Consider the following 576,716-nt stretch of genomic DNA (forward strand, 5'->3'; position numbering starts at 1 on the left):
TAGGACCCAACTGTTTTGGGTGAGTCAAATAGCTGTTATTCCTTGTAATACTGATCCTTCTCATGTATACAGCCTTAAGCCTCGGACTATTTCTTGTTCTGGTCTACCACACCTAGGGCACATGTCCCCTCTGTCACTATATCTCATGTGGCTACTAGCTCTGTGGTGTGAGCAACAGAGCTACTGGTTAATACTTGTTCTTCTTGTCTGCACAACATCCCTCAGAAAGGAATCAGTACCTCTTGCTCTGGTGAACATCCTCAGACCTCAGTTTAGTTCCCAGGCTAGAGAGCTCTGCCTAGTACCCTCCTGGTTGGAATCAGTCACTAGTGTCTTAAGACTGCTGTCTCCCTATGATGAAACAAGTTGAAAAAATGACTTATTTTTCCTTAGATTAAAGGACTTGTCCTTGCATTTTCTGGGTCTTTGTGGAGTAGCTATAGAGGGGGTAGAGAGGGAGAGCTATTACTGCTTCCTTCTACTCTACTATCTTTGCTAGTCTATCATTTTGGAAATTTCAGATTTGTATTATCATTCATGAGTTCTCAAAGTAGTGGCTATAGTACTTTTCCTCTCAACTCATATTTTGTGTCATTTTCTTTTAGTCTTTAGTATTTGTTTACTATATTCTGGTTTATTTTTTTTTTCAAAAATATCACTTTCTCCATCAGCTTTTTCTCATGATGGTCTCTCTGCCCCACCCCATCATTTACTTGTCATTTTTGTCCTTTTGATTTGTCACATTTCTTGCTGTTCTTAGGTGATGGAGGGACCTGGGTTTAGATATAACTCACATTTATTTTACTGGAATTAGTTTATGAATATTATCTGATTGGCCCTAGGAACCCCAAGTTGAAGTATTCAGACAATCAAAAAATATTTCTATATTACAGATGATTAAATGGGAGATCAGAGATGTTAGGTCATGTGTTTAAGATCACAACAGCCAATAACTGAGTCACTACTTGAACTTGGCCTTTGCCTCCAAAGTCTAGCATTCTTTGTGCTAATGTAGCTCTAATATTGTTTTGCTTTGATATAGACAATTCTCTAGCTTTTGATCCACTGGCTGTTATGTTGATTCTGATCTTGATTTAGTTACTCATTGTTTGCATTTTTCTTTTATTAGTTTAAGAATTCCTCTGCCTAAACCATATTATTTTCTCCATCATTTCCCCTTCATTTTCTCCACTATTCCCCTGTCTTCTTGTTTCTAATATATTTCATTTGTTATAAATTTTTATCAACCAAGGAGAATCAAATACTTTTATAGGAGAATTTAGTTATTGAAAGGGGACATCTGGCAAAAGCATTGTAGCCATATTGAATCCTCCACTGGATCAACTGTTCTTTGTCAGCTGTAGCATTTAACAGACATGCTTTGGTTTTGTTGATTGCTAGGGAAATTTCCACCCAGATGTTCCCAGATGAAATGATTAAATATGCCAGGGCAGCTCCTCCTTTGATTCATTTATTTCTGAATTCTAATGTTGAATTCTAATGGTCATTAATTTATCCATGCTAACTTAAAATGTATTACTATTTTCAGCTGGGTATTTAATATGAAACTTATTTACATACCAAATTTTCAAATTCCTGAAAATAAGAGAAAATTATCTCATCTTTTATTAAACAACTATAATATAAAAATATTCAAAGAATATATAGCTTTGAATCTAAATTTCTTCTTTTCACTTTTCAGTACTATAACAGGAAATATTAAACATTTAACAAACAGGAACATCTAATAATACCATAGAATTGTTTTCAATGCATAGCATAGCTCCTCATTTTAACATTAAATCCATTAAGTTACTTTTGCACAAGGAACAGGGTGCTGTGACTACCCTTTAAAATGAAAAGCCCATTAAGTTAAAAAAATGTTACTTATGTGCTAATATTTAAAATTAACACTCCCAAACTAGATAAGCCATACTTTTAAAAGCTTAAATATTTAATGTTGATTGTTGCTAAGATAGTTTTTTTATTGTAATTTCATGCTATTGATTTTTTAAAAATAAAGCAGCTCCACACTGAATCCACTGGTCTTGGTTGCCCCCACAGGGTACATCGATATTTGTCACCACGCGATCCCTCTCTGCACTGGAATAGACAGGCAAGGAAATGCACTCATCAGCAGAATATGGACCATAGGCATCCTGTAACAAATCAATGGTTTTATTTGTAAAATATATCAATTTTAGGTTTACCATTCTGAAATAAAACACTAAATAGGATATGAACAAATAAACCCCAACTCACAGATTACCATTTGCAACCAGCTTTTCCACACTACTCAAATTGAATCACATAGGTGGCAGCTGAATATCGGTAAGGCTGGGTTTCCCAAAAAACTGTGGGCATTCCACAAAGTGAAATGTGCTGTGCCAAGATTTAATGGGTTCCTCCTCACTAGAGAGGTCTTTGAGCACAAACTGAGCAACTTCTCATTGGGAATGAGAAATTTCCCATTACCTTTATTTGGATCCTTTTAGTCATTCATTCAAGAAACATTTACATTAAGTACCTATTGTGTTTCTGGAGAAGGAAATGGCAAATCACTCCACTATCTATGCTAAGAAAACTCTAACAGGGGTCTGAAGAGTCAGGACCAAAAATGACTAAATAACAAAAATACTGTGTACAGAGTACTGCGCTTTGTATCCAGAAAGATACAAAAAGTGTTAAGTCCTTCTTATTAAGGAGAAAATAGTCATTGAAGATCTTTGAGTAGAGAAGAGACATGAGTATATCTATAAGTAAGAAAACTTACTGTGACAAGTATATAGTGGTATACTAGAAGAGTAAATTCAAGGGTAGAAATGCATTTCAGGGGAGGAACTGCTTTAACAGTTCCCAAAGGTACATGTATGTAGTCAGTGGAAATAGAGAAAGGGTATGGATGGGAGAGATATAACCATTTAGTATCTGGAAACTTGATTACTGAGAGTTGAGTGTGAACTTTGTTGTCACTTATAGGGTTCAGTTTATAGGACTAAGACCTAAAATAATTACTATACCTTTAATAACCTTTGTTTGATCCTGACATCTCCTCAAGCTTCACCCTCATTTCTCTAATCCCTTTCACAGACAATTTCCTGGAAAAAGTCACTTCCTCACCACTCACTCACTCCTCAGCCTCTTTCAGTTATATTTACAACCCCATCTTTCTTCTTGCTTTCAATTGGTACTTGGGAATCAATACCAACAAACTCTTCAAAGTTATTAATAATCTCAGATGTGAGATCCCTTCCCCTCCCCTCTTATTTCATAGCCCTATTTGACCTCTCTGCAGCTTTTGACACAGATGACCAACCCCAGAAGGCAGGGATGATAATTCCAGAATTCTAGGCCTGGAAAGCATTCAAAGAAAATATACTGAGTTTGGAGATGGAGTGTGTCAGTGTTTTGTTCAGGGAATGGCAAAGAGGCCAATATCACTGGACTGGGGAGTTTTTGAAGGTGGGAATAAAGTAGAAGACAGGAAAGATAGAAGGGGGACAAGTTTGAAAGCTGAAATTCTATATAGATGCCATTGTGGTTAAATGTTTTTGACTATGACACAAATTTCCATAAACTTAAGATTTTGCTATGAGAATTGCAACCTAATAATAATGCAGAGCAATTAATCTTTATTAGACAGTAGAAAATTCACAATAATCAAGAAATAAAAAAACAAGATAACTTCATACCTACCCTCTAATCCTTTAATTATTATCAATCGATACTTCAGTGCTTCCTTCTTTACTCATTTATTCTGAGGAGAAAAGCCTTACTTCCTTTATTTCATAATTCTTTCCCAGTCAAGAGGCTTTTCCATATCTACCCAATAGTGCTTTAATTTAGTCAAACTGCAGTTTCTCCCTAATCCATTATCATAGATAAAAGCCTTATCTATGATTTTTTTTTCCCCTAATGCTAAGAAAATGCCTTAGTCTTTTCCTTCAAGTCAGCTCTTGGTTTTCATTCTTTCCCAAGTTTATAGACAAACAGAAAGTGCAAAGCTATGGACACTTCTCTACATAATTACCTACAACTATGTACATTCCCCAAGATCTGTTTTTAACTAAACAGCTTTCCTCTCTCAGAGTAGCTCCAAGGCACCAGACACTAAGGTTGGCTGAGTGTCTTCCCCCACCCTTCTGACATCTTCCACAATTGCTCTGTGTTTTTTCTTTAGATAAAGAGCCCAGATAATTTTAAAGTACATTCTCAATCCTATAGTGCCAAATATTATTTATGATTCCCAAAAGGTGAAAGGGGCCATGTCACCCAAAAAATGAAGAAATTGGAAACAGTACTCCACTAAGATCCTGATCATGAAAACTTCTACCTTCTGAATATCATGTTAAATGCACAAATTATTTTCATATAAAACTTTATATTCTATAAAGTACTTTACATTTTTCATTTAATGTTTTAATTTTTATCATGGCATTCCCTATATTAATTGAGATATCTTAATAGGTATGGTAAAAAATACTATGATACATTATTGGATTAAAATAATTGGATAAATCTAACATTTAATGAAGAACTGTTAATAAACATAGTTAGGTGACCCAGAGGATAGAGGATGGGACTTTGAGTCAGAAAAATTTGAGTCCTAATCTTGCCTCACATATTTATCAATTATGTAACCCTTTGCTTCAGATTTCTCATCTATAAAATGGGGATGACAAATAGCACCTTACCTCACAAGGTTGTTGTGGAAATCAAATAAGTTAATATATGTACAGTTGTGAGCATGAAACCCCCACCCCTTTCATGATTATAATAGTGTTAGCCTTTATGGTTGTTTTTGTAGCATAATCATTAGTTTTTTGAGTTAATAGTCAAATAATATAATTTGCTAAGAAAATATATAGCCTAGAGTGGTATCAAATCTTACTGGTAAGCACTTTGACCTTAAGCCTGCAACCCAAAAGTTTCTACCAAGCCCACCACACCTTGGGTGTGAGCTCAGGACAGTCAGTAAGGAGGTGGAAAACTACTCTTGGGTTCAAATATCAATCATTCAACTGCTGACTCCTAGTATTTTATAATAATTGTCAGCAGAAAAACAATTAGACCCCAACCCCTTATTGCAGAGGCCTTGAAAAGGTCAACCATAATATCTGACATGGTATACCACCCATAGTGATTATTTTTGTACTTTTCAGTTTATTCAGCATTTGCTTCATTAGTTAGGACCTGCCTATGTGAAAGATTTGTACATCTATTCTACTTTAATTTTTGACTGTATTAATTTATCACTATGTCATATGATTTCTCTCCATAAAAAAGGTTATCTCCTAAGTCTTGGGGTCTTTGGTCTTGGCATTGACCAGAGTCTGGCTTTATTGTGAGACTAGCTCTCTCCCATTAAACCTATTTAACTTGGAGTTTTGTACTGGTGTGATAAATTTTCACCACACAGTGCTTTGCAAACCTTAAAAGTGTTGTATAAATGTTAACTATTATTATTATATGCCAATTTCTTTTTATAAAATGACAAGACAAGAATAATTTGGAGCACATACTTTATTCTATGTGTAAGTAAATGTTTCCTGAGTACAACTTTAATAGAAGAATTAAAAATAATTCTTAATGTTGTGCTTCAATCTAAAGTGGATACTTCAAGCATACTCTACATCTCTGTAACAATTTGGTTTGGGAAGCAGCTTAGAGTGGTGGGAATCACATTACACTCAGAATCATGGCAGGTTCAAATCCTTGCTCTAGGATTTAGAATCATCGGATTATAGATTTAGAGGCCCTGTCCAACTCCTTCACTTTATAGATGAGAAATAGAGGCCAGAGAGGTTAAGTGAATTACTCAGTCATATAGGTAATATGCAAATTACCTATATAAATGTAAGAAAACTTCTCAATTCTTTTGGGATTCAGATTCCTCTTATGCAAAATGAGCTCTAAATCCTATTATCCCATGATCCTATAACACCACATTAATGAGGTCAATCAATCAACAAATATTTCTTAAGTTCTTGTCATGAAAGGAATTGTAGCAGGTTCTAGAGATTCAAAAGACAAAATGAAAGAGTTCTTGCTCCCACAGGGGTTACAGTGAATAGAGGGAGTATATATATACACACAAGCATGTATATATTTATGTGTTCATGCATATATATGTACACACATGTATGTATTCATTTCATGCACATATTCACCCACATATAAATAAAATCTTTGAATAGGATTATTGAAACAGGGTTCCCTACCTGACTGTCTGTCTTTTACCTTATGTTCACATCTGATCATACCCTATCCATCCTAATAATTCTCAAGCCCTAAAGATCATCATTCAAACCCTATCCTCACAACCTCAAATCCAATTCCTTATCCCATCCTCCTCAAAGTCCCATCCCAAAGTCCCAACTAAACACTACTCTTCAGGTTTTGGCATCCTTTTCTTTTTGGCAATGAACTTTGCTCCACCATCTTTTCCACCCACTCCTTCCATTTTCTAGCTATCTCTAGCTTCCTCCAATGACACAACCTCCTTAGCCACCCTTTCTGAGGGATGGCTACATTTCCCCTTATTCTCCTCAGCTAATTGGTTGAAGAAGAGAAGTTAGAAATACATCTTTCTCCCATTGCCATTTCTAGGTTCTTCTCCCACCTCTACTAAGTAATCTTTCATTTTTATTTTAGGTTTTTGCTATTCATATCTACCACTCAATCAAAATCCTGGCTTCTGTTGTCTATAGACTTCCAGATCACTCCTGTTCCTTCCTCAATAAATTTGGTCTCTAGACCACAATTTATCCCTCACCCCAAATCCAGAACTCATATTTGGGCACTTCAACATGCATACTGACTCTCCCTCAAACATTAATTACTCAGTTCCTTTGCCTCACTTCAGCCACATACAAATATGGTCATATCCTTGATCTTGTCATCAATGTATCAACCTCTGTTTTTGAGAATTCCAAAATTCCCGTGTCTGATCATAATCTATTGGCTTTCCATTTCTTTCTCTGCCTTCTCTTACCAAACCCAACCCTTTGTCTACATTGTGCTCTCCAATCCTGGTTCCATCCAATTCTGTGCTTTCTCAATCCTGGTTCTCTACCCACTTTCCCCTGTATTAGCCATTCTCTTCTCCTCACTTTGACTCCATAGTGAAGCAATTCAGTTCTATTCTGGATTCTTCTCTTCAGTCCTTAGCCCCTTATCAAAGTGCTTATATATTCCTGCCAAGCCTTAGCCTTGCATTAGTCCCACCTTTTGTAACCTCAAAAGTGATTTCCTTGTCACACTTTGTTATTACAAATGTGCCACTATTATTGGAGGCAGAGAAAATCATATAAGTATTTAGAATGGGTCAACCACAAATTTATGTTACATGACCTCAATTGGGCCCTCAATGCTGTTAGGCAATCCTACTATACCTCCTTTATCAACTTACTTTATATCCTCCATAGTAGCTCTTTCAAAACTTTTCATTCATCCTCAAACTTCCCAAAGCATTCCCTCCATTTACCCTCTTAGCCGAGAGCCTTGCCTCATTGTTTATAGAAAAATTTAAAGTGATTTTCCATGAGCTCTCTCTTTTCTCCTCTTTTTTACGTCTCATTTCATGTGATTCAGATGTTTTCTGGGACTATCTCCTCTGGCCCTGTTTCACTCAAAGAGGTAGCCTTACTCTTCATCAAGATTAACTCCTCTATCTGCACAATCTCACTCTGTCTTCTCCAACAGATTGTCCTCTAATACCCTCATTATTTCATTTATCTTCAATATCTACTTGACTACTGCCTACAGTCAAAAATTCTTCACTTGTTTCTTCTACCCTGTTCAGTCCCCTGTTCCCATCATCCTTTCCTGCTATTTGTGGCTAAACTCCTTGCAAAGGCCTCCTACAATATGTGTCTGTTTTCTTTCTTCTCACTCTCCTCTTAATCCTTTCATAATCTGGCTTCTGACCTCATTATTCCACTGAAAGGCTTCTCTCTAATTTTACTAAGGAATTTTTAGTCACTGAATCTAATGCTTTTCTCTAAACCTCATTCTCCTAAGCCTCTCTGTAGCCTCTGACATTGTTGATTACTTTCCCCTCCTTGATACTCTCTTCTCCACAGTCACAATCCTTTCCTAATTCTCTTCCTATCTAGTAGCCCACTCCTTCCCTGTCTCCTTTGCTAGATTCTGATCCAGATCACACCCTTTAACTGTCAGTGTCCCATATATGTTTATCATGGGTTCTCTTCTCTATTACTTCATTTGGTGATCTTATCACCTCCCAAGGACTTAATTATCATCTCTATGCTAATTATTCTCACATCTACCTATCCTGACCCAACTTTTCAGCCAACCTCTATTCTTTCATCTCCAACTGTCTACCAAACACCTTGAACTGGATGTTTAATAGACAGCTTAAACTCAATATGTCTAAATCTAAACTTATTATCTTCCCCCTAAATTTTCTTCCTCTCTTAAATTACTCAGGACAACATGATCCTCTCAGTCCTTCAGACTCACCATCCAGAAGTCATTTTGCCCCCCTCACTCTCTTTCATTCCCCATGTCTAATCTCTCGCCAAGGCGTGTTAATTTCACCTCTGCAATACCTCTCCTACATGCCCCTTCTCTCCCCTGATGCTGCCCCATCTCTGGTGTAGGCCCTCATCACTTTAGCCCTGGACTACTGCAATAGCCTGCTGGTTGCTCAGCCTGCTTCAAGTCTTTCCTCAATTCATTTCATCCTCTATTCAGATACTAAAGTGATTTTCTTAACATGCAAGTCTGATCATGTCACCCTATAACTCAAAAAACTCTAGCGGCTTCCTATGGCCTCTAGGAGCTAATACAAAATACTCTTTTGGGCATTCAAAGCCCTTTGTAACCCAGACCCTCCCCACTCCCTTTCTTATACTTCATTACCACTAACTCTTTAGTCCAGTGACATTGACCTTGCTGTTTCATGAACAAAACTCTTCATCTCTCTGCTCTCCCTCCTCAATGCCATCTACTGACCTCTCTGGCTTCTTTTAAGTCTCAGCTAAAATCCCATCCTGTTTTCTTGCATAGGGCTTCTATGTACATATTTGCTTACTTGTTATCTCCTTCATTAGATTGTGAGTTCCTTGAGGACAAAATTAGTCTTTTGACTCTTTTTGTCTTCCCAGCACTTAGCACAATGTCTGGCACATAATAGGAGTTTGATAAATTTTTACTGACTGGCATATACACACACGTAGTATAAATGTTTGTATATGCAAATGGAGGTATATTTATGTGTGGATATATGTATATGTACATACATAATATATGTACATATCTATACTATATATATTATAAAATAAATGGGGGATGAAATATAAGGTAGTTAGAGGAGAGGACCCTAGCACTTGGCAGATCAACTAATGTTCATGTAAAATGGGGTGCTTGAGATGTATCTTGAAGGAAATAAGGGATTCTAAGTGGTGCAGATAAAGGGATATATGCTAAGAATGGAGGACAGACAGACCTATCTGTAGCTCAGAGACTAGAGATGGAGTACTAGGTGTATGGAATGCAGAGAAGCTTTGAAGGGCTTCATATTTTATCCTGGAGGTCAAAGGCAATCACTGGAATTTTATTGAAAAGGGGAATGGCAAGTTTATGATAACCCATTTTGTTGATTGTTTGAAGGACAGAATGGGATAGAATGACAGAGATCTGGAGAAAGGCAGGAAGACAAACCAAAAAAAGTCCAAGCAAGAGGTAATGAAGGTCTGTACTAAGGTGGTGGCTATGTGAGCACTGAGAAGCCATCAGTTGCAAAAGAAATTATGGATGCAGAACAAATAGGGTTTGGCAACTAATTGAATATTAGAGGTGCAGGAGAGTAAGGTGTTGAGGATATCACCAGTTTCAAACCTGGGAGACATCCTAGTGTCGTCAACAGAAATCAGAAAAGTTCACTAGAAGGGAACATTTAGGAAGAAAAGACAAATGTCTACATTTCATTTGGATGTTGATACCTATAAAAGTTAATTAACTTTGAATATACACATAAAATCCATTTAATGGGATAGGTATCTTTTATTTTTATTTATTTATTTAAAAAAAAAACCCTTACCTTCCATCTTGAAGTCAATATTGTGTATTGGCTCCAAGGCAGAAGAGTGGTAAGGGCTAGGCAATGGGGTCAAATGACTTGCCCAGGGTCACACAGCTGGGAAGTATCTGAGGCCAGATTTGAACCTAGGACCTCCCATCTCTAGGACTGGCTCTCAATCTACTGAGCTACCCAGCTGGCCCCAGGATAGGTATCTTTTAGAAGTCTGTACCACAATTATAAACATGGGAAAGAAAAAGTGGCCAGTTTGTACAAGCTGTCCCAATAAGGAAAAAAAATAACTAAAAGCAAATTTTCTACTGAGGATAAATTCAGTAGTGGCATCTTCTCTGAGGATTAATATGTATTACAATGAGGAAACAGAATACCCTATTCCCTTGACAGCTAGGAAATAATGGTCTATTATCCTACCATCATTAAAAAAAAGAAAACCAAAAATGAAATTTCAGCTTAATTTCATTGTAATAAGTAATATGTGAAAGTAAATTGTTGAAAATTCCTCCCATATGCACAAAGCCTCCCATGATTTATCCAATATATGTTTTCTGAATTCTCATGACTCAAACTAAAAAGAACTGTTTCTATTACAAAAGGAGATGTTAGCAAATCACAACTTTAATGCACATTTTAATGGGCATAATTTAGTAATTCAACAAGGGAAAATAAATATCTCAAAACAGGAAATAAATGACATGCCAACAACAAATATTTTGAAACACTTTGTTCTGCCTGGATCCTCTAGCTGTTTTTGAATATCTTTTTGTAAAGATATATTTCCTTTAACTTTTTACATAATAGAATATTAACTCTCAGTAGCACAGCACAACAATGAAGTAGCTATACATAGTGTAATCTTGGAAAATTATAGCCTAGGGACCACAGTGGTGACACAGTGTAGAATTAGTTGTCCATGAGCATTTTCAGGAAAATACTGTATACACAATATAATACCTGTCAATATTAAGTATCATATGAGTTACATATCTATGCATATTGAGGGTTAAGGATAGTTAGGTGTAAAAGGATCACTCCAAGGCTGAGAACTTGAGTAATAAGACAGAAAGGATGGACATAGGTACATTAGGGAGAGAGAAGAATTTGGGGGAAAATATTAATACAAATTTGATATATCAATTTTTTGTGCCTGATAGGACAGAACACAAATGGCTGAGATCAGAAATCCAAGTTAAGTAGAGAGCCAGCATGAAGGCATCCAGGTAGCCAGTGGATAGCTAGGTAGTACAGCTGGGCTTAGATTCAGGAAGATCCGAGTTAAAATGAGACCTTGAAAATTTATTAGCTGTGTGACTCTTGATGAGTCACATAACCTCTGCCTGCCTCATCTTTCCTCAACTGAAAAATAGGGGACTGTAATAGCATTCATGTTCCAGGGTTGTGAGGATCAAAGCATCTAGTACAATGCCTGGTCCATAACAGGCACTATATAAATGTTAGCTATTATTAGTAGTAGTATTCTTTGATGATTTCAGATCACCAGATTTAGATGACTTTATATATTAAAAGTACTAGAAGAAATTTGTAGCTATGGTTGCTAAGCCAATCATTGGTTACTGAAAGATCCTGGGGAGTGGAAAAAGTACTTCAGGATTAAAGGTCAAATATTACAAAAAGGGAAGAGAATGGAGTCTGCAAGCACAAGGTCATTGTGCTTTACTGGTAAAACTCTCAAACATATTAAGAGGATGATTAGTGAATACCCAGGAAAGAAAATGGTGGTTACAAATAATCAGCAAGGTAGCACAGCACACTGGAAATGATAGTGACTCTGGAGTGAGAAGAACTTCAACCTCTACTTTTGATGATTGCTACCTATGTGACCATGGGAAAAGTCCCCCATCAGTCTTATTTTCCTCATTAATAAAATTAAAGGATTGAGCTAGGTAACCTTGAGGTCCCTTCCAGCTCCTAATGTGTGTTCCTGTGACATTAAATTATTCCAGACTAACCTCATATTCTTCATTGACAGTGTTATTAGACTGATGGATCATGAAAATACTATATACCAAGATTTTAATAAAGACAGAGTTTCTAATGCTATCCTTATGGACAATCTGGAGAGATGAATGGTCAACAATAACAGGATTATTTATATAGATTTGACTGTTCTTAAAAAATAGTCATTAATCTGTGATTCTATTGATGGGAGTAAAAAGAAAGAGAGAATTGGTACATATGCCAGGAGATCCAGAACTAGGGCAATGGATGCAGAAAATTAGCAACTTTTGGAACCCCTGGAGTCTCACCACTCCAGGAACCAAAAATGTCTAGGGTTTATTAGTACATTTACTCAGGGTTTAGGGGTTTGTGAGATTCACATTATAACAGACGGGAATCTCTAGGCCAAAAAGAAAGGTTCCCCTGAGTCAGTTTTATGAAAGATCAGATTTCCCAAGAATCTGAGGTCCTTGGTGGGGTCTTAGGCTATTGAAATGCCTCACAAATAGTTAAATATTACCATTTTGGACCAGTTATTAAACTCAAAACTTTGGAATCGACCTTGGAACTTCACCAAAAATTTTCATTCAGCCAAGAAGTCCCCTGGATGTTTCTTTCATTTCATCCTTTATAGTTGTTTTTTTATCCCTATTGTCATCACCTTAGTTCAGACTTCTACTGATTGCAACGGCCTCTTGATTTCTATTATAGCCTTGATTTTTCAATATCTTAATTGTTGCCTGCTATAGCTTGCTTGACTTTTTGCCACCACAGTCCTCTACCCACCAAAATTTGGCCTATATACCTTACCTATAATAGCAATTACCAATCACTTCTTCTCTGAGGAATTATAAGTTATTGAAAGTTTTCTAAGTTTCCCCTAAATCTGTAGTTTCCTCAGCTATAAAATGAAAAGTCTAGACTAAATGATTTCAAAATTTCCTTCAAGTTCTAAATCCTCTGATCTCAAACTACTTTTGAATATACTCCTTGAATCATGTTTCTACTAGCCTGTCCCTAAAATAGATGACCCTTGACTTTCTTTTTCATAGTCAGACCTGATCTTTGCCTAATACTGTGAGTCTGCCTAGGTAAAATAGTGCCAGATTTCTTATTCTGACCCTTGAATCCTCCGTTCTGAAATGATTCCTACTTCTATTTAAATAATTTCGGAAATGATTCCTACTTCTGTTCAAATTTACCTCTAATTCATCCTACTATACATATTGCTACCAAGTTAATCTCTGCAAGCACTCAATGTGACTAACACGTGTTTTAAAAGCTCCCAGTGTACAAAGCATGACCCAGTGCTTGACACTGGGTCAGGATGAATCTTATCACTTTACTTATTCATTCATCCATTCAACAAGCATTTACCATGCATATATTATGTACAAGTCATAAGGGACACAAAAACATTGAAAACATTTCCTGTACTCACCCCTTACATTCTATTCAAGGAGCCTGAATTTCATCAGCCCACTCCCCTACTCTGTATCATTTGTTCCTTCTCCATTAATTATAAGATAAGGTTCAAATTTCTTAACCTGACTTGAATTTTCAATAGTATTCATAATCTGGGACAAACAAAAATTTTCAATCATTATTCAAACAAAAACACTCTACTTCAGCCATATGAATATTTCTGAGCCCCATGACATGACACCCTAGTTCTTGTCTCCTTATAAAAGCTATATTTCCTTCAACTTTTTTCTCTACCTATCCAACTTCTACTCATTCTTCAAGGTTCAGCTCAATTGCTATATTCTTCAAAAAATGTTCTTTGTTTATTCAGTAATCTCTCTCTCATGAAGTATTTTATATGGGTTGATCTAGAATCTTCCTGAAATTTCTTTCAACTTTCAAATTTTGTGATTCTGTAAAATCATAACATTTAGTGTAAGGCCCTAATCGATGTTATGGTTTAGAGGCTCATAATATAATCTCTAACATATTTAGATTTCTCTTTGTAACATAAGTATCATCATAATGTGAGTAGAAGGGATATGACAGAGTGGATAAAGAACTGGTTTCAGTGACAGAAAGACTTGGATCAATCCCTTCCTCTGAGATCACCATTTTAGGATGGAATATGGTCATGTTTCACCTTCCTTATACCTAGAGCAGACTTTCTTTCCTTCTTACCAGATGCACTGAATTAAGCAAATACCCTTCCCTCTCAACTTTCTTTTCCAGTTCTGTTTTTGTTTTGTTTTGTTTTTTAATTTTGTCTTCTTGGACTAGAAAATTAGTCCTTGGAAGATAGTGACTTATCTGGTCTTGTATTTGTATCGTTAGACTTAACACTGTGCCTGCCATATTAATGCTCCTTAATTATTAAAAATTAATTAATGATAATTGGTAAATTATCTTCCTTTTTATCTAGCTATCTCATCTATTATTTATCTATCAACTTCTGTTTATATAACCTTGGACAAGTTACTTAACCTTTTAGCACAAGTGATAGAGATGGTGACTACCTAAGTTTGCAGGAATTTTCTCACTTGGAAGTTTCTTATACTAATAAAATCACAAGTCTAATTCCTATTCCTACCCCTTAATTGAATTACTTAAACTATAATAACTTACTTAGCTTGTTCTAAATCAGGCACTAACTGTCCTATTCAATTCTGGCCACTGGATCTGTTTAAGATATGTGGAAGAGGCATGCATACAAAGGACAGAAGCTGGAGATGGGTCATCTGTCTGTCAAAGGAAGATTCCATTTGGAATGTGACTGGGAAACAGTTGAAGGCAAGAGCCAACTGCTTGACTGGATTTGAAGGCTTTGGGCTTTCTGGCTGACTGATGGAAGAAGCTGGGTTTATCTCTGGGACTTGGAATAATCAAGCTGGAGGTGGCCTGGCTGATTTGAAGGCAGAAGAAAAAGGATAGAAGTCCCTATATCTCTCTCTGACTGGCTCTGTTTCATGCTAGTGACTGAATTGCCATTTCTCTCAATATCCTCCAACATAAGACTCATTGTAGATAATAGGGGAAAACCCTATCCCTCTTACCTTATCCTCTATCTTTCCTTTTTTCCCCAATAAACTCTTACTTGAGACAAAGAAGCGAAAGGAGTATTTCCTCTGAAACATGCTAGCTCACCCTGAGTGACTTAGAAGGAAGTTGCAGGGAGAAGGGGAAATTGAAGGGAAGAAGAAGGAAGGAAGGGATTTTGGAAGAGGAGAGGAAGGGGGATTTAGATGGAGGAGGGTAGGCAAAAGAAGATAACTGTCTGATCCATTAGTTATCTAGTATCCATCAAACATCATCTATTACAGATATAAGTGTCTGTTTAGATTAAAAGACAATTATCCAGCCACATACCATTCTTTGAACAATACATATTTTTCATCTACTTGGTGTTTCCTGGGTAGATAAGATTTAAGTGTTTTCACTGTTTTGAATGATTAAAAATCTCATAAAAGCTAAAATTTTAAATCACTGAAAGCAGAATAATTTTATTATATGAATCTAAGAACCCAGAGTGCAGTATTAGAAGAAGTACTCCATCAGTAGTCACAGAGGACCTAGGTTCAAGTTTTGGTTTTGCTATTCAATTAAAAAAAAAAGTTAAAGTGCTCCTGAGTTCAAGGCTAGGATGTATGGACACAAAGACATAAAGGACATGGTCCTTGACTTTGAAGCATGGGCATTTCTTGAGAGAAGAGAACAATATAGATTTCTAGCAGGAAATAGCACTTGACCTTTACTTTTAAAGGATATAAAAATTCCAAATGGTAAGAATATGTTCCATATATGGGATTTTACCTGTCCAAAGGCATGAGGAATATGAAATCCAGTGTATGAGGAACAATTATTAGGTCAATTTTACCAGAAAGGAGAATAAGTGATGATTAAGTGAAGGATTAGAAGGGGAGAGATTTGACACGGGGGGCTGATCAAAAGGTTTTTTTTCAGTGGTCCAAGCTAGAGGGGGAAAAGAAGCTGCCTTAACTAGGGTGGTGGACATATAAGGTGAAAAAACAAACACGAGAGATGTGGAGGTAGAATTAACAAAACTTAGCAACTGTTGGGCTATGGGAACAATGGAGATAAGGATTGAAGGCAACTCTTGTGCTCTTGTGTACTTGAATGGATGATATTTCCTTCATTATAAAAAGGGGAGTTTGTACAAGGTATGGTTTGGAGAAAAATAATGAGTTTTGTTGATGAGGCTGAATTTGAAATGTCTACAGGAAATCTGAGACATGTTCAACAGGCTGATGGTGATGTGAGACTTACGTTCAAGAGAGAGAGGAGCATATGGATTTGGAAGTAATCTGTATAGAGATTACTGGACCCAGAGGAGTTGATGAGATCACTAACAGAGAATATAGAAGAGAAAAAAGTCTACGGCAGATTCTTAGATACTCAGATGTAGTTTATATGAACAGGAAAAGAAACAGATATAAAAAGAAATAGAAGGAAAACCAAGAAATCAAAGACATGGAAGCCGGGGTAGGGCAGAATACCCAGGAGAAGGAGGTGATCAGTAATGTAAAAGGCTATAATAAAGATCAAGAAATATAAAAATTGAGAAAAGACCATTGAGTTTGACAGTTAAGAGAACAATGATTAGTTTGAAAAGAACGGTTTCAGCTGAATGAGTATGGATCTCAGTTTTCAAGTGGTAAAGATGATGAATTTAGTTTTGTACATAAGTTAGAAGTATTTATGGACCATACTGGTGGAAATGTTTAATAAACAATAGAGAGTAATAGCCTGGATTTCAGGAGGTAGGCCTGGATAAGTAAATCATCAATGTAAAAAATGATAAGGTCACCAAACAAGAGAGGATACTGAAAGATAAAAGTGCCCAGGAAAGAGCAAATGAGACTGAGGTCAGACAGGTAAGAAAGGAATCAAGACAGAACACTGTCACAAAAACCCAGACAGGACAGAATATTTGGGAATAGAAAGAAAAACTACACTGTCAAGTACTTCAGAGAGATTAAGAGGATGAGAATTGTGAGGAGGACATTAGATTTGACAATAAAGAGAGCATCAATATGCCTAAAAATAATAAAATTGTATTAACCAGAAAATTAATTCAAACAAAAATTGAGATGAGCCACAAGAGACAAGGTTAACCTGTAAAAATCATTATTAACAATAAAGATAAAGAAAACACCATAAAAATCTTTCATTTACATTAATAACAGAAACCATCAATTAAGCTACCTATAACCTATATAATGACAATTATAAAATAATAATGTAGAAAATAAGAATAGAAGCAGTCAAGGGTCCAATAGTAGAACCAAGGTCAAACAAATTGTGAGATAATTGAATAGTATAACAATTGAGATAGACACCTATGAGGAATTTAAAGAAATATGGAAAGAACTTGATGAGAGGATGCAAAGTTAAAAAAAAAAGGCAGATGAACAAAGCTGTGATCACAGAAAAGAAGTGAATAGATATGGGAACTTGCATGGATTTAAAGCAATAGAACAGCTATAGCATCTAATGCATTTATTTATTTAAACATATATAGATGCAAAATAATTTTAATTGGCTGTTAAAATACAGCTATTACAAATATTTTTCAAAGGGTAATTGTCCTTGTTAGGATTCTTCTTTTAAAATGTAAATATTTTAGCAGGTAGTAGAAACTAAGTAAACAGCAAGTTGGTAAGATTCTTTCTTTCTAGACTGGATAGATGGGCAGTCTGAAAGAACTGGTTTTTCAGAGGGGAAAATCACAGTACAGAAGAAAAAGAACTTTGAGACAAGGTATTAAGTCCTCAGTATGAAGTTTTGTTTAGGTATGGCGCTGATCTGATAAAAATCCTTCTTATGTTTGGAAAGAGAAATCAAGTTACTTTTAGCCATTTCTGCTCTAGGTTAAAGTTTTAAACCACTTTACTCATAGAATCTCTTTTAAAATCTTTAAACATTTTTAGTTCCCTGAACTATCTCCCATTTAGTGAATTTAAAATTTAGTGACAACATTGGACAGAAAACAGAGTGGAAGAATTATTCCCAGAACTATTATGTCATTATTTTTTATATAATCTACTAAAATAAAAGCTTTATTCATAAACATAGTACTGTATATGGCTAATTCATCTTCCATTTGTATCAAAGGGTTTGTTAGCAGCACGTATTTTTCTTCTACCTAATGAGAAATTCTTAATTTTATTTTTCACTTTGTGGGTCTTTTCCCAAAACCATGCAAACTTACATTTGTCCTCATTAAATCTCATCTGTGTTTAAGAGGAATGATATTTCAATTAATTAAGGCTGTTAAGAATTTTATGTTTGTTTCCCAAAATAGTCATTCAAGTCTGAAATCATCTGTAAACTTGGTGAAGAAAATCTTGATTTCTTCATATAGGTCATCACTAATGAACATAATAAGGTTCAAGACAAATTCCTGAAGGACATGGCATTATGTAACATGGCTCTTTTATTGATAATTAACCTTTGTGTATAGTTTGCAAGCCATTAGAGTCACGAAGGTTGTAATAAGGCCAAAATGTCATATGAAATATAATAAAAGGCCAGAATGAAATCAAGAAGATACTTTATATGTATGGCTCCCTCTTGTGCATGTGGTCTCTTATACTATGGAAAAGGAAAATGAAATTATTTGACATAAAGCCAAAGTACTAAATTCCTAGTATTTTATGCTCTTTAAAGTTGATTTCATATCTGTCCTCTTCTCAAGTGATGCTTGTTAATTGATGTTAGCTTATTTTTTATGCAGGGCATTCCATGTTTTTTTTTTTTTAATTAAAAGTTCTTAAAGTTGACTAGTTTTGTTTGAATTGTAACTACAGGATTGGACTTTTTGTATACTAAATAATGTTATTCTATCAACACTTTGAAGCTATTTTCATGTAAGAATAACATTATAGACTTGAGATTAAGAGATAAAAGATACCATTTGCGTGTTTTAGATTTTTAAATGATTAAAAATAATGATTAAATTAGAAAATTATGCAAACTTTTCTATTGATAGGAATATTCCTTTTTATTTGGTTTTAGGAAATAGGAGAGGTAGCTTGGTATTGTGGCCAGAGGGCTGGCCTTGAAGTCATGTCTTATCTCTGTCTTGTATGATCATGGGCTAGTCACCCAATATCTCTGTGACCCAGGCAATTGTCTAAGATTGTAATTCAAAAATGAGTTGCTAATCTGCCTTCATTGAGGAAGTTTTCTCATTTAGAGTTCCCAGTACCTATCCAAGCATAGATTTGGAGCAAAAACTTGATAGTACAATAAACATTGAGATTTGTCTGTAATTAGGTGTAATGGTATATGAAATTCTGAATTACTCTGCACATTCTTTAAAAAAATGTTTACAATTTATTTGATATGACAACTAGATATAATGCTATTAAGTTATATAAACCTCTTATTTTTAAAACTTCATATTAAATATTTCTCATATTCTATTTTTCAAAATTCTGCTCATTATGAGAGCCTTCAAAGACTGGGGAAGCAAAATTGGTATATTAATAGGATTTGGTTTTAGAAGAAAAATGGGAGATCACCTAATGCAGTGGTTCTCAAACTTTCTAATGCCATGACCCCTCAATACAGTTCCTCATGTTGCAGTGACCCCAAACCAAAAAATTATTTTGGTGGCTACTTCAAAACTGTAATTTTGCTACAGTTATGTTTTGGAATGTAAATACCTGATATGCATTATGTATTCTCATTGCTACAAATTGAGAGGTTGAGAACAGCTGACCTAATGGAATTGTCTAATTTTATAGATAAAGGAACTCAGGTCCATTGCCTATGGTTATAGAGATAATACATTAAAGAGCTATCCTATGAAATTGAGTCTCTTTTGATTACAAATCCAGAGCTCTTCTTTACTTCATCTTTGTTAAACATTTTGTTGGTAAGGCTATATGGAAGCTTTAGAAAATGTTGTTAAATTTGAGTCTTTCAATAATAAGTAAAATCATATAATACCTTAAATAAATAAAAAATAAAACAATAGGTGAAATGTTTTCCTAAAATCTGGTCAAATGTATCAAACTGGACAAGGTATAGACTATTGCATTTTTTTAAATGTGAATCATAGGACATAGCAGAGACATCTCCTAAAAAGCTAGTTAGTACCTGTGGAATCCAGGACATATAACAAGGGAGGACTGAAGATACACTGGGTGAGTCATGTTGGTTTTCAGAGAGTCGATTTCCATCAAAACTGCATCCTTCCAAAAGTAAGCCACTGATCTGTGTTAAAAATGTAGAAAATATTTAAATTTGAGTCAAACTATAAGTAATTATAATATGTTTTAATAAGGTCAAAGACAACAGTTCCTATTGTGAGCAAGGGTTCAAAGAGAAAGAAACTCAAATTTCTAATGTTACATGTGAGAAAAATGCGAACTTAGAACAAATCAAATCAGTTCCCATGGCAAATTTTCTTTGAATTCAATTTTCATTTTTAGTAAATGCTTCAGAAAATAAATATACATTAGCAGTGATGTAACTGTAGGTGGCATGGATTTGAATTAATGAGAACATATTGATCCTAGCAAAATACACATTTATGAGTGATGTCAGTGAGAAAAGCAAATCACAATTTTGGAATATGCATCTTTCTATTCAGACACTTGGCATTACTTTTAAAACATCAGAATATTTTTTCAATGCATGAATATAAAATGCTTTTGAGAAAAGTGAATCTTAAAACTGCTCAGACTCTACTTCAGAACATTTGATTAAGCTATTCCCCATTTTCTACAATGGAGATACTTAGTCAGGAATATAATGAGAACTTTAAAATTACTCCACCCTGCTCAGACAGTGCCTTAAGGGAAGATAAAATTGTAAAATTCCTGATTGAACAATGAAAAGTCCCCAACTCATACTTCTAGTGAAGCAAAAACCCTAAGCTAGGTGGTCTATTTTAGATCTAATACAAAAAGCTGATAAGTACCTATAAAGTTAAAATTAATCACTAAAAGGTCAAGCTTAGCAAAGAGATGTGAAATACTCAGAAGATATAATCTAATCAGAGAAGGTGATAACAAAAGAAGATGTGAACTAAGAATGGACAGTCCTGGGAGAAAATGTCTACTGTGTGATTGGTAGATGTGAAAATTTAGGGGAGGTGACATAAGAGAAAATTCTCTTTCAAAGGAGGTCAGGAGTTCAGAGGAGGCTCTCTGAACTTAGTTGGAGTTTGGAGTTAGTTTGGAGGAGCTGGCTCTCTGAACTGAGTTCAGGAGTTGAGGATTTCAGTGAAGGACTGGAGTTTTGCTTTAGGATGATCTTGTGGTGAGTGATAAAAGACTGACTAGTCTCTCTTAAGGCTCAGGCCTAGGCCAAATAGGCCCTTCCTATTATTTTCTCTTTTTATCTCTCTCTCCCTCCCTTCCCTTAAATTCCTTCATTTGTATTAATTAAAATCTCCATAAAACCCAGCTGACTTGGGTATTTTCATATTTGGGGATTTTTCCCATGGCGACCACTTATTTTTGATTTAAATCAAGATACTAAAAATTATCTTTACAGTTTTGGCAATTCACAGTCTTGAAACCCACATTTTTGCAGTTACAGAAAAGCATTACATTTTCTAAATTATTCAAATTTGTATTGTATATTTCTACTAGGCTAAAATCACTTACCATATTTTACATTATTATAATTTCAAATTGTATAAATTTTACTACATGTGAATATTTGATGGAATTCCTTAGTTGTACTAATCTAGATGAGGCTGTAGAAGTAAAAACAAAATAAAAAAGGCATATGTGCTGAAAAAGTTAAAGACATGGCCACAGCCACTGGGAAGTTTTTGTCTCAAAAATCCTTGGCATCACTGAAAGGTTCTATCAGTGTAAATGATATTAAGACAAAGCACCTTGTATGAAGATCAACTATGAATGATTTAGATATTATCAGCAATGCAAGGATACAAGACAACTCCAAGGGACTCATGATGAAAAGGGCCATAAAGGAAATAATGAAATCTGAATGCAGATTGAAATGTATTATTCTCACTCTATTTCTCCATGAATTTTTCTCTAGAGTAAACAATGTGTCTTCTTTCACAATGTGGTGAATGTGGAAATATGTATTGTATAATAACACAAATACAATTTATATCATATTATGTGGAATCTTGGGGTGTGAGGGAAAGAGAATATGGGTCACATAATGTGAAAAAAATGACTATTAAAAATTGTATTGGCATGTAAAAACCTAAGTTAAAAAAAAAAAAAGACAAGCACCAGCATCTGCTTGGCCTCTCTATGTGTTTAGTTAGTAGTGGTAGTCTCTTGGTGATCGAGAATGACTATTGTCTTTGTGCAGTTTCATCTACGGTGTACCCTCATGTGGCTTTGGAGTCCAAAGGCTGAGGCGCAAATTTTGTGGCACATGGGGCATGGGACGCCAGTTGTTATGGGAGGTGCGGTTGTGGCCTGGTGTCGGCGTTCCCGCACAGCGGCAAGACGTCGACGTCGTTCATCTTCAAAGGTGGTGGCGGCATGGTGAATGTGGGTTCACCAGCTGCTTCTGTCAGAGGCAGCGAGTTCTAGTTGCTTTGGTGTAATGCCAGCCCACTTCAAGCTGCACTTTAGCTGATCCTTGAATCTTTTCTTTGGTCGGCCTTGTTTCCTGAGTCCAGCTGACAGTTCACCATAGAATACCTGTCTTGGTATTAGCTGTGGGTCCATGCGGATGACGTGTCCAGACCATCATAGCTGGGTTTTGAGGACCATGACTTCAATGCTGGTGGAGTTGGCTCTGTCGAGGACTTCCTGATTGGTGATTCAGTCCTGCCATCGGATCCTCATGATTGACCGGAGAGAGAGTTGGTGGAATTGCTCCAGCTGCTTCATGTGCTTCAGGTACAGTGTCCATGTCTCACAACCGTACAGGAGCGAGCTGAGACCACTGCGTTATACACTTTGAGCTTCATCGCAGGGCTTACACCGCTGTGTTGGAGGACTTTGCAGTGCAGCCGCCCGAGTGCCTGGCTGGCCTTTTAGATCCTGGCATTAATCTCATGGTCTAGGGACCCGTCGTTGGCGATGGTGCTGCCCAGGTACTTGAAAGTGTTGATGTTAGAAAGCTGCGTGCTGTCGATTGTAATACACAGCTGGTTCGTTGGCCTCCCTGGTGCAGGTTGGAACAGTACCTCTGTTTTGCTGAGGCTTATAGTCAGGCCAAACAGTTTTGTTGTGATGGAGAACCTGTCCACAATGGTTTGGAGATGATTTTCTTGGTGGGCCATGAGAGCACAGTCATCTGCAAAGAGAGCTTCCAGGATGAGTCTCTCTGTTGTCTTTGTTTTTGCATTCAGGCAGCGAAGGTCAAATAGTGAGCCATCCAGTCGGTATTTGATGTAGACGCCCAGGTCTAGATCCATCACAGCATGTCATAATACTTGGGTGAAAAATAGGTTGAATAGTATCAGAGCAAGGACACAGCCTTGTTTCACGCCATTGGAGATATTGAAGCGATCAGAAGTCTCTCGACCAGATAGGACTTCCCCTGTCATGTCGACATGAAAGAGCTGGATCAGTTTGATGAATTTTGCTGGGCAACCAAGCTTGCTAAGGATCACCCACAATGCGTCCCTGTTCACTGTGTCAAACGCCTTTGTCAGGTCTATGAAGACAATGTAGAGACTCAGGTTCTGCTCAAGGCATTTTTCCTGCATTTGCCTCACCGTGAAGACCATGTCGATGGTGCTGCGATCTGGTCGGAAGCCATATTGTGATTCAGGCAGGTTCTGCTCTGAAACAGATGACAGGAGTCTGTTGAGTATAACACGGGCAATGATCTTTCTAGCAGTAGAGAGTAGTGAGATGCCTCTGTAGTTGTCACAGGCTGCTCATGAGCCTTTGTTCTTGTATAGGGCTACGATGGAGGCATCTCTGAGTTCTGGGGGCATGTCTTCCTCTTCCCATATGTTGGTCAGCACTATGTGGAATGCCTGGAGTGCCTTTCCATTGAAGGCCTTGTACACCTCGGTTGGGATCCCATCTTTACTGGATTCCTTGCCTGCACTCATTTGTTTAATGGCTTTTTGGATTTCCTCTCTTGAAGGAGGGACTTCAAGTTGTTCAATGGAGAGGTTTTGGTCAAGGGCTCTTTGGTTGACTGAAGAGGGTCGGTTGAGAAGCTTACTGAAGTGTTCTTTCCACCTGTTGCTGATGCTTTTTATATCTTTTATGAGAGTGTCACCATCAGAGGATAGCAAGGGAGTGGTGGTGGGTTTTAATGGCCCATAGACAGTCTTGAGGGCACTGAAAAATTGTTTGTAGTTTTTCATATCAGCAAACCACTGGATTTCTTCTGCCTTTTTTTCCCACCATCGGTCTTTCATCTTCCTGATCTCACGCTGCGCTGTGGCTTGGAGAGACTTGAATCTGCCCTTTTTAGGAGCAGAGTTTGGGTTATTTTGCCACTCCAAAAAGGCTTTGTTCTTCTTGCTCAATAGGTCTTCAATAGCAGTGTTGTTCTCGTCAAACCAGTCCTGGTGGTTGCGTTGTTTGGGGCCTAGGACTGCCTTTGATGTTTTCTTCACTGTGTCTCTGAACTGGTTCCATTTCTCGGCTGAGCTTGCAGTGAGTGGTCGCTTGGCAGACAGCTTGTTGTCGAGACAGGACTGGAATGTTTGCAAATAAGATGGATCTCCAAGACGACTCACGTTGTAAATTGTGCGAACTGTCTGGGCGCGTTTTGGATGGTGAGGCGCAATGTGCATTTGAAGAGTCACTCTAACCAATTGGTGGTCTGTCCAGCATTCAGCTCCTCTAATGGCTCTGGTGATCTTTACATCCTGGATGTCTTGCCGGCGTACAATGATGTAGTCAATGAGATGCCATTGTTTTGATCTTGGGTGCATCCACGTTGTTTTATATTTGTTCGCCATTCTGAACACAGTGTTCGTGATGGTGAGTTCGAACTCTGAGCATTTGCTGAGTAGCAGTAGGCCTTGTTGTTCATTTTGCCCACGCCGTGTTTGCCAAGCACTCCTTTCCATCTTTCATGGTCCTGGCCAACGCGGGAGTTGAAGTCTCCCAGTAGTATCAGCTTGTCATTTGTGGGCACTGAGTGCAGGACGGCACTCAGGTCAGAGTAGAACTGCTCGATGGTCTCCTCTGTGTTGGTCAGTGTTGGGGCATATGCGCTGATGATTGTGGCATACCGGTCTTTGCTGAGAGGCAAACGGATCTTCATGAGCCTCTCGCTGATGCCCACAGGCAAGTCTGGCAGCTGTTTGAGCAAACTGATCTTGATGGCCAGGCCAACACCGTGGATTCTGTCTTCATTTGCGGCTCTACCTTTCCAGGAGAAGGTGTATTCAGATGTGGGTTCGCTGAGTGATCCCTCTTCTGGTGAGCATGTTTCGCTTAAGGCTGCGATGTCGATGTTATATCACACCAATTCTTTACCGATTAGAGCTGTTCTTCTCTCAGGTCTTGGGGTATTCTCTCTATCAAGTAATGTCCTGATGTTCCATGCTCCTAGTAGGAGTTTCTTTATATTTTTTCTTTGATTTTGACCGCTTAATGTGGATGACCCACCAGTCGCGGTGTGCTGAGCGGGTGTTTATAGGGCAGGCAATGTTTGGGACACCTTTCCTAGTCCCCTCCCTTGATTAGGGTGAGCAGTACTGTCCTAGAGAGGGCTGCTCATTCGCCCAGGATGCTGCCAAACGTCCCTGCTGCCCATAGGGCCGAGCGACCACTGGTCCGTGGGCCTCCTATATGCAGGATCTTGACTACAACTGCCAGTGGTCACCTCCACCTGCTGCGTCATCACTCCCCCATTGCCGCAGGTCTTGAAGAGGTTGGACGGGGTTAGGATAGATGAGTGTGCACAAAGATACTTGTGCCTGAAAGAGATTTAAGTGGAAAAGCCGACACACAGTGACAGTCCCACTCTCTCAGCTTTGGAAGCCTGGGTCTAGTGGCATGAAAAATTGTTACGTCTGGAGACTTTCTCAGCTGTATTGGATGGCCATGTTGTCTTTTGTGCTCCAACATGCCCTGAGTACTCCACAGTATTTTGCTGCATCGCCCTCTCAGCTGTTGAACCTTCTTATTGGTTTCTTCCATCTGTTCAGCCGTAGCAGTCTTCACAGTATGGGATGTATGGGGTGCTCAGGGAGGGGTAGTATCTCTGATATGGAGGGCTTGTCATGCCCTCCTAGGGCAGCTCTCCAGCCTCTGACCCTCATCTGACACCCAGCTCTCACTTGTGACTCCCAGTAGCTGCTAGCATGTGGCAGCGGCCACACCCCGGGCAATGGCTTCGACAAGCCAGCCAAACCTTGTGAGGGTAGCCATCGGGTCATCGACCCATGGTGAACCAGGGCTTTGCTTTCTATGTGACTGGAAGCTAAAACTTCCCATATGTGCTATCTTGATTAGAACATGAGCTCCTTTAATATTTGGATTGTCTCCTTTTCCATTTGGATCCTTAGTGCTTTACATGAAAAAGGCACTTAATTTTTTTTCTTCCCTTCATTCAAATTCATTTTAGCCTTTCTTGATCCCCAAGCTACTAGGGTCCATTCTCATCAAAATTGAGTTCATATGAATTTGTGTATACTAATTTATGTACATGTCCCCTCCCTTATTAGTCAGTCAACAAGCATTTGTTAATTGCATACTATGTGCCAGGCACAGTGCTAAGTACTAGAGAGAGAATGCAAGTTCCTTGAGGTCAGGGAAGAATGAATACATCATACTGAAGCAAAAAATGAGATAGTAGCAAATACAAATCATATGAAAATTAAGATTAACATCTCTCACTGACCTTTGACAAAGCCAATTCTTTGAGCAAAGCACTATGCTAGATATAGGGAACTGGCACTAACTTACCTTATCTTATGTTACTGGATTTAAAAAGGAAGTTGAAATAAATATTACTTTTATAAATGCTAGAAGATTTTCTCCCTAAGAATGAGTTATTCTTTTTCCAGTCACATTTCATAGTAAAAAGATAGCTGTTTAGGGAGATAAATCAACTATAAAGATAAAATTTCCTAGAAATACATAACGGTATAATTCTGGCCTGACTTAGGACTTTTCTCAATCACTATAACTAAGTCTTCAGATATAATTTAATAGTCGTGGGATAGGATCATTATCTATCAGGGTTGTCTCCATCCTGCAATGTAAATTAAATTAATTCTTTCCCTAAAAGTTGAGGAATCCAATAGACAAGTAGTTGAAATGTGCAATATTTATATCTGCTTATCCTTTCCAACTTTTATCTATCTCTTTTATCTATGTCTACACATAAAGTGAGTAAGTGGTGATCCTACTCAATAAGCTGGGGGACATCCTCACATTCTGCTGTCATTTTGATACCATTGGACCATTCAAAGCCTCTGTCAGTTATCATTCATTCTTGTCATATGATAAAATAATCTTTTTTGGTCATGTATTTGTTTTGACAACATCCTTTACAGAACTTCTATACAGATAACTAATCATAGTATCTTATAGCTTAGTTGAAACGTGGAAAATTGGGAGGACAGGAATTATTATTATTCTGTATAGCACAGCTGAAACTGCGCTGATGTACAGTCAGGGGAGTTGAGTCCATTTCTCAGCTTGGCTACTTACCACCTGTGTTACACAAGCAAACTACTGAAATACTCTTGGGTCTCATTTCCTCACTGTGAAAATGAGGGCATTGGACTAAATGACCTCTAATATCCCTTCTAGTTCTAAATTTATAATACAAAGGTCATTGCTTGGAAACAGAATCTCAAAGGGAACAGATTACATTTCTATATCTCTGAAAGGAAAGTTTAAGTCACTTTAATAGAGCAAAAGACAACTGACACTTAGCCTAGCAGCCTGCTACATGAGCTAGAAAATTTGTTTTGCTGTGGGAACATCATCTATGTACTAATTATCCTCATATACTTCTTCAATGGGTTAAATTTACATATCCATAATTTGGATGTAAAGGATTAAGAGGCAAATTATTAAATTTAAAAAACCCCTAGCACCTCTTTCAGCTCTAGTACCATGGAAAAATGTATAATTCATGCATTAATAAATTAGGGGGGTGACATTGGAACAAGTGTGATTTCCATGCTATGTTCTGGAACTGAAAGTATGAGTTTTGATTTAAATTGCATCAAAGCATAGTGGATACAATTTAAATTTAAATTTGGAACTAAAGCATCCTCCAAGAACACATATATTGAGAATTTTTTATGTAAAAAAGCTGTCAGATATTTAAATAAATTAATCTTATTTTCTCTTGAATTCAACAATTCAAATTTAAAATGACAAGGATGACACATTTAAATAATTTATTATCAGAGTTTAGATAGAGACATATTATTTTCATAATATGCATTTGTTATATTAAAGGTTATGAGAAAGTGTGCTATACTAATTAATTCCTTTATGTTTATGACACTAGTCCTTGACAGAGTAAAGAATCAATTATAGAAAATGGATCACACCTAAAGGAATTTTATTGAAAGGATTGCTGCCTCCTGATTTCTGTGAAAATGTACTACTTGAATTTAACTTAAATAATGATTGGACCAAAGATACCGTAATGTGTATGCCATTGCCAATATATTACTTTTTCTAATTATCCTTTAATTATTTTGCTTGTAAGATATAGTTTTTTTTTAATTTAGCAAAAAAAGAGTTATCATTTTGTGGAAAGCTGTGTGCCCAACCTGTCATTTACATATGAATTTCCATTCAAAACAAACTGTCTTTTTATGTGAAATAAACACTTAATGAGAATACAGAGACAGCTAAAAGATTTATAGACCTGCAAAGGTCAGCTAATATAGCCCATGTCTAACACCTAATATTCTCTACAAGATTGGTAATTTTTTACTTAGATATCATCAGTTATATAACCATGGATCTTCCTCTTTTTCCCTCTCTATTTGAGCAGTGGGTACCAGGAGCCCTTCTTCACCCCAGACATATAAAGCCAAAGAAAAACATGGGCTAGGGTTCTTCTATTTTCAGACATAAAATAACAAAGTCACATAAAAATGGATTCAGGATTTGCTGTGAAAAGAATGATTTTTGGTCAATGACTATGACTGTGTCTACTCCAAAGACCAAAATATCCATATATCAAGGACACTAATATTCCCTTTTCCAAATTTCATATGACTAAAATAGTTAATGTTCTATATATAGAAAATAAATATTTCATTTTAAAAACATGCAATGTTGATATTTAAAAAGACTTAATTTCTTTATATAATCATAGTAAAATATTCTATCTACAACTAACCTCAGTATATACTTCAAGTGCCCTAGCAATGAAACAATCTGATTTTGAAGGGACCATATATACCCAGAACAATTGCTCAACCCTTGGTTCTTTGAATTCATTTGTTAGTACTTGTAATAGTAGCATTCTCATTCATTAAAATTGGCCCCAAATCATCTATTAATTTTGTGAAATTTAAAATGGTTGAGGTCTTAAACTGTAGTGAGTTAAAATGGTGGAAGATATAAATTGTGATAGATATAAGAGAGGGTGAGTAAATTTGACCTCAGAAAATATGTTTCACTACAGTGTCTTGGTTTTTAAATCAAATATAAGGTGGTCGCCAGGGAAATATTCCCAATTATTCAAATACCCAAGTCAACTGGGTTTTATAGAGATTTTTAATTAATAATATAATTAGGAATTAAAGAAAGAGAGAAAGAGTAGGAAAGGAATAATTATGAAGGGCCTCAAGCCAATATGGCCTACACCTGAGTCTTAAGAGAGAGAATCAGTCAGTCAGTCTTTTAACACTCACCACAAGGTCTGCCTAAACAAGGATTCTAGTGACACCAGGCCAGCTCCATCTTAGCTGACTTCACCAGAGAGAGCTCCAGGGAGACCTCCTTAGAGATTGTCCTCCAAGAGCTTCCCTTCTCCAGAGCTTCTCTCAAGAGATTCTTCCTAAGAGATCCTCATCAGAGATCCTCCAAAAGGAATTCTCCAAAAGGATATCTCTCTCCTCAAGTGATTCTGCTTTTTCTTATATAGGGGTTTTTCTCCCATGTCATCTCCCCTAAGTCCCTACATCTACCAATCACTGTAGACACTTTCCAAAGGACTGCCCATCTAAATTCCTGCTAAATCAACCAATCTCTTCAGTAAGTCTGAACGAGAGAAAACACAGCTGAGCCAACTAATCTCATCAAGAGAAAACTTGCTCGACCCTTTTAGGTACCTAGCATCCCATTGTATCAATTCTAAAAACAGGCCTGGCTCAAAGAACTCCTTGCCTTATTATAAGCATGGGTCCAAGTACTTTCATTGTTTAGCAAGGTGTTTTCTCTCCTAAAGCAGTCTTAAGTACGGGTGGAGAAGAGGTCCTCCCATTTCTGATCCTGGCGAGTTCTCACATCAAAATGGGGAATGTTTCTCAGTAGGGAATTTATTCCAATTAAGAATTCCCCAATGAGGAAATTTTTAACATTCACAAGTCTGAGAGATTTCAAGATTTACAATTTCATCTATGCCTCGAAAGAACCACCAATAACTACTTGATCTCCCCAAATGTGAAAACATGGAATTATGAGAAAATAATCCCTTTATCCTCTTACATGAAGATTAGATTTTAATGTTATCAGTAGTCTTGAGATAATAATAATTGTAATTCTAGGATAGTTAGCATGTCATGATTTTAGCAGACTTTTGTGAATATTGTGGTATAAGTATAAAAGTTTTGGATTAAGGAAATAACTTCTTTTGCATAGGGCTTAAGGTCAGTCCCACCTTTCAAAGTTGCTCTATCAGCCACCCTAACTTGTGACCTTTAGTTCAGAACCTGGTACCACTCATCACAACTCACTCTTAGCCCAGGCATCACTCCTCTCAACCTTTCCATCAAGTGATTCTTAAATCATGGTCAAATGACTTCAACCAAGAAGTAATTCCTGATTACTTCAACCAATTCACATCTCTCTCTCTCTTTTTTGTCACTGACCTGCACTGTTTTTGTAGTAGAAGTTGCCTAATTCTTTGGGGTACAAAAGAAAGTCTCTCACTGCTTGGGATCCTCTGGTCATGACCAGGGGTCCAGCTTTATTATGGAACCAGCTCTCTCATAATAAACCTATCTTTCTTTATGGTTTGGCTATTTTGCTTATCATCTGTGAGCCTGTAGTTAGAGAAAAAAAAATACACAACAGAATGAATGTAGTAAGTGCTAGCCCAAGAGGCTGGAAAGACCAATGATTCTGATATTTACTACTTATACAATCCTGGAGAGGTCACTTAATATCCTTAAACCTAAGTTTTCTTATCTGCAAAATAGTGATCTTATCTCAGGAACTGTGTTTTTTTAAACTTTAAACATTATATAAATGTGAATTGTAGTTTTAAATAGAAATTGATGTATTAAAAATGGTCTAAGCATTTCACAGGTAGGATTATCAATTTAGGAAGAGTGGAAGAAGAGACACAGATAAAGGCTTATATATATGATAAAGACACAGATAAAATACTGGTAGCCTCAGTAGATGGCCTGTTATGGTATTGGTTTAAATTGCTAGTTTTAGACTCAACATTCTGCTTGCTCAACTCAATTTTTTAACTCAAATTTTTGGCAGCAGCAACAGTGTTTTTTTAGAAAAATATTTTTTGGCAAAAACAATCACAAAAGGTACAATTTTAACTTAAGAAAATATTGAAAGAGCAAGAAATAAATTTGAAGAAATATAAAATTCTATTAGGGAGTATATTATTTTTGTCTAGGGAAAAGAAAAACAGAAAAAGAAAAATATTTGTCACAGAATCACAAAGGAGTAAAACAGGAAAAATAACTCCCCAAAGAAAAATCTGGGCTTTCCTCTTTATACTAAGTGTTTTAATTTTGTTTGTACAAAAGCTTTCCAGTTTCATATAATTAAAATTATCTATTTTATCTTTTGTAAGTTGCCTCTATTGCTAATATTAAGTAATTAATGTTTTTAGTTTTATCAAAACATTGCATGTTGTAATTGAATATATACAAATGTTGAGTGTGTTTGGGTAGATTTATTCTCAAATGTTTTATTCATTTGGTATTTTAGGCAGCTAGATGGTAGAGTGGATAGAGCACTGGGCTTAGAGTTAGGAAGATTCATCTTCATGAATTTAAATCTGGCCTCAGACATTAACTAGCTATGTGACCCTGGAAAAATCATTTAACTTTGTTTGCCTCAGTTCCTCATCTATATAATGAGTTGCAGAAGGAAATGGCAAATGACTCGTGTTTTTTTGCCAAGAAAACCCAAATTGAGTCAGAGTAGGAAACAAGTGAAATGACTGAATAAAATTATTTCTAATAGGATTTTCCTTTCTACTATTGCCTACAACTTTTGTAGTTATATAAAAATGTTGTTGATTTCTATAAGTTTATTTTGTAGCCTATAAATTAGCTAAAATTATTTTCTCAATTACTTTCTTAATGATTCCCTAGAATTTTCTAAGGACACTGCATGTCATCAGCAAATAGGGATACTTTTATCTCCAGTTGGCTTAACTTTATTCTTTTTAATTCTTCCTCTTATCTTGCTATTGACATTGTATAAATGGAGATTTTGAGCCTTTGGACTTTATCCCCCAAAAGTCCCTTAGTTTCCCAAAATGCCATTTTCCTGCACCTCCATGTTTTGCATGATTGTATTTAAGTCATTGTAACCCCTCCCTCATGTTCTTTTGGACCTGCTACCAGGCAGTTCTTTTGTTTTAGTTACTATTAATAAAACTTTATAAAATCTAATATTTAGTTCTTGATTAATTTTAAAACCCACAGCATCATTTTTAAAACCACATCATTTCTAAAAAACATATTGGGAAGAGTGTTTCTAGTATATTCCTGTTTCATATGCTACCTCTTTTTTGGTTCCAAATAAATAACCTTTTATAATATTAAAAAGGATTCCTCCTCATCTATTCTTTTTTTTTTTAGTATATCCCTATAAGCATCTGACAAAAGTTTTTTCTGTCTTTGTTGAAATGATATCTGGTTTGGAATATTTTTGTTCTTAATATGTTAATTATGTTGATTGCTTTCCTAATGTTGAACCATTCTTGCATCTTTAGAGTAAATTCAAATTGGTCAGAATGAATGATTTATTGGATTAATTGCTGTAATTTGGAAAAGTGGATAGTGTGCCAGACCTGGAGTCAGGAAGACCTGAATTGAAATCTAGCCTCAGATACCAATTGTGTGACACCAGGCAAATCACTTAACTCTGTTTGCCTCAGTTTCCTCAGTTATAAAATGAGCTGGAAAAGAAAATGGCAAAGCAATCCACTATATTTGCCAAGAAAACCCAAAATGGGGTTACAAAGAGTTGGAAATGATTGAAATTACTGAAGAATAACAAAATGTTTTATATTAAGACTATTTTTCTTGAAAAATGAGCTTAATGGTGCCTTCTTTTTCAGTTTTTTAGAATTTGTGTAGCAGTAATGTATTTTTTAAATAATGAAATTCTTCTTTTAATCCATTAGTATCAGAAATTTTGTTGTTATTGTTCCCTTTTGGAAACAGTTTCTTTACAGCTATTTTCTTTTCTGAAATGGGATTGTTTAAGATCTCTAATTTTTGTTGTATTAGTCTGGGCATTTTATTTCTGAAGGTAATTTATTTCTTTTCTGTTCTCAGTTTTGTTTTATTTGCTGTTTTTGTTTTTGGAAGAAGACCCTACAATTGCATTGTAGGTTCTAATAATTATTTTTATTTCCTCTGGGCTTTTGTGTGTGTGCCCATTGTTTTTTTACTTTCTCACTTAAGAAGCATTGCTAAAGATTTATAATTTTTTTGTTAAGTTTTTTGAGAGAGTCAATTTCTGGTGTTTTTTATTTCTATAGTTAGTTCTATTCTTTTTTTGTTTCCAATTTATGTATTTTTCCTCTAATGTTAAGAAGTTTTTTTGTCCTCTTTTGGATTTATTTGTTGTTTCTAATTTTTAAATGGATAATCAGTTCATTAATTTTTTTACTTTTCTATTTTTCTAATGCTGATATTCAGAAATATAATTTTTCCTTTGAAGACTACTTTAGCTGCATCCCACTAACTTTCAAGTAATTATTATTTCTATAGCTTGTTCTTTGATTACTTAGGGTTTCATTGTCTTTACTACTTAGATCTGTATTTTTTGTTTGTGCTCCATAAACTTAACACTAGTTTTACTGAACTATTATCTATAAAGAATGTTTCTAATATTTCTGCCTTTCTACATTTATTTGATATTTTTCTGTGTCCTAATATGTCATAAATTTTGTAGAAGTTCCACCTACAGCTGAGAAATATGTATGTTCTTTACACTTCAATTCAAAAGATGTAGTCTTTAGCTGATTTCTCCAGCATTTTAAAGTCTTTTTTTTCTTTTTACTGAATTTCTGCAACTGATAATATTGTATTTCTATCTATGTTTTCTTGCACATCAGTTAAATTTTCCTTTATATATTTAGATGTCATACTACAGAAAATATACATTTAATATTGATATCATTTATTGTTTACAGTTTAGTTTAGCATATTGTAATTTATCTGTTTATATGATGAATTTTCCCTTTTGTTTTTTGTAATAGCACGAGTGCAAATTCTGCTTTTGTGGATTCTCTTAATTGTGTTGAAGGCTTTCTTTTTTATTTTTTGTGTATCTTCTATTTTATATGTATTGCTTGTTAGCAAGAGATTTTAAAGTTTATTGTTTAATCTATTCACATTTATATAGTATGAGTTAGATGAACATTTTCTTCCATTTGTGTCTCTATAATTTTTTGCCAAAATAATATTTTAATTTTCTCTTCCTCTTCAAGACCTGCTTTTTTCCTATTATGTTTTATTTATTCAACATTATTTTTGCTTTGCTTAGTCTAAGTAAAAATAAACTTTTTTCACATACTTTTACCCTCACCTCAACTCTTACTTCTTTTCTTTGGGAATCAGGATAGAAGCATTGCATTATGGTAGAAATTTTCTCATAGTTCAATTTTATCCCACTGCTGTCTACATGATCACTTTATTTCCCATTTCCCATGCATCTCCTCTCAGTATACATACTCTCCCACTGTTCCGGTGCCAATTGACCTTAGGATCTCTGATTTTCTATCGCCTGAGGCAGACTATTTTCCATGCAGACACAACCCTCCCTCAGAGAAGTTTATCTTGCTAGGACATTTTCTTTTATTACTTCTTTTTCAATATTTGTTCAGATTTTTTGTTTATTTTGTCTTCTTGGAGATCTAGGATCTAAATTGTCTCTATGTATCTTGTCTTCAAGATACATATTTTGTTGAAATGGAGATCAAGAGTTCTTTTAATTTCATAGCTATTTTGTTTCTATTCTTTCAGATTATCTTCCATTATGTTATATTTGCACTCCCAATCTGTTGTTTTCTTTCATTTCCTTGTAGTCACTTCCTCTCAGGTTAAAATTCTTTTATTTTGCTCATTATTTCTGTTCTTCAGGTCATAAATTCTGCTATTTGTTTCTTTTTTAACTTTTCTCAAAATTCAAATTTCCTCTCTTGAACCAATGCTACAATTCCATGCTTTCTTGAGAATCCAGAGTTAAGTGTTTCATCAAGCACTGGTTTAATTTCCTTTGTGGGGAGGACAATATTTATTGAGTGGTTAATAATCTTTTAAATATCTTGGTTCTCAACTCCTTATCTAATTTTAGAGTCATCTTGATTTATCTACTTAGGTCTACATTTTTAATGACATTATCCCCTCCACTTTGAGATTTTCAATAATTCTAATCTTAGCCAAAATAAAGGGAGAATCACATCTGGGAAGCTCAGTCACCTGCCCGTTTGTTATAAGGCACCCACTGGAGAGAATTGACAACTGAATCTTGGGACTTTATAGGATCAATAATATGAGATGCCCTGATAATGTGTATTTTATACAAGGTTGCTCACTAACAGTACACACTTTTTCCATTTCTTTGAGATGTAAATATTGTTTTTATAATTTTCTGACTTATTAAATAAAATCTTTGAAGTATGCATTAAGGAAAGATTTTGAATGGTCTTTTATTTTCCCCTTTCCAGATTTTAATATTCAACATCATATTCTACCAAATGAGGATGAAGATTAAATGACACACTTGTAAAACATTTAACCCAATGTCTAGAACATTGTAAGTGCTTTATAAATGTTTATTTCCTTCCCTCATTTGTATAATCCTGATTCAGGAATGAAGATTTTTTTTTAATTGTCTTGTACTGGTCAGCAATACTGCTGCATGACTTGAAGGAATGACTTGCATTAACAATGAACAGAATAAAAGCCCTTACCTACAAGTCATAAAACTCATTTTCAAATTTATTTTGACATAGATAGTAGTGGCACAAAATGAAATCATTCACTTCTGATATCAATTTCATGTCCAATCATAGTGATCAGCATTATTTGACCTGAAGCATTTCTAATAGATGGGGTACTGATATTTTTGATTTGGTACAATGTATTTTGCCTTCTTCTGGTACCAGAATATGAATGAACATTGTTTTATCACTCTTTTGTTTCAAGCTGATTGTCATGAGAATTATGAACAGGGTCAGCCTGTAACCTTGCGTTACCCTCTCTTTTTCTTAGATTCAATTGAGCAGTTTTATCACATTTCCAAGCTGCTAACCCAAGCAGTGGCCCAGACACAGCCCAAATGGTCAGCATTTCTTGCCAGGTCTCCATGGCTACCTTAGAGGGCTCAGGGTATGAAACGTCCCTGTTCTATATCACCTAGCTACTTGCTATTGTACCCATCCCTTACCACATAGGTGCTAGGTTGGGTTTTTAGGAGGTTAGCAGTGGCAGCAACAGCAAAAATAGTGGTGATGGTGGTAGTAGTAGTAGTAATATAATAGTCTTTTATAAGGAGCTAAGAGGATTTGTAGAAAATAGAAAATGTGTCAGAAGATGGTATGGTAAACATGTCACAATGTTTAAATAGAGAACAATGAGCTCTGCACCATACAAGCTCATGGTTTGATTTAAATCACTCATAAAATTGTGTAATCTATAATTAAGTGAACTGTTTATGAGTACTTAGGAAAACAAGGCCAGTAGTATGACCAAATAAATGAAGGGAGCTACTGAGGTTATGAAGATTAATGGATCTGGGATTTGAACACAGGACCTTTGAAATGAGTTTTCTGGCAAAAGTTTGAATCTTAGTTCTGAAATTTTGTATTCACTCTAGATTCTAACTTTCTTATTTATAAGGGAGATGTTAGACTTTTTTTTTGTACTAAGTCCTATTATCCTAAATCATGTACTTTCCCCAATACATTATGTTGTCTTTTACAAAGAGTAAATTTGAAATTATATAATATGAGGATTGTAGGAAATAATTGGAGATGGTTAGCATGGAGAATAGGACACCTAAGGGAGGTATATCTGTGTTTAAATATCTGAAGATCTATTATGTAAAGGAAGGATTAGACTTGTTTGACTGAAGAAGGCAAAGCATAAATGATAGAGACAGAATTAGGACTTAATATAGGAAGAACTTTTAAAAAGTTAGAGCTGTATGAAAATTAAGTAAGCTGCATTGTATGATAATTTTCCTATATAACCTAATCATTTAGGCATAAGATAGATTACCATTTGTTAGGAGTATTATAAGAGGTAACTTGAAGGTAGAAGGCAAAAGTTGAACTATACTATTTGGAATTAGAAACTATATAAAATATTTAAAAAATTATGCAATTCTTGATTTTTCTGTTAGACAGACAAGCATTTTAAGTACAGAATCAATCAAGGGTTTAAGTTGTTTAACATTTCTTCCCAGGAAGCTCTTTTTTAATCTTCAATGCCCATAGAATTTCCTATGTTTTTGTTATCAAAAAACAGTATTTCCTGATGGATCTTGAATTTTTCTGACCATAAAGAGTTATCAAAGACACAATATTTTATCAGTTAGTAATCAACTGGCCTGGCAAATTAAGAATGAGAATTCCCTAAGAGAAATGATGATGAAGTCATTTAAAGCCAGAATAAAATGTATTGTGGGTTTTCAAGTGTTGTGGTCAGGGAATGGCATCCTCCAGTGTACTCCAGGGGTCCCTCCCCTTCCTTCCTGGTGTGGTATTGGTCTTGAATTGGACCAATCCCATGCTAGGAAGGGGCCACGCCCCCTACTAGTTTGGGATTGGAACCAATCCTGCACCTAAGAGGGAAATTTGAATCTGAGAAGATTCAAGGTTTAGGGATTTAATTAATTTCAACCATGGGAAACTCCTGTTTTTCTTACTTTATTAAAGTTAATCATATAAAAAGAATTTTTCTTATTTTAATCATTTCAGTATAAATTGTCAAATACCTTAACTTGGAGTTTTGCTTCTGGTAGTCGACCTTTCCATGATGCTACGAATTTAAGGCTATCCACAGAACAGCTCATTACCCTACAAAAAATATTATTTCAAATGTTAATGTTTGAAATTATTAGAAATATGCATTCCAATGGCAAAAAGACATTAAAGATAAAAATATGAATAAAATTTCTTTATCTAGGATCAAACCAGAAAGCTCAATTAATTGTAATTTTTCAATAATATTCTTAAACTCTACTTGATATCATAATTCCAAATCTGAAACAGTTCAAGTTTATAAGTGTCTTCTTCAGGTGCCACAGGAAGAATAAAATATTTTAAGTATAATTTCAGTTACAAATCTACTTTATTATGTTCTAATTTTTGAAAAATTGGTACTACATTCCTGATATATAGTAACCCTGATGATATATATTGTAACTCTCAATTAAATGTAATAATTTCAATTAGAACATTCCATTTACTAATGCTTTATGATAAATGGGACTGTATTATAGGTTACAAATTCTTAATTAAACTATTACTTTAACTTAATAACTGGGACTTCCCTAATATAGCACATGCTTAAAAGAAAATTCTTTTTAATTTATAAGATATTTCCATATCCAAACACTAACTAACTAATATTCTTATTGTAAAGCATTAGTAAATTATACAAGAATTAAAACCCATTTTAAGTCTATTTTGGGGAATCAAGGAAAATAGTACGTAATAAAAAAATCAATATAATTGGCCTCAGGTGTATGAAAAAGATAACCTTTCATTTACCTTGCAGTTTCTTGGCGTAGAGCATTAAGGAATGTGTCTGGGTGGAAGAGTTCAGAAAGGTCAAGAGTATCTGACAGAAGTGACTGTTTTTCTGCTTTATCTACCCAGTGCTGGGGAAGTAAGAAAGAGTTAGTTTTAGACAATTATAATTTTCTCATATTTTCAATATCTCACAAGATTTTAAAATGAATTCCAAATGTAAAAACTTTTAAAAAGATAAGAATAGTATTTATATATTAGTAAGAAAATATCTATTTTTTATGTTGAAGTTCATCATAATTTTTTGGTATGTCTTATCATAAGTATACTATATATAATCTTTTACTCATTTAAATCTACTGGAAATAATGGAGTTAATGAGCACTTTATTCCTTATATTAAAGTTTCTTTATTTTACTCCTAATTTTGAATTTTCTTGTGCTAACATTGATTTTTTTTTTAGTCATTTAAGTAACATGCTCAGTTCAGGAACTTCTTTTCTATCTTGTTAAAATAATTTTTAGGAATTTATATTTTCTCTTGGGTACTGCTTTAGTTATGTCCTATTGTTTCATTTTCATATTTATATTAGTAAAATGATTGTTCCTATCATTTGTTCAACACACTCATTCAGAATATGATTGTTAGTCCAGTTAGGTCAATATCTTTTATTCATGTTTCCCTTATTTATTTACATCTATTGTACAGACTATATAACAGATTAATTTATTTCTGCTATTTTACATTCAATTCCTTTATTCTCTATCAAATGAGACTTTTGTAAAGTACTGTAAGATGCTGAGAATATTATTGTATAGTCTTTAATATTCTCATTTTCTACCAATTAGTTCAATTGTACATTTTATCAGTTGTGAGAGGGGAATAAAAAAGTCTTCCATTAATTTTATGTTATTCATGTTTTTGCAATTCAACTAGCTCTTCTTATGAGAATTTATCCTCTATAATATTTGGTGCAAATGCATTTAAAAGTATTACTTTCTAATTAGTCTATGGTTCTTTAAGCAGAATAAACAATTTTCCTATTTATTTCTCTAAGTATCAATTTATATTGTTGCTTATCTGAGCTCAAGATTCCAACTCCCACTTTTTTAATTACCTGAAAGTTAAAAGAATTTGTTTGAATTCCTCATTTTTACTTTTTATTTAGTTGTTTGTGTTCCCCATATATAGAAATTTTTTTTGTTTTTCAAAATATCTATTCCTCCACTTTCTTTTTCTTGTTCAATTTATTCCATTTTTAAAGGATTACTGTTATAATGTTTTTTGTTCCTCCCCATATATATTTACATAATCTAAACCATTTATCTAGTCTATTTTATCTAAATGAATCTTCTTTTTACTCATTTCTCTTTTAAGTCTTTCTCTTTTTAGTCCCAAGCATTTGTTCTGTTTATACTGATTGGAATCAGATCTTTTCCCTTTTTCTATTATCCTGTTCAATCCCAATTCTTTGATTTTAACCCTTACTATAATTCTTTCTATCTTTAATGTAACTTACACTCCCCTCACCTTTATAAGAGTTAAGAATGAGGTACTTATTGTTCCCTGACATCTATTCTTCTATTTCAGAGGCATTAATTTGTAAAACTATTTTATAAGGAGTGCTTTTCTTCTATCCCCTTTCTTTATCCTTTCCCTTTCATGTATACTGTAGCATCTATTCCCTACAATGTTAATTCTCAACGGTGGCATCAGGGTGTAATGGGCAATATTCTATAGCCCTCTGAACCTAGAAAGGCAGTCAATACTGTTTATTGTTTGTTTGCTTGTTTTCCCCCTCATTCAGTTACCCCTTTCAATATCAATATTGTTTTTCCTTTGGACCTATAGCCCACTGTGCAGCCCTTTATGAGATATGCATGCCTCCTAGAGCTTCTAATCTCTAACTCAGACTTAGATGTTACCTCCTCCCCAACATACACAAGTTTTCCCTCTATTAAACTTCCCTCTTTCTGCTTTTTTCTCTTTCCTCTACAAGTCTTCCCACTTTCTTTCCTTGATTGTATCCATGACTCTTCTCTTTAGTTTTCCCTACATATTCAGTCAGATATCAAATTCTCCATATCTTATACATTTATCACCTCATCAGTCTCTCACATTCACCATCCTATTTTCGGCTCTCATCATCACATCTGGGCTATTGCAATACCACTATTTTGGCTTTGCTGCCTTCTCAAGCTCTCCCTGCATAAATCCAACATCCACAAAGCTGTCAAAGTGATTTTCCATTAAGGTGTAATCATGCCACTCTCTTCTCCACTCAACAAACTCCAGTTGCTCCCTATTGTCTCTTTGGTCAAATATATATTTTTTTGACAGCTGAATCATTTCATAACCTGCTTCTTTTCTACTTTTCAGTCTTCTGCTAAGATTAAAATTCTCTGGAGACTGTACCTTAACTTATAATTATTTATCGAAAAATGTAAAAAGATGGATCATGGAAAGAAAAGGCCTCTTGCCACATGTGGCTGGCCACTTCTTTACCAAGTCTCCTCCCAGCTCATTAGCCATACTCACACATACTTTTTTGCTCTCAGTTCCCAACCAAAATCGTCTGATTTCCTTTAGAGACCCAAAATTTATACTCTGAATGACATCCCTTTACTAAGCCCCTCTGATTGGATGACTCCAACCTCACTCTGGTCAAGAAGCCAGTCCTCTGGATGCCTGGAAGTCAAGAGGAACAAGAGACAAGCTTCTTCCTGATGCCAGGGAGCCACAAGGCCTCTGATGTTGTCCCTCCTCAGCAGAGTGTGTGCTGGGTCTCCAACTGTCTCAAGTAGCTTGTCAACAGATAAGCACCAAGTTTTGTTCTTAACTCAATCAAAGGGTGGGACTGAATTACAACTTAATTCAATCAGTCAGAGTAGGTCAAAATGAAATGTTCCCATTTTAAAATTTAAAGTCAGTCTTGAGGCACATGTTAAAAGGGTAGGAGACAGTGTTAATTTTTCACACTTCTCTGATCCCCTCCTCACACTTTGTTTAAATCATATTGACATACATAATCTCAATTTTCCACCTCTGTAAATTTTGTATATGCTGCCCCTTGGGTCTGGATTTCATTAACTATTTTTATTTTTTCCTTTTGGAATCTGGTTTCCTTCAAGATCCATTTTGAGCCCTACTTTAAATCTTTTACGGTCTGTCCAGCTGCTAAACTACTCCCTTCCAAAAGTACTTTGTAGTAATTATGTATATGTTGTACATATTCTTTTTTTTTTTTAAACCCTTACCTTCTGTCTTGGAACCATTACTGTGTATATTGGTTCCAAGGCAGAGGGATGATAAGGGCTAGACAATGGGGGTTGAAGTGACTTGCTCAGGGTCACACAGCTGGGAAATGTCTTGAGGACAGATTTGAACCCAGGACCTCTTGTCTCTAGGCCTGACTCTCAATCCACTGATCTACCCAGCTGCCTGCTACATATTCTTTTATGCCTACAGCTTGTCTATCCATTCAAACAAATAAAATTACTCTGACAGGAAGGATTCTTTTACTTTTGTCTTGTACTGAGTACTCTGTGCTCAGAATTTCCTCACAACTACTGAATTATTAATAAATGCTTACTGACTGGCTGCTTGATTGGTAACTGAAAATATTTCTATTTGTCCTATTTTATCAGCTAGGCTTGTGGATATCCTGTTACTTGACTTCATTTAAAGCAATGTCTCAAATTCTCCTCCAAATATTTGGAATTGGCTACACTACTAGTCTGCCTTAATTTTGTACCATAGGTTCCATACTCTTTCACAGCCTCCCTTTTATAACAGTACCTACGTCCCAGTGTGGTTGTGAGGATCAGATGAGATAACAATTGTAAAGCCCTTAGCACAGTTCCTGGCACATAGTAAGTTATATATATAATATTAGTTATTATTACTATTATTATTCTCAAGGCTCAGAGTTAGTCTGATTCGAATGTCTCAACCAAAAGGGCATAGCACTAACATTTTGTGCAGCACTACAAGGGAATAACCATCTTTCCCCCAAGTATAGGAAGCTCGGATAGGATAGAGCAGTTTCAGCCTAGAAGTATCTCTCAAAGACACTGCAAAGGGGCTAACTCCAAAATATTTGTGCCTAAAACTGCAGCAGCTATAAGATCAGGGTAGTTGGGATCTGAGGAGATCTGGATTTAAATGGAGGACACCAGTAGCTAGTAGGGCTGATCCTTAGACTTGTTTTTAATCAGTAATTATATTATGATGGAATCTTTCAATTGAGGAAAAGGGAATAAACATTAGTCAAGTGCCTACAAAGTGCTAGACATGGTACTAAGCACTTTATAATTATTATCTCATTCTTCACATCAACCATAGAAGGAAGATGCTATTATGATCCCCATGTTATAGCTGTGGAAACTGAGGCAGATAGGTTAAGTGACTTCCCCAATGTCACAAAGGTAGTAATTATCTAAGGCTGAATTTGAACTCAAGCCTTCATGATTCCAGATCCTGGGCTTTTGCCACTATACTACCTAGCTTTCTCAGTTTTCTTTTCCTATCATCTTCTTACCACTGAATATGTTGCATTTTAGAACTTTTGGGTGAGTTGGGGGAAAAGATACCTCTAAGATCCTTCTCACTGTACCATTCTTCAAAGCATATATTTCTCACTTTTATCTCAAGTAATTATGAGATTGCTTGCCTTCTGTTTTCATTAGCAAAAGGTGTTTTTAATTTTCTTTATTTACATGTCCCTTTCTACTGTTTATATCTTTTTGTTTCACAATATTTGCTTAAAATTAATCCTTTTATAATCATCCAGTTTATAATATTTTTCATTAACACTTTGAAATATACCATGAGCTTAATTCTTAAGATGGGTTATAGCTAAGAACATACAATATAAAGGTTCAAACTCATTAAAAGAGCCAATATGGCTAATAATTAGATTTACACTTCATTACATTCTAAAGTAGTATAGTTAGTTAAGGATGAAAAGTTCCTTTTAATAAAATGTTTTCATTACTTCATATGAATGAAGAACTTGCTAGTCTATTAAGCTTATAGGCAGACTGTAAGAAAAATATAGCCTTCAATAAAATAATTAAAATCTTCTGAATGTAAATAGTACCTTACAAGGAGCTACATTAAATACAAAAAACAAAACAACCTAAAGTAGTAACTGGCTACAAATATCTGGGTTTTCATTTTAGTATTTTCCTGTAGATCCTGATGTTTATTTGGCACACAGTAGGAAATTAACAGATGTTTATTGAACTGAATTGAAGCTATAATTCTAGCCTATTTTACATCTTAAATTTTTCTTATTAACAAATGTTCATGTATTAATTGTGAGATTGTCAGTTTGTTTTGTCCTTCACATACAAGAAAATACAAAAATACTTGGTTTTTTCTCTTTCAGGAGATACTTCCTCTCCCAGCTCCTTTCTTTCTTCCCTAAGGCAGTGAGCTTGAGAGTTCACCATCTAGACTCAAGACATCCTCCCTATTCTCTAGCCCCAGAGGGCAAGTGGCAGCCCTCTGTACCCCTAACATACAAATACATGGAGATGCAAAGGCCAATGATTCCTTTATACTTTTGGAAAAAACTCATACCCCACAGAGACTGTAGTTAAAAATCTTTTCTTCTCCTCTTAGACTCCTACAACAATCCTTTCTACCTTCTTGGCAGAGAACCCTCCCTCAAACTCAACTTCCTTGTCAAAGTCTTTTCACCTCATCCCCCATTCTTCTCTCTTTTATTTCAGTGTGATGAAGAGGTCATTCTTAGTGCCAAGACTAATACATCTACTTGTAATATTCACCTTATGCTTTCCCACATTTTTGGCAGAATGTTCCTAGAATCATTCTCACACACACTGTCAAGTATTCACAAATGTTAGGAGGTTTTCCCACTTTTAAAATACTATAACTTAACCCTACCACTCTCCTTGATCTATCCTACATATCTCCTCTCTTTCAAAGTCAAATGCCTCAAAAAAGCTGCCTACTCTCCTTATATCCATCTCTTCTATATTTCAGTGAATCAACTACTAAGCCCTTACTGTATGGCACACACTGTGCTAAGTGCTCAGGAAGGGCAAAAAAAACCCAGTCTCTACTCTCATGTTCAGAGACTAATGAAGAATCAACATATAAACAATTATGCACAAAGAAGACAGAATCGGGATTAATAGGGAGCAAACTGAGAGAAGGTGCTAAGATTAAGGAGGACTAGGAAAGGCTTTTTTATGAAAGAGTAAAATGCAGGTATTCATAAAAATATATTGAAAAAAATAGATACATCATTATATAATATACACATGCCTTATGACTATTTTTTTCAACTTCCTTTTAGGTCATATCTACCTTGATTAGAATATAAGCTTCTTTGGGATTGGGATCATCTTTCTGCTTTTTATTTGTATTCCCAGAACTTTGCAAAATGCCTAGCACAGAGTCCCAGCTTAATAAAAGCTTGTTTAATGACTCACTAATTTGAATGCTTATTGTATGTAATACACTATAAAATGCACTGTGCAGAATTCAAAGAAATTTGATTCTAAACCCAGTTTCAAGGAAAACTTGCCTTTAACTTGACAAATATTTATCAAATGTCTGATATACACAAAACACTGTTAGGTCCTATGGAAGATACATAGAAAATAAGATTTTGCCTTTATCCCCAAGGACTTTGGAGTGTAGTAAGGGATCCTGAAGCATGCATATAGATTACTCAAATAAAAAGTATAGAATAATGTTATGAAGGTTCTGGGAGAGCAGAACTAAATAAAATACATGAACACAAAGAAGACCTAAACAAAAAAAATTAATTACCAAAAATACTAAACTATAAAAGGCAAGTAAAAGAAGCTATCATTAATATGCAGGTGAGGTTTGGAATTGAGCTGGACCTGAGAAGATGAGCAGGAGTGAGAAAGGAAATGAGGAGAAAAGAAGGTTCTGGATAAGAAGAGTGTAATTTAATAAGCAATGTTCTGCTCTCCCAGAACCTAGATGAAGCAAAGAGCTTTTATGTAAGGGACATCATGTTGAAAAGGTCCTTAAAAGTCAGGTTACAAAGTACAGACTTTATTTTGAAGGAAATAAGTTATTACTATGTCAGTCATTTATCTTATGTAGGTTCTTACTTTTATACAAGTTTCATTGCTTAAAAAGTGATTTTATATATAGTTACTCATTTAGGTGGCAGCTAGGTGCCACAGTGGATAGAATACCTGACTTGCAGTAAGGAAAATTAAACTTTGCAAGTTCAAATCCAGACTCGGACACTTCTTAGCTGGGTTAACCTGAACAAGTCACCTAACCCTGTTGGCCTCAGTTTCCTCATCAATAAAGTGAGTTAGGTAAGGAATTGGCAAATTTTTCCTGTATCTTTGCTAAGAAAATCCAAATGGGGCCACAAAGAGTTGGACACAACTGATATAACCAAAACCTAGTTCATTTAAGTTTCATTATAACCCTGAAAATAGGTAGTTATACATACTGCTCCCATTTTACAGTTAAATAAATTGTACTGTAGATAGATTAAATGGGTCAACCTCTTGAAGAAAGTCGAGTTTCTTCCAAACATGCACTGAGCACCCATAACATTCAAGGCAATGAATGTGCTGAGTATTGGGCAAATAAGAATAAGGGAAGGAAAGATATAAAGATGAATAAAACTTGGTTCTGTCCCTCACAAAGTTTATGAGTAAAGATAAGATGTATACAAATACATAGAATACAAGATAGAATGTTATCTCCTCTACAAAATAAAAACCTCTTTTAGGCTGCTGAAATTCAGAAAGGTAGATTTCAGTTCTTACAAAGAATGTGGATGAGGGATGGTGACATGAAGAAAGGAGAATTTTCTACTTTGAAGATAGATTACATTTAAATAGGCATGTATGAGAAGGTAGAGAAAGTAGAAGCAGCAAGAATGTTGCAAAGATGCACTAGGTAAGTTTGGGAATGGCATAAACCAGGAATAAAGTAATAACCTGAATGATGAAAATTTTTGGTAAATGTAAATATATTTACTTAACCTAATTGTTCTGGGACTTTGCTCACATTGGCCTTCATAACTAGAATGCTTCTATCCCTCAGAATTACCTGTTGAATTCCATGTATTTTTTCCAGGCCTAATTGAGATATCACCATTTCCAAGAACTTTCTCTAGCTTCTCTCTGCCCCTAGCAGAAAAATGCTTGTTCTTTCCTCAAATTTCTCAGAGCATTCTTTTTAGGTTTCTTATTTACATGTAATTAATTATTCATTCTCTCTAACAAATATTTGTGATAGCTTTTTAAAAAATTTCTTATTAGATTGTAAGTTCCGTCAGGGCAGGTGCTATGCATACCTATATTTAAATCCTCAGTGCCTAGAAGAGTGCCTTGCACTATAGGATTTAAATTAAATGTCAAGTATTATTTTGATAAAGTTTACTATCTGACAAAACAGAACCAAAGCCACAACAGGAAAACAAGAATGAGAGATGGATCCACCCAATTTATATCCTGTCTACATCAGAATAGGAGTTCTGGGGATCATAGTTTTGCAGGGAATCGTAGTTTTGCTGGGGATTGTAGTTTTTAGGGTAACATATTCTAATTACACACTGCATAGTAACTGTTCAATGGATATCTACAGACTTGAAATAAATTCCTATCTATCCCAGTGAGATATGAAGATGCCATAACTCCAAAGAGATACAACACAGCTAATGGGTTTAGATCTAAGAAATCTTCATTTGTACCACTATCACTCCTAAAAAAAAGGACATTCCATTTTGATTATGATAAAATGCTCAAGATAACTATAAAACAATTTACTGTTAGTGAAGGTAAAATTGAAGGAGATATTTCTTCATTTTTTCTATCATATACTTACCTATAAAGGATTTCTTTTAATTAAGAAAAGCTTTCCTATATGATCAAACTAAAGGGTTAAATATAATAATACAATCAATTATGCTTAATGCCACAATTTGGCAGTGCTTTGTACACAGTATTTTTAATTACAATGTTGGGCAATATTGGGCAAGTTTTTCATATTTATATTAATATTCAAATTAAAATTTATTCATAGTCTAAAAAGAGTGTGACTCTTAGTAGTATTTGTATAATACCTAACATAGGTTGTAAGGAATTGCTGATCAACAAAGAGTAGATGGGTTGTATGTAGCAAGAGTGAGAGCAAAGAATAAAGAACAGATTGCTTTCATTCTTCACTGGTCCCCACTTTGATGTCTTCTTAAATGCAAGAAACATCCCTAGCATATTGGGTGAATTCCCTGTGGTGACTTTGGTAGAGAACATGAACAAAATAAGCACAAAATAGTCAAGCACAGATGGGTTGTGATTTCCATATGAGAGGGATTATTCACTTTCATGAGATGATAAATCCATTGTAGCATTCACCTTGATATTATCTATCGCTTCAAAGGATGAAATACCAATTTCTAAAGAATAAAAGTTGCAGGCTATCCAATGGAGTTATGGCATGGTGAGCAGACTGTAACATATTACCATTAAAGAATTGAGCTGCATAAGAAGTGAAAAATGCATTAAACAACAAGATGTATGAATAGAAAACTAAATGCCTTGGTCTTTTAATGAGAGGAAGAAATAACTGAGAAATCTGTGTTATATTACTACCTATATAATGTTAAAAGGTCTAGAGGAAGGCCTGAGTACATTAGACCTCCTGCAGGGGACTTATGGGACAATATGGCCATAAACTGCAGAGGGTCAGAAGGCATAAAGAGTTAATGATCTGTGATCTATGATATGTTGGAAGGTCTAGCTGCACTAATGAAATCTCAACTCTATTAAAGTTTGTGCAAAGCTCTTTGGCTTAATTGCAACAGAAAATACAAAAATAATTAAAACATGATCTATGACCTTGTTGAGCTTAATTATAGCTAGAATGATAGATTAGAAAATATAACCCCCAAATACCTTGAATACGTTACAAGTATTCTGCATGTACTCATACACAGAAGTTATTTTCTTGTTCTGCCCCGAAGGAAACTACAAAGAGAATTCATACTAGGAAGCTGCAAGAGCTATGGAAGGCAGCAAGTGGATAAAGAAGCCAGGTTTATTCAGCATATATCCAGGACCAGAAATAGTTTAGGAAGGGAAAGGATAGCACAGTGAAGAATCATTCTCAGGGAAAGAAAGGCACCAGAGATTTGCTGATATAAAGCCAGTACCAGTGCCTCCTGTGGCATCTATAATTACCATTGCCTCTCCCAAGGCCAAAACTCAAAGCAGCAGCAGAGGCAGCAGCTATTCCTCTGCCAGACCTCCATGAACAGGTACAGAGAAATTAAGAGGTTACTAGAAGAACAGATGAATTTCCCTTTTAGTGAATATTAAAATGAGATGCCCTAAAAACAAGAGAGAGAGCATAAGACCTACCCTCACTCAGAAGCATAGAGAGGATGAGCAGGGATGCTCCCCTCAAGAATAGAACACTTCAGTCCCTTAAAAGAATATTGTTCAGTGCATGAGAACAGATGTGCCCCCAAACTAGAATCAGAACCTGAATGAGGTTTATGAAGTTAAACAAGAGATACCGAATTGCCATTTACTGTATGAAGAAGTTAAGGAGAAGAACATTTATTTTAGATAAATTTGAAGTAAGATTTTTAGAAACCATTAGAATAAGTAAGCAGGAGGCTTGTTTGAAATTATGGAAAATGAATGAAATTGGAACAGTAAGAGAAAATATTTTCTCTCTACGATGAGTAGGATTTTTGCTATTTAAGACAAAGATTTATGGGAATCATACCTAATATTACAGTGAACTTGGAATTCAAATATGGCTGTCTGATGACTGAACCACCATTGGAAGAGAATAAGAAGATACTCAGAGGACAAGTGAAAGTTCTTTGAGGAAGTTGAAAGGACGATCTCAGGCTGAAACTGAGCTAGGATCCTTCTGACTTGGTAAGTCACACTGGATTCTGATGGTTCCTGAGTGAAACAGTTATGGCATAAACCAATGATAGCTCTGACCTGTATGTGAAGTTAGACAGTGTTGACCTACACATTCTATGTCCTTAAAAGAACCATAAGGATAATTAAAGATAATTTTCCCTGCCTTTCTTTTGTTATTACTACAATCAGTACAGGATGCAAATTATAAGATGGAAAGTTTTCATTTTCCAAACAAGCAAGTTTACTAGTAGAATAAATTAGAATTGACTAAGTGATAGCTTTAGACAACTGTGATTTTTTTGATGATCTGTAATTGATATTCCATAGAAATAAGTAGAAATAGTTATAACAAGCTAAACTTTAGACTAAAAATTAGGGATCCAGGAATTTCTGGATCTCCTACAGAAGATGAGAATAATATACTTCATAAAATGTTAGCTTTGTAAAATAATTTTTGTTAGTAGAAGATATAATCTGCATAGGGCATAGGAAATTATTGACAAGCAAATTAGTAAAGATGTCTGAGTAGCTGTAAATCCATGATTCTGCCTAGTCCCCATATTGGCCAAAAGCTTTAAGAAGTATATATGTGTGTGTGTGTGTGTATATTTCTTATCTTTAATTTATACATTTTATCTTTAATTCAAAGTATATAATGAAATTTAAGTGGAAATCTGAATTTTTTAAAAATAGAGAAATAATAAGGTATCATGGAATATTCTATAGAATTTACACTGAAACTCCACTACTAACCAAGATTCTGCAAGGAACCTGGAATAGGAGCAGAGTCCAGATGAAGATGATTTCTGAAGATGAAGAGTGTCCAATTATGCTTACTCAATGTCATTGGTTGTTCTTGCATATAGGGGAAACTGAGGAAGGTGAGAATTACACAACTTTGAAATTAAAAAGAGGGAGGACTGTGTGGAATGAGATTTAGTGTGTAATTCTCAGAGTAGTATTTGGCTTCTAACCCCAATTCTCAAGACCCTTTAGTGTTACTATTCCTTAAGACTAAAACTGCCTACTCCCTCCATCCACCCCACAAACACACATACCATAAAACTTCTAGTTTTCCTGACCTATTTTCAAAAACCTTGAGAAGAATTTATCTGTACCCTGGGAAGAAAGCCAACTATAAGGTAAGCTGAAGGAGGGAAAGTACAATGAGTTTCAAAAGTATCATTATAGTCCCCAGCTTGGGAATCCCATGATAGTCGTAGGTTTTTTTTTTGGGGGGGGGGGTCATGAGGGTCCTTAGGGGTACATAATGTTGAAATCACATGCTCAGGGCTGTAACTGTCACAATCCCCCCGCTTCTGTGGGATTGGACAGAGGGGAGGAGAAGAATCTTGCATCAGGATTATTATAAAAGTTTGTGATTGTACCTAGAAAAGGAGAGGCCATTTTTTTAAACATTATTTTATTTGGTCATTTCCAAACATTATTCATTGGAAACAAAGAGCATTTTCATTTCCTTCCCCCACCCACCTTCCCACCACCGACACGCCGACACACGATTCCACTGGGTATCACATGTGTTCTTGATTGTTGATTATTTAGAGTAACCTTTTGGTTGATTCTCTAGGATTCCTTAAGTAAACCATCATATCATCTGCAAAGAGTATTGCTCCGTCTCCTCACTGCCAATTTTAATACCTTCAATTTCTTTTTCTTCTCTAATTGCTACTGCTAGTGTTTCTAGTACAATGTTAAATAATAGAGGTGATAATGGGCATCCTTGTTTTACTCCTGATCTTATTGGGAAGGCTTCGAGTTTATCCCCGTTGCAGATGATGTTTGCTGAAGATTTTAGATATATACTGTTTATTATTTTTAGGAAAGGCCCTTCTATTCCTATACTTTCTAGTGTTTTCAATAGGAATGGGTGTTGTATTTTATAAAAAGCTTTTTCTGCATCTATTGAGATTTTTGTCAGTTTGCTTGTTAATATGGTCAATTATGTGGATGGTTTTCCTAATATTGAACCATCCTTGCATTCCTGGTATGAATCCTGCCTGGTCATAGTGGATGACACTTGTGATGACTTGCTGGAGTCTTTTCGCTAGTATCCTATTTAAGATTTTTGTGTCTATATTCATTAGGGAGATTGGTCTATAGTTTTCTTTCTCTGTTTTTTACCTGCATGGCTTTGGGATCAGTACCATGTTTGTGTCGTAAAATGAATTTGGTAGAACTCCTTCTTGGCTTATTCTGTCAAATAGTTTGTATAATATTGGGATTAGTTGTTCTTTGAATGTTTGATAAAATTCATTTGTGAATCCATCTGGACCTGGGGATTTTTTCTTAGGGAGTTCTTTGATGGCTTGTTCAATTTCTTTTTCTGATATGGGATTGTTAAGGTAATTTATTTCTTCCTCTTTTAGTCTAGGCAATTTATATTTTTGTAAGTATTCATCCATATCACCTAGATTGCCATATTTGTTGCCATATAATTGGGCATAGTAGTTTTTAATGATTGCCTTAATTTCCTCTTCATTAGAGGTGAGGTCTCCTTTTTCATCTTGGATACTCTCAATGTGGTTTATTTCTTTCCTTTTTTTAATTAGACTGACTAGTACTTTGTCTATTTTATTTGTTTTTTCAAAGTACCAGCTTCTAGTCTTATTTATTAAATCAATAGTTCTTTGACTCTCAATTTTATTAATTTCGCCTTTGAGTTTTAGGATCTCTAATTTAGTCTTCATCTGAGAATTTTTAATTTGTTTGCTTTCTAATTTTTTAATTTGCATGCCCAATTCATTGACTTCTGCCCTTCTTAATTTGTTAATATATGAACTCAAGGATATAAATTTCCCCCTGAGTATTGCTTTGGCTGAATCCCATAGGTTTTGAAAGGATGTCTCATCATTGTCATTTTCTTCAATGAACTTATTGTTTCTAAGATTTGTTCTTTAACTAACTGGTTTTGGAGAATCGTATTGATTAATTTCCAATTAATTTTCAATTTACCTCTCCATGTTCCCTTACTAATTATTATTTACATTGCATTGTGATCTGAGAAATTTATATTTATTATTCCTGCTCTTTTGCACTTGTTTGCAATGTTTTTATGCCTTAATACATGGTCAATTTTTGTGAATGTACCATGTGCTGCAGAAAAGAAGGTATATTCCTTTTTGTCCCTATTTATTTTTCTCCATATATATGTCTACTAACTCTAATTTTTCCAAGATTTCATTCACTTCTCTTACCTATTTCTTATATATATATATATATATATATATATATATATTTGGTTTGATTTATCTAGTTCGGATAGAAGAAGCTTCAGGTCTCCCACTAGTATAGTTTTTCTATCTATTTTGTCCTTGAGTTCCTCTAGTTTCTCCTTTAGAAATTTGGATGGGGGGCAGCTGGGTAGCTCAGTGGATTAAGAGCCAGTCCTAGAGACGGGAGGTCCTAGGTTCAAATCTGGCCTCAGCCACTTCCTAGCTGTGTGACCCTGGGCAAGTCACTTGACCCCCATTGCCTAGCCCTTACCACTCTTCTGCCTTGGAGCCAATACACAGTATTGACTCCAAGACGGAAGGTAAGGGTTTTTAAAATAAAAAAAAAAAAAAGAAATTTGGATGCTATGCCATTTGGTGCATACATGTTTAGTACAGATATTTCCTCACTGTCTATACTGTCTTTTATCAGGATGCAATTACCTTCCCTATCTCTTTTAACTAGAGTTATTTTTACATTGGCTTTTTCCGATATCATGATTGCAACTCCTGCCTTCTTTTTGTCTGTTGATGCCCAATAGATTTAGCTCCACCCTCTTACTTTCACCCTATGTGTATCTACCTTCCTTATGTGTGTTTCTTGTAGACAGCATATGGTAGGATTTTGGATTCTAATCCACTCTGCTATTTGCTTGCGTTTTATGGGTGAGTTCATTCCATTCACATTCAGAGTTATGATTACTAGCTGTGTATTTCCCAGCATTTTGATTTCTGCTCCTGTTCCTGCCTTTTCTTCTTTCACTATTTGCTTCTATACCAATGTTTGCTTTTAAATGGTCCCCCTTGTTCCCACCCTTATTTTACTTCCCTTTCTACCCCCTTCCCTTTTTATTCCCCCCCTTATTTTCCCTGTAGTCTTTCTAAAATTAACCCCCGCCCCCTCCCTCCCTTGTACTGCTTCCCTCCCCACCAGACCATTTGTTACCCTTCTACTCCCCTATAGGGCACAAATTTTTCTCTGCCCCCAATGGATTGTATTGTTTTTCCCTCTTTGAGTCAATTTCAAAGCACGTAAAAGTTGAGTATTTCCTGTCTCCAACCTCTTTACCCTTCTAGTGTATTGATGTTCTCCCCCCTCCCACCATGAGCTTCTTTGTGACATACAAATTTACCCCCATTTGTTCCTTTTCCCATTTCTTTTAATATTAACCTTTTTTTAAGCTCCAGTTATATATATATATATATGTATATATATGCATACTCATGTGTATGTATTTATGCATGCATATATCTATATACCTATTTATGTCTTGTCCTTTCATCCTATACAGTTTGTCACTGTTCCCTCTAAGTGTACTTCTTTTTGCTGCCCAGGTAATAACAACAGTTTTTAAGAGTTACCAATGACCTCTTTTCTTATAGGGATAGATATCATTTTAACTTATTGAGTCTCTTAAATTTTTTTTGTTTTGTTTTGTTTTTCTTTGTTCCCACTTTTTAAATTACCTTTTGATGATTCTCTTGAGTTCTGTGCTTGGACATTAAATTTTCTGTTCAGGTCTGGTCTTTTCTTTACGAATTCTTGAAATTCTTCTATTTTGTTGAATGACCATACTTTCCCCTGTAAGAATATAGTCAGTTTTGCTGGGTAGTTGATTCTTCGTTTTAGACCTAGTTCCCTTGCTTTCCAGAATATCATATTACATGCCTTTTTTTTTTCAGTGTGGATGCAGCCAGATTCTTCATTATCCTCACTGTGGTTCCATGGTATCTGAATGACTTCTTCTTGGCAGCTTGTAATATCTTTTCTATCATCTGATAGTTCTTGAATTTGGCTATAACATTCCTGGGTGTTGGCAGTTGGGGATTAAGTACAGGAGGTGATCTGTGGATTCTTTCAATCTCCACTTTTCCCTCTTGTTCTAAGTTATCAGGGCAGTTTTTTTAATAATTGCCTATAATATAATGTCCAGGCTTTTTCTTTTTTCATGATCTTCTGGTAGACCAATGATTCTTAAATTGTCTCTCCTTGAACCATTTTCTAAATCCTCTGTTTTGTGAATGAGGTGCTTCATATTTTCCTCAATTTTTTCATTCTTTTGGTCTTGTTTTATAGTGTCCTGTTACCTTGTGAGGTCACTTGATTCTAGTTGTTGTATTCTGGTTCTTAAAGACTGGATTTCATCCTTGGCTTTTTGGTAGGTCTTTTCCTTTTGGTCTGATTTTCTTTGGAGGTCATCTTTCATCCTCTTTACCTCGTCTTTCATCTCCTTTTTCTCATCTTTCATCTTCTTCAACTCATCTTTCATCTGCTTTGCCTCATCTTTCATCTCCTTTCCCTCATTTTCCAGCTGGTTGATTTTGGCTTTCAAGACACTATTTTCTTGTTTTAGTTAAAGTGCCTCTGTTTCCAGATGACTTATCTTAGTTTTTAAGTTCTTTTCCAATTGTTTTCAGCCTCATTTAACTGTGTTTTGAATTGCATTTTGAGTTCTTCCAAAGCCTGTATCCAATTCACTGGGATTTCTGATTTTTCCTTTGCTCCCTGCTCTGTTTCATTTGCTCTTTGCTCATTACCTGTGCAGAAGCTGTCTATTGTAATTTCTTTCTTTTTTTTTTCTGTTGTTTGCTCGAGGTTACCCCTTCTTTGCTCCCTGTATTTGTTTGTGTTCTTGGTCCTCTCATTTTTTTTTTGTTTTGGGGCTATCAGTTTCCCCTCTTGGAGCTTTGTCAGATCTCTTGGTACAGTCTCTAGGGGAGAAATGTTAGCTTCCCTGTCCTCTGGAGGCTTTTGATCAGTTTAAGTGCAACTGGGTTGGGCTGTATGTGCTCTGAGGCCGAAGACTCCTGGAAGGCTGAGCCGCCCAGGCTCTCTTCCATTCTCTTCAGCTGCTTCTCTTCTGTCCGCAAGGTTCCGCAGTGCCTTTGCCCGCCCCGAGATTCCTGTCCTTGCCGGAGGCCCTGCACTCTATGGGGGGAGTGCTTCTGGCCTCCTTGAGCTCTGAGGAGTCCTGATGGGATTAGGTTCAACTGGATTGGTCAGGATGTGCCCCGAGACAATGGTGAGACTGGAGCCAGATGGAAGGACCCAGTCACAGGCTGGTCTCTCCCTGGCTTCCTCCCCACTGTCCACGCTGGATGCTCCCAGCCCAGCACCCTGCTGCTCACAAGGTAGACCCTCCAAACCAGCACCTTTGCCCGCCCAGAGGTTCCCACTGCCACTGGTGGCTCAACCCTCTGGGTTGGGGGGGAGGGGTCCTGGGACCTTCCATCTGCCTTCCCCTTAGACCCGAGTGTTCTCGGATTCTGGCTTTTGGGGGGTGTACTTTTGATTTGAGTCCAGAAGGAGGGTTCCCCATCTCTGTCCTGTTGTTCAGTTTGAATTTCGGTGCCCTAGGAGCATTCAGTTTGTGATTGGTAAGGAAGGGTTTTCAGAGGTCTGAACTTTTGCTGCTGCTAAGCCACCATCTTGACTCTGCCTCCCGGCCATTTTTTGCCCCAAGCAAACTGCTTGTGTGAGCAAAATCCCTTTTTCCTCCCCTTCCCCTCTTCCTTGCCCCCCCCACTCCCTGCTGTCTTGCTGTTTTCTCCAAATAAAGTAGTTTTTCTCTGCCAGCATCTTATCAAGTCTCCTGCTTATTAGAGTGATTTTTCGGGATATGAGCCTTCCCCCCCTCCAGAATTTTGCTCCATGCAGTAATATGATTGCAGTATTATTTTCTAAGGACAATGACAACTCACTATGATATTAAATGAATGGAAATCATTGCATTCCTAATTCATTTAGTGAAAGTTATGAAGGCAGTGAATCACAATACAAAATATATCAAGGAATCTTGTGAATGAGTGATAATCTACAACAAAGAATTTAAATTTTTTTAAAACTTGTATTGCTCTTATAAATTGTTTATCACAGAAGGAGTAACATTACTTAACAATTACTTTTGTCCTCTTGTCCTCATTGCTCTGGTTCTTTATTACTTTAAACAGGTAAAAAAATTACGTATATTTGCTTTCATGTTGAATGGAAAAAAAAGTCTACAAAGGATCAAAGAGAAGTTAATTACCTCAATTGTGATTAATAGGTTTTTTAGTTTCTCTACCTTCTAGAAGTTGCAATGTCAGCTGTTTGTGTTTCCTTTTGAACATCAGTATAAGGAAATAAAGGACATAGGGCAATTAAATGTTCCTTTTTTTTTAAAAAAGATGAATGCCATAAATCTCCTAGGAAGATATAATCTGCATAGGGCCTAGGAAACTACTGACAAGTAAATTAGTAAAGATGTTTGAGTAGCTATAAATCCACCATGATTTTGCCTAGTCCCCATATTGTCAAAAGCTATATATATATATATATATATATATATATATATATATATATATATATATATATATTATCTTTAATTTATATATTTTATCTTTAATTCAAAGTATATAATGAAATTTAAGTGGAAAATCTGAATTTTTAAAAATATAGATATAGTAAGGTATCACAGAATATTCTATAGAGTTTACACTGAAAAAAATTTATTCCGACTCTTTGGTTTTCTATAAACTCCACATTTTTTAAAGATAATAAGTATATGTGGATTTGATTCACTTAATTTTGTACTTTCCTCAGTGTGCTTATTTATCCTTTGTAGGCATATGAGGGAATTTCCCAAATAGTCTAGATAAGCTTCATGATTTTTTTTTAACTCCTCTTTGGGATAATGCTTTTTTTTTTTATGCATCATTATAATTTAGGAGAATTGCAATCATCTTGGATTCACAATTCTGTAATTTTAGATAGTAGAATTACTATGATAAAGAGAAAAGAATTTGTTTTTTTTCTCTTCATATTGTATGTTGTTATAAAAGATTTTAGCAGGAGCAAGCTGAAAGCAGGAAGTACAGAGGCAGAGTTGTTCTCTGAAGAAGGAGATTTTAAGCTTCCAGGAGACTGGGACTTTCCTTCAAGCAAAATCATCTTCTGGAAGTGGTAGAGAGAGTGGTAACACTCCACACAGGTGGACTGTGTGGGTGAAATCATTTCTCTCCTTCCTGATCCTGTGAGCTGCTACTGGTTTTTACAGGAACTTCTGCCAAACCCAAGAGTTTGTGAGACTTCCTTTGGCCTTTGTTCCTGTACCTACAAACCCTAGCCTAATCTTAAGTAGTATTATGGAGTTAATTAGAATAGTTATAGAAAGTAGTTAGTGGGGTTTAAGTACTCTGACTTTGGGAGTTAAGATCAGATCTTCTCAATTCCCTTTGCTTGATTCCCTTAGCTTAAATAAACTATTGTTATAATTATATATATGTGTATATATATGTATATAATTGGCTATATATGAATGTCTGTATTCTACTGATATCAGTAGGTTATAAATTTTTTGAAGGAAAGGACTATTTGACCTTTGAATATGTATCTCTACAACATAGAACAGTGGCTGGCATATAGTATGCATTTTTAAAAAACTTTTAGATTATTTGAAATAAGTGTAGTATTTGTAAGAAATGAGAAAATTTTTCAGAAACTTATTTGTCTGTCATTCTTAAGAGAAATAGAACTTAGTCATTAAATGCAATTTACTGAAATGTTCTTTTATCCAGAGGGTATACTATGAAGGCCTATGGTGTCTTCTCCCATAAGGGATTCTGGTTCTGTGCTCAAAGGAACCTAAGTTTATCTTGGGTAGGGTGGAGGGAAGGTTAACTCTAAATGTGAGGTCAGTCTCCTTTTCTTATTCTGATGAAACTTTAAGATAAATTTTTAAAATGGCTCCTGTTTAGAGTCTGCTGCTATAGCAGGTAACAGAATTCATTTTATAAAAGATACTCAATGGATAATATGAATAATATGTATAAGTCAGATTAAAATGCAAAAGACCTGATAAAATAAATGCATGAACAAATATAGAAAAATAAATAATGGAGGGAGAAGGGAAAATAGAACAAGGCAAATTATTGCATATAAAAGAGGCATGAAAGAGCATTTAAAGTGGAGGGAAAGATGAAGGAGATGTGTAGGGGAGCTTGTGAAACTTACTCTCATTAGCACTTGCACAATGAGGGAAGAACATACACAATCAATTGAGTTAGGAAAGCTTTCTTACCCTATAGGAAAATAGGTGAGGAAGGGACTGGGACTGATAGAAAAGAGGGCAGATTGGGAGAGGTGGAGGTTGGAAATTAAATAGGGGTAAATAGGATGTAAAGTAATCATAATGGTACACATTTTTAAAAATTCTTTCTAAGTAAGGTCTCATTTCTCAAATACCTAGAGAAATTAGTTAAATATATAAAAATACAAGTGATTCCCCAATTGATAAATGGTCAAAGGATATGGACAAGCAGTTCTTAGACAAAGTAAATAAAAGTTCTTTATTCATGCAAAAAATGCTCTAAAACACTATTATTTAGAGAAATGCAAATTAAAACAACTCTGAGGTACCACCCCACACCTCTCAGATTGGCTATTGTAACAGAAAAAGAAAAAAATTTGGAGAGACTATAGGAAAGCTGGGACACAAATGCACTGATGGGGGAGTTGTGACCTGATTCAATAATTCAGGACAGCAATTTGGACTTATGGCTACATTACTAAGTTTGTATCCCAGATATTAAAAAACAAACAGAGCAAGGACCTATATTTTAAAAAATATTTAAAGCAGCTCTTTGTATGGGTGCAAAGATTTTTCTATTTGAGTTTCTTTCCACAAAAGGATTAATATGTGAAACGGTTTTACATGATTGCACATATAAACTCTATATGAGATTGCTTACCATCTCAAGGGGTGGGGAGTTGGAGGAGAGAAGATGGGAGAGAATTAGGAGACTCCATATTCTTTGAAAAATGTTGCAAACTTTTTTACATGTAATTAAGGAAAAAATAAAATAAAATTTATACCTTAAAAAGAAAAGAATACTTAGCCACTATACTCTCCCAAGAGGTAAAGCAATTTCATGGAACTATTTTACAACATATTGCATCTACAGGGTCTTAGCAACTCACAAAATCTAGATTTAGTGACCAGGCAAAAAGGGTCCTTTTGGTCCTTCAGGTTACAGGATGATTTTGATGGTGTTCTTCTCTTCCTCCACGAAGTGTGCTATGATAGGAAATCACCTGCTGGGCAGTTTGTGCCTGACTTTGGAACTGCCCAGATCTCAAATTCAGGAGGGCAAGACAATTTTTCAGGATTACTATTCACTATCCCATGCTCTGGGAAGGAAGCAGGCAAGAGGAACAAGCAGCTAGGTGTGTGACATTAACATAAAAATATAATTCATAGTTGGCACATGTACATTAAAGTAGGCTACAGAGTGACAGAGAAGGTTTCTGACATCCCCAGTGGGCAGAGGGAAGCCCCTCTGCGAGGCTTCTGACCCAGCAGCATGGAGTGATTACTTGCCAGGACATCAGAACAAAGGCCGCAGACTGTCCAATCAAAAGCTGAATAGGTGTAACATCATGGGCAAGATATAAGAGCCAGGATGAATGGGAACTAGCTCTGCCATTTTTGGCTTGTGAATGACACTCTCTTACTTCCACTACCAAGGTGGGGACCACACTAAGCTGGGAATCCGGGAACTCAATCTCTTAGGCTCTCATCTTGAACTCAAACCTGCTCCTTGACTGTCCTTAATTTATCTGGCCTAGCCATGTGGGTAGGTTGGCCCTTTGAGCCCCAGCTTGTGAAATGAACCAGAAGCTATTATGAATCTAAGGACCTAAGGAAGCAGAAGCAATGTGGTTACAGACTTCAGGTAGTTAGGCTGATAATATTACCTTATTTCCCTTTTTCTCTTTAGTAATAAATACTCATAAATTTAGTATAGTCTCCAAGATTAATTTTTATTCCTTACATAGGGATTTTGGCTCTCCTAGATACCTATACACAGTCTTGTGTGTAGTCATCTCCATAATTTGGGGAAAAGGGTAAGAAATCACTTTCCTTCTTTGCTTTAAGTCCAAGGAAAAGAACACTGAATATAATGAAAAAGAGACTGAAGTCATTACTCCATCATGTCAGCCAAGCACATATCTTTCAGCCAGGGATCAGAGAACAAATCTCACAGAGAAAGGGTACTTATCAAGGTCCAAGAGATATACTATAGGCCAGGAGATCAAGGGGTTCCATTACTCCCATGCAATTTGTAGATTAGAAGGTAAGGTCCCTTTGAGTTTGACATCTATGATACATATATATTAGGTTTTTCTATTACTTTATACATTTTATAAACTTTACTCTAATAATATAAATTTCAGTTTAATAATTAATATTTAATTCACCTCTCAAATTAAAACAGAAAAAGTAGTGTCTATCTTCTCTATTAACTATAATGGAGCAATAAATATTATTTTAATCTGAGGGAACTGTCCCCAGTCATGGATCATTTCTGATATGAGTTAGATGGCATGGTAAATGTTGCCTCTAAAAGAAATTATTTCATAATTCTGTTGACAAACTAATATAGAAAGAATATTAAACCAAAATGCAGAAGAAATACCTGAAATTATATTTGCATTTGTTTTTTCTCCATAATGAGTTAACTAAAATTAAGGGAGGAATTTATAAAGAATAAATTTGAAAACAACTATAAGGAAATACCTTAAAGATCTTTCCCTCTTTATTTCAGTAGACTTAAAATCTCTCTTGAGATACATGGTGAAATTTTTAAAATTAATTTCTGGGTTTGTAAGTCTCATTTTTTGAAATTCCTATCTAATCTGCCCCTTTTGTTGGGGATGATACCTGTCACATGTCAGTCATATGACTTTAACTACATCAATGTTATCATCCTATTTGACACTGTGAAGGCTTTTACTTTGGATTATGAACTACAAATAATAAACCCAAAGAGTAAATTAACATTCTTTCAATGATTTTCTGAGAGTATATATAAAAATGCTTTTAGTTGCCTTGGTAACTAGCAAGTTTCAAATTTACTTTGGGAATTAATCTATAGCTTAAAAGTGACAATAGTTTTACAAAGAGTGTTAAAAAAGAAAAAGCCGAGAATGTTAAGGCCATAGCTATCTGAGATAATTTTTTGACAAATTATTTCATCAAAAATATTCTCTTATTAAACATTTCTACATGATAAGCAAGGAAAAAAATGAAGACTGTATTGACTTGAATACCATATTGTGCATTTTGGAATGGCTCTAAAACTACATCTCCCAGGACTATCTACCTCAACTTCCTCAGACACCTCCCACTTCCTTTGTATAAAGTATAAATGAGGAGAGAAGCATGGTTTTCCCATGCTTTCCCCAGAACAGAGAAGCACCTTTAGTCCAGATTTGTCCAGATTTGAACCTAGGACCTCCCGTCTCTAGGCCTGGTTCTCAATCCACTGAGTAACCAGCTGCGCCCACCCCCCCTTTTTTTTAAACCCTTACCTTCCGTCTTGGAGTCAATACTGTGTATTGGCTCCAAGGCAGAAGAGTGGTAAGGGCTAGGCAATGGGGGTCAAGTGACTTGCCCAGGGTCACACAACTGGGAAGTGTCTGAGGCCAGATTTGAACCTAGGACCTCCCGTCTCTAGGCCTTTTGTCCCTAGAGCATTGGTCCCTGTGTAGCTTCCAGAGCTCAGACTTTCTCTAGCTTTCCCAAAACTTTCTTTTCCTAGCCCAAATGAACCTATCTAACTGTCCCTAGAGTCTGGCTTGATTTAATTTAATTCCCTAGCCTAGTTATAGTTAAGAAAAAAGCCTGGTTAATTTCCCCCCTCCACTACCACCTTCTCTCCTTTTTCCCCTACCTTTTCCCTCCTTTTTCCCAATCCACAATATGAAGACATACCTAAAAATTATACTCAAGATAATCTGAAGAATATTTTTCTGGTAAATTCCTTAAGAATCTTGACAAAGAATACCAGTTCTTAACTAAGGAACTTTATGTCAATAGCATGAAAGGAAACTTTTCTACATTTCCACACTAGCAAATTTCCCAATTTTGTTGCATCATAGTAGCATTTTCTTTTGTTGGTTGCAATGACTGGATGTATTTTAATATGACCCATGTAAAAATATATCCACTTTTTTTCATTCTGGATTTCTCACTGTCTCTTTTTCTCCTCTATCCAATTACACTTTTGCAGCATCTCTCATATATGACTGAAACTGAAAATTCCTCTGAAACTGCCATCACTCTGGTGCAGGCCATCATCACCTCACTAGTGGAATAATACAATAGCTGGCAGATGGGTCTGCCTGCCTCAAGTTCTCCACACCCCACTCCAATTCATTCTTTATTTAGTCACAGAGGTGATTTTCCAAAAGAGTATGTCCAATCATGTCATAACCCAATAAACTCCAGTGGCTCTCTATCATCTGCTGGAAAAAGTACTCTGTTAGGTGTTCAAAGCCATTCATAACCTGGTCCCCTCCCACCTTCAACTTTTTTTCTCTCACACATTCTCTATATGATCTAAAGATATTGGCCTCCTACTGTTCCATAAACAAGATCCTCCATCTTAGCTACTGGTACTTTCTCTGATTGTCCCCCATGTTTGGAATGTTCTCTCACCTATGTTTCATCTGTTGACTTCCCTTACCTTCCCTTAGTCTAAATTAAAATTCCATCTTTTTACTAGAAGCATTCCCCAATACCTCTTAATTATAGTGCCTTCCCTCTGCTAATTATTTCTTATTTATTTTGCATATAGCCTGCTTTGTATATATTTATATGCATGCTGTCTCTCCCACTAGAATTGTAAGCTCTTTGAGGGCAGGCTGTATTTTGCTCCACCATTTAACACAATGCTAAACACATAGCAAGTGCTTAATAAGTATTCTTAAATTTTATTTTCTCTTTATCATAATCAGGACCAAATAATGTTGATGCTTATCACTTTGCTCTATAATCTGAGTTGTGGCAGTACTCCTGACTCTATTCCTTCCCTCTTACTTTCCTTATTATTTGAGATTTTTTGTCTTTTTGTTCTGCCAGATAAATTTTATTCTTTGTCTTAAAAACTATAAAAAAATGTCTTGGGAGTTTGATTAGTATGAAAATGAAGAAGTAAATGAGTTAGGTAGTATTACAATTTTTATCATATTAATTGCCAAACAATAAAAATTAACATATATTAAATTATTTAGGTCTGTATTTCCATAAAGGATATTTTACGGTTTTATCATATACTTGTCTTGGTCAATAGACTCAAATATTTATAGACTAGTTATTTTGAATGGAATTTCTCTTTCTCTTTTTGCTAGGCTTTCTTGGTTACAGAATGGCTGATGATTTTTTCGGATTTATGTTATATATTGTTACTTTGGTGAAGGTAAACTTTAAATTAACTTTTTTAAACCTTTACTTTCTGTCTTAGAATTGATACTAAGTATTAATACCATGACAGAAGAGCAGAAAGAGCTAGGCAATAGTGGTTTAGTGATTGCCCAGGGTCACACAGGTAGAATGTCTGAGGCCAGATTTTATGTTTCAAATAATTTTAGTTGAAACTTGGTTTCTCTAAGTAGACTATAATGTCATCTACAAAAATGACTAATTCTCTTTTTTTCTTTTTTATGCTCTCTTCCTTAATTTCTGTTATTAATCATATTTTTATGGCTAGGATATTTAGGACTATTTCAAATGACAGTGATAATGAAAATGTTTACTTATGATCTTACTAAGAAAAGTAATGTTTATCCATTACAGATGTTAACTCTTGAATTTAGATAGATAATGCTCAAATTATTACAGAAATGTCCTTTGTCTTTATGGTTTTACCTCTGCAAAAAACGAAGAGATTTTCACTGTCATATCCCTTATCTGGGGCATAGCTAGTCAGGCTAGGTCTGAGTGCAAAACCAGTTCTGATAGTCCATGTGTTACAGGCCTAGTTTGTGGCTTTGGGCACTGAGTCATGGTTTCTGGCCCTTCTGGGTCACCATATAACTGCTGGTCTGGGAAGGGGTCTGAGTACACAATGAATGTTTTGGTGCTCTGGGTGCCCCATTTGGCAACCCACAGCTTCTGGGATGGACATCGGCTACTTGTATGATCAGTTTTGAAAATCCCCATGTTTCTCCATCCATGTACTACATTTATTCCCTGGATCATTTGCCCCTAGATTAAATTTTGATTTTGTGATCTTGAGCTGCAAAGATGATCCACTGCAGTTTCTCATTTAATTTCCTGGCCACTATTCAGTCCATTATACTTCTTAGTCTATTGTGGGAGAGAGAGCTAGGCTGTAATGCTTCTTTCTACTCCACCATCTTGAAATTCCTCTTTAAATATTTATGTTTTAAATGTATTAATTGGAAATAGAATATTGTTGGATTCTGCTTTCTAATCCATTCTGTTACTGTCCTCTATTTTATCAGTAAATTCATAGCATTCATGTTCATTAAGTATGTGTATGTGTGTAAATACACACACACAACACATACCACTCATATTCAATATATATATATTTACATTTACATTTATGCCTCATGTGTCTCATTGGGTTTATGTGTGCATGTGTACATGTGCATGCATGTGTGTATATACCTTTAAGGAGTGTGTATGTGTATATATAGTGAAAATCAAAGATAAAGAGGGAAGGCACCAGAGAAGAGGAATGAGGAAGAAATTGTGGAAAAGGCATGAAGTCAGGAAAATGGGTTTTTATTGTGCATGAGAAATAGCAAGTAGGTCATGTCACTGGATCATAGAATATGTGGAAGGAAGTGAAAGGTAAAGAAAACTGGAAAAGTAGAGTATTATTTGATACAACTTATAAGTTCTTCCTTCTTGTTTTCAACTAAATTACTAGAAATTTTCCATCATCTCCTTTCTTAAGTGAATGCCTCCAATTTCTTTATTTTTCAAGCCCTCTCTGTAGTAAAGTTTCTATTAATGGTGAATTGTTTACTTTTGTTACCAGTACCAATTGGTCACCATGTCATATTGTACTTTAAAACTTTGCTTAAAATTGCTGTTTAATGAAACCCAACATTTCTGATATGCTTTGTTTTCTAGATTTCTCTCCAGGGGCTTCCTTTAATTTTTAAATGTGGTGTTCAAGTTTTTACTGTATGTATTAACCAGATATTGATGTAATTTCCCAACAACTTTCCCTATTTTTAATAGCTCTTATAAGTTAATTCTTTGTCATCTGTCAGGTATATAGATTTCTTTCTTCCTATGATTTTTACCACAGATATCAATTCCATATAAATTACTCATGAAGTTCCTGACATATTTTGATAATTTCTGAGAAAATTTGTTCAGAAAATGGAGGAGTAACTAGAGCAGCAGCTCCGTGTTACCACAAGAATGCTCTCCAACCAAGATTAAAATATCACCATAAAATGAATACAGGAGTGAAAGAACCAATAAAAAGACAGAGTGAAACAACTTTAAAGAAAAGAAAAACCCAAAAGTTAAGCAGACAACATCTGGGGCACTAAGGTGAGAGGAACTCAGAACCAGCAAGAGGCTGTAGCAAATAGGAAAGAGCAAGCCAAAAGCAAACAACACCACCCCACATCACCATCTGCTGTCATAGGTTCCAAACTAAATCCCAAACCAACATTCAGACCATGATATCATTCCTGGATAAATAGTGGTCCAAGACAACTCATATTCCTTAAAAGTTCAAACCTGTGGAGAAGGCCATAGTTCCAGCCCAGGGAAATCTGGGCTGAAATGGGACTGGTTCATGTGGGCCTAAGAGAAGCCAAGGATCTGTGTCTCGGCTTGGGATAAGGACATAGTTCACACTATGGGGTAAGGACACAGTTTACAGAGGGAGACCCCTCCCCATTTTTTTTTTGCCCAAAACTAAGGGAAGAGCTCCAGGATAGGGCAATCAAAGGTGTGCCTGACTGGATCAAGAACACAGGGAAGCCAAAACTTAGGCCTAATCCTGGGGCTAGAATTTGATCAGCCTCTGACTTAATTCAGTTCAGACTGAGATGAAAAGTTTGCACTTAAGCCTAAGGAAAGTCTTTAAGCTATCAGCATCTCAAGGGTCAATTGAATTGGGAGGGGGAGGCTCTCAGAGCTCTCATCTCTAAGACCATCTAGTAAACTAATAATAATCCAGAAAATAAGCTAAGAATAATATCAAGGAAAGGCTGAAGTTTAAGAAGGTACCCCAGGTTCCCAGAAAACAGAGCCTACCTATAATCAGATAGGAAAAATGAGCAAATTACCAAAAAAGCACCTAGCTCTAAAGATTTTTATGGAAACAATGAGCAAGGTACAGACACATAAGAAAAAGCAAAGGAAATACATGCAAAGTCCAAAAGAAAAATATGGATTGGACACAGAGTCTGGAAGAGCTCAAAAAGACTTCAAAAACCAAACAAGAGAGGGAGAGCAAAAGTGGAGCAGAAAAATGAAAGTACTATAAGAAATGGACCAGTTGAAAAAGGAGAACCAAAAACTGACAGAGAAAAATCAGGTGTTAAAAATCAGAAATGATCATCTAGAAACTATAGATTTCATGAGAAACCAAGAAACAATAAAACAGAATCAAAGGAATGAAAAAAAAGAGGAAAAGTGAAATTATCTTATTGATAAAAACTAACCTAGAAAATAGATCTAAGAGAGACAATTTGAGAATTATTGGACTATCTGGAAGCTATGATCAAGAAAAAACTTTGGATATCATATTACAAGAAATTATCAAAGATAACTTGCCAGAGATCCTCAAACAAGAAAAAAAATTGAAATTGAAAGAATTCACAGATCGCCTCCAGAAAGAAATCCTCAAATGACAACTTCCAAAAATGAAATACCTAAATTCAAGAGTCACCAAGTCAAGGAGAAAATACTTTAAGCAGCCAGAAAGAAAACATTCAAATACCATAGAGCAACAATCAGAATCACACAAGATTTTGCAGCTTCTCCTTAAAGGATTGAAAAGCATGGCATATCATATTCAGGAAGGCAACCAGAGTCACCTATCCAGCAAAATTGAGTATATGCTTTCAGAGGAAAAAATGGTCATTCAATAAGATAGATTTCCAAGCATTCCTGAGGATCCAGACCTAAACAAAAAATTTGAAGTCCAAATATGAATCATAAGATAATCCTAAAAAAGGTAAATAAGAAAAAGAAAATTAAGGGACTGATTAAAGTAAAAATGTTTATATGTCTCCATGGATAGAGGATTTCTATAATTCTCAAAAATTACTCTCAGTAGTAGAGAAGATAGAAAGAATGTATTCAGAAAGAGGGTGGAGAAGTATGCTGATTATAATACGATGTATATGATGATATTATATACATGTAAATGTGATGATATGGACAATATGTATGTATGACATGATATGTATGCATACAAATAATATGTAAAAAATCAAGGGCTGAAAGAGAGGGTTGCACTGAGAGGAAAGGGAAGGGAGAGATAGAGTGAATTAAATTACATAATATAAAGAGGTGTGAAAAATCATTACTGAGAGGAGAGGATTAAGGGTGGTGTGACGGGCAATGCTTAAACTTTGTTCTCATTGTAACTGGCTCAGAGAGGGGGAAAAAAGTATACTCAGTAGGGTATAGAATTCTATCACCCTACAGAGAAATAGAGGGAAATAAGACAAAGGAAGAAGGAGGTAATTGAATGGATGGGGATGTGGGGGGTGACAAAAGGCAAAAGGTGATGAAGAACAGAGTGAAAGAGAATAAAGCTGTATCTAAAATGGATAATATGATAGGAGGGCAATACACAGTTAGTAATCATAACTGAATGTGAATGAGATGAACTCTCCCATAAAACAGAAGAGAATAGCAGAGTGGATTAAAAACCAGAATCCTACTATATGTTGTTTACATTTGAGACAGAGTGACACACACAGATTCAAGGTAAAAGGCTGGTGCAGAATTATTATGTGTCCTCTAAAGTCAAAAAAAGGAAAAGTAGCAATTATGATACCAGGCAAAGCCAAAGTAGAAATTGAACTAAGAGAGATAAAGAAGGAAATTGCATTTTTCTAAAGGGTACCATAAACAATGAAGTAATATCATTAATAAACATTTATGCACCAAATGGTACAGCATTCTGTAATATTTATTGGGAGAGATAGAGAGGATAGGAAAAACAGGGGGATAAAGGGAAGTTTGCATGGGGATATGGAGGAGTTGAGGGGAGAGAGGGAATATTGCTTGGTGATGCAAAGGAGAGAGATTCCCCCTGCTGAGAAGAAGCAGCAGGGGTCCAATAAGGTCTGTTTGTCATTGAATGACTGATCTGATGTTCAGCTCCCCATATGCCCAGAAAAGATAGTCCACTTATCTGACTGCGAATTCAAATAATATAAAGTTTAATAATCAGTTGGGATTGGAGTTTTTTCCTCAGCTACAGAGCTGAAGCCAGGCCCCAGAGGCTGGCAGAGGGTTTCTCCCACGCCTGTCTACTCTCTATCAGTCCTTGCTCTGTCTAATTCAGAATCTTAGCAGTCGGCAGAAAGCAGACAAGAACAGTTCTGACGTTCAGAAGTGATTGGGGATGAAACTTTGGGCTGAACCAAGAAGAGGCACACCACACCAGACTGGGCTGAACAAGCTCCTCCCTCCTCCAACACCAGGAAGGAGGACAAACCCGGCAGGTAGGAAGTGCTAGTCATAAGACCCAACTGCCACTCCCAGAAAGAAGGAAGTGCTAGTCACAAGACCCAACTGCCACTCCCAGTGGGCCCTTCCCCCACCAACTGTCAGTCTTGTTTCTTTTCCACAATTGTCCCCTTTTTTTGTTGTAATCTTCCCAAGGTCACTTATTTATATTATACTTACCAATTTACTAAATTTACTCTAAGGATTCTTTGCAGGAAAGTTTGGGTAAGGGTAGTTTGGGGTTTTACAATAAATTCAGTACAATAAATGTTGAACAAAACTATTACAAGAAATTTGAATCTTAGTGCTAATACTACTTACTCTAAATTAACTAAATCTAATACATCATTTATAAAAATTCTTTACATATAATACAATATACATTGTTCTACATCCTGATGTCAGTCAAATAGAAATATCTATTGAACTTTCTATTTGCTTAAGACCTTATGGAACTAATTATATACATACTTTACATTTCGAATAAATGCAATTTCAGGCACTTGTTTATATAAACAAGGTCTCTCCATATGTCAGTTTGTGATTTTGTGTTTTGTGTCTAATAGTGTTGTGTTGAATTAATACTAATCAAGTTTCTTCAGATTTCCACTTCTCATGTTGACTGATTTAAGGTTGATTTTTCTATTATGTCATTGGTATTTTCTTTTGTAATATCATCCCTGATTTCTGTGTCATTGTCTCCAGGAGGTCTGATAATTTGAATGTTCTCTGTTGTTGCATTTTCCTCCCCATTGGACCCTTCTGTTGTTTGCTCACATGCTTCAATTTACATTTTTTACATTTACAGTTTTTGTATTACAGATTGTTGCCAGTTCTGTTTCTTCCTCTTTATTTGTAGCTTGTTCCACTGTTCCAAAAATACTCTCCTTAATCTCTGTTACATCATTATCTAATTGGATTTCTTCTTCTGTCTGTTCTTTAGTTTTATTTTGTGCTGTTGGAACCCCAAATTCTATCTGCATGCAGTCCCCTTCCTTTTCATTTTTCCTATTTCCTTTCCCATTTTTCCTTCTTGATGTTACCCCATGCACCTGGGTTCATAACTGACTTTGTTTGGCAGCACCTGAGACTACTTGTGAATAACGTAGTTTCACTCCTTGTTGAATGTATCTCTTCATGGTTTCTAAATTTGGTACTTGCAATGAATTCTTGCAATTACAATCACAACATTTTGCATTTGTTTGTGTATTATTGCTGCTATACTTTATGTTGCTTTTCCAAGACCTCTGTTTGTTATTAGCTTGGAATAATTTTGCCTTTAAATAACAGTCTCGAACCATGTGACCCATTTTTCCACAGAGGAAACATCTGGGTACATTTCTCCTTTAATTGCTTTGTGTGTAATTTCTTTACTTGTGCTATTTGCCTCCCTGAGTTTGGCTTTAAGATCTTTTATTATTTCATCCTTTTCCTCTAGCAATTCTTTATGACCTGAAAATATGTAAGTTGCAGTTTTTCTTAAATCTTCCAGACTTAGTATTTCCAAATCTAGGCATTGAAGTTTAAAATATGATCTAATCAGAGTGTTATTGCCTTCCACAAATTGTCTCCTTATGTGTTGGAGATTTTGTTCAGTTAAATTTTCAAATCCAAGCACATCCTCTGTTACTTCAATCACTCTATCAAGGAACTTAGATGGATGTTCCATACTTTCCTGTCTCAATTTCTCAAATTGTCCCCACATATCTGGTCTTTTGGAAAAACTTTTCATTGTCTCTAACAAATCTTCTCTGGCCTTTGATAACGTAGATTTTCATCATTAGATAACTCTAAGTCTATTCCTTCCTCTGGCCATGATGTTAAATTTGGATTGTTTCTTGTTTCATCAAAGAATTGTTTTTCCCTTTTGGAAAATAATTCTGAGAGAAGAATTTCAGTGTCCTGGAAATCTGGATCATAAAGCTGAATTGCTCTTTTAAATTCTTTTAAACATCTCATCGGTTCTGAAGACCAGGAAGGAATACATTTTTTCAGACGTTCAAGGTCAGCTATTGTAAATGATTTATGTGTTTTAATATGAATTATGCCGCTATCTGGTTGTAGGCTTGTTTGATCTCTTAGTGGCAATATTGGTATTCCACCTTCAGTCCCATCTGTATTGTCTTGCTGAACTACATTGTTATTTTTAGGTATGTCTTGTTGTGTGTTAATACCTTTGCCACATTGTTCCTCTTCAGTCAGTTGCTTCATAATTACCTTTAGTTGCATCATCTCCTCCCTCATGGCTAAAATCATCACAGCCATTTCATTATCTTTTGCTTTATTTCCATAAATTAGATGCATTTTTTTTAGGGCATAGTATAATTGGGTTAAGAAGAATAATACTCCAGCATATGTGGGAATGAATGAAATCAAGCGATATATACTTATATTCAGCCATTGCAAAGTTTCATAGATGCTAAGCAGAAAATAAATATAATCCGGAATCATGACAAAAAATAAGTTGTAAAACATATAAAAGAAATATCCAATCCAGGCTAGATAACCCATGGCAAGTAATAGTTTCTTTGCCGTCTTGTATCTTGAAAAGCTTTTTGGAACAGAAAAATGTTTTTAATTCTGGCCCTTTAAGAGTTGCCTCCTCCCTTCAGGAGGAGTGGTTTCTTTTGGGTGTGGTATCACTAGACAGAGTAGTTGCATTCAACACTGCTCTCAAAATTGTTACTTTTCATAGTCACACAGGCTTTTGAAATGTATGCAGGCCCAACTTCTCTGAAACTCCAATTGCCTTCTTTTCCCCAAATTCTTGACACAATACGTTGGAAAATCTAGTTGGCTCTGCAAAATTTGCACAACATCAAACCAGGAGACATAGTATACTTAAAAAATTTCAATAGAAAATTGGCTACAGACAAAAAATGGACTGGACCGCATGAAGTATTGCTTACTACCCCAAGAGCTATAAAAGTTGTAGGGAAAGATTCATGGTTTCATTGTTTCCACATAAAACCAAAAAAAATCTACACCACTGTAACAAACATAGAAGATAATTAGACAAAAGATAGTGCTGAGAAATGAATACAAAAACTGATTAACATTAAAAATACAATACAAATAAATAATAGTGACACATAATGTTTGATACAACTTTCCAGTCCAGAGGAAAAGCAACCCAGGGGAAAAGCAACCCAGAGGAAAAGCCACCCAGAGGAAAAGCATCCCAGAGGAAAAGATTTTACACCAGCCCAGAGGAAAAGTATCAAGAAAAAAAAAAAGCTGAAATGGACAGTTAAGACTTTGAACTTTGTAAATGTGTTTATATAAAAAGAGGACAGATGGAAAACGAGACTTATATATAAGACTGAGTATGTTGAAATAATAAAACAAAAGTAATTTCACATATTAGGGAAATAGCATGCATCACTACATAACATTGAAGAAAGAAGAGATCAAACAAGCCTACAACCAGATAGCGGCATAATTCATATTAAAACACATAAACCATTTACAACAGCTGACCATGAACGTCTGAAAAAACGGATACCTTCCTGGTGTTCAGAACCGATGAGATGTTTAAAAGAATTTAAAAGAGCAATTCAGCTTTATGATCCAGATTTCCAGGACACTGAAATTCTTCTCTCAGAATTATTTTCAAAAAGGGAAAAAAACAATTCCTTGATGAAACAAGAAACAATCCAAATTTAACATCATGGCCACCAGAGAAAGGAACAGGCTTAGAGTTATCTAATAATGAAAATCTATGTGATAGTGTCTTGAAAGCCAAAATCAACCAGCTTGAAAAGGAGGCAAAGGAGATGAAAGAGGAGTTAAAGAGGATGAAAGATGACTTCCAAAGAAAATCAGACCTGAAGTAGAAGTATAACCAAAAATCTAGGGATGAAATCCAGTCTTTAAGAACCAGAATACAACAACTAGAATTAAGTGACTTCACAAGGCAGCAGGACACTATAAAGCAAAATCTAAAGAACAAAAAAAAATTGAGGAAAATATGAAGCACCTCATTCACCAAACAGAAGATTTAGAAAATCATTCCAGGAGAGATAACTTAAGAATCATTGGTCTACCAGAAGACCATGAGAAAAGGAAAATTCTGGACATCATACTACAGGAAATTATCCAAGAAAACTACCCCAATATTCGAGAAAAAGAGGGAAAAATAGAGATTGAAAGAAACCACAGATCACCTCCTGTTCTTAATCCCCTACTGACAACACCCACAAATGTTACAGCCAAATTAAAGAACTATCAGACCAAGGAAAAAAATATTACAAGCTGCTAAGAAGTAGTCATCAGATACCATAGAACCAAAGTGAGGATAACACAGGATCTGGCTGCATCTACATTAAAGGACCAAAAGGCATGGAATAGGATATTCTAGAAAGCAAGGGAACTAGGTCTACAACCAAGAATCAACTACCCAGCAAAACTGACTATATTCTTACAGGGGAAAGTATGGTCATTCAACAAAATAGAAGAAGTCCAAGCATTTGTAAAGAAAAGACCAGACCTGAACAGAAAATTTGATGCCCAAGCACAGAACTTAAAAGAATTATCAAAAGGCAATTTAAAAAGAGGGAAAAAAGAAAAATAAAAACAAAAAACAAAAAAAAATTTTTTTAAGAGACTCAATAAGTTAAAATGATATGTATCCCTATAAGAAAAAATGTCATTGGTAACGCTTAAAAACTATTGCTATCACCTGGGCAGCTAGAAGAATTACTCTTAGAGGGAATAGTGACAAACTGTATAGGTAAGAAATAAATATGTATATAGATATATGTGTGCATAAATACATATATATGTGTGTATGTGTGTGTATATATATATATACATATATAAATATGTATATATACATATGTAAATATACATAGCTAAAAAAGGTTAATACTAAAACAAATGGGAAAATAAAATGAAGAGGGTAAATTTATATGTCGCAAAGAAGCTCATGGTAGGAGGGGCGAGAACATCAATACACTGGAAGGGTAAATAGGTTGGAGATAGGAAATACTCAACCCTTACATGCATTGAAATTGACCTAAAGAGGAAAGAACAATCCAATCCATTGGGGCAGAGAAATGATTTGTGCCCTATAGGGAAGTAGGAGGGTAACAAATGGACTGGTGGGGAGGGAAGCAGTACAAGGGAGGGAAAGGGTGGGGGGGTAGTTCAAAAGGACTGTAAAGAAAATAAGGGGGGAATAAGAAGGGAGGGGGTATAAAGGGAAGTAAAATAAGGGTGGGAATTAGGGGAAATGATCAAAAAAACATTGGTCTAGAAGGAAATAGTCAAAAAAGAAAAGGCAGGACCAGGAGTAGAAATCAAAATGCTGGGAAATACACAGCCAGTAATCATAATTCTGGGAATGGAATGAACTCACCCATAAAATGCAAGCAAATAGCAGTGGATTACTATCCAAAACCCTACCATATGCTGTCTACAGGAAACACACATGAGGAAGATAGACATGCATAGGGTCAAAATAAGAGGATGGAGCCAAATCTATTGGGCATCAACTGATTAAAAAGAAGGCAGGAGAGGCAATCATGATATCTGACAAAGCCATAGTAAAAATAGATCTTATTAAAAGGGATAGGGAAGATAATTACATCCTGATAAAAGGCAGTATAGACAGTGAGGAAATATCTGTACTCAACATGTATGCACCAAATGGCATAGCATCCAAATTTCTCAAGGAGAAACTAGTGAGAAAAGGTCTACAGAGGCTATAGGAAAAGAATATATATAATTATTCTGGCTATGAAATCACACAGTGATATAAATCTCATGGCAAGCTATAAATTCAGCAAATAGTCCAGCTCCTTGGAATGGTAGGTGATGAAAATACAGGTATACTAGTAGTGCCTTTATTCTTTACCAGCTGAGTATCTCTCTCTTCACTATATCTCAGTTTTTGTGCTACAGAAATGATACCATTAACTACAACTACAACTTCTTGCTCTGAATGAGGCTTTGGCTGAGCTCAACCTGAGCTCATGTTATGTCAGCTCTTCTATTTTGAAGATCTAGTGATTCCCTGTTACCTGTTAGCTTGAAACATAGGCACTCATAATCTTCTATATTTCACAACTGCTCATTTCTAACTTCTTTCTTTTTCATACTGGATAAGGGGATTTCATCTTCTCTTCCTCCAAATCAAACTAGCCCATCATCACCACTCCAAATATTCTTGTTCAGGAAAAGAGGTGGACAAATCACAAACAAGCTCCCTGACACTACAGTCTTTCTATCCAGTTTGATGCACATATGAGAAAGGAAGTGTCCTTTGCCACTGAAGGAAAAAATAACTCTTTTGATTTGTAATATAGGGTTGGGTTGCCAAAAGATGGCAGCTTTTCCAATACCCTGAACTCAGAACTATGGAAGAGGCATGCATGCAGCAAGACATGAAGCTGGAGATTGATCATCTATCAGTCAAATGAAGATTCCATTTGGAATGTGACTAGGAAACAGAGGCAAGAGCCAACTGCTGGACTGGATTTGAAGGTCTTTGGCTTCTGGCTGGTGTTAAGGAAGAAGCTAGGTTTATCTCTGGGACTTAGGATAGTCAAATTGGAGGTGGCCTGGCTGATTTGAAGGCAGAAAAGGAGGACAATAGTTCTTATATATCTCTCTCTCTGACTGGCTCTGTTCCATACTAGTGACTGAATTGTCATTTCTCTCAATATCCTCCAACCTAATACTCACTGTAGATATAGGGAAAACCCTATCCTTCTTACGTTATCCTCCAACTTTCAGATTTTCCTCAATAAACTCTTACTTGAGATAAGGAAGAGAAAAAGAGTATTTCCTCTAATTATATATTTATATATATATACATACATATATATAATTATATATATAATAACTTGAGATAAGGAAGAAAAAAGAGTATTTCCTCTAAAGTATCATAGCTCACCCGGAAAAAGGGGGGAGGAGAGGCTGAAAGCCTTCTGAAGAGAGAGGTACAAAAGGGAGGAGGTTAGGCAAAAAGAAGTTAACTACCTGATCCATTAGTTTTCTAGTATATCATCAAATATACCCTCAAAATATCATCTATTACAGAACATGCACTTTTAAATGGCTGAAAATGTGTTATTACATAAAAACATTTTTTAAACAGCAGTTATTTTAAAAATTCATCTGGATCCTCTGGTTAGGGTGCTTCTTAGATCTGTTTTTAATATATCCATAGGATGACAATGAATAAAAAATATAATTTTACCTGTATTGCAAGTGCACGAGCTACAAGACCTCTAAGATATTGTAAGGGATCTTCTGGGCCTTCCCATTTGCTCTGCCATATTAGAGGACACTGCAATAAAAAAGTCATAATTAATTTAACATATTAGTATCTTTTGATTTCAATATGACATATAGAAAAGCTACTTAAGATCTCTTATTATGGGCAGATTTTATTTAAAATACATTCACTTCTACCTTCATAATCTCTTCCATTTCACCACTTTTCTCCATTCAGGCCCTCAATATCTCTCACCCAGATTTTAATAATCTCTTTATTTTCCTTCTTGCCTCAAGTATTTCCCTACTACAGGAGGTCATACAAAGTAATTTTCCTTAAGCACTAATCTGACTGTGTTAACACCTCAACTCAATTAATTCCAGTGGTTTCCTGTAAGATAAAACCTAAGCTATTGTTTACCTTTTAAAGCCCTACAAAACTTGGCTCTAACCTATCTTTTCAGCTTCCCACATAATGCAAAATATATCCAAATGGTCTTTTTTTTTCTCACACAGGACAATCCATATCCAGTCTCCTTGTTTTTGCACTCTTTTATATATATGAATGAACACTCCCTCCATACTACCACTTTATGGTGTTCCCTTCTTCCTTTAAAACATATCTTATACCTGTAATACCACTACTGGTCTGTATCCCAAAGAGAACATAAAAAGTGAGAAAGTATCTACTTAAAAAATATTTATAGCACCTCTTTTTGTGGTGGCAAAGAATTGGAAATTAAAGGGATATCTATCAATTGGGGAGTGGCTGAACAAACTGTGGTATAAGATGGTGATGGACTATTGTGCTATAAGAAATGATTAACAGGATGATTTCACAAACATCTAGAATGACCTACATTCTGATGCAGAGTGAAATAAATAGCACCAGAAAAACATTGTTCACAGTAACAGCAACATTGTAGGATGATCAGCTGTGAAGGACTTAACTACTCTCAGTAACATAATGATCCAGGACAATTCTATGGAACTACTGTAAAAATTAAAATTATATCTTAATAATAAAATATTATATTTTATTTTAGGAGGTTTATTAAAATGATCATTAGAAATCAAGGAATAAAGATACAAAATAAAAACCACATGCCGATGGCTAGTTAGCCATTTTCAAAATTCCCATCTTACCACCATCACAGCTGATTGCTGCATCATCATCAAAAGAGCCCATGGGAGGCATTACAGCCAGTTAAATACCATTAATGTGATCTCGCCAATGTGGAGACCCAGGAGAGAATATAGGGAATTTTGGGAAATACTAAGGACTTCTGGGGAATGAAGTCAAAGGTTCAAAATCTCCATTTATACACTAATAACAAAGAATGCTGCCCACCTCCAAAAATAGAACTGTTGTTTTTATTCAGGGGCTTTGGTTTTATATACATATATATAACCAATTGGACATATGTTTTGCATGGTAATACATGTATAATACAGATTAAATTGCTTACCACCATGACTGGGAGGTGAAAAAGAAGAGAGGAGGGAGACAATTTGGATCCTATTATTTTGGAAAACAGCTTGATAATTGTTATTACATGCAATTGGGAAAATAAAATATCTTTTTAAATTTTTAAAAAATAAAATGTATCTTTTATATGAAACTCTACCTGATCCCACCAATTGTTGCTGTATAAACTTCCTTGTATTTTATGTAAATTTGTTTTTATGCTCTTTATATTTATGCTATAAGTATTTATTTATGTCTCCTGCATAAGACTATTAAGTTCCTTGGGAGCCAGAAATGTTCTGATTTGGGTACTTTTATGACCAACATCCAACACAATGTCTGTTAAATAGTAAGCACTTAATAACTTGCTACAAAAGTTCATTTTTTTAATGTCTATATTCTCTTCATAATGCTACAATTGTGGTTGAAAATAACAGAATACACTGATTTAAGAGAAACAAGAAATTTATACGTCCAAAGAGTAATAAAAAGAAACACTATGAGTATAAGTAGACTACATTAACATTAATATTAATCTACCAAAATGGAACAGGATAAATGTAAGGAAAGACTTCATTAACAACTCCTGTAACACCCAAAATTTTAACCATTAAATAAAAGAAAGCCATTTCTCTGAGTATAATATCATTTATTAGTAGGGGCATATGCTCTCTAACTTAAGAACAGGTCAATCATACATGGCCCTGTGCAGAAAAACTAGGAACAGGAAGCTGAAAGCCTTATAACAGAGTTGTTTCTTCCTTCTGATTGACCTAATAGTACATACTCTGGACCCTTCCCAGGCAGTTCCAATTGGTGGATATCTTAAAAGTGGAGGTGGACTTTGATATCTCAGATCCTCCCCTATTACTTTATCAGAGGGAAGGAGAAGGACTGCTCTTCAAGTGGGTGGATCTCTACAGCTTCACCAAGCTAGGGAAACATGGCTAATCCACCCTAGAAAATCAGCTAGTTTATGAAAACCCAGCTTCCTCTAGCAATTTTTGGCTAGAAAAACATCAGTTGTCTCAATCAGATTTTCATTGGCTTTTCCCCTGATTACAGACTGAGTCACCTCAAATCTAGATTTTATATATATATATATATATATGTATATATATATATATCCCTATTACTTCATTTCTGGCCTGGGAATAATTGTCTTGAGAACTGAACTCCCTGACATTCAGCAGTTGTAGTTGAGAAAATGAATGGATTCACATAAAAACATTGTTAAAAAATGAAGTAATTTAAAATTAATTTTCCTCAATAGGTATGTCCAGAAAATTTGGTAAACTGGTCATGTAATCAGGATGAGGGACAATAGATCAACTATTAAATGGTATTTGTAAAATATTAAAAGGCTCAGTGGCAGGCCTTCAGCTTAATGAAAGCATTCTCTATGAAAGATATTGAGTGAGATGGAATTATGTGGGTGATTCTCAAAGTAAAATATTTGGCTTACCCCAATATTCTCAGGGCAAAGGTACCCAGTTTTTTAATTTTGACTAGGGAAGAGGATGTGGAGGCTAGTTTTATTACTTTTGGTGACTTTTTATCTTGAAGTCCTAGAGAGAGCCAGGAAAAGAGTGACAGATAACAAGGAACAAAGGGCCCTAAGGCAGTCGCTTTATATGGAACAACTGAATAACAGCTATCCCCAACAATACAATGATCCAAAACTATCCCAAAGTACTCATGATAAAAATGACATCTACTTCCAGAGAAAAAAAAACTGAGTCTGAATCCACATCAAAGAAAACCTTTGTCACTCATTTTTTTTTCTATTAGAGTTTTCTTCCACAAATGGATTAATATGCAGAAAAGATTTTACATGATTGCACATGTAAAATCTATAGGAGATTGCTTACAATCTCATGGAAGGTGTATTGAGTATTCAAGTTTCAATATTCTTTGAAAAATGTTGGAAACTGTTTTTACACATAACTGGAGAAAAATAAAATAAAATTTAATATAAAAAAAAAAGAATTGGTCTACAGTTTCCTTGGCAAAGAATATGTTTATGTTTACCATTACCAGAATTCATCACAAAGACCAGTAGCTATTTTTTATTTGCTATACAAATGTTAACCATCAACTCTTTATTATAGGTGATATTCAGGATGCAAGAAGATTCAAATATTCAAATTCAAATATTCAAATATTAAGGGTCAAGAAAATTATTAAACAAGATAACTGGAAAGAATTTCAGGGCCCATTGAATCTAACCTGCATTTGAACAAGGATGACCCTGGCAATATACTTATCATGTGGTCAGCCTTTGCTGGAAAACATAAACATACAAATCCTTCCTAAAGCATAGTGGTAAGGGCAGAACATAGGATTCTATATGTGATCTGACCACAGCAGAGTAAAACTAACCCCTCCTCAATCCTAAGCATTCTACCTCTCTTTGTTCAGCCTTTTATTAGCTTTTTGTCTCTGCCATATTAAACTGCTGACTCACACTGGGCTTGCAATCAACTAAAATCAATTTTTAAAAACAAATTTATGTCTCCATTACTGTCACATCATTAAATTCTAACATATATAATGTACCTGGTCATCTCTTTTGCTAAAAAAAAAAAACAAAAAACAAACCTATTAGCTTGAGAAGCAGAGGACGTGAGTTGAGATTCAACCTCTAATACAAGTTACCTCTTTGACCATGGGCAAGTTTTTTAACTTGCCTAGTCATTATTTTCATCATCTGTAAAAATAAAGGCACTGGTTCAGACTGAGAACTCTTCCAGATCTAATCTGGATCATAGTACCATCTGGTAGATAAGTTTCTCAAGAGCAGGATTTATGTCAAAGTTATCTCTATACTACTATTTGCACTATGCACAGTGTCTTGCACATGACTATTCAATAAATGGTTGTTGAATAAAAAAAAGTGCCTCACGGGTATATTTTATTAGAAACTGTAACAAAAGAGTAATATTTTTTATACAAAGAAATACTTTAAAAGCCAGTTGTCTTTTTTTTTAAACCCTTAACTACTATCTTAGAATCAAAACTGTCTATTGGTTCTAAGGCAGAAGAGTGGTAAGTTAGGCAATGGGAGTTAAGAGGTTTTCCCAGTGTCACATAGCAGTTGTTTTCTAATAATTTAAGTGTATGGTCTTCATAAAAAGGTATAATTTCACTGAGGAATTCTAAGAATTTTGAACCCCAGCCTTTCATGAAAAAAAATTTTTTAAGATTTTTAAAACTGGAAAACTTCTAAAGAATATAACACAGATGGAGACTACATTAGTTAAGTTGTTGCCTCTTGTGAATTAACTCTTGAGCTTTACCTAGTTTTGGTGGGCAAAAAAGCCATATTTCTAAACAATGTGTGAAACTATTGAGCATTGCTAAAACAGCAGAAATTCAGAACCTCAGAACTGCAGATCTGGAAGAAATCTCAGACGATGACTATGTTAGTATAGTAAAGGCAGGTTGTAAATGGGGTTAAAAATGGAAAAGTGACAGAACAATGATTGACAGTAACAACCATTGGGTGCAGAGGATGCTGGGACTTGGCAAAGATTCCTGAAGAATTCTGGGGTTTTAAGCAGAGACCTCAAACAAACAGAAAGCCTTTTCCTTGCTAGGGACACCTCACCAAGAGCCTTAAAGGATTCAGTTCATTTGCCCAGAAATTACTTCTGCTGAGTCATTTCATCAGTCTGATACCTCAAGGACCATCACAGTAGAGAGTCAGACTCTTGAGACTCAAGAGGGTTGAGGACTCAGCCCAAGAGCCCGGTTCTCTTCCTTAGCCTCTTTGCACCTGTTCTGTTTATTCCTTAGCCCTATAATATTATAAATTATTTAAAATATAAATAAATATTATAAATATATTAATATAAAATTATAAATACTTTGAGAAATTTTAGTGGAATGGGACAGAGAAACTCAAGTTGCCTGGATGGCTACTTAAGTGATAGACTGTATTTAGGGGGACAAATCAGGGACCCCAACTCCCTCTTTACAATTCCCCTACTTGCCTCATAACAATAGTCCATGAAACGTTTTATTTAGCAGTCAGATGTCCTTTTAAGTGGTTTATTCTTGGAACTTAGGGAACATAACTTGCTGGGACTATAAATCAGTCTTAAGAGAAAGCAACCAAGACCCCCTCCCTTGCTGAGTCAAGAACTGGGGGGAAGCTTGTTTCCTCAACTTCCTCTTGCCAGGAAAGTTTGGGATACCCACTGGTTAACCTGATAGGGGAGACCTTCCTTCAACTCTCCTTCACCCTCACACAACAGAGGATCTTCTAAAACCTGTGCAACACCCCTTATCAGCCTCACTAAGGGGAGGTGAAGGAGAGTAGGAGCCAGCCCATCAAAGTTCCTATCACTCCACACTCTGTTTCCTTCTCTACAAGCTCCCTTTAGGTCATCTAACCATCACTATATTAACATCAAAAATTTAGTGAATATATAATCATTACAATATGAATCCTCTCTATAAGACATTCACACATAGGCAGGCTTTGCTTGAAGATTTCTTATAAGAAAGAAAGGGCTACCTCCAAAATGAAGGCCAGACAATTTTGGGATCAATGTGTTGATTTAAAAAAAAAAAGGCTCTTTCCATCAAGCCTTAATTTTCTTCCTTGTAATTTCCATCTACTGTATCTCCTTCTGTCCTCTGGGAGCAAGCAAAACAAGTATAACTAGTCTTCCACATGAAAAATGTTTCTCTTGTGTCCCATAAATCTTCTCTCCTTTTAGCCTAAACATTTCAAGGGCCTTCATACATGATCACTGACTTGCATGTCCTGATCTTGAAAACACTCCAGTTCTAAAATGTTGTATCTAATTTAATACAATGCTTCAAATATGATCTGAATAAAGAATACACTGATACAACTATCATATTTCTGGTTTGGTATGCTTTTCTCAGTGCAGACTAAGGTTATTGGTCATATGTTAAATCAAATTGAGGTAACAAACCACTAAAACTGGAGTCAAGATGGTGGCCTCGAAGGAGCAGAAGTTCAGACCTCTGAATACCCTTACTTACCGATCACAAACTGAATGCTCCTAGGGGACTGAAAATCAAACCTAACAAAAAGACAGAGCTAAGGAACCCTCCTGCTGGACTCAATTCAAAAGGCACGCCCCCCCCCCAAGTTGGAATCCAAGAACACTCAGGTTTATGGGGAAGAGAGAAGGAAGGTCCCAGGACCCCTTCCCCTGGCCACCTAGAGCGCTGAGACTACAGCAGGACCTTCGTGTGCGGGAAAAGGAGCTGGTCTAGAGAATGTACCTTGCAGGCAGGGCTGTGCCAAGATCAGAACATCAAACACAGATGGCGGGGAAGGAGCTAGAGACGGAGCATAGACCTGGCAGCCTGGAAAGAGCTGTGGAGATTCTCCACATTTGCTCCAGCCTTCCAGGAGATTTAAAAATAGAAAATAATGCCTTGAAAGCCAAAAATCAACCAGCTGGAAAATGAGGCAAAGGAGATGAAAAACAAGGTAAAGAGGATGAAAGATGACCTACAAAGAAAATCAGACAAGAATGAAAAGGATGACCAAAAAGCCCGAGATGAAATCCAGTCTTTAAGAACCAGAATACAACTGGAATCAAGTGACCTCACAAGGCAACAGGACACTATAAAACAAAACCAAAAGAATGAAAAAATTGAGGAAAATATGAAGCATCTCATTCACAAAACAAAGGATTTAGAAAATCGTTCGAGAAGAGACAATTTAAGAATCATTGGTCTACCAGAGGACCATGACAAAAGAAAAAGCCTAGACATAATACTAGAGGAAATTATTCAAGAAAACTGCCCCGATATCCTAGAACAAGAGGGAAAAGTGGAGGTTTAAAGAATCCACAGACCACCTCCTATACTTAATCCCCAACTGACAACACCCAGGAATGTTATAGCCAAATTCAAGAACTATGATACCAAAGAAAAGATATTACAAGCTGCCAAGAAGAAGTCATTCAGATACCACAGAAACACAGTGAGGATAAAGCAGGATCTGACTGCATCCACACTGAAGGACCGAAAGGCATGGAATATGATATTCCAGAAAGCAAGGGAACGAAGGTCTACAACCAAGAATCAACTACCCAGCAAACCTGACTATATTCTTACAGGGGAAAGTATGGACATTCAACAAAATAGAAGAATTCCAAGAATTTGTAAAGAAAAGACCAGACATGATGAACAGAAAATTTGATTTCCAAGCATAGAACTCACGAGAATCATCAAAAGGTAATTAAAAAAGAGTGGAAAAAGGAAAACAAAACAACAACCAGCAACAAAAATATTTTTTAAGAGACTGAATAAGTTAGAATGATATGTATTCTTATAAGAAAAGAGGTCATTGGTAAATCTTAAAAACTGTTGCTATCATGAGGGCAGCGAGAAGAATTACACTTAGAGAGAACAGTGACAAACTGTATAGAACGAAAGGACAAGACACAAATAGGTATATAGATATATGCATGCATAAATACACACACACGTGTGTGTATATATATATATATATATATACACGCGTGTGTGTATATATATATACACACACACACACACACACATATAACTAGAGCCTTAAAAAAGAGGTTAATACTAAAAGAAATGGGAAAAGAAACAAATGGGATTAAATTTATATGTCACTAAGAAGCTCATGGCGGGAGTGGGGAGAACATCAATACACTGGAAGGGTAAAGAGGTTGGAGATAGGAAATACTCAACTCTTACGTGCTTTGAAATTGACCCAAAGAGGGAACAATCCAATCCATTGGGGCATAGAATAGATTTGCACCCTATAGAGGAATAGAAGGATAACAAATGGACTGGTGGGGAGGGAAGCAGTACAAGGGAAGAGGGTGGGGGGAAATTTTAGAAAGACTACAGGGAAAATAAGGGAGGAATAAGAAGGAAGGGGGGTAGAAAGGGAAGTAAAAGAAGGGTGGGAAATAGGGGGACTGACTATAAACAAACATTGGTATAGAAGGAAACAGTGAAAGAAGAAAAGGCAGGACCAGGAGTAGAAATCAAAATGCTGGGAAATACATAGCTAGTATTCATAATTCTGAATGTGAATGGAATGAACTCACCCATAAACTGCAAGCGAATAGCAGGGTGGATTGGAATCCAAAGCCCAACCATATGCTGTCTGCAAGAAACACACATGAGAAAGGTAGATATGCATAGGGTGAAAGTAAGTGGATGGAGCCAAATCTATTGAGCATCAACTGACAAAAAGAAGGCAGGAGTCGCAATCATGATATTTGACAAAGCCAAAGTAAAAATAAATCTAGTTAAAAGTGATAGGGAAGGTAATTACATCCTGATAAAAGGCAGTATAGACAATGAGGAAATATCTGTACTCAACGTGTATGCACCAAATGGCATAGCATCCAAATTTCTAAAGGAGAAACTAGAGTAGCTCAAGGATAAAATAGATAGAAAAACTATACTAGTGGGAGACCTGAAGCTTCTTCTATCCGAACTAGATAAATCAAACCAAAAAATAAATAAGAAAGAGGTAAGAGAAGTGAATGAAATCTTGGAAAAATTAGAGTTAGTAGACATATATATGGAGAAAAATAAATAGGGACAAAAAGGAATATACCTTCTTTTCTGCAGCACATGGTACATTCACAAAAATTGACCATGTATTAAGGCATAAAACCATTGCAAACAAGAGCAAAAGAGCAGAAACAATAAATGCAACCTTCTCAGTTCACAATGCAATGAACATAATAATTAGTAAGGATACATGGAGAGGTAAATCAAAAATTAATTGGAAATTAAACAATATGATTTTCTAAAACCGGTTAAAGAACAAATCGTAGAAACAATTAATAACTTCATTGATGAAAATAACAATGATGAGACATCCTTTCAAAACCTATGGTAGGCAGCCAAAGCAGTACTCAGGGGGAAATTTATATCCTTGAGTTCATATATTAACAAATTAGGGAGAGGAGAGGTCAATGAATTGGGCATGCAAATTAAAAAACTAGAAATTGAACAAATTAAAAATCCTCACATGAAGACTAAATTAGTGATTTTTAAAATCAAAGGAGAAATTAATAAAATTGAAAGTCAAAGAACTATTGATTTAATAAATAAGACTAGAAGCTGGTACTTTGAAAAAATAAGTAAAATAGACAGAGTACTTGTCAGTCTAATGGAAAAAATTTAAGAAAAAATTGACAGTATCAAAGATGAAAATGGAGACCTCACCTTTAATGAAGAGGAAATTAAGGCAATCATTAAAAACTACTATGCCCAATTATGTGGCAACAAATATGGCAATCTAGGTTATATGGATGAATATTTACAAATATATATATATATATATATATATATATATATATATATATTGCCTAGACTAACAGAGGAAGAAATAATTTACCTAAACAACCCCACATCAGAAAAAGAAATTGAACAAGCCATCAAAGAACTTCCTAACAATAAATCCCCAGGTCCAGATGGATTCACAAATGAATTCTATCAAACATTCAAAGAACAACGAAACCCAATATTATACAAACTATTTGACAGAATAAGCCAAGAAGGAATTCTACCAAATTCATTTTATGACACTGTATTTTAATTTAAAATCCAAGATTTTGATTTTGTTCGAGAAAAGATCTTCAAGGAAGAAGCGTGCTAACTCCTAAATCCGTAGAATGAATTGTTGAAGAAAGATGCTGGAAAACCCACACTACATCAAGAAGATCAAGAATGAACTTTGAGTGTGGTTGATTGAACATTTATTGTAAATGTACACATTTATGCCAAAAAGGACTGCCTCTAATTTGCCTTTCTGTCAATGCGCCTAGCAAAACATTGGTTTTGCTTTCTTTCTTTCTTTTCTATTCCTCCCTCACTACTGTAATTTCCTCTTGAGAAAAATGAATATTGTATGCATGTGTAGTTAGAAGTGCGTTTAGGACTACAAGATGATTATGTTAAATGATCAATGGGGAGACTAGTCTCCCAATGATCATCAGGGGGGATTGTGAATCTTAAAATTTCTCAGACTTATGAATCTTAAAAATTCTCGGACTCTACTTCAGAAGATTTCATTAAGCTAAAACCATTTAAAAACAATGAAGATACTTGATCAGGAATGTGAGAACTCTAACATTACTCCACCCATACTTAGGCATACTTTAGGGGAAGATAAAGTTGTAAAACTTCATACTGAGTAATGAAAAGTACCTTAACCCATACTTAAAGTAAAGCTAAGACCCTTAAGCTAGATCTAATACAAAAAAACAGTACTAAGTACCTATGAAGGTCAAATTAATCACTAAAAGTTCAAGCAAGCTTAGTAAGAGGTTTGAGGTTTTAGTCTACCCAGAGAAGGTGATAACAAGGTGTGAATTAAGAATGGTCAATCCTGTGAAAACGTCTACTGTGATTGACAGATGTGAAAACTTAGGGGAGGTTATATAGGAGAAAATTCTCTTTAAAAGGAGGTCAGAAAGGCCTCTAAAAGGAATTCAGCTATGGAGCTGAATTGGAGGCTGATCTTTGTCTCTGTGGCTGAAAGGGAATTCAGATTTGGTAGCTGAGTTAGAGTTCGGTCTAGTTGGAGTAGCTGGGTCTCTCTGAATACTAGAGCTTGCTTTGAACAAAATCTTGTGGTGAGTGATAAAAGACTTACTAGTCTCTCTTAAGGCTCAGGCCTAGGCCATTTTGGCCTAGGTCCTTCATACTCTATTTCTCTTATTTTCTCTCCTTTTTCTTAATTCCTTAATTTGTATTAATTAAAATCTCCATAAAACCCAGCTGACTTGGGTATTTCATTTTTGGGAATTTTTCCCATGGCGCCCACTTTATTTTTGATATAAAATCAAGGCATTAAAAATTGTCTTTACAGTTTTGACAGTTCAAAGTCTTGATACCATATTTTTGTGGTCACAGTTTATGGCAACCACTCTTTTAACTGTTACAACACAAACATAGTACTGATCCAAAAGCCAGGCAGGTCAAAAACAGAGAAAGAAAACTATAGACCAATCTCCTTAATGAATATAGATGCAAAAATCTTAAATAGGATACTAGCAAAAAGACTACAGCAAGTCATCACAAGGGTTATTCACTATGACCAGGTAGGATTCATACCAGGAATGCAAGGATGGTTCAATACTAGGAAAACCATCAATATAATTGACCATATAAACAAGAAAACCGACAAAAATCACATGATTATCTCAATAGATGCAGAAAAAGCCTTTGATAAAATACAACACCCATTCTTATTGAAAACACTAGAAAGTATAGGAATAGAAGGGCCTTTCCTAAAAATAATAAACAGTATATATCTAAAACCATCAGCAAACATCATCTGCAATGGGGATAAACTAGAAGCCTTCCCAATAAGATCAGGAGGAAAACAAGAATGTCCATTATCACCCCTATTGTTTAACCCTGTACTAGAAACACTAGCAGTAGCAATTAGAGAAGAAAAAGAACTTGAAGGTTAAAATTGGCAATGAGGAGACCAAGCTGTCACTCTTTACGGATGATATGATGGTCTACTTAAAGAATGCTAGGGAATCAACCAAAAAGCTAGTCAAAATAATCAACAACTTTAGCAAAGTTGCAGGATACAAAATAAAACCCATAAGTCATCAGCATCTCTATATATCTCTATCCATCCCAGCAGTAAGAATTAGAAAGAGAAATTCCATTTAAAATCACCCTAGACAATATAAAATACTTAGGAATCTATCTGCTCTACAAACACAGGAACTATATGAAAACAACTACATGGGTGGGACGAACTAACATAATAAAATTGACAATTCTATCCAAATTAATTTACTTATTTAGTGCCATATCCATTGAACTACCAAAAAACTTCTTTACAGAATTAGAAAAGACATAGGAAAGTTCATTTGGAAGAACAAAAGATCAAGGATATCCAGGGAAATCATGAAAAAAAATGCAAATAAAGGAGGATTTGCAGTCCCAGATCTCAAACTATATTACAAAGCAGTGGTTATCAAAACAATTTGGTACTGGCGAAGAGACAGAAAGGAGAATCAGTGGAATAGACTAGGGTTAATGACTTCAGCAGGACAGTCTATGATAAACGCAAAGATCCCAGTTTTGGGGACCAAAACTCACTTTTTCATAAAAACAACTGGGGAAATTGGAAGACCTTATGGGAGAGATTAGGTTTGGATCAAAAATCTCACACCCTACACCAAGATAAACTGAGAATGGGTGAATGACCTGAATATAAAGAAGGAAAGTATAAGCAAATTAGGCAAATACAGAATAGTATACTTGTCAGATCTTTGGGAAAGGAAAGACTTTAAAACCAAGCAAGAGCTAGAAAAAAAAATGACAAAACATAAAATCAATAATTTTGGTTACATCAAATTTAAAAGGTTTTGTACAAACAAAAGTAATGCATCCAAAATTAGAAGGGAAGCAACAAATTGGGAAACAATCTTCATTACAAAAACCTCTGACAAAGATCTAATTACTCAAATTTATAAAGAGCTAAAACAGTTGTACAAAATATCAAGCCATTCTCCAATTGAAAAATGGGCAAGGGACACGAATAGGCAATTTTCAGTTAAAGAAATCAAAACTATTAATAAGCACATGAAAAAGTGCTCTAAATCTCTTATAATCAGAGAAATGCAAATCAAAACAACTCTGTGGTATCACCTCACATCTAGCAGATTGGCTAACATGACAGCAAACAAAAGTAATGAATGTTGGAGGGGATGTGGCAAAGTTGGGACATTAATTCATTGCTGGTGGAGCTGTGAATTGATCCAACCATTCTGGATGGCAATTTGGAACTATGTCCAAAGGGTGATAAAAGACTGCCTGCCCTTTGATCCAGCCATAGCACTGCTGGGTTTGTACCCCAAAGAGATAATAAGGAAAAAGGCATGTACAAAAATATTTATAGCTGCGCTCTTTGTGGTGGCCAAAAATTGGAAAATGAGGGGATGCCCATCAATTGGGGAATGGCTGAACAAATTGTGGTATATGTTGGTGATGTAATACTATTGTGCTAAAAGGAATAATAAAGTGGAGGAGTTCCATGGAGACTGGAACAACCTCCAGGAAGTGATGCAGAGCGAGAGGAGCACAACCAGGAGAACATTGTACACAGAGACTAATACACTGTGGTATTATCGAACGTAATGGACTTCTCCATTAGTGGCAATGCAAAGACTCTGAACAACTTGGAGGAACCAACGAGAAAAACCACTATCCACATCCAGAGGAAACACTGTGGGAGTAGAAACACCGAAGAAAAACAACTGCTTGAATACATGTGTCAAAGGGATATGGTTGGGGATGTAGACTCTAAATGAACATCCTAGTGTAAACAACAACATGGAAATGGATTCTGATCAAGGACATAAGTAATACTCAATGAAATTGTGCATTGACTACAGGAAGAGTGGGTGAAGGGGAGGAAAGGTAATAATGTGATTATTGTAACCAAGGAATAATGTTCTAAATTGACCAAATAAACTTATTCAAATGGAAAAAAAAAACTAAAATTCCTCATATCTTTTAAGACAACCAATAGTCTAGTGATGCCTTCTAAAACATATACTTCTAAATATGATTTTTTGGGATGCATGTGTAAATGCTTAATCTCCATTAAATTAGATTTGATCTTTCAAAAATTTTTTCAGTTCTTCCTGTCATCCATATCATTCTAGCAATCCCTTTTTGCTTTATATCATCTACAAGAATAATATCAAAATTGCTAAAGTTTAGAACAAGCTAGTGAAGGAAATTCAAAGCATTAGCCAAGGGGGTGGGGGGCAGTTGGGGGTAGCTGTATTGGCTACAAAGACCATAACATGCTTTCATAATGTTTCTTCATCATATGTCCCAGCTACCCTTTACTGAACATGTATTTAAAAATCTACAATGATTGATGAGTTATGTTCCCCATCTATATCTCTTTAAACAACATTCTGGTGCTTTCTGCCACCCCCTCCTTTTTTCCTCCTCATCATAAAAAATTCTTTTTAGCCCTTCAAATTTTAATAGTTGAGAAATTCCCATCCCTCCTGAGCTGACATCCTGTGTAGAATTTCACACTGTTTGATCCTATCTATCCTTTTTTAGAATGCTTTTAAATCTTTACCCAAATCTAGGGTGAATGTCAAGATTATTTCCCACTTTATACTTTTTTGATATGTCACATTCAGAAGCAGAGCATCCACTTCCCAGGATGATTTCAATCAGCTGTTACTCATCAACTAGTTCTTATAGGTAAAAATTAGGTGAAAAATCCAGGACCTATGACTGTTTCTTTTTGAAGAATGAAATTCTCTCTACTCTGCATCTACTGGCCTGACTGGTTTCAGTTCCCTCCCAAGATAAATTCATGACTTCTAAACACTCACCACTATGCTGTTGACTCAATTCTTGATTAACTCCTCCTAATAACTTGATTTATAGAAGGCAGAAATTGGATTCTACTCTGTATATGCTTTCATATGGTTTCAACTCCATGGAACAATATGTCCCATACCACATTTTCTTGACTCATTTTTGTGTTGTCTTCGCTTTTAGATTGTAAAGTTGAGGGAAGAGATTATCTTTCTTTTTATTAATTGTATTCCTAGTGTTAGGACAATGCTTGGCTGATACTATGTTTAAAGGATTGGATTGGAACTTTATCATTAAAGTAGTCTCGATCGCCGAGAGACTACCACTAGGCCAAGGAATTATTAGGTTCTTTAATTATGGCAGAGAAAGATCTCCAAAAATTTTCCAAATAATTAAAGTTTTTCATCATTATTATATTATATTTGTAATAGATTTCCTAGAATATTGTTTTCCCTCTTTCCATTCAGGTGGTCTATAGCACTGGTGTCTAAACTCAGACAGAAATAAGGGCCACCAAACTATACATAAGTATCCTTGTGGGTCACATATCAACTTTGAAAACCATGTACTTACCATTATTTCCTATTGTATTTCCATTTATTTTTTTTATTACTACATTTTAAATTGCTTTGGATCACACAGAGGAGTATGGTGGACCCTAATGTGGCCCCCAGGGTTTTTGACACCTCTAGTCTTCAGTTTATTCTGATCATACTAATGCTATGATCAGCATTTACATAGTTTCTGCCTCTGTTGGTCTTCATCCAAATACTCTCACCATGATTATCCCTCCACAAGTTCACCTATTTCCTCATATGAGTACAACTTCTTTATATATTATACTCTTCTACTTCCATTGTTTTGGTGGTAAGATAAATAGAACTTGGGGCCTAGAAGCAGGAAGTCCAGCCTCAGACACTTGCTAGTGAAAAAAACAAAACTAATAAGCTGGTTTCTTAGTAGGATATCAACTTACTAGCTGTGTGATGGGTCAAGTCAATTTTACCTGTGTTGGCCTCAGTTTCCTCATATGTAAAATGGGAATCATTATAATCCCTATTGTCCAAGGATTTGTGAGGATTAAATAAAATAATAATTGCAAGATGTTTATCACAGCACCTGATATATGTTAAAAAGCATTATTTAAATGTTCACTAGAGTGATATTCTAGTCATTAATCTGAAATTTCTAAGATTCAGTAACACTTATTGAGTCAAATTTATTTTCTAGACTTTGTAATTGACCTTGCTTGTAAACTTTACATATACTTTGTGTATTCATGCATCAACATCTGACATCATGAGTTTTATCATTTGTTCCCATCTTAAATTTTGGAACATAAAATCCCTATGTATCAGAATGTTAAGGCTTCTCAGAAATACATTTTATTCTGATCAATTTTAAATATAAAGTTTTCTCTTGTGGAAAAAAAGTCTCAGAAGTCTTTATTTTCAGTATCAATTTCACTGACACAAAGATAATGATAATGATTTTTATTTAACAAATATATCAGCTTTCTTTATATGCTACAGTTGCATCTATCTTTTACAGTTCTTTGGCTCTTCCCTAAGGTCTGAGCATTTTTTTTTTCCTTCCAACTCTAAAGATAGTGATACATAACATTCTCTCACTGGAATATTCATTGTCTTAATGAGCTTCCATGACTGACAAGTTTCCACTAGCTCAGAAACAACCAAAGACTTTAAAATGCAGAGTATATGTTTTATAGTATTTTGATAGCCACAATTAGTATAGATATCATGGAAAACATAAGAAAATAAAATCTGATTAAAATAAAACATAAATACCAAGAAAAGAGCCTCTAAAACAGGAATTCTTTACCTTCTCTGTTTAATGGACCTTCTGGCAGTTATGATGAAGTCTATACACCCTTGTTCAGAATAATATTTTTAAATGCATAAAGTAAATACATAGAATTGCAAAGGAAATCAAATGTTTTGAAATAGTTACAAAATATTCTTTAAAATAAGTCCACAGACCTCAGGTTAAGAACCTCTATTTTAATTTGTATTTCCTCAAGATTATAGGAAAGGGAGCAAAATGTACAATAAGCATTTTCCCAAGAATCAGAAAAGAAATATCTTCTAGATTGCAATGAAAAGATATTGTATATTTTTGTTCTAAGTATAACATTTCCATTCATTTTGACTGTTGTGATTCCATGAGAATGTTAACAAAGTGTGGGCAAGGACACAGCCATCTTTGCTATAGTCATCATTGCCCTACCCTTTGGCATATGCCAGTCCTATAGTTGTTCAAAATAAAATCTAACTTACACTTTCTCCATGGACACATGCAACAAAGAGTCATAAATAAAAAACATCCAGGAAAAGCCACCTAGCTACACTTAGCTATGATGATATGGTCTAATCTGACTTGTTCCTTCTCCTGTCAATATGTTTTATAGTGCAATCAATCCATAAGAGCCAAACTACCCCAGTCAGTGATGAAGGCCTCCCCTGCTTTTATATGCTATCACATTCTAGCCAGGTAGTGTAGAGTAAAGCTCTTGCTCAAACACTGACTAACTGTATGACCTGTACAAGTCACTAACTTCCCTTGTCCTCAATTACTTTATTTGTAAAATAAGATTAATAATAGCATCTAGTATATGGTTTCTGTGAGGATCAAAAGAGATGATTTTAAATACTATGCTTTGCAAACCTTAGAGAGCTAACTATATTGTTAGCTATTACCATTGTTAATAATATTTATAAAAATAGTACAATAGTACTTAGTATTATATATATATACTATATTATATACTTAGTACAATACCTGACACCGAGTAGGTACTTTTAAAAGTTCATGTTCCCTTCTCTCATTATTGTTACTATATGAGTTAATTCTTTGGAAAGAGAATTAGCACAAACTAAGACATTCTCCTTTCATACATTTAATAAGACAGTAGACAAATCTTTCCATAATTACAAGTAGCTTACCTTTTGGTTTAATAAGGCACTTGCCAGTCTTTGTACTTCACAGCTTAACAGTGTTGTGCCTCTGATCACTTTGCTAAGAGCTGCAAGTGACTGATGGACACTTTGTACTAAGCGAATGGCATTGAACTGTTCAAGAACAATGAAGGATAATATAGGAGAACCTTGTCGTTCATTAGGTGGAGACACTTTCTGGTGAATCAGGTTTGAATTCTAAAAGAAGAACATAAGTTATTTTATGAATACATGCCTGAGGATGCGATTATTTACTACAAAAATTCATTGTCTTTAAAGTTCAAAAAACACTAATTCATCAAAGTGCAACAGACTTTAAAAAAAAAAACATCATTTTTAGCTTTTTTGATCCTCATTTTCCCCCTACAGAAAAAATTTCCATCTTTATTGAGAAGTTCTGCCTCCTGGATTTAATAGTAATTTTGTAATCTATAGTAATTTTGCCTCATTCTGTTTATTTCACCATGGATCTATAAATTGTTGGGAAGGTGGTCACTTCCAGGACACTGAGACCATGGGAATCCATTTAGAGTTTGAGCAAAACTTTAAAATTCCTTAAGGTTAGCTCCCTAATTTTACAGATAACTAGGCAGAGGCTTTGACAGCTGAAGTGGCCTGTTCAAAGTTCACATTCCCATCTATCCTCTCTCATTCCAGAGACACAGCTTGCTCCATTGCCTCATTAAGGAATGGAACTGTACTAAAAGTTAAGAGAAAGGGACATTGTCTTCTTTGTACAAGATCCCAACAAGTTTATGATACTCTGCTCTGTCCTCTGTGGGGGAATTGCTGACATGATTAACAATAGCATGTAAGACCAGGAAAATACTCTGCAAACACCAAAGATCATTTTCTGCTGAAAAAAGAAATATATGATCTCTGATATAAATATAATATATTACTTTGCTATTTTAAACTATATGAATCATGTTTATATAGATCAATTAACAATTAGATTCAGTGCTGAAGATGTGCTAAACACTATGCTAGGGGCTACTGGAGAAATATAAAAGAACATATAAGAAAGAATTAATGTCCTCCTGGAATTTATAATATGATGTAAACCAAGAACAAAAGTGGCTGACATAAGATAATATGTAGAATTACACATTTTAAAGGTGAATGAATTCAAAAATAATTTTATTGGTCCTCCCAAACACTAATTTTTATTAGAGAAACAAATTCAGAGAAATTAAGATGGCTTGGCCACAATCACCAAATTCCATGAAGCAATTAAAACCCATATCAGTTAACTTTCAGTCCAATGCTCTTTTCACAATTTAATAAAAAAAAAAACATTGGATATCTATTAACTTTGAGGTTGTCTAGAGGCAAATTTCAGAGATCTGTATTTTTTAAAAATCCATACCTTTCATCTTAGAATTAATACTTAGAATACTGGTTCTAAGACAGAAGAGTGGTAAGTCTAGACAATGGGAGTTAAGCAACTTGCCCAAAGTAACACAGCTAGGAAGAATCTGAGGCCAGATTTGAAACCAGAACCTCCCATCTATAGGCCTGGCTCTCACTCCGTCAAGCTACCCAGATGTCCCCTTTAGAGGTCTTTAAATGCGTCATATATACACCATGATTAAGATCTAAACTGTATATTATAGATTATGAATGATTTATATGTTGTTATATATGATTTTAATAGGGGAAAATGGCAACAAAGGTTAGGATATTTAGAGCAAATATGATAGAAGTTGTACTTGAACTGGGCCTTAAAGTATGGGTGTGATATAAATATCAAATAAGAGTGGTTAAAGCATTTCAGGTGAAGAAAGCATAATAAGACATGATTACACCAAGGTAGGTTCTAAATATTAATTAACATATTGAGCAGTAAATATCGCTAATGAGATCAGGAGCAAAATCATTAAAAAATTAATTAAGTCAGTATTCAGAAAAGAAAGATAATTGCTTATATCTCCTAATAATATAATAAAAAAGAAATTTGATCTCTGTCCATTTTTTGCCTATAGCTAAAATTTCATCCAAATTTTACTTGAAAATGAATGTAATTTATGAATTGTTTTATAATATATAATAGATTGTAGACATTAGGCAAAGTTTTTGGATCAATATTATAAAATATGGCAACATGTTACATGATACCTTTTGAATATAACTTAGGATGAGAGATTAATGTTTGCTGAGGATATAGGCAAAGAAAAAAACAAAATATGACAACTGATCAGATATGGACAAATGACATAAATTTACCAGGAATTATCAAGGTTGACTCTTAATTTTCTAGTATTACTTCCATGGGGTAAAAGTGGTGGTAATACCAAAAGTACTGAGAGTTAGAAAAGAAGTAGGTTTTGAAATGATGATGATGAGTTTACTTTTGGAACACAATGCTTGAGGTATCTTATAGGTAGAGATATTTTTCAGGAAATAGAAACTGTGATGCTATGATGCTAAAGAGAAATCAGCTATAGAAATAAAGATTTGAAATTCATTTCTTTATAAGGTATGAGTAAAAACAGGAGTGAACTATGGTGAGATATTCAATAAATAAAATATGTACAGAGAAAGCTTTGAAGGACAGAAACGAGGAAATGACCGCCAGTCATTCATAGGTAATAAAAAAGAAGCAATGGTACTTCTGAAGGAGATAGAAAATGTATCAGAGAAGGAGGAGGACATCCATGAAGGAGTCACCATAAAAGAAGTTATTAAGGAGAAAAGTTTCTTTCAAGGATCAAAAAGGGACTTCTGAGAAAACATGCCAGGAGATGGCACAGAGAAGGACAGCAGAGAGCAGAAGCTGCAACGACTTGAATGGTGACCTCCGGCAAAATCCTTTCTCCTTAGCTCCATACACAGAGAGCCTGCCCTCCTCACTCAGATATCTGACTGGAAAGAGAAGGAAAAACTACCATAGTGATGGCAAAAAGTACACAGGAAAAACTCTCCAAAACCAAGAAAAACAAGAAGAAGGGATTGACCCTGGATAATTTTTAGGGAGGAAAATCCAGAGTACAGAAGAAATAGCAGAAGAGGAAATACAAATAAATGCAACAAAACATTCCGAAACAATGGAAATTGGCCACAAGCTCTTGAAGAATTTAAATTGGAGTTTATCAAAAAGATGGAAGCCTTCTGACAAGAAAAATGGGAAACACTTCAAAAAGTAAATAACAGTTTAAGAGACAAGAACTCCTAATTGGATAAACAGCTAGAAGTCATAAAAAGCAGGATAGCCAAAACCACAAAGTAAAATCAAAAGATTATAGCAGAAAACCAGGCCTTAAAGCCCAGTATTGGTCAATTGGAAGCCAGTGATCTTGAAAACAGCAAGAAAAAGCAAAGTCAAAAGACTGACAAAATAGAAGAAAAAATAAAATATCTCACTAACAAGATGCTGTCATCACAGATCACAAATACACAATTTGAGAATCATTGGTCTACTTGAAAACCCAGGAATAAGCAGAAATCTTGACATCATACTATGACAAAATCATATAATTCATATATATGTCAGATATTTGGGAAAGGAAGGACTTTAAAAACAAGCAAGAGGTAGGAAAAAATCACAAAATTTAAAATAAATAATTTTGATTACATCAAATTAAAAGGTTTTTGTACAATGTGAATATCACAACAAACAAAACCAATGTAACCAAAATTAGAAGGGAAACAACAAATTGGGAAAAAATCTTCCTAACAAAACCTCTGACAAAAGTCTAATTACACAAATTTATAAAGATCTAAATCAATTGTACAAAAAATCAAGCCATTCTCCAATTGATAAATGGTTAAGGGACATAAATAGGCAATTTTCAGATAAAGAAATCAAAACTATTAATTAGCATGTGAAAATGTTCCAACTCTCTTATAATCAGAGAGATGCAAATCAAAACAACTCTGTGGTATCACCTCACACCTAGCATATTGGTTAACATGACAGCAAAGGAAAGGAAAGTAAGGAATGCTAGAGGGGATGTTGCAAAATTGGGACATTAATTTATTGCTGTTGGAGTTGTGAATTGATCCATCCATTCTGAAAGGCAATTTGGAACTATGCTCAAAGGGCACTAAAAGACTGTCTGCCCTCTGATTCAGCCATAGCACTGCTGTGCTGGTACCCCGAAGAGATAATAAGGAAAAATACTTGTACAAGAATATTCATAGCTGCGCTCTTTGTGGTGGAAAAAATTGGAAAATAAGAGGATGCCCTCCAATTGGGGAATAGCTGAACAAATTTTGGTATATTATGGTGATGGAATATTATTGTGCTGAAAGAACTGGAACGACCTCCAGGAATTGATGCTGAGTGAGAGGAGCAGAACCAGGAGAACATGGTACACAAAGACTGATACACTGTGGTACAATCGATTGTAATGGACTTCTCCATTAGTGGCAATGCAGTGATCCTGAACAACTCGGAGGGATTTATGAAAAAGAACACTATCCATATTCAGAGGAAAAATTGTGGGCATAGAAACACTGAAGAAAAACAACTGCTTGATTACATGGGTCAAGGGGTTATGATTGGGGATGTAGACCCTAAATGAACGTCCTAGTGCAAACATCAACAACATGGAAATAGGTTCTGATCAAGGACACATGCAAAACCCAGTGAAATTGTGCATTGGTTACGGGGGAGGGGTGGGGAAGGGAAGGGAAAGAATATTATTCTTGTAACCAAAGAATAATGTTCTAAATTGACTAAAATTTTCAAAAAAAAAGATCCATGAACACTAAGAAAGATTAAAAAAATATAAAAGGATCAAAAAGTATAAATGCTGAGAAAAAGACCAAAGAAAATTTGAGAAAAAAGCCACTGGATTTCTAAGTTAGGAGGTATTTGGCAACCTGTGCTGTAGGAATTTAAGTATAATGGTGAGACAGAAAACCAGATTGCAGATAACTATAAATTAAGTACTCTTTCCAGAACACTAGTGAAAAAAAGGATGGTGTATTAAGCAGCCACAGGTCCATATTTTGAATAAATAATAATGAAAAATATTAAAGAAAACAACAGCACATAAAACTCATACATATATATTTTTAAATTATTCATTATATTCAAGTTGGATTTATACAAGGTATTAAAAGGAATTTATATCATGAACTTAGTAATAGGAAAACATTCCGTATATCAGTGGTATCTATATGAAAAACTTGTGAAATCATGAGATTATACCAATAGATCAACAGGAAGCCTTTGACAAAATATAATGCATATTTTTATTTAAAATAAAACAATTATAAAACTATTCTTCATCCTTGTTGTGTGTGACTGCTATAGAATGTTAGCCCGTTGAGGGAAGAAATTATTTCATTTTTGTCTGTATCACACCTGCCAGCAGAGTACATACACACTGATGATTAATTGATGTTCCTTTTCCTCGAGTCTCACGTCCAATTATTTAGCAAGTGCTCTTGATTCTCACCCAGCACTTGTTCTTTATATTTCCACTGCCACCAGTCTATTAGGAGCTCTTACTACTACCCACCTAGAAATACTGAAATAGTATCCTGAAAGGTCATCCCAACTCCACTCCTCTCTTTATCACATTCTTTAAAATATTGCCAAATTATTTTTCCTCAAACATTAGCAGGGCATATCTCTATTTTGTTCATAAATCTTCAAGAATTTTCTACCACTTAAAGAATCAAATTCAAATTTTTTTGTCTTGTATTCAAAGCTTTTAAAATCCAGAAGAACTTTGTTATTTATTCTTATTTCAAATCATTCTTACGTTTCATTCAAACTGGATTATTTTCTAAATTCCTGCAAAAATGTTTTGTACCATCCCTATGTCTTTACTCATATTGTTCTCTAAACAATGTTGTCCCTCAAGCTTTTTCCTACTCAATTCCTATTGCCCCATTAAATCCTACCTCAGACAACATCTTCTCCATAGATCCCAAATGATTCTTAAATTTGCTCAATATTCCATTCATTTTTCTTTATACAAGTATATTAGAGTTACTTATAACTAGTACTATCATATATTTCATATAACCATTATAAATGTATATGTTTTATTATTAACACCCATAAAGTTAATTATTATGGTTTATTTCAACTCCTCTCAAACATTGGGGTAAGTATTTACTGAACTGAACAGATATTAACTAAGGAAAAATAGGATAAGTTTATGGAGGACAGAGGCCATCAATTCAATATGGAAGCTATACATATCATTTTTGTCAAAGAGAAGTTTTGTCTCTCTCTCTAATACTAGAACAGAGGAAAAAATGATTTAGAAAGCTTCAAAGGGGAGAAGAGGGGAATTGAGGTATACATTTTACATGGTCTCAGTCTTCTCAATAATATAAAAGACAAAATTTTAAGACTATATTCAGATTTCTATCTAAGTTTAAATAATCAATAAGTACAAAGTTGGATTAATTAGTAGAGCATTGAGGAGAGATCAAGGCTAGAAAAAGAAAGTTTTAAAAGTTATTTGCATGGAGTTCATAAATTAAAAAAAATGAGAACAGAAGTGCTATGGTGAGGAGAGTGTAGAGAAAAGAGTTGAAGATCAAGTAAAGGTACATTCACCATTAGAGGATGAGAGGAGGCAGAAGAATAAGAGAAAATATCAGAAAAACAAAGGGAATTTAGGCTAGTACAGAAGGACAAGGAGGTAAAGTCAAATATTACAAAACAGTAAAGTGAAAATTTGAGAAAATTTCTAGATTTGGCAATTATGAGATTCACTGAAACCTACCTAGAGTGAAAAGTCAACAGAATGTTGTGTAAAAGTGGAGGTTCCTGAGGTAAAAATAAAGGTTCTCTCGACTGATTTTATTGGTATATCAGTGGAGTAGTCAGAGTGCTTCCTTTAGAAGTATCTGTATATGAGGGAGAGAGCTAAAGCTTGAATGGACTAGCGTCGGCCCTCCTCTCAACTCTCCTAAAAGAGAGACAGTTTTCAGTTACTACACAAGGTATATTAAGGTTCCCTGAGGAAAGGGTTGGTGAAGAGTTGAAGACAGGTCTGCTCTGTTGTTCTTGGATCATGTACTTTTTCAGATATAATCAAAAGGCTTGGCAAATCTGACTGCTGTTTGTAAGATTTAATGATAGGTGTATAGGCAGACTGGGTGATGGAAAGTGGGTTTAGTTATCCTAATGTTTTTCCTCCATGGTCTGTCATCTGAGCAGTGTGTTTTCATGGACGTGGGTTTCTCCATCTCATTCCCCCAACTAAACAGTCCCACTATAATTTTATGTATCTATCTGGCCCCAAAACTATAAAGACATAGGTGCAAGAAGGCAGGAAGGGGAAAGGGACCTGGGCTCTTTCTTCCATGAGTCAACAGCCCCCCTTTGGGGTCCAGAGGATCTTCTCCTCAGTTGAGAGGTGGTTGGAAATATCAAACTGATGATGGATCTGTAGGGAACTTGAATACAGGAACAGAGTGTTCTCTAGTGGCTCTCCTGTAAAATCCTCAGGCCAGGAACAGGCCTTGCCAGGTCAAAGACTCATCTCAAAAGGCCCAGAACTCCATCCATATTTTCCTCAGGTCTCTTATTCCTTCCCAGAATCCCTTGCTCTCCAACTGACCCTTTCTCTCCCTCAACCCTGATGCCAAGGTTTCAAATCACTTTATGGACCCATCATTGCAGTTGGGAACAAAAAACTTGATTAAAAGTTGTATATTAGGGACTTCCAGGTTAAGCTGGCCCCAGAGAAGAAGCAATGCTCTTTCTCTCCACTCTAACAAGCAATATAAAGTGCCTCAAAAGGACAAAACGAAAATCAGATGAGCAAAGGGGCTCCACAGTAGGGCGCAGCATTGAAGATAGGTGATTTTTCGGCATTTCCATGCTGAAAATGGGCAAAATTACTCCTATGGAAGGGTGAGCTCATCACCCCTCCCCCACTCCATCTATGGGAACAGAGTCTGAGTAAGTATGGGGAATCCTCTAGGTTCTGGGAGGAGGGAGGGATTGACTGAGGACACCATAAACTTACCCCTAAGGGTAGCGAGACTTGGGACCTCAGGAGACTTAGGAATGCGGAGCTTGGGCTCAGAGACAGGGCAGGACTACATACAGCAGACACCAGACACCACCAGGGAGACTAAAAAAAAAGCCTCAGGGCAAAAACCTCTCTGGAGTTCAATACAAAGATCATCCACCTTCCTCAGATTTCTGACTGGGAAGGAATAAAGCAATAGCCACCAATACCCAAGAACTACAATTCACAACTACAAAAAAAAAAAAATCCTTGACCCTATATAATTTTTATTCAGAAAAACTCCAGACTACATGGGAGATAGCACAAGACAACAAACAAGTAAACACATCCAAACCTTCCAGAAAAAAATGGAAATTGGTCACAAGCTCTTGAGGAGCTTAGATTTGAGATTATGAGAGAGAAGAAACTTAGCAAGAAAAGTGAGAAATAATTCAGAAAGAAAATAATAGTTTAAAAGACAGAATCTCAAATGATCAAATCAAATCAAATCAAATGATAAGCAAATTAAAGACCAGAAATGACCTGCTAAAAGCCATGAAAAGCAGGATAGACCAAACTTAAAAGGAAAATCAAAAGATCGTAGCTGAAAACCATTCCTCAAAAACTAGAATTGGGCACGTAGAAGTCAATGATCTCACAAGACAGCAAGAATTAAAGCAAAGTCAAAAGAATGATCAATTAGAAGGAAACAGAAAATATCTCATCAAGAAGATGACTGACTCTGAAAAAAGGTCTAATTTGAGAATCATGGGTCTAACCTGAAAACCTAGAAACAAACAGAAAACTTGACATCATACTACAAGAAATTATCCAAGAAAATGGCCCTACTATTCTTTTACAAGAGAGCAAAAAAGACATTGAAAGAGTCCATAGATCATTCTATACACTAATTCCTCAAAAGATGCACCCAAGGAATATAATTGCTAAATTCAAGAGCTTCCAAGCTAAGGAGAAAATATTGCAAAAAGCCAGAAAGAGACAATTAAGATATCAAGGAGCACCAATGAGGATTACACAGGATCTGGCAGCCTCCACACTAATGGACCACAAAGCTTGGAATATAATATTCAGAAAGGCAAGTGAATTGGGTCTACAACCAAGTTTAACCTACTCATCAAAATTGATTATACATATCTGAGGGAAAGTATGGGCATTTAAAAAAATAGAAAATTTGCAAATATTTGTAAAGAAAAGACCAGAACTAAATAGAAAATTTGATGTCCAAATACAAAAATCAAGAGACAGATAAAGAGGTAAATAAGAAAGGGGAAATGTTTTTTATTTTTCATAAGGGTTTCAATAAGGTCAAATTGTTTATATTCCTGTATGGAAAAATGTTATTTGTAACTTTCAAAAATTATATTCAATATTCTAAAAGTTAGAAGAATTATTCAAAGTAAGGAATAGGGGTACTAAGTGATTTAAGATGATATGCAAAAAGAGAAAAGGAGGGACAGAAAATGGCACCAAGAGAAACTTGAAGGAATAAGAAAAATAGGATAATCTATACCACATAAAAAGGCACATGGTAGGGGGAGAGGAAGAATACTATTATAAGAAGGAGAGGAAGAGAGTGCTAATATGTAATACTTAAACCTTACTCTCAGTGGAATTGATTCTGAGAAGGAAGAACATCTAGATCCTTTGGGGAATTGAAATCTATCTTACCCTATAGGAAAGTTGAGAAGGAAAAACTAAGGGGAAGGGGGAATACAAAAAGGGAAGAAAAAAGAGAGGGGAGGAAATTTAATAGACCGTAAAGAAAAATAAGAGAGGAATAAGAAGGGAGGTGGTGGAAAGGGAAGTAAAACAAGGGTTTGGATTAGTGAGACTGATTAAAAGCAAAACAATGGTGTAGAAGGAAATAGTGAACAAAGAAAGGGCAGGACTAGGAGAGAAAATCAAACTGAAGGGGAATACACAGGTGGTAATCATAACTGAATATGAATGGGATGAACTCACCCATAAAATGGAAGCAAATAGCGGAGTGGATTAGAAACCAAAATAATATCATATGTTGGCTACAAGAAACACACATGGGGCAAGTAAACACACACAGGGTAAAGATAAAAGGCTGGAGCAAAATACATTGGGCTTTAACTGAGAAAAAGGCAGGAGTCTCAATCATTGTAACCAACAAAAGTAAAAGCCAAAGTAAAAATATATCTGATTAAAAGAGATAGGGAACGTAATTACATACTGATAAAGGACAATATGGACAATGAGGAAATATCAGTACTCAACATGTATACACCAAATGATATAGCATTCAAATTTTTAAAGGAGAAACTATTGGAGCTTAAGGAGGAAATAAAGCTATCTTAGTGGGACACCAGAACCTTTATCAGGTCTAGCTAAATCAAACCAAAAAATAAACAAGAAAGAAGTAATAGATGTGAATGAAATCTCAGAAAAATTGGAGTTAATACATATATGGAGAAAAATAAACAAGGACAAAAAGTAATACACCTACTTTTCAGCAGCACATGGTACATTCACAAAGATTGACCATATACCAGGGCATAAAAACATGGCAAATAAATGCAAAAAAGCAGAAATAATAAATGCAATATTTTAAAATCATAATGATATAAAAATAATAATTAGCAAGGATACATGGAAAGCCATACCAGACATTAAATGGAAATTAAATAATATGATTCTCCAAAATCAGTTGGTTAAAGAACAAACCATAGAAACAATAATTTCAATGAAGAGAATAACAATGATGAGACATCATATAACAATCGATGGGATGCAGCCAAAGGAGTACTCAGGGGGAATTTATATCTTTGAGTTCATATGTTAACAAATTAGGGAGGAAAGAGGTCAATTAATTGGGCATGAAACTTAAATAACTAGAAAGAGAAAAATTTTAAATTCCCAGATAAAAAATAAATTAGAAATCCTAAAAATTAAAGGAGAAATTAATAAAATTGAAAGTGAAAGAACTATTGAATTAATAAATATAACTAGAAGCTGGTACTTTGAAAAAAGAAATAAAATAGATAAAATACTGGTTAATCTAAATTTAAAAAAGGAAAGAAGAAAACCAAATTAACAGTGTCAAAGATGAAAAAGGAGACCTCACCTTTCATGAAGAAAAAATTAAGGCAATTATTAAAAATTATATGGCAATAAATATTGCAATCTACATGATATGCATATTTTTAAACCTGTACCTTATGTCTTGGAGTCAATACTGTGTATTATATATATTAATATTTACAAAAAATATAAATTTCCTAGATTAACAGAAGAAGAAATAGAATACATGAAAAATCCCACATAAGAAAAAGAATTTTAACAAGCCAGAAAAGAACTCCCTAAGAAAACATCCTCAGGACCGGATGGATTCACAGATAAATTCTATCAAATAATCAAAGAATAACTAACCCCAATATTCTACAAACTCTTTGACATAATAAGCAAAGGAGTTCTACCAAATTGCTTTTATAAAACAAATATGGTACTGATTCCAAAGCCAGGCAGATCAAAAACGGAGATTGAAAACTATAGACCAATCTCCTTAATGATCATTGATACAAAAATTTTAAACAGAATACTAGCCAAAAGACTCTAGCAAGTGATCAGGAGGGTTATTCATTATGACTAGGTGGGATTTATTCCAGGAATGCAAGGATGGTTCAATATTAGGAAAACCATCCACATAATTAACCATATCAACAAGCAAACCAAGAAAAATCACATTATTATCTCAACAGATGCAGAAAGAGTCTTTGACAAAATACAATACTCATTCTTATTGAAAACACTAGAAAGTATAGGAATAGAAGGGTATTTCCTAAAAATAATAAACAGTATCTATCTAAAACCATCAGCCAACATCATCTGCAATGGGGATAAATTAGATGCATTCCCAATAAGACCTGGCGTGAAACAAGGATGCCCATTATCACCTATTATTCAACACTGTACTAGAAACACAAGCAATAGCAATTAAAGAAAAAGAAATTGAAGGTATTAAAATAGGCAACGAGGAGACCAAGCTATCAACCTTTGAAGATGATATGATTGTTTAAAGAATCCTAGAATATCAACCAAAAATCTAGTGGAAATAATCAACAACTTTAGCAAAGTTGCAGGATACATAATAAACCCACATAAATCATCAGCATTTCTAAATATTTCCAACACATTCTGGCAGAAAAAGTTAGAAAGAGAAATTCCATTTAAAATCACCATTGACAATATAAAATATTAGGAATTTATTTGCCAAGACAAACACAGGAATTATATGAACACAACTACAAAACACTTTCCATACAATTAAAACTAGGTCTAAATAATTGGAAAAACAATTGTTCATGGGTATCGAAATTAATTTACTTATTTAGTGCCATACCTATCAAACTACCAATAAACTTTTGTTTTTTGCTGAATTAGAAAAAGACTATAACAAAGTTCATTTGGAAGAACAGAAGATCAAGAATGTCAAGGGAAATAATGAAAAAAATGTAGAGGGGGGACTAGCAGTACCAGATCTTAAAGTGTACTATAAAGCAGTGGTCATCAAAACAATATGACACTGGTTAAGAGACAGGAGAGAAGATAAGTTGAATAGACTTGGGGTTTAAATGACCTCAGCAAGACAGTGTTTGATAAACCCAAAGATCCTAACTTTCGGAACAAAAATCCACTATTTGACAAAAACTGCTGGGAAAATTGGAAGGCAGAATGGGAGAGATTGGGTTTAGATCAACATCTCATACTAGGGTATGATAAATTCAAGATAAATTCAGAATGGGTGAATGACTTAAATATAAAAAAGGAAACTATAAATAAATTAGGTGAACACAAAATAGTATACTTGTCAGATCTCTGGGAAAGGAAATATTTTAAGACCAAGCAAGAGTTAGAAAAAATTACAAAATATAAAATAAATAATCTTGATTACATTAAATTAAAAAGGATTTTTACAAATAAAACCAATGTAACCAAAATTAGAAGGGGAGCAATAAATTGAGAAAAAAATCTTCATAACATAAACCTCTAACAAAGGTATATTTACTCAAATTCATAAAGAGCTAAATCAATTGTACAAAAATCAAGCCATTCCCCAATTGATAAATGGACATGGGACATGAATAGTCAATTTTCAGATAAAGAAATCAAAACTATTAATTAATAAGCACATGAAAAAAATGTTCCAAATCTCTTATAATCAGAGAAATGCAAATCAAAACAACTCTGAGATACCACCCCACACCTAGCAGATTGGCTAACATAATAAAAAAGTAAAGTAATGAATGTTGGAGGGGATGTGGCAAAATTAGGACATTAATGCATTGCTGGTGGAGTTGTGAACTGATCCAACCATTCTGAAGAACAATTTGGAACTATGCCCAAAGGGCACTAAAAGACTATCTGCCCTTTGATCCAGCCATATCTGGATTTCTCTAGTAGTAGCAATGCAATGATCCAGAACAATTCAGAGGGATTTATGAGAAATAACCTATCCACATTCTGAGGAAAAACTGTGAGAGTAGAAATAAAGAAAAACAACTGCTTGATTACACCCTAATGCAAACATCAATGATATGTAAATAGGTTTTGATCAAGGACACATGTGAAACCAAGTGGAATTGCGTGTTGGCTACAGGAGGGAATGGGAGGAGAGGAGGGAAAGAACATGATTCTTGTAACCAAGGGAAAACATTCTAAATTGGCTAATAAAATATAAATTTCAAAAATAAAATCACTAGATATTTAAAAAAAATTAGAAGGGAAGCAACAAATTGGGAAAAAAAATGTTTAACATAGACCTCTGGCTATGGGGAAGGGATGGAGAGAAAATACATGAATCATATTACCATGGGACAATATTCTAAATTAATTAATTAAATAAAATATTTAAGACTAAAAACGAAGTTGTATATTAACCAAGAAGTGAATGAAACATAACTCTTTAGAAGAATTTCCAGATTAAATGTTGACACAATTTAAAAAATTGTTTTCTAATATTTTTTGATCCATGTTCTTACCTACCCTCCTTCTTTCTCCTCCCCATTCCCTGAGTGGCCAGGCAATTTCATATAAATTATACATGTCCTATCATGCAATAAATATTTCCTGTTTGTTATGAAACATAATTCATTAAATCAACTCAGGACTGATGGCATCGGATAAAATTGACCAGAATATTATTTTTAATGACTATGAAGCTTTTGTTTTTAACGAGAAAAAATATCCTACTGCAGTGGATCTTATGTTCAAGCAAGAAAATTGATTAATATATTCAAATTCCTGGATAAATCCAGAAATCATTGCTCTTCATGCTGACCCAAATGCCCTTATGGTTGAGTTTGTTTGTCACAAGGTGCATTCATCTACTATTTCCCAGGCTCTTTTTGTTAAATTAAGAATGGAACAACAATGGAATATTAATCAGGTCGTATAAAATTATGTACTATGTAAAATAATAACTCAGCATAAACTCATTTTGCTACCATTTAAGGACATTTAGTCGATATTCAGTTACTTCAGCTTGATCACCATTATTGCCACTTTATTCTGCTGATGTAAACCTGCATTGCAGGTCTTAAGATTCAGTAAAAGAAATATTAGCTTTTCCTTTGGCAAAGTTCCCCTTAAAAAGGTAATATCAATGTCAAAGCAAATTTTATAGCTTGAAAACACTGGCTTTTTTTCTTGCTTTTGAAGCAACATTTCTTCTGAACGTAGTACATCACTATCTGAAGAAAATTCAATACAACAATCTTCAAGATGGCCAAAAATGACTTATAAAATTTTATATTATCTACTATTCCTATTCCTTATCTGTCAGCATTTTCTTTGTATATTCAAAGGGAACAAATAAAACCTTAAAGTAATACACAAAAATTGTTACAGAAAATAGCATTAATACGAATAACTAATCAAATTAACAAAGATGGTCTTAAAAATCATTAAACCTTTAATTTAAATCTTCACATTTTCTTTTGAATTGATGGTATGAATGTTTGCAAAAAAAAAATCTGAAATCCTTGAAGATAGTGTTTTAAATGTAAAGAAACCTCCACGTGTCTTTTTCTGTGAATTCTTAACTATCCATATCTCAAGTACTATGTACTTGACACTAAGTTATAAAGCTATATTTATCCCCATCAGATATCATCTTATTATTTTTAACACATAAGTCTAGCCTGAGATGTTTTTAAATGATGTCATGCTATGTGCTATTTCTCCCTATTTCATATCATCTGCAAATTTATTAAGCATGGATCTGGGTTTTCATTTCAACCATTGATAAAACTGTTGAATGGCACAGTGCTCAAAATAGATCTTAGTGGCAGTCCACTAGAGACCTCTCTCCAAACTTTTATACTTTAATGAGCAGAAAGGTGGCATGGTGAATTGAGTGCTTGGCCTGAAGTAAAAAAGTAAAAAAAAAAAGACGTGAGTTTAAATCTGCTTTCAGATCATTGCTAGCTGTGTGACTCTTTGCCTCAGGTTTTTTATCTGTAAAACTGTAATACAGCACCAACCTTTCAGGGTTATAGGGAGAATCAAATGAGATATTTGTAAAATACTTAGTATGGTGGTTGGCACAGCAGAGGTACTACATAAGTGCTTATGCTCTTCTATCATCATCATCATCATCATCATCATCATCATCATCATCATTATTATTCATTGTGTCCAGTTGTTAAGGTCAAAATCCTTTAAATTTTATCATTAAGCTTATATCTCACCTCTCCATTATGCCAGAAGAAGAGCATGAGACACTTTCTTATATCTTATTGAAAAATAGTAATATTATCCTGGTAAAATACCAAATTATATTAATCTGGAATCTGTTTAATGAAGAAATTCTAGCTCATAGTAATTACTGTTTTTCTTTCTACATGCAGATGTAATCCCTTTAACAACATATTCTGGAATTGACTGAAAATTTCACTCTTCTTCCCTTCCATTTCTTAAAAATCAGGATATTTGTCATTTTTAGATCTACAGCATCTTTCACTTTTTCAGTAAGCACTAAAGAGGGATGTTGTCAATAATTATAGTTGGCAGTTCCTTTGTAAATCTATATAGTTCACATGAGTCTAGTGACATGAACTCCTTGAGGGCTTTCATCACCCCATTTTTTATCTATTTCACTACTACTACTCTTGGTTTCATTTTTTTCACTTATACTTTCTAGCTCAAATGTTCACAGTCAAAAATATAAGTAAAATTGGAGCTAAGTTCTTTCTTCTTTCTGTTATCTCTTACAATCTTCCCATCCACTTTGAACAATGGTTTTACCCTATTTGATCATAAGATAATTATTCACAGTTATCCACAATAATTTTAAGGTTCATAAAGAATTTTCCTTATCACAGTTTTTCATATTGTGGGACATGCCACTCTTGGAGGAAAGATAAAACTATTTTAGGAATAGGAACATGAAATAATATCAACTATTTAGTGCAACTCCTACATGAAGATATACACTTTTTTCCAATGGAAATGTTCAAATCAAATCAATGAAAATAAAGAGTCAAACATGGTAAATTCCCTAAAATAACATAAAATGAAACTCAGAATAACTTCATGCATTAATCACAAATGAAGTAAAATTTGAATCAACCTCATATTTCAAAGTGGATGCAAATTAAAATGATCTGTCAATTGGCATGGGCTCATTATACAGGATGTATATAAATTTGAAATTAAACAATATTAGTGTTGAAGCTAAAAGTAGTGTATTATTTATTTCTCAAATCATTCATTTTAGTATAAAGTAATAAACTGATTTCCAAAAAGTTATATTTTTTTAAATTAAGATAACTTATATGCCAATAAAATTGGTAATTTTTATAATTTTAACTTAAATTTATTTGCTATTGTCTCTAATTTTAATAGATAATACACTACCTGTTTAAAGAGAAAATCCATTGCAGTAGCTGAAACTAGTATAAGTAAAGCCAAAATGGATAGTATAAATATAAGAAATATAGAAAAAATTAAGCTGAAATCAACAAAATGCAATATGCCATGTTAATCATTGGCATTCACAAATATTTTGAGAGTGTGTGTGTGTGTGTGTGTATGTGTGTATATGTTTTAAGAATACTTTTAGCTGTGAATAGGATGGAAGCAAATAATCTGAAATGATTGAAATGCACATGTGAAGTACACTGGGGCAAGATTTCATATTTTTGAGAGATAATTTTATGGTTTTAATAAGAAAAATTTAAAAATATCTCAGATATCAAAAGGAGCTCTGCATAGCATAAAGTTGCTTACACAACAGTACCTAAAGCTATAGATATGGATGAAATGAATCTTGGTAGATCATATGTAATGAAGCTTCAAATGATTCACTTACAGATAATACACTGGGAAGGAGAAGTGTCCATATGTCTGAAAATCTTTGTGCTCAATTAACTAAGAAACTAAAATCTTCCTATTTTGCAGCACAGTAATATGAGAAAATAACTTGGTTAAAGTTATTCATTTGATTACATTTGATGATAGACATTGATCCATAGAATCATAGATTTAGAAGTAGAAGGGATATCACAGGCCTTTTTCAAGCATGTTGTTAAAAATGATATTTAATGGAGATTTGGTACTTTGCAATCATATTGATGAAAATGCCCCATTACATAGATTTTAATGAAATAATTTTTTTAATTTGAGATTAATAAGATATTAAAATTATACTGTATTCTATACTGACAGCTCAGTGAGTGTCAGCTCTACACGAACTAGTTAAAATGTGGCTCATATGGCCCTGATGCAGTGTGGACACATCATTACCATTATCTTCATCAATTAGCATTATTGTTATTATTATTACAGCTAATAATTATAAAGCACTTAAAGATTTATAAAGCATTTAGCAAATATTTTCTCTTTATTCTAGCAACCACCCTGAAAAGTAGATGTTATTAATGTTCCCATTTTACAGTTGAGGGAACTGAGGCAGAGTTGCCCAGGACCACATAGCTAGTTTGTATTTTAAGGCAGTCTAGTCTTCCTGACTCCAGGAACTGTGTTCTCTCCACTGTGCCACCCAGCTGCCCCTGAGTCACATATATTTGTAATGAGAAATATAAATGAGCTAATAAAATATTTCAACTTATACAAGTAATCAACTTGCCTTTAAAAAACTGAATAAAAGGAAAATTCTTTGCAAAATTGTGTGCTGATATGGAGCCAGAAGACAGATAAACTGTATATTCCTGCAAAAAAAAACCCCACTGAACTTGTGCTCAGGTCTTCCTGGTTCTGTTGCCCACTTTATAACCACTCTTCCATATTGCTGGTATAAAGTTAAGTAGTATGGAAAGACCTATAGGAATTGATGCAGAGTGAAAGGAATACTGTCGCACAATTGAATGCAATAGAGTTTTCTACTAGCTACAATGCAATGATTAAAGAATCCAGAGGAACTGAGGAGAAAGAATGCTATACACACCCAGAGAAAGAACTCTGGAAAGAGAAACCCAGAAGAAAAACATGATCAATTACGTGGTTCGATGGGGATGCAATTAGGGTTTTGATTTTAAAAGATCACTCTACTGCAGATATGAATAACATGGAAATTGGTTTTGAACAATGATACATCTATAACCCAGTGGAATTTCTTGTCAGCTCAGGGAGGGGGAAGGGAAGAGGGGTGGAAAAAATCATGAATCATGTAACCATGGAAAAATATTGTAAATAAATTTTTTTATTAAATTTAATTAAATAGTATAAAATAAATTATATTATCAACTTTAAAACTCTGTGTGAGGCAACAGGGTGTTTCAGTGTATTGAGAACCAGGTCTAGAGATATGAGGTCCTTGGTTTGAATCTCGCCTCAGACACTTACTAGGTGTATAACTGGACAAGTCACTTAACCCCCATTGCCTAAAATCCTACCATTTCTGCCTTGGAACCAATTCCAAGGCAGAAAAGGTAGGGGATTAAAAATAAAAATAAAAACTCTATGTGTCATTATTTTACTTTATATTAAGATTTGTTTGTGTTTTAATATAATTATAATTCATTCTCTATTTTATTAAAACAAAATATGAGCTAAGAAAAAATGTTTACATAGGCTGTTTTATAAAAAGTTTAAAAGTCTGACAGTTTTTTGTGGGGAGAAGAAAGGGCAGAAGTTGTGGTACAAAGTTTGGAAATCACTGACTTAGAATAATCCTGAAACAACTGAGGAGTGAAGGGAATAACCAAATGTCACAAGTGAAGTCAATGGCAGTAGGTTTAAAAATTTCTTACTCACTTACAAACACTTCTCATAAAAGTGCTTTTGTATTAAGTGTTGAAAATTTTATTGTTATAATAATAAGGAGAGGATTTCTTAGTTTTTTAAAATAAACTATATTGGTTAAGTATAAAAGCTCATTTGAACCCTTAAAATCATGAAAAGAACAGCATTAAAAAATTAAATTAAACAAATTCCAAATCTGAATGACAACATATGCATTACCAAAGAAAGAAGGGTACTATAAAGACTTATAAAACAGAATGAAAATAAACTAAGAAGATGATTTATATAAAAAAGTACCTTTTGCACAGAACTCATACATACTGAAGGTATATTTGTCATTCAAAATAATGACTTCCAGTCTGGCACTTCTACTGGTTCTTTTATTTTTAAATCATTTTGTTAGTATTCAATTGACAATTTGCTTAATGTGTAATTTAATTAGGATTCTAAAGTGATCCAGTGTAGTAAACTAGGCTATATTTCTCTTAAGACCAATGTTTCTTCACCTAATTAGCCTAAACTGTTGTTAATTACATCTTCAAGATAAATGTGAGCAAAGCCCTGGTTCACCAGGGGTCGACGACCCGATGGCTACCCTCACAAAGTTTAGCCGGCCTGTCGAAGCCATTGCCCGGGGTGTGGCCTCTGCCGCATGCTAGCAGCTACTGGGAGCCACAAGTGAGGGCTGGGTGTTAGGTGAGGGTCAGGGGCTGGAGAGCTGCCTAGGAGGGCACGACAAGCCCTCCATACCAGAGCATTGACAGTATAATGACTAGAATTCTTGAGCAGCAGAATTTCTTTATTTTAAAGTTTTTTTTTAAAGTTATTTATTTTAAAGTTATTTTAAAGTTAGTTTATTAATTGACTGGTTATATATTGTGTATTAGACTTCAAAATCTAAAAGAAAAAGGCAGTTCTCTTCTCTAGTGGGAGTGCGTATGTGCACACACGCATGCATGCGTGCGTACACACACACACACACTTCATCCCTAGTGAGCTCACTCTCAGACCCTCCCCTGGACATCTACTGAGGAGGGGGGCTTAGGAAATCTCTACTCTTCCCTCACTACTTCATCAGGAGAGAAGCAGGTTTTTGTCCATACAAGGAAGGTGTCAATGCAAGCTTTCTCCAGCCTTCTGGCTGGCCTAGCACACTCTCAAAATGGGTCATGGTTCACCAAGGGTTGCCAGTCCTGCCCCTAATCATTTTAGCTGAACAAAAGAAGGGAGGTTCCCCCTAGTTTCAGAACCTGGGAGGAAGGGTATAGAAAGTCTGGAGCTTTGACACTGGCCAGGCTAAAGGGAAATTCATTCCATAAAAATGTCAAAATTCAACCTTAATGTTCAAATCAGGTTACAAAAAACAAAGGATGTAATCATAACCCTGTAACTATGGAAACTTGAAGATCAAGAGCCAAGAGAAGTCAGGAGACTGACTGAGGAATAACTGACAAGGCAGTGGCTAAATCTGACAATAACATGGTACTGGGCAAGGTTCTTCTACTTTTTAAACCTGCTTCATGGAAAACACAAGGTATACTTGGTATTGGATACTTTTCCATTTCACCCCTTTTCCTGACTCGATTCACTACTTTTCAGCCTAGAATGCCTCTGGGACACCCAGAGGAGGAATAGTCTGAGGAAAGGCTGAAGAGTTTCCAAGCACGGGAGGACACAGTCCACCAGACCCTCAATACCATTTAGAAACCCAAGCACTATTTGTCCTCTGCACCTATTCAGGGGCTATTCCACTCCCCTGCAAAGGCTTTACCCATCCTCATGGTAACACTATGTGTAACATCCCATGACATACCTTCATGTCTTGAAAAGTTCAGGTCTGAGCTTGAAATCTTTGGGCCAGAGCCAGTATTCCCTCACACACAAAAAAGATTCACTCTCCCACAAAAGCAGCAGGGGCAGAGAGGAGCCCCTGGAGAGAGGAGGAGGTCTTGGAGGGAGAATTGCTCCTGATATATTTGGAGGACATTCAAAGAGTTCAGATAAGTAAGATGAGGCCCAGGGGAAAGGGCAGCAGAGTAGCAGAGACAACAAAAGGTCCTCATTCAGATACAGATAGAACCAGAAGGTAGAAAGATTTCAGCTCCAATGGGAATCAGAGAAATCTGGCTCAAAGGGAAGAAAGCAGAGACCTCAGTTTCAAGGAAAGAAGACAACTTTTTGTTTGGAACTTGTCTACTCTTTGTGGGTTCTAGTAATCCCCACTGCCCCTCTGAAAGTCCCAAGATCACAGTTGTCCTCCAATGGCACCCAAGGCCAGGACCTCAGCACCCTGCCTGCCTCTCTACCCCAAGCTCTGTCCTCTACTATCTGGAATGCCACTACTACCAGAAGGAACCCTCTTCAACCTAGACTCTTCCCAGGCATCTAAACCACCCCAGGCACTACCCAAGCAATCACTCACAAGGCTGGTCCACCATGAGAGCTCCCCCCTTACTCTTCTTCCCTCTCCCCTGATTCCCTTACATACTCTAAGAATCCAGTGACATTGGGCTCTTTCTTGTTGCTCACACAAGACTCTCCTTGCATTTTCCCAGGCTCCTCAGCCTCCTTCCCCAGTCTTCACTACTCTCTCCACTAGTCTCTGCCTCTTGAGTGCACAGGATTCCTATAGGTCTGGATGAAAATCTCATCTTCTACAAGAGGCCTTTATGGATCTATCATTTTTGTTTGATTTCCTACAATTTATCTTATACATATTGAAAGGAAAATTATTTTATTGCCTTTATTATTGATCATGAAACAAGAGATCATATGTATTCCTTCAGATAAGTAACTGCAATTACAATTTTTAAGAGTTAGGCCCAATTATTCCACTAATTATATAGAAGATACCTATTATAATAGTAGAATATTGGTCACAGTATTAGAAGGGATGGAGTTTGGTCTATTAGAATATTATAGCAATGAGTGATATTAAAGAAGTTGGAAGAATAAAAGCTTTTGATCTGTAGAGTCATCTAGGGAAGCTGAAAGCCCTGCAGAAGAAGCTGCTTCCCTGGGAATGGTGAGTCCACAGCAGACATGAAGAGATCAGAGGAAAACAGCCTTGGCATGTTCAGGTTCTGTTTGATCCTTTGAATATTTAGACCAACTGGAAGCTCCCCAAACCACTGCGGCCCAGAAAGGTTCCTGTGACCTAAGTAGTGCGATGGTTATGGAGGATTCATTCAATTCTCTTCTCTTAACCTGGTACTGAAGACTTTGTATCCCATGTTCCAAAACCTCCTGACCAAACCACCATCACATGTTTCTTAACTGCCTCTGTACCTTCTGCCTTATTCATGACATGCTCATTATCTGTGAAAACTCCATAAAACATGCTTCTGTCCATCTTTATCGGATCTTTGCTCCAGGCTGGATGGGGTAACATCTCCAGCTTTCACTGACCACAAGTAAAAGTTTGGATCTTCACCTCAGAATTATGGCCCAGACATTTCTTACCTTTGTCAATCTGAAGGGATTCAGGATTCAGAGATTCCTTAGGAAGTTCTGGGGATGTTCAGAAGCTTTTCTTTTACATGGCCTCCCTGTCCCTGATTGGCCTTCAGGAACCAGAAGTGCCCTTTGATGCCACCTTCCTGCCAGGCCCTGCCTCACTGGCTCCCCAGCTCCCATCAGGGCCTGCTCTCCTCCCTGGGGCAGCTCTCCTCAGCCCACCCAGGCCCCCCCCCATGCCCCTCTTGGTGCCAACCCTGCCACGCTCTTTCCTCCTGGGGCTGGGGAAGCCCAATGCTGTCTGTCACACTCCCATTCCCCAGTACCCACCACTGAGGCTCTCCTGTGCCCAGGGGGGAAGGGCTATGAGCAGGTAATGTGTGGAGCTCAGTAACTGCCCTGGAGGCTGGCTTTGCTAGGAGGACAGAACAAGGTGCTGGATGTCCTTGGCAGCACCCACCCCACCCTGACCCCTCCCCGACTTCTTCCTGTCTAATAAGGCCCAAAGGGCCTGGTGGAAGCTGACCCACTGCCTGACCCAGGAAGCAGCCCCCGGCCTGTCCTCTGGCCTGGAGGCAGGAGCCTGGATGGAGCCCTTCCAGCCCTTTCCTTCAGCTAAAAGCACTCCTTTTCCCAGCTGTGCCTCACCTGATCTCCCCCCCAAACTCCTTTGGAAGCCTCCCTGGCAGGTCTGACTGATCCCTCCAAGTTGGGGGCAGGAGGGCAGGAGCAGAGCCCGTCCCTCAACCATCCCCGCTTACAGAGGGGATCACACGGGGGTAGATGAAGGAATGGCAGCACCTGGGCCCATCTGCCTGGAACCTGGGCAGCTCATTCAGGCCAGAGAAACCCCAGAGCACTGTAGATGGTGTGAATTTCAAAACTATTCCACCCTACTCAGACCATTCTTTAGAAGATCGGATTTAGCTATTTCCTAATCAATAATAATAGAGATACTTGGAATAACAGAATCAGGTCTTGGAAACTGCATTCTCCACCCTACTCAGGCAAATAGGGTTAAGTGACTTTCCTAGGGTGACACAGCTATTAAGGGTCTGAAGCTGGATTTGAACTCAGAAAAGAACTCTTCCTGACTCTAGGTCTGGCATTCTAGCCATGGTGCCACCTAGCTACATAAGCTTGTTTTTCTTAAAATTCTTCAGTAGTTCACTATTGTTCAATGTATCCCATTGAAACTATTAGAAAGGGTTTTAAGGCTCCATACAAACTTTCCTTATCCTACACTCAAATAATCTGTCTACTATACTTCTATTCACTCAGCTTTAGTCAAATTTATTTACATTCCCTTACCTATGCTTATATAATTCTGAGCCATCCTTCAAGGCCTAGCTTAAATACCATCTCTTCCAAGAAGTATTCCTTCATAACAAACTCTACCTTAAGCAGAGAGTGGCCAATTTGCTGTTCCTCAACCTTCACGCTGATACTCTGGGCTTCCTGCGTTGGCAAACTGGCCCCCCTGCCTAGAATGTGTTCTTTCCTCACTTCTCTCTCTTTGGAGTCTGAGCTTCTTTTAGGGGTCAGCTCATGTTCTATATCTTATAGGCAGTCTTCCATGACTCTTTTATTTTACTCTGTGCCCTGATCTACCTCCTCAAATTATTTCCTGTATATTTGTTTATTCAAAACTTAGCTCATTTGTTTTACTCTGACCCCTTAGTTATTCTCTCCTTCCTCTTCAGGTTATGATAGGTATGTAAGCACATATTCATATAAGCATATGCATATTTATCCATTTGCATGTTGTATTTCTCCCCCAAAAAGGTAAGTTCTTTTCAGGAAATAAGCATTTTGTATTTTACTCCAAGCATCTATAATAATGCCCTGTACCCTCTGAGTGCTTAGTAAATGTTAGTCTAGCTTTGAAGTCAGATTGAAACAGACCAACATGATGTTGGTGGAAAAGAACAGGGTACTGAGTTGAAAAAAAAAAGAAATTATTTTAGTTGTAGAATCTAGCAATGGAAGGGGGAAAGCAGCTATAATGATTTGAGAAAGGGAGACAAGGGCCAAATGACAATCTTGTCTGAACTAGAAAGAGTCGAGTATGTCAAAATGTGAAGTGTCGACAACAAAACTGTCTGAAAAAAAGATCTAAAATGCACATAAGGGTGATAGGGCTTGGAACAGGAATACCTCCTCACCTAAGACTTTCGGAAAATGAAGAGTTTGATTTGGGGAGTGTAAGGATTTGGAAAAGCTGAAGAAAAACCTAATTGTTCCAGTTTTCTCTAAGAAGAAGGTACAAAGGTTATATATTCCTCAAAAGTATAAGAAGAATTGAAAAATGTTATGATTTGTGGCAAAAGAGCACAATGAGCAAGAAGTAGTATTTCTACAAACACGTTCAATAAATGTTTTCTGATGATTAAAAGACCTATAAATTCAAGTTATGAATGTTATATTTCATTATTTTTGTTTCATATTGTTTCATGGCAGTCTTTTGTTGGTATGCCTTTTAAAATGGATAAAATTCAAATGTGTTGCCAAAGAGTTTAAAGAGAGAAAAAAATAGGTACGCAAAAATTATCCTTTATGAGACTTTTAACCCTGAAACAAATTTAAGGATAATTAGTATGAAAAATTAATCATAGTACACATAGAAAAAGTAAGTTCCAAAACAATAACTTAAGAAGAGAAATTAGAAGCAAAAAAGATCTTGAGAAAATTGAGATAAAATAGTTGAGAAAGGGGAAATTATTACTTGAGTAACATCTTGCCATTATTTTAGGAAAAAAGTATGGAGACTCATTTTCTAAGTGAATTACATTTCAAAAGTGTATAGGGAAAAGGTCTGAAGTCAGGAAGCTCCAGTTTCAAACTTTTTATTTCAAACACTTAATAATTTGTGTGACCTTGAGCCTGTTTGAGTTTAGTCATCTGTAAAGTGAACTAAAGAAGAAAATGGCAAACCACTCCAGTATCTTTGCCATGAAAACCCCAAAAGGGGTCACAAAGTATCAGACGTGACTAAAACAACTCAACACCAACAAACTACAACAGCAGTAAGAGGCTGCTTATCTTGCTTTTCAGAACTTCATATAAGGCATACAAACGAGGAACATGTGATTTAAAAAAAATTTTCTTTTCCAGGATTCAGTGTCATTTTCCGCTGATAAAAACTAATCTTACAGAGCATAAAATAGCCAAATGACAACTGTAATCTCAGTGGACATTGTTGAACTATATTCATTAATGACTATGGAGCTGGCCATAGTCATTGATGGATTAAGGATGATTTCAAGATTGAGAAGCTAGGTAACTGGAAGGATAGTGCTGTCCTTAAAACAATTTTGTTTACTATAGAGAAAACCTTTACTGATTCATCCAACCAAAGTCAAAGTGAAATTCAATTAAGTATGTTAAAATAACTTGTATATCTTTGAGCCCCTTATTAGTGTAAGTTGTTATTATTATGGTGAAATTAATGTTAAAGATAAGTAATCAAAAGCAATAAGCCATAAAACATTTTAGAAGATAACTACAAAAATATCCTGCCTTTATATTACTCCTATAAGGTTTTTTATGTTTCTTAATAGAGGTAATCTTTAGGTGATAATGGAAAATGTAATTACCCTAAGTGTTGATTAGTTGTTTGGGGTTCTATGCCTGAAGAAATCAGGTCTAGGCAGGATATTAAGCAACAGATCATAAAGGATGAGGACGCACTGAATAACTACAGGAAAGTGCCCATGACAACAGAAGTTCTTTAGGTTAATTTATACTCAATTTCTTAAGTATATTTGTAGTATAAATGCTTTAATGAAATTACTTTGAATCTACCATCCAAATTTTAAAATTTAAAATTAAAAAAAAATAAGATTTCAATCCAATTGTCAATAGCATCTTTTAGAAATTGCAGACATTTTTATAAACTTAATTTAGAAGGCCATATACTAGTTATATCTTTCTAAGGGTAATTAAATTCTTGGGTCTGTGTTTAGTTGAATATTACTGCCTTTCATTTTTAGCCAAGTATGGAAGAGGGAAGAAATGAATGAGCTAGGCAGGATCATGAAGTTGGACACTTAAATGGCTTTTCCTAAGTCATTTCTTTACAATATAATTCATATTTTGATTTAAAGTATTCTAAATTTCAAAATCTCATATATAATCATACTCAAATATAAATATCAAAAAGGTATTAAAAATAATGTAATTTGTCAGTTATCCAACATTTCTGCTTTATGCTTTGGCCTTTCTCTAATCTACTCTCTGTGTGTTTGTATATAGTAGCTTCTTATTTACACTAGAATTTACACTTGAATGTAAAATTCTCCAAAGGCAGGTAGTGGTCTTGTCTTTCTTTAAATTCCAAAATTTATCACAATGTCTGTCATATAAAGCACTTAAATTTTTTTTCTTATTGTCTATGTTACCTACAACAACTGGACTGATTATAAAGACATTTTGTATGACAATATTTTAATTACTAGTTGATTAGGTTCTTCATTTGGGTAAAAATATATATTTGTAAATATAAATTCTCTGCCTTAATTACATTTTCAAAGGTACCTTCAATAAATATGTGTAATAAAATATCAAGTTGACACATAAGCAGAAGGGAAACAATGCAGATAGATGGAATTATTTTATTAATATATCATTCTTGGACCACAATGTAAGATTTCAAACAACATACCCTCTATCTAAATTGTAAGTAAAAAAAAAATTAAAGGAAGGCCTTGTTGAAGTAGTACTAGTTTGGGGAAATGGAAGAATGGCTTGCTAAATGAGAAAATAATAATGATAAAGATGATAAACACAAAGATAACTGAAATACCAATTACTAAAATTACTTCATTGAGTATGTTTTAATTTGAAAAGACTATCAAGAGAAAATATATCCATAGATAATATGTTGGTCCAAAAATATAGTCTGGGATAGATGACCATGCATAATATCTTGGGAGTGAATGTCAACACTAGTACAATGTTGAAATTGCTGCTGGCATATTTAACATTTCCTGTAATTATAAAATTCTAATGTGGATCTTATCTGGGAAAAAACTACCAGATTAGGACACTTGTGGATTAAGTATAGTACACAAATTACATTTCATTCTGAGTAAAGTATAGTTCTTTTAAAGATCTATGGATTCAGATTAATGGGGAAAATCAAGCTTGTGGTTGCTCATAAACTTTGCTTTTTTACTACTAGTCCCTGCTTCCTCTCAAACCAGGACCTCACTTTCTCACTTTATACTCTAATGGGAAAATTGAGGCTATTGTGAGCACCCATTAGTCCCTATATGTATACTTCAAAACCCTTGTCATTGCTCCTTTCTCTCTTCTTTTGATCCAATTTCTAATAAACTGGCTGTTCTCATTTAGATTGACGCATCTACCTGAGCCCTAAATGTATTTACTCTAGTGTCTTCCAGGTGTTTGTCCTTCAATTATCTCTCTTCTCTAGCCGTTAATCTCTCCCTATATATTGGCTTATCTCTTTTTGCTTATAAATACTCCTAGGTTTTTCTGTCCTTAAAAAAAAAAAAACTTCACTTAACAATCAACTCCTTAAGTTATCTTACCAAATCCTTCTTTCCTTTAATAGACTTAAAAAGCAATCTATACTAATATCTACCTTCCTTTCATCACCCATACTTCCCCACCCTTTACAAATAAAATTCTCAAAAAACCACTCAAATGAAATGCCTCTTTCCAAGATTATTAAATCCCTTTTGACTGCAACAGCCAACAGTTACATTCACTTTTCACTTCCACATCTTAAAACAGGTTGTTTCCTTCCTTCCTGTCTCTTTATCTGATTTCCCCCAGTTGCTAGTGATCTTTCTTCTCCTCAAATTTTTATATATATATATAGATATATATAGATATATATAGTTATCCATTTATATGCCACATCTTCCGAAAGAATGTAACCTCCTTGAGAACAGGAATTGCTTTTTAGTTTATGTTTCTGTCTCCAAGGTCTTTATAACTCAGTGTTTCAAATATGGTGCAATGTCTCCTTAATTATTGGATTATGTGGCCTTGAGAGAATATTCATATAAGTAAAAAATTAGGTGGTAATAAGATACCACAGGGTCATATGAAAAGATCTTTTGCCACTCAAGACCCAAAGGGCTTTATTTTTTTAAAAACCTATTCAGCAAAATTTTCTGTTTATTAGACTAGTGAACTTTCTAAATGAAGAATATATTTAAAAAGACTATGGACTAACAGAAGAAAATTATTTTTAGTCAGTCTAATTATATTATAATATATATATTTATATATATAATAATATATATATAATAAATATAAAATTATATTTAGTCAGTTACTGAATTGTTATAAATTACTACTTAATTATATTAGAAATTTAATTGAGATTCCCATATCTGTGAAATATGAATGCATGTGTGTATATTATACATGTATTTAATGTATATTATACATGTATTTAACTTAAATACATGTATATAAATATATAGATATTTATGTGTGTGTATGGAAATTCAGTCGCCTATTGTAGATCTACAAATCCTTTGGAACTTTTATATTCTTAAAAGGTTCTCTGGGAGCACTGAGAGATTGTTATATGCCTATATTCACAGTTAGTATCAGAGGCATAACTTGAAGTTAGCTCTTCCTAATTCAAAGCCAATCCTCTATCCAGAGATATATTATTTTTAACTCCTTAAATAAAAATAAATACAATGTGATGCATCAGAAATAGCCTACAAAATGCTGAGGTATCCACCCCACCACTTCATGAAACATCAATCAATGAACATTTACAAAGAACTTCCAAGGTGACAGTATAGTGCTAAGCAATGGGAATACACTTAGCAAAGTAATTTTTTTAATCTTTTTATTCATTATTCTATGACCTCAAGTAGCTTACAATTGAATGAAAACAACATGTACACAAATATATACAAAGCAAGCTTTCTATATAGGATAAATACAAGTAATGAAAAGAGAGAAAGCAATGGAATTAAGAGATGTTAAGGAAGACTTCCTATAGAAGTTGGGATTTAAATTGGAATTTACAGGAAGTCAGTGAGGACAATAGTCAAAGTGGAGAAAAGAGCATTCCAGGCAGGATTAGAAAAAATACCTGGAGCCAAGAAATGGAGGGTCTGTGGAGCAGTCAGGAGGCCAGTGTCATTGGGTCAAAGAGTATATGTCAGGCAATCAGATATAAGAAGCCTGGAAATGTGGGAGAATGCTAGGTTATAAAGGACTTTGAATGCCAAACAAAGCATTTTATATTTGTTCTTGGGGGCAATAGGAAGTGACTGGGAGACACAGAAATCACTTTAGTGGCTGAATGCAGGATTCATTGGAGTTGGGGGAGAGAGATATACCTTCAGTCTATCACAGTTGTCCAGACAGAACATTATGAGAGCCTGCACTGGGGAAGTGGCAATGTCACAGGAGAAAAAATGAGAATATTAGAGAACTGTTGCAAAAGTTATCTACAGGATTTTACAAAAACGTGGATGGGGTGTGGGTGTAAGTGATAGAATGACTCCTAGGTTGAGAGCATGAGGGACCTGGAAGAAGTTACAGCCCTCCCCAATAATAGGGAAAGTGGGGATCATAGGCAGGGGAAGTTTAGAAAAAAACACGAGTTTTGTTTTGGATATATTGAGTTTAAGATGTCTATTGGACATTGAATTTGAGATGTCCGAAAAGCAGTTGGTGATCAGAGACTGGAGATTATCAAAGAGTTTGTAAGCAAGATAGGTAGATTTGAGAATCAACAGCATAGGGACAATAATTCAATCTATGGGAGCTGATGAGATAACCAAGTGAAATAGTATAGAAGGCTTAACATGTATGAGAATCCAACAAAGGAGAGGAAAAAGGAGATGAAATAGGTTGGAAGAAGAAATAATTATTCTTCATTCCAAGAGAGACAACTAAATTTCTCCTTATTCACTGAGAGTATATACAATTAAACTATTATACCTAGGAGGATTTGAGATGCAAAAATTCAAAACTAAGAATTCAAAATAAAATCTTCAGAGATACTCAGGTAAGTAAAAAAGAGGTAAAATAATTCCTACTTTTAAGGGACTTATTTTCTATTGGGGGAAACAATAAGTAAATACAAAATATATAACAAAAAATGACAGTAATTTTGCAGGGGAAGGAATTAGCACCTGTGAGAAAAATGAAAACCCTCATATGATAGGTGACATCCAAACTAAATTCTGAAGGAAATTAGGTATTCCAAGAAGTGGAAGTAAGAAGGGAGTGCACTCCAGACTTTCAGAAAAGTCTATACAAGTCATGAAAGCAAAAGTTGCAGCTTCATTTTTGAGGCCATACAAGTAGGTCAACATGGGTAGAATATAGGGTATGTAAAAAGATTAATATGTAGTGAGCCTCGAAAGCCAGACTTGAGCCAGATTGTGAAGGGTTTTAAACACTAAAGAGAAGAGTTTACATTTGATTCTAGAAGAATTAATAAGAACACCAGATTTCTTTGGTAGGGAAAATGATATGATCAGAAGGATCCTGTAGCGCTATGTGGGGGATATATTGATGAGGACATAGACTAGAACAAGTGAAACTAATGAAGATAGTACTGCACTAAGATGGTGGTCACGTGAGAGTGAGAACACAAATATGTGAATGATAAAGAGGAAAAGACAATGAAAGACAGACATAAAGATGGAAAAATGGACATAATTTTTAATGTGAAACCACAAAACATACCTGATTAAGTTTCTTCCACAGATTAAGTACAGGAGAAAGTTCATTCGACCAGATTTCTCTATCAAACTTGGAGCCAGATGTTACTGATCTACCCAAGATTCTCAATTGTGAAATAACCTAAATAAAAAAAAAGAATAACCAACAGTAAATATATGTATATATACCCGGATATATATGCATATAATATGTCCATCAACATAGAAGAAACAATGAGTACAAAGCATGCAATAACTTGTTTAATAAAAAAATTAAAAACACCACATTCAGTTTTTAATCCTATTATCCATTTTTACTCTCTACTTTGGCAGTATTAAAAACTTAGTTCTAACCAAGATCACTACAATTATTCATGCTGTGATCCTAGAGAATTATCTTAAAATTTAGTTGTACCTTTTCTTATCAAAAAATAAATGCAGATATTATTCAAGGGATTAATAATCTGATTTATTAATTTTTTTCCTTCAATATATCAAAGATCCACTACTTAACTGGCATGGGCACTCTACAAACACAGGTCACCTTTATGGCTGACTTAGTAGATTAGATGATCTTTAGGAGTTACAATGACCAAAAATGATCATCATTAGGTGGCCAAAATTCCAGTGAAAACCTTTACATTGGATCCCAATATATGTAATCCAAAAACAAACAAACAAAAATATATGCAGTCCATTACTGAATCCATCAGCAACATTTTCCCAGATTAGAAGGAAAGACCTATCAAAACTTATGCATTACTACTGCAAAATCCAAGAATTTTAAGTTACCTCTCTACCACAGTGAAGCATCAGAGTAGGATAATTCCTACTCTAGAAGTATATTTCATCCTTTGAATTTAATTATTTTTAAAATATTGAAGGGCAGTATATCACATCCTTCACTAAAGTCTCATTCCAATGCTTTAACATGGTAAAGAAATGACTCTAGGTTCTTAACCAAATTCTGGCAGTTCTTTAAAAGGTGGAAAGTCTTTAGACATGGACCCAAAAATCCACCACATATCTTTTGCTGAAGGACTTGCCTTTAGAGTCTTTTTCTCAGAAAGTTGGCTTTGTTTAATGAACATTTTTGGTCCCAGCATCTGTAGACCTTCTACTACAGAATGGTATTAATGTCAATATTAATATCAATGTGTTAATACTCAAATTAAAGATTGAAACCTTAAACCATTGCAGCAAACAAAAATATAGGAAAAGATGAGGATGAAAAAACAGATGTATTAGAAAAGCCGTATCTAAATACTAAAATTTGCATGCATTACTTGAAACAAATATTTGAAGTTCTAATACCTAAGGCATATTGATGTATTGACAATATAATGTTTACTGTCAATTCTTCTGCAAAAGATCCAATGATAAAAATTACTTAGTCAATTACTTAAAATCATCTTTCTTAGATGATACTATCAAAGCTTATAGGGATTTTAGATTAATCAGTTTTCAAAATTATCCATCAGATGTGTAAGATGGGAAATACGAGGGGTTTAGAACTCTAGGACCTGGGGCTAAGTTGTAATACTGCAACTTCCAAACAGTATTATTATGAGCAAGTATCTTCACTAACTCTCTGGGTCTCAGTTTCCTCAGTTGCAAAATGAGTGGTTTGGATTAGATGGCCTCTAAGGTCTTTTTCAGTGTTAAATCTATCCTACCCTCCCCCATCCCCAACCTATGGACTCATGATTAGATCTTAAGGTTTTCAGGAATTCAATCATGACAATTCATTAGCATCTCCTCTTTAAAAAATGAAATTGGATTAGTTGTTTTATAACTCATTTTCCATTTTAACAATTTATATAAGAATCACCCATAATTTATCTGTGTATAATTATATTTATATAATTGTAATTATGTGAGCTTGCACAAAATAGTCATAGTATTTAACTATGTAAACTATGTAATATACAGTAATTATTCTCTAAATAACATTCATATTTTTGTCCCTCTTACTATAATTGAGATATAGTTGGAATAATGTAGATGCAAAGAGAATGACATACTTTCAATACATCGAACACCAACATTGTTGAATGCAACAAGCTTATTAGTTTTGTTTTTACTTCATTAAAGATGTCATTACTCATTTTTTTAACACATTGTACATCACTTCCTATTATGCTGGATTCTCAGCAGCAAAATTTGTAATAAAAATGAACCCCATTAATCTTTTGGAATGAACGTTCTATTTAATTGTTAAATATCCATAATCATACAGTTATAGTCAAGTTACTTCTGAAGTTTTTGATTGATTTTCTAATCTTAAAAATTTTGATGATGCAGTGTTTCATTTTCTTGTGTATCTCTGATAAATTATTTTCATTTGCTTTAGCTGAACCTTATAACAGCAAATAATTTGTCAGACTTGCTAGACCACAAAGCATCATAGTTGGTAGTCTGATGAAGTGTTATTTTAACTTTTGCAACATTTGCTATCACTTATTCTTGCTTTAAATTTGTCAAACATGAAAGAAAACAAATAAGAGTTTGAGTGAAACATTTATCAAGGAACAAGTGCTTCTTTTATAATGAAAGTAAAACTCTAACTTTAAGTAAAATATTTACTATTGAAAATAATTTATTGTTTTTATAAGAAATCATCTGAGGTCCCCTACTATAACTATCTAAACAACATATGCTAGGTCTTCCACTACCCATCACTTAAATATATAACATTAATATTTCAAATTAATTTGATTCATATCATGTTATATTACTACTAAAGTACATATATTTAAAAATTAGGTAGGAAAACTACAACTTTGTAGTGTTAAAAATGCAAATTTTCCAGTTTTGTCAATTGCAATATGTTGTTTATAGAAAAAAAGATTTGCATTAAAGAAACTTTCCTATTTATAGTGTTTTAAGATTTATAAATAATGTCCTCAGAAAATCCTGTGAATTAAGACAGAAAAACTATGTTGCCATATAGTAGGGAAAATGGATAGTGGAAGCAAAGGATACTGAATTTTATCAGGCAGACAATGTTTCAATATATATATCTGTTACCTATGACACTTGGATACTGCTGTCCACACTAAAGATCCCAACCCATCTCTGCCTGCACACCTGACTGTAATCTTTGACTATGTTCTCATATCAATCCAACAGAGTCCAGATCTTTTGATATTGTGAAGTTACCCACTGATTAATCCTATTTTCACTAATTGAAAAGTCTATTTTTTTCCCATGTACACAATTTCTCCAACGGCATCCTTTTATGCCACTTCTCCTGCACAACTACTTATTGTAAATGGGTTACAGCCTGTTCATGCCAATCATGTGCCTTCTGGGTGATCTAAACTTCAAATCTTCAGAGACTGATAGAGCAAAAATCATAGTCATACAGAATCAAAGAGAAAATATCGATGTTGAAAAGATGAGCCTTTATTTCAGGGAGCAACTGACAGGCCATTAAATGCTGTAAGCAATTTTCTTGTCTATGCATAGCGCTTGTCCAAAAGATAGACACACACACACACACACACACACACACACACACACACACAATCACACAAATGGTCTGGCTCTAGGAGTTATCTGTCTAATTGCATATCATAGTCTGGAGAGTAAATATTCACAATCCAATTTTTTCCCCATTGAATTCAGGGGCTCTACAATATTCTAGCATTTTATGCAATCAGAATAATGACATTCATAGAGAAGAGCACTTGAAAGATTCTATCATTTACTGGGAATCTCTTTTCTATTTGAACTGTGCTGGAAAATCTCTATCACAATGGTATATGGTTTGAGTGAGTATACATCTATTCCTTGTCTTACCCAATAATGAAAATCAGTGACTGTAAAATAAAGTTATCTCTGTTGCTACATCTTTCAATTTTTTTTTTTATCGACCTAGGGCTTCTGTCTATAAGGAGAGAATTATAAAAGGACAACGTAAAAAGAGTAAGGAAGCTGTCTACAAAAAGGACTGGCATGAGCTCATTTCCAAAAATTCTGGAATGAATCTTGAAATGCAGGAGAGCTACAGGAAGCAGTTAAAGAAAAGCAACTGTCACTTCTTCCTGTCCTGAGCTGGGAGAGGGAGACTGCTCTTCTGAGGTTTTCCCTTACCTCAATCCTTAGTTTTGGAGGTTCCTGTTTGATTGGAGACAGAAGATCTATCTGATCCTGTTATTTACCAACATTTCTCAAGAGAAGTTTTACCTGGAGATCCTGTTTGTGGGGCACTAAGGGGCAATCTCAGAACCACCCTCTGCTCTGAGTGAACTGAGTGAACTCTGAGTAAACATCTTGAGTTCATTCTCAGTGTCTTTTGGAAACAACTTGAAGATATCTAACTAATCCAATCTCTTGAGGATTTAATTAGGTAGAATAAAGAGGTTTGGTGGGAAATAACTGGAGTCAAGGAGAATTAGTGTAGAATCAAAACCAGAAGAGTCCACCTTGAGGTGGGCATAGATTTGGGGTTGGAGAACTAGATTTGTAGGGCTAGGGTATTCATGTGTTTCAATCCTCAAAATTTACCCTTTGTTTATAAATAAAATTTAATACCTTTTATACCATTTGGTCTCAAATAAGGTATGTTCACTGGCCCTAAAAGGAACCAAGATACTCTGTAACAATAGCAGTGTATTCAATCTGATTCCCTATCATCCTTTCTACCAAGAAAAAAAAAAATATATATATATATATAATATGTATGTATTTTTCACATCCCTCTGCTCTTGAGTTCTGAGAGATGAAGTAAAGAAATGAGAGCTATGGAAGGTGAGGAATTAACAGCATGGCACAAACCTTGCCCCAGCAACAAATTCCCAGAAAATTAGAATGGGTCATAAGAAAGCCAATAACTATATGAGGCAACAAGAAATATGAAAACAGAGCAAAAAATAAGGGGGAAAGTAAGATATCTCACAGAAAATCAATTGAGCTGGAAAACAGGTTGAAAAAAAATGACTCAAATGACTCATTGGAATACCTGAACACTATGACCAAAAAAAAAATGTTAACCATCAAATTTCAAGAAATTTTTAAAGAAAACTTCCTAGATCTCTTAGAATCAGAGGGTAGAGAGGAAATAAAAGAAATCACCAGTCACTTTTTAAAAGAAATTCCCAGAATGAAAATTTCCAGGAATATCATAGCCAAATTATGCAATGTCCAGATCAGTTAATCAATGAATACACATATATTAAGCTCCTACCACGTGCCAGGCATTGTGCTAAGTATTAGAGATATTAAAAAGGTAAGGAGAATCTGCCATGAATAAGCTTACAATCTATCAAGAGTCAAAGTAAAAACAGAGTCAACAGCCATAAAGAATTCAGGCACCAATGAACCATAGACATAATCAAACACAATTTAACAGCCATCACTCTGAAACAGAGAGTTTTCAATACAATATTCTAGAAGTCAAAGGATATAGACTTACATCAAAAAATAGCCTGCCTCACAAAACTGAATATAGTGTTACTGGGGGGAAAATAGACCTTGAATGAAATGGAGGACTTCTAAGAATTCTTGCTTTAAAAACTAAAACTAAAAATAAAAGAAGTGGGGCAGCTCCGTGAATAGAGAAATAGGAGGTCCTGAGTTCAAACCTAGCCTCAGACACTTCCTAGCATGTTCTAACCCCCATGCTACATAGCCCTCCCTTAGAGAATGTTATAATAATATAATCATGATGCCATTATTATAAAATGAAAAAGCTGAAAAAAAGGTCAGAGCTGTTTAGAAATTGTTAAGATCAACATAGGAGTTAAGGGAATCATAAAAAAGGGAATTATAAGCCAACAATCATAAAGGACTGAACAAAGATATGATATTTATATTAAAATTCTGTTATGTCTCAATGATTTAGGTGAATGGAAAGAGAGGAAAATAGGAATACCCTTGGAGCAGTGGAAGATTAGTGAAAATTATCTGATATAAGCAGAGAGTACATTCACACAAATAAAGAGTGGGGGAGCAGATGACACTAAATCTCACTTTCATCTAAGCCAAAGAAAGGAAGAAAGAATGCTTACAATCTCAGAGTTGGACATATAAATCTATTTCACTGTACAGGGAAAGGGAAAGGGCTAAAGGGTTTGAGAAAGGGGTATTAAGAGATGGTAGAATAACAAACCCAAAGATCCCAGCTTTGGGGACAAAAATCCACTATTTCATAAAAACTGCTGGGAAAATTGGAGGACAGTGTGGGAAAGATTAGGTTTAGATCAATACCTCACACCCTACACCAAGATAAATTCAAAATGGGTGAATGACTTGAATATAAAGAAGGAAACTATAAGAAAATTTGGCAAACACAGAACAGTATACATGTCAGACCTTTGGGAAGGGAGAGGCTTTAAAACCAAGCAAGACTTAGAAAGAGTCACAAAATGCAAAATAAATAATCTGGAATACATCAAATTAAAAAGTTTTTGTACAAACAAAACCAATGTAACTAAAATCAGAAGGGAAACAACAAATTGGGAAAAAATCTTCATAGAAACCTCTGACAAAGGTTTAATTACTCAAATTTATAAAGAGCTAAATCAATTGTACAAAAAATTAAGCCATTCTCCAATTGATAACTGGGCAAGGGACATGAACACGCAGTTCTCAGCCAAAGAAATCAAAACTATTAATAAGCACATGAAGAAGTGTTCTACATCTCTTATAATCAGAGAGATGCAAATCAAAACAACCCTGAGGTATCACCTCACACCTATCAGATTGGCTAACATGACAGTAAAGGAAAGTAATGAATGCTGGAGGGGATGTGGCAAAGTAGGGACATTAATTCATTGCTGGTGGAGTTGTGAATTGATCCAACCATTCTGGAGGGCAATTTGGAACTATGCCCAAAGGGTGATAAAAGACTGTCTGCCCTTTGATCCAGCCATAGCACTGCTGGGTTTGTACCCCAAAGAGACAATAAGTAAAAAGACTTGTACAAGAATATTCATAGCTGTGCTCTTTGTGGTGGCCAAAAATTGGAAAATGAGGGGATGCCCATCAATTGGGGAATGGCTGAACAAATTGTGGTATATGTTGGTGATGGAATATTATTGTGCTAAAAGGAATAATAAAGTAGAGGAATTCCATGGAGATTGGAACGACCTCCAAGAAGTGATGCAGAGCAAAAGGAGCAGAACCAGGAAAACATTATACACAGAGACTGATACACTATGGTACAATCAAAGGTGATGGACTTCTACATTAGTGGCAAGGCAATGTCCCTGAACAATCTGCAGGGATCTAAAAAACACTATCCGCAAGCAGAGGATAAACTATGGGAGTAAAAACACCGATGAAAAGCAACTGCTTGACTATAGGGGGGAAGGGGATATGACTGAGGAGAGACTCTAAAGGAACACTCTAATGCAAATACCAACAACAGGGAAATGGGTTCGAACCAAGAACACATGTGATACCCAGTGGAATCGTGCGTTGGCTATGGGAGAGGTGGTGGGAAGGGGTTGGGGGGAGGGGAGGAAAAGAAAATGATCTTTGTTTCCAATGAATAATGTTTGGAAATGACCAAATAAAATAATGTTTAAAGTGAAAAAAAAAAGAGATGGTAGATTAAAAGAGAAATTAGTCCTAAGCAAAATAAACTCTAAGGATATTCAAAAATATTTAAAATTTCTATGTTTTAAATAATTTTTACATATATATCCCTATTTGAGGAGAAAAAGTAGAAATCTGAGAAGGAAACCACCAACTAGGGAATGGCAGAACAAGTTATAGAACAAGAATAAGATGTCACACTATTGTGCTGCTAATAAATGATGAGACAGTGATGATTTTGAAGACATGGGAAGATTTATATGAACTGATGAAAGTGGAAATGAACAGAAACAAGAGAACAATTTATACAATGACAAGATAGTGAAGACCAATAGCTTTTAAAGAATTAGGAACTCTGACAAGCAAAATGGAAAACCATGATTTGAGAGACATGATGAAACATTACCCACCTTATGATAAGAGAGATGAAGGACTCAGAGTGCTGAATCATGCATACAGGGGTTCAGGGGAGAGAAAGAGACAGTCAATGCAGAAATTTATTTTACTATAAATATGTGACATAATTCTTTTTTATTAGTTCTTAATGGGGGTAGGTATTATGGAGACAGAAGGGTGGATTTTTGTTGACTTAAAAATACCAAAAAAAAAAAAGGGAAAAGCTACAAAAAATCTTTACAAATTTTTTCCATTTTTAATCAATGTCTTATGTGTCCTCTAGTTTTTTACCCAAATGTCCTGTAGAGAAAGCTAGACAGCTAAATGAATTGAGAGCCCGACAGGAGGTCTTAGATTCAAATCTGGCCTCAGACACTTCAGCTCTGTGACCCTGGACAAGTCATTTAACTCCCATTGCCTAGCTCTTACTGTTCTTCTCCCTACAATATACAGTATTGATTCTAAGATGGAAATTAAGGGTTTAAATAAAAATTACCTGGTTAATTGAGTCTAGTCATGTTTTTTGTATATCTGTTTTTTTGTCTTCATGATTTTTTTTTGCTATCCAAAAGACTTAGAAGATAAATGTGCAGACAGTCTATAATATAGTGTTTTCCTTTACTTTCAAATCTCTAAATTTAGCACAGAGATCAAGTATTTTCTAGCAGAGATTCTTTCTATTCTCTTTTGATCACCTCACTAAAGTTCTTCAAGAAATATAAGTGAATATAGTGAATATGCTGAATATACTACTTGAAGAACTGGAAATGTGTCATTATCAAAGGAAGCTTCAACTCAGCTGAATCAACTCAAGGTATCTTGAAGATATATTATTGTTGTATATCCTGCTCTTGCTATGCCCAAGTAAATCCTTTTGTAAACTGACGAATGACCTATAAGTGTCTCATTTAGTTCCAATTTCAAACAAATAAAGTACTCATCTTAATCAAGCCAAGCTCAAAACATTTTTCCAATATGCTTTCCCACTATTTTCAATGGTGTAAAACTCAAACAGAAATAGATTCTTGCTGCATATTGACTAAGTAAAGTGAAAATTAGCTTTATGTTTTCATTGTATTTTTATTAATTTGTTGAACATTACTAATTATATTTAATCTGTTTCAGGCCAGAATTTTGAGACATGTAGATTCTTGTCTGTGAATTTGATACCTCTGCCCTAAGTGATATGTTTGAGCCAAATTAGTTTAACTTACTGCCCTGACTTTCCCATTTTCCACATTTTTGTTCCGAATGTTTTCTCCACATGAATGTGTGTGTGTGTGTGTGTGTGTGTGTGTGTGTGTGTGTGTGTGTGTGTGTGTGTGTGGTTAGTTTTGTCCTTTGTAGTCAAAAAGGTTCAAAATGATATCATCACTATGTCAGGGTCAATGTATAGCTTGTCTGTGGCTGATCAGTCCAAGATGAGCTCAGAAGTCTTTACCACCGGCTATGAACAAATAGCCTATATAAACACTTGGGATGGAGGTGTCTCTAAATTTGTGCATCTCATATTTATTTTGAGCTACTAAAATTCAGTCTTACATGTAGAGCACTGGGCCTTCTTTGATGCAGCTATGCCATGTGGGATGGTCCTGTGGCAGTGTTTCCCATATCCCATAATCTATACCAAAATTCTTCAGAGAAATCTTTAGAGTATCCTTACATTGTTTCTTCTGACCTCCATATGACACATCTGGACAGACTACTAGCAACATGCCAGCAAATTGAATTGCTTCCACTTGAATTGTCTTAGGAAGACTGAGGATCAAGTGGCAAGATAAGGTACCAGACACTGAGGTCCTTTCTTGAGCTGCACTGCCAAGCATTCAGCCTCTACTGAAGAGAGCAACTTTGATGGGCTGGCAAGATGGTTTAAATGCCAAATGTGTGTTTGCCTAAATGATTCTATGTGTGTAACTATATGTAAATATACATATGTAGGTATACAAATGTACACATATATATGTATATATACCCCCCCAAAGGTCTGACTACCTTACTTACAAATTTTTTTAAGTCAAATTAGATGTGCAAGTGGCTTGGAGACAGATTATGCTCCATTACATGCATTATGACATTTAAATGAGAGGCTAATTAGATTCTGAGGTTGAGGAAATGATGCTAAATAGAATTTGCATTCTGAAAACTCTTAAGTGGATATGGCTAAGTAGAATGTCTACGATAATAGTAATATTATTAGTCAAATCTTCAAACAAACCAGGAAATTTCACTAAAGGTTCAGAGTTGGAGAGATGGGTGAATTTTTGCCATTTCCTTGTGCTCTGAAGCAGAAAATAAGCACTCCTACAAAACAGATTAGTTAAGTGATAGAGGGAGGATGGAATTGCAAATAGAGATTCTGAATTTAGAATCAAGAAGATCTGGATATGAATCATGCCTTCACTTGCCAGTTGTGTGACACTGGCCAAATTATTCATCTTTAATGAGCACCATTTTCCTCATTTTTAAAATGGAGACAAAATCATACATACACAATTTAGTGAGGACTAAAGTGCTTCACAAACCTTAAACAGCTTTGACAATGTGAGTTATCATGATCATCACCTATCTCAAAGGAACTGGGGTAAAGAAAATACTAATAATCAGGAAAATTGGAAGATATTCACTTGAAATAATTTCCCATTGGATATGGAAAAATAAAATTGTTAGACTTTACATAGTATAGCAATAAGGTTAATAAAGTTAATTAAGGAAACTTTTGAGAGAGGAAATTTTAATTACACATAAAGATGCCTGGTCATTTTCGGAGAAACAGACTAGCTAAGTATAAGGAGGTACATTGCTATTAGTTCTATAAAATGGTGAAATGTGAATTATAGAATCATTTGAAAGGAATGGATTTCAAAAATCTCAGAGATGGAAATAACTTCAAAGGCAAGTTAAGCCAACTTCTACATGTACATGAGACTCCTCTACAATGTAACCATCAATCTCTTCTCACTCACAGAGCTTCCATGTTAGCTTCCACTTTCATCACCTTTTGCATTCTAAGCTCCTTAAGAATGGTAGCTACTCAATGCAATGACCCAGGACAATCCAGAGGAACTTGTGAGAAAGAATGCTATCCACATCCAGAGAAAGAACTATGGAACCAGAACTGCATTAGAAAAATATATGTTCAATCACATAGTATAATATGGATCTGATTAGGGTTCTGATGTTAAAGGATCATTCTACTTCAAATGTGAATAACATAGAAATATGTTTTGAACAATGATACATGTATAACCCAGTGGAACTGCTTATTCCCTTTGGGAAGGGGGAGGAGTGAGTGGGGCAGGTGGGGATTATGGATCATGTAACCATGGAAAACTATTCTAAATAAAAATTTTTTAAAAGAAAAAAAGTGGAATCTACTAAATTTTATGTAATTCTGACTGTGGCTTCATGATTCTAAATTCTTTCTTCCTGGTTGTTTGCAGTATTTTGCCATTGATCTGGAATTTGGCTATAATATTTGTTAGTTTTCATTGTGGGATATCTTTTAAGATATTTCTTGTGGGATTTTTAAATTTTCACTTTACCTTCTGAATATATATTATCTAAGCAGTTTCCATTTCTAATTTCTTAAAATAGATATAATGTCTTGGCTCTTTTTTATCATAGCTTTCAAAAATTCTTCAATTACCTCTCCTCAATCTATTTTCCATATCAGTTTTTGAGACATAATGTATTTCATATATCTATTTTTTCTAGTCTTTTAACTTTGTGTTTTGTTTCTTGATGTGTTTTGGAATCATTAGCTTCCACTTGAACAATTCTAACTTTTAAGGAATTATTTTCTTCAGTTAAGTTCTGTACTTAATTTTTTTAGATCAATTCTGATTTTTAAGGAATTATTTTCTTCAATTTTTTGTGTTTTCTTTTAACAAGCTATTCATTCTCGTTTCATAATTTTCTTACAGAGTTATTTCTTTTCCTTATTTTCCCTCTATTTCTCTTGATTTTTAAAATAATTATCTTGCTTATTTTCCACCTCTTTCTTGAACTGGATTTGTGTCTTGAACTTCCTTATAAACATAGTAGATTTTTAGAGTAAGGGTTTTCTATATTTGCTCTTTTTTTCAGCCTGCTTTTTTACTTTGGATATTAGACTTGGACTCTGCTCATCTCTTTGAGGTATGACTGGTCTGAGATATCTTTTGTGTTCTGCCCACAGTTTGATCTGAGGGACTGAAAGTCTTTGGTGCTTCTAATATGATGTGATATGGAAAGTGGTTTGGTCACTACTTTCCTGGTCTGTAATCTGGTCCTTACCAAACTAAGGCTTCTGGCTTTCCTGTTACTGATGATTCCTCTCCACCCTGGAACTTTGATCTAGAATCCCTTGAGATTTCTTTCTGAGTAAGTGTTGGTTGCTCTTGAGGCAGGTGTTGCTTCCAACTCAGTGTCTACAGACATCCTTCTCTCTCTTCCTAAGCTGTCCTGGGCTGGAAAAAATTATTCATTGTGACTTTTTCTTGACTTTTCTCCTCAGAGTTGTTTGGTGCTATGGTCATTTGTTAGAAGTTTTAGGAGAGGTTTGGTAGTTGAAATGTTTTACTTTACTATTTAAATCTGCCCATCATTCCACTTTTCATCTGCAACTCTACTTGGTTTCAACTCCATGGGATCAAGGTATCCCCTAGTGTTGTCCCTTCTGCACTTTCAGTTTCTTTTGGAGGTTTGTCTTCGCCAATGAAATTGTAAGTTCCTTGAGGACAAGAACTGGGTTTTTAAAATTTTGTATCCTTCAGCACATAGCACAGTGCCTGGCACATAGAAGGGACTTAATAAACTGAATTGACATATATGAGACAGAGTCATTGTATAGATGTGTTTTTCTTGTCTATGTTTCTTAAGAGTTTGTTGTTTTTTTTCCCCTCTTTTATATTGGGAGGAGTTTGAGGGCGACAGGTAACAATGGTAATAAAAAAAATGTTAAGTAATATTGAAACATTTTATACATGCCTGTATAATGTATACACACACAAAAGAACAGAAAGATGTTAAGGAAGGACAAACAAGGAGAAAATTTTTTTAAAAATATATTTAATTCAACATATTCTTTTTAAAAAGCAAGTAGCAAGGCTATAACAGTTACAGTTTCATAAATAATCCTCTTTTAATAGCTCTTTGTTGTTCTTGATAGTTTTTAAGTTCAGAATAAAACAATTACATTTTAAAATGAAAGATCATAGCTTATATATTTAGACTTGAAAGGGGCCTTAGAGGTCATCTAGATCAATACTCTTAAATTTTACAAATGAAAAGACTTAAGGTCAAAAGGAGTATGTTATTTGCCCACGTAATACAGGTATCAGGTAGTAGATTCAGGATTCCATAACCCATAGCACTTCCCACTGCACTATAGTGAGCTTTGATCTCTATTATGCATTCCTTAAGACTTATGAAAGCTGATGAGTCTTACTAAAAGATACAGAATCACAGAATAAGAGTAGCACAATTTCAGAGCTGGAAAGACTTAAGCAATAATCTTGCTTTAAAAATAATTTTTTTTATGCCATGACCAAAAACTGGTCATCCAGAATACTACAACTGCAGCCATGGATTCTACTTTTGGATAGCTTTAATTATTAGAAATGTTTTAACATTAAATCTAAATTTTATTTTTTATAATTCCTGCCAATTTGCTTATAATTTTTCTCTTTGATCTATCAACTGACAATTCAAGTTTTAAGATGTGCCAGGCCAGGTATTACAATAAATATTGGCGATACAAAGATAAAAATGCAAAAAAAAGTGCTTTTCCTCTAAGAGTTTATAGGGTACAGTGGGGATAGGAATATAACACATACACACATAAGTAGAAACAAATTTTATATAAAAGCAATTGCAAGGTATTTTGGGAGGCAGGAAGGGATTAGTAGCTGAGCGGATAAGGAAAGACCTCACATACCTAAGGAGTGGCACCTGAACTGAATTTGAATTTTTATAGATTTAGAACTAAGAAAGTCCTTAAAAATGATCTAGTCCAACCCCTCCATTTTACAGGGAAGATTTTAAGAGATAGAAGCAAGAAGGGAGTAAAGTGCAGATAGATACTGGTGAATCAGAAGAAAGTAGACAGAATCTTGTGTTTAAAGAACCACAAGAAGGCTAACTTGCTTGCAAGGAAGAATGAGTAAAGGGAAATAAGGTTAAACATACCTGGGAAGGTAATCTGGTTGTAGCCCCATTGTGTAGGGCTTTAAATATCAAACTGGGGTTATAGGGGGGAAAGAGAAGAGGGAGATTGATATTTGATTCTAGAGAGAATACTGAGGCCCTGGGCATAGTCAGATCTTTGCTGCAGAGAGAACACTGCCATAGCTAGGGAGTAGAATATGGATGGTGATTTAGGAAAGGCACATGAAAAGTAGTAAGGGAGGCAGATACAATAAATATATTCTACCCCCTACATCACAGTCTTTCAAGCATCTGAAGAGACCAATGTGCTCCTCTTGTCTTTTTTTCAGGCTTAGTATACCAAGTTCCTTTTGATAATACCCACAGAGCATCAACTTAAGTTTTTTAACCATCCTGTTTCTCCTGATCCAGGCACTCTCCAGTTTATTAATATCTTTTCTAAAAAGTGGTGTCTATCATTAATATACTGTTGGTGGCAATGTAAGTTGGTTCAATCACTCATAGACAAAAAATTTGGAATTTTGTGAAACAAATAATTAAAGTGCTTATATCCTCTATTTCAGAGATTTCAATATTGGGAATAAACATATTTTAGAAGCAAAATATTCATTACAGCACTTTTTGTGGTAGCACAAAACATTTTGAGAATCTTGATATTTAATCTAAAGTCTCTTTGTTGTTCCAAATTCTATAAAGATATCAGATTCATCAGCACTTTCCTCAATCACAAACTCTAATATTGGATAATCCCTAGGTTCCTATTATTTCCACCCCAACAACCAGTTCCTTCCTAGTGATAACAATCATCTCCAGAACAGAATTCCTATCATTCAGGCAAATTAAAAAAAAAAAAAGTTAGGAATTTTTTTTTTTGAGCAGTGCTGTGAAATTAAGAGATGTTGAGAGAATCTAAGCCCTCCACTCTAACTATATCATACCTCTTTCCCAGGTTTGCAATCTCTCCCCAAACTCTTTTTCTGCTTTCTCTTTCTGTACATGCTTACAACAAAATCATTTCATTATAACTACCTACTTCTAGCTCCACTGATCTCTAGCCAAAGGATGTGCACCATGTTCCCCTATCCACATCCTCAATACTACTCTCATGTCTAAATTTTCTCATTTGAAAATATTTTCTTCATATTTCCATGGATATACTCAGAGATTGACTTGAGATAAAGGAAACATACAACAAATTCCTTTTGACAATTGTAATAACTAATGAACTTCAGTCCTTTCACCATCCTGTTCTGCCCTGTTCCAGATACTGTCTAACTTTTCTAAACCAAAGTGGAATCAGTATTCAAGATGCAGTAGTAAATTAAAAACTTTGTAGCCCATTTGATGAATTTTCTGATTCTTCATCTCCCAACTTTGATCATTTTCACTAGTTGTCACCTATGTCCAGAATTCTCTCCCCCCTCTTTTCCATCTCCTAGACACCTTAGCATCCTCCATGTCTCAGATAAGGTTCCACCTTCTGCAAGAAGCTTTTCTCAGGCCTCATTAACCTTTGGTCTTTTCCTCTGAGACATTTTCAATTTATCCTATATCTATCTTGTTTTTTCACAGTTGTTTGGCATACTATTTAATCTGTGCTTTATTTGAGGTGGAGTATCCTCAATACTTAGGATGTTATCTGGCACATAGTAAGGAATTAATTAATACTAGGTAAAGTGATTGACTGAAATATGCAGAAGTAATGGGGAAAATGCAACACTGAAAAAATTACTTAGAAAAGTGAGTCTTAAGGCACTGAACACATTATTTCACCGATCTTACTTACTTGTCAGAATTAGAAAGTGCTGTGAAGACTTGATTCAGAGGAGTTATAATGGCTCAAAGGACTTGAATTATTGACTATTAAAAGGCAAATATTTAAATATAAGAAAATAGCTATAAACTGAAGTTACCAGCCAAAAAAATACACTTTATGTTTTTTACTTCAATGGTTTTGGTACCAATTTTCACCCTCTTAGCAACAGCTAGAGGGCCATAAGTAACTGATCCACATAATTCTCTGCATAATTTCTTCCCATTTTAATTGGTAGGGATTTAAGAAAATGAGTGAGAAAAATTATATTAACATTTTAAAAATTCAGCAAAACTGCTTGACTTTGAATGCTCTCCTTTTTTTAAACAAAGGAATTCAATTCAATATAAGAAACATTTACTAAGCATCCATTTCTTTAAACCTTTGGTCTTAGAATAAATATTAATATTGGTTCCAGAAGAGTGATAAGGGCTAGGTAATTGGGGTTAAGTGACTTGGCCAGGGTCACATAGCTAGTAAATATCTGAGGCCAAATGTGAATCTAATTCTCCCGGTCTCTAGGCCTGGCACTCTATCCATCAAGCCACCTAGCTGTAAGCTCCTATTATAAGTGCAGGACACTGACTATACTAAGGGAAAAATTTATACTCCCTACCAGGGATAAACATTCTCTCTCCAGAGCCCTACATTCTCCTTGGAAAAAAGGATATTAAAAATAAAATTAAAATATTTACATAAAAATATAAAATAAATATAAATAAAAATATAAAAATAAGTAAATGTAAAATAATTTCAAAAGACAGACTAATTAGTGGAGGGAGCAAGACAAACGTTATCTAGGAAGTGGCACCCTAAGATATCTTTTGAAGGAAGAGATGTTATGGGATGAACATATGGAAGAAGTGCTTTCTAGATGAAGAGGATCAACAACTTTACAAAGGCACAGAGGTGAGAGATGGAATATCCTGTAGAGAGAACCCTTATTAGGCCATTTCAATTGCAAAGAAGTACATATGAGAAGCAAAGTAATATGCAATAAACTAGAAATGTAGGTAGAGAGCCAGATTGTAGAGAGCTCAATGTTCTAGACTGATGGCTTTATAGTTTATCATAGAGGAAATGAAGCAATTTTTAAAAACCCTCACCTTCCACCTTAGAATCAATACTGGGTATTGTTTCCAAGGCAGAAGAGCAGTAAGGGCTAGGCAGTGAGGGTTAATTGACTTGCCCAGGGTCAAATGGCTAGGAAGTATCTGAGGTCAAATTTGAACCCAGGACCTCCCATTTCTAGGCCTCGCTCTCAATCCACTGAGCCACCTAGCCACCCCCATCAATTTGTTTTTTAATTGGAATAAGGATGACATGATCAGTTTGACAGTTGAATAGAGAATGGATGGAAGAAGAGACTAGAGGCAAAAAGACCATTTAATTAGGAGACTACTAACTATTAGTCTAATTGAGAATTGATGAAACATTAAACTAGAGAAGAGGTTGTGCAAGTACTGTAAAGGAGATATATGTGAGAGATACTGTGGATGTATATTTATCAAAGATGCTATAGTTATAAGTCAGCAATTTTATATGCTGCAAAAGAATTAAATTTGCAGATCACCCCCCAAAAATGGAAAGAAGTTCACTGTGTGTGAAAAGTCTATAACATATTACCAATAAAAACTGCAGAAAAGAAATGGCTTAAAGAAGTTTGCTGCAGAGATGTATTACCAGAAAAGGGGACATGGAAAAACAATAAAGGACTTACTGGTTCCCTGGAAATGTACACAATTTCATATGATGTAGAGAACAGACCTAGACCTCCTGAGGAGGATTTAAATGATGTTAAACTAAGACATAGACAAGAGTCTTATAGAAAAGATGTGAATGTGCTATAATCTGTACCACCACAGGGAAGACCTAAATTAATGAGATCACAGATAGATCAAAGTAGTCACAGATTTTTTTTAATTTATTGCAGCAAAGTTAAGCCCATGATGCTTGCTTAATGGTGATTCTCTTTAGCCACTGACATTTCTTAAATGTCCATTGAGTAACTGACATTTAGCAAACAATGGGGCATTGTGACGAACCACATTTAAATGAACAGATGATATGAAAAAGAACACTAAAATGTTAAAGTGAGATATATTCTTAAAATAGAATAATAAAACATATTTATACCATTTCTACATGTTTGCAATATAAATATTTCAACTTTATGCCTTTTAGTAGAAATGTATATTCTATGCACTTACATGCATCAATTATAGTTTATTTTGGTGATTTGTAAGATAAGATTTTACTCAATATGAAAAGTAAAATGTACAAGTGGTGTATATGCTATGTCACTGACTTGATTCAATATATTTTTCAAGGGAATATGATTTTTAAAGCTTGAAATTCATACTTCAACTAGTGAATATATTAATTTTTAAATTTCTGAAGTATTCTATTATCTTCATTCATTATAAAATATACCACATCTTACAGTTAATGATAGTCAAGTACTAAATAACTCACACCTGTTATTAATCACCAGATTTTATGAATTTTTAGGGCTGTATTTGCCCCATGGAAATTCAATTTAAGTTTTAATAAATTAAGAAGCTTTGTTATATTTTTCATAACTAATGCATTTAACTTTCTTTAGCTTCATTTGCTGCAGATGTTAATCAAAGAGAAAATCAGATAATACTTTTGGGGTTCTATGCAAATCCTTATTAAATCACTAAGAAAACTGAGGCAAAGGATAAGATCTCTCTCATCTCCCTTCCTCCAGTTCCCAAGCTTCAGAATCTACCCATTCTCTTTCCTTCATTGGCTTAGGACTCTAAGATGGGAAGTTACCACCTGAAAATCACAAAGCCAATATAAACATAAAGAGTACTTGAACCCAAGTCATTCTTGCCTCAAAGGGTGATATTTATCCAATACACCACAATGCCTTTCACTAGAAACATTACTGGCTAAAAATCATATATATGGAGCACCAAACAGTAAAAATACCATTCTTTTTTTGTGTAACTATAATTTTGCCACCACTAACTGAATAACAAGAAGTACAGAAATAAGAATAATACTTAATAACTATAAAGTATCTTACTCTAATGTTACTTATACTGATAGACAAATATCACATCTAGTCATCCCTTGGAAGAAAAGTGATTCAATATTTGGGGGCTGAGTTAAGGTATGGAGTAGCTGTACAAAGCTAAAGGCAAGCTATGCCAAATATTTTTATCATGATTAACTTGAAATCAAGACTGTATGAAATCCTTCAGAATTATTTTTTCCAGAGGGTACTCTGAGGGAAAATATTAATCTGTTCATTTCTTATGTGCATATGCCTGGTAAACTCTAGAATTAATTTTCTATTATGCTGAAAAGGAAGCACAGGAAGATTTTGTGAAAAGCCAAAGGATACAGGGAGTGAAAAAAGTTGGGAACCCCTGCCTTAGATCATGAAATCATTGGGGTATCTGAGAATACTTCCAAACAATATGAAATTCAACTTCTAGGATAGATGCATAAACATATCTAATAAAAGGAAATTAATCTCTGCTGATATAGTAAGAACCATAATTAATCATGCCTATATATTTTCCCATTTCCCTTTAAAATAACTGCAAATGTTAATCACATTGTTATATAAATAGATTAGTATAAATACCAATGTTGACAAAGAGCAGCCAAAAACCCAAAAAACCTATCTATCACCTGTATATCAGGCCAAAATCTATAAATTAATGAATGAATCTATAGCATTGTCTTGTGTGTGATATACATAAATTCAAAATTTATAGGAGAAAATGAAATTTGCATAGCTGTTAAGATTTTATTTAAGAGAAAATCACAAAGCTAAACACAGAGCATAATAATAATACTTTTGGATATAGTTATTTGATATTCAGTATTTACTTCAGAATAAGAAATTCTATTCCTACATGTCTGTAAAAGTTTATAAAGATTCCAAAAGATGTAGAATGAACAATTTAATTTCATATAATTATCTTTAATCATTATCATTTCCCTTCCTCTTTCTTGGAATTAATAATTTTATAATCTAAATAATCACAGCCAAAATGGTAACTTCCATATCTACATATCTATCCTTGATCTCTCACCTAACCTTCAATTCAGCAGAAACAGTTGCCTATTTTCAGTTGAATGTCCAGTAAAACCAAATTTTCTCTTCTTCCCAGTTTACTTATTTCACAGACTCACAGAGTGTTAAAGCAGCAAGGAATTGAAGAGGTCATCTAGCCCAATCTCCTCAAGGAGATCATCATTCTATAGATAAGAAAACTGAGGTTTAGAGTGTGAAGTAAATTGCTCAAGGTCACAGAGTTAAGGAATTATAAAGTCTAAACCTAAGCTTTCAAAGTGCAAGTCAAGCACTATTTCTATGGCATCATGATTAACTCCTTTTTTATGCTGGAGGATCTCTGCAATTCTCTATTTCTAGAATAAAAGGGTAACAAACAGTGAGTAAGGGCCAAAATTTAAAATTGTTACTTGCAATGGACAAATGAGGACATGGTCATTTTTTTTCAAATAAAATTAAACCAATCAATTTCAACAGCTATCCAAAATATAATCAAAATTTTATTTTAATATTTGTGCTTTAACTAAAAAGCAAGATTAAGTAGTTAATAAAGTTTCAACATTTTGGTCATTTATTTGTGGAAACATCAAGAATAAGTATTTACTATGGGAAATTTATAGGCAAAATAAGGCAGGTTCTTGGCTTCATGAGATTTACAAATTTGTTAGGGAAATCAGACTTGCATTCATGAAACAATGAGACCAAATCTTTCCCACAAAATAACCATAAAAAATTTAAATAGAAAATTAAAAATAGGAGACCAAAAGATTAACATAGGGACTTTGAATGTCAGTATTAACAAATATTTTAGTCTTAGAAGCCAGTGGATATTCATAAAGAATGGATACAATAACAGTAAAATGGTTCAAAAATTAAATTTAATATTTCTCTTAAGAAGCACACTTGAAGAAGTCCCCAGTGACAAATAGGTCCTGATTAGTGAAAATAATGAGTATTCTGAAAAAATTTAATTTATTTGAATTCAAAATATTTGAACTTACAATTATGTAAAATATGGTATAATAGTGATTTGCAAACCTAAAAGCACTATAAGCAGCTGTTAATAATATATTATTTATAATGTTTTTTATTCATATATATTTATAGGATATATTACTTTAACAAGTTATAATATTGATATACTGTTAATATCAATGATTAATATTATTCCATAATAGAAATAGTATTTATAAAGGGTTTTGACATTTGCAAAGCACTTTAAAAAACCTGTCTCACCTTATCCCCTCAACAACTTCCTGGGAGGTAGATACTATTATTACCCACATTTTACAAATGAGGAAATTGAGCAGAACAAGTTAAGTGACTTGTCCTTGGTCATACTGCTATTAAGTATCTGAGACAGGATCTGAACTCAGGTTTTCCTGACCCTAAGCCCAGTGCTCTCTCCATTGCCCTACCTATATGCTTCTAATATACTTTTAGTGGAATAGTGGATGGTCCGGCAATTATGAAAAGCAATTTGAAATTATGCTTTTTTAAAAGTGACTAAAATTTCTAACTACTTTAATACAAAGATCTCACTGCTATCCCAAAGAGATCATATACAGAAAGATATCTTAGACACCAAACTATGCATAATAGCATTTTTTGTAGCTGCAAAGAATTAGAAATACATTATACGCTCATTAATTGAACTAACATTGAACTAATTAACTTAATATGTGAATAAAATGCAATATCACTGAGCAATAAGAAATGCTGAATATGAAGAACTCAGAGAAGCAACAAAGGCTTTATGAAATTATAAAGTAGGAATAATAAGCAGAACGAGGAAATAATATTCAGAAAGGCTAAACAATGAAAATGGGAAACACACACACACACAAAATCCCAACAACTCAATGCTGTCATTATAAAAACCAAGTTTGACTTTGGAGAAGAGATGAGAAGATGCCCTTCATTTCCTCTTTTTCTGAAGTGTGTAACTGAATACAGAACATTACAGAAACTCTAACAATTATTGTTAAGTTTTATTGAATTGAGTTTTTTTTCTTTCTCTTTTTGTTTATCACAAGGAATGAGGAAGGAAGGATATATTCAAAAATAAAATTCATGTAAAAACAAAAGATAACAATAACATTTTTAAAAATAAGTAATTATTTTTATTCCATATGAAAATGATTATAACTAGAATGATTCTGCTAGTACTCTAATATTCTTTTTTTTTTAAACCCTTACCTTCCGTCTTGGAGTCAATACTGTGTATTGGCTCCAAGGCAGAAGAGAGGTAAGGGCTAGGAAGTGTCTGAGGCCAGATTTGAATCTAGGACCTCCCGTCTCTAGATCTGACTCTCAATCCACTGAGGCACCCACCTACCCCCTCTAATATTCTTTTTAAAGATAGAGAATAATCTTCTGGGAACTCATATTCCCTTTATTTTCCTTTTCTATCCTTCATATCTAACATCATAACTCCTCTTGGAAGTAATTAGTATGGCCAGATAGAGGATGACCTAGATAAGCTTAAAGAAGGTAAAGTTGAAATGCCCCCAATGAAGACTATATGAACATACATGTTTTGCCCTTGCCTAAGGATGAGGAAATATTTGACTAATGATTAAATAAAGTATCAAACAATAGACTAGTCTTTATTAAGTGTCAGGCACTATGCTATGCCTTAGGTATACAAAGACAGATTAAAAACAGTCCCTGACATCAAAGAGCTCAAAATCTAGTGGAGGAAACAACATGCAAATAAAGAGCAGACTATAATATGTAAAAATATATATGTACAATTAGGATAAATTGGGCATATAAAATTGCATGCTGTTCTGGATTCAATGTTTTTTCTTCTTTTTTCTTCTCACTGTTAATTTATATATTCATAAGTTAGTTTTTTATTCAGGCCTTACTTGAATGTTGGGTTCTTCAGCCTTTCTGATGTACTCCACACTTCACTCCCCTCTGGTTTATTCCACATTTTTAGCCCCTTCCCCTTTTTAGTACTGCACAGACCTCAGCCTGAGATTGCTGAATATGTCTTCAGCTTTCATACATTTAGAGATCTGTGGGTTCATGCAATAAATATCCCTGCTGGAATTCCCTTTTGAAATCCACATTTTTCTTCTGAAGTTCTTGTCTTCAAGGGAAGGCAGAAATGATACCAATGTTTGGGTACCTAAAGTCTACATTTTCCTGCTTAGAATTTCATAATCTCTAGAGATATTTACTAAATGTATTCTGGTGACATATACACTCCCACATTCCCTCTGGTAACAAAGAAGTTAATTAAAATAAAGTTTGTCAGCATTTTACATTGCTTAATAATGAGAGAAAAGCAGAAAACATTTTAGATTTGATCCCCATTAACTAGAACATATTTGTCTTCACAGCTGTAATTCTGCAGAAAAATAAGCCTTCCAGAAATGCCTCTCAATTGCTATAATAACATCAAGAAGAGAATCTTTCACATGCAGAATCATAAAATTTTAAGATTAGCTCTTAATTTAAAACAGGCCTGCAAATACTGATATTTTGTATACTGACTTGGCCCTAATTGATATAGACTCTAGGTAATGCAACTCTTCAAGAGAAACAGTTTTCTTAATACTCTGAAAACTCATTTTCCCTTGGAATGTAATAGGTAAATTCAATGATTTCAAAAACAAAGCAGTTTTACATCTCTTTTACCTAAATGAGATTGTACAAATAAAATATCTACATAAGAATGAGATATCTACTTGGATAATGTTAAAATGAGTTGCTACTAAGTGCTTATAAATCAGCATTTAATATACAAATTAAAATGGCAATATAATTTTGGGTGGCATTAAGAATGGCATATCTCCTAAAAATAAGGAATTAATAGTTTTTCTATATTTTACTTTGGTTAGAACATATCCAGAGCATTATGTTCTCAATGCCATATTTTTGGTAAGATATTTATAATCTGGAAAGAATCAGAAGTGGGCACCTAAGATAGTGAATTATTTTTAGTTCATGCCACATGAGGATTGATTGAAGGAGGTGGAAAAGGATGTTTATCAGGCAGAGAGCAAAAGCAAGTGATAATCAATAAATAGCCCAAGGTATAACCAAAATACTGAAGGATATAGGGAAAGAAGAGAATCAAGAGAACAAATGTTGTAGAGAATTTTTTTGCAAAACTGCAAAAAATTGCTCAGGATGAAGGTCTGACTGCATTTTAATCTGTGCCATAGGAATGACTATCCATCTTGATGAAATTATAGATTCACATAAGTATTAAAGAAGTGATTAGCTGTGTCTTGTTCCTCAAAATTGTAATAATCATTTTTAAAAGAACAAGACAAATATTAAAGGCTTACCTGAGAACTAATCATACGTTGAGATGAACGAGCAATATTTGCAGGTAGACCAAAAAAACTAGGTTTGTCATCTTCTGGTAGCTTTTCAATAACAGCACGAAAGTCCTAAGCATAACAATAGAAATAAATTAAATTTAGAAAATAGTTAAATCAGGGAAAAGAATCATCATGGGATATCCAGATTTTAAGACACTTATGATGCTTATGACAAGTTTAATTGTTAGTCATTACTTTGGTCTTGCTGTGCTATCTTTTTTGTTTACTATTTTCCTTCTGTTTATTATTGTTTTGCTTGCTATTGTTTTATTCACTCAGTCAAGTTAACAAACGTATTGAGTGCTTACTACAAACATCATGTCAAATGTTCCTATTTAAAAATATGACAATAATCTTACCTTTAACACCCAGAAGGTATAACCTAAATTGGAAAAAAAAAAACTTAAACATGCTATATCCGCTTAAGGTAATAAAATTTCTCAAAACACTCCTTCTTTTTAACCTTATCCTTATCTCAAAGAATCAGGTAAAATATTGAAAAATAGATCTAACACTATTTGTGAATTGATTTCTTGGGAATTCTATCTAAGTGTAAATATTCATAAGTCAAACCATAATTTCTCTACATGTCAGATGTGATATTGTTAGTGATATTATCAGAGAAATTATTATTTCTTTATAGTGCATAAGAACTGGACAGTGTTAATAAGGTCTTTCAGAACTTAACAATAAGCAATTCAACTCAGAACAGCTGCCTTTATCTCACTTGGTCAGGAGAGAGAGCACATATTTCTTTCCTAGCTTGTACTGTTTGAAGCATCTACTCTTAGAAGAGGAGAAATCTGGGATCATATCTTGATTCTTACACTTATTAAAGTTTTGGTTATGGACATACTTCTTAAACTCTTGGATTTTCAATTTCCTTATCAGTAAACTGGGAATAAATACTTATAATACCTATGTAACTGAGTTACTGTGAAGATCAAATGATAAAATATGAAAAAAGTCCCTTGTAAACCTTAGTGTTATATAAATGTCATTCAGTAGCAAAACTGACATTACCCTAGTAATGTATACCCATTATAACCTAATAATGATTAAACCTTTTTATTGAATTGACTTTACATGTAATGCAGATCAGTAACTTTTCTGATACAATCAAATTCTAACAAACAAATAAGAGATCTATCTATGTTATATTAAGATATTCCCAAATAGAATAGCTCATGACCTAAAAAGGGTGAGAGATGTTCATAGAGGACAAAACGAATAAATTTGATTATATAATTGATTTTTTTTTTGCTCAAACAAAAATTTAAATTAGAAGCGAAGTAAAAAGTTGTGGCAAGTTTCTCGATAAAGATTTCATTTCCAAGATATATGATGAACTGATTCAATTTAAAAATAAGAGACATTCCTCAATGGTTAAATAATCAAAGAAAATCAGTTGGCATTTTTCAAAGGAAGAAATCTAAGTTATATTTAAAAATATTCTAAATCATTAATGAATTAGAGAAAGCTAATTAAAATATCTCTAAGATTCCACCTTAGTATAGCCATCAGATGGGCAAAGATGACAATAAAGGGAAAATGACAGATGTTTCAGGGGTTGCAGGTTGCAGTTGGTGGAGTTAACTATGAACTCATCCAGCCATTATAGAAAGCAATTTGGAAATATGCCCCAAAAGTACTATTGGGTATACTTATTAAAATAGAAAAAATTATTAGATTTGTAACACAAAGAAATCAAAGAAAGAGGAAAAGGACCCACATGACAAAGATATATAGCAGCTCTTTTTGTAGCAGCAAAGAATTGGAAACTGAGAAGGTACCCATCAATTGGGAACTGGTTGAACAAATTGTGATTTGATAGTAATGGAACACCATTGTGTAGTAAGAAATGATTAACGGTTTCAAAGAAACCCAGAAAAATTACAAAAATTACATGTACTGATAAAGAATGAAATCAGTAGAACTAGGAAAATAATTCATGCCATATAAATGCCATAATAAAGGCAAACTACTTCAAAAGACTTAAGAACTTCCATCTACACAATGATCAACCATGATTCCAGAGGACCAGTGATGATGTATAGTATCCAGCACCTAAAAGAGTAGAGATAGACTCAGGATGCAAACAAGCACTAATTGTATTTGCCATGGCCAATGTGGGAAATTTTTTTTTTGCTTGATTAGAATCAATTGTAGTGAACATTTTGTTCTGTCCACCCCAATCTGGAGTGGGAGGAGATGGGAAAGAGAGAAGAGAGATTTTTGTTCAATAAAAAAAAGAAATGAAAAATGGAATAGCCTAATAGTTGTATTAATATATTTTTGGATGATAAAACAAATGTTAATATAAACAAGTTAATCAAGAGGTAAAATCGTAATATGTTTGGTATTTAATAAAGAAGAATAGAATAAGTAAAGAAACAATGAACAAGTAAAGAAAATATTTTTGTTCTGTATCTCTTAGGCCCCTACAAGGTTCTATTTCTTCGGGCCCATTTTCCTCCTTTCTTTTCTTGTTTTAGAAAAAAATGTAGTTAGTATTACTACAATTCTCATTTTAATGATTTCACTCAGCATCACAGTATAGAAAAGTAGAAAAACTTTTCTCTATATACTTCTTCTTGATAATGATTATGGTACTTATTTCCTTGAATATTATCATTTATTCTGCTCTTCTGTAATTGAGGAATGTATATAATTAATTCCAACATTTTTTACTACTGTACTAGCAATTATAAATGCTTATTATAAATAGATCTTTTTTACCAAATTCTTGGAAAGGAGTCAATGCAATGGAATTTCAGAGTTGAAAGTTCAGATAATTTTTGTGGCTCTCTTTTCATTTTACATTTCCTCTCCAAAATGCATCAAACTACAATCCTACCAATGATATATTGGCATGACTTCATCAACATTGGGTTTATATTAATTTTAAAATATATTTGCTATTCTATTGTGTAAAGTGTAAAATCACAAGATTTTCTTAATTTACATTTCAGATTAGAGAATAGGAACAATTTCTTAGTCACATGGTCATATAACCAATAAGATGGAGGACTAGCCTTTTCTCTAATTTTCATAATCCCTAAAATCTTTTCAAAATAGGAATTATTTATAAAAGTCATATCAATTTCAGCTGTCTCCATTGTCTAGAATACCAAGAACTTTATGGAGGTAAAAACTTAATGTACAGAAAAGAAAGGTAATCCCTACAAAGCTCATATTCATCCCTTCCCCAATGCCTACTGCCACTCAGGCAGAGATGTACAAGACCATTCATAGACTTGTAACAGAAAAATGATGATGATTATGATAAATAATGATAAATAATTAACATTTAAATAACACCTATTATATATTAGGCAATATGCTTACTACTTTATGAATATTATCTCATTTGATCATAACAACTACTCCAGGAACAAGTTTCTATTATTACCCCAGTTTCCAGTTGAGGAAACTGAGGTAAATAGAAGTTGTGTGATTTACTCATAGTCACATATCCAGTGAGCCTCTGAGACTAGATTAAACTCAAGTATTCCAGACTCTAGCCCCAGTCCTATTCTGTTGCAAGACCTAGCTGCACAAAACTCAGAACTATTCCCACTATCTTCCCTCCTACTCACACACACACACACACTTGGTCAAGGAAAACAAAAATTCAGAAGCTTGATCTTACTGGGACAAAGAGCTAAGGAACAGAAATAACTTGAGTTAGAAAACATATGAGACTATTTTTTACTCCACTAAGCCTGAGGGAAAGAGCCAGTGTCTGGCTGGGATCAGTTCTGGTCCCCCAGAAGTCTCATGGGGTAGAGCCTGAGCATGGCAAAGTAAGAATTATTCAACATGAAAAGGTTGTGATAGCTTTGAGATTCAGCTACCAAGAAAATGACAATCAAAGGGGAAAGAGATACAAAAATGAGCAATGGGGGAAAACATAAGGGGAAAATACTGAAAATACCAAAGATACCAAGAGGAAGAAATTGTAATTAAAGTCTGAACATAAACAGATGAATCAATAGGAAAGATATCTATAATAGACTGGAATATGACTTCTAGATCAGTTTAAATAATTTATAATTATTATTTAATAATTAATAATAATAAATATTTTTAGAAATTCAAATTAATTTAATAATAAATAATTAACTAATTCCCAGACATTTCAGAATAAGCATTGTAAGTCAAAGTAAAATAAACCAATATCCTTTGAGACAAAGGACCTTGTGTATTTCCAAAAGATCATGGAACTGTAGCAGAATGCTCCTGAAGAGTCTAAGAGAAATAAGAACTGTGAAGGAAGAACATATGGTCTTCAGAGAAGAAATAATTATAAAACAGAAAAACTTGAATTCACTGTGGCAAGTCTCATCAATGAAAGAAAAAGACAAGATAACTGATTGGGAATGTAATTTTTGATTGTGAGTGTTAGGAGAAGCAGGAAGCAATCATGTTAAAGAAAACATCTCCATTCAAGCAAAACATATTGGTCTCAAGGAAAGGATGTATTAAAAAAAAATTAAGGATGATAGGTTTCCTAGAAGAACATGACAAATAAAAAAGCCTGATCAATATAATGTAAGAAATCTGCTAGGACATTTTGAACACAAGGAATTTGAACATCTTTATATGTGTAGTTCTTCATAACGTATAGAGTAAAAAGACCATTTGCTCCAGAATAAGAGGACTTGGTTTAACCTAGCTTCCTGACGATTACTAAAGTTGTGACATTGGGCAATTAATCAATAAAAAATTTATTAAATACCTATTAGGTGCCAGATACTGGAATGTGCACTGGAGATACAAATATAATGAATGAGATAATCTCCCCTCTTATAAAAAGTAAAAATTTCATTATTACAAGGATTTAGTATCCCATCTTTATAAGTGCCATCATTATCATCATTATTATTATTAGCAAATAAATATTAAGGTTCATTTGTATGCAATACATTGAAGGAGTGTCTAGAGAAACTGCCTCTTTATTCAATGGAGAAAAAAAAACCCAATATCATAGACTAATGTCAGTTTTGCATTTGTAGAAAATGAGTATTTTTAAATGTAAATAATATGCCATATACATATGTAAAAGTATTATTATAATAGGATGATAAAGATCTATTTTTACTTACCAAAATGCTGAAGGAATTAGGTAGAGAAATGGAATATGGAAAAATGCTTTTCTTATGCCTCGGGTCTGATCCATTAATCACCACAGAATTAAAAAACTGTTCCAGATAGGATCGAAGAACTCTGAGATCAAAAAAGTTATCTATTCGGCCTCCATAAATGGCATTTTCAAGTAAACCATGCACAAATTCCCACTGAACATCTTTGTTACCTGTATATTGAAAATACATATGATGTCCATTTTGATCAATATTTCTAAAATCAGTACTATTGCTATGGATATTCAAATATTAAAAAACAGTAATTTATTGTACATATTGAGAAATGTATCTTTAAAATGAAAGTCCAAGAATGATTAAAGGCATGTTCTATTGAGTTCCTCCTGGAAAGAAAAGGAGTATGCTTTGGCTATTGGAAAACTAGATAAATATGGTACAATGGATAGTATATGGAAAAAATAATTCCTCTTCACTAATTCCAATTTCTATATACTAGTATGTCTATTATCTTCAGAAATTAATCCCATTTAATGGATATTTTTGAAAATTCATTTGGCTTTGCAATATATCATAAGGCTATAACTTATAGTTAATATTAAAAGATATTTATGCTACCTCAGCAGATGCCATCTAGAAACCAGAATGAGAAAACTAGAAATTGTACTGGAAGGTAGTTGGAATCTGAAGAAAATAATGAAAGCAAATAATGTTCATATGAATAATCCAGAATTGATTTTACTCTAAGCATTTCCAATGTAGCTTTTGATTACAAAAAGATCTAAAAGCAATTCCTAAGATTCTCATCAGTATGTTTTGGTAGCTTTGCAAATAAAGGAAACTAGCTTCATTCCCAGAACCAGGAAAAATAGGCCCCAAGGGAATCATAAAAGGTGTCTGGCAATTTTCTCAGTAGTCACTTGCTCTTTGTAGCAATGACAACAGTGGCTCCAGAGTAGGATTAAATTCTAAACTGGGAACTATAAATTACTTTCTTAAATCAATACTCATATTTCTATATGAACTTTGAAAATCTGCTATATGATAAATTACTATTTTTATCTTAGTTAAGTAGTAAAGAATCAATGTAGCCTTAAAATTAGATCATACTGCCAGAAAAAGACTGGATATTAAATAATCCCTATTAATTTGACTTCATAATAAATGCCTTTTACCCTAAGCTTTCATATTCTTTTCTAAAGATAGGATTTCACTTTATTCAAGCAGGCAGAAACTAAAATATGAATCTTATTTTGTTGTTATTCAATAGTTGCATTTCCCCAGTACCAAGAAACATTTCCTTACTAAATGAATGTGCAGGTTGGGGGTTTCACTATCTGACGGAGTGTCCTTTTTACTATTTATTGCAGTTCAATGAGATAGTTCAGGGGGACTCAATATATATATATAAAATATGTATATTAAAGTAGTCATCAGGAGTCATGGTTCTATTAATAATTCTTTGGGTTGTCTTGGGCAAGTCACTTAATGTCACCATGCTTTAGTTTCCTCATATGCTAAATTGATATAATGAAACTGTCCTACCTACTTCCTTTAGGTATTCGGGGCATCAAATTAGGCAAAGATAATAGGAGTATCTTAAAAAGATATAAAAATGTGCTAATCAATTAAGCCATTATATGTTCTTACAGAATTTATACTTTAAGTGTTTTTAAAGATATTATTACAAAATTGAAATAGGTAAGCCCTAAAGAATGTCCTAATCTCTGCCATGGAGGCCAGATCTTAAATTCTTGGTCATGTGAGGTAAAGTGCAGCACTTCATCTGGTAAAAGTAAGACATTCTTTAGACCAGCTATCAAGCTGACTTTTAGCATAAAAATCTGCTTGCACCTCTTGACTGACTTCTGTTGTTAGCTGTTTGTCTAAAAAGGTATTTACATAATTTTCTCTGGGGATTTCGGCTGTGTGTGAAGTCTCAGATAAAATAAGTTGGCCTCCCTACTTCTCTGCACCCTACGAGCTGGCACAGGTAAGTCCCAAATCTCATGGGGAAAGCTAGGTCAGGGAAACTAATAGAATCTAGGAAATTTGAGACAAGGGTCAACAATCAAGCAATGTCACATAGTTTAGAGACAGACTTCAGTTATCACCTAATTTAACACTGCATTTTTTGAAGACAAGGATACTAGAGGCTTACAAAAAAAAATCAAAGATTTGTTCAAAGTCATACAAATAGTTATGTTGCACAGTACGTTATATAGACTTGAACCAGATGTTCTGGTTCTAAATCTAATAATCTCTCTACTATGCTCAGCTATTTATCTATAAATCATTTGAAAGAAGAGTTTAAGGGCAGATACCATAGAGAAGGGAATACAGAAATTTACTATATGGCCTTTTAAAAATATGCATTCCCAAGAAAAAAAATTTGAACCTCAGCACTCACCATCAAAAAGTCTGTCAATAATATTGTACCCAGCTCGAAGATCTGATAAAGAAAATTCATAAAATTTGGTCCAACCCTGTTATACCAAAAAATAAAAATAAAAATAAGTAAACTGTATAATTAAGCACTAAAATATGATACACTAAACATTCACATTCATTCTTTCATTCTTTCAGCATTTATTAAAGTGTCAAACACAGTGCTATGCACTGGAAAGTCCCTATAATCAAGGAGGTCAAATACTATTCATGGGAAATAAGTACAACAGTTTCTTTGAAAAGCAGAAGGCATGAAAGAGAACAAAAATGCACAATAATCCAAGAAAGGCTGACTAATGGTATACACACAGGAATCAGACCATCTTGAACATAAGAATGATATAGTATAATTGATAAGTTTAAATTATTAATTTGGCAACTCTAGAAGACAAATAGATGATAGGAGTTAGAGCCAGAGATCACACTTATAATTTTAGAATGGAAACAATGCTCAGTATTTGCAATATAACTCCTCCTTAACTTGTCACATGACAAACTCTTCTTGATCCTTAACTAACTTCTCCTCACCATTCCTCAATCAATTAATTGTCAAATTTTGTTTCCTAAGCAGAATCAACATCTCTTACATTTAACTCTTGTTTTCAAGTTATATAGCCACTACCCTAATTCATGCCCTCATCACCACACAGCCTGGACTCCTGGCTTTCTGTCTTTCAATACCTTCCCACTTCCCAATACCCACCTACCCCAAACAGTTCATCCTCTATACAGTTGCCCAAATAATCATCTCAAAATACATGTCTTAACATATCATTTGACTGCTCAAGGAACTTCAATGGTTCACTATGGAATGAAATAATAACAAACTCATATAGCCACATAGTCTTTCTAAGACTAGCCCTAAGCTATCCTTTGATACTCATTTCACATTTTTGCTATTTCTTGAACTTGAAAATTTGTCTCCTATCTCCTATTATGATTAAAATTATCTCGTGACTGATTTTGGGGTAAGAATACTAATTTATTGATTATATCAGTTTATTGGTTAGGCCAGCATTATAACTGACAAAGTGACATATAGGTAAATGGCCCCCTCAAATGACCAGAAACCTTGAAGCTTAGACAGGTAGCTCAATAGAGTTTTAGGAACTCATTATTCAGTCCCTCCCTTGAACATCTGAAGACATTATTAATTGGTGAATAGCTAATTAAGAGATGTTCTATCAAACTAGCTACCTCTCCCCATCCCCACAGGTGGACAAATGATTGATTGTCACAGAAGATAGAAAAGAATTATTGTAAACCCTTCCTCTTAGACAGATCTGTGAAAGGAAGACATTCTAGGGGATTCCTAAGAATAAAGAAAATGCAAAAATCAGTAGACTGGATAGAATCTCTGACCTAGACCCTGACACAGAAATAAGCAAATTCTCACTGATCATTATGTAGAAGTTAAAATAGTAAATAAAAAATAAATTGAAACAGCTTTGAAGTGAATGATCTATATGCCTGTAAAACAGTTTCTCCTTACCTCTACTTCTTGGAAACTTTGGCTTCTTTCAAGGCACAGACTCATATACTACCTTCTCAAAAAAGCTATTCTTCACCCCCATAGCAGAGTCTTCCTCTATTGACTCATGAAATTATAAATCTATTTACTGGTTTACATGTTGTATTGCCCCAAGTAGAATGTAGGTTTATTGAAAGAATGGGTTATATTTACATTTTATCTCCTCTGATCACATTCTACTAATGGCATTAACTTTGAAATCACAAGGCCAAACTAATAGAACTCGGGCTGCAGTAGGTTCTATTATGCTGGAAAAACTTTGATCCCAGCAATGGATTTGAGTCTGTCTTCTGAGCACTATTCTGTCTAAGCCCGCACAGATCCATCCCCAGTAGGCTGGACAGTTGGTAATAAATTCTTGAACCATAGCAACCTATGAAATGACCCTCAGTCTATGTGGCCCCTTTCTGCTTTTAAAGCGATAGAGACAGTTGGCAAAGGGTATTAAGAATCACAGTTTTTGAACATTTAACTTAGCTGTTGAAACTCTAAAAGTGGGAACCTTGTCCAATGACCACTGAGGGATCATACTATTTGAGAAACTGAACCTAGAAGTTGGAATAAAGTCACAACTAAATGGAAGGATGATTAATAAATTTTCCTTATACTGGCAAGTGAAAGTTATCAGAGTGGGATTTATCATGTATTGCAAAGTTACACAAAACATCATATCATGGAATATTTCACACTATAGTATTCATGATAAGTATTTACAAAAATACCTCCATCAACATAATTATAAAATATATACATATATATATATATACTATAAAAGATGCAGAGGCAGAAATATACTACAAAGAAGTCAATAAAATGCTGTAAAATAAATCAAAATGTCAGTATATAGTTTGAGATGAAATATAGATGTCATCAAAGTCAGGAAGACGTATTTCAGTTCTGTTTTTTGAACACATATTTTGTGAGGTTGGGCAAGTGATTTAAATTCTTAAGCCCCAAGTCAGTCTCTAAGATTTTACATTGCAAAACTATTGCAAAACAGCACAAGTAGAGTTTACCTTCCACAGGAAGCTCCCTAAATTAAGTGCATCATAAGTTGAACCAAATACAAAATATTTTAATTTTCAGATATTTCAACATAACAGAAATAACAGAAATGAGGAGGAAGATGAACAATAGGTTAGAAAAACACTATCAGGAACAAGAATTGAAGGAATAAAATTTACACAGAAACCTTATACCTATATACCATGAATACTTACTTTGAGACAAGAATCAGTTGTACTTACTGGACATGGTGATTTCAGATTAATAACCATAAAATGATAATAAAATATGAAATCAGACAGGTCGTGGCTCAACACTAGTAGGAGTAGGAGTCTATACACAGTTTCATCACTGACTGAGCAAAGGTCAAAAGTTAGCACACTAAGGAAAAGATATGTGGTATGCAATGAAAAAAATTCAAAGCAGTTGTTGATAATGAAATATGAGACATGGAGGAAAACAAAACAAAATCCAATTGCAATAGTTTTATGCAGAATTTTAACAGATCTCCATAATAGGTAGAAATATATCCTTTATAATCTCTTGCAAATGATTTTATAAGCACTTCTAATACCTTTAATTCCAAAGTTCAAATCACTAATCATAATTCCTTTCCTTCTACTTAATCCCATTCCTGGAAAAGTAACTTTTTTTTTACCTTCACTAAGAACTATGCTCTCTGTCTACCTTCCCACTTTCCTACTTGCTATTACCACCTAGAGTTGTTCAATGATTTGCTTGCTGATCTCTCAGTTTCTCCCTTGGCAATTCTCAGTCAAGGTTAACATCAACAATCTCATTTTGTAGTACGTGTTCTGATGTTGCTTAAAATTGCTAAAGAAGTTATGTTGATTTAATCCATTAAAAAGTTATGATATGCGATCTCAGATACACCTTTAGTGAAAATTGGCAATCTTTCCACTGAAAACTTCATTTATACTCTATACAGCCTCCCATAACATTTAAAAACTTTTTTTCTGTAGGGAAGTTCAAGATACAGAACTAGGAGAAAAGAGTATCTCAAAAATGTCGATAAGCCAAGTTTCAAATTAGAAATGTAGCTTACATACAAATCCAACCAGAAATGAAGTCCAAAAGGAGAAGTCGAAAAAAAAAAGGGAAAGAATAATTTTTAAACGAAATGAACACTATGGAAGAAAGTAAAAAAAAAAAAAAGAATTAACAACTTAAGAAGAATTATGTAACATTACTGAGAAAATAACTCCTTGAAAACTGGAATAGAACAAAAAATATTAAGTTAATGTAAAAAGTCTGAAAAAATAGAAGAAAATGTGAATTATTTGTTAGTAAAAACAACTGATCCTGAAAACAAATCAAGTAGAGATATTTTTTCTTAAACTCTTACTTTCAATCATGGAATCTGTGTATTAGTTCCAAGGCAGAAGAGCAGTAAGGCCCAGGTAATGGGGGTTAAGTGACTTGCCCAGGGTCACCAAGCTAGGAAGTGTCTAAGACCAGATTTGAACCTAGGACTTCCCATCTCTAGGCCTGGTTCTCAAAACACTGAGCCACCCAGCAACCCCCAAGGAGAGATATTTTAACAAACACTGGATGACCTGAAAGCCATAACCAAAAAAAAAAAAAGAAAGAAAAGAAAAGGAAAAAGGACTAGACGTACTATTTCAAGGGATCTTAAAACAAAGCTGCCCAGATTACTGACAACCAAAGGGCAAAGTAGAAATAGAAAGAATCTTGGTCATCTCTGGAAAGAAATCTCCAAATAAAATCAAGGTATAAAAAGAGAAAAGAAATTGAAGAAATAAACATAGGCAAAGGGGAAATTAAAACATCAGTTTTTGCAGATGGCAGAATGGTTTTCTTAGAAGATACTAGAATCAAGTGAAAAAAAAAGTAAAACAATGAACAACTTCAGCTAAGTTTAAGGATATAAATTGAACTCACACAGATCATCAGCATGTTTATATGACAGAAAATGCGGGAATGTTATATACTAATTTTTGTTTTTATTTTATTTTACTTTTTTGGTTACGATACTAACTTTATTTCTCTCCCTCCCCTCCACCCACCCTTGCACAGCTAACATGCAATTTCATTGGGTATTATTGTGTCCTGGATCAGAATCTATTTCCATGTTGTTGTTTGCACTAGGATGTTCATTTAGAGTCTACATCCCCAACCATATCCCTTCGACTCATGTATTCAAGCAGTTGTTTTTCTTCAGTGTTTTTACTCCAACAGTGTTTCCTCTGAATGTGGATAGAGGTTTTTCTCATAGATTCCTTCAAGTTGTTCAGGATCACTGCATTGCCACTAATGGAGAAGTTCATTACATTCAATTGTACCACAGTGTATCAATTTCAATGTAGAATGTTCTCCTGGTTCTGCTCCTTTCACTCTGCATTAATTCCTGGAGGTTGTTCCAGTCCCCATGGAATTCCTCCACTTTATTATTCCTTTGAGCACAATAGAATTCCATCACCAACATATACCACAATTTGTTCAGCCATTCCCCAATTGAAGGGCATCCCCTCATTTTCCAAATTTTTGTCACCACAAAGAGTGTAGCTATGAATATTCTTGTACAAGTCTTTTTCCTTATTATCTCTTTGGGGTACAAACCCAGCAGTGCTGTGGCTGGATCAAAGGGAAGACAGTCTTTTATTGTCCTTTGGGCATAGTTCCAAATTGCCCTCCAGAATGTTTGGATCAATTCTCAATTCCACCAGCAATGCATTAATATCCCAACTTTGCCACACCCATTCCAGCATTCATTACTTTCCTTTGCTATCATGTTAGCCAATCTGCTAGGTGTGAGGTGATACCTCAGAGTTGTTTTGATTCGCATTTCTCTGATTATTAGAGATTTAGAGCACTTTTTCATGTATATTAATATTTTTAATTTCTTTAACTGAAAATTGCCTATTCGTGTCCCTTGGCCATTTATCAATTGGAGAATGGCTTGATATTTTGTACAACTGTTTTAGCTCTTTATAAATTTGAGTAATTAGACCTTTGTCAGAGGTTTTTGTAATTAAGATTGTTTCCCAATTTATTGCTTCCCTTATAATTTTGGATGCATTAGTTTTGTTTGTACAAAAACTTTTTAATTTGATGTAATCAAAATTATTGATTTTACATTTTGTGATTTTTTTCTAGCTCTTGCTTGGTTTTATTTAAAGTCTTTCCTTTCCCAAATATCTGACAACTATACTATTCTGTATTTGCTTAATTTGCTTATAGTTTCCTTCTTTATATTCAGGTCATTCACCCATTCTGAGTTTATCTTGGTGGAAGGTGTGAGATGTTGATTCAAACTTAATTTCTCCCAAACTGTCTTCCAATTGTCCCAGCAGTTTTTATCAAATAGTAGGGTTTTGTCCCCAAAACTGGGTTCATTGGGATTATCATAGACTGTTTTGCTGAGGTCATTTAACCCAAGTCTATTCCACTGATCCTCTTAGCCAGTACCAAATTGTTTCGATACTGCTTTATAGTATAGTTTAAGATCTGGTACTGCAAGTCCTCCTTCCTTTGCATTTTCTTTCATGATTTCCCTGGATATCCTTTATCTTTTGTTCTTCCAAATTAACGTTGCTATGTTTTCTTCTAATTCAGTAAAAAAAAAAATTATTTGGTAGTTCAATGGGTATGGCACTAAATAAGTAAATTAATTTGGACAGGATTATCATTTTTATTATTTTAGCTCATCCTACCCATGAGCAATCAATGTTTCTCCAATTGTTTAGATCTAGTTTTAATTGTGTGGAGAGTGTTTTGTAGTTGTATTCATATGATTCCTGTATTTGTCTCAGCAAATAGATTCCTAAGTATTTTATATTGTCTAGGGTGATTTTAAATGGAATTTCTCTTTCTTGGTCTTGCTGGTGAAATGGGTTGGAGATATATAGAAATGCTGATGATTTATGTGGGTTTACTTTGTATTCTGCAACTTTGATACAGTTGTTGATTATTTTCACTAGCTTTTTGGTTGATTCTCTAGGACTCTTTAAGTAGACCATCATATCATCCACAAAGAATGATAACTTGTTCTCCTCATTGCCAATTTTAATACCTTAAATTTCTTTTTCTTCTCTAATTGCTACTTCTAGTGTTTCTAGTACAATGTTAAATAATAGAGGTGATAATGGGCATCCTTGTTTCACTCCTGATCTTATTGGGAAAGGTTCTAGTTTATCCCTATTGCAGATAATGTTTGCTGATGGTTTTAGATATATTCTGTTTATTAATTTTAGGTAAGGCCCTTCTATTCCTATATTTTCTACTGTTTTTAATAGGAATGGGTGTTGTATTTTATCAAAAGCTTATTCTGCATCTATTGAGATTTTTGTCAGTTTGCTTGTTAATATGGTCAATTATGTGGATGGTTTTCCTAATATTAAACCATCCTTGCATTCCTAGTATGAATCCTATCTGGTCATAGTGAATAACTCCTGTGATGACTTGCTGGAGTCTTTTTGCTAGAATCCAATTTAAGATTTTTTGCATCTATATTCATTAGGGAGATGGGTATATAGTTTTCTTACTCTGTTTTTGACCTACCTGGTTTTGGGATCAGTACCATATTTGTGTCTTAAAATGAATTTGGTAGAATTCCTTCTTGGCTTATTCTGTCAAATAGTTTGTATAATATTGGGATTAGTTGTTCTTTGAATGATAGAATTCATTTGTGAATCCATCTGGACCTGGGGATTTATTGTTAGAAGTTCTTTGATGACCTGTTCTATTTCTTTTTCTGATATGGGGTTGTTTAGGTAATCTATTTCTTCCTCTGTTAGTCTAGGCAATTTATATTTTTGTAAGTAATCATCCATATCACCTATATTGCCGTATTTGTTGCCATATAATTGGGCATAATAGTTTTTAATGATTGCCTTAATTTCCTCTTCATTAGAGATAAGGTTTCCCTTTTCATCTTGGATACTATCAATTTGGTTTTCTTCTTTCTTTTTTTACTTAGACTGACCAGTACTTTGTCTATTTTATTTGTATTTTCAAAGTACCAGCTTCTAGTCTTATTTAGTAAGTCAATAGTTCTTTGACTTTCAATTTTATTAATTTCTCCTTTGATTTTAAAAATCACTAATTTAGTCTTCATGTGAGGATTTTTAATTTGTTCAATTTCTAGTTTTTTAATTTGCATGCCCAATTCATTGACCTCTCCTCTCCCTAATTTGTTAATATATGAACTCAAGGATATAAATTTCCCCCTGAGTATTGCTTTGGCTGCCTACCATAGGTTTTGAAAGGATGTCTCATCATTGTTATTTTCATCAATGAAGTTATTAATTGTTTCTACGATTTGTTCTTTAACCGGTTTTGGAGAATTGTATTGTTTAATTTCCAATTAATTTTTGATTTACCTCTCCATGTACACTTACTAATTATTATTTTCATTGCATTGTGATCTGAGAAATTTATATTTATTATTTCTGCTCTTTTGTACTTGTTTGCAATGTTTTTATGCCCTAATACATGGTCAATTTTTGTGAATGTACCATGTGCTACTGAAAAGGTGTATTCCTTTTTGTTCCTATTTATTTTTCTCCACATATCTACTAACTCTATTTTTTCTAATATTTCATTCACTTCTCTAACTCCTTTCTTATTTATTTATTGGTTTGATTTATCTAGTTCTGATAGAGGAAACTTCAGGTCTCCCACTAGTATAGTTTTTCTATTTCATCCTTGAGCTCTACTAGTTTCTCCTTTAGAAAGTTGGATGTTATGACACTTGGTGTATACATGTTGAGTACTGATATTTTCTGATTGTCTGTACTGCCTTTTATAAGGATGTAGTTACCTTCGCTATCTCTTTTAAGCAGATTTACTTTTACTTTGGCTTTGTCAGATATCATGATTACGACTCCTGCCTTCTTTTTATCAGTCGATGCCCAATAGATTTGGCTCCATCCTCTTACTTTCACCCTATGCATATCTACCTTCCTCATGTGTGTGTATCATGTAGACAGCATATGGTAAGGTTTTGGATTCTAATCCACTCTGCTATTCGCTTGCATTTTATGGGTGAGTTCATTCCATTCACATTCAGAGTTATGATTACTAGCTGTGTATTTCCCAGCATTTTGATTTCTACTCCTGGTCCTGCCTTTTCTTCTTTCACTATTTCTTTCTACACCAATGTTTGTTTTTAATCAGTCCCCCTAGTTCCCTCCCTTATTTACTTCCCTTTCTACCTCCCTCCCTTCTTATTCCTCCCCTTTATTTTCTTTGCAGTATTTTTAAAACTATTCCCCCACTTTTGCCCTCCCTTATACCACTTCCCTCCCCACCAGTCCATTTGTTACTCCCCAAAAGGGCGCGAATCTATTCTCTGCCCTAATTGATTGAATTGTTCTATCCTCTTTGGGTCAATTTCAATACACGTAAGAGTTGGGTATTTCCTGTCTCCAACTTCTTTACCTTTCCAGTGTATTGATATTCTCCCCCCACCCCCCAGCATGAGCTTCTTTGTGACATATAAATTTACCCCCTTTTGTTTCTTGTCTCATTACTTTTAATATTAACCTCTTTTTAGCACTAGTTGTGAACATATATATATATACATACACACATGTATATGTATTTATGCATACATATATCTATAAATTTATTTATGTCTTCTTATTTCATCCTATATAGTTTGTCATTGTTCCATCTAAGTGTAATTTTTCTAGCTGCCCAGGTGATAACAACAGTTTTTAAGAGTTACCAATGACCTCTTTTCTTAAAGGGATACATATCATTTTAACTTATTGAGTCTCTTAAAAAAAAGTTTGGTTTTTTTTGTTTTGCTTTATTTTCATTTTTCCCTCTTTTTTAATTACCTTTTGATGGTTTTCTTGAGTTCTGTGCTTGGACATCAAATTTTCTGTTGAGGTCTGATCTTTTCTTTATAATTCTTGGTGGGTAGTTGATTCTTGGTTGTAGACCTAGTTCCCTTGATTTCCAGAATATATTCCATGCCTTTCGGTTCTTCAGTGTAGATGCAGCCAGATCCTGCCTTATATTCACTGTGGTGACATGCTATCTGAATGACTTTTTCTTGGCAGCTTGTAATATCTTTTCTTTGGTCTGATAGTTCTTGAATTTAGCTATAACATTCCTAGGTGTTGTCAGTTGGGAATTACAATACAGGAGTTGATCTGTGGGTTCTTTCAATCTCCATGTTTACCTCTTGTTCTAGAATGTCAGGGCAATTTTCTTGAAGTATCACCCTGTAGTATTATGTCCAGGCTTTTTCTTTTGTCATGGTCTTCTCACAGACCAACGATTCTTAAATTGTCTCTCCTCAAACAATTTTCTAAATCTTCTGTTTTGTGAATGAAATGTTTCATATTTTCCTCAATTCTTTCATTATTTTGGTTTTGTTTTATAGTGTCCTACTGACTTGTGAGGTCACTTAATTCTAGTTGTTGTATTCTGGTTCTTAAAGACTGGATTTCATACCTGGCTTTTTGGTCATCCTTCTCCTTCTGGTCTGATTTTCTTTGGAGGTCATCTTTCATCTTATTTGCCTCATCTTTCATCTCCTTTGTCTTATTTTCAAGCTGGTTGATTTTGGCTTTAAAGACACTATTTTCTGTTTCCAGATGACTTATCTTTGTTTTTAAGTTCTCTTCCCAATTGTCTTCAGCCTCTCTTAATTGTGTTTTGAAATACATTTTGAGTTCTTCCAAAGCCTGTATCCAATTCGCTGGGATTTCTGATTTATCGTTTGCTAATCCCCCCCCCCTCTGTTCCGTTTCCTCTTTGCTCGTTGCCTGTACAGAAGCTGTCTATTGTAATGTCTTTCTTCCTTTTCTGTTGTTTGCTCATATCTGCCCCTTCTTTGCTCCCCGTATTTGTCTGTGCTCTTGGTCCTCTCATTTTTTTGGTTTGGGGGTTTCTCTCAGTCTCCCCTCTTGGAGCATTGACAGAAGGTCTCTCCCTGAAGTCTGTGGGGGAGGTGTGTTGTAGTTTGAGCTTTCCTGTCCTCTGGAGGCTTTTGATTAGATCAAATTAAAGACTATGCATCCCCCCCTGCCTTCGGAGGGGCCGGGGTTCAAATCCCCAGAGGGGTAGTCTAGTCCCCCAGTAGGGGTCTCAGGGTGGACACACCCAAGGCCCTGCAAAAGCAGAAGGGCACTGGGCCTTTTTGGCAAGGCACCAGGAAAGGTGGGAAGGAACCTTGAGCAAGCTCCCTCCCTACTCCAAACATGTTTGGATCGACTAAAAGGATTTTTTTGGCTATCTATCATCTGTGTGATTGTCTTTGAGTTGTCCGCCATTCTCACAAGCAAGAGTACGGAGATGGGTCAGAATCAAACTACCCCCCCCCTAGACCTTGTCTTGAGCCACTACCCCGACTTTAAAACTCGGGCGCAGAATCTGGGAGTCTCAGTTAAAAATAGAAAGTACAAACCCTTTGTAATTCAGAATGGCCAACCTTTGGGAGTGGGTGGCCCCTGGGAGAGACATGGGAGAAGGCCCCCGATCAAATGCTTATTGAGCACAAAAACTCATGGTTAGAGGTATGTTTTGTTAAATCTTGCAATTCATAATGATTTCAGTGAATTTGAGAATTATCTAAAAGTGATTGATAGCCAGTCTGACACGGAGAGAAATGTTTATTCTGTATGGACAGAAATGGTACTGGCTACTTTATAGATGTACTTTATGGATGTAAAAGTCATTCAGAAAAAGTTGTTATGTTGTTGAGAACTTATTCTAGAATTTGACATTGGGAATCCCTCAAATCAGATTTGTTTAATGTATGTGCTGTCAGAACTAGCAGCAAGAACTCATATGACATAAGAAGTTTGTTTTTTTTTGAAGTGGTTAATCTGTGCAGGGGAATTAATGATGTAAGTGTTAAGAATTTTGTTATTTTGCAAAAGAGAATTTCTAAAATGGTGTTGTCTTTGACTAAAGTTGTGTGTATTTTTTTGGGGGGGAGAAAATTGCACAATGTATAGAAAGGAATTTGTGATCCAGAGATGGACATGTATTAAGATACAAATTCCTGGAAAGTAATGAAGTAAATACAAATTATGTGTGCATTTGTACTATAGAGAGAATTAAGTTTTACACCTAAATAGGTTAGGGGTATATGATATGCAAACTGTATGTCCTTAATGAGACAACCTTGACAAGCCCTTCTTGATTTTAGGGCTTGTCATGGGGATTACATGCAATTCAGTACAGTACCTTTCATCTACTTACAGTAATGGCAAAAAGGAGGAACCAGAAGAAATAAGAATACTGAATAGAGTTACTAGTTGATTCTATGAATTCTAGTGTGGAATAGACACAACAAATTATAAATTGGAATAATATTGATGGACTTTAATTAGGAATGTAGCAATGTTTTAAGCTTTAGACAGGTTTGAGAGAAGTGCAGGTAAATGCTTTGCACCTCAGTTTTGTTGCAATGAAACATTGCTAAAGGACTTGATCAGAGTTATTTGGAAGTGTGGTGTTCAAACTGAAATCTACTGAGAGTAAATTATTTTGAAGGGAGTTTGATACATTCAAACTTTTAAAATTATAGTAAGCTCACTGATTAAAGACAGATGGGATAAGGTTGCTAAGTAATAAATTCTAAACCAAGCCAAGCAGCCTTGGGATACATTGCTCAGTAGTTGTTAACCCCTTCCTTGCACACAGGGAAGAGAAAGGAGTGCTTGTAATTATTCCACACTGATACTTAGGGACTGAAATAGGGATGTAAAAAGGTAAAATGAACTTTAGCAGTATAGCCTGAAGAAGGGGTGTTCCATCTTTATCTATCTTTCTGTCATAAGAGGTTTCAAGGGAAAATGAAAATGGGTTTAAGTGTTTAAACTTTCCTAAAATGGGTTTTTATTTAAAATTATCAAATGGCTTTCATCTCATTGGTTTTCCTCCCAGTGTATTAACGCGGGACTAACTTTATTATTACCTTTAACTTCTTGGTCTCAACAATAGATAATCAGCCTGCTTGTCAAAACGCTTGCTTTAAGGTTTACGGTCCTTACAAGTTTCATATCTCTAAATTTGGAATAGATCCTATAATACTAAATGCTTTATGAATTTTTTTTAGAAATGTTATGTGGGTTGCTTTTGAACTATGCATTTCTAGAATTGTTTGGATGTAAACAAAAGCTCATTGTTAACCTGAATCTACTGTAGGTTTTGTTCAATATTCAGTGGTTGCCTCAGTTTACTAATTTGTTCTATGAACTGTACTTTATAATGGATGAGCCCTATGCTAAAGATGGTTCCATGATGTAATCCTTTAAATCAGAATTCTTTTGGGTTACCAATTAACAATTGAAGTGATACTAGGGGGGATGGTTGTTTGCCTTATGATGGTAAATGCACATCAGAGAAGGTGGGGAGGTATGTTGGGTTTGAATTTGGAAGAAAGAGGGACTTTGCTTTAAAGTCCATGAAAGTCTGAGTATGCCTGTTTGTGAAGGAAGAATGGAAGTTGTGTTCTGCTTTTTAAGCAGAGGGTTTTGAAAGAATAGAGAGGGAGTAGGTAAAAGAAAACAGACAGATGTTCTACTCTTATAATTGGATCTTTAACTTAGGGATATTTTTAGAATTGATGTATGTGGAAGGTCACAAATAATTCTGGAATTTCTCTGAAAATTCCTTAGGTAGATTCCTGACTAATGTTGTCTTAGTTCCTTCAGATGGCCTATGGCCAAGATTTGATCTAGCCCTGATTTGTATTTACTGTAGAGGTGATGAATTCAACATTCCTGTTCCTGTTTTGTGACTAAATTGTGATGTATTAATTATTGCCAAAATATTAAGCATAATTGAGTGATCAGCCTTGTAGGGATATAAAAGACTTGTTTGGGGGTATGGAGATTTGTTTCTGGACTGCTGATAAGCAGTATTTCTCTCAGCTGGAATGGGTGAAACTTGTCTTTTACTGCAAACAAAGGCTTCTGAGATTTAATGGTGACAAAGTACACTGAGGACAGAGGATATCCTAGAATGGTTACAGAGGCATTTCCTGGGCTCACCTAGGAATGGACCTTTTCTGACCATCTAGGCTGTTGATTACCTGAATGTGAAGCCACTCACTGTGTCCTTTGGGACCTGAGGACATAGTTTCCTTTGTACTGAATTCCCATGGTCAGCACATAATGTGAATTGTGAAATTAAAGTTTCCGTTTCCTCAAACACCCCTAATAATTGAACATTCTCAACTTGTTAGGAACATACTTTGAGAAGTAGGTGAAGTTTATTCATAGATGGCTTGTATTTGTAGCCTTGATTTACCACAGTTGAAGTTTGGTTCTTGAGCTTGGGAATATAGCTCAAAGCTTTCTTGAATTTCTGCAGCCTCTGGAGTAAGGAAATTCATCTGTAAAATATTGTTACTCCAGTGTTTATAGATGTTATAGTTAATGTGTACTTTGAAAAAGGATATTCTTTAACAGAAACATCACATTCCAGCTCTGCAAACAACTCAGGAATCTGATTTCCTAAACGGATCTTTTCCTGTCAGAAGATGATTTCTGAAGACGAAGTCTGTTGACTAAGATACCCAAATGCAAATGTGTGATGCCAATTACTGTTGATTCATGTTCTGTTTCTATCTGGTGTTCTAGTGTTTGCCCCAGTCCTGGTTTCTACACTCCTATCTTAGGGACTGACTCCCCCTTGTGACCTGTCCGCCAATCGGGAGAAGCAGTGGCTGGACACCCTTCAGATCTCCAAGCAGGTCTCCACCGACCTGGGACCCATGCATTCACTGAGGACAAACCCCTAAAGACCCCGTATCTGCAGCCTTTCCCTCCCTGTTCAAGTTTTAGCTATTCCCCTGTGGGATAGGTGTTCATATGCATTTGTGATCTCAGCGACCATTCCAACCTGAAGCCCTGGACATTGCCTATAGCCAATACCTCTCTCCTTACCATAGGCAGGGACAGCTCTACACCCATTCTCAGCTCTGAAGAAGTTATGGAGGACTGAGGCCATCACCCTTTTCCCCTTAGATACTTGGAGAGGGGAGGAGGTAGGACAGCAGGGGGCACTGAACTAGGTGGGGCCTGAGATTCTGGCCCTCATGGAGGCTATGTAGTTCCCCTATGGATAGCTGGGCCTGCCAGATGGCAGGACTCACTTACCAGAAGCAGTGGGGAGACAGCTAGCAAAAAGAATACATGACACCACACATAGGAGAGGCACAAAACTAAGTGATATACTGGACAGAGATTTTTTCTTTCATACTATGCACAGAATCTGCAAAGACATCACTTATAGATGTGAAACATGTGCATGGGTTAATCAAAAGGGGGGACCAAAGGAACCAGGGGGCACCCGGTTAAGAGGGCTGGAGCCAGTAGAACAGTGGGAGGTAGACTTTACAGAAATCAAGCCAGGGAAAAATGGGTGCCTTTTAGTCCTGGTAGACACCTTTTCAGGTTGGGTAGAAGCCTATCCAAAAAAACATGAAACTGCCTCAGTGGTAGTTAAACCTCCCCTAACCTCACCGCCAGACCACCATATTATGACATTCCCCCATCAGGTGCTTACTGGGCCTGCACCTCCTCAAAATTGACCCCTTGTGTTTCCTCCGCGACCTTGTCCCAGGACCCCAAGCCTTGTATCCTAGTCACCATTCTGCCCTAAGTACTGTACCATCCAGGGACGGAGCTGCTGGACTATTGGGAACATCAAAGAATCGGCCTCCAGAAACGGGAACCTGTCCCCGCACTGACCCTAGCCACACTCTTTGGCTTGGCAGGGATTGGCACAGGTATAAACTCCCTCTTTTAAACAGCAGACCTAAGGCATCTACACACTGCCGTAGATGCGGACCTCAGGTGTACCGAAAAATCACTAGATGCCCTTGAGATGTCGCTATCCTCCCTTTCAGAAGTTGTACTCCAGAACCGAGGGGCCTTGATCTTTTGTTCCTCAAGGAGGGAGGCCTCTGTGTCACCCTCAAGGAAGAGTGCGACGTATATACAGACCACACAGGGGTAGTCAGGGAGTCAGTAGCCGAACTTAAGCATAGTCTAGATGCCTGAGAACGTGAATGCACTCACGCCCAACCTTGGTACCAACAAGCCTTTGCGAAATCCCCCTAGCTCACCACCCTCATCTCCACTATAGTCGGACCAATGTTAATTCTCTTCTTCCTTATCACATTCGTGCCTTGTATTGTTCACTGACTGGTCCGCTTTGTGAAGGACCAGGTCCACACAGTCCAGCTCATGGTTCTCAGGCAGCAATATCAGGCCCTGACAGGCCCCCTGATGGCTACGCTAATGCCCTGCCCCTGGAGATCTCTGCTCACCCCTGAATGAGCATCATAAAATAAAAAGAACTGGGGAATGAAGGAAGTAGGGATTGCACTGTGTCAAAATGAACAGTTCCTGGAAAAACTGCAAGGCCACAGTTGAGACAAATATCCTGGGAAAACTGCAAGGCCACAGTTGAGACAAATATCCTGGGAAACCTGCAAGGCCACAGTTGAGAGAAATATCCTGGGAAAAAAGCAAGACCACAGACGAGACAGATAACCTGCAAAAACTGTAAGACGTCCTCCCCAAGACCACAACTGTTGAAATAGACAAGGCCACAAGAACAAGGCCTGTTCTTTTCAGCTGCTCTATATATATGCACTCCCGATCCTACCGGGGCACAGTTCTTTTGGGGAGCCGTCCTAGTGCTAGTAATAAACCTCTCCCTGCTGCCTATTGCATTGTCTTTGCATGTTCCTTTGCATGGTACTTCCACTAAGACCCTAACAACTTAATAAATGTCAAGTTTAATTTCTGTGATAATGTCTCTGCAACAAACATCAAGTTAGGAATACTGTCATAAAATGTTCTCCCAAGGTAGAACCAATGGTGGAACCCCAAAATGATTTTTTTACATATAAATTATATATAGTTTCATCCAACAGAATGTAAGTACTTTGAAAACAGGGACTATTTATTTTTGTTTTAGAATCTCTAAATATAATAATTTCTAAACATAATATATAATAATATAAACATAATATAAATATCCTATATAATCTAAAAGGTTTTTTTTTTTTCCCAAAACAAAAAAATATACTACAAGGCAGGATCCCTTAGCCTTTTTTTTTACATCATGGGTCATTTTGAAAGTTAGATGAAGCCTCTGAAGCCCTTCTTAGATTAATGTATTTAAATACATAAAATAAATCATATAGAATTACTAAAGAAACCAATTAAAACTAAAACATAGTTATCAAAATACTACAAGAAACAAGTTCACAAATCTAAGATTAAGAAGAACTGCTGCTTTAAGAAAACAACATGCTAAAATTTATGTTTTCATAAGAAATAGTCTTTCTTACTTGAGGAATATAATTTCTTCTTTCTTGACATGCGGCATGGAACCAGGCCAGGCTGAAGAGAGCATGTGCCCTTTCCACAACTTCTTTTTTGCTAATTTGTTCTGGAGTCCAGGATTCATATGTTCTCATTAAGTTCTTCTTCAAACCTGGAGGTGCCTGAAGAAAGGAAAAAAATGACCATTTCACAAGAACATAATTTACTTCATGAGATAGCTATTTGCCTTAATTTAAACACATTCAAAAGGTTTTTCGCAACAAATATAGTTAAATTTAATTACCATGTATCAAATAACACCTTCAAACACAAGATTTTGTTCGGTCTATGGGAGGATACAAAAACTGATGGTTTATGGATTTTATAACCTAGGTTTTTATAACAAAGTGAAATAGAATAAGTAAACTGATTGAATCTATTTCTTTTGAAATAGAATGGTAAACTGAAGGGAAACTGTTTCTTATTGCAATGCTCTACTCTCTGGCTTTGACTAGAGAGGGCTGCTAAGGGAACCTGAAGCCACTTATTTGTAATGGAGGTAGGAATGAGAAATGCTGAGGGATGCCACACAGGGATGCTGGTACACATGGGAACTGTTACACAAGGGATACTGCTCTGGGGTTTACTCTGGGGTTTGGTCTACTAATCCCTAGTGATGGCTGATGGATCAGTATATCTTTCTAATCTCCTTCCCCCTTCACTCCCTCCCTTCTCCTTTTTGCCTCCCTCACCTCCCAATCTTCTTGAATCCTTTGGCTTCTTCCCTCCTTCCTGAGTGAACTATAAAGATACTCTAGTTGCTTTCTCAGTCAAGGGGTTTATTAGGATAACAGGATGGGAATCTGAGGTTAGAGGGATGAGGATTTTCCTAATCTAAAGGAGGGTTTGAGAAAGCAGTCCAGTCACAAATTGTGACTATAAGACAGTTAGGGAGATGGAGGACAACAGCAGTTCAAAATCTTCTTTCTTCTTCTTCACAAAATCAGCCTGGCTTGTCTCCTTTCTCAGCTTCAACCCCAGAGAAAAAGAAAGTTCAAAGTCTCTGTTTCTCCTGGCCAGCTCAGCTCTCATATAGACCACCAACTCAAAAGCCAAGTTCTCCTTCTTGTCAACTTCAACTGTCCAAAGCCAGAGAACCCCCCAAAAAAACCAAGTCAGCCCCACAAGGGTCTTTCAGCCAGGTTTCAACCTCCAAAGAGAGAGAGAGAGTGACTCTAAGTCCAGAACCCTCCCTCTGGTCAACTCAAACTGCTTAGAGTCAGAGACAAAGTCCAAAGCCTTTTTGATCCTGCTTCTTCCCCCAGTGTGGCCAGAAACCCCCAACTGCCATTCCCAAGAACATTCCATTATAATCTTCTCTTGATTGACAGCTAGAGCTAGGACTTCAGTCTTGGTTCTTGCAAGTTCTCTCTCTCCCCATGCCTCTTCTACAATTCCCCCCTTTTATTAGGCAAAAATGCAACTTGCATTTTTCCATTCTACTTACCTTATTAATAATAATCCTATCTATCTTAACTGTTTGCTATCTGAACTATACTGTTACCCCTCCTACCCCCAGTAACAGAATCCTAAACTCATTTTAGCTGTTGTATCTATCTAAATTCTAAGTTAAGAATGGGTCCTAGGAAAATTGTTTAGGTAGGGGAATTATATGAACATAGTTTTCCATAACAAAGCAAATAACACTTTCCAAATCATCTCAACAATTCAATGACATTAAGAATATTCAAATATTCTAATTCCTAATGTCTATAAATTCATTAAAAAATTACCTATCCCTAACAAATGCTAACCTACAATTATGATACAATCTAACTACTATACTTCAAAACTTCTATGTCTCTATTTCCTTAAGCCTTAAACAAATTCAATAGGTTATTACTATCATTAGTAGACTGTTAATAAACTTACTCTAAAAAGTTAGCTCGTTAGTAACTTAGTAAATACATGTGTCCATATAAATTTACATATGTACATCCTTGTATATTTCTGTGCAAACTCATGCAGAAAAAATCTTTTTCTGTTTGAATTTCCCACAGAAAGCTTTGTCAGTGTGATCATTTGTTGTCATGTAAGTGTGTACATTATATACTTACCCAATCCATGGAATATCTTACTTTGCTATGTAGAATGTGCATGTAAATATATGTGATGTTCACATGTACAATGCTTCCTTACATAACCTTCATGGCCAAAAGTTCCAAATTTTAAAGTTCCAAAGGCCTTCCATGATCAGTCATGTTGCTTGTAGAAATTCTCTTCCTTCCACTCTGGTCTTTCGTCTGGTCTGTATTCCATTCACCATCATCCAGACTTGACTGAAGACATGGTCTTCCAATCACCATCCATTGATACAATCAGGAACCCAGAAACACACAAACAATGCATGTGTGTGTGAGATTTACATGTGTGTGTGCAAGTAAGAGTGAAAAGTTACTTTTGCATGGAAGTGAGTTGAAATCTTCATGCACACATAATTTATCAATATTCTGTGTGTGCAAGAAAGATAACGTGATATTCTTCATGCATGGGGGGTAAGCTTTTCCATTTGTTTCTCTTTGTGCATGCAAGTTAGCTCAAACTTGTGTTTTTCTTCTTGCATGGGTATATGCATTATGCCTAAGAGTATAGTTTTCAATTTTTCTTTTTTTTTCTTCATCAAGAAGGTCTATCATATGGTTGCTGTATGTAGTTTTTTGAATGGTTATTGTATGTAGTTCTTGGAGATAATTCTTTTTGTTTGTTAATAGGTCAGGCAGAGACTTTTATATTTTACACTGAGGCTTTGTTTCTTTGTGGCTGCTACTCTTTCAAATGCAAGGTTTTCTTTTCATATTACTGTGATATTGGCTGTATATCTTCATGGGTGCTATCCTTTCATTATTTTAACATATGCAGGGCTCTCTCTACTGTATTCTGGTGGCAAGTACTCTCCAATGCTTTCCTTTGTTCTCAGTAGGCTTACATTCACCAGTCTTCTCATTGCTTTCTTCTTGGGCTATTTGTGTTGCAGTTCATGACTAGGACTTTTTTCTCAGATGTCATCAGTATATGTATCGTCACTGATGACATGATCACATTGTTATGTCCAATGATATATCTGAAACTATGAAATAATATCTTCATGGTATACCCTCTCTCTCTTCCTTCCCCCTGGTAGAGACTGTTTTAGGATGAAGGTTGAGAGATATGGATAACCTTTTTCAGTTCTCATCTACAACTGTCTGTTAAAGTCTTGTTACAATAGATTCAACCAATGTGTATCTCAATCCATGTTCCTTCAGCACTCTAGATGTTTGTGCCTGTCCTAGCTATGAAGTTGGAACTTTTGCTACAAGTTTAGGAGTGTTCTTGTTGTTGAATTACTGGTTCTTCTCTTGCTGGAATAACTTATTTTCTATGCTACCCCAAGAATAGCCTTCATTCACATAAGGCTTTGTATAGAATGATACCCTATGGAACTCCAACTAATCTTGGTTTCACTGTTACAGCATGAATGGTACTTGTCATATGTTTGAAGTTAGAGACTAGAAATGAAATTTTGTATCTATATCGCCTTCTCCAGTTCACAAAATGTTTTTTGATATTATCTTTCCCATTCAGAATCTGTATCCACATAAGCCATGTAATTTAATTTATCTATAAAGTCATTTTCATTGTCAACCCCTAAGATTGCATAATTTTTTTCCAATGGTATACAACTTGTTCTATGCCCATAGAATAATTCCTCCTCATTGCATTGGTATGAGTTTGTTTGCACTTGTTCCAGGTATTCTATCTTTTCACTTGCATCCCACACATCCCCTTCCTCATCTACCTCTTCATAAAGCTTATAAAACTGACAAGGCATTTGTTCTATATCATCTACAGTCATTATTATTACACCTTCTGGTATTCCTTCAGATTCAGTGTCTGAATCTGAATCACTTGATCCAAACACTATGCTTTTAGGATTTTGCTCAATGCCTTGTAAACTTTTGTCAGATGTTGGTAACTCTGGCTTTGCATTTTGATCTAAGCCTTTGTCACCAGCTTCTGTGTTACTCAAATCAGTTTCTGGATGTGTCTCACTATTAAGCTTTTGATTTACATTTTGAATTGGTAAACTTGATAGTATGGAGTTAGCTTCTTCTTCTAGATCTTGTATTCTGTTAATAATCAAAACATTTTATGTAAGAAATATCTAGACACATAAGCATTAGTGTCAGAAGCCATAATCATAATTAAAGTTTCTTACTAAAAATTTCCAAAATAAAATACACATTTTTATAACACATTTAAAAACAAAACATAATAATAGCTAATGCAATCCATTTGGCACAGAAGAAATTCTGAAACAAAAAAATTTTAAGGAAATTAATTCACAGCCAATCACTGCTAGCAATCCATAAATCAATTACATAAAATCAAATTTTGATCTTCTCCAAAGAGTCTTCCAGATTTGGCCTGGAGAAACAGTTTTATATATTTGAATTTTGAGGATTTCTTTGTGGACTATGGAATTAGCTATAGGATTTTGAAAATGAACCCATTGGGGCTAGGGAGGTGGCTAGATGGCTCAGTGGATTGAGACACAGACCTTAAGATGGGAGGGTCCTGGGGTCAATTCTGGTCTCTGACACTTCCTTATCTGTGTGACCCTGGGCAAGTAACTTAACCCCTACTGCCTAGTCTTTACCACTCTGCCTCAGAACAAATATATAGTATTGATTCTAAGACAGAAATTAAGGGTTTAAAAAAAAGAAAAGAAACCTATGGATTCATATTCATTTTTCTGTAGACTAATGAAAATGAAAAAAAAGGCTCTCCTAGTTTGAGCAGAGGTGTCAATCACATCTCTCATCAGCTGTACTCCCAAACACTCCCAAGAGCAACTAAACCAGATTAAGCTGTAAATGTAAAGTATTTCACAAAATTTAATAAAAATACAATAAAACATGAATATTAAATTTTAAAGCTAAGTCAATGCATGGATTAGTGAACCCCATTTTGAGTAAAGTTTGATGTCACTATAATAAAATATTAGAGAAAAGATAATGAAGTGTAAAGATACCCCTATATTTTGAGTAAAGTTTGATATCACTATAATAAAATATTAGAGAAAAGACGATGAAGTGTAAAAATATTGAATTAGAAGAAATGTAGATTCATTTCAAATTTTAGAACTATCTGATTAGCCTTCGAAAAAACTAAAATTTTTCAGTCAATTTTTTATATACACTATGTGAAACATTAAGTTTTTCATGGATAAGAGATCGGGAAACAATGTTCTGATCCAATCCCAAACATGACTTAGAAATTCCTTCTAATGACATCTCCATCATCTGCACAAAGTAGCATCTAGTCAGAGTTCAACTGATAAGGTGTTCTTTACGTCTCTCTTAATCTCATTTTACTAATGTGTGAAGAGGGACTTGAAATATAGGATTTATACAATCCCTTCTAGATGTAAAATTCTGTTTTTAAAATGATAGGAAATTTTTTCCTTCTTTGTGAGGACCCTAGGGAAGTGGTAGGAATCAGTATTGTAAAAATAATTTTATTCATTACTTACAAGAAAAAATTTGTATAATTTTTAACTCATGGGTTTTCAAAGTTAATGATTAGAAGAAGGTAATAAATGCAAAAAAAGTCCAAATAAATTTAAAATACTCATATTTCAGTTCTCTTTCATGGTAATATGGGTGAAACTAAATCGTTACTAAAATCCCTTCAAAATCCTAAACACTGCAAATGCCACCATCACCACCACTACTACTACTACTACTACTACTACTACTACTACTACCACTACTACTACTACTACTACTACTACTACTACTACTACTACTACTACTACTACTACTACTACTACTACTACTACTACTACTATTACAATCACTACCACAATAGTGATAACATGATAAAAATCAAAATGATTCACAGTTGTATTGCACTGTATAGTTTATGAAGCATATACATTATCTTAGTGAATCTACTCAGTGACTCTGAGGGACAACATAGTTCTTTTTATCTCCATATTAAAAGACACTCAGATTACATGGTATAGCTAATATGTGGTAAGTTCAAGATTTAAACTAGATGTTCTTATTCTTTGCACCATATCATACATACTCTCAATATAAGAACCAGTATGCCATCAAAGATTAGAGAAATTACTAAAATATCTTTCCATATATGTATATAGAGAGATTTTAGGGTTTTATTTTTATTCACTGTCAGTGATTTTGATATGGACTTCAGAAGTCTTCAAGTCAAAATCTATCATTTTAAAATGAAATTTAATCCAACAATGTGATAGAACTATGATTTAATTTGCCTTTTAATTTTCCATTTTCATATAAATAATCAAATTGTTATAAATAAAAATTAATCCTGAGAACTTTATACTAAATTATAAGTATTTGTTAGTAAAATGAGCAAATAAAGAAAGAAGAAAATCATATCAGCCTTACTTTCCAATGTCTCCTAGTGAGTTACTTCTGCTTCATCAGGTCCTAAATTCTCTATGGGCTCAGCTAAACACATGGTCAGGCCAGTTAAATTGTGGCCAGCTATGGAGAGGACTTGAGTTCAGAAAGAGACCAGAGCCCAAGACACTGAGTTCCCAGATTCCCAGGCAGACATGGTATTCGACCATTGGCCCCTGCTTGCACATGTGCCAGAGATGGATTACATAGATAAACCCTGGCTCAGCTGTGAGAGAGCTCCTTTCACATGCCCAAAAAAATGGCAGAGAGAATGAGCCTGTTCCACCTGCTGGCTTTTCAAGCTCAGTCTAAACCCTCCCCCCATATCCTCCAAAGGCAAGGGTTTTACCTCAGGCCCCACATGTCACATTGCCTGACTTCTGCAGGTCAGGAATCTCACCTACCACACTGGCAAATTAAGATACATGACACTGTGACCCCTTTTACGTAAGACTTGTGGGTTCTGATGGTCTCCTAGATATTTAATTCACACAATTTCCCCTTCCTCTGATTCTTGGGAGAGCAGCATATTAAGTCTCCTCACTTTTGGTTCTCCAGGAGATTAACATGTCAATGTCCCAGTAAATCATTCCATATAGAGTCTATAAATTTAGTATTTTCTTACCAAGGTGCATAAAAGCACAAAAGAAATTTTACATTTCATGGAGGAGTAACTATTATTTGGGTAATTAAAAGAAAAAGATAAAAAAAAAGATTGAGGCACACTGATGAACAGCCATTAGAGGAGACAATATAAAACAATTATATTTCATATAAAACATCTTCACATAAAGAGATTAAGTCCTTTATTACAGTATTATATGTAATCACACTTAACATACTGGTAACTTTTAATATGCCAGTGATTCAAGTTTATACTGTTTTTACCTCATATGTTATCTTCAAACTTGATTGAAGTAAAATAGGAGTAAAGTTAGGATGAACTTCAGCAGTCAGCCAAAGACGAAAACTGTCTTTGGGTTGAAGTGAATTTAATTCCTGGAAGAAAGAAAGAAAATAACAGACTTATTTAAATAAGTGTTACAAATGCAATCATTTTGTATTATTAGAACCTTAAATGACTACGCTAATCATATACTTTCTATTAAATCCTCATGAAAGATTTTTAATAAGATTAAGCTAACAATGACGAATAAAAATGCGGTTTCTAAGTATGATCTAATCTAAGTATCTAATCTAAAGTATTGCCCTCCATTTATAAAAAGGGTAAAATAGAAAGATAAAGATTGGGAATGCGTTGATTTGTAAAAATATTATGGTTAGCTATAAATTTAAATAACAAAATTTAACCATAATCATGTAATTTAAAAATGCAAGGCTTATGCCATAAGAAAAAACAAAGATGATAATCACAGGAAACCTGGAAAGACTTATATGAAGTTATGCAAAATGAAGTGAGCAGAACCAGGAGAATACTGCATACAGTAGCAACAATAATGTATGATGATCAACTGTGAATGATTTAACCATTATCAGCAAGGTAAGGATCCAGGATAACTCCAAGAGACTCATGACAAAAAGAGTTTCTACACCTTCACAGAAGGAAAAGACAGAGTCCAAATGCAAATTGAAACATACCATTCTTTATTTCATTTGCTCCATGAATTTTTATCTAATGTAAGCACTGCATACATATCTTCTTTCATTATATGACAAACATGGAAAATGTATTATAGGATAACATTTGTACAATCTATATCATATCACCTGTCTTCTTAGGGAGGGGGAGAAAGGTAGGAGGAGGAGAAAGAACATGGATTGCAAAATATCAGAAAAGAAATGTCAAATTGTATTGACATGTAATCTGAAAAAAAATTAAAATTTATATATAAATAAATACAAAGACACACCCCCTGGCCATCTCATAGTAATAAGCTAAGTTGCAGTGAAAAAAGTATAATTTTAGCCAATGTTAACATGAGCTCTGTTATTAAATTTGTCATAGTAAAATACTGAAAATTTAAGAATTAGCTCTAGGGGAAATAGATATGTAGAATGTTATCTCTTCTTGCTGATATCAAATGCTTTTTTGGTAATGTCCTTGGGAATTATCTATTGTTTGTTTTCACTCATCACCACAGGCTACTTTAGCAAAGTATAGAAAGTGGTCTCTTCATTTTTAGACAGAAGCCCTAGCCCTTTGAATTAAAATGAATAATGATTAATAAAAATGAACCCAATAATTTCACTAAAAAAAATGCAAGGCTTAGAATTTGAGAATTCTCCTTAGGTTAGCAACTTAAGTAATGAAAAAATAAAAAGAATCCAAAGGTAAAATCTATGTAGAGTGTGGACTGATATTACAAAATTTTTAAAATATCCACAGAATGAAACATTTACAAAACATATAAATCAAAAGCTCTTTTATAAAGGAACCCACCAATATACTTTGAGAAATACAAATTTAAGTAAATGAATTCTCAATCTATCAATTAAGACTTTATATCCAGAACCTACAATTGGGCCTCTTGCCTACTGCATCAAGTCTAAACACTTCTTTTTTCTTTTTTAATAATATTTTATTTGATCATTTCCAAGCATTATTCATTAAAGACAAAGATCATTTTCTTTTCCTCCCCCCCACCCCCATAGCCGACGCGTGATTCCACTGGGTGTCACATGTGTTCTTGATTCGAACCCATTTCCATGTTGTCAATATTTGCATTAGACTTTCGTTTACAGTCTCTCCTCTGTCATGTCCCCTCAACTGCTGTAGTCAGGCAGTTGCTTTTCCTCGGTGTTTCCACTCCCATAGTTTATCCTTTGCTTATGAATAGTTAAACACTTCTTGATAGCTTTTAAGTCCTCTATAATCTGCCCCCATTGTATCTTTTCCACATTATTTTCCATTACTTCCCAACATGTACTTCTGAACATTTAGTATATGTTCTCTTCTCTAAGTGTTTTGTTATCCTATACCCAACTAGAATATCCTCCCTCTCATCTACTAATCTAATTCTTAGACCCATATTGAATTCCAACATTTCTATTTAACCTTCAAGTATGTATTTCTACCCACACTAACTTCTATCTCTAAACTCCTATTGCCACCTATGGGCACATATTGGTCTCAAATTGCCAAAACTAAGTTTCATTTCTTTGAAGATGGGAACTATGCCGTATTTCTCTTGAGTCGCACAACTAGTACAGTGGTGAAAATTAATAGTAAAAATATGCTATTTCCTACCCTCCCCAAAAAAATGGAAAAACAGGAATAGCATTTCAAATAACAAATATAATTAAGTATTTTTCCATTTATCTGTTTAGTGAAGATTAGACTTTTCAGAGATTTATGAACCACTAAAAACAATGGAACCTACAACTGGGGTATGCTAAAAGCAAGTGGCGGCAAATGCTTGGCTACATAATTTTAATTTTAACTATCAGGTTTTAACAATAGTTAGATGAACATAGGAAGGGAAAGATTAATTATACTTTTATATTCACTGTCACTAATGACACATACACATTTATATGTGCATTTAACACACATGCCAGTATAGAGCTAACTTTCCCTCTGTAACTCTGTTTGATTTCAACTCTATGGAACTGGATGCTCCATACCAGAAAACCTGAAGACCTGCGCTAACAGTTTGGGTAATTCAACACCTCCTCACATCCCTTGACTTTCTCTCCCCTCAGACTGGAGGGCTGCAGGGTAGCACTTGAAATGCCTCACAAAGTTTCTAGCTAACGCCATTTTCTCAGCTCCAGAGAACATGATGCCCCATTGTCAGGCAGCCTTTCATGATCCCCACCCCATCTCATTTCCATTTGTGTGCAGTCTTCTCCCTTTGCACTGTTAATTTCTTTGAGGGCAAGGACTATCTTTCTTTTTCTTATTTGTATCCCTACAGCTTAGCACAGTGTCTAGCATATAGTAGCTCCTTAGCAAATGTATATTATGTTATATTGTATAAAATAAACAGTACCCAGAGAGAGAGAGAACTATATGCACAGTGGATAGGGTCTTGGACTTAAAAGACAGAAAGATCTATTTTTTTAATCCTTTCTAGACACTAGGAAATTCAAATAACCTCTCTCAGCCTTTGTTTGTGAACCCATAAAGCAGAAATAATAATCACATCTTACCTAAAAGGGTTAAAATAAGGTTCAAATACAGCAATATATTTAAAGCATTTTTCAAAACTTAAGGGCTGTATCTAAATGCTAGTTATTATGATTATGATGTATGACACTATTTAAACAATTGAATGCAGCTTATATTATAAAAAGTAAGTATTAATGATGATATATATGTGAACTTGTAAAGAAAATAAGGTGTATGGTACAATACAATACCTTTCTCAGGATACTCATAATCATTATGTCAGCCACAAAAACAAATAATCACCATTTGATTTATTTTATTTTGCTTTCAAAATGACCTGTAAATCCTATCCTGAAGTCATCTTCTCTACCCTTGTTTCTAGAAATGGGATATGAGGCCAGTTTGATATCTTCTCCTCAAACTATTTTATTGTCAAACTTCTGACTCTTCAACTATTCAAAGGTACACCACAAATAAAGACTACTTTTTCCTCAAGGTGTTTGTTGGAGAAAATTAAAAGAATAGTTTTAGTTTCTCCTTCTATCCATCCATCTATCTACCTACCAACTCATAAACATCTCATTCATATTTATTTGGTAATTTCTAATTTACAAGTCATTTGTAAACTGTGTTCATCAAAACTACCCTCTAAGAGAGATAGTTCAAGTCGTAAATCTAAGAGCTTCATTGGCTGCTCAATGTGACTCTCATGTTGAACTTTTCCCAAACAGATGAAACAGAACAAGAGGCAGCCATAAAACTGGGTATCTCTGGTGTGAAAGTGTAAACATCACAAACAGGTTCTTACTAATTCTAGGATTTCCCCACTTTAGTACCTTTCCCTATATAATACCTGTTCTTCAAATTACTCAAGCTTGTCCCTTTCTTCCCAAATAATATCGTTTTTGTTTTCTGGGTTAACATGGCTGCAGTTTAGCTGCAGGACTCATCACCTACTGATATAGACTACCTCAAAAAGCCAAAAAAGCAAATTCAGATGAACAAAGGATCTCCACAATAGGGCACAGCACTGAAGGAATAGGGGATTTGGGCATTTCCACATTATAAGGGAGTAAAATAGCTCCCACCAAAACATGAGCTAATCAACCCTCCCCCACACCACCTATTGAGCAAGGTTCAAAGCCAGCATGCTAGAATCAGCAGGCAAGTGAGGAGCACTTCTAGATCCTTGACAGTTGACTAAGACCACCAGAGACCTCCCCATGAGATCTACTAGACCTGAGACCTCAGCAGACTGAAGAGCACAGACCTTGAGCTTAGACATAGCACAGAGAGGGGCGGCACATAGTAGAAGCCTTGGAAAGATGAGAGGTGGCCTCAGGCAAAAATTACTCTCCTTAGTTTCATACACAGAGAGCCTGGCCTCCCCATGCAGACTCTTGATTGGAAATAGAAGGAAAATCGAGCTTAGTGATGGCAAACAATGCCCAGAAAATACAAATTCCAACCACCAAGAAGATCAAGAAGAAGGCTTTGAGCCTGGATAAATTTTATGGAGGAAAAAATCCAGACTACAGAGGAAGCAGCAGAGGACAATAAACAATTAAATGCATCCAAAACCAATCTCAAAGAGACAATTTGAGAATCATGGGTCTACTTGAAAACCCAGAAATAAACAGAAACCTTGACATCATACTACAAGAAATTATCTAAGAAAACCACCCTGATATTCTTGAACAAGAGGGAAAAATAGACATTGAAAGAGTTCATAGAACACCATCTACACTAAATTCTCAAAAGACAACTCCCAGGAATGTAACTGCTAAATTCAAGAGCTTCCAAGCTAAGGAGAAAATTTTACAAGAAGCTAGAAAGGGACAATTCATATATCAAGGAACACCAATCAGGATTACACAAGATCTGGAAGCTTCTACACTAAAGGACCACAAGGTTTACAAGCTCTCTCTCTCCCCAGCCTCTACTACAATCCCCCCTTTATTAGGCAAAAAAATGCAACTTGTATTTTTCCATGCTATTTACCTTATTAATAATAATAATTCTATCTATCTTAACTGTTTGCTATCTGAGCTATACTCTCCCCCCGCCCCCCAATAACAAATCCTAAATTCATCTTAGCTGTTCTATCTATCTAAATACTAAGCTAAGAATGGGTAATAGGAAAATGGTTTAGGTAGGGGAATTACATGACGTCATTTCACATCATAACAAATCAAGTAACAACGTTCACTCAACAATGTCAATAACATATTGAACATGCAAATTCCTAATGTCTGTATAGTCACCAAGAAATTTCCTGTCACTAACAAATGCTAACCTACAATTATGATACAATCTAACTACTATACTTCAAAACTTCTATGTGTCTACTTCCTAAGCCTATCACTATTGTTAGTAGTTGGATCGTTAATAAACTTATTCTAAAAGTTAGCTTATTAGTAACTTAGTAAATACATGTCCATATAAATTTACATATGTACATCCTTCTAAATTTCTGTGCAAACTTATGCAGAAAAGAAAATTTTGTCTCTGTTTGAATTTTCCATAGAAATTTAATGTCAATGTGGCTTGTCATGTAATTATGCATGTTGTATATTTATCCAATACATGGAATATCTTACTTTGCCATGTAGGATGTGCATGCAAATATATGTGATGTTCACATGTATGATGCATTCTAATGCTTCTTCATGACCAAAATTTCAAGATTTCAAAGTTCCAAAGTCCTTCCATGTCCAGTCATGTTGCCTGTATAAACTCTCTCCCTTTCCACTCTGGTCCTTCATCTGGTCTGCATGCCATTCACCATCATCCAGACTTGACTAAAGACACGGTCTTCCAATCACCATCCACTGGCACAATCAGGAACCAGGATGTGTGTGAGATTTACATGTGTGTGTGCAAGTAAGAGTTAAAGGTTACTTTTGCATGGAAGTGAGTTGAAATCTTCATGCATGCAGAATCTTTCTTTCTTCATGCATGGGGGTATGCGTTATGCGCTAACAGTACAGTTTTCAATTTTTCTTTTTTTTCTTCATCAAAGATGTCTATCATATGGTTATTGCATGTGGTTTTTGAATGGTTATTGTATGTAGTACTTGGATGGTTATTATACGTATTACTCGGAGATATTTGTTTTTGATTTGTTACTATGCCAGGCAGAGACTATTCTATATTTAACACTGAGGCTTTGTTTCTTTCTGGCTGCTACTCTTTCAAATGCAAGTTTTCCTTTCATATTACTGTGTTATTTGCTGCATATCTTTAGAGACTGTACTATATACTTCAGCTTTAAAGGTGCTTTGCTATACTTTAATCAATTCAACTTGTGCAGGGCTCTCTTTTCTATATTTTGATGGCAAGTATTCTCCAGTGCTTTCCTTTGCTCTCACTTACATTCAGCAGGCTTCTTATTGCTTTCTTCTTGGGCTATTCATGTTGCAGTTCATGACTAGGATTTTTTTCTCAGATGTCATCTGTATATGTATTGTTATTGATGACACGATCACATTGTTTTATCTAGTGAGATATCTGAAACTATGAAATAAAATCTTCATGGTATACCCTCTCTCTCTTCCTTCCCCCTGATAGAGACTGTTTTAGGATGAAGTTTGAGAGATATGGATAACCTTTTTCAGTTCTCAACTATATCATGCTGTTAAAGTCTTGTCATGACAGATTCAACCAATGTGAATCCATGCTTCTCCAGCATTCTAGATGTTTGTGTCTGTCCTAGTTATGAAGTTGGAATATTGATACAAGTTTAGGAGTGTGCAAGATGTTGAATTACTACTTCCTCTTTAGCTATATAACTTATTCTTTATGCTACCCCATGACTAGTCTTCATTCACATAAGATTATGTGTAGAATGTTACCCTATGGAATTCCAACTAATCTTGGTTTCACTGTTACAGCATAAATGGTACTTGTCATATGTTTGAAGTCAGAGACTAGAAATGAAATTTTGTATCTATATTGCCTTCTCCAGTTCACAAAATGTTTCTTGATATTATCCTTCCCATTCAGAATCTATATCTTCATAAGCCATGTAATTCAACTTCTCTATAAAATCATTTTCATTGTCAACCCCTAAGCTTGCATAAATTTTTCCAATGGTATACAGCTTGTTCTGTGCCCAAAGAATAATTCCTCATCATTGTATTGGTATGAGTTTGTTTGCTCTGATTCTAGGTATTCTATCTTTTCACTTGCATCCCACACATCCCCTTCTTCATCTACCTCTTCATAAAGCTTATAAAACTGATAAGGCATTTGTTCTACATTATCTTCATCCATTATAATTACACCTTCTGGTATCTCTTCAGATTCAGTGTCTGAATCAGAGTCACTAAATGAAATCACTATGCTTTTAGGACTTTTCTCAATGCCATGCGAACTCTTGTCAAATGTTGGTAACTCTGGCTTTGTGTTTTGATCTAAGCTTAAGTCACCAGCTTCTGTGTTCCTCACATCAGTTTTAGTTTGTTTTTCGCCACTAAGCTTTTGATTTAATTTTGAATAGGTAAACTAGATGGTATGGGGTTAGCTTCTTCGTCTAGATCTTGTACACTGTTAACAATTATAGATCCTACTCTACCACTATTCTGAGGTTTATATTTAACTCCATTCTCTCTTGACTGTGTAGAGATTGGAATGTTTCCCTCTATTTTATTACTGTCTTCTGGGAATAAGGTTTGTACTTCTGCATTTCTCCCTGCACCATCAGTAATAGGATGTGTGTCTTCATGTTGCCCCTCACAACAACACATATCTGTTTCTGGTTTAGTAGCCAAGGTGTTCATGACCTCTGACTCATTGTCTATGCCTTTGCTACCCTTTTCCAGTTGTATATGTAACCCAGGTAATTCTTCTTGATTTGATTCATTCCCATTGAAGTCTTCAATGGAACATGAAACTAAACCATGGCAGTTGCTCTAGTTAGATACCCCTGTGCCCCATAGAACATTGGCACTAACTGAATCCTTGGTTGTTACTAAGCCTGCCATTCCATTCCCAGATTCAAATTTAACTGATATGTCACCTACACTACTCTGAATATGATAATTATTTTGTCCAAAAGTAATGTCAGCTCCATTATCAATTAGTTTTTCCCTATCTATAACACTGACTGCTGGATGAAAGGTACTAGCTTCTGGATTCAAACTAGATGCATTTACAAAGAGTACCTCTGCCATAAAGTTATTTGCAGAATTAACTAAGTTTGGTGGGTCTTCTGTGAATGTTTCTAGAGCCTTGTCATCATTATCAACAGTAACCTTTAGGGAATTGAAATTATGGGTGTCTGTATTTGTCACTAACTTTTGCATGAGTTCTTGTGACTCTTTCTTTTTCTTTTGCATGATTCAATCCCATTATCCTCTCTATACTGGAAAAAGTTTTCTAGGAATGATTTGATTTCCTTTACAGACTTTTCCTGTGTAATTACTATATAGATCTTATCAAATTCTCTCATCTCATTTGCAATTTGAGATGTTATTTCATTAATTTCTGCCTCATTTTCTTTAATCTGGCTCTGCCTTTCTCTTCCTTCATTGCAATAGCTATCATTCACAGAATCACTTTCTTGCACCAATTTCACACTATTTCCCAACTTTTTTCTATTGTTTTTGTCTGCAGCCTTTTTAATCACAATTTCTCCTATCTCCAAGTGCCTGGTTTCATAATTCCCTTCTAACTATCTCTGAATACTTTGGCTTTGCTCCAGTTTCTATTGCCTTTTGCAGTTCCCTCAAATCTGGAGCTTTCTGTGAGGACTTCAACTTGCAGTGTGAACAGCAAGTGGATTTCTAGTTCCTGCAGTATGTTTGTCTTTGTTAGTAATCTCGTTTCTTCTTTAAGAAACAGTCTCTAATCAAGTGCCCTTTAAGGTGGCAAAAGAAACACTCCCTAGTTTCTTTTTGCACTGATCTTGCCTGGTAACTAGATATTTTCTGGAAAACAGGTTTTGTGTATGTTCTGACCGTGTTCAAATTTTTAATTTCCTCAATTTCCTTCTGTTTCAAATCGTTTTCAGTTCTCTCTAACTTTTCCTTAAGATCTTTAACTTCCTTGCTCTGAACTGAATTGTTTTCAAATAGGTAACCTGCAGCCTCTCAATTCTGTTAAGGAAACTGAGTCATTTCTAGGGAAATAGTTCTTTAAAATGTCCTCAAATGTGGTGTGCATCCCCTCAGAAATTGTCTATGAACGTGGCCAGCTGTCTCATCATTATCTGCTTCTAAACCTAAGATTGGCTCTGCCATTTCTGACAGATGGTCTATGTATGTGGCAGGATGTTCCCCTTTATCCTTCCTGATCTTATCAAATTTGGACTAGGTTTGGAACAGCACTGCATAATGGCTTGAAGCAAATCCTCTCTACACCGTTTAAGGTATGACATGCAGGTTGGATTGATGAAATCAAAATCCATTCTTTGATCAATAGTAGGCTAGCTGGTCAAATTGCCATAAGATCTAGTTCTTTCCAAAAATTGCCTTTTTTCATGGGAGCTGAAAATTTCTGATAAAAGAAATTCAACATCTCCAAAATCTGGATCAAAGATCTGAAATGCTCTCTTCAGCTCTTTGTGGGATTTAAAAGGATTGTCCACAAATTTTGGAAAGTGACATTTAACGGACTCAAGTTCCTGAGGAGTGAATTGCCTATGGGCCTTTGAATGTATAACACCAGCATTAGTTGTTAGCTTGGTGACTTCCTTCAATGGGCAGATTTTATCAGGGTCACTAGCAGCCTAGTTCTCATTTCCACTGTCAACTTCAGTTTCCTGAGATGCATTCTCAGTTTGCCCAATGTCCTTGCCCATAACTAGACCCAGACCTTTTTCTTTAATGAGTTGTTCAAATACTGCCTTAATCATCTTGTCTAAGTTGTTGTCAATGGCCACAACCTTCTCTGCCTTCAGGGGAACCCATGAATCTGAAAACTTTCTTTACTTGGGATAGAGTCTGCAACACAGCCATAAAGAGTACATATACTTGTGCCAGGACTTGCCAGAGAACTAATTCATTTTGGAATGGTAATTGTAACACAGTCATTGTCAGGTTTCCTACATAATCCACACTTCACACCACCATTTGAGTCAGTTTGCTGTATAGAATATGGCAAACCCAAAAGCAAGCGATGACTTCTAAAACCACCACACCAAAAACTACTTGTTTGAACATCTTTACTATCTTTCCTGCCTGTGGGATTGTTGGGTACAGTAAGATTAAGGTTGCCACTTGAAATAGAAGAGGTAAACTGACTGGAAACTGTTTCTTCTTGAAATAGAGAAGGTAAACTAAAGAACTGATTCTTACTGAAATAAAGAGGTAAACTGAGGAGGAAACTGTTTCTTCTGCAATGACTACTGTTTTTTCAGGGCATTCAACAAAATGAAAGATTCCCAAGTATTTTGTAAAGAAAAGACCAGAACTAAGTGGAAAGTTTGATATCTAAACACAAAGATCAAGAGAAACATGACAAGGGAAATAACAAAGAGAGGGGAAATTTAAAAAATGGTTTTATGTAAATTTTCTTCTTTAAGGGCTTTAATAAGATCAAATTGCTTATATTAATATATGGAAAAATGTTATTTGTAACTTTCAAAAATTATATTCACTATTATCGTAATGAGAAAAATCATTAATAGGTAGTGATTGGGGTAGTAAGTGGTCTAAGATAATATGTAAAAAAAGAAAAGGGGGAGGGGAAAAGAAGATGGCACCAAGAGAAATTTGATGAGATAAGATAAATAGGACAATCTATATCACACAAAGAGATGAATGGTAAGAGGAGAGGAAGAATACTATTATATGAGGAGAGGAAGAGAGTGCTAATAGGTAATACTTAAATTTTACTCTCAGAGGAATCAATTCTGAGAGGGAAGAGCATCTAGATCCCCTGGGGTATCGAATTCTATCTTACCCTACAGGGAAAGTGAGAAAGGAAAAACTAAGGGGAAGAGTGGAACAGGGAGTACAAAAAGGAAGAGAAAGAGAGGGGGAGGGAATTTAATAGACCTTAAAAAGATAATAAGAAGGGAACAAAAAGGGAAGGGACAGAAAGGGAAGTAAAATAAAGGTGGGTATTAGGAGGACTGAATAAAAGCAAACCACTGGTTTAAAAGGAAATAGCTAAAGAAGAAAGGGCAGAACTAGGAGAGGATATCAAAATGTTGGGGAATACACAGATGGCAACCATAACTCTGAATGTGAATAGGATGAACTCATCCATAAAACAAAAGCAAAAAACAGAGTGGATTAGAAACCAAAAACCTACCACATGTTGTCTACAAGAAACACATATGTGGCAGGTAGACATAGAGAATGAGGGTCAAAGGCTGGAGCAAAATTTATTGGGCTTCAAATGAGAAAAAGAAGGCAGGAGTTGCAATCATATCTGACAAAGCCAAGGTAAAAATAGATCTAATTAAAAGAGATAGGGAAGGTAATTACATCCTGATAAAAGGCAATTTAGACAATGAGGAAATATCAACATATATGCACCAAATGGCATAACATCCAAATTTCTAAAGGACCTTCTCTATTTCAAGAAGAAACAGTTTCCAGTCAGTTTACCTCTTCTATTTCAAGTGGCACCCTCAGTCTTACTGTACCCAACAATCTCACAGGCAGGAATGATAGCAAATATGTTCAAACAAGATGAAATAGATAGAAAAACTATATTAGTGGGAGACCCGAACCTTCCTCTATCCAAACTAGATAAATCAAAACAAAAAATAAATAAGAAAGAGATAAGAGATGTGAATGAAATCTTAGAAAAATTAGAATTAATAGATATATGGAGAAAAATAGAGACAAAAAGGAATAAACCTTTTCAGCAGCATATGGTACATTCACAAAGACTGACTATTTGCTAGGGTATAAAAACATGGCAAACAAGTACAAAAGAGCAGAAATAATAAATGTAACCTTTTCAGATCATAATGCAATAAAATAATAATTAGTAAGGGTACATGGAGAGGCAAATTAAAAGTTAATTAGAAATTAAATAATGTGATTCTCCAAAACAGGTTAAAGAACAAATCATAGAAACAATTAATAATTTCATTGAAGAAAATGACAATGATGAGACATCCTACCAAATTCTATGGGAGGCAACCAAAGCAGTACTCAGGGGTAAATTTAGATCCTTGAGTTCATATATTAACAGAGTAGGGAGGGCAAAGGTCAATGAATAGGGCATGCAAATTAAAACTACATAATACAATTTTTCAACAACAACAATACCTCTCATGTCTAAAATACTGTAAGATATTTAAAATTTAATTGTTAAAAGGATGATCTTTCCAGAAAAAAAAATCTGTTTCTGAATTAGCATTTAAAAGTAAACTTGACAAAGTTTTTAAAAGATTTGAAGTGATTTAATCATATTCTGATTTCTAGAATATTCACAGGTATCATCTGCTACAATTTTATATAAAATGATGGGTTTTTTTTTTGTTTTTGATTTTTTAAACTTTTACCTTCCATCTTTGAATCAATACGTGTATTAGTCCCAATGTCAAAAAATGATAAGGACTAGGCAATGGGGGTTAAGTGACTTGCCCAAGATCACACCTCTAGAAAGTGTCAAAAGCTACATTTGAACCTAGGACCTTCTATCTCTAGGTCTGGTTCCCAATCTACCGAGTCACTTAACTTCCCTTGCAGGAGTTCTTTTATTGAATAAATTAAAAAATAAACTTATTATGTCTCTTTTATTCAAACCTACCTTTTCCAGCACAGGAAGCCATGACACCACAAGATGTAAGTTCTTCAAGCATAGCCACTCTCCATTTTGAGCACATTCTCGCAGCATTTGAATTGCTAAATCAGCTTGACCTTGGCCCATGGCAACCTGGGGGAAAAAAGAAAGGAAAACATTTCTATTACAGAATATGTTGTCAATGTCACATGAAACATAAGAAGTTTTAGAATTTTATATTGAACTATGATTTAGAGTTTTTATGATGAGATTTCTGGACTTTTTATAATTTACATCTATTCTAAAACCTAAGCATTAATATTAAAATGACATTTCTAATCAAACAATAAGCAGGAACTACTTGTTCTCGCTTACATTTTGTTTCCAAAATTGCTTGCATTCATTTGTTTTTTCCCACTGCCTCACCATGGACCTATTATCTTGATTTCCCCTTAAAATGATCTCCCAAAGATTAACTACCATTATCTTGTTAATTCCTCCCCTTTTTATTTCATCATTTCCTTAAACACCTCTGTAGTATCTAAAAGTACCTTTCTTTAAAATCTCTCCTCCCTTAAAGAATAACCATAGAATATAAAAATTATTTAGAAGTTAGCCTACCAAAACATCTACATAAATACAATTATAAAATACTCTTTACAATCTACATAACTGTAGATACATTAATAATTTGTGATTTGAGCATATTGATATGATAAAAAATTAACATAAACCTCTAAATTGATTCACTTAATCAGTGCCATATCAAACAAAGCACCAAAATATTATTTTAGAAAGCTAGAAAAAATAACAATTTCATTTAAAGTACAAAAAGATTGATGTCTTCAGGGGAAATTTTTTAAAATCATATTAAGGAAATAAGGCTGGCAGTATCAGATCTCAAACTATGCAATAAAGTGGTGAAGTGGTGATCACAGAAAAGTTGAACATTGGGAACAGATTAGGAACACAATATACAAAAGCAAACCAACATAGTATTTAAACAACCCAAAGTCTTCAACCATTGAGATAAAGTCTTATTATCTAATAGAAAGTTCTAAGAACAATGGAAATAATGTCTCACAAAATTAAATTTAGACTAAGATCTCAGAACATGTATCACAATGGATTCAGGAGCTTGACATAAAATGATATAATAAAGCAAATTAAATAATCAAGGTGGGAAATGACTTTTGCAGCTTTGGATAAGAGAATAATTTATAACCTGATGAGCGTTAGAGAGAATCAAAGAAGATAAAATGGGGAATTTTGATTACTTAAAATTGAAAAAAAAACCAATGTAGTTAATAGGGGAAAAGTTAGTTGAAAAAATCTTTGCAGCAAGTTTTTCAGATAAAGGTTTGATATACAAGATATATAAAGAACTTATCCAAATATGTATGAATAATAACCACTTCCCTAATCACAAATTATCAAAGGATGTGAACCAGCAGTTCTCAATGGAAGAAATTCAAGAAATTGACAGTCATATGAAAAATGGTACAAATTACTAAAAATAGAGATAAAATTAAAGCAACTCTGAGGTTCCATCTTACATATTAAATTGATGTCAGAAAAAGAAAACGTAAATAACTAAAATAGCTGTGGGAACACAGGCATACTGGTGCCCAAATGAAGGAACTGTGAATGAGTATAACCATTCTGAAAAAAAATAATTTTGGAACCATGCCAAAATATTCATTAAACAATGCATACTCTTTGACAAAGAAATACCATAACTAAGTCTATACACTACCAAGGAGATCAAAGAAAGAAGGAAATGACTTGTACACATATACACAAATACTTAGAGTAAATCTTTTTGTTGAACCAAAGAACTGGGAATTAAAGTCCAGCCCATTAACTGAGGAAAGACTGAATAAACTTGGGCATATGAACTTAATGAACTATGCTCCTTAAGAAATGAAAATAGAGATGGTTTCTGAAAAACTTATGAAGACTTGTATGAACTAATAAGAGTTTTTTTTAAAAAGCAGTTTATGCAGTAGAAACAACACAATGTGGAGAGAAATAAAGTATAAGAATTGACTTTTCTAATTAGTGGAGGCAGAACTTCACTTAATCTGATGTAGTATCACATTAGCATTGCCTCGTCACAGTGCTAACTCACATTAAGCTTTCAATCTATTAAAATCTCCAAATTTATGAGAAAATTTTCTGTCTAACTTTGCCTCTGGATCTTATTCTCTTAGCCTTGATTTCCTGAATCAATTCAGTCTTCATCTCTTGACCTCTGCAACATTTTATATTGTCCTACCTATTTTTACTTTTATATTTACTTTTTTTACCTTTTTATTCTTTTTTCCTCCTTTTGCTTCCAAAATATCAACTTTTGTTTCCTTGGCTCTCTTCTTATCTGTTTCTTTATTTCTATCCCTGATCTTACTTTGCCCCCTAAATATTGATGTTCACTCAAGGTCCTGTAGTTTCTGCTCTTCTCTTTTTCCTCTATACTTTTCCTTGGCAGTTTTGACTTTCATCTGTATAACGATGATTCCCAAACCTCATTTTAACTCTAATATCTTTCTTGAGCTTCAGAACCATATTTTGACAGGTCTACTGGATATTTCTAATTGCATATCCTATTGTTATTACAAACTCAATTTCCAAAATTTAAATAATATTTTTTCATAAAATCATCCCATCCCATTGCATCTTTTGCATGGCTATATCTGTGACTGAATGGCAACAGCATTTACCTAGTCACACATATCTGACATCTCAGAATTATCTTTGACTCTTCCTTATGACTCACCTAGAGTGTATAAGATTTGGTTATTGGCACTGTAAATGGAAAGGAAAGTTGTATTCAAGAAGAATTTAATAGTAAGGAAATAGAACTTGGTCTGAGATTACATATATGATATATATAAGGAAACAGTCAATAATGAATTCTGAGTTTCCAGGCTAGAAGTCTATAAGTCAATCTAATTCAAGAAGTATACTATGTGCCAGACATTTTATCACTCCAGGACACAGCTATTTGCTAAGGAAGGCTGAATTTGGGATACAGATAATCACTTCACAAAGTATGCAGGTGAGGGATGTATTATAGGTCATTGAAAATATGATACTTCAGGTGAAGAGTCAAAAGTGGAGATGATTAATTAGGAGTCAGTCCTGTGTTCATATCCACTCTCATTAAAAATCATACAAGCCTGGGCAAATAACTTGACTTCTGTCTGCATCTATTTCATCATGTGTAAAATGTAAATAATAGCAGGAGCTATCTCCCAGACTTTTTGGAAGGCTAAAATGAAATAATAATTTTGATACAGCAACAATGGCTTCTTTGTCTCAAACCTACTGCTTCACTAACTGATATTAGTCATTTTCAATGGCTATCTTCCATATATGGAATGTTCTCTCCTGTGCCTCCTAGCTTCCCAGCCTCCTTGAAGTTTCAGTACAAATCTCATCTTCTCCATGAGGCCTTTCCCAGCTGTCTTCAATGCTAAAGCCTTCCCTCTTTCCACCAACTTGTACACACATACTCACAGAAATACATACATGTACACACATATGAGTGTATATATACATATGTTATGTCCACGTATATCCATCAAGATAATTATGTTTTTCTGCATGTATACATATATGCAACATATTTCTATCTATGTGTATATATATATGTATATATATAATCTCTTTAGTGGTTTACATGTTGTATCCCCCATTCAACCTTGAGAGAAGAGACTGTTTTTGCCTTTCTTTAAATCTCCAGTTCTTAGTCCATGCCTTAGAACTAGAAATTGGCCCTCTGAGAGCTAGTTCATTCAAATAGTGAGGTTTCTCTCAGAGACTGTGAAATGAAATGGGAAAATGATATAAGTATTAACTAGATAATCAAAATAATCTCTCCCTAAGTAATCTTAATTATCAAGATATTTCAGATAAACACATTTTATTAGAAACTTTCTTTTCTCCCCTAGAAAACTGCCTCAATATTGAGTTTAAAACTTGTATAAAAGCATAACCCTTCAACACAGAAAATTACAAATTAGTGAGTTGAAAAAGAATGTATTTTTAAAGGATAAGCAAAATATTCTTTTCTCATCAATGAATAAAGTATTCTGATAGTATTGACTGAAGTAGTAGCAATAGTAAATTTGATAGATTTAATAAAACTTATCTGGGACTAACCTGATGATAATTCTCTCCACTTCGTTCAGTATTAGCGAGTTCCTGTAATTCTTGGGAAGGATCAGCTCCAGGAGAAATAATGATCAAAATGGGTTCGATTTCTAATGTCTCTTTGTAAAGACGTTTCAGATTCAGAGGTGGTGGGGACAACTCTTTCATTCCTAAAATGTATATGAAGGCAATAAAAAGATCATCAACTATATACCTTGAGTCTCTCAATTAAAAGAACTATATATTGAAGAAAGGAGATATATGAAATCCTTATCAATTTTTTGCATCTAGAAATCATGGATATGAATCATAATATCAACAAGGTATAAAGAATAAGTACACTTCTCTTCCAGGAAGATATGATTACAAACCATCCTAAACTGCTACACATACACATGTATAGAAAGAATATATATAAAATAAATGCAAATTAATCTTGGGGATCATCATGAGGAAGAAAAGTAGTAAAAGATGGGGTAGCAGGAGGGTAGGAAAGTTTTCATGCAAAAAGTGGCACTTAAAATGAGCCTTGAATGAAACCAAAGAGTCTAAGGATACAGAGTAGCTGAGGAGGAGTATTCCAGGCATGGGGCGTAGCCTATACAAAAGCACAGAAACAGGAGATTCTATATTATGTACAACAGTTAGAGCAATATGGGCAGTTTGGCTAGAATTAAGAGTATAGAGGAGTAGAGTTTTATGTAATAAGGCAAAAAAGGTGGGATGAGGTAAAATTATATATTACCAAATCAAATGTTAAACATCTCTTTTTCTGGAGCTTAACTTTTCCTTACTTGGAAATTAAAACACATAAGTATTTTGTTTTGAACCCATTGCCTTAGAGTAACTACTGATTTATTTGGGAAAATGTGCTAGGCAGTTCTATACTTAGAGGAGAAGTTCTAAAACTTAGTTGAAAATGCTAAATGAAAATAAGTTAAGTACAAAGACCAAATGAAGTAATTTACAAACTGATCAAGAAAGTAAAGGTCTTTTAATTTTAAAAATATAGGGGGCGGCTGGGTAGTTCAGTGGATTGAGAACCAGACCTAGAGACAGGAGGTCCTAGGTTCAAATCTGGCCTCAGACACTTCCCAGCTGTGTGACCCTGGGCAAATCACTTGACCCCCATTGCCTAGCTCTTACCACTCTTCTGCCTTGGAGCCAATACACAGTATTGATTCCAAGACAGAAGGGAAGGGTTTTAAAAAATTATAAAAATATACTTATCAGGAAGATACTTAAGTCTTACCTTTCCATTATGTGATAGTGTATGGAGTTTTTTATATTGCATGCAATGAGTAGGGCTATGGAGGCTATTGTTAATTCTGTTCTTCAATCTTAAACTGTTTGAGATGTATGATATCCATGCTAAAGCTATGATTTTCCAGTTTAAGAGGGGAATTTAAATTGTATTCAAAGCTTGCTCCTACTTGTTGGACTCATTTCTACCCTGCTGAGAGATTAATGAGTGAGGGTATAACAAATAAATTGATTTCCGGCATCCTATATGCCATAGGGAATTCTTGTGCAGTAATGGATAGGAACAACTGTTCAGAGGAGGCTACAACTACCCAAATATTTTTAAGAACTTCTGAACTATACATTTTAACTATAGAGTTATAGCAATCAGACAGACAAAAAAGAAGCAACCCTGTATGGATAGAAAACCCACAAGATAAGTTACTTTTTATTTATAATCCATAAGTTCTTTAAGAAATGGGAACAAAGCCAATGACTTTCAGCTAATCCATCAAAAGACAAGATACTGTCCTAAATGCTGAAAGGTAAAACATAGTCCTTCATCCCCAGGAATTCACAGTCTTATAGAGGAGAAAATTTGCGACATCTATGTACAAATAAGCTACATATAAGATAAAAAAAAAAGAGGAAAAATCAACAAAGGGAAGGATTTTACCTGAGACTTAAAGGACACTAAAGAAGGAAGAAATGAGGGGGGAGAGTTTTCCAGTCATAGGGGACAACCAGCAAAAATGCCCAGAACAAGACTGATAAAAGTGTATTGTCTTGTTTGTAGAACAGTAAGATTAGTGTTGAGGGACTGTAGAATACAACTACTGGTGCCTTCTTCACTCATATTACCTTTGTAAGAGGAGTGTCTCCTATCACTATCTCAATAAATTAAGAAATCTCTAACTTCTAAATTAAATAAATCCGTGATACAATATTAGTGTAAACAATGACTATTAAATCAACAAAAGGCATTTTAACTAGACAAAGCAAAACAACATGACACAGGATGTTCAAGATTGGTGGAAAAAACTTTCATCTTCTCCACTAACAGAGAACCATGGGAACTTCAAGGGTCTAAATGTTTAGCGTTTTCTAATTGATATCCCAGTAGCATCTCTTATATATGAGCTGTGGAAGTCAGCCTGAGGAACTGAGGACTTATACACTGAGAAAAGGCAGCTCCAGGTTTCCAAAAGTTCAACAGATGTTCTACTATGCCTAAGAGGAACTTTGTAAGCATACCATAAAGGAGAGAAAACTTTCTGCAACCAAGAGTTGGGTAATCTTTGCCACAAATATTCTAAGCTGAAGCATTTCCCTAGAAATCAATATATGCTGGTAGAAAGATATGTCACAGACTTTTGGGAGTATGCTCTAAACCAACTTTCTTACCATACTACCTTAGTAAAATGCTCCTCTCTAAAAGATAATTAAATTTGCTGATTTGCTGCCTAATTGACATTATCTGATAATCAACAGAGGCAGGACACTGAGAGGGTTATAGTACTAAAACAATTCTCTCTCCATATCTCAGTGTCTCCAGAAATCTGAAAAGATGAGAAGTAGTTGAGATCTGGGGCCTGACTGATACTGCCAGGAGAGGTTGACAAAGCAAGCTTGAGTACATGTTTTATTACTTGTATTCATAGTATATGCTTTACATATGTGTGTGTATATGCTCTACCTTCTACCACAATAAATGTAATAGAAGGGCTAGAATAAAATTAGTGTAAAGAAGAGGGTTCCATTTCTACCTTATTTGACGGAGTTAAAGAAATGATCAATCAATAATCCAGAACCCTTTTTCTATAGCACATTATGTGTGTCTAAGTTCTTGATCAATTTAAGCAAGTCATATACTTATCTATTATAAATTGTGTCCCCCTCATCCCCCGGTACAATGTACTTTTTTAAGGGCAAAGAGAGTTTTCTATTTTACTTTATATTTCTGCAGTCTAGAATATAATAATCTCTTAATTATTTCTATTATAATAACTGTTTAGTGTGATAGGCCTCCTTATATTAACATATAGTGTACTAAAATACCTTCCTTCCAAGCTTAGAAGAGATGCCAACTCTTACACCTGATTCCCCCACCATTTCTTGGTGCTTTTTTCTTCTTGAAATTACTTCATATTACTTTTATATATTTTATAATTTATTTATCTGTGTACATGTTTAAACCACTAAGAAGAATGCAAGCTCATTCTAGCAAGAAATTTGTGCCTTGGAATACTGGAGACCTAACATAGTACCATACACATAATAGGCATATAATATCAATCAACCAGAAAGTATGTAATAAGCATCTATTTTGTGTGAAGTACTGTAGAAGACAATAAATACAAAAATCAAAAAATGAAAAAATGGAAAATTATTTAATTTTATGAGTAAGAAGAAAGTGACATGTTCAGATCTGAGCTTAAGAAAATGACTTTGGAAACATTTAGAAAGGACTGGAGTAGAGAGAGATTTGAGGCACAGAAATTGATTAGGAGAGCATTGTGATAACCAAGACGAGGGGTAAGGAAGACCTAAAGTAAGGTGTTGCTGTTTGAATAGAGAAAATGGGCCAGACAAAAGACATGTGAGGAAGAAATGAAAAGATGTGGCAACTAACTAGGTAATAGAGAGTGAGGAATCAAAGATAATGCCAAGGTTAAGAACCTGAGAGACTGGGGAAATGGTGGTGCCTACCACAGAAATAAGGAAGTTCAAGGAAGGGTAGGTTTGAAAGGAAAAATAAGGAGTTCTGTTTTGGAAATGATGAGTTAGCGACGTCTTAAAGTAAATAAATACACTTGAGTTGAACTGAACTAAAATAAAATGTTATTTGGAAAATGCCTGCTAATAAAACAGGCAAAAAACTCAAACCAAATATAGCAGAAATATAAAAGGTGAATTTTGCATATTAGTAAACTATTTCAGTTTCAAGAAAGGTAAGAGACATCATTAAAAAGTTACACTATTAAGGAAAAAATTTAAGTCAATTGCACTTAAATATAAACAATTAGCCATTTCTGACTTCAAACATGTCAATGAAATTTCCAGGATATTTCTAAATGAATGGTTCTATTTACAGTGTGATTAAGTTTAGGAAAATAAGTGGCCATGTCTCATGACAAATACAATTATAAATGTCATCATTAATCAACACCATCTTGTCAAGGTAGAAAGCACAAAATTTCAATGTCGTTTAGCATATTTTAAACTACTGAAAATAGTATGATTTGACGAAATGGCATGATAGATTTGAAGTCAAAACTAAAAGGAAAGAATGATGGATTTGAAGTCAGATGTCACAAGTTCAAGTACTAGTTCTAGCACTAATAAACTGAATAGCATTAAGATTCAATTCCCTCATCTGAAAAATTACTTAGTCTGGCTCACACTATTTACCAAATTCTATTTAGTTCTAAACCTATAATTGTATGAACTATATACTCTTCATTATTGTAAAACCACTGGGTTATTTTGTCTATCCTGTACTGGATCATGGATTTGGAGCATATCAAAGATCTTTTAGTCTAATCACCTCATTAGAGATAAAGATTCTGAAGCCCAAATATTTTAAATGTAAGGGAGGTAGATATAGGAAGCTACCAAATAAAAATAATAAAATTCCAGAATATTGAACCTTTGTATTATCTCACTAAAGTAAGAGTTCTTAACCTGGGTCTATGAATTTCAGGGGTCCATGAATTGGATAGTAAAGAAAACACATCTTTATTTTCATTAAATTTTAACTGAAATTTACATTTTCCTTCACTTAAGATTTTTTAAAAGATTATTTTGTGGATCCAAAAGTTTCATCAGACTATCGACTATTATACAAGTTCATGAATAGTCTCTCTGGAAATAATTAATGAGTGCCTTGGGACCAAAGTAGATAGGATTTATATGTGCTTTCCCAAAGCTCTCTCACACATTCAAATAGTCCAAAAGAAAAGCACTTAAGAGCACTGAATGGATTTTTCTAGTGCAAGAAGCAGGTCACTAGAGTAGTATTGTTGTAGGCTTTGGAGGAAGTTAAATTACTTATATTATTAAATTCTATTTTAATATAAGAATGTCTAATAAGATTAAACATTATATTGATATAGTATGAAGTTTTAACAGTAGCAAATGACAGAAGCAGGGATGTTCAAACCCATATGACCTTAAAAAGGGAGTCTGTGGTCAATGTTATGGATTTCTATCAGTATCTTTACTTTTTAGACAAGATGATATTAAAAGTACCTTGTTTGAATATTATAATCTTATTTTTTAAAAAGCCCGATTCATAGTAATTTTTCTAGTCCCTGAAATTCATTCATGTCTATTCAAGAATAAATAATATACAGGTATTCCTAAACATGATGCCAATTAAAATTTAACAATGGTTGGAGATTTACTTGTACAATATTTCAAGGATAATGGTAGTGTTAGTATTTCCTGAATTTTCTTCAAAATCCTGCTTATTTTGGACAGGAAACTTTTGTGTTAGAGAAAATATATGCCAGAGAAATATGTGTTAATAATCTTACTTGATGAGATTATATTCTGGCTATATGCCCCTGGACAAGTGATCTAACTTCTCAGTGATCTAGACAATGTCTAAGACTAAGTTATAAAGAAGATAAGGCTTTAGTAGAAGAAGTTTTCACCTTAAAGTTCCAAGTATCAATGAATCATAGTTCCATTCTAATTATTATGTCATATAAATTATTATTCTTATTATTTTAATTCTCAGGACAGATAAATCCAAGTAAAAGGGTTAACTACAATGTATCGTACAATGTGTTTTTACAAGATAAATGCATGGCAACATATCATAAACTCTAAATTTTTGAAAACTAAAACAATACAGGTTATTTACTTTGAAGGATAATCTAATTTTATAGGCAATTATTAAGCTCATACTATGTGCAAGGTTCAATGATAGTCACTGGGAGGTACAAAATCAAAAAATAATGCCTGACTCAAGGAGTTCTATGACCTATGACTCCAGAAGGAGACACTGAATTAAACTCCAGCCTGCTCCTTCCTATGTATTCTGTGAATCTTAAAACTTCTCAGACTCTACCTTAGAACATTTGGTTGAGGCTATTCCCCATTTTAAACAATGGAGGTACTTGGTCAGGAATGTATTGAGAACTTAAAAATTACTCCACCCATACTTAGGCATACTTTAGGGGAAGATAAAGTTGTAAACTCCTGATGGAACAATGAGAAAAGTCCCCTACCCATACTTATAGTAAGGCAAAAGCCCTTAAGATAGGTCTATTTACAAAATGGTGCTAAGTACCTATGAAGGTCAAATTAATCACTAAAAAGTCAAGCAACTTACAAAGGGCAAGCTTAGCAAAGAGGTGTGAAGTACTCAGAAGATATAATCTACTCAGAAAAGCTGAGAACTAAAGAGTGGTGAAAACTAAAAATGGGCAGTCTTAGGAAAAGCATCTACTGTGATTGGTAGACGTGAAAATTTAGGGGAGGTGACACAAGAGAAAATTTTCTTTAAAAGGAAGGAGCTTGACTTCCGGTTAAGATGGCGGCTTAGAGAAAGCTGAAGTTCAGACCTCCGGAAAACCCTTCCCGACCGATCTCAAACTAGAAGCTCCTAAGGCGCCGAAATTCAAAACGATCAACAGCACAGACCCTGGGAACCCTCCTCCTGGACCTGGACCCGGTTCAAAAGGTACGGCTCCCCTTAAAAGCCAGAACCCGAGATCCCTCGGACCTCAGGGGTAGGAGCGCAGAGTCCAAGGCTCCCGGAAGCGGCAGCCGCGCCTGGCTCAGAGAGCAGGGTCTGAGGAACAACAACCCTCAGGGTCTTCTACCCAAGTCCCAGTCCGGGTGAAAGTTACTGCCTGGGGCTTCCGCTGCAAAGAGCGGGTCAAAAAGCCGGTTGGTCCGGGTGAAAGTTACTGCCTGGGGCCTCCGCTGCAGAGAGCTGGTCAAAACAACAGCAACCCTCAGGGCGGGCAAGTTTGAGGAAGAAAAATATATTCTGACATCAAACAAAAAAAGTCCATAGATGATCTCATTGTGCTCAGAGACTTTTAATGACTCAGTTTCTTATAGCCTTGAACTAAGTTAAATCCTAGCAAAGAATGCCTCCAGTGGTATCTAAGCATGACATATCTGGAATGGTACAAAGAAAAGGGACTCTTTGGAGTCAGAGAACTGGGATCTTTAGTCCTGCTTGTGCAATTATCTTGTTCCTGGGCAAGTCATTCAACCTATTTAAAGCACAATTTCCTTTCCTGTAAAATAAGGGTTTGGGATTAAATGATGGCCCATGAGATCTTTTCCCAGCTCTAATCTTTCCAATCCTATGATATTCATAAAGCTTTGCACAGCTGCCATGAACCAGTTGTTGTTCCTCTAGAACTTTCCAGCAAATGATCCCTTCCCTCACTCCTATTGCATCTCCCACCCAGCAACTTTTGGCATTGGCTATAGGTCCTTGCTGTTGCTCCTCCTGAAACTGTCCAGAGATGTTAGCAATTGGCAATATTATCCATCTTTTCCAGGGAATAATCTCTTTGCTGTGGACCCCTCAGTTAGTAAAGAAAGTGCCTTAGAATTTCTTTTTTCTTTGCAGAAAATGCTCTGCAAAATAATTCCCATAGAATGTTGCATCAGAGTGCTTCTACTCTGAAGCTTTCCCTTGCAGTATGGATTATGACAAGTGTAACCTCAAAACAAAACAAAACAAAAATTTACACAAAAATCAGCACACTTCCAACCTGCTTTGATGATTCTGTAATTTGATATTTTCTTTTCCCTTGGTCCCTAACTTATCTATATACTACCTCTGTTAATATTTCCCCTTTATCTAGACACTTGACAAAGCACACACCCACTTTTTCCCACCTATCTTTTTTAAAATGTCAAAAAAATGTTAACTCTTACCTTCTGTCCTAGTAACAACTCTAAGCAGAAGAGCAAGGGCTAGGCAAGCAGAGTTAAGTGATTAACTGGAGGCCACACAGCTAGAAAGTGTCTGAATCCAGATTTGAACCCATGTCCTCCCAACTCCAGGCTTGGTGGCCTATAGACTATACCACCTAGCTTCCCCCCAGTTGTCCTTCTGGTATCTAGAGTTTATAGATCCAGAGGTGTTAAGATCTTCAGAGGTCATCTAGTTCAACCTCCTCATTTTATAGATTAAGAACATTATGGCAGAGGGAGAGAAAGTTATTTGTCCAAAGTCAAACAGGTAGTCAGCATCAGAGCTGAGATTTAATTCTAAGTCTTTGGAATCTAGAACTTCCTTCTTTCCTTTCTTCATTCCTTCCTTCCTTTCTTACCTCCTTTCCTTCTTCTTTACTCTTTTCCTCCCCTCCCTCCCTCCCTTCCCTCTTTCCTTTTTGCTGCTAATTTAGAGTATTTGCTTGTACTAACAGATGTAAACAAATCCAGAAAAGATGATATTTCCACATCACAGCACTATGGAAATTGGTCTCAATATTTCATACAAAGCACAATGCCAAATATACATATATTAACATTAACCTTGACAAAATTTCCTAAGACTCATCTCTATAGACAATAAGAAAGCCACTGTAATATAATCTCCTTCAAAAGAGTATCTTTTAGCTATATAGGACATGATAAGTATCTTATTTCTTGGTACCAAGGGGATGATGTCCTGGTGTCACAATCTTGGTGTTGCAAATGCTAAAAGTACTGAGCAATACAATTCTATCATCTCTGTTCTTGTGGAAGCAAATAAAGACATGCTATGTTTGAATCTATGCTTCTTCAAACTCAAGGAAACTGGCAAAACTTTCTTTGCTCCTGCTAGGCAGAAAAAATGCCACCTTGAATTTCAATGTGAAGACTATTGTTCAATGCTGCTCTATACTTAATGAGTTTCGAATCTGGAAGCCTATACTAGACATTTAGAATTCTTCTCTTATTAGATCTTAGTTCTTCCATTACAGTTGGTCAATTATCAGAATACAGTAAATTAACTGAAATAGTTTTATTTCTCTATTTCCTTACCTAGTTTGGACTCTGAGGAGCATCAGATACTCCCCTTGGCCCTGAACCCAAGTTACCAAATTAGTAGGAGATTCTTGAATTCTTATTATAGCATTATCCCACAAGTATGGGCACTTAAGATCTGAGTACCCCCTATAAACTCTAAGGACTTTTACTTGAACTCAATTTCAGATGGATTCAGATAGCTAAGAGCAAGGCTACACCTACCCCTTAGGATTTTAGTGTAAAATCTTAAGAGTCAGACTCTCCTTCACTAATGTTCTTGGCTCAAGACACTATTCTAGTATATTTTCCCTAACATTATTTAGCAGTGATCAAAATCCAATTTTCTTCTAGTCAATGAACATCTTTTAATAGTATATTTTCTTTGGAGCTATAACAGTAAAGGAAATGGCAAAGTATTTCTCCCAATACTTGTGTGCACACTCTCCTCTATACCTTGATGCCTGGGAAGAATGGGTTCAAACTTAGAGTAGCTTCTATTGATACTTTACCATTCTAAGTTCACTTTCAAATTTATTATGCCAAAGAATAAATTGAAGTACTGCCTCAGTTACTTACAGATTAACTGAGAGCCTATTGATTGTCTCCAGTCCAATACAATAAATTACACAAGACTCTATTCTCTCACCATCTAGCTGCCAAAAAATCCTAGCAAGGACTCTAGGGCTAACATTTCTGGGACTCAGTATTACATCCTTTCAAAGTTCATTAGATCATAGTAATCTCTAATATACTATCACCAAAACCAAGGAAGGAGAAATCTAAATAGGCAGGGATCAAAGCTCATATTCATAGACTATATGTTGTCTCTGGATAGGGCAGGCTCCAGGGGTATCCATATTCAAAGGCTTACCTACATGTCTTTTTCACTAAAAAAGGAAAGAAAGAAAGAGAGAGAAAGACAGAGAGACAGAGAGATAGAGAGAGAAGGAGGGAGTAAAAGAAGGAGGATGGGAAGGAAGGAAAGAAAAATATTCATATGATTGATTAGTGACTTTTTAAATTCATCCTCATTCTGATTCAGCAGACAATCAAAAGTTCATTCCTTCATCATATGGTTAGCAGATAAAAATGTTGGTTTTCCAAAGTCCATACAGTGATGGCATCAGTCACACATAATCATAAGATCTGATGTTGGTCAATCTCTAATTTATTGGCCCAGCTGATATGGATAGTGATGGAGAATTTATCTTCCTCTTAATTATGGCAAAGCTATTGAGGATCTAATGAAGAGAAGATGGGCAGGGGAGCAGAAAGAGTGATTCCAATGCCAGGAATCCTCAACCAAGCCTCCATGGGCTGCTGCTGCTCATCATTGGTAAATAAGAGTTCTTTACACTGATCCACACAGTCCTCTTTATCTGTGGTGGATTCCTTTTATCTCAATAGTAGAGCAAGAGAGTCAAATATTCCAAATTTTGCATTGAGAAAACTCAGATAATCTTTATTATGCTTGCATTAACTCCAAGGATTTTATATAAGAAAAGAATTTGGTATACCATAAAGCATTGTCTAAATGTGTTATTCTTACTTTGTCATGCCTCAGCCAATATAATTGATATGTCTGGGCAAATCACTCAAAATCTTCCTCTGCTCATTTATGGGATCAATCAGTTGAAGAGGTTAAGTGGATCACATGATTAGTTAAGCCCCTCCTGATTCTAAGATTCTATTATTCAATGGAAGTGTGGTGTTATAGATAATGGACTGGACTAGAAGTAAGAAATCTTGGGGACTTCCGGTTAAGATGGCGGCTTAGAGAAAGCTGAAGTTCAGATCTCCGGAAAACCCTTCCCGACCGATCTCAAACTAGAAGCTCCTAAGGCGCCGAAATTCAAAACGATCAACAGCACAGACCCTGGGAACCCTCCTCCTGGACCTGGACCCGGTTCAAAAGGTACAGCTCCCCTTAAAAGCCAGAACCCGAGATCCCTCGGACCTCAGGGGTAGGAGCGCAGAGTCCAAGGCTCCCGGAAGCGGCAGCCGCGCCGGGCTCAGAGAGCAGGGTCTGAGGAACAACAACCCTCAGGGTCTTCTACCCAAGTCCCAGTCCGGGTGAAAGTTACTGCCTGGGGCTTCCGCTGCAGAGAGCCAGTCGGTCTGGGTGAAAGTTACTGTCTGGGGCCTCCGCTGCAGAGAGCTGGTCAAAACAACAGCAACCCTCAGGGCGGGCAAGACAGCCTCACGGGCTGGATCCTGCTATCCAAGTCTCAGTGAAAGTCTGTGCTCTCCGAGCTTGGGGAAGCGGCAGCCCATCCCCCCGCAGGCCGACGAAACAGCCTCACGGCCAGGGATTCTGAAGGCAACTTCCGGAAATTGAGCCAGGGGGAGAGTGTGGCCTCGTGGTCCGACCCTTCCATTCCAGTTCCAGTGAGGCATATTCAGTTTAACCCAGGGAAAGCTCATAGAACCAACATCTGCCCAGGACTAAAGCCTCGGATCACCAGACAAAGACAAGAAAAGCCAATCCTCCATGTTCAGAGATGACAAACCCCACAGAAGCACAGAAGCCCCAAAATACCAAGAAAAATAAGAAGAAAGGGGCGACCCTGGACACATTCTATGGAGCCAAAATACAAAATACAGAGCAGATAGAAGAAGATATACAAGAAAATTCTCCAAAATCTTCCAAAGGAAATAGAAACTCTCCACAAACACATGAAGAATTTGAATCAGAAAGGACCAAAAAGATGGAAGCCCTCTGGGAGGAAAAGTGGGAAATGATGCAAAAGAAATTCACGCATCTACAAAACCAGTTTGACCAAACTGTAAAAGAAAACCAGGCTTTAAAGCAAGAACTAATAAAGCAAAGCCAAAACACCAAGAAATTAGAAGAGAACATAAAATATCTCACCGACAAGGTGATAGATCTGGAAAACAGGGGGAGAAGAGAAAATTTAAGAATAATTGGACTCCCAGAAAAGCCAGAAATAAACACCAAACTGGACATGGTGATACAAGATATAATCAAAGAAAATTGCCCAGAGATTCTAGAACAAGGGGGCAATACAGCCACTGACAGAGCTCACAGAACACCTTCTACACTAAACCCCCAAAAGACAACTCCCAGGAATGTAATTGCCAAATTCCAAAGCTATCAAACAAAAGAAAAAATCCTACAGGAAGCCAGAAAAAGACAATTCAGATATAAAGGAATGCCAATCAGGGTCACACAAGACCTTGCAAGTTCTACGCTGAATGATCGTAAGGCATGGAACATGATCTTCAGAAAGGCAAGAGAGCTGGGTCTCCAACCAAGAATCAGCTACCCAGCAAAACTGACTATATACTTCCAAGGGAAAGTATGGGCATTCAACAAAATAGAAGACTTCCAACTTTTTGCAAAGAAAAGACCAGAGCTCTGTGGAAAGTTTGATACCGAAAATCAAAGAGCAAGGAATACCTGAAAAGGTAAATATTAAGGAAAGGGGAAAAATGTTATCTTCTTTTACTCAAACTCTCTTCTATAAGGACTACATTTATATCAACCTATGTATACTAATATGTGGGGAAAATGTAATGTATAAATAGGGGGTAAAGAAAGACCAAATAGAATAATGGTACTCACACAAAGATTCACAGGGGAAGGGGAGGGGAAGAAAACTCCTATAAGAAGGAGAGGAAGAGAGGGGGGGGGTTTACTTAAACCTCAATCTCAGGGAAATCAACTCTGAGAGGGAAAAACATCCAGATCCATTGGGATCTTGAATTCTATCTTACCCAACAAGGGTAAGGAGAAGGGAAAACCAAGGGGGGGAGGGGGAGAGGGCGAACAAAAAGGGAGGGAAAGAGAGGGGGGGAGGGGGAGGGAACAAAAAGGGAGGGACTAAAAAGGGAAACATCAAGGGAGGGGACAAGGGGGACTGATTCAAAGTAAATCACTGGACTAAAAGGTAGAGCCGAAGAAGAAAAGGTTAGAATTAGGGAAGGCAATCAAAATGCCAGGGAGTCCACAAATGACAATCATAACTTTGAACGTGAATGGGATGAACTCACCCATAAAACGTAGACGAATAGCTGAATGGATTAGAATCCAAAACCCTACCATATGTTGTCTTCAAGAAACACACATGAGGCGGGTTGACACCCACAAGGTCAGAATTAAAGGATGGAGTAAGACCTTCTGGGCCTCAACTGATAGAAAGAAGGCAGGAGTGGTAATCATGATATCTGATAAAGCCAATGCAAAAATAGACCTGATCAAAAGGGATAGGGAAGGTAATTATATTTTGTTAAAAGGGACTCTAGACAATGAGGAAATATCATTAATCAACATGTATGCACCAAATAATATAGCACCCAAATTTCTAATGGAGAAACTAGGAGAATTGAAGGAAGAAATAGACAATAAAACCATACTAGTGGGAGACTTAAACCAACCATTATCAAATTTAGATAAATCAAATCAAAAAATAAATAAGAAAGAGGTAAAAGAAGTGAATGAAATCTTAGAAAAATTAGAATTAATAGACATATGGAGAAAAATAAATAGGGATAAAAAGGAATACACCTTCTTCTCAGCACCACATGGCACATTCACAAAAATTGACCATACATTAGGTCACAGAAACATAGCACACAAATGCAAAAAAGCAGAAATAATGAATGCAGCCTTCTCAGATCACAAGGCAATAAAAATAATGATTAGTAATGGTACATGGAAAACCAAATCTAAAACCAATTGGAAATTAAACAATATGATACTCCAAAACCGTTTAGCTAAAGAAGAAATCATAGAAACAATTAATAATTTCATCAAGGAAAATGACAATGGCGAAACATCCTTTCAAACCTTTTGGGATGCAGCCAAAGCGGTAATCAGAGGCAAATTCATATCCCTGAAAGCTCATATTAACAAACAAGGGAGAGCAGAGATCAATCAATTGGAAATGCAATTGAAAAAACTCGAAAGCGATCAAATTAAAAACCCCCAGCAGAAAACCAAATTAGAAATCCTAAAAATTAAGGGAGAAATTAATAAAATCGAAAGTGATAGAACTATTGATTTAATAAATAAGACAAGAAGCTGGTACTTTGAAAAAACAAACAAAATAGACAAAGTACTGGTCAATCTAATTAAAAAAAGGAAGGAAGAAAAGCAAATTCACAGCATTAAAGATGAAAAGGGGGACAGCACCTCCAATGAGGAGGAAATTAAGGCAATCATTAGAAATTACTTTGCCCAATTATATGGCAATAAATACACCAATTTAGGAGAAATGGATGAATATATACAAAAATACAAACTGCCTAGACTAACAGAAGAGGAAATAGAATTCTTAAATAATCCCATATCAGAAATTGAAATCCATCAAGCCATCAAAGAACTTCCTAAGAAAAAATCCCCAGGGCCTGATGGATTCACCTGTGAATTCTATCAAACATTCAGAGAACAATTAACCCCAATACTATACAAACTATTTGACATAATAAGCAAAGAGGGAGTTCTACCAAACTCCTTTTACGACACAAACATGGTACTGATTCCAAAACCAGGCAGGTCAAAAACAGAGAAAGAAAACTATAGACCAATCTCCCTAATGAATATAGATGCAAAAATTTTAAATAGGATACTAGCAAAAAGACTCCAGCAAGTGATCAGAAGGATCATTCACCATGATCAAGTAGGATTCATACCAGGGATGCAGGGCTGGTTCAACATTAGGAAAACCATCCACATAATTGACCACATCAACAAGCAAACTAGCAAGAACCACATGATTATCTCAATAGATGCAGAAAAAGCCTTTGATAAAATACAACACCCATTCCTATTAAAAACACTAGAAAGCATAGGAATAGAAGGGTCATTCCTAAAAATAATAAACAGTATATATCTAAAACCAACAGCTAATATCATCTGCAATGGGGATAAACTAGATGCATTCCCAATAAGATCAGGAGTGAAACAAGGATGCCCATTATCACCTCTACTATTTGACATTGTACTAGAAACACTAGCAGTAGCAATTAGAGAAGATAAAGAAATTGAAGGCATCAGAATAGGCAAGGAGGAGACCAAGTTATCACTCTTTGCGGATGACATGATGGTCTACTTAAAGAATCCTAGAGATTCAACCAAAAAGCTAATTGAAATAATCAACAACTTTAGCAAAGTTGCAGGATACAAAATAAACCCACATAAATCATCAGCTTTTCTATATATCTCCAACACAGCTCAGCAGCAAGAACTAGAAAGAGAAATCCCATTCAAAATCACCTTAGACAAAATAAAATACCTAGGAATCTATCTCCCAAGACAAACACAGGAACTATATGAACACAACTACAAAACACTCGCCACACAACTAAAACTAGACTTGAACAATTGGAAAAACATTAACTGCTCATGGATAGGACGAGCCAATATAATAAAAATGACCATCCTACCCAAACTTATTTATCTATTTAGTGCCATACCCATTGAACTACCAAAATACTTCTTCACTGATTTAGAAAAAACCATAACAAAGTTCATTTGGAAGAACAAAAGATCAAGGATATCCAGGGAAATAATGAAAAAAAACACATATGATGGGGGCCTTGCAGTCCCAGACCTCAAACTATATTACAAAGCAGCAGTCATCAAAACAATTTGGTACTGGCTAAGAAACAGAAAGGAAGATCAGTGGAATAGACTGGGGGAAAACGACCTCAGCAAGACAGTATACGATAAACCCAAAGATCCCAGCTTTTGGGACAAAAATCCACTATTCGATAAAAACTGCTGGGAAAATTGGAAGACAGTGTGGGAGAGACTAGGAATAGATCAACACCTCACACCCTACACCAAGATAAATTCAAAATGGGTGAGTGACTTAAACATAAAGAAGGAAACCATAAGTAAATTGAGTAAACACAGAATAGTATACATGTCAGACCTTTGGGAGGGGAAAGGCTTTAAAACCAAGCAAGATATAGAAAGAATCACAAAATGTAAAATAAATAATTTTGACTACATCAAACTAAAAAGCTTTTGTACAAACAAAACCAATATAACTAAAATCAGAAGGGAAACAACAAATTGGGAAAAAATCTTCATAGAAACCTCTGACAAAGGTTTAATTACTCATATTTATAATGAGCTAAATCAATTGTACAAAAAATCAAGCCATTCTCCAATTGATAAATGGGCAAGGGAAATGGATAGGCAGTTCTCAGATAAAGAAATCAAAACTATTAACAAGCACATGAAGAAGTGTTCTACATCTCTTATAATCAGAGAGATGCAAATCAAAACAACTCTGAGGTATCACCTCACACCTAGCAGATTGGCTAACATAACAGCAAAGGAAAGTAATGAATGCTGGAGGGGATGTGGCAAAGTAGGGACATTAATTCATTGCTGGTGGAGTTGTGAATTGATCCAACCATTCTGGAGGGCAATTTGGAACTATGCCCAAAGGGCGACAAAAGAATATCTACCCTTTGACCCAGCCATAGCACTGCTGGGTCTGTATCCCAAAGAGATAATGGACACAAAGACTTGTACAAAAATATTCATAGCTGCGCTCTTTGTGGTGGCCCAAAACTGGAAAACGAGGGGATGCCCATCAATTGGGGAATGGCTGAACAAACTGTGGTATATGTTGGTGATGGAATACTATTGTGCTCAAAGGAATAATAAAGTGGAGAAGTTCCATGGAGACTGGAACAACCTCCAGGAAGTGATGCAGAGCGAGAGGAGCAGAACCAGGAGAACATTGTACACAGAGACTAATACACTGTGGTATAATCGAACGTAATGGACTTCTCCATTAGGGGCGGTGTAATGTCCCTGAACAACTTTCAGGGATCCAGGAGAAAAAAAAAAACACCATTCATAAGCAAAGGATAAACTATGGGAGTGGAAACACCGAGAAAAAGCAACTGCCTGAATACAGAGGTTGAGGGGACATGACAGAGGATAGACTTTAAATGAACACTCTAATGCAAATACTATCAACAAAGCAATGGGTTCAAATCAAGAAAACATCTAATGCCCAGTGGACTTACGCGTCGGCTATGGGGGGTGGGGGGGAGGAAAAGAAAATGATCTATGTCTTTAACGAATAATGCTTGGAAATGATCAAATAAAATATATTAAAAAAAAAAAAGGAAGGAGCTTGAGGCCTCTGGGAAGTTCAGCTTTGGAAGCTGAATAGGAGCTGGTCTCTCTGAACACTAGAGCTTGCTTGGAATGATCTTGTGGTGAGTGATTAAGGACTGACTAGTCTCTCTTAAAGCTCAGGCCTAAGCCAATGGCCTAGGCCCTTTCCTACTATTTCCTTTGCCTCTCTCTCTGCCTCTCTCTCTCTCTCTCTCTCTCTCTCTCTCTCTCTCTCTCTCTCTCTCTCTCTCTCTCTCTCTCTCTTTCTTTAATTCCTTCATTTGTATTAATTAAAATCTCCATAAAACCCAGCTGACAGGTATTTTCAATATTTTGGGAACTTTCCCAAGGCGACCACTTATCTTTTATTTAAATCAAGACACTAAAAATTATCTTTACAGTTTTGGCAATTCAAAGTCTTGAACCCACATTTTCGTGGTCACAATTCCTAGAATTTCAAAATTTTCAGACCTCAAAGCTATAATTCTAACCCAGAACTAAAAAGGAATTCCTTCTTCAATAAGTCAAAGAAGTTTGTCCTAAATTAGCTTTGAAGGCTCCAAGGAAGAAGAGCTTTTTATCTCCTGTTAACTGAATTTATTTTGGATAATTCTAATTATTAGAAAATATTATTATTTATCTAGTAATTATAATTATTAGAAAAAGTATTTTCCTACAAACAAACATATCAAACCCAAATTTGCCTTTTTGTAGTTCCATCCACTATTTTTGGTTCTGCCCTCTGAGTGCAGTCTAATGTTACTTATATGTCAGCCCTTTACATATTGGAAGATAGTTATCATCATGGCTCCATTGAGACTTCTCTTTTCCAAGAAAAGCATTCAAAATTCCTTCAATGGATCCCATCTGATATGAACTCTAAGTCTTTTACCGTCCTGCTGATTGCTTTCCTTTAGATATTCTTCAAATTATTCATATCTTACTGAACACTGTGGTGTCTAGAACTGAAGGTTATATTCAATCATATGACCAAAAGAAAATACAATGGGATTACCGCTTTCTTAGTCTAAGATACTATGCTTCTTTTCACATAACCTAAGATTCCATTATGTTTTTTGGCCACCATTGAACATTCTTTATTCATATTGAGCTTGCAATCCACCAAAACTCTCAGATATTTTTCAGACAAAAATGTTTTTATTAATATCTCTCCTATCATGATCCTTATGGACAGCTAGGTGGCATAACAGATGAAAGTCTGGAGTTAGAAGACTTTTCTTCCTCAGTTCAAATCTGGTCTCAGATACGTACTAGCTGTGTGACCCTGGACAAGTCGCTTAACCCTGTTTGTCTCAATCTCTTCATCTCTAAAATGAACTTGAGAAGAAAATGGAAAACCACTCCAGTATCTTTGCCAAGAAAACTCCAAATGTTGTCACAAAGAATGAAACATAACTGAAAATGATTCAACAACAATATTATGTCTTTATGATGTTAAAATTTTTACTCAAATATCAGACTTAAATTTTATCTCTATTAAATTTCATTGCATTAGAATCAGTCCAATGTTTAAGTCTATCAAAATCTTTTTGGATCTTCTATAGAGATGACCATCACTCCATTAGCAAACTTTATTGGAAAATCTGACTTTATTGGAAAATCTGAAAAAAAAAACATGCCATATATGGCTTTATAAGAGTCACTAATCAATTCTGAGGGACTTAGGATAAAGAATGCTATTCACATCAAGAGAAAGAACTGTGGGAGTAGAAACACAGAAGAAAAACAACTGCTTGATCACATGAGTCGATGAGGAAATGACTAGGGAAATAGACTCTAAACTATCAACCTAGTACAAATATCAATACTATGGAAACAGGTCTTAATCAATGACACATGAAACCCAGTGGAACTGTGCGATGGCTAAAGGGGAGAGGTGGCAGGAAAGGAGGAAAAGAGCATAAATCATGTAACCATGGAAAAATGCTCTTAATCAATTAAATATTTTTAAGAAGAGTCATTGATAAAAGCATTAAAAAGTATTAAAGCATTAAAAGTATTAAAAAGTATAGAATGCTGAGGTACTACTACACTGGCAACTTCTATTCTGACATATTCATCTGGTAAAACTATCTGATAGCTATATGCTATACAATACCCTAATCATAATAAAAATCTCAAAGTTGCTATATTCCTTTTATAAAATTTTATAGCATCAAACTCAGAGAGAGAAAAAAAAAACAAATATCTATGTAGTTAAAGGTAAACAAGAAAAAAGAAATTAGTCCTCTGACTCCAAGTCAACTTCAATGAGAACCTGACAGTAAAAAAAAATACCTGAAGACACCTTGCTATAAATATGTTTCCTTGATTTTGCCCTTAAGACTTTTAATTTTAAAGCCCCCTTATAACTATGTATTTGAGTTTATAAAGAAGAATGTGTTCATCAAATGCAATTCAACACTAAAGTAACATATAATATTACGTTAAAAAGAAATCAGCACTTTCAAAAGCCAAGTATATCTTATTAACAACTATACATACTATAAAGATCTGTAAATTAAGACCCCAAAAATAAGTATATGTTAAAAACAAATGGTTCATAGCATGAGTATATATGTGGTTAATCATTTCAAGATAACACTTACCCAGAGTTTTACATGCAAATAGGGCCATAGCACTTTGAAGTCTATCTGGTCTAAGAGCCTGTACCACTAGGACCTTGGGATAAAAGAGACAATAAACAGTTAAGGACACAATAACATTAAAAATCACCACAATTGGAAAAAGTATGTTCACTTAAAAAAATAGATATTTCAAGGAATATAAGGATGAATATATGACAGGGCATCTTAATTATTCTCCCTGTAGTCATCCATCAAGATCTCTCTTTCAAGACATTACTAAACAACGTCAACTGCTTCAAACTAAAGCTGATTAAATAATCCATTGTTTCAGCCAGAGTGCCCAAGGATACTCTCAGAGTGGTTAAGAGAATTATGAAATGAAATCAATCACCCAGACAGACAATAAGTTTAGAACTGAGATCTGCAATGCCAGGAAGAAATGTTTAACTTGTCCTTGAAATCAAACTAGTAATACTTGTTCAAGGTCACAAGAGGATTAAATAACAGAGACAGGACTTGAAACCAAACTTTCTAACTCTAAATTAGAGTGCATTCCACTACTTGATGGCTGTGTCCTTTATGTTCTATCACAGGATACTATAAAAGGATGGCATGTAACTCATCGATATTTATTGTTAAGGTTTCTACTGGAGGACCAGAGGAAAACCTGGCACAGATAATAAGCCCTATGAGGCTAGACCAAAAGTTCTCTTTATCTTTCATGGTTGTCTGTTATAGTCACCCATAAAGCAAAGATTGTTCTGAGGAAAATGGAGAATTTATGGCTAGTTAATGGGCACATGCCCCCCCCCCAAAAAAAAACTCAACTATGAAATAACACATTTTAGTACTTATCTTTTTAGTCCTAGTGTCAGATGACAACCAAAACTGGCTTGCCACCAAATAGCAAGTATATCAAAGATTGGCAAATATATCATCTTAAGTTTAAATCGTATAACTACCAAAGAATGATTCAGATTTCAGAAACATTTTCTATTTAGATAAAGTTCAATTTTACCTGCTGAAATAAGGAAATCTTCTTTGATAGAATGGATGGAAATTCCTGCTCACACATTGAGTTATGATAGTATGGCCGCCACAGACTTACATCATCAAAGCAGAGTGTCTGATAGAGAGCAGGAAGTGATATCTATAAAGGAAATACACAGATCCATATAACTAAAAAAATAAAATATTCAATGGCTCTCAATAGTCCATAGATGTTATATGTCCAAACCTGAATCTAGTTTGTCAGCACAGGGGGTAGGGACAGGGAATACAAAAGAGTGGAAGACACCTATGTAATTTCCCTTTTCATATTGAATATTATTTCCTTTGCTGCAATCTTTAATTCAACAAAACTAACATTCTCCCTGTTCTTCATACACAACACTTCATTTTCGTCTCTGTGCCTTCATACTAACTTTCCCCTAAGCCTGGAATGTACTCCTCTCTTCATCTATGCCTGATGGACTCCCAACTCCATTCAAGATGCAGCTGAAGCACCATCTTCTAAATTAAGTCTTTTGGTAGGCAGCTAGGTGGCCCAATGAATAGAGAGGAAGACTTGGAGACAAGAGGCAGGGTTCACAATTGGTCTCACACACTTCCTAGCTGTGTGCCCTAGGCAAATCACTTAGCCCCAACTGCCTAGCCCTTACTGCTCTTCTGCCTTAGAACCAATACTTAGTATTGAATCCAGCATGGAATGTATAGGTTAATAAATGAGCTTTTCCCCTGATACCTCCAGCTGTTAGTGTCTCCTGTACCTAACTACCTTCTATTTATTCTGCACATACTAAAATAAAATGTACATTTTGTCTCCCTGATAAAATATAAGTCATTACAAGGCAGGGATCATTTCACTTTTCATATTTGTATCCCCAGGGTCTAGCACACAGCAGGCACTTAATAAATGTTTGTCGGCTGAATTACTTACTATCTCTGCTTCTGAATTAGTAGGGACTCTAAAATTTGAAATTGTTCAACATCATATATAGGCTTTAGTCTCTTAGCAATGTGTGATATGTAAAACTAAATTATGTGATATAGATTATGAATACAGTAGAATTCTAAACAAGACGGACATAAACAAGAAATGAAGCAATTGGTAGGGTTCATGGAAAAAATGAGACTTAAAATGGCCCCTAAAGGATGACTAGTAGATGAACAGGTAGAAGACAAAAAAGAGGACATCCCAGGCATGTGGATTGTATTACAAGTGGGAATGTATTCAACACCATGCCAAGCAATGCTAAATGTTTTTATCAACCAAGAAGAGCAACTTGTCATCTACGTTAGCACAAGAAACCCTAGAGGCTGGGAAGTAGCTAGAGTAATATAGGTCTAAGTTGACAGGACACTCATGATATCAATTATCAGTTCTACATAAAGGACTCTCAGGTCAATAAACACATACACACAGAGGGTGACAATGACCTCCTTTCTGTTCTTTAAATAAAACATTCCATCTCTTAACTCTGGGCATTTTAATGGGTTGTATCCCATGCTCAAAAAGCTATCCCTATTCATCTTCTTTCTTTTGGTGTAAAGCCCCAGATAAAATTGTTTTTATAGGACACCTTTCCTGATCCCTCTTAATTCCACGGCTTATTCTCTGTCAGGACATAACTTGTCTGTGCAGAGTCATTTATACATATTAACTCCCCAGTAGAAACTTTGGATTTATTTGAGGTGGAGTTGCACAAAGTCATTAGTCTCATTCTCTCTTCCAGAATCCTCAGTCTAGTGGCAAGACCAAAGTCAAGATGACTGGTGATGGCTCAGGATGTGGTGGATGACCTTGGCTTCTCTGAGGTCTAAGCAAGTTCTAGGTGCTCCATAGCACCCACTTCCACACCTTCGTGGCCACTGGAAAGATCTCATCCACCTATTCTGTCAGAAAAAGTCTTCACATGCCTGGGGTAGACACCCCCCCACTCACCAGTGGTTTTGACACCTTTCAGTTACCCTCAACCTAGTTTAGTCCACCTGCTGAGATGGTTTACTGGGGGCATCTCTGCACATGTTCCATCTTCTTGGAGTCACAGGTGAAAGTTGGGCAGCAAACAGACACCAAAGGAGGAAAGCAGCCCAAAAAAGGGCCCAGCAAGGCCTCACACCAGAGGTGCTAATCTGCCCTGAACACACACACACACAGAATCCTAATTTCTTCTCTAAGTTCACCAAATACCGACAATTTTTTGTCAAACTTCTCCAGCTAGATGTCCCATAAGCAGCTTAAAATTAATAAGACCAAAATGAAACTCATTATCTTCATTCATATACATACTCCTACCCTGATTTTCCCTATTTTCACATGAGGCACTAATTTCATTCCAATAGCCCAGGTTTATAACTCTGGAGTCATCTTCAACTATTTCCTCTCCTTTAACCTCCATATCCATTCAATCAGAAAATGCTAGTTATTCTATCACCACTTCATCTTCCATATCTATTCTCATCTCTCTGCTCATATGGTCACTTCATCATCACCACTGCTAGTAGAACATTCCACTTCTGTGATGTTTAGTCATTCAGCTGGGCCTTCTTTAGTTACCTTCCAACTATTTTGTATATACACATTTTTAATATATATTATTTATTTAATTATTAGCATGTTGTCTCTCCCCATTAAAATGTTATTTCTTTGATGGCAGGGATTGGTTTTGTCTTTCTTGTGTGCTGGATAAATGCCTGTTGAGTAACTAAATGATTGTGCTATTGCAAAAGCTGCCCAAGTAAATCTTTGTATCCAAACATTCTCCCTTCCCAAAGTATCCTTTATACAGCTGCCTAAGTAATATTCCTAAAGCATAACTTTGACCATTTTGATAATTGAATCTTGGCAAGTAAATCTTCCCTAGAAATTATGTTTTTAAATCTATTAGTCAGTAAAATATCTTGATTATTATTTTTTCTTCTATTTTATTAGGGAGGCATACTGTAACTTCTTTAAAGAAAATAATATATTATTGCCTCTAACTAGGATATAGTAATTTAAAGATATCTATTTTTAAAGGGGTATTATGTTATATTCAGAGAAATATTGTGCCTGCAAATGGACAAAGGATGTACAAGTTACTGCATTCCCAGTTGTCAATAAGAATTTGAACAGATATGTTATAACATATTCGTTCACTTTATGAAAGTCATCACATCATCATTACCTTTAATGTTGCAACTGCCCAGCTCCGTTCTTGCTCTATCCAAGATGGAAGTTGATCACGAATTTTTTGTTGACTATCCTTCAAAAACGTTAGACAAATTATAAAATGTTGTGTAATTTGAGTATATATGATTTAGAAAAAATCTTTAACCAGCTGAACAACCTTTTTAATAAAAATTGGTTTGAAAAAGGGCAAAATGGCCTTTGGTTTTATATTTCAATAATATTTTCTCTAGGCATTTAAAAAAGATACATGGTAAAACCCATGTGGTATAATAATAATGAAATTGCATACATTTTAATTGCATTTTATTTAATGAAATTTCAGAACAATTTAGCTATGGAATTAAGAAATAGCCAACAAGCACATATTAATGAAATTCTCAACTGAAACATAACAGAGACCATTCCAGAATAACCCTCCACCCAGGTAGCTTAGCTATGGGAAATATCCTATCCTATCTGCTACTACAAATAGAAACTTCCATTCTCTTTTCTCCTTATTCTCTCTTTGGATGCTAAATGCTTGGGAATCACTAATCACTTCCCAAAGTTAGTCCAAAGATGAAGCTGACAGAACTAAAGGTGAAATCTTTTCCTTTTCCTCAACCTTCCCACTCCAAACCCTGTTGAGAAAATGTTCCATAAAAAGTGCATTTTTATTTTTGCCTCTAAAATATGGAGAAATCTTACTTAATTTCATTAAATAAATACAAAATTCCTATTAGCTACTACACACAACTTTATCCATAGATATATGGGCTGAGACTCTCTTCTAACCTGTTTATAGGAAAACTCAGTATAGCTTTCCAGAAAAAAACCTGGGAATGTAAATCAAGATTAAAAGACAATAAATTATTCGTATTAAATTTTCACTACTTATTATTTTAGCCCTAGTTTAATTTTAATAAAATTGTATTTCAAGAAGAAGACCTACAAGCTTTTTCTTCCTTTACCACTTTTAAATTTATAAAACAGTGATTTAACTTACTGCCTTCCGTAACATGTCTCCAACAATCACTCCAGTAAATGTATCCCATTCCTAGGGAAGCAAAATGTGCAAATCTATTGGGTGAGATGAATGGTTAACAAAGGTTCCTAGTAACATCAGTAAACCAGACAGCATCCTTTCCTTACTTTTGTATTGTAAATCAGCCTAATTTCCCAACTTAGCAGAATGATTCCAAAGATATTATACCTTTTCATGCTTCATATAGGAATAATGATGTAATACATAAAACTTTAATTTTGAAAATGGCTTTAAATACTGTTCTTAATCTACTATATATTATTTTAGAAATAAAGGGACAATTATTTAGACAAAATTAAGTATGAAGTGTACATTTCATCATATTTCTTTTCCTGAATTATAAAAGTGATTATATTTTAAATTAATATCTTCTGCTCTTATATTATTTAGTAAAGAATTCTACATTAATATTCAATCTTGAATCTAACCATAAATTTAAGCATTTTAAAATTTCTATTTTATAATGCTGAAGCTTCCCCTTCATGGCTCAACTTACATTTTCTTGGAAAAGTTCAGGATGCATTCCTCGAACAAAATGTAAAGCAAACATCAGCTGATCAGCCTAAAATGAATAATCACACAATAATCAAGCTTTTTTCAAAAATCTGTGACATTTATAGAAGTCTCTTCTTTAAACATGCAGTTCACTTATTAAGTACTTTGACTTCAAACTATACTCTATTGTCAATGTAAGCATTGAATATTTAGATAGGTCTTCATTAAGAAAAAAAAAAGAATAAACTTAACCCAGTGACAATGGATAAGGAGACTTAGCTCTGGAAAAGTCCATTCAAAAGGATAAAAACTTAAAGAACTTGTATTTAACATAAGGAACAGGAGTATTTACATAATATAACCTAAGTAATATAATTAATGTATTCAATTCATCCATTAATATGATAATCAGATTGACTTTCCAGTACAGACAATTAATAGAATTATAGGGACAGAAACCCTCTAGTGAGACCTAACCAATAATCCCCATTACAATATTCTCAATAAACAGTCATCCAAATTCTGCTTGAAGACCTCACCTCCAATTAAGGGGAGCTATTACTCCTTAGGGTATTCAATTTTCTTCTGGACAGCTCTAATTTGGAGAAAGTTTATCTTTTAAGAAAGCCTAATCTCTGGCTCTATAAATTCAACACACTGTTCCCAATTCTATCCTCTGAGAACAACCAAAACAATTCTAATTATCTTCTGTTAGCAGTCCTTTAAATATTTGAAGCTACTGATATTTCTCTGATTTCTATAATACTTTTCTTATGAAGGCTATTACCTATTTTTTCAATAGATCCTCACTGAATAAATTCTCCAATCCATCTCAATCCTTTAAACATCCTGGTCACTCATTGCATGTGTTTCACCTTTCAATATTTCCTAAATTGTGGGGCTAGATGCTAAGCAGAATACTTCAGAGATGTCCAAATCAGAAAGCATGGTGGAACTACTCATCTTTTATAGAAGGCATATGATTTCTGCCATATTTTGAAGAACAAAATTATTAAAGAAAATGAAAAATGTATCAAGTATTCTACTTTTATCAGAAAGGGAGTTTAAGTAGATATTTAGATAGTTGAATATTCTCATCAATATCATGTGTCCTTATATAGTCTGGGTTCTGTTTCCAAAATAGGCACTATATGTTTTCAGATGAATATAGAGTGTCTGGCTAAAGAACACATCTCATTTTCCCTTAAAGTGAAGGTTTCCACTTTCCCTGTAGTTAAAAAAAGATGTTTAGGCTTTAAAATTATGCATTAGGATAGAGAGAACTTATTTTTTGTAAGAAAAAACTTAATGAAGATAGATAAACATATCAATGAGAACTTAAAAGCAAAGATTACCTCACAATTTCAGGTTTGTATTTCTAAGGTTATATTTGAGAGATAATACTATTATTCTTGGCCAAAAATATTGAAAACCTCAAGAGCATTGATAAGTTGTTCAAAAGTAACATTAAAATTAAATTACTATTACAATTTTTGGCAGTAATTTTTTTATTCATGGGAATAGTGTTTAATGGAGCAGTTATAATTAAAAGTATCTTGGTTCACTCAATTAAAAATCTACCTTTCATTAATCCTCTTAAGAAGAGAGTAGAATGGATTAGAAAGAAAAAGCAAACAATATTTTATGTACATAAGATGTACACTTGAAACACAGGTTCACATTAGTTACAAGAAGGGACTGGATCAAAATCTAATATGTTTCAGCTAAACTCAAAAAGCAAGGGTAGCAATCATGACTTCACAAAGCAAAAACAACAAAAAATGGTTAATTTAAAAGAGGAAAGCAAAAAAACTTTATTTGCTGAAAGGTACTTATAGACATTGAGTTTAATCTCAATACTTAATATTTATGTAATAAAGAACATGCCACCAAAATGTTTAAAAGAAAAGCTAAATGAATTACAGGGTGAAAAAACAGGAAAATTATAATAGTGGAGTGAGGAACACTACAATATTCTCATTTCAAGGCTAGACAAATCTATTTTGTCTAAGTGTTGTATAAGAATGGAATTTATGATAGTTATGATAGTTAAATATGATATATCACTTATTATTGCATAATGAAAATAGAAAGGAATATATATTTCTTAATTGTGGATGAAACATTTAGAAAAACTGGCCATACAAATTCATAAAAGCAGAGCTAATTAACATATAATTTACCACCCCAATACAATAAGAATTTTATTTTTAAAAGGTTGCTGAAGAAATTAAAATTAACTTGAGATAAAATAATGTAATATTGAAAAATTGGTGGGTCAAAGGACAATGCATACATATGAAAGACGATGTTATCAATGACAGCAATAAGACAACATGCCAAAGTTTTTGAGATGCAGATAAAGCAGTCCTTAAGGAAAAATTCTTGACTCTATTAAAACTTCCCTCCACAAAAAGGGGGGGGGGGGTGGAAGACCGATCAACAGTTTAAATACAAATCTTTAAAAATATAGAAAACCTACTTAAAATTAATGAATACAAAAATATTAAAAACCTAAGAGGATTAATAAAATTAAAGTTTAAAAACTAGATTAATAAATAGAAGTAGAAGTCAGATTAAAAAGAAAATAGATAAATCATTAGTTAATATGATTTTTTTACAATATGAGAAAAGTAAATTGCTGGTATCAAAAGTGATAAATAATATAGAACAAATCAATTAATAAACATTTGTTAAACATCTCCTATGTGCCAGGCACTCTGCTTGAGTATAGTATATTATTTTACCATATTCCAATAAAAGGGGAAACAAATGAAATGGATAAATACAAAAATGTAAAATTCTCAAACGAAGAGAACAAAAAAAGTAAAGAACTTAATCTCAAAAAAAAAAAAACTGAACAAGTTATAAAAATCTCACATAGTAGGGGGAAAACAGACCAGATGAATGAATTTACAAGTAGTTCTATCAAACTTTCAAAGAAAATTGAATTTAAAAATTATGCAAGCTATTTGCAAAGCATCAAATGGAGGAATCCTACTCAATACTCTTCATACCTAAGCCATGTAGAGTCAAAATTGAAAGACCATTAGAGTTCAATATTCCTAATAAAAATTGATTTTCAAATAGAATATTAGCATAAAGGCTACAACTTTCATCATGAAGATTAAACACTATGACCAAGATGGAATTATAAAATAGTTTTAATATCTGGAAAACAATAAGTATATTTGATTATATTAATAAGAACTACAAAATAATATGATTGAATGCATAAAAAGTTTTTGACAAAAGACTACACTCATTTATCTTAAACTCACTAAATATGGGAATAAATGAACATTTTCTTAACATGGTAAACTATATGTTTAAAACCAAAAATTATCATTATATATGATGGGAATAAAAGAGAGGATTTTCAAATAAAATCAGACATGAAGCAAGGATATCTGTTGTCTCAATATAGTTCTAGAAATGTTGACTGTAGCAACAAGACATGGAAAAATCTGGTTCTGTTTTTTTGAAGGTGAAGATAGCATACATAGAGAACTATAATAAACTAAAACAATAATTAAAACAATAATTTCAGCCACATTATAAGAGATAAAGTAAATCTAAGTAAATCATCAGCATCTCTACATATAACCAATAAAACCCAGTTAGAAGAAATTCCTTTTAAAATAATTATTAAATGTATAAAACATTTGAAAATCCATTTACTAAGACATATATGGGAGTTAAATGATTAACTCTAAAGTACTCTTTATAGAAATTAAAACAGACCTAATTAATTGCAGAAGTGTTAGAGAATTTTTATCAATATAAAATGAGGTTATATGTAAAAATTGCTCTGCAAACTTTAAAGTGATGTATTAATGCTAATTATTGTTATTTTATTATCATATGAAGTTAGTTGATATAGAAAAAGCTTTCATTTAATTAAATATATTTAATTTTTAGACAAAGTTTCTTATTGTTTAGTTACCTTTGATGACTATTTATTATTAAACCACATTGGTATACTGAAAAAAAAGTCATGATAATGACCCTTAAGGTCCATTCCAACTTATATATTCTCTGTATTATCTCCAGAGTTTATAATAACCACAGTATATAGCAGGAGCTTGCTTACTACATATTTGAAGAGTAAATTCTATAGGATTCTCTAATTCATTTCCAATTGGTGTTCAAACCCCATTCCCAAACAAGTTCTAATTCTGAATAGATTCTTAAACAGACTGTTACATTACTGATTAATAGGTAAGCAAATAAATTCATATGGAAACAAGTAACATTATAGATTTTTTTATGTTGATGAAGTAGAGTGGGGACACTTTAGGAAATGACTTCCTTACCTGATAATCTAAAAGAGAATGATACTGAATAATTTACGTATTTTCATAGCATCAACTCATTTAATACTCACAATCTTGAGTTTACCAACAATATGAGGTAAATAGGGCAGATCTTATTTTGCCTATCTCATCAATAGGAAAACAGGGCACTACTCAGGAGTGAAGCACTAGGAAGTAGTGAAGCCAGATCTTTTGATTAAAAGCTGAGGTCTTCTGATCCTTTATTCAGTATTTTACAATACTTAACTCTCTCTCAGGGGTATATTACCTTGTTTTACATGGAAGTGTGTCCAAAGAAACCTTCCTACAGCAAATGAATTTAAAATATTTTTCATTGTAGCCTAAGAACTTAGGACAATGCCAAACACATAAGTACTTTATAAAAGTTTGCTGACTGATTGTCAGAAGAAAAAGGAGTTAACATGAGATCATTTAGTTCCACTAATAAACCATTTTGGACAGATTTTGCTTTCTAAAGCAATAAGCAGTGAATAGAAAAACACTTCTAAAATCATCATAAACTAAATTAAAAGCTGCTTAGCATTCTTCCTGAACTGGGTACACATTACACAGAGATTTTTTAAAAAACCACTAAGGCAGATCATTTTTCTTTTAAATTCATTCACATGGCAAATATTTCTCTCCTAAGGAGTATTGCCAGTGTCTTGAGTCTTCCTGCTTACTTTTGTACTTGATTTGAAAATTTTTAAATTTTTTTTCTTTTCTCACTGGAAAACCTTACTCTGTCTGAAGTAACTAGGGGGAAAAAAATCTTAATTTGGGCTACCACTCACTTTCAGTTACCTGTGGAGAGTTAAAACCTGCATATCAATTTGAGGATAAAGTCAATTTATATTTTGAATCTATACATTTGCAACTTTTAATTTGTGAGTTTTACAGTTTTTAACCAGGGATATAGTTTTACATTTAGAAGTTTCTACAGATGGATATAAAGTTCCCATTTAAGGTTACTAGAGATTACTTACACAGAGAAATAATGAAGTTACAGAACTTTCTGTTGCCCTACTAGCTGTCTAACAAAAACTCTGAGCAAGGTGACCTTCCAAGCAGTACATGGATTTTATTCTACAACAATTCTTAAAAATTCCACCAAATCTCTAACATTCTCTGGCTCTGTGCTCTGAATTATTTGATTTCCCAAATCTACTCAGTTATTTGCTTTCCTGGTCTCTACTTTTTGAAGGCAAGAAAATGTTTAAAAACAAAATTTTAAAGGTCGTTTAGTGGAGACTTGGTAAGAAAAGGATCTACGTTTCTGAGAAACATTCTTTGGAGCTACAAAATCAGTTTTCCTTCAGGTAATTAACTGTTCCATGTTCTGAGTTAACTGATCTCAGGTGGAAAAAAAAAACTTTACAAGCTCTTTGTTTAATGAGAGAATAGTTAAAAGATCTTTATTTAATATGGTAGGTACACCAGGTTTCTGAAATGCTGACTAAGCCCACACCTGGATTACCAAATGTAAACAACTTTCTGCTATCTTTATATGAAATAATCCAAACATCAGTGCAGTGAAATTAAAAGGCTTCATATTTTTAATATGGCAGCTATTACTTTAATCTACAGTGGTAAAATGTGCCTATAGTTTAAATTTTTACTTACCTAACAACATATATTGATCATTAAATAAAGTTAATCATTTATAATCAGTGTTATTATATATTTAACCATGTTGTAAAACAGCACAAAAGGCAAAAAATCTTAAAAATTAGAGGAAAAACAGATAAATTGGAAACAAAAAGAACTGATAAACAAAAATTAAAAGCTAGTTTTTTTAAAAACACTGCCAAAATTGATATCCATTGTAAAATTTTCAATAAAGTCCTGACAAAGCAACAACCACAACTTTTAAAAAAATCATTCTTATCAAATTGGATTTATTAGTGATACAAGGACAGGTCATCATCATAAAGGATCACAAAAATTAATCACAATAAAAAACTAACCAAAAACATATCACTATATCAATAAATACATAAAATGTCTTTACCCAAGTACAATATTCATTTAAAAATCTTATTAAACAAGCCACAAAGGATCTTTTTTTTCCTATTTAACAAATAAAATCTATCTAAAGCCAAAAACTAGATGTATTTGCAAAAGAGAAACACTAGAAGATTTTCCAGTGAATACTAAAGTGAGGTTACACTATTTCCTACTATTATTTGACACAATCCTAGAAATGCTAACTAAAACAATAACATGAGAAGGAAATCAAGACATGAACATAATCAAACATAGTCAAAATTATTCTTACATGCTGATGAAAAGATGATTTACTTAGAAAATGCTAGGGAATTAGCAATATATTGAGTAAAGTAGAAGTTTACAAAATAAACATATGAAATTAAACATAATTTCTATTCAGTCATTCTAGAGAAATTCTATATAAAGCAGTAACAAAACCTAATTAGAAATGGAAGTTCCATTCAAAATAGATTCAAAATAAACCAAGTATTAGAAATCAATTTTCCAAGGAAGATACAATTAGAAAATAACCCTCAAAGAAATAAAGAGGAAAACTATTTAATACTTGTTTAAAAAAATAGAAAATTAGATCCACTAAGGAGACTAGAAAACTAAAGTAAAAAACTAAACTCAATAAATCAGTGTTTAATATACCTATATTTGACAAAAGTTGCCAAGAAAACTAGAAAATTGTTTATAAGAAATTAGGCTAACATTACAGTCTTATGTTATATACCATAATAAATTCACAATAGAGATCTAAATATTTATATTGATAACACAAAAAATAGATTAAATACTTCTCATGGCTCTGAGAATTCATAAACAAACAGGATAAAAGATCACAAAAGATAAAATATTTAATTTCAGTTAAATGAAAATGAAATACATCTGCACAATCAAAATTAATACATTTAAGATAAGAAAAAAAAAATATTTGCATGAAAAAAACCCAGAGGGAGGTCTGATAGCTATGATTTATAGGGAAATAAAACAAATGTATAAGACCAAAAACTATTCCCCAATAGTTAAGAGTAGTCAAATAATATGAAGAATTAGTTCCCTCTATATTCCCTATAAGGAACTCAAAGAGGTCAATATTTTTTTTAAGGGCCCACATATACAAACAAATTCAGAGCAGCTCTTTTTCTATTAGCAAAGAACTGGATCCTCTTCTACTTTGATGTCATTGCTTTTGTTCAGTTGTTCAGTCATGTCTGACCCTTCATGATCCTGTATGGGGTTTTCTTAACAAAGATACTGGAGTGGTTTGCCATTTCCTTGTCCAGTGGCTTAAGGCAAACAGAAGTTAAGTGATTTGTCCAGCATCATGCAGCTAGTGAGTATCTGGGGCTAGCTTTGAACTCAGATCTTTTTGACTTCCTGACAGCTAGATAGCTCAGTGGAGAGTGCCACGTCTAGAGTCAGGAAATCTCAGATTCCCAAGTTCAAATCTGGCCTCAGACACTTACTAGCTGTGTGACTCTGGGCAAAATGAGCTTGGAATAGGAAATAGCAAAACACTACGGGCTTTGTCAAGAAAACTCCAAATGGTCACAAAAAATCAGAAAAAAAAATGAAATAACTGAACAATACCTTCCTAATTCCAAGCCCAGAGCTCTATCCACTGAGTCACCTGGCTTCCTCTAAGGCAGAGGCTTATTAAATTCAATATGTACAAAACTGAATTATATTTTCCTGTAAACCCTCCTCTCTTCCTAATTTCCTGATTATTGTCAAGTGGACCACTATCCTCCGAGTTAGCCAGGTTTATATCCTAGGTGTCATCCTCAACTCATCACTCTCTTATCCCCCATATGAAATCAGTTCTCCAGTCCTGTTATTTCTCTCTTCAGAATATCTTTCCTATAACATCTCCTTTAATCCTCTCACATTTCAACCACCCTGCTTCAGACCCTCATCACCTCACACCTAGAATATTACAATAATCTATTAGTTTATCTCCTTGCCAAAAACATCTCCCCACTCTAAACTCTTCCCACTCAAGAGTCAAAATGATCTTCTTAAAATGCAAGTCTGACAATATTACACCAGTATTCAAGAAACTCCAGACAGGCCCTATTACTTTTAAAGCCCTTTATAACCTCCCCTTTTCCAATCTCGTTATACCTTACTTCCCCCAGGTATTGCGATATTGTCCTCCTTGCTATTTCTTTCATTCCATCCCCTACCATGAACATTTTCAAGGTTATTGTTACCCATACCTGTAATGCTCAACCTTTTCACCTCTGACCTCATTTTCCTGGCTTCCTTAAAGTCTCAATTAAAGTTTTACCTTCTGTCAGGACACATAGACAAAGGGTGAGGGTATGAGTTCAATATGATAGGATGATATAAAAAATAAAATAAAAATAAGGTATGAGAAAGAAGAATGCATAAGGAGGAGGGTAAGAGAAAAAATGGGGCAAATTATTGCATATGAAAGAGTATTCATAGTGATGGAGAAGATGAAGGAGATGAGGAGAGCATGTCAACCTTACTCTCATCAGAATTAGCTCAATGTGGGAAGAACATACACAATCAATTGGGTAGGGAAAGCAGAAGGGGAAGGAGATAACAAAAAGAGTTGGAGCTGATAGAAAAGAGGACAATGGGGAGAGGTGGATGTCATAAACTAAACAGGGGTAAATAGGATGGAAAGTAATACACAGTAACCATAATGACAAAACAATATGTTACAATTCTCTCTAATAAAGGTCTCATTTCTCAAATGCATTGAGAAATCAGTTGAGATGGGGACTGAATAGATGTTACCCCAGGAAGCAGGTTGAGGTAAGGGGACAGAATTCAAAGGCACACCTTCCTTCTTGTTCTCCCTGCTAGGCAGCCTAATAGAGTCTTTGCTTAACACCCCTCCCCAACCTTCTTCTTTGAATATTTTAAACTCTTCCCTCCTACTACAAATGTTGAAAAATAACTTCTTATAGTTGAAAGTCTAATTTATTCTCTTTTGGGAAAGGGGAATAGGGAAATTAAAAGGAATAGAGGGAAAGGAATTTCTCTAAGCTATAATCCCCTATTTCTGATAGGAGGCTTCAAATCAAAGTCCCTTCAAAAAAAGTAAAGTTTGACTTCCCCTAAGGGAAAACAGTTTTATATTCAGCTGGGATCTTCACTGGGCTAGACTCTTTCAATTCAACCAGGTCAAGGAGGGTAAAAACCAAGCACTTCTTTAGCCTTCCTCTTTCAGAGAGGTTGGCCAGAGAAAAGTGAAGTCAAGTGGTGAAGTGACCAGACCACTGAAGAAGTGTCCAGAAGGCAGCTTTGGCCAACTTCTCCTCTTTTCCAACCTTCCATAGAACTCTCTCCCTTCCCCCACTGGGTCTGGGTCTGGAGGAATCTCTCTGCTCTCTCGAGCTCTTCTTCTTTGCATTTCATCCCTTGGCTTAGCCCATTTCTCTCCATCACACTATCAAATTGGCTATTATGATAGAAAAGGAAAATGACAAAACTTGTTGAGGTTATGAGAAAGGTAGGATGTGAATGCATTGTTAGAGGAATTGTGAATAGATTCAGTCATTTTGAAGAGTAATTTGGACTTATGCCCAAAGGGTAAAAAACAGTACCCTTTGACCCAGCAATACCATTACTAGCATTGTATCCCAAAGAGATAAAAAAAAACAAAAAGTGAAAGACCTATATGTACAAACATATTTAAGCAGCTCTTTTTAGAAGAGGCAAAGATTTCGAAAATAAGGGGATAACCATCAATTGGGGAATGGCTGAATAAGTTATAGTATATGATTGCAATGGAATATCAGTGTACTGTAAGAAATGACAAGCAGGATGAGTTCAAAAAGACTTACACGATCTGAAGCAGAATAAAATAAGAAAAACAGGAGGGCATTGTACAGTAAAGAGAATACTTTATAATGCTTTATAATGAACCACTGTGAATAACAGCTATTCTCAACAATACAATAATCCAAAACTATCCTGAAGGATTCATGATAAAAATGCCTTCTACTTTCAGAAAAACAGAAGTGAGTCTGAATCCAGACCAAAACAAACTTTAATTTATTTTTCTATTTCAGTTTCCTTCCACAAAAGGGTTACTATGGGGAAATGTTTCACATGATTGCATATGCAAAATTTATATGAGATTGCTTATCATCTCAAGGGGAGTAAGTGAGAAGGAAGAAAAGAATTTGAGACTCAACTTACTTTTTAAAATATTGGAAACTGCTTTTACATGTAATTGGGTAAAAATAAAAATAAATTAAAAATAAATAAAGTTTTATCTTCTACAAGACTTTCCTAATCCTCCTTAATTTCAGGGCCTTACCTGTGAGGTTACCCACACACACACACATACACACACACACAGGTTAGCCATATATCTTACTTGTACATACATGTTTGCATGCTGTCTTCTTTATTAGGTTGTGAGATACTTAAGAGCAAGGATTATTTTTTTTACCTTTTTTTGCATCCTTAGGGCTTAGTTCTATGCCTGGCAGATAACAGTCTATTAATATATACTAGTTAATTAACTGACTGGCATCTGTAAAATAGAGAATCTGCAGGGCAAGCCAAACATGCAACACAAAGCAAAAGGACTTCATCTGTCAATCAAAAGTAACATTCCTTTTGGAATGTTCCCAGGAAGAGGCAGTTGGAAGCTAACCCCACAGTGAAACTGATCTTCTCTCTTGGTTTTGGAGAGAGGAGGAAAGGAGAGACTTTCTTTTGGGGTGAGGCAGAGAGGCTTGTGACTGGACCCCTCTTAGCTTCTGACCTAGGCAGAGAGAGAGCTTTGTGGCTTCTGACAGAGTGGTGGACTTGAATTAATCAAGCTGAGATTATCTAGCTGTTTGGAAAAGAAGAAAGAAGAAAATAATTGTCCCTGCTAGTGACTCCCTGACAGACTTGTGTCACAGTTGTGACTGAACTGCCATTTTACAACACCCTCCTAATTCTTTGTATAGATTAGGGAAAACCTCATCCTTTTCACCTTGTCCTCCATCCTGTCCTATCTTCCCCAATAAACCTCCTTACTTGAGAAAGAGAACAAGAGTATCTTTTCTAAACCTCACAGTTCACCTTTGAGTTACATAAAAAGGTGGCTGATTAAAAGGGGGCAGAAGGGAAGGGAGGCAGGAGGGAATGGGTAGAAAACTAGGAGGTGAAGGGTGGAGGGTAGGAAATATCTTGATCTATTAGCCATCTAGTAATGACCTATAGATACCCTCTGGTGGTATATCTCTATCTCCAAGTATATCCTTTTTTACTATAGGCAACCCCAGTATCCCCTTTATTGCAACTAGAAATATCTCAAAGATTAGTGTTTTATAACACATCATACAAGTTCCTTAAGCACAAGAAATTCCTTTTCAAGCATGAGTAAGGTCAAATAAAGTCCCTTTCTATAATGAATTTATTTTATTCTGATTCTGCATTACTTAACTTCTCCATTAACAAATCTATGAGTTTCAGTTTCTTAATCTGGAGAAGAAAAAATAATAATACTTGGACTTCCAAACACACAGGGTTAATATAGGATTCAAAGTAAGCTAATGGTTATAAAACTTTTTATTAAAAAAGTCACAAAAATCTACACAATGCAAGTGAATTTATTACCTGCTTTGGGGAGGAAGATTATGAGGTTGGTACAGATAGGGGATGCAAACTGTGCTGAGGACTTAAGATATAGAGAAAGGCAAAAGCATAACCCCTTATACTTTAAGGAGCTCACATTCTAAAGAGAAGAGACAATAAGCAAACAACTAGGTACATTCAAGGTATATAATGTATAAATGAGAATTAATTTCAAAGGGAATGAACTAGCATTGATTTCAGCAAGGCACTTTGCCAAGACATTCAAGATAAAATGTAGGCAATGGTGGTGAGATGTGGCCTGGATAATAATACAAGTAAGAAGATTAGAAATTGCTTTAATGAATAGAACCAAACAAAGAAGGCTGACTAATGTATCATTGTCAAACTTGATAGATATCTTTAACTGAATGTTGTTGCATACTTTCCTTGATCTTATTCCACTCGGTATGTTTAATCAATTAAGTGGGAGAAGACACATATGATTTGCTTTTCAAAGGTCCAGAGCCTCTGGGAGCCTAAAGCACAAGATGCCTTGTACCACTGGGGACTGAGAACCACCACTGATGGAGAGCCAAGCGCCTGATCCTTATACTGAGCCTCTTATAAAGGGTTCCTGATTCACAAGATTATTTACTCATTCAATTACCTCTCTTCTTTAGTGTTTGAGAAAACAAGGTCAGGTTACTCTTTGTCTTAATGAGACACTTGAGGATAGGAGCTGTAGTTGTATAGGATGACTTCCTTATTTTGTCTGGCAAATATCCACCTTGTCGAATGCCGGTTATCCAGAGTTGCCAGTTTGTTGAGAAGAAAATATCCTTCTCTTTAGATTGTGAGCCCCTTGAAGGCAGACTTTTAATTTTGCTTTTTGTATCTCTGGCACTAAGCACAGTGCCTCACACATAGTAGGTGCTTAACAAATTCTGTTTGTATGTAACTCAAAGGTGACTAGAGACCATTTTCCAATTTCTTATCTCTATCAACTTCATCCCTACTTTTCCCAAATTCCTCTCCTTCTCAGCGATCCCCTTATATTGTGTTCTCAATAACTTCTGCTCTATTGTAAGCAAACTTTCCTTTGCCTTCATCATTTTCATGATCCATAATTCTGAAATTCCTATCTCCCTTCTACCTTATACTCTCTAAACCTATCCTTCATCCTCTAGTTACTACACCCCAGCCTAATATCCTAGTCTATCTCTACTGCTCTGGTCTCAGTTTCCCTGCTTTGTAATCTTTACCCTATGGTTAACTAGATCAATTGCACAAAGCTAAATCTAAAGGTTAATTCTTTGTCTTCATCCTTCTTTATAAAATCAGCCTACAGCCAAGTCAGCATAGTAGGCATCTCAGCACAAAAGGGTACCTAAACTTATACTGCTTTGAACAAGCAAAACCTTCCAGCTAGTTGATGGTTGAAAGGCAAGCAGTAGTGTACTCCAACCAGGGAAAAGTCTAATTGGGTTGTTCAATAATGAATAAGTGAATTGTTCTCTAAGATACTTATTTGATGTTTGATGAATAACTAGATACTAAATTTAAGAGAATATCAGCTTTTACCTATGGTACATAGATACAATGAGAATAAATGAGATGTTAAATATGATTATAATATACTTTATCCATAAAATGTTTTGTTATAAACTTCTCTGCTAATACTATGTTTCAATTTAATTTTCTCCACGAGCTTGGAAGAGACAATTATATGGCCTCAGAGGCAGTGGAAAATGTCCCTACCACTCAGTGACCCTTGAGATAATCCACTAGAGTTATGTAAATTTTACCAGTATAAAAAAGCTGGAAATTTTCTCTAGATTCTATATAAACTAACATTCTGTGCTATAGGCAAACTAGTCATATGTTAGACATCCTATGAATACATTATTTATTATTATAGTGAAATGGGTGATATAGTGGGGGGGGGGGAAATAATGGATCTGGAATCAAAGAATCTGATCTCTGCTACTGATTGATTGAATGGCCATGACATATACCACATTTATGCCTGCTTTGAGCCTCAATTTAGGAATCTATAAAGTGAAAGGAAAAGATTTCTAAAATCCCTAAATACTATTATCTTATTTTTGTTCATAATCAGTAACCATCACCATCTTAACAATAAAGATTAAATTGTGCATTCTGAATGATCTTTATATATTAATTGAAAATAATTTCCTTTCTCATTAATACTTATCTAATTTTGTGAAGAAAAGTAAAGTAATAGATTCATTAAACAACTTTAAAGCATCTTTAAAATAATTAGATCACAAATAATGCTCAATTAAATATGAAATTTAAATTGATATACTGTCTTTGTTTTCTTTATATTTATTTCAAAAAGAAATAGATGTTAGCATTTGAGATAGATGAACCAACAGATATTTAGATACATTAATTCTTTATTTTATTTCTTTTAAAGATGTCCAAATTCAGACATTGTAAGATTATTTAACATACTAAATTATCCCTTGACCTATTAAGGTTATAGTCACCACTACTTATAACAGAAGAAATATTTTCATAAAATCCATTTGTTTTTCTATAGTATTCAGTTAATCTCACTATGCTTAAATTTCAATATAAATGATACTAAAATCTAAGGATAAATTCAATTCCATAAAATCATTTCAGAGATTGCCTTACTGACTTTTTGAGGTATATAACATAGGAATGATCATTTAAAAAATGAAAGAACATCAGGAAACTGAAATTTGTTCGATATAGGACAACAGAGAGAAATAATTCAATTCCTCACTCTCTATTACTCCAACAGATATATTCAATAAGAACGTAAGAAATGTGAAACCATAGATCAGAATCCAGAGAGTAGGACCCCATTTAACAATATTATTATCTAAAGTCACCAAGTTCATGCTTTAAAATAACTAGAGATTTCAAATTACCAAGTATACTTATTTACCAAATATGTTACACCAAAGTGCCAGAACATAAATGTCAAAATAAGAAATTTAAGAACCTTCTGAAATCCCTGGAATTATACTTATATCACAAAATGCACCTTACTGTGTCACCTTAAATATTTTTTGCAAAATTTAATTTACCTGTTTTATTAGTGTACAAAGCTATAATTTAATTTCAAATTTATTGCTCTGCCAGAGAAATTAAATTTATTCATTTGTTCTGTTAGCTACTCTTGATTTACAATTGTTTTTTACCTTCTTTCTTAATTGGTAACTTCTAGACAATTTAAAGGTCAGGTTTGGTACTAGAGGTTTCTGAATTGCCATGCTTCCAAAATGAATATTAATATCCTAAAATTATGCTTCCAACCTGCATGGTATTTTGCATAGAGAACTTCTGAAGTTTTTTAATAACTACAAGAAAAAAACATTTTGGAAAGAAAAATCCACTATCTAGATTAATAAAGTTAAGTATATTAGAGTCTATACCAAGCCTAGAAAATTACTCCCTGATCTATCTCACAGATCAAGACCATCCACTATATGCTTTAGAGGCTTATGGGTGGCATGGAAATTTTGAGTTAGAAGCTACAAATAAATATGGATGCCTTTGCTCTTGGTAAGGGCTCTTCAGGAATATTTTTGAAGAGCCCAACTTTGGCCAGAAAAATAAGGCTTCTGTGTCTATAAGAGGACATAGATGAGACATCATTCATGTTGTAGTAAAAATAGTGTTTTAATCTCTATCTCCAAGGCTAGTTTTTGCTGTACTGAAATCATCCTTAGGACTTAATTTGGCTCACCTTGTTAATATCACCTTCTGGGCATCTGAGTACAAAACAGTTATGAGGAACTTCAGGTGTGCCCTGGTGCTTGGCTAGTATACTGTGGTGTGCAACTTAGAGACAGAAGAGCTTCATTCAGCTGAATCAACCATATTGTCCTCAATGCCTATCCTTGTTCAGTATCCCTCTCCTGCTATGACTAATTAAATCTGCTTTTATTAACTGCTGAATGACCTAGAGGTTTCTCGTTTCATTCCAATATCAAACATAGTTTTGGGGATAGGCTGAGTCTGGTCCGGCCTAAAACACAAGGAATGAGTCATACTCTACTCCATTCCTTCTTTTCCTCCTTTGCCCAATCAACTAATTGCAAGGCTCAAATCACAAATCATAGGTCTGGAAGCAGAGGTAACATAATACTATACTCTGTTAACAATTACCACAATTATTCCAGAAAATAAATGAAGTCTCCCCAGCACAGAGTAGAAGTCAGACTTTTCCTATGCAAAAGGAAAATGTGTGAAGCCATCTCAGAAACTACAATACAGTACAATACAATGTTGACTTGTAGAATGACAGTCCTCCACCCCTGCTTGGTTGGCTATATATAATATTCTTAAATAAATCTCATTTGCAGTTATAATTCTTGTATATGGATTTTCTCTTTTTTTCATCCTTGGAGAGAACAGCAATCACATAATCACTCACCTAATGAAACCTTTGAAACAAGGAAGGCAAACCAATCAAGTCTATGCACTAACACCTAGAACCCAAACAAATATCATCATCATTCAAACTTCTATAGTGTATGTTCCTAATTCATACACAGCAATTGAAATACAGAAGGCAAACCAATCAAGTCTATTCATTGTCACTTCAAAGAACCCACAGGAATGTCAAGATTCAAACTACTATAGTGCATCAAATAGCATTGAAAATTTGAACAGATTTTTTTAAAAAGAAAATCCTTTCAAATTTCCTAATTCAATAGTATACAAAAAAGAAAACATTCTGACCATCTTAATTCCATATTGTTAATCCACCTTCAACCTCTGACTAAATATTTTAGCTCCCTTGCAGGAGGATGCATTCTTTTTTGGTTAGGACACACTATATCCAGCCTGCCTCACCATTTTGCATTCTGGTCATCTTCTTATCAGACTGTGCCTCCATTCTCCACCCTATCTTCCATCCACTTGAGCAATTTGAATAATGACATTTGTGTGGGTTCTAGGAATAATCAATGAGTAAACCTAATTGGTTTTCTTTCTCTATTTAAATTCCTACATACTTTAAAAACAGTAATAAAATCATAATTAACAAGGCTGAAAAAGAGGTATCAGTCAATGACTCTAGAACTGTTTCTTATACCCATATGATTTTATAGACCCAAAAGTCCTTCTTATAAACTATTGTCTTATATGTGTTGTGTTCTCCTATTAGAATATAAACTCCTTAAGGGAAGAGATTATCTTGCTTTTTGTAATCACAATCTGAGGGATTTTCCATGATCACCACATATTCCTGTTATCCCACTTTGGGGACCTAAAGGTCTACCTTCAGATTCTGTGGGGAACAGAATATCATCATAATAAGGTCATTCTAGAAAGCATTTCCTAGTGCAACTACTTCCTATAAACAGACCCTTCTTAGTATCAATCTGTCTGGACATTAAACTAGTACAGCAAAGTGTTATGTTAAATAAAGTGATTTAGTTAGGTTTTTGTTTGGGGTAAAATGAAATCTGCCAGATATCTTATAACTATCTAAAATATTTAGGTTGTTATTTGAATACGAGGAAATGGCATAAGTTAATGATTTTTATTAAAACTGTTAAAGACAGCTTGCACTATTTTGTTTAGTTTATTTAAAAAAAAAGTCCAATTTTACTGTTACAAAACAAGTCAATCATTTTTACTGTGCCAGGGCAACTCACTTGCAGTTCAATGTGACATGTATACTAATAACCAAAAATTCTTGTTTCTCTTTATTTTGAGATAGCTATTGTTGTCATATTGCCATCACTGACACAACAGCAATACTCAGCATGAAACAAATCCTGGCATGCAGTTTAATATTATGCTGATTGCTGAAAGCCCGGAAAGCTTTCACTAAAATATGGGATTGGTTTCATTGTAGCTGAGGTCAGTGTGCTGAATCTTGAGCAATGCAGCTTGTTACTTGATGATTAATGTGCTTTCTTATTTTCTATTGAGAGAACTATTGGTTACTGAATACATGCTGCATACTTTAATTTTGCTCATTTTGAAATATGAATTTTGCAATTACATGCATGGCTTGGGGTACTAAGCCACAGCATTTCCTTTAATAGTCCTTAATTTTAGAGAGAAGAAAAGTTTTATTCAAGTGAAACAGAAACAAAAAATTACCAAAACATTTCAAAAATTTAAAAACAAATGATTTAATGTTTAAACCTCTCCCATTGATTCTAATTTAAAAATCCACTTTAATATAAACTTCTCCAGACAGATAATTGTGAAAATAGCTAGATAATGAATACTTATTATACCCCTTTTTAATCACAAACTGTGATATTGAAAAGAATTTAAATTCTTATAATAAAGTGATAAGAAAATATGTAGATATAACTAAGAAACAAATATTTAGTTTAGATATCAGCAAGAAACATAATGATAAGGGCTAGGAATCATTTAAATTGTAATAAAGATGGTTATTTTTAATCTACTTTAATCAAGGAGAGGAGGTGGTGGTTGAAGAAGAGGGATGAAATTAGTCCTTAAGTATACTTTGCATGCAATTATTCTATTATTTCTTCCCCATAATGGGTGGGGTTTACTGGTTTCTGTGATGCAGATTCTGCTGTGTATGTGATCTAGAGAAAACGTAATGCAGCATTTTAGGCATAGTAAGGGATAAATAACAATTTGATGAATGAATGAATGGGTATGAAGTTTTTCTGTCTTCATCTGTCCTATCAGTAACTATACATATAAATTGTTTTGTCTTAGTACTCACAATTTCTTTAACTACCTTTTACAAACCTTTCATGGAACCTTAAAAGATCGTGTAAACATATCAACTTGCTTAAAGTGGATGATAATTCTAACAGTGCTTTTATAAAAGTTACTGTTGACACTACTATATCACAAGTTCCTTAGGGAGCTACAGTATTTGCTATTTATATTGGCATTTATGTCTGGACTTCATGGTAGGTAGTAGACCACTATAGTAACAAGAAAAAAATATTTTGAGAGAAGTTTCATTTTGAAAGAAGCTTATGTTGCATTAATATGATAGTCTTCCTTTGGCAAGGAGATGCACCATTTTTTGCCAGTTGTAAAAATTGAATGAGAAAGCATCAAAAGTTCAAATCTGTTATATGAAGATTTCTGTTTCTCTTTGGTAATAATTTCTTTAAGCATTAAATATTTAACCTTTATAAGTCTAGGGAAAATTATAACTGAAATAAAAGTATGAATTATATAACAAAGTTTATCAATAATATTCACTAGACCATAAAACTAGGTTTAAACAAATTTTGAATGATACTAGTATAATAGCTATAGATAATGAAAATCTATTTGAGCACCCTAAAATATATTCAACAGAATTACTTTATCTGAAAATGGCAAAATAAAATAATCTTTAGGGTTCATAAGAAAAATTAAAATTCATTATTATGGAAAAAATGAAGAATTATCCTCTTATCCTGTATTTTCTTTAATCCTTAATCTTCAATAAACCTCTAAAAAATATAATACTCCTTGCAGAGAGAAACTAATTTCTACCTGCCTCAGTCTCCCCGTCTCCCCTAAATTTTAACTGTTACATTTGAAAACTGACACAAATGAAAAAATAGTGATTTACAAGCATACAAGCATTTGTCAAAGTCTGGTGAGCTAAATAGAGTCCTACACAGAGTAGACACTTAATATATATTTGTTTAAGAGTCAGTTTTCCTTCCAAAAGAGCAGGAATAGTAAATAGTAACTCTCAGATAATTTTATAAAATACCTATGCTGATGATTAGAGTGAAAATTGTTTGGAGAAACATTAAATATTCCTTTACCTAGAGCTATCCAGTTGAAATTCTAAAGAACCACTCACAATTCCTACCAAATGGAAGCAAAAGTATATTATATTTTTAAATAAAATAGTTATATTTATGAAATGATATTTGCAAATTGTCATGACTGTACTTACCTTAAATAGACAACGGCATACATATTCATATACCATATGTTTTAATGAGCTGACAAGAGACTGGATTCTTTGTTCAGTATTTTCGGAATCCTGTATATAGCAAATGGAAAAGTCAAAAGTATCATAAAGTTGATAGGCATTCTAACATATCAAAAAATTATTCCTGAAAAGCTTATTCCTTCCAACTCACTACTTCCTAGAATACGTACATTTCATTCACAAATAATACAAAATGATATGATTAAAATTGTTTGAACTCCAGCAAGAGAGAAGAGAAGAGGAAAAAATATAATAAATAAATGCTCTAAGTTTAGAATTTTTCAGCAGAAGTATTAGAAAATCCCTCTCTCAAAAACTAATATCAAATCTAGCTTTTAGACACTTCCCTGACCCCGGGAAAGTCACTTAACCCCCACTGCCTAGCCCTCACCACTCTACTGCCTTAGAACCAATACATAGTATTCTAAGGAAGAAGGGAAAGGTCTAAAAAAACAAAACAAAAAAAACTAATATATGTATTATCTATTAAATATTATTTTAATAATAAATTTAAATTTTGGTATATTTAATGTATCTTTAACAGACTATTAATAATACAATCTCTAGACCTAGAAAAGATTGGAACTGGCCCCATAAAATGGGAATAGAACTTCTGATTATGATATCAATATCAATGGTTTGAGCTAGTTGGCTACAATTCAGATATTAATGACTCAATTTTCTTAAATTAGATCACAATAATACATGCAATTGAAACTGATAATATATTCACCAAAGGAAATTAAGAATAAGTCCAATGTCTATATGACCCAGTGTGGATTTTGGAAGAAAGAAAAGTATAACTCCTTTTTACTCTTCGCAATTTTAGTAATAAAATACACCTAAAGCACAAGAAAATAGTATACATAATGGCATCTAAGAGTCAATTAACCTAATGACCACACAGTTATGGTTACTACAGTAAACCTGGATCAAGAGATAAAAACTTTACATATTAGAATAACATGATGATCGTTTTTATTTAGTTGGATTATAGATTGAAATTTATTTCCTTGCTCTCATAATATTAAGATATTACAGATGTCATGAAGGAGCTCTCACAGATATCATTGGCTAACATCAATAAAAATAGAATGATATTAATTTGGCACCACTTAAAAATTTTAATAAAAATAGCTCAAATTTATAGTACTACAAGGTTTGCAAAGAGCTTTAAATATATTATTTCATTTGATCCTCACAGCATCCCTGTGAAGTAGGTGATATTATTATCCTTATTTTGTTTATGAGGCAACTGAACTTGCCAAGGGTCAAACAACCTGAGTGACTGATACAGGATTTACATTGAAGTCTTCTTGACTTCAAGTTCAAGATATTATGCACTACATTATCTTAATTTACTTTATAATGTTATGACTTTTTAAATTATCTATAAATCAAAATAAAATTTAAGGAATTATGCTGTAGGGAAACAGGTAAAAATGAATTATAAATTTCACTTTGCCTGTTCTCTACAGGATACAAACTCTTAGACAAAGGAAATAAAGTTTAAAAAAAAGTTTAAGAAATGCCTATTTGACCATCAAGTCTTTTTTCAATCATTTCTGAAAATCTTAAAAGTCTAATTGCATACTTGCTGAAGAATTTTACAATATTTCTTGGAAAACAATAATTTATTTCATTTCATTATGTACATTTTAATTTAGTGTAAAAAACAATGCAATGGGTTTGAATGGTTTTAAGTCTGCAAAGAAAAAGAAATATGAGGTACAGAAATATCACAACCTGGAAGCAACTGCTGTAGTGCCAACTATGAGATACTTTACAGGCCAGTAGTCATGTCAATCAAACATAGCAATTTGGTCTGAAAGGCACCAAGGCCATATAGCTTAAAGTCTGGAAATATTTATGGCTATTCAGACTTCTCATACTAGAGGTATGACCACAGAGTATGACCTGGCCCACTTGCTTTCATGTGTATTTATTCCCAATTCTATTATAGAAACAATTTCAATAAGAAACCATGATAGGGAAACAACTAATGATACAGACATTATTGATGCTTCCTTTAAAAACAAAACATTTAAAAATGACATTGAAGAAAATATTAAGTGTTCTTTCTTCAAACAAACAAAAAGCTAAGTGACATACTTGATTAGGTAATTATTGTTAACTGTTCACAATACCTGGAAATATAAACAATATTTTTAAAATGTTAAGATCATGGAGATATTTTAGTATGATAAATATTTAGTTGAATTTATACTATATAATGGTATTATACTGTTTTAAGGGGAAAGTCATTTTATTTACTTATTGTTTTTATCTGTAACATAAGCTAATCTGACCATGTAAATATTAATTTTACATTCTTCTTTGAAAGTTTTTAGAACAGTGTCACAAATACAGTGATTTCATTACTGCACCCTAGCTTCAGGATAAGCCTCATACCTGTTTGTGCTGCAAAGCTCGTTGAAAAAGTCGAAGAAATGAGGCCAAACTAAAACGGTACATGTTATTAATTTTAGACAAGTCAGAAATAATAAAATACATCTTGCTGGCACTCTCAGCTAGAGGGAGATAGGCATCCCTTTCCTGTGAATAAAAAAAAAAAAAGTTCAAGACCAGTACTTTACTGCCACCTAATGACCATGTGTAAATAGCTACTCAATGTTTCGCCATTTGACATAATTATAAAATGTTAAAAATGAAAAATGTTACATATGATCAAGTTTCTTTTATTTTATAAATGAGGGAACTGAGGCCCAAAGACTTACAAAATGCCATAGAGATGTAAATTGAAATTCTTCCAGTGGAGGCAACTTATTCTTTCTCCAGTGTCCTCTCTACCATATAATTCATTATATGTGCCTCAACTAAAGATGATAATAGCATTTTTCAGGTTATATGGGGCATTCTAGATCAACTAGTCAAAACCTTTTCTTTTAAAAATGAGGAAATGGAAGGCAACAGAAATCAAAGAAATAGTTGAGAAGAGAGACAAAGAGAACACAGATCTATTCACTCTTGAGTTAAGTGATCTTGAACTACAACCCGCAACTATATGAAGATATAGTTAGATATAGATTGCAGCAGGGAGGTTGATGGTTACAAAAAGGGGGGAGGGGGATTACCAAATTTTAGTGTTGGAAAACCTCCATGCACATCTATTTAAATCCCTATCTAAAGCCAAATCCATTCTTTAGTATCACTAACAAATAGTCACCCAGCCATTCTCAGCTTGCAACCCCCCTCCCCACAGTGAAGGCAAACCTACTGTATCCCCCTTACATTCCACTATACATTGGGACAGATCCAATTGTTAGAGCATCTTTACTTACACTTGGCCTAAGTTTTCTTCTCTGTACTACTATCTATTGTTCCTTGCCTTGCCTAAGGCCAAGAAAAAGTCCTGTAGCTTTTCCACATAGCCCCACAAAAAAAAAAAAATACACTAAAAATTTTACCAGAATCTTATCTCTAGATTAAACATTACAGTTCTTTCTAATGATACCCTATAAGGAATGGTCCTCAATCAATCAACAAATACTTAAGAGCTTACTATTTGTCAAGTATTAAACTAAGTGCTAAGATTCAAAGAAAAGCAAAAGGCAGTCTCTACCATTAAGGAGCTTACATTCTAATGAAGGAAACAATGCTTAGTATATACAAAATATAGGTATTATGAGAGAAGAGACTAGGAGCGAAGCATACCAAGAAATGCCTTCTACAGAATGTGGAATTTGAGTTGTCTTAAAAAACCCAGGGAAGCAAAGAGACAGTGAGAGGAGTCTTGGCATGGAGAGACAGTGCAAAAGCAAGAATAAGGAAAGATAGTGTCATTTTAAATAGGACAGTGTATCTGGATCTTGGAGTGGATAGAAGGTAAGAAAATTTGAAAGGTAGGAAGAAGCTACATTACAAAAAATTTTAAATGCCAAAAAAAGATGACCAGGTCAAGATGAATTACATTCTTAGGTACTATTAGATGTGATTGCTGAGTCACTATAAGTGATAATTGAAAAATCCTGGAAAACACAAAAGAAATTACAGGACTAGAAAATGGCAAATAATGCAATTTTTAAAAGAAAGGAAATCAAGGGATGATGGAGCCAAGATGGAAGAGTAATCCTGAGCAGTTCTGGGTCAAGAATCCTCTCTGACCAAAATTAACATATTGCCATAAAACGAATACAAGAGAAAAAAAACAAGTAGACAGATTGAAACAACTGTCTAAAAAAGAAAAACCCAAAAGGTAGGCAGGGAACATCTGGAGCACTGGAGTGAGAGGAGAGCAGAACCAGCAAGAGGCTGTAATAAAGAGGGAAGAACTAGTCAAAAGCAATACACCCCTAACCCCACATCTGCTGTCGCAGGTTCTGAATTTAACTCCAAGCCAACATTCAGATCCTGAGGTCCTGTCTGGGCAAATAGTGGTTCAGCCCAACACAGACCTCTTGAAATGTCAACCTGTGAAGAAGTCCAGAGTCCCAGCCCAGGGCAGTCTGGGCTGATCCATGTGAGCCCAGATTAAAGTCAGGAATCCACACTTTGGGGTGAGGACACAGGTCACAGTGGGGGAGGGAGGAAGGAGAGGTTGTCAACCTCTCCAGATCTTTTTGCTCAAAACTAAGAGCAAAGCTCCAGGTCAGGACAATCCAGGGTATGCCTGACTGGATCAAGTACACATTGAGACCAAAAATTGAGCCTAAGCCTAGGGCTAGAATTTGATCAGCCTTTGACCAGATCAAATTCAGATTGGGACCAAAAGCTTAAACCCAAGCCTGAGGCAAGTCCTTAAGCCATCAGAATCTCAAAGGTCAATTGAATCAGCAAGGGGAGGGGGCTCTCAGATCTCTCAGTCCTCAAACAATCACAACATCCTCTAAGAACTGAAACTGATAAAAACTCAAAAAATAATCTGAGAATAACATCAAGGAAGGACTGAAGTGTAAGAGGGTACCCCAATTTCCTAGGAAACAGAGCCTATCAATAATTAGATAGGAAAAATTAACAAAAAATAAAAAATAAGTGTCTAACTGAAGAATTTTTATGCAGACAAAGAGCAAGGTACAGACACAGAAGGGGACAGTGAAAGCAAAGGAAGCACATGCAAAGTCTAAAAGAAAAATATGGATAGGACACAGATTCTGGAAGAGCTGAAAAAAGACTTCAAAAACCAAAAGAAAGGAAAGCAAGTAGGATTTGCAAACTATATTACATAAAAACGTACTACACTTCTTTTCCTGGCAAAAATATTATAACCTACCACTAAATATATGATAGTAAAAGTTTGGAACAGGAAACAGTAATCACAAAAAGCCAGCATAGCTTCATAAGGAATAGCCATGCCAAGCTAACTGCATTTTCTTTTTCAATAGTAATTAAAGGGAGAGATAAGGAAAATATATTCAATTAGACTCTTTTTAGCGAAGAATTTGATAGGAATATTTAATGATGCTGTTCTGGAAAAGATAACTAAACAAGAATACATTTAAATGGTTTTGTAATGACCTTAAATGAACTGTCTAATGTACCAGATCTAATACAAGCCAAATCAAGCCAATCCAACCCAAAAAACCATTTGGCAAAGTAATTATCAGATACATATTAGCTATATGATTTTTGTTTCTTTGTGTATGAAGTTACTTGGAGCCCAGACAACTTTCTAAGTTGTAGATTAAAAATGAATTTTCAACACAAAGTTTGTGAAAGATATTTTTCTTATGGAAGTTTCCTAGGCAGATAAAATAAGAGATTCAAAATGGCCTTCCTGAGAGAAAAATGCCCAAGGCACTGTTGTAGGCACTGGAAATAAAAAGAAAACAAAAAACAAAAGAAACCTATCTACACTCAAGATGCTTACATCCTTCTACTAAGAATGCCAGGAATAAACAAACAAAAAGGTACCTGACAACTTGAAGAAGAAAAGAACATCAAGTGAATCAGGAAAGATTTCCTAAAGAGAGCCCCATGTCTCAGGCTTAAAGGAATTGAGGCATTCTAAGGGAGAAAGGAGAGAAGGAAGCATGTAGCAAATTGGGGGTAGAGACAAAGATCACAGGCCATTATTGAGACTATAGAGACAGAAAAAAAGGGAGCCCAAAATAAAGCAATGGCAGAAATTAATTGGTAAGTGGCTTGGCAGAGATTAATGACCCAACGAAAGGAGCTTGAAAAGGAATTATCAAACAGTAGAACCAGGAGAAACCAATGTTATGAAAATCAAAAAATGAGAGTATTTATGAGTAAAGAAGGGTTCAACAATACTAAAAGCAGCAGAAATGTCAATAAGATTGAGAACTGAGAATAGGCAATTGGAGACAGAAATTAAGAAATCTTTGGTGACTGTAGAGAGCAACTGCAATTGAATGGTAAGACTGGAAGTAATATTACAAGGAGTAGAAAACAAGAGAATGATGAGGAAAGAAAAAGCAATTAGTATAGACAGTGTTTTCTAGGAATTTGACTATAAAAGAATAGGGGGTTTTTTAGGGCAAAATCTAAGAGGAAGGTTAAATACAAAGAAGACTGGTTTTTGTTTTTAAAAGAGATCTGGGCACAATTCCCTCAAATTCTCACCTCTCCCAAAGGTAATACCATCTTTCCAATCTCCTGGGTTCCCCTCCCTCTCCTGCCATCTTTTATCCAACCAGTTGCCAATCCTTACATTTCTACTTTCACAATATCTCTTTCATCTGACCCCCTCTCTCTACTTGCCTTACCTCGGTCTCTCTATGCCTCTTACCTGGTTTATTACAATAAACTCCTTGTTGGTCTCCCTGTCCCAACAATCCATTATACACATAGAAGCCAAAGCAATTTTCCTTAAGCAAGGTATAACCATGTCACTCCTCTACTCAATTTGTTGCTTCTTATTGCCTCTAGCAAAAAACATGAACTCCCATGTTTAACTTTGAAATCACTTAACAACCTGGCCCTAATCCAAATTCCCAGTCTTACTGGAAATTACTCCCCTAGGTTCACTTAACAACTCAGCAAAACTTACCTTCTATCAGTTCCTCACCCACAGCCCTCCATCTCTTATGTCTATTCCTTTTTTGTACTGGCCATCCTGTAACTAGAATATACCCTCTTATCTGCTTCTAATAAAATCTCTCTTTTTTAATATGTAAATCAATGGAGTAGTTAGATAGCACAGTGTATAGAACAGGAAGACAGGTTCAAATTTGACCTTCAATGCTTTCTAGCTACGTGATCCTTGGCAAGTCACTTAACTTCATTGCTAAGACCTTACTTTTCTATCTTAGAACTGATACTAAAATAGAAGGTAAGGGTTAAAAAACAACGATTTAAAAAAATTAAGATGTACATCAAGTACCATCTTCTCCATAATGTTTTTCCAAACCCTCCCAACCTTAGGGTCCTTCCTCTAAAGCCATCTTGTATTTAACTACTTTTTATATATTAGTATTTATTAATTATATTCATACTGTATATATTTTATATTGATCTTTCTCTTATTAGAATATAAATTCCTTGAAAGTAGGGAATATTTTATTCTTTGTATTTATATCCCTAGTCTAGATTATGCCTAGCACATAAGAGGCACTTAATAAATACTTGCTCATTGATGGTAATCAATAGGGAAGGAGCCTGCACATAAGATGATGATTTCAGGTACAACTTGCCAGAGAAGACCAGTGTAGATATACATAAGTAGTCATTCATATGTAGGAGAAGACCTACCTTTTCAGAGATTAGAGCAGAGGGAAGAGAATGAGGGATAATTCAGAGAAGTTTGCAGGTACAGAACAGAGGACAAGAAAGGGCATTCCTGCTAGGAGAGAAGGGAAGGAGTATTGTAGGAGTCTTTAGAGGAGGAAAGACATGGTATAGCTCATAGGGAGCATATGAGAGAGAGGTAATACCTACTGTCATGTCAGCAAGGGCTGGTTAAGATTAGATCATATAAATTTATACAGGTCAAGGAAGTCATAGAGGTTGATAAAATGGGAATCTTGAGAACACAAGAGGAATCACCATGTGTATCAGAGATTTCAAAATATAAAGACATCGATTATAGAATGCAGTTGGAAGAGACTTTAGAGGTCAACTAGTCGAACAGACTCATGTTATAGATAAGAAAATGAAAGAACAGAGAAGTTAATCGACTTGTCCAAGGTCACACAGATCTTTCTAAATTCAAGTCCAGTATCCTACCCACTGTGTGAACTGCTTCTCTATTACAGAGATAAAGGCTGAATTCCTTGAGAGAGAAGGGAGAATGACCTGGAATAGCAGCAGATAACTTCCACCATGAGGAAGAAAGAATAAAATATCTATCAAAAACAGAAGTTCTTAAGCTGGCCTCTACAGTCTATGGCTAGAATTTAGGGGATCATTATGATGATGATTGGAAAAAAATTCATATCTTTGTCATTAAACTCTAACTGAAATTTATATCTCCTTTAATTACTTTAAAACACTATTCTGAGAAGGGATCTATAGGTTTTAGCAGATTGTCAAAGAGGTTCATGATACACAAAAAAGTTAAGAACTACTACTCTTAATGGACTGAATCTCATAGAATGAGAGGTGGCTAAATGATTGTGACAGAGGAGAGTCTGAAGGTGGCCATGAGTAACAAGGACCAAGACTATCTGCCTTACCTTGGCTGATTAGAAGGCATGAGAGAAGATATATCTGTTACTAGAGAAGGCAGCTAGTCTTTTCTATGAGTGCAAGAAAGGTGGAAGAAGTATGAAAGGATTTTTAAAAAGTTTATTAATAATAGAATGAAAGTTCCAGAGGACGGATTTGGGTAGGGCTAAGGCAGAAAAAGAAAGTTGTAAGCTGCAGAAGGGTTATATACTGAATAACCAACAATGCTGATTCACAGAGGTTAATAAAGAAAGACTCGAGAGTAGTTATTAATCAATCAATGTCATCTGGGATAGAGGACTTCAGCTGAGTGTCCCATGGATATGTTTTTGCCTCAGAAATGTTAACACTTTTTATCATGATTTGAATAATAGCATAGATATCATCCTTATCAAGTTTTCAAATGACACAGCACAGGAGAACTAACATAAAAGATAACAGATAAACTATTTTGACAAACTAAAACAGGACTAATCTGATAAGACAACTTAACACGTAAAGTCTTAGACAAGTTTAAAAAGTTGACTTCCCAAGTTCAATATCAGGAAGGCCTCATTAGATAACTATTGGTCTGAAAAAGACCTGAGGGTTTTAAAGGATTGCAATATCTTTGATGTTTTACTCAACAGCAGCAATAAGTGAAAAAGAGAGAATTTTTAAATTAGAAATTGTTATGTCCACACATATTAATATATTTTAGAGACTAAAACAATAACAGAACTTTGCTAGGCCTGTAGCCAGATTCTGGGGATCTCAAAAATTCACTACAGTTAAGAAAAAGGAAAGTACAGGGCACAAAAATCTGAGAACGAGGGAGAACAATTTCTATCAAAGTCCATGTATTTTACTCTGTAGGAAAGGAATGGAACCACCCTAAATAAAAGTGCAGCGAATCCTGGTTCCATTGAATTCAGTATAGTAACTAATAAATTTCAAGTGAGGAAGTTGGTGCTAGTATCTGATAGAAACAGAGTAGAAGTGAAAAGAACAGAGAAAATCAGTTGTAACCAGTGCCAGTTAGCATGGGGTTAAATTACATGGAATGTGTCAAATATTCCTACAGTCTTAATAAAATTAAATTATTGCCCAAAAGAGTGCGGTCTACAATAATAATCATAGGTCATCAAGGAAAGACTATACTGTGTATACTCTATTATCAGGAAAACATATGCTTATTTTTTAATGTATAATCTGGAGAATTTACTTACCCATATTATCTCATTCCCTTACAAGTCTAGATTAATGCTGTGCTACTATATCCAATTCAATTGCACAACCATTTATTTAGTACATTTACGAGGAGCAAATAATTTCATAAATATTATGGAAGAAATCTAAAAATGTATAAAACCCTTGTCCTCAAGAAGAATATCATTCAGTGGAGAAGATACAAGTTGTAAAAAAAATTTATACTACATATTCAAAAATAAGTTCAAAAGTGAAGTCCATTTCCAGTACTATGGCAAATTCTAATGAAATTCTAGTAATTATTTCCAACTGTGGAAATCAAAGAAGGATAAGGTCAGACTTAAAGTTAGCCTTAGAAAAAATGAGGATTCCATTAGTTTGTACAATAAAGGGGCCACTAAAAGATACTATTATTACTTTTTGCTTTAAGCAGATATATAGTGCTAATATCATTATTACTAAAAAATATATAATGGAATGAGGAAATAATGATCATTTATTTATGCAAATTTCCATGTATTTTCTTTACTTATAACCAAATTACAAAAAGGTTCCAATATCTTGAGGGAAGGTATCAATGTTGATGCATAATCTTCGATTAAAGCAGAAGTTTTCCAATGTATCCACTGGTCTAGAGCAGTATATTTAGTATATAAATGATATTTATAATAAATAATTGCCTAAGTCACTTAAATATTTCAGAAATATTGCATAAAAGACAAAGAAGGAAAATATACTTACTTGATCAAGGGAAACTTGAAGTTTGTGAGATTCTTTAAGTGAATCTTGAATAAGTGCACTGCTTGCTTTGGTCTGATTCAAAGACTCAATCAAATCTTTATTTTCCAATATATTTCCTTGGGATGTAGCAAGTGTCTTAAGTGAAAGTAAAATACCATGAACACAGATTTCACATTTAAATGACAAAATACATTTCAACCTGCTTTTGTAAAACAGGTTCATTTGATTTTGTTTTTGGTTAACATCCTCTATATTTAATGCCATGAAAGAGTTTATGTATTGATGGAACTCTAAAACCACCAATTTAACACTTGGATAACTTGATTTTATGTCATTGTCAAATTGTGTCATGGGTTATTTTGTGTTTCCATAAATTATATAAGGTCTTTAATGTCAAGGACAAAGCCTTAAATTCTTTGAGTATCCTTTACTTCCCAGTATGTAAAGGGAGTATTGAATACATTCAAAAATATGAATTGCTTACTTTTAACTTGACTTTGAAATGAAGAAAAATATATCAAAAGAAATTGTTGAAAGCTAAAGTCACCATTACTGCTATCATATCAGAGAGAAAAAAATCTGCAAAAATAAGCTGTCATTAAGTATTTAATTTTACCTCTAAAAGTGATTCCTCAAGTTTAGCTAGTTGTATTTTTTTATCTTCTTCTTGCTGTAGTAGTTTTGTTTTTTGCTCTTCCAGATCTGGTTTCTCATGCTGAATAGTTAAAGCCAAAAGCTTTAAAAAAAAAAAAGGAAGTTTATTAAAACAAGTCTTTTATATACTGAATTTTTGCCAACAAAATAAGTATAATGTAAAGTATTATATATAATATAATATAAATTATTAAAATTATTTCTAAAATATATTATTTTTGTCTCATAATATATTAAAGAATTAACTAAAAGGGGGAAAATAAATACAATTGCTCAAATATTTGTTTTAAACTCTATAGAAAAAGCTATTAAAACATTTATTTCTTTATCCTCAATATAGTGTTAATTAATTCTTCAGATACTATCTGTACTAAAGTAAAGTAAAACAACATCATAAAAGTGATGGGCATTCTTCTTCTGAAAATAACAAATCCTAAGACTATGATTTGAAAAATAACTACATAGGAAATAGTGTAAGGATCTTCATTTAGCTTTTGATACACAAATAATAAGTAGAAACTCCCCTGCAGCAATTTTTGTATAGCTAATTGGCATAACATAAAGCAAATTAGTGAATTAATTTTGTGGAACTTGGGAGTTAGTTTCTTCTATTTTAAAAAGTTATAAGATGCTGCTGCTTATACAAAGGATAACCACAAAATATAAATGCATATTTTAGAAATATGTTCAAAGAGTCATACAAGATCGATAAAAACATGTTTTTAAAAATGAACTAAAACAGTAAAGATCAATAAAACACAAACATAACCCATCTGACAAAATAAAATTTTGGAAAAAAGGAATGATATAAAGGGAGTTAAGTAAATGGGAGGAGGTTTAACACTAACCAAAAAATCTAGCATATGAAATAAAGATTTACAAAGGAGCACTTAAGATGCAAAGGTTAGCCAGAAAAATTCATGTTAATATTAAAAAACATTTAAATTAGATTTACATTTTTATTTATTAAAGTTGTCTAGTAATTCACAGGCTCCCTATGAGACAGAGTACAAAGGAAAGTAACCATACAATTCAGTAAACAAGCATCTAAGTGAAGACTTGAACCTGGAACTTTTAAGTGGAGTACTCCTACCATTATGATGCAATTTCTTTTTTTAAATCTTTACCTTCTATCTTGGAATCAATACTGTGTATTGATTCCAAGGCAGAAGAGTGGTAAGGGCTAGGCAATGGGGATTAAGTGACTTGCCCAGGGTCACACAGCTGGGAAGTGTCTGAGGTCAGATACGAACCTAGGACCTCCCATCTCTAGGCCTGGCTCTCAATCCACTGAGCTACCCAGCTGCCCCCTATGATGCAATTTCTAATGGTCTCACAAATAGGTCAGATGAATGTCATAACAAAATAAGTATAATGTAATACAGTCAGTCTGAAGAGAATAAATTAAATTGCCTTCCAAGGCTTGTAGAGATATGTGAAGATTAACTCCCCTGCCCTAAAAACAAAACAAAACAAAAACTAAAAATTATTAAGGTCTATCATGTATGTCATAGATTAAATCACTAGAAGTGTAAACACCCCAGTCACACTTGAGTGGGGGAGGTCTGTGACTCACGTGTGAAATAGTGGGTGATGAATCAGAATCTAACTGACTGCCCTATGGGCAGTCCTAAGCAAAGCTTCAGCAGTAATTGGTAGACGTAAAAGTGGAGGAAGGCACCGAAAGTAATACAAAAGAAAATGTCTTTAAAAGGGAGTTACAACTTCCTATGAGAACATGGACTTTTTCTGGAGTTCTGAGTTTGAGGTGGAAGCTGGTGAAGAATCTGCTGACTGGATTGATAAAAACCTCCTTTTTCCCCTTACAGATGGAAACTGATATGGAGCCAAAAGTTTTATTTACATGTATAATATGAATACAAAACTACAGGTGTAAATTGCCAAATAATTGGCAAAATGTTTTGAAAAGCTTTAATCCAAATATCAAATACCTACAGTAGCTTTTGCAGAATCCCTTAAATGTCCTAGAACAGATGTTTAGAGCCTTCATACCTGTCCTCTTAATCCACTTCTTGTTGTTGTGAAGTTAACTTCTGTAACAATGGAAGCTGCATCAGGTGGGATAAAAGGATTTGGGTTTCGTGTTGAGAGAAATAGGCGGAATTCTTCATTATAATCAATAATTTTGTCACCTATTTGTACAACATAACGTGGACCTAGTTGTTTTTAAAAAGAAAAAATGTTATTCCTTTTTTTTTTTGCTAAAGCACATTTGCTAAAGCACATTAAAATGATTATATAACCATTATCAAGTAAATATATTTAAAATAGCTTATAAGCACATAGCTTACTTCTATAGTGATTTATAAGTATTGCCCAATAAAAGAATAAACTGAGAATTAAACAGAATTCTGTATTAATTTGTACTATTTTATGTGATAAGCAACAAATAGATTTAAAATGAAATGATATGTGTTAATTATGGGGCATGAATTCCAGAGGCACAATTAAGCAAATGGACAGATCTAGAGTAGAACATTGGTGGGGTGGGGTTTGAGGTATATGGAAATGAAGGAGAAGACAGCTGAGGTAGGAAAGGAAGTTTTTTCATGAATACTCATGAGTTTAATATTACTGAGGAGAGAAGAATATACGTAATGGGATTATGTAAAACACTGGAGAATGAGTTCATGAAGGGGATTATTGGAGTAAGGAAAGGTCAACTGATGATGGTGGATAATTAGAAGGGTCAAGGGTAGCCCCTAAAGCTAGTCATCAGTATCGTAGCTGCTGACAGGTACACCAAAATAATACATTTGAAAGAAAAATTAATTTAAATATGAAAGTTAAAATGGATTTCTGAATCATTTTTAAATTTAAAAATTTTCATTTCGGCAACCTTATTTTTATTTTTCTATCATGTGAATTTCTTTCTACATCTATCTTTACAGGTTATAGATCTAAAAATGACTGGAAACCAATCATATCACACTGGCATCCTAATCATTTTGTTATGAGACATGGCATTAACTGAATTTAATTTTTGAGATGTTAGAGACTAAGAAAAATTGAACTGATGTTTTCTATACAGTATAACATTGGTTTCCTATAAATAATAGATCAAAGAAACAAACAGCATTATGTTTCACTCTGGAAAAAAAAATGAATTTAAAGTTTGCTATATCCTCTAAAAGAATAGTAGTTAAAAATAAGGAGAATGAAGGATACATTTATGTACATGAGTTCTACAGCTCAAATAAATCTTTTCTCTTTTTCAAAAATTTTAACTTCCTAAGCCCTAATAAAAATATTAACAATGTGAAAAAATTCCACAACTTAAAATAAAAATTTGTATTTTAAAAGCAAAAGTACTGTAAATATTTTCTTTATAAAATATTTTACAAAGTAGAGGAGGAATGCATGTTTCTGATATTTCCTATACTTCTTTTCATTCAAAAGTAAAACTTATTTGGTTCTATCAAAAGAAGCAAAAGGAGGAAGATAAAATATTTGGACAAGGGACTTCCGGGTAATTGTGGCTGCAATCTAGACGCCACACGCTTCCTCTCCCCGGCACCGAATGAAATAGACTACATCAAAGGAGCATAAAATCACCTTTGGAGGAACAGAAGGACTCCCCAGTACCCCACAGAGGCAAAGGTACTTGGGGCTTGAACATTTCCACACTATAATAAAGAGGAAAAGCTTGCACAGAAAAGTGAACTGAGCAGCCCTTCCCCCACCCCACCCCACCTCCCCCACTAAACCAGAGTGAGCTACTGGAGCACTCACTGGGACAGCGAGTGAGTGGGGAACGTCTCTGTCTGGGGGGGGGGGAGGCACTCCAGGGTCCTTGGGATCTGGGGACTGCCAGGAAAAAACGTCTCAGGGTGGTTTCACAGGAGAATCCAGCGCTTCAGCGGAGCTGTACTTGGGGCGGGCTGCGCAGAACATCTCCGAGGAGCTAAACAACAGGGGCAGACCACGCGTTGATTATCTGGGCGAAGCTGAACACCTGGGCAGTGTGGCTGTGATCAGGGACCCAGCACTCTAAGAAACCTCGGAGGCTGGGAAGAACTAGTCTGAAGCAACCTAAATTCACAGAAAAACTGCCCATATCACCCAGATCCCAGACCAAAAAGGAAAGGGGAATAAAACCACCAAAGGGATGGCTCACATGGCCCAAAATCAAGCCTCCAGGAAGAAAGGGAAAAAAGTGACTATTGAAAACTTTTATGGTGGAAGTACCCAAGGAAAAGAGGAGAATGAGGAGGAAATCCAAAAAAATTCAGAACACGCCTCCCAAAATGGAAACTATCAACAAGCTCTGGAAGATCTCAAACTGGAACTTATCCAAAAGATGGAAACCTGGAAAGAAAAATGGGAGAAAGAGATCAGCTGTCTGACAGATAAGAATGCTCAATTGGAAAAAGAACTCGAAGCATCCAATAGAAGGGCAGACAAGGCTGAAAAGCAAAACCAGTCCCTAACGACCAGAATCAAGCACCTCGAAGAAAGCGAGATGATAAAACAGCAAGAATCAATAAAGCAAACCCAAAAAATTAATGAATTAGAAGAAAACATAAAATATCTCACTGAGAAGGTCACAGATCTAGAAAACAGAGGGAGATGAGAAAATCTCTGAATTATCGGTCTCCCAGAAAAACCAGAGGTAAACAATAAACTCGATATTATTCTACAGGAGATTATAAAAGAAAATTGCCCTCACGTTCTGGAGCAAGGAGGCAAAATAGAAATAGAAAGGATTCATAGAACATCTTCTATACTAAATCCCCAAAAGACAACCCCTAGGAATGTAATTGCCAAATTCAAGAGCTTCCAAGTAAAGGAGAAAATCCTACAAGAAGCCAAGAAGAAGAGCTTCAGATATAAGGGGGCTCCCATAAGGATCACACACGACTTAGCGGCTAACTCAGTAAGAGACTGCAAAGCATGGAATACGATATTTAGAAAGTCAAGAGAGCTGGGTCTCCAACCAAGAATCAACTACCCAGCAAAACTGACTATATATTTCCAGGGGAAAGTATGGGCATTCAACAAAATAGAAGATTTCCAAGCATTTGCTAAGAAAAGACCAGAGCTCTGTGGAAAGTTCGATATCCAAGCACAGAAAGCAAGAGAAACATGAAAAGGTAAATATTAAAGAAAGGGAAAAGGAGATAAATCTTATCTTTTTCTTTAAGTCAAACTCTCTTCTATAAGGACTACATTTACATCAAATTATATATATTAATATGTGGGGAAAATGTTTTGTGTAACTCTCATAAATTGTATCATCATAAGAGTAGTTAGAAGAAACATGCATAGGGAAAGATTGGGGCATTAAGAAGATTTGGGGAAAGTTGGGGCAAAGAAAGGAAAAGGGAGGGGGGAACCGCGATAATACTAAGATTAACTTCAAGAAATAGGGGGGGAATCAATAGAATAATCGTTCCCATATAAAGATACACATGGGAAGGGGAGGGGAAGAACTCTCATATGAGAAGGAGAGGAAGAGAGCGTGAAGTGGAATTACTTAAACCTTACTCTCAGTGAAATCAAATCTGAGAGGGAAGAACATCTAGATCCAGTGGGATCCTGAATTCTATCTTATCCATTAGGGCAAGAAAGAAAGGAAAATTAAGGAGGGGGAGGGGGGAGGGAGTATAAAAAGCGAGGGAAGGAGAGGGGGGAGGGGAAGGGAGCATAAAAAGGGAGGGGTTAGAAAGGGAAGCATCTCAAGGGAGGGGACTAGGGGGACTGACCTAAAGTAAATCACTGGTTCAAAAGGAGAAAGCTAAAGAAGAAAGGTCAGAACTAGGGGAAGATATCAAAATGCCAGCAAATCCACAAATAACAATCATAACTTTGAACGTGAATGGGATGAACTCACCCATAAAACGTAGACAAATAGCAGATTGGATTAGAACCCAAAACCCTACCATATGTTGTCTTCAAGAAACACATATGAGACGGGTTGACACTCACAAGGTTAGAATTAAAGGTTGGAGTAAGACCTTTTGGGCCTCAACTGATAGAAAGAAGGCAGGAGTTGCAATCATGATATCTGACAAAGCCAAAGCACAAATAGACCTGATCAAAAGGGATAGGGAAGGTAAATATATTCTGCTAAAAGGGAGTATAGACAATGAGGAAATATCACTAATCAACATGTATGCACCAAATGGTATTGCATCCAAATTTTTAATGGAGAAACTAGGAGAATTGAAGGAGGAAATAGACAGTAAAACCATATTAGTGGGAGACTTGAACCAACCACTATCAAATTTAGATAAATCAGACCAAAAAATAAACAAGAAAGAGGTAAAAGAGGTGAATGAAATCTTAGAAAAATTAGAGTTAATAGACATATGGAGAAAAATAAATAGGGACAAAAAAGAATACACCTTCTTTACAGCACCACATGGCACATTCACAAAAATAGATCATACACTAGGTCATAGAAACATGGCACTCAAATGCAGAAAAGCAGAAATATTAACTGCAGCCTTTTCAGATCACAAGGCAATTAAAATATTGATCGGCAAGGGTACATGGAGAGCCAAATCAAAAATTAATTGGAAATTAAATAACATGATACTCCAAAATCGGATAGTTAGAGAAGAAATCATAGAAACAATTAACAATTTCGTTGAAGAAAATGACAAAGGCGAAACATCCTGTCAAACCTTATGGGATGCAGCCAAGGCAGTACTTAGAGGAAAATTCATATCCCTGAGTGCATATATTAACAAATTAGGGAGGACAGAGACCAAGGAATTGGAAATGCAAATCAAAAAACTTGAGAATGAACAAATTAAAAACCCCCAGAAGAAAACCATACTAGAGATCCTAAAAATTAAGGGAGAAATTAATAAAATAGAAAGTGACAGAACTATTAAGCTAATAAACAAGACTAGAAGCTGGTACTTTGAAAAAACAGACAAAATAGACAAAGTACTGGTTAATTTAATTAAAAAAAGGAAAGAAGAAAGGCAAATTAACAGCATCAAGGATGAAAAGGGGGATCTCACCTCCAATGAAGAGGAAATTAAGGCAATCATTAAAAACTACTTTGCCCAACTATATGGCAATAAATATACCAATGTAGGTGATATGGATGAATATTTACAAAAATATAAATTGCCTAGACTAACAGAAGAAGAAATAGCTTTCTTAAATAATCCCATATCAGAAAAAGAAATCCAACAGGCCATCAAAGAACTTCCTAAGAAAAAATCCCCAGGGCCTGATGGATTCACCAGCGAATTCTATCAAACATTCAGAGAACAGTTAATCCCAATACTATACAAACTATTTGACATAATAAGCAAAGAGGGAGTTCTACCAAACTCCTTTTATGACACAAGCATGGTACTGATTCCAAAACCAGGCAGGCCAAAAACAGAGAAAGAAAATTATAGACCAATCTCCCTAATGAATATAGATGCAAAAATCTTAAATAGGATACTAGCAAAAAGACTCCAGCAAGTGATTAGAAGGGTCATCCACCATGATCAAGTAGGATTTATACCAGGGATGGAGGGCTGGTTCATCATTAGGAAAACTATCCACATAATTGACCACATCAACAAGCAAACCAACAAGAACCACATGATTATCTCAATAGATGCAGAAAAAGCCTTTGATAAAATACAACACCCATTCCTACTAAAAACACTAGAAAGCATAGGAATAGAAGGGTCATTCCTAAAAATAATAAACAGTATATATCTAAAACCATCAGCTAATATCATCTGCAATGGGGATAAACTAAATCCATTCCCATTAAGATCAGGAATGAAACAAGGATGCCCATTATCACCTCTATTATTTGACATTGTATTAGAAACACTAGCAGTAGCAATTAGAGAAGGAAAAGAAATTGAAGGCATCAAAATAGGCAAGGAGGAGACCAAATTATCGCTCTTTGCAGATGACATGATGGTCTACTTAAAGAATCCTAGAGATTCAACCAAAAAGCTAATCGAAATAATCAACAACTTTAGCAAAGTTGCAGGATACAAAATAAACCCACATAAGTCATCAGCATTTCTATATAATTCCAACACAGCTCAGCAGCAAGAACTAGAAAAAGAAATCCCATTCAAAATTACCCTAGACAAAATAAAATACTTAGGAATCTATCTCCCAAGACAAACACAGGATCTATATGAACACAACTACAAAACACTTTCCACACAACTAAAACTAGACTTGAACAATTGGAAGAACATTAACTGCTCATGGGTAGGACGAGGCAATATAATAAAAATGACCATCCTACCCAAACTCATCTATCTATTTAGTGCCATACCCATGGAACTTCCAAAATTTTTTTTTACTGATTTAGAAAAAACCATAACAAAGTTCATTTGGAAGAACAAAAGATCAAGGATATCCAGGGAAATAATGAAAAAATACAAAGGAAGGGGGTCTTGCAGTCCCAGATCTCAGACTATATTACAAAGCAGCAGTCATCAAAACAATTTGGTACTGGCTAAGAGACAGAAAGGAGGATCAGTGGAATAGACTGGGGGCAAGCAACCTCAGCAAGACAGTATATGACAAACCCAAAGATCCCAGCTTTTGGGACAAAAATCCACTATTTCATAAAAACTGCTGGGAAAATTGGAGGACAGTGTGGGAAAGATTAGGCTTAGATCAACACCTCACACCCTACACCAAGATAAATTCAAAATGGGTGAATGACTTGAACATAAAGAAGGAAACTATAAGAAAATTAGGCGAACACAGAATAGTATACATGTCAGACCTTTGGGAAGGGAAATACTTCAAAACCAAGCAAGAATTAGAAAGAGTTACAAAATGCAAAATAAATAATCTGGATTACATCAAATTGAAAAGTTTTTGTACAAACAAAACCAATGTAACTAAAATCAGAAGGGTAGCAACAAATTGGGAAACAATCTTCATAAAAACCTCTGACAAAGGTTTAATTACTCAAATTTATAAAGAACTAAATCAATTGTACAAAAAATCAAGCCATTCTCCAATTGACAAATGGGCAAGGGACATGAACAGGCAGTTCTCAGCCAAAGAAATCAAAACTATTATTAAGCACATGAAAAAGTGCTCTACATCTCTTATAATCAGAGAGATGCAAATGAAAACAACTCTGAGGTATCACCTCACACCTAGCAGATTGGCTAACATGACAGCTATGCAAAGTAATGAATGCTGGAGGGGATGTGGCAAAGTGGGGACATTAATTCATTGCTGGTGGAGTTGTGAATTGATCCAACCATTCTGGAGGGCAATTTGGAACTATGTCCAAAGGGCGATAAAAGACTGTCTGCCCTTCGATCCAGCCATAGCACTGCTGGGCTTGTACCCCAAAGAGATAATGGACAAAAAGACTTGTACAAGAATATTCATAGCTGCGCTCTTTGTGGTGGCCAAAAATTGGAAAATGAGGGGATGCCCTTCAATTGGGGAATGGCTGAACAAATTGTGGTATATGTTGGTGATGGAATACTATTGTGCTCAAAGGAAAAATAAAGTGGAGGAATTCCATGGAGACTGGAACAACCTCCAGGAAGTGATGCAGAGCGAAAGGAGCAGAACCAGGAAAACATTATACACAGAGACTGATACATTGTGGTACAGTCGAAGGTGATGGACTTCTCCATTAGTATCAATGCAATTTCCCTGAACAATCTGCAGGGATCTAAAAAAAAAAATACTACCCACAAGCAGAGGATAAACTGTGGGAGTAAAAACACCGATGAAAAGCAACTGCTTGACTACAGGGTTGGAGGAGATATGACTGAGGAGAGACTCTAAATGAACACTCTAATGCAAATACCAACTACAAGGAAATGGGTTCGAGTCAAGAACACATGTGATAACCAGTGGAATCATGTGTCGGCTATGGGAGAGGGAAAGGCGGGGGGTAGGGGGGTGGAGGGGAGGAAAAGAAAACGATCTTTGTTTCCAGTGAATAATGTATGAAAACGACCAAATAAAATAATGTTTAAATTAAAAAATATATATATTTGGACAAGGTATTGAGTTATTTCTGAACTTCCTAAATGATTAATTTCAAAGAAATTGTCAAGAATTTACCTTGTGCTACAAGATCTTTTCTCAACAGTGGATATAGCACAGGTTCTACGCCATCCATCTCTTGTATAATAAGTGTTTTTCCAAATCTTACTGCCAATTCAAGAGCAGTAATAAAGTTACTATCCTAAGTAAAAGAAAAGAAAATATTATTTCATTATTACACCACTATTTCAAGAGATTGTAACAATCTCATTAGTATAAATGTATCTTGAAATGCATTTATATAATAAAAACCTACAAACTATTTCCATAAGACTTAAATGACAATGAAATCATAGTAGTTGGGTAAATTATGAAATAAATTGCCACCATAAAGAATATATTTAAACAAAAATATTAAAGGAATTCTATGGAATTTAAGGTAAGATTCAAATAACTTATTTCAACTGTCAACCAATGTTGAGATTATACATTAATATTAAAATATTAAATCAATTCTCTTTTCAGATTTTATAGATAATGGTTACTCAAAGTTATTTTCCTTGCTTTCAAAAAATAAATATTAAGATTAAAGACAAAATAAATTCCAATGAATATTTCTTTGCATTGATATATTCAACTCCTCTAAAAAGAATGAAATTTTCTCCCCACTATGAAAATGGGAAATGAGAATTCCTAAAACTAGTCATTGAATCAGGATTTACTATTGCTCCAAATGGGAATAAATATTGAGAAAAACTTCTGGATTCTTGTGCTCTAATCTAGTCACCTCTGAGGACATTCCTCTGTATCTATTAGCAGTTTTATCTATTCTCCCTTACTCTCACTACATGATCAATGTCACCTCCTTTCCCAGTCAGTCAAAATATCTATGATATCTTTTATATCACTTTCTTCATGCAAATTTCCATTGAAAAATTATTAAGGTTTATCATGTATGTCATAGGCTTCTCAAAATTCTGTTCTTTGGTATTCTATGACTTGTATCTAGAGAGCATTACCAGAAGAATTCTCATGTTAAAAATATAGATCTCTATTTGGTGGGGGTACAGGGGAGGATCAGAGTAAGGATAGGCATGAATTAAAGTTTCACAGAACTGGAAGAAAACAGATGGTTATGATCTATACCATGAGAAGAAAAATCCACAGAGATGATCTCATCATATACCTATCAAAGCATCCAAATATTCTATCAACTAGATATCTCATTATCTCTGGTACTTTTATGCATCTCTGGTTGAGAGCAAGAACATTTAAGTACTGTGAAAATCAAAGAGAGATTAAATTACACTCAATAAAAGGTTAGTGATAAGTATTTTACATATAGGAGAGATATTATAGCATAATATTGTTTTTGTTTCATTGTAATTCCTACTGGTGTTTTCTTCTCTTTGAATTCTATTTGAGTCCCTAAAATGCTACAGAGTTTTTTACTATAAGTAAAAGAATAGTTTTGTAGTAATAATAGTCATTTTAAGGGCCACCTAATTTTTATCGATACTTTAATGAAACTGTACTATACATGTATTTTAATTTTAATTGGTCATCTATAATGCTTTTATTAGAGACCATGACTCTATGAAATCAAAATATTTGATCAAAGACAATTTAAAAAATTCACAGGCAATAAATGCTAAACTTCAAGTCAGGGAGACCTACCCTTGACCCTTACTATGTGACCATGGACAAGATACTCTAATAGTCTTTTGAGACACAATTCACTAAAATTTATCTTTTTTGGATAAGTTGGGACTGATCTATCACAATAAGAGGAGTTTCTACACCTTGAAGTCACAGAAATTTGATATATTGATGCATTGGGTTAACTAATATTAGGTAACATATACTATAGAATATTCTATAATGAACTACTTAACATTTGCCATGTAGGTAATGTGGAGTATTAAGAGAGTATAGTAAGACAAATTGATAATTAAGAATCTTTAGTTCCCTATCATCTCAATTCCGCACTAAGTGATTGCATGAGTTATTCAAGTCCCTTAATCACACTAAATTTTTCATAATTGAAAAATTCAAATATTTGAAAAAGGGAAAGGGATAGAGGGAGAAGGAAGGAAATAAACATTTATATAGTACCTGGCTAGTACCAGGCACAGTGCTAAGCAACTATACAAAAATATTATCTCTTTTGAGACATAACAACACTGTAAGAGATGCTATTACTATCCACATTTTATAGCTGAGAATCCTGAGGCACACTGAGGTTAAATGACTTGTTCTGGTCATACAAACAGTAAGTGCTTGAGGCTGGATTTGAGTTTGGGTCTTTCTGACCCCAGGCCCAATACTCTATTCACTATATCATCCTTTTGCCACTAAAGGAATAACTTGTAATAAGTAATAGAGAAAACCTACCTGTTGGTTAATAATTTCTAAACGTGATTCTTTTAAATGTATCTTTAACCATTCTGTCGCCTGGGAAGAAGGATCTATTAAAAATGGGCAAACTCGACTCTGTTTAAGAAAATAAAATTTAAAAATTATAAATATTTATTTTGATAAAATTTTAAATAAAGCCATTTGAAAATTATAAATAGTAAATTCAGGTGTCTCTCAAGTTTCAGAGATCCTCAAAATGTTGAGGTTCCAAAAAGCAATAAGCCAAAGGGGAAGAAGATGAAAGGTGACAGAATAAAACACATATATAACAATTTCTTAAGAAAAGGGCAATGGCTTATTACAAAGCAACAATTCTGACTGTATGGTAAATGTAGTAATTAAACATAAGCAATCTTCAAATGCAATGTTAGTAGACAAAGGAACTATACAAAAACAGAGCTCAAAAGCCTACAAACTGACCTAGATGCTTCATCCTAAACCAAATAAAACTAGAACTCCACTACTATTATTCCATTCTACTGAGGATTAATTAAAATACATTAGAGAATTCTTGTGTTAAGAATACCAGCTATGTAATCATAGAACAGACAAAAATAATAATCATTAAAATTTTGCTAAAAATAAATGATGATGGTACCTGACCCGGGTTCCTGGAAATTGCTAACTATAATTCACTCACCATTCTTAAAGCTTAACTTGCTCCAACAAAAATTTTATTTCTTGTCATATAACAATATTAACTTCATAACACCATGATTCCATAGTATGTTTTAACTACTTTCATACTAACATGAAATAACATGTTATGAAATCTACATCTTTGGTTAAACATAAAATAAGTATAGTTTTTTTTTAATTATTCTTACCCATGATTTCAAAGCAATGAGCTGATGCAGTAAAAAAAAAAAAATACGTACAGATTATTTATAGAAAAAAGAAAACATTTTCAACATTTCAAATAATACTTGCAAGTTTATACCCTAAAATAGTTTTAAAAGACATAAAAATGTTTAAACCTAAAAAAATTACACTAAAAATGACTTTTTGATTTAAGACATTGACTTATCATGCTTCTGACCCTATTTCCACTCACTTCCTCAAAACCATTATGTTCCATTCCTTCAAAATCATGTTCTACTCTTAAACATCTGCATTTTAAAAGTAATCCTAGAATATAAAATGAAAATAGCTATCCATCTTGTCAAGCTTTGTATCCTCAGTCACGATTTCTCTTGTATTACTACCATAAGTTTACACAAGGTGTATTATTAAATATCTAAAATATAATATGAAGTATCACAAAAGTAATACTCATAGTAATATAGTCTTTGTTATTGGACTATTATGCTACTCTCAGGTTTAGAGCTAGATTATTAATATCAAAACTAAATTTATTCCACTAAAATTCCTCTTATTGCACTCACAAACTTGCTTTATAAAATATCTTTTCACCATAACAAATTCCTCTAAATGGTTAAGCTGAACAATTGTAAACAAATAGTTTGGAGTCATTTTACAGTAATAAATACAAAACAAATATTAGATTGATGTAATTTAAATAAAAAAGAAACATGATTCAAATTATATGGTTATATGTTCTCAATATCTAAAGAAAAAAAGCAAATTATTTTATATGCTAGTAAATAAATAACATTTTCTGTAGGTTGACCTCTTAGATACTTTCTTAGGAGATAAAAGGAGATTACTTAAAAATGTTTTATAAAATGATAAGTGAATATCCAGGATTGCTGAAGTAGGAAAAGGAACTCAAAGTTTGAGGTTAAGATGGACAAAAATAACATCAAAAAGCATATAATTTTCTATAATGGAATGGATTTATCTTTCTAGTCTGAAAAAAAATGAAGAGAAATGCTTCTTAAATCCAAGCTAAAAAGGAATTAAAATGAAACTACAAATAAAATTGTTCACTTGTCAATAAAGTTATATTTTGTAAGGTAATAATAAAGTAATTGATAGTAAAAGTATAGCCAGTTAAACTAATGCTAATCCAAAACTTAATAGGAGGCTGGGCAAGTCATTTAACCCTGTTTTCCTCTGTATCCTGATCTGTAAAATGAATTAGAGAAGGAAAATAGCAATCCATTCCAGTATCTTTGCTAGGAAAAGTCCAAAACTAGTTACAAAGAGTCAGATATGATTGATGAACAACAAGAACAAGGTGAATAAATTTCCATTTTGTAAATAATGACTTTTAGAAAATATAGATACTGGGAGAGAAATCAATCATTAAAAATAACAGTTCCAAGGATTTTCACTATCCATTTTGGCCACGATCCTAAAATATGCATCATCTCATCCTCCTTCTTAAGGAAGGAAAAAGGGTTAAATTAAAAGCGTAACTATGTTTAGGGATATTTTTTAAAAAGTCAATATTTCATATTAACAGAGAGTATCAGAAAAGAAATAAGAGATCTATTGTGCCATAGAATGCTTCTGCTTTCAATTTGTTGGATAATTCAGCTTTTAATATTTTATTATCAAGATGACATAGTCCTGGGGGCAGCTTGGTAGCTCCGTGGATTGAGAGCCAGGCCTAGAGACAGGAGGTCCTGGGTTCAAATGTGGCCTCAGACACTTCCCAGCTGTGTGACCCTGGGCAAATCACTTAACCCCCATTGCCTAGCCCTTACCACTGTTCTGCCTTGGAACCAATACACAGTAATGATTCTAAGACAGAAAGTAAGGGTTTAAAAAAAAAGAAGATAACAAGGTCATTTTAAATTATAAATATCAAGATAAAGAAAAGGACATACATAAAGTGATACAAAAATTTCAGTTCTATTAATAGTTTAAAATAGTATAAGAGTTAGAAAAAAGGCTTGTATTATGATAAAATACACTTTTTTTTTGTTTTCTTCATTTGTTCCCCCTTCACTCTCAAAAGTGAAATGTGAAAATGTCTTTATAGACTAAGAATTTAAAAAATATACTTGAAAGAAAATTTGTGGGATTAGCTGGGAAAGGTGAAAAAGATTTATAAAGGCAGAGCATTAAGAAGATACTTTAATAAAAATAAAATGAATTAATTACCTGCAAGATAACAAGAGCATTTTCTATTGAAAGGTCATCTGAAGGTAGGCCTTCACTTTTCCAAATTAGTTGTTCACTCTCAGTACAAAGAAACCTTCTCAAATCAAATTCTGGAAAGTTAAGTGTATCAATTATATTGCATGAAAATTAACTCACACTAGAGTTGAAAAGATAATAAAAACAACCTTAAATATAAGGATACAAAGCTCTAACAATATGCCTGCTTATTGATTAAAAATTAGGCAAAATACTAAAGATATAAAATAGAATTTTTTAATCTGCATTTTGAAACCCAGAAGAGCAAAAAGACTCAGATAAAATAAAATTGTAAATCCATATCTACAAAATAGATATGTTCTCAAAAAGTTTTAAGGTTATTCATCAAATATTTCTTGAAATACAATTCCTGGCTTTATTCTGGAAGCTACAGTTGTCAGTAGTTCTGAAAGTCACATAAAAATATGTGAAACTTGAACTGTTTGGAGTAATGAGAGGAGAGATACAGATGATAGTTTAACATGATGGATAGATCAAGAGAAGGTTTTTCCAAGATAAGAAAACATAAGCATGATCATAGGCAGCAGGGAAGCAGCCAGTAGACAGGGAAAGATGGAATTTAAGTGAGAAAGTGAAATTGATAGAGGGGGAAATATGCTGGAGAAGACAAGATGGAATGACATGTGTTAGAGGGCTTTGCCTTGGTGGGAAAGGGCCATGGAGGAGAATCTGTGGCAGAATGGACACTGGGTAATGTGAGATGAGAAAAAAGGAGAACAGGGAGTGAATGACTTAAATTTTACAGTAAATTATAAAACAATATTTCTGTTGCAGATGAAGGGAAGGAAAAGGATAGAAAGTTTGAGAAGGTATGCAAAGAACTGTAAGAGCTCCTTGAAGAGTGTGATGGTAAGAATGTCTTACAGTGGTGAGATATATGTGCCTGTGTGTATATATGTATATATACACTCACACATCTGAAGTTATATAACAAATATGATGTGGACCCAGTCAGCCCAGTTTCATCATTTCCTCCAGTTTTGTTCAGTAGCATGTGAATAGGAACAAAAGCAGCAGATATTGGGTATAGTCTAAGGTTTGGTAAGGCAAATTCCTGGACAAGATAAGGCAAGAGCAGTTTCAAAAGACAGCAATGTAGAGTTGAACTAGCTCTCCAAAGGGTCAAGATAGGGAAGGGAAGAAAATGTAGTTACTGCAAAAGTGATGGCTTGGGAAACAACTGAAGGTTCTTAGAGACTGCAAATCCTGGTGTGAATGAAGAACAAAGTTTGGGGTTATGAGGCATAGGTAGAGGTGAAATGACAACAGACTGATCAGATAAGGAAATTTCAAAGTTCATGAATATGGAATTGTATATTTAAGGGAAATGGCAAGATCAAAGTTAATGGGATGGGAAAGTTATGACTAGAGGAGAGTTTGTTAATCATTGAGGAATGAGTTTAGATAGACAGATTTTCATTGTCCACAGATATTCGGCCTAGGGCTATGATGGTGAACCTTTTAGAGACTAAGTGCCCAAACTGCAACCCTCACGCCACCTATGAGCCTCCAGCCTTATCCCAGACAGTGGAGAGAGGAACCACTCCCATTGGGCAGAAGGACAGGTGATGGTAGAAATGTCCTCAGGTGCATGGAGAGGGGGAGGGGAGCAGCACCCCCCCCCACCCCCACAGCATATGTGCCATGTTTTCCAACATAGACCTAAAGTCTTCTAAGGGCCTAAAGTAGTTTAGAGGAGGTGATAGCTTTGATCAATCAAACATTTATTGAGCACTGTGCTAAAAGGTGGGTATAGAAAAAGAGGCAAAAGACAGTCTCTGATCTCAAGAAGCTTATGTATCTAACAGAGAAAAAATGAAAACAAATGTATGCAATGCAAGCAAGGTATATACAGCCTGGATAAATGGGAAATAATTAACAGAGATAAGGCACTAGAATTAAGGGGAGTTGAGGAAATCTTCCAGTATGAGATAGGATTTTAGTTAAAAATTTAAGGAAGGCCAGGGACATCAGGAGGTAGAACAGAGGAAGGAGATCATTCAAGAAATGGCAGACAGAGAAAAATGCCTAGAGCAGAGAAATGAAGTGTCTTATTCAAAGAACAGTTAAGAGAACAGTGTCACTAGATCAAAAAGTTTGTATCAGGAAGTATGACAAAAGAAGACTAGAAATGCAGGAGGAGGCTAGATTATGATAGCCTTTGAATGTCAAACAGACTATTCTATATTTGCTCCTAGATGCAACAGGAAGCCACTGGAATGTATTAAGAAGGGGATAATATGATTGAACTTGTGCTTTAGAAAAATCACTTAAGTAGCTGAATGGAGGATGGAGAAACTCAAGGCAGGAAGATCCACCAGCAGGCTATTGAAGTATAAGGTGATAAGAATGGTGCCAGTACAAGAGGAAAAAAGGTGTCCTATTCAAGAGATATTACAAAGGTAAAATTGGCAGGATTTGGCAAGAGACTGGATACAGAGTTTGAGATAGAGTAAGGAGTCCAAGAGAACATCTACATTGCAAGCCTGAAGTAATAGTATTGAGTGCTACAGAAATAAGTTTTGAGGAAGAGATGGGAAGGTTAGAGAGGAAAGTTAATGAGTTCAGTTTTAGACATATTGAGCTTGGAGCTCAAGGAAAGTTATTCTTTACCATCAAGGTGTTAGGCTAGGCTAATGGCTTGATGAAATGACCTTCTCCTCTCCCCTAAAAGGGAGGAATTTGGTATTCATTAGAATCGTGTTTCTCTTCTTCTAGGAGGAGGTAGGAAATCAGACAAGAGTAAGAATAGACAGAATTAAATGGGATTTTCTCCTCTTACTTAAAAGCAGGAAAATAGTTCCCAAAAGTATTGTATATCTCCTCTTTCCTAAGGAGGCTCAGGCAGGACTTTTAGCACAGTACAAAGGAATGGAGCAGGAAAGTAATACAATTTAAGAATATTGTGTGGACAGATGCATGGTGGATAAATTAAATAGAAGAGAGGCTTGGTGTAGAGAGACCTACTTGGAGGTGGCTGCAAAAGTTCAGGCAAAAAGTGAGATGGGAACAAACTAACATAGTGGCCATGTTAAAAAAGAGAAGAGAAGGGATGTGTGTTATGTAACAGGAATAGAATAGACAAGATTTAGGAACTGACTGGATATATGGGCTAAGTAAGAATGAGAAATCAAAAACAATTTCCAGGATACAAACCAAAATGAACAAAAAGATGGCAGAACCCACAATAGAAATATGGAAATTTTGGAGAAGACTGTGTTTTGGAGAAAAGATAAGTTCTGTTCTCCATATTTTTCAGTTGGATGCACCCACAGACTGAAAAGTTCAATAGTAATTGATGACAAAGATCTAGAATTCAATAGAAACTAAGGCTGGACATATGGATTGGGTAATCATCTACAGAGAGATAATAATTAAACCCAAGGTTCACCAAGAGAAAAAGTGTAAAAGAAGAGAAGCAGAGAAGAGGACATAGGTTAGTGCCTTCTGATACACCCACAGTTGGGGGCAGATATGAATGATTAAACAGCAAAGGAGAATGTAAAGGAAGGATCAGATAGGTAAAGATAAAAATAACTGAATAATCTCAATTTAATATTATAGGAGCAATGACAATGATGAAATATGCAATATGGACTCAGATATATAATGAAAAGGGAACAAAAATGTAATAAATGAGGAGAAAAGACATCAAAAGACCAATATTTTTTCACATATAATTTTTCTCAACCTTAAAAATAATCAAAAGCTCACTTTCAAGACCAGCTGCCTTTGTCCATTCATCCAAACTTGTTTTTCTCTGACCCTCAGGAGCAGCAGAAAGATATGTAATGAAAGCAGCAGCCAGTTGAGCCCTTTTAGGAAGTGTAGCTAATTCTTCTGTTATCTCTGCAACCTGAAAAAAAATTATAAACATTATGGACAAAAAAACTTGGGCTAATATTCATAAGGAACAATTATTTTTAGAAATTTTTCATGGAGTCATAATGGCCAGAGTTCATTACATACTACTCTCTAACCTACTATGTTAATGTTGTTGTAATGTTGTTTGTAGTTCTATTATAAAATATACTCACTAATTTAAATAATATTCTCTAGCTTTCTATCTAAAACTAAGTATGATTAACTGCTGGAAAAAGCTAATAAATACAAAATACAAATTCAGTAATAGCTATATGTCTACATACAGTTTATACATGCCTGCACATAAATATGAGTGTATGCTTATACTACATAGGTCATACTATATTCTAGCTGAATGACAAATTGGTATCAAAAAATAGGAAAAACTATTATGTATCTATCTACAGTTTAAAGTAGACATGTTTGTTTAAAAAAGAAATCTCCTTAGGTTATTATGGACATTTTTACAAGCCAAAAGGGAAAAAAAATTTTTAGCATTTCTAATATTTTTTGATATCATCAAAGTGGTTGATGACTCAAAGATGCAAATCACACTTCATAGCATCATTCAGTATAACTAACAATCATATCCTCTTATCAATCACCCATAAAGGGCCTATGCAATGTTTTGGGGCTGTACTGATTATGTCATTATGTAGTTGTTGCTTGCCATATGGTTGGCTAAGACAGCAAGGTGGTATAATAGATAAAGCTCTGTTCCTGGAGTCAGGAAGACCTGAATTCAAATCTGACCTCAGACATTTACTAGTTCTGTGAATTTCAATTAACTTCTATTTGCTTCAATTTCTCCATTTATAAAGTGTGGATAATAATTGCACCTAACTTTCAGGGTTTGTGTGAGTATTAAATAATTATAAAGCATTTAGCACATTGGCTGACCCTGAGTTAATATTATATTGTTATCCATTAGCTATTATTAGCCATTAATTATCCTTCTCTTCTGTAACATGACTGGCTCACTCCTCTAACAGTGAGGATCCCTCAATAGTCTAAAAATGATATTATGTTCTGCACAGACCTCTTCATACCTATCTGGTCTAGTTCAACAGTTCTTCATGTCTGTTTTCTTTAGGGCAATTTCCATTTCACCATGCAGTACACCAGAGGCTGTAATATTAGTTAACATGGAGTGCTGCTACTGTCATTAATTGACAAAATATTTTGTTGGCGAAGTCTTAATTATCACTTGTCTTCATATCATTTCCATCTTTAAAAGTTCTTAGAATAATGTGACTCATCTACTCTCCTCAAGTTTTCTTTAAATTCACTCTTCCTCTACCACATTTCATTATTATATGAGGTAAAACTGCTTTTAAGTATTTTTTAGTATCTTCCTCTGCAAGATTTTACAACTGAATTCATATTCCAAAGAACATTTTCCTGGGATGCCATACTCTGCTTGGCAAGATCAAGTGTTTTCTGGTTGAGGTGGTTTCTAGACTCTTGATATTCTTTTGCTGACTGATTTACACTAGCTAACCTTCTAAAGAGAATAATTATCAATCATCAATTGACAAAAATTTATGACACTATGTGCCAGGCACTGTCATAAGTGCCAGAGATACAAAGGCAAGAAAGCAAAACAATCTTTGGCTTCAGGAAATTTATATTTTAAAGGGAAGCTACATGTAATTATATAAGCATAATCAAGACATTAAAAAGTAACCTTGAGTGGGTCTTCTGTTTATGACTCGATTCTCAAAAAAATCAGAGGTAAAAAGGGAGAACCAGGAAGTGAAAGTGAGAAGGAAAGAGAATTCCAGGCATGAGGGACAGCAAATTCAGAGCACAGAGATAAGAAATGGAATACCATGAGTTAGGAAAGGTAAATAGGCCAGAATAGCTAGACTATAGAAATCTGTAGAGAGAAGCAAAATGTAAAAAGACTGGAGAGATATGAAAAGGCTCCATTATAATAGCTTTAAATGTCAAATGGGGGAGTGATATTATCTCTACTGAAATAAAGAAAGAAATAAGAGTTAATTAACAGTGCAGGGTTGGGGAGGGCAGATGAGAAGGGGGAAGAAGAGTGATAAAGTAATATTGATATGTGTTCCTTGTGCATTCCTCATTGCTTTTTAAATAGGTTGGGTACTGTGTGCTCTCAGATGACCTCTACCTTTAGGACAAAAATCAAGTTCCACGTGTTCCATGGAGTTTTCTCTACCCCACCTCTGCCAAACTGCTAATTCTTTCTAGCACCAGTCAGCCTGCATTACAATTAGCTATGTATATATTCTATCCACACAGTACAGATAATATAAACTTTTTGAGGAACTAGACTATTGTGTTTGTCTTTTTATCCCCAAGGCCTGGCAGGGTACTTTAACTCAAGTAAGCACTGAATAAATCTTTGATAAAATTGTGCCATTTAACTGAATCTGAAAGTTCCATATACTCATTTCTCACACAAGTTTTTAAACGTTTTGACACTGGAAATGGACTAATGCTAGTCTCCCCTTACCTATATTTCCATAACAGAAAATGTTTCATTACATTAAGAAATGTGTAAAGATCCAGAAAGCTTATTGAACAGAGTGGTAATATGGAAATAGCAGAAATGTGGTCACAATGCCAGTTTCGGAGCTATTGTGGGGAAGGTAGATTCAGAAGAATATCTAGAAAAAACCTTTATTTTGCCTCTGCTTTTACTACTATTATATAAATAATTGTTTGGATTATTATTCTCTTCCCTTTTGAACAAATATTATTATAATTACCATCTTTAAAAAGGAAGCTTCATGAAATTTTACTTCAAACAAACCTGTGCATTCCATCTCTTGTGTTCTCTATCAAGTTGATTAATTAAGACCTCAGCAGCTTTAATTGTTTCCTGTGCTTTGCTTACTTCTGATTCTAGTTTAGCTGCTTCTGAAGTTCTGCTCTGAAATCTGCAAAATGATTAGACTTTATTTAAAAATTCAGCTGTTAATGGATTATTTCACTGATAAATATGCAGAATATGAGGAAATACATTAGTATCCTGAGATGTTTTAAGATATAATTAGATAGAATTTATTATCAGAAATTAAGAGGTGTATGTTGAATATTGCTGAAGAAAATAATAAATGAAGATTTCACCCTTAAAATCTATAGAATTTTGGAAACTCCCTTTTCTACAATATTATTTAGATTTTAAAATATCTTTCTGGGGGAATAAAAAAATTAGAGGGTAAAACACAACTGGATTCAACTAAACTTCAACTTGAATCTTAAAGCAAGTTTATGATAAGAAACTAATACTATTTGATTAGGTATTATCAAATATCTGTTAATAACTTTTTCTTAGACATACACTTTTCATCTGAAAATAACAGTGAATTTATTTTTCTGAAAGGGATCCAAAATCACAGAAACAAATGCACTCACCCAAGAGTAGGGGAAAATGTACCATATTATATATCCATAATGACATTCTTGATATATTGATATATCAAATGTATTGATATATAATAGGGAAAAGTGATGTGAATATTTTTCTACCTTCATAAAAAAAAACTCAAGATAATAAAAATTAAGTATTCATTTTTGTTTCTTATACTTAATGTTACAATCCTGGAAATTTTTTGAATGAAATTATCTTTATATGAAGAAAGGCAGCAAGGTGATACAATGGATAGAGTGCCAGGCATGAAATAAACCTCTTTAAATCTGGCCTTAGCCATTTACTAGCTGTGTGATCCTGGACAAGTCATTAACCCTGTCTGCCTTAGTTCTTCATCTAACATGAAATGTGTTAGAGAAGGAAATGGCAAGCCACTCTAGTGTCCTTTGTCAAGATAATCCCAAAAGGGTCACAAAGAGTCAGGCACAACTGAATCAAGGGATCAAACAACTTGAAGAAATATATAGCTTTGGTTTGGTAGATTTCTTTCATAGATTTAATGCATTTTTCTTCTTCCCCTTGGGAAAAAAAATGGCCAGCAGCATATAGCAAATCTTTCCTAAGTTATACAAAAAAATCTCTAACTTTAAAATGAATCCTAGATTTATAAAAATCAATTTATTTTTGTAAAATACTCTAGATAACTATCATCTTATAGACCATGTTTTCTTAAATTTTAGGAATAAAACATTTTCCACACTTCTAATAATACTCAACTAACTTTTTCTTTTCTGTTTTCATAGTAATCACTGTCATTACTAGAAACACCTATTGGGCTTTAAAAAGTAATAATCACTCGTTTTCCTATTAGGAAAAGCCTTTCCCAGAAACAGAACTTGTTTTTCCATGCTAAGATGGACCCAGTTTAAATAAAATGAAAAGCAAACAGCAACTGGGTATCTTCTTTAAGAATATAAGACATTAAGAATACTTTAGGGAGATAATGAAGCAGATGCAGCTATGTAACAGTTTGGTTTTTCACTAGGGCCAAAAGTATATAAACCCTAACTGAAGTTTCAAAGGAAAATGAATCCTCAAAGTTGATATCACCACTTAATCATTTTGCACTGAATTCTTCTCCCTCCCACTTTCTCAAAAACCCACCAGCTAGAAACATAAAATGAAGATAAATTCATATATTCATTTGCTCTTAATAAAAAGTGATAGAACAAAAAAAGAAAACAGATGCTAATGGAATTCTCCATACCTAATTCAGTTTTTGAATGAAAATGTCATGAGGAAAAGCCTGTTATAATTGGAGACTTTGATGTGATTTTATCTAAACATTCAAAGTACATATTAACAATATTCAAAAATTTATTTCCAAATATTAACTTACTTATCTTTCAACTCTGACACTTTCTGACCAACGGAGTTAAGTAAGTCTTCAAGTTTCTTTTTTCTATCTTCAGTTTTCTTCAGATTCCTAAAACACAACTTAATTTTATGCCAGTTTTTCTGCTTACAGTAACTGTATCAATAAAGTATTGGTAGCTTCAAAAGTGAACTTACATTATATGATCTACAATAAAAATGAAGTGATCTAGCATTTATGATTTATCTCTACATTATCAAGTTTGTTCTGGTCCATAGAACTTCTAGATATATTCCAAACCAAACAGTTTATAAACGTTGACTACTTTCACTGTGACATAATTTCATTTTCCTCAATAAAAATGAAATTCCAAAATTCTAACGTCTAGTTATAATAAACCCTCCTTTTTCCTGCATGTACCTAACCAAGTAGACTATTTAGCAAATATTAGAAGAAATTTAATGTCTGTTAGGTAAAGGATGGAAAGAGATTGATTAATATATATGTTCGGGGGCCATACTCCTAACATACCCAAGTCACTATCCATCTAAGTAGTTTCACATTAGGATTACACAAAAGTCTAATAGGATTCTCAAAGAGAAAAACACAAAATCCCAACAAAAGCCACAGACATCACTATACTGTTGCATGATGACCTGATGTCCCATCATCATGGACAATGAGGGAGGAAAAGGAGAGACTATGATATACTATATTCTAGATTGGAGGTGTATACTTTATACTTCACAAAACATCTTATTTGATTTCTATTTCCTTAAAAAATTAAAAATATATATGGCCCATCTCTATAAAAAAAGTAAGCAGGAAATATGTTGACTCATTATGATGCTGAAAAAAAATAAAGGTTACAGTTGAAGTTACCTTTTTTTTTTTTAACTTACGCTTCTAATCCTGCTTGTTCTGTTTCCAAAGGCTGAATTCGTTCTAAAACATGTGAATACTGGACATTGGCTTTGACCCAAGCAGCCAAGGGAGCAGCTGCAGTACTAGCACGTTTAGCATTCTGAAAAATGCATTATATTTTCATTTAATTCCAGATCATTTTCTTAATTATTTAAGCAATGTCAATGAATTCTTTTGGTCTCTGGCTAGAATTGAACTAAATAAAATTTTAAAAGAAGAGAGCAAAGACTGTGTTTTATGTTTAAATCATTTCTATTTTATATATATACATTATGTGTCTAAGTTTCTTAGTATAAGGATCTGTTTAATGATGAGTTTACCTACAACTACTCTCTGAAACAGCTCAGCTACAAGGGTATCTTTTGCATTTTTTATTTATACGTGTCATGCAGGCATCAGCTGATAAAATGAGTTTAGATAGTTGGTTAGTATAACACAACTGCATCAATGCAATTAAAGCCAGAAGGGTAACCTGCACAAAAAACTATATGGCCTCATCTTCTTCCTCAGTTGCCTTGTTCTCCCCTACCAGTCTCATTCCTTATTCTCTCATCATCTTTCCTGGTCCATTCTCCTCCTCTAGCCCAAAGTACTGCCCTGTGCTCAGTTCTCTTTTTAGTCATTTCCTCCTGGATCTAATCAACTTTTGCATTTAAAAGTCATCTCTATGTAAATATAATCTGTGATTGACACAGTTCGGTTTTCTTCTCTACAATTTCCTGGATCATTTAAGAGTCAAGAAATGACAAAAAAATAAAGAATTAGGAGTTGAATTCATTAGGACATTTAAAACAGGGTTGACTGCTTTATGGAAAACATGACCCTTTAGAGTCATGGCATTGGCAGCAAGCTTGTAGCATAAACTTTTTGGGTCGTTACTTGTTTTGTTTAATCATAGGGTACTGTGGGCCTTGCAACAATACAGAATAGTAACAGAGAAAACATTTCGTGATCATCTTGTTGGAGTATCAAGAATTTAATCTGGAGGTCCAGATTTAGAAGTGAACTTCCAAAATAATAAGACATAATTGATACAGAAAAAAACAATCTAGACTAATGTTTTAAAAAATTACCTTTGAGTCAAAAGATGCTTTGTTTTTAAACAGAAGTTCTTCAACACTTTCTCTTATTTCCCTTGGAATATTTCTAGCATCAAAAGTTGCGATATCTTCTCTCACACCTCTTTTAGCAAGGAAACTGTAAAAATAATTCTAAATGTAAATCAATCAAGTTTCATTTTCTTTATAACAAACACACTGCTATTTAAAGCCCTTTATCTATAACCCTAACTATAAGTAGGTTGGACTTTATTAGAAGATTTAGAACCAGAGGGGGCTTAGAAGTTCTCTCTAGACTATTCAGAAAAAGCAGCTAAATAGCCCAATGTGTATAGAATCCTGAGTCAAGAAGACCTGAGTTCAGATCCAGTTTCAAATACTTACTACTAGACAAGTAACTTAATCTCTTCCTGCCTCAGTTTTCTCATGTGCTAAATTAGGAACATAATATCACCTATCTCAGGGTTATTGTCAGGACAAAGTATTTATAAAGCTTTTGCAAACATTAAACTAGTGGTGATGATGGAGTTCAGCTGCTTCATTTTATAGGCAAAGACACTGATTATCTCTAAAATTGCATTTAATACAGAATTTAATAATACCCTAAATTCTAAAGCTTACCTTTTCATGCTCACCCAAGAAGTATCAAAGATACCCATCAACCTTAAGACTCCTTCAAGAATGTCTCGGATTACATCAGGTGGCATTCTTAGTGAGCGGATCTCTGAAAGGGATTCTGGTTTTATATTTCCAACTGCTAATTTAGCTTCATTAACCAGTGGCTTAGGAGGAAAAAAGTACATTGTTCATTTCAAACAATAAAATTTTTCATTTATATTTCATAATTTTTTTTCATTTTTACCAAGATAATACAAAAGACTGCCTTAGCCTCAACTTTTTTTCCTTCTTCCTCTAAACTTTACTTCTATTTATCTTATGAATCAATCACACTATATTTTACATTAGTCATTTCTGAACTTGTTTTATTCAGCCCTCCTAAATTATAAACTGAGAAAAGGCATAATTACTAATTCAATTTATATCCTCCTTCATCATTTAGATATTTCCTTGCACACAGCAAGTTCACAATAAATAGTTTATGAAAAAAGAAAAAATTAAAATAGAAATTTGGTATATAAACATAATACAAAATGGACACATTATAAAATGCACATTATAAAAATCATCATCACTACAACTGCATTACTCAGAAAATTTAATTTGGCTTGAAATGGGCCTGTAATATTCTGGGAAATTCATGCCAAATAATGGAAACTACATTTGGGGACTATGTCAATAATTTAAATAATTTCATAATACAATTTTATAACCTATGGGAAAAGTCATTGTGATTCATAAGTTTCTTGAGGTAATCTAGTTTCAAATAATGAATTAATTTAATCTCATACAAAATAATTTAAGATCTTTTCTCCAATTCTGACTCCCAAATTTATAATTAACTATCATTTTTATCAACTCCTCACTCTCCTTTCTCTTCATATTTATCCAATAAATTTCCAAATCTTGCAATTTCTTTTTCCACAAAATCTCTTGAGTGTTACCCACTTCTCTCCATTCCCACAACTATTGGATCCTAATCAGCTCTTGCCTGGATTACTGTAACTGTCTGCTTGAGGGTCTCTCTCTCTTCCTCAAGCCTCTTCTCACTACAGTCAAACTACATACTGATGTCAAAATAATTTTCTTTAATTGTATCTCTGACAATGTCATCTCCCTATTCAATCAACTCCAGTGGTTTTCTATTATCTTTAGGACTGAAAAAAAAAACATTCTTAAGTTTAGCTTTTCAGTACTCTTACAACTTGGCGCCAACTAATCTTGAGAGCTTCAACAGACAATACTCTTTATCACATGCCCTTGTGACCAAGCCTAAATAATTATTTTTTTCCTCTGCTCTTAACACACAACACTCCATCTCCCATTTCCATGCATTTTGAGTTTGTCATCCTATACTTAGAATGTACACATTCTTCCCTCCACCTACCAGAGTGGTCAAGACACTACTCAAAAGTGCCACCTTCTTCATGAAGTCTTTCTTGATCATTCTCTCCCCTGCCCATCATCTTTCTTAAATTATTTGTATCATTTGTATCTATTCTTTCCATATTTAGTCTATATATAGCTATACACCTTTTGTTTGCCCTATTAGAATGTAATTTTCTTGTGGGTAGGGATAGTTATATTTCATGAACTTGTATTCTCAGAAATATAACACAGTGCTTCATATATAGAAGACACATAATACATGCTTTTCTATTGACTTTAAGAGAGATAAAGTATACAGGGTATATAAGTACCCTGTTAAATAAGTGACTTTAAAAAAAAATTTAAGACTCTTAAAAACATCGAAAGCTTTTTCTGAAATCTTCTGAAGATGACAAAAATATCAAATTTATTTTCAATTTAAAATTTTCCTGTCATTAAAAAAAATCACCATCTTTAAAATTTGTTGTCAAGTAAGATTTCTTAAAGTAAACTAAAATGTTATTTGATATTGTTTTTAAATTTTGGAACTATTAGTAACAATACAGTACGGACTGCTATAATACAGGTTTACCTAGAAGCAACATGCTTCTAGTCAAGTAATTTAACCTTTGTCTGCCTCAATATTTTCATCTGTAAAATGGGGAGAATAAATAGAACCTAGTTTCCAAGTTGTTCTAATGATAAAATGAGATATCCATGAAACTATTTGCAAATGTTAATGTACTATATAAATGCTAGCTATTATAATTCTTGGCCATATTCCTTCTTACTTATTTCATATAAATTATTTATACAACTTGAAGAGAGTCATCTTTGATAATGAACCTTTGATAAAATGTCAAGACTTTTAGATAGTGCCTTAAATATATAGAATACATATATTAAGGCATTTATTTAATAGATTCTGGTTATCCTGAATTGCAAATTGCTACATAATGCTTACTAAAGAAGGGCTGTATAACATAAAAAAGATTGGTCTTGGAATCAAGAAAACCTGTGTTCAACTCTGAGGTAGCACCTCAAACCTAGCAGATTGGCTAACATGACAGCAAAGGAAAGTAATGAATGCTGGAGGGGATGTGGCAAATTTGGGACATTAATGCATTGCTGGTGGAGTTGTGAATTGATCCAACCATTCTGGAGGGCAATTTGGAACTATGCCCAAAGAGCAATAAAAGACTGTCTGCCCTTTGATCCAGCCATAGCACTGCTGGGCTTGTACCCCAAAGAGATAATAAGGAAAAAGACATGTACAAGAATATTCATAGCTGTGCTCTTTGTGGTGGCCAAAAATTGGAAAATGAGGGGATGCCCTTCAATTGGGGAATGGCTGAACAAATTGTGGTATCTGTTGGTGATGGAATACTATTGTGCTCAAAGGAATAATGAACTGGAGGAATTCCATGGGGACTGGAACAACCTCCAGGAATTGATACAGAGCAAAAGCAGCAGAACCAGGAGAACATGGTACACAAAGACTGATACACTGTGGTACAATCGAATGTAATGGACTTCTCCATTAGTGGCAATGCAGTGATCCTGAACAACCCAGAGGGATCTATGAGAAAGAGCACTATCTACATTCAGAGGAAAAACTGTGGGAGTAGAAACACAGAAGAAAAACAACTGCTTGATACATGGGTCGAGGGGGATATGGTTGGGGATGTAGACTCTAAATGAGCATCCTAATGCAAACACCAACAACATGGAAATAGGTTCAGATCAAGGGCTCATGTAATACCCAGTAGAATTACACATGGGCTATTGGAAGTGTGGGGTTAAGGGAGGGAGGGATAGAATATGAATCTTGTAACCAAGGAATAATGTTCTAAATTGACTAAATAAAAATTATAAAAGAAAAAGAAAGAAAGCATATGTTCAGATTCTGTTTCTAACATATACTGGCTGTGAGATCTTCACTGAATAAATAACTTCATCTTTTGGTGATCCAAATAGAGGAAGTCACCTCAGTGAGTTCCCAAAACCAATGAAATTGAAGGTTGGATCAAAACAAATTTTTTAAAGAAAATACAGTGAACTCTTTTGAGAAAAATATCTTACCTGAACTTCTTTTAGTTCATCATCAATTTTACTTTTTCTTTCCTCAATCTTAATGACTTCTTCTGCTATTTTGTGCTTAAGTCTTTCCAGTTCTGTTTTCTGCTCACTGGCATCCTACAGAAAAATCCATTCTGAATTAACAGTTGGGTTTTTAAATACGTATTATCTGTGTTTAGGAAATCTATCAAGATTAATTTGCCTTAAAATAGCTATATTTTATGATCAGCAATTAATCCAGTCAAAGTCAAACCAACTTTACTTACATTCTTAGAGCTAGAACTGCAGAAAAACTACAAAAATGTGATATTCATTACACATTATATTTTGTAGCCTATACTTAAAATCAGAAGATTTTGTTTAAGAAAAATATTCATTAAAATAAAAATGACAATATATTATGCCAAAAAATCAGGAATAAAATTTCTGATAAGATACTCATTTATAGATTATATATATATATATATATATATATATATATATATATATATATATATATATATATATATTAAGGGATTTACTGAATAACTGCATGTTCTTTGTCTTTATAGATGAATAAGAAATAGAAATTCAAGAGGTCCTGGGTATAAAATACTAGTATGCCCAAAGAATTTATTTATATTTTAATGCATGCTAAATCAGAGAATCAATAAAAATGTTTCTTAAAATTAGCTTTTGAAAAAGTCTGTAGTGTGCCACTTAAAGCCTTCTACAATCTGGCTCCAAACTACATTTCTAGAATTTCCCACTGTTTAAGCTTACAAACTTTATGTTTCATTCGTACCAATCAGTGAATATACACTAATTTCTGACTTCTATACATGATATTTTCTCCACCTAGAATTTTCTTCCTTTTGCCTAATGAAATTCTACCCACCTCTCCTCGCTTAGTTCAAATGTCCCTTCTTCCATAAAGAAAACCCTAATAACCCAACTAAAATTAATTTCTTTCACCTAAGGATTTCCATAACAATTTTTATCTTTTATTAAACTATATTACACTTTATATTATATTAATTTCATTGCATATCTTACATCACTGAATGAGATTTGACAAAGGATTAACAACATAGAATGATGAATCTAGATGGATGGCATATTTCATTCAAAAGAAAGAGGACAAGTAAGCAATAATTCTGTAATCAGTGAATATTATGAAGAAATACTAAAAGCGATTTTCCTAAAGTTTAGCCATCTCAATCCTCTTCACAATAAAAACTAATAGCTATGTAGTGCTTTTAAGCACAAATATAACTTCCCATGTTTAGGTTTTAAAGACCATCACAACCTGGTGAACCAACCAACCTATCTTCCAACTTTTCCAATTTTACATTATTTTCTTTTCCCTATATATAGTTTCATTCTTTTCACTAATAAAGTGTCAGGCACATAGTAGGCAATTAATTTTTATTGACTTATTTGATTACTGGCTTAAGGATTAATACATACACATACATGTTCATATATATTTTTTAAAACCCTTAAATTCCGTCTTGCAATCAATACTGCATATTGGTACCAAGGCAGAATAGTGGTAAGGGCTAGGCAATGGGGGTTAGGTGAATTGCCCAGGGTCACATAGTTAGGGAGTGTCTGGGGCCAGATTTGACCCTAGGACTTCCCATCTCTAGGCCTGGCTCTCAATCCACTGAGCTACCCAGCAGCCCCCAACATGTTTATATTAATATATGTGCATATGTATATACACATATAATATATATTTATCTCCCCTCACATGAGCTACTTGATCACTATTCTTTTTCTGTCTTTGTACACCTGGAACACCTAAAACAATGTTTAGCACACAATCAACACTTAATAAATGTTAGTCGGATAAAACTCATTAGAGAATATAGACTACAAGGTGGAAAAGGAAGTAGTAATCACAAAGAACTAGAATGACTTGGTTTAGCACATAAGAATAGCTAATAATTACTTTCGATTTTTCCTTTTTTCTTTCATGCATGCATATATATATATTTGTTTATTCATTCTTTCATCAAGCATAGACCATACCAGACTGGCCTTATTTTCCCTTTTTTGAGATAGTTTCTAAACTTCTAGGTTAGGAGAATGTTTTAAATATGGTTTATCAATTTTAACACAGCATCTAATAAAGGTCCATCCCATGATATTCTTGCAGAAAATATGGAAAAATATGAACAATATATTTAGCTAGATTCAGAGCTGGTTGTATGAAAGTACCCAAAGAAAAGTCATTGATGACTCAATGTCAGCTTAGAAGGAATTCTCCAGTAGAAAGACCCAGAAATTTTTCTAGGTCCAAAGATTTGATCCAAACACTATTTTTATAATGAATGATTCATTAAAATCACCTACTTAAGGTTTTTTCTTTGAACTTTTGTATTCATACTAGATATTACCTGCATTGACACTGTGATCTCTTGGAGGGCAGCATCTGCCTCATCTTGCTTTGTTTTAAGTAATATGCTTTGTTCTCCAGCTTTCCTATTCAGTTCATCCACAAGAGCTTTGGCTTCATTAAGTTTAGACACACCAGCCTATAAAAATAAAATTAAATATTGGTTGGGAACATCAAGAAATAAAGAAATTTCACCAAACACAAATAAAACTCTATAAGAAATTCTGGGACTTCCAGGTAAACATGGCTGCAATCTAGATATGAATCACTTTTTCTCCCCGGCACCAAAGGAAATAGACTACCTCAAAAGAGCATAAAAATCATCTTTGGAAGAACAGAGGGACTCTCCAGCATCCCACAGAAATGAAGTAACGTGGGGTTTGAACATTTCCACACTATAAGAAGGAGGAAAAGCTTGCACAAAAACATGAACAAAGGTGGCCTTCCCCCTCCTCCCCTACAGAACCAGAGTAAGGGCTCAGAGCGCTCACCAGAACAGCAAGTGAATGACGAACAACTCTGTCTGGGGAGGCACAACAGGGTCCTTGGGATCTAAAGATTGCTAGGGAACAACCTCTCAGGGAGGCTTCACCAGAGAGAACCCTGCGCACTGGAGAGCGAGCAGACCTCAGGGCCCCTGCAAACTGTGAACAGCGTGGAGTCTCCAGAAAATGTAAAAAAAGGCCTGAGACCAAAGCTCCTCTCCTCGGGGGGTTTGGGGGGGGCACACCAGGGTCCTTGGGAACTGACAGGGACTACCAGAGATCCACCCCTCAGAGGGGTTTTACAGGAGATTACTGCTCACTGGTGAGAAGAACCCACAGAGCATGGGGGTGGGCATGCTAAAAAACCACGGAGGCTGGGAAGAACTAGTCTGAGGCAACTTAAATCCACAGAAAACCCACGCATATCAGCCAGACCTCTGACCAAAAAGGAAAGGCGGGGGGAACCCACCAAAGGGATGGCCCACACTGCCCAAAACCAAACCTCCAAGAAGAAAGGGGGGGAAAAGTAACTATTGAAAACTTTTAGTGGGGGAATACCCAAGGGGCAGAAGAGAAAGAGGATAAAATTCAAACAAAATCAAAACATGCCCCCCAAAATAGAAATTATCCACAAGCTCTGGAAGAACTCAAATTGAAGCTTATCCAAAAGATGGAAACCTTCTGGCAAGAAAAATGGGGAAAAAATTTCAGAAAGAGTTCAGCAGCCTGACAGACAAAACCTCACAATTGGAGAAAGAGCTGGAAGCCTCTAACAGAAGGGCAGACCAAGATGAAAAGCAAAACCAGTCCCTAAAGACCAGAATTAAGCAACTGGAAGACAGTGATCTTGCAAAACAGCTAGAATTAATAAAGCAAAGTCAAAAAATTAATGAATTAGAAGAAAAAATAAAATATCTTACTGACAAGATGACAGACCAGGAAAATAGAGGAAGGAGAGACAACTTGAGAATCATTGGTCTGCCTGAAAAACCAGAGATAAACAAAAACCTAGATGCTATACTACAGGAGATTATAGAAGAAAATTGCCCAAATGTACTGGAGCAAGGGGGCAAAATAGAAATAGAAATAGAAAGGGTTCATAGAACATCTTCTACACTAAATCCCCAAAAGACAACCCCCAGGAATGTAATCACCAAATTCAAGAGCTTCCAAACTAAGGAGAAAATGTTATAAGAAGCCAAGAAGAAGAGCTTCAGATATAGAGAACCCTCTATAAGAACCACACATGAATTAGCAGCAAAAACACTAAGAGACCACAAAGCATGGAACACGATATTTAGAACGGCAAGAAAGCTGGGTCTCCAACCAAGAATCAACTACCCATCAAAACTGACTATATATTTCCAGGGGAAAGTATGGGCATTCAACAAAACAGAAGATTTCCAAGTATTTGCTAAGAAAAGACCAGAACTTAGTGAAAAATTTGACATCCAAACACAGAGAGAAAGAGAAACATGAAAAGGTAAATATGAAAGAAAGGGAAAAGGAGAAAGATCATATCATTTTCTTTTATTCAAACTCTCTTCTATAAGGACTACATTTATATGAAATTATATATATTAATATGTGAGGAAAATGTAATGTGTAACTCTCAAAAATTGTATGCATCATAAGAGTAGTTAGAAGAATCACACATAGGGAAAGATTGGGGCATCAAGATGACTTCGTGAAAGAAAGGGGAAAGAAAGAAAAAAGGAGGGGGAATTGTTGATGGTACAAAGATTTACTTCAAGAAATAGAGGGGGAAAAACTAAATAGAATAATCTTTCCCACACAAAGATACACATGGGAAGGGGAGAGGAAGAATTCTCATATGAGGAGAGGAAGAGAGCGATAAGTGGTATTACTTAAACCTTAGTCTCAGTGAAATCAACTCTGAGAGGGAAGAACATCTAGATCCATTGGGATCTTGAATTCTATTTTATCCAAAAGGGTAAGAGAGAAGGGGAAATTGAGGAGGGGGATGAGGAGGGAGTATAAAAGCGGAGGGAAGGAGAGAGGGGAGGGGAAGGGAACAAAAAAGGGAGGGGTTAGAGTGGGAAACATATCAAGGGAGGGAACTAGTGGAACTGATTTAATATAAATCACTGCCTTAAAAGGTTATAGCTAAAGAAGAAAGGTCAGAATTAGGGGAGGATATCAAAATGCCAGGGAATCCACAAATGACAATCATAACTTTGAATGTGAATGGGATGAACTCACCCATAAAACATAGACAAATAGCAGATTGGATTAGAACCCAAAACCGTAACATATGTTTTCTTCAAGAAACACATATGAGGCGGGTTGATACTCACAAGGTTAGAATTAAAGAATGGAGTAAGACCTTTTGGGCCTCAACTGATGGAAAGAAGGCAGGAGTTGCAATCATGATATCTGACACAGCCAAAGCCAAAATAGACCAGATTAAAAGGGATAGGGAAGATAAATATATTCTGTTAAAAGGGAGTATAGTCAACGATGAAATATCACTAATCAACATGTATGCACCAAATGGTATAGCACTCAAATTTCTAATGGAGAAACTAGGAGAATTGAAGGAGGAAATAGACAGTAAAACCATATTAGTGGGAGACTTGAACCAAACACTATCAAATTTAGATAAATCAAAAAATAAATAAGAAAAAGGTAAAAGATGTGAATGAAACTTTAGAAAAATTAGAGTTAATAGATATATGGAGGAAATTTAGTAGAGACAAAAAGGAATGCACCTTCTTCTCAGCACCACATGGCACATTCACAAAGACAGATCATACTCTAGGTCACAGAAACATGGCATACAATTGCAGAAAATCTGAAATAATAAATGCAAACTTTTCAGATCATAAGGCAATAAAAATAATGATCAGTAAGGGTACATGGAGAGCCAAATCAAAAATTAATTGGAAATGAAATAATATGATACTCCAAAATCTGTTAGTTAGAGAACAAGTCATAGAAACAATTAACAATTTCATTGAGGAAAATGACAATGGTGAGACATCCTTTCAAACCTTATGGGATGCAGCCAAAGCAGTACTTAGAGGAAAATTCATATCCCTGAGTGCATATATTAACAAATTAGAGAGGGCAGAGATCAATTAATTGGAAATATAAATCAAAAAACTTGAAAGCAAACAAATTAAAAACCCCCAGAAGAAAACCAAACTAGAGATCCTAAAAATTAAGGGAGAAATTAATAAAATCAAAAGTGATAGAACTATTGAACTAATATACAAGACTAGAAGCTGGTACTTTCAAAAAACAGACAAAATAGAAAAATTACTGGTCAATCTAATTTAAAAAAGGAAAGAAGAAAACCAAATTAACAGTATCAAAGATGATAAGGGGGAACCTCACCTCCAATGAAGAGGAAATGAAGGCAATCATTAAAAACTACTTTGCTCAACTATATGGCAATATATATATATATATATATATATATATATATATATATATATATATATATATATATATATATATATATATATATATATATATATATATATACCTAGGTGATATGGATGAATATTTACAAAAATATAAATTGCCTAGACTAACAGAAGAAGAAATATAATTCTTAAATAATCCCATATCAGAAAAAGAAATCCAACAGGCCATCAAAGAACTCCCTAAGAAAAAATCCCCAGGGCCTGATGGATTCACAAGTGAATTCTATCAAACATTCATAGAATAGCTAATCCCAATACTATACAAACTATTTGACATAATAAGCAAAGAGGGAGTTCTACCAAACTCCTTTTATGACACAAACATGGTACTGATTCCAAAGCCAGACAGGTCAAAAACAGAGAAAGAAAACTATAGACCAATCTTCCTAATGAATATAGATGCAAAAATCTTAAATAGGATACTAGCAAAAAGACTCCAGCAAGTGATCAGGACAGTCATTCACTATGACCAAGTAGGATTTATACCAGGAATGCAGGGCTGGTTCAATATTAGGAAAACCATCCACATAATTGACCATATCAACAAACAAAGAGACAAAAATCACATGATTATCTCAATAGATGCAGAAAAAGCCTTTGAAAAAATACAACACCCATTCCTATTAAAAACACTAGAAATCATAGGAATAGAAGGGCCGTTCCTAAAAATAATAAACAGTATATATCTAAAACCATCAACTAACATCATCTTCAATTGGGATAAATTAGATGCATTCCCAATAAGATCAGGAGTAAAACAAGGATGCCCATTATCACCTCTATTATTTACCATTGTACTAGAAACACTAGCAGTAGCAATTAGAGAAGAAGAAAAAGAAATTGAAGGCATTAAAATAGGCAAGGAGGAGACCAAGTTATCACTCTTTGCAGATGATATGATGGTCTACTTAAAGAATCCTAGAGAATCAACCAAAAAGCTGGTCAAAATAATCAAAAACTTTAGCAAAGTTGCAGGTTACAAAATAAACCCGCATAAGTCATCAGCATTTCTATATATTTCCAACACAGCTCAGCAGTAAGAATTAGAAATAGAAATCCCATTCAAAATCACCTTAGAGAAAATAAAATACTTAGGAATCTATCTCCCAAGACAAACACAGGAACTACATGAACACAACTATAAAACACTCTCCACACAACTAAAACTAGACTTGAGCAATTGGAAAAACATTAACTGCTCATGGGTCAGACAAGCAAATATAATAAAAATGACCATTCTACCCAAGCTTATTTACCTATTTAGTGCTATACCCATTGAACTTCCAAAAAAAATTTTTACTGACTTATAAAACACCATAGCAATGTTCATTTGGAAGAACAAAGGGTCAAGGATAACCAGGGAAATAATGGAAAATATATATATAAAGGTAAGTGGCCTTGCAGTCCCAGATCTCAAACTCCATTATAAAGCTGTAGTCACTGAAACAATTTGGTACTGGATAAGAGACAGAAAGGAGGATCAGTGGAATAGACTTGAGGTAAGTGACCCCAGCAAGACAGTATATGACAAACCCAAAGACCCTAGCTTCAGTGACAAAAACCTACTATTTGACAAAAACTGCTGGGAAAACTGGAAGACAGTGTGGGAGAGATTACATTTGGATCAACACCTCACACCCTACACCAAGATAAACTCAGAATGGGTGAATGACTTGAACATAAAGAAGGAAACTATAAGTAAATTAGAGGAATACAGAATAGTATACATGTCATACCTGGGGGAAGGGAAAGACTTTAAAACCAAGCAAGACATAGAAAGAGTCACAAAATGTAAAATAAACGATTTTGATTACATCAAATTAAAAAGTTTTTTGTAGAAACAAAACCAATGTAACCAAAATGAGAAGGGAAGCAACATATTGGGAAACAATTTTCATAACAAAATCCTCTGACAAAGGTCTAATTATTCAGATTTATAAAGAGCTAAATCAATTGTACAAAAAATCAAGCCATTCTCCAATTGATAAATGGGCAAGGGACATGAACAGGCAGTTTTCAGCCAAAGAAATCAAAACTATTAATAAGCACATGAAAAAGTGCTCTAAATCTCTTATAATCAGAGAGATGCAAATCAATACAACTCTGAGGTAGCACTTCACACCTAGCAGATTGGCTAACATGGCAGCAAAGGAAAGTAATGAATGCTGGAGGGGATGTGGCAAAGTCGGGACATTAATTCATTGCTGGTGGAGTTGTGAATTGATCCAACCATTCTGGAGGGCAATTTGGAACTATGCCCAAAGGGCGATAAAAGACTGTCTGCCCTTTGATCCAGCCATAGAACTGCTGGGTTTGTATCCCAAAGAGATAATAAGGAAAAAGACATGTACAAGAATATTGATAGCTGCGCTCTTTGTGGTGGCCAAAAATTGGAAAATGACGGGATGCCCTTTGATTGGGGAATGGCTAAACAAATTGTGGTATATGTTGGTGATGGAATACTATTGTGCTCAAAGGAATAATAAAGTGGAGAAATTCCATGGAGACTAGAACAACCTCCAGGAAGTGATGCAGAGCGAAAGGAGCAGAACCAGGAAAACATTGTACACAGATACTGAAACACTGTGGTACAATAGAATGTAATGGACGTCTCCATTAGTGTCAATACAATGTCCCTGAACATTCTGCAGGCATCTAGGAGAATAAACACTATAAACAAGCAAAAGACAAATTGTGGGAATAAAAACACTGAAGAAAAGCAACTGTTTGACTACAAGTGTTGAGGGGACATGAATGAGGAGAAACTAAATGAACACCTTAATACAAATACCAAAAACATGGAAACAGGTTTGAATCAATGACACATGTGATACCCAGTGGAATAGTGCGTCGGCTAGGAGAGGGGTGGTGGGAGGGGGGAGGAAAAGAAAATGATCTTTGTTTCCAAGGAACAATGTTTAAAAATGACAAAATAAAATAATGTTTAAATTGGGAAAGGGGGAAAATAAATAAATAATACCTTCAAAAAAAAAGAAATTGTTTTAAAAGTTGTCTGTATATAGTATTAGCAACTGAAGAAAATTTCTGAAGAAAATTATATACTTAATTTCTATTTATAATCATTAATACAACTGTGGCAATTAACATGTGCAAATGTATATGAATAAAATTCAGAAAAAGATGCAGTCTTTAGAAGCATCAGATATGAAATAAACATCTCTTTTCAAAAATAGAACTAATAGGTTAGAGCTTCCTGAAGGATAGGAGAAGTCTCTATGCTAATCTAAGATAATCAACCTTGACTGAATCTAAGAGAGATAGGTGGGAGAAGATAATGGAAAAAGCCAGAAAAACTGTCTTAGTCAGGAAAAACCTCTGGCCTGGGGAATCTATATTCAATAATAAACCTGTCTATAACCTATTCACACACCAGTCTCCTAACTTGTTATACTTCCTTTCTGTCCTTTAATTTCTTTAAATGTTTCAATATCTGGAATATTCTATTACAAGCTAGAAATAGTTTCATATGGGTATCTCCTTGCTTAAAACCTTGAAAGGAGAGAGAAGAGAAATAGAGGTGAGGAGAAAGAGCAAAAGAAAAAAGACATTCAAATACCCCAGGACAGGGCTCTTAATCTCACTATAAAATAACAGAATCTTCCCTGATCCCTGAACTTCCCTAAAAATTGAGTTACCCAGAAGTATGTAGTAAAGATGGACCCAGAAAACCCTTTAAGAGTTTGTGATAACAATTCTCCAAACCCCAGAAGTAGACGTTCACATGACCATGACCATTATCTAGACTTCACATGACCATGACCATTATCTAGTATTCCCTCTTGCCATAGCATTAAGTCTGCTGTTCTCAAGATTTACTGGTGACATTTCTGGATATCTACCTCTTCCTCTGAGATTTCCACTTCCACTATGGAAGTGAACAGCACTATTGAACTGCTACAGTTTAATGGTTGCAGCCATTGCTCCAGCATTCTCCTTTTGTGTTATCTGTCCTTACTTTATCTTCCAGGTTCCCTTTGGTGTCTCTAGTTATACTATGTGGCCTTCCTTTAAAAATGCAAAATAAAAAGGTCAATCACTTTCAGTACCAGCTAGGCTACCTCATTTTCCTACAGTTGAAGCGACAGATCACAATCCCAAGCACTAAAGGAAAACTGATTATTTCTATAGTTTTACTATATATGATTTCATCAGTGTTAAGACTGAAAAAATCCACAGGTTTTAAACTTATTTAGAAAAAAATTTATTACTATATAAATACTAGTTGTCAGCAAAGGGTACCAGAAACGAGTTCTGTTTAAAAGTCTAAACAATTTGAGAAATAAAAACTAATCTAAATAAAGAACTAACTAATCTAAATAAAGTATCTTAAAGGCATTTAAATTTATTATTTTGAAAAGATAACCCAGAAGACTGAAATGATTGCAGATAAACTACCAAATTATTTGTAAATGTTTGTAAATAAAAAGTTTATTGACAACCTATAACATTGTTTGTTAATAACTAGATAAAAATCAGTTAAGAAGTAGGCATCTGTGTTTTTCAGAAATCCATCTCTGAAATCCAAGATCACCACACAGTGGTCAAATAGAGTAAATGTACTTTCAATGAGAAAAGGAAAAAGGACTAACTAGTAGCACATATACACACAAAAAGGTAATTTAATGCAACAGTTACCCAAGAATGATTTATTCCATGCAATATTATGTATCCTATAAAAATGCTAAAGAAATGTATAAAGAAAAACTGTCAAAGTAGTTTATAAAGTTTACTTCTTTTTTATATATAAATCCAAATATTCAACATTCTCATATCCAAAATAAGTGTTATAATATGCAACCAATTTTTCACCTGCAAATGACTTTGTCTTTTTAATAACTCAGTTCTCTTGCTACTATTGATTGCTGAGTATACACGTAAAAAGGTCATATATCGACTTGGTGTAGCTCCATATGCTTTACAAGATTCATGAATAGCCAAAAAAGATTTTAGAAAATCAGGATCCCCTACAAAAAAAAAAAGGAAGAAGTAAATTTTTTCAGTCAGCATTCACATCAGCACACAACTCTTGCATTTTGCGGTTGCTTTACCCTACCATCTAAGCATGTTTGTCAAGACTTATACATTGGTTTTTAAAGAGGAATTTTCTACTCTTAGAAGTAGAATTTTCTACTCTTAGAAACCAAGAAGGAAATTACATCTAAATGGATCCCATATATAAATTCTTATTCCCATAAGCTTGTTACAAAATGTCTTTCATATATTCACTATGTAACTTTTATCAATGAACATATACAAATCAGGAATGCAGTCATGCAACTATATCTGAATCTACACTATATTAATAAACATTAGCTCACATTTATGTAACACTTTGTAGTGTTTTTTTTGTAGTGCTTTCTCCACAAAAATTCCCCACCTGAGTTAAGAGTACCATGTAATATATTATATCATTGTGAACCCCCCCCCCCAAAAAAAACCACTTAAAACTTTCTCAATTCCTAGCATAGGATCTTTAGATTATATGATCTGAAGCTGTTAAAGGTAGGAAAAATTCCATCTAGAAACTCCTAATTTTTTAGACAAAAAATAAAACAAAACTGGGAGAGTGATTTAATCAAGATCTCACCAGTAGTAACAAAGCTTACCTGGACCTAAATTTTCTGACTAAAACCTCCATGTTCTTTCTAGTAACAACATTAATTTAAAATAATTAATTCAAAATTCTCAACACTCTACATAAATGCTTTTGTCTTTTCTTTGAAGACATGCTAAGATTTTTCAACAGGGCAAAACACTGTTAAAATACCAATGTGGTTCATTAAATATTAAATAAGTTATTTGATAATTATTTATTTACCAGGAGAACAGATTCTCATATTGTTAACTTATATAAATATTCAATGGTTTCAATAGAGAGGGACATATTTGGCTCTTATTTTCTTATCTCCAAATTTCAAATTGGTATAAGTGGTCTTAATTCTATTTTCCTTGTTTAGTTTCATTTACTCTCTGGTATAATTGAAAGGAAGAAATGATAGCTTTTTCTAATATGCAGTATCAAAAGGGAACATACACTCCCTCACTCCACAATTGTCAACTGTTTTCAATTCTTTTCTACATCTCTCATATCCATTCACTTCTTGAGAATTGAGGACTTAGCTTATTTAAAGCCATCATCACCTGACTTATTTCAAATCTTCTGATTTCTCACCTTGCTTCATTTATCCCCTCTCCAAACTATTCTCTACTTAACTGCCAAAAGGACAGTGCTAAAATACAACTCTGACCATGTCACTCCCCTACTCAATGAATTCCTGTGACTGCCTAATATTTTGAGGATTAAAACCTGCCTCTATCTTACATTTCCAGACTTAAATCATGTATTAATCCCATCACTAAACTCTTTTGTACAGTATATTGGCCTCCTTGCTATTCTTCAAAATTGGGTCTCCCATCTCCTATTTTCCTTCATGAATACAACCCTACCTCTGAAAGCCTATTTTTCCTTCAAAGCTCAACTCAAGCTCCACAGGCTCCATGAAGCCTTTCATGACTTCTCCAGCTGCTGGCACTTAGCCTCCAAAATTACTTTAGATTTATTTTGTAAATGTTTATGTATATGATAGCTCCCTCAATAGAATGTAACCTCCCTGAAGTTAGGCACTGTTTAATTTCTGTCTCAATCCCCATGGTGAGGATACAGGCACAGTGCGTACAACATGAGAGCTACTACTAAATAGATTTGGCTAAGTGTTTAACGTTGAAAAAAAGTGAGAAGAGATACAAGAAAAAATAGTCTTTCTCTTTGATAAAAGACTAATCATTGTCTTTGTAATCTTTAAAGATTATACCTAGAAACTCTCCCAGCCTTCCATTTCAGAATAGAGTGGTTAACAACTGTTCTGTAAAAAGTGGCTTAGTTATTCTATAGAAGACACTTGAGTATGAGACAAACTATACTCAAGAATACACCAAGAATGAGAAAATACTGTAGAGACCATTAAATACTACACTAACTTGGTCTTTGGTGTTTTTTACTTCCATGTCCCATGTACAATTAAATTATTTAGTTTATATATGTCTTTTTTAAATGTAGTAGAAAAAACAGATCTGATTGTATAGATTTAAGATAAACAATTAAGTTTTGGTATACATAAGTTGTTTTCTTTTTTTTTCACTAATTCTAATCTCCAAATCAGAGTTATGATAACTTTCTTTGAACTATTACCAGTGGGTTTTTTCTTCTCTTCTCTTCTTTTTTTTTCACCAGACTTTTCTTCATTGGCCATTTCACTGAATAACATTTCAGGTATCTAAATTTGAAAATATGGTTTTTGAAAATTCAAAATCAATATAAATGATATTAAGGCAAAAAAAAAATAAAATGAAACCAAGACCTTTACAAATATAAAAATATCATTAATTCGTTTTCTTCCACAATAACAGATTAACAGGAACAAACTGAATACATTTTTTCTCTTCTTTTCTTTCTTTTTTTTGAAGGCTATAATCCCTAATATACCTAGGTTAAAAGGTGGAAGTACAATAGTTGAGACCATCATTTGCAGAAAAGGTTTGACCAGCTCTATCTCTGATCAAGGAGAGTGTGCCCCATCCTAAAAGGGTTCACAGTATTGGTGCTGAACAGTCAATCCAATGCCTTTTAGCTCTGTTTTGCATTTTAGAACTCCAGAACTCAACTGACCCATCAGCAACAGCCTAGCAGAAGAGGACTTCTAGGTGTTCACCATAACACCGAATCCCATCAATTTTAAAAAAGAAAAATTTCCTTAACAAGATTATATATGACAACCACTGTGTAAAAGAAATGGCAACTAGGGACCAGTTTCAATATAGGAGCAGGAAATAAATCTTGATTTCATTAGAACTCCCAGGTAAAGAAACGTCCTTCTCCAATGCAGTATGGAGTCTCTATCAAATTTATAATTTTAGAGAGTTGCCCAGAACTCTGAAAGATAAAGTGACTTGTCCAGGGTCACCCACCTAATATGTGTCAAAGAAGGAACTTGAACTTTGGGATTCCTGCCTTCTATCCATCACAGTACAGTTTAATATACAGTATGACAATGATTGGTCTATAAAATTAAAAAACTAAGGAATTAGGAAATGAATTAAGTCTAATTAGAAATTGATCAATAAAAAATTAGTTGTTGCAAGCAAGTCATAAAAATCATGAAAATATTAGGGTGTTTATATAACATTCAGCCAATGAAATATCTTTGTCATATGCAGAGAAAATACAAAAGGAAGAATATAGGAGAATTTATTTACTTTCAGTTACGAAAATTATAAGATAAAAGTAATTCAATGCAGTCATTTATTTTTTTAATTTCTAACTAAAATAATTGAGTGATATGAGGGGGTAAGTTTAAGAAGAGATGTACATGTTAATGTACAAAATGTATTTTTAAACCCTAACCTTCAGCCTTATAATCAAAACTAAGTATTGGTTCTGAGGCAGAAGAACATCTAGGCAATTGGGGTAAAGTGATTTGCCCACAGTCACAGAGCTAGGCAGTATTTAAGGTCAGATTTGGACTTAGGCCCTCCCATTTCTAGACTTGGCTCTTTCCCCTGAGCCACCACATTGTCCTCAATGTATTTTTATTTTTAAACAATGATACCAGCATTTCAGATCCATTAAAAGTTACAAAGTTTTTAAAGAAAAATTTAGACAGATTGTTAAAGGAAATGTGTATGCTACCTTAGAAGACACCAAAAAACTTGATTGTACAGAAAAATAATAGTAATTTTCTCTGGGGATCAATAATTTGACAAGGTATACAATTTCAAATTATTTATTTGATCAGATATTTTCACTTTATTTCACCTAAAATAACAATAACAAAGAAATTTGTCTTAATTCATGCTATTTTATAGTAATTGAATGTGTTTTGAAAACACAGTTGTGCTAGTCTTTGAGTCAAACAATGAAGTAAGCTTTTCTTAATAATCCTGGCTACTCCTACAAACTGGCTATAAATCTTTGCATATAAATCTTTACACCCTCAGAGCAAAAATAAATAGTTTAATACTAAAGTTTCAGTGCAACATTTTGGAATTATACATACCAGATCTGATTTCTTTAAATTCTGTGGAAAACATTCTTCATAATTTATCTCATATGATAAAAAGTGTCTCTAAGAAAAGTTAACTAGGAAATAATTACAACTCCTTCCTACTCTTCAAATAGTACTCAGACATTATCATACATTTAAAACAGGATCCAGTCTGGCATAGCACACTCTTAAAAGATTTTCTAAATCTCCTTTTCTATCTTCAAGTTTCTCATGTCTCTCTCTCTCATTCCTCTAACTCAGCTAAGGACCATACCTTTTATTTTACTGAGGAAATTAAGGTCAATAGACTTGAGCTTCCTCTTCTCCTATTTTCATTATCTCAGAACATTTTGACATTATCCCCCATTGTCTCTTCCTTTTCCTCAGTTTCTGAAAATGAGATGCTCCTTTCCTTCCAAGGTTAAACCTTTTATATCATCTCTTGATACTGATAGCATCCCTTCTCATCTACTCTAGCAAATTATAAACTCCATCATTTCCTCTAAACTTCAACCTTTATTATACTGGATATGTGTGAGGAAGAACAGGAAACCCAGTCTGGTTGGTCTGTTTGGCATTCTCAGGCACCTGTACAAGTTCATCACTCACATTATGCCCCTTAACTATGGGTATTCCCTAAAGTCTTCTCTAACATCTTTTTGTCATCTACCTACTCTCTTTCTGATAAAGATCTCAGCTGTATGGGCTTAGTCATCCTTTCTTTGCCAATAATACACAAATAGAGACAAGATGTTTCAAAAAGTCCTGGGGAAGTTTTTAAACTACAGGAAGATTTTGGGTATACTTTCTCTATCCAACCCCAGTCTCTTCCATCAGTTTCAATCTCCAATCACTAATATCCCCCAGAGATACATCAAACTCAACCCATTCAAAACAAAACTTCCTTATCTTTCTCCCAAACCTATTTTTCTTTCAAACTTACCTATTATTTTATCAAAAAGGGAATTGTATTTTCCTGACTGAAAGATGTCAACATTGCCAAATGGAGTAATTAAGTGGATAAAGGATGAGATCTGACAAGACAATCAGATTTAGCAATTTAAATTTCCATTCTCCCAGCTTCCTGACCATCTTCTTCCCCATCAGTTGCCAAATCTTATTGTTTCTACTTCATTTTCATCAAATTTCTTTTCTCTACTCACTATTAATTCAGGCCTTTACTGACTTTTGCCTAGATTATTCAATGGTTCTAATTAGTCACCTTACCCCAAAAGTCTGTCCACACTGCTATCCATCCAACACACTACTGCCAATATAATTGTTCTTAAGCATAGGTAAGATCAAGTGTGTCTCCTACTACTAAGTTAACACAAGTGTCTTCCTAGAATAAAATAAAAACTCCTTTTAGCTTTGAAAGCCCTTCACAACCCCAACCCCAACCTATCTTTCAGCTTTACTTGACATTATTCTCCCTCCCTCCCTCCACAACCCAAACTGGTCCTTTTCATTCCTCACACACACACAAAAAAAGACTTCTCTTATGTCAATGGCCTTGCACTGGCTGTCACCCATCACTGGAATGCACTCTTTACTCACATCTGCCTCCAAGAAGCCCTCTATTCCTACAACATACTATACCACTTAATTCCTTCAAGCACCCCCTTGAAGCTTTTCCTGATCCCCTCAACAGCTGGTTCTATTATTCTGAAATTTTCTTGTTATTTAGTTATGTGGTGTTTATTCCTATTTATTCTCTTTCTACGCATACTGCATATTTTCATACATTACCTTGTCATCTCAGAATTGTCAGCTCCTTGTGAGTGAGCTTATGTCACTCATTGTATATGTATCCCCAGTATATAGTATTTGACACAAAGTAAACACTTATCTGTTGGCTGATTGATTTTGAAAAGAATAAATAGGTTTTATGATTATTCTTATTTGGTTTCTTCTAATTTTTCTATTTTATTTTTATGACATGTTTATTGTTATCTGTGGCGGAAAAGATAATTACTAGATGCCATGTACTGTGATAAGTATTTAAGATGCAAGACACTTTTTAATAGACATTATTCTTGACATTCAAAAAGAAAAGACAGGAAATTGTTATCTATATGAATGTAGCTATGTTCTAGTAAAATTGTTATAACAACTATGTCAACTGTCAAAAGTGTGGCCATCCTTAAAGAATGTACTTTTGTAGAAAGAATAAACTCATCTACTTTTCACACCTTTATTAAATGGAAAACTTACTTTTTTCATACTGTTGTCTGACCAACTCTCCATCCACATCACCTGGCATTTCTTATGTAGGGCTGGATTACTCTCACAGTTTATTGTAAAATTTAAGCTAGCAGAGTCCATTATCAAGACTATATGCAGGTTCTGCTGAATCTCTGAAGAATTTAAAAGTAAAAAATTTAAGTGACAGAAAAAATTTAGGGTAAACAGGTATCTAAATACTTTTACATAGACTGAAATTAATGTCTACAAACCTTTTATAAACTATGGAACAATAATCAAATCTTTCAGAAAGTCCAATAGCAACCTAAGCATTCAAATCATTTTCAGATGAGTTAGATATTTTACTTATTACATGAAAATAGGTGGGAAGTTCAAGTTTCAATGGACACTATATTCATTTTTTCTTATTTAACTACACTCTAGCATTTTCCCCAACATTTTCAGTACTTATAATTTGAAAAATATTTAAAAGAAAAGCAAAATATATAATAAATCTGTATAAGCTTCATGATACTTGGGAAATCTAATGAACAAAATAATGTTCAATTAAAATGTGTTTATATTTTCATACTCTATATTTTTTACCCTTCAATGAACTATTAATTCATTTTGCTTACTGTAGGTAAAATAATTAAAGACTGGTCCAGTAAAGCCATCTTGTGAAGCCTGATCTTTTAAAGGAGACAATAAGGGTTCTAACTCTTCAAGAGAGTATAATCCAGGAACTTCACCTACAAAAAGAATAGTATATGCATTTTAATTAAGCTTAAGTGCAGTATTTAATCAATGTTTTTTTATTATTGAATTCTTGGAACTATTAGTGTCATCCCTTCCTTCCCATTACCATTATTACTATAGTATAGATTTTGATAATTTCACATCTGGAAATCAGTAGTGGCCTCCTAAATGTTTTTTTCTGCCACCAGTCTCTCATCCCTCTTATATATCCTGAAAGTTAGGTGATTTTGTCAATATGAGCATTCCTAAACCAATGCTGACCACAACTTATCTATTCTTTAGCAAACTATCTTCACAGGCTACCATGAATGTAAAACTCATAGTCTGCAGATGTTTTCACAATGAGCCTCTAAATTTGCTGGTATGTTCGGCAACAGATTGATAGTAAACAACATCCATATTTCAAGTCTTTCTAGCTTGGTAAAACGAATAAATGAAAAATCATTTGTTAAGCACTTACTAGGTACAATGTACTGTGTTAAATGCTGGCCATATACATATAAAAGACAGTACTTGTTCTTAAGGAGCTCACATTCTAATGGGGGGAAAAAAACACATATGGAAGGTTTCAGCATCATCTGATGAAAATCTCCAATGGTCCTTAGAGTATAGTGGCAAAGTAACTAAGTGCCACTTCTTTAATATCATTTCTAATGATCAAATTATATCAGTTTCTGAAGTTAAGCCATTAAATCACTCTAACTACATAATCTTTGAGGGGAAAAAAGTATCATTTACATGCTACAAGAATCAGAGTAAGACTTAATTAGGAGCATTCTAGTAGTTTTAATGCAAGATTTGTCTATCTAAAACATAGATTTTGATCAAGTTTTTAAAAAAACTCAAAATTCTTCAGTGGTTCCCTATCTTCTATAAGGTAAAAGAGAATGGCATTCAAGATACCAATCTATTTTTTAAACCTTATGTCTCATTTGTTTTTCTTCCATGAAACATTTGCTACTGCACCATCAATAACACTGTTCCATTACCTAAAAAATCTCTCCACCAATCAAATCCTACCATCTCTGAAATATGAGATAAAGTTCTAAATGTCCTATGAAGCTTTAGTTTCTATCCTCTAACTCACTATGGTGTCTCCCTCCTCTGAACTCCTCTATTATTTACTGATAGCAATTATTTGTTAGCATTCATATAATACTATAAATAATATACTTTTAGGTTTTTGTTTTGGTCACTAAAAGGAGTACAAACAAAGTTATGGAATCTTTCATCAATTTAGGTTATGTTCATAAATATAGACTTGGCCTGAATGAACAAGAACTCAACCTGGGATTATATTGGTATTCTAAATTAATTTTTTTCATCAACAAAAACCTGCTTTCTCTCCCTTCCAAAACTTCCCCCATTGGTTGAGGGGATATGATTGAGGAGAGACTCTAAAGAAGACTCTAGAAGCCTTGGTTTCAGAGGCCCAGATTCTATAGCTGGGCTTCTATTTTGGTAACTACAAATTAAATCTTGAAAATTGAGTTGATTGGTGTTGTGAAACTACAAATATAGATTGGTGGCTCTTCCCTATTCTAAGCTTTATAGTTGTAGAGAATTCTCTGGGAGGTTAGGTGATTTTCTGAGGGTCACACCACCAGGAAAGATCAGAAACCAAATTCTTCCTGATCCAGAGGCTCACATAACAGACCATATCATTCCACACAGCATTTCTTTTTTATCATAATAAAAAGTTTAATATGCTTACACTATGGCTTAAAGCTTTTATAACTACATTCTCTAAACCTCATTCTGCAAAAAAGATACTCTATTCCTTTTCTTTCTAAATAAACCAGAACAAATTTCAAATACACACACACACACACACACACACACACACACACACACACACACACACACATACACAAAGGCACATATATAGAAACTTCTGGCAAATGACCCTCTTGAATATCATAGGACATCAGAGGTGGAAGGGAACTTCTACAGATGAAGAAACTGAGGCCCAGAGAAAAATAAGTAATTTGACTGAAAGTCACATAACTATTAGGACAGAAGCTGAACTCAAAACCTCATTCTCTTTTCCCTACACTATGATCATCATTTAATTTAACATGTATTAAACATTTACCATACACAAAGGCATTTATAACATATACAGATTGTTATTTCATTAATAAGTTTTAAGTTTCTTAAGGACAGGAAAAATGCTTTGCTTCTGTGTGCTTCCCATAGGACTCAGTACAGTGCTTTGAACCAAGTAAGTATGGATACAATGGGAAAAAAAATTTCAATAATTAAAATAAGGTATTGAAACTCACAAGCATAATTTTATTCTTCTTGGTCCTGACATTTCTAAAAATGTAGAGACATCTTTTTAAATCAGTTTTTTTCTTAAATATATTTCTTCAGATTTTATTCCTTAATCATATTTAATCACACTGACTTAGGGAAGAATTATACTTAAAGGATTAGCCACATCCAGAACACTTCAAATCATGTACTTTCATTGTGAATTATATGTTCTTGAATAGCAAATATTCCCTACCTACCTGAAGATAAAAGACTATTGATCATCTCCAAGAATGTAGGATGGACAAACTGGTAATCTTCAAGAAGCAAAACTACTTGCTGAGCTTCAATGCCTGCAAGATGTAGTACCTGACAATAAAGAGATAAAATTTTAGTAATCACTCAATAAATATTTATTAAGCACTCCATATCTACACCAGGCATTCACTGTACTAGGCACTGGTAAAGTCAAATATTCAGAAATATACTTCAAAATTTGATTTCTTTTCAATCTAAATCTGGGATTTCATAGGGACTGATAATTCCCAATAAGGATACTCCTACCAATGACAATCTTTAATTGTCTATAAACATATTCTTAGGGAGTTATCCTGGCTAAGGGGAGGTTATGTGACCAGTCTAGGATCAACTAGTCTATATGTCAGAGGTGGGACTAAAACACAGATCTTCACTCAGAAGTCAGCTCTGTATTCCCTATGCCAAGTTACCTGTCAACTGATTTACATAAGAATTATAAGCAGATTGATTTAGATATCTGTGGGGTTTTTTTTACTTTTATTAATTTAATTAAAAACCAGATACTTACAGCACTAACTCTATAATAAATCCAGTCTATGGTTAAATTTCATAAATGAGGAAAACAAATCATTTTATATTAGTGATATTAAAGCAGAACTTAAAGCTTTAACTGTTTTTGGCATTTCCATACCCATTCTCTTTCTCATATGCCTATCTGATAGCTCATCCTTTCTCTGTACTTATGACTGGGAATTTTAGATTTACTCCACTCTGCTTAGTCTTTAGAATTCTAGCAACCAGGAATGTATACACCCCCACTTAAGAATTAAGGAAGATGTAAGGAAGATGGCCTATGACCAACATGTGCTAGCAAGTGACAAATCAAAAACAACTGACAGACGCCCCCTGGGCTGCCCTAAACCAAACTTAAACTACCATTGCTACATATGAGACACAGGAAGTGATATTAAGAACTGCCTTTATATTTTGTGTCACTTCCTCTTGCTCTCTCTCTGTCAGAGACGTTGGGCTCACTCAGTGATGTTGGGCTCTCACAACTCAGCAAGGTTGGGAGCTCTGGGCAGCGTTTTGGCATGCTTGCAGCTCTTGGAGGGTTTTGGCGTTTGTGGCGTGGCAGTGAGGTTACTGGGAGAAGCTTTGTAGTGTGGTTTAGGTGAGACATCTTCCCTGAGCGAGAATTGGTGAGCGGTTAGGCTGATTCCTCCTTTCCTTTACCTCCTAAAGCACTATCCTCTTAGGAGGCCCCTCATCTTGGAGTAGACCTCTTGGCTGGAAGCTGAGCTAGATTTAATCTTCTGAGGAGGCCTCCTTGCTGAGTTCTCTGAACTTCCCTTGGCTTAGACTAGGTCAGAGAAATCTTATACCCCTTCCTCTCTCTTCTTTTTCTTAATTTCTTCCTACTATTGTAATTAAACCACCATAAAAATCCCAAACTGACTTGAGTATTTTTTTAATCCCTGGTGATTCAGTCAACAACCCTAATTTTTACCCCTAACAGTCTTACAAAGGAAAGGAAAGTTGAAGTATTTTTAATGTTTTTAAACATCATAATTTAAAAATCATAAGAAAATGAAATGTAAAAATTTAACTAAAATTTATCTTTGTAAGAGAATTCTACATATTCTCCAAAAAGCATTTTCACATATTCTAAGAGATTAATTACATATATATTCAACTAGCATCAAAAATGAGATAAAAAATAAGTTACTCACATGTTTGAGATCATTCTTAAATTGCTTCAGCTCATACCCTCTGGAAATCTTGGGGGAAATCAGTACAGCTCCATGCATGTGGCTGACTAATGAAGTGATAGTTCGACGTCCCACACCGCTACGCCCAGCTAAGAGAAGGGAGCCTCCAGGGAAACTCAGCACCCTGTCTATCCTAGACATATACTCCAGAACTTCTTGGAAAAGCAAAATATCTAAATCCTGGTTATCTCGTCCATAATGAATAATACCCTTTGAGAAATCACAAGAGAATATTTATGTAATTATGTCCCAGTACAAACCCATTTCTAATTTTTTTGCAAGAAGCAGAAATAGAGTGACAGTTCATCATCTCTCAAGCCTAGTTATCTATCAGATACTACTGCCTTATTATAGAAATATCCCCTAGGCTAAAATTCCTAATGTCTCTTTCAAACATATGGTGACACAGAGCATTATCCCTACAACTACTGAAAATATTGCCAGGTAATAGAAGTTACTCAGTTCAGAAAACTCCCAGTTATGGGCAATGCACTGTGGGAGGAACTGAGGAAGACATCACTTTCTAAGGCACTTACAATATTTTTTTAAACCCTTACCTTCTGTCTTAGAGTCAACATTGTGTATTGGTTCTAAGGCAAATTAAGTGACTTGCCTGGGGTCACACAGTTAGGAAGTATCTGAGGCTAGATTTGATCCCAGGACCTCTTGTCTCTATGCCTGCTTCTCAAGCTATTCCCGACTTACAATCTTTATGTTGGATAAGTGGAGATAAAATATTTATAGGAATAAGCACAATATAAACTATAATATGAGCACATGAAAGAGGTAAACATGAAATACTTTGAAAATATTGAGGAGAGATCAGTGTGGTAAATCAGGATGGCATTAGGGCAGAGTCTTGAAGGACGAATAGCACTAAATCCTCTCAAATTCCCATCAGTTATTAGAAATTTAAATGATATACTTACACTATTAGAAAAATAACACCAATATCCTGGAAAACCATCTAATTGCTTGAAAATCCTACACAAAACATTGTCTATGTCTCCAAAACTCCAATAATCTATTAAATCTCTTGAACAAGATAATAGCAAAGAAAAACAAATCACCTAGTAATAAATGGCACTGTCAGAGATTTCAGGACTTTTTCCAACCCTCCTCATTTTATAAATATGCAAAATGAAACACATGAAGCTTATATAACTTGACCAAGGTTATAAATGTTTACTTAAACCTTTGGGATTTAAACTTGGACTATCTGACCCCAGAGTTGGTGCTTTTCCCACTTTGCCATGTTGCTCCCCTAAATCATAAACTTGGCCTCAGACACTTCCTAGCTGTGTGAACCTGGACAAGTCACTTAACCCCCAGTGCCTAGCCCTTCTGCCTTAGAACCAATATATAGTATTGATTCTAAGATAGAAGATAAGGGTTTAAAAAAAAAAACATTTTACTTGCCTTCATAGGAACAAAGAATGAAGAAGGTACAAAGAGAAAAAAAAAACATCAACAGATATGGAAGTGGATTAGCCTTATCAAATTGTTCTATCACCCACAAAACTTTTAATTTTATTATAATCAGTTTCCAGAGCTAATTCCAGTTCTTTTTTAAGTTGATCCCTATTGATAAAAAAAAGTATGCCATTTGTTTTACCATCACTAACCTCCTTTAAAACTAAATTGAAAAGGGAAAAAAGAATTGTAAAAAGTAATCCTACATCTCATCTAACAATCATCTTCAATGATTTTTTTTACATATACAACTATATACTTTTGTTCACTACACTTGAATTTGGTTGGTCTCTTCTTCAGAGTGCAAACTGTGAAAAGCTATGAGTTGTGTTTAAGCTATACTTTTTATCCCTCCACACCTTATATCATTGACTGGGGTCTCAATAATTATTTTAAAATGCTATTGATGATGACCAGATTCCAAGTCAAATTAACAATTTGTGCCATACCTTTTTAATAACATCTCTGAGATCTGTAGAATTCAATTTTCCAAGTGGTTTTCCATGAGGAGGCAATGGCTGTCCTGGTGCTGATCTTGATCCTGCATCATGCCGTGCTCCCCAGGTTACATAATAGCTATCTGATGAAATATAAATGTCAAAAGTAATATGAAAATTCAGCTAAAATAACTGCCTATTATGATCTCAGTACTATCATTTTTCATTCATTATTTATTGCTAATAACATAATCAGGACTCTTAAGGTATTACACTATTTAAAAAACAAGTTAACAAATATTCTAAGTCATCTATTGATCCATAAAATGTTGAAAGTCAAATCCAAGCAATAAGTCTGTTCAATTTTCTAAACAATCTAACTCAGTGGTAGTTTAAAAGCCCCTGTGTACCAAAAAACTCAACAATATGATACAAGAAGGAAGAAGAGACACAATCTCTAATAGATTCTTAAATTCTTAAGATCTAGAAATTTAAATCCTTAAAACTAAAGAAAAGCATTCCTAGCATCATTTTAGAAGATACTGTTTATTATACCTGTTAATAGCCATAAAATCATAGGGAATTTCATACTGTATCAGAAACAATTCAGAGGAAGAAAAAACTTGAATCTAGTTTCCATGTCAAAAGAAAAGTAGGAAACTAGTATGAAGCAAGACAAAAAAAAAATTCCTCAATGTTTTAATTAATTAAAATCTGCTTTCATAAAAAAAAAAAAATTGAGGGGGGAAGGTACCACTGAAATAAAAAAATAGAAACCATGCCAAGAGAATTTGGGGAAAACATAAGCTCTTCATTTGCCTCAGCAGTAAACCTTGATATTTTGGGGGTGGGGGAAGCCATATTCAATATGTAAATTGAGTATTAACTAGTACTACCTGAGCAACAACCTAAAGAAAAAAACGGAATTCCCCAAATTAAAAAAACAAAACAAAACATAAAAACAGCCATAGATTCCATCAAAGCAACTGAAAGTATGACAAACATTGAAGAGCTTACTTAACCAGAGTAAATAAAACTAATTTTGCAGGACTCTGATTACTTTGGACCCCTCTTACTTATAGTCCCCTACACCAACCATAACAGAACCTTATTTCTGACTTCAGAATTAAATATACCAGTCATTTAAGATTTAGATAGTCTTTCATTACTGAGGTAGAAAGAGCTAGCACCACACAGAATACAATATGAACTATCAGTCAGCTCCAACTAGTGCTGAAACTCTACCAAGTCTTTCACATTCCTAATTTTCTTAATCCTTAATCCCAACTGGATTATTCCAAATCTACTGATACAAAGATTCCCAAAGACCACCTAACATTGAACTCCTCAACTCCAAATCTAGGGTGGAATCTGGACAAAACTTATCATAAAGCCCTGTTAATTGTCAAGCCTACATTTAGTTTTTTGTCTTGTTTAGCTAAAGCTCAGAGTTTGACATCAAGCCAAGATTATAACAGGAAATAATATTTCTGATTGAATGTAATAAAACAAAAATATTATCCTGGTATTCAACTACAGATTCTTATGGAATCTTTTCTCTTCCTTACTGTCAAGGTAATAAACCTATCTCTTGAAGAGAAAAAAGATGTAGGATCTTATCTTTCAATACAATTGAAATCAAAAGACATTTATTGAGTGCCAACTGCATGAAAGTAATTTAATGGGGAAAAAATTCCATCCTGATTTTTAGGGCATTGACACTAGACAACTTTTGTGGTGTTGGTTATTTTTTTCCACAATTGAGGGCAAGGATGATCAATTCTCACTTAGCAAGAAAAGTCGATCTCAATTCTGAGTAGATGAATTATATTAAGTTTTATTATGTTTACAAAATCAAGGAATTTATTAGAAAGATAGAGTATAAGGCTTATACTACAAACTGACTAAATCAAAAACAAATAAAATTATACTTAATTATATTCACACTTAATTTATAAATTAGAGATAATGATTACAAATTACAACATATATATTTTAGCATATATACCTGCCATATTATCCAATATGTCTGAACCCCAATCTCCTTGGAAGACAGATGTTAAAATACCATCAAATAAATGTAGTTCCTTTGCACCGACAATTTTATCACGAAACAATCGACGAGCTTCATATGCCACAATTTCCAGGACATAATCTAGTGGATGATTTGATGATCCTAAAAAGTGAAAAATGTTTTTTATCTGCATTTTAACAAATAGTTTCAAAACACAAAATCTAAAATTAATGTTGGAAATAATCAGAAAAATAAAGTCTACGTACCAGAATTGTAGCATCAGAGAGATACAATAAAAGGAAAAAATACATTAATTTCCATTTTCTATTAAAATAAATGAATGTATACATTGATGAGTGTAAACTATAACATTCACTTAAATATTCCCATATGGTTACCTACATAGTATTACTTAAGTATAGACATATATAGAGGCAGGAAAACAAAAAATATGCCCATTTTAAGGTCACCAAAAACACTAAGAAACTATTCTATGAAAATGATAGTAAATAATATTTCCTATGTTCTTTATCTTCAATTTTCACTACAACTACTTTTCCTTATATTCCTGAAAAGCTCCCAGAAATCAACATTGTGCTAAAAGAAATGAAAAACCAGCTAAGAAATTTGATACAATAATTTCACTACCATATTACATATCATCATTTAAATGTGCTTAAAATAAACAGTACTTAATTTTGAAGTCATTCATTATGCAAAAATATAACCAAATCTCAACTTTAGAGCACATATGAAAAATAATAATTTCATAATTTTCAATCATGTAGACCTGGACTGACAACAAATCTTTGTTTACTTGACTACATTGATAAAGGATTCAAGGACCTGAATTGTTTTCCAGGTAAGTTTGTGCTATTCCAAATTTCCTTAGGATGTAGTTAATAGTCACAGAAAAGAAATACCTTGACAAATGAAATACAGTTAAAGATAAACTTTGCCAACCTTTTAAATAGGTATTTGTGAAAACAAAATATAAAACATTTTGACATTCTAAAGCAAAAAGTATGATAGCATATCATGAAAGGAAGACTTACCTCCTGCTAAATCATATCTGAATAATCCAAGAACCCATTGGGTAAGAATGCAAGGAGTAAACAAATAATGGCTATAATCATCAACTGTAAATTTGGCTCGCACCTGAAAAAATAATATGTTCTTTTGAATAATCAGTAAGAGTTCTATGAAGTTTGCCAGACCTGGACTGACAACAAATCTTTGTTTACTTGACTACATTGATAAAGGATTCAAGGACCTGAATTGTTTTCCAGGTAAGTTTGTGCTATTCCAAATTTCCTTAGGATGTCGTGAAACTTTGGGTATGTTAATAAAAGCTCCTCTTTGATTATGTAGCCAAAAGTCCTATTTGATTACATAGCCAATAAGGCATACGTATCTAACTATCTGTTTCAAGAGTCACTACTCTTATTTTGGCCCTGAATAATTTATATCTGAATTCTTGCAAAAAGACTATGATAGGACTTATTGTCTAGCCTTTCCTCCCTCCAGTAAATTTCACACAATATTGCAGGAACTATTTGCCATATATACCATCTTAATCATGCTATTCCTCTGCCCCAAAATCTAAACTGGGTAATTCTTACCTTTATGGTATTCCTCAACATAAGTTTTTAGGCTCTCAGACAACTATATTCCTAAGCCTCCTTAACTTCATCCTCCTCTAATGTTATCAACTTTGTACTTTATATTATTCTGTAAATGAAAGTATTTGTGAGTACATATATGTGCATATATAATAAATACATACACAAATATTCATATGTGTATACACATACGTAAATTATATATATATATATATATATATATATATGTAACATATATACAAAAGAGAGAGACAGAAGGAGATATAGATCATGGAATCAAGAAGCCCAGGTATCAGTTATAGGATAGTTATATATGAGCAAGTCATTTAAACTCTCAGTGCTTGAGGCAACTCTTTAGAAATATAATGTACAAAGACTTGACAATATACACTAGTTCTAAGGGTTTCCAGTTCAGGTGTTCCCTACAATAATGAAGCCACAACTGAGTACAAAAGAAAAAGATACATATAACACATGAAAAAATCTATGTGATAATCAAATGAGAAAGTGATTGTTAAGTGCTCAATACAGTGTTTGGCACATAGTAAGTGATACAAAAATGTGAGCTATTATTATTGATTGTTATTCAATCAAGCAATTAATAAATATTTATTAAGTACCTACTGCTACTACTACTACTACCACCTAACATTATAGAGTCCTTTCTAATTAATGTCCCTAACTCAAATGTCTCCTTACTTCAATCCATCCTAATAACTGCTGCCAAAGTAAATCTCTTAAAGCTCAGATCTGACCATGTTAATCCCCTACTTAATCAACAGCAGTAGCTTCCCCTTACCTCTAGAATAGCCATTACTCTAAGATAAAATATAAGCTCATTTAGTTTTCAAAGCCCTTCACAACCTGAGCCAAACCTATCTTTCTGGCCTAACTGACCCTCCAGATCTCATACTCTGAAATCGAGTCAAATGGGCCTTTTTGTTTCTCACACATGATGCTCCATCTCCTATCCTGGGGCTTAACCGTTTCACTGGTCACCCCTGTACCTCCTCCTTACCCCCAACACATAGGATGCATTTAATACATTTGTTGGTTTGTCTTTACCTCAAAGAATCCCTCAGTATTCATTCATTAAAGCTCTGACAATGGCATCCATGACTAGATGATTTATGTTTCTTTGCATTCAACTTCATTCTGGTTTATCATATGTGCTGCTCATAAATTTAAAGAAAAGAAATCTATGAGACAGTTCAGATAAAAGAATATAAAAAGTTATACCTGTTCATATACTTGTACCATAGAACCTGCTAAGAGATAAATCTTTGATGAAGAACCCCAGATGGAATGATTTTTTAGATTTTTATGTAGAACAGGTTCCAGATATGCGCCATAAATTGTCTGTAATTGATCTCTTTCTGGGTAACTAAGAAAAGATAACATAAAAATGAAAAGACTTAAAATGAGTATTACAAAATCCAAATTTCCTTAAGGTAAAACTAGAGGAAAAGACAGAATAAAAAACTTTAAAATATGTTTAAATTTTTACCTCTTGTATCTATTCTTTGCCTTAAGAAAAATACAAATCATATCACAAAAAAATGGGTTAATAATGAGCATTACTGTGAAAATATTTTGAAATATTCTGAAATTTGAAATCATGAAGAGAAAAATATCATTTGAACCAAGAGGTTTTTTTCTAACTTAAGGAATGGCTGGTTTAAGCCAGAATTTTATTGTGCACACAACTCTAAATATATCTAAGTTGCCTTGAATATATTTATTACTGATTATACAGATTATTTATACACATAATACATATATAAATATCTGTATATATACATACATATATACACACATTTATACATATACAAAATCTCCTTTTCCAAATATCTTTATTTCTGTTAAAAGAAATATCTACCATCCTTCAAGTCTCTCAAGTAACTTCACCATTAATCTGTTTCTCTCATTCTCCCTCACATTCATGTCATCAAGTTGCAAAATCTTTCTTTTTCTACCTAAATTTGTGCCCTCATCACCTCTCACCTATATTATAGTAAAAAGCCCCCCAACCCAAGTCATGGTTTCCCTGTTTTGAATCTTTCCCCACTCTTGTCCAACCTATACAATTGCTGCCAAAGTAATTTACCTTAAGTCTGAACATGAGGCTTTCCACTCAATTAACTCCAGAAGATTCTTATAGCTTCAAGGATAAAATACCAAACTACTCTATTTAGCCCTTTGTGATCTAGTCCAAACCTATCTTTCCCTGCCTCAATGAGCATTACTCTTTCCCCAACCCCAACACACTCACACACATTCTCTTTCTCTTACTCTCTCGCTCTCTCTCTCTCTCTCTCTCTCTCTCTCTCTCTCTCTCTCTCTCTCTCTCTCATACAGACAAAATGACTCTCCCTCTTTTCCTCAAAGGACCTCCTATCTCCATCCCCATGCCTTCTCTCAAGCCATCTACATACCTCACCCACAAGAAGTCTCTCTTCCTTTCAGATAAGCTTAAGCACTATCTTCTGCAAAATCTTCACCATATTCCCAACCACTACTGCCCTCCCTCCTAAATTAATATGTACTTAACAACTTTTTGTCCATATGCATATGGAACTTATTTATTCAATTTACATTTAATATGGCTACATTTTGTGTGTATTTCTTGTAATTCCCTTTATAATGTTAGCTTCTTGTGAGTAAAGATGGTTTCATTCCTTAAACTTAAAATCCTAATGCTTTGCACAATGCCTGACACATCACATGTATTTAATAAACACTTATTGATTAAGATGAACAGACTTTAAACATGTAAAATAATATGTAAATTTGTTTTTATTTATTAAAAAAACCACTGTGGAAATCTAGTCCATCAATAGTGCTAAAAATAAACTAATTTTAATAAAATTTAAAGATTACTGACATTTTGTTGTACTTTACACTTATACTTTAAAAAACATGTAACAGCACAGAAAAGTAGAAAAAAACACTGAACTTTTATAATGAAGATATAGCTTCAAATCCCATGTCTGTTACTGATTAGTGTAAACCTCAAATTTCCTTAGACTTATAAATGTTGGAAATTTCACCATTGGGATATTTCATACTTGGAAAATTTCTTATTGATAGTCTATTGGAATGGGAACCCCATTGGCATGGGAGGTTCTTTCTCTTCCCTTCTTAAGATTACTTTAGGACAGAAACCTTTTGCTGAACAATGGAAAGGACTTTGACCTATGCTTAAGCATAGAACAGGAATTCCTTTGAGTCATGATTGATTTTAGAATTGATACAATGGAGATACTTGGAATAAATCTCCACCCTATTCAGTCCTAACAGGATTGAGTAAGGGCTGTAGCCTAGATCAAAATTTAATTATTCCAATCTCTACCCTACTCAGGTTAACAGGATTTAGAAAGGGCTGTAGCAAAGGAGCAAAGATTTAATCATTTGAAAATATGACCTTCAACAGACATGTGCAAAAGCCAGAAACCTCTGGGTGGTCCTGGGTTAAGCTAGAGTCTCCATTGGCACAGGGAAATTGATGAACAGTGATTGGTAGATGGGAGAACTGAGGGGAGGAACTTGGATGGTTTCCTTAAAGATAGGGGGTCTGAAGACTCCAGGGGAGGTGGAGAGTTGGTCGGTGTGGTTCCTGTGGGCTCTGAGAAGGCTGGCTCTGAAGGAAGCTGAAGGTGGGGGCCTCTGAGACTGTTTCTCCATTTTGGACACGTGAGTAATAGGGACTGATCTCTTTTCTTTGCCCCAGCTATCTAAGGGCTTGGGCCTTTTGGCCCAGCCTAAACAGAAGGGGTATTTAAGCCCTATTCCCTTCTCTCCCTTTTTCTCTCTCTCTATCTCTAATTCCTTTCTTACTCCTATTGTAATTAAACTCCAAAAAAGGCTGATGGCTGACTTGAGTTTTTCATTTAGGAATTACATAGCTGATTCCTTGGCGACCTTAAATTAATATATATCAGTCTTTTAAAGTGATTCCCTCGTTACATTAGTTATGCAACCAAAGGCAAACTCTGAAATTTCTCTGATACTAAGTCTCTTTTTCTGTAAGGGGTCATAATAACATCTCTACTACCTGTATCTCACAAGGTATAGTTAGTTACAGGTAGTTAGGAAGAATGCATTCTACAAATTCTACAAATTGTAAAACTCCATGTAAAATGTCAGCTATTATTATTTACCTCAACAAAGTCCCAAAAGATGAAAAGTTGCTTTAGAAAGAGAATTTGATAGGCAGTGGTGAATTTCTTTATCTCTAATCAGGGTTTTAAAAGTCTAGTGTGTAATGTTATCTTTGAAACAGTTACAATAGTATAATTATTAGTGATAATTAGCACTTGCATTCACATAGCACGTGAAGCATTGCCTCACAAGAAATCATTATGAGCATTATTATTCCCAAATGTACATATGAATAAACTGGGGCGCTGATAAGTGGAGTAACTTTCCTAATTGCTCCAGCTGGTTTCAGAGATTGTTTTCACACCGCAGTATCTTCTGATTTCAATTCCAGAGGTCATTCCAAACTATCACTAAAACCTATAAATTTGTATCCTGAATGCCTAGCAGAATGCCTGACACAAAGTAGGTACTTAAAAATGATTGCTGTCTCATCAATTGGCTTTAGAAACCATAATCTTAGCATCTGCCATTCCAGACCGAGTGGTGTAAAAAGCCTCTATTCTGATTCTCTAGGGGCTTCTGATAAATAAATATTAGCTTAAGTTCATTTTTTGTTCTAAATCCCTACATATAAGTAGTCTGTGAAACAAATGAAAAAAATCAAGACAGTAACAAGAGATGTTTGATCCATAGTACACAGTGCTTTGCATACAGTAGAGCCTTAATAAATGTTTATCAATTGAATGACTTTAAATTATACTTCCTCATCTTTAATCATTGTTACTATTATTTTTTAAATCCCTTAAAAATTCAAATATACTAAAAAAATAAGCAAATACTTACTCAATTGCACAAAGACGAACAATGGAAGTAAATCTGGTAGTGAGCTTATGCCTTCCTAATCTTCCTCCAGCTGACATGGAAGCCACCACTTGGATATTTTCTAAACCAACCCATTCTAAATTTTCATCATAAAATCCTTGATATGTCAGCACCTTTTTTCAAAACAAAAAAAGAAATGTATTTTAAATACTCTAAACCATCATAAGAGTATAGCTTTTAAAATGTTTTCTTAAATAATAAAAATGTATTCCAAAGTCTAGCTAACCACAGTTTTCTATGTACTCCACAATCCACACTCTTAAATTGTGCTTTTAAACATTCTTACTTTACCTGAAGGGAATGGTTTTTAAAGTTTATTGTTCAATTAATCATTATCTCAACAAATATGTGGATTTTTGAAAAAATATTTTCACCCTGACAGTGAAAAGCCCTTAACAACTAGGAAATTTCTTGGCAGCTATCCAAGAAATGTTTCTTCCCAATAATATTGATAGCTAAGCAAGTCCCACCCCTTGGTGTTGAGGAAGCAGGAAAGAACAGAGGGTATTGCGTACTAGACAGAAGAGGAAGAAGAGAAAGAAGAGAAGGAAAAAGAAGAAGAGGAGGGGGCCTTTTGTGTCAGGAGACACAATTGACTGAGCTCATCAAAGTTGCCATGAACTCTGGCACTGGCAGAGCAGAGACTGCTGCCCTGTAAGTCTTAGAGAAAACTTGACAGAAATTGTGCCTTAACTAATATTGAAACATTTGATTTAAAAGAAAAAGTACAGCATGAACGATAGGAGAAAAATGGCTTCAATCTTCAATAATGAACAATTCTTCTGGCACTTGTCTCTGCCAGAAAAGCAAAGAGAGAAAGAACCTTAAACAAAGGTTTTCAAGTCTGAGATTTCATAGAATTGGTGTTTATACGATCTTTAAGCAAAAGCCTTTCTGATCATTCATATGATACCTCTGTAGATGATGACTGCTTCTTGGGCATATTGTAGGAGACTGCATCTATGTTTATGATGCCAAAATTGATATTCAGAAATTGACAGTCAGTGTTTAAATATATATATACATATATACATATTAGAACTTAGTAGATAAACCTAAATATTTGTAATTTAGGAACACTGGGGAGAGCAGCATAATATACCACACATTCCTTTTGATTTGGGAGATTATGAGTCAATCAATAAACATTTGCCAAGTATCTGTTATGTGTTAGACACTGGGCTAAGTGCTGGAAATACTGAAACAGGCAAAAGACAGTCTCTGTCCTCAAGTAGATTACAATCTAATGTGGGAAACAACATAAAAATAAATACATAGAAAGGGAAGGATAGGAAGATTAAATTATAAATAATTAGCTGAGAGAAAGCACTGGAATTAAGAGGAATTGGGAAAGGCTTCTTGTAGAAGATGAATGAATAGAAAAATGGATGTGATATGATGTAATATAATCAGAAAAAAATGAATATAAATGAAATTTACATTCTGTAATTACATCTGTAAATGAAATAAAAATGGATGTTGCATCCTTTTACACTTTATCTCCTAGAGCAGATTCCTCATGAGTTATTTAGTTGCAGAAGATTATTAATCCCACCATAAAACAGTGGATGATTATTAGTCCACTTGAGATTCCTATGAAATACTGGGAAAATAACACTCCGCATTCTACTAAAGACTATATATGCCTTTGGTCACTACAGTAGTGACTCCTCTTGTGTAAATGTGTAAAACTTCTATCTGGTTGCCCAGTGTTCCTCATTTAGGATTCTGTATCAGTTTAAGTCAATTCTATCTACAGACGGTTGATGCTCAGTCTCAGCTGGAAACATATTTCATTGTCCTTATGGTACTTGCTACCCCTTTTAACTGGTCATATTTTAGAACAAGCAATTGATGAGATATATATACATACATATACACATACACATATAAGGAATGCTTATTAAGCATATTTTTCTCATCTTCTACATGTTCATTAAATCATCCACAAATTAAGTATAAGCTCCCTCCAAAAAAACAGATTTTGAACTAATTGAAAACAATAGTTGAATCTTTAACCATCTAATACTGATAATAGACTATTAAGTTAATGAATGATTATTAATATAAAATTCTGAACCATAAACTGTATACAAAACTTTGTAGCCAGAAGCTGAAGATAATTAATTTTTATTCCTTATAATGTAATCGAAAATATGAGTTGTAGTTTTCATGTCTTGTTCTAACTGGACAGTTCTAGGATTAAATTCTAAATGCTTTAAGTACATTGCCAGTGGTCTGCAATATTATTAAAACCATTTTGGAGGAGTGGCAAGGAGGTCAATGGCTGATAAATTCTGTTCAACATCCTTATAAAACTAATCCTCCCCACTAGTAAAGGCAAAATAGGTGTCACCAATTCCCATTGATCATATCCTAAAAAGGGTAATAGCCCTGAATGTTTTATTTATGTACTGACCAGGAACATTTTCATAGGTTTGGGGGGAGTTACTGTATGGAATCTGGTTGTCCCTGAGGATTTAAATGCTTTAATTATGTGTGGAGTAAAAATCAAGTAGTGCATTATTCATAATTATGGTTTAACATTAGGATTAATAGTAATAGTGATAGTTTCTGATCAATTATCCCTGTAATTCTCCTATACAGATTAGCTCATCTAGGTCCTTCAGGGGAGAGAGAAAATAAGCCTATATCTACATGTCAAGCAGTAGAGACATCCTCTCCCTGAAGTGAATAGACCCTTCCCCCATTCAAGTCCCTTCTAATTATTAGTACTCCTTTAAAAGTCACCAAACATCTCTCTTTTCTTTTATTATTAATTCTCAATTGACTTGCAATCGGCATTTCAAGGGTTAAGAAAATGAAAGTCAATAGAAAATTATAGTACAAAGAGTTCAGTGAGGAGGCCATGGAGCTTAGAAGATAGTCATGAGAATTAGTCCCCCTATCTAGAAAGACTGGCTTTGGACTTACATTATGAACAAAACTGAGAAAATGTTAATTTGAGAAATACTACAATGATTCAAAGAGAGCCAGGAAATGTTAGGGGGGTAAAACAAGATAAAAAGAATATAACATATTCAGACATTATGTCACACACAGATGGGAGGTAACTCAAAGCACCATTGCATTAATTTCCTATAAATTCTGAATTCATTTGTAGACATATGGACAATGTTACTCAGAGACCACTCAGGCAGTGCTCCCAGTCTCTCCCCTTTTTCTAAATAAAGCTGCGTTTTCTCTGCAAATCTCTATCTAAGCCTCCTGTCTGCTCATTAGAGTAATTTCTGGGAGTGCAAACTCCCCAGAACTCCACACAACCACGAGACTGTTGATCTTTCATAAGTGTGATTAGGTTAATAGCTAAATTAGAATGATGTGCCCTAAATTCAGTTGTCTAACTAAGTTTTAGAAGCATTATGGACACATTTGAATTTTGCTTACACTTAGCATGTTGCATTGGTAGCAATTTGATAATTTCATAATAAAAAAACTTAACTATGAAAAATATACATAATCTAATCCAGGACTACGTTGGTAGGATCAGAGAGCTGAAAGGGACCTGAGAGTTCACTCTCTGAATCAAGCCTCTCTCCTCCCCCACCCAACCTCCAGAGAATACAGCTTAGATCATATTCTTCCTCTGCTTAATAAACTAAAGTGATACTTCTCTCATGCTTGGCATTTAAAGCCCTTCACAATATGGTTCCAGTCTATATTTCATATCCTATAGCAGAGCACTCTCTTTCCTGTGCTCTGTGGTCTAAACAAACTAATATTCTTGCTATTCTACACCCATTATATTCCATCGCCCATGCCAGTGCCTTTGCACAGGTGTCCAACATGCCTGTTAATGACCTCCCCTCTCACTTCTCACAATTCCTAACTTCCTTCAGAACTCTGTTAAAGAACTTTTTCTTATCTTAGGCCTTTCCTGACCCTTTCTTCTCCTTCAATCATCCCCACCCTCTCATTAATCTTTGGTCCCTCGCTCTCCCTTTCTTGATGCCTACAAGCATGCCTCTTAACCTAGTCATCTTAAAAAAGGCCTCAATTGATTTGAACATACCTGCTTTTGTAACCTATATTTCTGTGCTCATCATATGAAATAAATCATATAAAAAGAATTAATTATTCACTGGTGAACAATATTGCAATGTGAGAATAGGCAAAGAATACAACTAATTTCATATTGTTAGTTCGGCAGAAAGAGAAAAGCAGGAGTTAGAAATCATGCAACAGGGAAGGGATAGGAGTGAACAGAAATCCTACCTAATACTAAAGGAATGCATAAGGATTTAAGCAAATTGTCCTCTGCCCCAGAACAAAAGAAATAATTCATCTAGTTCTACATACACATTAGGTTTAATACATTTTTTCTTTCTTTTTTCTTTTATAATATCCAGGATATGTCATGGAAACTGGGACATTTTATTGACCAAGTCTTGGAAATGCTAGCTACTTCCAAAGGAAAATTGTTGTTGTTGGGGTAAATATGTTACCACCCACTTGTTACAATAGCCCCAGCACCCCACTTTTTATTCTAATACCTAGTAACCAATGATTCTGTAACAAATCAGAATATTATTTCCTGGAATTTGAATTAAAGAAAACCAGATATAGCCAGAATAGTAAAAAAAAATTATTTTCTATTATTAAAGTATAACAAATGAACATACCTGCTGTAGGAAAGCTACCAGAGTGCTGGTTCCCCATTTATCAAGCTTAGGTAAGTTGATATCTTTTAAGTATAGCACCAGCCTTTCGCAGTCTTTTGGCCTGTATACTCTACCAGTATTGGTACTGATAACCATGCAAGTTTGACTCAGTTTCTGCAGAAGATGTCGAGAAGTGGTCTGTGCACTGCAGTGAACTGTTGCAATTTGAGTGGAACGGAGTTGAGAAAAAGCATATCGAAGAAGCATTCTAAAAAAAATAATACATGTGAAATTTTGGACAATGAAAATGCCATTTAAATGTTATTTAAATAAAATAAGAAATCCTCACTCTTTTACCAGTCCTACTCTAATGCCTAATTCTAGAAAAGAGCTTGTATTTTATAAAGTTTTTCAAAGACTGCTGAAGATTACATCAGTGGAGCACAACCTGTAACTGGTTCTAACACAATGAAAAGATTTTGAACACAATCCTAGCAATAGAATGAATCTGAGCTCTGAAGGCTAACAGAGTATAAGGTTATGGTTAGAGTATGGAAATAATCTCTGAAGCAGCTTTATACAATCACACTGATATTTCTTAGAGCAAAGATTAAGACCAAATTGGAATAACAAAAATTATTAGAGTAATAAATTAAGGCAATTCTGAACTGACCTATTTAAATAAGCTGTTGATAACAAAAAAATAAAATAAGAGAAGCATAAAAGATTAGACATTAACACTATTACCAATTTCCAATGATATTTAGCCAAAGTAATTTGTTCATTACAACAAAGAAACCAAAAGAACCTTACTTACAAAGGAAGTAATAGTTTAAAATATAATCCATTTTAAAATCTTACAGAAGATTGTGGGAAAATATGAGGGATATCACCTTACAAAATAGTTATGAAGTAATTGAGAAAAATTATGTTTACCAAAAGCATGTCAATAGATTTTATAATAAAGGCAGATTGTCTTAAAAGTACTTAAGAAGAATCTGTATAGAACAGATAGAATAAATAAATGGAACATTAAAAAGTCTGTCAAAATATATAAAATATAGTAGATGTTCCACAGGTAGACTTCTAAAGATTATAGTCTTAGATGAAGTAGAAATAGCACTATACAAAAAATAAATAACAGAAAAAGAGTTAGACCAGATCAAATAAATACAGATGGGCATATGTCCATGGAAAAAAATTTGAGGGTGAATCAATTCTCAAGGTACCTAAAAGAAAGGAAAATACCATAAGCTTTAGAAATAGTCATGAACTTTAAAACCAAAAAAAAAAGAAAAAGAAAAAAGAAAATCAATAACCATAACCTACTTTCCTATTCATGTAAAATCTTTATGACAATAATCTAAATGTATATGCAGATAATCCTTGATGAGAGTATGAGAATAGAACAGGAAGGCTTTCAAAAATGATATTCTAGGGGGCAGCTGGGTAGCTCAGTGGATTGAGAGTCAGGCCTAGAGACCAGAGGTTCTAGGTTCAAATCTGGACTCAGACACTTCCTAACTGTGTGACCCTGGGCAAGTCACTTAACCCCCATTTCCCAGCCCTTACCACTCTTCTGCCTTGGAGCCAATACACAGTATTGACTACAAGATGGAAGGTAAGGGTTTAAAAAAAAATTATATAAGAATCCTTGAAAGATACAACTGAAAGTATTTAATGAATCACTGATTAATATCAATTGAAGAATAAAACCAGAAAGATGAATGCTCATAGATGATGTTTGTTACTTTCATGAAGGATGGCCAATGAAAGTCAAAATGAAAGAAATATTCCCTATAGATAGGCCTTCCAAATGGTCCTTTTTGTAAACGAGACTGTGTTGAATAAGTCAATCAATCAACAATAATCTATTAAGTATCTTATCTGTGATATACACAATATACAAATACAATATCCTGGAATAAAAATACAAAATGAGACAGTCCCTTATCTCAAAGAACTAATAAACCTAATAGAAAGATAAAACAAATGTAGAAGAGCAATATCCAAGCAATGAAGTTGTTTTGGTTTAAGCAGTCAGGTATTTTAAGTAAAATCACAGGGCAAAACATTGTCACATGTACCCAAGTTATATCTGTAGTATTGATTTGATTATGGTTTCCATGGAAGAACAAGAGACAGAAAATAGGAGAAGAATCCCAAACTTTTCCCAGTAGCAAATGTTCACATCCTTATACTTCTAAGTATTCTTTCAAATTATAAAATATATATATATCTCCAAAGACTCAAAAGTTATGTTACCCTAAAAGTAAGGAGAAACACTTGGTAAGAATGAATAGTATTTAACCTCTTACTAAGGAGGAATTCCACTAGAGAAGTATAATAAATATCCTATTTCTAGAAAAGGAGTAAGACTAGTTACTAAACAAAAATAAGTGGCACCCATCACTAGCTAATGAATGATGACTTATGGATATGAATAGCTGATAAACATCAACCTATTCTACTACTTAGACACACAATGCCAACAGATCTGAGGGAAGACTTTGGCAATTTGGATAGACCTGCAATAAGATGTAAAGGACATAGATATGAATTGCACAAGAAAGTGTGCGTGAATAGTAATATACACCATTAAAAAGAGTAACCAAATATATTAATTAAAATACTGATTCACAGAAATATAAAATCCTTATTTTCAAAAATTATTTCATTTCTTAAATATTTTTATGCTTTTCATTAACATTAAATGTATTTATTAACTGATTTTAGTCTAATACATTTCATAAAATTGATGAATAGTCTTCAATTATTTTCAAACAAACAAAATCACACACATACACACACGAATCTAATAGTAGGAAGAGACTTCTCAGAGGTCATCTCATCCAATGAAAATCTCTAATAGGAGGCAGTTAGGCGGCTCAGTTGAAAGCCAGACCTAGAGAAGGGAGGTCTTGTGTTCAAATCTGTCCTCAGGAGCTTCCTATTTGTGTGACTCTAGGCAAGTCACTTAACCCCTATTGCCCAGACCTTACTGTTCTTCTACCTTGGAACAAATAAATAGTATTAATTCTAAGACAGAAGGTAAGGGTTTGTTTTTTTTTTTAATATCTTATATATCATTTCTTCAAAGTCTTCCACAACTGGAAAGAACTAAATACTTTCTATGTCAGGCCATTCAACTTTGTGACTCTCCTAACTCTATAGTTAACAAATTTGTTTTTACTCACAGTATCTTTGCTGTGAAGAATTAAGGCACAGGGAGTTTAAGTTGGCAACACTATGAGGAGTCAGGAAGCTCTTATGCGAGCATTATTCTTCAGTATCAGCAGCTGCTTTTTTTGAGTTCTTTCACAATGGTCATGTTTTGTTCATTTTTATGTACAATACTTAAAATACCATATACTTGGAAAGCAAGCTTTTTATTAAATACTACTATTTATAAGTTTTACCTGCAATAACATTACAGCCAAAAGTTCTCAGCAGATCTAACACAACTTTTGGCCTATTTTTTTTTTCTGATTTGGGGAAAGTTTTTCATTATGTAAAGCCTAAATCACACATTCCACAAATTCTTTCTTCTCTGGGGACAAGTAGAACAAGTTAAATCCCACCCTCATATAAAATTTCATTAGATTGTCAGTTTCTTAAGCACAGAAGTTGTCTTTGGCTTCCTTTGTATCTCCAGCATTTAGCACACAGTACCTAGCACACAGTTGGTGATTAATATATGCTTAATGATTAACTGACCTTTTCAAATACCTAAAGAGAGCTATTGTGAACCACTTTTCCACTACACCCACAACCCAATAAAGTCTTCTCATCCTGAAGATAAACTTCTGATGTTCTTTCAACTAATTTTCATATCACATGTCCTTAATGTATTTTATCATCCTGTTTCCTCATGCTCCAGCTGATTTGGTAGAGGCATGGAGAGAGAGATTGTAAGCCAAGGTGCAAGAAACAAGCTGGGGACCTAACCTGCCTGTCAATCAAGAGAAAGTTCTAAACGGAATGTTCCCAGGAGTGGCAGTTGGGGGTTTCTGGACACACAGAGAAGAACCAGCAAAAAAACTGGGTTTGGATTTCATCTCTGTCTCTCTGGTTTGGGGCAGTTGAAGCTGATCAGGGGAGAAATTTTTGGACTTTGTTTTCTCTCTGTGGTTAAGCTGAGAGACCTTGCTGACTTTGTGAAGAAGAATAAAGAAGAGTTTAAACAGCTATTGTCCTCCCTCTCTCTAACTGTATAAGAGTCACAGTTTTTAACTGAACTACTTTCTCAAACCTTCAAATTCTTCCTCATTTAGATTAGGGACATCCTCATCACTCTTACCTCAGTTTCCTGTCCCGTTATCTCAATAAACCCCTTGACTTGAAAAAGGAAAAGAAAAGAGTATCTTTATAGTTCATTAGGGGGGAGGGAAGAAGCCAAAGGCTTCAAGAAGAATTGGGAAGAGAGGGTGGCAGGAAGAAGAGGGTTGGAGAAGGGACAGAGTGAAAGGGAGGAGGAGATTAGAAAGATATACTGACCCATCAGCCATCAGTAAGGATCAGTAGGCAGAACCCCAGAGCATTCCCCAGAGAAGTTCCCCTGTGAGGCAGCATCCCTGTACTAGCATCCCTCAGCATTTCTCATTCCTACCTCCATTACAAATAAACAGCTTCAGGTTCCCTTAGCAGCTCTCTCTAGTCAAAACCAGAGGACAGCAGTCATTGCAAGAAGAAACAGTTTCTCCTCAGTTTACATTCTCTATTTCACTGATCACTGTTCATCCTAAAATGTGACACTCAGAATGGAACAAAATACTCTAGATGTGGCCTCATCTGGGCAGAATACAGTAGGATTATGAACTCAATCTATAGAAATTAAAATATATGAAAATGCTTTTTTAACAGAAAAGGGAAATTCAAAATGTAATCATCAAAGCTAGAGAAAAGAGAAAAACAATGTTTTATTATTTTCAGTTGTCTCTAAAAATATTACACACATAAACACATTCAGAAAGAAACAAAATATACACATTTCAGAAAACTGACAGGTAAAAATGATGAGCTTTTATCAGTTTTAAAAGCTCAAAATCCCGTTGCAAATGTCTGTCTATGACAATTCATATTTTCCATTATTTTATGAAATAATTTTTAAGTAGAGGATCACTGGACGATTCACATTTTCTAGGCATATCATATATTCATTAGAAAGCTTATTTGAATACTCCGAGAATTTATGTTATTGAAAACAAAATCTTCCCAAAAAGTTAAAAATTATTCATTAACAAGATTCTTTTAAACAAAAAGAAAATTCATCCACAGAAAAAGAAAAAGGTTTATTGTCCGTCATGTTACTTCTCTGAGTAGCTAAAATATTAAAGAAGTTTTCTGAGAATATGATAATTTACTCAAAAGAAACATAACAGAAATTCTAAATATGTGAATAAATATTATAAACTTTTAGTATAAGCCAAATATATATATATTTCAGTACACATTTTTATTCAATTCTTACCCTTTTCCACATCCTTCTGGTCCCACAAGAATAAAAGGCTGCTTGGTATCAGAGCCTAACCAGGGCTTGAAATAATCTAGACCTCTCTGCATGTCTGGAGTCTGAATGACTGGAAGTATTTGGCTATTACTAAAGTCATCAGCAGTCAGATTTTCTGGTTTCTTCAACGAATAGGATGATAAACGTTCTCTAGTTACATCATAATATGTATCCATTGGTTTATGAGGATCGGGTGGTGACTCTCGTGCCCAGCTAAAAATCTTAAGGAAAAAAAAGGTGTGACATTTGCCACACAGAAAGAGGCAAATTTCAGTTTCTGCGAATTATCTTAAATACTAACAAAAGATATCACCCCAAAAGCAAACATACTTAATGATTCTTGAAATTAAAATTTGTGTCAAATATGTAATGGTAATTGTAATCTTATGATTCATGGTAAACTATCTTTTTCTTTACCTCCATATGTAATCAATAGCCAACTCTTATTAATTCAACCTCTGAAATATATCTTCTATTCATTCTTTGCCTTCAATTAATGTTATAAACATGGTAGTTTATGCTCTCATTACTGGAGATGATATGAATTATTATAAAAGCCTGCTAACCTGTCTTCCCTCTTCTAGATTCTTCCCTCTGTAAACCATCATTCAGTTGACTGACTTCCAATTACATGCTTGATCATATTAATTTACTACTCAATAACTTTCAGTGGTTCTCCATGAACTCTTTTCCCTGACTTTTAAGGACTTCAAATCTGTCTAATAACTATCTCTCAGGAACTTATTTTATGATACTATTCTTTATACAACCTACAGTTCATATAACCTGGACTATTCATTATTCCCCAGTCTCATTCTGTCCAGCCCAATCTTCATACATTTATGAATGCATCTTTCTTTCCTAAATTTCTTATATCAACGGGCCTTTGCAGTTAAAGAGATCCTAATATACATAATTATTAGTATCACTCTAGACTAAGTTAATGAAGAGCATTATCTATGCAATTTTTATTTTTGTATCTCTGATGGTCCTGCACACAGCAAATGCTAAAAAATAATTCACTTCTTAATCACATAAGTAAAAGAAACATAATAAAAATATCACTACATTACAAAATGATAGGATATGGGATTTTAACTCATGAATTTACCAAATTCAGTTACATTGAATTATCATCCAATTTCTTGTTGTCTTAAATAGGCATGCAAATTCATGTCTATCTTATGTATATGTGTATATATGAGGTATAGCAATTCTAAAACAAAACTTTTTATAGAGGATTGAAAGAATATAAGATCCAAAGAAGGACACTAAGTTCAAAGGCTCAGCAGTCAAAGTGAAGTAAATAATTTATGTTAAGAACATAGTGGATAAGAATTGTTAGATAGATAAGGCTTGTACTTGAGCTAAAACCCATGTTTATTTAAATTGTTCTGAAGAAGTACTTAATAAAGGAATTTCTGTATGCAATGAATGTTATTGCCTATAAAAATAACTGATTTGTTCAGAAACTAGTGGCATAGCTCCTCATAATTTAGTAACTCCTAATTTTAAGAAAGGAATTAAGACTACAAACCACAAAGAGCACAATAAGGGTCATCTAATGAGTAAAAATAACTCTTCAAATTAACGAAGACACAACTAAACTTCATTCTCCAGAACCCTAACTTTTTGAAGTTGGAATGAACCAGAGAAATAATCCATTCCAATAGTTTCATTCTATAGAAGAGAAAACTAGATCCCAAAAGAATCCAATTGAGTTGCCCATTCTGTTACTGGTTTCTAAGCCTTAGATTTTGAATTAGCTATTGATAGGTAGAGTATAGTTTTCATTTTTATTGCTAGTTTTCATTAGTATGTTAAATATTCAGTACTTTTTTAAATAACACATGGTTATAATTATTTTAACAATTTTGACAAGTGTAAGTTAGAGGCCTTGAGATATACATTGAATCCTTTTTGATCTGTATCATAAGTAAATACTTAGCATAAATAAGAGCATTCAATGAAAGATGAAATCTCTACTATGCAAAGAAAGCAGGCCCCTTACAATCTTAATAGAAGGAAGATTAGGGCAACTAGATGACCTACTATATAACTTTTCCCTAACATAGAAGATGCTGACCAGAAAGGTAATAGCCTATGATTGAGTGAACCTAATAGAAATATTATCAATAAATTCAAAACAAAAAATATTCATAGTGAAAAGAAAAAACAATACTGCTTAACACAGAACTTCAAAATTTAGCAGTTCTATATCCTGTTATGAATGGTATAAGAGTTAAAAGTCAATGACAAGAAAAATAGTCTTTTGTGGGTGAATATAATAAATGAAAGTCATCATTACCTCTTTGGTGAGTTCTAGTCTTGATTTCATATTAAGATTTCCACCAAGGCCTCTTATCAAGCTGATAATAAATTCTTCCCGACTTCTGCACCCATGTAGATGAGACAAACCATTCATCACAGTTCCAACCAAACTTGTTTCAACTACATAGTCATTCTGCAGAATAAAATTTGTAGCAATAAGAGAAAACAGATGATGGTAGTCAACAAACATCAGAGGTGAAAGCTTCCAAATTCTTCCACAAGTCAACTTTCAACCCTTTTCACTTAAAAGAATTTTATCCATAAAAATAAGGTAGAGAAGTCAAGTTTACATTGCATTTAAATAATTTGATATCTAAATTAAAACCAGAAAAAATTAAAACCATCTATCACCTTGTCTACATGATTGTCTATTTATACTATAGAGACCTAATAGATACTGGACTTAAAATTATTAAGATACATTCTAAGAAATCAAGAATCTTCAAAAATGGGCTAAAAAGGGTGGAAGGAAGGAAGGAAGGAAGGAAGGAAGGAAGGAAGAAAGAAAGAAAGAAAGAAAGAAAGAAAGAAAGAAAGAAAGAAAGAAAGAAAGAAAGAAAGAAAGAAAGAAAGAAAGAAAGAAAGAAAGAAAGAAAGAAAGAAAGAAAGAAAGAAAGAAAGAAGGAAGGAAGGAAGGAAGGAAGGAAGGAAGGAAGGAAGGAAGGAAGGAAGGAAGGAAGGAAGGAAGGAAGGAAGGAAGGAAGGAAGGAAGGAAGGAAGGAAGGAAGGAAGGAAGGAAGGAAGGAAGGAAGGAAGGAAGGAAGGAAGGGAGGAAAGGAGGAAGGGAGGGAGGAAGGGGAAAGAAGGGAGGAAGAAAGGGAGGAAGAAAGGGAGGAAAGAAGGGAGAAAGGGAGGAAAGAAGGGAGAAAGAGAGGATGCAAGGGAAAGAGGGAAGAAAGAAGGAAGAAAGAAGGAAAATGAAGGAAGGAAGCTAGGCATATAGTTTCTTGGTACTACTTATATTCAGTGTTTTCTATTCTGTCAATTATTTCTGCTGTGTAGGTCATAATTTATTCTTTCTCAACTCTTATTTCTCTTTTAACCTTTCTGAAATATTCTGCAATGGCCCAGCTCTTTTGGGGATCCACAGGATCCTTTACTTCCATCAAGTATGCTTTTTTTTTTTTTGCTTTGCAATATTTATTCATAGATGTCTAGACTAGTTGATGTGGAGATCATAGTCTCTTCAATTATTAATATTGTCCTTGTTCATTCATCCAAATCTTTAAACAGGAAAAGGGTGCTCAGGAAACTAACACTGACATAGACAAGAATCATAAACAACTAAACCTAGAAGATTCTTTAGATTCTTTCACATTGTCCAAATTGTTGGAAGAGTTCTACATGTTTCTGATCCATTCTCAGCAATCAGCAGAACTGAACCATTCTGAGCCTGGTCACATTCAGATTCTACCAAAACAAATCCAGCTTTCTACAGCAGTGCTTACCTGGAATACTTCCTGAACTGGCTGATTCCCAATAGAAGCAAATTCACTGGTTTAAAGGAAACTACTTAAGGAAATATGAAAAATGGGGATTTCTCCAGCAACTAGGACTTTACAATGTTCAAACACATTACCTGTGCCCAACAAGGATCCATAGAACAAATAACTTTCTTACTCCCTCCTAAGCACAGTATGTACCAGAAACTCTTCATTCCTTAAGCACAGCAATGGCATCATTGGTAGTCACAGCAAGTCTAGCCTTACCTAGAAGTCATCTGCATTGGTATCCCTGATTATGAAGAATAAAAGCAAGAGGGAAGGGGAATGGAGGAAAAATAAACTAGATGGGGAAGATCAGTTGGGTCTTAGTATTCTCCAGATCCAAAATAAACAGCAAGGCAAAACGACTTTTGGAAGTTGAGATATCCTGTCTTTCCTTTAATATGTGCTTCAAACAGCCTACTTTGACTTACAAAATAGGTGGTTGATGTAATTTAATATGGAGATCTTTAATAAAGTTTTCTTTCTCTTCAGATCCTTGGCAATTTTCAGTTGCTTTTTGTTTTAGCTTTTTTCCTTATATTCCCTTATAACTCACTTTTTGACTCTTCTTGTAGCAGTTTCCCTAAGGGAAGACATCAAAGCCATTTCAGCCTTCTCCTAAATTTACTGGCCAGTATTCCTCTGCCTCAGGCAGATGTTGGGCTCTTTCCCTTAGGCTTAGAGGAGTGTAGCAAGGGAGAGAATGATTGACAGGTCTTGAGACATAGAATCTTGCCTGAGCTGGTTGAATCAGAGTTCCAAAGAACAGTTTTGCCAACTGCCACTCTGGAGCAGAAAGGTGAAGGAGGAAGTTGTATAGCTGAGACATCCTGGAAATCCATCCATCAAGCAACTGGTCTTTGAGGATCTACTGGCTTTGGTGAGAGGAAATCTCCAATCTTCTGGTGAACAGTTACTAGAGAGCAGAACTCTACTTTGCTGAGATGATCTGAGAATACCATACCTATGATTCCTGATATCTGAACATCCATTGACTCTGTGTGTGAGATTTTGGGTATTGCTGTGGGATTTAGCCATGATGGTCTTTAGTTAGGTAGTCAGAGTAAGCTTAATTATATAATTAAATATAGAGGGATAAGAGTCAGATGCTAACCTTTTCCCCTTATTCCATTCCCAAAACCTTTCCTTTACCTGTTAATAAATTCAATTTTATTTATATTTGCCTTTTCCCTTTGTGTAACCTTCCTTTCCCCCGTTCCTAAAAATCATAACAAGAGTGGAATAATAGCTACATTCAAGGGTCCTGGTTCAGTTTCTCCTTCTGCCTTTTCGTTTTGCTCTTTGGGTAGACTTCAAGTTTTTACATATAGTGTTTAATGTAATAAGGAACATAACTTCTTTTCCCACCACTGACCACATTTGTTTTGTTCAGTTATATCCAACTCTTCGTGAGCCCATGTAGGGTTTTCTTGGTAAAGAAATTGGAGTGTTTTGTCATTTCCTTTCACAGATCATTTTATAGGTAAGGAACAGAGTCAAAAAAAGGTTCAGTGACTTGCCCAGGGTCACACAATCTAGTATGTATTATAGGCCAGATTTGTACCCAGGAAGATGAATCTTCCTCACATCAGGCCCAGCACCCTATCTGCTACATCACCTAGCTGCCATCAACCACATTAAATGGTTTCAAAAGGACAATTCTCCATGATGTTTAGATAGTAAGTCAATCAATAAATATTTATTGAATATGAAGAAGCTCATATTCTAATCAGGGAGACAAAATGTAAACAACTATATACATATAAAACATATAGAGGAGAAAATGAGTATAATTTCAAAGGGAAGGGACTAATATTAAATGGACTGGGAAAAGTTTCTTACAGTAGGTGGGGCTTTAGCTGAGGCATTTTGTGTGCACAGATGCATTGGCAAGGAGACCAGCAATCTCCTTACATGAAAAAGAGGTGAAAGAAGAGTGGAAGAAAGCAACCAGGTGATGAGAGAAAAGGAAGAGAAGAAGGAAATAGCCTCAAGGTTTGTTTGGGTTTTTTTTTCAATAAAAAGGGAAGGGAGGGAGGGAGGGAGGGAGGGAGGGAGGGAGGGAGGGGAGAGAAAATGATTTTTTAGCCTACTACTCTAAAGTCTGATACATAGAATGTAAGCTCCCTCCCCAACAAGGTTCAGATCTTCATGTGGAAGTACAGTAGTCTCTTCTAAACAAGAGTCTTACCAGCCCACAAGGTTGTCTTCCACTTAAGCCACCAATGCCAAATGGAGTAGAAGAATCAATCCCAGAAAACATACTCCAAGGACCTTGATGTCCTCTACAATCTCATCTTTTATAGACCTTTTCTCCACGTCCCTTCCTGTTTCTTAACCTATGACCTCTATTTGGAGCACTCCAGCCATGTTAATGGGATGAGTCAGACAAGAAGAAATTTCACAGTCCTGGGAGGAAGGGGTTCCTTTTACACATTATATTTGAATCTGGAGTCAGCAGGAAACCATTGAAGCTTATGGAGTAAGTGACATAACCAGACCTGATCCTTATGAAGATCATTTTGATAACTGAGTGGAGGATACATAGGAATTGGGAGGTTTCTAGCAAGCAAACGAAACGCGATTTTGATAATATTCCAGGTATAAGGTAAAGAGGGCTCACACCTTGCAAGTGGCAGTGTCAGAAAATATAAATATGAGAAAATTACAAAAGTAAAAATTAATAGGACTTGGAAACAGACTAAATATGGGAAGCAAGAGAGAGGGGGCAATAGAGGATGACACTTAGATTGTGAGCTTGGGTGGCTAGGAGGATGTGGTACTCTTGACAGTAACAGAGAAGTTAACATGAGGGAAAGGTTTGGGGGTAAGATAATGAGTTAAGTTTTGAACATGCTGAGTCTAAAGTATCAATGAGATACCCAGTCCAATAGGCTGTTCACAATGTTGGCAATTAGTAATTTCAGAGAAAGCAGTTTCAGGTAAAGTATTAAGTCAGAAGTCAGACTGAAGAGAGCTAAGAAGAGAGGAAGAAGAGAAGATGAGAAGGCACCTTTAACAGGCAGTCTTCTCAAGGAGTCTGGCCACAAAAGGCAAGAGAAATTCATGACAAAGCCTGGCAGGAATAGCTGAATCAAGTGAAAGTCCTTTACAAAATGGGGAAACAGCAAGTAAACAGGAAGACTGAAAATAAGTGCGTGAATGGGTATGACAGAGAGGTCAGTGTGCTGTGCCAAAGAACACAAAAAGAAATGGTGGCATTTTGTGTGCACAGATGCATTGGCAAGGAGACCAGCAATCTCCTTACATGAAAAAGAGGTGAAAGAAGAGTGGAAGAAAGCAACCAGGTGATGAGAGAAAAGGAAGAGAAGAAGGAAATAGCCTCAAGGTTTGTTTGGGTTTTTTTTTCAATAAAACATGAGATAAGGATTACAGCTGAGAGAGTGGGGAGGTCTGAGGAAAGAGGAAAAGTGAAATAGATAACCAGCCAAATGTGGAAGGACAACCTTGCCTGAGGATTCAGTTTGAGGTAATATAGCTCTGAGCATGATTTGGGGGTTTTCTCTAATTTCATTTAGCATCAGATGTGTAAAACTAAAGGCAGTGGATGGAGGGAATGATTCAAGGTTGATACTTAGAAGTGAAGATTCTTTGATGGGGCAAGGAGTCCAAGGAATTAAGAGGAAAAGACAGTGAGGGGAGGAGGAGAATATGAGTAGACAACAGTAAAAGAAAAAAGAAATTAAAATTGAGAGCTTCTATCCAGGCAATGAACAAAGAGCAAATGGAACAGAGGAGGATCAGGGAACAACAACCAAAAACACAAACTCCAGTGAATTGGACACAGGCTTTGGAAGAACTCAAAATACAATTAAAAAAAAAAAACAATTAAGAGAGGCTGAAGACAACTGGGAAAGAACTGAAAAAGCAAAATAAATCATTTGGAAACAGAAAATAGTGTCTTGAAAGCCAAAATTAATCAGATAAAAAATGAGGCAGAGGAGATGAAAGATGAGGCAAAGAAAATGAAAGATGATCTCCAAAGAAAATCAGACCAGAAGGAGAAGGATGACCAAAACGCCAGGGATGAAATTCAGTCTTTAAAAACTAGAAGCAAACAACTTCAAAAGGCAGCAGGAAACTATAAAACAAAAAAAGAATGAAAAAATTGAGGAAAATATGAAACACCTCATTGACAAAATGGAAGATGTAGAAAACAGGTCAAGGAGAGATAACTTAAGAATCACTGGACTACTGGAAGATCATGAAAAAAGAAAAAGCCTGGACAGCATTCTAAAGGAAATTATCCAAGAAAACTGCCCGAACATTCTAGAGGAAGAGGGAAAAGTGGAGATTGAAAGAATCCACAGATCACCTCCTGTACTTAATCCCCAACTGACAACATCCAGGAATGTTATAGACAAATTCAAGAACTACCAGACCAAGGTAAAAATATTACAAGCTGCTAAGAAAAAGTCATTCAGATACCATGGAACCACAGTTAGGATAACACAGGATCTGGATGCATCTACACTGAAGGACTGAAAGAAATGGAATATGATATTCCAGGAAGCAAAGGAACTAGGTCTACAACCAAAAATCAACCATCCAGCAAAACTGACTATATTCCTAGAGGGAGAAGTATCATCATTTAATAAAATAGAAGACTTCCAAGCACTCATAAAGAAAAGACAGAACTTGAACAAAAAATCTGAGGCCGAAACATAGAACTCAAGAGAATCACCAAAAGGTAATTAAGAAAGCGGGGGAAAACTTTTTAAAGTGACCCAATAAGTTAAAATTATTAGTATCCCTACAAGGAAAGAGGATATTGGTAACTCTTAAAAATTGTTATTATCACCTGGGTAGCTAGAAGAATTATACTTAGATGGAACAGTGACAAACTATATGGTATGAAATGTCAAGATACATACATACATATATATGTGTGTGTGTGTGTGTGTGTGTATATATGTATCTTGACATTTCATATATGTATATATGTATATATATATGTATACATATGTGTGTATATATATATATATATATATAACTAGAGGTAAAAAAAAAAGCTAATACTAAGAGATACGGGAAAAGAAACAAAATGGGGCAAATTTATATGTCATAAAGAAGCGCATGGTGGGAGTGGAAGAGAAAACCAATACACTGGAAGGGTAAATAGGTTGGAGACAGAAAATACTTAATACTTATATGCATTGAAATTGATTCAAAGAGGGAAGAACAATCAGATCCATTGGGACAGAGAACTGATTCATGCCCTATAGAGAAATAGAAGAGTAACAAAAGGACCAGTGAGGAGGGAAGCAATAGGGAGGCAGGGGGAGGGGAAATAGTTTTAAAAGACCATAAAGAAAATAAGAGGGGAATGAGAAGGGAAGGGAGGTGTATAAGGGGAAGTAAAATAAGGGTGGGAATTAGGGGGAGTGATTAAAAACAAAACAGTGATGTAGAAGGAAATAATGAAAGAAGAAAGGGCAGGACTATGATTGGAAATCAAAATGTTGGGAAATACAAAGCTGGTAATCATAACTCCAAATGTGAATGGAATGAACTAACCCATAAAATGCAAGCATATAGTTGTGAACCTTAAAAATTCTCAGACCCTACTTCATAAGGTTTGGTTAAGTCCATTCCCCATTTAAACAATGAAGGAACTTAGATCAGAAATGTGAGACCTCTACTCCACCCCTACTTAAGCCTGCTTTAGGGGAAGAAACTCCTTGCTGAACAATGAAAAATACTTAAACCCATACTTATAGTAAGGCAAAAGTTCTTAAGCTGTGCCTATTTTTAGATCTAATACAAAAGGATGCTAAGTACCTATAAAGGTCTAGCAACTTGTGAACTTACAAAAGGCAAAGAGGTGAGAACTTACTCAGGCATGAATTACTCAAAAGTTTAGCCTTCTTAGGTGTGAATTAAGAATGGTCTGTCCTTTGGAAAACGTCTGCTGTGATTGGTAAATGTGAGAACTTAAAGGGAGGTGACATAGGAGAAAATTCCCTTTAAAAGGAGAGGAAATGCTGCCTTGGGAGATGGTCTCTCAAAGAACTCTCTCTGGAGATGGCAACTGGCCAAAGCTGAACTGGTGTCTCTCTGAACACTAGAATCCTTGCTTGGAAAAATCTTGTGGTGAGTGGATAAAAGACTGACTGATCTCTCTCTTAGGGCTTGGGCCTGGGCTGGCCAGGGCTGGCTTGGGCCAGCCTATTTTTTTCTCATTATTTCCTTTTTCTCTCTCTCTCATTTATTCCTTAATTTTGTATTAATTAAAATCTCTATAAAACCCAGCTGACTTGGGTATATTTTAATAAATGGGAATTTTCCCCTGGTGACCACATTATATTTGATTTAAAACAAGACACTATCTTGAAACAATACTTTCTGTGGTCACAATTTAAGCTCCAACTCTTTTATCTGCCACAATTTATGTCTTCCACTATTTTAATCACTACATAGCAGAGTGTGTTAGAAACCAAAATCCTACCATATGTTGTCTACAAGAAACAAACATGACAAAGGTAGAGACACATAGGGTAAAGGTAAGCAGATGGAGCAAAATCTATTGGGCTTCAACTGAGAAAAAGAAGGCAAGAGTCAAAATCATAATATCTGACAAAGCCAAAGTAAAAATAGATCTAATTAAAAGAGATAGGGAAGGTAATTACATCCTGATGAAAGGCAGTATAGACAATGAGGAAATATCAGTACTCAACATGTATGCACCAAATGGCATAGCATCCAAATTTCTAAAGGAGAAACTAGTGAAGTTCAAGGATGAAATAGATAGAAAAACTGTACTAGTGGGAGACCCGAACCTTCCTCTATCAGAACTAGATAAATCAAAACACAAAATAAATAAGAAAGAAGTAAGAGAAGTGAATGAAATCTTAGAAAAATTAGAGTTGAGTAGATATGTGCAGAAAAAAGAATAGGGACAAAAAGGAATACACCTTTTCAGCAGAGCATGATACATTCACAAAGATTGACCATGTACTAGGGCATAAAAGCATTGCAAACAAGTGCAAAAGAGCAGAAACAATAAATGAAACCTCTTCAGATCACAATGCAATAAAAATAATTACTAGGATACATGGAGAGGCAAATCAAAAATTAATTGGAAATTAAATAATATGATTCTACAAAATGAGTTAAAGAACAAAGCATAGAAACAATGCTTTCCTTGAAGAAAATGACAATGAGGAAACCTCTTTTATTTTGACAAAATCTATTGGATGCAGCCAAAGCAGTACTTGGTGGGAAATTTATATTAATTTAATTAATTTAACTAATTAATTTAAATTAATATCATATATTAACAAATTAGAGAGGGCAGAGGTCGATAAATTGGGCACGCAAATTAAAAAAATATAAAGTGAACAAATTAAAAATCCTGAGATGAAAACTAAATTAGAGATTCTAAAAATTAAAGGAGAAATTAATAAAACAGAAAAGATTAAAGAACTACTGATTTAATAAATAAGACTAGAAGCTGGTATTTTGAAAAAACAAATAAAATAGACAAAGTACTGGTCAATCTAATTTTAAAAAGGAAAGAAAACCACATTAACAGTATCAAAAATGAAAAGAGAGACCGCACACCTAATGAAGAGGAAATTAAGGTAATCATTAAAAATTATTATGCACAACTATATGGCAATATATGGCAATCTAGGTAATATGGGTAATTATTAACAAAAATATAAATTGACTAGATTAACAGAAGAAGAAATAGAATACCTAAATAACCCATATCAGAAAAAGAAATTGAACAATCCATCAAAGAACTCCCTAAGAAAAAAATCCCCCGGACCAGGCGGATTCACAAGTGAATTCTATCAAACATCCATAGAACAACTAATCCCAATATTATACAAACTATTTGACATAATAAGCAAAGAAGGAGTTCTACCAAATTCCTTTTATGACACAAATATGGTACTGATTCCAAAGCCAGGCAGGTCAAAAACAAAGCAAACTATGAACCAATCTCCTTAATGAACATAGATGCAAAAATCTTAAATAAAATACTAGCAAAAAGACTCCAGCAAGTGATCATGAGGGTTATTCATTATGATCATGTGGGATTTATACCAGGAATGCAAGGATGGTTCAATATTAGGAAAACCATCCACATCATTAACCATATCAACAAGCAAACCAACAAAAATCACATTATCATCTCAAAAGATGCAGAAAGAGTCTTTGACAAAATACAATACTCATTCTTATTGAAAACACTAGAAAGTATAGGAATAGAAGGGCCTTTCCTAAAAATAATAAAAAGTATATATCTAAAACCATTAGCATACATCATTTGCAAGTGTAAAGGGTGAAATTATGGCTGAGACTGAATGTATAATTAATTTAGGTTGTCAAGGATTTATTTATAAAAATCCTAATTAAAAAAAAACAAATAAAATACCCAAGTCAGCTGCCAAATTTTATGGTGATTTAATTGATATAGTAGAAAAGATTAAGAAGAAGGGAGAAGGAAAGAGTGAAGGATTCTCCCCCCGCCTGGCTGGTACCGGGCAGAAAGATTAGAACATCTAGAAAGTAAGGGTTTGGAGTGTGGAGGAAGGAATCAACCTGAACTCCAAAAAGGGGTTGAGCTGAGATGCCTGAACCTGAATCAGGTCAAGGACAAAACTCACTGCCAAAACCCAGACAATAACTGCCACCACTCCCAAGATGTCAGAACGCCTAGCACGCTGCCAGCCAGAGTCTCATCTCCAGGGAAAAAGGAAGAGGCAGGAAGTGATGTGCCTTATATGGACATTTTTGCATCACTTTTCTGTGTCTCATCTGTACCAGTGAGAATTTAGCTTGACTTAGGACAGTTCAGAGGTCTGTCCTTTTTTTTTTTGCACATGTCTGTTGAAGGCCATCTCCTCAGATAATTAAATCTTGAGTTTGATACCAACTTTCAAAATCTTGTTAAACTGAGTAGGGTGGAGAATGTAGAGTTTCTAAGACCTGATTCTATTATTCCAATTATCTCCATTGTTACTGATCAGGAAATAGCTAAATCACATCTTCAAAAGAATGGTCTGATAAGGGTGGAATACTTTTAAAATTCACAATAGGGGGATAAACTAGAAGCCTTCCCAATAAGATGAGGAGTGAAACAAGGATGCCCATTATCACCTCTATTATTTAACATTGTACTAGAAACACTAGCTGTAGCAATTAGAGAAGAAAAAGAAATCTAAGGTATTAAAATAGGCATTGAGGAGATCAAGCTATCACTCTTTCCAGATGATTATGGTCTACTTAAAGAATCCTAGAGAATCAAATAAAAAGCTACTAGAAATAATCAACAACTTTAGCAAAGTTGCAGGATACAAAGTAAACCCACATAAGTCATCAGCATTTTTATATATTTGTAACACATCTCAGCAACAAGAATTAGAAAGAGAAATTCCATTTAAAATCACCCTAGACAATATAAAATACTTAGGAATTTTATCTGCCAAGACAAACACAGGAACTATATGAATACAACTACAAAACACTCTCCACACAATTAAAATAGATCTAAATAATTGGGAAATCATTGATTTCTCATGGGTAGGATGAGCTAATATAATAAAAATGACCATCCTACCCAAACTAATTTACTTATTTAGTGCCATACCCATCAAACTACCAAAAAATGTTTTTTACTGAGTTAGAAAAAAATATAACAAAGTTCATTTGGAAGAACAAAAGATCAAGGATATCCTTGAAAATAAAGGAAAAAAAAAACATGAAGGAAGGTGGCCTAGCAGTACCAGATCTCAAACTATACAATAAAGCAGTGGTCATCAAAACAATATGGTACTGGCTAAGAGACAAAAATGAGGATCAGTGGAATAGACTTGGAGTAAGTGGCCTCAGCAAGACAATTTATGATAAACCCAAAGATCCCAGCTTTGGGGACAAAAATCCACTATTTGATAAAAATGCTGCGAAAATTGGAAGACAGTATAAGAGAGATTGGGTTTGGATCAACATCTCATACCCTACACCAAGATAAGCTCATAATGGGTGAATTACTTGTATATAAAGAAGGAAACCACAAGTAAATTAGGTGAACACAGAATAGTATTCTTGTCAGATCTTTGGGAAAGGGCTCAGCTACGAATATTCTTGTACAAGTCTTTTTCCTCATGACCTCTTTGGGATACAAACCCAGCAATGCTATAGCTGGATGAAAGGGCAGACAGTCTTTTAGCACCCTTTCGACATAGTTCCAAATTGCCTTCCAGAATGGTTGGATCAATTCACAACTCCACCAGCAATGCATTAATGTCCCAACTTTGCCACATCCCCTCCAGCATTCATTACTTTCCTTTGCTGTCATGTTAGCCAAAAATGCAAAGTATAAAAATGCAAACCAAAATAGTCTAGGCAAAATTTCAATAAACTGTGGGAAACTCTGCCCTTTAGAATCTCTGTTTCTAAGCAATGCTTGAAGATAATTATAGTCTCTGACAACCATTGACTTAAAAGACAGAGTACAGAGGTTTTTCTTTCCTAAAGAGGATGAAGTCTAAATATAACAAGTAAGGAATCAGTATTATCCAGTAAACTTCCTGAACTTAGGCATAAAATTCAGGCAACATTTTTATAAAGTGGGTATACACTGTCATGTAAACAATAACCCAAAACTATCAGACACTGGGTTGTGAGCTCCTTGAAGATAGGGAATGTCTTTTGCTTTTACAGAGTACTTTGTTGTTTATTTCTATTTCTTATATACCCAGGACTTAGTACAGTGTTTGAGACATAAGAAATGATTAATAAATATTTATTGACTCCAAATATTGAGCAATTCTAGAACTGTATGTGAGCTACAAAATACACATGCTTGAGAAAGTGTAGAGGCTCTATCTGTGAGCTAGTAAGTTGTATTTTGTCATCCCTGTTGTCCAAAGGAAAAAATCAAGATAAATGATTATCTGACTATCAGCAAAGTAGTGAATAACATAATCAACTGACCTGTTTAAGAACCCACTGTAAAGCCTTTTCAAAATAATCTCCAATCCAGTTTTCAAGATTAGTTCTATATTTATCAGGCTGGTTTCTCAACCAAGATTTTATCAGAGAATCAAGATCTGTCTCTTCATCACTGGAAAAAAACACACAAATTGATTAAAATAACCATATAACCAATACTTATAAAATTATTTTTAAAAAATAACAATATTTTGTTCTCAAAATCTTAATCTATTTTCTCTGCTTTTTTTCTATTTATATCAACTACTAAAGATTGTTTTTGTTCAATTATTTCAGTCATGTCCAACTCTTCTTGACATCATTAGGCATTTCTTGGCAAAGATACTGGAGTGGTTCATCATTTCCTTCTCCAGCTGATTTTAAAGATGAGGAAACTGAGGCAAACAAGGTTAAATGACTTGTCCAAGGTCACATAGCTAAATAAATGTGTGAAGTCATATTTAAACTCAGGGGGAGTTTTCCTGATCCCAGACCCAGAACTCTATGCATCACACTACCTAGATGCCCCAATTACTAGAACATAAAGGAAAAATAATTTTGCTTAAAGACCTCTTATGCAGAGTAATCCCCTATCTCCTGGGACTCACTGTGTTCTTTAGATGAGTGGAAAAAAAGATGAATACTGTATTAAGTTTTCTCATTGAATGAAATGTACTGTCCATTAAAATACACTAATAGTTCTTACAATATCCTCACTATCTCTAGGTTCACAGTATAGAGACTGGAAGCCTTTTCTATAGTAATAACTTCCCTCCTGATAAAAATCTTAATCATGCAATGCTATATAATTAGTGAAATGGAGCATTTATATTTTAGTAAAATCTTGAAATTGATCATTTTTATGAAAGTACATGCTAATTCTGAGAATAATACTGACTTTTAAAACTATTTAAAAATATATGCTATGCACTTATTCAGTGTAATAAAAATATTTTAATGTTCATAATAATCTCCAAAGGAATAATTTTTAAATGAAGGGAATCATTAATAGATGCTCACTGTAAAAATCAATTCAAGATAATATAGATATTCTAGTAACCATTTTAAGTGGAGTAAAGATGTTTCTATAATAGAATTGAGAATGAAAGAAAAAATGCTGAAATTTTATTTTTACTCATAAAGCAGTTTATATCAAAAAGGCCTTGCAATCATCAAAATGAACTATAGATTTACTTAGAACTCATTATTCTGCTAAGGATTAAGACAAGTTTTTAATATCATTCATCAAGTTAGTGTATTTGGAGACAGATGGTATTAATGCTCTTACTAGTTCTGTCCCTTACCAGTTTTACATGATCTTAGGTAAGTCATTTTAAAATGCCCAAGATTTGTCTAAGCCCTAGTTTCCTCATCGATAAAACCAAGAATAATAATACAAAAGTAGAGTAGTGGACAGTATATATGGAACTTGTACTCAACAGAAATAGAGCTGAATCCTGACTCTGTCACTGATGAATTATGAGATTTTTGGCAAATCTCTCCACTTTTCCAGAATCTTAGAATTATGATCAGTAAATAGGGATAATAACATTTGTAAGAAAATGGTTTGTGAACCTTAAAGTTTGTAAACCTTTAAGGAACCTTAAAAACCTAACTATGAGGTATTATTATTTTTTAAGTTAAGAGATCAAAGCATCAGTGATTGCCTCAGTATATATACTCTTTCCACTGTTGTGAAAGAAAATCCATTCAGGCCTTTTCATTCTTTGTAATTACTATCCATTTCTTTCTGTAAATTCCTGATGAGGAATTTATTTAATCCTTTGGCAGAATGGGTATGATTCCTCTAAAATTTGGTGGAGACCAGCACTATTTAAAAAAAAGATGGACTTACAAGAAACAGTGATGCCACATGTTCCCCACCTCTTGACAGAAAAATGACAGACTAAGACATTCATTTTTGGACATGGACAAAGTGAGAATGTGTTTTTATTATGCACATTTGTAGTGAGGATTTTGTTTTCTCTCCCAACACCAATAATATTTTGAGGGATAGAAGGCAAAAGGGAGAAAAATATATGCCTGTTAACTGAAAAAAAAATATTTTTAAATGGTAAATAAAAATATGAGCTTAGTGCTTTATTGATTATAGACTATTTAAATAAAAGTGTGAAGGTAATAAAAAATAAATTACTTATAACACAGAAAAATATGAGAAATTCAGAGAAAAGTGAGATGACTTGGGGGGTACCCATACACAGAGATTTGGCAGAACTAGAACAATATACATGATGACCACAAAAGTTAAATAAAAAAGATTCAAAAATTAACAAATTGTGACTAATTATGAGGAACAATCTTGGCTAAAGAATAGCACCTCCATACTATTAATGAATAGAGGAATGTAAAATGTTATATATGCCACCAGAAGAGTCAGAGTATCAACTGGTTTTGCTTGGCATTTTTCTTTATTTGGGAGTGGGGAAGATTTAAGTGGATGGAAATTATATCAATAAACAAACAAATGAAAATTAAATTAAATTTTAAAACATCAATAAAACTTTTAAATTAAAAAAGAGGTTTTTGTATTAAGGGAAGTGTTTGGGATCACTGGTAGTAATCAAAATGTGATTCAAACTATTCCTCATAGTCAAATGTGGGTCCACAGTTCACTCACTACCTGCCTGTAGGATCCTATAAAAATATATGATAAACCACCTTACTGGATAGCATGTATTTTTCATCCATGTTTTTTGGAGTGTGGATGGCTGTCCCTTTTTATTTTGAGTGACTATGAATCTATTCAAGAGGTCCTGTTGTATTCCCAAGGCCTTATACAATAAGAACAATAGCAGTGGGAACATGTGAAGAACTTCTCAATCAATAGGAAATCCCTCTTCTATTTGGACAATTCAGAGAACACAGGACATGACATGGTTGAACACCTTTGCTGAGCACCTCTCAGTCATCCAAATAGAATATATAATATGTACATATATATATAATGAAATCTTTTATTATCTTAATATAAGAGATAGTCTGCTGAACATTCAAAGGTGTATTTTGTTCCACTGAGCCAAATGTTTTCCTATAATCAGTAAAAAAGACACAATGGAATCTATACTTTCAGACTTTTATTGCATTGGTTTCCATATCTCCTGGCTTAGTGTTTGCAGTCTCAGGAGTGGTCTTGGGCTTTTAGGCAAAAAATAGCAAGATTCTGAGTGAAGATTCTTTAACTATCCATTATCATTAATCATCCTTTCAGTTTACTTGTGTCCTTTTCATATTTTTCAAGGTGAAAAGTTTAAGTTGTGTTGAATCCAATATAATCACATGCAAGATTTTCTTCATAACTTCATTCTTTTTCTATACTGACATTGATTTTTTGTTTTCAGTCATTTCAGTCATGTCCAAATCTCTGTAACCTCATTTGGGGTTTACATGACAAAGATAATGGAGTAGTTTGCCATTTCCTTCTCCAGCTCATTTTATACACAAGGAACTAAGGCAAATAGCTTGCCCAGTGTCATACAGCTAGTAAATGTCTGGGGCCAGATTTTAACTAATGAACATAAGTATTCCTAATTCCATGCTGAATGTACCACCTAGCTGCCAAATTGATTTTTTTAACCTTTTGTCTAACAAATCAGTGATCTGATGGCACAGGGAAAAAAAGCCAATATTGAGGTGACTGTTTCTAGCTATTAAAATAGTTAAATTCATTTTTGTTTTATTTTTTTTATCTCCCAACTTTTTCCTTACAGAAAAGTTTTATAGTATAGTATAGTATAGTGTAGTGTAGCGTAGCATTGCATTGCATCGCATCGCATCGCATCATATTATGTTATGTTATATTATATCATATCATATCATATCATATCATATCATATCATATTATATTATATTATATTATATTATATATCATATCATATCATATCATATTATATTATATTATATTGGATACAAGTCATTGGTCTTATTTTTCAATGTTTTTTACTGCTCACCCCAGTACTCACTTTCTCAATGAGTTCACAAAATACAAGATACATGCTACTGTTGATGTTACTATTATCAATTACAGAATAACTGAAATGGAAGGATACTAAGAGATCACCTAGTTCAATATTTTCATTTGAAAAATTAATAAATTCATGGTAATTAAAATAAAATAAAAATTTTAGCAGAGAGAAGAAAAAACATTCTTGCAGGAAGAAAAAATGAAGAAGTCTCCTCCAGGAATTATGTAAATTATATTTCTTTTTCTAAATAACTATATGAAGTAAATACCATAAGATGAATGCCTAAATTACACAAATCATTATGAAGTGAAGTAAACTAAGTCATTGATCAGAAAACCTGTTTCTCCCTGGAGAAAGCAAAAATCATGAATTATCTTTCCTATGAAGGTCAGTCAGCTCAGAACTAAAACAACATATGGTCAAGTGTCCATGAAAAAGTGACTCCCTTACTAACAAGGAAGCTAGTATAGGATAAGATATACAATGGAATGTCCTGTATCCCACGCTAATGATGCATCTGGCTTCTAGACAATAAGGCCTGCTTGCTTCAATTATTTTGCACCTGCTCATCAAGGTTATGTCTCATTAATGGACATTGTTTGCTTTGTATCCTGTACCCTATAAAAACTGCATTGTAACTTCAGTCTGACTCAGCTTTCACTAAAAAAGTATGCCCTGACCATTCACTACATTTGTTAATCAATAGATTAATAAATATATGTTGGTTGCAGTAATTGAACTTCTGGGTGTCTGGTTTCATTTCATGAAGTATCCCACTTCAATTATGTGCTACAGAAAAGCTCTTCTACCACAAACTAAAACAGGAAACAAGATAACAACCTAGCTTGTTTAAAATAAAATTGTGAAAATGATGTTTCATTTAATTTATTCAGTGCTACATTATTCTTATTTGTCTAAAAAAAGTTTAAAGAATATTTTCACGCTATGTACTTCAAATATTCTTACCTAAGAAATATCATTCCCATTCTAGATATTGTGGCTGGAGAGGCACAGCTTAAATCATGGGTTTCAAATACAAAGTTTACATTTGGGCCAAACTGAATCCTCTCCCCACTGGGCATAGTAAGTAGTCGGTTATCATCAAGTACAGAATTCAGAGATTCTATCCACTCAGGGTCAATGTCACCATCACAGATTATCCATGAGTTAATATCTATTTTCAAAACAAAAAAATAGAATCCAAATCAAAATTAACAGAAGAATCCTAAACCAGAAATAATCATCTTTTTTCCTTTACAATGACCGAGTTATAATTTGACAAAAGCTACTTAACATCATTTAAACTGACTACAGAGCAAAATGTGAAAGGGAGAGTTGTGACTTATTATGCTAATTTACATTTTATACAAACCCAAATGAGATACTTCAGAACAAAAAATCCACTTGAGTGAATAAATACTCTACAGCAGTCTACATTTACTAAATAAATCAAACTTCACCTCAACTTTGCCCTGTGAAGACATAGGAAAAAATATTTTATCTTTATTATATTGTTTTCAAATTTATGATTTAAAAATTTTAAATAAGTTATGATTTCAGAAAATGATCAGAGTTCATATCATCTTTAATTTTAATTCCAAATACAATTTTATCATTCTGCCTGTTCATGAAATCACTAGGCTATCTGCCAAATTGCAGAAGATCTAACATTATTCCTCAGTAAGTTATTCTGAGTGCAGCTAACAAACTCACCTAAGATATGCTGGCACCTCATTACTATACTCTTTTAGGGAGTATACAATTTAATACAAAGAGGAATTATCTTGACCTCCATGAAAATAAACAAAATTATTTTGGTCATAAATTTTAAGAAGGACAATATTATAGGGATGCCATTCTTTCAATATTAAATAAACAAAGATTTATTGAGTACCCACTCTGTATAGGTCACAACATCAGTCAATGAAAAAAACATATACTCAAATGGATCTCTAATCTCATCAACATGCTTTCCAAAGAAAAATCAGAGCCTATACATGCCTGCCCATCCCATATGTCTCTCGTTCATATACTTCCATAAGATCATCACCACCAGGGAGGAGATGAGGGACTTTAATCATATTTTTTGATATTGAAATGATAAAAGGGACTTTATGTTAACTTTCTTTGTCTTATCACATGACAAGACTATCTTTTTTATCTTATGTTTCTTTGATGTCATTGTCTACTCATGTCCTTCATAGTAATTTATGTATGCACACATTATAACCTATTATAATGTAGCTCTCTCCATTTCCTTCTTAGTGAAATTCATTTCTAATTCTTCAGACACTCGTGTTCATTGACTCATAGTTATACAATACTACAAGTAGAACAAAAATCTTAAAAAGAACTATTTTTCTGAGAGAAATTTGGAGTCATTAAAAGAATCCAGCATTTCTTTCTGTTTCCATTTATTTAACTCGAATCCTCACTACCACACTTTTTCCCCTATAAATCCTAGATTTTCTTAGTTTTTCTTTTTAATCTGTAAAATTACCTGTTCCCCCCAAATCTTTAGCCTACTCTATTCCTTTTGAATAAAACATATATTACCAGATTCATATTCCATACATGAGTTTTATCCTACCATATTAGTGACATCAAATTTCCTTCTTTGTAAGATCTTTTATTCATTTTGCTACCCCATTAAAAGATTGCAAGAAGGAATTTTTTTCATTTTTTTGTTTTTGTATTCCAACACATAGCATAGAAAGTAACACCTAACATAGTGCCTATAACTTAATAGGATGATCACTGAATGCTGTTGATTCTTTAGGTACAACCCATCCCTAGTCATGAGACTGTCATTGCTATATTTTAGTCAAAGTCGAGAAATTCAAAGCCCTAATTCAGATATCTTCTTAAAACCAAAGACATCACCTTCTTAACCAGTTTTAATGCATCCCTTTGACACTGGTGATTCTTGTTTCATATGGTGGTGGGATCCAACTCATGATTGGGTTGATGATGAACAACAGAGAAATTAAATAAGTAGAATAAGATTCAAATAGAGGTCGGTTGTGTACTTGTGTGACAAGAGCAAAATATTGCAGACTGAATTTGAAAAAGGGCAAGTGAGGTTGAATCTTAGGGCTGGGTTCTATCATTGCAGAAAAGGACAGGAGAGCAGCCAAATTTAGAATTTCATGGTCAGATTGATTCCTCATATATAAGGAATGCCTCCAGTGCCTTGCTTTACAATTGGTCCAAACTGCTGACCCTACCTTGTATTGATACTCATGAGATTATATCAGCATTTTGGGAGCTAAGATGAACAAACTATAGCAGAAGGAGTGAAATTAAGGTTCAGTTTCACAACAGTTAGAAAAGTCAGCTGGTATGTAAGATCTAGCAGGCAAAGATTCAGGCCAGATGGTAAATTATCAAGGATTTGGGGGAGAAATGGCAGGGCAAATGGCTCCTAATTAATATCTCTTGGAAATGGGGTAGTGGTCCAAAGAGTAGAGTAGAGCCTGATGTTTCAAGAAGATGGGGATAAGGTAGGAGTGGTCATACAGTAGAAAGAATTGGTGTCCACCACTTTGTGGGAATTGAATAGTAGAAGTTGGTGTAAGATATGTGTTTTATTTTACTGGTTAATTCCTAAGTCTCCAAGATATACAAAAAGAAACATCTCACAGAAAAAAACAACAGAAAGAGAGTCCAAAACATATTTAGTGTCAATTCAGTAAGTTGAAGGCTAGATGAGAGAGTTCTGAAAAATCTGCCTTTGCCCTCTAACTTTCACAATTAGGCCCCAAGTACTAATTGGCTCTTCAATCTGCCATGAAATACATATAAACAGGGACCTTTCTCAATGTTCTGTCTCCTATATATATATATAGCAAGTGAACTCCTTGAAAGAAGGGATTTTTTATTTATATAGAGAGATATTTTTTATTTGTATTTCCAATGCTTGGCACATGGCAGACACTTAATAAATGTTTTCCATTCTATTATTATCAGATACTTTCATTGACAAGGCTTTGAAAAACCTTTCATTAAAAAATAGCTTTTCCAGAAGTAACTAAGAAAGTACTAAATCAGACAGTTTGAGACCCACCTTGAGGTTCCCGTACAACTTGCCGAGCACTGTTTGTGAGAACACCATCAGACCATTCCCTTGTATCCATGTCAATATGGCCTAGCAACTGATGTCGAGGCATAGCTTTGGGGTTCATGGTGTACTGTTTTACTACTTTGCCAACTTTACACAATGCTGCCCTTAACATCCGCCAAAGGGTAGATTTTCCAGCACCACTTGGACCAACTATGACTACTCCCATCCTTTGTCGTAACTGTTCATATAATTCCAAAGCCTTCTTGATCTGTTTTAAAAAATACATATAAATACATAAATATATACAAATGGGGGTATAAGATGTATATATGACTATGTATATATATATATATATATGTATGACTATGTGTATATATATATATGTTTCCATATAGCAAAGCATATATACATTTTGTTGTTAGACTGAGTTAATCCATTGTTTTAATATTTAGTAAGGTTTTTGCTTCAGAGAAAGTTAAAGGATATAAATAGCATAATAATAAAATATACATCTGTGATGTAACATTAAAATTATGTTAGGAAGTATAAAAAAATCAAATATTTTACATAAAAAAACAAGACTTAGCTGCAAATCACTAGCAAAACTGAAAAGGAAATATAAAAGACTCATTCTAAGTATAAATTTTTTTCCCACATAAAAGCAATCTTTAAAACAACTTCTTTTTTTTTTTTTAAACCCTTACCTTCCGTCTCGGAGTCAATACTGTGTATTGGCTCCAAGGCAGAAGAGTGGTAAGGGCTAGGCAATGGGGGTCAAGTGACTTGCCCAGGGTCACACAGCTGGGAAGTGTCTGAGGCTACATTTGAACCTAGGACCTCCTGTCTCTAGGCCTGGCTCTCACTACACTGAACTACCCAGCTGCCCCCAAAACAACTTCTTTTAAGAAATCCTCATGACCAATTAATTGCTAAAAGCTAGTACATATTTACTCCAAATATATTAAATATTAGTTACCAAATCATTTTACACAACTGTAAAATTATATAACAGAAAAGCATATCATTAAAAGAATTAACTAATATATACTGTAACAATATATATACACCAACATATATCTGTGATTGGACTGGCAGTTCTTGAATGACTAAACTGCAACTACTTACAAATTAATAAAATGTTGTCCCAACCTGTCACATGATAGATAGTCCTAAATGATATGAAAATGTAACAAGCACATTTTCTCACTAAAGGGATATGATCTCAGCTAAATGCTTTAAGACAAACTGTTATTTATCTACACGTGTCCCGTTCCTTCCATGGTGTTACCTACTTTTATTCCAAGCCAAGCTTTCCCAATCATATATTCCCAACTTGGCCACTGGAACTTTTATCTCATCACTCTTGTCAAACCTTTTGAATGTATTTATCTTTACTCTGATCATTGTGTAGCACTCTGGTAGACATCACAATTCATACTATATACTTTTTTCCCTCAGGCACAATCTTTCCCTTTTTAATTATTAACATAGGCTCAGGGTCAGGTAGGTAGTTGGGTCCGATTTGGCCTCTGACATTTCCTAGCTGTGACCCTGGCTTATGGGCAAGTCATTCAGCACCAATTTCCTAGCTCTTCCCACTCTTCTGTCTTAAAGTCTCATAGAATATTTTACAATAGCAAGAGAATGTCTTCTAAATTCATCAAAATATCTTCTAAAATATTGATGTAGAACTAATCAATAAATCTCTGTAGTTTTGAATATTGATTTAATGACTCAAAATGGTTGACTTCTACACAATAAAATAGGATTTGAGAGTTACCTGGTTGGGTATAATTTCAAAGTTTGCTTCTTCAAAGACTTGTTTTAAAGCTGTACTTAGTTCATCATATGCTACATCCTTAAAATCAATTCCAGGGAAGACATCTTTAATCAGTGCATCAAACCGTGTGCAGTCCACAAATGTAAATTTTGACATGGTATTGAGTCGCAAAGCTTGAACTACAATATGGCTTTCATTCACTGAGGAAAAAATGTAATTTAGAAGTAATTTAAGATAATTTCAATGTTTTAACTATCCTTTGAAAAGTCTATTTTTTTTTAAAGAATAACTGTTTTCAGTGGCAGATGGTACTTCCTTTGAAGAAACATCCTCTACCAATACAGAATTTTCAGGAGCACTGACAGGTTTATAAAACTTCTGGCATAGGAATCACTTGCCTAGAATCATATAAGCAGTTGTAGATAAAAGGCAATGAACCAAGGTTTTCTAAATCTGAGCCTAGTTTTCTATTGTTTTCTTTATCCTGTGCCACATTTTCTTGTGATGATTCTTTTGTTCATATATAATTATTCTTTTAAGAAACATTTTCTCAGGTTTTTTTCCTACACACTTTTGAGGTTTCTAGCCTCCATTAAATTCATGCAATAATGCTTCAACATGGTAGTGAGTTCCTGAAGGGTATGGTAAAAGAACTAAATGTTTGGCAAATCCTACAAGCTTAAAGCAAGACAGGCTTTAAACCAGCGGTTCTCAACCTCTGAATTTGTAGCAGTGAGAATACATAATGCATATCAAGTATTTACATTCCGAATCATAACAGTAGCAAAATTACAGTATTGAAGTAGCCACCAAAATAATTTTTTGGTTTGGGGTCACTGCAACATGAGGAACTATATTGCAGGGTCACGGCATTAGAAAGGTTGAGAACCACTGCTTTAAACACAGGCACAGGAAACGGCTAAATGTCTTTAATCAAATGACAGATTTAGATAAATCTGAAGTCTATCACCACATAAACCATAAAATGATCTTTTTCAAAACTTATGAAACAATATCTGATAGGTAATATAGCAGTTGAAATCTAGAGGAAATACCCACTTCAATAAAAGCATAGATTCTTGAAATAAACTTTCTATATTTGACCCTTAGAGCCCTAGAAACTTTTTAATACATTATGCAAAAATTTTCAAACATAAACTCTGCTACAGAAACTTTTTTAAATGTCACCAAATAAAATATTGAAAATATTCCAAAATACAAAATAATCAAATCATGTAATAGTAACATTAAAGTAATTCTGTTTTTCTTTAGCTATTAATCATTTAAATCTTTAAGTTACCAAATAAGCCATTCACATAAATTCTTCTTTTATAAACTGAAACTCATATGCACAGGTATTTAAATATAACAGTTAGTAAATCAATATAACTAAATTCAAAAAACATTCAGTGCCTGTTATACGTAAAGAAGTGGGCATGACGTTGGGGATTCAAAGTTGAATAATTATGCAGTCCCTTCTCTCAGAGAACTTAAAATAAACTAAGGCAGAGAAGACACATGCACAAATAAATATGATACAAAGTATGACATAAGCCAAGAATTTAAGCTTCCCACTCATGGATACAGAAGTTTATGAATGCAAACTTATCATTTGCTTTACATGAACAGAAAAAGATGCAGATTTATCTTGCCATATACAACTACCACAAACAAGACTAACAGGTAAAAATTTCATGGATTCATATGCTTATATTTAAGACTTGAATGCTCACATATGTATTTCAACCACTAATAACACAAACTGCAGAAAGGAAAGTTATGAATTTGAAATAATTAATCATACCTTTTTCCTTTAAGTCACTTTTCTTCAACTGACGAAGAAGATTTCCACTTCCTCTCAGTACTGTCTTCAAAGCTCTTAAACCCCAATCATAGTGCTGCTGAGGTGTCAAAAGCTCTCTAGAGTTTAAAAACATTTGTATCTTAACTTTCAGCTATCAGTTGACCAATTAAAAAACAGTGAAAAATTCTTATTTTTGTCACACTTAAAGAAATGCAGAATTCATACACGGAAAATCAAGTTGCAGTAAATGACTGCAGTTATATTCTATTGATTTCGAAGTTTAAATTGTTATTTTCTTCTATTGTTATAGATTCTGTCATTTCTGATCTATCTAACCTCATTTTTGGTTTTCTTAGCAAAAATACTGGAATTATTTGTCATTTCCTTCTCCAGTTCATTTTATGGATGAGGAAATGAGGCAAATGATATTAAATGACTTGCTCAAGGTCACATTGCTAGTAAGTATGTGAGGTCAGATTTGAACTTGGAGAAAATTAGTCTTCCTGACTTCAGGCCCAGGACTCTATCTAAGGCACCAGCCAATCTACAATAAATCACTTGGAAAGACTAACTTTATAGAATTCTGATAGTGGCTTTCACTGAATTAGGGAAACCATAAATGAACTAGCAATTTAATCAAAACAATATTTGACAAATCTCCTTTTTTTTCCACTAAGCACTCTCATCAGCTAATTAGGCATCCAAAATAAAGACAGTTTTCAAACTTCCAAGTAAACATGGCAGCAGTCTAGACTCAGTTCTCTTACTCTCCTCACCACCTACCCATATAAACTACCTCAAAAGGCAAAAAAAAAACTAAATTCTTAGGAATGAAAGGGCTCTACAGTAAGGTTGAAGGTACATGGGATTTGGACATTTCCACACAATAAGGGGGTGAAAAAGCTTCCACCAAAATACGAGCTGATCAACTCTCCCCCAACCCACCTACAGAGCCAGAGTCAGAGCTATCACATGCTAGAATCAGTGAGGGAGGGAGGGAGGGGCACCTCTATAGCAAGCGAAGGGCACTTCTAGATCCTTGGCAGCTGACTAATACCACTGGAGATCTACCCCTGAGAGCAGATAGACCTGAAATTCCAACAGACTGAAGAGCAAAGACTGTGGGCATCTGCAGGGAGATAGCACAGAGAAGGGCAGCAAACAGTAGAAGCTGCAGACACTGGAGAGGTGGCCGCAGGCAAAAACCTTGCTCCTTAGCTTGATACATAGAAAACCTGCCCTCCCCACTCAGATTTCTGACTGGAAAGGGAAGGAAAAACCACCATAGTGATGGAAAACAGTACCCTAAAACAACTTCCCAGCACCAAGAAAAGCAAAAAGAAGGTGCTGACCCATGATAATTTTTATGGAGGAAAAATCCAAACTACAGAGGAAATAGCAGAAGAGGAAATACAAAGAAATGCACCAAACCCTTCCAAAAATGATGGAAATTGGCCACAAACTCTTGAAGAATTTAAATCGGTGCTTATCAAAAAGATGGAAACCTACTGGCAAGAAAAGTGGGAAACAGTTCAAAAAGAAAGTAACAGTTTAAAGGACAAAAACACCCATTGGAGAAACAGCTGGAAGCCATGAAAAGCAGGATAGACGAAACCAAAAAGGAAAATCAAAAGATCATAGTGGAAAACCAATTTTTAAAGACCAGAATTAGGCAACTGAAAGTCAATGATCTTTCAAAAGAGCAAGAATTAATAAAGTAAAGTCAAAAGATTGACAAAATAAAAGAAAACATAAAATATCTCACTGAAAAGATGACAGATCAGGAAAACAGATCACAGACAATTTGAGAATCATGGATCTACATGAAAACCCAAAAATAAACAGAAATCTTGACATCATGCTACAAGAAATTATTCAAGAAAACTGCCCTGATGTTCTTGAACACGGGGGCAAAATAGACATTGAAAGAGTTCAGAAAACACCCTCTACACTAAATCCTCAATAGACAACCCCCAGGAATATAACTGCCAAAATTCAAGAGCTTCCAAGCAGAAAATTTTACAAGAAGCCAAAAACAGACAATTCAGATATCAAGGAGCACCAATCAGGATTACACAAGATTTGGCAGCTTCCACACTAAAGGACTACAAGGCTTAGAATATAATATTCAAAAAGGCAAGAGAATTGGGTCTTCAAACAAGGATCACCTACCCATCTAAACTGACTATATACTTTCAGGGGAAAGTATGAGCATTCAACAAAATAGAAGATTTCCAAGTATTTGTAAAGAAAAGACCAGAACTAAGTGGAGAGTTTGATATCCAAACACAAAAGTCAAGAGAAACATGAAAAGGTAAATAACAAAGAGAGGGGAAAGGGGAAAAAATATTTTTTAATTTAAACTTTTATTTTAAAGGCTTCAATAAGATCAAATTGTTTATATTACTATATGGGGGCAATGTTATTTATTGCTCTCAAAAATTACATGCACTATTATAGTAATTAGAAGAATCATTCACAGGAAGAGATTGGGGTAATAAGTGGCATAAGATGATATGCAAAAAAAGAAGAAGGGGCAGAGGGAATAGAATATGGTTCCAAGAGAAACTTGAAGAAATAAAATAAATTGAATAAGCTATATCACACAAAGAGGCACATGGGAAGGGGAGGGGAAGAATACTATTATAAGAAGGGGAAGAAGAGAGTGCTAATACGTAATACTTAATCCTTACTCTCAGTGAAAGCAATTCTGAGAGGGAAGGGCATCTAGATCCATTGGGTTATCGAATTCTATCTTACCCTACAGGGATAATAAGAAAAAACTAAGGGTGGGAGAAGTAGAGCAGGGAGTACAAAAAGGGAGGGAGAGGGGGGAGGGAACTTAACAGACCCTAAAAAAAAGAAAGGAAAAAAAGGGGGCAGAAAGGGAAGCATATTAAGGATGAGGATTAGGGGGACTGATTAAAAGCAAACCACTGGTTTAAAAGGACATAGCAAAAGAAGAAAGAACAGAACTAGGAGAGGATATGAGAGGATATCAAAATGTTGGGGAATACACAAGTGGCAATCATAACTTTGAATGTGAATGGGATGAACTCACCCATAAAATGAAAATAAATAGCAGAGTGTATTAGAAACCAAAATCCTATGATGTGTTGTCTATGAGAAACACATGAGGTGGGTAGACACTCACAAGATTAGAAGTGAAAGGTTGGAGCAAAATCTACTGGACTACTGAGAGAAAGAAGGCAGGAGTTACAATCATGACATCTGACAAAGCCAAAGTAAAATAGATCTGATTAAAAGAGATAGGGAATGTAATTACATCCTGATAAAAGGCAGTATAGACAATGAGGAAATAGCAGTAATCAACATGTATGCACCTAATGGTATAGCATCCAAATTTCTAAAGGAGAAACTAGTGGAGCTCAAGGATGAAATAGATAGAAAAACCACACTAGTGGAAGACCTGACCCTTCCTCTATCAGAACTAGATAAATCAAAACACAAAATAAATGAGAAAGAGGCAAGAGAAGTGAATGAAATCTGAGAAAAATGAGAATTAGTAGATATATGGAGAAAAATGAATAGGGACAAAAAGGAATGCACCTTCTTTTCAGCAGCACATGGTACATACACAAAGATTAACTATGTACTAGGGCATAAAAACATGGCAAACAAGTGCAGAAAAGAAAAGCAGAAATAATAAATGAAACCTTTTCAAATTATAATGCAATAAAAATAATAATTAGTAAGGGAACATGGAGAGCCAAATCAAGAATTAATTGGAAATGAAATAATAGGATTCTACAAAATCGGTTAAAGAACAAATCATAGAAACAATGAATAATTTCATTGAAGAAAATAACAATGATGAGACATCCTTTCAAAATCTATGAGATGCAGCCAAAGCAATACTTAGGGAGAAATTTATATCCTGGAGTTCATATATTAACAAATTAGGGAGGGCAAAGGTCAATGAATTGGACATGCAAATCAAAAAACTTAAAAATGAACAAATTAAAAATCCCCAGATGAAAACTAAATTAGAGATCCTAAAAATTAAGGGAGAAATTAATAAAATTGAAAGTGAAAGAACTATTGAATTAATAAATAGGACTAGAAGCTGGTATTTTGGAAAAAAAAATATACAAAGTATTGGTCAATCTAAAAAAAAAGGAAAGAAGAAAACCAAATTAACAGTTTCAGAGATGAAAAGGGAGACCTCACCTCTAATGAAAAGGAAATTAAGGCAATCATTAAAAACTATTTTGCCCAATTATATGGCAACAAGTATGGCAATCTAGATTATATGGATGAATATTTACAAAAATATAAATTGCCTAGATTAACAGAAGAAGAAATAGAATTCTTAAATAATCCCATATCAGAAAAAGAAATTGAACAAGCCATCAAAGAACTCCCTAAGAACAAAACATAGGCAGTTTTCTGACTGTTTCTCACCATTTCTTATTAGAATGGACCAAGATTGCTACAATACAAATGCAAAGTCAGGAAGACTGTTATTAATTACTAGAAATGAGATAAGAAAAGGGAATCATTCTTATCCAAGAAAAATAACAACAACAATACAAAAGTAGCATTTATATAGTGCCTTGAGTTTTGCAAAGAGCTTCACAAATGTTGTCTATCTCACAATAACCCTTTTAGGTAGGAAATCAGAAGGGAAGGGAATAAGTATTTATACAGTATCTTCTATATTCCAGGCATCATGCTAAGTTGTTGAGTCTTTTCAATCAAGTCTAGCTGGAGTGGTTGACCATTTCCCTCTCCAGTTCATTTTACAAATGAGGAAACTGAAGCAAACATGGTTAAATGATTTGCCCAGGCTCACACAATTAGTAAATGTCTGAGGCCAGATTTGAACTGAGGAAGACAAGTTTTCCTGACTTGAGGCCTGTTGCTCTATCCATGACTCCACTATGCTAAGCCCTTTACAAATATTATCTTAATATATCCTCACAGCAAACCTGTGAGGTAGGTGCTATTATTGTCCCCATTTTGTAGTTGAGGAAACTGAAGCAAACAGAAATTAAATGACCAACCCAGAGTCACCCAGATAGTATGTATCAGAACCCAGATTTTAACCCAGATCACTTGATTGTAGCTAACTCAAAAAAAAAAAAGTAGCTATAGAATGGTCAATTAGCAAATTTACTTTGAAACTAGTTCAGTATGACTTCACTAGAGAGTCCTGAAATAAACATATAAGCAAAGATAAACAGAACCAGTGGTATCCTCTCAAAACGGGTAATTTCACCAACTACCCTATTACTGAAACATATAAAAACCTGACCCTTCCTAAGGCTGCTGGATTTAAATACTGCAGCATGTGATTCCCCATTATTTTTTAAAGTGAAATCCTTGAAAGTAGGAACTACCTGATTTTTCTATTTGTATCCTCAGTACTTAAGCCTAAGTTTTGATATATAATAAGCACCTAATAAATGTGGGTCTTTTCAGTTATTCACATTCATTTCTTCAACTCAAAGAAACAATTCTGAACTAAACTTTGGTTTTACTTTTCCCACTTATCAAAAAACTATCATAAAACTTCATATTATAGAAATGTATCTTCTGTCACAAACAGGGCAAATATGAAGTGAATATTATTAACTATTCAGTAAATCCTAAAAACATGGTACATGTAAAATATTTTTCAAATACAACACTTACCGAGAAAGATTGAAAATGGCTACTAATTTTCTGCCCAGTACTCGAGCATCTTTAAAGCCTTCAGAATATAGAATCACTTCAGCAATGAGCTCATTGTCTGGACGAGACATAGCTACTGGTCTGAAGAGTTGTTTTAGGTTGTCTGGAAGCTTTTGTCTTCCTCCATAACCTTTCCCAGCAGGATTCATTGTGATGAAAATTCCAGAATTTGGATCCATTTGTACCTGAAATTATCCAATTAAATTAAGGCATAAGGTGATGAAGACTACTTAGTTTATGACCATGGGCATGATAAAGAAATTTGAAGAAACTTTTCTTGGGATGAAAGCTGGTGAACAGATCAGAGGCAAGGGATAAAGACATAGTCAAATAGAAGGATGATGAAGGGCAAGTGGTGTTAAATCTTTCAAAATATTTCCATTCATTAAATTATCTGCCTTTGGAAAAAATTGAAGTTTAACACTATACCTCTTTGCCAAGAAGTTCACATACAGTTCTATGATTCTTCAAAGCATCCTGGATTGTCTGGATCTGCATGGACACAGCAGACAACACTGCTTCCTCCAATCTATTGAACTCATCAAAGCATCCCCAAGCCCCACATTTCACCAGACCAACAAATATACGGCCCATTGATTTCACATCAATACCCTAAAAAACAAAAGAATCCAATCTTATTTAACTAATTTTTTCAATTTCACATTATATGTTACTTACTACATACACCTTGAGAAACCTATTTCACCATCTAATACTTTAATTTCCTCCCATTGCACTCTTCATCTCAACAGCATTTTGTGAGTATTAAATAATATAAATCATTATAGAAAAGTGGATTGAAGGGTTAAAAAGTACCAATTCAAGGCATAATGTAGAAGCCACATACTTTGTTTTTACTCTTTTAAATTATTTTTAAAAATCATTCCTGGTACTTATTTCCAATTTGATAATCTAAAAAGATAATAAAATATCCTAGTTTTCAATGTTTTTCTCTTTTTTAATAATCAAATTATTAAATTAACTTAACCCTAGGAAATATCAATTATTCATTTAAAATACAAAATTTTGCGTTGACAAAACAAATCTTATATCTTTCTAAAGCAAAGAGAATAAAGCTATTTTAAGTTTTGGGGGGATTTTTTACATAGGAAAATTCTGAGACCTTTAAGTTCTCCATGTAAACTAGATCAGGAAATAATACACTACTGCTTAATCGAAAATATCAGATTCTACTTTCAGATAGATGATCTAAAAGTAGACTGTCTACTGTATTCATATGTTAAGCGTCTTACTGTGGATTTGTGATTTTGATAATATGACTTATTTCTCTTCTAATGCAGTTTGCCAACCCTATATGATAGTCTTCAAGAATTGCTGTGATCAAATAACTCATTATCTTGCTGTCAATTTAGACCAAATCTCTCCATACTCAGACTGGCTTTGAAAAATAAGCTTAAGGACTTTTGTCACTAAGCCTGTACTCAAAGCTTTTCCAATTTGACAGAACCTTCAAACTTAGGCAATGCTGGCATATTAAAGAATCCTGAGTCACTTACATGCCACAATGAGGCAGAAAAGGAAGAGTTCAGAAGAGGATATATTTCAAATAGAATGGTATGTAACCAAGACAAAAATCTGATTAATATACCTCCACAATTAATAATACTTATTTTTTTTACACTACCTCATCACAGTTGAAAACTAAAACTTGTCGTCCAAGAAGTCCACCCAAAGCCTTTACAGATTCAGTTTTGCCAGTTCCTGCTGGTCCATACGGATTTCCTCCAAGACCCATCTTCATCGCTTGTGTGAGAGTTAAGTAGCACTTATCTGTCAATGGTGTATAAACAAGCTTGGGAGCATTGCCCTGTGAAATGTGAAATAATAACTGAAAATGCTGCTTTTCTAATCAATATCTATAATTATGTATAAACCATGGTTCTCTACTTAAGGAACATTAAAAAAGAAAAAGATTAAATATCCTAGCACCAAAACAAAAATTAAAAGAATTCTTACTGAAGTATATTCTAAAACAACTAAGATTAAATTTTAAAGTTCTTTTTCCAAGTTTTATTTTTTTTAATATGAGAGTTGAGTATAGTGTTATCAATAACTTGCTCTCTTCTCAGTTCGAAAAAAAATGAGTATATTATTAATTTTCCAAATAGATCAATCAAGCTCATTAGAAAGACACACAAAAAACCTGAAAGTCACAAATATAAGTAAATAAGGAAATCACATTTCACATTTCAAAACCACATAATTCTTTATCTGAAAGCTGTATTAGAATTGAGAATTATTTTAACATAGTTAGAATGAAGAAGTACATTTATAAAACTGGTAACTTTATACTATCAAATTGACATATATGCTGATTTCAAGGAAGAATTCTATTCATAATCCAAATTTTATTTAGTTTGTAAGGTTTTTCTTTGCCTAGAGATGGAAGATTTGAGTCTGAATATAAACCTCCTCTCTGGTTAGAGCTATATTAACAATATAATCTTAAAAGAGCCCAGCTGGCTTCTAGCCTCTCCTATGCAGCTTTATTATTTATAATGATACAAAAAACAGAAAAGATGTCTCTTTTTTTTTTACATGAACTTAAATGAAAGGTCATGTCATAATGTAAATTTTAATACATCATAATTGAGCATAATATTAGAATTCCTCTAATCTCATTTTGTTTAATAAACACCATGTTATTTATTTACATATAGCCTCCTTTCAACAACACTGAAAAATAAGTTTTCAGAGTCAGCCAATCAATCAGCTAGAATTAAAGGGCCTACTATTTAAAGGCACTATGTTAGGCACTGAGAGAAAATCCTAAAACCAAAAAGGGACAGATCTACTACTCTTGAGTACCTCTTAGGCTAATTTGAGCAAGTAAAAAGGAGAGGCTGTTATCAGTTAAATTACTTTAACTCTTTTGTCTACATAGATTTCTTAAAAATATTTTTTCTGAAATCTTTTTGTTAAATAAAATGGACTATTGATGAAATGTTTAAAATATCTTTTTAAATTGCTATTGAATGAAAAGATAATTTTTTCATTAATGCTAATCAAGTTTTGAAGAAATTACCACAAATATAGACATTTTATGCAAATGCAGGGATGATTTTTGTCAGCATCATGAACTTTAGTTTGGGACTTCTCTCCACCAGCATGTTTGTAGACAAGTGCTAGAGAATTATCAGAGGCGTAGTCATTAAGTGACACAGACACAGAAAGAAGCAGGGCTGGGATCTGAGCCCAAGTTTTCCTAATTCATTTTGTAGTACTTTATGGCAAACTACCTCAACAGAAACATTTTTAAAAATTCAAAACATTCCTACCTGATATTCATAGGTGTATTGGAGTTCAGAATCCACCATCTGAACAAAGCATGTTTGGCCATTTTTCATATAGAACCTGACTTGCTTCTTCCAAATCCAGTCTTCTGTGGTGTGAATCTGAACTTGATTTAACTGCTTCACTATATCAATATTATGGATAATGTCTAGAATAAGCGCTTTAAGTTTGAGTTCAAGAATCCCTGATTCTGTACACAAATAAAATATTTAAGGGAGAAAAATGTTAGTTCATGGATATTGTTGAATATTCATAAACTTAAAAGTAAAGAAATCAATCTTCAGAGATTCTGAATTTTAGAAATTGTTGTTTTGGCTAAGATTTATGTTAGTATTCAAAAGGGTTCATGGAGAGAAGAATCATAGAATTAAAGGATCCTAGAATTAGATAGAGGGTTACTGAGATAACTTACTAGAAAGCTGAGTGAAGCTGGCTAAAGAGATTTCTGAATTAAGAGAAGCTTTTGGCATGGAAGTCACAAATGGAATATCATTACCAATTTAGTAAAGCAGAGAGGACCTATTACACTAGATATGAAATCTCATGACGGGTTCAAATGTTGGATATACCCTTTCATCATCTCTGTAATCTTATACATGTCACATGTTCTCTATCAGTTTCCTTATCTAAAGGGGTTGGAATAAATAAAATTTAATATTACTTTCAACCCTAAGTCTATAATCAATTAATTAATCAAAAAGTATTTATTAATCTCTATTATATTCTAGGCATTGTGTTTAGTTATAGTAATATAATTAAAGAAAGAAATATTCCCTACTTGAGATGAGTTATATTCTAATAATTCTAATAAGGGAGAAAAACAAATATACAAATGTTTATAGCACAAATATAAAAAGAATAAATAAAAATACATACAAAGCAACTAGCTGGTGCAGTAGATAGAATGTAAGGCCTAGAGTCAAAAAGATCTAATTTCAAATTCAGCCTCAAACACATACTAGCTATCTGACCCTGGACAAGTCACTTAACCCTCTTTGCCTTGGTTTCCTCAACTGTAAAATGACCTAGAGAAGTAACAAACTACTCCAGTATAGTTGCCAAACACTCCAAAAGGGGTCACAGAGTTCCATGTGACTATAACCAACTAAATAACAACAAATGTACAAAACACATAAATGAGAAGCAATTTGAGGGTGAGAATAATAGCAGTTGTGAGAATCAGGAAAGATTCATGAAAAAGATGATGTCTGGGCTATGTCTTAAAAGAAAAGAGGCACTTATGAGACAAGGTAAAGGAAGTGAATCTTCAGTAGGTGGAGACAATTTCATCATTTGTACATAGGTCACAAGAATTATTTAATAGGCCATTTAACAATCCCACATTGTAGTACTCATGATGAGCATGGGATTGGATAAAATCCTGCTTCCTTGGAGATTATTAGTGTAGCCCTACATCTACCTGCGTAAGACAGGCACAACTGATTTAACTCTAGGAGAGAGTTGCATTAGTTGCATCATGCCAAGTAAGGAAGAAGATATGTGGATTTCTAAGAGGTGCCAGAGGTAGAATAATACAAAAAAAAAATGTAAGTCAGAAGACTAAAGAGCAATCATTTATTCAAAAAACATCAATTGAACAGCAACCATGTTGCAATCAAGAGGCTAATCTTCAGAGATAGCAAAGCTAAAAAGAAACAGAAATTTATATTCTATTAGTAAATATAATATATACACTTGTAAAACAAAAATATAATATACATTAAACATAAAATAATTTGGGAACCACTAGAAATTGGTGAATGAGGAAAAGCCTCATGGCATTTAAAGTGAACTTGAAAAGGAGTGAAGAGGTGGCTGTTAGGAAGAGTACATTCCAAGCAGAAGACAGCTCAGCCAGAGAGATGGAAGTTGAGGTTTGTAACTGTCACAGAAGAGAACAAATGGGTAGGACAGTTAGGTTAGACTAAATCACATACAAAAAAGTAATGTGTAATAATCCTGGAAAAGTATAATATAGTCAAATTGTGAAGGGTTTTAAATGGCAAGAAAGCATCTACATTTGATCCTCGAGATAACAGAGAATCATTGAAGCTTTCTGAACTTTAGAGTAATGTGGTCAGATCTGTTTTTATGAATAGAAATGTGGAAAAGGAAGATGAATTGTGAGGAAGATGAACTGAAGGAATTGGAAACAAGAAGGCCAATTTTGAAGGAATTAATTCAGGTGTAAGGTGGTAAGAATCTAAACTAGGATACTGATGGAAGGAAGGAAGGAAGGAAGGAAGGAAGGAAGGAAGGAAGGAAGGAAGGAAGGAAGGAAGGAAGGAAGGAAGGAAGGAAGGAAGGAAGGAAGGAAGGAAGGAAGGAAGGAAGGAAGGAAGGAAGGAAGGAAGGAAGGAAGGAAGGAAGGAAGGAAGGAAGGAAGGAAGGAAGGAAAGAGATGTCAAGTTAAGCCAAGGGGCATTTATTAAGAACCTTATTAAGAATGTGCCAGGGGCTGGTGCTCTGGACCTCAAAGTCTAATAGAAAAATAGCAGATAAATAACTATATACAAATAAGATATACATAGGATAAGGTGGGCTGTAGATTCAGAGGGACAGCATTAAGATTAAGAAGGGCTCTTTTGAAGATTGGATTTAGCTATCTCCTCATTGTAACAATGAAGGTACTTAGCTCTTCCTTTATAGTGAAGCTAGAATTGTAAGCTACAATCTATTTTTAGATTTTAACTACAAAAAGTTGTTAAGTAACTATAAAAGGTGAATTAACCACAAAGAGGTGTTAAGTAACCCAAAAAGATATAATCTAATCAGAGAAGGTAAGAACTTAAAGAGTGGGCAGTCCTGGAGAAAATCTAACCAAAAAAGGTGAGAACTAAAGAATGGGCAGTCCTGGAGGAAAAGTGTCTGCTGTGATTGGTAGATGTGAAAATTTAGAGGAGATGACACAAGAGAAAAAGGTCTTTAAATAGAGGGGGAAAAGACTAAAGAGGATAGTCAGTCACCCTGGCTTGGAGTGAAGGATCAGTCAGTCAGAGCTGAAAGGAAGATGAGCACTGACTCGGAGGAGTAACTGTGACCATTGGTGAGTGAAAAGCTGACTTAGTGACCCTGCCTTTCTGGAAGTGTGAAGCCTCCAGGTAAGGCCCATCTTCTTCAGACTCTCTTCCCCTGGCTGGGACTTAGAATTTCTAACTGGTATCAGAAGAAGCCAGAGTCTCTCTGTCTCTGTCTCTGTCTCTGTCTCTGTCTCTGTCTCTGTCTCTGTCTCTGTCTCTGTCTCTCTCTCTCAAGCCACCTTGACTAGTTCTTAGCTGGAAGCTTGTTGCTGCCCTGGAGCTTCTATATTTTCTGCACAAGACACAGTATCACTGGTATCTACAACAGGCTGTAACTTCTTGAAGATCTCTGGCACCCATCTGATCAAATCATCCTGTACTACAGGCATAGAAAGAGTTTCACACAAATAGAAGCCCTGAGAACTTCAATAAGGCCCACTTTTGGGCTAGGATCAACAGTTCATGTCCATAAAGGCACCTCTATGACAATGTCTTAGGTACGCTTATTTTCCAACCACCTGTCACCATATTCTAATACCACACATAGCCAAGTGCCCAATAAATGCTTATTGATGAGGAATAAATAAGTGATTGCTGATTTATAAAATAACTGGTCAGTTCTTTCAACTCCTACTGTTTGTCAAAATATACAGATATGTGAAAATCCACAATCCTGAGCTAGAAAGTATTCTGTAAAATATTGCAAAATGTATCATTCAAATACAGTTGTATGGAAATGTCTACCCTATTTAAGAGAAACCAATTTTCAGCATTTTAGAATAATTTGTTAACTACTTTGCTCAATTCAATTAATTTCTTTCCCAAGTTACTGGTGAACAATCATCATAAAGTCTGAAAATAAGGATAATTTTGTCTTTTCCAATGTTTATTGTTGCACACTCATCATTCATGTTTTATAACTATAGCTATCATTTCTTTTTCTATATCAAATAAGTTTAGGGAATAAAGAGATCCTTGTTTCACCACTATTCTTATTAGTCTAATGTTTCTTCAATGCAAATATTGTTCTAGTTTTAAATACTTTTCATTACATGAAAGAATGGCTCTCATATGACTGTTTTATAAGTTTTTCAATAAATGAATTCTGTATTTTAGTTTTTCTGTGGCTAGTGTTATAAACGTGTTTATGCTTATATTTTAATAATTTACTTCTTAATGTTAAATCATTAGATCTTCTCTATAAATCTTTGTTATCTTACTTTGTGTTCAGTATTTTCTAACTCAAAATTCTCCCTAATTTTGAATTGCCTTCCCCAAGTTAGTTAGAATTAGTAAGATTTTCATTGTATTTTTGAGTTTTATGAATTTACTTCCATCATGAAATGCTATAAATACCTGTATTGGAAGGATCTTCTGAACTGGTGTCTATACCAGTATAATGCTCTAGTTTAGCCATAAGTTCTAGCTCAATCTGATGAAGACTGTGATCTTGTATGGCATTTTCTACATCTTCAGTGAATTGTATCTGTTCTGCCAAGCAGAGGATCTATGAAATAAAGATAAAACAAGCAATAAACATGAGCTAAAATCTGGTCTTATAATTCACTAACAGGCATTATAAAAAATGAGAAACTGAAACCAAGATTTTCACAAATAATAAGAATTACTATCTTCAGTGTAACATTTATATAGCACCTCTAAGATTTTCAAAGTATTTTGTAAATATGATCTCACTTTACCTTCACAATAACTCTGAGAGGTAGATGTTATTATTATTCCCATTTTACAGATGAGGAAACTAAGGCACTAAGCAATTAAGTGGCTTGCTTGACAGTAAGTGTCTGAGGGAAGATTTGAACTAAGGTTTTCCTAACACCCAAGTTAAGTGCTCCATCCACTATACTACCTACCTGCCTTCACTGAACTTAAGCAAAATAGGAATGATTTGTAAAAAAGAGAAAAAATTTGGGGAGATTTTCTTAAGATATAATTAAATTCGGGGGCAGCTGGGTAGCTCAGTGTAGTGAGAGCCAGGCCTAGAGATGGGAGGTCCTAGGTTCAAATCCGGCCTCAGCCACTTCCTAGCTGTGTGGCCCTGGGCAAGTCACTTGACCCCCATTGTCTAGCCCTTACCACTCTTCTGCCTTGGAGCCAATACACAGTATTGACTCCAAGATGGAAGATAAGGGTTTAAAAAAAAAAAGATATAATTAAATTCACATAAAATATTAACATTTATATATCGTATTAATTTAATACTATTGAAAGCTGTGTCATAGACTAATATTAACTATTATTTCTAATCTGTTTATTTGGTCCAATTTAAATAAATTCAATAAACTTTTTTTTCTAGAAAATACTATGTATTTTACAAAGGAACCGAGTGATTGAAGTGTAAATGATTCATCCAAATAGAAAGAACCCTCATGTTCTCCTACACTTAAGTAAAATTTTGTTACCCAATGCAATGGGAGAGAATACTGAAGCCAGTGATCTAAAAGCCAAATTAACTAAAATTTAAATAATTTTAAGATGTTCTTTCTCATTTCATTTTTGGGGTCTTCCCTTATAAAACTGATGAAATAATGAAATACAATGATTTACAGAGGTAATTTACCATTACATGTATGCATCATATTAGGCTAAGATAAAACTAATGCTTCCATAGACTGCCTATAAAAAAGAGCAGCAGAGAAAAGAGAGCAAGCATCTAGCTACCATGGTTAATACAAGGTACAATCTATTCTAGTCTAGCATAGCATCAAACACATGGTAGATGCTCAATGTTTGTTGAATTAAATTTGCTTCTGCTTTCCTGTTAGTTACTAAATAAATACTTGTATTAAATAATATCACAAATCTAGTTTCTATGGTTTTGAACTTTACAAAAAATGGAAAGTATGGCCTTTTTAAGTCATCATTTACTGAGTGCTCAATATATTTAAGTCATTATGCTAAGCATTGAAGGGAATAAAAAGAAAAAAAGACAATGCATGATTTAAAGAGGCTCATAATGTAGTAAAGGAGGTAAGATACATAAACAAGTGAGTATGGTAAAATGCATGGAAAGATAAGTACTTTAAAAATGATAAAAATTGTTAGGGGATAGAGAGAAGACAGATGACTTCTAGCTGGTAGGGATCAGGGAAGCCTTCATGGATGGAAATTATTTCAACAGGCAGAGGTGAGGGAAAATAAATTATTCACAAAAGAAACATAATGAACAAAAATGCAAAGGTAAGAAAACAGGAAATAGTAGTAGTAACAAATCTTGCTGATATGTGTGATTTTTTTTGGTAGGGACTTTTGGACCAGACATATAAAGGGAACTCCCAGGAAGAAATGTTCTCAACTAATGCAGACAAAACAACTGATCTGCAAATTATAGCCTTAGAGAGTTTCCTGAGGCAACTAGAAGTTAAGTGGCTTAATGAGGGTCACATAGTAATTATATATGAGAGGTGGGACCTAAACTCAGGTTCTTCCTGATTTAAAGGTCAGTTCTCAATCAGCTATATCATGCTGCCTGCCATAAAAGATATATAAAATGAAGTATTGGAAAAGAAAGCAAAACCAGATGGTACAAATTTTTGGATTCCACATTAAAGAGTTCACATTTTATTCTATCACAAAGAAGAACCAATGAAAGTTTAAAGAATTATAAGTAAAGTACATTATCCAAGAGTCCTCTTAAGGAGGATTAGTATAATAGCCAAAGGCTTGGAAGGTATGAGAATGGAGGTAGAGGAGAGTTTAAATTCAATGCAAGAAGACAGCTGTTGGCTCAGTGAATTGAGAGCCAACCCAGAGACAAGATGTCTTGGGTTCAAATTTGACCTCAAACACTTCCTAGATGTGAGACTCTGGGCAAGTCACTTAACCCCCATTGCCTTGCCCTTATTGTTCTTCTGCATTGGAACCAATGCATAGTATTGATTCTAAGATGGAAGGTAAGGGTTTTTACTAAAAAAAAGAAAAGAAAATCAATGCAAAAAATTCAGATAAAAGTTATCAGATACTGAAATAGGGTGGCAGCCATATAAATAAAAAGTAGAGGAAAGATGAGAAATACACTGCAGATATAAGATCAATAGGACTTAGTAATTGATTCAATGAAAAGGCTAAGGAAGAAAAAGTCAGTAAAGATTATTACAAAGTTCTAACCTTAGGTAACTAAGGATATAATTATGGAATTAACAAACACAGGAAAAAGTCAGGAAGAAGGAAGAAAGGAAAAGATTAATTTTGAAAATGTGAAGCTTTGAATCACCAGCAGAGAATACAGGAAGAGGTATGTTAAAAGAGGTTGTTGAAAATGCAGGCTTAAAGCTCCTACAAAATGACAAGGCTACAGGTACTTAAAGTGAAAGATTATTGTTCAAATTGCAGAAGCAGCAAGACAGAGAACTTTAGGAAATATCTATTTTAATGACCAATAAGAAAAAGAAACAACAACAAAAACAGAAAAGAAGGGATATAAAGAGAACCAAGAAAGTACAGAATCACAGAAGCTGGAAGGAGGAGTTTCAAGAGAATCACAATGTTCAGAGATGTGAAAGACTACAGGAAGTATTGAAGATAATGAATAGTGAGAAAAAGTCACTGGATGATGTCATCAAGACATCTTTAGGGGGAAACTGGGTAGTTCAGTAGATTGAAAGTCAGGCCTAGACACAGGAGGTCCTAGGTTCAAATCTGGCCTCAGACACTTCCTAGCTGTGTGACCCTGGGTAAGTCACTTAATCCCCATTGCCTAGCTCTTACCGTTCTTTCTGCCTTGGAACCAAATACACAGTATTGATTCTAAGACAGAAGGTAAGGGTTTAAAAAAATAAAAGACATCTTTAGTGAGATTCCACTGATAAAACAGAGAAGCATCAAAAAAAAAAGTTCTGAGCTTCCTACTTATAATTATATATTATTATTAGAGATGACTAACAAAAGCATATTCAAATAGCAACTAAATGGTTTCATTCTGAAAGACATATGTATCCTACCTAATGTCACTAACTGGTGTAAAAAATAGACTCGAATACAGGACTACAATCCCCATGAGCCTTTGCTCCACTTCCCCAGAATGCCTTGTAATCTCACCTGGGCCGAGATCGAGAAGATATTTAAGCAAAGGCTTTTGAAGGTCTGGGGCTTTTGGACTTCCGCCTTTGGAGCAGAGGCGTCTCTTCCACGATGTGAGGTTATTTTGTCTAGGCCTCCGGCCTAGGCACATGTTTCTTACTTGTATATTCTTAATCTTTAACCTTTAATAAACCTCTAAAAAAATATATATTCCTTGCAGAGAGAAACTAATTTCTACCTGCCTCAGTCTCCCCCTCTCCCTAAATTTTATTCCTTACAGTTGGCGACCTAATGGAAAAAAGAACTTTCAGTCTTCTGATTTCTTTTCTGATCTTAAATTCAGTTTTAATATCTAGTACCTAGAAAAAAAAATTTTTTTTTGAGCCATATCTCTCTGGCCAAGGTTTTCTACCCTCGAAAAGCTGCTACAGGCTCCGGACCTGCCCCGCCGCTTCCTGCCTGCAACCTGCAGCCCTGATCGTCCTCACCTGGTACCTGGTCTCGGCCTTGCCCACCGCAGCCGCTCCTGCTCCTGGCCTCTCACCAGCCGCTGCCTACCTATTTCTGCGCTCCAGACCCACAAGCGTGACCCCAGCCGGCTCATCACCCAGATCCTTGGAGCAGATCGCTCAGGACTCATTGCGACCAGCTGGTAACAGTATTGGCCACGTGGGTGGAGGGGAGAGACCAGAGGGAAAGGAGACCGGGCAATTTTCCCTTAGGCTAAGCCTCCACGTGGCTGGAGGTATTGGCCACAGGGTGATCAGAGGGGAAAGAGAGAAAAGACTAGAGAGAAGAAACAGACTTTTCAAACAGAAACCTAAAAAGCAATGGGCGGTTTAAAAGGATTTTTGACTCTTCTGGCAATTTCATTGATTTTACCTGCCTGTCTGGGAGCAGACTCAGCCCAAAGATTCAACTTTACCTTTGGGGAGGAAAATGGGTGGCCCAGCGAACTGGAAGCCAGGCCCAGAGACGGGAGGTCTCTAGTTAAAATCTGGCCTCCGATGCTTCTCAGCTATGGGGCCCTGGACGGATCCCTTGAACCCCTTAGCCTAGCCTTTACTACTCTACCTTCGGACAATAGACATTTAAATGGATAGTTAAAAACAAACAAACAAGAAAAAACAACCCAAGGAACTTTGAAGAGACTAAAGGCTCTAAGGCATTTCAGACTCCAATGGTTTATTAAAAAATCTCTGTATTCTATTGCATTTTTTGTTTAAGGTTTAACTTTGTGATTTTAAGTTCATATATTACTGGATTGAATATTATTCTGTGAACTGAAGGTTGATTGAATTTATTTTGAATGTACTGAGTTTTGAAATTCTGTTGTTTTTCCCCTATAACTGTGTTGAAAAAATATTATTGTGAATAAGCCCATATATGAAAAAACAGCTTTTTTCTATTTTGCCGAGGATAGATGGACTTCAGAACTGGTTATAATTGTATTAACAACCTTTGGAAAATTTAATGTGCTAAATACCTCAAATGATTTGATTTTAAGGGTTTTTTAAATATGATTTTGGAATTTTTTTTTAACAGTCTGGTTATTTTTGCCTGCCCCTACCATGAGGTAAGGCCCATTCTAGTAGCTGAAGTGAAATGTATTTTATAACCCCCAACCTTCCCACATGTGAATGGAAGTTGGGCAGTTAATTTCAGGGCATTTGTACCCTTGGGAAAAGCCTCCAAGAACAAGGAGCACCCCTTTATTTATGCTCTTCAGCTCACTATTTTACTTCTACCAGGATGATATATAGATTTCTTGATTATGTTCTAAACCCAAGATGAGTTTTACTTTGTTTTAAAATATGTTTAAATACCAAGGTTGAAGGATTGCTCTGTTTGTAAAAATTGTGACAAATGTCCATCAATTCATAGGTTTTAAAAATGTCACACAGCAACTTATGTGAAAGATGAAAGTGTGTTTGTTTGCTATTGTAATTAATTGGGCTATTGAGAATTTTGGGGATTTTGGTAACTACATATTTGTACTACTGTATTTTTAAAGATGAAAAAATTGTTAACCTTGTTCAATTCATTTGCCTTCTACTCACAGTGATCATGGCCAGATACAAAGAGGAAATGGATCTCATTTTTTGTGAGAAAGCCTTGTATTTTCTGATGTCCTTTTAATATCTCTTGCCAATTGATTCATATACCTCATACCTCAGCCATGCATCCCTAACTGATTCTGAATCTTTCAATCACCCACAACACGGGGGAATGTAAAAAATATCATTATTCAAATTGCAAAGTTTAAATTCTTTTTGAGAAGAATTTTAGGTAAAGAAGATGCTACTTCCCTGAATTCAGAAACTGAACTGTTGGAGAAGCCACCATGAAGAAGCCTCCAGACCACAAGTTGCACAAAATTGAACTTTGGGTGTGGTTGATTGAACATTTATTTGTATGTATACTTTTGTGCCAAAGGGGACTGCCCCCTAACGGCTTTTTGTCAATGTGTTCAGAAATTATTGGTTTTATTCTTTTTTCTCTTATCCTCACACTATTGTAATCTTTTAAGTTGATTTTGTTTTTATGATCCTTTTGGGGAAAAATTAATTTTTCCACAAATGATCACACAGGGGGATGTAAAAAATAGACTCGAATACAGGACTACAATCCCCATGAGCCTTTGCTCCACTTCCCCAGAATGCCTTGTAATCTCACCTGGGCCGAGATCGAGAAGATATTTAAGCAAAGGCTTTTGAAGGTCTGGGGCTTTTGGACTTCCGCCTTTGGAGCAGAGGCGTCTCTTCCACGATGTGAGGTTATTTTGTCTAGGCCTCCGGCCTAGGCACATGTTTCTTACTTGTATATTCTTAATCTTTAACCTTTAATAAACCTCTAAAAAAATATATATTCCTTGCAGAGAGAAACTAATTTCTACCTGCCTCAGTCTCCCCCTCTCCCTAAATTTTATTCCTTACACTGGTTCTGGAAAAACCAAGACATTAGGCAATATTATAGATACTGACTATGTTGCTGGGGGACTAAAATTCAGAAAACTAAAGCTTTAAAACAAGAAACATGTATGGGAGAGCTTCAGGGTTTGGAAAAGACTTAACCAAAAGGTAAATGAGATGCTGAAAAAGACAAGCCACCACCATAGAAGGAACTGATGGAATCTAAAGACCAAATGTATTCCTTCGAGAGGGATCTTTATTTTTGGGGTCTGCAGCAGCTTTCAAAAGAAATAAGCAGCAGCTTCAAAAGCAAGGTGCAAGTCCCATGATAGAACAACCTTAGTAATTTCCACTGGAAAATTCAGTTAATAGCTAATATTTTCACAGACATAAGAGATATCATCCCTTTTGATATTCAGAACAACCCTGTGAAATAAGGAGTTATTATCCTTATTTTACAGATAAGGAAACTGAGTATGAGAGAAGTTAAGCATTTAACTTCTTTAATTTAATTTAATTTAACAGAGAAGCCAGGAGAGTTGGATGTTTCTAGATGATAATTTTTTTTAAAATCCTTACTTTCTGTCTTGGAATCAATACTATAAATTGGTTCCTAGGCAGAATAATTGTAAAGACACAGCAAGGGGATTAAGTGACTTGTCAAAGGTCACATATCTAGGAAGTGTCTAAAGCCAGATTTGAACCTTTGAACTCCTGTCTCTAGGCCTGACTCTCAATCCACTGAGCCACATAGCTGCCCTCTAGCTGATGGTTTTGTTATTTTTTTAAGCTTTGATTCTGGTAAATAACTAAAGTTACTAACCAATGTTTCAACTTGGCACAAAGGCTAGGATGAACTGATCTCCGGAAATGGGCCAGTGGAATTTGCAATGCGATTTCCCAAAATGAGGGTGGAATTTCCTTAAAGTGAATTACTAACATTACAAAATTACATTGGTTGAGGTAAATTTTTTGAAGTACACTTTAAACCAACTTCAAGAATTGTTAACTATATTTTACAATTAATAACCATGAAATTTCTTTATAAATGCTAAGATCCCCTAATAACTTAATATTTTAAAAGTTTTAAATGGGAAAGAATCTTTCAGATGATCTAGTACTACTCTCTCAGAGAAAAGGGCACAAAAACCTAATAAGGTTAAGATTATATAGTAAGTTAGTGGCATTAACAGGACTGTAACTTTAGTTTTCTGACTCACAAACCAAACATAGCAATGACTTCTTATTCTATTCCAGAACCAACCTTACCTGGGAAGGAAAGAGTGATGGGTCAATTGCACCTTGAGAACTTCGTCCAGTGGTAACACATTCAATCAATAACTGCTTCAAAGTCTCCTTCATTTCCATAGCCAAACCATTCAGCCAAATCTAATGTGAAAATTAGGAAATAAAATTCACAATAAAAATACAATTCATTTATTGCCTACTTTTAAAAAAGAATTTTATTTAATTTTTCTGTTTTATTTCATTTTATAACTTCTATCTCCTCAAAATGAATCATAGCATACATATTGTGATTTTTCTTAGTGTAGGGAACTCCTACAAATTTCCTCCACAGATGCAGTGGGGAAACCCTTAACTTACTGTGTTAAATGAGTTTCCTAAGGCACTTAGAGGTTAAGTGATCAGACTTGATCATAGCTTGAGCATAGGCCCAAGTAATACGTGTCAAAGATAGGATTGAACACAAGGTTTCCTGACTATAAGACTAGCATTCCAGAGGAAAGCCAAGATGATGGCACATGTGAATTTTAAAAATAATCGACCCTACACAGACCATACTTTAGAAGATCTGATGTAGCTATTTCCTGATTAGTAACAATAGAGATACTTGGTCTAACATAATCAGGTCTTGGGAACTCTACATTTCTCCACCCTACTTAGTTTATAACAAGGTCAGGAATGTCTGCACCATACTCAAGGATTAAGTATCTGAGAAAATGGTCAACAGACATGTGCAGAAACAGCGGACAGACCCCTGGGCTGTCCTAAGTCAAGCTAAGCTAACATTGGAACAGATGAGAAGCAGGAAAGTGACATAAAACTGTGTATATAGGGCATGTCACTTCCTCTCCTTGGCCTCTTTTCCCAGAGAGGTGTCTCTGGCTGGCAGCATGCTAAGCGTTTCAAACATCTTGGCGTGGTGACAGCTATTTGTCTGGGTTTTGACGGTGAGTTTGCCCTTAAGCTAATTCAGGTTCAGGCATCTTGGCTGAGCCCTCTTGGAGTTCAGGCTGATTCCTTCCTCTTTTACTCTCCAAAACCTTACCTTCTAGAGCCTCTAATCTTCCAGCCCGACACAAACCAGGCGAGAGAAATCCTACACCCTTTATTTCTCCCTTCTTCTTAAATTTCTTTCCACTATATTAATTAAATCACCATAAATTTCCAGGCTGACTTGGGTAATCTTTTTTTTGTTATCTGGGATATCCATGGCGACCAATAATTAATATAGTTTAGGTCACAGTGCTAAAATTATACACACACACAAGCAGCAACCCAGCTGAATTTTTCCAATCCCCTCCAAACAACATTTTTAACTCCTCAAATCAAATTTTGGAGCAGCAGAGCCAACAGAAGGTCAGAGTGAGACATTTTTCCAACATGGGAAATTTAGGAAGTAAGCAGGAAAGGTCTAAGACCTCAAAGTAGGGACCAATCCTAGAGCAAGGTGACAGCAAACACATTAGGCCTTGTAGACAGCTGAGTCAGCAGTAACCTTATAGTGACACTGGACAATCTTATTTTGAGGATGTACTAAAGTTTACGCTAAGCTTTTTTCGGATAAAAAGTTCATGTATACTTAGAATTATGGCCATGTTAGAGATAGAGTTGATTTAACTTTTAAGTAATCAATCTGTCTCTTTAAAAAGTACATATGTCTGATAAGAATATAAATTATTCTCCAATTGACAAATGGTCAAAAGAAATCAAAGCTATCAATAATTATGTGAAAAAATGTTTTAATTCCGTCTTCATTAGAGAAATGCAAATTAAAACAAATCCAAAGTACCACATTGTATCTATCAGATTGGCCAATATGACAGTAAAGGAAAATGGGGGGAATGTGGCAAAATTGGGACACTAATGCATTGTTGGTGGAATTGTGAACTGATCCAACCATTCTGTAGAGCAATTTGGAATTATGTCCAAAGGGTTATTAAAATAATACATACCCTTTGATCCACTAATATCACTACTAGTTCTCTATCCCAAAGATATCAAAAAGAAAAGGGAAAGGATCTACTTGTACAAAAAAAATTTTATAGCTACTATTCTTATGGTGGCAAAGAATTAGAAATTGAAGGGATGTCCATCAATTAGGGAATGGCTGAACAAATCATGGCATATGATGGTAATGGAACACTACTGTGCTATAAGGAATGATGAACAAGATGATTTCAGAAAGAATTGGAAAGACCTATGTGAACTGATGAAGAGTGAAATAAATAGAATCAGAACACTGAACACACTAACAGCAATATTGTGGAATGATCGACTATGACAGGCTTTGATACTCTAACCAATATAATGATTCAGGACAATGATGAGGGATTTATAACACAGAATTCTATCCACCTCCAGAGAAAGAACTGTTGGAGTTGGAATGCAGAAAAAACATACAATTTTTCACTTGTTTATTTAGATTTGTCTTGGGGTTTCAGTTTTATAAGATTATTCACTTATAAAAATGAACAATATGTTTTGCATGATAATACATATATAATCCATATCAAATCATCTGCCAGCACCAGGAGGGGAAAGGGAAGGAAAGGAAGGAGACAAAATTGATCATATAACTTAGGAACACTTTATGTAAATGTGTTACTACATATAATTGTTTTAAAAATTAAATAATAACAGTAACACCTCCCAGTTGTTATAATGATCTAGTAAGAAAATAAGTATAAAGTGTTTTACAAATATTAAATACCATAAAAATAAATAAATAGAATGACAGAGGACTTTTCACAAAAAATAAAATACATATGTTGGTTACATTGTTAAATGGGGTTTGGGAAATATTCTTTTTAATGTTTTTCTATTCCATTTTGCTTTCTTAGTTTTCAGTATGATTTTAAATTTGAGTTTGTGGAATTTTACCTGATATTTGGTATAGAAAGATCAGTTTACAATGTCTAATAGCCCTGACGACATTGCTTATACCAAAGCTTAGACTACTAAAATGTGCCATTGGCAATTAGATTTTATAGGACCATAAGTGATATCTGAATCTGATTCCAGGTAAATTACATAGGGTGCGCTAACAAGTCACTGATCAGTGCTAATAAGCAAATGATAATGGATGTCAAAAGCCCCTGTGAGAGTGATATATATGTTAGTGACAAAGTGGGAAGAGCTGTCCCACGGGAGGGTTGGAAGAGTGACATTCAGCAAAAGCTCCAAGGAAGGACTCATGTGACTTAGCCTTGTAGACATTTCCTTTTATGAAGAATATTCTCACTTAGCTCTAAGTCAATCTTGCTATTTCTATGGCTCTTGTACAAATCTTATACAAATGTATTTGCAGATATCAGAGTAGGGGATCACATTCCCATTTCTGTCATACTTCTGATGCTCTTTTTCTTTGGCATAGCAACTTTCTTTTCTTATGGCAGTTAGTGAATAACTACAATATTGTTTCACCTGACCTACATGCTTGGAGTATATAAACTATCTCCAGAAGACTACAGATACTTGTTATAATTTTTATTTATTTTCCATTATTTTGGGAAAAGGTGATTATTATTTGGGTGGCTTATTTATTGTTATAAAATATCTAATGTCTTGGAACATTATTTTGTGTTACCATCAGGTTACATATGTGCTTGTATGTAAGGTTAGATCCTGGGCATTATCCCTCCTCTTGTGAGGGACTGTAAAGTTATGCAAAAGATTCATAGATTTAAGATTTTTTAAAGCAATTTTAGGGAGAGATAGTGCCAGTAACCTGACACAGGAAATAAGATCTCCCAGAGAAAATGCTTGAAAAATGCTCATGAATCCAGATAAACTAAAAAGAAGACAATAATAGATGTTCCCAGAAATCAGACACTACATCATTGGACTTTGAGTGAGTCTTTGAATATAACAAACTGAATTGTGGTGGGTAGGTCCTCCATCCACTTCTGTCAATATTTTATTTTGATTGTAAAACTTTTATGCCAGAAAAGGGGAATGCCCCAATGTATCTTTGTCAATGCATCTATCAATCATATTTAATATGTTAAGAAAATCCCAAATGTAGTTAGACCCTCCATGAAATGTATAATATTATGGGGCCCTTGTGAATCCTGGTGAGACAATGCTGAAATGTATAGATATTATATATGGAACAATTCACTGTGGAAACCAACATGTCTCCCAATACAGCTTCTGGACATTCAGTCCAGTGGGTCAGGCAACTAGTCAGAAAATAATATTATAGAAGAACCTTTATTGGCAGTGGGTACAACTGGCACTGACTAGCAACTCTATAGTTCATACGCACTTCTAGGTCATTGTTCCAGTGTAGAGAGAAACACTCATGAATTGTTACAAGGGATCAGGTGCCCTGGTTATAACTCCAAGGCAGAAAGAACCACTAGCACTTGTGATTAGAGGAAAGCAGAGGACCTTCCTGGCTAAAGACCAGAGTACAGACTAGGAGAGCAGTGACTATACCTGTCCTTGGATCATACTACTTTGGAAGCACAGAAAACTTGTAGAGCCCCAGGACTAACTCTGAAAATGGCAGCAGAAAAAAGCCTGAAGTTTGGGACACCTCCACTTTAATACAAAATTCTAAGTCAAGAAATAGGCTGGAAAAAAGAGCAAATAACAACAGCAACAAAATCTTGACCATAAAAAAACTACTAGAATTAACAAGAAAGACTAAGACATAAACTCAGAAGACAAAAGCTACAAGTGAAAACAGTTACAAGCCTTTGCGGAAAAATACTAATGGGGCACAAGCCCAACAAGAATTCCTGGAAGAATTAAGGATAGAAATAAGAGTTGTAGAAGAAAAATTGAGAAGAAATAACAATGATGCAAGAAAATTATGGAAAATATATTAATGGCTAGAAGAACAAAAAACATTGAGGAAAATTACATGTTTGGCCTACTGGTAAAAGAAGCATAAAAATTCACTTAAGAAAAGAACTCTTTAAAAGACCAGAATTGTCCAAAGGAAAGAGAAGTACAAAAGTTCACTAAAGAAGATAATTTCTTAAGATTAGAATTGGGCAACTGGAAGCTAATGGCTCCATAATACTTAAAGAAACAATTTTTTAAAAGTCAAAATACTGAAAAAAAAAATAGAAGAAAATGTGGAAGAACAACTGATCTGGCAAATAGATCAAGGAAAGATAATTCAAGAATTATTAGACTATCTAAAAGCCATAAGGAAAAAAGAGCCAGATATAATATTTCAAGAAATAATAAAGGAAAATGTCTAAACACCTTAAATACAGAGAGTAATGAGGAAATTGAAAAAACCCATTAATCATCTCTTGAAAGAGATCCAAAAATGAAAACTCCTAGGAATATTATAGACAAATTCCAGAGCTTCCAGATCAAGAAGAAAATCAGGCAAATAGCCAGAAAGTAACTAGTCAAACAGTTACATGGAGCCATAATCAAAATCACACAAGACTGAGTAACTTCCATGTTAAAGGCACAAAGAGCTTGTAATATGATATTTTAAAGATGGCAAAAGAATTAGGATTACAATCAAGAATAGACTACCAAGAAAAACAGAACATAATATTTCAAGGGAAAAACATTGATATGTAATGAAATAGATGACTTTAAGCATTCCTGATAAAAACACCAGAACTGAATTGAAAATTTAACATTCAAACAACAAGACACAAGAGAAACAGGTAAACATGAAAGAGTAATCATGAGTAACTTGATGAAATTAAACTGTTTATGTTTCTGGTCAACCTATACTAGTCTCTACAGACAGCTCCATGTTTTATTGCTCATCAGAATGAATGTCAATATATCTTATTTCAGGACAACTTTCAATTCCACATTCTCAAAGGAGTTAAATGCTTTCTTGACATTTATAAGCAAAAATATAAGAACCGTATATTCTCTACAAATTTCAACTAATTCTCTGATTGTAAAAATATGCTCCACCATAGACAATTGCCTGAAAAAGCTTGTTTGTTGCCTTTCAAATTTTTATTTTAAAAAATGTGATTCAAGTAGACAAAGAGCATTTGCTACATTTTTATGGAAATATGCAGAAATGGAAATGACACTTAAGAAGTTAGAATTAGAAATTTGATATAAAAAAGCATTTTTAAAAGTATCCAATGCTGGGGATAAGGCAATATAAAGTCAATTCTGGATTGACTCTCAAGATATCTTAAAGAAAAGATAATACTAAAATATATATATCTACTTTCTTATATCTGTAATTGTTTTTCCTTTTAAAATCAAAGTATCTTTAACTTAAAAGTAATGTAGCAAACATAAGAAAAGTTTTCTCCCAGTTATAAATGACCTGTTTGAACTTTCCAAGTTAATTGATAAAATTGAATAAATACCCTGCCAAAATCTACACTTTATTAAATGTGGGGAAATTTTTTTAAATATCAATTTTTGATTGTACACTTATAAAAGTTTCTTACCTCAACATCATTTGAGAGAAGAATTCTGTTTTTAAAAGGTACCACTTCTCCCTCTAAAGATTTCATTGCAGTTATATACTTGCAATCCTCATCAAAACACACACTGTTAATACCTAAAATATGAAAACAGTAAACATCACATAGTACTGAATCATTCTTGTCAACCAGTGTTACATAGTACTATATAGACACAAATAATGGTTTATTCACTTTTTGAGGTAATCATCATCAATAATAGAATATTGAGGAAGCAATCTATTAAATGTTGGTCTACCAAACAACCAAAAAGTATTTATTAATCAATAAATATTTCTTTAAATGTAATAAATAAAATTATGCAGATAATTTCCTTGTTCTCTTCATTTTATAATTCATTACAAAAAATTGCTACTCAATTTTTAAGATAAAAAAAACTATTTAGACCCTAAAATATATATATATGCAAATGTATGCATATATACATACATACAAACTACACATATATACATAGATAGACAGAGAGACATATATATATACATATATTTAGTGTATATGTATTTCCCAAAAGTATACATTTTGGAAAAGTCATACATCATTAATCTCTCTTTACTAAAAAATATTCTACAATTTTCTTTAAATATAGTTTCACAATTACATTGACTTAAAAGTATAAATTCAAAGCATGCAGTACTGCCCACATTGTCCTACCAGCAAACAGCTTCTTTAGGTGAGACTGAATAACAGCAGGGTTAGTAGACTGGCCCAGTATTTCTAACAAGTCATCATCTCCAATAAAATAAAATCTTGGAAATGCTGAACGTTTTTCCTAATAAAAATAAATAAATGAATGGGATTTTAAAATAAATTTATTATATATAAACATTTAAAAATAGTTATTCCAAATGTTTAATAAGTCTTGCCTCCAAAAATTCATTCAGTGATTTTTGGCATCTCTGTAACTGATCAAGTATAGTAATCAGGGCATTTCTGATTCCTGCCCGAGTAGTCAACGATGTAACTCTATTGTCTTTCTTAATATCTGTCATTATTGACCTGTTGGGAAAAAATGTAAGATAGAATTTGCATGTTTCATTTCTACTTTATTTTTGGCCTGGGTATAAACTACTTATACCAAACAACTTGAGGTTATATTATTTAAGAGAAAATATCACAAAATCAGACATGCTACACTTCTGATAACTATTACCATAAAATAACTTCATAAAATTTATATACTTTATTATACCTCATATCATATTCTTCTGTAAAGTACCTCAGAAAACAAATGATTGAAGCATTATAAAATATTAAAGTCTTGTTCCATGATACTGACCTGAAATCTTCATCAACTCTATTAAAGCGTGCCTGCTCTTTAGGTAAAGCTCCGCGACCAAAAATGGGTTCCAAATATACCCACTTTCTTTGAATCTGATTTAAATTTTGCAAATACTCATCTAATTCTGCAAGTTTTCTTTCCCAAATTGATACTTTATCTTCAAACCCTTTGTAATAAGGGGAGTCCTTTAGGGACTGAAGAAGACATCGATTATCTCCAACCTGGTTAACAATATCTTTCCAGTCTTTTATCAGCTTGAGATTTCTGCCATGACTATCTTCATAATCTATTAAGGTAAACACTGCTCCGACTCCCCAGAGATCAAGCTCACGTAAAGCTTCTCTTATTGTGACTTCACCTTGTGCCCGACTATTCAAATCCTGTTTTAAAATATAAACAAGAATTATAGCAACATTTAATTTTAGTCAATGAATAATGTGTTTCAAAAAGTTTTAATAAAAACTTCTATTTCAATGTCTGTCATGTAGAGATAACCCTAAGTTATGCCAGTGAAAACTTAGTAGCTCTTACTATTCTAGAAAGGCATCAAGTGTGAACCCCCTGGAAGATTAAGTGTCTGTCATTCAAGAATAGCTAAGAGAAATCAAAAAGCTTATCTCTAAGAGGATAGTCGAGCATGGAATTTTCACCACTGGCTTATGAAAAGGGTCTGGGTTACAACTTGCACCAATGTAGAGAGTACCATACTACTGAAATTATGGATCTTTCAAAGCCTGGAAGTACATTTAAGAACAATGCACTTGAATCAGCTATAATACTATATAGAATCTTATCTAATAGGTATTCTATCCCCTTTCCTTTCTAGTACACCTTTCACACAAACCAAGACAGTCCTAATACATAGGTCTGAGCATATTACTCTGTACAGTAAACCCCAGTGGCTTCGTATTTCTTCTAGAGTCAAATACAAACTTCTTTGTCATTGAGAAGTCCTTCAAAGTCTGGCTCTCATCTCCTTTTCATTATGATTTACTTCTTTTCATCCAGCAAAACCAGTTTCATTTAGATTCTTCATGAACAATGTGCAATTTTCTTTCTTTGTACCTTTGCACTTCAAGTCAGTAATGTGTTCCCTTCTTCTTTTCCACATCTTAAACTTCTCATTTCTTTCCAAGCTCAAAGCAAACACCAGCTTCTCTAAGAAAATTCTTCAGATCCTTCAGTTGTTAGCATCTTTCCCTCAAAAACTTACCTTTTATTTTATAAATATGTATATATTTGTAGTCTCTCCTGATAGAATTCAAGTTCCTTGAAACTCATTTTATATCTCTAGCACCCAGCACACAGTACATGTTTTATACATATATGTTGATTGAATGGATTAAATTACTAATTAAGGCAATCTTAGCCATGTGATAATTCTCACCAGGGACCCAAAAACTATGTTATATCAAGATTCAAGTTGATTATTGGCAGAGGTTAAAATGTTTTTAAGTCAACTTGAGTCATAAGTAAGTCAACTTGACAAAATAATAATATTTTAAAATAAAGAATGTAAAACTCTTAGTTCACTAACTATGTCCATTAATGAACTATATCTATATATCAATATGGATACATACAGATTCAGATATAGACAGATCTGAGGTAATACAGTCTAGTGGAAAGAACTAAATGAAGTCCCTTAACTTCGGTATTCTCGTATGTAAAAAGAAAGAATTAGATTGGCTGGCCACTAAGGTTCCTTTCTCTCACACTCTCTTATCTACATATGCATGCATATATGTATATATAGAGGCACACGTGTTTGTACATATAAATGCACTTACATATATGTTCATCTTAAAGAGTTGCCTGGGAGCACTTAGAGGTTAAGAGACTTTTCTAAATTCACACAGTAGCAGGTGTCATAAGCAAAATTTGAATCCAAGTCTTTCTAATTATAGAGTTAGTTCTTTATTCACTTTATCAATTACCTCTCCAACTATACATATACATACACATGCAGATATGTGCATGTATGTACAAGCAAACATAGACACACAAATATATGTATGTATTTTGTGTGAGCATCTATAGACATGCATGGATAGTAAAACATAGTCACTGAATATTTTAAAATGTATCCTTACTTTAAGTTCTGATGCTTTGGCCACAATTGTTTCAGAGACTCTGAGAAGATCTCCAAATAATAGTTTCTCTAAACTAGTGCCCCTAGGAAGGCCAAGTAGACGAAAAAGGTCAAGCCAATGATCTGGAGAAAGATGTTCTCCTCTAACATATTTCAGAACAGGAACTACCATCTGTAAAAAAAAAAAAATACACATAGGAAAATGTAATTCTTTTGCATTTTTATTGCTATTAGTTATCAAAATTTTCATTACTTTCTTAGTAAACATGAAATTAAAAGCTTCAAATTGAAACACATAATCTTTAATTATATAATTATTAGATAAACTTCCTCTGAAGTATAATTTTTAGTATAGGATATAAACACTCATTTTATTATGGAATATGATCTTAGCATGATGCCCAATATACTCAGCAATTTTATTACTAAATTTGCTGATACTAACAGTTATTTGTAGTTATTAATTTCATTGCTAACTAGGTAAATAAGATTACATTATTATTCACCTTCTATAATCTATTGAGAACCAGAGAAATTTGTACTCTTACGTTAAAAAAAAAAAAGGCAAATTTAACTTAGACCTGAAGATTTGGGCTCTATTAATACAAAGAAAAAACAAAAGTATAATTTTTCCCAAATAAAAATGAAAAGTTTACAAAAAATGTCTTACCTTAAATTTGTCAACTTCTGATTGTAATTTGACAGTCATTACTGAATGTTCTTCAATTTTTCTCAATCTGTCATGCCAAGTCATCAAGAATTCCTCAAAAATATAGGTCTTGCTCCTAATTTTTTAAAAATTGCATATTTTAATTAACATCAGGAAGTTTATGATAACCCCAGCAGGAACATTTAAAACATTTACAAAAGATCAAACCTGAAAGTAATCCAGTCTTCATTTGCCTTTTCCTGAAATCCCTGGTGAAATTCTTCATAAAGTGACCAGACTTGAGCACAAGTCTCGATGTCTTTAGAGATACTATATGCCATAGAAAAGTTAGGTTCATCTATCCCAAAGTGATGGCAGTCATCGCTAGAGAAAACAGACACATACTATTAAATAAAAAATCAAGACTATGGTCATAAATTAACTCTTGCTTTTCTGAGAAAAACAACTGTTCAAAATAGTAATTCTGAATAAATATTTCATAGAGGCACCAATAACAAAGCCTTGAATTTCATTACTATAAATATTTTTCAGTACAAAAGTAACCAAAAGGAATTTTGTTGCTAATAAGTTTGGAAATAGATTTAATATACCAAATATTTAGGTTTGTGAAAATCTATAAATTGATATGAGCAGTAGTACTGCCTTATGAATTTAAAGTGCTGCTTCATGTAATATAAGTTTAACATGATTGAATGCAATTTAAGAAGCAAAATAACATGGCACTGAAACTTTCATTCAATCTCAAACACCTTAATTTTGTACTTTTATCTGACTCCACAGTTGTAAATTCAAAACTCAATGGAGGGGGCAGTTGGGTGGCTCAGCAAATTGAAAACTAAGTCCAGAAGATGTCAGGTCCTGGGTTCAAATTTGACCTCAGATACTTCCTCGCTGTGTAATGATGGGCAAGTCACTTAACCCTCATCACCTAGCCCTTACTGCTATTCTGTCTTGGAATCAATACACAAAATTGATTCTAAGATAGAAGGTAAGGATTTAAAAAAAACTCAATTGATCTTACCAATATTACTGAAACTTAAACATTATACTCTGAAATTATTTTCCTATTATTTTATCTCTTAATTTTACATAGGATACTAAAGAATTTTCCAATTTTCAAATATTCAAAATAAACTTGTAAGTTTTAAAAGAAGAAAAAAACATACACCAGTTTTTTCCTTATGTTTTCAAGATCATCAAATTCTGCTTTTTTCTCCTTTATTGACTTTGCACTTTTCTCAAGAGCTCCCTGCTGGCCAGTTTCAATAATGTCATCACTAGGTTTCAGCTGATCCCAACGAGCTTTAAATTTTTCCAGTTCTTGAAGGTAGACCTGAAGACGAGACTTCACATTTCCTTTCATCACCTCAATCTAGAAAAACAATGCAGTTAAAAGGAATTTATAAAGCAAAACCCTGATACAGAGTTGCTGCTAAACAAGGAGTTCTCTATAATGAATATACTCCATTTTTGCATTTCAGAAGATTGTCATTTTATTTTCAAACAATCTATTAAGAGGATTTTCTGTTGCTTTTTAATTAAAATCTGAAGAAATACTACTGCAAAGTTATTTAACATTTTTGTTGTTAGTTTCCATTGTTAGCAGAACAAAAGCATCCCAACAATGATGGAAAAATTTTGTATATGATCCCAATCCCCAAAATATTAGTTTTTTGAGAACGAACCTAGCTAAGTGAGCAGGTTCAACACTAGAAAGTATAACACCAAGTAATATTTTTGGCAATAAATCATGGAAAATTATATCCTAAAATATGAAGGTAATATAATTTGCACCAGTAAAGAAATAATATATTTTAGAGAAGTCTAAGTTTTTTTTAAGTGTTAAAGAATTTTTCTTATAATAACTGACTGAATAAACTAACTCAAAATGAAAACAAAATCCATGAAATCCAAATTTGTCAAAGGTTAACAATGAACAGTAATGGTGAAAAACAATTTAAGAGCATTTAGTTTAGTGCTTTGCACATATATATGTTCAATAAATATTTAAATGAATACATGTAGTAAGGAATAGAATTATAAAAATGTTTATTTCTAAGTAACTACATTTTTGATGTGGTTAAGAAAGGAAAGACATGTAGCATATTTTATTTAACATAATTTAGTCATAATTTTCAAAATTTAAATTTTTCCTATTAAAATTTTCAAGTTAAAAAGTTCACTTGAGTTGCACTAACATTAATAGTTTTATTCCTAGTCTGTAGATACTTTCCAGGAAGTATTTGAGCCATGTAGTTGATAAGAAGTCTAATAGGAAGGAGTAGCTATTCAAAGACAATTAGATGATGCACATCTCTATAATTTTCTGCTAGGAAATGAGAGTAGACCTTTGAGAACAATGTCACACAATGGGCAAGCAACCAATAGATGACTGCAGATGATTAGCAAGATTTTATAAAGAAACAGTGGGTAGGAATTAAAGGCTTTGTTCCATTGGTCCTGGCCAATCTATTTTTCTGTTCCTTTCCAGCTATTATCTTCTTGTAGCACCAGTACTCAGCCACCTTGTAGCTTTGGTCATATTACTCTCTATTTATGTACATGATTTATAACTTGCTTTCATCATTGTTGAAGTTATTATGTATGTCCTTGTGTAAGGAGAGACCTGAGTTATAAAGGTTTTAATTTCTATGTGGTCAGGGGACCATATGAACAACATCATTAGGAGGCCCAATAAGAAGGCACTAAAATAAATGGATAAGGATCTCTCATCAACTGAACGAGGTTAAGGAATTCTTGTCCAGAACAGAAAATACTAATAGGAAAGCTGCTCTTGGAGAGGGGTGGAGGAATTATGTTATGTTAAAGGTTTAAAATGTATGGACACTTCAAAAAAAGAAGTTCAAGATTTCTTAGATACCCTAAGCAGTCAGGCAGCCAGAGTCACAGTAACAATACAGTTGAATTATAATATGAACTGAAATTAAGGAAAAACTAAAATCCCATAGATTTTCATGTTATATGAAAAAAATTCAGACTTCACTTTAACAAAACTTACCTGATCTTTAATCATAAGCTGATGACTTTCCATCATTAATTCAAATTTATCCCACTTAGCTCTCAGGTTACTAATTGTTTCTAAACCTCCACCAGCCACCGTTCGTAAAAGTCTGTTTTTATCTTCAGCTTTTTGAAATAAAGGCAAGATCTAAATGTTGAAAAGATTATACATGGTAATATTAACCAGCTATAATAATCATAATAGTTATTCTATTAAATAGTACTTTATAGTTAGTTTCAAAGTAACCAAGTATATATATTATTTTAATGCAAGATATTTTAAGGAGGAAAAACAACATATATTTTTAAAATCTTCATTCTTCCCTGATTTATATTTTAAGAGATATTATATCTAAATATAAATTAAACTCTTAAGCACTCTCCTTCAATTAAACTGCTATTATTCCTGCTCCTCACATTCACACAAAACTCTATCTCTTCTCTCTATGCATTATAACAGTTTATCCTCCTTGCATTGAATGTACTTTCTTTCCAAATTTCTAGTTTCCCTGAAAGTCAGCTGAAAATTATTACTTTTTTAAGACCTTTCTAATTCCACCAGTAACTATTGCTTGCTTCCCTCTAAAAATTTCTTTGAATTTACTATTTATTCTTATAAATGTCTATGTTGTCTCGTCCAAAAGGCAGGTACGATTTCATTCATGTCTATTTTCTAGCACAATATCAGGTACTTTGCAGGTATTTAATGTTTGCAGATTGATTTAAATGGTAATGTGTTCTGTTAGGTACATGTACACATAATTGATAACTTTTGTTTGTTTAAATGAATTAAACATTATTCATTATTCTTTGAAGTGAAAATAATTCTATATACCTAACTGTGGATCTGCTTTTTGTACCCTGCAGTTCGTTATCAGGACACTCTTCCATTATTATACATATAAATTTTTTTACTTCTGAATTCCTGCTAATAAAAAATATTTTCAGGCACTACAAGGCAAATTAATACAGCCACTATTCTCGACCCTGACCTGAGCCAGTGCTTAAAATGAACCCTTTGAAGAACTTTATGTCAGTTACCTTCCCAAAATTCACATGCCAAGAGATTTCCCATAAGAAAAAAAAAATATATATATATATGGGGATGAAATCAGAAGAATGCTATGCAAATGACATTTGTGGGTATAAGCAGACCATAATAAAATCTCTCATCTGAACTTATTTCATTCTAAGATTCATAGACAGAACAATAACAGATAATAAAACATAAGTCTATCCTTTTTCATCCCTGATAATACTATTTTAGAAACCATCTATCCAAATGCCCTCATTTGACAGACAAGCAAACTGAAATTCAGAGATGGGGAAGTGATTTGTCTGAGTTTGAAAGGTGGCTCGTGACAGAACTTGAATTCAACCTCAAGACTTTCACTCCAAAATACAGCCCCTTTTCTAGTGCCCTAGGATGCCTGCCTTGGAAAACTATCCTGACTTATTAAGAGGTTTTCACAGAAAGAAAATAGACTTTAAAAGCAGCATATACTGTCCTTTTGTGCTAAGTGAGCTCTCCAGGATAAAGAAGCTAACATCCTCAATTGAGACTGGCACTACCCAGAGCTTCTCTGATACCAGTGATCTGAGTTTTAAAATTCTACATAACAGTGGACTAAAGAAAGCCAAGAATGCTATGCTCCAATTATCCCTAATATTATTACTTTGTAACCCAGGAAGACATCTACTAATAGAAATATAGTATGAATGTTATAAACAATAAGATGTATAACACAAGTAATAGTACTAAAATGATCACTAATTGTTGTCATTTTTGTAAAACCCTTGAAGGCTAACAAAGGACATTGAAATAGTATTATTTATTCTTTTCTTCTATAGTCATCATAAAATGTTAAATGAAAATAATTTATCTGGATATCTCCAATAAATGAGTTCATATTTTTAAAAGGAACACTTCTTGAAAGATATTTACCTCTGGCTTCCGTTCCTGTAGCTTGCTATATTGCAGATTTGCATCACCTATTTCATCCACAGTTTGAGGCATAACTGTTAATACTTCCATAGCATCAGTGACAAATGAATCAATTTCATGTAAATGAGCTGAATGAATGACAAAAAATATAGTAGAAATGCTAGTATCTCAAAAAGTCTGAATTTAGCTAATCATGTTCACTTTCTGAAAATTATAAATCTATTTGAAATATATAACCTTTTAAAATGTTATATACTCTCATGTACCAATATTTTAAAGAGTAATAATTTAAGAAATAATATTCTAAAGATGATATTTTTGGTTGTTTAATAATTATTGAAAGGGAAATATGACATGATTATTGAATCTTTCATTGAATTGAACAAAAATCAAGGCATAACTTCAAATAATAGAGAATTTTTAAGAATTCAAATAGATGCTGAAAATAGGTTTTGGTATCAAAAGGTAAGGGGTATCTATACCTTGGTGTTATGTCAGCCTTAACTAACATCTTCAGTAATAGTTAGGAATTGAACCATGGAACATCAGCATGGCCATACTGAAAACTATACTGTAACAAAAAATAAGCCTTATATTCAAAAGGTTATGTGCTTACATGTTGATATTTTCTCTTTTGGGTTTAGCAACTAATTCTTAGATCTTGAATAATTGCTAAATAAACTACACTTCATAACTTATAGCAGTTAAACCTTGATTTTTCATTATATTTCAAAATCATGATTTTCATAAAGATCAGACAGTTATGTCTACTTTAAAAAACGCAAAAGAAAAAAAAAGGTTTTACCCTGTATGGACTTTCTCAAAGAAACAACAAGAGCATCAAATAACTTCTGGATAAGATCATCAATCACAGTCTTCACGGGGTTGCAATTAATATTCAAACAATCCACTTTGACGGTGCTGAAAAATTTTAAATCACAGATTCTGAGATAAAGACTGATAAGAGAAATAATATTTTTACAATTGACAATAAATGAATTTTTAAAATAATTCAGAAGCTTTGCAAAACTGTTAAGTAGCATGAGAATTTACATAGAAAAAAGACTTGATGCAAAAAAAATACTGTATTTTGGGAGAAACTGAAGTAAACAGAACCAGGAAATAACATAAACAATAACTACACTAATTTAAGGGGAAACAACAACAAAAAAAACTCAAACATTGCTGCCTACTTAAAATAACCATTGTTCACCTCAAAGAAGAGATGATAAAATGTATTTCTCTCCCTTCAATGCAATGGTAGAAGACTACAGATGTGGAATATTGTATTACAGTTGACCACAATTGTTTTCTTTAGTATGGCTAAAACTTTTTTTTCATTTTTTTTTATCATTGTTAGAAGAGATGACTTGTAAAGGAAGAGAACATATTGAGAAACAAATGTGACCAATAAAAAAAAAACAAAGGTCAGCAATAAGAAATTTTTAAGTCTTGATTTTGATTTTTGTCTCGGCTTAAGGGTCATCTTTTAAAGAATGAATATATTATCTTATTTCTAATGGTCAAAAGAGATTGCCCCCAGAGAAAATTACTTTAAATAACATGCACATATGCCTGAAATATAAAACCTACATCCATTTAATAAATTATATATCTCTAATCTCACATTTAGCCAGTTCAATGATATTCTGTTCATTTCCTTTTAATTGCTTTTCTTGAATGTTAAATTTTATCAGACCCCAATGCTGTTAGCTAAGTAACACTGGAGAAAGCTAACACTATCATCTTCACTAGTTCCACTACAAATTAATGTTATCTAATCTCATCAGAGCCTCAAATTTATCCAAAGTTTTTTTTTTAATATTCCAAGATTGGCTTCCCTTCTTTCAGTTTTTCCAATCCAAATCTTTTTTAGTTTCTTCAAGCCCCTTTCACAGTCTTTGATCTACTAGGTATAGCAATGAAAAAAATCAAAGCTATCTACCATGAACTCTCATTTCTCTTTTCTTCCACATCTCAAAACCATTCTACATTGACCTGTTTCTTTCTTTGTTCCAGTCTTTGATGAAGAGGTATCCCTTCTCCTTGCCAAGAACAACCTCCTCTATATTCGTGCCTCTGACTGAATTCTCTTCTAGATTTCCCAGGAGTGTGCTTTTTGAATCACTCTCTCTCCCTCTCTCTAATATTCAATATTCCTTTATCAATTTATTCCTTCCCTGTTGACAGTAACATTCAGGTCTCCCCTCATAAAAAAAATTTTGATTGACCTCTTGATCCTCTCCAGAAACTACCCTGTATCTTTTTTATCCCTTTCACAGCCAAATTCCTAGACAAGTACTACTCTTGTTTTTCTTATTTCATCTTTTATTCATTTCTTAATCCATTTCAATTTGGCTTCCAAATCCACCACTCATGACTTTTATTTTCCACAACAAAGCTTAAAAAATTACATTTTTGCAATACTTAGCTTTTCTTCTTACTCTAAATTCATTCTTAGTACATTATTCTTTCATAACATTTTCATATTAATCATAGTTGTTTGATAAAAAAATTCACAATTTCTCAGAACTTCAGTTCCATCACTTAAAATGGGAATAATCATTTGAATTATCTACTTTGTAGTATTATTGTGAAGAAAGCACTTTGTCAACCTTAAAATTTCTATGTAAATATAACTCAAAATTATTATTGTTTGATAAGGTTATTAGATACAACATGTCTGTATTGTAGGAAGATATCTAACAAAACCTCTCACAGTATCCTTATGGAGAAGATGAAGAAATGTGAGCTGGACATGTATATTACTAGGTGAATATAAAACTAAATGTATGCCTGTCACCCCAAAAGTCTTAATTAATAGGCAGATATCAACCTTGATGATGCTGAGGAAGATCTACTACAGCATGCCATAAATCTTTTCCCCAGGTCTTGTTTTGTTTCATCGATTATTTAAATGTTGTCTCCATAACATTCTGCTATATAACCATACCAATAAGTGTCATATCTATAGCATTTATCAAATTTATAGTTAACATGAAACTAGAAGAATAAATATAATGAATTAGAAATGGGAATGGGGTGAAATGTGGGAGAAGGAACTCTCAGTAATCTCAAACAAAGAAATGGTATAAAAAAATTAAAATAATATTAATAAATTCAAACTCTTTCACTTAGATTCAAAAAATTAACTTACAGCTAAGTTTAAAAGAGACCTGACATGTAAAAAAAAAAAACTATAGGTTTTAGTAAATATGGTACTATGCATCAAGAGTATAACACTGCTGCTAAAAATGCTATTGTGATCTTAAGCATTATTAATAGAAGCATACCATTCAGAATGAGGAGCCTGATCATTTTATTGCTTTGATCAGAATATAAATACACTTCTGGGTGGCAAAATTGGACTCATCCACAAGAATGCAACCACAATGGTGAAAGAAAAGAAACCACATGCTATTATTATCCATACTTTATAGATGTGGAAACTGAGGCAGACTGAGGTTAACTAAGTTGCCCAAGGTCACACAGTCACTAAGTGTCTAAGGCTATATTTGAACCTAGGCATTTAGATCAACAATTAGAGGTATTAAGAAATAGGATAGATTTTCTATGTAAGTAGAAAGTTTCTCTCAATTGGAGGTCTTCACATTCCTGCAGAGTAAGCCAAACCTCAACAAAAAATCTGAAGTTCAAACATGAGACCCAAGAAAAGCCTAAAAAAATAAATAAGAAAGAGAAAATTTAAAGGACTCATTAAGGTCAAATTGTTTGTATTTCTACATGGAAAGAAGATATTTATGATTCTCAAAAATTAGTAGTAGAGCAAATAGAAGGAATCTACTTAGAAAGAGGGAGGAGTAAGCTGATTATGATGATGTGATGTATATGATGATATGATGTGTATGTAAATATGATATGAAACTATATGTATGCATGATATTATATGTACGTATATAATATGATATGTAAAAGAAAATCAAGGAGTGAAAAAGACATTGCATTGAGAGAAAAGGGAAGGGAGAGATAGAATGGAGTAAATTATATATCATAAAGAGGTATGAAAAGTCATTATGGGGAGGGGAGGATAAGAGTGGTGACAGGCAGTGCTTAAACTTTACTCTTGTCATAACTGTCTCAGAGAGGGAAAAACAAGTATAGATAGAATTCCATCTTACCCTACAGAGAAGAGAAAGGGAAATAAGACAAGGGAAAGGGGAGGCATTTGGAGGGAGGGGGAGATGGGAGGGATAAAAAGCAAAACATTGGTGAGGAAGAATGGAGTGAAAGGGAATAAAGAAGATCTAAAGGGGGAAATAAGATGGAGAGCAATACACAGTTATTAATCAAAACTCTGAATGTAAATGAGATAAACTCACCCATAAAATGGAAGAGAATAGCAGAGTGGATTAAAAACCAGAATCCTACTATATGTTGTTTATAAAAATTACATTTGAGGCAGAGTGACACACAGAGATTAAAGATAAAAGGCTGGAGCAGAATTTATTATGCAACATCTAAAGTAAAAGCAGTAGTAGCAATTATGATATCAGACAAAGCTAAAGTAAAAGTTGATCTGATTAAAAGAGATAAGGAAGGAAATCACATCTTGATAAAAGGTACTATAAATAATGAAGTAATATCAATCCTAAACATTTATGCAACAAATGGTATAATATCCAGATTTCTAAAGGAGAAACTAAAGGATGTTAAGGAGGAAATAGATATTAAAACCATACTAGTGGGGTACCTCAACCTTCCCCTATCAGAAATAGATAAATCAAACCAAAACATAAATAAGAAAGAAGTAAGGGATGTGAATGAAATGTTTTAAAAAAAGATTAGAGTTAATAAATAGCCAAAGAAAGCTGAACAGGGATAAAAAGGAGTATATATTCTTTTCAGCATCAGGTGTTACATATACAAAGATCAACCATGTACTAGGGCATAAAAACATTGCAAACAAATGCAGAAAAGCAGAAATAATTAATGTAACTTTTTTAGATCATAATGTGATAAAAATTATAATTAAAAAAGGTCCAAGGAGAGGCAAATTTAAAATCAATTGTAAACTAAATAATCTAATTCTTAAAAACTGGTGGGTCAAAAAAACAAATTATAAAAAACAATTAAAGAGTTCATTGAAAAGAATGACAATGAGGAGACAACATATCAAAATCTATGGGATACAGACAAAGCAGTACTAAGGTGAAAATTTATAACCTTGAGTGCCTATATCAACATAATAGAGAGGGAGGAGATCAATGAATTGGGCTTGCAACATGAAAAATTTAGAAAAAGAACAAATTAAAAACTCAATTTGAAATCCTAAAAATTAAAAGAGAAATTAATAATGATAGTAAAAGAACTATTGAACTAATAAATAAGACTAGGAGCTGGTACTTTGAAAAAAAACAAATAAAATAGATAAAATACTAGTAAATCTAATCAATTAGAGGTCTTCTAGCAAAAGAGGGGGACTCAAGTAAGTTGTTTTGGGGATTTTCTTTTAAGTAATAGATAGAATTATAGATAGCTGTAGATATCCATCATACCTGTGAAATTCTGTGGTTCTCTGAGCATAGTCCCTGCTCAGTCATTCAGCTATATCCAACTCCCTAATCCAAGCTAGGTTCTACTATCCTCCACTGTCTCTCAAAGATTTTTTTATTTCATGTTCATTGTTTCCATGGTACTATCTATCCATCTCAATCTCTACTGTCTCCTTCTTCTTGAGCCTTCAATATTCCCCAATATTAGGGTCCTTTCCAATCAATCTTGGCTTCAAATTATGTGGCCAAAGTATTTAACCTTCAAGCTCAGTATTTTACCTTCCAGTGAATAATTTGAATTTCTTTAAATATTCATTGATTTGATTTCCTAGATGTCCAAGGGACTCTTGTAAAAAGCCTTCTACAATACCATAATTAAAAAATATCAATTCTGTGGTGGTTAGATTTCCTTATAGTCCAAATGTCACACACATACATTGCTACTGGAAAAACTAGAGTTTTGACTCTCCAGACCTTTTTCAGCAATGTGATGTTTTTGTGTTTTAATATGCAGTCCAGATTAACTATATTCAAAAATTTGAAGTATCACAGGTAAGAATGATAAGACAGTTGTGTGTGGTTAACAAAAGGAAAACCTAGACTCATCTTGATAGAAGTCTCAGGAAAATAGATGTGTATATTTTTAAGGTCACCAACAAGTAACCAGAGCTGTATGAAAATATGGAATTATTTGTCTTTGGGGAGAGTAATAAGTGAAAACATTCTGTAACTAATTCAGATTGAGCACTGCTCTAGAATATTAGAAAAGATTTATTTTTGGTAAAGAGGTAGACTAAATGATCACTAAGGTCCTTTTGCAACTCTAATATTCTATGAATAGCTATTACTATGAAAAAAATGTTCACTGTTTTATAACTCAAAATAAATTTAATACTTCTGCTTATAAGAAATAATGGAGGACATCTTTCTGTAAGTAGAAAAGCCATTTTGAAAATAAGTCAGCAAATGTGCCCAGATAGCTTCAGTAGAAGCAAAGGTCAGTAATTTAACTTCCCTAGAATAAAAAGGGATCATAAAATAACTAATTCAGAAAAGATGAAGACAGTAGTCAATACTTCCATTTCCTTCACAATGGAAAGTTATAGGAATAAGGAAGAAGAAAAGCTATCTTCTTGCTCTCTTTAGTTTTCAGGATACATCAGGTACTGAGAAGATGGCCTATTTAGGTAAGCTAAATTTTAAAATAGTTCATTTGGAAGAAAGACTGTCATTCTAAAGGTTTGATAGAAATTCTAATGCCCAGCATCAGACCAAGAAAGCTCATAAAAAAACTCTTAAGAAAAAGAAATGATTACTAAAGTTGCTCACTGACCTCTAAGGATTATCAAAGAATTAATTTGAAGAGCATATTTAAAATGTTAATTTTTCATGTTCTGAGATCCAAATTTTGTATTCATTTCAAATATTTACTTCAGGTAAAAGTTTTAGGAACTGGTTTTCTAAGTTGTACAGATTTATTCTGAGAATTAATTTATTTTCTTAGAAAATAATAACATGTTCTCAATTAAGCAAACTATTTGAAAAGACTACAGTAGAAAAATAATTGGATTTGAAATAGGAGAACTTAACTTCAACTTCCAGTTCTGCCCCTTATGAATGTCAGTTAGCAAGGAGTATTAAGCAAGCCACTGCAACAAGTCTTGGGAATACAAAGAAAAGAAAAAAACAGTCTCTGCCTCTAAGGAACTCCTATCTAATGGAGGAGGCAAAATATAAATAACTTTGTACATATACAATGTATTCAAAATAGTTGGAAGTAACATGAGAGGAAAGGCACTAGAAGGGTCAGGGCAGGAATGATGGAAAGGGAGAACTAAAAAATGCTTCCTGAAGAAAGTGAGGTTTGAACTGAGACTTAAAAGAAACTGGAAGTCATAAAAGGTAGAGCTTTCTATGCAAGGGAAAGGCAAAGACAAAGAGGGGAGATGGAGTACCAACTAGAGGAACCAAGAGTGGGACAAAGTAGCAGAATTATAGTGTTGAGAGGATAGTAAGGTATTTGAAAATTAGAAAGATTGGAAGAGACAAGTCCCTAAGGACATAAAAATATCAAATGAACAACTTTATATTTAATTCTACAGGTAACTATGCATTAGGAAATCCACTTTGCAGCTGAGTAAAGGATGGACTGTAGTGGAGGACAAGTCAGGGAAACCAAACAAAAGTCTATTACAATAGTTAAAATTCGGGAGAAAATGAATAAGTGCCTACGTGAATCAAGTGAAGGGAAAAATGCAAAATATATAAAGGCAGAATGACGTCTGATAACAAACTGGATGTGTGGAGAGTTACAAGCCTGGGTCATTGGGAGGATGCTAGGGGTGGATTAGGGAGGAAAGAGTTTTCTTTGGAACTATTGAGTTTGAGATATTCAAAAGGGTAATGTGAGACTGTAAGTCAAGAAAGAGACTAACACTCAACATACAGATTTGAGAATCATCTACACAGAGGAAAAATGAAACCCTGGGAATTGATGATCTCACCAAACAAAAGAGGGAGAATTGAAGAGGAGCCAAGAAAAAGATTTAGGAGGACACCTTCAGTTAAAAGGCATAACATGGATAAAGATATAGCAAAGTAGACTGAGGAAGGGACAAAAGAAGAACCAGGAGAGACAGTGTCATTAAATCTCTGAGAGGAGAAAATAAACAGAAGGGGAAGATGGTTAGCAGAGTAAAAAGCTGTAGAGAAGTCAAGAAGGAAAAAGACTGAAAAGAAGATCATTAAATTTGGCAATTAAAAGACCACTGGTGGGGGGATCTGGGTGGCTCAGTGGATTGAGAGACAGGCCTAGAGACAGGAGGTTCTGTGTTCAAATCTGGTCTTAGATACTTCTTAGCTGTGTGACCCTGGACAAGCCACTTAACCCTCATTGCCTAACCCTTCCCATTCTTCTGCCTTAGAACCAATATACAGTACTGATTCTAAGATGGAAGGTAAGAGTTTTTAAAAAAAGACCACTGGAAACTTTGGAGATGTGGTTTCAGTTGAATGATGAGGTCAGAAGCAGAAGATATTGAAATAAGTAAGAAGAGAAGAAACAGAAGTAAGTAGCTAATGAAGATGGCTTAGTCAAGGAGTAGAAATAACAGAACAGCCTGTGGAGATGGTCAAGGAAGAATTTAAGGCTGAAAGTGCCATAAGAGGGTTTGTAGACAATAAGAAGGAAGTCAGTAGATAAAAGATTGAAAACTAAGAAGTGCCAGGGGGGAAATCTTAAAAGAAAAGAAGCAACGGGATGAAATCAATTGTGTAAGTGTAAGGCCCTTGCTAAAGGGCCACTTCTCCATATAAGACAGAGCAGATAGAGCTAAATTAATTAACCTTTATAGGCCTCAGTTTATTCATTTGTTTAAGTGAAAAGGTTGTGGTAAATGACTTCTAAGATTCCTTGAATTTCTCAATCTATGATTGTAATATTTGGATGACAATTATTGGGTAACACAAGAATGAAACTGAGCCATTTAGTAGCAACTTGAAGTAATTCTATATATGGAATTCCTTAAGCCCAAAAAAATACTTGCAGTAGATAAGTATGTCTTACTAATTGAAGATATTTACTAATCAGTGGTATTATCACCACACAGTAGTTATAAGCACAATGCCTGATACTCAAATTTGTACATGAAAGATTCTTGATTAATACAGAAGTGACTAAAATATATAAAGGATTAGTGTAGTGAAAAGATCCTGGGACTTAAGAGTTAAAGGACCTTATTTTTAAATCCTCTTTCTATCAGTATCTAGCCTTAACAACCATATGGACTTGTTTCATTGTAAAAGTAATCAGAAAATATGTGCAAATATTTCCCCCCCAAAGAATCACAAACTATTGGCAATTATACAAAATATGCTTTAAATAATTAATTAGAAAAATAGTAATTAAAACAACTACAATTTCATTTTAGACTCAGCAAATTGGCAAAGATGTAAAAATAAGACAAAAAAACTATCAGAAGAAAAATTAGAAAGTAGACATAAATACATCATTAATGGAGCTGTAAATTGGTTCAATTATGTAACAAATATGCAAAAATAACTAAAAAATCACATCTGTTGATTCAGTAATCATATTACTAGGCACCTACTTGATGAATGTTAAAATTTTGAAGACCAAATATATATTAGAATATTGAGAGTAGAACTTTTTGGTAGCAAGGAAGTAAAAGGAAAATAGGCAACCATAATTGCTGACTAAAAATAGTTACAGTATATGTACTAGTGGGGAATCAAAAGGAACAAAAGTTTTGACAGATACTTGAGAGAGAGAGAACAAATAAAGGGTAACACCAACCCCCACCTCCACCCCAGCAGAGCTGTTTGAATGATGAAGTCAGATCTGACTAGAGCTGAAGGGTAAGAGAAAATCCCTTTCAGTCTCTTTTTTCTTTAGTTGATATTATTTGTAATCCCCCTTCTAGTACATTAAGATGTCTGAGTCCTCAGTAAAGTAAAAATAGCTATTTATTGGATAAGGGGTTAGGGTATAAATTAAGAAAGAGGAAACAGGAAGTCCCTGACTTATCCCCATCCTATAGATGTCTTTAGGGGTTTGAGGGACAAGTCTGGGACTGAATCCCAGACTATCTTAATGTCTTTGTGGGCTCAAGATGATAGTACTTCTTGTCTCAGATATATGGTTTGAATTAGTCTTCTGAAGGATAGGCTATTTCCTTCCCCAAAGGGAAAAAGTCTCTATCTCAAAACTGTAACAGATGAATGGTCTGGATCTTCTACTGCTCAACAAAGGATTTAGTGGATGTAGCTTTATATGCTCAGTGAGGATTCTGCTCCTTCCCTCTTCAAGCCAAGGGGAGATAAGAACCAGCAGCCTCTAACTGCTCCTCCTTTTCTTAGCTACAATGTTCCATTCCCATCCCCCGATAACGGCAGAGTTCCATCTCATCTTTTCATGAGATAGCTTTGCAAAATTCAGTCTTGTCATTCATTTTGTCATTTCTCTCTTCCACATATATAAATATAATAGATTATCATTCAGTAAAAATGATGAATGTACAATTCTGATTAACACAGACTTCAAGGAGTATTTTCTTATAATTTTGCTTTTTTTAAGACAAAAATTAAAAAACACACAGTCAGTTCTTCTTTGCTGTAAATACGGATCAGGCCAATTCCCCCTAAGAAGATTTTTTAATATGAATGATTTAATTCTTAATTTCTGAAATAGGTAATATTTAAGTAATAGAACTTTAATGTTTATAGTAGGCAGGAAGTACTAAAGAGAGCCTCTATCACTGTAGAATCATAAGATGTATCAAAGAAAAGAGAAAACTCTTTCTACCTGCTTTAAGTCACTTTTTTCTCTTGTCCCCTTCCAAGACTCCCAACACTCAAAGTTCTTCTATTGAAGACAGAATGTCTTGGGCTGAGTATCTTCCCACCACAGAACAGGAAGTTTCTCCCTTTCTGCTACCCCACTTAGAATGAGGCCAAAAATGCTTCAAAGGTGAGACAGGAGAGAGACACTTATAGCACTTCATTAATAGAATTGATCACACTACCTCCAAAGTAAAGAACTTAACAATTTGGATGTCCATCAGTTGTAAAATGGCAAATAAGTTGTGGCACGTGAATGCAATGGAATATTACTATGCTATAAGATGTGATATATATGCATATATATATATATATATATATGTGTGTGTGTGTACATATGTGAAAAATACAAAGAACCATGGAAAGACATGAACTGACAATACAGAGTGAAGTAGAACCAAAAAAAAAGAAATCCAATATACACAATGAATGATATTATTAAAAAAAAAAAAAAGAAGCAGCACAAAATAAGTGAAAGTGAATGTTGCTCCAAAGAAGACACACCTTCCCATACTCCTCTACAGAGGTAGGAGGTTGGCGTCTAGGGCTGTAGAGTAATATACAAAGAACAAAATGTCAAGAATATCAAGGGAACTAATGAAAAAGATATGAAGGATGGTAGCCTAGTAATATCAAATCTTAAAATGTACAAATTTACTATAAAGCAGTAATCATCAAAATAATTTTGTACTAGCTAAAAAATAAAAGAGTGGATCAATGGAATAGATTAGGGGTAAAAGACCTCAGCAATCTAGTGTTTGGTAAACCCAAAGATCCCAACTTTGAGGGTAAGAACTCACTATTTGACAAAAACTGCTGGGAAAATTGGAAAACAATATGGCAAAAATTAGGTTTAAATAAATATCTCACTAGACCATGATAAGTTCAAAATGGGTGTATGATTTAAACATAAAGAGTGATATTAAAATTAAATTTGGGGAACATAGAATAGTTTACCTGTCAAGTCTATGGAGAAGGTAAGAATTTATGACCAAACAAGAGATATAGAACATTAAAAGACATAAAATGAACAATTTTGATAGTATAAAATTAAAAAGGGTTTGAACAAACAAAACCAAAGGAATCAAGATTAGAAGGAAAATAAACTGGGAAGAAAATTTTATAACAAATTTCTCTGATAAAGGTCTAATTTCTCAAACATATAAGGAACTAAGTTAAATTCATAAGAATATAAGTCATTCCCCAATTGATAACTGGTCAAAGGATATGAATAGGCAGTTTTCAGATGAAAAAATAAGAGCCATCAATAACCATATGAAAAACTTCTAAATCCCTCTTGATTAGAGAAATGCAAATTAAAACAATTCTGGGATACCACCTCTTGCCTATCAGATTGACCAATATGACAGTAATGGGAAATAATAAATGTTAGAGGAAATATGGCAACATTGGGACACTAATGTATTGCTGGTGGAGTTGTAAACTGATCCAAACATTCTGGAGGGCAATTTGAAATTATGCCCAAAGGGCTATAAAAGAATGTATACCTTTTGATCCAGCAATACCTCTACTAGGTCTGTACCCCAAAGAAAAAAAAAATTGGGAAAGGACCTATTTGTACAAAAATATTTAGAGCTGTTCTTTAAGTGACAAAGAATTGGAAAATGAGGGGATGTCCCTCAATTGGAGAAAAGCTCAACAAATTGTGGCATATGATGGTGATGGAATACTATTTTGCTATAAAAATGATGAGGAGGATGATTTCAGAAAGAACTGGAAAAACCTAAGTGAATTGATGCAGAGTGAAATAAGCAGAACAGGAGAATATTATACACAGTGAATACAATATTATGGAATGATCAAATGTGATAGACTTTGCTACTAGCATTAATTCAATGATCCAGAATAATTATGAGGGACTTATAAAAAAGAATGCTATCTACTTCTAGAGAAAGAACTGTTGGAATAGAAATACAGATGAAAACATGATTTGTCACTTGTTTATTTAGGTATGTGTTTGGGGTTTTGGTTTTACAAGATTATTCACTTACAAAAATGAATAAAAGTAGAAATATGTTTTTCGTGATAGCAAGTATAATCCAGACTGAATTGTTAGCTCCAGGAGATGGTGAAGAAAAAAGGGAGGGAAACAATATAGCTCATATAACTTTGGAAAACTTATGTGGAAATTTGTTTTTAAAATAAAAAATATTATTTGTTATTTGGGATGGCTCTCTGGGAAGAGAGAGGAAGAGAAATACAAGGAAAAATTTAGGCAATGTGAACATGAAAAATAAGAATAAAAACCGATTTTTAAAATAATATGAAATTAGTCTGTTCAAATTCCTGTACCTTGGGAGTCGTTCCACTTCTTTCCCTTTCACTTTGAGGGCTTTAAAATTTTTCTCCCAATCTTGTACAGTGAAGAGATGCTTCTCCACAAGAGTCTCCATATCCAGTTGTCCAATAACAACCCATTCCTTTTCAAAGATGTAAAAAAAATTAAGAATATGAACAGGTTCATAAATTCCTTAAAATAATATTTAGGAGGCTAGAATATACCTACATGATCTCTGGCAAAATGGTGATAAAAATGAAATGATTAACTAAGTAACAATTCATAAAGATGTGATATAAATACTAATCAGAGCCCTGTTATTGTTTTGTCAACTTCAGATGACATTAACTAACTGAAAATATTATTAATCAGTTTTTTTTATTTGAACCATGATTTTTGGAATGTTTATTGGGTTTCTACGAATTCAATCTTCATTTTAAAACTCCCCTGAATTAAAATTCCCTAGAAATTCCATCATCCCTTGTGGTGTTATCACCCTGGAATATCTTTCTGATACTGAGGGCTCTTTCTCTCACTTGTTAATTCCTCCCAGCATCTTCATTTCAAGGAAGCATCCAAACAAGCCAGTCACTTCTGCTTCCCCCAGCTCTGCTTATGACTTTTCTCCCTTTGAAAGTATTTCGACCCACTTCAACTTTTAGTTCCCTCTTATGTGTTGTCTTTCCTCTTTAAACTCCTTGAGGTAAGGGACTTTTTTGGGGGGGTTTGTTAATTGTATCTCCAGTACTTATCACAGTTTCCAGTAGTTCATAAGCTCTTAATAAATGCCTGTTGATTTGACCATAAGCACAAAGCTACATAAGTGTTAGAGACAGGACTAGAACTCAACACATCTTCTGACTAAATCCAATAGTCTTTCCACTATTTCATCCTATCTCCAAATTCTATCTATGGCTGTTCAATAAAATGACTTTACCCATAAGATTTCTGTATATTTCTTAATTCATGAAAAATTGCCAAGACAAAGAATAAATAAATCATAAAATGGAATTCTATTATGTAGACTCTGTTACTTCTGGAAAATACTAGTTAAAACATTAAAATAAAGAGACAGGACTATCCTATCCCCATTAGTTCATAAAACCACAAAGCAAAAAGTTCATAAAGGCTTGGGTTAGTTAATAATTCTCTAAAAATGAGTTCCTGAGTTCCAATATGATAGCATTCAATATACATTTATTGATTTAAACCTATAGATGCTATATTTTATATTTTTCTCACATTATAAAGAATCTTATTTTCTCTTAAAGCCAAAGCAAAAATTAGTTCATGTGGAAAATGTAGCAAATTTTAAACTTAACTTCCCCTAATGTACTAGGATGAGTATGTCATCTTGCCTAGCAGAATTAAGTAACTTGGACATAACCAGAGCTTCATTAATGTTTGTCAATTAATCTTGTGAAACATTTATATCAGAAGTTTAATACTGTTTTTCAATTTAACCAATATTAACCAATCTTCTCATATAACAAAAACCCTATAATAGAAGGTGATATAAGACTGGAAAGGAATAGAGATACAAAAATGAACCAACAAAATCCTGCTGCTTTTTCCATTACATTAACTCAAAATATTCTGGAAAGTTAAAAAAAAATTAACTTAACTCCCTGAAAATTCATGTCACTTGAATTTTTTAGATAACTTGAACATATTAAAACTAGAAAACAGCAGTGAGTTTCCTGCCTCCTCTAAATATAGTACATTGATTATTGTGCTGCAGTACAAACCAATGGCCTTTTGTTATAAATTTAATAGGAAGAAGTTTTATGCTTGAATATAGTGTAGAAAAAGAACCGTCAAAATTAAAAACTATAAATATTCAATGTCAAAAATAAATTAATTTGAATCTTTTTGTTTCAAAGACCTGTGAGGGACATAAACCATTTTTAAGCTTTAGACATCAATGACATTTGAAACTGACCTTTGTGAATAAAGCAGATCAAGCAGAAATAGGCATAAGGGTTAGGGTTTCTTTCAAAACAGAACTTTTTTTAGTTTTCAGCAAATTATGAAGATTTATGCTGAATCTAAAAATAATGCTATTTAGATAGAGCATTTCTTAATTCACAAAGGTTTATTTTTTCTATAATAATGACAATGCCCTTAAAAAACAATCACATGTCAAATATTCCAACTAATTTAAGTTATCAAGTGTTTACTTAGTGGTCAATTGTCATAAAGCTGAAAAAAGAATTCAAACAAAAAATGGTCAGATTAATAATCATAATATTTTTTTCCAAAAACTGATGAGGGAAGCATTGGTAGCCACAGCCATAGAGTTAGGCTGAAGACAAGTGAAAAAGGAAAGAATTTGTCTATTCATACAGATTTTTAATTAGTCACAAGGATACTTTATAGGGTTAGAGATATAAAGAGAGAATGATATATAAAACATCATATGTAATCTGTAGGCTTATATATATAATCTATATTATTACATAAACTTATTAACTGAAAAATTCTTTCACAGGAGTATCCCATTCAAGCAGAGATAAGTATTACATTATCTCCACTTTAGCATAAGCTTAACCTTTAGCAGATTCCAGTTTTATCCTAAGAAGATTGCAGAATGTGAAGGTCCATGTATTTAAAATCAAAATCAAAATACTATAACACTTCTATTGACATCTGAGATCAATCAAAGGATTAAGCTTTTGGTTTCCAAAGGGGCAAATTTTATCCTGAGTATATAAAAGCAAATAAAGTATTCTTCCAAATTCAGAAAGGTTACAAATTTTTGTTTGAATACTATGCTTAAACTAGGTTATACAATGCTCAAAGAACCTCATTTCTATGAAGTTTCTATAACAAAGTTTCATAACCTAAATCAATAAATTTATAGACAGACATATAGACAACTGGTTTTAATATTAGTTTCCTTTGTAATCCTATGTTTTTTTATTATATGCATTTAAAAACATCACTCTGAAAAAGGAGACATAGGTATCATCAAACCATCAGAGTCCATGACACAAAAATGGTAAAAAATCCTGCTCTGAAGACACTAGCTTTTCTAGGACAACATAAACCATTGGAAAAAATATCCATAATTATACAAGGGCTTCCTTTTTCACCAGAGTAGAGAATTAAGCCTAAATGAATAAAGAAATCAGTTTTCCAGAGGCAGGTCTCATTCATGATACCCCTATATTTCCATGGTTTGATTTTTTTTTTATTAGTGTCTTTGCTTTCAAAGACAAAGACAAAATTTTAAAATCTGAATTTTCTTTAGCTTACAGTAAAAATTGTAGATAAAAGAATTTCTAAATGTAGTTCATTGGTTTTCTATATTTGTGAAAGTTAATAATAATAAGATGTAACATTTATGGAGAATTTATTAAATGTACTAAACATTTATTGTACAATCATTCAAATAAAATATGGCAAAAATAAACAATGAAAAACTTCATCATCCTTACCTTAAGTTGTTCTGAAACAGCTGCCAGTCTTCTGAACAAATCCTCTGCTTTGCTGAATATAGTCAGAAATCCACTTGCATTTCTTTCAATCATAATAGCAAAGATACCTTCATCTCCTGCATCACCTACTCCTCTAAACTGGTTTGGGATACTGATAAATCTCTTCATTTCTCTGTAATATTTAGCCCGGATTTCTTCAAAGGGGGGTTTGAATTGTAATCTTCCTTGTCTATAAGATTAACAAATAATTTTAAAATGAAAATTTTAAAGAAATTTAAAAGGGTAGAGCTAAGATGGCAGAGAAGAAGGAGCATTATGGCCAAATTCATCCAACATTCCCCTACAAACAACTTTAAAATAATGCCTTGAATCAAATTCTAGAATAGCAGAGCCAACTAAAAATTGGGGTGAGGCATTTTTCCACCTCAAGACAACTTAGGCAGACAGAAGGGAAGGTCAATAACACTGGGGCACAGGGGCTGGCCTGGAGCCCATGTAGCAGCAAAATCTACTATAAGCTTTGGAGGCTGCATTAACAACATCAGTAGTTTCAGGTACTCTCAGACCAGATGGTAAAAAGATTAGACAAGTATTCAGAAAAGGGCAAAAGGGGACCTCTAAGCTAGTACTGGATGCAGGAATAGCTTCTTTTTGGCAATTCCATTGCCCATGTAATGCTCCTTGTAGAAAGAAATATTTGTGGTCACAAGGGAGTAGGAATCATGAAGAACAGAATGATTGCTTAGGGTTGCAAAGAGGGGCTCTTCCTGAACACAGATCAAGAGAGCAGTAACCATATCTTCCCCAGGATCCCACAATCTTGGAAACATTAAAAACGTACAAACCCCCAAAACTAGCTGTGAAAACAACAATTCAAAAATTCCTCATGCTTGGGACAGTCCTCAGCTCATCCCCTCACCCCCCCACCCCCCGGCCTTCCAGGGCAGGGGAGCACAATTTTAACAAGGTTCAAAATCAAGAAACAGTATGAAAAAAAATTAGCAAATAACAACAACAAAAAATAGAACATGGCCACAAAACATTATGATGGTATCAGGGAAAATCAAAATAAATGCAGAAGAAGACAATGACATGGGAAACAGTTATAAGCAAAGCCTCAAAGAAAAATATAGATTGGATACAAGCAAAACCAGATATCAGAAAGAGCTAAAGCAAGAGTAAAAAGATTAATTATAACAATCAAATAAGAGTGTCAAAGAAAAAATAAGGGAAAAAATGAAACCAATACAAGAAAAACAAGGAAATATGAAAGCAACAACAGAGTAAGAAAACTATTGATTAATATCAATATCAATATAAAGTGAATGAACATCAATTTAAAAAATTTTAATGAAATTCTACCAAGGAAAATAAAAGTAATATATCTCAAAGCTCAACCACTATGACTAGGCTGGATTATTCCAAGTATGCCAGAAAAATATTCTAAATTACTAATGAGAAAAATGCAAATTAAAACAACTCTGAGATACCATCTGCACACTTATCACATTGGATAAAATGACAGTAAAGGAAAATGACATATATTGAAAAAACTGGAACATTAAAGTACTATTGGCGGAATTGTTTCTGATCCAATCATTATGAAGAACAATTTGGAAACAAGGCACAAAGTGCTATAGAACTCTGTATACCTTTTGACACAGCAATACTACTACTCAGTCTACATCTCAAGAAGATCAAAGAAAAAAATAATAATTTATATATCAAAAACTATTTAAAACAGCACTTCTGTGGTGGCAAAGAAGTGGAAACTGTAAACCTCAAATTTCCTTAGACTTATAAATGTTGGAAATTTCACCATTGGGATATTTCATACTTGGAAAATTTCTTACTGATAGTCTATTGGAATGGGAACCCCATTGGCATGGGAGGTTCTTTCTCTTCCCTTCTTAAGATTACTTTAGGACAGAAACCCTTTGCTGAACAATGGAAAGGACTTTGACCTATGCTTAAGCATAGAACAGGAATTTCTTGAGTCTTGATTGATTTTAGAATTGATACAATGGAGATACTTGGAATAAATCTCCACCCTATTCAGTCCTAATAGGATTGAGTAAGGGCTGCAGCCTAGATCAAAATTTAATTATTCCAATATCTACCCTACTCAGGTTAACAGGATTTAGAAAGGGCTGTAGCAAAGGAGTAAAGATTTAATCATTTGAAAATATGACCTTCAACAGACATGTGCAAAAGCCAGAAACCTCTGGGCGGTCCTGGGTTAAGCTAGAGCCTCCATTGACAGGGAAATTGATGAACAGTGATTGGTAGATGTGAGGACTGAGAGGAGGTTGTTGAGGTTTTGGTCGGTGTGGTTCCTGGGCTCTGAGAAGGCTTGCTCTGAAGGAAGCTGAAGGTGGGGGCCTCTGAGACTGTTTCTCCATTTTGGACATGTGAGTAATAGGGACTGATCTCTTTTCTTTGCCCCAGCTATCTAAGGGCTTGGGCCTTTTGGCCCAGCCTAAACAGAAGGGGTATTTAAGCCCTATTCCCTTCTCTCCCTTTTTCTCTCTCTCTATCTCTAATTCCTTTCTTACTCCTATTGTAATTAAACTCCAAAAAAGGCTGACGGCTGACTTGAGTTTTTCATTTAGGAATTACATAGCTGATTCCTTGGCGACCTTAAATTAATATATATCAGTCTTTTAAAGTGATTCCCTTGTTACAAAACTGAGGGAATGCCTGAACAAGTTGTGGTATATGATTACAATAGAATACTATTGTGCTATAAAAAATGATAAACAGGATGTTTCAAAAAAAACTGGGAAGACTTACATAAACTAAATAAAAGTGAGCAGAACCAGGAGAACATCGTACACAGAAACGACAATATTTTTAATGATTGATTGTAAAAGATATACAGATACTTTAATCAAGACAATGATCCAAGACAATTCCAAAAGATTCATGATTTAAAATGTTATTCATCTCCAGAGAGACTGAGGAACTCAAAGTGCATGCTGGAACACACTTTTTTCACTTCATTTTTCTTGCTGATTTTTGGCAACATGGTTAACATGGAAAGATATTTTGTATGCCTTTGCATATATAATTGAAATCATATTGCTTGCCTTCTCAATGGGTAGGGGAGAACTGATAGGAGGGAGAGATTTTGTAACTCAAAACTAGGAAAAACAAATGGACTCTACAGACCTATTTGCCTCCTTTATGGAAGCTGTATCTTGCATAGTACCAATGGTAGATAAATTTATCATAAATGGTAAGGTCTTCTAGATCAAAGAAATTAAACTCACATTCCAAGGACCTCCAAAACACACTATAGAACTAGATTAAAAATGTAAATGAGAAATTAAAAAAATAAAAGATAGTAAAACATATGGAATATTAATTTGTGCTTTTCTAGGTCAATATGTGGTTGATGGGGATCTCTTTATTTTGGAGTTTGACAACACAGGTGTCAAACCCCAAAAGAAAAAGGACCACCAAACTATACATGAGGATGCTTGTGGGTCAAATATCAACTTAGAAAAACAAAAATAAATAATAAATACATTTTAAAAACTTAATTATAGACTATATACTAAAGAGTGGTGAAAATTTTCTTACTTGTAAGTTAAATCTATGTTTATTTCTGGCAAATTCTCATTAAGTGCCTCTAAGCCCATTTGGTACTGATGCTCCAAGGCTTTGTAGAGCTGATGATTCCAGTGCTGCTTCCATGCATGCATGTCACTTGCTTGGAATCCCTTAAATAAAAAACATTATTTAGTTAGAATTGGGTTATATTATATTTTCTTTTAATATTCTTATGTTAATATATTAAATATCATTGAAAGAAACATTGTTATATGAAATAATTATCTCAAATTCAACTTAAATATTATTTTAATAATTATTCAATATCAAAGTACTCACTTTTATAGCACTTTATTACTTATAAAGCATTTTCCTCATGACAACTCTTTTAAATAAGCAATAAAAGTATTACTATTCCCATATTATAGATAATGAAACTAAATCTCCACATGGTAAAGTGACTTGCCCTGGGATATACAACAACTGTCAAAGGCAACATTTGCATGTAGGTCTTCCAGATCAGGAACATCTGCACCAGGAGTGCACAACATTCATGAGAGCTACCCAAAAAAAATTTAAATGTGCTTTCTATCTAATTTTAACATGCCAATATTTTAATAAAAAGAAAAATATGTACAGGTGTATTATTTTCTAAGTGGTTTTGAAGAATTTGTCAAGTCTGTCATAGAATTACTCTACTACTTAATCATCATACATTTCAGTAAAAATATAAAATAGATGTTGAGGCATAAACTATAATGCTGTTCTTTTTGCATATGTTCTTCATAACCACCAAAAAGTGGGAAGTCAGGCTGACCCATGAAATTATGTCCTTTGGATAAATGATGAAACAGCCATCATTTGCTTCTCCAAGAACTATTGAATCGTTATTTTAAATAGTTGTGATTACCTTATGTATTACCATTTCAAAGGATAAAAATGTCAATATTTGAGAGTTAAATTACACCAGTATTCTCTCTTCATCAGTTTTTGGATAAGGATATTAGCATTTAGAGTAGCAATAGTTAAATAAGTATTTATAGAAAGTCTGACAACTGCTATTCTTAGCAGCATAAATGCAAGAGTAAGGATAATTTTGTACTTTGCTTTGTTCTAGATTGCTATGGTCAAGTAATGTTTCACCTGATGGACAATCAACTGATGATAAGCTTCTTCTCTCTTTGTACACTCCTTAGCTAAAACAGCCACTGCATAGCAGATGTCACCAGGAGGACACTTAAAGCCTTTCAATTTGATAGAACTGGTCAAAGCACTCATGACCTAGTATTACACCATGAAAAGTTGTTTAATTCCAAAGTTCTGCATAAATGAGTTTTAATTATTGACAATAAAGAAGCTAAAAAGATAGAGTAGTAGGCCCGGAGTCAGGGAGACAACTTCAAATGCTTCAGACACTAATCCTCTCTCAGTCCTAGTTACTACATCTGCAAAATGGGGATAATAATAGCACAGGGCTATGAGGAACAGCAAGATAACACTGTCCACAGAAAGTGCTTTACAAACTTTTAAGTGCTATATAAATAAAAGTTGTTATTTTTCTGTCATGTCCAACTTTATGTTATCTTGTCATCTTGTCTTTATCCACTCTTTAGGTATGGTATTGACTACACCCAGAAAAACTGACAGATTTGTTGGCAAATATCCTGGAGTGTCATTTTGTCATTTTTCTTCTCAAGTTCATTTTACAGATGAGGAAACTGAGGCAAAGAGGGTTAAATGATTTTGCACAGGGACACATAATTGTTCATTGTCTGAAGCTAAATTTGAATTCAGGTCTCACTGATTTCAGCACACTATCCATTGTACCTCATATGAATATTAGCTATTATTAAATAATAATCATTATTATTGTCATTCTCACCATTAACATCACAATATCATAAATTGCTACTTAAATATGTAGAAAAACATTTCAATCACCTAAAATGAGTTAATAACTGGTAAATGGAAGTTGTTTCCCTCAATATTAGCATGCTGAGAGCAAACAACAAAAGATAAGGGCTAAGATTTGGCTCTAGTAAACTAAAGTAAAATGGCTATGTACTTATCTAAATATTTCATAATGCTGAAGGACAATGTTTCCATACTGTTGAAATAAAAATTTAGTATTTATCTTTTTGTTTTAATCTCTATATAAATTTCTACTGAAGAATGATAAATATTTTCATATTATAAGATCAGAAAATTTGAAAGTTGAAAGGGACATTGGTGGCCATGTGGCCCAAGCATGAAAGGAATCTCCTAATTGCATAAGTTTATAAGAGACTTCAAGTTTGATTTTATGATATTATCTGTTTACATCATTATGTAAAAAATAGACTCGAATACAGGACTACAATCCCCATGAGCCTTTCCTCCACTTCCCCAGAATGCCTTGTAATCTCACCTGGGCCGAGATCGAGAAGGTATTTAAGCTGATTCAAAGGCTTTTGAGGGTCTCTTGACTCTGGGACTTCCGTTTTGGGGCAGGCCTGGCTTTTTTCATAATGTAGGTGAGGTTGTGTCTAGGCCACTCTATGGCCTGGACACGTGTCTCTTATCCTGTATTTTCTTTAATCCTTAATCTTCAATAAACCTCTAAAATATATAATACTCCTTGCAGAGAGAAACTAATTTCAGATGCCTCAGTCTCCCCAGTCTCCCCTAAATTTTAATCTTTACAGTTTGGCGTAACCGCTTCGGGAGAAAAAAACTCTCAATCTTCTGATTTAATCTTTAATATCTAGTACCTAGAAATTTTTTTTTTGAGCCATATCTCTCTGGCCAAGGTTTTCTACCCTTGCAAAGCTGCTACAGGCTCTGGACCTGTTGCGTTTGCTGCCCATCCCACCTGGCTCGGCCCCGTGGCTTCCTGCCTGCAGCCTGCAGCCCTGATCGTCCTCACCTGGTACCTGGTCCCAGCCTTGCCCACCCCCGCAGCCTCTCCAACTCCTGCTCCTGGCCTCTCACCAGCCTGCTGCCTGCCTGTTTCTGCGCCCCAGACCCACAAGCTTGACCCCAGCTGGCTCATCACCCAGATCCTTGGAGCAGATCTATCAGGACTCATTTCGACCAGCTGGTAACAGTATTGGCCACGTGGGTGGAGGGGAGAGAGGAGAGGGAAAGAAGAAAGGGCAATTTTCCCTTAGGCTAAGCCTCTGAGCAAACGGGATATTGACTCCACGTGGGCTCCACATGGACTGGGGCAGGAGGAGGGATCATATCAGGGGAGAGGAGAAAGAGAGACTAGAGAGAAGAAACAGATTTTTTCAAACAGAAACTTAAAAAGCAATGGGCTGTTTAAAAGGATTTTTGACTGTTCTGGTAATTTCATTGATTTTACCTGCCTGTCAGGGAGCAAACTCAGCCCAAAGATTCAACTTTAACTTTGGGGAGGAAAATGGGTGGCTCAGTGACCTGTTAGCCAGACATAAAGACATTCGGTCCTGGGTTAAAATCTGGCCTCAGATACTTCCCAGCTGTGGGGCCCTGGACGGGTCCCTTGAAACCCATTGCCTAGCTCTTATTACACTACCTTCAGACAATAGACATTTAAATGGATAAACACACCTAAGGAACTTAAAAGACTAAAGGCTATATTCTAAGGCATTTCAGACTCCAATGGTTTATAAAAATCTCTGTATTCTATTGCATTTTTTGTTATGGTTTAACTTTGTGATTTTAAGTTCATATATTACTGGATTCAATATTATTCTGCTTGAACTGAAGGTTGATTGAATTTATTTTGAATGTACTGAGTTTTAAAAATTCTGTTGTTTTTCCCCTATAACTGTGTTGAACAAATATTATTGTGAATAAGCCCATATATGAAAAAACAGCTTTTTTCTATTTTGCCAAGGATAGATGGACTTCAGAACTGGTTATAATTGTATTAACAACCTTTGGAAATTTTAATGTGCTAAATACATCAATGAATGATTTGATTTTAAGGGTTTTTTAAATATGATTTTTGGAATTTTTTTTAACAATCTGGTTATTGTAAACATTAAAATTTCTTAGACTTATGAATGTTGGAAATTTCCCCATTGGGAAATTTCATACTGAAAAAATTTCCTACTGATAGTAAGAAACTCTATTGGAATGTGAAACACTAGGCATGGGAGGGTCCTTCTCCTCCCTACCTAAGACTACTTTAGGACAGAAACCTTTTGCTGAACAATGGAAAGGACTTTGACCTATGCTTAAACATAGAACAGGAAGTTCTTTGAGTCATGATTGATTTTAGAATTAATACAATAGAGATACTTGGAATGACAGAATACAATCTCCACCCTACTCAGAGTAAAAGGTTTTAGGAAGGGCTGCAGCAAAGGATCAAGATTTAATTATTTGAGAATATGACCTTCAACAGACATGTGCAAAGCCACAGACCTCTGGGCGGTCCTGGGTTAAGCTAGAGCCACCATTGGCACAGGGAAGACATGGACAGTGATTGGTAGATGTGAGAACTGAGGGGAACTTAGATGGTTTCCTTAAGGATAGCAAGGCCTGAGGACTGGAGGGGTTGGAGGAGGTTTTGCTCTGAGTGAGGTGGCTCTGAAGGAGGACTGAAGAGGTTGCTCTGTGGGAGGATCAGGAGAGAAGCCTGGCTCTGAAGGAGGAGAATTCTCTGGAAACATTTCTTGAAAGGAGGCTTTCTTGAAGGTGGAACCTGAGGTTGGCATGAGAAGCCTTACCTAGAGAGATCTTGGGTGAGTGATAAAACCAACTGACTGATTTATTCATTCTTATTCCTTTCTTACTTTCTCTCTTTTTCTATTGATTAATCAGTGTATTATAAATTAAATTTCTCTATAAAACCCAGTTGGCTTGGGCATATTCATAAATTGGAAATATATTCCCTGACAACCATCTTATATTTATATAAAACCAAGACACAGTAGAAAACATTTCAGTGGTCATAATTGATATATATATATTTCCCTTGCTCCCAAACATTTTAATTATCACATTATTTTTGCCTGCCCTAAGGCCCATTAGCTGAAGTGAAATACATTTTATAACCCCCAACCTTCCTGCATTTCTAAATATGTGAATGGAAGTTGGGCAGTTAATCTCAGGGCATTTGTATCCCTAAAAGCCTCCAAAAAAGGAGCACCCCTTTATTTATACTCTTCAGCTCACTATTTTACTTCTACCAGAATGATATATAGATTTCTTGATTATGTTCTTAACCCAAGATGAGTTTTACCTTGTTTAAAAATATATATATATATATATATATGTTTATTACCAAGGTTGAAAGATTGCTATGTTTGTAAAAATTGTGACAAATGTCCATCAATTAATAGGTTTTAAAAATGTCATACAGCAACTTATGTGAAATATGAAAGTATGTTTGTTTGCTATTGCAATTAATTGGGCTATTAAGAATTTTGGGGATTTTGGTAACTATATATTTGTACTACTGTATTTTTAAAGATGAAAAAATTGTTGACCTTGTTCAATTCATTTGCCTTCTACTCACAGTGATCATGGCCAGATATTAAGAGAAAATGGATCTCATTTTTGATGAGAAAGCCTTGCATTTTATATTTTCTTAGCTGACACAGAGTATCAATGATTATAAGCTATATTTTTGAATTTTCTTTAAAGCTCTTTTATTATTATATTTTTCTTGCATGTGCAATATACTTTTTCAGTTTTTTTATTTATTTTTCTCTCCTTTTTATATTTGAAGCACATGTCACCAGCATTAAGATTTTCTTTAACTTTTTGACTTTTCAGTGCTACAAGTGTAAGATACATTTGCTAATGCATGCCCTAAAAAGCTTGTGACTATAAAAACGATGCCACTAATTATTTAAATAAATTATGGAACTTTGCTTAATGATTCTGTCTGATTCCAGGACAAGATATACACACAAGAGCCATTGCACAGAGCCAAAGAAAGGCCAATCCAGGATGGATTGATGCACTTCTAGGCCAATACAAAGGTTTTGAACCTAGTGTGAAGACTCGAGGTTACTATGTTTAACATGTGTTAAGACATAAGCTTTCCTTGTGTCCGCACTCACTCTGAAGATACTCACAGATGAGTATCCCCAAAACCTTGGCTCCTCCTTGGCTTCTATAATCTGGTCCCTTTCTTTTCTGCCTCTCATAGTGTGGTACCTTTCTGTAGTCCTGGCTAATGACTGGGTAAATGCATCATTGCTTAGATCATTTTGATTGGGCCCTGATTCAAGGACCTGTTATAGATTTATTTTTCTTTTTACTCGAAATTTTACACATAAGACTTTGATAGTCTATATTTTCATCCAGAGTTTTTTCTTTTTTTATTTGGATTTTTCTGAAGTCTTTTTAATATCTCTTGCCAATTGATTCACATACCTCATACCTCAACCATGCATCCCTAAGTGATCCTGTATTTGTCGATCACCCTATTAACAGGGGGGAATGTAAAAAATATCATTATTTAAATTGCAAAGTTTAGATTCCTTTTGAGAAGAATTTTAGGTAAAGAAGATGCTACCTCTCTGAATCCAGAACTGAACTATTGGAGAAGCCACCATGAAGAAGCCTCCAGACCACAAGTTGCACAAAATTGAACTTTGGGTATAGCTGATTGAACATTTATTTGTATGTATACTTTTATGCCAAAGGGGACTGGCCCCTAATTGGCTTTCTGTCAATGTGTTCAGTAACTATTGGTTTTATTCTTTTGTTTCTCTTATCCTCAAATTATTGTAATCTTTAAATTGACTATGTTTTCATGATCCTTTGGAAAAAAATTAATTTTTTCAAACGATCAAACGGGGGAATTTAAAAAATAGACTTGAATACAGGACTACAATCCCCATAAGCCTTTCCTCCACTTCCCCAGAATGCCTTGTAATCTCACCTGGGCCGAGATCGAGAAGGTATTTAAGCTGATTCAAAGGCTTTTGAGGGTCTCTTGACTCTGGGACTTCCGTTTTGGGGCAGGCCTGGCTTTTTTCATAATGTAGGTGAAGTTGTGTCTAGGCCACTCTATGGCCTGGACACGTGTCTCTTATCCTGTATTTTCTTTAATCCTTAATCTTCAATAAACCTCTAAAATATATAATACTCCTTGCAGAGAGAAACTAATTTCAGATGCCTCAGTCTCCCCAGTCTCCCCTAAATTTTAATCTTTACAATTAGTAGTTTGAAAATTTCAGATTTTACAATTTTAGTAGCATTATGTCATACCTGTGCTTCTACACTTGCTAAGCCAGTTCTCAATTCCTGGAGTCCATCTTTCCAGCGCTGTTGTTGTCGAAGTAAGTCAATGTTCATGAGCACTACAACCTGTTAAAAAGCAGAGTCTGATTAATAAAATAGGTGTGCTACACACAACCTCCTCAATTTTCTAAATACAACATACCTTTTCACAAAATGTGGCATGCCACTTTCTTAGTTTTCTGTTTTCAGTAGCAAGTCGTTCAGCAGCACTTTGTAGTTTTTGGATATAGCCTTCTAATTCTTTGGGATTATCCCAAGTAATCTGTGACTTTTCTCCAGCACCAGGTTTTGAATTCTAAGTAAACACAGATGATATTATTATATAAACAATACCTTTCTCTCAAAGGGCTCAAAGTATTATGAATCTTAATGTCATTCATATCCCACATGTCTGTGTGGTCTGAGAACTCAGTATACCCAAGTTAAATAATAAAATAATAAGCATATATATTTCTGTTGCACTATTTTAAAAAAATAATCATATCTTTGTCTTCTCAGGAAAGACCATATAAAAAAGTAAATACAGGTTTGGACTTGGAGTCAGACAAACTTGACTTCAATTCCTGACTCTAAAATTTTCAAGCAGTATGAATAAGAGTAAGTCACTTAATCCCAAGAAAGCAGTAGCATCATGCTAGAAAGTCTTCCAATATATTCCAAAAACAGACAATGTCTTCATTCACCAAAAGGCAGGCCTTGAAATAAAAGAAAAAATACAAATTTGCCTTTAATTCTATACAGTCCCATTAAGCTTCTACATTCCTAATGACAGAGTGGTAGAAACGAAGCATGACAAAAGTTGAAATGTATTATATATTATATTCTAACAAATTCAAATTGACTGATTATCAATGAAGGCGCCCTTTCTGCATTAGATGCCATTAACTGGTTAAAAACAAGTCAAGGGGGTAGCTGGGTAGCTCAGTGGATTGAGAGCCAGGCCTAAAGATGGGAGGTCCTAGGTTCAAATCTGGCCTTAGACACCTCCCAGCTGTGTGACCCTGGGCAAGTCACTTAACACCCATTGCCTAGCCCTTACCACTCTTCTGCCTTGGAACCCATACACAGTATTGATTCTAAGACAGAAGGTAAGCGTTTAAAAAAGAAGTCAAACAGAAAAAATTAGAAAATATGATATATGATATGACATATGAGATTGAGATAACTTAAACCAGACATTTTTAAACAAATTGCTGAAACTGAAAAACTGGTAGAATAGGTACCTCTGCAAACTACCACCATTTCCTAAGACAGTTTAATAAATGTAAACCACCACAATGAGAGGGCCAAAGAAATTTAGAAACTGCTTTATTTGAATACATTCAAAGTCTTTGTAAAGTATGGGAGAACAACAAACAAGGCCTTCCTCCATTTCAATGTAAGGACCTCTAAATGCCATGTTTATCCTTTCCTGTTTCATCTCATTTAAAAGTACGCCCCATTATTCAAAGATTAATCTTTACCTAGTTTTAATCTAGCCTTGTATCTGATCTTTACCATTTGAAAGTCTTCAAGAGCTATCTTAGCCTGCTACTAAACTTCCCTGATTTCAATTAAATGATCTCTTCTTTCAACTCTGCATGGTATTTTGTGGCCTTTTTACGTACTTCCCATGTGCTATTTTGATGCTCAAAAAAGAAAATAAACTACATGAACTGAGTAATTTCCTTTGAATTTTTGTACATTAGAAATGCTTAGCAACATTCTATATACATAATTGATGGTTAATAAATGCCTGTTGAATTTTTAAATTGTGAACTTTTACTCTTATCAAGAAGGGACAATTTTAGGGAAGCAAAAGAAATTATCACAAAGGATATAAACAAGTCAAAGATTCAATATGACCCTAAGAAATACATAAGAGTCCGAAATGAAGATTAAATAGTGGGTCTAACAGTTGATTTACTGTGTAATCCCAGATGTATATAGAATCTACAAGTCAAGGCAAAGCAATGCATTAAAGCAAAGAATCATAAAACACCAAGACACCAGAGAACAAGAAAAAGCAACAGATCAAATCAAGTAATTATACAGAAATTATAAGATGTTAGAGACAATGAAACCTTAAATCTGAAGTAATTTCTATATTAAACAGGAACCCACTCATTCACTTTCTGTTGGTATACAAACTAATCCCAAGTGCGTGCCAGCCCAGGACCTTAAGTATGAACAGGTAGATCATCCACCTACTCATGCAACCATTAACCTAGCAGCTCTATGTAAAAGATGCAAAAGAAAACACTAGGTATTATAGTCCTGAAATCAAAGATCATAGAATTGTTAGAATAACATATGAACTTCGATAAATAAAACCCAAACCAGAATAGTAAGAAAAATATAAACTAGTAGAAGTCAGACATGAGAAACAATTTATAGCTAGGGGACTGAAGCAAAGTTTCATGGAAGAAGTAACACTTGAATGGGTCTTCAAGCAGGACAAGCAAAGTTTGTCCTTGTTTCCTAAGCATCAAAACAGTGCCTTACATATAGTTGATACTTAATAAAAATGTTTAATTTAATAGAATTTGATTTTACATGAAAAACTTACCTTTATATCAATTATTTGTTGAATAGAATAGAATATAGGTATAAAATAGGCCGCTTTATTTTAATACCATTTTAGGTCTTAAAAGGCCAAATGTTGCAGGCAAGATGCACAAATATGGACTAATTCATAGATGGACTAATTCACAGAGCCAAGATGTCAGCTTAATAGCACCAAAAGTCAAAACCACTCTGGCAATCCTAACAAACCAACCTTTGCCTCAAAATGACTGGAATCAAAAACTAATATCGCATGTAAAAATAGACTCAACTTCAGGACTCCAATCCCCAGAATCCTTTGCTCCACTTCCCCAGAGTGCTTTGTAATCACACTGAATTCTCACCTGGGCGAGAACACAAATGATTATTTAAAGGAGTTCTCCGCCTACTGAGGGCTCTTTTTTGGACTTCCATTTTGGAGCAGAGGTGGCTCTTTTCATAATGTAGGTGAGGTTGTGTCTAGGCCTCTCTGTGGCCTAGACACGTGTTTTCTTATCCTGTATTTTCTTTAATCCTTAATCTTTAATAAACCTCATAAAAAATATAATACTCCTTGCAGAGAGAAACTAATTTCTACCTGCCTCAGTTTCCCTAAATTTTAATCTTTACAGTCATTGAAAAAACAACTGACCTGCAAAATAAATCTGGGAGAGAAAATTTAAGAATTATTGGATTCCCTAAAACTCATGATAAAAAAAAAAGCCAAGGTATCATATTTCAATAAATTTTCAAAGAAAAATTCCCTGATATTCTTGAACTAGAGGGTAAAATAAAAATTGAAAGAATTCACAGATCATCTCCTACAATAAATCTCAAATGACAGCTCCCAGGAATGTAATAGCCAAGTTCAAGAGCTCTCGGGTCAAGAAGAAAATACTATGAACAGCCAGAAAGAAAGAATCTAAATCCAGATTAATTCAAAGAGAAAAAGACTTCAAATTTAACACAAATTCTTACCTTTGTATTATTCATTTAAATCAGTCAAAAATATTTGTCAAGCAACAGGAATATAGTCTGAAATGAAAGTTCCTGCCCTTACTGGGCATATGCTCTTTTGGGAAAATAGCATGTACATATGTACTTGTTTATATATAGAGATATTTATATATGTATCTATATAAATACCTACATTTTAGAGGCAAAGAAAAAAGAAAATAGTTGATAAGTAGTATTTGAAGAACATCACATTTTCAAGTATAAATATAACATGAAGATATTTTACCTTAATTATTTGTTCAAATGCTAAAGCGGACTGTAACATCATTGGTCTCTGGCTTTGAATCATTTGTTGATCAATAGAATTGTAAAAATGTGCCACCTATAAAATAACAAATGGTCAGTGTAAACCTCAAATTTCCTTAGACTTATAATTGTTGAAAATTTCACCATTGGGATATTTCATACTTGGAAAATTTCTTACTGATAGTCTATTGGAATGGGAACTCCATTGGCATGGGAGGTTCCTTCTCTTCCCTTCTTAAGATTACTTTAGGACAGAAACCCTTTGCTGAACAATGGAAAGGACTTTGACCTATGCTTGAGCATAGAACAGGAATTTCTTTGAGTCTTGATTGATTTTAGAATCGATACAATGGAGATACTTGGAATAAATCTCCACCCTATTCAGTCCTAATAGGATTGAGTAAGGGCTGCAGCCTAGATCAAAATTTAATTATTCCAATCTCTACCATACTCAAGTTAACAGGATTTAGAAAGGGCTGTAACAAAGGAGTAAAGATTTAATCATTTGAAAAATATGACCTTCAACAGACATGTGCAAAAGCCAGAAACCTCTGGGCGGTCCTGGGTTAAGCTAGAGCCTCCATTGACAGGGAAATTGATGAAGAGTGATTGGTAGATGTGAGGACTGAGGGGAGGCAACTTGGATGGTGTCCTTAAAGATAGGAGGGTCTGGAGACTGGAGGTGGGGGTGGAGTTTTTGAGCGGTGTGGTTCCTGGTCTCTGAGGAAGCTTGCTCTGAAGGAAGCTGAAGGTGGGGGCCTCTGAGACTGTTTCTCCATTTTGGACACGTGAGTAATAGGGACTGATCTCTTTTCTTTGCCCCAGCTATCTAAGGGCTTGGGCCTTTTGGCCCAGCCTAAACAGAAGGGGTATTTAAGCCCTATTCCCTTCTCTCCCCTTTCTCTCTCTATATATATATCTCTAATTCCTTTCTTGCTCCTATTGTAATTAAACTCCAAAAAAGGCTGACGGCTGACTTGAGTTTTTCATTTAGGAATTACATAGCTGATTCCTTGGCGACCTTAAATTAATATATATATCAGTCTTTTAAAGTGATTCCCTTGTTACATCAGCAAAATTAATAATTAACATTATGTTATTTGTTGTATAAATACTTAACTGCTACGCTGTTAAAATTCAAGCAGAGATTTTCATATCCCAACTTAACCTTCAAGATATATAGACTATTGTAACAGCTCTTACATGAAAACAGATTCATTTCTTCAACTATAACATTAAGAATACACAATTAAATAATGTTTGTTTTTCAATTTTACAAATTTCTGTTTAAAACCATTCCCTTTGTGCTAAAAAAAAAGGGTTTTTTTTAATACTTTCAAGCATAAGCTAGCCATTTTATTCAAAATTAGAAAGCCAATCTTTCTTTGAGCATGGCAGTAAGTTTCTGTATGACAACAAAACACTTACAAGAGCTTTAACTCCAAAAGTGGAATGGCTGCTTCAATGCATACATACTCTCAGCATAATGTTTTTATGATTTGCCCCAACATATCTGCTATGAAAATACAGGAATATAAAGTAGTATTTTTTTTCAACTGCACTACATGTTTCATCACTTATAGATTCAATTCAATTCAGCAAACATTTATGCTCTATGCCAATGGTGCTGGGATATAAAGATGAACAATGGCACAACCTCTACCCTCATGAAGCTTATATTCTAACAAAGGAAAAAAAGTATATGTAGGTAGAAAGGTAGAGGAATACAGGAGCAGTATGTCACATCAAACTGTCAGTTTTGTTTAAATTCATTTCTTTGTTAATAGGGAGGATTCAAAGGAGATGGGGCAATATATCAAGAAATCATTATGATGTAAAAAATATATAACAGCAATAAAATGTACTAGCTGTGTATCCCTGGGCAATGTACTTAATGCTATATGCCTCAGTTTCCTTCTTTATTAAGTAGAGATTTAAAAAATCTTACTTTCTAGTACTGGCATGAAAATTCAATGAAATACTATAAAATCATTTTGTAAATCTTAAGTGCTATGTAAATGTTATCATTTCATTGTTATTATTGTTAATAATGATTTAATGGAACTACAAAGATGAAGATAATGCAAAATAGAATGTGATAGAGATGAAAGTGTTCAAAATACACTAAGAAAACTGAAGCAGGAGAGACTATTTTTCACTTATACATGGAAAGATTTTACAGAGATGGTGGCCAACTGACTGGATCCCAAAGGAAGATCTCTTGAATGTGGAAAGGGAATTCCTCCCCCCATTATGCTGCTTTGTTTTGATGTAATCAATAATCAACCTTTGATGTAATCAATCAGTGTTTACCATTGAGATGTACACAGATAGGCAGACCCTCAAAGAAAGGAAGTTGAAACAAAGGAGATAGAAATTGATCCCACAAGCACTGCCCTCCTGGGAAGTGCAAGGCAAATTAAGGAGCTATGATTGGTTCTATATGACTGTGAGCAAGTTACATTTATCCCTGAAAGTCCTAAGACAACTCTTTAAGGCTATAAGTTACGGAAAAAAATGCATAGCTATTTTGATAAATGGTCTTTCATTAGACTGAGTTCTATACTCTAATAAAATCCTAAGCCAGGACCAAAATTTTTCTAAACTCTCTTGATTTAAAAAACAAAACAAAAAACCTTTGTTCTAAGAAATTATGCAAGGAACAAGTGAACACTATGCAAAGATGAAGATAAACTATGTCAAGCCCCCAAATCACCGTGCTATATGTACATAAAGGAGAGACTTTAAAAACAAAAATCATTATTGAAAAATTTAGCAAATAAATATAGTGTTTCACATTGCTTTAACCAACATACTATTTATTTATTTATTTACTTATTTACTTATTCCCAAATGGGAATGAAGGAACAAAAGCCCTGAAATCTCATTCTCAATAAGTATGATTATAGCAGGAAGGTAAAATGGTATCAGGGTTTGAACTATAAGATCTCTAAAGTCTTTTATAAATGTGGAATCCTATGAACATACCAAGCAACAAGACTTCAGCTATCTTAGGGCACAAAATTGAAACTATTGAAAGAAAATTCACCATAAATATAAGAAAGTTTTATGAAAAGCATAAAATATGCACATATCCTAAGGATATCAAAGATGTAAAGAAGTCATGGATACAACAAAATATTCTGAGAAGCATTTTTATGGTAGCAAAGAATTATACAAAGTCAATGCTTATTGAGGGAAAATGCCTTAACAAATTGTGGTACAAATATTATAGCATATTACTGTATTACCAGAAATGGTGACTACAAAGAATTTAGAGAAACTTAGGAAGACCTTATAAACTAATCCAGAGTAAAGCAGTCAGAAACAAACAAACAAAAAAAAAAAACCAATATACACAATGACCACAAAAATGTAAACTGAAAGAAAAGGAACACAGTTGGTCCTTAAACAGGAAATGAGAAAATACATTTCTCCCCGCTAATGATATAAGCCCAAAACCATGGAAGCAGACTATTGAATAAACTAAAAACAAGGTCAATATGTTAGTTAATTCTGTTAAACTGTTTTTTTCTTCTTTTTTTCCATCTTTGTTTCAGAAAGGTGGATCTCTGGTTGGGAAGGAGAGGGAGAAATATTGAGAAATCATTTGAGATGTAAAGACAAAAGGCATTGTAATAATAATCATCTTATATTTTAAAATGGGAAAAACAATATGCTATGGAAAGCATAGCACATAACAACAACAACAAAAAAAAACCTGCACATATTCCAACACTCCAAAGTAAAAGGAGGAAAGGAGATTACTAAGGCACCTATTCAACAAATGTTTTCTTGACACCAAGCAATGCCCCTTGAAGATAATGAAAGGACTCTTTTTAAGACCCACACTATGTAAATGTGTTTTTCCAGCTTTAAAATAAGTAATGTCTTGCCAAAGACTTCTTGGCTCTGGTCAATATTAAGCTAAAAAATACAATGTATAAAAATTCAAGACTAAGATAAAATTCATACAGAAAAAAAAACATGCTAATTACATCTGAAAAAAACTATTTCTTACTTGTTTGAGAATAATTGCTTGCTTGCAGAATTTTTGTGCAATGTTTGCAACTTGCTGTATTTTAGCAGGAATAACAAATCCAAGTGCAGATAGCTGACGAACTTCTCTTAAAAGAATCACCAATCGATCTGAATAGTGTACTTTTAGGGCTCCATCATTAGGATCCAATTCCATAATACGACTATTAGCTTCAATGCTAAAAATAAAATATATTTTAAATTTTCAAATTTTTCAGACTTCTATTTGACATATTACTAGTACACTACAATTATGATGTGAGAAACAAAGTGCAAGTTCCAAAACATTCTATTGTCTTTTCTTCAATTTTGCAAATTCTTCAAATAACATTCACTAACCACTGGCCTAGACTACTCTTAAAAGATCAGTATCACATGTTTCTAAAACAGAAAATTTTCCCTGTCCTCCTTCCTTTTTCAATAGTATAGATTTTAATTTATTTAGATGCCTAATCCTTTAATTACTTTGATTGCTGATTATCTTTCCCCAAAACCCATCCTTCTCTGTCTATTTTTACAGAGCATGCCACTGTCCTTTCAGGCACACAAGTTCACAACCTCATTTTTCCTAAACTTCTCACTCTTCCAGATCTCACTCATTCACACAGTTGCCAAATCTTATCCATTCATCTCTTCATCTCTAGTATCTGTCCTTTCCTTCTACTCCCATTACCACCTACCTCAGTTTAGACTGTCACCATCCTTTTCCTAGATTACTGCAATACTTTCTATCTAGATCTCCCTATTTCCAATCTCCCCCATCCCCCACTGCAATCCATTCTCCATACAGCTGCAAAAATGATATTCCTGAAGCAGAGTTGTGAATGTCACTACTCGGGCAATAATTCCAATGATTCTCTATTATTTAGGATCATACACAAACAGAAGACATTCACAGATGATTTCAACCTATTTTTACAGACTTATTACACATTATTGCCCTTCACATACTGTCCAGGTTAACCAAGATCACTTTCTTGCTATTCCTCATACAGCACACACTCTATCTTCAGACTGCTTGCCTTTTACAAGCTGTCCTCTCCCTTTTTGCCTAGAATGCATTCTCTTCACCTCTTAGAATCCTCCCTATCTTCCTTCAAAGCACAGTTTAAGCACCATGTCCTGCAGGAGACCTTTCCTGATATGCCCAGCTACTATTGCCTCACTGTTAAATCAACATATTTTTCCTACTATTTTATATTTTATATAAAATTGTATTTTATATAGACTTATATGTGCACATGTGTGTACTCTGGCAGAATGTAAGCCTCCTGGAGAGCAGGTCTTTTCATTTCTATCTTAAAATCTCTAGAACCTGGGTCCCCTCCAGACCCTTGAGCACTGTCCCTGACCTGAGGACCTAGGCCTCACCATCCACTCATTAGAATATGAGATCCTTAAGAGCAGGGACCTTGTTCTATTTGTATCTTCAGTGCTAAGGACAATGCCTAGAAAATAGTAAGCATGTAACAAATGGTTTTTCATTCATTCACTTAAAAATATTAATTAATTATGTTGGTTCATTTGGCCCAGGAAAAGCCTGGCAACTTCAGACATACCCTCCCTCTCAAGTACTCTGATCCGTCCTCTATACACTTCTAGTCCTACATTCTAGTCAAAAGATTTTCCTGCCTATCTCAGTTCTATAATAACATCACACAATAATTATGAATCAAACTTTCCATTTCTTCATTTCCTATATAAGCTGCTACAGAAAAGAAAAAAGGCAAGGACCCTGTGTTTTTAGCTTTTGGGGGGGGGGGCATCCCTGTAATTTCATCACTGTGGAGATAGTGCAGATAGTTCTAGTGATACAGATCACCACCTGATCTGTAATTTACAGTCCTGGGGGTAAACTTGGCCCCTGAGAGATTAAGGTCACCCAGACAGGATATGTCAGAGGAGGGACTTGAAGCTAGATCTCCCTGTAAGCTCTATTCTGCAATGTTGCCTCTCTTTCATTTATTTAATACAACACAAAACATAAAGCAAGATGCTAAAAAAATGCACTGATGGGACAAACCATATTTTTATAACTATGCAAGGACAGAGTCAATAAACAACAAAACTGTCCCTCAGTGTCCATACTCATAGGAAGTTTTTTTCCCCTTGAAACACATGGAGCTAGTCACCTATCTTCACATTCTCAGTCAGTCAACTAACATCTGCTACACATTGGGGACTGGGCTAAGCACTGAGGAAACAAAGTTTTCTTGAAAATGCCCGGCTCTCTAAGAGCTCACAATCTAATGGAAAAGCTCACATTCTCAAGGCTATCCACCTTCATTTGAGGTTGTAGCCCAGGAGAAAGAAGTAAATGGCTAGTGTACACATCACTATAGCAATTCTCCCAAGGACTGCTTGGCCCTTCCTTCATCTTCCCCCAGTCCAGGTTTCCCATGTCTTAAGAGCACATAGCCTTTAAACATTTTTTTCTTCATCCTCACATAAGTTGTTACCTTTGAGCTGAGCAGGAAGGTAATAGAGGTAAAATAACTATTATTCTACAAGTCTCCACAATTATTCCAAGAAAACTCTCTCCTGATACCAGCTATATCTTTCTGGAGGAAAATGCACTATTCAGATAAATCCCTCATTACTGAAGGTAATAGCTTAATTTTTTTTTTTAATGAATCAGGGGCAGCTAGGTGGTTCAGTGGCTTATGAAGAGCCAGGCCTAGAGAGAGGAGATCCTAGGTTCAAATCTGGCCTCAGACACTTCCTAGCTATGTGACCCTAGGCAAGTCACTTGACCCCCATTGTCTAGCCCTTACTGCTCATCTGCCTTGGAACTACATGGTACAAATTCTAAGGTGGGAGGTAAGGGTTTTTTAAAAAATGAATCAAAGATTAAAGATATATGAAATGAATCTCCAAAATACCTTTTGGTAATTTTAAATATTTATACTTACCATAAACCTGATCTAGAATCTGATAAACCTGACTGGATGTCCCGTGACCAGTCATCAAATTGTTCTTGCTCATATAATTTAAACTGCTCTAAGAGATCATCAGCGCTCCGATGAAAAGACCGAAAACCTGACAAGTCAGATAAAAGAGCTTCTGCAATCTTGATTGTGTCATCCACCTTAAAAGTGAAATTTATCAGAATTACAAAAATGAATTGGAATTCTAACAAAATTCTAAACAATGATGAGCCTGTTCTCTAATCTCTGAATCAAAGGTTGGTTTCTCATGCAAACATGAAGGAAAGTTCTCTGAAGGATTGCATAAAAGTAGAAAAATATCAGGTATTTCTTTATGCCAAACTCTGAATATTTCTTGATTTCAAGATCAGAGCCACAGTCGCAGCTTACTACCAATATCAGTGTGTATGTAGTCACAATGCAGATTCACACACAATATAGTGTGTATGAAAGTCACACTACCGACTTTTAGGGGCTCAATCAGTATGTTAACAACCAGGAAAAAAAACCACAATAATTATACATATCTAGCCTTTGTTCTTACTCATAATCTGAGACTTTCATCATCAATTAATATGTACTGAATGTGAACCAAATGCAATGCTGTACACTTCATACTAATTGACTAATACTAATTCAGTAATCTTAGATTAGTCAGGAAGTAATCAGAGGGTCTTAAAAAATGGCCAATTGTTACTAATGTCCTAAATTATTGTCAATTACATTTCACTATTCCGTTATTGACTTTCAACTTAATAAGAGACTGTTGCTTGAATACAACATTAATTTTGCCCTTGCTGCTGAAAAGGAAATTTAAAGAAGAAAGCTTATTTTCCATAAATCTAAAAAGATAACTAAGTGCAGTTCATACAGGGAAAGTTTTCCTCCTAATTGAAGCTATAAGGCACCAATCCAGAATAAATGCTACAAGAGCAAGAGATGCCTCTACATTCATCATGCCCACAGACTACATGGTAATTTCTTCTAAACAAGGAAAAAACCAAAGTTCACATAACTCTTTTCTCACATATCTCAAATTTCAGAATGTGATCTATTCCTCTTTCAAAGTCAAGAAGAATTTTAAAGGGGAACAAAATCAGTTATAGCTAAGCTAATTTTGTTGCATTTTAATTTTGTTGCAATTCGAAGGCCTATTCTACATTCTTAAAATTACCAATATTTTTGGTAAATATGCCTCATGACATATTAAAAATAATACCTTTAATTCCAGCTGTCGGACCCAGACTATGTTATTAACAACTTCTGAAAGATTTTTGCCCGACAAAGGTCCAGTTATTTCACCAGGAATTCCATGACATCGATTATCAAAGTCTGTTCGAAAATCTGTAAATAAGCAATATGAACATGAAATGTTTAATATAATTAGAAATGTTAGTCATAGGCATTTAAGTATTAATATGTATTGCTATACCAAAATGCAACCAATCAGGCAAAAGAAATGGAAACATGAAAAAAAAACTTCCAAAAGGAAACATTTAGCTATGCAAATATCATCTCTTTTAAGTTTTCACCTTTAACTGAGTCCATAAGTCTTGTCAATAAAGTTTCTCTTTCCAAAATCAATTCCTTGCTTATAGTTGGACGTTTTACCAGCTCTTTATATTTCAAAAATGCTTGAAGAAGCTAAAATTTAAAAAGAATTCATTTGATAAAATCTACTTATGATTATTTGAATGACCCAAATTAACATTTCTGAAAATAATGAAAAGAGAATCCTAGAAGAACAGTAGCAAAACATACCTGTTGGGGACTATCTTGGATTTCTGAGATATAATTTTTTAGTTTGCCTGCTATTTTTTGTTCTGCTGGTCCAATAATTTTCTCATATTGTGAGACTGCAGCTTTCCATAAAGGCTAAAAAAAAAATCAATGAATTTATCAGATTGTAGTTCATAAGGATTCACCATAACAAAAACAAAAGAAACAGTGAACTAAAAAGTGTATGAGGATATACATATTCAGGTTATGTATACACAAATGTACATAATATGCATAGATGTGGGGAGAAAAAAATGCATACCTCTGTGTAGGGGTTATATTGTAAGGGATTGAGACCAGTAAAAGGTTCAAACACTCTTGTAAGGCATATGATTTTCTCTTCACTAGCAGGTAAAAAATAGATAAGTTTTTCATGAATTGTCCTAATTGCCAAGACCTGAAACAAAGCAAACATCAAAAGCACCTCAGTTTATTTACTTTCATGACTTATTTAAACAGTAGCACACAGCTTCCATTATTCTCCTACAGTTTCTAGTGCTGCCAAACTCAACTATTTCTGGGAACATTCGTTGCTCTTTCTGATTCCCTAACATCTCAAAAAAGCTGTGCCCTTCATCCAAAATTCCCTACCTTCCTCCGGGAGTTTTTTCCTGGTACTACCAACCAAATAAATCACAAATTTTATCACAAAATCACAAAAATTACGTTTTAACTCTAAAATACTTTTCTTACAACAATCCTACAAGGTTAGTAGTAGAGGTAGTATATTAATTTTCCCATTAAGGCTAAAGATCTAAGAAGTTAGATAGACTCATTAATGAATAAATGAGGATTACTTTCAAACCCAATCTTCTAACTCAGTGCTCTTTCTTAAGTAAGAAAAAAAAAGGAATCTGGCCATCCTTGATTTGTTCAATTCACCAGGCCAACAAAAATTATACCCCAGGTACCCAAATAACTGGCAAATGTAATACACTAGCCTATTTATTGTCCATAAGCATTGAAAGAGAGTAGAGGTACAGATGTACCATAGAAATGAAGGGCAAAGGTTCTGCCTTTTAAAAAAAATTCATGAAAACTGTAGGCCAATGACCCTGGCTTTGATTCTTGGAAAATTCTGGAATGTGTTAATACAAGCATAATTAGTGAACTCTAGAAAAGAAAGCAATGATGATCACAGAATTACCATAGATCTTTTTTGCCTGTCATGCCAAAATAAAATGATTTCCTTTTGTGTCAGCATCACTAAAGGGAAATGGTTATAAATATAATAATGATAATGATAACACTCCAGTATTCTAATGTATTGATGTGAGTAGTCCCTCTATTGAGGCAGATCACAATATCCACATCTACCCAGCTGGACTGACTCTTGTGCATAGCCCTTAAGTTCATGTGGGGCTTCTTACAACATGCCTGGGAAATTCCTTGAATTTTCTTGATGAAAAGAATACCAATGGAGCATACAGAATACTCTTTACTCTTGTCACAACTAGTTTATTTTCTCTTTCAAGCATACACTTCTTTATTGACAACTTCACACAACTTTTCCTTCATATTTCTTGTTTATAATGTTGCTTTCTTAAAGGTCTTCATCAAACAAGCTTTCTCCATGAATATGTCAAAAAGATACAAAATAACCTAAAAATATAATAGGGAATAGGTCATAACAAATACTTTTCAGATCAAAGATCCTCAATCACCCTGGTGAGATTAGAAGGTTTTGGCCATTGAAAGAAGGCAACCAATGGGACACTGGGAACATCTGGTGATTAGCTAGGTCCATCATGTGATTAGTGGCATATTAAAAGCAAAGAGGTCCCATTCTGGGAGAACTCCGCTTGAATCAGGACTTGCTCTTCACTTTTTCATTTTGGTAGAGGCAAGTTTTATTGTTGTTGATGATGTTTGTCGTTTTCTCCTCTCTTGCTCCTCCAACTGGAAGCAATAATGGCAACTTGCATCAGAAGCAAATACCCATTGGTGACCTGTGCCTGTGTGCTGCCTGAGATAGAAATTTGAGGGCATCACTTTCAGAATCCTGACTTTTTTGCAAAGGATGAAGGGAATCTGAATTACTAATTAGAAGGTATGACCTTGGAACCTAAATATAAAGCAGAGAAAGCCGATTTCCAGAGCAACACCAATTTTGGGAGTTGCGTCATGGGCAATTCCAGCTGCAAGATGAAGACTCACTCAACACGGAATCTAAGAGTCCTAGGCACTAGATTTCTTAAAGAAAAATTTTCTTTGGAAAAAGTAAAAGATAGTCCACTTACTTCCTATACAGGTTCCATTCCTATTGTAAGGACAAAGCAAGCCAAGAATTCCCTTAAGAAGGATAAGGGGAGGCTTCTGTTGGTCCTGGCTAAGGGGGAAGGTTCTTTCTAAATGAGCATTAGTAACCTAGCTAAGGTTTTAGCCAAGAAGCTGTGAGCCACTGAGACTATAAAAAGCAGCAGAGGTGGATCAGAATCAAGTCCAGATTAGAGCTAGAGATCAGGAATCTGTGATGGGATTAGTTAAGGTCAGGGATTAGTTAAAAGGCATTGAGGGCCATCACATTATAGACAGAAATTGTTCCTCCTCGGGTATGCCTGCACCACACAAAGGCCTTAGAGTATTCTTCTCTCTACAAGTGCCCTGGTCATTTATTTTCCATTCATGTATGTCTCTATTCATTGACTTCTGTGTGCAACCACTCTTCTTGCTGATGTTGAGTATATTTGTGGGGCTATTGAGATACTTTACAGATAATTTCCTCACTGGGCCATTTCAGTAAATGATTTTGCCTGTGTGCTTTCACCTCTATGAGATCCTTGTCTTCAGTTCCATGTTGCTAACAGTTTGAAGAATTAAGAAAGCAAAGGTCTTATCCTGCACAAAACTGGCCTGAGGTATTTTGCTCAGCTTTGAATGCCACAATCTAGAGATAGTTAGTGAAAATGTCCAAAAACAAGAAACAGAGGGGCATATAAGAAGGCCAATTTGGCTAGACCATAAAGTACAGGATAGGGAGTGAGGCCCAAGAGGAATGGAAAAATCAGTTGGAACCAATTGCATAGGGAGTTGAAAGCCAAAAAGAAGAGTTTGTATTTTTAGCTAGAGGCAACAATGAGCTCTTGGAACTTCCTGCATAGAGTAAAGCTGACCAGATATGCACTTAAATTACTTTGGCAGCTATATGGAAAATAACAAGAAATGAAAAAGACTTGAGTCTTGCTTCCTATATACACAGATCTCAGTCAGCCTTGACAATTAAGAAATAATTTGAAGATGGTAAAAATTCCATTCACTTATATCTAAAATATTCCCGAAATAAATAAAGTAATTGCATCTCTGTAGTATTTGAAATTGTGGATGGGATCATCATTGCTAAACAGCCAATGAAAAAAATGCATGCATCAATAGCACAGATAGCTAAAAATTTTAATGATTCAGCTTCATCATCATTAAAGTTAACAGAAACTGATACCTCCTTAAGACGTTTGCCAAGTTTGTCAAGAGATTCAGGAAAATACTTCTCATTTTTCCAAGGATGGGGGACATAACGCTGCCACATTTGCCCAGTTAGATGATTACAGGCTGCAACCCACTGTTCACAAATAGTAATCCCAGCTTTCAGGTTATCTTTCACAAGATGAAAAGGATCTTCCCAGATATTCAGTGTTCCCAACTTTTTCTGAACAAACCTTCCAAAAGAACCACCTGAAAACAACATAAAACAGAATATCCTTGAAAGGTATCCAAGTTTTCTTAAACATTATACTATAACCTAAAGATTAAATAAAATAGGGCATTTTAATCAGATATTAAAATCTATCTAAATTTACTTAACACTAAAACTTACAAAAATTATTTATGTGGTAACTAAAATTAGCAAAATACATAAATACCTAACATTTTAAACAATGCAAATAACTTTATTGAAAATAATTTAGAGTAAAATCTTAGATTAAAATAGGTTTCCAGTAATGACTTAATTAGGACTTCTTCAACAGTACCTATTATATCTAGGAGATGTAGCATGCGAGCTTCAGGGTAATGTTCATGTTCTGTTTGTCTCCATACATCATCAACAGCATCTCGAGTGGTCTCGACTAAGTCAACAACTTCCAATAAGGAAAGACTGTCCAAATTATAAAACTCCTAAAAAAAAATTTTTAAGAATCATAATTATATGTAGAATGTTATCAAAATGACATAAGGAAGAACTGAATACAGAAGTCAGTATTTTAGACCCTCGGCCTATATAAATATAACCTGATTTCTTTTAATTATATGAGCATCAAGAGGTAGGACTATATTAATAAAGTACATCATATATCTTACGTAATGAGTATAGTATCAATACTACTATTATGTAAATTTGTGCTACTTTTAAGGAAAAAGTCATAGAAAATCTTTCAAAAGCTTGATGTAAATCTGTTCAAATGAGAATTAAAAAAAAATAGGTAGGTGGTACAGTACATAGAGTGCTGGCCCTGGACTCAAGAAGTTCAAATCTAGACTGGGACATTTAGTATGTGACCCTGGACAAGTCTCTTAACCCTGTTTGCCTCCGTTTTCTCATCTGTAAAGAAAATTGGAGAAGGAAATGGCAAACCACACAGTGTCTTTGTCAAGAAAATCTTTAATGGGGTCACAATGAATCAAACATGACTGAAATGGCTTAACAATAACCAAATAGCAATAATACTACTAGTGCTATCTCCTTCACTTTGTAAACTGAAAAGATCTATATAAATATAAATCCTTATTCTTGGACCCTTGAGAAAAATTTATTTTAGGTAATGTCTAAAGAAGAGTTCAATTATGAAAATGCTGCTAATTACCATCAGATAAAACTTATATCTTTTATCATTGTATTATAATTATACTTTTCTGTAAGAGAAAAATGTTTTTGTGTTGCTAAAGAGTGTAGTGGTAATATAATAATAACTAGCATTTATATAATGCTTTAAGGTTGGTCAAGCACTTGTTTTATCCTGATAACACCTCCACGTAGGTAGGTGCTATTATTATCCCCATTTTACAAATGAAGTAACTGAAGCAGATAGAGGTTAAATGATTTGTCCAGGGTAAGACAGGTATTCTGTCTAAGGCCAAATTTGAACTCGGGATTTCCTGAATCCAGGTCTAGATCTCTATCCACTGTACTCCCTAGCTGCCTGCCCCACCCTCCTTCTCTTCTTAAATATATGTATACATATATTATATAGGTATGTAAGAATATATATATAATACATTAAGTTCCTGGTTTCTTTCAAAATTCAGATCAAGACACTTAATACATAAAATTTGTCCTGATGCCCATCAGCTACTAGTACTTTCCCTCTCAAAATTTCCTTATATTAATTTTTTAATATATTCTACAAGTCCAGAGCGGTTACCCAAAGTCACACAGCTAGTAAGTGACAGAGGTAAGATTCAAACTTACATTACTGACTCCAAAAGCAATGCTCTAATATTTTTTAACGTGACTTTAGTTTATAATTGTCTACTTTATCCTTTCTTACAGGACTATATTATGAATCATATTTATGAGAAATTTTGTAAGAATGGTACACAATGGGGAGAACAACTTATATAACAAAAACAACATTGTTAAGACAAACAACCAAGACTAATAACACAGAGATCAATGCAATGACTAACCATATTTCTAGAGGATTAATGATAAAGAATGTCCCACATCCATTTACAGAGAAGTGAAGGATTAAATATACAAATTAAGTCTTATTTTTAGACATTGCCAATGTGGAATTTTTTGTTTGATTATTTGTATTAGTTATAAGGATTTTGTTTTTGTTTTCGCTTCTGGGGGTGGTGGGAGATGGAGTAGAAGGGAAAGAAAAAATGCTTGTCAATTAAAAAAATTAATTTAAAAAAGTATAATAGTTACTGGAATATAAACTTTTAACTAGAAAAGTTTCTTAGAACTATTTCAGTACATTTTCCAGTAAGTTTAAAAGGTACATTAAAACAATTTACTTGGTAAATCCAACTATACCTGAGGATTTTGCTTGAAGAAGTATGGTGATGATTTTTAAAACTGAGATAAACCTATTTCTAATATTATTATTAATTATTAATATTTCTAATAAATGAAGTAAATTTATTTTCTAATAAATTTGCACATTGTCATTCACAACTAGCTTATATTTCTCTTCATCTGTCTCTTGGATATAAATTGTAGCCTGAGGTATTTGCATAGAACCTAAAAAACAACTTATCAAGAACACATACTCTTGCAACTGCCTCAAAAAGTTCTTTAAAATAAGTGGCCCTCTCTTTGTTCATCTGTTTACTTCCACGATGTGCTTGCTCTATCCAAAACTGGAACTCATCACTTGGTGTAAGAATACCTAAAAAATAAAATAAGTAAAGGAAAAAAGAAAAAAGAATAACAAATCATCAAGGGGAAAAAAGACCACTCAAAAACATCTAGGTTTATTCCCTGATTTCAACTATATTTGGAACTAAATTATTCATCAGACATGGAGAAGTACTATAACTCTTCAAATGTATTAAAAAAGGAGTTTTCACAATCTCCTTCACTCATAGCATGAAGAAAACTTGCTAGAATCTAACTTAAATCCTTGCAACCTTATTTAGATGTACTAGTGAAGTATTAAATATGTTTTTTTAATAACAATGCTACAGAACTCACATATCAAGCTCACACATCCACTGTGACCTCTAGTTGTTTTTATTCTTATAAATTCTTAAGTGGTCAAACTTGTTTTTTCAATATATTCAAATATGAATAAACATATCCCAAATCTATCCTTCTAAAATGTAATTCTATTTGATTCTAACCCCTTTTTAAAAATTTTTAATTAGCATTCAAGCAATTTTTTTTAATTAGCATTCAAACAAATTTCAAATTAATTGTGTATATCTACTCAAAATAGCTATAGGTAATCATGAGTAAATTTAATGTTAAATTGCCTCCAGAACTAAATAATTCTTTGCTAGAAAATTAGGTTCATTCCTTCTTTCATTTCTTCTGATTTCAAAACATATCTACCTTATTACTAAGGAGTGACTTAAGCAAGGAGGAGAATAGCACCCATTAATTTCAATAATGATTTTTACATTAAACACCTAAAACCTAAGGCATTTCTTCTTTCAGAAAGAGTTATAAACCAAAATTAGACACCTTAAATTTGGATATTATTGCTCATATGTATAGTAATTCTCTCTAGTATAACTGGAGATGAAATATTTGTATTAAAATACAGTTTTAAGGCAAAAGTTTTTTGTCTTATAGCTCTACAAAATTCATATGACATTTCAATACCACACACATACACATATATATGTGTATATATATATATGTATATATATATACAGTTATTATTCTTTAACATAAAGAAGCTTAGAATCAGTCGGGCATCATCAAGCTAAAAAGAGTTCTACAGAGAAAGATAAGAATGTATTAATGAGGATCATTGAAATATGCCTAAAGTAAGCTTTAATATATACCTCGTATGTCATCCTCCTTGAGTTTCATTTTTGATAAATTGGTATCTGATCTTCGTAACACAATACCCAACCCTGCTTCTAACTCACTCAAAAGATTCTGCAGTTTGGGATCAAAGTTTTTGCTCCATTCTTGATCCTAAATAAAAACAAATAATAGGAATTTTTGGATATGCTGTTGTTAAAACATCACATTCTCTTAAAACCAAAAAGAAATTATATTCCATTGTTTCCTGGTTATTATATTGTTGATGATATTTTCATTTTTTTTTAATTTTTCAATTAACAAACATTTAATCTTCTTCCCTCCAACCTCCTCTTCCCCACTGGATTAAACAGAGGTGGGGACTTACATAACAAGTATGTAGAATTAAGCAGAAAACATATTCACTCTTTGCAGATGACATGATGGTCTACTTAACGAATCCTAGAGATTCAACCAAAAAGCTAATTGAAATAATCAACAACTTTAGCAAAGTTGCAGGATACAAAATAAACCCACATAAATTATCAGCTTTTCTATATATCTCCAACACAGCTCAGCAGCAAGAACTAGAAAGAGAAATCCCATTCAAAATCACCTTAGACAAAATAAAATACCTAGGAATCTATCTCCTGAGACAAACACAGGAACTATATGAACACAACTACAAAACACTCTCCACACAACTAAAAATAGACTTGAGCAATTGGAAAAACATTAACTGCTCATGGATAGGATGAGCCAATATAATAAAAATGACCATCCTACCCAAACTTATTTATCTATTTAGTGCCATACCCATTGAACTACCAAAATACTTCTTCACTGATTTAGAAAAAACCATAACAAAGTTCATTTGGAAGAACAAAAGATCAAGGATATCCAGGGAAATAATGAAAAAAAACACATATGATGGGGGCCTTGCAGTCCCTGACCTAAAACTATATTACAAAGCAGCAGTCATCAAAACAATTTGGTACTGGCTAAGAAACAGAAAGGAAGATCAGTGGAATAGACTGGGGGAAAGGGACCTCAGCAAGACAGTATACGATAAACCCAAAGATCCCAGCTTTTGGGACAAAAATCCACTATTCAATAAAAACTGCTGGGAAAATTGGAAGACAGTGTGGGAGAGACTAGGAATAGATCAACACCTCACACCCTACACCAAGATAAATTCAAAATGGGTGAGTGACTTAAACATAAAGAAGGAAACCATAAGTAAATTGGGTAAACACAGAATAGTATACATGTCAGACCTTTGGGAGGGGAAAGGCTTTAAAACCAAGCAAGACATAGAAAGAATCACAAAATGTAAAATAAATAATTTTGACTACATCAAACTAAAAAGCTTTTGTACAAACAAAACCAATGTAACTAAAATCAGAAGGGAAACAACAAATTGGGAAAAAATCTTCATAGAAACCTCTGACAAAGCTTTAATTACTCATATTTATAAAGATCTAAATCAATTGTACAAAAAATCAAGCCATTCTCCAATTGGGCAAGGGACATGGATAGGCAGTTCTCAGATAAAGAAATCAAAACTATTAACAAGCACATGAAGAAGTGTTCTACATCTCTTATAATCAGAGAGATGCAAATCAAAACAACTCTGTGGTATCACCTCACACCTAGCAGATTGGCTAACATAACAGCAAAGGAAAGTAATGAATGCTGGAGGGGATGTGGCAAAGCAGGGACATTAATTCATTGCTGGTGGAGTTGTGAACTGATCCAACCATTCTGGAGGGCAATTTGGAACTATGCCCAAAGGGGGACAAAAGAATATCTACCCTTTGACCCAGCCATAGCACTGCTGGGTCTGTACCCCAAAGAGATAATGGACACAAAGACTTGTACAAAAATATTCATAGCTGCGCTCTTTGTGGTGGCCAAAAACTGGAAAACGAGGGGATGCCCATCAATTGGGGAATGGCTGAGCAAATTGTGGTATATGTTGGTGATGGAATACTATTGTGCTAAAAGGAATAATAAAGTGGAGGAGTTCCATGGAGACTGGAACAACCTCCAGGAAGTGATGCAGAGCGAGAGGAACAGAACCAGGAGAACATTATACACAGAGACTAATACACTGTGGTATAATCGAACGTAATGGACTTCTCCATTAGTGGCGGTGTAATGTCCCTGAACAATTTGCAGGGATCTAGGAGAAAAAAACACTATTCATAAGCAAAGGATAAACTATGGGAGTGGAAACACCGAGGAAAAGCAACTGCCTGAACACAGTGGTTGAGGGGACATGACAGAGGAGAGACTCTAAATGAACACTCTAATGCAAATATTTTCAACATAGCAATGGGTTCAAATCAAGAAAACATGTAATGCCCAGTGGATTTACACGTCGTCTAAAGGGGGTGGGGGGAGGAAAAGAAAATGATCTTTGTCTTTAATGAATAATGCTTGGAAATGATCAAATAAAATATAAAAAAAAGAAAGAAAAAAGAAAAAAAAGAAAACATATTCACACTTTCCATGTCTATAAATATGGTTCTTCATCTCAGGTCCATAGTAGCATGTATGTAACAAAAAAATGTTGACACTTCCCCTTTCTCAGTACGGAGGTGACATGAAGAATATGTCAGCAAATACAATCTCTGCATCTCTTTGTATTGCTTAAATGTTTTTGTTACAAAGAAAGGGGGGAAATGACTTGCATTTAACCACTAAAGGCAAGAATAAAATTTTTAAATAATTTTTAAAAGCATATTGAATGAATTTAAACAAAGGATCATATATAGTTAATGCTGGAAGGGGCCTCAGAGGTCATAACCCTGGGCAAGTCACTTAACCCTGTTTGCCTGAGTTTCCTCATCTGTAAAATGATCTAGAGAAGGAAAAAAAGAAATAACAAACTACCCCAGGATCTGCACCATGAAAACTTCAAAACACAGTGACAAGGAAATAGGCAGGACTGAAAAATTCAACCATAAAACTGCATAAAAAGCTATCCTGTGGCCCATGTCTTATCCACTATACCACATACTGTTAATCAATTCCTGGTTTGAAATTTTCCTCAGATGTGTACCAGCTACTGTACCATGAAAAATTCTCTTAAGCTTATAGTACCTTGATTTCCTCATCTGCAAAATAGGAATAATAACACTACTACAACTACCCACCTCAAGAAAGTATTATAGGGACAGCTATGTGGCACAGTAGATACCTTCAGGCCTGGAGACAAGAGGTCTTGAGTTTATATCTGACCTCAGATACTCCCTAGCTGTTTGACCTGGACAGGTCACTTAATACCATTTGCCTAGCCCTTAACCTTTTGTCTTAGAGTTGTTTGTAAGCCAGAAAACAAAGATTTTTCAAAAGGGGATCGGGGGATTATGAGGAAAGTGCTTTGAAAACCTTAAAGTACTCTAAAAATGTGCGTTTTGCATATGTATATATTTACATACAAGCATATACATGTATGTTGATATACATATGAGCCTACATAGATATATGTATATGTGCAAACATGGGTGTATTTGTAGTGTATATGTATGTATGTATTCTGAACCTGACATTTCCATTTGGACATAAAGCTACAAAAATCCCCAGGATACTATTACACAAAAGAAGATTCTCACCCATGGTTCAACCTTCTAGATAATATCTACTACATAGCAGGAAATTTTCATTTAAGTTTTCCCCCATTTCTCTATTTGGCAATGTAAAACTTACCTTAGAAATTAACTTGGGGGGGAGGGGGGCAGCTGGCTGGCTCAGTGGATTGAGAGCCAGGCCTAGAGATGGGAGGTCCTGGGTTTCCAATCTGGCCTCAGACACTTCCCAGCTGTGTGACCCTGGACAAGTCACTTAACCCCCACTGCCTAGCCCTTACCACTCTTCTGCCTTGGAACCAATACACAGTATTGACTCTAAGACAGAAGGTAAGGGTTTAAAAAAAATTTAACTATGACAGAGGTGAAAAGTCTAAGAATAAAAATGAAATAATAACTATTAACACTAATTAAAATGCTTAAATATCCAAAAGTATATTTCTCAAATCATCCAGCTAATAAAAGAGACCACCTAAAGGAAAGGGACAAGACTTGTTAATACACAATTATAGGGAAAGAAATCAGACTGGCAACTGAACTGCAAGTTTCAGATCATTGCCTGGAGGATTCCGAAAATAAGATATAGCACTGGGTGATACAATCAGAAAAATACCAATCATATAACCACTAAAGTGAATTAATTACTCACCTTTAACAACATTGGTGCAAATACTTGCCGTACTGCTTGATAAAGAGAATTAATAGGTGAATCTAACATAGATGATACAAGAATGTTATTATGGACATTATCATCTGTAATGACTTCAGGTCGAAGTTTAAAAAACACCAACACTTTATCTTTTGTGTCTCCAACATCAATCTAAAGGGATCAAAGAGAGGAATTTAAATATTATTTTCATAGTTATTGTATTTTAAGTAATTTTTTCTAAAATCTATGTAATCACAATGATACCCCTTGGAGAAAAGAACTGTATTTAAATAAAATTCAAGAGTCAATCTATTTCTGCCTCTAACAAATCTATGAAATTGTATCCCTCCATTTTTTATATTATTGTACATGACCTATAATTTCAACTATGTGAAATTCTCACTGTGGAAATTCCCTCTGCCAAAGCAGATCAGAAAATCTTCTCTAATTTTCACTGACAATATTAGAAAGTTCCCAGGAATTACAGATTCCTAGATCTAAAATTAGAAGGAGGCTTCTGGGCCCCCTAGGTCAACTCTTTCATTTTATAGAAGAGGAAACTAAGGTTCAGGGAGGTAACATCCTTGGCCCAAAGTGATATAGGTATTGAGACTTAAGAAGCAGGACTTGAACTGGAGACTTCTGAATAGAGGATCCAATGATCCTCTTTCCCTGGTCACATAGCTAGTACCTCTATGCCATGACCCTTTTCCATTACAGTATATGTTAGATATCACAAAATCAGAATAAAGACTCTTCATGTTCTCTTCCTCTGTAAATGTAATCTACTCTAGAAAATCACTTGCTAAAAGCCTTTCCCCTTCTCATATTTTTAAATATGTGAGAAATCAGGCATGGATCATAAGTGCTAATATCCCCTTAGTTGCCTTGGTTAAGTTTAAATACTCTTGTTGCAAAATGAGCCCAGATGAGATTAAATATTATAAATCTGTAATGGACCTAGTCTGTCCTTTTCACAACTTTCCTCAGCTTGACTCAACAGTCCATGAGAAGTAGTGAAAATAGATGGAATGATTCAAAGACAGGATTTCACAAAGCATGATCCTGGTCAAGAGAACAAGGGACTAAGGAAACAAGAAAGCCCAGGCAGTTAGTTAGTCAATAAACAGTTATTTTTTTTTTATTCCAAGAGTAATTTATTGAACCAGAGCTGGTACTTTGTTCCATGTGGCTCAGAAGTCACCCCTTTTTCTACCTTTAGCTAACAACTCTCTGCCCAATAAGAATACTATTCTTATTCCCTTGGCCAGTTGGATCCCAGGGGGCTTCATTTAGTTTGAAGATAATCTCTCAAGGGGCACAGTGGGTCAAGTCCTCTGGTTGGGGATGCAGCCATGCTGGTGTTACTTTGGACTTTATTAGGCCACTAGTCAAAGCCTCCCCCTGCCTCAACCTGCAAGAATATGCCAGGTATAAAGGTGCCAGAGATAGCTTGGTGCCATAGTAGATAGAGCCCTGGGCCTAGAGTCAGGAAGATCTGAACTCAAATCTGGCCTCAGATACTTAGCTGTGTGAATATAGGCAAGTCACTTAACCCTGTTCACTTCAGTTTTCTCTTGTATAAAATGAGCTGGAAAAGGGAATGGCAAACCTCCAATGAGATCACAATGAGTCAGACATGCCTGAAAAATAGTCAACAAAGTGAACCAAACACTGTACAGAGTACTGGGAATACAAGTTAGAAAAAGAAAATAAATCCCTGCCCTCAAGGAGCTTGCAATCTAATGGGGAAAGACAGCACACTAAAAAATGCTGAAAAGGGGACAGAGGAGTTCTGAAGGGTGAAGATGAGGGTAGAAATTGGAGTCCAGTCCAAAGAATTCTGCTAGTCCTCCAATCAATGACACCAAGGAAATCCCTAATGATGAGGAGTTTCCAGGTCACTAGAGTAAGGGACAGTATACAATTGAACTGGCTCAGCAAGGAAGAAGGAAGAAGAGTATGGCCACAGCAGGAGTGTTGGCTGGAGGAATTACCAAGGGACAGAGAGGCCAGAAATCACCATTCAAAATAAGTAGGTTGAAGAGGACTGAAATATAGGAAGGAATAAAACTATAGGAGATTATAACCAGACAAAGGAATTTCAGCATTCTTGATCACTGAGGGGAACAAGCATTCCCATGTGTACCTATGAGATGGAGGAGGCACTCCTGAAAACTGAACAGCCTGAAGAGCAGGGAGGTTAGTGTAGGAGACAACAATACCATCTGTATGTCTAAGTCCCCTAGTACAAGAGAAGAAGTTGGCATGGAAAGGAATGCTATTGAGGCAGACACTGAACTAAATGAGAAAACTTAAGAATGTCCTGGGGGTAGGAAGATTACAACCATCTGGAAAAATTACTGAACAACAGTTGTAAAAGGGAAAATGTAGAAGTGACAATGGGGAGCAAGGAATTTTCTGATTTCTGGGACCACTGTTAAGGGTAAATTTAGGGTTGAAACTGAATATAAGTTTAGTTGGTCGCCAGGGATTTAATTTCTAAATCCCAATGAAACACTCAAGTCAGAATGGAATTTTATGGTGGTTTATTTATAATAGGAAGAAGAAACTAAGAAAGAGAAAGGAAAAAAATTTAAACTGCTCCAGTTCGGGCTGAGCCAGGCCTCCCCAGAAAGCCAACGAAAAGGGGAGTCAGTCTTATCACTCACCACATGACCTTCTCAAGGAAGCCATCTGAGGGGCTCTTCCAGGCTCGAGTTCCAGGGTCAACTCCACCAAAGCTCCCTCCCCACAGGAAGTGACACAAAATATAAAGGCAGTTCTTTACATCACTTCCTGTGTCTCACATGTGCCAACGGTGGCTTAAGCTTGGTTTAGGACAGCCCAAGGGTCAGTCAGTTGGTTCTGATTTGTCACTTGCTAGCACATGCCAGTCATAGGCCTTCCTCCCTAACACTTAATCCTTAAGTGTGGGTGTATACATTCCTGGGTGCTAGACTAAGCAAAATGGAGAAAATCTAAAATTCACACCAGGGAGAAGATGCCATGAGAGAACAGGAAGGATTAGGGCCTGGGATGCAGCATCAGCTAGGGACAGCCAGGTCTCAGTGAGTGCAAGAAGATGGAAGATGCAATAGAAGAAGAGGTCAGAAACAAAGGGAAAGCTTGCTAACTGTGGAAGAGTAATTCCAAAGAGCACCGAGGAAGACACTAGCAGATTTAGAGTGGAATCCTAAAGGATGGAGAGAGATAATGAGTGCAGGAAGGGCCAAGAGAGTTTGGGCAGTGGGCTTTTTAACAGTTAAGTATTCACTAATACAAAAAAAAAAACAGACTAAAAGGAAGTAGGAATTTGCTACCCCTAGGGAAAATCAGTTCAAGCAGATTATAAATGGATGACAATAGGTCTACAAATTAGTTCAAGTGAATATGTTATTGAAGATTTGGGTTCTGTCCTATGAATTTCCATAGGTAGCTTCATGGTCCTTTTGAAGACAGAACATCCCAAACAATGGCCTGACTGATGAGTCCTGGGGCAGTCCCTGAAAGTCCTGCCAAAGCCCCAGTCATTACCTGGTTGGCATGGACATGGAGCTATTGTCATTATCGATAAGAACAGATAATCACGAAGACATTCACAGACCTACCTCATTTTGTATTTTAACTCTTCCTTCTGGTGCCATCTTTGAAAGAGCTTATTCAGCTGCTTCTCATGCTAAGCCCCTGAAAGGTAAGCTCCCCTCCACTGCCTTTCCTGGTTTTATAGTACTTCAGCCTCCTCTGAAAGAAGCTTGTTAAAATTGTATTTTAACTACTAAAAGTAGTTCAAAACATATCTCCTACAGAACTGTGATATAGGGTATCTCTCTCTAGTACAAAGAGGATTTTCATAAAAGCAATCTCACCCCAAGTACCTTATGTTTTCCACCTACTATAATATCATTTCCATGTATCCCACCTCCAAAATGTCCTATAAAGATATTTTATGCATCACACTTTTTAATCAAGGTGACACATGAATTAAACTAGATTCCTTTAAATTAGGCCTGTTTTAAGTAGGACAATTAATGGTACTTTTTTCAGTATCTGAAAAATATACAAGTTCAAAGAAAAAGTTTTGTAGTTCAGTTCCCACAATCTTTTGGTTTCCACTTCCCCAAAAGGAAATGCTACCCTTTTGAAAGCTTTAAAACAAAATGACAATTGTGAAGGAAGAGACAACCTGTGAGAATGACCATGGTCACTTTTCTCCTATTTTTCTTGGTTCCAGTCATGAATTTTCATACACTGAGACAACTGATGATTTTCCCTTTCTTTGTATCACCCAGCACTAAGCACAGTGCTTGGCAAATAGTAAACACTAATTAATGTTTATTTTCTCATTAATTGATGCCATAGTTTTATAACACAAGCTTTCATACTTCTAAGTTCTGGCTTTTTAATAAATAGATCACTGGCATAAAAGTAATGTTGGCCAAAGGTATTCATATTTTAAAACTTAATCTAGAATATTTACTTTAAAAGATAATGTGGTTAACTGTTTAATGATGGAAATCAATGGTCTTTTCTCAACCTCCTTCACTTCCCTTGACCAAGTTTGGGTTTTGATACTATTAACCACCTCCTCCTCCTCCTGGGCCCTCTTTCTTCCCCTGGTTTCCCTGATTAGGCCTTTTTCTCTTCAATCTTCTTGGCTATTTCCTGACCCACCTCCTGCCTCCCAGTGCTCTCCAGGATTATGTCCCAAATCATCTTCTCTCTTATCTTTCCACATAATGTCTTGGTCATTTCCTTACCTCTCATAGGTTCAAGTTACATTTCTATACAGATAATTCACAATTTCATAGAGGCAGCCCTGTCTTGAATTCCAGACATGTACTGTCAACTGCCAACAGAACATTTCTATCTGTATGTCACACAAACATCTCAAATTCATCATCTCTAAGTTAAAACTCATCATTCCCTACCATACCTGTACAGTATCTACCTTTCACTCCAATCTCACTGGTGGCTCCAAGAAGCTCCAGCAAGCACAACAGTCACACCTTGGTCAACCATCTTGATGCCTTAAGGGTAACCAACAAGTCTCAAAGCAGCTGGTGAGTTAGGGTGATGTCTAACCCAGGCATGCAGAGACATCCCCTGCAGAATGGGCAGATGGGAACAATTTGTTCCAATGGCCACAAAACTGGTAGTGCAGAGTGCTTAGAGTTTGGTCCAACATTGAAGACACCAAGGTCATCCACTCATCTGTGGCAGTTGGAGCCATATCCAGTCATCCTGACTTCTGTCTTGTTACTGGTCTTTGAGAACTGTGGATGAGAGTGAAGCTGACAACTGTGTGCAACTCTGCCTCACTGAAATTCAATTTATACATGTGTCAAAAGACATCAAGTGATGTTTTTGGCCCTCTTCTAGTACAAAGGTCCAAAACCAAATCAACTTGAACTTCTACCACATGTACTAAGTTTACTGGAGACCACTCTCCCCTCAGTCACTCAATTTTGAAAGCATAGTCTACTCTTTCTTTCAAGCCCTCAAATTCAATAAATTGACAATTTTTCTGTTCTACTTCTATCACCCCTTTCATATATATTCCTTTCTCTCTACACACACAGAGCCACCATCCTACAATCTAATTCACATCACCAAGCCTATACTAGTGATCTCCCAATTGTTCCCCTACTTCCACTCTCTACCATCTCCAATACAACCTCCACACACCATCAAAATTATTTGGCTCAGTTCTGATACTCAAGTGTGCTTGACATCAATTCCTGGAGAAATTCTTAAGGAGCAGTAAAAGAGATGTAGCAAATAGCTAGAAAGGGAAACACTGACTACAAAGAACCAGTACAGCTTCACCATTCATTCTAATTCCTGCTAAACCAACCTTTTCCTTTTTTTGACAGGATTACTAACCTGGTAACTGAGGGGAATGCTATGGATATACTAACTAGTTGTTAGTAAAGCTTTCAATAAAGTATTTCATATCATTATTACCCAATAATACAATTTGATGGATTCTAAGCTGGTCCAATGGCCAGACTCAAAGAGTAACTGTCAACATGGCAGAAGGTTCCCAGAAAAGTATCCCTGAGACCTATGCTCAGCCCTATGCCATATAACATTTATTATTCTCCTAGATAAAAACATAAGTAGTATGTTCATCAAATGTGGAGATGACACAAAACCAAAAGGGATAGTTAACACACAGGATAACACAATCAAAAAGCATCTTAATAGATTAAATTACTAGAAGGTAAAATTCAATAGGAATAAAGATAAAGTCTTATACTTGGGCACAAAAAATCAATTCCACATATATAACCAGAAGGAGGCATGGATAGACAGCAAAAGTTCTCTAAAAGATAGGGAGATTTTTGTAGACTGCAAGCACAGTGTAAGTCAACAGTGTGATGGGGTACACAAAATGCTAATACAATCTTGAGCTACATTAGGAAAGACACAGAATGCTGCAACAGGAAGAAAGTAATCCCACTGTATTCTGCCCTTATCAGACTTTATGTGATATCGTATTCACTTCAGGACACTATTGCTAGGACATTAATAAATAGAAGAATGCCCACAGGACAACCAGGAATGGTGAAAGTCCTCAAATCCATGACATAAGAAGATAAATTTGTGGAAACTGGCATAGTCAATTTGAATAAAAAAGACTCAAGACATGATGATTCCTAATCTAAAGGGGAAGGTGAGTTTAGACTAGTTCTGTTTGGCCCAACAGGGAAAAACCAAGTGCAATGAGTAGAAGTGGCAGAGGCTGATTCTTTATAACAGGAAAAATTTGCTAACAATTTGAGCTATCCAAAAGATGAATGAACTCCCTCTCCTGGGAGGTTTTCCAATAGAAATTAGACAATCACTTACTAGGTGTGTGATAGAGGAGATTCCTTTGTGTATGGTTTAGATTGAAGTCTCTTCCAACACTTCAATTCTGTGATTCTCAAGATCTTTCAAAGACTCCTTAACTAGCTAGTTTGAAGCCTTCCATGGTCTCATTTCCACACAGTTTCTCAGGTTTAATTCATATAACTAGCCTTCATGAATGTTACACTGCAGGGAAAATGGACCACCAGCTCTTCTGAGAATTGAAGATCCCATCACCCACATCCATATACTCACATAAGCTAGGCCCCAGGATCAAAATGCACCCCTCTTTTCTCCACCTTTCAGTATCCTTGTTTTCCTCCAAGACTCAAGTAAGATACTACTCTCTCTATGAAGTTTTCCCACAGTTGCTAACCTTCTACCAAACTTATTTATGTACAAGTGACCTTCTAGTCAGGCACTTATAAAGTCCTTGGGGACAGCAACTATTTTGTTTTTGTCTATCTCCAGTACCTACCACGATGCCTTGCACAAAATATTTAATAAATGGTGGCTGAATTGCACCCCTTTTTTCTTATAAACTTCCTAGGCACACTTTAGCCTTCTGTTTTGAAACAGCAGCCATACCTAACAATCAAGACTTTTTTTTATAGCATCAAAGCAAAGCATTTCAAAATCACAGCATCTTTTGTCTGAAAAAGATTTTGAAAGTCAAGTGCAACCTGGCTATAGCCTATATAAAGGCATCACTAGTTAAACTAAAGAAAAAGAAAACACTAGCACATATCCTATAGGTTGGCTACTGATGGATTATGTAACCATTTTGCCAGCAGAAAAAGTCACTTGTGAGGGTTCCAAGGAATTTTCAACTCTTCTGTAAAATGTAAAAATAGACAGCAAGTTGTGGTTTTTCTTTCCAAAGGTGCTTAAGCCTCCAAGCTAAAGTTTGAAAAGAAACAAAATCAGAAATGCAAACACTACCTTTTAATACTATTCAAATAACTTCTGTTTTTCCATTTGCTTTTCCTACATACTGTCACATACAACTTTATACCCTGAATCTCATTGTGAAACTCTGCTTAAAGTTTTTGGAGTCATTTTTTTTTCACTCTGAACCACACTTTTCTAAGCAACTGACTTCTCAATAAGTTTGTATAATTAACTGTTCTTAATTAAAAGAAACTGAAAATCACAAAAACTAATAGCAGTATCACAGACTATAGCAAAATCTGGTAGTTATTAAAAAAGTTATTCTATGACTTAACTTCCAGTCAAAGAAACCCAAGTTCAGATCTCAGCTCTGCAAGTTACTGGCTCTGACTATAGGCCACACAGTCTCTGAACCTCAATTTCTTTATCTATAAAATGAGAATAAAAATACTTCTCTAAGAGACCAACTTTAATTCATGAATGGAATCTCCTAAAGTTAAAAGCTATATAGACATGTTGCTATTAACCTCTTCTCCTCTGACAAATGAATATAATACCAGCACTATTACAAGGCTATAGTCAATCAATAAGCATTAATTAAATCCTTACTATTATTACTGTGTCAGGTACAGAGGATAAGACGAAGGTACCCCGCCCTTGAGGCTCACACATTGTTAAAGTGGAGACAGCAAGTACATAATGATGTACATACAAGATATATGCAATATAAACAGAATATAATCTCAAAAAGAAAGCACTAACAATGAAAGAGAACCAGGAAACTGCTCTTGCCCACCTAAGGACAACTAGGTAGTGCAGTGATAGAGCCCAGGGCTTGGAGTCAGTAAGCTCTGAGTTCAAGTCTAGCTGACAATACTAATCATGGGATAATTAATTTGTTTGTCTCAGTTTCCTCATACAGAATCTATCTCTAAGTGTTACTAAAAGGAAAAAAAATGAGATAATATTTCTAAAGCACTTAGCTTATTCTCTTTCTTTTTCCTTTTTTGTAGGTGGGACTTAAGCTGAATCTTGAAAGAGGCCAGGGAAGCCAGGAGGTGGAGCTAAGGAGGCAGAGCATTCCAGGAATTGAGGGCAGCTTGTGTAAAAAAGGTTCAGAGTAGGAAGATGTGTCCTGTGTCAGTTACAGTAAGAAGACCAGAGTAGTTGGACCACAGAGGAAGTGAATAAAGTATAAAAAGACTGGACTAGTAGGAAGGGGACAGGTTGTAAAAGAAGTTAAATACCATGCAAAATATTTTATATTTGATTCTGGAGAGAGTAAACCTTAAAGCCATATATAAATGTAATTTGCTATTTTACAGTAACTTAGAGCCCAGAACTAAAGTCAGGGTGGCATGAGTTCAAATCTTACGTCAGGCATTTACTAGCTACATATGTGACCCTGGGCAAATTCTTTAACCTTTCTGCCTCAGTTTCCTCATCTGTAAAATGAGTGAAGATAATACCTCTGGGGGTTGATGGAAGAAAAAAATTTGATAATACTTGTATGAGATTTTACAACTATTAGAGATCTATATAAAAGCTAGGTATTATAGAATTATAAAGCACTTAGATGTAACAGTGGATAGTGCCAGGCCTGGAGTCAATTTTATCTTCCTGAGTTCAAATTTTATCTCAGATCCTTACTACACTAGCCTTGTGACTTTGGGCAAGTCACTTAACCCTTTTTGCCTCTATTTCCTAATCTGAAAAATGAGCTGGAGAAGGAAATGGTAAACCATTCCAGCATTTTCGCCAAGAAAACCTCAAATGGAGGCCATAAAGAGTGGGACATTAGTGAACCACAAAAATTGAACTATAAAGAGAGGGAGAAAATAATGTAAAAGCAGTACCTTTTAAAAAAAAACTATTTTGAAGAATGGCATGGAATTAATAAGGCAGTTTGTCCTAGAGAATTTAGGCCAGCCTTGGAGACCCCTGCTCTGCATCCTACTCCAGCCTTTGAGGATTAGGTATAATAGGAACCTCAGATAACTTCTTAGTAGCAATTAAAACTAGAAATACAGCCAGGATTTGTAGCTCAGGCTTGTAATCCCTCCTGTCACCGTAGGCAAAGGCTGATGTTACCAGTTCCAGTCTAGTAAAGCGTTCTAAAAACTAAACTGAAACAGGGTTAAAGGCCAATAGGGTGGCTGTCCTCATTAAAGCGTGGCATGCAAAACTCACTCCCTCCCCCAAACCCCTGAGCACTAGGGGCCACCAGACTGCTTTATGAGAGACACACAGGCCCACATCAAAAACAGAGCTATTCAAAGGTTTTGTGCTGGTATGGACACTAGGGGCATTGCATTTTCCCACCCTAGTGGGAATATGAGAACTCAATCTCACAACAACAACAAAAATACACTCTTGCAAATTTCGGAGGAGTTGCTGATTTCTAATGCTGCAGAGGTAGTGTTTCCACACAGGTATTCACTGATTGGAAAGGTTGGGGAGGAAGGAGAGGTGCAGTTTATATGTGGAATCTTGTGGGTTGCAGGCTTATGCTTGGCAAATTCTATATCTTCTAAACATTACCAGGAAATCCTAGGACACCTAGATGGCTTTAGGGCAGTTAGATGGGTACAAGGATAGAGAAATGGTTCTGGATCCGACCTCAAACACATACTAGTTTGTATGACCCTAGGAAATTCATTTAACCTCTATTTGTCTTAATTCGCTAGTGAAGGAAATGGCAAACCACTCTACTATCTTTGCCAAAAAAAACTCCACGAACAATATGGTCCATGGGGTCAAAAAGAGTCGGACACTACTGAACAAAAATGGGAAACCTAATCCTTAACCCATAGTGGAATGTAAGCAGAAAGGATGGTTTCGAAGAAATAGCCCTGCTGAGGGTCTGGTGTTGCAAAAAGTAACTTATCCAGGCTTTCCTACCCTTCAAACAATTCTCAACTGCTGCTGGAACAAGCCCGCCAAAATCCTTAACACAGCCTCAACACAGACACTTAAAATGCTAAGTGAGCTTTGTGGGTATTTCCTCCGGTGGGACAAATTGAATCCTACCCGTCCCCACCCCTGGAGAGCCAGCAAGTCCAGTCCAGGACCACACATCAATTTGCCCCAGGGGGCAAGACAGACTGAATTTTTATTCCAGAGGACTGGAGACCAAGCCCCATCCCAGCGGTGCTCGCACTTCCCAGGCTGGTCCCTTTGCATGCGCACATAGGCACAGCTCCACAGGAGTAAGAAAGGAAAGGCCGCCCGGGACTCCAGGACCTCAGGGCTCCCCAGGCGCAGGCGCACGGGGCTTTGCAGCATCCCAGGCGCTCACGGCTCAGGGCGGTGCGTACCGTGTTGGACAAGGAGATGCCTGTCTCCTGGCGTTGCGCCCGAAGCAGCAACTGATTCCCGTCGTCCAGGAAGTTGTTGACCTCAGAGCAATTGTTTAGGTGCGGCAGCTCGTAGGGCTCCGAGAGTAGCCCGAAGTAGTTTTGGATGGTAGTGAAAATGAAACGCTTCCGAATGTCTGCTGATCCGGTCGCCATGCTCCCAGTGGAAAGAGTGGGAAAGAAGGAAGGAAGGAAGAAGGATCGAGTTCGGAGGGAAGTGTAGGGGACGGATCGGAGATCAGGCCCTCAGACTCCAGGGTGGGGGCCTGAGAGCTTCGCGGTTGCCTAGAGCCGTCGCTATGGCGACCTAATACCACGGCTGCGCAGAATGTGCCTCTAGAACGCGCACGTGGACGAGCGCGTTCGCCGAAAACTGAAGCTGATCGACTACATCGGAACTCTTCAACGGAGCTCTGCAGCTATCGATCTTTGGGGATATTCCCTACCCCCATCTCCGCCTCTTTTTTAATCTCTCCTCTCAATTGGACCATGCTTTCTTCTTTTCAATATTCTTTCTTTCCTTCTTCTTTTCAATATTCCTAGGTGCTTCTAGTCCCCGTATAGTGTCTATGGACGATGTTTGCGTTTAATTTACCTTGCAGTGCTATATAATGAGCAAACCACTAAATGGCCTTGAAAGCAGGGACTGCATAGTGAATGCTTAATTAAGAGATCTAGGTTTTCTTTTCATCTTTTGCACTACCAACTTTTAAAAATACATATATTTTCTCCTTTTTCTTAACGTCACCTAACTTTATATATATATATATATATATATATATATATATATATATATACATATATATATATACACCTATATAAAAAACATTTTTAAAATATGCAAGTTGAAGAAAAAAATATTTTCTTAGATAAGAATAGTCTCCCAGTCTGAGCACCTTCCCAGTCCCACCGTCTATTAAATATATAAAGCATTTAAAAAATAACAGGTCTTGGGAAAAAGAAATTTTCTTGGATACTAGTCCCCCAGTCTCCCCACCCCCCCACCCCCACCCCCGCCCCAACCCCCCACCCCCCCACCCCGTCCGAGCACACCCCACCCAGTCTAATCCTCCCACCCTCCAGTCTGACTCCCCCCCCCCCCAAGTCTGGCAGTCCCCCTCCCTAGTCCTTCCATCCCACCCTCCATCCCCAATCTGGCTGTCTTTCCAGTCGTCAGTCCCACCTACCTCAGGCCCACCCAATCCCGCATGTATTTTATATACCCTTGGTATTTTATATTGTCTTCAAATTCATGGAATTTACTTTTCCATCTCTTCTTGTTGGATTTTGTTGCCCATAAATAGAAATATTTATCTGATTTTGTTTTGTATCCTGTGACTTTGCTAGAGTTAATTATTTCTATTGAATAAAATATTTTACTTTAGAATAGAACAATAGATTTATTAGCATATAGTTGGACAAAATAACTGCTTAACTTTTCTTATTTCTTGGTTAGATTTATCTACTTTTTAGGTATCTATCATTTTAGTATCTATTTCTTTCTATAACCCATGTAACTTTTCCTTTTTTAATCTGGATGATATACCATTTGGTGCGCAGCGGCCACACCCTGGGCAACGGCTTCAACACACCCGCTAAACCTTGTGAAAGTAGCCATCGCCATCCCTTGCTCACCCAGCATGTGAAGACTGCTTCGGCTGAACAGATGGAAGAAACCAATAAGAAGGTTCAACGGCTGAGAGGGCGATGCAGCAAAGCACTGTGGAGTGCTTAGGGCGTGTTGGAGCACAAAGGACAACATGGCCATCCAATGCAGCTGAGGAAGTCTCCAGGTGTAATGACTTTTCGTGCCACTGGACCCGGGCTTCCAATGCCGAGAGAGTGGGACTGTCTCTGTATATCAACTCTTCCACTTAAATCTCCTTCACGCACAAGTGTTTTTGTGCACACTCATCTATCATAGATGAAAGTGCACAAAGACAATCGTCATCCTAAGTTACCGAGAGACTACTACTAGCTAACTAGCATATGTTTAATATTAATATTGTTTCATTTTCTATGGTGCCTTCTATCATTATCATAATTTCCTTCCTTTTCATTTTTGATTAGATCAATTTCTACTTTTGCTGTCTGAGATTGCTATTTCTGCTTTTTTTACTTTACCTGCAGCATCGTTGTTTCTGTTCAAAATTCTTATTTTTACTCTGTGTGTGTGTATGTCCCTGTTTTAAGTGTTTCTTGTCAAGAGCATATTGTGTGACTAGAAGGTTTTTAATCCACTCTGCTATCCTTTTCCATTTTATGGGTAAATTTACCACATAAGGTTTTCTTTCTTTTGGTCTCCAGACATTGGGTTCTATTTTTGCCATGACAATAAAGTCTTCAGTACAATTGAGAGAGGTGGGGAATGAAGAAATATAGGAGGGAATGAGACCAAGGTTACAGAAAGTGAGATAAGCCTTAGTGAAAGGAAGTAACACTTCATCATAGGCAAGAGAAGTGGAAGAGGAAGTGGAATATTTTATTTAAAAGGTTTAGGGCCATCAAAGAGGAAAATCTCATATGTTTCACTATCACGCTCAGAAGAACTTTTGTTTAATTTTTATTATTATGAACCTGACAAATATTTAGATAGGGACATTTTCATATAAGAAGAAAACATTACATATAAGTGGAGCCTCGGGCTTTTTGTGTTCTGAAACATCAGAAGGACATGTGAGCATCCCAGCATTCCTGAGTCAGTTTGTAGCCAGTACAGCATGGATGCCCCAAGGAGCAAGGAGACTTCTTCAGGAATGACCTTTAGACCCCCAGCCCAGGAAGTGGAGACAAGTGATGTGAATCATTTGGTGGTACCAGTGCACTGGGAAAAGTTCCCAGAACTCCATTTCTCATGTGACTGCATTTCTGTAGTACCAGGTTATTAAAGACCCAGGAGACACCAGGAAGTAAGAAGACTAAGCAAGAAGTGTCTAAGATTTCAAAGGTAATATATCCAAGGAACCAAAACATTTTCTGAGTGTATATCTAGGCACCAACAAGGGTAAAGTTGGCCTGTTTTGGACCATCCAGACCAGAGACTATCTTTTTCCCTGTTTTTTCCCCCACACCTTCTTCCCTCCATTTCAGAGCAAAAGAAAACTATTTCATAGGAAAATCTAATGAGAATCAACAGTGAATTTGTATTCATTAAGAAAAAAAGGATGAATGAGTTATATTTTATATTTTTCTGCTTTGCAATTCTGTCCCAAAGAAATATTTCACTTTGTCAATGTATGGCTCTTGCCAGGCCTGTTAGTAAGAAGCAAACTGAATTAAGTTGCTTTTTAGAATATCCCAGAAAGGGCTTAAGTTGAATTAGATGAATTATAATTATCATCAAAGAAAACCCTAGATGTAACACTGTATGTATTTAATATAAATTGTACCCCCTTATTCCATTTGAAAACCCATTTTTGATAGGTATTAGTTCCTCCCTTTGACTAAGAACTGTATGGCTACCTGGTGTGGCATCCTGTTGAACCAAAGTCCCTGTAAGACAAGTGATGTGGCAAAAAATGAGGACCTGGACCAGGCATGAGGTTAAAAGAGAGTCCCAGAGTGGCAAAAACTGGCCTCATAAGAGAGGTGGCCTCATAAGAGAGAAGAAAGAAAGCACTCCCTCTTGCTGAACACTGGTCCCTCTCTTTCCTTTCTCTAGAGAGAGTTTAACATTTGGCCAACTGCTTGTGAACCATTCAGGGTGGCCAGGTGCCTAGATCGTGTGATCTCTCTCTCTCTCTCTCTCTCTCTCTCTCTCTCTCTCTCTCTCTCTCTCTCTCTCTCTCTCTCTCTCTCTCTCTCTCTCTCTCTCTCTCTCTCTCTCTCTCTCTCTCTCTCTCTCCCCCCCCCCCTCTCTTTCTCTCCTCTTTGCAATTTCTACGTGTCCTACTTCATTCAAAATCAGGAAGACATATCATTTCCTTCCACCCTTAAGTATTACCATTTAGCACATTCATAGGTTTTAAGAAATGATGAATATAGAGAATTTAGATAAGCATAGAAAGACTTACATAAGTTACTGAAGAGTACAGTAAGCTGAACCAAGAACAATACACACAAAAACAACAATGAAACAATGAAAAGGTGGGACAATAAAAATGAAACCGAAGGCTATGTAATTATTATGGCCAAGGTTGGCTTCAGGAAGAAGTTGAGAAAATATATCTCACTCCCTTCATTTCTGATGTAGGGGACTATGGGATTGTTATGTTATGTTATGTTATGTTATGTTATGTTATGTTATGTTATGTTATGTTACACTCTCAAGATGTATTTGACATTTTGCTTTTGTTGAATTGCTTTTCCCCCCTCACTTAAAAATTTTTTTTGTTTTAAGAGTTAATTTTCTGGCTCAAGAAAAAAAAATCTATTTGGAAATGCATATGATATAACAACAATAAGTATTAATAAAAAAAATGTAAGGAGGGCAGCAGGGTGGCCCAGCAGATTGAAAGCCAGTCCTAGAGACAGGAAATTCTAGTTTCAAATCTGGCCTCAGACACTTCCTAGCTGTGTGACCCTGGCCACGTCACTTGACCCCCTTTGCCTAGCCCTTACCACTCTTCTACCTTGAAACGAATACACTGTATTGATTCCAAGATGGAAGGTAAAGGTTTAAAAAAATTAAATTTAAATTTAAAATGTAAGGCCTTTAATTAAACTTTAGGTGGATATGAAAATATTTAGAGAGAAGACAACTATCTGCAGGACCTCCTTACCTTTGCATCTCCCTAAGTGTTCAGGGTCTGCACCAAAAGTACCAATGTAATAACCACTTGCAGTTCCTATATCAACAACCAGATGGCAGGTGGGACTCTTCAGCTAAGGGATATATCTGGTCTGACAAAGGTAGATAAAGGCAGCCTAAAGTATCAATTGGCTTGCTTACCAATGAAGGTAGTTTAGCCCCAAGGAAAGGATTAGAAAACAAAAGGGATTGACTTCCTTACTTTTCCTTAAAACCACCTCCAGCGGTGCAATCCAAAGAATAACAACAGCACCAATGATAATATTTGACATATTTATAATGTTTAGAAATAAGCAAAATGATTAATATAGATTAACCAAACTGATCCTGACATCAGCACTGTAGAAGTTATACTCACTTTACAGAGAAGTAATGTGGAACCATAGAGGACCTTGACTTAACAGATTTAGAAATGGAAAAGAACTTTAGAAATTCTATAGTCTAACTCCTTCATTTTAGAAATGAGGATCTGAGGTAAAGATTCTGAGTGATTTATTTTCAGTCAATGTCTGACTCTTCATGACTATATTTGTGGTTTTCTTGGCAAAGATACTGGAGTTGTTTGCTATTTCCTTCTCTGGCTCTTTTTATAGATAAGGAACTGAGTCAAACCTGGTTAAGTTTCTTATTTGGCCAGAGTCAGGGAGCTAGTAAGTCTAAGACCAGATTTGAACTCAGGAAGATGAGTCTCTAACTTCAGGTGAAGCACTCTATCCACCTCATCACCTAGCTGCCCTGTTCAGTGACTTTGGTCAGTACCAATCAAAGCGAAGTTTTTAATCCAGGTGATATGACTCCAAATGCAATGTTCTTTCCATGATGTCTTGGTGCCCTTTGAAACTAGGACAGCTATTCTGGAGGTCTCACAAATGAGATAGGTGTTTCAAAGTGCTACATTAGAACAAGTGTTCTTAATCTAATGTCAATGAATTTGATACCTTAATTTTTTGATAATCATTTCAATATAATTGATTTTCTTTGTATTTCTACGTATTTTATTTTAGGGGTTTCAAAACATGACTCGGAAAAGGATTCACTAGACCCATGTTAGTGAAACTGTGGTACATGTACCAGAGGGGGCCCTTCCCCTCCCCCTCTCCATGTAACTGAGGACTTTTCTCTCATCACCTACCCCTCTGCCCAACAGCCCAATGGGAGCACTTACTCCCTCCTTTGTCTGGAGTAAGGTGGTGGCTCATATGTGGTGTGAGGGTTGCAGTTTGGGCACTTAGTCTAAAAAGTTCACCATCACTACATTAGACTCTCCAATTGCTATATGATTAAGAAAAGGCTCTGGTTTAGAACAATTTAAATAAAACAAAAGGAAAAACCAAAATTCTTTTGCCACAAAGACATATAGAAGCCAAGGACAATACCATTTTAAAGTAAAAGTTCTTTTAAAAAATATTTCTCAGGAAAATGACAGAAGATTTCAAATGGCATCAATTTATAAAAATGTGATAACCAGTAGAGGGGAAAATGAACCCCAAAGTGCTGATAAGGCAACTTAACTGAACTATTATGTCAAGAGTATTTATACATGGAACTAGAGAGAAGGCAATAAAAAGATACAGCATTGAACAGATGTTCCAGACTTTCTCTAAAGATCTGTCCTAATTATTGATTCTTTAATGATACATAATAAGTAAATTGCAAATGAGAAAGGCATATGTTCAATAAAAAGTATTCACTACTGTCATAAAAACTGTTATCTTGACAAATGACCTCTATTCCACCTCTGATATTTGCCAGTTGTGTGATTTGGGCAAGTCACAACCTCTCCAATCTTTATTTTCCTTATCTATAAAATTAGCATTATAATAATAGTAGTGCCTATATCATAAGGTTGCTATTAGGTTAATCAATCAATAAATATTTTTAAAAGTACCTACTCTGTTCCAGCCATTATGCTAAGTACTGGATGTACATAAAGCACCTTTCAAACTTTAAAACATCATATTTATGTAAATCTTTGCTGTTCACTCTTTTCAGATATGTCCAACTCTTTGTGACTCCATCTGGGGTTTTCTTGGTAAAGATACTGGAGTGGTTTGTCATTTCCTTCTCTAGCTCATTTTAAAGATGAGGAAATTGAGGCAAACAGGGTTAAATGAATTGCCTGGGTCATACAACTAAGTGTCATAGGCTGACTTTGAACTGAGGCATTCTATTCGTGGTGCCAGATAGCTACCCATTTATATATATATACACACACATACATTTACATATATAATACTTATATATGTGTTTGTAAATTATTATTATTAATAATATCATCATTACTGAAAGTAGTATAGTTTCCAAAACTCACAGCAGACTAATTTCTATCTTCTACTCAATTCTTAGCATTTTTTTCTTCCTTTCCCATATCTGGGACATTTAAATGGACTAATCCATATCCAATTATAAAGCATAATCTGGGCAACATGTTTTTCTTATCAATTTTGTTTTGTTATTGTGAATAATTAAACCAATCTCTTATTCATTAGTGTGAATTTCATTGAGGAAGCTTTATAATGTCCCAGGGCTTGCTGCAATGCTATCCACACATAGATCATTGAATCAATAAACATTTATTAAGTATTGTCAACGTGAAAAATCTAGAAACCCACAGTTTATTTAGTTGGGAGGTAAAAACCCCAGGTGTTGACCTTGTCACAGGAGAGGTTTCCCCCTGAGGGAAGGTCCAACTTCGCCAGACAACAGACATCCATTTCTGGTGGGAGGTAGATGGGAGGTAGACCCCATCCGAAGTCAAGTAGCTCTTTTGTCTCCAGAAGCATTTTCCTAGTATATCACATCCTCCTTCCGAGGATTGAACTCAGGATCTTCAGCTTACCAGACTGATGCGTTACCTAGTGTGCCAAACCTGAAGTGGATGTCTATTGTCTGGTGAAGTGGGACCTTCCCTCAGGGGGAAACCTCTCCTGTGACAAGGTCAAAACCTGGGGTTTCTACCCTCAAACTAAATAAACTGGGGATCTCTAGATTTCCACGTTGACAGTGTCTACTATGTTCCAGTCACTGTGCCAAAGTCTGGGAATAGAAAAAGAAGCAAAAGACAATCTCTGCCCTCAAGGAGGTTACAATCTAATGAGTCAGGGTCAGAAAACATGAAAACAAGTATATACAAAGCAAGTTATATGTAAGACACGTGGAAATAATTAATCGTGGAAAATCACCTAAGATATACTATCATTAGCTCTGTGTTTGTACAGCTAATGGTAGTACAGCAAAAATTAATTGGGGCTGAAGAACTCATCCTTAGGGCTATGATCAACTTCCAGCAATTTCAAGGTCTGGCAACTGGACAGCTGAATAGTCCCCCTGAAAACATTTAGATTAATCTATATCAGCTGGCATCAGGAGGAAGATAAATTTAAGAATATCATCCAGGAAATATGGAAAGTTATTGCAGAGTGAGAACCCTACAATTACTGATGTACAGGATTCAGTACCCTTAGAAACTACACCTCCAAAGTAACTGATGCTTCACCCAACCAGTTCCTGAGTGGATCTTTGTGTCAATGCCTGAGGCAATAACTGAAGGTAGCAAGATCCTTTCTTTTCTGATTCTAATGTGGAGAAATGATTGTCAATCCCATTAGCTTGTGCAGGTCTGTGGTTTGCCTGAGAAAGTAGGAAGGACTGACTCAAATATTGGAGAGTGGTAGTCCCTGAATAAAACCAGCCTTAAAGCAGTCCAACAAGACTCACGTCTGGAAGTACAGCTCTGAGATATTCTTCCAACATCTATGAGATCCCTCTTGTATAACCTTGAAAAACAAAACAAAACACTTTTTCTTATATAATAATGTAGAAATTTTTATGAGTTCCTCTCAAAAGGATTTGTGCAAATGGCAGTGATTGCATCATTATATGATGACTACCTTTAGGGTAAAGATATCTTTTTCTTTTAGAGTTTAGGTTTAATAAAGCCCTAGCAAGGCATTATCAAAGACTATTATCTGGTTAAAATTAAATCAGTGCATACATCCAGCCAGTGTTTTTCTCAGTTGCAACCTAAGAAATCTTTTGGACCCTTTGAAGCTATTCTTTCACTGTGCATAATTTGCTTTACCTTTTTGTTTTCTGGAAACAATCTTGCTTAGACTTTAAAATGAATGTTCTTTCATTAGCTTTTAAAAATACATCTTCAGTGATGTTAAATACAGAAGGGAAATCTTTTCACATCACAGTAAATGTCAATATAAAGAATATTCATGTAAGCAGTTTACTTAGTGAGTCATTTTTTTTCTGCTTGCTTTTCTATTTTTATTTATATACAGAAATGGTTGAGTGCATATATTTAAACAACAGTTTTCTTCTTCACAGCCTAGCATCTTCTCTGGCTGGATTCAGTGATAAAATGAAAATACTTTGACATCACAGCCTGTTGCTATGGAAATTAATAGACCATCAGAAAATTGGCAACATCTACCTCTCCACCAGACTTGCTTGATAAGATTCTAAAACATAGGAGGTATCACCTCACACCTAGCAGATTGGCTAACATGACTGCTATGGAACGTAATGAATGCTGGAGGGGATGTGGCAAAGTGGGGACACTAATTCATTGCTGGTGGAGTTGTGAATTGATCCAGCCATTCTGGAGGGCAATTTGGAACTATGCCCAAAGGGTGATAAAAGACTATCTGCCCTTTGATCCAGCTATAGCACTGCTGGGTTTGTACCCCAAAGAGATAATAAGGAAAAAGACTTGTACAAGAATATTCATAGCTGCACTCTTTGTGGTGGCCAAAAATTGGAAAACGAGGGGATGCCTATCAATTGGGGAATGGCTGAACAAATTGTGGTATATGTTGGTGATGGAATACTATTGTGCTAAAAGGAATAATAAAGTGGAGGAATTCCATGGAGACTGGAACAACCTCCAGGAAGTGATGCAGAGCGAAAGGAGCAGAACCAGGAAAACATTGTACACAGAGACTGATACATTGTGGTACAATCGAAGGTGATGGACTTCTCCATTAGTGGCAATGCAATGTCCCTGAACAATCTGCAGGGATCTAAAAAACACTATCCACAAGCAGAGGATAAACTGTGGGAGTAAAAACACTGATGAAAAGCAACTGCTTGACTACAGGGGTTGAGGGGATATGACTGAGGAGAGACTCTAAATGAACACTCTAATTCAAATACCAACAACAGGGAAATGGGTTCGAGTCAAGAATACATGTGATAACCAGTGGAATTGTGCGTCGGCTATGGGAGAGGGAAAGGTGGTGGTGGGGGGGGGCAGGGAGGAAAAGAAAATGATCTTTGTTTCCAGTGAATAATGTTTGGAAATGACCAAATAAAATAATGTTTAAAATTTAAAAAAAAAGAGAGAGAGAAAGAGAGACTAAATGTAATGAGACATGGGGGATGGGAATGATTATTGGATTTGGAGTGAGAGGACCTGGCTTCAAATCTGGACTCTTCTCCTTTATAGGTCTTAGTTTGCTCCTCTATAAAATGATGGAATTGGACTAGAAAAAAAAAAGATTCTAAAACATAGATAGTCAAGAGGTAATTCTTCTTTTACAAGAAGTTCCTTGCCCCATCCACTTATTTGTTTTAATTGATGTAGATTGTAAATAATTATGAAATTAATTATTCTACATTAATGAAATTATGTTTACAGAAATTAAAGGGAAAATACCTATTGTGTTTCTTGTATTCTATCCAAATTTAATGGTTTTATATATTGAAAAGATACTAGAAAAAGAAGGGCATCAGTAAACCTGGGTTTTGTCCTTGGTCTACCACTAAATATATATGTGTTCTTGAACAAGTCAGTTCTTTGGGACTCAGTCATCCTATCTATAAAATGATAATTGAATAAGATTATCTCTGAAGACCCTTCTAACTCTAGCATTTATGAATTTGCTGTGTAATTTCTAAACATTTATTTAAAAATATAGGGAAAGTATTTTCTGGGAAACAAAAAGGAAATTTTGGGAAATTTTAAAGTGTAATAAATATTTTAGCATCAATCACAGTACTAGAGCCAAGTAGCTGGTGAACTCAGGGTTTTCCCTGGGTTCTCACTGACTTCAGTCTTCTCCAAGGAACAATAGCTTTAGCTAAACATATATTTATAGACCAAGTGGAAGCCATAGATGAAGAAAGCATCAAAGAAAAGAACCACAATGTAGAGTAACAATTCCAAATTTTGCCATGCTAATATTAAATATGTGAACTATTCAGGTCCAGAGAAAAGGAGTCAACTCTAAATCAAGTGCCATCCCCTTCCTATGAAAGAAACTACCCTAGGTTAGTACTTGGTGGTCCCTGTGGGATTTGACATGCAGCAGACAACTGAGTTCTTTCACTAAGAGTAATCTTAAGGTATATTTCCCTTGTGGGGCAGAGGTAGAAGACCAACCCAAAGTAATACCATAAGTCTGGAGAACTGTACAAGACCTTGGAGAATATGGGACTCACTAATGTCAAGAAGAATTATCTTAACCTAATTATGGGTTTGGGATGAGTCTTCATTATTTTAAAAAAAATGAGTCCCCAATTTTTTTATGGTTAAGCAAATGTCAACATGGAATCTAGAAGTCCCCAAACTTAGAAAGATTTGATGATTCCCTAGTTTTATATAGCTTGGAGGTGAAAGCCTCAAGTTTGAGCCTGTTCCTATGAGAATCCACAATCCACTTCAGATGCAGGCTAAGCCCTAGTCTAAGTCAAGAGACTCTTTTAGTCTCCAGAAGCTTCTCTGAGTATATATCACACCCTCCTTCAGAGGAGGGAACTTGGGACCTTCAGCTTGCTAGGGTGATGTGCTGCCTATAAAGCCAAAGAGTCCCTGGACTTGGGCTTGGCCTTAGGCCCCCATCTGAAGTGGATTGTGGATTCTCACAGGAACAGGCTCAAATCTGAGGCTTTCACCTCCGAGCTAAACAAAACTGGGGAATCACTAAATCTTTCTAAGCTACAAGTTTGGGGACTTCTAGATTCCACATTGACACAAAGTATATCTTGGATTAAATGTATTTTAAAATTTTGTTTTCACTCAAGCTTAGATTTGTTTCTAAAACAGATGTGACTGGATTGGTGGAGAAAATGTTAAGTGAACCATGACTCTAAGTGCCTGCTGAAAGGAAGAGTTGGTGGTAAGAATTCCTTGGGGAAGGTGACACTTGGTGAGAGAGAGTAAAATACTTTGGAACTTCCAAAAGAAGAGGAACTCATGGTTAGTTGAAATAGGAGCAATGAATGAAAGTTTAAAAAGAGACAAATTTAAACTTCATATGTGGAAAAAGGCTATTAATAGTCAGAACTGTCCAAAAGGGAATTGGAATGCCTCAGGAAGTACTAGGTGTCCTTACTTTGGCAATCATTAAACAAGGGCTATATAATCACTTGTCAGGTATATTGTAGGCAAATAGGTGATGCAGTGGAATGAGTGCTGGGCTTGGAGTCAGGAAGACCTAAGTTCAAATCCAGATTTGGACATTTACTAGCAGTGTGACCCTGGGCTAATCACTTAACTCAATTTGCCTCAGTTTCCTTATCTATAAAATGAGCTGGAAAAGGAAACAGCAAACTACTCAAGGGGCCATGATCTCCCCTTTCCCCTCAAAGGGGGAATCATGAACAATCAGACATGACTGAAAATGACTAAACAAAACAAGACAAAATAGCCACTAAGGTCTCTTCTAAATCAGACATTATTATGCAATTGGTAACCTAGAGGAGAAAGAAGAAAAAATTCAAGAAAAAAAAGAAATATAAAACCTGTGAACTTAAATGTTTATGTATAAATTGTAAGATATGGGTAATAAACAAAATGAAGAAGAGCTCCTAATTTAACAATACAAAAATCAATCTTGTAGGTGTTTTTGACACTCGGTATGATTAGAATTATGACCAGGAATATAGTGCTACAAAAGTCTATCTAATGCAAAATTTTTCAAAAAATGTTCTCATGTGGGAAAATTCAGGAAACTAAATTGGTAAATGATGGTAGAAATTTAGGTGAAGAACATTAGACAGAGAAATAGAAATATTTTTTTAATGAGAGATACACTACAAATCACTGAGGCAGAAGGTGATAAAGCAACAAATATTTATTAAACACTTTATACTAGGCACTATGAAAAAAAAGAGGAATTAGATGAAGAATTTGAGAAATATATAATAAACTTGAAATGGATGTATGCTATTTTAGTGATGTAAATTTCAACCATCAAGACTTAACTTGAGCATTTCATCCTTCATTTGGTTAGGGGACCTGTTTTTCTAGACTTGACTGACCAATAAGGAGAAACAGAAGTGACAAGTGACCATTCATCATAAGGTTCATGTTAGGGAAGAAGAAAACTATACAGCAAGTATTCACAAGGTATCATCTTTGCAGGTCCCTGACTATTCTCTGGGATTTTATTATAAATTGGCAAAATACTCAGTCTTTAAACTCCTTGGTATACAATAGTTTTCCATCATTTTCCTACCCTGAATTTTCATTAGACACCAAGATTTTGTAGCATGATTTGTCTCTGATAGCAAAATTGACTGTGATACCATTGCTTGTTGCTCTAATAGCCCTTCTGAGCTGAGGTCATGATAAGGCAGTTGACCATCTGCAACCAATCTCTCAATAGAGTAAAGCCTGCTTGGTATTCTCCAAATCATCTACATTTTCCAAAACTACAAGTATGATCATTAGGCAAGTCTGGTTCTCATCAAAAAATCAGCTGATAAGAAAGTATCATTTTTTTTAAACCCTTACCTTTCATCTTAGAATCAATACTGTATATTGGTTCCAAGACAGAAGAATAGTAAGTTATAGGCAATTGGGTTAAGGGTAATATACCTAGGAAGTGTCTGAGGTTAGATTTGAACTCAGGACTTCCCATCTCTAGGCCTAGCTCTCTAACCATTAAACCACCTGGTTGACCCCTAGAAGTATTTCTAATAGCATTCTATGTGCACTAGAAAAGCCTCATGCTAATTCCACTGGGTTTTCTGCTCAGGTCTCAGGGTCCTTGAGGTTCAAGTTATAGTCCATAGTTGCAATGTAATCTTGGAGACATATGGGACCAATCTCTTTCTCTCTAATCTTTGTTTCCTTTGTTTGCTATATCACCTCTATGTACCTGAGCATAATGAAGGATTGTGTTTTGTACATATACTTTACTAGTTTGCCCATACATACAATTTCATCTCACACTAGTGATTTGATTAGTCAACTAGTATATATTAAATGCCCATTCTGAGCCATACACTGTACTTATCAATTACTTAGTTCACTCTGACATGGTCCAAATTCTCCACAGGCCCTGTCCCTTTGGTAACTAATCTCTAAAAAAATATTTTTAAAAATGTATAATGGCAAGTCTAAATCAGTACCCAGGCATTCATGCACCATTTTTGCATGTCCTAAGCTGGTTCCACTCATAGTAGGTAGTGACATCCCACTGAAAAATATCCTAGCTTTCCATACTGAGTCCTTAGTAAGAGTACTAATTAATTCCACTCCATTGCCTCTAGGAGGATGTCCTGCTATCATTGAGCCCAGTCACTAACTACCAAGGAGAACATTCTATTTTTAAGCAGACTCTTTAAATCATCTTCAATCTATCCTAAATTCACAAAGAGGGTCTTAAACTCAGTCATCAACTCCTATTCAACTGTGGAGGGAAAGCTAAAAGGGGAAATTTAGTAATTTCAAATGCTCCCTCTCACAAATGGCAAAATTCTTTTAAGGATCCCAATGCTTTCCCCAAAATGAAGACCCATTTGTTTAATAATAATGTCCTATAAGTGGTGTTGAATATCTAGGAGTCATGAAACCCTACAGTATTCAAAAAATTAAAAAATAATATGAAAGAAGGGTCAAATGAGAGGAAGATGATGGTCATGAATAGGTTACATCACATGATAAGCAAATTCAAGGAAGATTCAGAATAAAACTTCATTAAAAGTGGGCAATGAGATCAAGGAATAACTAATGAATGGGAGTGTGCTCTCTTGGCATCCTTTCCATGTCTGGAGAAATTGAGAAATACATCCAGCATGTTAGATAGCTCTCCATGGCCTTAGGAGAAACCACATCGAGAATTCTACAAAATGAGTTTCATTCTATAGAATTGGTAGAACATCAACCTCATGAGATCAACTGGATATTTAAGTATTACACTAATTCACAATATGATATGACTGCATCATCTTCCTTCTCATTTGATTTGTCTAGTACTTTATCAACTCCATTACCACCCTCACCAAGGAAAGATGTGTAAACCTCAAAATTCCTTAGACTTATAAATGCTGGAAATTTCACCATTGGGAAATTTCATACTTGAAAAATTTCCTATTGATAGTGGGTCTTGGCTATTGGAATGTGAACCCCATTGGCATGAGAGTTTCCCCCTCCTCCCTTCTTAAGATTTCTTTAGGACAGAAACCTTTTGCTGAACAATGGAAAGGACTTTGACCTATGCTTAAGCATAGAACAGGAATTTCTTTGAGTCATGATTGATTTTAGAATTGATACAATGGAGATACTTGGAATCAATCTCCACCCTACTCAGTCCTAACAGGATTGAGGAAGGGCTGCAGCATAGATCAAAATTTAATTATTCCAATCTCTACCCTACTCAGGTTAACAGGATTTAGAAAGGGCCGTAGCAAAGGATCAAAGATTTAATTATTTGAAAATATGACCTTCAACAGACATGTGCAAAGCCAGAGACCTCTGGGCGGTCCTGGGTTAAGCTAGAGCCTCCATTGGCACAGGGAAATTGATGGACAGTGATTGGTAGATGGGAGAACTGAGGGGAGGCAACTTGGATGGTTTCCTTAAAGAGAGAGGGGTCTGAAGACTCAGGGGGGTTTTTTAGGAGTTTGTCAGAGTGGTTGCGGTGTGCTCTGAGAAGCTTGCTCTGAAGGAAGCTGAAGGTGGGGGCTCTGAGACTGTTTCTCCATTTTGGTCACGTGAGTAATAGGGACTGATCTCCTTTCTTTGCCCTAGCTATCCTAAGGGCTTGGGCCTTTTGGCCCAGCCTAAACAGAAGGGGTATTTAAGCCCTATTCCCTTCTCTCCCCTTTCTCTCTATCTCTATCTCTCTATCTCTAATTCTTTTCTTCCTCCTGTTTGTAATTAAAACTCCATAAAAGGTTGACGGCTGACTTGAGTTTTCATTTAGGAATTACATAGCTGAATTCCTTGGCGACCTTAAATTAATATATATCAGTCTTTTAAAAGTGATTTCCTTGTCACAGATGGTATAGCATAAAATCTTTATTGTAACCTCATCCTTATAGTTAGTGAGAATCCCTCATAGTAGCAATCCTAGATGACCATCTGATCCCACCACAGAACACAATTCTTTAATAACTGAATAGACATGGTGGCTATTTAAAACTCAGCTAAACCATTTCAACATGCAATTATACATTATACTTCAGCATAGTTATGGTTCACTGAATTTATATCAGCACCATGTAAAATGACTCTTCAACAAAGGATATAATGCCATTTCAACAAAAAAACAAGAAAAAAAATAACATTTTAGTATGCAATAGTAAAATATGTATTTGAATCATAGTTAGCTAGAACACTGTTAACTTAGGAAACTTGAGTTAAACTGAAATTTTATAATCAATTTTCCTTAAGCATTCACAGATAATCCATCTACTTTCTTTTATATCCCCAATGAGTCCCATGAATACAACCTGAGGATCCATAAATGTCATTGGCTCTAGCTATCACTGGACCCTCTAGCTACCTTGGATTTAGTAGGATATTTGAGATAATTTTAAATGTGAAAATATGACTCAAGCTCTTTCCAGAGAACATTATATTCACACATTATGAAGTAACCAGAAAATCAAATAGGAAGCATTTAATTAAGCAAGAATAGGGAGGTAACTCACAAGAAAATAAACGGATTTTTAAATCTTTCAAGCAGTGCCAAGGATGGCTATAATTACCTACAGATGTTAATGAAGTCAGCAAGTCTTGGGGAAACTCAAGTAGGGGTGGTAGGAGAGAGCAATATTTAGTTATTTCCCATCTTAGTTTGGTCTGAGTACGTGCCATTAAGATCTGAGGATATCTCTTGAGTGGAGTCATTCACTTCACTGGCTCCAGGGGAGTTAGGATTCTGGTAGTTCAAAGATACCATTGCATATTTACTCACACGGAATCTCTTCCTTATCCTTTCTTCAGTCAAAGACTTTCTTTCTTCTTACTATGGTCAAAGGCTCTCTTCCTTCTCAGAATGCTCTCTGTGGTTGGCAAGAAGATTATGTTGCCACCATTATAGCTCTCCCCACTACTCTTCCTATTTCACTAGAGTCTCTACCTTCTGAAGCAAGCCCTTAGTCCAAATACAGGGTTTATGGAATCCTCATCTCCTAGCCTTCCTCCACCAAATGGAGACCCAAGGACATTTGTGTCTCCTTTGCCTCAGTCATTATGGGCCATGAAATCAGACAGTCATCCATTATTGACAATGACCAATCAGACTGCAATCAGAACTCCTCCATCATGCCCCAGAGAACTCTTCACCCTGGAAGATTACTCCAGTCTTGGGATTCACACCTCAAAAGCACCCTCAGCTCCTGTGACTCCTCCTTCTGACTGAAAGTTCTTCCAAGTACCTCCATTTAAAGAAGGTACAGAGTTCAGCCATCACTTCATTTCTACTCAGTCTGAAATTCTCCAACATATTCTAATGAAGAGTGCTCCCTGCTTTCAGCTTCCTCTCATGTTATTATGGTACTTTGGAATATAAGCTCCTTCAGGGCAGATCTTGTCTTTGTTTTTATTTGTATGCTCAGTGCTTAGTGCAGTGTCTGGCAAATAGTAAGCACTAAAAGCTTACTAAATTGCTTGTTGATTAATTCTTTATATCAATAGTATTTCTCTGAGTGACCAATATTCTTTCAGGATTTTTCTTTTGGCCTAGAACTAAGATTCCACAGATGTAAGGAATTCCCAGTAAGAAAACTTCACATTACAATGCAGATGACAAGTATTCTACAACTCATTGTTTTGTATTTTCTTATTTTTTATATTATTTATTCCCCCAGTAGAATGCAAGCCTTTTGCTGAGAAAGAAAATTTTTTGTCTTTATATATAGTGTAGTGTCCTGAATCTGGTGGGTGTTTAAAAATATGTTTATTAATGAGATAGTAGTTGTTGAATTTGGTTTTAGAGGGCAGAACAAGTGTTAATGTGGAGATTATTCCATGTAGAGAAGTCAAAACTTCTTAATATTTATAGCTGTATACAAATAGAAGATCCTTCCTCAGTGTCAAGTCCTGTTTGAGGAATTACTTGTGGGTCATTGAACCAGGATGAGAAAAATGAGCTGGGATTATAGGAGGGCCAAGTCGCCAGACAAATCAGACATGCAGACATTCTCTTGCTGGGTGGTGACAAAGTTTATTGAGTTGGGGTACACACTTTACAGGGAATATGATGTAGGGTGAGGGATTAGATTTGTAGGACCAATAGTTAGTAATGATTTACAAGATGGAAATAATGGATGTAGATTGCCTTAGTGGCTCTAAGCAGTGTTTTCTATACGATAATGTCACATATCAGCATATCAATGTATGACCCAATGTTGTATGTATCTTCTCACAGATCTCTTGTATTATTATTTTCTTGGCCTGACATCTAGTATTTGGGGAGTGGGAAAATTTGATTTTCTCATGCTGGGGAGCAGACGACTGCTTTGTGATTTCTAGCTGATGGCTCTGATTTTATTGGAGCATACTCTCACTATAGGGGTCTACATCTGCTCCTTTTTTATTTAAATTAAACAAATGAAGGCAAGGTAAATGAGTGTATGGTTTATATGGATTGTGTAAGGCTAGAAAGCTAAATTCCAGTCCTATTTTGCTAAAATTCTATTTGCTTGAAAATGGAGCTTTTGAAATATCATTTTTTTCCAGGGCCTTTTTTCAGAGTATCTCAGAAAATGCTGTGTTGTTGACCATAGTGTTTTGTCATAGGCGGACATTTCTTCACGGTTTTAGCTTAGGAGCTAAGATGACTTTTGCTCAGTGGTCTTTCTTGAGGTGTTCTGAGGTAAGCACTCTATATTTTTCCCTAACACCCTCTTCAAGAGTCAGGGAGGGCTGAACAGGAACAAAGTGAGAATTTACCAGTAATTTCTTCTCTCTATATATAGTAGACAAGTCTCTTGAATGACTAAGTCTGAACAGAGTTCAACTCACACAATGGGCTGGGAAGTATGATGGGTTATTGTTTGTATTTCACCAATGCAAGATAAAGAGAATATATAACTAAGGAGCTTAAGTTCCATTGGTAAGAACAGAAGTTTGGTAAGCTCATTTCTGGAAGGGATGATTTGGGAGGAAGAGAGACCTGTCATAATGGCCCCTGTCTTTTCCTCTCCACTTGTGGTCTCTTTTCCAGGACAGGGCAGCAGTAATTCATTCAGGATAGACCTAAAGACTGCTCTCAATTGTAACAAATAGAGAGGCAGTTGATTCTTCTTTCATCAACTTATCCAGTCCATTAATCCTTTAACAAACTGAATTATTAGTGTAATTCATTCTAAGCACAATCTAAATCATGGTTAGGAAAGGACTGGAATAGTCGAACACTGTGCACTCTTCTTGACAGAGAATCTATCTGAATATTTGTAGTTTCAGGCTAGAACAAGTCTTTGGAGCTTTGTCTGCTTTAAAATGAATTTTTCCAAGTTATCCAGCAAGGAGCTCTTCTTAGTCATAAATGGAGTAACTCATTGCAACGTGAGCCTAGAGTTTGAGAAACAGTTTTATCTGGGTCAGCAAAGCAGATGATTTCACTGTTCAGTCAGAAAATCTTTCTGGAGGTCAGATTCAGTTGGTCAAAGGCTGGGAAACTCATTCCAATTGTAACTGGAGCCAATCCCTTTTTTCCCTTGGCTTACACCCAGAAGAGACTAGAAGCCAGTTCTTTTCATTTGGAAATTTGTCTTTGCAGTTACAGAACTGTGGGGGGAAACTGGTATCCTGTCATGGAAGCAGTGAAGCAAGGGAAGTTGTTGGTGTCATTATTATAGTTTGGAGGTGCATACAAAATATTGCTTGCCAAAGAAGGTAGGGAACTGTCACTATGGGACCCTGGTATGATGTTCCAGATCATCAGCTGTTAAGTGTGGGGAGTAGAGGTATGGTTAAAGGTTTAAAGAGAGGAAAAAGACTTTTGAATAGTTGCTGTAAGAAAAGAGCTAGGGCATCAACAAGAATAGAATAGAATATCACAATAAGAAATGCCTAGATTATATCCTCTATCAGAGTTTAATAGTACATTTTAAAAAATTGATTTCATGACTTTTTTCAGTGGCATGAAGCAGTTTGGAAGCAGGAATAGAAGAATTGATTATGGGAGCAGCTAGGTGACTTAGTGGATAGAGAGCCAAACCTGGAGACAGGAGGTCCTGGGTTCAAATCAGATCTCAGATACTTCACAGCTGTCTGACCCTGAGCAATTCACTTTTTAATCCCATTTACCTACCCAGTACCATTCTGCTGCCTTGGAACCTATACTTAATTTAGATTCTAAAACAGAAAGTTAGGATTTTTTTTTAAAAAATGAACTGAATTAAGAAATATCCCCAGAACTGAGGATTTGCAGAAGAGGAACAGAGGACAACTAAGGATGAGAGTGAGTATAATTTCCTTTTTTTTTTCCAGACCACAGATATAATTAGCAATTTATATATAATGAGTCTTTTTTTTAATTTAAATTATTTTATTTTTTTCCATGGTTACATGATTCTTGTTGTCTCCCTTCCTTCTTCCTTCCCCGCTCCTGGAGTTGACAAGCAATTTTACTGGGTTATATATATATATATAATCATTAAAATCTTATTTCCATATTATTCATTTTTGTAATAGAGTAATCTTTTAAAACCAAAACCCCAAATCATATACCCATATAAACAAGTGATAAATCATATGTTTTCTTTTGGATTTCTATTTCCACAGTTCTTTTTCCACATGACTATAGCATTCTTTCTCATATGTCCATCAGAGTTGTCTTAGATTATTGTATTGCTTTTAGTAGCAAAGTCAATTACATTTGATTGTCTCACAATGTTTAAGTTACTGTGTATAATGTTCTCCTGGTTCTGCTTACTTTACTCTGCATCAGTTCATATAGATCTTTCCAGTTCTTCTGGAAATCAAGCAGTTCATCATTCCTTATAGCACAGTAGTATTCCATCACCATCATATACCACAATTTGTTCAGGCATTCCCCAATTGAGGGACATCCCCTCATTTTCCAATTTTTTGGCACCACAAAAAGCACAGTTATAAACATTTTTGTACAAATAGAACCTTTCCCATTTTTAAAAATCTCTTTGGGGTACAAACCCAGCAGTGGTATGGCTGGATCAAAGGACATGCATTCTTTTAAAGCCCTTTGGGTATAATTCCAAATTGCCTTTCAGAATGGTTGGATCAATCCACAGCTCAACCAGCAATGCATCAGTGTCCCAATTTTACAGCATCCTCTCCAACATTTATTATTTTCCTTAACCATCATATTGGCCTCTCTGCTAGGTGTGAGGTGGTGCCTCAGAGTTGTTTTGATTTGCATTTCTCTATTCAGGAGGGATTTAAAACATTTTTTTCAAATGATTATTGATAGTTTTGATTTCTTCATCTGAAAACTGCCTATTCCTATCCCTTGACCATTTGTTAATTGGGGAATGATTTGATTTCTTATAAATTTGACTTAGTTCTTTGTATATTTGAGAAATTAGACCTTTGTCAGAGAATTTTGCTATTAAAACCTCTTCCCCCCCACCCCCGTTTGTTGCTTCCCTTCTAATTTTGGTTGCATTGGTTTTGTTTATACAAAAAAAATTCTTTTAAAACCTTACCTTCTGTCTTGGAATCAATATTAGTATTGGTTCCAAGGCAGAAGAGTGGGAAGGGCTAGGCAATGGGGGTCAAGTGATTTGCCAGGATCACACAGCTAGGAAGTGTCTGAGGCTAGATTTGAACTTGGCTTTCAATCCACTGAGCCACCCAATTGCCACCTGTACAAAACTTTTAAATTTAATATAATAAAAATTATTCATTTTACATCTTATAACATTCTCTATTCCTTGCTTTGTTTTAAATTCTTTCCTTTCCCATATATCTGAAGATATACTATTTCCTGTTCACCAAATTTACTTATAATGTCACTCTTTATATTGAAATCATATACCCATTTTGAACTTATTTTGGTATAAGGTGTGAGATATTGATCTAAACCTAATTTTTGCCATCCATACTGTTTTCCAATTTTCTCAGCAGTTTTTGTCATATAGTGAGTTCTTATCCCAAAAGCTGGGATCTTTGAATTTATTGAACACTAGCTTGCTGAGGTCATTTATCCCTACTCTATTCCATTGATCCACTCTTCTATCTCTTAGCCAGTACCAGATTGTTTTGCCGATCACTGTTTTATACTTCAGTTTAAGATTTGGTATTGCTAGGCCACCATCATCCTTCATTAGTTGCCTCAATATTTTTGATCTTTTGTTCTTCCAGAAGAATTTTGTTATTATTTTTTCCAATTCTATAAAATGTTTTTTTGGTAGTTTGATAGGTACAGCACTGAATAAGTAAATTAACTTAGATAAGATTGTCATTTTTATTATATTAGCTTGTCCTACTCCTGAGCAATTAATGTTTTCCTAATTGTTTAGATCTGGTCTTATTTGTGTGGAAAGTATTTTGTAATTGTGTTCATATAATTCCTGTGTTTGTCTGGGCAGATAGGTTCTCAAATATTTTATATTGTCTAGAGGGATTTTAAATGGAGTTTCTCTTTCTCTTGGTACTGATTTTTGTTGGAAATTGTATTTTAATTTAAAATCCAAGATTTTTGATTTTTTGTTTGAGATTGCATTTTTATAGAAATTCAAGATTTTTATTTTGTTCGAGGAAAGATCTTCAAGGAAGAAGCTTGCTAACTCCTAAATCCAGAGAATGAATTGTTGCAGAAAGACCAGAAAACCTACACTACAGCAAGAAGATAAAGAATGAACTTTAGGTGTGGCTGACTGAACTGAAGTTTGATTGAACATTTATTGTAAATGTACACTTTTATGCCAAGGGGACTGCCCTTAATTTGGCTTTCTGTCAATGCACCTAGCAAAACATTGGTTTTTGCTTTCTTTTCTATTCCTCCCTAACTACTGTAATTTCTTCTTAGAAAATTGAATATTGTATACATCTATAGTTAGAAGTGCGTTTAGGACTACAAGATGATTATGTTAAATGATCAATGGGGAGACTAGTCTCCCAGTGATCATCAGGGGGGATCTTAAAACTGCTCAGACTCTACCTTAGAACATTTGGTTAAGTCTATTCCCCATTTAAACAATGGAGGTACTTAGTCAGGAATGTATGTGAGAACTTTACAATACTTCACCCATACTTAGGCATACTTTAGGGGAAGATAAAGTTGTAAAACTCCTTACTGAACAATGAAAAAGTCCATAACTCATACTTATAGTGAGGCCAAAACCTTAAGCTAGGTCTATTTTTAGATCTAATACAAAAGGGTACTAAGTACCTATAAAGGTTAAATTAATCACTAAAAGGTCAAGCAACTTACAAAGGGCAAGCTTAGCAAGAGGTGTGAAGTTTTAGTCTACTCAGGGAAGGTGATTAACAAGAGAAGATGTGAATTAAGAATGGTCAGTCCTGTGGAAAACGTCTACTGTGATTGGTAGATGTGAAAATTTAGGGGAAGTGACATAAGAGAAATTTCTCTTTAAAAGGAGCTGGCTCTCTCAACTTGGGGAATTGGATCTCGGACTAGTTGGAGTAGCTGGGCCTCTGAACTTAGTTGGAGTTTTGCTTGGGACAAAATCTTGTGGTGAGTGGATAAAAAACCGACTTAGTTTTCTCTCTTAAAGAGAAAGGCCTAGGCCATTTGGCCTAGGCCCTAGGCCTTTTCCTACTATTTCCTCTTACTCTGTCTCTCTCCCTTCCCTTAATGCCTTAATTTGTATTAATTAAAATCTCCATAAAACCCAGCTGACTTGGGTATTTCATATTTGGGAATTTTCCCCATGGCGACCACTTATTTTTAATATAAAATCAAGACACTAAAATTATTTTTACAGTTTTGGCAATTCATAGTCATTGAACCCACATTTTCATGGTCACAAAATATATAAAAATGCTGATGATTTATGTGGGTTTATTTTGTATCCTAAAGAGTGATTATTTAGTTTCCTCACTGCCTACTGTAATTCCTTCAATTTCCTTTTCTTCTCTAATTGCTACCACTAGCACTTCTTATAACTTGAATCTTAGGGAGCTGCTAAGAGCAGTTGTCTGCAAAGTGAATACTGGGGCCCTAGAATAAGTCATGACCGGACCCCAGTGGGCATTTCATTCTCTCTAGAAGCAAATCCTGGGACTTGCATCTAGCATTACCAGTTTACCCTTATTCACCAACCTTCTCTACTCTGCTCCTACCCCAATTGGTATAGCCTTCCAGGCTTCTGGACCTGACTCCTAACAGTTAAAACACAACTCCAATCCTAGCACCAACAGTAGCAGTTGTGTAGGTACCAATGGGAAAACCTCTTCAATGTCCAACATATCCATTCCTAAACTCCCCCAAATCACATTATGATTGGGATGGGTGTCCATTAAAGGATGGACTCCCCTCCAATTTTCATTTTGACTGAAATTGAGCAGGCCTGGATCCACTGGGGCTGATTTTATATTTCATTACATTTTCTTTCTGTTCAAACGGTTAAGATTAAAATCACCAAACTGTGGCAGGTAAAAATTAGTTTCTCTGCTAGAAGTATTATATTTTATGAGGTTTATTAAGATTAAAAATTTAAGAAAATACAAGTAAGAAAGCATGTGCCTAGGAGGGCCAAGAAGCCCATTCAATTTCACTTACATTATGAGAGATGTGTCTGCTTGCCAGCTGAAGTAGGAAGAGTCCTCAGTAGGCGGAGAGCTCCTTTAAATAATAATTTGTAATCTCGCACTCAGGGAGATTAGAGAGAATTCTGGGAGCTAGCAAGGACTTCTGGGGATTGAAGTCTGGGGTTCAAATCTCCATTTCTACAAAACCCATTCATCTTTTCTATTAATATTGAGGACACCACCATTTCCAATAACCCAGGTTCATAGCTTCAGTTATCCATAAATTCTCACTTTTACTTACTCCACAATTCTAGTTAACTAACATTTCTCATTTCCACAAACTCCCTCAAAAAGGTCCCTGATATCTCTCCATCTAGCTACCACCCTAATCTGTCCCTCATCATTTTTCACCTAGTCAACATCAATAGTCTCCTAATTGGTCTTTAATCCTCAAGTCTCTCTCTACTCTAATACATACAGCTGGTTTGACCATTTATTTCACTCTCCTACTCAGTAAACTCTAGTGGTTCCTATTAACTCTAAAATCAAATATTATTTCATCCTTTTAAAAAATCTATTTTTATATTTTATAATGTATTATTAATTCAAAAGTAAATATATATGTGGGTGATGTGCAAAAAAAATTTTAATGAGAGGGTTATATGATCAAAAAAGTTTGGAGGACACTAAAATAGGCAAATAAGAAATTAAATTATTTACACAATATTCCATATCTAGTTATGTCTGGGGGAGGCTTTTAATGACAATCTTCATGACTCCCAAATCAGTCTCAACCCATTAGACAACACTGCTTCTAATTAAAAAGTTAATGTTACTTTTCTCTCCCTTTATACCCTACATGTTTCATTGAAAACTTTTTTGCTTTTTGTTTTTGTTTTTTTTGTTTTTTGATTTGGCTAACGTTATCCAAAAAGATCCTGGTGGTACCATGGCAGCCAGGTCAATTGGACAAGAAATAGATTTTGTCAGTAAATAAACTGGGGCATATGCCTGTGGGTGGTCACATCCTAATATAGACCCCTATGAGACCCTACTTTGCCTTTATTTCTATTTTTATTCAACACATTTGTTTCTGCCACATAGAAGGAGGTTTTCTTAATGATGGCTTTCAATGAGTCATTCTTAGCATGTTCAGAGACAAAAGTCTACTTAATGGCTGGCAATGAATCATTTCTACTCTGCCTCCTTCAAAACACCTTCTCTAACTCACTGGAAACTGGTATATTCGTTAACTTGTGCCCAGTATATCAGTGCATCAACAAATGTCTTAGATATGGAACATAAGACTACTTGTATCTCCCTTTTAAAATCTGAAATTGGGTTCTAATTTTGTAACTTACAAAACATTCTGAGAAGCTTGATTTTTAAACTCCAAGATACTAGATATATTTGTATTTTATCAGTAAATATTACTTTATATTTCATGGTACTTTGTCAATAAACATTTGTTAATTTAGTTATTGATTACTTAATCCTATATTTGACTGTTGCTAAGGAACCAGTAGTATTAGTTAGTGCTCAGGCTTTGCAGTATAAAGAGTTAAAGGGGTGGGGCTGGGGATGATTGTCTTTTCACTGAAAAAGATCTGGAACTTTGACAATAGTGAATAGAGTTGGTGATTTAACTTTCTTTTTCTACCTCTTTCTGAGGGTTGGATAGACTGGGAAAACTAGGATGGTAGAAGGAAGATTAGGAAAACCAAACTAAGGGATTTAAAGGAATTTTAGGTCAGAGGGAGTATTAAAAAGAAACTAACACTGCCCAACTGGGGGAGGATCCTGCAACTATACTAAGATAGTGGAAGGAGGAATGATGCTATATGAAGATAAATTAATTGAAGAAGCTGGAGATATCTATCCCAAGGATGAAAAGACAAAAGATAGCTCTCTTGAAGCATTTGAATAGTTTTATGATAGTGGGAACAAACTTGTTCTGCTTGGTGCTTCAGGGCAGAAAAAGGTTTTCATTTGATGTAAGAAATATTTTCCTTAACAATTTAGAGTGGAAGGAGCTACTTCAGTAGGAAGTGAGTGTTCTATCACCCGACCCGTAAAGCAAGGATTTTTGTTTAAGTAGGAATTAGAGTCTAGAGGGAAGAAATCACTATTTTTCTGAATTAGAGTGTTCCGATTTTTAAAATATTCATTAAGTATTCAACCTGCTTCATTTTCATTTTTAATAGTAAGAAAAAATTCAATATCTTCATTTTAACACAATCATCCATCATAGTATTTTGGAATGGGAAGGCCATGATGTTTTCACAAAAATTCAGAAATGTCTTATGCTCTGCCTCCATTTTTTATATTTTATATTTTATAAATTTTATAAAAATTTTTTATAGAATTTTATAAAAACCTTCCTTTAATGAGCTTTTTTTAAAAAAAAAGTTGATTGCAGATAGAATAACTTTTTAAAAAAGGATGGAACTCATTTTTCATATCTTTCAATATGAGTAATGGTCTGTGAAATATGCAATGGTCCATATTGCTTAAGGAGTCATCTTTTTAAGCAGCTCAAATACTTGCATTTCATCCTGCCATTGAGCTCCTACAGCATAGTATCAAATACAATTCTGCTGTCTTATATAAATTTCATTTTTTTAAAGCAAAGAATTCTCTTGCTGTGGACTTATCAATAGGTTTAAAATATATGTTTTGTCCAACAATATATGGTACATATATAATCAAGTTAGCATCTTTACCTAAATATATTGCTTTTTCTACTTCAAAACAATATAGAAAAACTTCATTTTCTTAATTGGTCACAAAAGTCTTCATATTTGTAGACAATTCCCAATATATCATCATTGAGACCCAAGATTTCTTGCATATAATCACCAAACACTGTTTTGTCCAAATCAAAAGCTAGAGACAACACCAATGTTTCTCCTATTCAGTGAGTGTTTTGATACCTAGCAATCCTATAAGAAATTTTATTAATGCACATGGTCCTTTTATAAGGCATAAATGGTTTTTTAAAAGTTCTTTTTTGCTTATTAAAAACAATTTTTTTAAAATGATGAACTTATTTTGCCCAGATTGAAAATGCTATGGTCATTAACAGACTAAATACCATTGGTGATCTCCAGGGAAACTTTGACCTGGATCTACTTTAGGCATCCTGGAGGCTCCCCACTCTGGGGGGTTTTCTGTCTTGATGTAAGAATTACTGAACATACTGGATGGGTGTTAGTCCTACTGAAGCTCAGAACTCTGGAGATCTAGTGAACAACCAGAATGTCTTCCCTAGTAGTAGAAATTACAGGGTTATGCACTGTAACCTCAGTCCCAAAGACCCACTGGTATGAGACTCTCTCCTCATTGGCAGAAAGCAAAGCTGTGTCCCTGTGTAAGGGGAAGGACAGAACTGATGAGAATGAGAGGCCTCCCATCTTCATCAATTCTTGAGAAGGGCATTGAATCATCTTTAAACTTCCAGGCACTTCAGGCTCTGCTGTCATTTCAGGCTTCCAGCTTCAAGAGGGAAGATGGAGAAGGCCAACCCCATTTCAGGCTGCTAAAGAAAAAGATTCTGAGAAGAAGCTGGCATGAGGAGAGCTGGCAGTCTCCATGATGTCCCTATTTATAGTTTGCTACAGTAGAGACTGCCAGGAATTGTCCCATTGAGTAAGACAAGGGATACTTTCCCTCTTGATTGAGTTATCTTCTTAATGAGAGAACTGCTTCACTCTATATTGTCTGGTATATATTGACCAACGTATAACTTTTCTGATTTCTGTTTTTCTAAGGTTTGTATAAAAGATTATCTTGACTGATTGTTATGTGTTCCTTATGGAACTGATATTTAATGGGAAAAGATATAAAATCTGAGGTTCTCCTCCCACCACCACCTCCATATTGAAACTGCAATCAAAAGTTAGATTGAATCCGATCACATTTCCTAGCCCAACAATATTTAAGAGAATAAATAGATATAATTCTAGTCTAGTACCTCCTCTCTCTGAGAAGAGCAGAAGAGCTGGAGGTGAGTGAGGAGAGGCTAGAGATGTCTATTCTTTCTCCCTTCCAGACATCATCATACTATATGTGCCAGACAGCCCTCACAACATATGGGCCTTGATACATACGGGCTTTGCCACATTTCCATGCCCAGCAAGAATCTAATTTTCTTTGAAAAAATTCTCTTGTCTTCCAATTATATTCTGCAGGTATATTTTCAAAATGTTCAATTTATTGAGTTCCAATGTATTTTCATTTTATATATCTATACAAAGAAAAAATGTCTTTCTTTTTCATCAATAATAGTAAATGTGATTTCAAATTTTGACTATAATGTATTGTATTTTTTAAAATTAATTTTGTTTCTATATTTTTCCTATTTTGTTTCCCTAGTCTTAGCTTGTACTAAGCACTTGTTTAGCAGCTATAAATGGTTTTTCTTCAAACTGGATATATACTTATTTATTACAAAGATACTGACATCCACTAACTCAAATTTGACCTTTTTGTACATGCCATTTTAAATAATCAGTATGATACATTTTTTTCTCAGTTGAAACAAATTTGCCATGATGTTAGTCTTCTTGTTTTTGACTTTGATTTGAACTTTGTTTTAATGGGGAGGGAAGTGTATGAATTTATGCAGGAGTTGTAGTATAAAACATGCAATAATTTGGATCATTGCCATATGTTCTTTCTCCTAGAGAATCTGGTTGGGGGAGGTGTTGAAAAGTTTAGAATTCTGCAGTAAGAAGAGAAGAAGGGATTAGTGACTTTCTCATAAGGACTACAGAGGTAGCTATTATATAAATAATAAAGAAGGCTACTATTCCTGGGGCATATATCTGGGACTTGAAGTCTCTAAGGATTTTTCAAACATGATTATGAAGTCCTCAGTAAAAAACGGAAGGCCTCAGAAATAGGTAGTGTTTTTACCTTTGTTCCTGAGATTAAGGCCTTAGAAGAGAAAATCAAATTTAAGAGGTAAACAGTTGGTTGTGAAAATGGTGTTTAAGAACAGATTTAAGATTTAAAATATAGGCTCAATCCTAGAACTGAATTGAGGGAGGAAAAAAAAAACTTAATTGGACAGATTCTTATAAGTCTTATCAAGAGGCCTCTAAATAGGAAATGTAATAAATGTTTTACAGAAAGAAAGGGAAAGGAGACATAAAGGAAAAAAAAAACCAACTGTCCACAAAGACCTGCAAAGAAGATACCATTTTCAATACCTTGTTATAATAATTAGTTCCTTGAAGACTAAAAATATAGTGAGTGGACCCTAAAACCACATGATTTCTTCATCTTCAGCTTTAAAGAGTTAATTTTGTTCAAAAAAGTGTAAGTTCAGTCATAATTGCTTTGAACCCCCCAGTTAGGAAAATTACTAATGTTTAGAGAGATTGTGCTCTCTGCCTAATTTTATATTTATAATTATCTCTAGTGACCCCCTGAACTCTTTGAAGATGAAGCAAAATTCAGCTTCCTGGAAACATTTAGATAATGAAATGTTAAATTATGTTATAATATCTGTGGATAGATAGGTCCTGGAAAGATAAGTTGGGGAAAGAAGTGACAATTTCTTGCAACCTCCTGCAGCCTGCTACAAATTTAATGACCCTTCTCTTTATCTCCATTTTTGACACAGCTCAGATCTACTTTTACCACTTAGAATTAAGCTAGAAAACTATACACGCCTTCTTTTTATTATCTTTCAATAATTTATAGGCAGTACCTGGAGGCCAAGCCTATTGGAATAGATTTCTGATTTGGCATCATTTCATTTCATTCAAATGGCTTTCAAAGACATTTTGTACTTGGTCTAAGACCTTTTGATTGCTTGCTTAAAGCATGTTTTCTCTTAAGGTATCAGAGCTAAAAATGAGTAGGTGGTTTCAATGCCACCTTTACTCTCTCCTTCTCCAGTTTTAACATTTATTGTAATCAACAAATCTATTGAAATGTTTGGCAAATGTCAAAATCCTGGATAGCTCTTTAGTGGCTGGAAGAGGTTCTATTTTATCTGTTATGAATGCCTTTCTTCCCTAATGCCTTTATACTAAAGTATTTTAGAAAATGTTTATGCGGTATAGCTCAGAGACTGTAATTTAATATTACTCTATCATCCAACTCTAATTCAGAAATGATTCTCTTTCTGAGCTGGGAAGAAATGGGAAGGAGTGTTATTCTAGAGGTCTTTAGCAAGGTAGAATTTCCCTTTTCAAGGCAGCATTCCCTAGCTCTCTAAAATGACTATTACATTCTGATCAATATTAACATTGACAGGCATGGTAAAATAAATGAATTAATTTGTGTTTTGAACAAATGAAGCACATTTTGTTTAATATCATATGAAACCACAGGATTATTTTAATTTTAATTTCTCCCATTATTTGGAGTATTCTCTCATATGACTATTAATATTAATAATTCTTATTTTTGAAAACTGTTCATTCATTTGACCATTTAAAAACTGAAAAATGTCTTTTGGTTTTTTATATATCAATGAGTTGTCCATATATCTTGGATACCAAAGACTTTCAGAAACACAGATTTTTTTTCCATTCAACTATTTCTCTCTTATATTTGTGAACCTTAAAAATTCTCAAACCCTACTTCATAAGGTTAGGATTGTAAACCTTAAAAAAATTCCCAGACCCTACTTCATAAGGTTGGGTTAAGACCATTCCCCATTGGGACCATTCCCCATTTGGACAGTAAAGGTACTTAGATCAGGAATGTGAGACCTCTACTCCACCCCTACTTAAGTCTGCCCTAGGGGAAGATAAAATTGTAAACTCTTTTCTGAACAATGAAAAGTACTTAAACCCATACTTATAGTAAGACAAAAAGTTCTTTAAGCCATGCCTATTTTAGGACTAATACAAAAGGGGGATAAGTACCTATAAAGGTCAGGCAACTTGTGAATTTACAAGGAGCAAAGAGGTGAAAACTTACTCAGAGATTCTAGTCTACTCAGGTGTGAATTACTCAAAAGATTAGTCTACTCAGGTGTGAACTAAGAATGGTCTGTCCTTTGAAAAATGTCTACTGTGATTGGTAGATGGGAGAACTTAGGGGAGGAGACATAGGAGAAAATTCCCTTTAAATAGGAGCTCAGATTCATTCAGAGTCATTCAGATTCAGATTGAGGATTGAGCTGGTGGAGGCAGCTGAGATGAAGCTGGCCTGGTGTCACTAGAATCCTTGCTTGAACAGATCTTGTGGTGAGTGATTAAGGACTGACTGATCTTTCTGTTAGGGATTAGGCCTGGGTTGGCCAGGGCTGGCCAGAGCCGGCCTATCTTTTTCTCATTATTTCCTTTCTCTCTCTCTCTCTTTCTTAATTCCTCATTTGTATTAATTAAAATCTCTATAAAACCCAGCTGGGTATATTCATAATTGGGAATATTTCCCTGGCAACCACCTTATATATTGATTTAAAAATAAGACACTGTAGTGAAAACATATTTTCTGTGGTCATAATTTACTCATCCACTCTTATATCTACTACAATTTAAGTCATCCACTATTTTAATCACTACAGTTTATGGCCTAAACCATTGTAATTATTACATATCATAAGCATTCATAATATTTGTATAGAAGCTTTTCAATTTCTTGTTATCAAAATTATTTATTTTACCTTTTTATGATTTCTTCTATCCCTTACTTTAAGAATATTTCTCCTATACCTGAATGTTTAAGGTATATGATCTACTTTCCTTCTAATTTTTTGTAGTATGTTTTTCAATATTATTACATAGTCATTTTGATATTACTGTAGAATATAGCATAAAATGTTCTAAGTCTAATTTCTGTAAGACTGCTTTCCATTTTTTTTCAGGAAGTCTTACCAATTAGGTATTTGTTTCCCCAGTAATTTATTTTTAGAGATTTTTGAACATTGAGTTATTGAATTCTACTATTTCTGATTTTCCCTGGTATTATCTGTTTCATTGATCTACTTAAGTATTTTTTAACAAATACCAAATGATTTTGATTATTGATTCTTTATAAATGAGTTTGATGTCTGAAAGTGTTGTTCTCCCATCATTCCTAACTTTCCTCATTAATTCAATTGATAATATAGATCTTTTGTTTTTTCCAAATGAATGTTCTAATTATTTTACCAAGTTTTGTAAAGTATCCCTTTGACAGTCTAATATAATAAACCTATAACTTTGGAAGCATTATCATTTTTATTATATTTTATTATATTTATTTTATTATATTTATATATATATGATATATATATCATATTTATTATATTTGCATGACCTAGCAACGAACATTGAATATTCCTCCAGCTTTAAAAATTACCTTTTTTTTTATGAAGCACTGTAAAATTAACTATATCAAGTATGTTTTGGTAGATTGATCCATGAATATTTTATGCATTTTACAGTTATTTGGAATAGTATTTTCTTTTCTAGTATTATCTCTGGGATTTCATTATAATTTCATGGAAAAGCTGTTGATTTTGTGGGTTTATTTTATAGCTTGAAATTTTGCTAAAGGTATTGATTTTCTTAATTTCTTTGCTCTTGCCCTAGGATTTTCAAATTAAACCATCACATATCATGAGCAAATAGGAATAGAATTACATTCTCCTTAGCTATCTTCAACTCTTTAATTTATTTCTTTTAGCATTTGTTATTGATAACATTTCTAGAATTAGAGCAAATAGCCCCAAGGAGAGTGGGTATCATTGCTTTAGCCCTGTATTTACTGAAAAAATTTCTAGAGTATTCCTAATACATGATATTTGTTTTTGGTTTTAAATAGAGACTTTTTATATTTAAAAAAGGACTCTCTCTGTCTATGCTTTCCAGTGTTTTTATTACTGGATTTTTCAAAGGCTTCTTCTGTATCTATTCATATAATTAGATGGATATGGATACTTTTTTTTTTAAACCCTTACCTTCCGTCTTGGAGTCAATACTGTGTGTTGGCTCCAAGGCAGAAGAGTGGTAAGGGCTAGGCAATGGGGGTAAAGTGACTTGCCCAGGGACACAGCTGGGAAATGTCTGAGGTCCAATTTGAACCCAGGACCTCCCGTCTCTAGGCCTGACTCTCAATCCACTGAGCAACCCAGCTGCCCCCTACTTTTGTTTTTAATGTGATTATATTGGTTATTTTCCTAGTGTTGGACTACTCTTGAAACACTTTATGAACCCAATTTAGTCATAGTGAATGACTCATTGGCTGAATTATTGTAGTCTATCATAATATTATTTTAAATTTTGAATCAATTATATTGTCCGTAATTTAATCTATGTATTATTCTTCCCTGGCAGATACTGGGACTATATTTGTTAAGTAAAAGGAGTCTAGTAGGGTGCTTTTCCCCTCAATTTTTGCAGATAATTTATATATTAATGTATTGAGGCTAATTACTCTTTAAAAGTTTAATCAAATTCTTCTTTGAACCCATCAGGACCAACAGTATTTTTCTTTGATAGTTCCTTTATAGGCGATATTTTTTTTCCTTTTTCTGAAATTATATTATTTAGAATCGCTATTTGATATTCTGTTAGTTTGGGTATTTTATATTTGTGAAGGTACTCCTCTTTCTTTTATATTCTTGGCTTTCTTAACATGTAACTGTAGATAGTTGGCTTCTAATCATTTTGTTTCTTCCGGCATTGTTTTACTTCGCTTTGTATATGTGCTATTTTGTTGGTTTGATTTTTGATTCTTGTCCTTTTAATTAGATGGGCAAACGATTAGCAATGTTGTTCTACTTTTAATAAAATTAGTTCTTAGTTTTGTGTTTCTATGATATTTTTGGTTTCCATTTTATCTAGTTATCCTATAATTTTAATATCCCCTCTTTTTTGCTTATTTAAATGTATTTGTTGAGTTTTGAATATTTTAGAATGCATATTTAGTTCCTCAGTCATCTCTTTTTTTGCTTTTCTCCCTCAATGTATATATTTAGAGATATAATTTTTCTCCTGAGGACTGCTTGATCTTCTTCCAGTAACTAAAGCATATTCTATCATTGTTATCATTTTTTACATAATTATTCAATGTTTCTAAGATTTTTCTTTGACCTAGTAATTATTTAGGATTTCATTTTTAAGTCTCAATCTGAGCTTGTGCCTTTTATTTGCTCTCCCTGAACTAATTATTATTTTTGTTTCAACATGGTCCGTAAAGGATGTGCTTAACATTTCTGCTTTCAAAAGATTTATATGCAATTTGTCTTTGCCTAAATACATTATCAATTTTTGTAAAAGTTTTATATGGTCCTGAAGAAAATGTACAGAGGGTTCCCATATCTACTGGTTTGATATCTACTGATCCAGTTACCTGTGGCTAACCATGGAAAAAAATAAATAATTGGAAATTTTGAAAAATTCGAGAAGATAAAAAATAAAAAGTTCATAAGTTTCAAATCACTTACCAAGGAAGTAGTCTGTAACATGGTAAAGTCCACCAACCCAGTACAACTTGACTCATTTCCCATTGAGATCCAGAGAGACAGAAAATTATTGTTCTTTGCCCTTCCTTCCTTCCTTCCTTCCTTCCTTCCTTCCTTCCTTCCTTCCTTCCTTCCTTCCTTCCTTCCTTCCTTCCTTCCTTCCTTCCTTCCTTCCTTCCTTCCTTCCTTCCTTCCTTCCTTCCTTCCTTCCTTCCTTCCTTCCTTCCTTTATTATTATTTCAAATGTTTACATAGCCAAACAAAACAAGCATGTCCATATATAAAGAAAAAAGCAGATATTACACAAATGAAATCACAGATCTCATATATATTCAACTTACTTTTCTTTATATCTACATAATAGGTCCCATCCACTGGTGTCCCAACCCCTTCCCATCCTTCCCTTATCACGTAGGGTATCAAAATGGAGGCCAATGTGTTAATATAAATTAAGTCTTTCATGTTTTATCTTTCTGTTCACTTTCTGGAGGTAACATTTTAAATTTATTCTTTTAGTATTAGTTCTTTGGCTGTGTATAACATTCCACTCATTTCACCATTATCTTGTATAGTTCTTCCCAGGTTTTAAAAAACAACAAAAAAAGTCTGTTGATCATTTCTTATGGCATAGTAGTATTCCTTCACAATCAATTACCACAATTTGTTTAGCCATTCCCCAGTTGATGGGCATCTCCACACTTTCCATTTCTTTGCCACCCCAAAGAGAGCTCCTATAAATACTTTGGAACATATGGGTCCTTTTCCTCTTTCTCTAATCCTCTTGGGAAACCATTGCTGGGTCTGAGAGTATATACAGTTTTAAAACTCTCTATGTGTACTTCCAAATTGCTCTCCAAAATAGTTGGATCCTTTCATAGTTCCATCAATAATGCATCAGTGACCCTGTTTTTTCCACCTCCCCTCCAACACTTGTCACTTTGTCCTTTTGTTATTTTAGCCAGTCTGGTGGGTTTGAGGTGATATTTCAGAATTGTTTTGGTTTGCATTTCTCTAATTAGTAGTGAGCTGGGGCATTTTTAAAAATATGCCTATATATGGCTTTGATTTATTAACCTGTAATTGTTCATATCTTTTGCCCATTTATCATTTGGGGTGTAGCTCTTATTCTTACACGTTTGACAAATTTCACTATATAGTTTAAATGAGACTTCTACCTGAGGGGCTGTCTATGAAAATTGTCCCCTCTCCAAATTCCTGCTTTACTTTTAACCTTAGCAGCATTTATTTTATATGTACAAAACTTTTCAATTTAATGTATTCAAAAGAATCCATTTTACATTTCACAATGCTCTCCATCTCTTGTTGACTCACAAATTCCTCTCCCATCCATAAATCTTATGGGTAGTATGCTCTTGGTTCTTCTAATTTACTTAATACATCTCCTTTTATGTTTAGATAATATATTCATTTTGGTTTTATCTTAGTGAATGATGTAAAATACTGGCCTATAACTAGTTTATACCCAACTAGTTTCCAGTTATCCCAGCAATTTTATCAAAATAGTGATTTGGTATCCCCAAATGCTGCTTGATCTATGTTTTTTTGTTTGTTTGTTTGTTATATACCACATTACTATAATCTTTTACTGCTATTTGTTGTACCTTGGTTCTGTTCCACTGATCTACCTTTCTATTTTATAGCCAGACCAGATAGTTTTGATAATTACTGCTTTATGATACAGTTTAAAATCTAGTACTGGGAGACCTCTTTCCTTTACATTTTTTTCATTAATTCCTTTGATGACATTGATCTTTTATTCATCCAGATGAATTTTATTATTTTTTCTAACTCAATAAAATAGTTGTTGTTTTTAAAATTTAATTGGGATAACATAAAGTAGATTAGTTTAGGTAGAATTGTCATTTTAATTATATTGGTTCTTCCTATTCTTAAACAATTAACTTTTCTCCAGTTATTTAAATCTGACTTTATTTGTATAAAAAATGTTTTATAATTTATAATTCTGTTTGTGTAGTTCCTGGGTTCATTTTGGCAAGGATATTCCCAGGTATTTTATTCTATCTGTAGTTATTTTAAATGAAATATCTCTTCTTGTAGGACTTTGTAAATGATGTCTGATGATTTATGTGGATTTATTTTATATCCTGCTACTTTTTAATTCTTGCCTTCCATTTTGGAATCAATACTGTATGTTGGTTCCAAGGCAGAAGAGTGGTAAGGGCTAGGCAATGGGGGTTAAGCAACTTGCTCAGGGTCACACAGCTGGGAAGCGTCTGAGATCAGATTTGAACCTAGGATCTCCCATCTCTAGTCCTGGCTCTCAATTCACTGAGCTACCCAGCTGCTGCCTTAGTTGATTTTTCTGGGATTTTCTACATATACCATTATGTCATCAGCAAACAGAGCTAGTTTTATTATCCCATTTGCCCTTTCTGATTCCTTTTGCTGGCATTTCAAACACTATGTTAAATAATACTGATGATAATGGAAGGTTTATAACTTCTCCCCAATACAGATAATACTTGATCTGATAGTTTTAAGTAGATGTTTTGTATCATTTTTAGAAAAAACCCATGTATACCTATGATTTTCAATTATTTTAACAGGAATGAGCATTGTATTTTGTCAAAGGCTTTTTCTACATTTATTGATATAGTTTATTTATATTTCTTTATATTACTTTTATTATTAATATCAATTATCAAAATTTTTCCTTATATTAAGCTGTCCCTGCATTCCTAATATCATTCCTGTTTGGTCATAATGTATTATCTTTGTGACATTATTTTAGTCTCCTAGCTAGTCTTTTGTTTAGGAATTTTGCATCCACATTCATTGAGTTTGGTTTATAATTTTCTTTCTCTGTTTTTGTGCTTCCTGATTTAGTTATCAGTACTATATTTGTTTCAGAAAAGGAATTTGGTAAAACTTCTTTGCCTATTCTTTCAAATAATTTGTTTAATACTGGAATTAGTTGGTCCTTAAATGTTTGGTTTAAATCAATCCATCTGGTCCTGATGCTTTTTTTTCTTAGGAAAGTCATTTATGGCTTGTTTGATTTCTTTTTCTAAAATAGATTTATTTGGGTATTCTATTTCTTGCTCTGATAGCCTAGGCAAGGATTTTTTTCCCCTAAGTATTCTTCTATTTCTCTTTCATTGTCAAATTTGTTTTCATATAGTTGAACATAAGAATTGCTTTAACTTTATCTTCATTGGAGGTACTCTTTCTTTTCATCTTTAAAACAAGTTATTTGGTTTTCTTCCCTCTTATTTGTTTTTATTAAATTCACCAATGTGTTATCAATTTTGTTGATTTTTTAAATAAAACTAACTCCTAGATTTATTTATTATTACAATGGTTTTCTTACTTTCAGTTTTATTGATCTCAACTTTAATTTTAAGGATTTCTATTTTGGTACTTACTTGTGGATTTTTATTTTGATCTTTTTCTAGGTTTTTTTTTTAATTGCACTCCCAATTCATTCATCTCTTCATTCTCTGTTTTATTATTATAAGCATTTCAAGATACAATTTCCCCTCCAATTGTTGTATCCCATAGGTTTTGCTATGTTGTCTCATAATTATCATTCTCTTTAATGAAATTATTTATAGTTTCAATAATTTTTTTTGGCCCACTCATTCTTTAAGATTAGATTATTTGCTCTCCAATTAGTTTTTACTTTTTGTTTCCATGATACCTTATACATAATTTTAATTGTGTCAGAGAAAGCTGCAATTGATATTTCTGCCTTTTTACATTTAACTATAATATTTTTATGGTTTAAAATATAGTCAATTTTTGTGAAGGTGCAATGGACCTCTGAGGAGAAGATATACTTTTTTTTTCTGCTCCCATTCAATTCTCTCCATATATCTATTATTATTATTTTTTTAATATATTTTATTTGATCATTTCCAAGCATTATTCGTTAAAGACATAGATCATTTTCTTTTCCTCCCCCCACCCCCCATAGCCGATGCGTAAGTCCACTGGGCATTAGATGTTTTCTTGATTTGAACCCATTGCTTTGTTGATAGTATTTGCATTAGAGTGTTCATTTAGAGTCTATCCTCTGTCATGTCCCCTCAACCTCTGCATTCAGGCAGTTGCTTTTTCTCGGTGTTTCCACTCCCATAGTTTATCCTTTGCTTATGAATAGTGTTTTTTTCTCCTGGATCCCTGCAAGTTGTTCAGGGACATTACACCGCCACTAATGGAGAAGTCCATTATGTTCGATTATACCACAGTGTATTAGTCTCTGTATACAATGTTCTCCTGGTTCTGCTCCTCTCGCTCTGCATCACTTCCTGGAGGTTGTTCCAGTCTCCATGGAACTTCTCCACTTTATTATTCCTTTTAGCACAATAGTATTCCATCACCAACATATACCACAGTTTGTTCAGCCATTCCCCAATTGATGGGCATCCCCTCGTTTTCCAGTTTTGGGCCACCACAAAGAGCGCAGCTATGAATTATATCTATTATTATTTAACTGATCTGAGATGCCCTTCATCTCCTTGATGAATGTAAGGATAATTTTAGGGTTGTGACCTATTCTAAATTAATTTGGTCACCAGAGAAAATCCCAAATAAAATACCCAAGTCACTTTGGGAATTTATGGTGATTTTAATTATTATAGAGGGAAGGAAGTAAGGAGGAGAGAAAAAGGGTATAGGATTTCTCCCAACTGGCTTGTGCCAGGGAGACTTCAAAGACCTTTGCCACAAGGACTTTGAAGATTAGAGGCTTTTCTAAGAGGATAGTGTTTGGAAGGTAAAGGAGAAAAAAAATCAGCTTAAACTCCGAGAGAGCTCAGTGAAGATGTCTCACCTAAACTAGGCTACTAAGCTTCTCTCCCAGTATAGTATCAAGGAAAACTCACTGCCAAAACCAGACAATAGCTGCCACCATGCCAAGATGCTGAAAAGCTCAGCAATCTGCCGCCAAAGCCACCTCTCCGAAGGCAAGAGAGAGGAGAGAGGAAGTGACACAAAATATTGGACAGTTTTTATATTACTTTCCTATGTCTCACATGTACCAATGGTAGCTTATGCTTGACTTAGGATAGCCCAAATCAGTTGTTTCTGATTTGTCATTTGCTAGCACATGTCTGTCATAGGCCATCCTCCTAAATACTTAATCCTTAAGTAAGGGTGTAGACATTCTTGTTTTTGTTAGAGTAAGCAGGGTGGAGTAATCTAAAGTTCACACTTCTTTCTTTTTTATTTTTAGTTATATTTATATAGTTCTGAAAGGGAGAGATTAAAGTCTCTCGTGATTATTATTATTTTATTTATTTCCATTTGCAACTCCTTTAATTTTTCCTTTAAAAATCTGGTTGCTATACAATTTGGTGCAGGTAGATTTAAAATAGATAATGCCTCATTATCTCTGGTACCTTTAACATACTATAGTTTCCCTGTTTATCTTTTTTTGATTATATCTATTTTAGCTTTAATTTTGTCAAAGATCCTGATTGTTACTCCTGCTTTCTTTTTATCAACTATATTCTGCTTCAGCCTTTTATTTTTAGTCTATGTATGCCTCTTAATTTTTTAAAGGTGTTTGTTATGAACAACATATTTTCAGGGTTTGATTTTTGATCCATAATATTATCCAGTTTTATTTTATAGGAGAATTTTTATTCAATATCACAATTACTGGCTTTTTATTTCCTTCCATTCTGTTTTTCATCACTGTCCTACTTCTTTTTGCTTTATCCTTCTTCAGACTTATTTTATCCTAAAAGTCTCTTCTTTATCCCCTCACCTTATGACCCTATTTCTTGATAGTTATTCCCTTCTGAGTGTCCTTCCCTTTTCCTTGTCCTCTTTTCTCTTAATCTATTCTTTCTTAGTCTATCAGTCCATTAAGGGGCTTTCCTTTGTTTGCCTATAGTCCTCCCTTATTTCCTCCCCCTTTCCATAAGATTTTTACCCTTCTTATTGTATATGTTGTTCTCTCTTTATCCCAGATCTGATGAGAGTAGGGTTCTAGTATTATCCATCTTTCACCTTTTTATCCCCCTTCCTGTGGCAGTTTCCCAACTCATTCCTGCTCCATATGAGATAGCCATTCCAGCCTACCTCCTCCTGATCTACTCCATTTTGGCTCATTCCATTGTATTCACTTTGATCTTATGTTTCCCATCTATACCTTCAAAATATCCAGGCAATAATGTCATTCCAAGGGGCCCTATATAACATTTTCCCATATAAGAATCAAACATTTTGACCTTTGGAATTGCTTCTGATTAGTCTTCCATAATTATTTTGTATGTTTCTTATAGATTACATTTTCTATTGAGTCTGGATCTTTCCCCAGGAATAGTTGAAACTCCTTTAGTTAATTAAATATCCATTTCCCCCCCTTTTATAATTTTGCTCAGTTTTGCTGGATATAGTATTCTTGCTTGTACAAAATGCTGTGTTCCGTGTCCTGTATTCTTTTAATGTTGCAGCTGCTAAGTTTTGTGTTATCAGGGTTATTTTTTTTCTTATTGTTTGTTGTAGTATTTTTTTCCTTAACCTGGGAGCAATGGAACTTAGCAATGATATTTCTGTGCATTTTCAACTTTGGGTTTCTCTGAGGTGGTGATCAGTGGATTCTTTCAATTTCTATTTTGCCCTCTCATTCCAGGATTCTAGGGCAATTTTCCTTAATGATTTCTTGGAGTATACTATCTAAACTTAAGAAAAAAAATTGTAATTTTCTGAGAATCCAACTATTCTTATATTGTCTCTCCTTCATCTCTTTTCCAGGTGATATTTTTGTGATTTTTTTTATATTATTTTCTGTCATTTCATTCCTTTGATATTATTTTATCATTTCTTGTTGTCTTAAGAGATCATTTGCTTCCCCTTGTACAATTTGAGTTCCTAATCCATGAGATTCTGGATCTCTTTTTTCATTTGGATGATCTTTCTTTCATAATTTTCTTGCATTGCTCTAATAGGTTTTTTTTCCTTGTTCTTCCTCAGCCTCTCTCATTTGGTTTTTTAAAGTCCTTTTTAAGTTCTTCCTAAAGCTCTTTTTAGCCTAGGGCCATTTACTATGTTTCTTTGGTGTTTTTGAAGTAGGTGTTTTTAATTCCTTGTACTCTGAGGTTGAGCTAAGGTTTTCCTATTTCCACAGTAGCTATCAATAGTTGGGTTCTTTCTTCTTTCGCTGCCTTAAAATTTTTTTTTATTTTTAACAGCCAGGTCAATCTTTAATTATTGGCTTTTTGCTTAGCTCCCAGGATTCCTACCGGGTTAGAGTATGTTATTGTAGGTTTCCAGATTTTTTCCCCCAGGCCCTGTTTAGTTATTCCAATTTTTATAGTCCAGGGTCTGATATATTCCCTGGGTCCCCTGTTCAGGCCCAGCTGTTGCTTGATCTCAGGTGCTCCTCACAGAGCTGGCAGGCAATTCTGCCCACTGCAATTGCAAGCAGACAGATCACCTCTCCCTATGAAAACAATGAGAGACCCTACTCTCTGGGAAGCAATAACAGCTGACAAGGCCCCAGGCCTGCTGCATCAACATCCACCTTCCCCCCTCATTCTTCTTCTCCCAACATGGCAGCCTTGGACAGAGCAGGCATCCAGTTCACATTTCCTGGTCCTCCAAGATCCCTAGCAGCAAGGATTGATGTCCTGCCCTTAGGGTCCAGGGTTTATTGACTCTGTGACATACAGCTCCCTTAATACCTAGCAGTGAGCCAGAGGAGCTGCTCTTCAGGAGTTCCCCAGTGGAGGTGTAATCCAGTATCCTCTTGATCCTAGGTCCTTGGGCTCAGGAAATACCTAGAGGTTGCTAATCCTGCCCTCAGGGATTATATTATTTAGTCCAAGCTGTTTGTTCAATTCCTGCAGGAGGCCACTGTGGAATTGGGTAAGGAAATCAAAAACCATCCTCCCAGTTCTCTGGTTAACTCCTGGCTACTTTTGCTGCTTTTAAAATTGATTTTGTGGATTTATTTTTTATTGTTTGTATTAGAAAGATGAGGAACTTTTACCGCTACTTTGCAATCTTACCCTAACCCACAATTTGTCCTTCACTTTATTTTTATTTAAATCCTTATCTTCCATTTGGTTCCAAGGCACAGTAAGGGCTAGACAATGAGGGCTAAGTGACTTGCTGAGGGTCACACAGCTAGGAAGTGTCTGAGGCTAGATTTGAAATTAGGACCTCCAGTCTCTAGGCCTGGCTTTCAATATACTGAGGGGCCCAGATGCCTCCTTTGTCTTTCACTTTAAAAGAAGATCAATGATATCCTAGGACTGTCTTAACTTGTACATGAATTGGATTTAAGTGAGTCAGAGTTGCACAAAGACTTCAGCCTCACTTTCTCTTCTAGATTCATCAAGGTCCACTTGGAAAGCAAAAGTCAAGATGATTGGTGATGGCTTGGAATGCAGTGCATGACATTGGCATCTTCAATATCTGACCAGACTCTAAGCATTCCACAATCCTGATTGGAACAAATTGTACTCTTCTGCCCATTCCATTGGGGGAAGTCTTCACATGCTCAGGATAGATAACCCTCCTTAATTCACTGATGCATTTTTGGCCCACTGACTACTCTTAATCTAGTCTAGCCCATTGGCCAAGATGGTTTCATCAGGGTGTGACAGGTTTTTGCATGTTACAGCTTCTTGGAGCCAGGTGTGAGAATTGAGTGCCAGGAGGACACTAAAGGTGAGTGGGCAGCTCTGTCTCTCACACCAGCTATGTTCCTGAGTCTCAAACATGCATGTACACACACACACACACACACACACACACACAGAATAGTGCTATATGACAATGTACAATGTACTTTATTATTACTATATTTGTTAGAAATGTCTTACTATATATTTAAATCATCAATTAAACTTTATTAAGTGTATGTACAAGAAAATCATTTTATATGTTCTCATGGGAGTGGACCTTTTCCAACTCTGAATGGAAATTTCCTCCACTTTCAAGTTCCATTTTTGCCATCTTACCTGTTCTTCTGTAGCCCCTCTTCTGAGAAATTGTAGGTTATTTCCCTTCATTGTTTACATTGACTGGATTAAGATACTTCAAACATTCCTCTATTTTCTACTTCCCCCCTCTTTCCTTTTGTGCACCTTCTTATTCTACTGTTTATCCAACATAATAAACAAACAACTTTAATTTACTTGTAAATAGGGTGAAGAGCAAAATTATGAGGCTCAATCTATGGTCTCAGTTTTGTTTTTCCATTATCATTTGTCTTATTTTTTTAGTTTCTATTTTCATACTTATCCTTTTATGTTCTTTAAGAGATACAAGGTTGTTGTTCAAAATTCCATAGATGTCTTTCTTTTTCAATTTTTTTTCTTTTAAGAGTCTCTAATAACAGAGTTCCTTATTTCGTTGTTTATATTTTCCTGTTTAGCCATATTTATTTACCTTTTTTGTGTTTTCCTTTTTCTGGGGCACTTGAGTATCATCATCTGATGATTTTTTTAAAGGAATGTTTCAAATTCCTCTCTTTTATTGAACATCTATTATTTTTCACTAATGATTTGGCAGATTTGTATGATATGCCATTTTGGGTTACATCCTGAGCTCCTTTCCTTTTATGTTTTTTTTTTAATTTTATAGTATTTTATTTGATCATTTCCATGCATTATTCATTAAAGACAAAGATCATTTTCTTTTCCTCCCCCCACCCCCCATAGCCGACGCGTAAGTCCACTGGGTATCACATGTGTTTTTGCTTTGAACCCATTGCTATTTTGTTGATATTTGCATTAGAGTGTTCATTTAGAGTCTCTCCTCTGTCATTTCCCCTCAACCGCTGTAGTTAGGCAGTTGCTTTTCCTCGGTGTTTCTACTCCCACAGTTTGTCCTTTGCTTATGATTAGTGTTTTTTCTCCTAGATCCCTGCAAATTGTTCAGGGACATTACACCACCACTAATGAAGAAGTCCATTACGTTCGATTATACCACAGTGTGTTTGTCTCTGTGTACAATGTTCTCCTGGTTATGCTCCTCTCGCTCTGCATCACTTCCTGGAGGTCATTCCAGTCTCCATGGAATTCCTCGACTTTATTATTCCTTTTTGCACAATAATATTCCATCACCAACATATACCACAATTTGTTCAGCCATTCCCCAACTGATGGGCATCCCCTCGTTTTCCAATTTTTGGCCACCACAAAGAGCGCAGCTATGAATATTTTTGTACAAGTCTTTTTGTCCATTATCTCTTTGGGGTACAGACCCAGCAGTGCTATGGCTGGATCAAAGGGTAGACATTCTTTTATCACCCTTTGTGCATAGTTCCAAATTGCCCTCCAGAATGGTTGGATCAGTTCACAACTCCACCAGCAATGAATTAATGTCCCTACTTTGCCACATCCCCTTCAGCATTCATTATTTTCCATAGCTGTCATGTTAGCCAATCTGCTAGGTGTGAGGTGACACCTCAGAGTTGTTTTGATTTGCATCTCTCTGATTATAAGAGATTTAGAACACTTCTTCATGTGCTTATTAATTGTTTTGATTTCTTTATTTGAAAACTGCCTATCCATGTCCCTTGCCCATTTATCAATTGGGGAATGGCTTGATTTTTTGTACAATTGATTTAGCTCTTCATAAATTTGAGTAATTAAACCTTTGTCAGAGATTTTTATGAAGATTTTTTCCAAATTTGTTGTTTTCCTTCTGATTTTAGTTACATTGGTTTTGTTTGTACAAAAGCTTTTTAATTAGATGTAGTCAAAATTATTTATTTTATATTTTGTGATTCTTTCTATGTCTTGCTTGGTTTTAAAGTCTTTCCCCTCCCAAAGGTCTGACATGTATACTATTCTGTGTTTACCCAATTTACTTATGGTTTCCTTCTTTATATTTAAGTCACTCACCCATTTTGAATTTATCTTGGTGTAGGGTGTGAGGTGTTGATCAATTCCTAATCTCTCCCACACTGTCTTCCAATTTTCCCAGCAGTTTTTATCGAATAGTGGATTTTTGTCCCAGAATCTGGGATCTTTGGGTTTATCATATACTGTCTTGCTGAGGTCACTTGCCCCCAGTCTATTCCACTGATCCTCCTTTCTGTCTCTTAGCCAGTACCAAATTGTTTTGATGACTACTGCTTTGTAATATAGTTTGAGGTCTGGGACTGCAAGGCCCCCCTCATTTGTGTTTTTTTTCTTTATTTCCCTGGATATCCTTGATCTTTTGTTATTCCAAATGAACTTTGTTATGGTTTTTTCTAAATCAGTAAAGAAATATTTTGGGAGTTCAATGGGTATGGCACTAAATAGATAAATAAGTTTGGGTAGGATGGTCATTTTTATTATATTGGCTCATCCTATCCATGAGCAGTTAATCTTTTTCCAATTGCTCAAGTCTATTTTTAGTTGTGTGGCGAGTGTTTTGTAGTTATGTTCATATAGTTCCTGTGTTTGTCTCGGGAGATAGATTCCTAGGTATTTTATTTTGTCTAAGGTGATTTTTAATGGGATTTCTCTTTCTAGTTTTTGCTGCTGAGCTGTGTTGGAGATATATATATATGTAGATATATATAGAGAGAGAAATATATATAGAAAAGCTGATGACTTATGTGGGTTTATTTTGTATCCTGCAACTTTGCTAAAGTTGTTGATTATTTCAATTAGCTTTTTGGTTGAATTTCTTGGATTCTTATGTAGACCATCATGTCATCTGCAAAGAGCGATAATTTGGTCTCCTACTTGCCTATTTTGGTGCCTTCAATTTCTTTTTCTTCTCTAATTGCTACTGGTAGTGTTTCTAGTACAATGTCAAATAGTAGAGGTGATAATGGGCATCCTTGTTTCACTCCTGATCTTATTGGGAATGCGTCTAGTTTATCCCCATTGCAGATGATATTAGCTGGTTTTAGATATATACTGTTAGATGGTTTTAGATATATACTGTTTATTATTTTTAGGAACGACCCTTCTATTCCTATGCTTTCTAGTGTTTTTAATAGGAATGGGTGTTGTATTTTATCAAAGGCTTTTTCTGTGTCTATTGAGATAATCATGTGGTTCTTGTTGGTTTGCTTGTTAATGTGGTCAATTATGTGGATGGTTCTCCTAATATTGAACCAGCCCTGCATCCCTGGTATAAATCCTACTTGATCATGGTGGATGACTCTTCTGATCACTTGTTGGAGTCTTTTTGCTAGTATTCTATTTAAGATTTTTGCATCTATATTCATTAGGGAGATTGGTCTATAGTTTTCTTTCTCTGTTTTTGACCTGCCTGGTTTTGGAATCAGTACCATGTTTATGTCATAAAAGGAGTTTGGTAGAACTCCCTCTTTGCTTATTATGTCAAATAGTTTGTATAGTATTGGGATTAACTGTTCTCTGAATGTTTGATAGAATTCACTGGTGAATCCATCAGGCCCTGGGGATTTTTTCTTAGGAAGTTCTTTGATGGCCTGTTGGATTTCATTTTCTGATATGGGATTATTTAAGAATTCTATTTCTTCTTCTGTTAGTCTAGGCAGTTTGTATTTTTGTATATATTCATCCATATCACTTAAATTGGTATATTTATTGCCATATAATTGGGTAAAGAAATTTTTAATGATTGCCTTAATTTCTTCTTCATCAGAGGTGATGTCCCCCTTTTCATCTTTGATGCTGTTAATTTGCTTTTCTTCCTTCCTTTTTTTAATTAGATTGACCAGTACTTTGTCTATTTTGTTTGTTTTTTCAAAGTACCAGCTTCTTGTCTTATTTATTAAATCAATAGTTCTATCACTTTCGATTTTATTAATTTCTCCCTTAATTTTTAGGATTTCTAGTTTGGTTTTCTGCTGGGGGTTTTTAATTTGGTCGCTTTTGAGTTTTTTTATTTGCATTTCCAATTGATTGATCTCTGCTCTCCCTATTTTGTTAATATATGCACTCAGGGATATGAATTTACCTCTGATTACCGCTTTGGCTGCATCCCAAAAGGTTTGAAAGGATGTCTCGCCATTGTCATTTTCCTCGATGAAATTGTTAATTGTTTCTATGATTTCTTTGCTAACTAAACGATTTTGGAGTATCATATTGTTTAGTTTCCAATTAGTTTTTGATTTAGTTTTCCATGTACCATTACTGATCGTTATTTTTATTGCCTTGTGGTCTGAGAAGGCTGCATTCATTATTTCTGCTTTTCTGCATTTGTGTGCCATGTTTATGTGACCTAATGTATGGTCAATCTTTGTGAATGTGCCATGTGGTGCTGAGAAGAAGGTGTATTCCTTTTTATCCCTATTTATTTTTCTCCATATGTCTATTAATTTTAATTTTTCTAAGATTTCATTCACTTCTTTCACCTCTTTCTTATTTATTTTTTGATTTGATTTATCTAAATTTGATAATGGTTGGTTCAAGTCTCCCACTAATATGGTTTTACTGTCTATTTCTTCCTTCAATTCTCCTAGTTTCTCCATTAGAAATTTGGGTGCTATATTATTTGGTGCATACATGTTGATTAGTGATATTTCCTCATTATCTAAAGTCCCTTTTAACAAAATATAATTACCTTCCCTATCCCTTTTGATCAGGTCTATTTTTGCTTTGGCTTTATCAGATATCATGATTACCACTCCTGCCTTCTTTCTGTCAGTTGAGGCCCAGAAGGTCTTACTCCATCCTTTAATTCTGACCTTGTGGGTGTCTACCCGCCTCATGTGTGTTTCTTGGAGACAACATATGGTAGGGTTTTGGATTCTAATCCATTCTTCTATTCGTCTACGTTTTATGGGTGAGTTCATCCCATTCACGTTCAACGTTATGACTGTCACTTGTGGACTCCCTGGCATTTTGATATCCTTCCCTAATTCTAACCTTTTTTCTTCAGCTCTACCTTTTAGTCCAGTGATTTACTTTAAATCAGTCCCCTTTGTACTTCCCTTTCTATCCCCCTCCCTTTTTATTCCCTCCCTTATTTTCCCCTGTAGTCTTTTTAAAATTTCCCCCCCACCCTCTCCCTCCCTTGTACTGCTTCCCTCCCCACCAATCTGTTTTTTACCCTTCTACTCCCCTATAGGGCGCAAATCTATTCTCTTCCCCAATGGATTGGATTGTTCTTCCCTCTTTGGGTCAGTTTCAAAGTACATAAGAGTTGAGTATTTCCTATCTCCAACCTCTTTACCCTTCCAGTGTATCATTGTTCTCCCCCCTCCTGCCATGAGCTTCTTTGTGACATATAAATTTACCCCCATTTGTTTCTTTTCCCATTTCTTTTAGTCATAACCTCTTTTCTTTTTTAGCTTTAGTCATGTATATATATACATACACATGTATATGTATTTATGCATGCATATATCTATATAGCTATTTATGTCTTGTCCTTTCATCCTATACAGTTTGTCACTGTTACCTGTAAGTGTAGTTCTTCTAGCTGCTTAGGTGATAGCAACAGTTTTTAAGAGTTGCCAATGACCTCTTTTCTTATAGGGATACATATCATTTTAACTTATTGAGTCTCTTAAAAATTTTGTTGTTGTTGTTGTTGTTGTTGTTTTTCCCCTCTTTTTTAATTACCTTTTGATGATTCTCTTGAGTCCTGTGCTTGGACTTCAAATTTTCTGTTCAGGTCTGGTCTTTTATTTATGAATGCTTGGAACTCTTCTGTTGTGTTAAATGACCATACTTTCCCCTGTAAAAATATAGTCAGTTTTGATGGGTATTTTATTCTTGGCTGTAGGCCTAATTCCCTTGCTTTCCGGAATATCGTATTGCATGCCTTTCGGTCCTTCAGTGTGAATGCAGACAGATCCTGTGTTATCCTCACCGTGTTTCCATGGTATCTGAATGGCTTCTTCTTGGCAGCTTGTAATACCTGTTCTTTCATCTGATTGTTTTTAATTTGGCAATAACATTTCCTGGTGTTGTCAGTTGGGGATTAAATAGTGGGGGTGATCTGTGAATTCTTTCAATCTCCACTTTCCCCTCTTTTTCTAGGATCTCGGGACAGTTTTCCTGGATCATTTCCTCTAGTATTATGTCCAGGCTTTTTCTTTTGTCGTGGTCTTCTGGTAGTCCAATTATTCTTAAATGGTCTCTTCTTGAACAATTTTCTAAATCGTCTGTTTTTTGAATGAGATGCTTCACATTTTCCTCAATTTTTTCATTCTTTTTGTTTTGTTTTATAGCGTCCTGCTGCCTTGTGAGGTCACTTGATTCTAGTTGTTTTACTCTGGTTCTTAAAGATTGGATTTCATCTCTGGCTTTTTGGTTGTCTTTTTCCTTCTGGTCTGATTTTCTTTGAAGATCGTCTTTCATCCTCTTTATCTTGTCTTTCATCTCCTTTGCCTCATCTTTCATCTCCTTTGCCTCATTTTCCAGCTGGATGATTTTGGCTTTCAGGACACTATTTTCTTGTTTTAGTTCAAGTGCCTCTGTTTCCAGATGACTTATCTTAATTTTTAAGTTCTTTTCCCAATTGTCTTCAGCCTCTCTTAGTTGTGTTTTGAGTTCTTCCACAGCCTGTATCCAATTCGCTGGGATTTCTGGTTTATCGTTTGCTGATCTCTCCCCCTCTGTTCCATTTGGTTAGTATTAGCTGTCTATTGTAGTTTCTTTCTTCTGTTTGTGTTGTTTGTTCAAATTCACCCCTTCTTTCCTCCCTGTATTTGTCTGTGCTCTTGTTCCTCTCATTTTTTTGTTTTTTTGAGGACTTCTATCAGTCTCCCCTCTTGGAGCTTTAACAGAGGATCTCTTGGTGTAATCTCTAGGGGATGGTTGTTGGGGGTTTGAGCTTTCCTGTCCTCTGGAGGCTTTTGATTGGCTTAAAGTCCAGCAGTCGATGAGGATGGATGGGGAGCCTGGGCTTCCCTGTGTTCTGGAGACTTTTGATGGGATTGAGTTCAGCTTAGTTGGGCTGGGTTTACTCTGAGTTTTAAACTTCCTGGATGGCTGGAGCAGATATGGAGGATATTCAAAGCTCTGGCGAGGCTGCCAGGTCTATGCTCCTTCTAGGCTGCCATCTTGACTTCGCCTCTTGGTTTCTGTTTCTTCAGAAGACCCTGCTCTCTAAGGGGGGAGGGGTTGTGGCTTGCCTGGGCTCTGAGGGCTCCTGATGGGATTAGCTTTACCTGGTTTGGGCAGAATGAGCCCTGATGCAATAAGCCTCCTCCTCCACAGTCTGTGTTGAATGCCTGGAGACTGGCCTGGGTTGTTTTCAAGGTAAGCCCTTCACTAGCCCTGAGGTTTTTGTTCTTTCAGAAGCTCTGAGGGCTTTTGATGGGATTAGGTTCAGGTGGTGTGGGCCTAATGATCCCCAAGCCAAAAAAAGGAAGAAAAAAAAAGCAGCAACCTCCTCTTCCACAGTCTGTGTTGAATGCCCGGAAACTGGCCCAGGTTACTTTCAAGGTAAGCTCTTCGGAGCAACCCCTTTGCCAGCCCTGAGTTTTCTGTCCTTTCAGTAGCTCTGAGGGCTCCTGATGGGATTGGGTTCAGCTGGTGCCCTAAAGCTGGGACCTCCCTTGAGACTCAGATGGAAGGACCCAGCCAGGGGGCTACCAGCTTCCCCCTTCTCTCTATGTTTCCCTGCCGTCTGTGTTGGGTGCCCCGGAGACTGGCTCAGGTTGCTTTCAAGGTGAGTCCTCAGAGCCCTGAGGTTCCCCCGCTGCTGCTGTGGGCTCAGCACTCTGGGTTGGGGGGATGGGTCCTGGGACCTTCTTTCTGTCTACCCCTTAGATCCGAGTGATCTAGGGTTCTGGCTTTTGGGGTGCGGCACCTTTTGATCCAGGTCCAGGAGGAGGTTTCCCCAGGTCTATCCTGTTGTTCAGCTTGAATTTCAGTGGCCTAAGAGCACTTTGTTTGCGATCGGTAAGGAAGGGTTTCTGAGGTCTGAACTTTCGCTGCTTCTACGCCGCCATCTTGCCCGGAAGTCTCCTTTTATGTTTTTATAAGTAGAATTTATCTACAAGTGTCCCAGCTGCTCCCTGACCTTCCTGCATAACAGAAGGCATCATTTGGGTGACAGACGTTCATACAAATTATGTCTTTCATGTTTCCATCTTTCAGTTCACTCTCTGAAGGTAACATTCACAATTAATTTTTCAAGTATTAAATCTGTAGCTATGTATCATACTCATTTTGCTATTTATTTGCTGTGTGGTTCTTTCCAAGTTTTATTAAATTTGCCCTGCTCATCATTTCATATGGTGTAGTAGGATTCCATCACAATTATATACCTCAATTTGTTTAGTTAGTCCCAATTGATGACCATCCCCTCAATTTCTGGTTTCTTTGCTACAACTTTGGAACCTAAGGATCGCCCCCCCCCCCTTTTCCCTAATCTCCCTGGGAAACCAGCCCAGCAATAGTATTGTTGCTAGGTCCAAGAGTACACACAGTTTTATTACTCTTGTGCAATTCTATATTGATCTCCAAAATGACTAGAACACTTCACAGCTCCACCAACACTGTATGTATCCCCATTTTTCCACATCCTCTCCACCATTTGTAATTTTGCCCTTTTATCTTTTTAATCAATCTGGCAGGTGTCATATGATGTCTCAGAATTGTTTTGGTTTGCACTTCTGTAATCAGTAGTGATTTAGAACATTTTTTCATATACCTATATAGACTGATTTCTGCTTAACACTGTTTTCAAGTTTGCATCAGTTTTTTTTCTTACATGATGCTACGCTTTTTAATAACTGTTTTCTGACATTTTGTGATCCAGGTTCTCCTTCTCTTTCTCTTCTTCTCCTTCCCCCTTCCCCAAAATAACAGGCAATATAACACATGTTATACATGTGCTATCATGCAATACGTATTTCAATATTTGTCATGTGAATGGCATAGGTTTTAATGGTTTTCTTTTTTTGGAAATCACCTGTGAATTCTTTAGATTGGCACTATATTTCTGCATATAGAAGTTTCTTTTATTAATTTTTTCTTTTTTTTTAAACCCATACCTTCTGGCTTGGAATCAATACTGTGTATTGGTTCCAAGGCAGAAGAGTGGTAAAGGCTAGGCAGTGGGGGTCAAGTGACTTTCCCAGGGTCACACAGCTGGGAAGTGTCTGAGGCCACATTTGAACCCAGGACCTCCCATCTCTAGGCCTGGCTCTCAATCCACTGAGCTACCCAGCTGTCCCCTCTTGTTTTAATTCTTGAATTTTGATGTTCAAGTTTTTTGATTTGCCATATTCTTATTGGATGTCTATTATCCTTACATTATCTCTCCATAGATGGCCTCTGAATTCAATGTGTTTTGCTTGTATAGAGATCATGTGGTCTTTTAACATTATTTCATTTTGCATCTCTTCTTCCCCATTGTCCTTCACTTCTATACACCTATCAGTTATCTTTTATTTCTTTAGTGAGTCACCACCGTGGATTAAAATTTTTTCTATTCTGCTAATTATTTCTGCTGTGCAGACAACAAACCTGCTATTTATTCCTTTTTAACTTCTACTTTCAAGATTATTATTTCTCTAGAACTATTTTGGATCATCTTGCTGAGCTTTCATGTTCTCTGGGAAAACTGTGTGGTCCTCTATATTGTCAGGTATTGCTTCAATTTCCTTTGTCTTCTAGTTATTTTTTTTTGAGACACTTTATACTCATTTAGATGTCCTGGTAGTCATCTTCCCTTTTGTTTTTATATTTTTCCCATTAATTTATTTGCATGATGTTTAGTTTTTAACTGTTTCAGTCTTCCTGAAATCTTTTATGGTCTTTTTTTCTTATATCCTCTCTCACTTATTACTGACTCCTTTTCCTTTTATCCCCTGGGGGCTTCCCCTCAGAGCTTTCTCAATCTACTCACCCCCAAGACAAAATTTCCTCTGCTTTTCTCTGCCTCTGCCTCTTCTACAAAGGGGGTGGAGGAGAGTTGAGGTTTTGCTGTTGCCACAGAGTAGTGGGGTAAGGGCCAGGGCTGGGTGTGATTGCAGAGATTGCAGCAATAGCAAGGAAGTTGCTGAATGGATGGATCCTAGAGCATGTCAGTGGGTTGGGTTATGACACTTCCAGATCTTGAAGGCTGGTAGCTGCGAGGATGCAGAGTCAGTGTTTTAGGGATTGGCCTTCTTTGTTCTTAATTCATCAGATTATTTTCTTGTTAGAATTCTTGGTGTTTGTAGAGACAGCTGAAAATTATTTTTTACCTCTTGTGAATAACTCCTTTTTTGGGGGATTTTTGAGAGTTCATGAGGGCAGGCAAAAACATCTAATACTCCATCTTGTTGGTTACATGCTGACACTCTGTTCTAGGTTTCTTGATGCTAGTCAAGTATTTCTTTGAGAAGTGCACTTACAAAGTCTGCTTTGGTTTGAAAGAATCTTGGAAGGATGTCTATATACTATACTTGCCTCACAATATTTTATCAACTGCAGAAGCTGTCTGGTTTTTGGTTGAGTATGCCTCTGCCTACCTTGTGAAGTGGCCTGTTACCATCAATACATGTCAGGTTTTTGTTACCTTTCCAGCACTATGTGTGTGAAAAGAAGTTCTAAAGGTTTGCTGCTGCTTTTATTCTCCAAGTACACAAGCTGGAAGTAATTTCCTTTGAATATGTATTTTGTTGAAACCTGTGATCATCACGAGCTGGTCAAATCTGTTTCTTACTGGCTTTAGGATTCATTTAGTTAAAGTCATAATGTAAAGCTCTCATGACTATAGAACGATATGTTCTGGGGAGTACCAATTGCTTTTTGGTACTATGCATGGGATGAGTGACTGTCTCATATAATATTCATTTACCTATCTCTAACTTCTTTCATTGCCTTGAAGATAAAATGTCTTTGAAAAACTGGCATTTGTACCCTTTGATTTTATTATTATTATTATCATCTTGCTTTTTAGTTTGTATTACTTCAAACAGTCCTTGAGTAGTAATATTTCAGTAAAGACTTATTGGAAGCAATGAAGGGTGTTGCATTCACTCATTTGTATGGTCCCCTCACTCTTCCTGTCCTCCTCCAGTTGTGGTCAGTGACAAGTCTTTGGCTTTGGGAATAAGAGGGAAAGAAGTGATGAGCCAGGGTGGGATGCGTAAAGTCAAGGCTATAGCAATGCGGAGAGAGAAAGCAAATGGCAAGTGAAGCAGAGGGGATTTTATTGTATCTGGCTTCTCTTGCCTATATCCCTGTATTATAAGGGACAAGACAGCTGAAGTGAAAGGCATTTCTTGCCAGCAATAGGGCACTTCAGGGACAAAGAACCATCATCAGGAGTTCCAGTCTATATTAGGCCCCAGTAGCGTCTCTGCTTCAAGCTTCATGGAGCATGAAGTCCTAGGTTCAGGAGTGTCAAGTATTCATCTAATGGCCTACTCCTCTCTAGGCATAAATTAAACATAAGCGGGGAGGGGGGGGGAGGGGAGGGGGGACTGTTTCGATGCCTACACTTCTTTGTTTAACTGTAGGAGGTGAAACTTTGCAGAATTAAACAAGCCAAGTTATGCTTTCCCCAGAGTTACTGGTTCAGAATGGTCTATTTTTTTTTTTTTGCACTAGATGTATTTTCAAAAATCGCTTTTACTATTTCAATACAAAAAGCAAAACAGTGTAGAGTGTAACCAAGTATGTTTATGCCAAGGTCATTATGACTAGGGTGCAGTGAAAATATGTATGGCAAGTCCAAGGAGGAGGTGGGGTTTTCAGATAAAATAAGTGCTTTTTAGAGCATATTCCAATTGGGCAAATCCACACTAAGCACACTCCACAGTTGGATAAGGATACCAGAGCAGAGAGCTAGAAGATAGGTCATTCTCTCTTTAAAAACTCTAGAAAGCTTGGCACTTCCCTCAAGCTTTGGGACTGTGGGGTCAAATGTTACAACTGTGAGGTAAGCCTGCTCCTTCTAGTGCCTGAGCATTCTTGTGGAATAGGTTCAGGCTAGTATCTGGAAGAATCCCTTGGTGGTTAGATACATTATTTTCCATGTACCTTCTAAGACTAATTTATAAAATTATAATTACCATGTAAGAGTGAAAATTAAGAGACTGGCCATAAATTAATAATTTTATTAATCAAAGTTAGTAGAGGAAAAGAAAGATGGAAAGATAAGAGAAATATACTTTCCTTATTGCTTCATTTAGCTGGCTATTCTATGGATGCTATTTTGGGCCCCGTAGCCATGCTCACAGGGAGGTCCAGTCAGCAACAAACACAAGAAAGAGAAGAGAGAGAAATTCCTTCTTGCCTCAGTTTATCAATTCTTTTCTCAGCCCCCTAACTCTCACACCTCACTTCTCAGGAGCCAATCATGGCTTCCTGTTTTGACTGGGCCCCCTAGGGGGCAGTTCAGTGGGGCAATGAAGAGATCTAAGTTCTGCCTATCACATGACTCTTGGACTCTGTTGCTACACTTTTCTGGCTGCTGTTCTACCCTCATGACTCCATTCACTGTTACAAGGGAATCACTTTAAAAGACTGATATATATTAATTTAAGGTCGCCAAGGAATCAGCTATGTAATTCCTAAATGAAAAACTCAAGTCAGCCGTCAGCCTTTTTTGGAGTTTAATTACAATAGGAGTAAGAAAGGAATTAGAGATATAGAGAGAGAGAGAAAGGGGAGAGAAGAGAATAGGGCTTAAATACCCCTTCTGTTTAGGCTGGGCCAAAAGGCCCAAGCCCTTAGATAGCTGGGGCAAAGAAAAGAGATCAGTCCCTATTACTCACGTGTCCAAAATGGAGAAACAGTCTCCGGGGCCCCCACCTTCAGCTTCCTTCAGAACAAGCTTCCCCAGAGCCCAGGAACCACACCGACCAAAAAACCCACCCCCTTCAGTCTCCAGACCCTCCTATCTTTAAGGAAACCATCCAAGTTGCCTCCCCTCAGTCCTCACATCTACCAATCACTCTTCATCAATTTCCCTGTCAATGGAGGCTCTAGCTTAACCCAGGACCGCCCAGAGGTTTCTGGCTTTTGCACATGTCTGTTGAAGGTCATATTTTTCAAATGATTAAATCTTTACTCCTTTGTTACAGCCCTTTCTAAATCCTGTTAACTTGAGTATGGTAGAGATTGGAATAATTAAATTTTGATCTAGGCTGCAGCCCTTACTCAATCCTATTAGGACTGAATAGGGTGGAGATTTATTCCAAGTATCTCCATTGTATCAATTCTAAAATCAATCAAGACTCAAAGAAATTCCTGTTCTATGCTTAAGCATAGGTCAAAGTCCTTTCCATTGTTCAGCAAAGGGTTTCTGTCCTAAAGTAATCTTAAGAAGGGAAGAGAAGGAACCTCCCATGCCAATGGGGTTCCCATTCCAATAGACTATCAGTAAGAAATTTTCCAAGTATGAAATATCCCAATGGTGAAATTACCAACATTTATAAGTCTAAGGAAATTTGAGGTTTACATCACCCTATAATTTCCTAGCACGTGGCCCTGGCCTCCAGGTTGACAGGAGAGTGTGTGACAATTTCCTTTATACACATGGTAACTGGGTTCATACTTAAGTGAAAAAGGAAGCCCTTCTGTCTCCCCTTTTGCATTTTATTATTAGAGGCTTGTTTAAGTAATATATTTCATATACAATTGAAAGAAAATAGTTTGTTTTAGAATTCCTTTATAATTTTCTATATCCTATGTTTATATGCATGTATGTTTTATCAACATTTTCTAACAGAATCTCAGATGTTCCTGAATAATCTACACATAGAAAAGAGCACTTGACTGGGACTGAGATTCATATGCTCTATACTTTATTTTACAATAGACTAATAATAACCAGCTTTCATTAATCACTTGACATTTGTTTCTTTTCTTTTCAGTGAAGATCTATCTTTTAAAGGTGTAAAGAAGAAAAACTAAATAAAGATATTTAAATTAACACATTTTAGGTTACTATTTTTGGTTGCTCCAGGAGGACAGAAAACTATTTTAAAAGATATGTACTCCTTCAGATACTCCCCCCACACCACCAAATAAGGCTAAAAGGTTTGTCAAGATCACATGCCAAATGGGTGTTAGAGATATGACTCAGTCCAGTTTCTTTGCCTGCCACTCTGTCCTGTATTTCCAGTTCCTTAAAGCTTATTTTTGTTCAGTTTTTAAAAGATTCTTTATTTTATTTGATTATTATTTGTTTGCTATAAAACACCACGCAGAATAGAATATGCAAAAAGGAGTAATGAAGTAACAAACAGATTTCCTCTATGCATATGTGATAAGTATGTAGTTACTCATTTTTAAATGGGGCTGAAGTGATAGCATCTTGAGGGGTTATTCATCGATTGAAAACCACAGAAAAAGGAATATAAACAGTGACCTCAATGTCAGCAGAAATTATTCTGTGCCTTCTTTTGCATATATATATCCTATACAATTTTCTGACTCCTGATATTACCTATCTACATTCTAAGGCAGTTATGGGAAACCTATGGCATAGGGCCAAAGATGGCACACAAAGCACTCTCTGTGGGTGTTCTGCCACCCCCTCCCCTCACCTGTACCACCCAGAGTTTATTACTAGAAAGGTAGAGGAACTCCAACAGAGCTGCTCCCCTCCTGTCTCCACCAGGCCTGAGGACATTTTTTTCACAACCCCCACCCCTATGTCCAGAAGCCCAGTGGGAGTGCTTCATCCACTGTGTGGAGTATGGAGGCAGGGCACACCTGGCACTCAGTGGGGGGAGGGACATGGTCAGTGGGGGGGGGGCACACTCCAACTCTAAAAGGTTCATCATTATAATTCTAAGGAAATGCTCCATAATACTTTAAAGTGTATTCTCAGCAATATTTTCTCCAGTGACACTGTCTTTTGAGATTCATTTGGCATAGGACAAAGCAACTAATGAATTAACAAATCATAAACCATTTATTGTACACAAGAGAAACTATGAAGTAGATAGTCAAAAAGATCATGGCACTTAAAATTGAAATGAACTTTAAAGAGAATCTAATCACCTTGTTTTACAGATGAGGAACCCCAGGCCCAAGGGGCCCAGAGTAATATAGCAATTTATCCTGGGGAAATCCATGTCCTGATTCCAAATACAATGCTTTTTTCATTTATATACAATCAACAAGACCAACTCTATAGACATCTATAACTGAGGACATAATATTGTAGGATAGTAAGTGGAACCACATGCATGGACAGAAAAAGTAGTACCAAAGAGATTCAGTTTTAATACATCTGGGGAATCAACAAGATATGATTGCATACCTAATTTAAAGGCCTAACTGCATGACCCAAATATTTTCTCCCCCATATTCCCAAATGTTTAAAATTCCAATGATTAGCATCACATCTTAAGCATATCACCTGGAACATAGCACCACTTATTAGAGAGAAATACACATTAGCTTGTCTGATTAATGATCACCCATTGTCTTTTGTCAAAGACTGGAGACAAATTTTACTGAGGAAGGAAAGGTCTAATACAGTACCTGAGAATGAAGTGTTTGCTCTCTAGATCTGGGGAGGAAACTTGGACAGTCAGAAGCAGTCTGAACAATTTTGGAGGGTGGATGGGGTTAGGAAGTTCTTAAAGTGAGATGGAGAATCCTACAAAGAAGGAAAGTGCTTCTAATTACAGTGCCCACTTGTCACAATGCCTGGCACATAGTAGGCTCTTAATAAATGGTTAATGATTGACTTTTTTGAGGCAAACTTTGCCAGTTTCCTAATTTTTCCCTGAAGCCAGAGGTTCCCTGCACCATCACTAGGTATCTAGGGCCAATCCTAGGCTAAGATGGGGTTAGTGACTTTCTGTGAAGCCAACCTGAAGAGAGCATAAGTGACTGTGCTGTCAGAACCCCTCAGGGGCCAGAAAGTCAACTTTGCTCCTCGTGTAGAACTGACAGAAAACACGTGCATTAAGCCCCACCCACCACGTCACCCACCGGCTCAGACCCGCCCCCGGAGGCGGAGCCATGTCTTTGACCCCACCCCTCGGAATGACCGGTTCCGCTGCTGCTGTCACTTCCTCCTCCGTAGATTAGTGTCCGGGTCGTGTTGAGCCTCTTGCTCCTGGAGTCTGTGACCAGATCAGCCACCGCCGAGGCTGAGGCGCAGGGGCCACCACTTTTTGAAGAGGAGGGATCGGAGAAGAACCAGGAAGGGAAGCGGCGGCGGCATAGGGCCGGGCTGGGCTGGCGTCTCCGCGCCGCCTCTTCTTCCTCTTCCTCCTCTCTCCGGGGAGCGGGGGCCAGCGCTGAGGGGCCGCCCGCGCACGGCTTCCCCTCTCCCGGCCGGCTCCGCTCCCCTGCCCGCCCCGCGGGGGAGGGCGGAAGATGCCGGTGAAGAAGAAGAGAAAATCCTCCGGGGCGGCCGCGGCGGTAGCGGAAGACGGAGGCCTCAAGAAGTGTAAAATCTCCAGGTAGCGCCTCCTTGGCCCCGGCCCGGGCCCGGGCCCTGGCTGGCCCCTGCCCCTGCCCCTGCGTAGTTTCGTCCCCGGAGGGCAGGAGCTGGGGGTAGGCGGCGGCAGCGAAGGCGCAGTCCAGCTCGGGCCTCGCTCGCAGCCTGGGGGGGGTGGGGTGGGGGGCCTGGGCTCAGAGGGGAAGGAAGGCCCATGGTTTCAGACCCCCGGGGGGAAGCGTGAGTGTGAGTTCGCGCGCGCGCAAAGCTCGCGGAGTCCCAGCCTGAGACCTCCTCTCTTATGGGGGAGGGCGGGGAAGAACCTCTCCACCCTGGGGTCCGCCTGCTTTGGGGGGGCGGGGTCAGGGAAAGCGCCAGAGGAGTAATGCTGGGGGATGCTGGTCGCCCGTCTCCTGCCCTCCCCCTCGCCTCCTTCCTGAGATGCTCCAAGGGAAGGGGTGCAAATCTGCACGGGTCACCTCCTGGAATTTCTTTACGGAGAATATGAAGGGAGGAGCAGAGCTTGAGGAGTCTTGACTTGACAACTGCCTTGGGTGTGGTACAAAGGAAAGAAAAACTTCCCCTGCCATCCTCGACCTCCCAGCTTGACATCTCTGTGAAGGATGTTTTAACCTAGGAGATCTCTGGTGGAGGATTTTTCAATTAAGGGGCCTCGATCCCAGGAGCTTTCAGTGCTTTGCTTTAAGATGACCAACATCTCATCTATGACAAAACCCCCTCATCAATGCAGAATATGAAAAGCCCTGGATCTTCTGCTGTTTCATGAACATTCGTTCAGCATGGAGTTAAGATTACTTATAAATATTAGCAGTGTACCTGAGCAGTACCTTGTGTATCCTCTTGGACCAGGAAAGGACAAAGCTTAACCAGGGGAGGAATATCTTTGAGGACTTGTGATGCCATTGTACTATATCCTGGGGGGTGGAGGTGCGATTTAGCTCACTGAGACAACATAGCTATGACATAGCATGATAGGCATTGCAGGTTAGGGTTGGAAACTGATTTTTTTCCTTTCTTTGGATCAGCTTGCATGTGTCCAGTGAATATAAGGTTATACAAAACCGTGTACAGCTTAAGACAGAGTTCTCTTCTTAAACATTAGACTCTAGTTGTGAGAACCACTGTTATGATGACCTTTCATGACAGGCCACATTTCTTTCTTCTACTATCACTTAGTAAAAGGAACTAGAAGAAGGGTATTTCTTTGCTCATTAATATGAACAGTGACACTAAAGTTTCTATGTTGCTGTCTTAATGAGGTGATTATTGCTACTCTACTCTGTAATTTGACTGAATGTCATTCCCATACTTCATGTTTAATGAACACATAAAAACTGCTTCCTGTTCCTTACCAAGTCTGGCATGTGAATGATTAAGATAACTTGTCTGCCATCAAAGATATTTAGGAACTTGTCTTTATAAAAGAAGGCATTTCTATAGCACCGTTGTACTATACTAACATTAATTTAGCCATTTATTCAGTTAGCTTGGATATTTAATCATTTCACTATGAGCCATTTGTTTTTCTACATATTTGATTTTCTTTTATTTTTCTAGGCCTTTCCTATTTTTGAATTTATTCTGAATTATTAAGTTTGCATGGAAAGCTGAACAAGTTTCAGTTACTTAAATTGACCATGTTTCAGTTGGTGATCAAGCCTTTATGTCAGTCCTCAAGTAATAAGTCACAGTGGCTATGTGCCTTTTAAAAACTGAATCCCTTATTTGAAAAATTCTTTGACTCTAGATCTTAAGTCATCATGTTTTCAGTTTTACCATTTTTGCAGTATTTTTGAGATATAACAGTTATTTGAAACACATTAAGGCAGGATCTGGGAAAGAGCAGTGTCTATTATCGTTGAAGTTGTCTTTGTGAACAAATACATTTTGAAAGTAAGTGGACAGTTAGATGAAAAAAAGCTTTTGACCCAAAATGGTACATAAAACACTTTTTATCTAGATTATGTTTTTACTTTTTTTTGCACCTAAATAGATTACCTGTAATCCTTTAATTTTTTTGAGGGGAGGGATAGGGTAAAATTAGGAATCATTGAAGTACATTATAAATGTAAGTATAAATAATTTTGCTTCCAAAATGTATGTGGAACATTTACTAATTTTTACATTAATTAGATAGTTTGATAAATATAATTATCCCTGTAAATAATGGAAATAAGCATGGCTCATCAATAAGGACTGGGATTCAGAAATTCCCAGTGACCAAATTATGTATTCAGACTGTTGGATTACTCTGCTTCTCATCTGTAGTATTTTAAAATTTAGGATAATGTTAAAAGCTTTTACTTTTTTGGAAGTTGATAAATGGAATTTTTCATAAAGAGATTTTTGACTTTGTTAGCCAAAAATAATTTGATTTAGGCCATTTCAAATTGCTAATAGTAATATTCTGTTTTTCTCTATTGTGATAATTTTTTTTATTATTACAAGTTAACTTGAATTAGTTGAACTTGAATAGAAAAATATACATATTTTTAAGGATTCAGAAGAAATAACATTTTAGACTTTTTGTGTGTATTTTTTCCAAGCTATTGCAGATCACAAGTCCCTGCTAAACTAATAAGTGGAGAGGAACATTTTTCAAGCAAGAAGTGCCTGGCTTGGTTTTATGAATATGCAGGTAATGAAATTAATATAACTGTTTTCTATCACTTTTTTTTTTAACATTTAAACTAATCTGACAACAATAAAAGAATTAACATGATTTCATTCTTTTTTAGTACTGACATTTTTTCCTGGGTATTTAGTTATTAGAAAAAACAAACCACATTTATTTTGTTATACTGGAGGCACATTATTTCTTGAAAATCTGATCCCATTTTTCCACCAACTCCTTCCTTTCTCTCCTGTCTCCCTAGCACTTATAAAACTAAATTATTCACAATAACTGTTTAAAATAAGATGACAAGAATCTTTACTTATATACAATACTGGTATAAGATATATATGAGAGCTAACTAAAGTAGCATTATATGTGTAGACAGAGTTGTAAATATGACATAAGTTTTTGTCTAAAAAGTGAGGGTTTTTTTTTTAAACCTTTACCTTCTGTCTTAGAATCAATACTGTGTATAGGTTCTAAGGCAGAAGAGGGGTAAGGGCTAAAGCAATGGGGGTTAAGAGACTTGTCCAGGGTCACATAGCAAGGAACTGTCTAAGGCAAGATTTTAACCCAGGACTTCCCATCTCTGGACCTGCCTCTCAATTCACTGAGCCAGCTATCTGTCCCTCCTATCCCCGCCCAGAGTGAGTTTTTTTGAGCTTAGTGGTTGCAAAAATATCTGTGTGGAACCCATAAGTTATTTAGTAACATGAAGAATTTATTTTAGAATTGGGAAAAAATAATATCTAGCATTTCAGGTCAACCAAAATTCCAGTTTAAATGAATGAACCAGCTACTTGTACTCTAAAAATTGTTGACCTTCTATGAGAAATATTGGTTTTATCAACATATCATTTGTTAGATAAAAATAAAAATCATATTTTATCTTAAATTACTTAATGAAGGCCACTAAATACTATAAAAATACTGTATTAATTCCCTTTTCTAATACTTTTGTACCTCATTCCTTATTTTTTAGAATAGTAAGTATAAACAATTAATAAAAATTTCTCTTGAAAAGCAGTACTTAAAAAATTACTGTTGATGCTTATGCTTTTGTGGCTGTTTTTAATTTTTTGCCTTACTGTATAATCATAATTACAATCTCTTATTTCCTAAGATATAAAATTGTGGATTCAGTTAGCTTATTCTTAGAGAATATGGAACAAATTTGATATTTTTAAGAAGAGAATTGATTTTAAATTGGAGTAAGTTGTTCATTTTCTTACTGGACATATCCAAAGTTTAGATTATGCTCTGTTAATAAACTCGAATTCTTAAAAATGGGACATTGTCCTTTTTTTAAAGTTGTAATTCTTTTATCATAGCTTTATTGAGATATATTCATGTGTTTTTGATAAGCATGTTAGGTCTGTACTGCAAAAGGCCTATTGTTTATAAACAACACTTAAATTATTTTTTGAACACAAGTAAATAAAAGCACATGATTTGGGCAAATTGCTTCATTTCCCTGAATCTCAGTTTTCTTAATTGTAAAATGAGGATATTCCATGAGATGACTTCTGAGCATTTGTCCAGCTTTAGATATTTGATTATATGATGTATCTTTCTTAAAAGGTTACTTTTGAAGGTCATTTAGAGAAGTTGAGAATAAGAATAGAATTCTAGTGTCCTATTATAGAAGTAGCTAGTAGAACAAGCTAAATTAATATGATTCTCCTAGTTCTTAAAGTATACCCTGAGGGGTAAATTGGAGATTGAGTTCATTTTTTCAGGGTTAGGTTAACTTTTAGTGCATTGAAATATTTATTTAATTAATTATAGCCTAGTTGACTAGAAGAATTAATTTTGTCTTCAAAGGTAATCAGTTCATACTACTTCAATGAAATAGCTTACCATGAAAAAAACCCCATACTCACTAAAATGAATAAACTTAATTTCTGAGAAACTGTCAGATGGTAACTTATATTTGTTAATTTCTCATATTTCCATTTTGAGTGTGTATGTAGATAAATAAAATTTCTAAATGTTAATGATTTCTTAAAATGTTAAGCTAATAAACTAGTTTTTAACCTCATAATCTTCAGTTTCAAAAAACATTCTTTCCCTTAAGTAGTTAATGAAAGAAAACTTGAGTATTAATATATTTTTTAAGATTAGTATTATTTCTCATTTCATGTGAGAGAAATTGAAGGGCACAATTTACATGTGTCAGTTATGATTAGATTGTATTTTAGATTGTATGCAGTTCTTTATGGAATTCATGTCAGTCACATAGAATTTATCAGATATGTGTGAGATAGTGAACATCATACTCCACAAGATCATCAGAAACTGTTTTTATCATATTGTTCCTTTTAAAAATTACAAGACACTGGAAACATTTTTCTTGTGAGCTTTTGGTAGCTCTAAGCCATACCATGTGAATAGCTTTGGTAAAAGTCTATGATTAATAACACTGACAACACTTGCCATTCTTAGGAAAGCCTCATTTTATTTAGGAGGCTTCTTTTTTCTATTTTCAGTATAACATTTTAAATGGAAAAACCAGTCATTTTGAAAAGGAAGAACTATGAATAATTGAACTTGAACTAATTTCTCTCTTGTTCCCAAGCAACATGCCATAATTAATATTTTTCATAAGATAGTGGCATCAAAAATATGTTGTGACTTTCTGTCCAGATCTCTTGAGTACATTCAAGAGAGCAAAAGTTAGGAATGGTAATATAGCAGGAATATTTTGGTAATAAAACAGAATCGTGATTCAATACTATTTCCAAGTACATTTTTGTAATACTGTACTAAAGTTACCAACAGAACTGCTGAAACAAGAATTTTATTAAACAAACACACACACACACACACACACACCACAGGAGTAATCAATCTATTAAAAAAAATATTGACACAATACATCCCAACACCAATATTTCAAACTACCTCCTGAAATTAGGATTGGGGATTCGAGGAGTTTGAAGGAACCTCAAAGGTAATTCAGCCAAACTTCACTAAAAACATGCATTTCACCTACATTGTCCTTATTATATGGTCTTCTAGTCTCAATCAAAAAAGCTGCAGTAATGGGGAACTCACTACTCTACATTACCTTCTCCCCAAGCGGCCCATTTCATTTTTCAAGTGCTTAATGATGCAGTAGCCTTTACTTCTCCAAGTCACATCCCCCAACTCATTTCCAACTCTTACAAACTAACATTCCATTGAATCATCCTGTTTGAACTAGTGTTTTAATAAACTTCAGCTTCTCATTGTCCCTTTTATTCTCAATCACCGAGAGACTACTACTAACATATTATTGAACAGCATATTCCATGTGAGAACCTGTAAGGGCATTTTATAGTAGTATATCATCTTTCTTAATCTGGCCAGTATGCTTCTTGTAGCATATCATGAGATTGTATTAGGTTTTTTTGGATTCCACATCATATTACTGACTCATTGACCTTATATAATCCACTAAAAGACAGTTTTTTTTAAAGACTGGCTTCTATCTAAGTTTTTCCCATCTTGTTCTTCTGTAGTTTATTATTTTAATCTAAGAACAGTACTTTATATTTATACTTATTTTAATCTAAGGACAGTACTTTATATTTATACTTACTTTCTTCTTATTAGATTGGCTAATACAGACTCAATCTTTTGGATCCTGAATCTGTCATCCGGTATATTTTTGTTGTTTCATCATTTCAGTTCTTCCAAATCTAAATGACCCCATGTGGGATTTTCTTGGCAAAGATAATGGAGTGCTTTGCCATTTCCTTCTTCAACTACTTTTACAGATGAGGAAGCTGAGGCAAATAGGGTTAAGGGACTTTCCCAGGGTCACACAGCTAATAAGTTTATGAGGCCAGATTTGAATTTAGTAATCATTTTCCTAAACTTTCTGACTTCAGGCTTAGCATTCTGTCTATTGTGTCACCTAGCTGCCCCATTCAATATGCTAGCCATATCTCTTTCTATCATCTACATATTTGGTAAGCATAATATCTATTCCTTCCATGAAGTAATTAATAGGTAGCAAGGAATGAATCCTCTGGCGTTCCACTAGACTCCTGATCAGATAGTCACCATTCTGTGGGTTTGACTGGGTCAGTCAACCAATTTTGAATCTACTTTTCTCATGTAGGCTGTTTTTCTTATCCACAAGGATATCATGAGAGTTAATTAAACAATTTGATGAAATAAAGCTATGCTTTGTTTGTCTAGTAACTGTCAAAAAAGGAAATGAATCCATATTAGTTCCTGAGTATGATTCATCTTCTTTGCTTTTTTATAAATTCACATAAGAGTTTTATTTGTCTAAAGATCAAGTCTATGGCAGGGCCACAATACTTTTTTTTAGCCTTGCGATTCTTTTTTATTTTTTATTTCTGCTTTGCAGTTTAATTATGTAAAAGACTCAATTTAGAAAACTTTATGCTTTCTTATTCTTTTATATCAATGTTTAATATTAATAGTAAATCTTCCACATAGAACCATGTGAACTTGAGATTATATTGTTTTTTCGACAAGGCTAATGTCTATCAGTGGACATCAGTAAATTGATAGATTATGTTTTAATAAATATTGTTATTTTAATTATAATAGTTTGCATTTAACTATAGTTCTTCTCATTGGAAGTTCTTATCCTTTCAAAAGAATATTAAAGGAATCAATAATTAGCTTTGGGAACAAAAGAACAAGCAAGAATGTTATTCCTTCACTAGAATAAAAATTTTTTATGTACTAATAGCTCTAGTTAAATTAACAAACTTACGATAGAGCAACAAGTCTCAGCTGGATTCAGTGTGCTCATTGGTAGATTAGCTCATTGATAGACATTAGCTATTTAAGGAATTAAACTTTTGCTCCTAAGGTAAAGTAACTCAGCTCATCAGAATAATTGCATAAGATGGGACCTTAATGATCATTTTTTCCAAATCTGTACCTTCTACAGTAGGGTTGTCACACTCTGGGCTCTCTGACTTCAAATTTTTGCAAAACTCCCAAGTGAATGGACCAGATTAAAATATAATTGGGATATGTTTAATAAATAAAAATACAATACAAGATAAATAACATTAATTTGTGTTTTTTTAGTCAGCTTGAATTTCATACTACTGTTCTACAACAGTACTCAAGGGAAGATTATGCAGCCATTGCATAAAAACTTCCAAATCAAAAGTGTGAGACTATTACCTCATGAGGTTTTCACTTGGAATCATTTTTGGGTTGTTCTAATAGTGAGGAAACTTATTTATTTCCTGAATTTGTCTCTGCAGTTTCTACCCTTTCCTTCTAATTCTGCCTATTTTAGCCACACAGAACAAATCTAGTTCTCCATAATGACAACCCTTTCATAAACTTGAAGACAGTTTTTATATCATCTCTTGAGCCTTCTTTTCTCCAGGTTAAATGCTTTCTGCTTATTTAACTAGTCTTCATGTGTCATTTCTTAAAGACCCTTCATCCTGGTATCCTTTTGGCTAGACTGACCAAAACAGTACAAGCAAGACTATCATAACTTTATTCCTGGAAATTTCACCATTCTTTGCAACCCAAGCATCTCTTTAGCCACATCAGACTGTTGGTTCACATTGAGTTTGCAATTCCATTAAAACATGTCGATATTTTTTAGAAGAACTCCTAAGTATGCCTTCCCCACTTTCTTCTTGAATAGTTGATTTGGGGGGAACCCAAATATAAAGCTTTCAAAATTTTTTTATTTGACCTCATGTTCAGGATTGTCAGGATATCTCTTAACATTCAGTGTATTTGGTATCTCTCCCAAATTTGTGTCATATGCAATTCTGGTAAGTAGACCATCTCTAAATGGTAATCATCAGAGGAACAAATGAAGATCCTGGAGGTATTTCTCTGGAGACTACTTTCCAAGTTGATAATGAAACATTAATGTCGACTTTTTGTTAATGCTATACTCAGTTGTGAGAACAAAGAAGATATTTACTGTATCTATCTAAAGGTCAGGAAGTAATTTTCCTAATTAAGATCTATTTGGGATAGTACAAAGAAATCTGTCAAATTTTAGTATTAATGAATGAGATGCAATAAGGCAGAGAAAAGAGACAGTTGGTTTTTTAAGGCAGTAAGATCTGGGTTCGGGTCCTGCCTCTGATAATCCTGGTCAAATCACTAAACCTCTCAGTGCTCCAACCTGCATCAATAGAGGAAATTTCCTCACATGAGAGTTTCTATACTAGTTGATTTATAGGTCTAGTTCATGCCCCAACTAAAAGAAAAACTTAATTTTTAACTAATAATACAAATTATTTTTAAAATAACTACATAAATTAAATATTTAGTATTGTGTCATAGCAAGCAGCTTTTATTTTGATTTTACCAGTGGCCCTGGTGATTAATACTTATGAAATCTTAGAAGCAAATTATGTAATTTCTCTGGTCCTTAGTTTCTTCATCTAAAATTATGCAATTGGAAGAGGTAGACTTTCTAAGGTTCCTTCCAAATCTCATTTCTGGATGACTCTTAAACTGGTGCTTACTTTAAGGACGGGGATCATATTTTAATATTTCCTTGAGTAACCCACTATTCATAGCACACTGCCTGAATACACAGTAAAAATACTGAGCAAATATTTGATTGCTTTTAGTAGATATGTCAATTAGTGTAAGAAGTAGCCATTTAAATTAATGTATGTTTTTGTATTACTTTAGTTTCATATTGTAGTGACACTAAGAGTTCATTATTCCTGAACTTTGAATGCTTTATGCAAAAAAGTAAATAAGTTCAAAATTTTCTTAATTTTATTATTTATCATGAATTTATTCACTAGTAATTTTTATTACTATGGTGTTAAACTCTATGCCAATAGACATTTATTTAAAATTTTTGTTTGTTTTTGTTTTGAAGGTCCTGATGAAGTTGTAGGGCCGGAAGGAATGGAAAAGTTTTGTGAAGACATTGGTGTTGAACCTGAAAATGTATGTTTTATTTTTGAGCATGGTGGGAGTTATTTGTTCAAATGAATTATTTTAAGTAGAATTATTGTGAGAGGATTCTTGATCATTTGTAAGGTACCTAATCTCCCCCCAAATTACATGATTTCCTCTGCCAGTTTTACCATGTATTTATTGCTTTGTTATTTTCTGGTTTCCTATTTAACTTGGTTTTATTTATTCCTTTCCCATCAAAAAATACTTGTGTAAACAGAGATTGTGCTTTCTGATAATAGTGATTGAATGTTTTAGCCTCAGGAATTTAGTACATTTAAAATTCCTTAAAATTTTGAATTTTTTGTAATTCCAAAGGTTGTATTAATAGTTAAAAATTGAAATATTTATGTCAAAATGTTCTCCGTGATAAATTACAGAAATTATTATCTCTGTGCTTATTTCTCTTCCTCTTACCCCCCTATCCTTTATTTTCTGTTCTTTTCAGATTATTATGTTAGTTTTAGCCTGGAAATTGGAGGCTGAAAGCATGGGATTTTTTACCAAGGAAGAATGGTTAAAGGGGATGACTTCATTACAGTAAGAACCTTTTAAAAACAAACGAACAGTAATAAAAACCAACAAAAACAACTCATTTCATAGCTTATTTGAAAATTCTACTTGATGTTTTGTGCTTCATAATTTTCTCAGTCACTGACAGGCATTTATAAATCTTTGATAGAAGTATTCAACTCAGTTTAATTATAATTAGCAGTAATGATTTTGAAGGGAAATCTGAAAAAGCTCCCCCTCTTCCCCATGAGTTTGTGGTTTTATTTTAGCCTATATGGTAATATAGTAACTCTATACTTCAGATGATGATAAGGCCCACACCAAAATGCATGCCTATTAAAATTCATTAATCTTTTTGTTCAGGAAACTACGGACCCATAGCTTAATGGGATATTTACTTATTTCTAGAATCTAGATTTTTTTTTCCAAAATATAGGACTCATCTGTAGACGGGTTATTCTCTTGAGTGTCTTTATGCTCAGGCCTCCTTTTTTTTGAAGTTCAGCTCTATCCTTAAGATTTTAGAGCTAGAAGACCCTATACCATCTAGTCCAATTCCCTTTTTTTACAGATGTAAAAACTGAATCTTTGATTGTGACTTGCCCAGGGTCATATAGGTAGTGTGTGTCTGAGGCAAAATTTGAATTTAGGTCTTCCTGTTCTGAACCCTCTATTCCACTACAATATATGTTTCTTTAGACAGTAACTAGCAGAGTCAGGATTTAAATCCAGATTTTAATCTAGTGATCTTTTCCACCTTTAGTTTCATCTAGTTAAAACATTAATATTCTTTTCATCTTATCACATTTTTTTACTATTTTGTCATGCTATTGAGATAATATGGACTTTCTCCGTTATATGATAGTCTTCTGTCAAGTGCCAAAATGTAAATTATGAAGGTATATATTTACTTCTGTAAAAGTTTTTACCAGTATGAGCCACATTTTGGCTTCCACATTTGCATACAAGATTACATTCTTATAAAATGGAGTCAATTTCTTCATCACATCATTACACATAAGAGTAATTCTTGTTCATATGGACTGATTATCATCATCATCATCATCATCATTATCATTATTATTGGTATTTGGCTCAACCTGTCTTTGAGAATGTCAAAAAATCTAAATAACTCTTTCCTGATAAATGCATCTTATTCTTCCTAAAATTTTTTTGAAAGAAATAGATATAGATGACTATAAATTGTCTTTGGTTACATTTCTTATAGCATTATTAATCGTTTAAACTAATGCTTTTGTGCTTTTAATTTATAGTAGCATGTAAGGTTTTTATTTTAACTAAAAATGTCATGGCCATTCCTTGTTTTAATTATGCAGAAATCTTGTGAAAGCAAACTTGCACAAAAAGCATTTTTAGAAATATTATTTCTAAATATATATTATTATCATTAATTTGCTTTAATATGTTCTTATTAACAAGAACAATAATTGACTAGCCCATAAACATTGCAAAGGGCTTACCACTTAGAAATCTTACATTGCAGAATAAAATAGAGTAAGTTATAGTCCAAAGAATAGGTGTATGTAATTGTTTTAGGCATATGTGAATTATCCTAGTAGTTGATCTAGATCATATCTTTTTCTACATGGATTTATTTGTATTCAGAGCAGAATAAAATTTTACTGCCTTAGTTAATCCTAAATTATTCAACTACTATTTGCAAAACAGTCTTTCACCAAATCTTGTGTAGGTAATTTCAGGTATTCTTTAATTATATTCTGGAATATATATTGGTTTTTGAAGCCTTTTAAGTTTAATACCTCAAGAAACTGCAATAGAATGCAGCTGAGGAATATACAGAAATTAAAACAATGAATACTATGTATGTGTGTTCTGTATTCTGTATTATGTATTTTTGTCCAGACTTGTGAGTTTATCACTAGTATAGAAGTGCTCTTCTGATGCTCTCTGGCCAACTTTTTTATAACTTTTAGTCTTAGTGAATTATTTGGGGGTACTGAGATGTTAAGTGATAAGATATTAATCTCATGCTTACGTAGTATATGCTAGAGGCAAGACTTGAATCCAGGGCTTTTTGTCTCCAAGAACAATTTTCTAACCACTACTCCAGACTGCCTCTTGTATCTGATATAATAAAAGTGTACTATAATTATATATGTTACTATATATACATATATACATAATATAATGATATGTTGGGGTAGTACTTTTAAAAGTTTTCAAGTATTCTTCTAGGTGAATAGGCAGTTTTAGTTGGAATTGGTTAATTCACATAATTAGCTCAAACCACCTGGTTTTTCTAGGTTAAAAGTATTGGAATTGCCTTGTTCTTTACTCATATTTTGACTGTATATGTTGTCAATTTTTTTTTTTGTTGTTTATTTGGAAACCATATTCTTAAGATTGACACTATAGGGGGCAGCTAGGTGGCACAGTGGATTGAGAGTCAGGCCTAGATACAGGATGTTCTAGGTTCAAATATAGTCTCAGACACTTCCTAGCTGTATGACCCTGGGCAAGTCACTTAACCCCCATTGCCTAGCCCTTACTGATCTTCTGTCTTAGAACCAATACACAGTATTGATTCTAGGATGGAAGGTAAGGGTTTTAAAAAAAAAAAGATTGACACTATAGAAAGGCATTCATTCTAATTTTGCTTTTACCTTCCCCAAGAAAATCTATAATTTTCATATATGTTATAATTTTCAATAGTTAAAGGGTATGAAGGAAATTTCTTTGAAATTTTTCATTTTGTGTTTTAACTGTGAATTGAGAAATTTATTTTGGTATAACTTTGGGACGGAGAGGGGAAAAATAGTTCTAGAGAAAGGGTGGGGTGTTGTGTTAGCGAGAAAATATCTTTGAAAAGTTTTTACTTATCTCTCATGCTGAAAAGAAGTGAAATCTAGAATTTAGCAGTAGTAATGCAAGCTAACATACCAGTAGTAGTGAGGGTAAGAAAGAGGGTTCTGATTAGGAATTTTAAGTCTAATTACCAGAGTAAATGCCCAAATTTGGTTATTATTCTAGAGAATGAAGAGAAACACTTGTATTTAATTTGGGGAAAGGATTTAGAGAAAGAGGCAGGAGTATAGACAAAGACCTGGAACCAAAGTTTAGGCTGAAGTCTCTGACTTGAGATATACCAATGCAATGAAAAATATTGGTTGGAAATTGCTAATAAAGTCAGTCTGTCCTTTTAGAGAGAATTTCACTTAAACCATTTAAGGCACATGAGTCTTTCCTGTTTTTTAAGATCTCCTTAGAGGATAAAAAGATTAATAGCTTTTCTTGATAAATTTCAAGCCTTTTTTTTTCTGAAATCCTTCATGCTAGAGTTTAAACCCATATCCTCTTCTTAAGGATATGAAGAATAGCTGTTTTCTTATATTTATCTTCTTTATACATATAGGCCCTTATGTTTACAGATCCACCTTTTTGCATGTATATAATTTTTTATGTACCTTTATATACTTTTTTCATACTTTTAATATACCTTTCTAACTGTGATTGTAAGATTTCTGTTTTTGTTTTAAATGTACTATCTTTGAGATTATGAAGTTTTAATCCTAATTAGTTTTTGTTTTAAGGCTACTTTTAAAAAACCTTTACCTTATTTCTTAGAATATCAGTTCTGAGGCAGAAGAGTAGTATGGCCTAGGCACTTGGGGTTAAGTGACTTGCCCAGGGCTATATAGCTAAGAATTATCTGAGGCTGGATTTGAACCCAGGTCTTCCTGACTCTTTATGCACCAAGCCACCTTGCTATCTCCTCCCTTTTGTTCTAATGTCAATTCTGTTTGTGCTTCCTAGCTGCCCCCTAGGGCTACTTTTAATATAAATATTTGTATCAGGGAATCCATTTCTGATAAATCAGGTTGACTTTATTAGATCTTTCATTTGTCTTCATGCTATCAGGTATATGTTTTTAAAAGTTATTTCTATATTGCATTAGCAATGTTTTTTTATTGTCCTTTGTAAAGGTAATAGTTAAATGCCATTTATTAGTAATAGAAAAGTTACAGTCTCTACCATTGTAGAGATTATAATCATTGTACTCCTTAGGGTTTGAAAACATTTTGAAAATGATTGTAATGACCCAAATATTGCTCTCTGGCATATTTTACTTTGCCTTCTTCATATAGAATGTTCCATTTTTTTATGTATTGTTTTCACATTTGTCTTTCTTGATGGTCTAGTGCTTTATTATGTTAATGTATTAGTCCATCCAGTCATTTGCCAACTCTTGGTCATTTGGTTTTTTTTTTCCAGTTTTTCACACTGGACTTGGAGTCAGATGACCAGAGTTCAAGTCTCAGCTCTGAAAAATGTGCCTTCTGCATGAAACCTTTCCTGATTTCCCCCATCTGCTAGTGTCCTTCTTCCCAAACTACCTTGTATTTCACTACTTTGTGTGTGTGTATGTATTTACTAACTTTATATTTATGCTGTATATATTTTTGTATGTACTTGCCTCCCCCTTCAGAATGTAAGCTCATTGCGAGTAGGGGTTGTTATATTCTTTGTACTTATTTCCCTAGTCACTAGTCATAGGGCATGGCACATTACACATGCTTATTAAATACTTGATTGATTGGTATGACTTAGGGATAGAGACAAATGAAAAAGTCCTTGTTGTGCCCTCAAAGGGTTTACATTATACTGGAGAATAAAGATGACAGTAGGTGTTTATAGCTTGTTTTGTAGTTTGCAGTTCACTTTGCATCATATTATTAACAATATTATTTTTGCCTTGTTTTTTGTTCATCAGAACTTGAGATGGTTGAAATTAAAACTAGAATACAAATATGATTTCTCTCCTCTCTGCATCTTAAATCTCCTTTTTTGAAAAAAGAGTTCATAGGATTACTTCTTATGGTAGGCATTTGCCTGGAGGGATTTTCAGAACAATAGGCAAGTAGAGGTTAGGTTAGTTAAGTTTTCTTGTATTGGTATTAGTTGTGACTATTTCAAATGATGATATTGTAGTCAGGATACTGTTCTATTAGTTCATGTTTTAAAATATTTATGAAATAGTATAGTGTAGTGGAGTAGTTAGTGTTCTCTGCTTGAAGTCAGGAAAGCCCAAGTTCAAATTTTACTTCTACCACTAATACCAATATGACCCTGGGCAAGTCAGTTCATCTATGTATGCCTCAGGTGAGTCCAGAGGACTTGCAGACCTAGTCATGAACATTTTCCTCTAACTGCCCAGGGGCACCTCCCTCTTTGACTTCCCTATACTAAAAAGAACCTTTTTGCTACTTTTTTGGGGGGGGAATGGGATGGAAGGAAGTAGAGAAAGAGTGGTTCACATGAAAATAGGTTGTTTTTTTTTTCCCCCTCTGGAAAGTTATCAAAGGGACGGGCATTTATTTTAGGAATCTATTAAATAAATTCTTATTTTTAAAAATGACATGCCACAATACTTATATTTTGAGGTATACCATGTGTATTATTACTACAGAATTATAAACATTGGCATTTTCAGTCTCATTTTAATTATTTAAATACTTCTGCATTACATTTCTGCTTATACCCTTACTATGGCATTATTTACCTTTCTTAACTATAAAATTTGATTTTTTTAATTAAGGTGTGACTGCACAGAAAAGTTACAGAGCAAATTTGATTTTTTGCGCTCACAGTTGAATGATATTTCATCTTTTAAGAATATCTACAGATATGCCTTTGATTTTGCAAGGGTAGGTACAATTTTTATATTCAGTGATTTTTAAGGAAAATCCTATATACATATTAAGGCTGTGTTTTTTTCAAATTATATTTTTCCCCCCAAATTTAGGATAAGGACCAGAGAAGCCTTGATATTGATACTGCTAAATCTATGTTAGCTCTTTTGCTTGGAAGGACATGGCCACTGTTTTCAGTATTCTACCAGTACTTGGAGGTATCTTGTTTATCATTTTGAAAATGTTGAGTTTTCCATTATCATGATACTTTGTGAATCCAGCCAATTTTAAGACTTGAAAAGGGATGTCAAGCTTTATACTTTTCTTCTAGTTTTTTCTACTTAAATGTAGTAGGCACATTATTAATTTGAATTACACTGTAGATATCATTGCTTAATATTCTATAAAATAGCAGTTAAGTTTTAAAAACTAAGATTGTGCTCCATTACCAAATCATTGCATATAACATATTGCCATTCCAAAAACCCTATTTGTGTGTTTACTATGTCAAAACAGATTCATGCTTTTTGAAATGTAAGAATATTTTTCTTTTACTCCTTCCTTGCATAAATCTTAATATTAGGGTATATTAGTCTCTCTAAGCTATTCTAGAGTAAAATCCATAAGCTTATACTTATGTATTTTAAAATTATCAGTAATGATCCATATTAGATAGAAATACTATATGATTTCTGCTTTCATCTATGAAGTCCAAAGTAGGAATACACACAAAATATTTCTTATATCATAATGTATTTTTTCATTTTTTTAATGCAGTTTCAGTTGGAACACAACTCTGCTAAAATTATATGCTTATTTGTCTGGGGATTGACCATTAATGGCATACCCAGAAACATGTTTGAATTACAGTTGCTGTTATTATAAATCATTTGCCCTTTGAGGGGGATGCTATTGTAGTAATTAACATGCTTTTATTTGTTGGGTTCTATCTTTTAAAAATTAGTTGTAGTGTTTCTCTATTTGACTCATTCTGTGATTCTCTTGTTTCATTTTTCCTGTTTCTTTCAAATAATGAACAACTCTAGTTTTTTGGGTGCTGAAAAAAATACTCATTATGACATGTACAAAAAATAGTTTATTTTAAATTATGCTGTAGTGAGATACAGTGGTGTAAAAGTTCATGTATTCTATAAATTTGTAGATCCAGGACTTTAAGAACTGGAAACAAACTTCCTTGAAGAGAAGTCAACCACCTTATTATTTGGAAAAGAAGACATTTTGGGGGCAGCTGGGTAGTTCAATGGATTGAGAGCCAGGCCTAGAGATGGGAGGTCCTAGGTTCAAATGTGACCTCAGACACTTCCCAGTTGTGTGACCCTGGGCAAGTCACTTGACCCCCATTGCCTAGTCCTTACCACTCTTCTGCCTTGGAACCAATGCACAGTATTGATTCCAAGATGGAAGGTAAGGGTTTTTAAGAAAAAAGAAAAGAAGACATTTCAGTGAACTTAAATGATGTTTAGTATTTCAAACATATCTTCAAAATACAGTTAAAATGGATTTTATAATATAAAGAAATACTATATCTATATTATCCTCAGTATCCTTAGTGGGAGGAAAACATGTTTGGAAAAAATGGGAGAGAATGCTTAGGCTGGTCCTAAGAAAAATGAAAAATAATTTACTAAAGGTGTGTGATCTCCAATCAGTATATACATGCATAGTATTCCAAATATCTGTATTCTGTTTTTCCTAGCAATCAAAATATCGAGTTATGAACAAAGATCAGTGGTACAATGTATTAGAATTCAGCAGAACTGTCCATGCAGATCTTAGTAACTATGATGAAGATGGTGCATGTAAGTATAAAGTTTTGTTCTAAAAAATGTATTTCTCTTGTAATTGATACTGTAAGATACTGTAAGACCTGTGTAGTTATTTATCATTTGCATAATTCTGACTTAAGTTGAATAGTAACTTTTAATTTTCCTTAAAATAACAATATTTTAAAAGAATGCTAATGTGGTGATTCACTTAAAATCCTTGGTGTCTAGTTATTTTGATAAAATCTATACTCCAATTTCTGTCTATAAGTGCTGAGATTACTTTTTTGATTATACTTTTCTCACCACTCAATATCTCCATTTCTGAAATATGATTGCCAGAAAAAAATGCTGATACTGTAGAAAAGTTTTTAAAGTTATTATTTTCTCATTCACAGCATTTTCACATAGCTCCCTAAAAGGCTTGATTTCCTCATTTAAAATTAGCATCAGACCTAAGAGATATATACACTTTTCAGATTGTTACAACTATTAATGTTCTATATGAAGAAAAATTAGAAGATCTATGATGTGTTTATTGGGAAAATCCTATTAATGGAACACTTCTATGCCATGTGTTCTACATTTTCAGCATTTGCCTTCCTTGGGAGAGTAGTCACTTTATTATTTTTCAAAAAGGTTCTGCAAGAAGGAAAATTCCTAAAAAATAATCTGAAATTTCATCTTATATTCTATCTTAATGAAATAAGATATCTGAAAGATATTACTTTATTTCATCCTATGAGCATTATTTCCTCTATTTAAAAGCAAGAGCCAAATTTGAGCAAATTACCTCTTTTTTTAAAATGCCTTAAAGAAGCTTGCATTTAGAAAATTTTGTGAAAGCATTTTGTTGTACTAATTTAGAAGTGCTCAGCCTTAAATTAGGGAAGATAACATTTCTTCATTTTGCTGTCCTTTTTCATTGTGGGCACCCTATCTATCAGCACAGTTCATGGAATTTCCTTAAAATTATAAATATTAAGTTTCTTTGGCCAGATAAATTCATTTCCTATTGATCAGGCTAGTATTAGCTTGGTATCACTTACCAGGACTTGAACTCTCTTGAGCTCTCAGCCACAAATCACCTCCTAATGTGTTAAATCAAAGTAGAACTTAATAAAAGTAGTGATGATCATTTACATTTATGTAGTGCCTACTCTTTGCTGAGCACTATAATAACATTATATAATGCTTTAGAATTTTCAAGAAGCTTTAAAGAATATTATCTTAGTTGATCCTTCCAACAGTCTTGGGATATAGATGCTAATTAGGAAACTGAGGCAGACAGAGGTTAAATGGCTTGACCAGGTCACACAACTAGCTAGTAAGTGTCTGAACCAATATTTGAATTCAAGTCTTCCTTATTCTAAATCTAGCACTTTCTCCACTATGCTAGTTAGCTGTCTGTATTAGGTACTATACAGTATACAAAATAATTTTATAATATCTTTAGAATAATTACATGTATAAATTGTTTTCTATATTAAGGTATATGATCTTCAGAGTGTAACAAATAAAAAGGGGTCTGGCTAGGTTTATAAACATTTATTAATATAAGAGAGAGAGAGCAAGAGTGCCCTGTTCCTGCTGCAGCATGGTGGCTCTCCATAGATCAAGAAGAGATCCTCTCCTTCCCTCGATCACATTTTAAAATGTGATCATTGAAAGTAAATATCATCCAAGTCACAACTGAAACATAGGTGAAGAGATAGTAAAAAAACCTCCCAAAAAACTAACATTTTTAATTACTTCAGATCTTCTGCCTGCATTGAATTATTTTCCAGGGTTGCAGTAGTTCATCTAACTAGATTTTTAAGGTTTATAAAACCCTTTCCCTCAAACTACCCTTTGAAATCTGGCACTCTAGTCAGTATTCATTTTATCAGTTCCATTTTTAGGATGAGAATTGTGAATTTCAAAGCTATTCCACTCTAATCAGACCATTGAACCTTGCCTCAGGACACTGAGCTATTAATTGTCATAACCTGGACTTGATCTAGATCTTTTGACTGGTGGTTTTTCCACCACACTTTGATGCCATCTTAAGGTGATAGCAGAACCATTGCTGTTGATTTTTTTCTTTTAACCCTTACCTTTGATTTTAGAATCATTAATAAGTACTGGTTCCAAGACAGAAGAGCAATGAGGGCTAGGCTTTTGTGGTTAAGTGACTTACCATGGTTACATTGCTAGGAAGTCTCTGAGGCCTGGCTGTCTCTAGGCCTGGCTCTCTATCTCTGAGCCTTTGATTTTGCCTTTTATGCAAATATAACTTTCTAACAATGAGAAGGTAGGTCCTTGCCATTGGAAGTGTTCTCACAGAGGATAACCACCATTTATGGAGGATTTTATAGAGGACATTTCTACAGTCAGGAATTAGACTAGTTGAATTCTTTAGTTGCTTTAAGATCTAAGTATCCTGTGATTCTAACATTCCAACTCTTTTTAGTGATTCTATTGTTATTCTCAATTTATAAGACTGAAATCTTGAGGATAGATAAAAGATATTATGAGTGTTCAGAAAGGGGAGTGGAAAATTTTGTTGAAAAAAAATTGTAGAAGTTAGGATTTGGATTAGTTCTAGAAGTATTTGGGTAATTATATAGGAGATAAAAACATTTAATTTTCACTAATAAAAGTTTTTTTTTCCTCCTCATATTTTTAGGGCCTGTTCTTCTTGATGAATTTGTTGAGTGGCAAAAAGTCCGTCAAGTGTCATAGCAAGAACTATACTGAGGAAAATGCAGACCTTTTGATGCCCGCCTGTAAACAAACTAAAATGAGATGAGGAAAACACCAAGGGGCGCATTTTCATTCTTATGAAAGACTTCTTATAGTACTTTTTTTTCCTTTTTTTTAAGGAAGTTTTCTTGTTACATGTGATATGGGCATTGAACCACACCTCTTCTGAGACTGAAAATTGAAGTTTATGTTTTGAGTTATGTTTATAACTTTTATTTCAGAACAATAAAGATTCAGATTTGTGACAAAGGCTTTTAAGTGAAGATGTCCCTTCAGTGTAAGTGTAGTATTTATTTTGAAAAATCAAAAATTTGACAATTATCTGAAATCTATTTTGCTTATGAATTTTGGATTTGTAAGATTTTTTTCAACCCCTTAATAGAAGTAATTAGAATAGTTATTATTTTATGATTATTCTAATTATGCTATAATAATTAGAAAACTCTGGTTTTCTAATAATAAGGCTGTAATTATACCTCTATGGCACAAAGTTAGGATGAATAATTGTTGAGTTTGAATCCTTGATGTGTGTTTTTCTGATGCAACTATTAAATTATTCTGTATATGGAGAATACTATAATTTTTTAGCTCTGAGTGGCTATAAAACCCATCAGGATCTATTTAATCTCACATGCGCACATTTCAAGAGTTTTAGAATTGGAAAAGTCTCTGATAATTTATTTTCTGACCATTGATTTGCATCCCAATTAGTGCTTAATATTGCAAACCTGCGTGTGTGTGTATGTATGTATGTGTGTGTATAATTTTTTGTGAACGCATTTACATATGAAGATTTTTAGTATTTCTGTGATTTAAGGTCCCATTTGCATCTGAAAAATCAAGATCGGATATGTTCAGTTTTTTGACAGATCAGATTGCTTTATTGAGAATCTAGGTTCATGACTTGGATATCTCTATGCTGCTTATACTTCCCTTGCCCTCTCTGCAACCCACCTCAGAAATCATCCTTTTGACTGGCAATTTGAAGGACAGAGTTCTCATTAGTGAGGATGTTTGTTGTAAGAATAGAACTATTTTAAAATTTTCTCTACTAATTAATTGCCAATATTCTCATTGCCATTTTAAGGAATTAGTTTGTAAGAACTGTGTTTCAATAATCACTTCGAGGCTTAGAAATTGAATTTTTTATTGTAAATATCCTAGAGATAATGAGTAAAGGGATAATTTATGAAAATGTTAAGTTTTTTTAGTTAGTAATTTCTATTAGCTGACATTTCAAGATTTACAAAGCACTTTTAAATATATCATTTTGATTTTTATAATGCTCTGTAGGTTAGACATTAGAAGAATTACAGTTTTTAAAGGTTAATAAGTAACTGAGGTTCAAAGAGGATAAGTTGGCTTCTGTAAGGTCACACAGTAAATGATAGCTTACAGACTCCAATATAAAATTTTTCACTTAAATCTAGTGCTTGTTCCAGGATGCCACAGCTAAATATTAAAATTAAGGTTTTATCACTACCAGATTTTATAGTAAGAGTAAGTATAGAACTTAAAATATGGGTTTCTTTTGATATCAAATACCTAATAGTCTGAAAATGTTTAGATTTTTATTTATATGACCTTTGGAGTTTTCACATATAAGTTGATTAGTTATTTGTTTGAATGAGGCAAAAACAACTGTTTATTACTCTTATCTTTGAGATTCACACACACACACACACACACACACACACACACCCCCCATACCACACACCACACCTCTCTCCTTCACTTTTGGAATTAAGAGAAAGAGATTTTTGTGTGATTCTTATCTAATGTCCTTCATCATACTGGCCCAATATAGGTCATGTTTTCTCTTATCCTTCCCTTCTTTAGTTTGTTGGTAATCAGTACTTGTTGAGCAATTTAAATCAACAGGATGAGTGGTAAAAATAAAAGGTTCTAAATTTTTAGAAGGAATTGTAGTACCTATGCATCTAAGAAAGAAGACACCAACACTCTTTGCATCTGTGGATCTATAGGATATTATTTCAAGTTAGTAGTTTCAAGTGCCTCATTCATCATAAGAACTAATATTTTTTGGAGCAACTTTCATGCATGAGATGGAAAGTTAAAAGAGATTAGAGAAGGCATAATTCTGCCTTTAACATGTATTTTAAATTCAAGCTGCATGTAATGCTTTAGGAACAAGGGTGATTCCATTTTAGATGGTCTCAATAATCGAGACTCACAGTAGATCAGTAGTTCAAGGTCAGTAGTCCATTTAAATTAATAAAAATTCAGTTTTATAGACCACAAAGATTCAATAGAAAATGGTCAGAAACACTGACAATAAAGTTGATAGAAGAGATTTTTTTGTATGTGTTCCCCTGCATATGTGTTGTGACTTCTTGGTGGGAGGTGGAATACAATAGTGGTCTTATTTATAGTAAATCCTACTTTGATGCCTCATTGTGTCCTATTGACCCTGGATTTTTAAAGACTATGCCAGTGGAGCCCAAGCTTTGGCAGGTTCTTCTATGTTGGAAAGACTGAATAGCAAACTTTTTCAGTTTCAGAATACCTTCCCAGCGGAATATGGAGCTTTTCCTTGGCCTTAAAAATCATGGGAAAAAGAAAAATATAAAATCTGACCTTGTTTCTTCTGTTATCATGCTGAAGTGTTGGAAAATAGAGAAATGATTCTGAGAAATGTAATTTTAAATAGTCTAGAAACATTAAATTAGATGTTACTACATAAAATATGATATTTTTGTTTGCTGATTATAGCAAGCAGATGTACCAATGGAGAAATTAAATCATCCAAATCTTAAATAAAAAGAGTATGTCACAACTACATAGAAAGATAATTCACATATTCTCCTTGGAGGGAGAGATAAAGAAATTAACAGAATTGGTTTTGTTATCCATCCAAAGTCAATAAGAATCTATTTGAGGACTGTTTGGTCATCTAGTATTACAATACTCATGATGAGCATTTGCAGAAAAATTACTGCAGAGATATTTGCAGCTTATGTGCCAACAACTCCTGCACTGGGTAAGGAGAATATTAAAAAGCTCAGGAAGATCCTCCAAATTAAATTTAATGCATAGTGACTTCAATGGAAAGGTGGTAACAGTGGAGTGAAAGGAAAAAAAATGGAAAAACAATTCATGGGTAAGCAGCAAAAGAAAACAACCAATATGCAGAATCCTCATAGCTACCTAACATATACTTCAAGGCAAAATTCTAAGCACTGGACAGGATGAGCATGAAATAGCAATATTGGAAAAGAAATTTTTTCTATTTGGATAGGACATGACTGGTTAATGTTATTTGAGTCATTCTGATTTAACTATATAGTAGAACAACTGATTTACTACAACAAAATCAAAAACAGTATTATAGAATAGTAAACGTGAGAAGATAATTGGTTGGGGCAACTTCAATTAGATCTATTTAAACAATTTGCTACAAAAAAGATAAAAGGATAGGCATCAACCCAGAGTCACATTTCCAAGAAAGTCAAATTGCCAAAGTTGCAAATTGTCAAAATAAGACCTCAAGAACAGGAACTATTTATTTTTGTATTGGTATTACTAGTGTTTAGTGGGTGTTTCTTTAATGGCTTAGAGATGAAACCCTCAGAATTTACCATTTGACTAGTAACAGGTTTATGAGATGATAAAATATTTATTTTTAAAAACCCTTACCTTCTGCCTTAGAATCAATACTGTGTATTGGTCCCAAGGCAGAAGAGCAGTAAGGGCTAGGCAGTGGGGATTAAGTGACTTGCCCAGGGTCACACAACTAGGAAATGTCTGAAGTCAGATTTGAACCTAGGATCTTCTTTCTCTCTCTAGGCCTGGCTCTGAAGCCACTGAGCTACTCAGCCGCCCCCCCAAAAAAACTTATTTTAAAAGAACTAATTTTTTTAAGAGTAGAAAGTATGTTATGGGAAATGACTTACATTGTGAAACCTAGAAAATACATGTAAGGAAATATTTCATTGTAGATAAACTAATTCTTCAGGAATTATGGTTGTAAAAGTTTGTTTTAAGTTCATTTTTCCCCCTTGACTCTTAATATTAAGAAATAAGATGAAATAAAGTATTTCCTACATCTAGTATATGAGGAACATGTAGTAAGAATGCTAGCTGGATTTTGTTTAACTGCATATGTATTTCCTAAGACATTTTTTAAAATTATTTTTTTGGTTACATGTAGAAACAATTTTTGACAATTTTTCTCTAACATGTAGGATTCAGATTTTTCTCCCTCTGTCCCCAGCCCTACCAAGGCAGTAAATAGTTTGATATTGTTTATACTGTCGCTTTTATGCAGTACATACTCCTATATTGCTTCTAAGACATACATTTTAAAAACGGTCTAATAACAGTTTATGGACTGGTAAATTTATATTTGCAAGACTCTTGTCACCTCAGTTTTGCATTACAAATAAGTGGGCAGTTTTCTTGACAAGACAGGCATCAGCCAAAAAGTTATATACTTTAAATGCTTTCTGAATGAGAAAACCTTAAGGAACATATAAAAAATGCCAGTGCATAACAAAGTTTAGTCTTTAGCTTAAAACAAAACTTAAGATAATGTTTCTCTACTGTTTACCTTTAAAACAATGGCAACAACAAAGCAACCCCTTTCTTGGGAAGACCTAACATAAAATCCCAATTTATCTTACACTTTCCAAAATATCAGTCCAGAAAGAGGACTAAATATTATTTCTTCATCTCTCCCACATCCGGACAATCTTTTTGCCATTATCATTTAGCAGCATCTCTTTGAAGTCCATTTCATCCATATTTACCTCTTAAGACCAATTTTTGTTGTGATCTGCCATTTACATCATTTTCCCTCTTTTCTGCAGCTGAATACCTGGCTTTTACTCTTCCTTTTCACTCCCAAATTCTGACTTTAAACACAGGGATTTTAATATTGCACATCAATGACCCCTTTGATACTTGCCTCCAAATTAGTTCATGAATATCCTCAACTCAAGATTATATTCTTTTCATCCATACAGATAAATTAACTTTGGACTATCATACATAACTTATCTCTACATGATTCTGTTCTTCCAAATTATCATCTCCAGTCATGACCTGTGCTTTTATCTTTTCCGTTGCCTCACTCCCAAACTTGTTCTTTTCCTCTCGAGGAGCTTTTGTTTCCATTCTTTTCTGTTCTACTCTGGCCTCACTCCTGACCTTCACTCTGAAATTCTTGACCAACCAGTCCATGTATGCTACTGTCTGCTTGTATGCTATTGTCTGCTTGTGAATCTAATGCTTTTTTGTCCTATTGCTAGTAACATCCTGCCAAACTTTACCTTATTTATTTATATGATCTGTCTATGTGGTGGTTATATGCTGCCATTTATTGCTGGAGAAAGTCACATAACTCAAATTTGTTAACTAATCTCAAGTACCGTTTTCTTTTCAATGTAACAAAACTTTTTTTTTTTAGTATTAACAATCTTGAAGATAGGCTAGTCTATTAAATATCTTTAATTCATTCTTACTACATTGCTTCTTTTACTTTCCTAGATCCTACTTCAAAAGGATCTGTTACTTTTTTCTAAAATTTTTTGTTAAATTTTTTTTTGTTAAATTTTTTGAAAATTTGATATCCTTTGTTTTTGCACTGAATTTGTTTTCAAGTGAATCCCATCCCCCTCCCACCTAGAGCTATTCTTTGTAATGCAGATTTTACAAAAGAAGAAAAAGTATAACTAGCCAATGTCAACCACAACTGACAATATGTGCTATGTGCGCAATTATATATTCATTGTCATCTGTGTGTAATGGAGGTTAATTTTATGTTGATTATAATTCTGTTGTTCAGTTTGTTTTTATTCTCCCTTCAATGTATGTGTATATTCCTAGTTCTGTTTATTTCACTATTGGTTCATTTAAGAATTCCTATATTTCAGAATTCTAAATGTTCGTTATTTCTTTTTTTTCTAATTAAAAAAAATTTTTATTTTTAATTTCATACATTGTTCCTTGGTTACAAAAATCATTTTATTTCACTCCCTCCCCAACCCCACCCCTCCCATAGCCGATGCACAGTTTGACTGGGTATCGCCTGTGTTCTCGATCAGGACCTCTTTTCATGTTGTTGGTATTTGCAATAGGGTGTTCATTTGGAGTCTATTTCCCCAATCATATCTCCTTCGACCTATGTCATTAAGCTGTAGTTTTTCTTTAGTGTTTTTACTCCCACAGTTTTTCCTCTGGATGTGGATAGTGTTTTTTCTCCTGTACCCCTCTAGGTTGTTCGGGGTCATTGCATTACCACCAGTGGAGGAGTCCATTACATTCCATTGTACCACAATATGTCAGTCTGTGTACAATGTTCTCCTGGTACTGTTCCTCTCACTTTGCATCACTTCCTGGAGGTTGTTCCAGTCTCCATGGAATTCCTCCACTTTGTTATTCCTTTGAGCACAATAGTATTCCATCACCAACATATACCATAATTTGTTCAGCAATTCCCCAATTGAAGGGCATCCCCTCATTTTCCAATGTTCATTATTTCTTAAAACCCAATAATAGTTCTTATTTATGCATACCACAGATTTGTTTAGCCATCCCTCAGTTAATGGACATCTACTCTGAGTTCTTTGCTACCACAAAAAACAATGCTATGAGTACAGCAAAACATTTCTTCTCTTTCTTATGTACTATAGAATAGTTATGACTTTTCAAGTTTCCTAGATTCAAGCTTTCCTTCCTTACTTCCTTCATGTCAACAGGGAACCCATTTACTGAGAAAATAGTCTGTATCCAGTTCTATCTTCCATATTTCATACATCAAAGACATCATTAAATCCAATCTTATTTTATAGTCAACACTAAGGACCAGAGGTTAAGTGACCAGCTCAGGATTATGCAGCTAGTAAGTGATTTAGGTAGGGTTGGAACTTGACTCTTTTTAAACTCTGAACTCCGTATTCAATCCATTACATTTAATGCTTCATCATCCCGCATTTTTTTTCCTTTTCTCCAGGCTCAGATGAAGAATTTACTCACACACATTAGCCCCTCTCTGCTTTTGATTCCATCTCCTGTCTCTTCCAGGCCTATCATTTCCCCTCTGGCTTCTCCTTACCCACCAGTTCCTTCCTTGTTGTTTACAAACATACCCTTTATTTCACCTTACTGTATCTTTTATGGCCAAATTTCTAGAAAGTGTTCTCTATACTTATGGCCTTAATTTTCTCACCTCTCATTTCTTGATCTCTGGCAAGTGGATGTTTTTGAATTCACTAGTTACCAGAACTGTACTCTCTAAGCTTCTCTTAACAGTTTAACCTAGTGAGCTCTCTCATTCTATTTCATGTTTGGAGTTTTGGACATTTTTGGTAACCACCTGCTGGGTACCCTTGTTACATGATAACTTGTTAATTTTACTTTCTCAAAATCTCAACATGTGATCTCTTCTCCCTTCACCTAGCCACTACTGTTTTTTAGGCCTTATTAGCTGTTGCCTGAGCTGTTAGAATAACCTGGTTTATCCCTTCTTCAATAAATGCTCTACAGAGCTGCCAAATTGGCAGTACAAATAATAAAGTTCTGAAATGTCACTGCACTACTCAGAAATCTTTAGTGGCTCCTATAGAGGAAAATTAAAAATCAATAGGCTTACATTTAAAGCCCTCCACAAGGTGGGCCCCAACAGTCTTTATTTTGTATTGTTTCCTTTCACATAATAGTTTTAGTCTGACTGACCTGCCAGCTATAAATGACAACCACTCTTGCCTTAGTGCCTTTGCAGGGGCTATTCCCACTATTTCTGTAATACATTTAATCACCTCTTAAAATACCTAACCTTCAAAGCACAGCTTAGGTAGTATACTCTACCCAGGATGTCTCTTAGCCCCTCATTTGTGAATCTTTCTTCGTTTTGAAATTACATAATTTTTTTTGGTATATGTTTTGTATTTTTACATATCTATATGCATTTTGTATCCCTCTAATTGAAAATAAGCTTCTTGAGAGAGGGACTTTTTCATTTTTGTTTTTATACTCCCATTAACTTGTAGTTTTTTCTTTATAATAGGGATGTTACCTTTGGGGTTAGCAGTATTAACTACAAATAGCATTTTAAAATCCTAAAATGCATTTCATCAAACGAAACTTACACCATATAATTTTCTTTATAGTGTATTGTGAATGTGATTGGTAAAGATTTTCTTCATAATTGATAATATAAAGATGCTACTTCACATTTATTGTAATTCTTGAATTGAAGTTAGTTACTGCTGTATAGTGAATACTGTGCTGTGAATTTATTTGTGCAAATTGTACTTAAACTTAGTTGGTTTGAGGGGTGATTAATATTATATGTCCATTCTATAACAATCTATCTGTACCTGTAAACTTAATGTTGTATATTTCTTTTTTATGCTTCTTTTCCAGAATGGGTTTTGTGAGTCCAATCTTTTTCATAGCCTGATTGACAGGTCAGTTAAAAATAGGTTTGAAACTTGTTGACCAACCCAAAGAATGATTAGTATATTGAGATCAGCTAGATGGAAATCTCCATGGGAGTGCTACAGAACTCTTTCACAGACTCAATTTTTTATACTATTTACTAGAGAGAAATGTAAAATTCTGCACTTAAATTCAGAATTCAACTGCAAAACTTAAAAAATACTAATGAAGTATCAATTATACATGATGCTGTACTGGACTCAGAAAATACAAAGATAAAAATAACTCTGCCCTTTAACGCTTTGCATTCTGTTGAGATAGTATGGATGAACTACAGAAATAATAAAATTGAGGAGCATGGAAAACAAAACAAAGCACAATATACCACCTGTGGTTTTTGGTGGATCAGAGGCTGAATCATCAACATAATCAGACAACTATGAGAAGATGAGCCAACAAAAACTAATGTAATAAACATCATTAGTTAAAAGTAATGTCAAGAACAAGGGGAAGTAGTCTATACTCAGTGGACTTTACTCCGTCATGTTCAGTGTTGTACTGGCAATTGGATATTGGCAGTTTTGGATATCATTCAGGAAGGGAATAGACAAACAACAATAGGTCCAGAGAAAGTCACCTAAGAGGGTGAGGAGACAAAAGTCGTATGTTAGGGGAACAGAAGAGTAAAGTAAATATAGTTATTTTCAAATGTTTGAAGGGTTGTTATGTAGAAGAATTAGCCCTTTCTGTGTCTCCAAAGAGTAGTATATTATAAGAAGGTAGATTTGGGGTCAACAAAATGAAAGATTTCCCAACTAGGACTTACATAAATGATACAGGTTGTTTTATAAGGTAGTAATTTCCTTGTTACTAGAGATCTTCAAACAAAGACTAGAGGAGTACTTATTAGGGATATTGAAAGATTCATACTAATAGTAGGGGGTGACTTTTAGGTTCTAACTCTAGGATTCTATGATTTCTTTGGTTTCACATACAGGTTGCAGTTTCATGAATACTTTAACATAATAAGAATCCCTTTGTACCATGGTTTATTACATGGGGCCACATAGGTAACAGAGAAAGTAATATTTCATCCCCAGACCACCTAGAAATTGAAATATTGAGTAATAGCCTGATTATAGTTAGCCTGTATTATAGTTTTTTGTCCCATTTTCCAATGTTGGTTGATTATGTAACTAATGAATTTTCTTCATTTGTAACAATTTTTTTGAGTTTTTGAGTTTAACAATTCTTGAAATGCTATTACATCATGTAAATTCTTCTATCCTAATTTTTATTTGCCAACTTCTATAGCTTTAATGTTTGGATAAATAATATTCTACATGCCTCAGATTAATTTTCAGTAATAAAATTCCAAATAATGTAAGACACTCAGTTACTGTACACATCACCAATCTGAGGAGAAGTCATTAATACTTTTCTGCTCTGGCCAGCTTTTTATGTGCAATATCATTTTTTAACAATGAAGCTGAACTCTTACCCAAATCAAGATTTTGTCCCAATTCTGTGAGTGACTGTGAAAAGGACATGATACCTAGAACTTATAGGAAAACCAAAGGTAAGATGGCTGGATAGGCTTTTGTCTATTATTTTTATCACTTAAAAATATATATACAGGTACCTTTTTGTCCTTTTATCACAAAGGAAAATCATTGATATAGAACATAAGAAAATTATTTTATGTTAGCTAAGTTTGAACGCTAAAACAAAAAAAGTTACATTTAAAGACATTTTATTATTTTATTTTATTGGGATGAGGAATACCTACTATGAAAAATAATTCTACTGGTACAATCAACATGTCCATATTTTTCAGTTTTAGAGAATTTTCAGGTGGTCTAATGTCACACAGAGGTATAATCATATGGGAGATTTCTGAATAAATTTTTTGGAAAATAAATACAACAAACCTCTGAGTTTTGTTGACAACAAATTTATCCATTTTAAAGGCTTAGAAGAAAAAAATGAACATTTAGGAAAGGTTTTCCATTTTCAGATTTCCTTTCAAACTGCCCAGCAAAGATGAATGAAAGCAAGGAGTAAATATTGCAGGGACATTTGGCTTTTTCCTGGAGGAAGGGAAATAGAGCCATCTTTTCCCCTTAAAGCAGCTTAGTCATCAATTTAGGTTCTGTCCAGTCCATAGTTTACATTCTGGATATTTCCATTGTCTTCAGATTTGAAACATCTCTCTGCTACTCCTAAACCACATCCAATTGCCATAATGGTTTGTTGGCAGCTATGTCCTCTTCAGTATTATAATATTATTACTATCCATTATTCTTTTCAATCCCCAAAACCCCTTTTCAGGTCCAAGGCTGGGGAAAATCATATAATTGACTCTCTTGAATCACTTCTTCCTTTGAACTAGGCAAAGGACAGGTTACAGAGGCAACTCTTGATCCCAAGTCTTCCTGGCTATGAAACTGGCCCTCTGTTGTCTATACTATGCTACCTCTTAAAATATTTCTTATGCCTAGACAGGTGGTATCAATTGAAACTGTCTTTATTATCCCTTTATCAGAATTTTTGATGTTGATTAATTAAATGTATCATTTTCTATTGCATGCTGAATTTAGCAGTGAGATTTGTATTAGGATTTATAGTTAACAAATTGGAGAAGATGTTTATTTGAGTAGGTTATTTCTATCATGCTTAGAAAATGAAATTCAAAGTTCATTTTCCAGTTTACAAGTTACTTTTATCCATGAATTAATTTGTCTACATCAGTTTCCAATGTTTTCATTAATCTACTGTGAATATATGTTATGTGGTAGGCCAATGTTACAATTTGATTAAATTATATTCTTATGAAGATACTAATATTCTTAGGTAAAAACTTTCTGTAGTTAATTTACTGAAATTCTGTTCTATCTTCTCATTTTTTCTAGTACCCTTAAATGAAAAGTATTTCTTTCATATACAAAGAAAACTTAAATGTTACTTGGAAGAACTCTCAAATTTTTGGCAAGATGTGTCACTGGTTGCTACATTTACAAGCCAATATAGTAAACTAAACTTCAATTAAGAAGGGAACAAGAAAATATATTCCGTCAATTAATTCTCAAAGAAGAGAAGCAGGATAGAGAGTAGGCGTTACAGTTAGGAAGAACTGGGTTTAAGAAAGCTTGTGATACATACTAGGAACATCTCTGGGCTCCCTGAGAAAAGTCATTTAACCTTTCATTGTTCCAGCCAACTTTCCAGTTCTAAATTGCAAAGTGGATGTCAGCCTGAATTAGAAGTTTCCTCACTGGGAGTTTCCTTGGACCAGTGAAATCAGAGATTTGCTTAGAAAAAAATCTTGAAATAAAATTTGTCAATTTGTAGGCTACATCTATATTTAATAGCCTATATAAACTACATATAACTTAGAGTATTGATTATGTGCATTTTTTGTATGTTCTGCAGAAAAATTAAAATTTGCTATCTGTCCAGTTGATAACTGTAATGTTCTTTTTGAACACTAGAGGGCGATTCTAAATGTACATTACAACGATAAAATACATACTTTGGGAAACATTTCAGCCGAATTCATTCTCGGGCATCAAAGTGTACTTTATTGACATGGTTTTTAACAAATGGATGTCTTCTTTTTTGCCGAGGGGAAAAATACACAGAACAGAATATAGTGTACTTTTTAGACAAATTGTGTAAATGTCTGTGTTTGAATTTTGCCAAATGCGAAATTATAGTGAATACTACATGTGAAAATGGAAGAGAATGTGAAGTCATTTTGAACACAGGAAAAAGATGAAGTGAAGGAGTCAATTGACTATTTTTGTAAACCCTTTCCTTCTGTCTTAGAATAGAATTAAGCATCTGTTCCAAGGCAGAATTGTGGGAAGGGCTAGGCAATTGGGGTTCACTGATTTGCATACAATTAAAAAAATGTCTGAGGTCAAATTGGAACTCATGACATTCAGTCTCTAGACCTGGCTTCCTATCCATTGAACTGCCTAGCTGACCCAGAATGAATCAGCTATGAAGTGCCTTGCAAGCACTTTTATGGGGCATGTAGAAGGAGGTAAACAGAGTCAGAAAAGGGCAGAGGATTTTGCATTATTAATTTTAATTTTACTCTTAATACTCTCCCAATATCACTTTTTCTCTGTCACTACCTCAACTGAAATTTTACAAAAAAAAAAATAGTGATTTTCAAGTAAGATTTTAAAAAGGCAAGAGGTAGGGATTGGGGAGGGGAGCAAGATTAGTTAATAAGATTGTATATTACATATAGGAAGGGACCTCTGAAATTTTCTAGTCCAACAGAAAATACAGGCAACTACAAAATGCTGAAAAAAAATTAGATATGACTAATGGGGGAATTGGTTTTGTTTGACATATGCATATTTGTTATAAGGGCTTTTTTCTTTTTATTATTCAGTGGGGAACAGGAGAGAATATAAATGCTTGATAACAAAAAATAAAATAAAATTTTGGGATAAAAATTAATCATGTAGTCCAATTCTCTCATTTTACGGATGAAGAAACCAAGATCCATAAAAGCTAACTCATTGTCAAGATGGTAAATAGCAGAGGCAGGTTTTTTTTGTTTTTGTTTTTTTTTAAACCCTTACCTTCCGTCTTGGAGTCAATACTGTATATTGGCTCCAAGGCAGAAGAGTGGTAAGGGCTAGGCAATGGGGGTCAAGTGACTTGCCCAGGGTCACACAGCTAGGAAGTGTCTGAGGTCAGATTTGAACCCAGGACCTCCCATCTCTGGGCCTGGCTCTCAATCCACTGAGCTACCCAGCTGCCCCCCAGAGGCAGGTTTTGAACCTGGTTTTCCTAATTCCAAATCATGTGCTTTATGCATTGTATGAGTGAATGAAGGGATTAAGGAATGGAAAAGTATTTATTAAAATTATTCTGTGTTGTTAATATAAATACAAAAATAAACTAGGTAGTCAGCTTATATTTTAATATGGGAATATAGGAGAGTAGTTAGAATGGGATAATTGATTAATACACCGTTTCCAAGAATAATAATGTTTTGTTTACTGTTCTAGAACCAGAAATGGAAAAAGTCTGGGGGGTGACAGTTCAAGGTGGCTTGGCAGAAAGAGGGAGTATAACGAGGTGGGCCTGGGGCATGCTAGATATAGTGAATTCCCTCCAATCAAGAGAAAATAGCCCTAATGATGGACTTGCAGTGAGTGACATGTTGATGGAAAGTGGCCTTTTTTCTACATAGCAAGGCTGTATTGCTCTAAGGAAAATTGCCCTTTAAATATTTTATGATAACTCATCCATGGCACATCTGGATGCTCAGTGATAATCGTGGTCTGATATGTCAAAAATGAAACCTCAGTTTTCTAATATTTATATTGCAATGTGGCTTGACATACTGCTCACTAAAGCTCACTATTAATTTGCCTTTAGGCAGAGCAATTTTAATTGATTTTCAAAATGGAGACCTGAAAGTTTGAAGTATTTTAAGTGCCTTCCAAGTCAAAGAAAGATGTGTAGTGAGTTAAATAAGCAACCATTTATTAGGCATCTAATATGTGCCAGGCACAGTTAAGTGTAGCAGAAGAAAAGAGGAAAAAGTCCCTTCTCTCAAGGAGGTCACAGTCTAATGGGGGAGATGAGCAAACAGGCATGACACATGCAGGGCAAAGGAACAATTTCAGAGGGAAGACACTAGCATTAAGGTTCTTTGTTAAGAGGGAACCATGAGATACTGAGGAGACATGAATAGATTTGGAAAACCTGCTGTGCTCAGTGAAAAAGTGAACCACTTAGTTATAATGAAGACCTAAATGAGAATCTGTAACAGTTTTTTAGTGGACCCAGCCAGCGTGGTTCTGGGATTTTTCTCCAGCTTTGTTCAGCGGCACACAAGTAGGACTGAAGGCAGTGGAGGGCAGAGCAAGATTGGGAATAGAAGTGGGGCAAAAGGACCTAACAGAATAGGATAGCGCAGAGTTGAATCACTTCACCAAGGAGGCAGGATAGGCTAGAAAAGAGAGAGTAGCCCGTGCTGCAGCGATGTCTGGGGAAGGAAGTAAGGGCTGCGGGGAATAGAGATTTCAGTCAGGATGAAGAATAGGGTTGGGAGGTGTAGTCTGTGAGGCAGAGAAGGTAGAATGATCACACATTGTCAAATGAATGATGCTGCTAACAAAATGAGTCAAGATCCCGGAATTCACACTAGCATCAAGAATTCTTATGTTTATTATAACTGAAGAAAAGAAAACGTGTGAAACATGAATCTTATGATTTAAAAAATAATTTCTAGGAAGGACCCACTGGAAAATCCTATAGGACTCAAAATTTGCCAGAGCCAAACTGAGTCATGATGGATATTTTGTCGTACTCTGCTCTTAGGGTTGCTGTCTTTTGGAAAAAAGGGAAACCACAAGATAAACTATGAAGTAAAGCTTGTAAATCTTAGTGAATCATAGTTATAAAGTCATTTAAGATCTGGTCACAAGACCTAATTAGTTTTTATTACAATGAAGAAATTGGGAAAAAAGATGACTAGTTATTGTCTGATTCAAGAAATAGTTCTCTTGACTTTAGAATTAATAAAATAGCAAGCTGAGGCTTTAACTTAATCATAAGTGATTGGCTGACACAGTACTTTTTAACCTACATGATAATTTCCACAAATATTTTTCTATATCTCCTTCCATTCTTTAATAATACACCAAATATCTGACATGGACTTTTGTTTCTTTTTGTAAATTCCATCTCTTAATTGTGAGTCATCTCACAGTGTCTATTTTGACTTTTGAATGGGATCTAATAAAAGTCTTCTGTATTGTTTTCATTGTTCCATCTGATGCTAGTGTCAGTGTTGGTATATTTAAAAAACCTTAAGTTATAGTTACTCTTCTCTCTAAATTGTGTTAGTTCTCCCAGAGAAGGAACTATTCTCTATTAGTCTTCAATTGGAAACCAATTCAATAGACCATTTCCTGCTTCCCCCTGCACTCTCTAGCCTCTTGTTTCATTGTCAATTTAAAGAATATTTAGAACACTCTAACCATCTAACCAATGGTGGGAACAATAGGTATTGGTAGCCCAGAAATCTTCATGTCAAGATCACAATGAAAAAATATATAACAGCAGTATCTGAATACATGGCTCTCTATGCTAATACAGACCAGACATGATCTCACCTGATTTACCCCTTAAACCAAATCTTAATCTGACCCTGAGAAAAAGTAATCACAAATTTCATTAGTTAGTATGATGGGAAATCCTTCCAAACCCACCTTATAATGACTTATTTATTGGAGTATGACTCCTAATAAAATTATTTAAAATTTTCCTAATTAGTTCCCCCTGGTAACAAATAATTAAGAAAGCATTTTTCTGTAATGCATTTTAAAGATAAAAACATTAATTTTCCTTAAGATCATAATTTATAAATTTGGGGTTATAGTTTTGAAATGAACTAAAATATATATTTATAAGGAAATCTCTGCTAATTAAAGCCAAGTTTAACCGTGTCAATTCTCTTCCCCCAACCTACCTCCCTTTCCCACAATAAATTCCAAAAGCTCCTTATTGCCTCTAGGATCAAATATAAAATCCTTTGGATTTTAAAGCTCTTCACAATCCAGCCCTTCCTACTTTTACAGTCTTCCATATATTCCTTTGCTTTTCTGTATACATAACACTCCATTTGCATTCTGTGTATCTTTTCTTTGGCTGTTTTCCATGCCTGGAATGTTCCACCTTCTTACTACTATATCCTGACTTCCTTTAAAAATCAACTTACATCTTTTCTGCCAAGAGGCCTTTCTTTTCCCCTGCCAAATGGAATAGAATAACCAGTTTTAAATCCCTGCTCTGGAACTTTGCTACTTGTGAGACTGGGCAAATCATTTAACCTTTCTGGGCCTGCATTTCCTAGTTTTTAAAATGAGGATATTGAACTCAGTGACCTCTAAGATTCCCTCTAGGTTCACATGTATGATCCTATGATTCTATGGAGTACATTTATATTTTATATTTATTTAATAAGAACTCTACTGACTGTGAGATGGAAGGTGGTGAAATGGATTGAGCTAGCCTTGGCTGTAGGAAAGGCTCAAATTCTACTTTTTGATATGTCCTGTTTCTGAGAAAATAAATAATTCATTTAGCTAGTACTTGAATCTGTTCTTAAGACATTTCCAAAGGAACTGCTGATCTGCATGTTGGAGGAAATTCCCTTTACCATCGAATTGTTGTTAAATGTTCCACAACATTAATATGTCAAAGCGGTTTTATCCTTGAATGTTTGTAGTAAATTTCAGCAATGCCAAAATATGCCACTAGGGGTCACTGACAGGCTTATAATTAAGGGAGGAAAAACGTGATTAGGAAATTAAAGGAAGAAGACATGATGCCAGCAATTGGTTCTTTTGGCATAGAATGCCTGAGCTTGTTCTTTGGCTGAGAAAACTATTCAGAAAGTAGATGTATAGAACTAAGGAGAGATATGAACTTTGTTTGGACCTCTTTACATGTATAATGGAACAGAATGGAGGGGAAATAAAGCTGAAAATACATAATGGAAAGATATAGGGCATGTGGGCTGATTGAAACTTCAAGTCTCTAAAAATTACAATGCAAAAAAGTAAGATAAAAATAGAAAAGTCTTGCTTATGAAAGTGTGGATTTAGCTTATCCTTCCTTTCAGATTATACTTACACATTTGAAAAATTATTTATATTTTAAAAAATAAAGAAAAACCCACTGCATTGGCCAAGAAAAATGTCATTGTTTGCAATCATCCGAAAGCAGAAAAGTTCCTTTTTTTTTTAAAAAGAAGATAAATTCTTAAATCCATGCTAGTCAACTGTGAAAGACTTAGCTACTCTCAGTAATACAATGATCCCAGAAAATTCCATTGACAAAAAATGCTATCCACCTTCAGAGAAAGAGTTGTTAGAGTTGCAATGCAGAGAAAAGCATACAATTTTTCACTTTATTTTGGTTTTTATTTTAGGGTTTTAGTTTTATATAAGTATTCTCTTACAAAAATGAACAATATGGAAATATGTTTTGTATGCTAAGACATGTGTATCCCAAATCAAATTGCTTACCGGGAAGGGAAAGGGAAGGGAAGAAGGAAGACAATTTGGATAATATAATTTCAGAAAACTTATGTGGAAAATTATTATTACATGTAATTGGTAAAATAAAATATCTTTATAAAAAATCCATGACTAAAGTATCCAAGTGGAACATAGTCTTTTTTGCTGTAAATTTAAAACGTGGATGTTTCTAGGAAAAAGATTTGGCTCACATTTTTGTGATAAATTAGGAATTTGCCTAGCCTGTTTTGTGGGGGAATAGTGCTCTTGCCAGAAATTGGAGAATAATCTATATCCAGGATAACTGGATCTTTGACAATGGAGTTTGCAGTATACTTTCTGAGTTGACAGCAAGTTCCAGTAAAAAACCTATATTGACTACTTTCCTCATAAAGTTGTTGTTAGGAGAGTATTTAGTCAACCTGAAAGCATTCTATATGTGTGAATAAGTTGTTTTTTATGTGAGTTATTATTTCTTTTCATTCATGAACCAGCAATTTCTTGGTACTGTATTTATGAGCAGTAGAAAGAGTTCTGAGCCAGGAGTCAATAAGGCCAAGCTTTTGGCTCTGACTCTGACTACTTAATATAGCCATATAATCTGGGGTCAGTTTCTGAACCTATTTCCTTTCCTATAAAATGAGGATAATGACAGCACTTTGTAAATTCTAAAGTGGCATATGAATGTTCTCTAATATTGAAATGTATCTGTGATTTCATTGATCTGGTTGTTCCCTTCAATAAAAACAAATTGCAACCCATCAATATATGCTTGTCCTTGTGCCTATAGTAATGTAAAGTTTATTATTATAGAATACATATACTATTATTATATAGCTATATATACACACACACACACATATATATATATATATATATATACACACACAATGTAAAGCACATTATTTTTTCTTGAAATTATAACTAGGTCCAGATTAGTTTGAACAATGAATCACTTGAAGTGGTTGCATTATTCAGATTCACACTATTTCTATTAGGCTAGCTAGAATAACTGTTATAATTTTTGTCATTATAACTGAATAGTTTGCATCGTAATATCTGTGACCACTTCAATAGCAGGATGACACTAATTGATAATTAGCTGTAATAAGTTACTACTATATATATATAGGTTAAAGGCATTTAGTTAATGTTAGTGTTTAAATCACATTTCACCTTAAATATTCTTAAAATAGCAGCAGATTACTATCCATTTAATTAATGTTTAAATAATCAGTTCCTCAGCCTCTGTACTTATTCCTTTATGCTCCACCAAAAGGACTTCTTTCATCTTAAAACAAATAGAAAAGCGAGATTATGAAAGAGATTTGAGATCTACTTTATTTGGTAAATAGAAGCATCTTATACTAGATGTACCCACACGTAGCATAATCAGGTCCTTCTCTCTTTCATCAAGGATCATTCTAGGGGTCAATCTTGACTGGCCAGAACTAAGATTCACTCCTCTTGTAGTAGTCTGGGGACAGGAGATCTGTATGTGATTAACCCACCATTACCAGGGATGGGGAAGAGTTTTGAGTTTTGATGGAGCATCTCCTCAATGGTGTGAAGATTGGATTGAGCTATTTCCTGATTGTAACAATGAAGATACTTAGTTTAACAAAATCAGGAATGTCTTGGGAACTCTAAATTATTCCACCCTACTCAGACCGTACTTTAGGGGAAGATAAAGTTGTAATCTCCTGATTGAACAATGAAGGTACTTAACTCTTACCTTATAGTGAAGCTAGAACTTTAAGTTAAGTATATTTTAAGATCTTAATACAAAAAGGTGTTAAGTAACTATAAAGGTTAAATTAATCACAAAAAGGTTAAGTAACTCCAAAAGGTGAACTTAAAGAAGTGTTAAGTAACTTTAAAGATATAATTTAATCAACGAAGATGAGAACTAAAAAGAATGGGCATTTAGAGGAGGAGACACAAGAGTGAAAGGTATATATATTTGACTCACTTCCTCTCTCTGGCACCTTTCTGGTGGCAGCGTGCTGGGCCTTTTGGCATCTTAGTGTGGCTACAAGGTATTGTCCAGTTCGGTGGTGAGTTTCTGGCTGAGTTTTCCTCCTTTACTTTCCAACTTTATCCTCTTAGAAGCCTCTAATCTTCTTCAGAGACCTAGAGGCGGGGATTTTAAACTCCCCCTGGCACAGGCCAGGCAGGAGAAATCCTATATCCTCTTCCTTCCTTCTTCTTAAATTCCTTCCCTCTATATTAATTAAATTACCATAAACTTCCAGACTGACTTGGGTATTTTATTTGAGATTTCCCTTGGTGACCAATTAAATGTCGATTTTAAGTCACAACCCTAAAATTATCTTTACAATGGCTATTCACCAAAATAGAGATGTCTTGGGATGTCCAAGGGAGGGGCTGAATAATGAACTCCCCAAATTGTCTATTTATGAATCTGTGTGGGGAGAATTCAGGGTCCTTGAGCACTGAGACAGATCAATGACCAATTAATCTATTGGTTAATGCTAGCCTAATTGATAAACTGATATTCTTACCCAGAAGCCAGTCTCTCAGAATTTTTAATTGTCTCATAATTAAGGCATTTAAAATGCACATTTCATTCATTATAAACATTGTCATAGTCGTTGTGTATATTGCTTTCAGCCTCTGCTTCCTGAACTTTGTATAAGTTATTGTTAAGCATGCTACCATGCTTCTCTGTATTCACCTGATGGCTTGTCATGTGTTTTTATTTGTACAGGTCTGTCATTATTTGAGAAACTGAATGGTGAATCTACCTCCTTCTACAATAAGGAACTGCTATTTTTCTCCCCCTTCTAAATACAATAGTAGTACAAAACCTGGATGAAATGGAACATGGGGCATTTCCATAGTTTTTGCTACTGGGCTGGCTTTATCTGTCTAAATAGCACTAACCCTGAGTATAAGAATATAGTCACCATCCAATCCACAGCTCTCAGAAGTTGTTCCATTAAAATTCCAAGAGAGACATAGAATGTACATATGTCTAGGTCAATAAAATGCCTTCCATCCACTCTGTATATGTCCTGAGAATGTACCTACAGGTAGATTTTGATTAGTGCAAACAATAACTCCCTGGAAGTGGTCACATGTATTTAAATTCCTACTATTTGAAGCTATGATTATGTAAAATATGGTCATTGGTTCCAGTCCAATGGAAATATGCTGCATGAATTCAAATCATGTGATAACTTATTCCTTATTTGTACTCATGAATCCTTGTATTTATATACATATTCTCTTCCTCTAGAGAAGGAAAGCGCCTCAAGAGCAGAGACTGCCGCTTTTGTCTTTGTATCCTCTTCAAAGAGATGAGTTAATTGATTGATTATTGAGTAAAGACCTATGTTCTTCATTCCCTGTGACCTGCAGAGGTTGTATTCCCTTGGCTGATTTCTGATGTTCTTCACTCCTAGCATCCATTCTGGTTCTTCTTCTGTACTCTGCCCTCACCCTCACCCCCAGCAGAATGGGAGGTCTTTGTTCTGGGAGTTTGAAAAGAGTGGGCTTTTACCCCTGCCCCTATCTTGTACATCATTAACTATTCAAACCAATGTAAATCCACTATGTGCTGTTGCATATGCATTATGTACCTCTTACCTCATAGCCTTAATAAAAAGGCAGGACTGGGCACGATCCTTCCTCTTCTTCCTTTCTTTTCTCCTCTCTCTCTAACCTGCCTGCTGGCCGTATGGATAGCTCCTTCTTTGGAGCTTTGCTATGGTCTCTAAAGTCTTCTTTCTTTATTCTTTTCTTCCTTCTCACCTGACCGCCAGCCAGTGCAATCTGCACTTGTAGTTTTATCTCCCAATTCAATTTTTCTTCAATTGATCTCTATCCTCTCACCTGATTCCACGTATTCCTGGCTATTTTTATCTTCCTTCACTATATGCCCCACAAAGGAAGATAACAGGAAGAAGCATCCTTCCTCCCCAAAATCTGATTTGTGTGTGCCTCAGTTTATCAACCCTTTCTCAGCTTCTGTTCTCCTCCTCAAAAAATTTATATTCCTTTAGATTTTCCCTTTTATGCAGTGGTTGTTGGTTGGCTGCTGTAGAAAACTACTCAAGTAGGTTTTTTGTTTGATTTTTTGCTTTCTGCCAAGAAAACTCCAGAGACAGGATTGGCATGCTATGGTCCATGGGGTCATGAAGAGTTGGACACAACTGAACAACTGAAACACAACAAACTACTTGCCAATAGTTTGTTTAATTGAATCCAGGCCTTTAAAATTCTGTTTATTTTGAAATGTTTGAATTGATTCCCACATTAAAAAGCACAATTTCTGTCTTACCTTCTCTCCATTTATCCAGCCAGTGCCTGGTAGTTTATAGAATCTGTGGGCCTCCTACCTCTACCTTCCCTCAAGCAAAGCATTGGCATTGCACTCCCACTTTTTGGTCAATTTTACATGTCTGAGAATTGTGTCTTCTCTACAACTCTTGGGAGCACAGGAAATGCCAGCAACCATGGGGAGCTATGACAGGGGGTGAGGGAAGCAGGCTGAGGATCACAAAGGTCAAGTGGAACTCAAAAAATGGTCTATGTGCTTGCTATGTCAACCTAGACACACCTGGAAAAGTTTCTTTCGTGTGAGCACAAACCAATCTAGATACTAAGTTCTTTGGACCTTCCTTCACTTCCAGAAGTTGACCGTGTTATTTCCCTACTTAAATACTTTTCTTGTTGTTGTTGAGTTGTTTTTCAGATGTGCATGACTCTGTGACTCCATTTGGATTTTTTTTTTTGCAAAGATACTGAAGTGGTTTGTCATTTCCTTCTCTAGATCATTTTACAGATAAAGAAACAGAGGCCAGCAGATTAAGTGATTTGCCCAGGGTCCACTGAGCCACACTCTTTTTAGCTTTTACAGCTTTTTGTGCCCTGGCTCTAACTTATCTTTCCAATCTCATTGTAACCCTCTCCTGTACTCTATGATGCAGCTAAACTAGCCTTCTCTATGTCTCTCACATACAGTTCTCCGCTCATTTCTCATCTCTCAACTCTGTGCCTTATACTCCCTCCTTAAAACTACCTTATGGAATTTCTGGATTCCTTCAAGACACAGCTCAAGTACCATCTTCTACATGAAGCTTTTCCTGACTCACTCAACTGTTAGTGCCCCCCCCCCCTCCCAAACTGTCCTGAATTGTACTGTTTTGTATTTACAATGTATATACACACATAGATAGGAAGAAGAGGGAGGGGCAGCTAAGAGGTTCAGTGATATTAGGTTAAGAATTTAATTAGAAAATTAACTTAGTTTGAAGTAAGGATTTCATCTTGAGAAAGAATTTTGAATTTTACTTTGGCTCCTTTAAGCAGAGAAGGAAAGAATTATCTGTGGGTGACTTCAAGAGAATTGCATGATAGGAAAAGACAATTAGAGAACTGGTCACTCTGGAGCTTAGTCGCTTGGAGCAGGAGTCTGATCAACCTGTGAAAGATTGTGGTGAGAGTTAACTTTGGAGAAGTGGAGAAACATCTTTTCATATGAAGAAGATTGATGGGAGAGAGTGCTTTTCTCTGAGAGGGAGAAAAGCAGCCAAGAGGGGGCGCTGTTTTCCTCTCGCTAGAGGAGTGTCAGTTTCAGGCACCCTGCTGTGAGAATAGACAGATCCAAACTCATTTGTTGACAATTAGTTTGAGGCAGCTGGTAACATTTTATAGATAATTTAAGGAGAATTATATAAATTTAAGATAATCTGTTAGGATAGCTTTAGTTAAATAGATTTAATCTTTAGATAGTCAGAATAAGTCAGTGTAGGTTGACCCCAGTGAACAAAGAAGCACCCCTTAGAGGACAGAGGGATTTTGGGTTATAGCTAGAAATCTTAGTGTTAGATTTACTGTATCCTGCTTTATTCCTACATCCTTTTCCTGTCTCTGCTTCTTCTCATAGAAATAGGTAATACATTTTGTTGGATTAAGCTGCATAAAGCAAACTCATCAACTGCCTTCAAATAGAGCTCTCTGACAGCGTTAGCCTATCAATATTAACTGGCCATCAATATCAATAATTCAATAAGATCAATATTATTCATAACAGTGGATAGGGAGCCTGGAATCAGGAGGTCCTTGGCTTAAATTTGGCCTCAGACATTTTGTAGCCCCAATTCTCTAGCCCTTACTGCTCTTCTGCCTTAGATACATTTGGCTATTTAGCATTAATTCTAAGACAGAAGGTAAGAGTTTAAAAAAGAAAAGAGAAAGAAAGGAGAGGGATTGACTTTCTCATTGATTATCCTTCCATCTCTAGCACTATAGCCATATAGGAGATGCAGTTTATAAAATCTGACCTCAGACAATGACTGGCTTTGTGACCTGGGCATGTCACTCAACCTCTGTTTCAGTTTCCTCAACTACAAAATGGAAATAATAACAGCACCTATGAGATAATATTTGTATTGTGCTTATCATAGTACCTACTACATGCTGGGCTCTTAATAAATGCTTATTTCCTTCCCATTTAGCACAGTGTTTGGCATATAGTAGGTGCTTAATAAATACTTGTTAATGGATTTATTGTTTGGTCAATGTCTCCTGATTCTGACTCCTGCCAGTTTGGTGATAATAGAGCATTTAGTTTCTTTTAACCCTCCAAATTTTGGACTTCTTACTGTTATCATTTTAGATGGCCCAAACCAGAAGTCACTTAGCTGACTTCCTGGGGCTCTTCATGGAGCACTTTGAGGTATAGGTCCTAGTCTGTCCTGTTGGACCATCTCTGAGAGAAATAATACATATGTAAAAATTAGATGTAGTCCAGTATGTTGAAATTATGACATTTCTACAATTTTTGAATCACTTTTGTGTGAAGTTAAATTAAATGTGCTTCTTAGTTTAATTAAATTCAAATAGATAAGCATTTAAGTGCTTAGCATTGTGTGACCTTAATTATGAGCCCTAAAGTAAGACTTTTTATGCATTAAATCCATCTTTAATTTCTTGAACCATTTATCATATGCAACAAGCATCTACATATAGGTTATAATCTGAATCAGTGGGTTGGGTATGCACAATTATAATAATTATAACAATAAACATAGAAATAATAACTAATATATTTTAGTGTTTGCAAAGTCCCTTAAAATATGATGTCATTGGACCTTCATAACAAAATTGTGAGGTAAGAGATACAGGTGTCCCTATTTTATAGATGAGGAAACTGATTCAGAAAGCTTAAGTGACTTATCCACCTCTGATCAGAATCAAAAGTGAATGATTAAAGATTTATCAAAATATTACATTATGGTATTTTTGGTCTGAAAAACATGGAATTTCTTATAAACATTTAAAATGTCAAAAACAATCCATAGTCATGATATTCAAGTGAATGGTAATCCAAAAAAGCCATTTGACATTAGTTCCAATCTTCCACCATTGATGGACCTAGTTGGAAGACTTGATCATGTGTGTCATGGGGGAGCACTGAAGCCAGGCAGGAGGAGGTAGATGTGAATAGGCTGTTCTTGGCAACCTTCTGTGCCCTTTAGGGAAGTAGCAGGGAATTTCATGCTCATCCATTGTGCATTGGATGTACCATTTCTATGTTCCCACAGACATCTCTAAATACACTAGTTCTGAATAGCCATTCAAAGGTACCTTTTTTTTGGTAGATGGTACTATATGTTTTTAGTTTCCCACCAAAGGGCCCAGAAGACTTCCTGTGGTGTATCTGCTCTACTTCTTCTAATCTAAGTCAGAAAAAAGCCTAAAGCATCCTTACCATTCTTCCACCACTATCCCTATCTATACACACATTCATAATTGTGAGTATTATTTTAAAATAATTTTATTTGATTCTTCAGTAAAAAAGTTAATGAATGTATTCAAGAGACTATAGTAGAATATATACTAAAAGAAAATACAAATTATGTTAAATTCCAAAGACATTTATTAAGTGCCTACCATATGCAAGGCCCTGTGCTAGGTGCTCGAGCTACAAATATGAAAAGACAGTCTTTTCTTTCATAGTCTACGTCAAATGGTTTAAGATACCGTAACCTAGTAACTATAGTATGTTATAGTATGACTAATTGTGTAGAGGTCAAAAAGAGTGACATAGAGAATTTAAAAAAGAAATCTTCCAGAGGAGTGATGATGAATACATCCCACCTCTTAATGGAAATGTGATGGAATCAAGGTTCAGAATGAAACATTCATTTTTGAACATAGCCAATACAGGAATGTATTTTTCTTTACTAGGCCTTTTTTGTTACAAGGGCTTTCTTTATTTTTCTTTTTAATTGGGAGAGCTAAAAGGGAGAGTAAATTAATGCTATTATTAGTTGAAAAATAAGTAAATTTTTAAAAGAAGAAAGGGCTCAATTCCATCTGGGAATCAGAAAAGATTACATGGAGAAAATGGCATCTTAATTGGACTTTCTAGAAATGTGTTCTTCAAGACTAGGGGGAAAGCAGTTTCAAATGTGTGAAAGCAAACAAATTGTTATTAAGTACCAGAAAAAGTTTGACTTCACTAATTAAAAAGGTATAAATTAAAATACTTTGAGAAACCACCTCATATCCATTAAGTTGTCGAAACTAATTAATATGAATGAAATTCAGTGCTGACAGGATTAGGCAGAAATAGGTATTCCCCAATGCTGATGGTATGGCAAACTTGTATAGATAATCTTTATGGAGAGCAAACTGGCAGGTTTGCTATAATACAAAAGTATTATAGACAATTGCAAGATGTTGAAATTAACCTAAATGTACAACAATAAGGGAATGATAAGATAAATTATGAAACATTTATCTAATAAACAGAATGCAAAGAGATCTGTAAAGACCTTTTTGAAATTATGCAAAGCAGGAAAAACCAGACCAAACCAAAAGATGGAATCTGTACTAATTCTGAGCACAGAAAAAGAAAATTGAAAGAGTAAGAATGGGCAAAGAATCCTGATGAATTCACGAGTATGAATCACAAGGAGTGTGGAATCATCAGGAATGACTGAAAAGGGTTAGGTATTTTAGGCATTGAAATTATTTAATTTACATATAAAAAGTTACTAAGTGAATTTTTTGGGTAGTATTGATTTTTGTTTTTATTAGAACAATTCAATGAAATCAAATAAATGGGTGGACATGAGAGAAAACAGAAAAAGACTGGAGAACAGAAAGCAATCCACTAGGGCTGGAACACAAAATACAATTATTTATATACAGTATTCATATTGAACTGTTTGATACTATGGTTTTCAAATTTTATGAAATCACAAAACAGACTATCATGGTGATTTAAGACTTTCTGATCTTTTCATATTTATATCCCCCCGCCCCAAATTCTGAGGAAATGTGTCCCTGAATTAGTGAGTCATAATTAGGTTTCCTTTTCTAGCATGCTCTGTAGTTTAATGGAATATTTTACATAAGGACTGTGATGGTTAGGTTAAGAAAGTTTTTTTTTAAATATTAGATTTATTAAAAATGGATCTGCTTAGCACCCTTTGCACATAATTCAATTTTAAGCTACTTGAGGGAAGGTACTGTTTCATGTTTTCTTTGTATTCCTTGAAATTAGCTTAGTGCCTGGGGAACATAATAGGTGCTTAATAAATGCTTAATTGACTAATACCTATTCCAACCCCAGTGCCTTTGCCATTCCTCACAATTTTAAGACCCCTTTCCCTTCTCTCCACTTATCCATGTCCATCACCTGCTTTTAACCTGCTTTTAAAAATATACCATCCCATTCACTGTATCTGCCATTTAGGAAGTGACTGAACAAGATGTGGCAAGTGATTATAGTGTAATAGTAGCATTTCATACATTTCATAAGAAATCATGAACAAGATGATTTCAGAAAATCTGCAAAGTCTTAAATGATCTCATACAAAATGAAGTGAGCTGAAACAGGGGAACATTGTACACAGTAAGAGCATTATTATACAATGAGCAACTATGAATGGCTTAGCTATTTTCAGCCATTCAATGATCCAAAACAATTCCAAAGGTTTCATGAAGAAAAATGCCATCTATCTACCTCTAGAGAAAGAACCAATGGACTCAGAATGCAGATCAAAACATACTCTTTTTCACTTTTTTCATGGTTTTTGTTGTTATTGTTTCTGTTTTATATTAGTCTTCTTCCACAGTATGACCAATATGGAGATGTTTTCATGATCACACATGTATAACCTAGATCTCTTGCTCTCTCAATGGGGGAGAGAATTTGGAGCTCCAAAATTTTGGAAAACAAATGTTAAAAATTATTATTATGTGTAATTGGGGAAAATAAGATGTATTTTAAAAGAATATATTTCCCCCCAACCTTATCTTGATTACTACACCTTGCTATGAACAACAATCACTCAAGATATGTGGAAGGGCTGTCATCTGGAGTGAGGAAGGCATTACTCAAAACAATGAGCTCTGAGATCCGCTAAAGGCTTGATTTAACTAGTCCTTTACTCTATCTTCTTTACCTTCCATTACAGACATGCACTTTATGTGAATAATGTTAGGTATAGTGGGGACGTATGGTAGTTCTTTGCCTACTTAAGGGTTGTTGACAGTCCAGAGTCTGGTTTTGATCCCTCCTCCTGGTTTCTTGACTTTCTGCTTCTTTCCCACACTGTGGTTCTATCACAGCTCCTAGGACATTGCTACTCAGCTCATACTCCACTGGCTCCACAAACAGGCAAACCTCTGACGTATTCCCTCAAACATTATTTGTGTCCTTTCTTCTATATCTTTTACTTGAAATCTTGAAACTTAACTACAGTCATGGAGGATGCCTTTTTCATCCCCCTCCCTGGGAGATGAATCTTTGGGCTGAACCACACGAGATAGGATAGAAGTCATTATTTTGCATTTTTTTAAAAAGAAATCTATAACCCACCTTCCGTCCCAGTTTCTAATCAGAGACCCCCCTTGACATAGTGGATAGAGAACTAGGCTCAAAGCCAGGAGGACCTGAGTTTAATTTCTGTCTCTTATCCCTAATGGTTGTGTTCAACTGGACAGTTCACTTAACCCCTCCATGCTTTAAGTAGCTAAGACTAAAATGCCAAGAAGTCTGACTAGCAGTGACAGAGGGAACTTTCTAACCCCAAGAGTTCTCTGTACTAATAAAATAATCATTCCAAAGTCCCTTCCTGCTATTTCTGTCTTTCTGCCTCTTTCCTTTTCTCTCCATAAATGTATATGTATGTCTCTATTTGTCTAGATGAGTATCTCTATTTTTTTCTCTGTTTCTATATTTCTCTCTATTTTTTGGTTAAACTGTAAGCTCTTCAAGAGCAGACATGGTTTCATTTTGTACTTATATACGCAGTACCTAACCATATCTCACACATGGTAGATAAATGCTTTCTTGCTAGACCGATTCTTTGTCTCCTAAATTATAATGAAGTTCCTTGAAGGCAAAAGCTAACTTCTTTTTCATATTACCTGAACCAACTTGGAGAGAGTGCTCAGTACTGAATGAATACTCAATGAAATCAACCCCCCAAAGTTTGCTGTTTTCTTTCAAATTTTACATTATGAACTTGACAAACATCAACAAATATGGCAATTCTGGATATAAATAACAGAAAAAAACAGGAATATACATGAAATCATGAATCTCTACTAGGCATATATATATATATATATAATTTCTTCATATACATATTTAAATATATGTATAAAACATTCAATATAGCAGTACTAACCCTATCCTTCTTGTATGTGCCCCTTTCTAGATTTCTTTCTCTTTTTTCTGTATATTTTTAAATCTTTCATTGACATTTTTCTTTCTTTTCTTGCATCTCTATAGCTATTGTTGACTTAATAGAGTTCCATTTTACAAAGAATAAAAACTTTCTCTTGAAACAAATGTGTAGTTAAACAAAATAAATTCATGTGCTTGATAATATCTGAAAATTTTAATCATATTCTGCATCTATAACTCATCACTTGTACCCACCTTGTGTTATGAATTATGTTTCATCACCAATCTTAGAGAGTTGTTTAGTCACTCTTTATTGCTTATTCAGAGATCTTAAAGTTGTTTTCCTTTATAATAGTCATTATATAAAATATTCTCTTTGGTACTGCTCATTTCATTCTTTCTCAGTTCATCTAAGCCTTCACAGTTTCTCCGAATCTATCTCTGTTGCCATTTCTTCTGGTCCAACAATATTCCTTTTATATTCTCTTAAACCTACTTTAGTGGTTCTGAGGACACTATTGAATAGATGTGTATATGCTAAACAGGTTTGGTTAACACATTTGACACATGTAAATCATATTTAGAACTGAAGAGAGAAAGGCTAGCAGAAAAGCTTGGCAGGTTCAAATTCTAGCCATGTACCCGTTGGGGGATATCAAGCAAGTTTATTTATCTCTCTGGATTTCAGATCTTTGACTGCAAAAGGAGGAGGTTGGTTACTTGTTTTATTGGTTCCCTTGGAGTTCTGACACTATAATTGTGTGATTTAGTTGATAAATTATTAATTCCTTTAGTAAATGATAGGTCCAGACCTTTGATTTCATTTTCCTAATGAGCAAACTCCCTGCACCAATGTATATTCACAAACTGTTCTGAAACTTGTAACTTGAAGTAAGCTGTATATGGGATATATTTTGACAATTTATGGCTCTTGGTCAAGCCCACAGGGCAAAGTCTTTCCAATTTGAAGTAGGCAGTTTCCTAATCTAGGTTAGTGCCTCATTCTCCTACCCTCTTTCTGGGGGAGGAGTGATGTGCTCATCTGGCCACTATTAACAGACTGTTCTTTATATTTCTCAATTCAGCATGAAGCCAGTTAATATTCAGCCAGTTCTACAAAACTATGCTGAGGGCTTGAAGCTCTATTTGTTTCTATTGGCTTCTTCAGGCACTTTCTGGAGAAATTTGTGGCTCTAAAATTCAGCAAAAGGGCTAGTCACCATATTTTTTTTTCTGATGGAGAAACAATGAAAATTTCTATACAATTTCACTTAAATATCATTATTCCAGGTCTTTACTATGATAGCCAAAGTTTTATACAAATTTGTTATTAATGTTATCATTCTCTTCCAACTTCTGCAAGTCAATCTTTTAAATTCTAATATTCTTCCCATGATTTTATATGGTGGTAAGTGGAATACTGTGAACTCTGAAGGATCAAAATTAAAAATAGTGAAAAGAGCAATAAAAAAGCACAAGATGGGTTTAAATGAGCTGTAATAGGATTGCTCAGGTTTAAGAAGTGACATAAAAAGCATCTAAAAGACATATTTGACCTGAAAAAGAAAGATTGGTCAATGATGGGAAGAATGAGAGAAAATAGATGAACAAATGTGGTACCATTGACATCTTGTACCAGAAGAAGGCCTCCACTGAATTCAAGAGATATATTATGGAAGAACTACAGAAAGATGCAGGAAAGAAATGAACTAGGTAGGAAAGCATAGCAGGATTTCAATCGGTACCTGTTATGAGAGTAGCCATCTGATGAGTGTTCAGATTCATCCAAGGATCTATGTACTTTTTCTTGTTAAAAGATCCATTGCACTTAATATGTATTAGTGTGACTGGCATCTCAGTTATTTACAAAATAGTTACTCAGTTCATGGACCCCCTTTTGATTTCCTGATTCTCCTTTTCTCTTCCCATCCAAATCATGCCCATCTGGGCCCAAAGTCAAGAGCCACTGATATTTGCTTAATGTTTTAAGATTGTGGAGCAGCTCCTCATGGGACAGCTAGTGTGAATGGTGGGTGCTTGAGGTGCAGGTAGGAGGGCTGCTGGATCTACATCCACCCGTGCCTGACTGATTTCTCTCCTTTTGGCTATGAAAGAGAGCAGCTGACTATCCTGTGATGAAGAAAAAAATTTACCAGCTATGGTGGCATAGCATATCATCTACTGCCTTGACGACCCAGAGTAGCCTTTGCCTCCACCCTTCCTGCCTCTCTCTAAGCCAGCATGGGGGAGCTCCAGCAGGTTCCAGGTCTACTAGAGGTGTAGAGGGATGAACTAGAATATCCTCCAAATTACCAAAAAGAGGAAATTTAACCACATCTCTGTTCTTTGAATCCCTACCCAAAGTCTAACAGTTTCCTGCTTCATACAGGAACCTCTGCACTTGTAGGATTAAACAATTTACTCTAAATGGTCTCATGATGCATTAAAAGAGTCATTTAGCATATAAAACCTGTGGAATAAGGACTCTAGGCCTAATCTACTCTACTATGTTTTTTTAATGCATTACTACATTACTTCAATTAGTTGGGCAGCTAGGTGGCATAGTGCATCACACTGGTTCTGGAGTCAGAAGAACTTGAGTTCCAGTCCAGCCTCAAGACACTTAGAAGCTGTGTGACTCTAGGCAAGTCACTTAATCCTGTTTGCCTCAGTTTCTCCATCTGCAAATGAGCTAGAGAAGGAAATGGCAAGCCACTTTAGTATCTTTATCAGGAAAACTCCAAATGGAGTCATGAAGAGTTGGAGAAGACTGAAAAATGACTGAACAATTAAAATAAGTGGTTAGAATAGGTCTTGGTTACATAAAAGAAAACTAATGGAAACTTTTCTGTCTCTAAGTATGGAGACAATGAAAAACTACTTGCTTGTATATTTTTTAAAACCCTTACCTACTATCTAAGAATATATTGGTTCTAAGGCAGAAGAGCAGTAAAGGGCTAGGCAATGAGGGCTATTAATGGCTTGCCCGGGGTCACATAGCTAGGAGGTGTCTGAGGACAGATTTGAACCCAGGTCCTCCTATCTCCCTCCAGGCCTGGTTTTCTATTCAGTGAGCCACCTAGATGCCTGTGCTTATATAATTTTTTATTATGAATTGTACTATGCTATCTTTCTCTCCCAGAGTTGACTAATTTTCAATAATTTACCCTTAAATGTATTTGTTAATTTTGTGAGCAGTTTCATGGATTCACTAATCTTTCAAACTTCTTTTTTTCCTCTCTGGACTGTCTCCTACTGTTCTGAGCTCATCATCCTTTGGTTCAATTTTCTCAAGATTATAAAGTTTTGCTTTTGTTTTTGTTTTGTGAGATTCTTAATGTCCAAATGAGACTTGGAGTATGCATGCCAGGGTTGTGTTGCAGACAGCTCCTAGTGGCTCACAACAATAGATTTTTAAAATTTCAGCTTAAGCTTTTACATCTTGGAAATCAGAAAATGCTATAAATTAGAGCTTGAATTAACATTTTTTCAATTGCCAAGGCTTAGGAAAATGAAAATTATACAGATTAAAGTTAAAAGTATATTGTGGATATATTTGTGGATGATGGGGCAACTTAAACACTTATCAGCATGCTTCTGAAAATGGGTGTCTCCCAACTGAATGTATCTAATCAACAAGCAAATAGGCTTTGATCATAAAGAGTTTCGGGGATTATTTCTGAGACAAACTCAAACAAAATAGTAAAAGGTCTTCCAAGTAGTAAGGCCCTCTCCCAGGGAGGATGAAGAAAAAAAAAATTTGGCTTATTTTTAGAACATGTGGAAATTTGTGCTCTGATGGAAAAGAGGCAAAAGAAACTCTGGAATTGATTTGATTTAATTGCACTGAAGCTAGTTCATGTGGCATGGGACACACTGTCAGTCCTAACTCCAGTTCTACCCCTTCATAGTTTGGTTTAAGTTCAGAACTTTCCAGCTCTCTTTGTAGGGTCCCATCAATTTTTCGAGAGTCATACCAGTTTTTGCTTTGCTGCACACGTCTGCTTGGCTGCTAACAGAGTGAGGTATCCTACCTTTCACCAGTCATCTTAGAAGAAAACCATCCCAAATAAGTTTGTATGAACTTCTCTCTCCATACCTATGTATGCCTATGAAACATTCAAGCAGCAAGACCATGTGGACTTGTAGGCAATGGTCCAACTCTGTTCCTCATTTGGGACCTTGGGAAAGGTGAGAAGACTGTAGTTGTCTCCAGTACTCCTTCTAAAACTGGAACCAATAAACACAAAGAGGTAATGAATAGAGGCTCATATTCATATTGACCTCAGATGGGGAGGGTCCAAGGTCTTGCCTGATCAAGTCTTACAGAATTTCCAAGATTCACTTTAGATTTGCTTCACTTCCAGTCAAAAGGTCTCCTCTTCATCTAGTAATTAATAGATCAGAACAAGTTACAGAATGTCTATTCACACTTCAAATTGGAAACCAGGACCATCCCATTACATATCATCAAACCTCTCTGGAAGCAAGCTCCCCAACTTCTTCTACATGGGAATTGCATCACGTAATATACTGCCAGTGCCAAGTTATAAGAATAAACACCAATATTAGTATAAAGCTAGAAAAAGGAATAGTAAGAGTGAAGAGTGTTAATGGCTGAAAGAATAGAAAACTACATTTCTCTTGTACTTCCATATTCTTTATCAAAGAGGAAACACTTGAGGTTGAAAAGGAGAATAAATGGTTGAGGAAATGGAAATTCAAGATGAGATTTTAATGAAGATAATTGGGAAACTCCCTGATGTGTACAGGACTGAAGTGTAGAGGACCCATCCTCTAATATGCTTCATTGAGTGGTCACAGCAGGCCCCATTCCACTAGGTGAAGGGAGGACTATCCTCCTCATTACCTCCACTAAAAGTGAAAAGAAAAGGAAGGAATAAAGGAAAGAAGGAATGAAGGAAATAAGACTTACCATGTGCTAGGCACTATCATATATATTTGGGATACAAAACAAGCAAAAAGAAAGATACTCCCTGGCTTCAAGGAGCTTATGTTCTAATGGGGAAAGAAAATACACAAAAGGGAAGTGGGGGAAAAAAAGACAGGTGTGGGGAAGAGATGAGGGTGCCTATTAAAGGACATAGTTCTGAAATTTAGAATTTGAGGGACAAGGTCAAGAGGAAAATGAAAGCAGGCCATCCTGGCTCCTTCCACAAAATGGAAGACCCATGAAAGACTTGCCAATGGAGAAAGGAGAGAAGGCCTTGTAGAGGGATATTCCAGGGTGAGCAGACTGTTTATTATAGGTCCATTGAGAAGGAGAAAAGAAAAAAAAGAAACTTTATAACAAATATGCATAGCATAACAAATGCCTGCATCATCTCTGTGTTTCTAGAATGGCTAAAAGAGCTACTGCAAAGGACAAAGCTGTGACCTTTGTCTCAAAGAACTTTCTTGATTTTCTTTATCTCAGTTTTCAATGGGTGAGGAATAAGACAGTGGGGCTGAATGAATGAAATTATGTCTTCTCTGGCAGAGTCAAGAAAGACTGCATCACTGAACCGGTGAAATTTTCTTTTGATTTTATCAGAAGAACTAGTTAATTTGTATAGAAAAGAAAGGATATCTTTTGGGAAATGGTCAGAATTAGAGGAATTAAAAACAATAAGTGATCTTGCCTCATCCTAGGGCTGAGTAAGAGCAAATACAGTTTACCTCTGTGGGAGTGAATCAGTCACCCACACCTGAAAGAAAATGCCTTATTAATATGAAACTGTTGGAGCTTTGTTAGGACATAGGAATTGAGGTCAGAAGCGAGTGACATTTTCAAGCTTTGGTAAACTAGAAATTTTGCCATCAGCATTTTGACAATAATAGCAGGGAGTTCAGACTAGTCTAGTCCAAATCTCCAGTCATAAGTCATATTACATTCCTTTTTTCCTGGGACTTTGTATATTATCAGCCCTACTAATATCTCACTTAATATCTCTGAGACTCAGTTTCCTCATCTGTAATATGAGGAAGTTGAAATAGGTGATTTCTATAGTCGGCAATCCCATTTTAAAATCTCATTTAAAAAACCATATCATTGAAATATTTAGCATCTATTATATACTGGACTCTATCTTTTCAGAGGACACAGAAGTATTGATATGGCTTCTACACTCAGTGAGTTGACAGTCTAGTTGGAGAGTCAAACCTTATACATGTGAAAGAGAACAGGAAGCATATGTCAATGCCTAAAGACAGAACTTGCAGCAGGAATGACATGATAGTAGCATGTAAGCACCAAGTTTCAATAGAGGAAGGAGAAAAAAATTAATTACCTCATATATCCCAGCATTTCCCCCCCCCCCAACCCCCAATCTGTGTTTCTATGATTCAGATATACCAGAAACACTGAGGCTAATTCCCTCCTTTGTAAACAGGAAGGCATTATTTTGACCCATTTAGCCACCCAAGACTGGAGTTACCCTGCTTCTTCCTGTAATCATCACTCTATCTGGGTTTACACCAGACAATCTGGGAAGATGTCCTTTTCCACATTTTTCCTTCTTTTAAAGAATATCATTCAGATCTACAACAAAAGGAGATTAACAAAGCAATCTAGTCCGTGAAACTGCAGATGGAGAAGTGCTGTCCTTACAGAGTCTCTGCTTCTCCATCTTATATTGGACCTGCTTTTTGGATTACATGCTACTGTAAATCTCAGGAAGAACTATGATGCCATTGTTTAGAGAGAGAGAGAAGACAATGATTTTAGCTGGGGCAAGTAGCATAATCAAATACTCTGTACATGTGGTATGAAAGTGCCTCTTGATCAACTTTTCAATAAAAATTTAGTTAAAGATGAGGTGGGAAAAGTTCTGATTAATAGGCAATAAGAAAGATAGATGATAGAAAGATAGTTAATAGATAGACATAGACAGAGAGACAGAGAGACAGACAGATAGATGGATAGTGGTTATTAACTGTTCACAGTGGATATTCACAGATGGATAGAGACAGAAGGATAGATGGATAGATGGATGTATGGATGGAGAGATTGATGATCAACAGATAGATAGACAGTGGTTATTAACTGTTCACAGTGTTAGACACTCTACTAAGCCCTTGAAATACAAATATAAACAAAAAGATAGTCATTGACCTCTACGTGCTTACAATTCTAGGTAGGGAGATAATAGATAAAAGGGAGGAGGAAAGCAAGAGGCAAGGAAGGGGAGTTTATTTTCTTCTTTTTAATTAATTAGTTAAATTAATTAATTTATACTATTTTTCCCTGGTTACATGATTTTTATTCTTTCCCTTCCCTCTTCCCTCCCCTCCCATAGCCAACGAGCAATTCCACTGGGTTTTACATGTGTTGTTGCTCAAGACCCATTTCCATATTATTAATATTTGCAATAGAGTGATCATTTACAGTCTGTATCACCAATCATATCTCCATCAACCAATGTGATCAAGCAGTTGTTTTTCTTGTGTTTCTACTCCCACAGCTCTTTCTCTGAATGTGGATAATTTTCTTTCTCATAAATCCCTCCAAATTGTCCTGGATCATTGCATTGCCACTAATGGAGAAGTTCATTACATTCGATTGTATCAGTCTCTGTGTATAATGTTCTCCTGGTTCTGCTCCTTTCGCTCTGCATCACTTCCTGGAGGTTGTTCCAGACTCCATGGAATTCCCCCACTTTATTATTCCTTTGAGCACAATAGTATTCCATCACCAACATATACCACAATTTGTTCAGCCATTCCCCAATTGAAGGGCATCCCCTTGTTTTCCAATTTTTTTTTGTCACCATAAAGAGCGCAGCTATGAATATTCTTGTACATGTCTTTTTCCTTATTATCTCTTTGGGGTACAAACCCAGCAGTGGTATGGCTGAGTCAAAGGGCAGGCAACCATTTAAAGCCCTTTGGGAACAGTTACAAATTGCCTGAGGAAGGGGAGTTTAGAGGAGGGGGAGGAAAGATGAAGAAGTTATCTGAGGCAATAAGGAATGGTCTGTGTTTGAAGAGTACAAGATGCCTAGTGAATGTTTCCTTAAATGGACTTTCGGAGAACTAACCAGTCAGATGAAGAAGTCATATTGCTAGTGTTGCCAGAAGGCTAATGGGAAGTTGTCTCCTCACCTGGGGTGAGGAGGAGATAGTTTTCTATTTTAATAAATTATTTTCAGCAGTAGTCATTAATTTTCAATTATTTCTGTATTGCTGAAGGACCTTTTAAAACTCAATGCCTAGGGGTAAAGCTCTGTTTATATATTCCTAGATAGAGCTCTGCCTATCCCCTTTCTTCCTCACACCTGAGAACCAAGACTGATGCTTGCTACTTGTGAGTTTTTGCCAGTAACTAAATCACTCTGGGATTCAGTCACTCCATTTGTGAAAGAAAGGGGCTGGACTCTTTTATGATCTCAGAGTTGCCTTCCACCTCTAAATTATAATCTTATGAATTTAGAGTCCTGTGAACTTTGGAGATGATTAGTTTGATTTCATTTTACTGAAAGAGATACTTAGAATATAGGATTGGATATTGCTAAATAATACTAACAGTTTATGTGAAATTTTAGAATGAGTCAAGCTAAAGAAGGGGCAGCTGGGTTGTGCAGTCTGGAGTCAGGAAGATTTATCTTCATGAGTTTAAATCCAGCCTCAGACACTAACTGTATGATCCTAGGCAAGTCACTTAGCCCTCTTTTCCTCAGCTTTTTTCATCCGTAAAATGAAATGGAGAAGGAAGTAGCTAACCATTCTAGTTCCTCTGTGCCAAGAAACAGCCTCCCCCACCACCCAAAAATTGGGCATGATTGAACAACAGCAAGATCAAGCTAAAGAGAATGCTTTTAATCCTGTGTCACATTGGGAAAACCATTTAGCATACCCAGGTCTCAGTTTCCTCAACCTTTAACTTTATTCCTTATTATTTACTTTTAAGTTTATTTCACACATACCAGGCAAACTAGTCTGTGATTCTCACAATGCTTTCCCACCTTTATGGCCTTGCTTAACTCATACCATTTTTCCTTTCCTGCAACTCAAGATCTATGACCCTATGAGAAAACTGTCAATATTTTCTAAAAATCTGAGAAGCTGATGTAATAATAATAATAATAATAATAATAATAATTACAATGTTTATATAGCTGGCATGAAATGTGCCATTTCAGCTCTGAGATACTTAAAAGCAAAAACATAAGGAGGAAGAAAGAGATCAACTGCCTTTTTTCTTGTTGCAATGACGGAATGCAGACAACACTAAAAAGCTGGCTGGCAATATTTCTCTGAATAAGCAAAAAATGAAAGGAGAAAAAGCTTCTGAAAACATTTCACTGGAATTCTAATATGTTCCACAATTTTCCCAACCTTGGGGGTTTTGCAAGAAATGTCTCCTGTGGTCGTTGGTTATATTTGCAAAATGCAACAACCTATTCTGAAATATGAGGAAATGTTTCAGGATGTCTTATAGGTACAGAGCAATCTGCCTTCTGGTTATTTTAAGTGAAGGATATTGAGGCTGTTCTTGAGGCTTTTCTTAGGGAACCAACTGCAAAAAAAAGAAAGAAAGAAAGAAAGAAATCTCTGTCAGTCCCCTGTAATCCAGCTCTTGTCCCCAGTTCTCTGCTCCTTATTGCCAAATCTCTTCCCTCATTCTCCTTAACCTCATTTCACCTAAACTTGACTCCACTGACCACCTCTTCTTTCCTGAAACTCTGTCCTCTTTTGGTTTCCCTGGAACTCTGTTATTCTGATTTGCCTCCTACTCTTTGGTCACCTTTTTCATTTCCTTCTTGGCTTCCTCCTTGTCTCCTGACTGTGGTGTTTCCCCAGGGCTCAGACCTTTATCTTCTCCTCTCTGCATGCTCTATGTGATGTCATATCTTTTCATGGTTTCAGTTGTATGTTTGTTTCTATGCCATTGATTTGTAGCTCCATATACATTACTCTGTCCTTTGGTTTTTAATAAGATTTATTTTTTCCTGGAAGATTTCATCCTCATCTCAAACACAGTTTCTCTAAAACCAAGCTTGTTGCTTTTTCTTGTGGGAATTATCTTACCTTCCCAACTTTATCTGCCTCTGCCAACAGGCTTAAACATTTGAAGCCATCTTTGGGGTTACCTTGGTGTAGTAGAAAGGACAGCTAGGTAACATAATGGGTAGAGTATTGGGCATGGGGTCAGAAAGATTCATCTTCCCAAGTTTAAAAATTGGCCTCAGACACTTAGTAGCTGTGGGACCCTAGGCAAGTCAGTTAGTCCTCCTTGCCTCAGTTTCCTTATTTTTAAATTATCTGGAGAAGGAAATGGCAAACCACTAGAGTATCTTTTCCCAAGAAAACCCCAAATGGGTCACAAAGAATCAGACATAACTGAAATGACAACACAAGAACAAAAGTGGAAAGAGCACTGCATCTGGAGTTAGGAGAAACCTGGTTGCAAATACTATCTTCTTCACTAACTACTAATGTGAACCATGGTCAAATCACTTTATTTTTCTGAGGCAGTTTCTTCATCTGTAGAAGATTGTTATAAGGGTTGTTGTTCAGTCGTTTTAGTCATGTCCAACTCTTTGAGGCCCATTTTGGGTTTTTCTTGTCAAAGATACATATTCTTTTCCAGCTCATTTTATAGACGAGGGAACTGAGACAAATAGGGTTAAGTGACTTGCTAAGGGTCACATAGCTAGGAAGTGTCTGAGACCAGACTTGAACTCAGGCAGATAAGTCCTCCTGACTTCAGGCTTGGCACTCTTTCCACTGTGCCCACCTAGTTGCTCCATTATAAGGGTAGAACTAGGTGATATAAGTAAAGAATTTTGCAGATTGCCATATACCATATATATATTTCAGCCATTATTCTCTCATTGCCCCTTTCACCTTTACTTTGTCTATATTTTTCCCCTTATGAAATAGCTATTGCATCTGTCCTTTTCTTTCCATCTCATTGCTACCACTTGAATAATGACTCTCGTTATGTCATGCCTTGACTTTTACAATCAGTTTATAACTGGTTTTTCTGATATTAGTATCTCTCCTATGTAATTCATTTTGCATATTGCACAAGGAGAAAACTTATTAAAATATTGCTTTCATCATATAATTCTCCCCTCTTAGAAACTTTCACTGAGCCTTTAATCCTTACCAAATCAAATCTGAACTCCTTGACCTCTGTAAAATGATCCATCCAATCAATCCAAATAATTTCTCATTGTTTCCCAATCTGTGCCTTCTAGTCTGATTTAGATCAGTCTCCTTACTATCCTATAAACATCAGATACTCATTTTCACCAGATTAAAAACTAGTGACATTTTCTTTTGCAAAACTGTGGTCTCTGCAAGAATATAAGGGTACCAAATCTTATTTTTCTTTTTATCGTGTATAGCACCTAGCATGGCATATTGCATATAATAATTAATCACTAAATATTAAAAATATTTTAAATTTAAAATTTAAAATATTAAAAATTAAATATTAAAAATAAAATAAAATATTTTAAAAATAAATATTTTAAAAATTTAAATATAGGGGAAGCAAAAATTAAAACATTATTATAATATCTATATAGATAGTATTATAAGAAGGCTACAGGAAAATTTTATTTTTTGTGAGGAATTCCCTGTGTGGGAACTCCTTCTGCAAATACAGATCACGACACACCTACAGATTGGTAGATGAATACTAGCAAGCTACCTGGGGACAATTAAGGTTAAATGACTTTTCCAGGGTTACACAGTATATCTCTGACCTGATGGCTCTGATATACTATCTTAAGCAAGGCATCTTCTAATATAGGCAGCTAAATGGAGTTAGACTGGTTAGTTTTCAGATAAAAATATACTGGGGATTTGATTATGGACAGAGATGGATCATTGAAATATAACAAATGCATATTCAAGAACTTTTAAGGTAAAAGCTTAAATACTAAAGACATTTGAATTACTTGGATCAACTGTCACCAAGTAGTGGCATTTGCTACTAATTGTTCTAAGAACTCTTTCAGGTTTTTCCCAAATACACACATATAGGAACACACATGTGCATATGCATGTCATATATATCATCTGAAAATGAGCGAGAGTTGGCTAGATAACCTCAAAAATCCTTCCAATGGGAAAGTCATTTGATTCTATAAAGTCTAATACAAAATCTGATAGTGAGAAGCTTGGTGAGGCCAGTA

General features: G+C 34.8%; 2 protein-coding genes across 4 annotated transcripts; one reads left to right on the plus strand and one right to left on the minus strand.

The window, feature by feature from the left end:
• Positions 1–1,603: 1,603 nt before the first annotated feature.
• On the minus strand, positions 1,604–455,200 carry DYNC2H1 (dynein cytoplasmic 2 heavy chain 1). 2 transcript variants are annotated; one of them, XM_056794452.1, is made up of 89 exons: positions 454,829–455,200; positions 443,766–443,936; positions 439,562–439,697; positions 438,320–438,438; positions 436,075–436,219; positions 435,546–435,778; positions 432,372–432,506; positions 432,092–432,205; positions 431,863–431,974; positions 431,550–431,674; positions 430,316–430,491; positions 427,387–427,582; positions 423,346–423,441; positions 419,722–419,874; positions 419,547–419,645; positions 412,383–412,522; positions 408,798–409,026; positions 405,372–405,499; positions 392,993–393,108; positions 392,188–392,315; positions 390,241–390,390; positions 388,388–388,593; positions 387,429–387,584; positions 387,222–387,336; positions 386,553–386,723; positions 384,457–384,839; positions 384,044–384,176; positions 383,832–383,949; positions 383,145–383,257; positions 376,768–376,887; positions 368,906–369,056; positions 364,514–364,719; positions 362,860–363,042; positions 361,644–361,826; positions 361,176–361,399; positions 355,518–355,633; positions 353,714–353,913; positions 351,937–352,201; positions 348,837–349,044; positions 343,891–344,020; positions 331,413–331,568; positions 329,066–329,325; positions 323,617–323,863; positions 318,935–319,086; positions 315,230–315,374; positions 313,424–313,526; positions 312,363–312,509; positions 310,367–310,497; positions 308,406–308,654; positions 306,675–306,783; positions 304,038–304,151; positions 303,430–303,572; positions 299,364–299,448; positions 296,984–297,138; positions 288,218–288,355; positions 285,837–285,950; positions 282,390–282,550; positions 281,784–281,907; positions 280,689–280,810; positions 279,811–279,897; positions 277,851–277,977; positions 274,916–275,057; positions 271,145–271,254; positions 268,109–268,207; positions 265,793–265,916; positions 257,756–257,919; positions 255,705–255,824; positions 255,089–255,223; positions 246,986–247,129; positions 244,535–244,624; positions 224,760–224,825; positions 224,225–224,275; positions 223,235–223,312; positions 220,084–220,215; positions 219,087–219,159; positions 199,146–199,306; positions 195,009–195,134; positions 182,111–182,221; positions 174,758–174,913; positions 157,867–157,942; positions 155,463–155,671; positions 150,319–150,423; positions 126,073–126,189; positions 94,724–94,933; positions 76,911–77,000; positions 39,071–39,180; positions 38,293–38,374; positions 20,111–20,227; positions 1,604–2,159 (listed from the first exon to the last, which is right to left on the minus strand). In XM_056794452.1, exons 1-89 carry the CDS (start codon positions 455,021–455,023, stop codon positions 2,001–2,003), a joined length of 12,903 nt encoding a protein of 4,300 aa, XP_056650430.1. In that variant the 5' UTR covers positions 455,024–455,200; the 3' UTR covers positions 1,604–2,000. The 2 variants fall into 2 exon arrangements, with proteins under 2 accessions (XP_056650430.1, XP_016289384.2); XM_016433898.2 differs by having other exon boundaries at positions 312,363–312,530.
• A 59,518-nt stretch (positions 455,201–514,718) lies between these two features.
• On the plus strand, positions 514,719–535,680 carry DCUN1D5 (defective in cullin neddylation 1 domain containing 5). 2 transcript variants are annotated; one of them, XM_001362761.4, is made up of 8 exons: positions 514,719–515,171; positions 517,717–517,808; positions 524,638–524,708; positions 525,166–525,257; positions 530,809–530,917; positions 531,016–531,120; positions 532,620–532,722; positions 535,355–535,680. In XM_001362761.4, the coding sequence occupies exons 1-8, from the start codon at positions 515,086–515,088 to the stop codon at positions 535,408–535,410; spliced, it is 714 nt and encodes a 237-aa protein (XP_001362798.1). In that variant the 5' UTR covers positions 514,719–515,085; the 3' UTR covers positions 535,411–535,680. The 2 variants fall into 2 exon arrangements, with proteins under 2 accessions (XP_001362798.1, XP_056650431.1); XM_056794453.1 differs by lacking the exons at positions 514,719–515,171; positions 517,717–517,808; positions 524,638–524,708 and adding an exon at positions 529,485–529,632.
• Positions 535,681–576,716: the final 41,036 nt, after the last annotated feature.

Source organism: Monodelphis domestica, chromosome 4 (genome assembly GCF_027887165.1).
Source record: "Monodelphis domestica isolate mMonDom1 chromosome 4, mMonDom1.pri, whole genome shotgun sequence".
Taxonomy (NCBI): domain Eukaryota; kingdom Metazoa; phylum Chordata; class Mammalia; order Didelphimorphia; family Didelphidae; genus Monodelphis; species Monodelphis domestica.

Coding starts and splice junctions, on each gene's coding strand:
- DYNC2H1 (XM_016433898.2), bottom strand. CDS start 455,023: ATGGCGACCGGATCAGCAGACATTCGGAAGCGTTTCATTTTCACTACC. Junction 432,206..432,371: donor AATATAACCCCTACACAGAG/GTATGCATTTTT, acceptor TTTTTTTTTTAG/CCTTTATGGAAAGCTGCAGT. Junction 427,583..430,315: donor GATTCTAGATCAGGTTTATG/GTAAGTATAAAT, acceptor TTTTATTTTTAG/CATTGAAGCTAATAGTCGTA.
- DCUN1D5 (XM_001362761.4), top strand. CDS start 515,086: ATGCCGGTGAAGAAGAAGAGAAAATCCTCCGGGGCGGCCGCGGCGGTA. Junction 524,709..525,165: donor TTGGTGTTGAACCTGAAAAT/GTATGTTTTATT, acceptor TGTTCTTTTCAG/ATTATTATGTTAGTTTTAGC. Junction 532,723..535,354: donor CTATGATGAAGATGGTGCAT/GTAAGTATAAAG, acceptor TCATATTTTTAG/GGCCTGTTCTTCTTGATGAA.